The sequence below is a fragment of the Moschus berezovskii genome, chromosome X (genome assembly GCF_049115385.1).
Source record: "Moschus berezovskii isolate FMDL1 chromosome X, NW_MosBer_1.0, whole genome shotgun sequence".
Taxonomy (NCBI): domain Eukaryota; kingdom Metazoa; phylum Chordata; class Mammalia; order Artiodactyla; family Moschidae; genus Moschus; species Moschus berezovskii.
This window is the reverse complement of record NC_142488.1, coordinates 72,268,538-72,845,253: the sequence shown is the minus strand read 5'-3', so window position 1 is coordinate 72,845,253 and position 576,716 is coordinate 72,268,538. Positions and strand designations below refer to the sequence as shown.

The 576,716-nt window shown below is 38.2% G+C and overlaps 6 protein-coding genes and 2 pseudogenes across 12 annotated transcripts; 6 read left to right on the top strand and 2 right to left on the bottom strand.

The window, feature by feature from the left end:
* Positions 1-15,650: 15,650 nt before the first annotated feature.
* Positions 15,651-18,708, top strand: LOC129563947 (heterogeneous nuclear ribonucleoprotein H2-like; annotated as a pseudogene).
* A 122,554-nt stretch (positions 18,709-141,262) lies between these two features.
* Positions 141,263-142,835, top strand: LOC148773350 (endogenous retrovirus group K member 10 Gag polyprotein-like). Its single transcript, XM_088834279.1, has 2 exons — positions 141,263-142,558; positions 142,716-142,835. Exons 1-2 carry the CDS (start codon positions 141,263-141,265, stop codon positions 142,833-142,835), a joined length of 1,416 nt encoding a protein of 471 aa, XP_088690405.1.
* A 3,814-nt stretch (positions 142,836-146,649) lies between these two features.
* LOC129555192 (endogenous retrovirus group PABLB member 1 Env polyprotein-like) lies at positions 146,650-148,347 on the top strand. Its single transcript, XM_088834278.1, has 3 exons — positions 146,650-146,654; positions 146,816-148,113; positions 148,214-148,347. Exons 1-3 carry the CDS (start codon positions 146,650-146,652, stop codon positions 148,345-148,347), a joined length of 1,437 nt encoding a protein of 478 aa, XP_088690404.1.
* Positions 148,348-158,398: 10,051 nt separating this feature from the next.
* Positions 158,399-395,314, top strand: RPS6KA6 (ribosomal protein S6 kinase A6). Of its 7 annotated transcripts, XM_088833679.1 has the most exons (24): positions 159,033-159,738; positions 160,362-160,459; positions 160,642-160,751; positions 200,132-200,191; positions 226,511-226,627; positions 233,214-233,295; positions 233,951-234,031; positions 239,027-239,106; positions 271,069-271,175; positions 271,428-271,465; positions 286,580-286,722; positions 289,717-289,787; positions 290,023-290,111; positions 291,248-291,306; positions 299,053-299,155; positions 299,899-300,029; positions 300,462-300,584; positions 308,792-308,881; positions 309,982-310,140; positions 313,210-313,371; positions 319,083-319,159; positions 321,224-321,341; positions 391,112-391,252; positions 392,485-395,314. In XM_088833679.1, exons 1-24 carry the CDS (start codon positions 159,596-159,598, stop codon positions 392,608-392,610), a joined length of 2,508 nt encoding a protein of 835 aa, XP_088689805.1. In that variant the 5' UTR covers positions 159,033-159,595; the 3' UTR covers positions 392,611-395,314. The 7 variants fall into 7 exon arrangements, with proteins under 7 accessions (XP_055293932.1, XP_088689805.1, XP_055293935.1 ...); XM_055437957.2 differs by lacking the exons at positions 159,033-159,738; positions 160,362-160,459; positions 160,642-160,751 and adding exons at positions 158,399-158,522; positions 158,713-158,984; XM_055437960.2 differs by lacking the exon at positions 159,033-159,738 and having other exon boundaries at positions 159,758-160,459.
* Positions 192,366-195,651, top strand: LOC129564222 (serine/threonine-protein phosphatase 2A catalytic subunit alpha isoform). The gene has a single exon (XM_055437962.2). It carries the CDS (start codon positions 192,586-192,588, stop codon positions 193,513-193,515), a length of 930 nt encoding a protein of 309 aa, XP_055293937.2. The 5' UTR covers positions 192,366-192,585; the 3' UTR covers positions 193,516-195,651.
* LOC148773349 (endogenous retrovirus group K member 7 Env polyprotein-like) lies at positions 366,278-367,003 on the bottom strand. Its single transcript, XM_088833976.1, has one exon. It carries the CDS (start codon positions 367,001-367,003, stop codon positions 366,278-366,280), a length of 726 nt encoding a protein of 241 aa, XP_088690102.1.
* A 30,827-nt stretch (positions 395,315-426,141) lies between the features above and the next one.
* On the top strand, positions 426,142-427,807 carry LOC129563943 (F-box/WD repeat-containing protein 7 pseudogene; annotated as a pseudogene).
* Positions 427,808-460,042: 32,235 nt separating this feature from the next.
* On the bottom strand, positions 460,043-506,975 carry CYLC1 (cylicin 1). The gene is made up of 5 exons (XM_088834277.1): positions 506,921-506,975; positions 469,606-469,693; positions 465,316-465,356; positions 463,406-463,524; positions 460,043-461,725 (listed from the first exon to the last, which is right to left on the bottom strand). Exons 1-5 carry the CDS (start codon positions 506,973-506,975, stop codon positions 460,043-460,045), a joined length of 1,986 nt encoding a protein of 661 aa, XP_088690403.1.
* Positions 506,976-576,716: the final 69,741 nt, after the last annotated feature.

The window sequence follows — 576,716 nt, the reverse complement described above, 5'->3', positions numbered from 1 at the left end:
TTGCTCTGAATTTTAGAGTTTAAGATCCCACTTACATCATGAGAGGTCAGTACAGCAAGATTTTGCTCATCAATAAACAAGAGATTTAGGCATTAGCAAAACAATAGCAGCAATTACCTTTAAACAATGTGGCCATAGCCCTTTTTTTTCAGTAACAAACTAACCTCTTATCCTTCAGGCAAGCTCAAAGAGGGAGCCTGCAAGTGAGCACCCTGAAGAGCCTTAAAAGCTTTTAAGTATCTGAGTATCTGGAGATCAAACCAAATTGTGGTTTGGGTCTGCTGAGTCTCAATAAAGTTCATAAGTTTATATTAAGACAAGGCAAGTTCCCCATAACCCAGAATCCAAATGCAGCAGTAGCCTATAATGCCCAAGAATCCTCTTAATTGTCTTAAAGTCATAGGCAGAGGATGATTTAGTATAGGTTTAACTACAGAAAGCAACCTTCAAATCAATGACTGAAAAATATTTGGCATGTTCAGGAACTTCAGACAATAAAGTATAAGGTTTAGGCATTTATTATTCATATATCTTGAACAAGTCTCCGTTTATATTTTGACTTTTTTACACCCAAAATAAGAGTGTTGCATGGACTGTTACAGGGAATTAATAACCCTTGTTCCTTTAAATTTTCAATGATGGGTTTTAACCCTTCCATAACCTTGTACTTTAATGGACACTGCTTTTGATGTGGAAATATGTGAGGGTCTTTGAGTGTAATAATGACAGGAACAGCATTTTATGCTAGACCCACAGTTTTTTCCATCATCCACACTCTAGAATTTACATTTTGTTCAGTTAAAATGAGGGTTCCATATTCATGAAAACAGAGGCCTGGACCTTGCTCAGTATATCCCTCTCAAGAACGGGTGAGGGAGACTTCGGCATGATGAGAAACTCATACGAAAACAGCACAGGGTCCCAGTTGCAGCTTAATGGATGACTGAAATAATAGTGTTTGGCTCATCCACACAGCCCCATTATGACAGTGGACCAGGAGGAAAGCAGTCCAGGCGCTTCAGGGAAGAAAAAAGTTGCACCATTGTCTAAAAGGAAATCTACTGATTGGCCGCCCACAGTTATTATTACTTGGGGTTCCTCAGGTGTAATTAGGACAGGAGCTTGTGTGGGGACTCCTGGGCACCTTCAGTCCCAACTGCCTTAGAAGTCCAACCCCTGGGGCCTACACCTCGGAAGGCAGTCTCTTCTTCAGTGTGGTCCCTTGCATACTGGACATGGAGCCAAGGGCATCTTAGACACCTGAGGGCAATCACATTTGAGATGCCCCTCCTTTCCACAGTAATAGCAAGCCCACCCCTTTTTGCCTGGGTCCCTCTGGGAATTTTCCTCAGGCTGTTTCAGAGCAGATCTAACAGCCAATGTTGGGGCTTCAGTCTTTTGCCTGGTTCTTTTTTGCTTCCTATTTTACTCCTCCAGTATGTCATGGTATACTGTCTGAGCCAGCTGCTACAGTTTTTCTAAAGACTAATTTAGTCCAAACATCTGTTTTTGTAAATTACAGCAGATATCTGAAGCTAACTGAGTGAGAAATCTATCTTTTAAGATTACTCGTCCTTCTGCACTTTCGGGATCAACATCAGTAAACTTGTGGAGAGCCTCCTGTAGTCTATCTAGGAATTTACTAGGAATTTCCTTCTCTCCCTGTTCTATGTCAGCCAACTTAGCATAGTCTAAAGTCAACATGTGCTCGCTTGAGACCTTCAAAAATATACCCAACATAATGACTCTGTTATTGGAACTGCTTGGTTCCCAGTAAGGAGGAGGGCTATTTTGTGTTCCCTCTTTCCCCTTGCCTTCAAGCCATTCATCTCCAAAAGCAGTAGGTTCCCCAAAACTAGAGCTCTCAAGTCAGGAGTTAGCATCTGTCCCAAGATATACACTACATCTCTCCAAGTAAGTTCATAAAGTAAAGTTAGTCCCATAAAGGTTTCTATGTACTTTTTGAATCCTCTAAATAGTCTTGATCACAGTTGGAACTGTTTGAATTTCTACTGAGACTGAGGCAACCCCTCCTGGAAGGGTGCCCTTATCCTCAGCCTGTTTAGTTTGGAGTCCCAGATACAGGTGCAAAGTAAGAGGACAGGAGGCAGCTGAAGATTTCACACCCAAATCTAGACCCTTAGGACATAAGTCTGGCATGTTTTGCTGAGAGAGAAAGAGCAACACATATGTCACTTCTACACAGTTCTCTTGTTTTCTATAGAACAGATCTAATTGTAAAATAGTATTATAGTTGTGACCCTTCAACAAGTCAGCATTCCCCGTCTTCCAAAGGCTACTATGGCCGCTCAGTATCACAGAAGATCAGGCGTGTCTTTTTTAAGCTCTGGGTATCAAACTTGTCCCAGTTTTTTAAAACATATTTTAAAGGAGTGGGTCTGAAACTGATAGCTAGCATCTGTATGAGAGATAAAAGTGGCCTCTACAGCCATGGTTTTTTTCTACTGGAGGCATCCCTCCCTGCTTTAGATGATGGCGAAGGCAGACTTGCCACTGAAGGTTTCCTTCACTGGTCAGACTTAGTCCACTCCTTACCAACACAGGTGCTTTACTCGTTCCCTTCAGCCTGCTCATTCTACCATCCAGGTGGTGTGGAGATGCACCAGGGGTAGACCTGACAGCATCCCAAATTGATTTCTAGTTCCTTACCACCAAGACTTTTATTTGATTTGTCCTTTTCTTTGATACCACCTGGGGTGGAGCAGAGTAGCTTTCCTGGAATGTTTCTGAAGCTAGAACTACCAGGGGAAGTATCCATCTTATGTGTGCCTGTGCACATTCCTTAGTACAGTCCTGACCACAGTAGAATCGGTGAGTCATCACCAAACCAGTAAGCAACTGGAGAGCTTTATCTAGTCTGCTAATAGCTAACACTATCAAAGGAAGAAACCCACTGTACTTCCAGTCTGGGGTTCCTGACCTATGTTCTTGGAAACCTCATACTAGCTAAGAGCATTTCCATCCATATAGTTTGGAGACACAGCTATGACAAGGACTCACTTCTGGGACTCTGGCCCTGTATGGAAACAGCCAAGAGAGAGGTACTGCGGGAACTAGAGTTTCACTTCATTTCCAAACAGGCTCTTAGTAAGTCTGGGTTCCACATGACTACCAAACATGGGGCCTAAAAAAGTACACAGTAACGGCATGCGTCACAAATCCAATGAAAGTCTATGATATGACAGATTAGGTTCAGTTCAGTTCAGTTCAATTCAGTTGCTCAGTCGTGTCCAACTCTTTGTGACACCGTGGCACGCTAGGCCTCCCTGTCCATCACCAACTCCGGGACTTTACTCAACCAACCTCCATCGAGTCGGTGATGCCATCCAGCCATCTCATCCTCTGTCGTCACCTTCTCCTCCTGCACACAATCCCTCCCAGCATCAGACTCTTTTCCAATGAGTCAATTCTTTGCATGAGGTGGTCAAAGTATGTGAGCTTCAGCTTTTGCATCAGTCCTTCCAATGAACACCCAGGACTGATCTCCTTTAGAATGGACTGGTTGGATCTCCTTGCAGTCCAAGGGATTCTCAAGAGTCTTCTCCAAAACCAGAGTTCAAAAGCATCAATTCTTCTGCGATCAGCTTTCACACAGTCCAACTCTCACATCCATACATGACCATGGGAAAAACCATAGCCTTGACTAGACGGACCTTGGTTAGCAAAGTAATGTCTCTGCTTTTTAATATGCTATCTATGTTGGTCATAACTTTCCTTCCAAGGAGTAAGCGTCTTTTAATTTCCTGGCTGCAATCAGCATCTGCAGTGATTTTGGAGCCCCCAGAAATAAAGTCTGACACTGTTTCCACTGTTTCCCCATCTATTTCCCATGAAATGATGGGACCAGATGCCATGATCTTCGTTTTTTGACTGTTGAGCTTCAAGCCAACTTTTTCACTTTTCTATTTCACTTTCATCAAGAGGCTTTTTACTTCCTCTTCACTTTCTGCCATAAGGGAGGTGTCATCTGCGTATTTGAGGTGATTGATATTTCCCTTGGAAGTCTTGATTCCAGCTTGTGCTTCATCCAGCCCAGTGTTCTCATGATGTACTCTGCATTAAGTTAAATAAGCAGAGTGACAATATACAACCATGAGGTACTCATTTTCCTATTTGGTACCACTCTATTTTTCCATGTCCAGGTTTAACGGTTGCTTCCTGACCTGCACATAGGTTTCTCAAGAGGCAGGTCAGGTGGTCTGGTGTTCCCATCTCTTTCAGAATTTTCCACAGTTTATTGTTTTCCACACAGTCAAAGGCTTTGGCATAGTCAATAAAGCAGAAAGAGATGTTTTTCTGGAACTCTCTTGCCTTTTAAAATGATCCAGCGTATATTGGGAATTTGATATCTGGTTCCTCTGCCTTTTCTAAAACCAGCTTGAACATCTGGAAGTTCACGGTTCTTCTGGCTTGGAGAATTTTGTGCATGAGTTTACTAGCATCTGAGATGAGTGCAATTGTGCAGTAATTTGAGCATTCTTTGGCATTGCCTTTCTTTGGGATTGGAATGAAGACTGAAATTTTCTAGTCCTGTGGCCACTGCTGAGTTTTCCAAATCTGCTGGCATATTGAGTGCAGCACTTTCACAGCATCATCTTTCAGGATTTGAAATAGCTCAACTGGAATTCCATCACCTCCACTAGCTTTGTTCGTAGTGATGCTTTCTAAGGCCCACTTGACTTCACATTCCAAGATGTCTGGCTCTAGGTGAGAGATCACAGCACTGTGATTATCTTCGTTGTGAATATCTTGTTTGTATAGTTCTTCTGTGTATTCTTACCACCTCTTCTTAATATTTTCTGCTTTTGTTAGGTCCATACCATTTCTCTCCTTTATCGAGCCCATCTTTGCATGAAATGTTCCCTTGGAATCTCTAATTTTCTTGAAGAGATCTCTTGTTTTTCCTATTCTGTTGTTTTCCTCTAGTTCTTTGCATTGATTCCTGAGGAAGGCTTTCTTATCTCTCTTTTATTTTCTTTGGAACTCTGCATTCAGATGCTTATATCTTTCCTTTTCTCCTTTGCTTTTTGCTTCTCTTCTTTTCACAGCTATTTGTAAGGCCTCCTCAGACAGCCATTTTACTTTTTTGCATTTCTTTTCCATGGGGATTGTCTTGGTCCCTGTCTCCTGTACAATGTCACGAACCTCTGTCCATCGTTCATCAGGCACTCTATCTAACAGATCTAGTCCCTTAAATCTATTTCTCACTTCCACTGTACAATCATAAGGGATTTGATTTAGGTCATATCTGAACGGTCTAGTGGTTTTCCCTTCTTTCTTCAATTTAAGTCTGAATTTGACAATAAGGATTTCATGTTCTGAGCCACAGTCAGGTCCCGGTCTTGTTTTTGTTAACTGTATAGAGCTTCTCCATCCTTGGCTGCAAAGAACATAATCAATCTGATTTCGGTGTTGACCATATCGTGATGTCCATGTGTAGAGTCTTCTCTTGTGTTGTTGGAAGAGGGTGTTTGTTATGACCAGTGCGTTCTCTTGGCAAAATTCTCTTAACCTTTGTCCTGCTTCATTCCGTGCTCAAGGCCAAATTTGCCTGTTACTCCAGGTGTTTCTTGACTTCCTACTTTTGCACCCCCGTCCCCTATAATGAAAAGGACATCTTTTTGGGGTGTTAATTCTAAAAGGTCTTGTAGGTCTTCATAGAACTATTCAACTTCGGCTTCTTCAGTGTTACTGGTTGGGGCATAGGCTTGGATTACTGTAATATTGAATGGTTTGCCTTGGAAACGAACAGAAATCATTATGTCTTTTTTAAGACTACGTCCAAGTACTGTCACTCTGCTTACTTAACTTATATGCAGAGTACATCACGAAGAACGCTGCGCTGGATGAAGCACAAGCCGGAATCAAGATTGCTGGGAGAAATATCAATAACCTCAGATATGCAGATGACACCACCCTTATGGCAGAAAGTGAAGAGGAACTCAAAATCCTCTTGATGAAATTGAAAGAGGAGAGTGAAAAGGTTGGCTTGAAGCTCAACATTCAGAAAACAAAGATCATGGCATCTAGTCCCATCACTTCGTGGGTAATAGATGGGGTAACATTGGAAACAGTGTCAGACTTTATTTTTTTGGGCTCCAAAATCACTGAAGATGATAATTGCAGCCATGAAATTAAAAGATGCTTACTCCTTGGAAGGAAAGTTATGACCAACCTAGATAGTATATTAAAAAGCAGAGCCATTACTTTGCCAACCAAGGTCCGTCTAGTCAAGGCTATGGTTTTTCCAGTGGTCATGTATGGATGTGAGTTGGACTGTGAAGAAAGCTGATCGCCGAAGAATTGATTCTTTTGAACCGTGGTGCTGGAGAAGACTCTTTAGACTCCCTTGGACTGCAAGGACATCCAACCAGTCCATTCTAAAGGAGGTCAATCCTGGGTGTTCATTGGAAGGACTGATGCTAAAGCTGAACAACAATACTTTGTCCACCTCTTGCGGCGAGTTGACTCACTGGAAAAGACTCTGATGCTTGGAAGTATTGGTCTCTGGACGAGAAGGGAACAACAGAGAATGAGATGCCTGGATGGCATCACCGGGTCGATGGCCATGAGTTTGAGTGAACTCCGGGAATTGGTGATGGACAGGGAGGCCTAGCATGCTGTGATTCATGGGGTCGCAAAGAGTTGGGCACGACTGAGTGAGTGAACTGAACTGAACTGAAGCAGGGAGACAGAATACAAACTTGACAAACTCCTTTTCCTATTTGGAACCAGTCTGTTGTTCCATGTCCTGTTCTAACTGTTGCTTCCTGGCCTGCATACAAGTTTCTCAAGAGGCAGGACAGGTGGTCTGGTATTCCCATCTCTTTTACAACTTTCCACAGTTTATTGTGATCCACACCATTAAAGGCTTTGGCATAGTCAATGAAGCAGAAATAGATGTTTTTCTGTAACTCTCATGCTTTCTCCATGATCCAGGGGATGTTAGGTTAGTAGTTCTAATTCCCCATGCAGTTATGAAATGGTCAAAGAGACCAGGAAAATGACCAATAAAGGAAAGTTTGGTCCAAATATTTCGCCCATTTCTGGCCGCTCCCCTCGTAGGGACTATGGTTGCCTCTTGGCATTGGGAGGTAGGCATAAACCCCCAACACGGCTCCCCTTTGGGGGGTTGCTTTCAGTCATTGAGACGCATCAAAAAACTGTAGAGCTGGACTCATCACAAGCTTCAAACTTTTTTCTCTATGTCTCTTTCATTCTACATTCACTGAGACATGTAAGAAGAGTCTATCCCTAGGTTCAGTTCAGTTCAGTTGCTCAGTCGTGTTCAACTGTTTGCGACCCAATGAACTGCAGCACACCAGGCCTCCCTGTCCATCACCAACTCCCAGAATCCACCCAAACCCATGTCCATCGAATCAGTGATGCCGTCCAGCCATCTCATCTTCTTCCGTACCCTTCTCCTCCTGCCCTCAATCTTTCCCAGTATTAGTGTCTTTTCAAATGATCAGTTATTCGCATCAGGTGGTCAAAGTATTGGAGTTTCAGCTTCAACATCAGTCCTTACAAAGTACACCCAGGACTGATCTCCTTTAGGATTGACTGGTTAGATCTCCTTATGGTTCAAGGGACTCTCAAGAGTCTTCTCCAACACCACAGTTCAAAGGCATCCATTCTTTGGTGTTCAACTTTCTTTATAGTCCAACTCTTACATCCATACATGACCACTGGAAAAATCATAGCCTTGACTAGACGGACTTTTGTTGGTGAAATAATGTCTTTGCTTTTTAATATGCTGTCTAGGTTGGTCGTAACTTTCCTTCCTAGGAGTAAGTGTTTTTTAATCTCACGGCTGCAATCACCATCTGCAGTGATTTTGGAACCCCCAAAATAAAGTCAGTCAGTGTTTTCACTGTTTTCCCATCTATTTGCCATGAACTGTTCGGACCGGATGCCATGATCTTAGTTTTCTGAATGTGGAGCTTCAAGCCAACTTTTTCACTCTCCTCTTTCACCAAGATGCTTTTTAGTTCCTCTTCACTTTCTGCCATAAGGGTGGTGTTATAATATCAGAGGTTATTGATATTTCTTATGGCAATCTTGATTCCAGCTTGTGCTTCTTTCAGCCCAGGGTTCCTCATGATGTACTCTGCATATAAGTTAAATAAGGAGGGTAACAATATACAGCCTTGATGTACTCCTTTTCCTATTTGGAACCAGTCTGTTGTTCCATGTCCAGTTCTAACTGTTGCTTCTTGACCTGCATACAGATTTCTCAAGAGGCAGGTAGTTTGATAAGAAGTCCAGGGTTCCTGAAAATGAGAAATGATCTGGAGCTCTCAAGAAGGAGAAAGTTGTCTGGGGCTATCAAGGAGAAAAGGACAAATGTTCTTTTCTACATTGCTTTGTTTTAATCAATGTAACAATGGATCTTGCTCAAGGACATGTTTCTCCTTAACAAGAACCTTCTGACTAATCCTGTCATCTTCAAATATATGTTATGTTAGTGGGTCTGGTAAGGTCTTTCTATTGTTCATTCTAATCTTGTTAATTTAAGATATATGTTGTGGGAGTGGGTCTGAAAAAAATATATAAGGCCTTGATAAGACTAGCTGGGCTTCCCTGGTGGCTCAGAGGTTAAAGCGTCTGCCTCCAATGTGGGAGACCCGGGTTCGATCCCTGGGTCGGGAAGATCCCCTGGAGAAGGAAACGGTAACCCACTCCAGTATTCTTGCCTGGAGAATCCCATGGACGGAGAAGCCTGGTAGGCTACAGTCCACGGGGTCGCAAAGAGTCGGACACGACTGAGCGACAGAACAGAACGGAACGGAAGACTAGCTAGGGGGGGCATTCTCTGTCCCCCTTCTGATGTCTATATCAGAAGCTTTTTCTTTACTTTAATAAAACTCTGCTACACAAAAGCTCTTGAGTGATCAAGCCTGGTCCCTGGTCCTGAAGCTAAATCTTCTTCAGAGATCATGAATCCAACCTCGTTCACCATAAACCATCATCTTGGGGGCTGGCCCGGGGTCTTCAGGACCAGGTAAGAACACTCAGAGCTCTAGCCTCTCTGCTTTCTCAGTATGCACGTTTCCTGCTTTACCTACTAACTCTATGGTGTGTTTGTGTGAATGAATGACACGCCCTGTGTGAAGCAAGGGATAAACCCTGCTCTGTGGTTTTGCAGTGCCTCGTAATAACTGAAGGCAGCCCCAAAAGGGGAGACTTGTCAGGGGTTTATACCAACTTGCCAATGCCAAGAGACACCCAAGTCCCTGCAAGAGGGGTGGCCAGAAATGCGCAAACTGTGTGGACGGAACTTTCCTTTCTCAGTCAGCTTTTCCTAATCTCTTTGACAATTTCGTAATTGCTTGGGAAATTAGAACTACTAACCTAAGAGCCTGATGGGCTGCTGTCCATGGGGTCGCACAGAGTCAGACACGACTGAAGCGACTTAGCAGCAGAAACCTAATCTGTAGGATCATAGACTTTCAATGGACTTCTGATCCATGCTGTTACTGTGTACTTTTACTTAGACCCCATATATGGAAGCACTCAGCCTTGCTAGAAAGTTACTAACATCACATTTTGAAGTGAGACTGAACTCTAGCTCCAGAAATGTCTCTCAGGCTAGAGGTCACCCTCTTGGCTGCCTGCCTCAGGGGCCAACGGCCTGAAAGTGAGTCTTTGTCATGGTTGTATCTCCTATCTATGTGGATAGAAGCCCTGTTGGTGACTATGAGGTTTTTGAGGACACAGACCAGGAATTGTAGGATCTGTTCAGATTGGAAATACAATGGGCTTCTTCCTTTGGTAGCACTAGCTCTTAGCAGGCCAGAGAAGTCTCTCTGATGGCTTCTGTCTCAACTCCTTAGGTATTTCTTTTGTGGAAGCTGTGGAAATGAATTGGAAGAACTGGCCCTAGTAGCTTGAGGACAGAAATCACTCTTTCCTAGCTGGCCAAACCTCCACAACCTCTTTTGCTATCACATATGACTGTGTGGATCAAAATAAACTGTGGAACATTCTGAAAGAGATGGGAATACCAGACCACCTGACCTGCCTCTTGAGAAACCTGTATGCAGGTCAGGAAGCAACAGTCAGAACTGTACATGGAACAACAGACTGGTTCCAAATAGGAAAAGGAGTACGTCAAAGTTGTATATTGTCACCTTGCTTATTTAACTTATATGCAGAGTACATCATGAGGAACGCTGGGCTGGAAGAAGCACAAGCTGGAATCAAAATTGCTGGGAGAAATATCTGTACCCTCAGATATGCAGATGACACTACCCTTATGGCAGAAAGTGAAGAAGAACTAAAAAGCCTCTTGATGAAAGTGAAAGAGGAGAGTGAAAAGGTTGGCTTTAAGCTCAACATTCAGAAAACAAAGATCATGGCATCTGGTCCTATCACTTCATGGGAAATAGATGGAAAAACAGTGGAAACAGTGTCAGACTTTACTTTTTGGGCTCCAAAATCACTGTGGATGCTGATTGCAGCCATGAAATTAAAAGACGCTTACTCCTTGGAAGGAAAGTTATGACCAACCTTGATAGTATATTGAAAAGCAGAGACATTACTTTGCCAACAAAGGTCCGTCTAGTCAAGGCAATGGTTTTTCCCATGGTCATGTATGGATGTGAAAGTTGGACTATGAAGAAAGTTGATCGCTGAAGAATTGATGCTTTTGAACTGTGGTGTTGGAGAAGACTCTTGAGAGTCCCTTGTACTGCAAGGAGATCCAACCAGTCCATTCTAAAGGAGATCAATCCTTGGTGTTCATTGGAAGGGCTGATGCTAAAGCTGAAACTGGAATACTTTGGCCAACTCATGTGACGAGTTGACTCACTGGAAAAGACTCTGATGTTGGGAAAGGTTGGGGGCGGGAGGAGAAGGGGACGACAGAGAATGAGATGGCTGGATGGCATCACCAACTCTGTGGACATGAGTTTGAGTGAACTCCGGGATTTGATGATGGACAGGGAGGCCTGGCGTGCTGTGATTCATGGGGTCGCAGAGAGTCGGACACAACTGAGCGACTGAACTGAACTGAACTGAATACTGGTGGTGGTGACATTCAGAAGGAACATCTTGGTTGTTTTCTGTCCCTTTATGACTCACCACTTTTACTGCAGTCAGGACTGAACTCAGGAATGTGCATAGCCACGTGAAAGATGGATGCTTCCCCTAGTAGTACTAGCTTGTGAGGCATTCCAAAAAGCTACTCTACTCCATCCCAGGTGGCATCAGAGGAAAAGGGCAAATCAAACAAAAGTCTTGGTGGTATGGAGCTAAATCAATCCAGGATGCCATCAGGTCTACCCCTGATGCATCTCCACCCCACCTTGGTGATAGAACCAGTAGGGACGAATAATAAGACGCCTACATCAGTCAGGGACGAACTAAGTTCGACCAGGGAAGGAAAGCTTTGGTGGAGAGTCTGTCTACACCCCTATCTAAAGCAGGGAAGGATGCTTACAGTGGAAAAAAGCCACGGCTGTGGATGCTGCTTTTTTCTCTCTTATAGATTGGAGCTAGCAGTTCCAAAACCACTCCTTTAAAATGTATTTAAAAGTGCTGGGACAAGTTTGATTCCCCAGAGTTTAAAAAGACATGCCTGATCTTCTTCTGTGATACTGAATGGCCACAGAATCCTTTGGAAGATGAGGAATGCTGACCTGTTGAAGGATCTCATTTATTACTGTTTTACAAGTAGACCAGTTCTGTAGAGAATAAGGGAAATGGGTAGAAGTGCCTATGTGTTGTTCCTTATCTCTCTGGGAGACATGCCAGACTTATGTCCTAAGGATACAGATTTGGGTGTGAAACTTTCAGCTCCCTCCTGTTCTCTTATTTTGGCCCCTTTATCTGGGGCTCCCAACTGAACAGGGTGAGAATCAGGACACCCTTCTAGGAGGGATTGCCTCAGTCTTGGTAGAATTTCAAACAGTCCCATTTGTGGTCGAGACTATTTAGAGTATCCAAAAGGTATATAGAAGACTTTACAGAACCAACTTTACTTGATGACCTTACTTGGTGAGATGTAATGTAAGAATCCCATGGATGGAGAAGCCTGGTAGGCTACAGTCCACGGGGTCGCAAAGAGTCGGACACGACTGAGGGACTGAACAGAACAGAATGTATGTCTTGGGACAGACACTGAACCCTGACTCGAAAACTTGAGCTTTGGGGGAAGCTATTTTTGGAGATGAATGGCTTGAATGTGAGACAAGGGGAAAGAGGGAATACAGAATAGTCCTTTCTGCTGGGAGCCAAATAGTTCCAATAACAGAGTTTCTTTGCAGGATGTATTCTTGAAGGACTTATGCAAGTGCATGCTAAGACTTTATGCTAAGTTGGCTGACATAGAACAGGGAAACTCCAGGTAAATTCCTAGATAGACTATGGGAGGCTCTGCACAAGTTTACTGAAGTTGATCTTGAAAGTGCAGAAGTAGGAATGATCTTAAAAGATAGATTTCTCACTCAGTCACCTCCAGATATCTGTCGTAAGTTACAAAAACAGGTGTTTGGGCCAAATCGGTCTTTAGAAAAACTGTTACAGCTGGCTCAGATGGTATATTATGGTAGAGAATATAAGGAGGAAAATAAGAGGCAAAAAAAAAAAAAAAAACAAGGCAAAAGACTGAAGCCCAAACAATGGCTGTTAGATCTGCTCTGAAACAGCCTGAGGAAAAATGCCGAAAGGAACCCAGGTGAAAAGGGATGGACTTGTTATTACTGTGGAAAGGAGGGGCATCTCAAGCAAGATTGCCCTCAGGCATCTAAGCCACACCTGGCTCCAGGTCTTCAAAGGACCATACTGGAGAAGAGACTTCCCTCCAAGGTGTAGGCCTCAGGGGTCAGACACCCAAGGCAATCTGGACTGAAGGTGCCTGGAGGCCCCATACAAGTTCCAGTCCTCATGTGTAAGTCCTCAGGTGTAATTAACACCTGAGGAACTCTGGTTATTAATAACTGTGGGGGGGGGGAGGTTAATCAGTCGACTTCTTTCGGACCCTGGGGCAGTTTTCTCTATGCTTACTGAAGCCCTTCCCCACTTTCCTCCTGAATCACTTCCATAATGGGACTGTCTGGATGAGCCAAACTTATTATATCTATCATCCTTTAAGCAGCAACTGGGACTCTGTGCTGTTTTCTCACGAGTTTCTGATCACGCCAGAGTCTCCCTCACCCTTTCTGGGGAGGGATATACTGAGCAAGGTCCAGGCCTCTGTTTTCATGAATATGGAGCCTGCCCATTCTCTATCATTAATTGACCAAAATATAAATCCTAAAGTGTGGGCTGATGGAAAAACTGTGGGTTGAGCAGAAAATGCTGTTTTTGTCTTTATCAAACTCAGAGACCCTCACCTATTTTCACATCAAAAGCAGTATCCATTAAAGTCTGAGGTGTTAAGGAAGGGCTGAAACTCCAATACTTTGGCCACCTCATGCGACGAGTTGACTCACTGGAAAAGAGTCTGATGCTAGGAGGGATTGGGGGTAGGAGGAGACAGGGACGACAGAGAATGAGATGGCTGGATGGCATCACCGACTCGATGGACATGAGTTTGAGTGAACTCCGGGAATTGGTGATGGACAGGGAGGCCTGGCGTGCTGTGGTTCATGGGGTCGCAAAGAGTCGGACACGACTAAGCGACTGAACTGAACTGAACTGAAAACCCATCATTGAGAATTTAAAGGCACAGGGGCTATTAATTCTCTGTAACAGTCCATACAACACTCCTGTTTTGGGTGTAAAAAGTCAAATGATAAACTGAGACATTTTCAAGATATACGAATAATAAGTGTATAATCCTTATACTTTACTGTCTGAAATTCCTAAATGAGCCAAATATGACTTTAAGACAATTGAGAGGATTCTTGGGTATTAGAGGCTATTGCCGAATTTGGATTCTGGGCTACGGGGAACTTGCCCAGCCTTTATGTAAACTTATAACTGAGATTCAGTAGGCCCAAGCTGACAAGCTGGTTTGGCCCCCAGAGACTCAAAAGGCTTTTAAGGCCCTTCAAACTCCCGTCTTACAGGCTCTAACTTTGAACTTGCCCACAGGATCAGAGTTTAGTTTGCTACTGAAAAATGGTTACGGCCACATTGCTTACTATTGTAAGCATTGTTACTATTGTTTTGCTAATACTTAATTCTGAAAGAGATGGGAATACCAGACCACTTGACCTGCCTCTTGAGAAACCTATATGCAGGTCAGGAAGCAACAGTTAGAACTGGAAATGAAACAACAGACTGGTTCCAAATAGGAAAAGGAGTGTGTCAAGGTTGTATCTTGTCACCCTGCTAATTTAACTTATATGCAGAGTACATCATGAGGAACGCTGGGCTGGAAGAAGCACAAGCTGGAATCAAGATTGCCAGGAGAAATATCTATAACCTTAGATATGCAGATGACACCACCCTTATGGCAGAAAGTGAAGAGGAACTCAAAAGCCTCTTGATGAAAGAGACAGAGGAGAGTGAAAAGGTTGGCTTGAAGCTCAACACTCAGAAAACAAAGATCATGGCATCTGGTCCCATCATTTCATGGGAAATAGATGGGGAAACAGTGGAAGCAGTGTCAGACTTTATTTTTTTTGGCTCCAAAATCACTGCAGATGCTGATTGCAGCCATGAAATTAAAAGACGCTTACTCCTTGGAAGGAAAGTTATGACCAGCCTAGATAGCATATTAAAAAGCAGAGACATTACTTTCCCAACCAAGGTCCGTCTAGTCAAGGCTATGGTTTTTCCCGTCGTCATGTATGGATGTGAGTGTTGGACTGTGAAGAAAGGTGATCATCGAAGAATTGATGCTTTTGAACTGTGGTGCTGGAGAAGACTCTTGAGAGTCTCTTGGCCTGCAAGGAGATCCAACCAGTCCATTCTAAAGGAGATTAATCCTGGGTGTTCATTGGAAGGACTAATGCTAAAGCTGAAACTCCAATACTTTGGCCACCTCATGCGATGAGTTGACTCACTGGAAAATACTCTGATGCTGGGAAGGATTGGGGGCAGGAGGAGACGTGGACGACAGAGAATGAGATGGCTGGATGGCATCACCGACTCTGTGGACATGAGTTTGAGTGAACTCCGGGAGTTGGTGATGGACAGTGAGGCCTGGTGTGCTGTGATTCATGGGGTCATAAAGAGTCGAACACGACTGAGCGACTGAACTGAAGTGAATGCTTAAAGCTCATAAGTTTACTAATGGGTGAAATTTTACTGTACTGACTTCTCATGATGCAAGTAGGATTTTAAATTCTAAAGTTCAGAGTGACAATGGCTCCGTCTTAAAGCTACTATAACTCAAAGGGTGTCAAAAGTTCTAGGAATAGAATATCACAGTGTTCCTGGAGACGCCAATCTTCAGAAAAAGTTGAAAAGGCTAATGACATTATTAAAATACATCCATGTAAGCTAACTCAGGAAAAACAAGACAGTTGGTTTACGGTTCTACCCATAGCCCACCCTACAAAAGAAAGGACTGTCTCTATGACAGATTGTTTTTGTGTAGATATTGTCATAGATCCTGAAGCCTTAAAATTAACTACGTGGCATTTTGTCTCAGCCACGCCGAAGTTGGGTGTGCAGGTCTGCCTGCCGTCCCCCATCTTTCAGTCTGATTCAACGCCAGCACCCAGTAGGAGATGATGATGTTGGGCACCAAAGGCGGTGATGGATTCGTGGTGAAGGTTCGGGGCTTGCCTTGGTCTGGCTCTGCAGACGAAGTGCAGCGTTTTTTTTCTGACTGCAAAATTCAAAATGGGGCTCAAGGCATTCGTTTCATCTACAACAGAGAAGGCAGACCGAGTGGCGAGGCTTTTGTTGAACTTGAATCAGAATATGAAGTCAAATTGGCCCTGAAAAAAGACAGAGAAACTATGGGACACAGATATGTTAAAGATTAAAGATTTAAATGTAAGACCAGAAACTATAAAACTCCTAGAGGAGAACGTAGGCAAAACACTCTCCGACATAAATCACAGCAGGATCCTCCAAGACCCACCTCCCAGAATATTGGAAATAAAAGCAAAAATAAACAAATGGGACCTAATTAAAATCAAAAGCTTCTGCACAGCAAAGGAAACTCTAAGCAAGGTGAGAAGACAACCTTCAGAATGGGAGACAATAATAGCAAATGAAGCAACTGATAAAGGATTAATCTCCAAATTATACAAGCAGCTCCTGCAGCTTAATTCCAGAAAACTAAGTGACCCAATCAAAAAATGGGCCAAAGAACTAAACAGACATTTCTCCAAAGAAGACATAAAGATGGCTAATAAACACATGAAAAAATGCTCAACATCCCTCATCATCAGAGAAATGCAAATCAAAACCACAATGAGATACCATTTCACACCAGTCAGAATGGCTGCTATCCAAAAGTCTACATGCAATAAGTGCTGGAGAGGGTGTGGAGAGAAGGGAACCCTCTTACACTGTTGGTGGGAATGCAAACTGGTACAGCCACTATGGAGAACAGTGTGGAGATTCCTCAGAAAACTGGAAATAGAACTGCCATATGATCCAGCGATCGCACTCCTGGGCATACATACCGAGGAAACCAGAATTGAAAGAGACACATGTACTCCAATGTTCATTGCAGCACTGTTTATAATAGCCAGGACATGGAAGCAACCTAGATGTCCATCTGCAGATGAATGGATAAGAAAGCTTTGGTACATATACACAATGGAGTATTTCTCAGCCATCAAAAAGAATGCATTTGAATCAGTTTTAATGAGGTGGATGAAATTGGAGCCAATTATACAGAGTGAAGTAAGCCAGAAAGAAGAACATCAATACCGTATATTAACGCATATATATGGAATTTAGAAAAATGGTAACCTAAACCCTGTATAAGAGACTGCAAAAGAGACATAGGCATTTAGAACAGTCTTTGGGACTCTGTGGGAGAGGGTGAAGGTGGAATGATTGGAGAGAATGGAATTGTAGCATGTATATTATCATAAGTGACCAGTCCAGGTTCGACGCATAAATTTTCCTCTGTTCATTTCTTTGCATTTGTGCTTTTTTAATAAAATTCTTTTTTTAGAAATAAAAAAAAAGAAAAAAGACAGAGAAACTATGGGACACAGATATGTTGAAGTATTCAAGTCAAACAGTGTTGAAATGGATTGGGTGTTGAAGCATACTGGTCCAAATAGTCCTGACACGGCCAGTGATGGCTTTGTACGGCTTAGAGGACTCCCCTTTGGATGTAGCAAGGAAGAAATTGTTCAGTTCTTCTCAGGGTTGGAAATTGTGAAAAATGGGATAACATTGCCGGTGGACTTCCAGGGGAGGAGTACGGGGAAGGCCTTTGTGTAGTTTGCTTCACAGGAAATAGCTGAAAAGGCTCTAAAGAAACACAAGGAAAGAATAGGGCACAGGTATATTGAAATCTTTCAGAGCAGTCGAGCTGAAGTTAGAACTCACTATGATCCACCACGAAAACTTGTGGCCATGCAGCGACCAGGTCCCTATGACAGACCTGGGGCTGGCAGAGAGTATAACAGCATTGGAAGAGGAGCTGGCTTTGAAAGGATGAGACGTGGTGCTTATGGTGGAGGTTATGGAGGCTATGATGATTATAATGGCTATAATGATGGCTATGGATTTGGGTCAGATAGATTTGGAAGAGACCTCAATTACTGTTTTTCAAGAATGTCAAATCACAGATATGGGGATGGTGGCTCTACTTTCCAGAGCAAAATAGGACACTGTGTACACATGTGGGGATTACCTTACAGAGCTACTGAGAATGTCATTTATATTTTTTTTTCACCACTCAATCCTGTGAGAGTACATATTGAAATTGGTCCTGATGGCAGAGTAACTGGTGAAGCAGATGTCGAGTTTGCAATTCACGAAGATGTTGGGGCAGCTATGTCAAAAGACAAAGCAAAAATGCAACACAGATATGTAGAACTCTTCTTGAATTCTACAGCAGGAGCAAGCGGTGGTGCTTACGAACACAGATACATAGAACTCTTCTTGAATTCTAAAGCAGGAGCAAGCAGTGGTGCTTATGGTAGCCAAATGATGGGAGGCATGGGCTTATCAAACCAGTCCCATTACGGCGGCCCGGCCAGCCAGCAGCTGAGTGGTGGCTATGGGGGCCAGAGCAGCATGAGTGGATATGACCAAGTTTTACAGGAAAACTCCAGTGATTTTCGATCAAACATTGCATAGGCAGCCAAGGAGCAGTGAACAGCAGCTACTACAGTAGTGGAAGCCGAACATCTATGGGAGTGAACGGAATGGGAGGGATGTCTAGCATGTCCAGTATGAGTGGTGGATGGGAAATGTGATTTATCCTGATCACTGACTCTTGGTCAACGTTTTTTAAAAGAAAAACTTAAGTTTTAACAGTTTTGCAATACAAGCTTGTGATTTATGCTTATTCTAAGTGGAAATCAGGATTGTTTTAAAGACTTAAGGTTCAGTATTTTTGAACACACATTCATCTAGGATGTAACAACTAGGTTGAGTAAACTATTACTGTTAAATAATTTTCAGCTTTTCTCAAGTTAGTTCTATTGTAGGATATACTTAAGCAGTAAGTGTATTCAGGTTAAAGCAGTTGAATTATGTTAAATGTTGCTCTTACATCACATTACATTGAACACTGTCTGGATGCATGTTGAAAGACATGTTTTTTTGTAAAACTCAATATAGGAGCTGTGTCTACAATTAAAAGTGAAACATTTGGCATGTTTGTTAATTCTAGTTTCATTTAATAACCTTGGGCACGTAAGTTTAAGCTTTTTTTTTTTTTAAGTTAATGGGGGAAATTTGACACGCAATACCATTATTTTAGGATTTTGGTCTTGGTGTTTGTATGAAATTTTGAGGCCTTGATTTAAATTTTTCATTGTATTTTGATTTTCCTTTTAGGTGTATTGCACTAAGTGAAACTTGTCGAATAAATCTTTCTTTTAGAAACTGCAAAAAAATAAAAATAAAATAAAATTAACTATGTGACTCAGCTTTTAGCTTTTCAACAGACATTATTGGGAGGTAAACTGCTGACCCAGCCTTTGAGTCAAGCAAACTGCTGTTTGAGCCAGGAACTGAGATGGGCCTGAGAATCTATATGGGCTTGTTTCTGCTGACTCCAAAAAGTCCTGAGTCATCTGAAGACAACGCCTTCCTGTCCTGGGCTCATTCCTACACCTCATTCCATAATCGACATAATTGCTGGGTCTGTAGAGCACTCCCCTATTCATCAGTTGAAGATTTCCCATGGTGGGTTTCTCCACTTCAAGGAAAGAACTTTCTTCAACTCTGTGATGACATCTAAGATGGACTGATGTAGCTATGGACATAATGTAATTTTTAATTTTAATTAGGCTTTAAATTGGTTTAATACCTATTTTGTCTTACATCTATAACTGTAAAATAGGGTTTGTTTCTAACTGTTTGAAAGTTTTTAAGTTACAAATGATTGTCCTGGCTCCTATGAGCCCACAGAGTCCTCCAACTATTACTTGGGACCCCTGGATCAGAGACCCTCAACATGGAGGTTAGGAGAATATGTTGGCTCAAGTATTTAAGGGCAATGCCCCTCAACAGCAGGAAGTAGTTATGGAATGAAAATTACACCCCTTTCCCTTGGCAACATAATTCTCCTAAAAGAAAAGGGGGAATAAGAGAGTCACTCCTAGGTAGTCTTATAAGAAATCCAGGGTTCCTGAGGAGGAGAAAGGGGTCTGGGGCTCTCAAGGAGAAAAGGACAAATGTGTTGTTGTTTTTTTTTTTTTTTTTTACATTGCTTTGTCTTAGTCAATATAACAATGTATCTTGCTCAAGGATGTGTTTCTCCTTAACAAGAACCTTCTGATAATCCTGTCATCTTAAAATGTATATTATGGGAGTGAGTCTGGTAAAGTCTTTCTATTGTTCATTCTAATCTTGTTAATTTAAGATGTCTGTTGTGGGAGTAGGTCTGAAAAAAATATATAAGGCCTTGATAAGTCTAGCTAGGGGTGCATTCTCTGTCCCCCTTCTGATGTTTATGTCAGAAGCTTTCTCTGTCCCTTTTCTTACTTTAATAAAACTTTGCTACACAAAAGCTCTTGAGTGATCAAGCCTGGTCCCTGGTCCTGAAGCTAAATCTTCTTCAGAGATCACAAACCTGACATCGTTCACCAAAAAGTATCATACACACATCTTAGAGTTAGCAGAGTATATGGAGAAACATGTGTAGACTAAAATAACAGGTGAGCTAGAGCTCTGATTGTCCTTACGCTGTCCTGAAGATCCCAGACGAGCCCCCAAGATGATAGCTTATGGTGAACCATGTCGGATTCATGATCTCAGAAGAAGATTTAGCTTCAGGACCAGGGACCAGGCTTGATCACTCAAGAACTTTTGTGTAGCAGAGTTTTATTAAAGTGAAAAGGGGACAGAGAAAGCTTCTGACATAGACATCAGAGGGGGATGGAGAGTGCCCCTGTTTGTAGATTTTTTAATGATAGTCATTCTGACTGGTGTGAGGTGATACCTCATAGCAGTTTTGTTTTGCATTTCTGTAATAATTGGTGATGTTGATCATCTTTTTATGTGCCTCATGGTCATCTGTATGTTTTCTTTGGAGAAATGCCTATATTTAAGTCTTCCACCCACTTTTTATTAGGTTGTTTGTTTTTTTGACATGGAGCTACATGAGCTGTTTATATATATTTTGGAGATTAATCCCTTGTCAGTTTCTCTGTTTGCAAATATTTTCTCCCATTCTGAGGGTTGTTTTTTCATCTTGTTTCCATCAGTTGTAGTCATGAGAAGGTCAGCCCCAGAGGGGGCCTTTCCTAGTTCCTGCGAGGGCAGGGTTGTAGAGTGGCTGCAATGGCGACTCCATCTTGTCCACATTACTGATTAATGGTATGTTGCTTCTAGGCAGTCTTAATTTCCTCCACAAGCATTTCCAGTTGCAAATTTCCACACTCCAGTTCCCTCAGGCTGTCTCTTTGCCTTCAGCAGCAGTCCTCTCCCAGGTTCACTCTCCAAACACCATGTTCCAGCATCCAGCCTCCATGCCTACCAATGGACATGTGTCCCAGGCTGGGACATGCAGGGTTGGGGTGCAAACCATCTGCATATATGTTTCACTCTGTCCTGCCTGCTTCATTCTCTTCCTGTTTAATTCTCCTCTAACAGCCTCAGATGCCCTCTTTCTGTCCCAACTGATATCCTGTTGGTGAGGGGTTTTCCCTGGATTTGAGAATCTCTCTGATCCTTCAGCTCCACCCCCTACCAGTGCAGGTCCTCTCCTGCTTCCTTTCCTCTTCTTTTTCCCTTCTTTCTTTCATCTTACTCAGTTGGTGTCTGAGGTCTTCTGCTAGTGTTCAGCTGGTGCTCTGTGTGAATCATTCCATCTGTAGATGTATTCTTGGTGCATTTGTGGAGAGAGATTAATTTCATGTTCTCCTACTCATCCACCATTTCTTGCTTTCTCCGAGGAATTTGTATTGTTTACAAACATCTTGGGTGATTCTCATGCAAGTAGTCCTTAGACAGTAGTGTGATGAACACTAGCTTAAGCTATTGATAAAACTAGGATTGGTCTGTGGAAAATTTGCCATTGGTAGCATTCTTTCTATAGCTACTGAACTTCTGTTTCTCATCAATGTGTTTCACTATAGTGAGGCAATACAAAATTATGGATGAGTGCTGATACTGAAATCAAAATAACCTGTGTGACTATTTCTGTTGTGCGATATTGACTATATTACCTTCCTGAGTCTCACTTTTCTCATAAGCAAATTGTAAAGAGAATACTATAATTTTGCATTACTAGGGACTATTGTAAAGGTTAAATGCATGTAGCACAATTAGCATAGTGCATTGCACAGGAAATCATGTGTGGCATTGTTAGTTGTTATTATAATAATTTAGCATCAGTCTTACTGGTAGATGGATTACCATGTCGATGAGTGGGAGAACCAGGAAACCCCCCATATTGTTTTCCTGTGAACCTAGAAAATGGAACTTAGTTATCCCACTGCACGTAAAAGAGAGAATAGAGTCCACAACATGAGACATCTCTCTATGTGATTCATGCAGTCAAGAAGGGAGCTTTTCCCAATCTTACTTTCTTATACTAATTCTATTCTAAAGGAAACCATTCCTATCCTCATGTTATCATTGGACTTTAAAAAATCTATACAATAAAATATATGTCTAAAAATAAACTGAAACAATGTATATATAAGATTGTGGGTTCAGTTCAGTTCAGTCGCTCAATCGTGTCTGACTCTGCGACCTCATGAATCACAGCATGCCAGGCCTCCCTGTCCATCACCAACTCCCAGAGTTCACTCAAACTCATGTCCATCGAGTCGGTGATGCCATCCAGCCATCTAATTCTCTGTCGTCCCCTTCTCCTACCGCCCCTAATCCTTCCAAGGATCAGAGTCTTTTCCAATGAGTCAACATTTCACATGAGTTGGACAAAGTAGAGTTTCAGCCTCAGCATCAGTCCTTCCAATGAACACCCAGGATTGATCTCCTTTAGAATGGACTGATTGGATCTCCTTTCAGTCCAAGGGACTCTCAAGAGTCTTCTCCAGCACCACAGTACAAAAGCATCAATTCTTCGGCGATCAGCTTTCTTCACGGGTAATGAGAGACAAACTCCTCATTGTCAGAGAAAGAAGTTACAAATAGGAAAATGTAGAGGGCTAGAATGAAACCTGTTGTGTTGAATTGGAATTGGAGATGAAAGTCAAAGACATGAGTATGAACTCATACATTTTTTAATGTGTATGGGGATGGATAGATACCAAAATGATTATAGATCTGTGTGCCAAGAAGCACCTAGAAGTAGTGAACCCCAGTAAAAATGAGTACACCTAGTTTTCAGACCTTGATTTCTAATTACCATTCTCTAATGAAAGGAACCAAGACTACATGGAGAAAGTCCTGATTCTTGGGCTAGGGCAGTGAATATAAAAGATTAGTGTGGAGAAACTTGTTGTCCCAGAAAGTAAGGAAGTGTTCAAGAAATGAAGACGGTATGCCATAGGTACAGAGCAGCAAGCCTGAAGGAGAGTCCCAATGGCCAAAACTAGAGTAATCTGACCAACAAAATAAATAATGATACTATTGGATTATAACCCATTGAATAAAATATTCCTCTGTCCATACCTATGTAAATAAGTGATTGGATAAATAAAAGAGAAAGAAGAAATACCTCTTTCTTGGAGAAGGATGTACACGTAGAAGAAATGAGGGAAATTTTTTTTTTGAAGTCACTATTAGGCAAACATCACAGTGAATAATCGTTGCAAGCAAAAATCTTAGATGAATGTTAAAATCTTTGGGCAAAAACATAATGAGAAACAATCTATAATTTCAAAGAGCCTCTCCCCCAAGATGTATATTAGATAGAAGAGGGGGGCAAGTGTATTCCTAATAAAACTGATAGAATTCTTAAAAGATCCATACATTAATATGTATGTATTATACAATAAATAATACTGCTTCAAGTTAATTTTTAGTTTTTCTAAACAAAAATCTTCCATTCGATAATACTAGAATCTTTTGGTTTCCTATGTGAATATTTTTCATCTAGATTCAACAAATATATTTCTCCCCTCACAGCACATCACAATTTTCCAAAACAGATTAATTTAGCAGGGGGTTATTTTCAAGGACTGTTGTTTAAAAAATCTCAAGTGAATAAAACTTAATCTATAAAATTGATTTGGTCCCAATAGCATTTTTCTTGGATGGTGTATTGTAAACTGACAACTTGAACATCACTAAAAATCATAACGTAATATATACCATCACTATGGTTGTGATCTTATGTTTAAAAGCAATAGTACATCACTCATAAACCAAGATAATATTTCACAGTCTAGAGACATGCTGTATTGTGATCATACTTTTTTTTTTTTTTTTTTTTTTACCATGTCATGTGGCTTATGGGATCTTTTTAGTAACCTAATCAGAAATTGAAACTGGACCATTGGCAGTGACAGTGCAGCGTCCTAACCACTGATTATGCTGTGCTTGGTCAATCAGTCATGTCTGACTCTTTGAGACCTCATGGACTGTAGCCCACCAGGCTCCTTTGTCCATTGAGAACCAGGGAATTCCCTGATTATACTTTTAAATTTATTTGAATCTTTATGGTATCAAATATACTAAGGAATGAATTGTTTATGTCCCAGGGGAAGAATTTGTTTATTATCTACTTAAGTAGAGAGTAAAAATTTAGAAAGCAAATTTCTAATCTTTAAATGTCTGCCATCTGAGGCTGTGGGATTTCTACAGCAAGGTAGGTTTTATTTACTAGTGTGGTCCAGAAATAATGATATCATTGCCTACTGGTCTCAGGAATCATGTAAAACATGCTGGTAAAACCAGTGCCAGTCCTGTGGGAAGCTATTAATGCCAATAATGTGTAATCAGTGATCTTTGAATACAGGCAAAGTTGCTTCACAAATATATATATATATATATACCCTAGAGTAACGTGTGGTCAGAAATTAAAAACAAATGAAAGTTGGAGAAAAACCTTTGCAAACTATGCCAAAATAGTTACCTGCTCTCTCATGTTCAAAACAAGTGTGCTGAATCAGTTACATGTTAAAAACATGGGTGAATAATTAGTGAATTACATTTAATTTACCTTAAATCAGTTAAACTAACAAACTGCCTGTTCACCAATAATTCCAAAACCCCAAAAGTAAAGAAAGAAAATGGAAATATAAAACATTATTTTTTTCCAGAATAATTCTCTCCTACAGCCAAGTAGGGTACCAGTTGGTTAAGATCACCAATTGAACTAGTTAATTGGAGCAGTGAATGGGACATATAAACATTGCCATTGGGATTACAATTGAGAAATCAGGAAAATCTGTCACTCTGTCCTTTCTTAACTTTTTCTTCTCTTGGCTATAACCCTTTTTCACTCTCCTCCCCTATTACCTACAAATCAGCTTCCAAGTGCTTATACATAACCCACTTTCACCAGCAGAAGATGCCTTTGACGTTTTTCATGTTTCTAAGAATGTACCTGGCACATAGTAGACACTGTAAGTGTTTTATTGAATGAATAAACAAGTATTAGAGCATTAGAAGTTTAATAGAGGGAGGTATTTTGGGGAAAATTGTGCTTTCTCACTGTACACTGAAATCATACCATAAAGGATCTTCCTTCTTCTTACTTATTAGTACAGTTCTTAAAATCAGAAGAAACATAAGTGGATTTTTAATTCCAAATGGTAAGTTTTCTTTCACACCATGAATTAGATCAGAGATACATTTGTGGAAAGAAAAGGTATATTGCTGATTTTTGTTCTTGGGTCTGTTGACTGGGAAAAAAAAAACACAAAAACACAATCTAAAAGCTAAGAAATATGTTTTATTTGGGGGATTAGTGAGGACCATAGCCTGGTATATAGTCACTCAGTTAGCTCTGAGAAACTGTTCTAAAGATATAATAAAAGGGAACAACCTTTAGCTGGGAGTCCCAGGTCATTATCTCTGTGGAAAGGGGTTCAGACTCCTTAGCACTCACTGGGGTTTTGGATTCAGGACAACATGGGGTCATGTCCATGCTGACTGTGTCTGAATTTCCTGATGACACATGTGACACTGGGAGTAAAATGTCACCCACAACACAGAAGACAGTGTCTCCTAATATAATCTTTCCACAGTGCCTGTAAATTGCATGTAGACTCTGGGTGAACTGAATCTGGATTGGCTTTTAGTGTTGTGCTAAAACTCATCACCAGACCAAAGTTGTGTAGACCTTCATTGCTTTCTTCTAAAATTTTTATATTTTTTCTTTGCTTTTTTGTTGTTCTGTGTGTTTTTTCTTTTTTAAAAAAATAAATTTTTCCTTTTTTTTTTTGTTATCATTGCTTCATTCATCACTTGGGACTCTGATTTGGTCTTGTTAGTTTTGTTTCTAATTGTTTGATTTCATTTTTGTTTTCGTTTGTCTGCTTGATCTCTTGTTTTTTTCTTTGGTTTTATTTTTAATTCTTTTCTGTGTGAGGGTATATGTTTCTCTGTTCTTGTTTCTGTTTGATTTTACTTCTACCATTTGCCTGGGAGTTCATTTGTTGCACTTTAAAAAAAATCCCCTTTTTTTACCAAGAGGAGTGACTTACAAGGTCTTTGCTCCCCAAACAGAAGTCAGGCCTGTGCTACAGGGGTGGGAGCACAAAGTCCAGGATGCTGGACTACCAAAGAATTCCTGGCCCCAGAGAAAATTCGTCAACAAGAGCTCTCAGGGAAACCTCCATCCAAATCCGAGACCTGTAGCACTCACCCTGGATGCCACATGCCAAAAAACAAGTAAGACAGGAACACAAACCTACCCATCAGCAGACAGGATGCTTAAAAGAGTACTAAGCCCAGAGATATCCCAAAACACACCACCTGAAGTTATCCTTCCATCAGAGGGAAAAGACTCAGTTCCACGCCCCAGAATGCAGGTATCAGTCCTTCCCACCATGAAGCCTACACAGGATACTGGAGTAACCTTACCCAACAGGGCACAGGCTAGATGAACATTGTAAATTAGACAAAATGAGAAAACAGAAAAATATCTTGCAGACAAAGTAGAAGGGTAAAAACATACAAGACCAAATAAACGAAGAGGAAATATGCAATCTACCTACAAAAAAAAAAAAAAAATCAGAGTAATGATAGTAAAAATGATTTAAAATCTTAACAATAGAATGGATAACATACAAGAAATTTTTAACAAGGCCCTAGAAGTACTAAAGAACAAACTGTGATGAACAACACAATAACTGAAATTAAAAATACACTGGAAAGAATCAAGTGCTTCCCTGGTAACTCAGCCGGTAAAGAATGCACCTGCAATGCGGGAGACCTGGGCTCAATCCCTAGGTTGGGAAGGTCCCCTGGAGGAGGATATGCAACCCACTCCAGTATTCTTGACTGGAGAATTCCCATGGGTAGAGGAACCTGGTCTGTTACAGTCCATGGGGTCGCAAAGAGTCAAGTACGACTGAGCAACTAAGCATAGCACAGCAGAGAAGGAATCAATAGCAGCCTAACAGAGAGACGAATGGAGAAGTGAGCTGGAAGATAAAATGGTGGTAATAACTGTTGAGGAGCAGAATAGAGAAAAAGAAAGAAAAGAATTGAGGACAGACTTAGAGACCTCTGGGACACACATAACACACCACCATCTGAAATGTAGGAGTCACAGAGAAGAGAAAGAGTCTAAGAAAATATTTGAAGATATTACAGTCACCCAAGTCTAGGAAGTGAAGAGAATCCCATACAGGATACACAAAATACGAAACATGCCAAAACACATATTAATCAAATTAACAGAAATTAAACACACAGAAAAATATTAAAAGCAACAAGGGAAAGGCAACAAATAGCATACAAGAGAGCTCCCACAAGGTTAAGGGCTCATCTTTCAGCAGAACCTCTGCAGGCCAAAAGGGAGAGGCACAATATATTTAAGGTAATGGAAGGGGAAAATCTACAACCAAGAATACTCAGCAAGGATCTCATTAAGTTTCAGTGAAGAAATCACTAACCTTACAGGCAAGCAAAAGTTAAGAGAATTCAGTACCACCAAACCAGCTTTACAACAAATGCTAAAGGAACTTCTCTAGGCAGGAAACATCAAAGAAGGAAAGGATTAAAAAAAAAAAAGGATCTGAAGATGGCCGTCATTGAAAGGTGATATAATCACTCTTGATCTGGTTTTTCTGGGTCTGGCATCTGAGAGGTTCTGACAGAGTAAAGGTACTTCTTTCTGCTACTCTCTTGAGATCTCTTGAGGGCAGGTCCAGATATCCAGGAATTGGAGACACTGAAACTGAGTGATGGGGCAAGTGACTGCTCAAGGGGCAGCAGAGCTGGATCCAGAGTCATCTTCTAGCCCTCATTTAGGTTGAACTTAGTTTCAGTCAAGTGCTGAGGTTTGTGCCTTGAACAAATTTCAGATCAAGTTGGTGGAGTAGGAAGATCCTGCACTCACTTCCTCCCAGGGACACAACAAAACTACAACCACATATAGAACCACTGTCTCTGAGAACTGACCCGAAGACTAGCACAACAGATTTTCTACAACTAAGGGTATATGGAAAAGGCCACATTTATTAAAGTAGGAGATGCAGAGTCCTGGTCTAGTGAGAACCACCACCCCCCACATACACTCCTGTGGGGCAACCCACAAAAAGGAGAGATATCACAACTGCAGAGGTAACCACTGAGGAGCAGGTGTTCAACTCCCACATCAGGCTGGGGTTCATGCACTGGGAAGCTGAGCCTGCATAAGAGCTGGCTTTGAAAACCAGTAGTACTTACATCTGGAAGAGCCTAGGGGCTGTGGGAAAGGGAAGAGACTCCACTCTTAAAAGACTCATGTAGAAACTCACTCACTCCAAAGCCCATTACAGAGGGAGCAGCTTGAAAAGCGCCTGGGCCATACAAGAAGGAGAGTCATTAAGTAATTTCAGGGCCTGCACCAGAGGGGCAGGGGTCCAGTGGAACTTTTGGGATGGAAGTACTGGCAGAAATCATTTGTTTTTACTTTCTTTCCATGTAGCTGGCCTGGCGCTGGTGAGCACCATTTCTATCAGTTTCCATCAGCCTAAATAACATCACCTGCCTTGCCCCTGCTTTCCCCTGAGAACTCAAGAGGCCAGACCTATGCACCAGCAACCCTTTCCTGCAGCAGTTTCAGCCAGATCCTGTAGACATTTGGACCTGGAACCAGCTCAACCTACTAAGGCCATCTGCAGTGGCCACATCCAAATCTGCCTGGGGACCAACCTAACCCACCAGCACACCTGCAACAACTACTGTCCACCCATCACAGGAGGGCACATGCAGCCCACGCAGGGGACACCCCTAGGATGCTTGACTTTGTTGACCAGGGGAGATTGCACCACTGGGTCCTATAGGACACCTGCTAAGTAAGTCCATGCTTTCAAGGCGGGGTGACAAATTAAGCTGATATACCTAGAAACAAACGCAGAGTTAGGCAAAATGAAGGAACTACAGAATATCTTTCAAACACGAGGATATATCAGAAAAACAATAAAATGAAAAGGAGATAAGAGATTTATCAGATAAAGAATTCAGAGTAACACTGATTCATCAGTGTTTCATCAGAATCAGACTCAATAGAAAACTGGATGAATTCGGTGAGAGAATCAATGAAAGTCTAGGCGAATTGTAAGCCTCCTTCAGCAAAGGGCTAGAAACTATAAAGAAGAAAAATTTATAACTTTTGAGTTCATTTACTGAAACAAAAAATACACTAGTGGAAATAAGCAGGAGGTCAGAGAATGCAAAAAAACAGATCGGTGATCTGGGTGACAAGGGTAGTAAAAGTCACTCTATCAGAATAGCAGAAAGGAAAGAGAATAAAAGAGTAAAAAGTAAGAATAGGTCCCATGAGGGGTTCAGTTGCTCAGGCAAGGGAAAGAGCAGCAGTGGTCAGGCAGATAAGCTTCCAGACTCCTCTCCCCACTCCCAGCACGTGCCCACTCCACTGCCAGGGTGCCCCAGAGGAAGGTCAGCCCCAAGAGGAGATCTGGGAGGTCGTCAACTAAATCTGCTCCTGTCAAAGTGGAAACAAAGCCGAAGAAGGTAGCAGGAAAGGATAAATCTTCAGATAGAAAAGTGCAAACAAAAGGGGAAAAGGGACCAGTGGGAAAACAGGTGGAAGTGGCCAACCAAGAGACTGAAGATTTACCTGCATCAAACGGAGAGACTGAAAACAAGGAGACCCCAGCCTCTGATGGAGTAGGAAAGAAAGAAGTTACGTGTGATTAATATCACACACCCGAGTCTATCAGGGGTCCTTGTCTACCTTCTCATACAATCCAGAGGAATATTTTTATCAATTATTTTGTGAATGCAAATTTTTTTAGTAGCTCTAGTAGTATTTTTAAGAAGGTGGAAATCCTACCTCATCCATTTTTAAAGTGCAAGTGCTTTTTTTATTTAACTGGAACATAGTTGATTTACACCTTTGGAGTCAGTAGTGAAAAAAAAAAAAGACACCTAAAACAATTAAGAAAATGGTAATAGGATTATGCACATCAATAATTACCTTAAATGTATATGGATTAAATGCTCCAATCAAAAGACATAGACTGGATGAATGGATACAAAGATAAGATATGTATATATAATATCTACAAGAGGCTCACATCATATCTAAGGACACATAAGAATGAAAGTGAGAGGATGGAAAGAACTATTCCACACAAATGGAAATCAAAAGAAAGCCATAGTAGCAATACTCATGTCAGGCAAAGTAGACTTTATAATAAATAATATATTACAAGAAACAAGAAAGACACTACATAATACTCAAGGGATTAATCCAAGAAAAAGACATAACAATTGTAAATATTTTATGAAGCACCTCAATCCATAAAGTGAAAGTGTAAGTCACTCAGTCATGTCCAACTCTTTATGACCCAATGGACTATACAGTCCATGGAATTCTCCAGGCCAGAATACTTTAGTGGTTAGCCTTTCCCTTTTCCAGGGGATTTTCCCAACCCAGGTCTTGAACCCGGGTCTCCTGCATTGCAGGTGAATTCTTTACCAGCTGAGCTACCAGGAAAGCCTGCAATACATAAGGTAAAAGCTAATAACGGTAAAATGGGAAATCGACAGTAACACAATAATAGTGGAGATTTTAATATCCCACTTACACCAATGGACAAATAATCTAAACAGAAAATTTATAAGGAAACATGATCCTTAAACAACATGTTAGCACAGATGGAATTAGTTGATATGTACAGGACATTCCGTCAAAAGTAGCAGAATATACTTTCTTTTCAAGTACATATAAAACATTCTCCCGAATAGATCACTTTTGGGTTAAAAATAAAGTCTCAGTAATTTTTTTAAGGTAAAATTTATGTACAGTGGAATGTTCAAACCAGAATAATACATTCACTGAGTTCTAACAAATGTATATACACCTGTGTGACCCAAATCTCCATCGAAATATAGAACAGTACTGTCACCCCTAGAAAGCTCCCTAATTCCCTTCCAAGTCAGTCCCTGGTCCCACTCCCACCAGGTAACACTATTCTGTTTTTATTTTCATGATAGATTAGTTTTTAATCTGTTCAGTAATTTTTTAAAAGTTGAAATCATATAAGGCATCTTTTCCAACAACAACACCATGAAATTAGATACAAATTACAAGAAAAACAACTGTAAAAAACAAACACATGGAGTGTAAACAGTATGCTGCTAAATAACCAAGAGATAACTAAAGAACTCAAAGAGGAAATCAAAAAATACCTAGAAACAAATAATAACAAAAACCCAATGACAAAAAACCTATGGGATTTAACATAAGTAGCTTCATGGGGAAGCTAGTAGCAATAAAATCTTACCTCAAAAACAAGAAAAATCTCAAATAACAAAGTAGCCTTTCACCTAAAGCAATTATAAAAACAAGAACAACAACAACAACAACAAAAAAAAAAAAAACCCAAAGTTAGTAGAAGGAAAGAAACCATAAAGATCAAAGCAGAAATAAAGAAAACAATAGCAAAGATCAATAAAACTAAAAGCTGGTTCTTTGAGAAGATAAAATAAACAAACCGTTAGCATGGCTCATCACACACAAAAAAATGGGATAGAACTCATATCAATAAAATTAGAAATAGAATAAAAGTTACAATGGACACCACAGGAAGATAAAGGATCATAAAAGACTACTACAAGCAACTATATGCCAGTAAAATTCACGGCCTGGAAGAAATGGACAAATTCTGGTAAAGTATTGATACAACCTTCCAAGATTGAAACAGGAAGAAAGAGAAAATATGAACAGACCTATCATAAGCACTGAAATTGAAAGCGCTATTAGAAAACCTCCAACAAAAAAAGCCCAGGACCAGATAGCTTCACAGGTGAACTCTTTAAACATTCACAGAAGAGATAACACTAAGCCTTCTCAAACTCTTTCCAAAAAGTAAATTGGGAGAAACCTTCCAAAATACAATCTACAAGGCCACTATCACCCTGATGAAAAAACAGACAAAAATTTCACGCACAAAAAAGAAAATTTCAGGTCAATATCATTTATGAAAATATACAAAAATGTTCAACAAAATACTAGCAAACAGAATGCGATAAAACATTAAAGGATTATACACCATGATTAAGTGGAATTTATCCCAGGGATGGAAGGATTCTTCAATATATGGGAATCAATGTGTTACATCATATTAACAAATTGAAGAATAAAAACCACATGATAATCTCAATACTCAATAGATGCAGAAAAACCTTTCAACAAAACTCAACATCCATTTATGATAAAAAAAAATCCTCTAGAAAGTGGGCATAAAGGAACCTTACCAAAATATAATAAAGGCCATATACAACAAACCCACAACACACATTATTCTCAGTGGTGAAAAACTGAAAGCATTTTCTTTAAGATCAGGAACAAGGCAAGGGGCCCACTCTCACCACTATTATTCAAAAGAGTTTTGGGTGTTTTAGCCATGGCGATCAGAGAAGTAAAGAAGCAAATGGAATCCAAATTGGAAAAGAAGTAAAATGGCACTGTTTGCAGATAATATGATACTATACATAGAAAATCCTAAAGATGCTACCACCAAAATACTGGAACTTATCAATGAATTTGGTAAAGTTTCAGTATACAAAATTAATACACAGAAATTTCCTGTAATCCTATGCACTAACAACAAAAAACAAAAATAAGAAAAAGAAAGTAAGGAAACGATTCTCTTCATCTTTGTAACAAGAAGAATAAAATACCTAGGAATAAGCCTACTAAGGGGACAAAAGATCTGTAGCAGAAAACTATAGGACACTGATGAAAGAAATCAAAGATGACACAAACAGATTGAGAGATATACCATGTGCTTGGATTGAAGGAATAAGAGTGAAAATGAGTATACCACTGAAAGCAATCTACATATTCAATGTTATAGCTTTCCATTTATGAAGGGCACTTTTCAAAGAGGTAGTACAAAATTTTTACAATTTGCATGGAAATACAGAAGGACCTGAATTGCCAAAGCAGTCTTGAAAAAGAAATGCTGAGCTGGAGTAATCAGGTTCCATGACTTTAAACTATACTATAGAGCTACATTAATTGAGACAGTATGGTACTGGTAGAAAACAGAAATATAGATCAATGAAACAGGATAGAAAACCCACAGATAAACCCATGCACCTATGGTCACCTTATTTTTAACAAATGACGCAAGAATATACAATGGAGAAAAGAATGTCTCTTTAATAAGTGGTGCTGAGAAAACTGGAAAGCTGCATGCTAAAGAATGAAAGTAGAACACATCCTAATACCATATAGAAAAGTAAACTCAAAGTGAATTAAAGGCCTATATGTAAGTCCAGACACTACAAAACTCATAGGCAGAACACTCTTTGACATAAATCATGCCAAGATATTTTGTGACCCACCTCCAAGAGTAATGAAAACAAAAACTAAAATAAAGAAATGAGACCTAATTTAAAAAGCTTTTGCACTGCAAAAGAAAACATTAAAAAGGTGAAACTATAACTCTTATAATGGGAGAAAACATTTGCAAATTAAATAACCGACAAAGGATCAATCTACAAAAATACAAACAGCTCATGCAGCTCAATATATGTACACCCGGGACAGATTCATGTTAATGTATGGCAAAACCAATATAATAATGTAAAGTAAGTAGCCTCCAATTAAAATAAATAATTTTTTAAAAAGTTAAAAACAATTCAATCAAAAGATGGGCAGAAGACCTAAACCAACATTTCTCCAAAGAAGACATACTAATGGCCAGCAAACACATGAAAAAATGCTCAATATCACTCATTATTAGAGAAATGCAAATCAAATCTATAAGGTATCACCTCACACTGGTCAGAATGGCCATCATCAAAAAATCTACAAAAGTTAAATTCTAGAGAGGGTGTGGAGAAAAGGGAACCCTCTTGCCCTGTTGGTGTGAATGTAAATTGAAACAATCACTAAGGGGAACAGTATGTAGCTTCCTTAGAAACTATAACTAGAACTACCAAGTGACCCAGCAATCCCACTACTGGGCATATACCTCGAGAAAGCCATAACTCAAAAAGACACTTGGACTCCAATGTTTATTTCAGCTTTATTTATAACAGTCAGAACATGGAAGCAACTTAAATGTTCGATGACAGATGAATGGAAAAGGAATATGGTATGTATATACAATAGAATATTAGTCATGAAAAGGGAAAAAATTGGGTCATTTGTTGTGATATGGATGAACCTAGATTCAGTCATACAGGGTGAAGTTAGTCAAAAATTTAAAACCAAGCATCATATATTAATGCATATATATGGAATCTAGAAAAATGGCACTGGTGAACCTAGTTGCAGTGCACGAAAGAGAGGTAAACATAGAGAACAGTCTCATGGACACAGGGCAAGAATGAGAGAGTGGAATGAATTGAAAGAATGGCATTGACATATATGCACTTACCTGTGAAAAATAGCTAGCTAGTAGAAGCTGTTATATAGCACAAGGAGCTCAGCTCAGTGCTCTGTGATGACCTAGAGGGGTGAGATTGGAGCCATGGGAGGGAGGCTCAACAGGAAGGGGATATATGTAGACATATAGCTGATTCGTGTAGGTATACAGCAGAAACTAACACAACATTGTAAAGCAATTACACTCCAACTTAAATAAAAAGAAAAGTTTTATAGTTTTGTAATTAAAAATAAAAGAGGTAATGGAGGAGAAGTCAGGATATATCTGTGTGTGTGTGTGTGTGTGTGTGTGTGTGTATACACACATATATATGCTTCGTTTTGCTGAAAAAAATCATATAATCGAACATGAAAAGATTACTGCTAATAAAAAAAAAAAAAACAGACCTCTTAATGATTTTAGCGTTTTTCTATATATGGGAAGATGTAGGTGTCTGGGTTCTTTGAAGTTATTCCTTTGATATGCATCTTAACTATTTAAGACCAGTATTTACTTTTCTCCATCCTGTATTCCTCTCAGGGTGCACTGCTAGGGGCAGCTGCTGTGAATGGTGGCTCTATTGTCACAATATTCTTTGCTTACTGAAATGGCAGGCACCATTCTGTGCCCACAGGTCAGATGTAAATAAAACTCATTTTGGAAGAGTGGAGACATGTTAACAGATATTGACACTTCTTCATAGTCTCAAAGCTTATTTGTTGGTATATTGATTCCACTGGCTTAGTTTATTGTTTTTCTGACCTGAATCAGGACAGTAAAAGACTCGAATCCACCTGACAAATGTGTCAGTTACAGCAGGAATTGCAATTTCCAACTTTCAGGGGAAATCACACCTTGCTGTAATGACTAAAGCAATGAGAAAAAAACAGACAGACTTGGGGTGCCTAGGGAAATAGCAGTGTGAGACCAGTGACTCACACATCGTAATGGAGGGACAGTGAGGGTGAGTATCACTGATACATTTTCTTCTGTTCAGAGCTCCATTTCAAGACAAGTCACTTAAAAACAGATGAAATGGTTGAATGCAAGCTGCCTTGGATCTTAATGTACAAATGCTTCTCAAAATACCCCAGGTCACATTAGAGGAGTTGGCAAGAGAATTTTCACATTTTGATCCCTTGAGTTCAAATTGGCTGACTTCTGGCAGAAATATTAAGTGACGAAATGTTATATTCGTAGCTATTCCTCTTCTGTATTCAACCCATATGAAATCACTGGATAAGATATATCAGTAGGTAGATGCCTGAGTGGTATCATTTGGAAAATCCATTTTTTAAAATGGGAATCATAGATTCCTTACCAGGTGGTGCTAATGGTAAAGAATCTGACTGCCAATTCAGGAGACATAAGAGATGCAGGTTCTATCCCTGGGTCCAGAAGATCCCCTGGAAGAGGGCCTGTCAAACCACTACAGTGTACTTGCCTGGAGAATCCCATGGACAGAGGAGCCTGTTGGGCTACGGCCCATAGGTTTCCAAAGAGTCTTACATGACTGAAGCGACTCAGCACATAGAAACCTCTAAAAATGAAAAACAAAAAAGTAATACTAATAACCTATCAGGAGTCAGAAATTTCATGCAAAAGAAGTAGTTCAGTTCAGTCACTCAGTCATGTCCTACTCTTTGTGACCCCATGGGCTGCAGCATGTCAGGCTTCCCTGTCCATCACCAACTCCCAGAGCTTACTCAAACTCATGTCCATCGAGTCAGTGATGACATCCAACCATCTCATCCTCTGTCGCCCCTTCTCTTCTTGCCTTCAATCTTTCCCAGCATCAGGGTCTTTTCCAATGAAAAGCTTCACATCAGGTGGCCAAAGTACTGAAACTTCAGTTGAGCATTAGTTCTTCCAATGAATATTCAAGGTTGATTTCCTTGAGGCTTGACTGGTTTGATCTCCTTGCAGCCCAAAGGACTCTCAGGAGTGTTCTCCAGCAAAATCCAAAAGCATCAATTTTTTTGTGCTCACCCTTCTTTATGGTTCAACTCTAACATACATACGTGACTACTGGAAAAACCATTGCTCTGTCTATATGGACTTTGTCAGCAAAGTGATGTCTCTACTTTTTAATATGCTGTTTGGTTTCTCATGGCTTTTCTTCCAAGGAGCAAGCGTCTTTTAATTTCATGGCTTCAGTCAATGTCCTCAGTCATTTTGAAGCCCAAGAAAACAAAGTCTGCCACTGTTTCCACTGCTTCCCCATCTGTTTGCCATGAAGTGATGGGGCAAGATGCCACAATCTTAGCTTTTTGAATTTTGAATTTTAAACCACCTTTTTCACTCTCCTCTTTCACTTTCATCAAGAGGCTCTTCAGTTCCTCCGGGATTTCTGCCAATAGGCTGATGTCATCTGCATACCTGAGGCTTTGATATTTCTCCAGCAATCTTGATTCCAGCTTGTGCTTCATCCAGCATAGAATTTCAAGCATGATGTACTCTGCATATAAGTTAAATAAGCTAGAGACAATATACAGCCTTGACATACTCCTTTCTCAATTTGGATTCATTCCGTTGTTCCATGTCTGGTTCTAACTGTTTCTTCTTGACCTGTTTACAGGTTTCTCAGGAAGCAGGTAAAGTGGTCTAGTATTTCTATCATTTTCAGAATTTTCCACAGTTTGTTTTAATCCACATAGTCAAAGGCCTTAGTGTAGTCAATGAAGCAAAAGTAGATGTTTTCCTGAAATTCCCTTGCTTTTTCTATGATCCAATGAATGTTCGCAATTTCATCTCTGGTTCCTCTGTCTTTTCTAAATCCAGTTTGTATATCTGTAAGTTCTTGATCCACATGCTGTTGAAGCCTAGCCTGTAGGATTTTGAGCATTACCTTGCTAGCATGTGAAATGAGTGCAATTGCGTGGTAGTTTGGGTATTCTTAGACTTTGACCTTCTTTGTGATTGGAATGAAAACTGACTTTTCCAGCCCTGTGGACACAGGTGAGTATTGCCAATTTGCTGTTATATTGAGTACAGCACTTTCACAACAACATCTTTTAGGATTTGAAATAGCTCAGCTGGAATTCCATCACTTCCATTAACTTTGTTTGTAGTATTAATGCTTGCTGAGGCCTGCTTGACTTCAAACTCCAGGATGTATGGCTCTAGGTGAGTTACCACACCACAGTGTTTATCCAGGTCATTAAGACCTTTTTTTGTATAGTTCTTCTGTGTATTCTTGCCACCTCTTCTTAATATCTTCTGCTTCTGTTAGGTCCATACCATTTCTGTCCTTTATTGGGCCCATCTTTGCATAAAATGTTCCCTTGGTATCTCTCATTTTTTTAAAAAAAGATCTCCAGTCTTTCCCATTCTATTGTTTTCCTGTATTTCTTTGCATTGTTCAGTTAAAAAGGCTTGTTATCTCTCCTTTTTTGGGGGGAAATCTGCAGTCAGATGGATATATCTTTCCTTTTCTCCTTGGCCTTTTACTTTTCTTCTTTTCTCAGCTATTTGTAAGGCCTCTTCAGTCAAACTTTTTGCCTTTCTTCATTTCTTTTTCTTGGGGATGGCTTTGACCACTGCCTCCTGTACCATGTTATGAACATCCATCCATAATTCTTCAGGCAAGAAGGAAGGGACTATATGTATACTTGTGGCTGATTCACATTTTTGTATGGCAGAAACCAGCGCAACTTTTAAAGCAATTATTCTCTAATTCAAAATAAAAAGAGGAAGATTCTGTAACTAATTTGAGGTCACATAGTTAGGAAGTAATGCTTTTAGTGTTTGAACCCACGTTTGCCTTTCTAAAGTCTATACTCTACAATGGTGCCACACTGCCTCTGCAGGCACTCAGGAGACTTGTTTTGGCTCTGTATCACTAGATTTGCCTCAATATCACATTGGTATCCTAACCAAGTCACCTTGTCAACTTTAAAATGAGAGAACTGAGCTTAATGACTTCACATTCCAAGATGTCTGAATCTGGGTGAGTGATCACGACATCGTAATTATCTTGATCGTGAAGATCTTTTTTGTAGTTCTTCTGTGTATAACTGCCACCTCTTCTTAATATCTTCTGCTTCAGTTAGGTCCATACGGTTTCTGTCCTTTATCGAGCCCATCTTTGCATGAAATGTTCCCTTGGTATCTCGAATTTTCTTGAAGAGATCTCTTGTCTTTCCTATTCTGTGGTTTTCCTCTATTTCTTTGCATTCATCGCTGAGGAAGTCTTTCTTATCTCTCCTTGCTATTCTTTGGAACTCTGCATTCAGATGCTTATATCTTTTTTTTCCTCCTTTGCTTTTCACTTCTCTTCTTTTCACAGCTATTTGTAAGGCCTCCTCAAACAGCCATTTTGCTTTTTGGCATTTCTTTTCCATGGGGATGTTCTTGGTCCCTGTCTCCTGTACAATGTCACGAACCTCCGTCCAGAGTTCATCAGGCACTCTGTCTATCAGATCTAGTCCCTTAAATCTTTTTTTCACTCCCACTGTATAATCATAAGGGATTTGATTTAGGTCATATCTGAATGGTCTAGTGGTTTTCCCTACTTTCTTCAATTTAAGGCTGAATTCGGCAATAAGGAGTTCATGATCTGAGCCACAGTCAGCTCCCTGTCTTGTATTTGCTAACTGTATAGAGTTTCTCCATCATTGGCTGCAAAGTACATAATCAATCTGATTTCGGTGTTGACCATCTGGTGATGTCCATGTGTAGAGTCTTTTCTTGTGTTGTTGGAAGAGGGTGTTTGCTATGACCAGTGCGTTCTCTTGACAAAACTCTATTAGCCTTTGTCCTGCTTCATTCCGTGCTCCAAGGCCAAATTTGCCTGTTACTCCAGGTGTTTCTTGACTTCCTACTTTTGCATCCCAGTCCCCTATAATGAAAAAGACATCTTTTTTGGGTGTTAGTTCTAAAAGGTCTTGTAGGTCTTCATAGAACCATTCAAATTCGGCTTCTTCAGCATTACTGGTTGGGGCATAGGGTTGGATTACTACAATATTGAATGGTTTGCCTTGGAAACGAACAGAGATCATTCTGTCGTTTTTGAGATTGCATCCAAATACTGCATTTCGGACTCTTTTGTTGACCATGATGGCTACTCCATTTGTTCTAAGGGATTCCTGGCGACAGTAGTAGATATAATGGTCATCTGAGTTAAATTCACCCATTCCACTTCATTTTAGTTCTCTGAATCCTAGAGTGTCGACGTTTACTCTTTCCATCTCCTGTTTGACCACTTCCAATTTGCCTTGATTCACGGACCTAACATTCCAAGTTCCTATGCAATATTGTTCTTCACAGTATCGGACCTTGCTTCTATCAGCAGTCACATCCACAACTGGGATTGGTTTTGCTTTGGCTCCATCCCTTCATTCTTTCTGGAGTTATTTCTCGGCTGATCTCCAGTAGCATACTGGGCACCTCACCTAGAGTTAGACATCTTGGAATGTGAAGTCAACTGGGCCTTAGAAAGCATCACGACGAACAAAGCTAGTGGAGGTGACGGAATTCCAGTTGAGATATTTCAAATTCTGAAAGATGACGCTGTGAAAGTGCTGCACTCAATATGCTAGCAAATTTGGAAAACTCAGCAGTGGCCACAGGACTGGAAAAGGTCAGTCTTCATTCCAATCCCAAAGAAAGGCAATGCCAAAGAATGCTCAAACTACCTCACAATTGCACTCATCTCACACGCTAGTAAAGTCATGCTCAAATTTGTCCAAGCCAGGCTTCAGTAATATGTGAACTGTGAACTCCCAGATGTTCAAGCAGGTTTTAGAAAAGGTAGAGGCACCAGAGATCCAATTGCCAACATCCGCTGGATTATGGAGAAAGCAAGAGAGTTCCAGAAAAACATCTATTACTGCTTCACTGACTATGCCAAAGTCTTTGACTATATGGATCACAAGAAACTGGAAAATTCTGAAAGAGAGGGGAATACCAGACCACCTGACCTGCCTCTTGAGAAACCTGTATGCAGGTCAGGAAGCAACAGTTAGAACTGCACATGGAACAACAGACTGGTTCCAAATAGGAAAAGGAGTACATCAAGGTTGTATACTGGCACCCTGCTTATTTAACTTATATGCAGAGTACATCATGAGGAACCCTGGGCTGGAAGAAGCACAAACTGGAATCAAGATTGCCAGGAGAAATATCAATAAACTCAGATATGCAGATGACACCACCCTTATGGCAGAAAGTGAAGAGTAACTCAAAGGCCTCTTGATAAAGTGAAAGAGGAGGGTGAAAAGGTTGGCTTGAAGCTCAACATTCAGAAAACAAAGATCATGGCATCTCGTCCCATCGTTTCATGGGGAAAAATGGGGAAACAGTGGAAACAGTGTCATACTTTATTTTGGGGGCTCCAAAATCTCTGCAGAGGGTGATTGCAGCTATGAAATTAAAAGACGCTTACTCCTTTGAAGGATAGTTATGACTAGCCTAGACAGCATATTAAAAAGCAGAGACATTACTTTGCCAACCAGGTCCATCTAGTCAAGGCTATGGTTTTTCCAGTGGTCATGTATGGATGTGAGAGTTGGACTGTGAAGAAAGCTGATCGCCGAAAAATTGATGCTTTTGAACTGTGGTGTTGGAGAAGACTCTTGATAGTCCCTTGTACTGCAAGGAGATCCAACACGTCCATTCTAAAGGAGATCAATCCTGGGGGTTCTTTGGACGGACTGATGCAAAATTGCAACTCCAATACTTTGGCCACCTCATGCGACGAGTTGACACACTGGAAAAGACTCTGTTCCTGGGAGGGATTGGGTCAGTAGGAGAAGGGGACGACAGAGAATGAGATGGCTTGATGACATCACCGACTCGATGGACATGAGTTTGAGTGAACTCCAGGAGTTGGTGATGGACAGGGATGCCTGGCATGCTGTGATTCATTGGGTCCCAAAGAGTCGGACACGACTGAATGACTGAACTGAACTGAACTGAACTGAGCTTAATGAACTCTGGTAATCACTTCATTGGAAATAGATGGGGAAACAGTGGAAACAGTGTCAGACTTTATTTTTTTGGGCTCCAAAATCATTGCAGATGCTGATTGCCGCCATGAAATTAAAAGACGCTTACTCCTTGGAAGGAAAATTATGACCACCTAGATAGTATATTAAAAAGCAGAGACATTACTTTGCCAACCAAGTTCTATCTAGTTAAAGCTGGGTTTTTCAAGTAGTCATGTATGGATGTGAGAGTTGTACTATAAAAAAAGGTGAGGGCCATAGAATTGATGCTTTTGAACTGTGGTGTTGGAGAAGACTCTTGAGAGTCCCTTGGACTGCAAAAAGATCCAACCAGTCCATTCTAAAGGAGATCAATCCTGGGTGTTCTTTGGAAGGACTGATGCTAAAGCTGAAACTGCAATACTTTGGCCACCTCATGCGACGAGTTGACTCATTGGAAAAGAGTCTGATGCTGGGGAGGATTGGGGGTGGGAAGAGAAGGGGACGACAGAGAATGAGATGGCTGGATGGCGTCACCGACTCGATGGACATGAGTTTGAGTGAACTCCGGGAGTTGGCTATGGACAGGGAGGCCTGGCGTGCTGTGATTCATGGGGTCCCAAAGAGTCGGACACGACTGAGGGACTGAAGTGAAGTGAACTGAACTGAACCTTCCAATTAATCTCTGAGGACAATAGGCCTTGGCCCTCTTTGCTAGAGGATTGAAGGTTACTGAACTTCTACTTACTTCTCATGAACTCAGTGTAGGAAATTATATTTAGTTATCAATAAATGTTGAAAGGTTTTGTTTTTTTTTTTTTTTCTGCTACGTTACTAGGAGGTCTGGAAGGGTTTTACTACACATTTGTAAGTATGTATGTAGCCTCCCTGGTGTCTCAGTCAGTAAGAAATCTGCCTGCAATGAAGGAGAGATGCCTGAGTGAAAGAGAGCTAGGTTTGATCCCTGGGTCAGGAAGATTCCCTGGGGAAGGAAATGGTAACACACTCCAGTATTCTTGCCTGGGAAATCCCACGGACAGAGGAGACTGGTGTGCCACAGTCCATGGGATCACAAAAGTTCGACACGACTTATTGAGTAAACCACCATATGTATATATACTTTATTGAAAATGAGATTGTCTATTCTATGATACCATTTTCGTATAATGGCCAAGGCATTTCTTTTAGGTTCAATATATCTTGGTAAATTATCAACAGACCGAAAATTTGTTAATATTTACTTTTCTTGACTGTCTGCCCAGGGAAAGACATTACTTCTCATCAATGCCATTCCCTGAAAGAAAGTTGAAACTGCAAAAACTCATTATACCTTCTTTCTAGTTATTAAAACCTATGTATAGGCATTTAACCCTATGAGAATGCACTTCCTTCCATAATGCAAAACCAATGTGTGAGTCATTGGACTTTTAACGATAGATCAGCTAACAAGCTATTATTCAAATCTTTCATTTGTTTCGTACTCCCAGTCAGAGTGCTTGTTAACAGTCTGTACACTAGGAACTCAACTTTCCCAGGAACTGAAGGCCCTGGATCACACTGTGAAGTAAAAATCCAAGAATGTTATCCTCTGAAGGAGTTTTGATATTATCTAGTCCATTCCCCTTACCTTAACAAATGAGAAAACTGAGCTTCAGACAGGTCTTATCAAGAGTATGGTCTTCAGAGCTTTTTCTCCCTCCACCCCATCTTCCCATCCCAAAATATCTTCTCGTGTGTATACCTTTTTCCAACACTTTTCCTCCACCTTATATATCCAGTCCATGAATACTGACTTCTGAGGAGTCCATTTCGTACCTTCCCCTTCAATTTCTCCTGGCCTTCACCAACCCTTCCTAGGTCAACTTTAAATGGAATATTATAAAAACTCTGTTTTTACAGTTTTTTCTAATACCACAATGCCCTTGTAACAATTTCCTCCACCCCACCCCTCGAACAAATTCTAAACTTATGGGGACTTATCCCATTTCCTCCAGGCCTTGTTCCAAAGAAACCCGTTAGAGCTAATATGAGAAAACTAATAAATGTTAATGGTGTGAACTAGGTTAATATGTTACCTCTTCCAGGAATGATGTTTGCATTTTAACAGAGACTATTGAGACGAAGCTAATGAACTGGAATGACTCTTCCCTGGGAATTTCAGGCCAGGCTAGTAAAGAATAAGGTTCTGAGTGGGAACCCTTTAACCTTGAATCACAAGGTAGAGCTTATCACTATACCTAAGGCTAACACTGTTACCCACGGTTAAGAATTTGTCTTTTTGGTAAATTAATATATAACCAATCACGTGCAAAGGGATTTGAATTTTTTTTTTAAAGACCAGTTTTTAAAGATATTTTAAGGCAGGAACAACCTTGAAACCAGCTTTCAACTTCAAGAAGAAAGTCATTTTTATGAGCACAAAGACCTTCAGTGGAGTCTATTCCATATTAGATACAGAATCAAACTATATTTCCTTTCATATAACAAGTTAGAGTTCTCTGAAAGCCATTTACCTAGTTTTCTTCTTTCACCTTTCAAGCTTTATTCAATCTCAGTCTCTATTTTACATTCTTTGCCTTCTGCTTTTATTTCTATAAACTCTCTTTTATTAGTTCCTTTCCCTGACTAATCTGTAATTTTCCATATTCTTTCTCACATTTTCCTTTTCCTTTAGCTTTATTTCCACTATTTCTCTTGCCAGCTTTGTCATTTCGGGTACAGAGAAGCTCTTGATGATTTGGCTGTTAAACCATTCAGAGAAATTCTACCTTCCAAAGGGAAAATTCCAATTCCAGTGTCACACTCCTGTTCTCTGGGGAAAAGTAGTGAGTGGTCCTCTTAATAAAATCAGGACAGCTTAAAGATGTTACTAATTGTACTATCTACATATACAGTATCCTTAATTTGAGTGATTTTTTAAAAATGTCAAATGTTTACATTTCACTTTTCCCTTCTGAAGATTAATTCTCATGTAATCTTGTGCTTAGTTTCAAGTCTACTATGTTTTTCAGTTGTTTTTGATGTTCTATAGGCAAGTATTTGTTTTTATTATGCTAAGTGTGCTACCTCCTCACCCACACTATTCCCACCTCAGCAAGTACTGTTTTCAAAGCACAATTATTCTACTTTTCCCTGTATCTGACATATTCTTGACTGACTCTAACTTTGTATTCCACAATTCTCAAACCTTAGTGAACATTAGAATCAGCTGAAGACCTTGATAAGGTACATATTTCCAGTCCTCATCCACTCAGGATATTATTATTTACAGCAGGTTGGAATGGAACTGTACAACATTCATCCCAGGTGATTCTAATGAGAATAACACCTGGTTACATGTTTTGAAATGTCACTGTTTGGTGATGAAGTACATCAACCAAGTACTCTAAAAGGCCTTGTGCATAATCTAAAGTTGACAACCAGAAGAGTACTTAGACAAGTGGTTTTCCATGGTATTTTGCTACAAGAGCCTTGTAACATAATGAAACAATTAGCATGTGCAGGTTCTTTAACATCACTCACTTAGGCCAATGGGGAGTATTGTATCTCTTACTATCAATCATGAAAATTTATCTAATGGAAGTGGAAGAGACTCTAGACATATTCTAGTTCAGTAAATCATTTTATTTATAAAGAAGCTATTGCCCTGAAGGGGAAAGTGACTTGCCAAATAGAGTAACATTCTGGTCAAGGACTACAAAGCAGGTCTGCTAACTCAAATTTTAATATTTGCTCTTCTAAAAACTGAGATCTCCATAGGCAAATCTTATTTTTCCCTTACACATATATCTTTTCACTGACCTATATCAATTTACAAAAGTTCTTTGGTATTGGGGGTGTCCAGAAAGATTGGGATGTATTTAAGGAAGCAGAGAACCAAGAGAGATATTAAGAGCTAGAAGCATTTCAAACCCATTGCAGAGTTATTTGAAATACAGGACTTAGGCCCTATAAAACAGACTATAACTTGAAGATCAGGAGAATACATTTTTAAATTTAAAGGCTTTTAACATTTTCCCTTCAAATTTAAACAAATTCTTGGAATTATCAAAGAGCTTCAGCAAAGATAAAATAAGGTAAAAATCAACAACTACTGATATAAAGTTTTTAGAGCAAAATAATTATCTACACTCTTATAATAAAATTAAACACAAAAGTTGCTTCAATAAACGAATCATACTAGATTACTTTTTATAAAGTTAAATAGCATAGAGAAGTACTCTAAACCTGTGCTTAATTAGAAACTGGTGATAGTCTAAAGCAAATTTGGACTTCAGCAGCCTAGCCATAAATATTTGCAGTTGTTCAGTCACTCAGTCATGTCCAACTCTTTGTGACCCCAGGGACTGCAGCATACCAGAGGACTCCTCTACCCTTCACTACCTCCTGGAGTTTGCTCAAACTCATGCCCATTGAATCAATATTGCCATTCAACCATCTCATCCTCTGTTAACCCCTTCTCCTCCTGACCTCAATCTTTCCCAGCATCAGGGTTGTTTCCTGTGAGGCGGCCCTTCACATCAGGTGACCAAAGTCTTGGAGCTTCAGCTTGAGCATCAGTCCTTCATATGAATTTTCAGGGTTAATTTCCTTGAGGATTGACTGGTTTGATCTCCTTGCAGTCCAAGGGATGCTTAAGAGTCTTCTCCAGCACAGTTCAAAAGCATCAATTCATTGTGGTTTTGATTTGCATTTCTCTGATTATGAGTGATGTTGAGCATCTTTTCATGTGTTTTTTAGCTATCTGTGTGTCTTCTTTGGAGAAATGTCTGTTTGGTTCTTTGGCCCATTTCACGCCAGTCAGAATGGCTGCTATCCAAAAGCCTACAAGCAATAAATGCTGGAGAAGTTGTGGAGAAAAGGGAACCCTCTTACACTGTTGGTGGGAATGCAAACTAGTACAACCACTATGGAGAACAGTCTGGAGATTCCTTAAAAAACTGGAACTAGAACCGCCATACGACCCAGCAATCACAGTCCTGGGCATACACATCGAGGAAACCAGAATTGAAAGAGACACATGTACTCCAATGTTCATCGCAACACTGTTTATAATAGCCAGGACATGGAAGCAACCAAGATGTCCATCTGCAGACAAATGGATAAGAAAACTTTGGTACATATACACAATGGAGTGTTACTCAGCCATTAAAAAGAATACATGTGAATCAGTTCTAATGAGGTGGATGAAACTGGAACCTATTATACAGAGTGAAGTGAGCCAGAAAGAAAAGAATCAATATAGTATACTAACGCATATATATGGAATTTAGAAAGACGATAACGATAACCCTGTATACGAGACAGCAAAAGAGACACAGATGTATAGAACAGTCTTTTGGACTCTGTGGGAGAGGGTGAGGGTGGGATGATTGGGAGAATGGCATTGAAACATGTATATTATCATATGTGAAACGAATCGCCAGTCCAGGTTCGATGCATGTTACAGGATGCTCGGGGCTGGTGCACTGGGATGAACCAGAGGGATGGGATGGGGAGGGAGGTGGGTGGGGGGGTTCAAGATGGGGAACACATGTACACCCGGGGCAGATTCATGTCAATGTATGGCAAAACCAATGCAATAATGTAAAGTAATTAGCCTCCAATTAAAATAAACAAATGAAAATAAAATAAAAAGAAAGCTATAAAAAAAAAAAGCATCAATTCTTTGATGTTCAGTCTTCTTTATGGTCCAAGTCTCACATCCATACATGATGTCAACTACAAACTGGCACTTACCAAGAGCATTGCCAAACAACAAAGGTGTTTGCCATCTGCCTCTGTGGAGATTGAACCCCACGCTGCTGCTATAGTTGACATTCAACAAACCCTGAAGGAGTTCAAGGTGGAGTGAGGCACTCTGTGCTCCAGGGAATCTGGTGGGACAGGTCTTTAGATAGTTGGATGTTTTTAGGAACAGATTTTATGATCTCAATCCTTGCATCTCCTCGTATCTAGAGTAGCACTAAATCACTTCATAGTGACATCAGATTCTCATGAGTAACAAAAAACCTTTTGTAAAATGATGCTTCATGGTATTGAACTCTCCCTTCACCAAAACCTTATATATTGACTCTCCCCCACTGCCGCTTTGGAGCAGGCTCTCAGAGATATCTGATGTGCTGCCTCCCAGGCTTCAGGCCTAATTTTGCCCCAAATAAAACTTAACTCACAACTCTCAAGTTGTACATCTTTCTTAAGTCAACAGTGACTGCTGGAAAAACCATTACTCTGACTATACAGATCTTTGTCAGCAAAATGATGTCTTTACTTTTTAATATGCTGTCTAGGTTTGCGATAGTTTTCCTTCCAAGGAGCAAGTGTCATTTAAATTCATGGCTGTCTTCACTGTCCACAGTGATTTTGGAGCTCAAGAAAATAAAGTGTGTCTCTGTTTCCACTGTTTCCTCATCTGTTTGCCATGAAGTGGTGGGACCAGATACCATGATCTTAGATTTTTGAATATTGAGTGCTGAGCCAGCTTTTTCAATCTATTCTTTCACCTTTATCAAGTTCCTCTTTGCTATCTGCTGTTAGGGTGGTGTTATCTGCGTATCTGAGTTTATTTATATTTCTCCTGGCAAAGTTGATTGCAGGTTGCTTCATCCAGCCCAGCATTTCAAACATGATGTATTTTGCATATAAGTTCAATAAACAAGGAGACAATATACAGCCTTGACACACTCCTTTCCTAATTTGGTTCTAACTGTTGTTTCTTTGTTTAAATTTATTTTTAATCGGATGATTGCTTTACAAAATTTTGTTATTTTCTGTCAAACATCAACATGAATGAGCCATAGGTATGCATATGTCCCATCCCTTTTGAGCCTCCCTCCCATGTCCTTCCCCATCCCACCCCTCTAGGCTGATACAGAGTTCCTGAGACATACAGGAAATTCCACTGGCTATCAATTTTACATATGGTAAGGAAAGCATGGAACAACAGACTGGTTCCAAATAGGAAAAGGAGTACGTCAAGGCTGTATATTGTCACCATGCTTATTTAACTTATATGCAGAGTACATCATGAAGAACACTGGGCTGGAAGAATCACAGGCTGGAATCAAGATAGCTGGGAGAAATATCAATAACCTCAGATATGCAGATAACAATACCCTTATGGCAGAAAGTGAAGAGGAACTCAAAAGCCTCTTGATGAAAGTGAAAGAGGAGAGTGAAAAATTTGGCTTGAAGCTCAACATTCAGAAAACAAAGATCATGGCATCTGGTCCCATCACTTCATGGGAAATAGATGGAAAAATGGTGGAAACAGTGTCAGACTTTTTTTTGGGGGGGGTGCTCCAAAATCACTGCAGATGCTGATTGCAGCCATGAAATGAAAACACGTTTACTCCTTGGAAAGAAAGTTATGACCAACCTAGATAATATATTAAAAAGCAGAGACATTACTTTGCCAACCAAGGTCCGTCTAGTCAAGGCTATGGTTTTTCCCATGGTCATGTATGGATGTGAGAGTTGGACTGTGAAGAAAGCTGATCGCCAAAGAATTGATGCTTTTGAACTGTGGTGCTGGAGAAGACACTTGGGAGTCCCTTGGACTGCAAGGAGATCCAAACCGTCCATTCTAAAGGAGATCAATCCTGGGTGTTCATTGGAAGGACTAATGATAAAGCTGAAACTCCAATACTTTGGCCACCTCATGTGATGAGTTGACTCCCTGGAAAAGACTCTGACCCTGGGAAGGATTGGGGGTAGGAGGAGACGGGGATGACAGAGAATGAGATGGCTGAATGGCATCACCGACTCGATGGACATGAGTTTGAGTGAACTCCGGGAGTTGGTGATGGACAGGGAGGCCTGGCGTTCTGTGATTCATGGGGTCGCTAAGAGTCAGACACAACTGAGTGACTGAACTGAACTGAACTGAACTGAACTGAAGAGTTTTACAGTTTATGGTCTTACATTTAGGTCTTTAATCCATTTTGCGTTTATCTTTGTGTAGGGTGTTAGGAAGTGTTCTAATTTCATTCTTTTACATGTAGCTGTCCAGTTTTCCAAGCACCATTTATTGAAGATGCTGTCTTTGCTCCATTATATATTCTTGCCTCCTTTGTCAAAAATAAGGTATCTGTAAGTGGGTTTGTCCCTTGGCTTTCTAACTTGTTCCATAGGCGTATATTTCTAGTTTTTGTGTGTTTTTTTTTTTTTTTGCCAGTACCATATTGTCTTGATGAGTGTAGATTTGTAGTATAATCTGAAGTCAGGAAGGTTGATTCCTTCAATTCCATTCTCTTTCTCAAGACTGCTTTGGCTATTTGATGTCTTTTGTGTTTCCATATGAACTGTGAAGATTTTTTTCTAGTTCTGTGAAAACCGTCATTGGTAATTTGATAGGAATCACATTGAATATGTAAATTACATTTGGCAGTATAGTCATTTTCAAAATATTGATTCTTCCTACCCAGGAATGCAGAATATCTCTCCATCTGTTTATGTCATTTTTTATTTATTTTATCCATGTCTTATAATTTTCTGAGTAAAGTTCTTTTATCTCTGTAGGTAGGTTTATTCCTAGGCAATTTAATCTTTTTTGTTGCAGTGGTGAATTGGATTGATTCCTTAATTACCCTCTCTGATTTTTCATTGTTAGTATATAGGAATGCAAGTGATTTCTGTGTATAGATTTTGTACTCTGCAACTTTGCTAAATTTACTGATTAGCTCTAGGAACTTTCTGGTAGTATCTTTAGGGTTTTCTGTAAAGTATCATGTCATCTACAGACACAGAGCTTAACTTCTTATTTTCTGGTCTGGATTCCTTTTATTTCTTGTCCTTCTCTGATTGCTGTAGATAGGACTTCGAGAACTATTTGAGTAATAGTGGTGAAATTGGACACCCTTCTCTAGTTCCTTATCTTAGGGGAAATGCTTTCAGTTTTTCACCATTGAGAATAGCATTTGCTGTGGGCTAATCTCGAGGAGACAGGGACGACAGAGAATGAGATGGCTGGATGGCATCACCGACTCTGTGGACATGAGTTTGAGTGAACTCCGGGAGTTGGTGATGGAAAGGGAGGCCTGGCATGCTGTGATTCATGGGGTCGCAAAGAGTCGGACACGACTGAGTGACTGAACTGAACTGAACTGAAACATATATGGCCTTTACTGTGTTGAGGTAGGTTCCTTCTAAGCCCATTTTTTGAAGTGTTTTAATCATAAGTGGGTGCAGAATTTTTTTCAAAGACTTTTTCTACATCTGTTGACATTGTACAGGAGACAGGGATCAACACCATCCCCATGGAAAAGAAACGCAAAAAAGCAAACAGCTGTCTGAGGAAGCCTTACAAATAGCTGTGAAAAGAAGAGAAGTGAAAAGCAAAGGAGAAAAGGAAAGATATTCCCATTTGAATGCAGAGTTCCAAAGAAAGGCAAGGAGAGATAAGAAGGCCTTCCTCAGCCATCAATCCAAAGAAATAGAGGAAAACAACAGAATGTGAAAGACTAGAGATCTCTTCAAGAAAATTAGAGATACCAAGGGAAAATTTCATGCAAAGATGGGCTCGATAAAGGACAGAAATAGTATGGACCTAACATAAGCAGAAGATATTAAGAAGAGGTGGCAAGAATACACAAGAGAACTGTACAATAAAGAGCTTCAAGACCAAGATAATCATGATGGTGTGATCACTCACCTAGAGCCAGATATCCTGGAATGTGAAGTCAAGTGGGCCCTAGAAAGCATCACTACGAACAAAGCTAGTGGAGGTGATGGAATTCCAGTTGAGCTATTTCAAATCCTGAAAGATGATGCTGTGAAAGTGCTGCACTCAATATGCCAGAAAATTTGGAAAACTCAGCAGTGGCCACAGGAGTGGAAAAAGTCAGTTTTCCTTCCAATCCCAAAGAAGTGAAGTAAAGTGAAGTCACTCAGTCATGTCTGACTCTTTGCGACCCCATAGACTGTAGCCTATCAGGCTCCTCTGTCCTTGGGATTTTCCAGGCAATAGTAGTGGAGTGGATTGCCATTTCCTTCTCCAGGGGATCTTCCCAACCTAGGGCTCGAACACGGGTCTCCGGCATTGCAGACAGATGCTTTACCGTCTGAGACACCAGGGAAGTCAAAGCATGTCCCAAAGAAAGGCAATGCCAAAGAACGCTCAAACTACCACACAATTGCACTCATCTCACACGCTAGTAAATTCATGCTTAAAATTCTCCAAGTGAGGATTCAGCAATACGTGAACCGTGAACTTCCAGATGTTCAAGCTGGTTTTAGAAAAGACAGAGGAACCAGAGATCAAATAGCCAACATCTACTGGATCATGGAAAAAGCAAGAGAGTTCCAAAAAAACATCTATTTCTGATTTATTGACTATGCCAAAGCCTTTGACTATGTGGATCACAATAAACTGGAAAATTCTGAAAGAAATGGGAATCCCACACCACCTGACCTGCCTCTTGAGAAACCTGTATGCAGGTCAGGAAGCAATAGTCAGAACTGGACATGGAACAACAGACTGGTTCCAAATAGGAAAAGAAGTACGTCAAGGTTGTGTATTGTCACCCTGCTTATTTAACTTATATGCAGAGTACATCATGAGGAACGCTGGGCTGGAAGAAGCACAAGCTGGAATCAAGATTGCTGGGAGAAATATCAATAACCTCAGATATGCATATGACACCACCCTTATGGCAGAAAGTGAAGAGGAACTCAAAGGCCTCTTGATGAAAGTGAAAGTGGAGAGTGAAAAGGTTGGCTTGAAGCTCAACATTCAGAAAACGAAGATCATGGCATCTGGTCCCATCATTTCATGGGAAATAGATGGGGAAACAGTGGAAACAGTGTCAGACTTTATTTTTTTTGCTCCAAAATCACTGCAGATGCTGATTGCAGCCAGGAAAATAAAAGACGCTTACTCCTTGGAAGGAAAGTTATGACCAACCTAGATAGCATATCAAAAAGCAGAGACATTACTTTGCCAACCAAGGTCTGTCTAGTCAAGGCTATGATTTTTCCCGTGATCATGTATGGATGTGAGAGTTGGACTGTGAAGAAAGCTGATTGCTGAAGAATTGATGCTTTTTGCTCCATATAGTTACACTTCAAATGTTAACCTCTCCTCTCCATAAAGTTTTCCCTAATCCTTTCTGACTGCCACAACTTCAGCATTCAAACCATTATCAGCTAATCTTAACAGACCAACTGTTGGAAGAATTAAGGAAGGAATTGAAACAAGCAGCAAAATTAGAAGTGCCCACAGAATGAGGAAGATGCAAGGATTCTAGAGATGAGTTTTGCCAACTTCATTCTTTTGCCAAGTATTATGCCTGGAAGTGGATGTCCAGTAAGTTACCAATTAAGGAGCTTTGTCCTAGATTCAGCCTTGCTGAAAAAGTGGGCCTTTGCGTATCAGAAATTTATAAATATCAATATCCTCAGAAAGAGGAAAATTAAGGAAGTGACATACACAATGTCATATAGTTAGTGAAGTGTCAATCCAGAACTTGTTTCATAATTCAATGCTCTTGAAAATCCTAATGGGAAAAAGTTTACATTGTAAAGATGTGTCTTTACACAGGGAAGGAAGGCATCTACAAAACAGAAAAGTAATGGGCTGACTGGGAGAAGATATTTGCAAATGATATATTAGATAAGGGGTTAATATCCAAAATATATAAATACGTCATACAACTCAGTATCAAAAACACCAAACAATCCAATTTAAAAATGGACAGAGGACCTAATAGGCATTTTTTCCAAAGAAGACATGCAGATGGCCAACAGACACAGGAAGAGATGCTCAACATCACTAACCAACAGGGAAATGAAAATCAAAACCACATGAGATATCACCTCACACCACTCAGAATATCCATTAACAAAAACATACAAATGTTGGAAAGCAAGTATAGTCTTTAGATTTGCAAATTTAAGTCTTCCATTATTTCAGAGAATTTTTCTACTGTTATATCTTCTAATGTTTTCTGTTTTATTGTACAATAAATAAATGTTATTCTGTTTCAACATTATTCTTACTAGATTATATTTGATCGCATCTCTATTATCTTGTAGTTAGTTTAATTGGTCTTTGTCCTTTTCACTAACTGATTACCCCATAATTTTTCTTCATTGTTATCACTGATTTTTTAGCAATTTTACTGAGTTTCTTGCTCTTTATATTAGTTTTTAAATTATGTTTTTTCATCTCAATTTGTTTTCTTAACTCTGTACAGATACTTGCTCAAGTGCCTGCTTTCAATTCTTTTGTGTATAATCCTAGGAATGGAATTGCTTGGTCATATGTCAACCAAGAATTTTGTGCCCAGGAAAACTATCCTTCAAAAATGTATAAATTAAAACATTATCAGATAAACAAAAGCTAAAAATGTTTGCTGTTAGTAGACCTTCATTACAAGAAATCCTAAAAGGAGTCCTTGAAGCTAAAGGGAAAGGAAACTATAATATATGGTAACTTAAAGTCATAAGAAGAAATACAGATCTTTAGTAAATGTAGCCGCATACGAAGAAATAAAAGCTAACATCATTGTATTTTTGGTTTGTAACGTATCTTTTGTTTCTTATGTGATTTATAAAGACAAATGCATAAATTGATAATTATGACCCTATGATAATGAACACAAAATGTATAAAGATTTAATTTGTGAAAACAACAGCATAAATGGAGGGATGAAGTTGGATAAGAAAAGAGTTAAGGTATGGTTCTTGAAGCTAATTTGGTGTCAATTCATATTAAATTATTATAAATTTAGGATGTTGACTATAATCTCCATAGCATAACTAATATGTGCAGAAAAGAAAGCAAAGAGGAAATTAAAATGCTACACTAAAAATTTAATCAAAGACAAAAAAGCAATATTGGAAGAATAGAGGAACAAAAAAGATACTAGGTATATGTTTCAATAGCAAAATGACAGAATTAAGTCTTTCATTATCAGTAAATACTTTAAGTGTAAATAGATTAAACTTACCAATTAAAATACAGAGACCACAGAATGGATAAAACCATATGGCCAGTATATACTGCTTACAAGTTCTCACTTTAGACACAAATATACAAATAAGTTGAAATTGAAAAAATGGAAAAAGATATTCCATGCAAACAGTAACCAAAAGATAGCTGGAGTAACTATAATAATATCATTAAAAAAGACTTACTTTGTTTCCTATTTTACATTGGAGTATATTTGATTAACAATGTTGTGTTAATTTCAGATGCACAGCAAAGTGATTTAGTTATACTTAATTATGTATCTGTTCTTTTTCAAATTCTTTTCCCATTTAGATTATTACAGAATACTGAAGAGTTCTCTGTGCTATACATTAGGACATTTTTTGTTATCTATTTTAAATACAACAGTGTGTACATGTCAATCCCAAACTCCCAATCTGTCCCTCTCCTAGCTCTTCTCCCTTGGTAACCATAAGTATTCTCCTAAGTCTGTGAGTCTGTTTCTGCTTTGTAAATAACCTCTTTTGTACACATATTTTTTTTTTTTAGGTTTTGCATATAATCTGTATCAGGTTTACTTCACTTAGCATGATAATCTCAGGTCCATACATGTTACTGCAAATGGCATTATTTCATTCTCTTTAATGATTATTATTCTATTGTATATATGTACCACATCCATCTTTATCCATTCATCTGTCTATGGACCTTTGGTTTGCATCCATGTCCTACCTATTGTAAACAGTGCTACAATGAATATTGGCTGCATGTGTCCTTTTAAATCACGTAGAAAAAGTGACTTTAAATCTGTAAAGTTACAAAAGACTAAGAGGGCATTATATATTGTAAAATGTTTGGTTCAGCATAGCAAGAAGATATAACAATTATAAACATTTATGCACTCAATAACATTCAAAATTTATGATGTATATATTGACTGACTAAAGGGAGAAATAGACAGTTCTACAAGAAACTGGAGACTTCAATATCACACTTTCAACAATGGACAGAATATTTAGACAGAAAATTAATAAGGGAATAGAGAACCTGAACAACTCTGTAATTCAGCTAAACACAGTAGATATACACAAAACAGTTCACCCAAAAAGAAACAATGCATTCTTCTCAAATGCAGATTGAACATTTTCCCTAGGCCACGAGTTAGGCTCCAAAGGAAGTCTTAATAAATTTAAAAATATTGAAATCATACAAAGTATTTTCTCCCTCAACAGTGGGCTGAAGCTAGAAATCAATAACAAAAGGAAAACGGAAATTCACAAATATATGAAATCAACAATGCATTCTTAAACAAGCACTGGGCTGAAGAGGAAATCCTAGAGAAACTAGAAAATACTGTGAGATTGATGAAAGGAAAAATATGAATACCAAAATTTATGGGATGCAGCAAAAGAAGTGCTCAGAGGGATGTTTGTAACTATAAATGCCTACATTAAGATCTCACATCAACTGACTACATTTTAAACAAGTTGAAGAGGAAAATTGTGAGGGGTGAAAAGGAATATATTTTTGAGAGGTATCATCCATATAGTCAAAGCTATGGTTTTTCTAGTAGTCATGTTCAGATGTCAGTCTTGGGCCATAAAGAAGGCTAAAGGATGAAGAACTGATGCCTTTGAACTGTGGTGCTGGAGAAGACACTTGAGAGTCCCTTGGACTGCAAGGAGATCAAATCGGTCAATCCTAAAGGAAATCAATCCTGAACATTCATTTGAAGGACTTATGTTGACGCTGAAGCTCCAAAACTTTGGCTACTTGATGCGAAGAGCTGACTCTTTGGAAAAGACCCTGATGCTGGGAAAGACTGAGGGCAGGAGGAGGAGACAACAGAGGATGAGATGGTTGGATGGCATCACTGATTCAACGAACGTGAGTTTGAGCAAACTCATGGATATAGTGAAGGACAGGGAAGCCTGGTGTGCTGCAGTCCATGGGATTGCAAAAGAGTAGGACACAACTGAGCAACTAAAGAACAACTCTATTATCAGTACTGTACATACAACAGTCTCATTTAATCCAGAGAAAAAAGAAAAGAAACTCCAAGGCATAGGTAATGTCATTACCATTTTACAGAGGCACAAACTGAGATTCAAGAAAGCTAAATAATTTGTTCAAGGTTGCACAATAATTTGTTGAGCTAAATCCAGATTAGGTATGTCTGACTCAAAAGATTTTTCTTTAGCCCAGTGCCCATAAAGACATAAGAATGGGGACATATTGAAAGAAATACCAGAGACAACTGATAAAATGCTATGAGAAAATACATGTAGATACCAAGAGAGGGAAAAAATTCAAAGAAAAATCATTGCTGGGTTTTTTAATTGAGTGAGTAGATTATGCTGTCAACAATTGATATTGGGAGAAGCTGGTTTAGGGAAGGAAATTCATTCATTTATGAACATATTGAGATTGAGGTGCCAGAAAGTCATCTAAGTGGAATATATTTAGTACTTAAAAGTGCATCTAACACTATTTGATCACCACAGTATGCCAAGTGCTTTCCATATCTGCATTCATTTATGTAAGATGAGGGGGCTTCCCTGGTGGCTGAGTGGTAAAGGATCTGCCTGCAGTGCAGGAGACATGGTTTCAGTACCTGGGTTGGGAAGATCCCCTAGAGAAGGAAATAGCAACCCACTTCAGTATTTTTTGCCTTGGAAATCCCATGGAGAGAGGAGCCTGGTGGGCTATAGTCCATGGGGTCACAACAAGTCAGACATGGCTGAGAGACACAACAATACCAATGTAAGGTAAGAGATTAAGATTTAGACTTCATCAGTCTGCTGAGAATGGAAAGGAAGGAAGAGATACAAGAGATCTCACAAGGGAAGAATCTCTTAGACTTAGTAAGTGCCTGGATATGGAGAAGTACTCCAAAGTTCCAGGCCTAGGTGCCTGGGTAAACAATGTTTTCTTTGATACTGAATGAGAAATATAATACTTTGTATTTATATTTGTCTTTATAGATGTCACAGCACCTTTCCCACTTTATTGGGAACTGACTAGGAACAGAAGATGTTAAATCTGACATTTGATGGGTTTGAAGCAGCATATAAATGTCTCTGTGGAAATGTCCAAGAGACAGCCGTGATACAGATTTTGAGTTAGTGTGATAGAGTAGGGCTGCAGATATAGATTTAGCAGTCATCCACATAGATATGAGAGTTGAAGCCACGTTAGTGGGCAAGATCTTGAAGAGAATGTAGATGGAGTGTCAGTTCAGTTGAGTCACTCAGTCGTGTCCGACTCATTGTTACCCCATGGACGGCAGCACGCCAGGTCTTCCTGTACATCACCAACTCCCAGAGTTTACTCAAAATCATCTCCTTATTGCCAAATTCAGACTTAAATTGAAGTAGGGAAAACCATTAGATCATTCAGATATGACCTAAATCAAATCCCTTATGATTATACAGTGGAAGTAAGAAATAGATTTAAGGGACTAGATCTGATAGAGTGCCTGATGAACTCTGGACGGAGGTTTGTGACATTGTACAGGAGACAGGGACCAAAACCGTGCCCATGGAAAAGAAATGCAAAAAAGCAAAATGGCTGTCTGAGGAGGCTTTGCAAATAGCTGTGAAAACGAGAGAAGCGAAAAGCAAAGGAGAAAAGGAAAGATATAAGCATCTGAATGCAGAGTTCCAAAGAAGAGCAAGGAGAGATAAGAAAGCCTTCCTCAGCGATCAATGCAAAGAAATAGAGGAAAACAACAGAATATGAAAAACAAGAGATCTTTTCAAGAAAATGAGAGCTACCAAGGGAACATTTCATGCAAAGATGGGCTGGATAAAGGACAGAAATGGTATGGACCTAACAGAAGCAGAAGATATTAAGAAGAGGTGGCAAGAATACACAGAAGAACTGTACAAAAAAGATCTTCACGACGAAGATAATCACGATGGCGTGGTCACTCACCTGGAACCAGACATCTTGGAATGTGAAGTCAAGTGGGCCTTAGAGAGCATCACTATGAACAAAGCCAGTGGAGGTGATGGAATTCCAATTGAGCTATTTCAAATCCTGAAAGATGATGCTGTGAAAGTGCCGCACTCAATATGCCAGAAAATATGGAAAATTCAGCAATGGACACAGGATTGGAAAAGGTCAGTCTTCATTCCAATCCCAAAGAAAGGGAATGCCAAAGAAGGCTCAAACTACCGCACAATTGCACTCATCTCACACGCTAGTAAAGTCATGCTCAAAATTCTCCAAACCAGGCTTCAGCAATAAGTGAAACGTGAACTTCCAGATGTTCAAGCAGGTTTTAGAAAAGGCAGAAGCACCAGAGATCAAATTGCCAACATACGCTGAATCATGGAGAAAGCAAGAGAGTTTCAGAAAAACATGCATTTCTGCTTCATTGACTATGCCAAAGCCTTTGACTGTGTGGATCACAATAATCTGTGGAACATTCTGAAAGACATGGGAATAAAAGACCACCTGACCTGCCTCTTGAGAAACTTGTATGCAGGTCAGGAAGCAACAGTTAGAATTGGACATGAAACAACAGACTGGTTCCAAATAGGAAAAGGAGAACATTAAAGTTGTATATTGGCACCCTGCTTATTTAACTTATATGCAGAGTACATCATGAGGAATGCTGGGCTGGAAGAAGCACAAGCTGGAATCAAGATTGCCGGGAGAAATATCAATAATCTCAGATATGCAGATGATGTCACCCTTATGGAAGAAAGTGAAGAGGAACTCAAAAGCCTCTTGATGAAAGTGAAAGAGGAGAGTGAAAAGTTTGGCTTGAAGCTCAACATTCAGAACACAAAGATCATGGCATCTGGTCCCATCACTTCATGGGAAATAGATGGGGAAACACTGGAAACAGTGTCAGACTTTATATTTTTGGGCTCCAAAATCGCTGCAGATGCTGATTGCAGCCATGAAATTAAAAGACGCTTACTCCTTGGAAGGAAAGTTATGACCAGCCTAGATAGCATATTAAAAAGCAGAGACATTACTTTGCCAACAAAGGTCCGTCTAGTCAAGGCTATGGTTTTTCCCGTGGTCATGTATGGATGTGAGAGTTGGACTGTGAAGAGAGCTGATCGCCGAAGAATTGATGCTTTTAACTGTGGTGCTGGAGAAGACTCTTGAGAGTCCCTTGGACTGCAAGGAAATCCAACCAGTCCATTCTAAAGGAGATCAATCCTGGGTATTCATTGGAAGGACTGATGCTAAAGCTGAAACTGCAATACTTTGGCCACCTCATGCGACGAGTTGACTCACTGGAAAAGATTCTGATTCTAGGCGGGATTGGGAGTAGGAGGAAATGGGGATGGCAGAGAATGAGGTGGCTGGATGGCATCACCGACTCGATGGACATGAGTTTGAGTGAACTCCGGGAGTTGGTGATGGACAGGGAGGCCTGGCATGCTGTGATTCATGGGGTCACAAAGAGTTGGACACGACTAAGCGACTGAAGTGAACTGACTGATTTTCATTGAGTCAGTGATGCCATCCAACCATCTCATCCTCTGTCGCCCCCTTTTCCTCCCACCTTAAATCTTTCCCAGCATCAGGGTCTTTTCAATGAGTCAGTTCTTTGCATCAGGTGGCCAGAGTATTGGAGTTTCAGCTTCAAGATCAGTCCTTCCAATGAATACTCAGGACCGATTTCCTTTAGGATGGACTTGTTGGATCTTCTTGCAGTCCAAAGGACTCTCAAGAATCTTCGCCAACACCACAGTTCAAAAGCATCAGTTCTTCGGCACTCAGCTTTCTTTATATTCCAACTCTCACATCCATACATGACTACAGGAAAAACCATAGTCTTGACTAGACAGAACTTTGTTGACAAAATAATGTCTCAGCTTTTTAATATGCTATCCAGGTTGGTCATAACTTTCCTTCCAAGGAGTAAGCGTCTTTCAATTTCATGCATGCAGTCACCACCTGCAATGATTTTGTAGCACAAAAAATAAAGTCAGCCACTGTTTCCATTGTTTCCCCACCTATGAAGTTATGGGAACAGATGCCATGATCTTCGTTTTCTGAATGTTGAGCTTTAAATCAACTTTTTCACTCTCCTCTTTCACTTTCAACAAGAGGCTCTTTAGTTCTTCTTCACTTTCTGCCATAAGGGTGGTGTCATCTGCATATCTGTGGTTTTTCATATTTCTCCCAGCAATCTTGATTCCTGCTTGTGCTTCTTCCAGCCAAGAGTTTCTCATGATATGTGTACTCTGCACATAAGTTAGATAAGCAGGGTGACAATATACAACATTCATGTACTCCTTTTCCTACTTGGAACCAGTCTGTTGTTCCACTTCCAGTTCTAATTGTTGCTTACTGACCTGCATACAGATTTCTCAAGAGGCAGGTCAGGTGGTCTCATATTCTCATCACTTGAAGAATTTTCCACAGTTTATTTTGATCCACACAGTCAAAGTCTATGGCATATTCAATAAAGGAGAATAGATGTTTTTCTTGAAACCTCTTGGTTTTTCAATGATCCAGCCAGCGGATTTTGGCAATTTGATCTCTCATTCCTCTTCCTTTTCTAAAACCAGCTTGAACATCTGGAGTTTCACAGTTCATGTATTGCTGAAGCCGGCTTGGAGAATTTTGAGCATTAGTTTACTAGCATTTGAGATGAGTGTAATTGTGTGGTAGTTGGAACATTCTTTGGCATTGCCTTTCTTGGGACTGGAGTGAAAACTGACCTTTTCCAGTCCTGTGGTCACTGCTGACTTTTCCAAATTTGCTGGCTTATTCACTGCAGTACTTTCACAGCATCATCTTTTAGAGCATCTTTTCACAGCATCTCAACTGGAATTCCGTCACCACCACTAGATTTGTTCGTAGTGATGCTTTCTAAGGCCCACTTGTCTTCAGATTCCAGGATGTCTGGCTCTAGGTGAGTGATCACTCCATCGTGATTATCTGGGTCTTGAAGGTCTTTTTTTGTACAGTTTTTCTGTTTTTTCTTACCACCTCTTCTTAATATCTGCTGCTTCTGTTAGGTCCATACCATTTCTGTCCTTTACTGAGCCCTTCTTTGCATGAAATGTTGTCTTGGTATCTCTTGATGTTGCTGACTGTATAGAGCTTCTCCATCTGTGGCTGTAAAGAATATAATCAATCTGATTTCAGTGTTGACCATTGGGTGATGTCCATGTGTGGAGTCTTCTCTTGTGTTGTTGGAAGAGGGTGCTTGCTATCACCAGTGTGTTTTCTTGGCAAAACTCTATTAGCTTTTGCCCTGCTTCATTCTCTACTCCAATGCCAAATTTGTCTGTTACTCCAGGTGTTTCTTGACTTCCTACTTTTGCATTCCAGTCCCCTAAAATGAAAAGAACATCTATTTTGGGTGTTAGTTCTACACTGTCTTGTAGGTGTTCATAGAACCATTGAACTTTAACTTGTTCAGCATTACTGGTCAGGGTATAGACTTGGATCACCATGGTATTGAATGGTTTGCCTTGGAAACAAACAGAGATCATTCTGTCGTTTTTTAGACTGCATCCAGGTACTGCATTTTGGACTCTTTCATTGACTATGATGACTATTCCATTTCTTCTAAGAGATTTTTGCCCACAGTAGTTGATATAATGGTCATCTGAGTTAAATTCACCCTTTCCAGTCCATTTTAGTTCACTGATTCCTAAAATGTCAGTGTTCACTCTTGCCATCTCCTGTTTCCCCACTTCCAATTTGCCTTGATTCATGAACCTAACATTCCAGGTTCCTATGCAATATTGCTCCTTATAGCATCAGACCTTGCTGCATATTGGGGACCTACTGACCTGGGAAGTTCATCTTACAGTGTTATCTTTTTGCATTTTCATACAGTACTCATGGTTCTTAAGACAAGAATACTGAAGTGGTTTGCCATTCCCTTCTCCAGTGAACCACATTTTTTAGAACTCTCGACCATGACCCATCCATCTTGGGTGGCCCTACAAGGCATGGCTCATAGTTTCATTGAGTTAAACAAGGCTGTAGTCAGTGTGATTAGATTGGTTAGTTTTCTGTGATTGTGGTTTTCAGTCTGTCTGTCCTCTGATGGAAAAGGATAAGAGTTTATGGAAGGTTCCTGACGGGATAGATTGGGTCTTGTTCTGATGGGCAAGGCCATGATCAGTAAATCTTTATTCCAACTTTCTGTTGATGGGTGGAGCTGTGTTTCCTCCCTGCTATTTCAGTTCAGTTCAGTCGCTCAGTCGTGTCCAACTCTCCTCGACCCCATGAATCACAGCACGCCAGGCCTCCCTGTTCATCACCAACTCCCGGAGTACACTCAAACTCATGTCCACAGAGTCGGTGATGCCATCCAGCCATCTCATTCTCCGTTGTCGCCTTCTCCTCCCGCCCCCAACCTTTCCCAGCATCAGAGTCTTTTCCAGTGAGTCAACTCGTCGCATGAGGTGGCCAAAGTATTGCAATTTCAGCTTTAGCATCAGTCCCTCCAATGAACATCCAGGATTGATTTCCCTTAGAATGGACTGGTTGGATCTCCTTGCAGTCCAAGGGACTCTCAAGAGTCTTCTCCAACACCACAGTTCAGAAGCATCGATTCTTCAGCGATCAGCCTTCTTCACAGTCCAACTCTCACATCCATTCCATACATGACCACGGGAAAAACCATTGCCTTGACTAGACGGACCTTGGTTGGCAAAATAATGTCTCCGCTTTTTAATATACTATCAAGGTTGGTCATAATTTTCCTTCCAAGGAGCAAGCGTCCTTTAATTTCATGGCTGCAATCAGCATCTGCACTGATTTTGGAGCCAAAAAAAAATAAACTCTGACACTGTTTCCACTGTTTTTCCATCTATTTCCCATGAAGTGATGGGACCAGATGCCATGATCTTTGTTTTATGAATGTTGAGCTTCAAACCAACCTTTTCACTCTCCTCTTTCACTTTCATCAAGAGGCTTTTGAGTTCCTCTTCACTTTCTGCCATAAGGGTAGTGTCATCTGCATATCTGAGGTTATTGATATTTCTCCCAGCAATCTCGATTCCAGCTTGTGCTTCTTCCATCCCAGCGTTCCTCATGATGTACTCTGCATATAAGTTAAATAAGCAAGGTGACAATATACAACCTTGACGTACACCTTTTCCTATTTGGAACCAGTCTGTTGTTCCATGTACAGTTCTAACTGTTGCTTCCTGACCTGCATACAGGTTTCTCAAGAGGCAGGTCAGGTGCTCTGGGATTCCCATCTCTTTCAGAATGTTCCACAGTTTATTGTGATCGACACAGTCAAAGGCTTTGGCATAGTCAATGAAACAGAAATAGATGTTTTTCTGAAACTCTCTTGCTTTCTCCATGATCCAGTGGATGTTGGCAATTTGACCTCTGGTGCCTCTGCCTTTTTTAAAACCTGCTTGAACATCTGGGAGTTCACGGTTTACATACTGCTTAAGCCTGGCTTGGAGAATTTTGAGCATGACTTTACTAGCGTGTGAGATGAGTGCAATTGTGCGGTAGTTTGAGCATTCTTTGGCATTACCTTTCTTTGGGATTGGAATGAAGACTGACCTCTTCCAGTCCTGTGGCCACTGCTGAGTTTTCCAAATCTGCTGACATATTGAGTGCAGCACTTTCACAGCATCATCTTTCAAGACTTGAAATAGCTCAACTGGAATTCCATCACCTCCACTAGCTTTGTTCGTAGTGATGCTTTCTAAGGCCCACTTGACTTCACATTCCAAGATGTCTGGCTCTAGGTCAGTGATCACGTTATCGTGACTATCTTGGTCGTGAAGATCTTTTTTGTACAGTTCCTCTGTGTATTCCTGCCACCTCTTCTTAATATCTTCTGCTTCTGTTAGGTCCATACAATTTTTGTCCTTTATCCAGCCCATCTTTGCATGAAATGTTGCCTTGGAATCTCTAATTTTCTTGAAGAGGTCTCTTGTTTTTCCTATTCTGTTGTTTTCCTCTATTTCTTTGCATTGATCACTGAGGAAGTCTTTCTTATCTCTCCTTGCTCTTCTTTCGAACTCTGCATTCAGATGCTTATATCTTTCCTTGTCTCCTTTGCTTTTCACCTCTCTTCTTTTCGCAGCTATTTGTAAGGCCTCCTCAGACAGCCATTTTGCTCTTTTGCATTTCTTTTCCATGGGGATGGTCTTGGTCCCTGTCTCCTGCACGTCACGAACCTCCGTCCAGAGTTCATCAGGCACTCTGTCAATCAGATCTAGTCCCTTAAATCTATTTTTCACTTCCACTGTATAATCATAAGGGATTTGATTGAGGTCATATCTGAATGGTCTAGTGGTTTTCCCTACTTTCTTCAATTTAAGTCTGAATTTGGCAATAAGGAGTTCATGATCTGAGCCACAGTGAGCTCCCAGTCTTGTTTTTGCTAAGTGTATACAGCTTCTCCATCTTTGGTTGCAAAGAATATAATCAGTCTGATTTCGGTGTTGGCCATCTGGTGATGTCCATGTGTAGAGTCTTCTCTTGTGTTGTTGGAAGAGGGTGTTTGCTATGACCAGTTCATTCTCTTGACAAAGCTCTATTAGCCTTTGCCCTGCTTCATTCCGTGCTCCAAGGCCAATTTTGCCTGTTACTCCAGGTGTTTCTTGACTTCCTACTTTTGTATTCCAGTCCCCTATAATGAAAAGGACATCTTTTTTGGGTGTTCATTCTAAAAGGTCTTGTAGGTCTTCATAGAACCGATTAACTTCGGCTTCTTCAGCATTACTGGTTGGGGCATAGGCCTGGATTACTGTAATATTGAATGGTTTGCCTTGGAAACGAACAGAAATCATTCTGTCGTTTTTAAGATTGCATCCAAGTACTGCATTTCGGACTCTTTTGTTGACCATGATGGCTACTCCATTTCTTCTAAGGGATTCCTGCCCACACTAGTAGATATAATGGTCATCCGAGTTAAATTCACCCATTCCAGTTCATTTTAATTCACTGATTCCTAGAATGTCGACATTCACTCTTGCCATCTCCTGTTTGATCACTTCCAATTTACCTTGATTCATGTACCTAACATTCCAGGTTCCTATGCAATATTGCTCTTTACAGCACCGGACCTTGCTTCTATCACTGGTCACATCCACAACTGGGTATTGGTTTTGCTTTTGCTCCATCCCTCCTTTCCTTCTATATTTATTTCTCCACTGAGCTCCAGTAGCATACTGGGCACCTACCGACCTGGGGAATTCCTCATTCAGTATCCTATCATTTTGCCCTTTGTTACTGTTCATGGGGTTCTCAAGGCAAGTATACTGAAGTGGTTTGCCATTCCCTTCTCCAGTGGACCACATTCGGCTGTGGTCCATGTGATCAGATCGGCTAGTTTCCTGTGATTCTGATTTCAGTTTGTCTGCCCTCTGATGCCCCCTAGCAATACCTACCGTTTTATTTGGGTTTCTCTTACCTTGGTCATGGAAAATCTCTTCACACCGCTCCAGCAAAGTGCAGCCGCTGTCCCTTACCTTGGACGAGGGGTATCTCCTCAAGGCCGCCCCTCCTGACCTTGAACACGGAGTAGCTCCTCTCGGCCCTCCTGCGCCCGTGCAGCCACCGCCTGTTGGACATGGGGTAGCTGCTCTCGGCCGCCGGCCCTGGCCTCAGGCATCGGGTAGCTCCTCACGGCCGCACCTCTTTGCGTGGTTCGTTGCGCCGGGGCCGGCGTCTCTCGCGTCGCGTCTGTGCCGCCGGGGCCAGCGTTACCTGGGGCAAAACTATGGTGGAAGTAATGAAGATAATGGTGACCTCCTTCAAAAGATCCCATGCATGTACTGCTACACTCAGCACCCCCAAACCTGAAGCAGGCCACCACTGACCCACGCCTCCACTGGAGACTCCTGAACACTCACAAGCAAGTCTGGTCAGTCTCTTGTGGGGTCACAAGGAAAACTCCAAGAATAACTCTTGGTCTTACTAGTGCTCCATATCTTTTTGGTATGTGAACCAAAGCCATGTATTTCTCTTCTGGAATATTACTCCCTGGTGATAATTTGTTATCTATGACACTGAAACTAATATATTGAGGTTTTCCCTCCTTGAAAGCTAGGCCTCTGACTGAATTCTTAGTAGATTCAGAGGCTGTTTGTTACATTATTATTTGTTACCAATTTGAGCAGGATTGGTCTCCTCCACTCTTCCCCCTGACAAATGTATTAGATCTGAAATTAAAAGTCACACGTTTCTCCCAGTTTTTTGGTTTCTTGATGGAAAGGCTAGGCTCTTCTCTCCTTTGACCTATGACTCAAAACACTGCTGATGTGAAACATTCCTCATTCCCAACATCACTATGAAAGCTGAGGGAAATAACTGATGCAGGGTTTTGGCTTTTATCTGCTATTTTATCTGCCCCTGGAGATCTCAATGTTTCTTTAATATAAGACTTAACCTGTTAGAGCTTAAAGGGACTTTAGAAAACAATCTAATCCCCTGGTTTTATGAATGTGGAAACTAAGGCTCAGTAGAATGAATGCGGGAATTAAATGATGCATCTGGGACTAGAATGGAGATTTTAACTCTTAACTCAGTGCTGTTTCCTCTACACTATGCCGCTTCTTTGTAAATTTTATTTTTTTAATTGGAGTATAATTACTTTACAATGTTGTGATGGTTTTTGCCATACAACAATGCAGACTGCTTCTTTATCAAGGTTTCTTTGAGGAATCTCCAAGTCTTCCTCAATATAGCTGAATTATAGTATTTAATGCTGTTATTATTACTTAGATCAGTCTTAGTTCTAAGAACAGGCAAAACCAACCAATACAATATTGTAAAATAATTAGCCTCCAATAAAAAAAAATAAATAATAATAAATAAATAAATATATAGTAGATAAAATACAGAAGAAGAAATGTTCTTCAGAGCTCTGCAATTCACAATTAGAAAAAAAACTACTTTGAAACTAGAAAGATACTGTCCAGTCTTTTCTGTCAACTTGATATTTATGGATTTATAAATGAGCTGTTTGGGTCAAGGGCGACCTGAAAGATCTAGTTTTAAAATGACTTTAGAGAAAGTCATTGGTGATAGCTCTGTGAGGCCAACATATTCCAGGGGTCAAAGGAAAAGGCAAGAAATGAAGAATGGAGAGTTAGGCAGAAAGGGAAGAAACAGTAAAACAGTCAATGGAAGAGGAACTGAAGGATGGAAAAGGCAGCATTCTTGGGGGAAATAAAAAGAGTGAGCTCAATGAAGAGATAGACTTCCAAGAGTTGGCACTAACATACAGGATAAGATGTTTAATGATTACTCTTTTTCCTTTCAGAAAAGGGACACACGCACACACACACACATACACACACACACAGAGGAAGAAATAGAAAAACTTAATAGACCCATCACAAGCATGGAAATAGAAGCTGTAATCAGAAATCTACCAGTAAACAAAAGCCCAGGTCCAGACGGCTTCACAGCTGAATTCTATCAAAAATTTAGAGAAGAGCTAACACCTATTCTACTCAAACTCTTCCAGAAAATTGCTGAGGAAGGGAAACTTCCAAACTCATTCTATGAGGCCACCATCACCTTAATCCCAAAACCTGGTAAAGATCCCACAAAAAAAGAAAACTACAGGCCAATATCACTGATGAACATAGATGCAAAAATCCTTAACAAAATTCTAGCAAGCAGAATCCAACAGCACATTAAGATCATACATCATGACCAAGTGGGCTTTATCCCAGGAATGCAAGGATTCTTCAGTATCCTCAAATCAATCAATGTAATACACATTAACAAACTGAAAAATAAAAATTATATGATTATCTCAATAGATGCAAAGAAAGCCTTTGACAAAATTCAACATCCATTTATAATAAAAACCCTCCAGATAGTGGGAATAGAAGGGACATATCTCAACATAATAAAAGCTATATATGACAGACCCACAGCAAACATTATCCTCAATGGTGAAAAACTGAAAGCATTTCCCCTAAAGTCAGGAACAAGATAAGGGTGCCCACTCTCACCACTACTATTCAACATAGTTCTGGAAGTTTTGGCCACAGCAATCAGAGCAGAAAAAAGACATAAAAGGAATAAAAATTGAAAAAGAAGAAGTAAAACTTTCACTGTTTGCTGATGACATGATCCTCTACACAGAAAACCCTAAAGAAGGACAGCAGACAAGATGGCGGAGGAATAGGACGGCGAGACCACTCTCTCCTCCACAATTTCATCAAAAGAACTTTTGAACGCGAGTAAAGTCCACAAAACAACTTCTGAATGCTGGCAGAGGACGTCAGGCACCCAGAAAAGCAGCCCATTGTCTTCGAAAGGAGGTAGGAAAAAACATAAAAGATAAAAAGCGAAACAAAAGAAGTAAGGACGGAGCTCCGTCCCGGGAAGGGAGGCTTTAAAAAGAGAGAAGTTTCCAAATACCAGGAAACATTCCCACTGGCGAATCTGTGGCGAGCCTTGGAAGCTCAGAGGGCCACATAACCCTCTTTTTTTTTTTAAGATTTTTTTAAAACCCACAGATTACCCACCAAACGGTAACTCCCAGCGGAGAAGCAGCGCAGACGCCTGCATACTCCATTAGCAAGTGGGGGCTGGGCAGGGAGGAGCCGGCTGAACTGCTTAGAGAGAGGACTGGGCTTGAATGCCGCGAGAACAATTTGAGAGAACTGGGGAGAGCAAAGCAGACTGTGGGATAGCTTCCCCACAAAAAGGCGGAAAGCTCTAACTTATGACTCGGCCAGCCCCGCTCACAGAATAAAGGACTGAGCAGAGCGAGCCAGCTGCGGTCGGCCCATCCCCCATTCCCCGCCGAGACAGGCAGGGAGCGCAGCCAGAGCCGGAGAGGGCAACCGTGGTCCCAGAAAGGCAGGCAGGCTTGTTGCTATTCAGGACTTCTTGGGCTCGGGCCGGTTGATATCCCCCTGAGAAGGTGCGCCGGTTGTACACCCAGAAAACTGAGTGGCGGGGACTGGGGAGGCGATAAGTTGCAGAGACCACGCTAGCCAAACACCTGGTCCCCTGAGCTGCTCCGACTGGGGAAGGCACAAAACGCAGGCCCAACCAAGTCTGCGCCTTTGTGGAGTACCTGAGAACCTGAACTTGAGCCGCTCAGACCTGGGAAGTGCATACAACCCGGTGCCAGCCTCGGACAGTTCCCAGCAGAGCAACCTAGAGCCTGTGCAGTGTAGACTGGGACAGCAGACGTGCTGTGAGCGGGGGCAAACCCAGTGTGGCAGAGACGCTGCGAGCACTCCCCACAGACGCCAGAGATAATCGACTGCAGCGTTCCTCCCTTCCCAGAACAGGACTGAACAACTGAGCCTTAAAAAGTGTCCACCCACCCCCTAGTATCAGGGCGGAAATTAGACATTGAAGAGACCAGCAGACAAAAGCTAAAACAGAGGGAACCACCTTGGAAATGACAGATAGAGACGTCTAGAGACTACTCCAAGAATAAGACCAAAAACCAGAGGCAAGAGGCTTAAGCCCGAACCCTGAGAACACCAGAGAACTCCTGACTCCAGGGAACATTAATCGATAGGAGCTCATCAAACGTCTCCATACCTACACTAAACCCAAGGGTCAACAAGTTCCAGAGCAAGACATACCACACAAATTCTCCAGTAACACAGGAAACTAGCCCTGAGCTTCAATATACAGGCTGCCGAAAGTCACTCCAAACCCACTGACATCTCATAACTCATTACTGGACACTTCATTGCACTCCAGAGAGAACAAATCCAGCTCCAACCACCAGAACACCGACACAGGCTTCCATAACCAGGGAACCTTGACAAGTCACCTGTCCAACCCCACACACAGCAAGGAAACTACATAATAAAGAGAACTCCACAAACGGCCAGAAGAGGGAAAGGCCACCCCAAGCAAAGCATTATAAGCAAGATGAAGAAGCAGAGAAATACCCAGCAAGTAAAGGAACAAAATAAATGCCCACCAACACAAACAAAAGAGGAAGATATAGGGAATCTACATGAAAAAGAATTTCGAATTTTGGTGGTGAAAATGATTCAAAATCTTGAAAGCAAAATGGAGTTACATATAAATAACCTGGAGAAAAGGATTGAGAGGATGGAAGAAAGGTTTAATAAGGACTTAGAGGAAATAAAAAAGAGTCAATATACAATGAATAATACAATAGATGAGATCAGAAACACTCTGGAGGGAACAAACAGTAGAATAACAGAGGCAGAAGACAGGATAAGCGAGCTAGAAGATAGAATTGTAGAAATAAATGAAACAGAGAGGAAAAAAGAAAAACAAATTAAAAGAAATGAGAACAATATTAGAGACGTCTGGGACAATGTTAAACGCTCCAACATTCGAATCATAGGAATCCCAGAAGAAGAAGACAAAAAGAAAGACCATGAGAGAATACTTGAGGAGATAATAGTTGAAAACTTCCCTAAAATGGGGAAAGAAATAATCACCCAAGTCCAAGAAACCCAGAGAGTCCCCAACAGGATAAACCCAAGGCGAAATACTCCTAGACACATATTAATCAAATTAACAAAGATCAAACACAAAGAACAAATATTAAAAGCAGCAAGGGAAAAACAGCAAATAACACACAAGGGGATTCCCATAAGGATAACAGCTGATCTTTCAACAGAAACTCTTCAGGCCAGGAGGGAATGGCAAGACATACTTAAAGTGATGAAAGAAAATAACCTACAGCCGAGACTACTGTACCCAGCAAGGATCTCATTCAAATATGAAGGAGAAATCAAAAGCTTTACAGACAAGCAAAAGCTGAGAGAATTCAGCATTACCAAACCAGCTCTCCAACAAATGCTAAAGGATCTTTTCTAGACAGGAAACACAGAAAGGGTGTATAAACTCGAACCCAAAGCAATAAAGAAAATGGCTACGGGATCGTACTTATCAATAATTACCTTAAACGTAAATGGGTTGAATGCCCCAATCAAAAGACAAAGGCTGGCTGAATGGATACAAAAACAAGACCCCCATATATGTTGTCTGCAAGAGACCCACCTCAAAACGAGGGACACATACAAACTGAAAGTGAAGGGCTGGAAAAAGATATTCCATGCAAATAGAGACCAAAAGAAAGCAGGAGTAGCAATACTCATATCAGATAAAATAGACTTTAAAACAAAGGCTGTGAAAAGAGACAAAGAAGGAAACTACATAATGATCAAAGGATCAATCCAAGATGAATATATAACAATTATAAATATTTATGCACCCTTTATAGGAGCACCGCAAGACGTAAGACAATTACTAACAAGTATGAAAGGGGAAATTAACAATAATGCAATAATAGTGGGAGATTTTAATACCCCACTTACATCAATGGATAGATCAACTAAACAGAAAATTAACAAGGAAACACAATCTTTAAATAATACAATAGACCAGTTAGACCTAATTGATATCTATAGGACATTTCACCCCAAAACAATGAATTTCACCTTTTTCTCAAGTGCACATGGAAACTTTTCCAGGATAGATCACATCCTGGGCCATAAATCTAGCCTTGGTAAATTCAAAAAAGTTGAAATCATTCCATGCATCTTTTCTGACCACAATGCAGTAAAATTAGATCTCAATTATAGGAGAAAAACTATTAAACATGCCAACATATGGAGGTTGAACAACACGCTGCTGAACAACGAACAAATCATAGAAGAAATCAAAAGAGAAATCAAAATATGCATAGAAATGAATGAAAATGAAAACATAACAACCCAAAACCTCTGGGACACTGTAAAAACAGTGCTAAGGGGGATGTTCATAGCAATACAGGCACACCTCAAGAAACAAGAAAAAAGTCAACTAAATAACCTAACTCTACATCTAAAGCAACTAGAAAAGGAAGAAATGAAGAACCCCAGGGTCAGTAGAAGGAAAGAAATTGTAAAAATTAAGGCAGAGATAAATGCAAAAGAAACAAAAGAGACTATAGCAAAAATCAACAAAGCCAAAAGCTGGTTCTTTGAGAAGGTAAATAAAATTGACAAAACACTAGCCAGACTTATAAAGAAACAAAGGGAGAAGAACCAAATCAATAAAATTAGAAATGAAAATGGAGAGATCACAACTGACAACACAGAAATACAAAGAATTATTAGAGAATACTATCAGGAATTATATGGCAATAAAATGAATAACCTGGAAGAAATGGACAAATTCCTAGAAAAATACAACTTTCCAAAACTGAACCAGGAAGAAATAGAAAATCTGAACAGACCCATCACAAGCACGGAAATTGAAACTGTAATAAAAATCTCCCAGCAAACAAAAGCCCAGGTCCAGACAGCTTCACAGCTGCATTCTACCAAAAATTTAGAGAAGAGCTAACACCTATTCTACTCAAACTCTTCCAGAAAATTGCTGAGGAAGGGAAACTTCCAAACTCATTCTATGAGGCCACCATCACCCTAATCCCAAAACCTGGTAAAGACCCCACAAAAAAAGAAAACTACAGGCCAATATCACTGATGAACATAGATGCAAAAATCCTTAACAAAATTCTAGCAAGCAGAATCCAACAGCATATTAAGAAGATCATACATCATGACCAAGTGGGCTTTGTCCCAGGAATGCAAGGATTCTTCAATATCCACAATCAATCAACGTAATACACCACATTAACAAACTGAAAAATAAAAATCATATGATTATCTCAATAGATGCAGAGAAAGCCTTCGACAAAATTCAGCATCCATTTATGATAAAAACCCTCCAGAAAGTGGGAATAGAAGGGACATACCTCAACATAATAAAAGCTATATATGACAGACCCACGGCAAACATTATCCTCAATGGTGAAAAACTGAAAGCATTTCCCCTAAAGTCAGGAACAAGACAAGGGTGCCCATTCTCACCACTACTATTCAACATAGTTCTGGAAGTTTTTGCTACAGCAGTCAGAGCAGAAAAAGACATAAAAGGAATACAAATTGGAACAGAAGAAGTAAAACTTTCACTGTTCGCTAATGACATGATTCTCTACACAGAAAACCCTAGAGACTCTACCAGAAAACTACTAGAGCTAATCAATGATTACAGTAACGTTGCAGGATATAAAATCAACACACAGAAATCCCTTGCATTCCTATACACTAATAATGAGAAAATAGAAAGAGAAATTAAGGAAACTATTCCATTCACTGTTGCAACGAAAAGAATCAAATACTTAGGAATATATCTACCTAAGGAAACAAAAGACTTGTACATAGAAAACTATAAACACTACTGAAAGCAATCAAAGAGGACACTAATAGATGGAGAAATATACCATGTTCATGGATTGGAAGAATAAATATTGTAAAAATGAGTATACTACCCAAAATAATTTATACATTCAATGCAATCCCTATCAAGCTACCAAAGATATTTTTCACAGAACTAGAAAAAATAATCTCACAATTTGTATGGAAATACAAAAAACCTCGAATAGCCAAAGCAATCTTGAGGAAGAAAAATGGAACTGGGGGAATTAACCTGCCGGACTTCAGGCTCTACTACAAAGCCACAGTCATCAAGACAGTATGGTACTGGCATAAAGACAGAAATATAGATCAATGGAACAAAATAGAAAGCCCAGAGATAAATCCACGCATCTATGGACACCTCATCTTTGACAAAGGAGGCAAGAATATAAAATGGAGAAAAGACAGTCTCTTTAACAAGTGGTGCTGGGAAAACTGGTCAGCCACTTGTAAAAGAATGAAACTAGAACACTTCCTAACACCATACACCAAAATAAACTCAAAATGGATTAGAGAGCTAAATGTAAGACCAGAAACTATAAAACTCTTAGAGGAGAACGTAGGCAAAACACTCCCCGACATAAATCACAGCAGGATCCTCCATGACCCACCTCCCAGAATATTGGAAATGAAAGCAAAAATAGACAAATGAGACCTAATTAAAATCAAAAGCTTCTGCACAGCAAAGGAAACTATAAGTAAGGTGAAAAGACAGCCTTCAGAATGGGAGAAAATAATAGCAAATGAAACAACTGATAAAGGATTAATCTCCAAATTATACAAGCAGCTCCTGCAGCTCAATTCCAGAAAAATAAATGACCCAATCAAAAAATGGGCCAAAGAACTAAACAGAAATTTCTCCAAAGAAGACATAAAGATGGCTAACAAACACATGAAAAAATGCTCAACATCCCTCATAATCAGAGAGATGCAAATCAAAACCACAATGAGATACCATTTCACACCAGTCAGAATGGCTGCTATCCAAAAGTCTACATGCAATAAATGCTGGAGAGGATGTGGAGAGAAAGGAACCCTCTTACACTGTTGGTGGGAATGCAAACTAGTACAGCCACTATGGAGAACAGTGTGGAGATTCCTCAAAAAATTGGAAATAGAACTGCCATATGATCCAGCAATCGCACTCCTGGGCATACACACCGAGGAAACCAGAATTGAAAGAGACACGTGTACTCCAATGTTCATTGCAGCACTGTTTATAATAGCCAGGACATGGAAGCAACCTAGATGTCCATCTGCAGACGAATGAATAAGAAAGCTTTAGTACATATACACAATGGAGTATTATACAGCCATTAAAAAGAATACATTTGAATCAGTTCTAATGAGGTGGATGAAACTGGAGCCTATTATACAGAGTGAAGTAAGCCAGAAAGAAAAACACCAATACAGTATACTAACACATATATATGGAATTTAGAAAGATGCAAATGATAACCATGTATACGAGACAGCAAAAGAGACACAGATGTATAGAACAGTCTTTGGGACTCTATGGGAGAGGGTGAGGGTGTGATGATTTGGGAGAATGACATTGAAACACGTATGTTGTCATATGTGAAAGGAATCACTAGTTCAGGGTCAATGCATGTTATAGGATGCTCGGGGCTGGCATGCGGGGATGACCCAGAGGGAGAATAAAGGGAGGAGGGAGGTGGGAGGGGGGTTCAGGAGGGGGAACTTATGTAAACCCGGGGCAAATTCATATCAATGTATGGCAAAACCAACCAATATAATATTGTAAAATAATTTGCCTCCAATAAAAAGTAAATTAACTACATAAAAAAAAAAAGAAAACCCTAAAGATTCTACCAGAAAACTACTAGAGCTAATCAATGAATACAGTAAAGTTGCAGGATATAAAATCAACACACAGAAATCCCTTGCATTCCTATACACTAATAATGAGAAAATAGAAAGAGAAATTAAGGAAACTATTCCATTCACTGTTGCAACGAAAAGAATCAAATACTTAGGAATATATCTACCTAAGGAAACAAAAGACCTGTACATAGAAAACTATAAGACACTGGTGAAAGTAATCAAAGAGGACACTAATAGATGGAGAAATATACCATGTTCATGGATTGGAAGAATATTATGACAATGAGTATACTACTGAAAGCAATTTATACATTCAATGCAATCCCTATCAAGCTACCAACCATATTTTTCACAGAGGTAGAACAAATAATCTCAAAATTTGTATGGAAATACAAAAAAACCTCGAATAGCCAAAGCAATCTTGAAGAAGAAGAATGGAACTGGGGGAATCAACCTTCCAGACTTCAGGCTCTACTACAAATCCACAGTTATCAAGACAGTGTGGTACTGGCATAAAGACAGAAATATAGATCAATGGAACAAAATAGAAAGCCCAGAGATAAATCCACGCACCTATGGACACTTTATCTTTGACAAAGGAGGAAAGAATTTAAAATGGAGAAAAGACAGTCTCTTTAACAAGTGGTGCTGGGAAAACTGGTCAGCCACTTGTAAAAGAATGAAACTACAACACTCCCTAACACCATACACAAAAGTAAACTCAAAATGGATTAAAGATCTAAATATAAGACCAGAAACTATATTACTCCTAGAGGAGAACATAGACAAAACACACTCCGACATAAATCACAGCAGGATCCTCCAAGACCACCTCCAAGAATATTGGAAATAGAAGCAAAAATAAACAAATGGGACCTAATTAAAATCACAAGCTTCTGCACAGCAAAGGAAACTATAAGCAAGGTGAAAAGACAGCCTTCAGAATGGGAGAAAATAATAGCAAATGAAGCAACTGACAAAGAATTAATCTCCAAAATATACAAGCAGCTCCTGCAGCTCAATTCCAGAAAAATAAACGACCCAATCAAAAAATGGGCCAAAGAACTAAACAGACATTTCTCCAAAGAAGACATAAAGATGGCTAACAAACACATGAAAAAATGTTCAACATCCCTCATAATCAGAGAGATGCAAACCAAAACCACAATGAGATACCATTTCACACCAGTCAGAATGGCTGCTATCCAAAAGTCTACATGCAATAAATGCTGGAGAGGGTGTGGATAGAAGGGAACCCTCTTACACTGTTGGTGGGAATGCAAACTCGTACAGCCACTATGGAGAACAGTGGGGAGATTCCTCAAAAAAACTTGAAATAGAACTGCCGTATGATCCAGCAATCACACTCCTGGGCATACACACTGAGGGAGTATTACTCAGCCACTAAAAAGAATGTATTTGAACCAGTTCTAATGAGATGGATGAAACTAGAGCCTATTATACAGAGTGAAGAAAGCCAGAAAGAAAAACACCAATGCAATATACTAACGCATATATATGGAATTTAGAAAGATGCAAATGATGACCCTGTATACGAGACAGCAAAAGAGACACAGATGTATAAAACAGTCTTTGGGACTCTTTGGGAGAGGGTCAGGGTGGGATGGTTTGGGAGAATAGCATTGAAACGTATATTATCGTATGTGAAACGAATCACCAGTTCAGAGTCAATGCATGTTATAGGATGCTTGGGGCTGGTATGTGGGGATGACCCAGAGGGAGGATAAGGGGAGGACGGAGGTGGCAGGGGAGTTCAGGAGGGGGAACTCATGTACACCCGGGGCAGATTCATGTCAATGTATGACAAAACCAACCAATGTAATATTGTAAAATATTTAGCCTCCAATAAAAACAAAAATTAAAATAAAAGTTTTTTTAAAAAAAGGAAACCAGAATTGAAAGAAACACATGTACTCCAATGTTCATTGCAGCACTGTTTTTAATAGCAAGGACATGGAAGCAACCTAGATGTCCATCTGCAGACGAATGGATAAGAAAGCTTTGGTACATATACATAATGGAGTATTATTCTGCCATTAAAATATACATTTGAATCAGTTCTAATGAGGTGGATGAAATTAGAGCCTATGATACAGAGTGAATTAAGCCAGAAAGAAAAACACCAATACAGTATACTAATGCATATATATGGAATTTAGAATGATGGTAACCTTAACCCTGTATACGAGACAGCAAAAGAGACACAGGTGTATAGAACAGTCTTTGGGACTCTGTGGGAGAGGGTGAGGGTGGGATGATTTGTGAGAATGGCATTGAAACATGTATATTATCATATGTGAAACGAATCACCAGTCCAGGTTTGACGCTTGATACAGGATGGTCGGGGCTGGTGCACGGGGATGACCCAGACAGAGGATAAGGGGAGGAGGGAGGTGGGAGGGGGGTTCAAGACGGGGAACACATGTACACCCGGGGCGAATTCATGTCAATGTATGGCAAAACCAACCAATATCATATTGTAAAGTATTTAGCCTCCAATAAAAAAAATTTAAAAAAAAATAAATGGAGCTACTAGAGAGAAGATTTAGCTCCAAGACCCCCCTGGCAAGGACCGGTTGTACCACGACAAGTTCTGCCAAAAGTTAATACTAAAATAATTCCCCTCCCGTTCTTATCCCCTGTAGCAATTGACATGTGGTTAGGAGTAGACTTACCGTTGCAAACTTCTTTCCTGGCATATTATCCCAAACCCTGAGTTAAATTCTGTGGCAAACTAGCCTGAACTTGGAATGAATATAAAGGTAAAAGAGCAAGAATAATAGAGAGCATTAAGGGAGAGAAAGAGAAGTATTTTGCCTATAAGCCATCCAGGACTGAATATGAGTTGGGATACTCTAATCTTCAAACTAGAAAGACAGTCTTTTTTTAAAGTATTTATTTATTTTAATTGGAGGGTAATTACAATGTTGTGATGGTTTTTGCCAAACATCACCATTAATTGGCTATGGGTATACATGTGTCCCCCCATCGTGAACCTCTCTCCCACCTCCCTCCCCACCTGGATTGTCACAGAGTACAAGCTTTGGGTGCCCTGCTTCATGCATCGAACTTGCACTCGTCATCTATTTTGCATATGGTGATATACATGTTTCAAAGCTATTCTCTCAATTCATCCCACCCTTGCCCTCTCCCACTGAATACAAAAGTCTGTTCTCCTTTGCTGTACTGCATGTAAGGTCGTCATTACAGAAACAAAAAAGACAATTTATATAGTCTGTCTATGTAGAAAACGTGCCCTAAGGAAGCAGTATCATAGCCCAGAGCCCTATATTATGCCTGAGCTTCAATCCTGAATCCTTATAAAGCCCTACTTCCTTCTCTTTGGTTCTTGCTTTTCTATACCAGATGAAGTACTAAAAATAGGTACTCCCAGCCTAAGAATTTCAGACATATTATGGCTTCTGTACTGTACTATTTGGGTATATCAGAGCTTAGGGCACTATTATTAGACTCAGTTTATACCCTTCTCCCCCACTGTGCCTTATCTTTAGACTCTACTTCTGTTCATGCCAGTTAAGAAGTCAAGTTACCAAATTCTGCTTGAATGTTAGGACCCTGCTTTGGTATGTGCTCTCGTGCCAAGCCTGGATTTGTAAGCATTAAACCCACTGCTATTTTAACACTGTCCATACCCTGTTCCCTCTGTTTTAGTATGACACCCAGATTTCTAACTACAGTTTTACCCTTAGGATCCATTATACACTTGAGCCACTTGTTTTGTCGGACTTGACTTCTATCTTATTCTCCTCATGTTGCTTGTGAGTGAGACTTATTCTCCAGAGAACTGTCTGTGGGGAACCCAGCTTCAGTGTCTGGAAAGCAAGCATGAGACATAAGCTTCTTGGTTTTGAAACCAAGTCCTACCCCTGGTTAGGAAGCTGACAGCACTGATATAATGTCTACATGCTGCTGCTACTGCTGCTGCTAAGTCACTTCAGTCGTGTCCAATTCTGTGTGACCCCATAGGCGGAAGCCCACCAGGCTCCCCCGTCCCCGGATTTCTCCAGGCAAGAACACTGGAGTGGGTTGCCATTTCCTTCTCCAATGTGTGAAAGTGAAAAGTGAAAGTGAAGTCACTCAGTCGTGTCCCATCCTTAGCGACCCCACGGACTGAAGCCTACCAGGCTCCTCCATCCATGGGATTTTCTAGGCAATAGTACTGGAGTGGCTTGCCATTGCTTTCTCCATCATGGTATTGAAGAGGATGGAATTTTGGTTTCTTTCAGTACCGAGATTTTATAAAACTGTCAGACATGTTGGAAACAGCAATTTATAGTTCTGTAGGTATACTCTGTGTATACAGAAGGGAATGGAAAGATGTATATGATGGTACACAAACAAACTAAAACTAGGGAGTGAAGTTAATTTATTCTAAAATTCGGATCCCAAAACCTTATAAGAGCAAACCTAGCTTTTGTAACTGGTTTCAGGAAACAACTAATAAAAGGCAAGTATATAAATTGATCCTGATTGATATACTTCCTACTGGCTTCCTAGAATTTGTGCCTGGGTTCTTAATACCCAAGACCTGTGTATCATAAGGGTCTAATACTTCATTTTATTTAAAATCAGATATACTTATTGCCACTACATTCACAAAGAGAGGAAGTGCCTTAGTTATCAGTTCAGTTCAGTTCAGTCGCTCAGTCGTGTCCAACTCTCCGCGACCCCATGAATCACAGCACACCAGGCCTCCCTGTCCATCACCAACTCCCGTAGTTCACTCAAACTCATGTCCACAGACTCGGTGATGCCATCCAGCCATCTCATTCTCGGTCGTCCCCTTCTCCTCCTGCCCCCAACCTTTCCCAGCATCAGAGTCTTTTCCAGTGAGTCAACTCGTCACATGAGGTGGCCAAAGTATTGCAGTTTCAGCTTTAGCATCAGTCCTTCCAATGAACACCCAGGATTGATCTCCTTTAGAATGGACTGGTTGGATCTCCTTGCAGTCCAAGGGATTCTCAAGAGTCTTCTCCAGCACCACAGTTCAAAAGCATCAATTCTTTGGCGATCAGCTTTCTTCACAGTCAAACTCTCACATCCATACATGACCACGGGAAAAACCATAGCCTTGACTAGATGGACCTTTGTTGGTAAAGTAATGTCTCTGCTTTTTAATATACTATCTAGGTTGGTCATAACTTTCCTTCCAAGGAGTAAGCGTCTTTTAATTTCCTGGCTGCAATCAGCATCTGCAGCGATTTTAGAGCCCCAAAAAATAAAGTCTGACACTGATTCCACTGTTTTTCCATCTATTTCCCATGAAGTGATGGGACCAGATGCCATGATCTTCGTTTTCTGAATGTTGAGCTTCAAGCCAAATTTTTCACTCTCCTCTTTCACTTTCATCAAGAGGCTTTTGAGTTCCTCTTCACTTTCTGCCATAAGGGTAGTGTCATCTGCATATCTGAGGTTATTGATATTTCTCCCAGCAACCTTGATTCCAGCTTGTGCTTCTTCCAGCCCAGCGTTCCTCATGATGTACTCTGCATATAAGTTAGTTAAGCAAGGTGACAATATACAGCCTTGACGTACTCCTTTTCCTATTTGGAACCAGTCTGTTGTTCCATACCCCCTGTTAATTTCTGTTAATGCGCAAGGGGGTGTCTCTTCTTTGATCCACAGGCTAAGAATTAATTTTATAAAGTTAATTAGTTAATAAGCAAATTAAGAATTAATTTTATGAAAATGACGTATTGCATGCAAAGTATTTTCATATAAGCTATAACCATTCATCCCCATTAAAATCCCATTTCACAGCTGAGAGAAGTAAAGTTTACATATGTTGTCATTCATCCAAGGTCACAAATTAAGAAAAGGCAGAATTGTTATCAGAGCTCCTCATCCTCCTGAATTACTAATAATGAGACTGGAAGAATTTACCTCAACCTGAACACAAATATAAGCACTTGGTAAGAAAACATCTCCTGAGAGATGCTTTGTTTGCTGCTAATCTGTTATAAATTATTCATAACATGAAATCAGTTGCCTGTATTCTTACAGCAATTTTCTTTTGGACTATAAACATCCTCCTGCTACTGCTAAATCGCTTCAGTCGTGTCCGACTCTGTGTGACCCCATAGACGGCAGCCCACCAGGCTCCCCCGTCCATGGGATTCTCCAGGCAAGAACACTGGAATATGTTGCCATTTCCTTCTCCAATGCATGAAAGTGAAAGTGAAGTCGCTTAGTCACGTCTGACTCTTAGCGACCCCATGGACTGCAGCCTACCAGGCTCCCCCGCCCATGGGATTTTCCAGGCAAGAGTACTGGAGTGGGTTGTCATTGCCTTCTCTGATAAACATCCTAATAACTTGAAATAGGCTCTTTAAATGACACCTTGTAGATTGTCACTAGGACATGGTCTATAAGCAGGGTGTATCAACCCTCTCTAGTTACTAAACTGATGCCCGGAAATTCTCTCTCCATTTACCAAAGCTACATTAGTAATTATTTCATTCAAGTTTTTAAAATATATGCTTATTAACAGATAACTGTGGAAAAACAGAATGAGGGAGTTGGAATCTGAGGGCCAGGTTTTATGTTCTGGCTCTGTTGCTGTGACCTTGCACAAACTACTTAGTCTATGGGAAACCAACATTAAATGATTGGTTGTAATGACTAACACCATTACATAATTGGTGTTTGTGAAAAGCTTTGTAAACTGTGACATTAACTACAATAACAAGTGAAGTAGTTCTGTCGTGTCCAACTCTTTGTGGCCCCATGGAGTGTAGTGCACCAGGCTCCTCCATCCATGGAATTTTCTAGGCAAGAGTACTGGAGTGGGTTGACATTTCCTTCTCCAGGGGATCTTCCCGATCCAGGGATCGAACCTGGGTCACTCCCACGTTGCAGGGAGATGCTTTACCCTCTGAGCCACCAGGGAAACCCAGTAAACTGTGAAGTACCATATAAAGTTTAGATAGTAAGTATAATGGCTACATCTGAATATTGCACAAATGAACAGTTTAGAGAATTATGCACAAGTGAACTATGTTAGAGGATTTGCTTAATGGGTAAATTATTTGTCTTTTGACAAAAATTTATTGCTTCGTTATTATAGTTCCTCCCCAATGCATTTCTTGACAATGATCAGTTATCCATAGAATTATTTTATCTGCTTTATTTGAGAGATAATTATTAGTGAACCAAATGTAGTGAGGTGCTGTCTCATTTTAAACTCAACCTTATATTTTTCACATGTCAGTCTCTCTTAGTTTGCTGGTGAATCTTGGGACCATAACTTTCTTAAAAATTAAATTATTTAAATTGGAGACTAATTATTTTACAATATTGTAGTGGTTTTTGCCATACATTGACATGAATCAGCCATGGGTATACATGTGTCCCCCATCCTGAGCCAACCTCCATCCCCATCCCATCACTCAGGGTCATCCCAGTGCACTGGCCCTAGGTGCCCTGTCTCATGCATCGAATCTGGACTGGCGATCTAGTTCACATATGATAATATACATGTTTCAATGCTATTCTCTCAAATCATTGCACCGTTGCTTTCTCCCACAAAGTCCAAAAGTCTCTTCTTTACATCTCAGTCTCTTTTGCTGTCTTGCATACAGGGTCATTGTTACCATCTTTCTAACTCCCATATATATGCCTTAATATACTGTATTGGTGTTTTTCTTTCTGGTTTACTTCACTCTATATAATAGGCTCCAGCTTCATCCACCTCGTTAGAACTGACTCAAATGCATTCTTTTTAATGGCTGAGAAATATTCCATTGTGTATATGTACCATAGCTTTCTTATCCATTCATCTGCATATGGACATCTCGGTTGCTTCCATGTCCTGGCTATTATAAACAGTGCTGCAATGAACATTGGGGTACATGTGTCTCTTTCAGGTCTGGTTTCCTCGGTGTGCATGCCCAGCAGTGGGATTGCTGGGTCATATGGCAGTTCCATTTTGAGTTTTTTAAGGAATCTCCACACTGTTCCCCGTAGTGGCTGTACTAGATTTCATTCCCACCCACAATGTAGGAGGGTTCCCTTTCTTCCACACCCTCTCCAGCATTTATTGCTTGTAGACTTTTGGATGGCAGCCATTCTGACTGGTGTAAAATGGTACCTCATTGTGGTTTTGCTTTGCATTCCTCTGATAATGAGTGATGTTGAGCATCTTTTTATGTGTTTGTTAGCGATCTGTATGTCTGCTTTGGAGAAATGTCTGTTTAGTTCTTTGACCCATTTTTTGATTGGGTCGTTTATTTTCTTGAATTGAGCTGCAGGTGTTGCTTGTATATTTCTGAGATTAATTCTTTCAGTTGCTTTGTTTACTATTATTTTTTCCCTTTATGAAGGCTGTGGTTTCACCTTGCTTATTGTTTCTTTCGTTGTGCAAAGGCTTTTAAGTTTAATTAGGTCCCATTTGTTTATTTTTCTTTTATGTTCAGTACTCTAGGAGGTGAGTCATAGAGGATCCTGCTGTGATTTATGTCAGAGAGTGTTTTGCCTATGATCTCCTCTAGGAGTTTTATAGTTTCTGGTCTTACATTTAGATCTTTAATCCACTTTGAATTTATTTTTGTGTATGGTGTTAGAAGATATTCTAGTTTCATTCTTTTACAAGTGGTTGACCAGTTTTCCCAGCACCACATGTTAAAGAAATTGTCTTGTCTCCATTGAATATTCTTGCCTCCTTTGTCAAATATGAGATATCCATAGGTGCGTGGATTTATCTCTGGGCTTTCTATTTTGTTCCATTGATCTATATTTCTGTCTTTATGCCAGTACCATACTGTCTTGATGACTGTGGCTTTGTAGAAAAGCCTGAAGTCAGGCAGGTTGATTCCTCCAGATCCATTCTTCTTTCTCAAGATTGCTTTGGCTATTTGAGGTTTTTTGTATTTCCATACAAATTGTGAAATTATTTGTTCCAGCTCTGCGGAAAAATATTGTTGGTAGCTTGATAGGGATTGCATTGAATCTATAGATTGCTTTGGGTAGTATACTCATTTTCACTATATTGATACTTCCAATTGATGAGCATGGTATATTTCTCCATCTATTAGTGTCCTCTTTGATTTCTTTCACCAGTGTTTTATAGTTATATATGTATATATCTTTTGTTTCTTTAGGCAGATATATTCCTAAATATTTTATCCTTTTCATTGCAATGGTGGATGGAATTGTTTCCTTAATTTCTTCTTCTGTTTTCCCATTGTTAGTGTGTAGGAATGCAAGAGATTTCTGTGTGTTAATTTTATATCCTGAAAATTTACTATATTCATTGATTAGCTCTAGTAATTTTCTGGTGGAGTCTTTGGGTTTTCTATGTAGAGGATCATGTCATCTTCAAAGAATGAGAGCTTTACTTCTTCTTTTCCAATCTGAATTTCTTTTATTTCTTTTTCTGCTCTGATTCCTGTGGCCAAAACTTCCAAAACTATGTTGAATAGTAGTGGAGAGAGTGGGCATCCTTGTCTTGTTCCTTACTTTAGGGGAAATTCTTTCAATTTTTCATCATTGATGATAATGTTTGCTGTGGGTTTATCATATATGACTTTTATTATGTTGTGGTATATTCCTTCTATGCCTGCTTTCTGGAGTGTTTTTATCATAAATGGATGTTGAATTTTGCCAAAGGCTTTCTCTGCATCTATTGAGAATACCATATGGTTTTTATCTTTCAATTTATTAATGTGGTGTATTACATTGATTGATTTCTGGATATTGAAGAATCCTTGCATCCCCGGGATAAAGCCCACTTGGTCATGAGTTATGATCTTTTTAATATGTTGTTGGATTATGTTTGCTAGAATTTTGTTAAGGATTTTTGCATCTATGTTCATCAGTGATATTGGCCTGTAGATTTGTTGTTGTTGTTGTTGTTTAAGGTATCTTTGTGTGTTTTTCGTATTAGCGTGATGGTGGCCTCATGGAATGAGTTTGGAAGTTTACCTTCCTCTGCAATTTTCTGGAAGAGTTTGAGTAGGATAGGTGTTAACTCTTCTCTAAATTATTGGTAGAATTCAGCTGTGAAGCCATCTGGCCCTGGTCTTTTGTTCCGTTCCATTCCATTCCGTTCCGTTCAGTCGCTCAGTCGTGTCTGACTCTTCGCGACCCCGTGGACTGTAGCCTACCAAGCTTCTCAATCCATGGGATTCTCCAGGCAAGAATACTGGAGTGGGTTACCATTTCCTTCTCCAGGGGATCTTCCCGACCCAGGGATCAAATCCGGGTCTCCCGCATTGGAGGCAGACGCTTTAACCTCTGAGCCACCAGGGAAGCCCACTGAAAGATTTCTGATTACAGTTTCAATTTCCGTGCTTGTAATGGATCTGTTAAGATTTTCTATTTCTTCCTGGTTCAGTTTTGGAAAGTTGTACTTTTTTAAGAATTTGTTCATTTCTTCCAAGTTGTCCATTTTATTGGCATATAATTGTTCATAGTAGTCTTTTATGATCCTTTGTATTTCTGTGTTGCCTGTTGTGATCTCTCCATTTTCATTTCTAATTTTGTCAATTTGATTCTTCTCCCTTTTTTTCTTGATGAGTCTGGTTAATGCTTTGTCAATTATATATATCTTCTCAAAGAAACAGTTTTGGCTTTGTTGATTTTTGCTATGGTCTGTTTTGTTTCTTTTGCATTTATTTCTGCCCTAAATTTTGTTATTTCTTTCCTTCTACTAACCCTGGGGTTCTTCATTTCTTCCTTTTCTAGTTTCTTTAGATGTAGAGTTTGGTTATTTATTTGAAGTTTTTCTTGTTTTTTCAGGTATGCCTGTATTTCTATGAACCTTCCCCTTCGCACTGCTTTTACAGTGTCTCATAGATTTTGGGTTGTTGTGTTTTAATATTCATTTGTTTCTATGCATATTTTTATTTCTTTTTCGGTTTCTTCTGTGATTTGTTGGTTATTCAGCAGTGTGTTGTTCAGCCTCCATATGTTAGAATTTTTAATAGTTTTTCTCCTATAATTAGCATCTAATCTTACTGCATTGTGGTCAGAAAATATGCCTGGAATGATTTCATTGTTTTCTTAACTTACCAAGTCTAGATTTATGGCCCAGGATGTGATCTATCCTGGAGAAGGTTCCATGAGCACTTGAGAAAAAGGTGAAATTCATTGTTTTAGGGTGAAATGTTCTATAGATGACAATTACGCCTAACTGGTCTATTGTATCGTTTAAACTTTGTGTTTCCTTGTTAATTTTCTGTTTCTTTGATCTATCCATAGGTTTGATTGGGGTATTAAACTCTCCCACTATTATTATGTTATTGTTAATTTCCGCTTTCATACTTGTTAGCATTTGCCTTACACATTGTGGTGCTCCTATGTTGGGTGCATATATATTTATAACTGTTATATCTTCTTCTTGGATTGATCCTTTGATCATGATGTAGTATCCTCTTTGTCTCTTTTCACAGCCTTTATTTTAAAGTCCATTTTATCTGATATGAATATTTATACTCCTGCTTTCTTTAGGTCTCTATTTGCATGGTATATCTTTTCCAGCCCTTCACTTTCAATCTGTATGTCTTCCTTGTTTTCAGGTGGGTCTCTTGTAGACAACATATACAGGGGTCTTGCTTTTGTATCCATTCAGCCAATCTTGGTCTTTTGGTTGGAGCATTCAACCCATTTATATTTAAGGTAATATTGATAAGTATGATCCAATTGTCATTTACTTTGTTGTTTTGGGTTCTTGTTTATACACCCTTTCTGTGTTTCCTGTCTAGAGAGGATCCTTTAGCATTTGTTGGAAGGCTTGTTTGGGGGTGCTGAATTCTCTCAGCTTTTGCTTGTCTGTAAAGCTTTTGATTTCTCCTTCATATTTGAATGAGATTCTTGCTGGGTCCATTAATCTGTGTTGTAGGTTTTTCTCTTTCATCACTTTAAGTATGCCCTGCCATTCTCTCCTGGCCTGAAGAGATTCTTTTGAAAGATCAACTGTTATCCTTATGGGAATCCCCCTGTGTGTTATTTGTTGTTTTTCCCTTGCTGCTTTTAATATTTGTTCTTTGTGTTTGATCTTTGTTAATTTGATTAATACGTGTCTTGGGGTGTTTCACCTTGGGTTTATCCTGTTAGGGACTCTCCGGGTTTCTTGGACTTGGGTGGCTATTTCTTCCCCATTTTAGGGAAGTTTTCAACTATTATCTCTTCAAATATTTTTTCATGGTCTTTATTTTTGTGTTCTTATTCTGGGACTCCTATGATTTGAATGTTGGGGCATTTAACATTGTCCCAGAGGTCTCTGAGCTTGTACTCACTTCTTTTAAATCTTTTTTCCTCTTTGATTCATTTATTTCTACCATTCTATCTTCTACCTCACTCATCCTATCTTCTGCCTCCGTATTCTACTGTTGGTTCCCTCCAGAGTGTTTTTGATCTTATTTATTGCATTTTTCATTATATTGACTCTTTTATATTTCTTCTAGTTCCTTGTTAAACATTTCTTGCATCTTCTCAATCCTTGTCTCCAGGCTATTTATCTATAACTCCAATTTGTTTTCAAGATTTTGGATAATTTTCACTATCTTTATTCTGAATTTTTTTCAGGTAGATTCCCTATCTCTTCCTCTTTTGTTTGGTTTGGTGGACATTTATTCTGATCCTTTGCCTGCTAAGTATTTCTCTTCCTTCTCTTGTTTATATTGCTGTGTTTGGGGTTGCATTTCCATATTCTGGCAGTTTGTGGTTCCTCTTTATTGTTCCTTTTACTCCCTGTGGGTGGCTATCGACAGGTGGCTTGTTAAGGTTTCCTGGTTAGAGAAGCTTGTGTCATTGTTCCGGTGGGTTGAGCTGGATTTCTACTCTCTGGAGTGCAATGAAGTACCCTGTAGTGAGTTTTCAGATGTCAGTGGATTTGCTTTTACTTTGGGAAACCTGTTTATTGAAGCTCAGGGCTATGTTCCTGTGTTGCTAGAGAATTTCTATAGTATGTCTTGCTCTGGAACTTGTTGGCTCTTGGGTGGTACTTGGTTTTCGTGTAGGTCTGGAGGCTTTTGGATGAGCTCTTATTGATTAATGTTCCCTGGAGTCTGATATTCTCATGTTTTGAACTTAAGCCTCCTGCCTCTGGATTTCAGTCTTATCCTTACAGTAGCCTCAAGACTTCTCCATATATACAGCACCAATGATAAAACATGTAGGTTAATGATGAAAAGTTTCTCCACATTGAGGGACATTCAGAGAAGTTCACAGAGTTACATGGAGAAGAAAAGAGTGAGGAGGGAGATAGAGGCGACCAGGAGGATAAGAGGGGGAATCATAAGGGAAGAGAGCAAGCTAGCCAGTAATCACTTACCTATGTGCTCTCCACAGTCTGGACCCCTCAGAGATGTTCACAGAGTTACACAGAGAAGAGAAGAGGGAGGAAGGAGACAGAGGTGGCCAGGAGGAGAAGAGGGGGAATCAAAAGAGGAGAGAGCAAGCTAGCCAGTAATCACTTCCTTATGTGCTCTGCTCAGTCTGGATCCCTCAGATGTTCACGGAGTTACACAGAGAAGAGAAGAGGGAGGAAGGAGACAGAGGTGACCAATAGGAGAAAAGGGGGAATCAAAAGGAGAGAGACAGATCCAGCCAGTAATCAGTTCCCTAATTGTTTTCATCAGCAGGGAACACACAAAGAGATTCACAGAGTTTGGTAGAGAAGAGAACGGGGAGGGAGGAGATAGAGGCGACCTGGTGGAAAAAAAGGAGAGTCGAAAGGGGGAGAGAGCAATCAAGCCAGCAATCTCGCTCCCAAGTAAAAATGAGTACTGAAGATTGGGTTCTTAAAGGTACAAAATTGATAACGAATGCACAAAAGCAAGGATTAAAAATCTAGAGTAGAGGTTAAACCCTCAAATGTGCAATATTAAAAAAACAAAACAAACTCACAAAAATTATAAAGTATATATATGAAGTTTTCTTTAAAAATGGGGTATTTTTTTTCTTGCAAGGTAATAGTAGATTATAAGGATGACAATTAAAGGAGTAATAGTGGACTTAAATATTTAAAAAAATTAAAAAATTATAATTGTAAAAATATATCTAGGACTTTCTCTGGAGCTGTTGCAAACAGTGTGGGGTCAGTTCAGTTTCAGATAGTTCCTTGATCCAGCTTATAATTCTCAAGATCTATGCTGCTGCTGCTGCTGCTAAGTCGCGTCAGTCGTGTCCAATTCTGTGTGACCCCATAGATGGCAGCCCACCAGGCTCTGGCGTCCCTGGGATTCTCAAGACAAGAACACTGGAGTGGGTTGCCATTTCCTTCTACAATGCATGAAAGTGAAAAGTGAAAGTGAAGTCGCTCAGTCATGTCGGACTCAGCGACCCCATGGACTGAAGCCTACTAGGCTCCTCTGTCCAAGGGATTTTCCAGGCAAGAGTACTGGAGTGGGGTGCCATTGCCTTCTCCGTCTCAAAATCTATAGACCCCTTCCAATGTCAGTTCAGTTCAGTTCAGTTCAGTCATTCAATCATGTCCGACTCTTTGCAACCCCATGAATTACACCATGCCAGGCCTCCCTGTCCATCACCAACTCCAGGAGTTCATTCAAACTCATGTCCATCTTGCCGGTGATGCCATCCAGCCATCTCATTCTCTGTTGTCCCCATCTCCTCCTGCCTCCAATCCCTCCCAGCATCAGAGCCTTTCCAGTGAGTCAACTTGTCACATGAGGTGGCCAAAGTATTGGAGCTTCAGCCTCAGCATCAGTCCTTCCAATGAACACCCAGGATTGATCTCCTCTAGAATGGACTGGTTGGAACTCGTCGCAGTCCAAGGGACTCTCAAGAGTCTTCTCCAGCACCACAGTTCAAAAGCATCAATTCTTTGGCGATCAGCTTTCTTCACAGTCCAACTCTCACATCCATACATGACCACGGGAAAAATCATAGCCTTGACTAGACGGACCTTGGTTGGCAAAGTAATGTCTCTGCTTTTTAATATGCTATCTAGGTTGGTCATAACTTTCCTTCCAAGGAGTAAGCGTCTTTTAATTTCATGGCTGCAATCAGCATCCGCCATGATTTTGGAGCCCCCCAAAATAAAGTCTGACACTGTCTCCACTGTTTTTCTATATATTTCCCATGAAGTGATGGGACCAGATTCCACGAGCTTAGTTTTCTGAATGTTGAGCTTCAAGCCAACCTTTTCAATCTCCTCTTTCACTTTCATCAAGAGGCTTTTAAGTTCCTCTTCACTTTCTGACATAAGGGTGGTGTCATATGCATATCTGAGGTTATTGATATTTCTCCCAGCTATCTTGATTCCAGTTGGTGCTTCTTCCAGCCCAGCATTCCTCATGATGTACTCTGCATAATTTAAATAAGGAGGGTGACAATATACAACCTTGACGCACTCCTTTTCCTATTTGGAACCAGTCTGTTGTTCCATGTCTAGTTCTAACTGTTGCTTCCTGACCTGCATACAGGTTTCTCAAGAGGCTGGTCAGGTGGTCTGGTATTCCACTCTCTTTCAGAATGTTCCACAGTTTATTGTGATCCACACACTCAAAAGCTGTGGCATAGTCAATGAAGCAGAAATGTATATTTTCCTGGAACTCTTTTGCTTTCTCCATGATCCAGCGGATGTAGTCGGTGCTAACTACAGGATTTTAATCTATTGTACCTGTCACTTCCAAAGCAGTTCCCTCTGCTTTATTTTAGCTTCTTCTGTTTGCTGGTCTCTTCAGCGTTTAATTTCCACCCTGACACAAGGGGGCAAAAGTGGTCACTTATTTAGGCTCACTTGTTCAGTAGTGGTGAGAGGAGTGAGGAACACTGCATACAATATCACTGGCATGTGTGGGGAGTGCTTGCAGTGTTTCTGACGCACTGGGTTTACCCCCGCTCATGGCATGTGTGCTTTCATGGTCTACACTTCTCAGGCTCTAGGTTTCTCTACTGGGAAATGCCTGAGGTGAGCCCTGGGTTGCGTGCACTTTCCAAGTCTAAGCTGCTGAGGTTCAGGTTCTGGAGTACTCCACAAAGGCGCAGACTCTGTTCTGCCTGCGTTTTGTGCCCTTCCTAGGTCTGAGCAGCTCAGGTGACCAGGTGCTTGGCAAGGGCAGTCACCCCCAGGTGGGCGGTGCATGTTATCACCACCCCCATCCCAACTGCTCGGTTTTCTGTGTGTACAACAGGCGTGCATTCTCAGGTGTTCTGTGTGTCTATTCTGGGGAGGTGATCTCTGGCTTTGACTCTCCTGGAGGATGTCAACCATCCAGAATCCCAAGAACTCTTGGTTAGCAGTGAAACCTGCTTGCAGTTTGGTAGAGGATGCCTCTCTGGGGCCATGATTGCCCCTTTCTGGCTCTGGCTGGCCCCCACTTGCTTGTCTACAGTGGGGGATGTGCCTGTCCCCAGCCTGCTAGCTCTCCTCTGGTATTTGCTCTGTCCTTTGCTCTGTGAGCAGGCCTGACAGTGCCTCAGGTTAGGGCTTTTTACGGTATAGTTCTCTCTCTCACTCTCTCTTTTTTTCCTTTTCTTTTCTCTCTCTCTCTGGCTATCCCCAGTCCCATCACTTCATGGCAAATAGATGGGGAAACAGTGGCTGACTTTATTTCTCTGGGCTGAAAAATCACTGTAGATGGTGATTGCAGCCATTTAAACTAAAAGACGCTTACTTCTGGGAAGTAAAGTTATGACCATCCTAGACAGCATATTAAAAAACAGAGACATTACTTTGCCAACAAAGGTCCATCTAGTCAAGGATATGGTTTTTCCAGTGGTCACGTATGGATGTAAGAGTCGGGCTATAAAGAAAGCTGAGCACCGAAGAATTGATGCTTTTGAACTGTGGTGTTGGAGAAGACTCTTGAGAGTCCCTTGGACTGCAAGGAGATCCAACCAGTCCATCTTAAAGGAGATCAGTATCGGGGACCAGCCTCGATATGGCCCAGGGTATCCTCGGGATGAACGTCATCGGCGTCAGAGAGAGAGAGAGAGAGAGAGACAGGGGCTGATTATTCCTTGGTTTACGCAGGAAACCAATAAAACCCCAGCACGGGGTTTGCTCTGTTTACGTAGGCTGCAGGTGCCCTCTCGAATCACTGGAGGCACCCCACCAGGGCACCTCCTCGAGTGGGTCTTAGAAGCCCAGGCAGATAAGTAAACGCAGAGGGCCCAGCGCTCCAAGGATCTCAACCAGAAAAAGGAGAATAGAGAAAAGGACGGAAAAATAGAAAGAACGACATGGGGAGACCAAGCTTCAGTGAGCAAGGCCCAAAACTTTATTTTCCAGTGCTGCTTTTATACCCTAAGTTCTGCACATAAAAAATAGAGAAAGAGAGGTATAGAGTCACGCCAAAATCACGCGGGGTCAGCAGTCTTGACCCTTATCAGGATCAGGGCTTATTTTTGTATGTCTCGTGATATACAAAAGTTTTAGGTGGTTTACATCATCTTCTGGCCAGGAGGCCTCCTAACAGTTTACGGCCCTCTCGCCTAACAAAGGTTAGTTAGCTAGAAAAAGTCTTATATTCTTTTAAGGTGATTTTCCTAGTCAGACGCTAGACACATGACAAAGTTGCATTCCTATAAGGCAAAGGTGTAGTGAGCTACAAGAAAGGAATTTATTAACTTAAGATCTGATGTGGTTAAATCAAAGGCTACTACTTATTTTCTCTATATGTGATTAATATATTTCCAAGGATACAATAGATAGAAAATATGGAAACTTCGCAGCAAGCATTGATTCAACAATGAAATCTTTTTTAGTACTATTCTAATGATTTTAACTTCTTCAACAAATTCCTGTATTTTAGAATATTATGCTTTCTGTCCTTGCATGGCTGCTGCTGCTGCTAAGTCACTTCAGTGGTGTCCGACTGTGACCCCATAGACGGAAGTCCACCAGGCTCCCCCGTCCCTGGGATTCTCCAGGCAAGAACACTGGAGTGGGTTGCCATTTCCTTCTCCAATGTGTGAAAGTGGAAAGTGAAAAGTGAAAGTGAAGTCGCTCAGTCGTGTCCGACCCTTAGCGACCCCACGGACTGCAGCCTACCAGGCTCCTCCATCCATGGGATTTTCTAGGCAATAGTACTGGAGTGGCTTGCCATTGCCTTCTCCACCTTGCATGGCTGGGAGGCTATAAACAGTCACATTCATAGTTGTAAGAGCCCGGACAAACTTGTCATGCAAGTTAGAAAGCTATCAGAGGGGCTTGGATTGGAACACTCCTATTAAGCCAAGGAGAACTTTTAAACTACAGCTCTGAATTAATGTTTTCAGAGAAAGGTGGTTGGGGGGAAGCCCCCGTAAGTATTAGAGGACTTGGTAAGAAGTGTAAGATAGTAAGGCAGTCAGACTCCGGTTTTCTTTGGGGTAAATGCTCAGGTAAGTCCAGGGGGTTCCTCGAGTCCTGATTAGCCTTTGCCCGTCAGGTCTCTTCCCCAATTGACCTTTGCCATGGGTGGGATTTCCCTCGCTGGCTCCAGGCAGATCAGTCCTGGGTGTTCCTTGAAGGGACAGATGTTGAAGCTGAAACTCCAATACTTTGGCCACCTGATGAGAAGAGCTGTCTCATTTGAAAAGACCCTGATGCTGGGAACGACTGAGGGCAGGAGGAAAAGGGGAAGACAGAGGATGAGCTGGTTGGATGGCATCACTGACTCAATGGACATGGGTTTGGATGGACTCCAGGAGTTGGTGATGGACAGGGAGGCCTGGAGTGCTGCGGTTCATGGGGTCGCAAAGAGTCGGATATGACTGAACGACTGAACTGAAGAATTTGTTTTGTTGTTTTGTTGTGCTCTGGGCTTAAAGGAAAAAATAAAAAACGTTTGTCCTTTTCACCTCTTGAGAACTTCAGTCCCCTATCCCCTTGAGAGCCCCAGACCACTTTCTCCTTCTTGGGAACCCCAGACTTCTCATCAGCCTGCCTAGGAATTGACTCTCTCATTGGTAAGTATCCTTCAGTCCTAAACTCCAAACTCACTTTCCCTATCAGTAGTCCTTATATCAACATTGCCAGGTAATGTCCACATAAATAAGTCTTTTTTCTTCTCTCCAATGCAAATCTCTATCTTTTCAGTTCAGTTCAGTCACTTAGTAGTGTCCAACTCTTTGCAACCCCATGAATCGCAGCATGCCAGGCCGCCCTGTCCATCACCAACTCCCGGAGTTTACCCAAACTCATGTCCATGGAGTCAGTGATGCCATCCCGCCATCTCATCCTCTGCCATCCCCTTCTACTACTGCCCCCAATCCCTCTCAGCATCAGGGTCTTTTCCAATGAGTTAACTCTTCGCATGAGGTGACCAAAGTATTGGAGTTTCAGCTTCAACATCAATCCTTCCAAAGAACACCCAGGACTGGTCTCCTTTAGGATGGACTGGTTGGATCTCCTTGCAGTCCAAGGGACTCTCAAGAATCTTCTCCAACACCACAGTTCAAAAGCATCAATTCTTCGGCACTCAGTTTTGTTCACAATCCAACTCTCACATCCATACATGACTACTGGAAAAATCATAGCCTTGACTAGACAGACGTTTGTTGGCAAAGTAATGTCTCTACTTTTTAATATTCTATCTAGGTTGGTCATAACTTTCCTTCCAAGGAGTAAGTGTCTTTTAATTTCATGGCTGCAATCACCAACTGCATTGATTTCGGAGCCCCCCCCCAAAAAAAAATAAAGTCTGACACTATTTCCACTGTTTCCCCATCTATTTCCCATGAAGTGACGGGACCAGATGCCATGATCTTAGTTTTCTGAATGTTGAACTTCAAGCCAATTTTTTCACTCTCCTCTTTCACTTTCATCAAGAGGCTTTTTAGTTCCTCTTCACAATCTGCCATAAGGATGGTGTCATCTGCATATCTGAGGTTATTGATATTCCTCCCGGCAATCTTGATTCCATCTTGTACTTCTTCCTGCGCAGTGTTTCTCATAATGTGCTCTGCATATAAGTTAAATAAACAGGGTGACAATATGCAGGCTTGACGTATTCCTTTTTCTGTTTTTTCGGTCTCTAGCATTTCTGCATTTCCTTCTGTCTATGGAGTAAATGTTGTTCCTTTATTTTCTTTGCTAATTCTATATCAATGTCCTTAGTTCTATCCTTATTCTACCTTTACAGGAATTTTTCTTCACTTTTTATCAAAATCTGTGTTACTGTTGTTTTTTAGTTGCTAAGTCCTGTCTGACTCTTAGACCCCATGTACTGTATTCTCCCAGGCTCCTCTGTCCATGGGATTTCCCAGCAACAATACTGGACTGGTTTGCCATTTTCTTCTATAGGGGATCTCCTGACTCAGGGAACAACCCTGTATCTCCTGCAGTGGCAGGTGGAATGTTTACCACTGAATCACCAGGGAAGACCATGAATGTCTATAGACAGGACCAACTTTGACCCAATAGCAAACAAAGTAATGAGGTTTTCTTACTCTTTCCATTAATTTCTGTCTGCTGCAATCTTGCTCTAAGAGCCCTTTCCACAATAGAGTGTAATTCTTTCTATTAGAGATCACATGTGTGAATTTAGCTGATAAGTACTATGGTGTTCAGTTCAGTTCAGTTCGGTCAGTTCAGTTCAGTCGCTCAGTCGTGTCCGACTCTCCGCGACCCCATGAATCACAGAACGCCAGGCCTCCCTGTCCATCACCAACTCCCTGAGTTCACTCAAACTCATGCCCACAGAGTCAGAGATGCCATCCAGCCATCTCATTCTCGGTCGTCCCCTTCTCCTCCCGCCCCCAACCTTTCCCAGCATCAGAGTCTTTTCCAGTGAGTCAACTGGTCGCATGAGGTGGCCAAAGTATTGCAGTTTCATCTTTAGCATCAGTCCTTCCAATGAACACCCAGGATTGATCTCCCTTAGAATAGACTGGTTGGATCTCCTTGAGGTACAAGGGACTCTCAAGAGTCTTCTCAGCACCACAGTTCAAAAGCATCAATTCTTCGGCGATCAGCTTTCTTCACAGTCCAGCTCTCACATCCATATATGACCACGGGACAAACCATAGCCTTGACTAGACGGACCTTTGTTGACAAAGTAATGTCTCTGCTTTTTAGTATATTATCAAGGTTGGTCATAACTTTCCTTCCAAGGAGTAAGCGTCTTTTAATTTCATGGCTGCAATCAGCATCTGCAGTGATTTTGGAGCCCCCAAAAAATAAAGTCTGACACTGTCTCCACTGTTTTTCCATCTATTTCCCATGAAGTGATGGGACCAGATGCCATGATCTTTGTTTTCTGAATGTTGAGCTTCAAGCCAACCTTTTCACTCTCCTCTTTCACTTTCATCAAGAGGCCTTTGAGTTCCTCTTCACTTTCTGCCATAAGGGTAGTGTCATCAGCATATCTGAGATTATTGATATTTCTCCAAGCAATCTTGATTCCAGCTTGTGCTTCTTCCAGCCCAGGGTTGCTCATGATGTACTCTGCATATAAGTTAAATAAGCAAGGTGACAATATACAGCCTTGACGCAGTCCTTTTCCTATTTGGAACCAGTCTGTTGTTCCATGTACAGTTCTGACTGTTACTTCCTGACCTGCATACAGGTTTCTCAAGAGGCAGGACAGGTGGTCTGGTATTCCCATCTCTTTCAGAATTTTCCACAGTTTATTGTGATCCACACAGTCAAAGGCTTTGGCAAAGTCAATGAAGCAGAAATAGATGCTCTTCTGCAACTCTCTTGTTTTCTCCATGATCCAACGGATGTTGGCAATTTGATCTCTGGTGCCTCTGCCTTTTCTAAAACCTGTTTGAAAATCCGGGAGTTCACGGTTCACATATTGCTGAAGCTTGGCTTGGAGAATTTTGAGCATGCCTTTACTAGCGTGTGAGATGAGTGTAATTGTGTGGTAGTTTGGGCATCCTTTGGCATTGCCTTTCTTTGGGATTGGAATGAAGACTGACCTTTTCCAGTCCTGTGGCCACTACTGAGTTTTCCAAATTTCCTGGCATATTGAATGCAGCACTTTCACAGCATCATCTTTCAAGATTTGAAATAGCTCAACTGGAATCCCATCATCACCACTAGCTTTGTTCATCGTGATGCTTTCTAAGGCCCACTTGACTTCACATTCCAAGATGTCTGGCTCAAGGTTAGTGATCACGTTATCTTGACTATCTTGGTGTTAACAACAGTTAGCGAAAACAAGACCAGGAGCTGACTGTGGCTCAGATCATGTACTCCTTTTTGCGAAAATCAGATTTAAATTGAAGAAAGTAGGGAAAACCACTAGACCATTCAGATATGACCTCAATCAAATCCCTTATGATTATACAGTGGAAGTGAGAAATAGATTTAAGGGGCTAGATCTGATTGATAGAGTGCCTGATGAACTCTGGACGGAGGTTCGTGACATTGTACAGGAGACAGGGACCAAGACCATCCCTATGGAAAAGAAATGCAAAAGAGCAAAATGGCTGTCTGAGGAGGCCTTACAAATAGCTGTGAAAAGAAGAGAGGCAAAAAGTAAAGGAGAAAAGGAAAGATATAAGCATCTGAATGCAGAGTTCCAAAGAAGAGCAAGGAGAGATAAGAAAGCCTTCCTCAGTGATCAATGCAAAGAAATAGAGGAAAACAACAGAATAGGAAAAACAAGAGACCTCTTCAAGAAAATTAGAGATTCCAAGGCAACATTTCATGCAAAGATGGGCTGGATAAAGGACAGAAATGGTATGGACCTAACAGAAGCAGAAGAAATTAAGAAGAGGTGGCAAGAATACACAGAAGAACTGTACAAAAAAGATCTTCACGACCAAGATAGTCACGATAACATGATCACTGACCTAGAGCCAGACATCTTGGAATGTGAAGTCAAGTGGGCCTTAGAAAGCATCACTACGAACAAAGCTAGTGGAGGTGATGGAATTCCAGTTGAGCTATTTCAAGTCTTGAAAGATGATGCTGTGAAAGTGCTGCACTCAATATGCCAGCAGATTTGGAACACTCAGCAGTGGCCACAGGACTGGAAAAGGTCAGTCTTCATTCCAATCCTAAAGAAAGGCAATGCCAAAGAATGCACAAACTACCGCACAATTGCACTCATCTCACACGCTAGTAAAGTCATGCTCAAAATTCTCCAAGCCAGCCTTCAGCAGTATGTAAACCGTGAACTCCCAGATGTTCAAGCAGGTTTTAGAAAAGGCAGAGGCACCAGAGATCAAATTGCCAACATCCGCTGGATCATGGAGAAAGCAAGAGAGTTTCAGAAAGACATCTATTTCTGCTTCATTGACTATGCCAAAGCCTTTGTCTGTGTGGATCACAATAAACTGTGGAACATTCTGAAAGAGATGTGAATCCCAGATCACCTGACCTGCCTCTTGAGAAACCTGTATGCAGGTCAGGAAGCAACAGTTAGAACTGGACATGGAACAACAGACTGGTTCCAAATAGGAAAAAGAGTACGTCAAGGCTGTATATTGTCACCTTGCTTATTTAACTTATATGCAGAGTACATCATGACGAACGCTGGGCTGGAAGAAGCACCAGATGGAATCAAGATTGCTGGGAGAAATATCAATAACCTCAGATATGCAGATGACACTACCCTTATGGCAGAAAGTGAAGAGGAACTCAAAAGCCTCTTGATGAAAGTGAAAGAGGAGAGTGGAAAGGTTGGCTTGAAGCTCAACATTCAGAAAACAAAGATCATGGCATCTGGTCCCATCACTTCATGGGAAATAAATGGAAAAACAGTGGAGACAGTGTCAGACTTTATTTTTTGGGGCTCCAAAATCACTGCAAATGCTGATTGCAGCCATGAAATTAAAAGATGCTTACTCCTTGAAAGGAAAGTTGTGACCAGCCTAGATAGTATATTGAAAAGGAGAGACATTATTTTGCATACCAAGGTCCGTCTAGTCAAGGCTATGGTTTTTCCCGTGGTCATGTATGGATGTGAGAGTTGGACTGTGAAGAAAGCTGATCACCAAAGAATCGATGTTTTTGAACTGTGGTGTTGGAGAAGACTCTTGAGAGTCCCTTGGACTGCAAGGAGATCCAACCAGTCCATTCTAGAGGAGATCAATCCTGGGTGTTCATTGGAAGGACTGATGCTAAAGCTGATACTGCAATACTTTGGCCACCTCATGCGATGAGTTGACTCACTGGAAAAGACTCTGATGCTGGGAAAGGTTGGGGGTGGGAGGAGAAGGGGACGACCGAGAATGAGATGGCTGGATGGCATCACCGACTCTGTGGACATGAGTTTGAGTGAACTCCGGGAGTTGGTGATGGACAGGGAGGCCTGGCGTGCTGTGATTCATGGGGTCGCGGAGAGTCAGACACGACTGCGCGACTGAACTTAACTGAACTGAATTATAAAAGGTCAGAGCTTTTGCCCTTCTGGAATAATTACATTTTTAATTTTAGGATAGGGACATGCTGAAATCCACCCGCTTTGAAATCCTTTTATATAGTAAATTCCTAAGGATGTAATTTCAGCCATTAGTTAAAGAGGTATTTGTGGGTATTTGCCTTTCCCAATGTCTCTTAAATCACACTAGAAAGGCAAGTCCCTATTTTGTCTACTTTAAAATCATCTTTTTCCATGTCCTCGCTATTATAAACAATGCTGCGATGAACACTGGAGTACATGTGTCTCTTTCAATTCTGGTTTCCTCGGTGTGTATGCCCAGGAGTGCGATTGCTGGATCATATGGCAGTTCTATTTCCAGTTTTTTAAGGAATCTCCACACATAGGGAAGCAACCTAGATGTCCATCTACAGACGAATGGATAGGAAAGCTTTGGTACATATACACAATCGAGTATTACTCAGCCATTAAAAAAAATGCATTTGAATCAGTTCTAATGCGGTGGATGAAATTGGAGCCTATTATACAGAGTGAAGTAAGCCAGAAAGAAAAACACCAATACAGTATACTAACGCATATATATGGAATTTAGAAAGATGGAAATGATAACCGTGTATCCGAGACAGCAAAAAGACACAGATATATAGAACAGTCTTTGGGACTCTGTGGAAGAGGTTGAGGGTTGGATGATTTGCGAGAATAGCATTGAAACATGTATATTATTATATGTGAAACGAATTGCCAGTTCAGGGTCAATGCATGTTACAGGATGCTCGGTGCTGGTGTGCGGGGATGACCCAGAGGGAGGATAAGGAGAGGAGGGAGGGGGGAGGGGGTTTCAGAAAGGGGAACTCATATACACCCGGGGTGGATTCATTCCAATGTATGGCAAAACCAACCAATATAATATTGTAAAATAATTAGCCTCCAATTTAAAAAAGAAATAAAATAAAAAAATAAAATCAGCCTTTTCACCTTCATAATATTATTCTTGATACAGTTTAAGTGGGTATTTCCTAGTATTTTTTGGTAGATTAAATGTCCACATGGTGAAATTTAAAGCAATGCTGATTTTTACAATATTGCGTTTAGTCACTACATCGTCTGACTCTTTGTGAACCCATGAACTGTAGCCTGCCAAGCTCCTCTGTCCATGAGCATTCTCGAAGCAAGAATACTGGAGTGGGTTGCCATGCCCCCCTCCAGGGGATCTTCCTGACCCAGGTATCAAATCCAGGTCTCACACATTGCAGGCAGATTCTTTACCATCTGAGCCCTCAGAGTTACCCAGAAATATTTTGCTGGTTAGCTGCAGAGCTAATTTGCAATAGCTCTGTGTATTGAAATGAACATCTTGTTTTAAAAATTCCGCAAAATTTCAGAAGTACTTTCAGATGGTAACGGATTTGGATAGCAAATTTTTTTCCAGATAATCTAGTGGGTAACATTTGACTAGTAGTTTGTTAAATAATTCCCCTTTTGTTTAAAGCATGATGCTTCATTGCTATGACATTTTCTTTTTTTCTAAATGCATACCTAAAATTCCAAAATCTTATAACTGAGTGCCCAACCTCCTAATATTTAACTGGGAGCAGTTGTAATCCATATAGATTTTATTTTGGCTATTCTAGAAATTTTTACTGGACTTAATATTTGAATACTTTTCTAAACAGGTGAATTGTCTTCCCCATCTGTCCAGCTCAACTCCTGCTTTTGGAGGCTGGAGGTAATGTAAAATTCCAATTTTCATCAAAATAGTTAGTCAGTGTTATTCATGAACACTCCTTGTAGACAGTGCTATGATTTCCGTAACTGCTACAATTATGAGACACAGCTTCCTATCTGTGGACTTTAAGCTAAGCTAATCTTTCGTCTTTATTGGGATAACCTGTAAGTAAATATTTAACAGGGACTAACTAGAGTTTAAAATAAATTCACTGCTTTTGCCTTGGAATATCTTTAATATTCAACAGATTTGATGATATGTACCTTTTGGAGGAGAATATCTCTGGAATTCCGCCCAATGGAGTTTTAGTATTTTTACATAAGCTCATAACATTAAGATAGCTTTCTATTAAGTCAAACAGTTATAGATTCTTCATTGGCAGGCACCATTTTCTCTTTCTTTACCTTCATTCATCATCCCAAGCAATAGCTTCAGCTGCTGGCTGGGGTCCCTTCTTTACTATTTGGTTAAAATTTCCATTGGGCTTCCCTGGTGGCTCAGTGGTAAAGAATTCACCTGCAATGCAGGAGACACAGGTTTGATTCCTAGGTTGGGAAGATTCACTGGGAAGAAAATGGCAACCAACTAAAATATTGTAGCCTGTGCAATCCCATGGACAGAGGAGCCTGGCGGTTTACAGTCCATGGGGTTGCAAAAGGTCGGACACGACTTAGTGACTGAACAACAATAAGTTTCCATTCTTCTGCAACATCCTGTTTAAAGGCATTCATTTTGGTTGTAGATAGCATGTTTCTTTGTTGGTAAAATAATGTCTCTGCTTTTTAATATGCTGTCTAGGTTGGTCATAGCTTTTCTTCCAAGGAGCAAGAGTCTTTTAACTTCATGGTTGCCGTCAACATCTGCAGTGATTTTGGAGCCCCCAAAATATAATGTCTGTCACTGTTTCCACTGTTTTCCCATCTATTTGCCATGAAATGATGGGACCAGAAGCCTAGATCTTAGTTTTCTAAATATTGAGTTTTAAGCCAACTTTTTTACTCTCCTCTTTCACTTTTATCAAGAAGCTCTTACTGACGCATATATATGGAATTTAGAAATAAGATAACGATAACCCTGTATATGAGACAGCAAAAGAGACACAGATATATAGAACTGCCTTTTGGACTCTGTGGGAGAGGGCGAGGGTGAGATGATTTGAGAGAATGGCATTAAAACATGTACATTATCATATGTGAAATGAATCACCAGTCCAAGTTCGATGCATGATAAAGGATGCTTGGGGCTGGTGTACTGGGATGAACCAGAGGGATGGGATGGAGAGGGAGGTGGGAGGGGGGTTCAAGATGGGGAACTTATGTACACCCGGGGCAGATTCATGTCAATGTATGGCAAAACCAAAACAATAATGAAAAGCAATTAGCCTCCAATTAAAATTTAAAAAAATAATAAGAAATATTTGGTAGAATTTATTAGTGTAAAAAAAATAATAGTAATAAAAATAAGCTCTTTAGTTCTTTGCTTCTGCCATAAGGGTGCTGTCATCTCCGTATCTGAGGTTACTGATATTTCTCCAGTAATCCTGATTCCAGCTTGTGCTTCATCCAGCAAAGATTTTGCATGATGTACACTGCATATAAGTTAAGTAAGCAGGGTGACAGTTCGAAGACTTTATGTACTCTTTTCCTGATTTGAAGCCAGTCTGTTGTTCCATGTCCAGTTCTAACTGTTGCTTGTTGAACTGCATGCAGATTTCTCAGGAGGCAGGTCAAGTGGTCTGTTATTCCCGTCTCTTGAAGAATTTTCCAGTTTGTTGTGATGCACACAGCATAGTTGATAAAGCAGAAGTAGATGTTTTTCTAGAACTCTCTTGCTTTTTCGATGATCCAGCAGATGTTGGCAGTTTGATCTCTGGTCCCTCTGCCTATTCTAAATCCAGCTTGAACATCTGGAAGTTCACGGTTCATGTACTGTTGAAGCCTGGCTTGGAGAATTTTGAGCATTACTTTCCTAGCGTGTGAGATGAGTGCAATTGTAGGATAGTCTGAACATTCTTTGACATTGCCTTTCACTGGGATTGGAATGAAAACTGACATTTATGAGCCCTGTGGCCACTGCTGAGTTTTCCAAATTTGCTGGCATATTGAATGCAGCACTTTCACAGCATCATCTTTTAGGATTTGAAATAGCTCAACTGGAATTCCATCAACTCCACTAGCTTTGTTTGTAGTGATGCTTCCTAAGGCCCACTTGACTTTGCATTCCAGGCTGTCTGGCTCTAGGTGTGTGATCACACCACTGTGGTTATCTGGGTCAGGAAGATCTTTTTTGTATAGTTTTTCTGTGTATTCTTGCCACCTCTTCTTAATATCTTCTGCTTCTTGTAGGTCCATACCATTTCTGTCCTTTATTGTGTTCATGTTAGGATGAAATGCTCCCTTTGTATCTCTAATTTTCTTGAAGAGATCTCTAGTCTTTCCCATTCCATTGTTTTCCTCTATTTCTTTGCATTGATCGCTGAGGAAGGCTTTCTTATCTCTCCTTGCTATTCTTTGGAACTCTGCATTCAAATGGGTATATCTTTCCTTTTCTTCTTTTCCTTTCACTTCCCTTCTTTTCACAGCTATTTGTAAGGCCTCCTCAGACAACCATTTTGCCTTTTTTTTTTCCCTTGGGGATGATCTTGACTTCTGCCTCCTGTACAATGTCATGAACCTCCATCCATAGTTCTTCAGGCACTCTATCAGTTCTAACCCCTTGAATCCATTTCTAACTTCCTGTATATAATCGTAAGGGATTTTATTTAGGTCATACCTGAATGGTCTAGTGGTTTTCCATACTTTCTTCAATTTAAGTCTGAATTTGGCAATAAGGAGCTCATGATCTGAGCCATAGTCTTGTTTCTGCTGACTGTATAGAGCTTCTCCATCTTTGGCTGTAAAGAATATAATCAATCTGATTTTGTTATTGACCATCTGATGATGTCCATTTGTAGTCTTCTCTTGTGTTGTTGGAAAAGGGTGTTTGCTATGACCAGTGTGTTCTCTTGGCAAAACTCTGTTAGCCTTACTTTACCAACAAAGGTCTGTCTAGTCAAGGCTATGGTTTTTCCAGTAGTCATGTATGGATGTGAGAGTTGGACTATAAGGAAAGATGAGCACTGAAGAATTGATGCTTTTGAACTGTGGTGTTGTAGAAGACTCTTGAGAGTCCCTTGGGCAGCAAGGAGAACCAACTAGCCCAAACTAAAGGAAATCAGTCCTGAATATTCATTGTAAGGACTGATGCTGAAGCTGAAACTTCAATACTTTTACCAGGTGATACGAAGAACTGACTCATTGGAAAAGACCCTGATGCTGGGAAAGATTGAAGGCATTGAGAGATGGGGACAACAGAGGATGAGATGGTTGGATGGCTTCACTGACGGAATGGACATGAGTTTGTGTAGGCTCCGGGAGTTGGTGATGGCCAGGGAAGCCTGGTATAGTGCAGTTCATGGGGTTCCAAGAGTTGGACACAACTGAGCGACTGAAGTGACTGAGCATGTTTCTTCCTCTATGACTTGCTGCCAATCTGCAATATTTTGTTCATTTTACCTGCTTTCGTGTTCTGAATGAAGATGCAAAGGAAAGGGTGGAGGGTTGCTGTAGGGATCCACTGGTGGCCTATCCTTTGTTTTGACAGTTTCCAGTCGAGTGGCTTAATAAGAATAGCATAATTCCATCCTACTTGTCTATTTAATATGAATCCTGGGAAATGTGACTGAGCAATTGATTGACATATTTCATACAATCACCCAGTGTTTCTCTACCCTCTCTGAAACCATTTCATTGGGACTCTTGAAATCCTTTGTAGTGCCTAATCACTGGGTATTAAAAGTCTTTCCAGTGTCCAAAGCAATCTGTCACTTTTGCTTTGCCTCGTCTTATTTTGGTCATAACAATCAAGACCTTTATGAATGAGCTTTCTTTATACTAATTCTATTTTCTCTCCTCTGGGATTGTAAAATTAATAAAATGGCAACCATTTCTTGATGAGGAGCCATTTGTATTTAACTGAAGTTTTGTGATTGCTGCAGGCATGCAGTGACACATGAGTTGCTAATTTAAAGGATTAGTTCCCCCAGAACCAGATTGTTGCATGCAACCCCCCTCTGTTGTGCTTCTCTGTAAATCTTAGAGAGGAACGTGTGGATGGAGAGGTTGACCTACATATCAACCTCTCAACCCTTTAACTACATGGCTGGGAATGCACCAAGGTAAGGCTTTGAGATCTATCAATAGCTGCTGCTGCTGCTAAGTCGCGTCAGTCATGTCTGACTCTGTGCAACCACATAAATGGCAGCCCAACAGGCTCCTCTGTCCCTGGGATTCTCCAGGCAAGAACACTGGAATGGGTTGCCATTTCCTTCTACAATGCATGAAAGTGAAAAATTAAAGTGAAGTCACTCAGTCATGTTTGACTCTTAGCGACCCCATGGACTGTAGCCTACGAGTCTCCATCCATGGGAGTCTCCAGGCAACAGTACTGGAGTGGATTGCCATTGCCTTATCATTATCTAATTTGGGGACAGTTGACCTAGGCTGATTGAACTATAACATGTTATATCATGAGAGGATTGTTATTAATATTATTAATGACTAGAATTCCCACTAATAAAAAAAAAGCAGAAGGCAAAAGAAGAATAAGAAAGGTCATACTGACTCATTCTATTCTACCCAAGCTGCTGTGTTACTTCATAAGGGATTGTTTGTTGATTCAAACTGGATGGGATAAAATCCCCCTGTAAACTATGACTAAGGTAATGCCTCTAGAAACCTTTATTATTCTCTTCCTAACCATGGATTCAGTCAAAATTTATCCTGAAAAAAAAACAGTGAAAAGTATTTTAAATGATTGTCTCTATTTTCCTTTTTTTAAATTAGTTCTCATTTCAAGCAAATGATTTTGCCTAGATTGAGCATTTCAACAAAGGAGTCATAAAATTCCTGAGTAGCATACTATCAAAGCTTGAAATTACAGATACTAAAATGGATTAAAATGATAGGAGGATTTCAAAAGTTGGGAAAAAAACTTAAGAGTTAGAGGGGATTATTGCAGAAATATGAAGACAAATAATGTGAATTCTAAGAACAAAGAAGGGAATGATGGTCACAGAGATAGATACTTATTGGCAGGAGAGTTCAGTTCAGTTCAGTCCCTCAGTCATATCCGACTCTCTGTGACCCCATGAATCACAGCACGCCAGGCCTCCCTGTCCGTAGCCAACTCCCGGAGTTCACTCAAACTCATGTCCATAGACTCGGTGATGCCATCCAGCCATCTCATTCTCTCTCCTCCAGCCCCCAATTCTTCCCAGCATCAAAGTCTTCTCCAGTGAGTCAATTCGTCACATGAGGTGGCCAAAGTATTGGAGTTTCAGCTTTAGCATCAGTCCTTCCAATGAACACCCAGGACTGATCTTCTTTAGAATGGACTGGTTGGATCTCCTTGCAGTCCAAGGGACTCTCAAGAGTCTTCTCCAAAACCATAGTTCAAAAGCATCAATTCTTTGGCGATCAGCTTTCTTCACAGTCCAACTCTCACATCCATACATGACCACTGGAAAAAACATAGACTTGATTAGACGGACCTTGGTTGGCAAAGCAGTGTCTCTGCTTTTTAATATACTATCAAGGTTGGTCATAACTTTCCTTCCAAGGAGTAAGCATCTTTTAATTTCATGTCTGCAATCAGAATCAGCAGTGATTTTGGAGCCCAAAAAAATAAAGTCTGACACTGTTTCCACTGTTTTCCCATCTATTTCCCATGAAGTAATGGGACCAGATGCCATGATCTTTGTTTTCTGAATGTTGAGCTTCAAGCCAACATTTTCACTCTCCTCTTTCACTTTCATCAAGAGGATTCTTAGTTCCTCTTCACTTTCTGCCATAAAGGTGGTGTCATATGCATATCTGAGGTTATTGATATTTCTCCCAGCAATCTTGATTCCAGCTTGTGCTTCTTCCAGCCCAGCGTTGCTCATGATGTACTCTGCATATAAGTTAAATAAGCAGACTGAAAAGATACAGCCTTGACGTACTCTTTTTCCTATTTGGAACCAGTCTGTTGTTCCATGTACAGTTCCGACTGTTGCTTCCTGACCTGCATACAGGTTTCTCAAGAGGCAGGTCAGGTGGTCTGGTATTCCCATCTCTTTCAGAATGTTCCACAGTTTATTGTGATCCACACAGTCAAAGGCTTTGGCATAGTCAATGAAGCAGAAATAGATGTTTTCCTGGAACTCTCTTGCTTTCTCCATGATCCAGCAGATGTTGGCAATTTGATCTCTGGTGTCTCTGTCTTTTCTAAAACCTGCTTGAACATCTGGAATTTCACGGTTCATGTACTGCTGAAGCCTGGCTTGGAGAGTTTTGAGCATGACTTTACCAGCGTGTGAGATGAGTGCAATTGTGCGGTAGTTTGAGCATTCTTTGGCATTGCCTTTCTTTGGGATTGGAATGAAGACTGACCTTTTCCAGTCCTGTGGCCACTGCTGAGTGTTCCAAATTTGCTGCAGCACTTTCACAGCATCATCTTTCAAGACTTGAAATAGCTCAACTGGAATTCCATCACCTCCACTAGCTTTGTTCGTAGTGATGCTTTCTAAGGCCCACTTGACTTCACATTCCAAGATGTCTGGCTCTAGGTCAGTGATCACGCCATCGTGATTATCTTGGTCACGAAGATCTTTTTTGTACAGTTCTTCTGTGTATTCTTGCCACCTCTTCTTAATATCTGCTACTTCTGTTAGGTCCATACCATTTCTGTCCTTTATCGAGCCCATCTTGGCATGAAATGTTGCCTTGGAATCTCTAATTTTCTTGAAGAGGTCTCTTGTTTTTCCTATTCTGTTGTTTTCCTCTATTTCTTTGCATTGATTGCTGAGGAAGGCTTTCTTATCTCTCCTTGCTATTCTTTGGAACTCTGCCTTCAGATGCTTATATCTTTCCTTTTCTCCTTTGCTTTTCCCTTCTCTTCTTTTCACAGCTATTTTTAAGGTCTCCTCAGACAGCCATTTTGCGTTTTTGCATGTCTTTTCCATGGGGATGGTCTTGCTCCCTGTCTAGAGATTTCTAATATATACCTTATAGAGATTATTTATATATAATATATGTTATATATGTGTGTGTGACTCAGTAGTAAAGAGTTTGCCTGCAGTGCAAGAGATGTGGGCTTGATTCTTGAGTTAAGAAGATTCCCTGGAGAAGGAAATGGCAACCCACTCCAGTATTCTTGCCTGAGAAATTCTATGGACAGAGGAGCCTGGCGGGCTACAGTCCATGTGGTCACAAAAGAGTCAGACATGACCAAGCGACTAAACAACAACAACAACAAGTATATATATTTGGTTTACCAGGAATAGAGGTAAGGAAATAAAATATTGGAGCTTCCTATCTACCTTTCCTTTCCCCAATATTTTTTGTTCTGGAAGAAAGGAGTAGGAAAAGGATTATTCAAGAAGAGAGAAAAAAAGGAAATGAAGCATCTCTAAGCTGTCAGAATTCAAAGACTACAGATCAGATTGCAAAGTGCCTTTGAATGAGGAGATATTAAATTTAAACATTGAGCAGGGGGAGGGAAATATGAAAAGTCAAAGACAGAGAATGTGGTAGGTTGAATGCAATGGTGGCTGGTATATCATGGACATAACATCATTAGGAAAGAACGTGCTCAGGGGAAGAAGAATTAACACCTTCAAAGTTATTGTTAGAAAGTTATTGGACTTTTAAAACATGTGAAATCTTTGCACTCACTCAAAACATTTTACTGCTAAAAATTTGATCAAAATTAAGTACCCTTGAAGTTTTGATTTCGTGGTTTGGGTTCACAAGAAAAATAAACTCGCAATTGGAATCTTATTTCACAGCATTCTACTCATCCCCTTATTCACTTCACAGAGCAGAGCAAGCAGTGAATATGAACTGAGTAGTTTTAGGTTTTCTAATGATTCAACCCACTGTTAATGAAAATGCATCCCTTTTTATGACTGCCTTAAGTGTTGAATAATGAACTAGTTTATTTACCTCTCTATATACCTTTGTATCTGGTTACAGTAAACTGTAAACTGTGCTTTTAGGTACATTCAGAAGGAGGGGATTCTGGTTTGTGAACTGCTTTATCCTTAGGTACATTTGTTATTTCTGTCTCACAAATATAAGCCATTTGACTTGCATTTCCTGCAACTCTGGAGGGTAGACTTCAATTGTAATTTGAGAAAACAAAGCTAGAGGAGCAAAAGCGGCAGTATAAGGATTCGGTTTGAAGCTTGTGATTTCCTTTGAAAACTGACACTTTTGTCAACAAGTATTTAATGAATACATAATGCAGATTGGACTTTTAAAAAAGTGTGCAATTAAGATGTGGAACACTTTCTTCTTTTGCCAGTTTATAGAGTGTAAAGTAGCAGGCACTGTGCAGTTTAGTGATATTCTTCTATTACTTAGCAAGTAGAGGAAAAGAGATAGGAGTTAGGAGTTGTGAATGAACTAGGCAGCCCTATTTTCAGTCTAGTATTTCCTCTGGTAGCTCTCTGCTTCTCACTTCAAAGTCCACTCTTTAAATCAGCCCAGGGACTATAGTCATGAAAACAATAAGTAAAATCTAGAAACGATTTAAGCATTATATCTACTCCCCAAACAATTATTCCATCTAAGACCACAGCAGTCTGCTAGGCTGAATATCCATAGTGTTAGTCAGTCGTGCCTGACTCTTTGCAACCCCATGGACTGTAGCCTGTCAGGGTCCTCCATCCCTGGAGTTCTCCAGGCAAGAATACTGCAGTGGGTTGCTATTCCATTCTCCAGGGGATCTTCCTGACTCAAGGATCAAACCCACGTCTCCTACATTGCAGGCAGATTCTTTACCATCTGAGCCACCAGGGAAGCCCAGTCTGGATATGCAAAGCAGCCAACTAAAAGGAAAGCTTGAACCTCATCTGTTACCCAAATAGAGAAATTCTTTGAATACATATCTGTATGCACTCAACTTATTGAGATAAAACGTTGAGCCAGGCAATTTGTATATTTTGTAAAGTATTTGTCAAATGAAAGCTTACACTAGATTTCTAATTTTGATTGCAGATTTAAGAGAATTTATTGATTGTGAGAATATTTCTTCAAGGGAGAGAGTAACATTTGCCTTCATGGCTATAATCTTCCCCAGGATTGTTGAACAGGTTATTAATTTTAAAGAATATTTGGATTTCAATCAGTGCATGCATCAGTAAATAATTCTGCATAGCCTGAGTTAGTATATCCCATTCAGAGAAGAAAAACTTTACTAAGGTGAGCATTAGCATTTTCATTTTTACTGCAGTGATATATCATTCTTTTTTCCAGATTCTGAGAAATGCTGCTGCAAAATGCACTCCAGATATCAGGTGAAAGCCCATGACTTGCCTATAAAAAGCTGCTCATTTAAATACAAGTATCAGCTAAAAGTCAAGGGAAATATGTTTCATCATCTTTGCCTTTTTGTTCACCCTCTCCCAAGAGACTTGATACCTTCTCCTTTTCTGTGTGATTATTAACTGCAATTTCTGATTCAGTGCTTTGTCAGTAATTAAGACAGATAGATGAGAAGGATTCTAGCACTACTTGTTGACTCCAGTGCCTCAGAAAAAAATAAGTGGCATTGATTACAGCAGCTGTAATGAATTATCATTTATTCTCTGATAATGTAGACTGTAAATGATTGTGTAGGTATGAGTTATGAGGGAGAAAAGAGACCTAGAGATAGAAGGAGAGATGGAAAACTAATAGTGATTCATGTCGAGTATAGAAACATAGAAATTTTGAACACAATGGATGACAGTCTATAAAATAAGCCCAACTCAATACTAAAAGAAATTATTGTGCTTAATGCTACCACGTATTTTTCCTTAAAAAATCCAGTTTGGATGATTTGTATGACTTTTCATTTTAGAATTTCTAATATAGGTGTTAGACAAACCAGAACTTAAGCTAGAAAATTTTGAGGTGAGGTAATAAAACATCTCCGTGGAAGAAAAGCTATGACAAACTTGTGCGTGCTAAGTTGCTTCAGTTGTGTCCAACTCTTTGCAAATCCCTGCTTGTAGCCTGCCAGACTCCTCTGTCCGTGGGATTTCCCAGACAAGAATACTGGAGTGGATTGCCATTTCTTTCTCCAGGGGATCTTCCCGACCCAGGGATCAAACCTGCATCTCTTATATTTCCTACATTGGCAGGTGGGTTATTTACCACTAGCGCTACCTGGGAATCCCTAGACAAACCTAGAGAGTGTATTAAAAAGCAGAGACATCACTTTTCCAACAAAGATTTGTATAATCAAAGCTATGATTTTCCCAGTAGACATGTACAGATTTGAGAGTTGGACCGTAAAGAAGGCTGAGCATTGAAGAATGGATGCTTTCAAATTGTGGTGCTGGAGAAGACTCTTGAGAGTCTCGTGGACTGCAAGGAAATCAAACCAGTCAATCCTCACAGAAATCCATCCTGAATATTCACTGGAAGTACTGATGCTGAAGCTCCAGTACTCTGGCCACCTGATGCCAAAAGCCGACTCATGGGAAAAGATCCTGATGCTGGGAAAGATTGAAGGAAGGAGAAGGGGACAACAGATGGTTGGATGGCATCACCAGTTCAATGGACATGAGTTTAAGCAAATTCCAGGAGATAGTTAAGGACAGGGAAGCCTGGCATGCTATAGTCCTTGAGGTCGCTAAGAGTCAAACACAACTTAGAGAGACTGAACAACAACAATAAAAAATAAAAATTTAAAAAACCTTTCCCTTTCCCATCTATCATTTGAGTTAATAAACGTAAGGGAGAAAATGGATTTTGTTGATTTAAACAAAAAGAGCTTACAGAATTGTGTTTATGGAAAATAATTAAGCACACTTTGTACTTCAGTGCTTTCAATTGAGAATATGAGCATTCACAAATGGGTTTGGATTTATCCATAGTATTAACATTTCAAAATGCCATTTTTAGCACATGTGTAAGTCACAGAATATAGCCTAATGATTTGATTAGTGTAGAAGTAAATGTGTCTCTACCAGGGCTGTGCAGAGGCCTGGCTAGGCACATCCTCATTTGGCCTTTCCTTGTAATGCACAAGCACTAATTGGATATTGCCATGAATGTAGGGTTGAAAGGGACTGAACCTAGAGTGTCCATTTGCCCCAAGCGCTAACCAATGTGATCCTTTTACTGGTTTACTTATTCTTTCAGTTTATTTTTTTTTAAAGCCAATTTCCGAGGCCTCTTGAGTGTACACATAATGAATAACATAGGCCTATTTGTCTAGGCACTTAATTACTTGCCAAACAGGGAGAATCACAATATTAAGGAGGAAAATAAAGGAAGAGATATCTCCAGGCAGCATTTGATAAATTATAGAGGTACTTTACATTCACTGATTGTATGTGATAAGGAATAGCGTTTGATAGGTAAGAATAAAATGAGAGAAAAGGGAAACTGTGTGGCTGCTATCAATCTTCAAAGAAACTCAAAAGATTATGGGCTTCTGTAGGATGATTTAAAGAGTACTGGCATGCACACTCAGTTGTGTTCGACTCTTTGTGACCACATGGACTGTAGCCCACCAGTTTCCTCTGTCCATAGAATTTCCCAGGCAAGAATACTGTGGTGGGTTGCCATTTCCTCCTTCAATTCATCTTCCTGACCCAGGGATTGAACCCAAATCTCCAGCATTGCAGGGGCATTCTTTTTTTTTTTTTTAATTTCTTTTTATTGGAAGCAAATTACTTTACATTAATATATTGGTTGGTTTTGCCATACATTGACACGAATCCGCCCCGGGTGTACATGTGTTCCCTTTCTTGAACCCCCTTCCCACCTCCCTCTTCCCCATATCCTCCCTCCAGGTCATTCCAGCCCCAAGCATCCTGTATCATGCGTCGAACCTGGACTGGTGATTCATTTCACATATGATAATATACATGCTTCAATGTCATTCTCCCAAATTATCCCACCTTCACCCTCTCCCACAGAGTCCCAAAGACTGTTCTATACACCTATGTCTCTTTTGCTGTCTCGTATACAGGGTTAAGGTTACCATCTTTCTAAATTCCGTATATATGCGTTAGTATACTGTATTGATGTTTTTCTTTCTGGCTTACTTCACTCTGTATAATAAAATTGGAACCTATTATACAGAATGAAGTAATGCAGGGGGATTCTTTACCGCTGAGTTATGGGGGAAGGCCAAAGAGTACTGGAGAAGGCCACAAATTTACGTCTCAAAAGTCTTCCATAGAGTCTGAAAGTATCACACTTTGAGGTTAAGATGTGGGAGGCTCTTATCATAGTCCTAACTTACTACCTCAAAGCAGAAATTCATTAGACTTTTTTCATCTACTAATGGCTTAATATGGGTTATTTTGTCAGATCAGTTTCAATCACCTAACTAATCCTTGAGAGAAAAGAATACAATAATAGGTGAGGGTTGCTAGTGAGAAACAGGAGAAGAAATATACAGAACATAAATGATTACTCCAGCCAAATATGTTTTAGTGGGGAACCAGCTCAGTTAAGGGAATAATATAAAGAAAGTGGAGGCCTAGGCACTGTATGGGCAGAGGCTAGAAGACCAAAGGTAGAGAAAGAAGACATGAGTTGAAGGCCAAAATAATCTTTTCTCTCTTTTGTAGCTTAGCTGAGCATACTAGCCTAGTCTAATATACTGTCTTCTGTCTATGGCAGCAGACCCCAGACTTTTTGTCATCAGGAACAGATTTAGTGGAAGACAATTTTTCCATGGCCGGTGGGGGTGGGAAGTAGGGGGAGATGGTTCAGGTGGTAATGTGAGCAACAGGGAGCAGCAGTTGAAGCTTCACGTTCTTGCCTGCCACTCACCTCCTCCTGTGCCGCCTGGTTCTTAATAAGCCTCCATGGTACCAGTTTCTGGCCCTGGGGTTAGGGACCCCTGGTCTATAGCAAATATTTTTTTTCAGCCTTTGTTGAGCAGATGGTGGCCATGGTAGTGAAAGGGGACATTTAGTAATTACAGGCCACCTCCTCACTTTTTTGGTCCTTTTCTTTTCAGGTTCACTTTTCAGGTTTACACTCTGTGATCAAAAAACGCTAGGACATTGTTCTTCCTTGTGATCACAGTATAAACCTGAGGAGAAAAGTCTTCAGAAAAAATAGAGTATAATATCAACTAATTGGAAACAATTTTGTCAAAATCTTTAGGTTGGTTAACAAACTTCTTTGTGAAAAGCCACGTGTAAGGAGATAATCAGTTTGTAGAAAGTACTTAGTATTAATCTTGCCTTCAGATGACATCTGGCTGTGAAGAGCAGTGGCATTGATAAAGAACTAGATGTTGTATATTGTGGTTAATAATTCATTATTGTTTTTTTTTAACCCCTGAACACTCTCATTTTCAGACTGGAATTAATAAGGAAAAAAGAAAAGACATTACATTTGTGTAGTCTTGAATAGAGGATTGAAAAGGCAAAGGCTTTCCTGGTGTTTTATTGAAATGCAGGTTCTCATCCTCTTAGTTGGATATCTCTTATCACTATAAAATGGGTTTTTAGTTATTTGCTTTTTGGAATTAGCATTTTATTTGATATAAGACTTGGAAAAACTGGAGGGACTCTGCTGAAAATGTACCCAAATAATCAACAAGGTGGAGACTCAGCCCTAACACAATTATGGCTACTCTGCCTGGAGAAGAGAACAGTAAAGGATAATATAGTTGTAGTGTACAAGAAAATATAGGAGGGTTATGTAGAGAAAAGGTAGATGCTGACCACTTGTCTTCTATGACTATAAAATAATTTACAGAGAATAAAACAACTTAATTTTAAAGGACAGATCTTAGTTGGCCCAAAAATGTTTTTGAGGATTAAGTTAAAACATATTCATGGGAATGAAAACTATGTGAGGAAGGTTGGAACGTCTCTAAGAGTTCTTGAGAGATAATAGTCATGAATACACAGGAATTTGCAATAATATTATTTATAACTTTTTATTATAAAACTTTTTTTGCCTCACTGAGCAGCATGCCAAACCTTAGTTCCGTGACCAGGGATGGAACCCATTGCCCCCAGAAATGGAAGCATGAAGTCTTAACCATTTGGCTACCAGAGAAGTCCCTGTTACAAAATATTTTAAAATAATGAAAAAGAATAATGATACCATTATTTTCTTTTTAAAATTCTTCTGATAATCTTAAAATGAACACTGTACTTTTTATAATTAGATGAAAAGTGATTAAAAAACGTTAAAGTTTAGAAAAGTTACCTGTATTTTCTCTAGATTGGGCATTTTTAAATTTTCTCTCCAAAACCTCTTTGACATTCTTGTCTAGTTTTTGTTTCTGTCTGCCCTCCTCATTTAATTAAGATTTTTTAAAAATATTCAATAACTTTTAACATACAAATGTACTGTATGAAATGCATGGATACAAACATGACCAAAGCACAGCCTCTACCTTCATATTGCTTAAAGTCTTATTAGGATACAGAGAAGTGAATGAAATAATGGAGTAATTATCACAGCAGAGTTGTGAATAGGCTGTTATGGAAGCAGAAGAGTGAAGTCTTGGAAGGGCAATTAATATCAAATCTGCAAGAGTTAATCTAAGTGAGATAAACAGAAAATGTCTTAAGTAAAAAGAAAGAAGGGAGAGCATTTCAGGCACAGTAGTCTATTTACAAAAGCAGAGTTGTGAAAGGCCTGACCACGTCTAGAGAACGACAAGAAGTTCAAAGAAAGGAGGAGTCAAGTCTGACATCTAGGTTTTACTGAGAATAGAAGCAAAGGGGGAGGAACTGTTCCAACACTTTGAGGTTGGAGTTGGAAGTTGATAAAGTCAATTTTGGTTATGCTGAATTTGAGTAACCTGAGAGACGTCCAAGTAGAGATATTTAATAGTTTAGAAAGGAAGTCTGGATTGAGGACGAAGTTTATGATATACTGCTGTTCAGTCACTGTCATGTCTAACATTTTGTGACCCCACGGACTGCAGCACACCAGGGATTTCTATCTTTCACTATCTTTCAGGGTTTGCTCAAACTCACGTCCATTGAGTCAGTGATGCTATCCAACCATCTCATCCTCTGTCGCCCACTTCTCCTCTTGCCCTCAAGCTTTCCTAATATCAGGGTCTTTTATAATGGGTCAGCTCTTCACATCAGGTGGCCAAAGTACTAGAGCTGCAGCTTCAGACCTTCCGATGAATATTCTGGGTTGATTTCCTTGAGGATTGACTAGTTTGATCTCCTTCATGTCCAAGGGACTCAAGAGTCTTCTCCAGCAGCACAATTTGAAAGCATCAATTCTTCAGCACTCAGTGTTCTTTATGGTCCAACTCTCACATCCATACATGAATACTGGAAAAACCATAGCTTTGACCATACTGACCTTTGTGAAATATTATCATATAGGAATAGACCATACGGAGAAGAGATTGCAAAGTGAGAAAAGTCAAGGGCTGAGGTTAGGACACTATGCTGCTGCTGCTGCTGCTAAGTCACTTCAGTCGTGTCCGACTCTGTGTGACCCCACAGACGGAAGCCCACCAGGCTCCCCCGTCCCTGGGATTCTCCAGACAAGAACACTGGAGTGGGTTGCCATTTCCTTCTCCAATGTGTGAAAGTAAAAAGTGAAAGTGAAGTCGCTCAGCCACGTCCGACCCCCAGCAACCCCACGGACTACAGCCCACCAGGCTCCTTCATCCATGGGATTTTCTAGGCAAGAGTACTGGAGTGACTTGCCATTGCCTTCTCCGTAGGACACTATAAAAGACCAATATTTTAAGGACCTTAAAAGTAATAGAGTTGCCACCATAAAAAGACTATTAAGAGGTACCTAAATATATAGGAAGAAAAGCAGAATGGTGTCTTAGAAACCAAAAGGCAAAGGGGCATTTCAGTAAGAGAGAGATCAATATCACCATTGAATTTAACAATTAATTGATCATTGTAGACTCTGGAAATTCCGGTGGATCAGAGGAGTGGAAACAAGAATTAAGTTACAGAGTCAACAAGAGGTGTGGACATTGAACAACTGAATGTAAACAATTCTTTAAATAAATTTGGCAGGATGTGAGACTGTCTAAACAGACTACAAGGCAGAGGTGTGGTGATCGTAGGAGAGGCAATCAGATGTGGAATAGGCTAAAAAGAGATAGGTTGGATTACTGGATGGCATTGAAAGCAAGTTAGGTTTAGAGACCAAGAATTTGCATTAGACCAATTTATACTTTTCTCTAACAACATCTATGAGTTCAATGTAGTAGAGCTAAAGATGTGGACTTTGGGGTTGATATAGCTCTTGGAATTTACTGTGTGGATGCTGCATAAGGACAATGAATATGAAAGGTGAGGAAACTGGCAAATTGAAGTGATAGATAATAGGATCTAGGCTGGAAGGCTGAGCACTGAAAAACTGATGCTTTTGAATTGTGGTGCTGGAGAAGACTCGATAAAAATTGAGTCTTTGAAGTACATAAGTGCTAAATCTAAAATTCTAAATCTTTGTAACTAAAATTTTAGTGGAAGAGGCTTGGCAAAGGAAAATGGTCAATATGCAGTGATCTGGGATAACAGTGGTAGTACAGTGAAAGCATGGGATTTGGATTTAATGAGACTCTGGCACAATGCAAAATGCTGGTAGTAGTTTTGTGTGTCACTCTAGCTGTGACCTAAAGGCATAAGAACAGTGGGAAAGGAAGAATTTGATAGGAGTTGGCGACTGTCCTAATAAAATGTGTAAAGTGATGAATTATAGATAGAAAAATGTTACGAGAAAGAGACTGAGAGACAGGAAAGGGACATTTATGAGGAAAAATATGTTCTGTTTTGGAATTGAAGAATCTATAGTAATGATTATTAGCCATGTAAACATTTTAGTAAGACATATGAGACTGTAGCTAGACCTGAAGATCTAGCTTTACTGTCATCAACACAGATATGACAGAATCCATGACATCGAATGAAATTTCTAAGGTAAAGAGTGAAAAAAGGACAGGGGCATTAAAAACTATGTCCACAGAGACATGTAGAAGTAATAATAACCAGTGAAGTAAATAAGAATAATCATGTGGGAAGAAAGGAAAAGAATCAGGATACTGTTATAGACGCCAAAGGAAGAAAATGTTTCATGATAGAGGTGATGAATAACAATGTGTTGTGAAGAGAGAATGTGTGTTTTTAAGAGGTTAGTGGTGAATACTGAGAAAGTAATTGTACTAGTAAGGTGGAACAAAGTAAAAAAAGAAGAGTTACGTATATGGACATTACACAGAAAAAGGAGTAAATTTATGTACACCATTTGAAAAGTTTGATCATGAAATGAAAAAAAATGTGGTATTAGAGAGAGCAATAGGATAGTTGTTTTCAAGGCTGGGTATACCTACTTCCAAAAAAATGTTAAATATTAAAATATTTATTACATGCACATTTTGATTGTAAAATCTACTAATTATTCACCAGATCCATCAAGCTGTCCACCAATATACAGGGCCAATAAAAACCTTTATTTGATGCTAGAATATTAATGCTACAGTCAAGTCAGCTCAAATGCTTAATCATGTATAATATAACCTGACAATGTTTTCCTTTAATTTGATCTTTGGAATAAAATCTCAAGAGTTTATGTGGCAATATAAATGATTAGATTATAAACACAGGCTAAATTTGGGGTCTTGGAATACTAATGGTATTTAATGATTAGAAATAATACTTCTAAGGCTTTATTTTATAATTTATTTTTCTGTCCCTTATTTCTAAATCCAGGAAAGCAAAAAGCTGTATCCATTTTTAACTCTGTAAATATATTTGGGAACAGAATAAAGAAGCTGTATTATTTTGTTATATTGTTCAGTCAAAATAGAACAGTAAATAGAGGAACGAGTAGCCACTCTATTGGAAATTAGCTTCTGTTTTTGTTCCTCAATTTTCATTATGTTCTCCCTTTACCAGAGTGGTGAGAAATGGAAAATGCACAGTTTTGGGACTCAGATTTCAATTTCAATGTGAACTATGCCACTAATTAACTGTGGGCACTTGACCTCTCTGAACTTTAGTTTTTTTACATGCAAAGAAGGGATGATATTATTTACTTTAGAATTTTGAAGATTTAATAAGTTAACTTGTGAAAAAACATCTAGCTCATGGTCTAGCCTAAATTTTTTTCATTTTTTCTTGTGTTTTCTTCTTCTAGCCTAACCACTCTTGTTTATAAAACTGCACCTATTTTCATTGTTTTTGTTCATATCAGCTATAATGCTTATAACTATTAATTCAATCCAGGCTCATTAACAATCGTGAATTTGGTAGCCTTGGTAATTGATTCTAACAGCTAATGTGAAGAAATATTTTCAAAGAGTACCTTTAATGAATGAGAATAAAAGACAATGTCATATAACAGTTTTATCTACCTCTAATGGAGCAAACTCTGTTTTTCTTTTTTTAATCACATTGTACTGTTGGAGAGAGTTGAAAAAGAAGATGATAGGGACATATTAGTTTGATGGGAAAAAAATTTCTGTCACCTATCCATTCCTTAGAATAAAGATCTGCTCTTTTCAGCAATACTCATTATCACTAAATACTCCTACAAAAAGGATAAAACCATTTTTCAGCCTAGTTATTTGGGGATATTTAAGAAAAAGTAGATATGGTACAAATATACAGAATATTTTAAAAAAATATTTGAATGAAACATTTCAGTAATAATAGATGATAGCATGTCTCCAATTCAGTGTCCCTTTTTAGAAATGCATATAGTATAAATTATAAACAAGTTAAATAAAATTTCAATGTCAGACTCCAGCTGTTCTCTGTCCCACATAAATTCAAGTGCTTAAAACTGAAAATTAACTTGACCTACATTTATTTATACTAGGGAAAATGAAATGCCAAGCATGTTTTCGATTAGTAAATTCTTTACTCTCCTCAAACCCTTAATGCCTGGTATAATCTATTTTAAGTTTTAACACAAACTTACATTGACAAAGGACACTGGTTTAATAACTTAATATATATTAAATGTTAATGATATAGTATGTGCTGTTAATTGGGTCCGCAGTCCAAATTAAGTACTCAAGTTAATATTTGTAGCTTCTAAGTGTTGTATAATTAAAGACATTCAACATTCTAATTTTTGATAGAATGGACATTGCCAGTTGGCTGGAGTCCCAGAAGATCTGAGCTGAGGTGGAAGGATATATTTATGACAGGACATGCCCAGGGACAGAGACAGTTCTGAAGTAGGAATGCCAGGAATTTAAGGAAGAAAGAGTACATGAAAATCCCGGAGAAAATAGATGAAAAAGGAATAATTTAGCCTATTTTTTTATTCCATGTCTGAGGAATATGTAAAATATAGGCTTTATAGAGGATAAAGTCTCATTAAATTTTTCTTCTGCATTCTCTTCCCTTTGCCCAAGAGAAAGAGTTGACTTAAAGAGTTGCATTATTATTGTTGTTGTTGTTGCAGCAAGCATAAAATTTTCTGCACCCCCAGAGAGTAAGGGTTAAGGTAAGATCACTTATCCTGGCAACTTCTTCCCCTACTCCATTCCTTCTCCCTTCCCAAATATTGAATTGCTGTATTTTCCAGCTCAACTACTGTTCCTTCCCAGTCACGTGTGTTTTTCCAGGCTGTACTCCAGGGGGAACAAACTTATAGACAGTATCCACTTTGAAGCACAATGAGTTCTAGAAGGACACATCATAGAGTGTCTGGCAGTAGGTCCAACTTCAGTTTAAGCCTGTGCTGTTGCCTTCCATTCTTTGAACACCATTGGAAACTCCTCAAGAATCAGGTAAGAACATCTAGAAACAAGGCTCTGGGTTTTATAGGCTGTGACTAAGGGGAAGAGGTTTGGAAAATGTTGAATGTCTTAGTGTCATGACTATGCAGATCTACTGAATAAGTTTATCATGTTTGAGAGTTTCTCTAAGGAACTCATACAAGTCAAAGAAGTCTGCTTTTATGGGTGGTTGTGGGGGGATTGGGGAGGTAGGATAAGATTGGGATTCCAAACGATTTTGACAAACTAAAGTGAGTAAAAAATAAACAATAAAAAGTCTATTAACGGCAACCTCACTTAGGGAGGAATACCGGCTTACAGAAATGAGTGTAAGATAGTTCTTGATTGGTTATGTGTAAGTATAGGAAATAATTGCCTTGGGACTGTGGGAGTTATAGGTCAAACACATTAATAATAAAATGTCATATGATTGAAAATGGTGAACATTATCTCTTATATAGATATGTTGTTATTGCTTAGTCGCTAAGTCGTGTCTGACTCTTTTGCAACCCCATGAACTATAGACCATCAGGCTTCTCTGTCTATGAGATTTCTCAGTCAAGCATAATGGAGTGGGTTGTCATTTCTTTCTCCAGGGATCTTCCTGACCAAGGGATTGAACCCACATCTCCCACATGGCAGATGGATTCTTTACCACTGAGCCACCAGGGAAGCCCTATATAGGTATAGAGATATAGTAGTAGCTTGAAAGGGCTAACCAATACAATATTGTAAAGTAAGTAGCCTCCAATTAAAATAAATAAACCAAAAAATAATAAAAAAGAAAGAAAGGGCTGAGATATAATATTCTTTGTGTATTAGTTAGATTTTTATTATGTCTTCTATGTGGAATAATTATTATTAAAGTATGTATGGCTTATATGGAGTATTCAGAGAAGGACCAGGATAAGCTATACAAAATGATTCCTTTGAAGGATTTAGGTAATGTTCCCTGTGAAAGAAGCCTAAGAGAATGGAAGGGTTATTTTAACCACGTCTTCAAGTATTAGAAAAGATATCATATGAAGAGTGAAAAGGCAGCTGTTCAACATATCCACTCAAGTCAAACCAGAGAAAATAAGTTTTAATTATAGTGGGGCAATTCAGAAGTTTGTTTTTATTTAATAACACTTCTCACTCTACAGTATGGAGAAAGTAAACTTATTTAGAAGTAAAGATAAATTAGAAGAATGTTCCTTTTGATATTTCTCTGCATGGAGGAAACAGCTAACTTTATGAAATTACTGTATTGTAGATTGGCCGTATGGCAAAGTGGATCTATTTAGTAGATGTTTGGAAAGCCTTTTAAGAAATAGAAGTCTGTGAAATAAGGTTCATTTACCTTGGTGTCAACAGTTCAAAGGAGAAAATTAGATTTCTAAACATCCATTTTGTTTCTGATTGTAATTTTGATAACATTTGTCCTCGATGTGTTTTTATGTTTTTAAAATTTTTTTAATTTTAATTGGAGGCTAATTACTTTACATTATTGTATTGGTTTTGCCATACATTGACATGAATCTGCCCCGGGTGTACATGTGGTCCCCATCTTGAAACCCCCTCCCACCTCCCTCCCCATCCCATCCCTCTGGTTCATCCCAGTACACCAGCCCCAAGCATCCTGTATCATGCCTCGAACAGTTTCATAGACTTTAAGATTCCCCAGACTCTTACATTTCTAAATATTTAACACTGACCTTTTTTTTCCGGTTCTTAATGTGCCTACATAGTTGTCATCTGTTTATCCTAGACTGAGTATTCTAACAATATAAACATGTTACGTGTGAAAATATTTCTATTTAATCGTTACATTTCTGGGTTATCAAATTATTCTAGTTCTTACTTAGTTTTATAACTCTAGAATTTGTCTCTATGCCCAAAGTAGGTATTTGTGGCAATTGCTAAAATCAAGTGGGCTACTAAACTGCCCTTCAACTCCTTATTTATTCTTTATTGGCATAAATTTTCTTAATGTAAACAACAGACTGGTTCCAAATCGGGAAAGGAGTATGTCAAGGCTGTATATTGTCACCCTGCTTATTTAACTTATATGCAGACTACATCATGTGAAATGCCAGGTTGGATGAAGCACAAGCTGGAATCAGGATTGCTGGAGAAATATCAATAACATTAGATATGCAGATGACACCACCCTTATGGCAGAAAGCAAAGAAGAACTAAAGAGCTTCTTGATGAAAGTGAAAGAGGAGAGTGAAAAAGTTAATTTAAAATTCAACATTCAGAAAACTAAGATCAGGCATCTGGTTCCACCACTTCATGGGAAATAGATGGGGAAACAATGGAAACCATGAGAGACTTTAATTTCGGGAGCTCCAAAATCACTGCAGATGGTCATTGCAGCCATGAAATTAAAACACTCTTGCTCCTTGGAAGAAAAGCTATGACAAACCTAGACAGCATATTACAAAGCAGAGACATTATTTTGCCAACAAAGGTCCATATGTTCAAAGCTATTGTTTTCCAGTAGTCATGCATGGATGTGAGAGTTGAACTTTAAAGAAAGCTGAGCACCGAAGAATTGATGCTTTTGAACTGTGGTGTTGGAGAAGACTGTTGAGAGTCCCATGGACTGCAAGAAGATCCAACCAGTGCATCCTATAGGAAATCAGTCTTGAATATTCATTAGAAGGACTGATGCTGAAGCTGAAACTCCAATACTTTGGCCACCTGATGCAAAGAACCAACTCACTGGAAAAGACCTTGATGCTGGTAAAGATTGAAGACGGAAGGAGAAGAGGACAACAGAGGATGAGATGTGTGGATTAGCATCACCGACAGGATGGACATGAGTTTGAATAGGTTCCAGGAATTGATGATGGACAGGGAAGCCTGATATGCTGCAGTCCATGGGGTTGCAAAGAGTCAGACACGACTGAGAGACTGAACTGAACTGAACAGAAACTCATTTCAAGAGATAAAATGAGCAACTGAAGAAAAGTATGAATTTTTAGTGTTCTGACTCACTGAGTATATATGACTGTGCACTGTTAGGCATGCTAAAGGTATGCTTATTTTTCTTTAGTCCAATTTCACCATGGCTATATCTAAATGTACCAAGGCTTGATAACCAAACTATTGGTAATTTCAGGCAATTAGCAACCCGTTTGGACATAGATACTCAACATCAGCTTATGACTATTTTTTTTCACTGGCATTTTCAGTGGAAATTTCACTCAATTAATTGTTTCACTCAAAATGAAGTGAAGAATTGGCGCAGTTATCCGTGTGATTTAAACAAAAAGGTGACTTGTTTGACCTCAACTATAGTACCTGAATATTTTAAGAAAAATGTGTGTTTTGTTTGAAAACTGGTTAGGATGTTGGTGTTAAACATTTAGAAATGTAAAATTTGTGGAGAAACTGCCTAAATCCTCAACTTCTGTGTTGGTGTATGAACGTAAACTGCAATAATGCTAATTAATACAATGCAGAGTATACTGATTCCCGATAAGAAAGTCTTTGTTGAAAGACAAATAACAATTCTAAATTATCCTTGTGAAAACAAGCTTATTAAAAAAGGAGAAAAGGTGACAGAGATCCTAAGCTGTCTATAGTTACTGATGTGGTATTGTACCAAAAATATGTAATAAGGGAAAAGAGTCAATAAATACAAACATTGTTAATTGGCTATACTCCAAAATAAAATAAGAAGTTAAAAAAAAAGAAACAAGAAAGCAAATCAGCTCTGATAATATGACTATGGAATAATAAGTGGTTATTATTCCATAACAAAGGGGAGTCATCATAGAAGACAGAGTTTTCTTCACTCTAAAAGGTAAGACAGGTCTAAAAGGTACATCAAGAGAGAAGATAAAATGATATATAGTAAGGCCTAAACAGTGTCAGACTTTGTATTTTTGGGCTCCAAAATCACTGCAGATGCTGATTGCAGCCATGAAATTAAAAGACGCTTACTCCTTGGAAGGAAAGTTATGACCAACCTTGATAGTATATTAAAAAGCAGAGACATTACTTTGCCGACCAAGGTCCGTCTAGTCAAGGCAATGGTTTTTCCCGTGGTCATGTATGGATGTGAGAGTTGGACTGTGAAGAAAGCTGATCGCCGAAGAATCGATGCTTTTGAACTGTGGTGTTGGAGAAGACTCTTGAGAGTCCCTTATACTGCAAGGAGATCCAACCAGTCCATTCTAAAGGAGATCAATCCTGGATGTTCATTGGAGGGACTGATGCTAAAGCTGAAACTCCAATACTTTGGCCACCTCATGAGACGAGTTGACTCACTGGAAAAGACTCTGATGCTGGGAAAGGTTGGGGGCGGGAGGAGAAGGGGACGACGGAGAATGAGATGGCTGGATGGCATCACCGACTCTGTGGACATGAGTTTGATTGTACTCCGGGAGTTGGTGATGGACAGGGAGGCCTGGCGTGCTGTGATTCATGGGGTCGCGGAGAGTCGGACACGACTGAGCGACTGAACTGAACTGAACTGAAACTTATTTTATAGCCTTTTCATCACAATCTGAAATGGATTATCCTGTTGAGTGTTTGATCTGAGCACTCTGTCATAAACCTTTTTTAATTGGAGTATAATTGCTTTACAGTGTTGTGTTAATTTCTGCTGTGCAACTAAGTGAATCAGCAATATGTATGGCATAAACATTTATAGTATGTTGCTCCCTGAAGAAATCTGTAATCTCCAGTTGTCTGGAATTTTTCAGAAGTCAATCAAACCCACCTTTCATTAGTTCTATTCTGGGAGATGACCATTCATCCTTTAGTAAATAATTTAACTCAGTAGAGTGCTAAATATTGCTAACTTCCATCATTTAACTACTTGGATAATTATATGTAGATGAAAGAAGAGGAAAAGGGTAAAACAAGTGATCTATTGAAAGAAATTGCCAACTTGATAAAGTGAATACAATGGACATGAGTGAAGTGACTGCATTATAAATCCATACTTTTCAGAAGCATTATGTATCATGCATACCAAAGCATGCAAATAGAGAAACATAAACTCTCCTTTTGCTTCACACAAATTATATTCAGTTCCCCCAAAGAAACAGGCTTTCTCATGCTTCAGGACTTTTGTATGTGCTGTTTCCTTTGCTTAGAATATGCTTACATTCACTAATCTTCCGCTTTCCCTGCTCTCCCTCCCTCCATCCTCAGGACACACACTCAAGTCCCCATTTTCCCTTAAAGACTATTTCTTTTTTTAATTATCCAAACATTTCTGGTACTCAGCCTGTCCCCTAACTGCCACAACACTGAGTATTATCACCTTTCCTGTGCTCCTAAGTTACATTTTACCTACAATTGTAAGATTTATAATACAGATATATTTTTATTTATCCATACTCCAGTATTCTTCTCCCACTGACACATATTCTAACAAGTTTTCTTTTTCAGTCATTGGAAGAATTTGTTTATAGCTAAAATCTTTATGATTGTTCCCTGCTTTAGTCTGTCTAAACTTCATTTTTAAGTAAATTTTTACTATGGAAGTGGGCCAGGCAGTAATTAATAAAAATGTTTATATGAAATTTGAGATGTTTTATATAAACCAGCTGTTCAAATTTCATTAATTTCTTGTGATTTCTTATTATAAATAAATACTAACTTTGGCACCTAAATAAAATAGTTTTAGATTTACAGAAAAGTTATGAAGTGAGTACAGAGAATTCCTATATACCCTGCACCCCGCACCAATCTCCCTTATTGTTAGCATTTTACATTAGTAGGTACATCTGTCACAACTGATATTGATGCATAATTACTAACTAGGAGAGATTAGCTCTGATAGAAATTAGGTCTGGAGGGAATAAATAGTAAAAGAATTTTCTGTAGCAATAAGGTTTTATCTGGAGAAATGGTCAGAAAGTGAAAGCAAAGGAAGGGCGAATATTGTTTGGCAGAGATATCTTTGATTGACTGAAGTTTTTGTAGAAAGAGTAGCTTATCCTGGACCAAATGTTACAATGGGGGGACTTCCCAAATGGATTCATTGTACTGACAGAAGTTTGGAGCCAAATATTTCTGGCAACAGGGTGCTTAAGGCCTTTTCTTGACACACTATTGACAGAGTGAGCTATTCTGGCTTTAAAGACCACCAGCCCTTGGGAACAAATGTCTAAGACTTCTTTAGAATAGGAGTTCCTACCTACCCTCTGCCCTCAGGAAAAAAAAAAAATCTGTTTTAGGGAAAAAAAAAAACTTTCTAGGCTAGAAAGGAGTTGAACAGGAATTGTCACTCTCTAATTTGTCCTTTGGGGTCAAGCCAGCCTCCTTACAGCATTGTATTTGACCACGATACTGACAACTCAGGCTCAATGGGGAGAAGAGTTGGCAATGTGAAGGATAGTGAATAGTATTGGCAATAGTGAAGGACAGAGGAGCCGATGACGTGCAGTCCATGGGGTCACAAAAAGTGGACACGCCTTAGTGATTGAGCAACAACAATTGGCAATGTTTTGTATTGTGATATTTTGCTTATGTTTTTCTTTCTACAAATTATCTATATTTTATTCATTTAGTTCCAAGACAGACTAAAGCAGGGAACAATCATAAATATTTTAGCTATAAACAAATTCTTCCAATGACTGAAAAAGAAAACTTGCCAGAATATGTGTCAGTGATGATACACAGTTCATTTCTATAACTGTTATAAGGTCAGGTTGATTAAATATTTTCTGGAAGTTTGATTTTTATCTCTGAAAACAAGATTGGATCATTTGTCATAATGAAAGAATATTTCTTAATCAAGATCTTTGTTCAATTAAATGGGATCTACCATATATAATTGATTTAACTCTAATTTATCCACTAGGCATGTTAATAAAAATGCAAATTATTTTTAGAAGTACATGTAGAAAAGTAAAAGTAATTTGCTTTTACAATTGAAAGCATGTTAGCTTGTCATCTAGATGGGTGTGCTTCTGATAAAAGTTTTAGTGCTGATTCTAATCAAGTTGAGTCAATAATGTGTTGTTCTCTTTCTATAATTCAGATGAAACAAATGAGTTACATTAATTCAGGCCTGAGTACATTGATAGCTATATCAGAGTAAGACAGTTAGGACTGAAAAGTATTATTTGAAGAAGTAACATGAATTCAAGGACCAAATGAATTCTAAAGACTCCACTCACCTGTCTAGTCATTTATGTAGAATTTACCAAAGTAGTAACTGCCTGAAATCTCTGTAGTAGGAGAGGGATTCAGTATGTTAGGAAGAAAACATACTATGGGTGGGTAAATAGACTCAGAATGCCCTTTGCCATCAGCAGATGGTAGCCATGGATGGGCCATTAGGAAGATTTAATAATCAGATGACCCCTGCTTATTTGTTGATGTCTGTCTTAAACTTTTTCCTGACTATGTGTACTGTACTGACTCTTTCACATAACTGGAGCTCAGCATTGCAAAAGGAATGATTTAATAGAGGTTTTATGATAGTCATTACATTTTCAGGAATTTGAAGAGTATGGCCCCAAATTGGATTTTCTTTTATTAAGACAGTTTTTAAAGAGTTTTAAAGAGTAGTTTTACGTTTATAACAATATTGAGAGGGAAGTACAGATTTCCATATATCCCCTGCCCCCACATATACATAGCCTTTGCCATTACAAAACATCACTCACCAGAATGGTACCCTTTTTTTTTTAACCAAGGATAAACCTACATTGACACATCATAATCACCCAAAGCCCATAGTTTACTGTAGAGTTCTCTCTTAGTGCTGTACATTCTACAGGTTTGAAAAAATGTGTAACATATATCCATCATTATATTATCATAGAGTATTTTATTTCTCTGACTGAAAAAATCATCTATACCCAAAATTATTTCTCCTTTTACATAAATTATTATCTCTATGTTTTACATAGCTTGGCTACTACCAATTCTCCACATCAATGACTCAAGGAGACATGTATTCAGATTTCACAATGCTATCTTATCCAGGCAATATAAATCACTATCATAGAACATGAGTAGAATTGGAAGATTTCCATATGCGACTTGATATAACATGAATCACTTCTGTTGAAATCGAGAGTATTTTCAGGAGATGTGATTCATTTTTTTTTTTTTTCAATTTCCTTATATTAAAAGCCTTCTTGTTGGTCAGCAAAGGAATATTATTTCTATCACCTCAATAAAACTGGAAATTGGATTATTTAACATGCAATATGTTCTAAATAATTCTTTACCCGTTTTATAAAACATATTCAGATATTCTACACCTCATTTTTTTTTATTATATAGTTGCATGTAAGATAGATAACTAATGAGAACCTACTGCATAAAACAGGGAACTCTACTCAATGCTCTGTGGTGACCTAAATTGGAAAGAAATCCACAAAAGAGGTGATATATATATAGTACAGCTGATTCATTTTGTTGTGCAGAAGAAACTAGCACAACATTGTAAAACAACTATACTCCAATAAAATTAATTTTAAAAAAGAAATGGTAATAGGCAGTCTATATCTTCAATCTGTATTATACTCTGTTGTGAGGAGAATAGCAATCAGAACATTTGATTATCACTGTTTATGTCAGAATGGGTACTCAAATAAAAGCATGATAGACCACATGTCTTGGTAACTGGAGAGGTGAGTAACTAGAGTCTAACATGCCCAGTGCGATGGCCACTTTGTAATAAGTTTAGTTGCAGATACTATAGATATGCACTGAAAGTCAGGTGGGGGTGTTTAGGCATAGTGGCAGCTATGAGCTGGTAATCAAAGTATTAATGGGGAGGTAGTAAGTGAGTGTTCCCCAAATCAGGTGAAGGCCTAAGAGAAGGGCTGGAGGGCAGGAGATCAGGGAAGACATAAGGAATGAGTGAGAAGGTAGCAAAAGGTTATGGGACTGGGCCTGGTGAGATGGGAATGAGGTAGTGAGGAGAGAATGCAAAGGAGAGAGAAAGGGTGGGTTCTTGAGGGAAGAGAATGGGAAAAGGGTATGGAGACAGTGCAAAGGGGTCAGGAAGCCTGAACGTAGAATAGGGGGAGAAGGAAGTGGAAAGGCAGAAATGGGAAGTGGATGGGAAAGGAAGTAGAAGGAGATGGGGTTTTGTGGAGGCAACCAGCTCGTTATTACAAATTTTGTTTTCCAAGCAAATAGTATGGATGAATTGGAGAAGGAAATGGCAACCCACTCCAGTGTTCTTGCCTGGAGAATCCCAGGGACGGGGGAGCCTGGTGGGCTGACATCTATGGGGTCACACAGAGTCGGACACGACTGAAGTGACTTAGCAGCAGCAGCAGCAGTATGGATGAAATCTGTGGGTAATATAGCTTCTGTTAATTGAATCATTTATTTAATTCCTATTTCTTTGCTCCAGTGACTATAAACAATGTGACTCTTCAAATTGTTTAGGGGTATAGGCAGGGTAAATACATTAATTATGTAAATACAGTATCAATAACTAATCACAACTCTTTCACTACTAATCTGCCTTCCAAAAATGAGGTATAACTAAGATTAAGAAATTGGATAATTAGCAATGGCATGTAGCCACCTGATTGGGAGGGACATTAGTTACTGGTATTATGGCTATCTCTTCAAAGAAGTTTAAAGTGATGCTCCTTTTTCTGAAATACTTCCATCTTGAATTTATGGTAATGTGAAAATGTACACAAGCTTAAATGGTCATCAATTCAGTCTCTCAGTCGTGTCTGACTCTTTGCGACCCCATGAACTGCAGCATACCAGGCCCCCCTGTCTATCACCAACTCCCGGAGTTTACTCAAACTCATGTCCATTGAGTTGGTGATGCCATGCCATCCAACCATCTCATCCTCTGGCATCCCCTTCTCCACCAGACTTCAATCTTTCCAGCATCAGGGTCTTTTAAAATGAGTTGGTTCTTTGCTTCAGGTGGCCAAAGTATTGGAGTTTCAACTTCAGCATCAGTCCTTCCAATGAATATTCAGGACTGATTTCCTTTAGGATGGACTGGTTGAATCTCCTTGCAGTCCAAGGGACTCTCAAGAGTCTTCTCCAGCACCACATTATATAAAAGGTATATATAAAAGGTATATAAAAGGTAGCTTTAAATTTCACTTTAAGTAAACACTTCCAACATCAATATTAAATCTGTACATATAGCACATTTATTTCTTTGATATTAAATATGCATATTATATTTTAAAGAAACTGTCTTTCCCAAACATACATTCTTAACCATATATATTTATCTTTCCAAAAGAAATGAATCTAAGAGAATTCAAATAATGATTTATATTTCTCTTTTAAAATGTTAACTGAAAGTCAGTAAAACACATTTCTGAAAGGTAAGTCATTTCTCTGCCATTTAATAAAGCAATTTAAGCTTCACTGTGGCCACATTTAAAGAAACACATATACAATTTTAAATATCTAAATTCGAATGTGCTCCTTTCTAAGGGTATCCATAAAAATTTATTTAGGTGAAACAGTTCATCCTAGGGTGTAACATATCAGAGCTATACCTCTGGGCCTCCCATTTTAGGACGCTGCACAGCACATAAGGGAATATGTTGCTTGAACTGCACAAATACTCTGGAAGGACAGTGACTCAGTATGTTAGTGGGAGGGAAAATTCAGGTGACAGAACAGGCTATTGCTAAATAGGATTTGAGGTGTTCTTATATAATTAGAACATAAACACCCACACCTATAACCAAGGTAACAAGGCTAGTTTTGTCATAAAGTTTCCTGCCCTTTAAATACTTTCCTTGGGCCTCAAAACGCCCTTTCCCAAAGTCCACTCTGTATTTCCTTACACACTTCTCAACTCTCTTTACATTACCCTCTACTATTGTTCATATTTTGCATGTATACTTGTGTGTATTTCCTTTTTTGGCCCATTCAATGCCTTTTTTAAAAGTCAGGTTTATTGAAGAATACCTCTTATACAATAAAACACTATTTTAGGGTACAGTTTTATATTGTGATAAACACATATAGACATATAATAAAAAATACAGAATTTCTTAATCACATGCCAAAACATCTGCTTTTGAACAAAACCCATTCTTTCACCTCCAGCCCCTGCAACTGCTAATCTGTGTTCTATCCCTGCAGTTAGTCTTTTCCAAACGGTAACACAAATAGTATGAGTATGAAGCTTTTAAGGCTGTTTTTTCTTAAGTTGAAATAATGTATTTGAAATTAATTCATGTTGTTGCAGGTACCAGTGGTTCCCTCATTTTTATTGCTGAATAACATTCCTTTCAATATACCACAGAATGTTTACCCATTTTCCAGTTGAAGGTCATTTTGGTGGTTTCCACTTTGGGGAGAGAGATTATGATCAAAGCTGCTGTAAACACTTATATGTAAGTTATTATGTGAACATATACTTTAATTTCCTTGGCTAAATATAGGAGTAAGGTGCTAGGTTATTTGATAGTTAAATATTTCACTTTATAGGAAACAGCCAAACTGTTTTCCTAAATGACTATAAAATTTTGCATTTCAATTAGCAGTCAAAGTTTCAGTCACTGAATGTTCTCTTTAGCATTTGGTATTGTCAGGTTTTCCTTGTTTTATTCTTATTTTGTCATACTAATAGGAGTTGTCTTAGTCCACTGGGGCTGCTACAACAAAATACCATAGATTGAGAGGCTTAAACAATAAGCCTTTATTTTTCACAGTTCTCAGTTCAGTTCAGTCACTCAGCTGTGTCGACTCTTTGCGACCCCATGGACTGCAGCACGCCAGGCCTCCCTGTCCATCACCAACTCCTGGAGTTTACTCAAACTCATGTCCACAGAGTTGGTGATGCCATCCAGCCATCTCATCCTCTGTCGTCCCCTTCTCCTCTGGTCTTCAATCTCTCCCAGCATCAAGGTCTTTTCCAATGAGTCAGTCTTTACGTCAGCTGGCCAAAGTATTGGAGTTTCAGCTTTAGCATCAGTCCTTCCAATGAACATTCAGAACTGATTTCCTTTAAGATGGACTGTTTGGATCTCCTTGCAGTCCAAGGGACTCTCAAGAGCCTTCTCCAACACCACAGTTAAAAAGAATCAATTCTTCAGTTCTCAGCTTTCTTTACAGTCCAACTCTAACATCCATACATGACTATTGGAAAAACCATAGCCTTGACTAGACAGAACTTTGTTTGCAAAGTAATGTCTCTGCTTCGTAATATGCTGTCAGGTTGGTCAAAACTTTCCTTCCAAGGAGTAAGCATCTTTTAGTTTCATGGCTGCAATCACCATCTGCAGTGATTTTGGAGCCCCCCCAAATAAAGTCTGCCAGTTTCCACTGCTTCCCACCTATTTGCAATGAAGTGATGAGACCGGATGCCATAATCTTAGTTTTCTAAATGCTGAGCTTTAAGCCAACTTTTTCACTCCTTTTTCACACTCATCAAGAGGATCATTAGTACTTCTTTGCTTTCTGTCATAAGGGTGGTGTCATCTGCATATCTGAGGTTATTGATATTTCTCCTGGCAATCTTGATTCCGGCTTGTGCTTCATCCAGCCAAGTGTTTCACATGATGTACTTTTCATATAAGTTAAATAAGCAGGGTGACAATATACAGCCTTGACATACTCCTTTCTTGATTTGGAATTAGTCTGTTGTTCCATGTCCAGTTCTAACTGTTGCTTCCTGACCTGCATACAGGTTTCTCAAGAGGCAGGCCAGGTGGTCTGGTATTCCCATCTCTTTCAGAATGTTCCACAGTTTATTGTGATCCACACAGCCAAAGCTCTGGCATAGTCAATGAAGCAGAAATAGATGTCTTTCTGTAACTCTCTTGCTTTTTTGATGATCCAACAGATGTTGGCAATTTGATCGCTGGTTCCTCTGCCATTTCTAAAACCAGCTTGAACATCTGGAAGTTCACAGTTCATGTATTACTTAAGCTGGGCTTGGAGAATTTTGAGCATGACTTTACTAGCCTGTGAGATGAGTGCAATTGTGCAGTAGTTGAGCATTCTTTGGCATTGCCTTTCTTTGGGATTGGAATGAAAACGGACATTTTCCAGTCTTGTGGCCACTGGTGGGTTTTCCAGATTTGCTGGCATATTGAGTGCATCACTTTCTCAGCATCATCTTTTAGGATTTGAAATAGCTCAACTGGAATTCCATCACCTCCACTAGCTTTATTCGTAGTGATGCTTCCTAAGGCCCGCTTGACTTCACATTCCAGGATGTCTGACTCTAGGTGAGTGTTCACACCATCGTGATTATCTGAGTCATGAAGATTGTTTTTGTACAGTACTTATGTGTATTCTTACCACCTCTTCTTAATATCTTTTGCTTCTGTTAGGTCCATACCATTTCTGTCCTTTATTGAGCCCATCTTTGCATGAAATGTCCCCTTTGTATCTCTAATTTTCTTGAAGAGATCTCTTGTCTTTCCCACTCTATTGTTTTCCTCTATTTCTTTGCACTGATCACTGAGGAAGGCTTTCTTATATCTCTTTGCTATTCTGTGGAACTCTGCATTCAAATGGATATATCTTTCCTTTTCTCCTTTGCTTTTCGCTTCTCTTCTTTTCACAGCTATTTTTAAGTCCTCCTCAGACCGTCACTTTGCTTTTTTGCATTTCTTTTTCTTGGGAATGGTCTTGATCCCTGTCTCCTATACACTGTCATGAGCCTACATCCATAGTTCATCAGGCACTCTGTAAATCAGATCTAGTCCCTTAAATATATTTCCCACTTCTACTCTATAATCATAAGGGATATGATTTAGGTCATATCTGAATGGTCTAGTGGTTTTCCCTTTTTCTTCAATTTAAGTCTGAATTTGGCAATAAGGAGTTCATGATCTGAGTCACAGTCAGCTCCTGGTCTTGTTTTTGCTGACTATATAGATCTTCTCCATATTTGGCTGCAAAGAATATAATCAATCTGATTTCGGTGTTGATCATCTGGTGATGTCCATGTGTAGAGTCTTCCCATGTGTTGTTGGAAGAGGGTGTTTGCTATAACCGGTGCATTATCTTGGAAAAACTCTCTTAGCCTTTGTCCCACTTCATTCACTCCAAGGCCAAATTTGCCTGTTACTCAAGGTGTTTCTTGGCTTCCTACTTTTTCATTCCAGTCCCCTAAAATGAAAATGACATCTTTTTATTTTTGGTATTAATTCTAGAATGTCTTGTATGTCTTCATAGAACCCTTCAACTTCAGCTTGTTCAGCATTAATAGTAGGGGCATAAACTTGGATTACTGCGAAATTGAATGGTTTGCCTTGGAAACGAACAGAGAACATTCTGTTGTTTTTGAGATTGCATCCAAGTACTGAATTTTATACTTTTTTGTTGACTATGATGGCTACTCCATTTCTTCTAAGGGATTCTTGCCCACAGTTCTAGAGGCTCAGAAATTCAAAAGTAAGGTGCTGACAGGTCTGATGTCTGGTGAGGGCCCACTCCCTGGTTCTTAGATGGCTGTCTTATTATATTCTCACGTGGCAGAAAAACACAGGAGAGCTGTCTGGAGTCCCTCTTACAGGGAAACTAATTCCTTTCATGAGGGCTCCACCCTCATAACCCAATTACTTCCCAAAGGCCCCTATCTCCTAATACCATCACATTGGTGTTATGGTTTCACAACTTGAAAGTTAGGAAAAAACAAGCATTCAGTCCCTAATAGGTGTTCACTAGCATCATATTCGTGTGGATTTTCCTAATGTCTAATGGTATTTAGTATTTTCTCATATAATTTTCTTTTTCATCATTGTATCTTTTTGGTGAGGTGTCTGTTCAAATAATTTTTACTTTAAAATTATTTTTCTTTTTATTATTGGGTTTTGAAAGTTTCTTGTGTATTCTAGATACAAATCCTTTGTAAGATGTATGATTTGTCAATATTTTATCCCACTCTGTCGTCTGTCTCTTCATTCTTTTAATAGTATTTTACAAGAGCAGACATGTTAAAATTTGATGAAGTCCAAATTTGTATCTTATGGATCATGATTTTAGTGTCAAATCTAAGAAACATTTGCCTTCAAAAAGTAACAAAATTTTTCTTCCTTTTATATTCTTTATTCTAGAAACTTTATAGCTTATGTTTTACCTTATGGTCCATATTGAGCTACTGTTTGTATATATTACAAGGAGAGTATCAAAGTTCATTTTCTTCCACACGGATATCCAAATTTTACCTTGTCTGTTGTTAAAAAGTGTCTTCTTTCTGCACTGAATTGCTTTTCCAACTTTGTAACAAAGTCAGTTGATTATGTATATATGGTTCTGTTTCTGAGTCTGTATTGTGTTCCATTGATCTGTCTCTAATAATATACTCTCTTGATTACTGTATTTTTATAATATGTCTTGAAGTCTGATACTGTACATCTTTTAATTCTTGTTTTTAAGAGTTGTTTTGGCATTATAGTTCTTTTGCCTTTCTGTATCAATTGCAGAATCAACTGACAAATTTCTTTTTGTGTGTGTGTGTGTGTGTTTATAAATTTATTTATTTTAACTGGAGGCTAATTACTTTACATTATTGTTTTGGTTTTGCCATACATTGACATGAATCTGCCCCAGCTGTACATGTGTTTCCCATCTTGAACCCCCCTCCCACCTCCCTCCTCATCCCATCCATCTGGTTCATCCCATAAAAATCATGCTAGTATTCTCTTTGGAATTGCATTGAATCAATGGATCATATTGGATAAAACGAATATGTTAATAATATTGAGTCTTTGAATCTGAATCCAAATGCAGTCCATCTCTCCATTTGTATTGGTTTTCTTTGATTCTTTCATTAGTGATTTGCAGTTTCATTACACAAAGTTTGAACATTTTTTGTTAGGTTTAAATCTGTGTTTCCATTCTTTTATGCTATTAAAAATGCTACAATTTATTTAATATTAATTTCCAATTGTTTGTTGCTAGCATTTACACATAAAAACGATTTTTTTTCATATTGATCTTGTACCTTGTAACCTCACTAAACTTACTTATTAGTTCTAGTAGATTTTTAATATATATTTTTGTTTTTCCTAGGTAGACATTCATGTTTTCTATGAATAGAGTTTTAGTTTTTCCTTTCAAACCTATATATCTTTTAATCATTTTCCACCTCATATTGAATTGGCTGGGAGTGCCAGTGTAATGTCAAATAGCAATGGTGAGAATGAACATTCTTAACTTTCTTGTCCTTGATCATTTTTTTTTTTTCAAATAGGGTAACATTGGCTTATAACATTTTACAAGTTTCAGGTATACAGCATTATACTTCTACTTCTGTGTATATTGCACTGTGCTCACACACAAAAAATTTTAGCTTCTATTCATCACCATATGATTGACCACCTTTATGCATTTTACCCTCCTCTCCACCCCTTCCTTTCTGGTAACAACTACTCTGGTCTATTTTAATTTTAATTTTTTTTTTTTTTGGTCACACTGTGTGGCATGTAGAATCCTAGTTCCCCAACCAGGGATCAATCCCACACCCACTGCATTGGAAGCATGGAGTCTTAACAACTGGACCACCAGGGAAAGTCCCACTACTACTGTATTCTAAATGTCTACAAGTTTGGTTTTGTTTGTTCACTTATTTTGTTTTAGTTTTTGTCTTTTATATTCCATATACAAGTGAAATCATATAATGTTTGTCTTTCTCCATCTGACTTATTTCATTTATTTCACTCATAAAATATCTGGTCCTTTGTGTCTGGCTTCTTTTATTTAGCATAATGTTTTCAAGTTTCATCCATGTTGTAGGGTGCTTCAGTATTCCATTCTTGTTGTGGCTGAATATTCCATTGAATCTTGAGTGAGCTTTTGTTTTTTGTTTCTTACAAGTGAAATAATATGATATTTGTCTTTTTCTACCTGACTTAATTTCACCTTCACTAAAGGTTCATCCTTCTTGTCACAAATAGCAGGATTTCATCTTCATGGCCGAGTAGTATTCCATTGTGTGTGCATGTGTGAATCTTATATCTTTATCCATTCATCCGTTGATAGGCACTTGGGTTGTTTCCATATATTGGCTATTGTAAATAATGCTGATAATCTTGGTCCTGATCTTAGGGGGAGAGTATTTGGCATTTTGTCATTGAGTATGATGTTTGTTGTATGTTTTTCATAGATGTACTTATTCAATTTGTGGAAATTTCTTTCTGTTCTTAATTTGCTGAGAGTTTTTATCATGAATGGATGTCAGGTTTTGTCAAATGATTTTTCTGCATCATTGAAACAATGATATGATTTTTTTTTCTTATTTAGTCTCTTAATTTGTTGAATTATACTCATTATTTTTCCAATGTTGGACTAACCTTCCGTTTTCATGAGAAATATCTTTTGGTCATAATGACTTTTAGTTTTTAATTATTTGTGAACTCGGCTCATATTTTGGAGAATATATTTGTGTCTATGTAAAGTATACTGGTCTGTATTTTTATTTTCTTGTAGTTTCTCTTTTTGATATCAGGTTATCATTGGAATTAAAAATAACTTGATGTGTGTTTTCTCCTTTTATTTTCTGGAAGAACTTGTTAGAATTGGTATTATTTATTAGTTAAATATTTGTTAGAATTCACCAGTCAAGCTATATGGGCTTAAATTTTTTGTTGGAAAGTTTTAAACTATGAATTCAATTACTATAAGAAAAATAGAACTATATTCATGCTATCAGTTTATTTTTACTGATATATAATTCACATACTATAAAATTCACCCTTTTGAAGTGTAGACTTTAGCATATATATATTTGAGATTGTATCATTAAAACCATTTTATGATTTCAGCATATTTTCATTACCCACAAAAGAAAACTGGTACTCATTGGTAGTCACTCCTCATTTTCCCCTCACCCCAGGCTCTGGAAACTACTAATCTACTTTCTCTAGCATAATGAATTTGCCAAATTTTGATATTTATTTAAAAGGGATCATACAATATCTGGCGCTTTGTGTCTGTCTTCTTTTATTTAGCATAATGTTTATTTTTTTGGATGTAAATTTTTTAAAATTTATTTATTTTAATTAGAGGCTAATTACTTTACATTATTGTATTAGTTTTGCCATATATTGACATGAATCTGCCCCAGGTGTACATCCATGTTGTATTATGTTTCAGTATTCCATTCCTTTTATGGATGAATAATATTCCACTGAATCTTGAGTGAGCTTTTGTTGTTTGCTTCTTTTAAGAAATTGGTCACATCTAAGACAACCTTGTAAATTAACTATACTCCAAGACAATTAAAAAAATAAAAAACAACCGATAATTTTATATATTGGACATACTGGCATAAACTTGTTTTTAATATCCTTTATTATGCATTTCATGTCTGTAGGGTTTGTAGCAATAGCTCTTCAATTTTGATATCTATAGTTCATGCCTTCTAACTTTTTCTTGATTGGTGAAGACAGTAACTTATAAATTTGATTCATCTTTTCTAGAAGTAACAGATTTTGGTTCTGTTGATTTTCCTTATTGCTTTCTGTCTTCAATTTTATTGATTTTTCTATCTTATTTTTATTATTTTCTTCTTTCTGCTTGCTTTAATTTCTGTTTGTTCTTCTTTTACTACATATAAAAGAATAAATTTAGGTTATTGATTTGAGAAGTTTCTTCTTTTCTAATATAAGCATTTAATGCTATCAGTTCTAAGTACTAACCTAATTTTGAGCGGGGGGACAAGAACATTCATACCACAGCAATGTTGAATATTTTATTCTTTTAAAAATATACATTTTTAAAGAGCAATTTTAGGTTCACAGCAAAATTGGGAGGGGAATACAGATAATTCTCATATATCTCCTGCCTGTATATATTCACAACTTCACGCACTATCAACATCTCACACCAGATGCATTTGTTACAACTGATGGACCTACTTTGAAAGATCATTATCCCCAAATTTCATAGTTTACATTAGAGTTCACTATTGGCATTGTATGTTATATGGATTTTGACAAATATGTGATGGCCTGTGTCCACTATCACAGTATCACACAGAATAGTTTCACTGCCTTAAAAATCCTCTGTGCTCCACCTATTTATCTTTACCTCCTCACTAACTCTGGATAACCATTGTTCTTCTTATGGTCTCCAAAGATTTTCCTTTTCCATCATGTCATATAATTGAAATCATACAGTTGAAACCATATAAAATATAATCTCTTCAGACTGACTCCTTTTGCTTAGTAATATATATTTGAGGTTCTTCCATATATTTAACAGCTTGATAGCTTATTTCTTTTTAGCACTGAATAATATATTATCTGGATATACCACAGTTTATGTATCCACTCACATACTGAAGGACATCTTGATTGTTTCCAAGTTTTGGCAGATATTAAAAAGCTGCTATAAACATTCATGTGCAGATTTGTGTGTAAACATAAGTTCTCAGTTCCTTGGAGTAAATAACAAGGAGCACAATTTCTGTATCATACGTGAAGAGAAATTTTTTTAAGAAACTGGTAAACTGCATGATCTCACTTATATGTAAAATCTAAAAAAAAAAAAGGAATACATAGAAGTTGAGAAGAGAATTGTAGTTACCAAGGGCAAAGATGTGAAGGAAATGAGGAAATGCTGGTCAAAGAGTACAAAGTTACAGTTATGTGCGGGGAGCGGTGCGTCTCGGATGCCTGCCCTGGGAGCAGTCCTTGTTTCAAGGAGCCTGTAAAGGCAATTGCCCCCTGTCCCGCCACCCCTTTGACCATGTTGGATAAACATTAACCGTGGGCTAAGGCGGATGGAGGCAGGTGAGAAGGGTCACGGTAGCTTATGTTTAAGAGAAAAAACAAATTTGTTATTACCTTGCCTCTGACGGCCTGAAGGAAAAAGTCATTGTGTAAAAGAACAATTCTTTCTGTAACCATGGGGATATACATTCCTGATGTATTGACTAAAACTTTGTTTGTCCTTGCATATATAAGGAGCACTCTACATAATAAAGCATTGCATTGCTGTTATACACTGCAATCCTCTCGACCCCATCTTTTCTTTCTCCTTTTTTTTTTTCTAAGCCGACAGACGCCGATTCGTGTCGAACGTTGAATCGTCCGTGCAGGCACGGGCAGTTGGCGCCCAACGTGGGGCACGAAGACGGACGACTGTTGGCCGCTACCCGGACCACGTGAGTCTTGCTTTATAGAATTACAAGTTTAAGGTTACAAGTTTGAGGGGTAGGAAGGTTTATTGTCGAGAGTATAAACTATGGGACAAAATAATAGCCGGCAATTCTTTGTGCATATGCTACAAATCATGTTGAAAGACAGAGGCATTCGTGTTTCTACTCCACGGCTGAATGCGTTTCTGGCATTTGTAGAAGAAGTATGTCCCTGGTTTCCTAAAGAGGGGACAGTTAATTTAGAAACCTGGAAAAAGGTGGGAAAGCAAATTCAGGCACATTACACTTTGCAAGGGCCCGGAAAAATGCCTGTGGATACTTTTTCTCTGTGGTCCTTAATTCGAGACTGCCTGGACCTAGAAAATGGTGAGGAGTTGAGGCTTAAAGATAAGATACAGGATGATCCTCCTCCTCCAGAATCTAGTATTCCGCCGTTGCAGGAAAGTCCCCTCGATCCTGAGGATACAGAGACTTTAGAAGAAGCAGCTGCTAAATATCATCAGGAGGATTGGGAGCTGCTTATGACTGATGCAGCAGGGGAAGAGAAAGGGAAAACCTGTATCCAGGAACTAGAATGTTTAATGAAGCAGCTACTGTCTACCATTAAAGATAATGTGGATACTCCTCCTCTTAATAATTCTGCTGCTGCCCCCTTGTCAGGGCCAAAAAAGTCTATTTCTCCTTCCGCGCCTCCGGCGTATGCTTCTTTTCTATCCCCCCTCCAGCAAGCACTTAAACAAGCTCAACAAGAGGGCGAAGTTCTTGCTGGCTATCCCAAGGCATTTCCTGTTTTTGAGAATGCTAACCAACGCTATTATGAACCATTACCATTTAAACAATTGAAAGAATTAAAGGTAGCATGTGCCCAGTATGGTCCCACAGCACCTTTTACGCAAGCCATGGTAGAAAATTTAGGGGGTCAAAATTTACCTCCTAGTGATTGGAAGCAAATCGCCCGCGCTTGTCTCACGGGCGGCGACTATCTATTATGGAAATCAGAATTTACAGAACAATGTGGAGTTATAGCTGAAACAAATCAGAGACAAGGGCTTCCTACTACTTATGAAATGTTAATTGGAGAGGGCCCTTATCTAAATACTAATGCTCAATTAAATTACCATCCTGGGGCTTATGCTCAAATATCCAATGCTGCTCGTCAAGCTTGGAGAAAATTGCCCTGTTCGGCCAACAAAACAGAGGACCTCTCAAAAATTCGGCAGGGGCCAGATGAGCCATATCAAGACTTTGTTGCTCGATTATTAGAAGCAGTAGGAAAATTGATGGCCGATGAACAAGCAGGCATGGTGCTAACCAAGCAATTGGCTTATGAAAATGCCAACTCCGCCTGCCAAGCAGCCCTCCGACCCTATCGAAAAAAGGGGGTACTTTCTGATTACATTCGTATCTGTGCTGACATTGGGCCCTCATATATGCAGGGTATTACATTGGCTGCTGCCCTGCAGGGAAAAAGTATCAAAGAAGTTTTATATCAACAACAAATAAAAAATAAGAGGCGCCCCATCGCCTCTGGCAATGCAGGATGCTTTGTGTGCGGCCAGCCCGGGCATCGGGCTGCCTTTTGTCCGCAAAGGGGTAATACCAATAATGTCCGGACCCCCAATGTGTGCCCTCGGTGCAAAAAAGGAAAGCATTGGATAAAGGATTGCAAATCTAAAACAGACGTGCAAGGCAATCCTCTCCCTCCCGTGTCGGGAAACTGGGTGAGGGGCCAGCCCCAGGCCCCGAACCAATGTTATGGGGCCATGACGACCGAGCAGAGAGAAAACCATCAGGTGTCGCCAGCCTCCTCCGTGCCACCACCGGGAGTGCCGGCTTGGACCTCTGTGCCTCCACCTACACGGTATTAACCCCAGATATGGGTATGCAAGCCCTGCCTACCGGTGTCCATGGTCCATTACCTCAAGGCACCGTGGGGCTGCTGCTTGGTCGTAGCAGCACTACTATGGCAGGGTTGATGGTGGCCCCCGGAGTGATTGATGCAGATTTTGAGGGCGAAATTAAGATCATGGCACATTCGCCTCGCACTATTACCACTATTCCTGCAGGGAAAAGAATTGCCCAACTAATTTTACTCCCTATTGTTCCCGCGGGAAAAGCTCATTGTGTCACTCGCGGCACTGCTGGTTTTGGTTCCTCTGATGCTTATTGGCTCAAATCAATTGAGAACTCCCGTCCAGAACTAATGTTAAAAATTAATGGCAAACGTTTTGTAGGAATTCTTGATACTGGGGCCGATGTCTCTGTAATTGCCGAAAAACATTGGCCAAAAAACTGGGCAAAACATGCGGCTATTTCCACTTTGCAAGGTATAGGACAAGCTAATAACCCTGAGCAAAGTTCTGAATTGTTACACTGGGAAGATGGTGAAGGCCACCAAGGTGAAATGCGTCCCTATGTTCTTCCTAACATTCCTGTTAATTTATGGGGACGTGATGTGATGACATCCATGGGAGTGTACCTCTACAGCTCCAGTCCTCAGGTTGCGGCTCAGCTTTTTGATCAAGGGCTTCTTCCCTTTTCGGGGCTTGGAAAGCACGGCCAAGGAATGCCGCAACCTCTTTTATTGCGTTCCAATAATGACAGAAAAGGATTGGGCCATTTTTAATAGGGGCCATTGAACATCCCGCAACCCACGCTGATCCAATAACTTGGAAGTCGCCTGACCCTGTGTGGGTGGATCAGTGGCCCCTGTCAGCCGAGAAAATTGCAGCTGCCCAGCTTCTGGTGCGGGAACAGTTAGCGCTGGGTCATATTGAACCTTCTACTTCGCCCTGGAATTCTCCCATTTTTGTCATCAAAAAGAAATCTGGCAAATGGCGTTTACTTCAAGACCTACGAAGGGTTAATAACACTATGGAACTGATGGGAGCCTTGCAGCCAGGGTTGCCTTCTCCCATGGCCATTCCACGGCATGCCCACCTCATAATTATAGATTTAAAAGATTGTTTTTATACTATTCCTCTTGCTCCTCAGGATTGTCCTCGCTTTGCCTTCAGTGTACCCTCTACTAACTTTGCTCAGCCGATGGCTCGATATCACTGGAAAGTACTGCCGCAGGGCATGGCTAATAGCCCAACACTTTGTCAAAAATTCGTTGCTGCTGCTCTTTCTACCACACGAATTTCTTTCCCTGATGTATATATATTGCACTATATGGATGATATTCTTCTTGCCCACAGCAATGAGACCAGGTTGCTTCCTGCATACGGTTCCCTTGAAGTCTCCCTCACTAACGCTGGACTTTGTATTGCTAAGGAAAAGGTACAAACTTTTCCCCCTTTTTCTTATCTAGGATTTCGCCTGGAGCATACCGGTTTCTATACCCAACCTGTTAAGCTGTCTAGAGATAATTTGGTTACTCTTAATGATTTTCAAAAGCTTCTCGGTGACATTAATTGGCTCCGTCCTCAGCTGCGCTTAACAACAGGACAATTACAACCCTTATTTAACATTCTTAAAGGCGATCCTCATCCTTCCTCCCCTAGGACCTTGACACCGGAAGGAGAACAGGCACTCCAGCTGGTAGAAACTGCTATTTCCCAACAGCAGTCTGGGTATTGTGATTATCAAAAACCCTGGGGACTATATGTCTTGCCCTCTTCTCACTCTCCTACTGGAGTTCTTTTTCAGGAAACCCCCCTGCGTTGGATCCATCTTCCATCATCTCCTTCTCGTGTTTTGACACCCTACCATGTCCTTGTTTCCAAAATTATTGCCAAAGGCCGAACGGACTCTGTCCTGTATCTCGGGCAAGAGCCTTCCTTTATTTGTGTTCCTTTTTCTTGTGAACAACAGTCCTGGCTCTTTCAGTTCTCTGACGACTGGGGGTTAGCGCTCGCCGATTATCCTGGGCAAATTATTCAACATTATCCCCCCAACAAATTGCTACAATTTGCATGTACTCATTCATTTTTGTTTCCTAAGGTTGTTCACCAGAAACCCCTTCCTGATGGAATTACTGTTTTTACAGATGGGTCTTCAAATGGCGTCGCCGGACTTATTATTGATGGGATTCCATATTCCTGTCAAACTTCTTATCAATCGGCACAGGAAGTTGAACTCTTTGCCGTTCTCCGTGCTCTGCAACAAGTTCCTAACAGCCTTAATCTTTATTCTGACAGTCATTATGTAGTTCGTGCTCTCACGGTCCTTGAGACAGTGCCTTTTATAGGAGCCGTTAAATCTTCTATCTATGCTTTATTCTCTCATATTCAGCAACTTCTTCAAGCCCGGACGTCACCATGTTTCTTCGGTCACATTCGAGCGCACACTAACCTGCCTGGACCATTAACTTCTGGTAACGCTCTCGCAGATCACGCCACACACAGCATTTATTCTCTTACCCCCATTTCCGCTGCACAAGCTTCTCATGCCCTTCACCATCAAAATAGCCATTCTTTACGCTTGCAATTTGGTATTAGCCGAGAAGCTGCCCGGCAAATAGTTAAAACTTGCCCTACCTGTCCACAATTCTTTGTGGTTCCTTCCTATGGTGTTAATCCCCGTGGGCTACTGCCTAACGCGCTGTGGCAAATGGATGTCACGCACATTCCCTCTTTTGGAAAACTCAAATATGTGCATGTAACTGTTGACACTTTTTCTGGCTTCCTTTTAGCCTCCCTTCAATCTGGGGAAGCTAGCCGTCACTGCATTCAGCATTGCCTGCGTTGTTTTGCTACCATGGGAATGCCCCGCTGTTTAAAAACTGACAATGGTCCTGGATATACTGGTAAAGCTTTCCAAAGTTTCTGCAGTCGTTTTGGCATCGCACACAAAACCGGTATCCCTTACAACCCCCAGGGGCAAGGTATTGTTGAACGTGCCCATCAAACGTTGAAACATCAACTTAATAAATTAAAAAGGGGGACAGTGTACGGAGACACCCCTACTAACCTTCTTTCAGCTCAGTTCATTCGCTCAGTCGTGTCCGACTCTTTGCGACCCCGTGGACTGTAGCCTACCAGGCCCCTCCCTCCATGGGATTCTCCAGGCAAGAGTACTGGAGTGGGTTGCCATTTCCTTCTCCAGGGGATCTTCCTGACCCAGGGATTGAACCCAGGTCTCCTGCATTCCAGGCAGACACTTTAACCTCTGAGCCACCAGGGAAGCCCACTAACCTTCTTTACCACGCCCTATTCGTTCTGAACTTTTTGACTCTGGACCGCGATGGACGCTCTGCAGCTCAGCGATTTTGGCATCATGATGCGACAAAGGCGCGTCCTCTGGTAAAATGGAAGGATCCATTGCATGGCAAATGGTACGGCCCCGATCCTGTGTTAATCTGGGGAAGGGGTCATGTTTGTGTTTTTCCACAGGATGCCGAAACACCGCGCTGGCTCCCGGAAAGGCTGGTACGCACGGTGGAGGCGATCCCTGACTGCCCAGATGCAGCGCTTGATCCTGAGGGAAGCTGCCCCGTTGCCGACCAGTCAGCAGCTGAGAACACTGCTGCATGAGGCTCGCATAAACGCCGCTGAATCATCCTCGTCTTCTCCAACTGCAATTCTTATATCTTTGCTGCTCCTTTTAAATCAGTTAGGCTTTGCCACCGCGGATAAATCTTCTGCTCACCCAGCATTCAGGCCAGGGGTTTATCTCCTTGCTCTGACTGTATCTAGCTCGCTTTTTTCTTCTGAGGGAAATGTCTTCTTGTCATGGGCTCATTCTTATGCTGACTTTCATAACAGCTCCGCCTGCTGGGTTTGCACTGCTATGCCTTTGTCTGTAGTCGATGGGTTTCCTTGGTGGGTATCACCTGTACAACAAATGCATTTTCCTGCAGTCTGTGACTTTTTAATCCAGTATAAGCAATCTCACAGAAGTCTCCTCAATCTAAATGTCTCTGCCCTTCCTGAGTGTAATGACAGGGGTAATCAGAAGGCGAGCTCCTTGCTACAGTTCAACGTTAATGTGAGTTATAAGGCTGTTGAAGATGCATACCGCACTTATTCTAATACCAGCAAAAATAAGGCTCGTCCAAGTCGGTTTTTTGGAGAGTATTATCAGATCTGGGATGAGTACTTTTGGATGACTCCGGAGAAAGGACAGTTGCTGAGACAAGCAGACATTTGCTGGGAACAACGAGAACATCAACCTCATTTTGGGGGAAAAGACTTTGGAAAAAATTTGTTGAAGCATGTGGGCATTACCCCTATTTCTATGTGTACTCGGGTGATTGATGTAACCTTCCATTGTGATGTTCACCCCCTCTGGCCGGGATCCGATTGGGAAAACAGTCCCGGTATAAGATGGGTGGCTCCTAACGGGACAAAATGGATTTGTGGCTCTAATATTTGGCCCTGGCTTCCCCTTGGTTGGGTGGGACGTTGTAGTCTTGGATTTGTGTTTGCTCCTGGCCGAATCACTCGCTCTTCCATGAAAAACCCCGCTAATCTCCCTCTTTTGAAAGCCCGTTGGTCTCGGTCGGTTTTTCACTGGTATGATTATTTAACTGCTGTTTTTGTTCCTTCCCTTGGTAATGCTGATATCATGGCACATGTAGATGCCCTAACAAATTTCACACAGCAAGCCCTCCTAGATGCAAAAAGAGCTATAGAAGCTTTAAATGAAGAACAAAAACAAATGCGGAAAGCTGTTTTACAAAACCGAATGGCTCTAGATATTCTTACAGCTGCTCAGGGAGGGACCTGTGCTGTTATAAAAGTAGAGTGCTGTGTTTATATTCCTGATTTGTCTTCCAATGTTTCCGATGCTGTTAATGATATGAAAGAGCAAGTGGAGGCTATGCAAGACTCCTCTGTGCCATTTTTGGAACAAGTCAAATCATGGTTTCATACAGATTGGTGGAAAACTTTACTTGTGATTCTGTTTGTAGTTGTATGTGTGCTCTGTTGTGGTCCTTGTATTGTACAATGCTTATCCAATTTTATCACTCGCCAGCTCATGGCATTCACCCGTATTAAAAGGAATGGTTAACTTTTGTCTTACTGCCGCCCTACTTCCTGACGCCTCTTTTTGATTGCCCTCACTTATTAGATCTTTATCCAACATTAAAGAAATAAAAAGGGGGAGCTGCGGGGAGCGGTGCGTCTCGGATGCCTGCCCTGGGAGCAGTCCTTGTTTCAAGGAGCCTGTAAAGGCAATTGCCCCCTGTCCCGCCACCCCTTTGACCATGTTGGATAAACATTAACCGTGGGCTAAGGCGGATGGAGGCAGGTGAGAAGGGTCACGGTAGCTTATGTTTAAGAGAAAAAACAAATTTGTTATTACCTTGCCTCTGACGGCCTGAAGGAAAAAGTCATTGTGTAAAAGAACAATTCTTTCTGTAACCATGGGGATATACATTCCTGATGTATTGACTAAAACTTTGTTTGTCCTTGCATATATAAGGAGCACTCTACATAATAAAGCATTGCATTGCTGTTATACACTGCAATCCTCTCGACCCCATCTTTTCTTTCTCCTTTTTTTTTTTCTAAGCCGACAGACGCCGATTCGTGTCGAACGTTGAATCGTCCGTGCAGGCACGGGCAGTTATGTAGGATGAATAGCTCTAGAGATTATCTACAACATGATGATTCTAGTTAATAATACTGCATTGAATACTGGAAATTTGCTAAGATAATAGATTTCAGGTCCTCTTATCACACACTGAAAATGGTAACTGTGGGAGAATATGTTAATTACCTTGACTGTAGTAAACTTTGCACTATGTATATTGATTCATCATATAGTACATTGTAATCACTGCAGATGCTGATTGCAGCCATGAAATTAAAAGACGCTTGCTCCTTGGAAAGAAAGTTATGACCAACCTTGATAGTATATTAAAAAGCAGAGACATTACTTTGCCAACCAAGGTCCGTCTAGTCAAGGCAATGGTTTTTCCCGTGGTCATGTATGGATGTGAGAGTTGGACTGTGAAGAAAGCTTATCGCCGAAGAATCGATGCTTTTGAACTGTGGTGTTGGAGAAGACTCGAGAGTCCCTTATACTGCAAGGAGATCCAACCAGTCCATTCTAAAGGAGATCAATCCTGGATGTGCATTGGAGGGACTGATGCTAAAGCTGAAACTCCAATACTTTGGCCACCTCATGCGACGAGTTGACTCTGATGCTGGGAAAGGTTGGGGGCGGGAGGAGAAGGGGACGACGGAGAATGAGATGGCTGGATGGCATCACCGACTCTGTGGACATGAGTTTGAGTGTACTCCGGGAGTTGGTGATGGACAGGGAGGCCTGGCGTGCTGTGATTCATGGGGTCACGGAGAGTCGGACACGACTGAGCGACTGAACTGACTGACTGACTGACTGAAGCACATACAGTTTTTTTTTTTTTTAAAAAAGCTTTAATCTTGATTTAATTAAATGTCTAATGAAATATACTAGATCATACTCAAAGATGTAGAAAGCAAAGAAGTTATGTAGAAGCTGTGTTGCCTTTAAAAAAAAACTAAGAACTTTTGATGATTATATAGAATGGATTTTCTAGGAGTATGCTAAAGTTATAAGATTATTTTCTACTACATTCATGTTGAAAATCTCTTGAAACTAGACTTTAGGTCAATTCAATAATTTAAGAGTTAAATGAACTCTGAATCAGTAAGTGCAGAAGGAAAATAATGAAAGTAATTCTTTGCTTTATGATGGAAAGCCAATTCTTGGTTTTAAAAATCTTCTTTTGTCTAAATATGTCAGGATCCTGACATAGTCTACTTGGTATTATAGATATCTCTGATAGTGGTTCTGAATGTTACTAGTGAAATTAAAATGTTCTTCTGTTAGTTCCTAGTATCCAGGGACTCAAATCTGCATAAATGTTTGGGCTCCTTGAACATTCAGAATTCTAACAAGAAAAGTGTTGAAAGCGCTAGTCACTCAGTCGTGTTAGACTCTTGTGATTCCATGGACTGTAGCCCACCAGGCTCCTCTGTCCCTGGATTTCTCCAGGCAAGAATACTGGAGTGGGTTGCCTTTCCCTTCTCTGGGATATCTTCCCAACCTAGAGATCAAACTGGGGTCTCCTGCATTGTAGGCAGATTCTTTACCCTCTGAGCCACCAGGGAAACCCTTCTAATAATGAGAGGGGCTCTAAATAGGAAAAAAAATAAAATAAAATAAAAGACTTACTTAGGTGAGGCCAGACTTAAAGCAAATTCTCCTCCAGGGAGCTATCCAGGGTACTATATCACATTTACCTGAAGTTTTCCTGATCCATTGGACGAGAACCCTCTGCCCTTACCAGTGTCTACATATCTTCCTAATTTCAACTTGCTTATCTCTGACCTGCTGACCAGAAGTAACCCAGGAACACGTCACCTGCCTTTGTCTGTGGCCAATCTGAATCACTGAAGATGGTGATTGCAGCCATGGAATTAAAAGAAATTAAAAAATGCTTACTCCTTGGAAGGAAAGTTATGACCAACCTAGACAGTATATTAAAAAGCAGAGACATTACTTTGCCAACCAAGGTCCATCTAGTCAAGGCTATGGTTTTTCCAGTGGTCATGCATGGATGTGAGAGTTGGACTATAATGAAAGCTGAGCGCTGAAGACTTGATGCTTTTGAACTGTGGTGTTAGAGAAGACTCTTGAGAGTCCCTTGGACTGCAAGGAGATCCAACCAGTCCATCCTAAAGGAGATCAGTCCTGGGTGTTCATTGGAAGGACTGATGCTGAAGCTGAAACTCCAATACTTTGGCCACCTGATGTGAAGAGCTGACTTATCTGAAAAGATCCTGATGCTGGGAAAGATTGAAGGCAGGAGGAGAAGGGGACGACAGAGGATGAGATTGTTGGATGGCATCACCAACTCAATGGACATGGATTTGGGTGGACTCCGGGAGTTGGTGATGCATAGGGAGGCCTGGCATGCTGCGGTTCATGGGGTCGCAAAGAGTCGGACATGACTGAGCGACTGAACTGAACTGAACCTGAATATATATATATATATATAATTTTTTTTTTCTGTAACCAACTCCAAATTTGCCTGTTTTCCCAGTTGAACTCCTAATATAGGGCACAAGGAAAAAGGCACTTTTATTAACTTCAACTATGTTTATTAATAATAAGTTATTAGCATGTCAAATGCTTTTATATAATGAAGCCTTAAAGTGCTTCACTGGGGTTTGTATCCTATCTGAGATGCTGCCTCCTGGGCTGCAGTCCTCATTTTGCCCCAAATAAAACTTACAGCTCTCAAGTTGTATATCTTTTTTTAGTTGACACTTATGGTGACCACGAAGGGACCCAGAGTGGACTTCCTTCTTTCGACTGGACTCCAAGAGGAACCAGAGCTTTGGTACCAGCAGCGGCCCTCTGCAGCCATCCACCTCTTCGGGGAGTGCAGATAAATTTGGATCAGATGCCTCACACATGACCTTCAATCAAGACTGGAAGAAGACATAATTTAAGGAACTGTCTCCAACCTGGATGGAAGGACCTTTCTATCAGGTACTCTTAACTAATTCATGCCCAGTGAAATTGAAGGGAAATTGATTCTTCAGTTAACTCCCTCTTCCAAAGGCCCCTAAGCTGGACTGGTCCATAGAGAAGCCTGCTGACCACAAACTCACCTTAAAACAATGCTCAAACAGAGGAAACTACACTACACAAGGATGAGAAGAAGATGACATCAGAAGTAGACAGCTTGCCCAAAATGATGATCTGATTTTTATGATCATTTATAATGTTTCCTTGATTCCTTGGACCCGGGCCTATCAATCAAATGTTTTCTATCATGGACATGATTCTATGCTAGTTTACAACTCAATCCAATTGTTGGGTTGTGGCCAATTACCTGTGCCTATTACTTCTGTGTTACCTTGGTTGATTTCTGTTCTTTAGGGCTCTGATTGGATACCCCCTAGGAAATTTGTTTTAGATGAGTGTTTAGTCCTGTTCTATCTATTCATAATAATTCTAGATGGGATCCTCTCACCTGGCCAATTAAAAATACCTGCTCTGAGGCTGGCCATAGATTTAAGCTTTCTCTTAGGGTCATTTAAACTCAATCGGAGTGATGAGCTAAGTCTCAATAAGAAATTAACTTCTCATCTATTTGGGGCTTCCCTGGTGGCTCAGACAGTAAAGAGTCTGCCTACAAAGTGGGAGACCCAGGTTCGATCCCTGGGTTGGGAAGATCAACTGGAGAAGGAAACGGCAACCCATTCCAGTATTCTTGCCTGGAGAATCCCATGGACAGAGAAGTCTGGTGGGCTACAGTCCACGGGGTCGCAAAGAGTCGGACACGACTGAGCAACTTCACTTTGTAAATTTTTTTTTTTCTTTTGCAGTTTAAATTTGCACTTTCCAATTCTCTATAACTTTTATATGAATTTTTAAAACCTGAAATCTGAATGAATCATACAGGCTTTTTGAACAAAATTCCTCTCTAAAATATCTGTCTCTTACTTTGGCTAATTATAACTTAAAACAGTAGTTCTTAAAGTGTGGTCCCAAGACCAGTAGTATCACCTGGGAACTTGGTAGGAATGCAAATACTCAGTCCCCAACCCAGATTTAATTAATCAGAAACACTGAGGCTCAGCAATCTGTGTTTTGACAAAGTCCTGCACGTTATTCTGATGCACACTTACCAATAACTTAGAGTACAATGTCAATAAGACCATGACCATAAGTCTGAAATTATCTGATTCCATTTAAAATAATTCTTATTTAGAAATTGTAAATACCAGGGGAACCTAGTGAACAGGATAGATGGGTCCAGCTGAGTCAGTTAACTTTTTCCAGCTAAATTGTATGACCACGGAAATCTTTTATTATTACTTCAGTCATAGGAACTCTAAACACATATTTTATTGCAGGTGACAAGAGTTTTGCAAACTATATGCAAAAGACACTTTGAAACTAGGTAAATTGGTAGGTAAACAAATTTACATTTTTATTATTGTTATACAGATTTATGAGTTATGTTTGAAGTATGGGTAGTGTAACGTTGTTACTCTCATATCCTTAATGAAACAATGGTCCACCTTTAACTCAGAAGGAACTCTCCATAACAAAGTTCTAAAATTTGCAGGGACCCAAATGAAAAATGTTGAGTTAAGGAAGAGACATCAAATGAGTGGCTCACATTAATTGGCTCCACCTGGGTGAATAATACTGTGAGGATGTGGGCAGCCAGATTACCTTCACATCTGGTGTTATTGCTTGGGTTTATAAAAATGTATCTGTTTTGTCACCTACAGCTGGTTATGACATTTATGTATGCTATCCTAGGAATTAATTTCCTGTTTCATAGATCCATCATCCTAACATTTTAGAAAACCTACCAGTAAGACTGTTTTTTTTTTTTCCCCAGAAAATATCATTATAACCAAATATGTTGGCTGGTATTGAAGATATTTAGAAATAAAAAGAAAATAAAATGTTATTTCTTGATATTTTGCCTATATATAATACAGCAGAACTCCTTTGTAACATGTGCCATTGTTAAATGGGTTAGAAGTCTAGCTAAACCATAAAATATAATAATAATAAATTTTCATAAAAATCTTAGGAGTTAGACTACAAACAATGGTAACTACTCTTCCCCTTCTCTAGTATCATTAAGGGATTTTGTTCTCCGTGTACTATAAACTTTAGTTACTGTCCAAAGAGAAAAACTTCTAAACTATAGCCATATTCATCATTTATTTACTGCTTAATCTCATTCAACAAAAATAAAACATATTTCACAGGTATGTGTGACTTGCTCACCCTTTTGAAATTGATTTGTAGAGGGACCAAAGTTACTTAGTATTTTTAAAGAACACAAGTTATCGGACAATCCTGAGGACTAGTTTAAATATAATAAGTATTTGCGGAAACTTAAAAATTTCCTGTTTCTGCGCACAGATCCCATTTTTTATATATTTAAATCAGAATATCTTCAAGTAAAATATTGGGATATTTTTCTATTAGTGCTTTTATGTTCTATGTTGATTCATCACTTTCCAGTTATTTGGATTATAAACTTTGGGGAACTAGGCAGAGAATGCTGAGGGACTGTGTGGCTCGTTCTATAATTATACCTCAAATAAGCAGTATATGTATATGTCACAATCTAGGAACAAGACGGAGAAGGCAATGGTAACCCACTCCAGTACTCTTGCCTGGAAAATCCCATGGACAGAGAAGCCTGGTGGGCTGCCGTCTATGGGGTCGCACAGAGTCGAACACGACTGAAGCAACTTAGCAGCAGTAGCAGCAGGAATAAGAACCACAATGTAGGATATGTGGGTGGTCTGTGATCTGCTGATCAAAGGCCCTTGGTTCATATTTCACACCCCCTTAGTGGGGCCGAGATGAGTTTGTTTTTATCTCATATGGGTTGGCTAACTTTTTTCGGCTAAACTGCATGACCACCCACTTTTACACCTGACCCTGGTCATCTGATGTGTGCCATTTGTCACAGGGCAAAGAAGTCAGTGTAGAGGTTTATGTACCCTTTCCCTAGTTCTGAAAATACTCAGAAAACATGCTCTAATGTTGGTAGAACCCATTGCATCATCCTTTATGATGAATAATATATTATTTAGAAACTATTTAAGTACATCCCAGTTCCAGAACAACCAAAACCTTGCCAAACACTTTTTAAACTTTTAATGCTACAATAATTGGAAATCCAGAGATACATAGGCATATAGAAATTTTGAGGCGAAAATGTCCTGACAGCTGAAGGGAAAGCAATAAACTCTCCTGTGTATACTTATAAAAAATTTAGAATTTTAAGTTCCAGTCTTCCTTACTACAGGCCTTTGTGCTTAAATAAAGTCATCATGTTTTTCACCAACAGTTCAAGGGCTTTCTCATTTAGTAGAAATTAGATCTAATAGTTCCTGGTTACCAATAACTTAAAATGAGGTAATATGTCCTTGATACAAGGAGTCAACACAGAACAGATAGGCATTAAACTTCTCAAGAGTTAAGTACTGTCCTACATTTTTATAACAGACCACAGTTGTAACATTGTGTCTGGTTAAAGTAGAAATATTGTTTGTCCATCCAGCACGTTTATTGAGCACCATATGCTGTGAATGCAGAACTTAATTAATTCACTACCATCAAAAACTCAAAGTTCACTGGTAAAGAAAGATAAAGAAATGTTGAAACTAGTATATGGAAAAGATGTTATAGAAGTACAGAGGAATGGGTGACTAATTTATCCCTGGGATGAGTGGAAAGAAGGAATGAAGAGGGGAAGTTAAGCTCTAAGAGGCTTCACAGAGCACCAGAGTGGGGTAAGAGGTTTGGCACCAGGCAGACCTCGTTTTAATCATAGATTTTTCATTTATTATCTGTGAGGTTTTGGGAAAATCATTGAATCATAGGCTCAGGTGCCTCATCTGTAAAATATAGATAATATAAATTTTTACAAGTTCTTATGTAGGCTAAATGAATCCATGAAGAGCATAAGCCTGGAGCACAGTCGGCTCTTCTCTCAGTAAACAGTAGTTAATATTGACTGCTATTAAGAGAAAGTTATCTACAAAGACTAGGATAGGGAAGAGACAATAACATGTGCATAAATATGACTGGAATATAAAATGGTACATGAAGCTAGGAAGATAGAGGCCAGATGGTGAAAACATTTAAACATCTGCATTCAGAGTTAAGGAGTTTGGGTATTTTACTGGAGATGATAAAAGAATCACTGGAAAAATTTGATCACTGGGCTGCCAATGAGGAGAATGGTTTGAGGAGAGAGTATAAATTTAGAGTCAGAGAAATCAGTTAAGAGGAATCATTGTTATAATTGGTTCAAGTAAATATTTTATGAAGTGAACTGAGTCAATGGCAGTGGGGATGGAGCAGACATTTAAAAAATAATTGAGATAGAAGAAAAAAGACTTGTTAACTAATGGAAAGATTTGAAAAACGAGAGTCTATTAAAACCATTGAGTTGAGGATGGGAACTTAATTTTTTTTTAATGAGACATGTATATTTAAATATTGGAGAAAAAAAAATGGCAACCCACTCTAGTACTCTTGCCTGGAGAATCCCATGGACAGAGGAGCCTGGTGGGCTACAGTCCATGGGATCTCACACATTCAGACATGACTGAGTGACTAACACACACACACACACGTGTCTATATATTAAGGAAAATGTTGAATGAATGAACATACATGAAAGTTAAATTTTATATAGAATAATACATTCATAGTGAGGAAGCTTCTTAATATAGTTGATGTGGTGTATTTATCAAATGCATAGGAGGAAAGGACAAATTCATTCATTTAGAAAAATTTACTGAGTATCATTATGCTAGGTGATGGAGGGAATAAATAAATAAATCATATATCACATGTTTATTAGTATTATCAAGAAAAAGCAGGGTGAGGCTAGATAGTTATGGGTGTTTTAGAACGGATGGCCATAAAAATACTCAAATGATATTTGAGTCTAGTGGGTGGTAGAGTCATTAATTATTCTGAAGACTAGGCAAGGATCAGGTTAGTTAGGGTCAAATCTAGAATTCAGTTAGGTATCCAAATAGAATAAGCAGTTGCATGTACAAGTCTATACTTCAAGAAAGTGTTTATGGTTAGAGATAAAATTTGACAGTCTTCAGCATACAGATGGGATTTAAAGCCGTGAAACAGGATGGGATATGGGAATACCTAAAATGTTGGGGAAGGTATAGGTAAAGGACTGAGCCCTGAAGTTCCAGTTTTAAGAGATTAGGAAGATGAAGGATGATATAGCAAAGGACTTGGAGAAGAAATGGCCAATGATGTAGAAGGAAAATGAACAAATGTTTTGCTCTGGGGGCCAAGTGAAGATAATGTTTGAAGAGACATGAACTGCTTCAAATACTAATGAGTGATCCAGCAAGTAGAAGTCAGTAACAGCATGCTTTTTGCTGACAGGAAAGGTCCAGTAGAGGAGGAAAATAGATGGTGTGAAAGGGGCAGGCAGGAAGTGAAAGAACTGCAGAACAAGGCCTTTGAGTAGGCAAGAAAAGATGATATTCAGTGCTCAAAGCATTGGCGGAGGCAAGGTAAGTTCAGCCAAAGGGAAGTCTACCTCCATGTGGGCACACGCTCACATATTTTCACTGTTTATAGTCCCATGTCTCCACTACTTTCAAAGCTTTCATTTTTATAGAATCATATTCTTAGAACTTACTTTCTCCCTAGGGTTTTAAGCTGAGTAGGTGAGAATAATCTACTAGTGATCTTTGATTGCGATTCAGGTACAATCTTTGGTTCACTTTACTTTGCCAGTGCTAGAAGTTAGATGGTGAAATAAATAGAGAGCATAGTTTAACGTTTTCCGTGGAGCACAGCATCACAGTCCTAGGTGTAGTACGTGGAGGGGGGTATTATTTTATGTCTACCATTAGAAACCTCTCCAAAGTACTGAGCTGGCTTAGTCGCTGTTACAGTTGCTCTTTCAAGTTCTTTGAAGTGTCAAATGTGGAATAACATTTTTACTCTAGGTTTTGAAGTATTTCCCATGTATTGATCATCTCCCATGCATGAGGCTATACTTCATCTCAGTTAAATTGCTAGCACCTGGTACAGTGTGTGGCTTAGAGTAGCAAAGCAGTAAATGTTTGATTTGGAGAAGAGAGAAAAATGATAATTTCTGTCACTACAGGTCCAATATCCTCAGAGCAGAGTGGAAATGAAGTTAGCTTCGTAAACTCTGCCTCCACTGCCTCACGTTGAGTCTAATAAGTGGTGTACAGTTATGTATGTGAATACTGGAAACACGGGGTGTTATCAATAGTATGAAGACAACCAGCGTAAATACCAACACTGTGAGCAGGACGAGAGGAGAGCGGGGAGTTAGGGAGCGCAGTTGTACTACTTTATTTTAAACGGATTTTATTCCTGCCTCCAGCTTCTATGAGGCTAATGTATAATGGACTAAAACCCCTGCCTTAATATTACCAAATGGGCGTGCTCGGTGTATAGGGCACCTGCTTTTGCAAGCCCTGAAAGCAGGTATTCCTGGAGTCCTCCTCTGACACTGACTCCTCCAAATGCTCATGAGGGACCCCAGCTCCCGAATTCTCTTTGAGACTCCTGCTGGCAAGGCTGCTCTGTTGACTTGCGAGGGCCTGCTGAGCATGTGTGAACAGCGCCGCGCATGCTCCGTGGAGCGCGCAGGTTTACCGAGGAGCTAGCAGAGGATTTTACTACGCCTCTCCCGCCTTCCCTGCCCAGTAAGCCTCTCTCCCCTCTCTCCCAACTCCCACCACGCGATCCCTCGCACCTCCCCGCCTACCCCCTGCCCACCCCACCCCCACCCCCACCCCCACCCCGCTTCACCCTAGGCTGGGGAATCTCCACTGACGTTTGGGTGACGCTGCCGTGCCGCCGCGGTCGGGAGTTCCAGGCGCCGCACAGGTAACGCAGCCGCTGCCGCCATATTGACAGAGCTGGGAGGGGGCCCGAGGGAGCGGGGAGCTGGCAGGGGTGCGGGTGGGGGGGGAGTCACCGCCGAACGACTGTCGCGGCGTTGGCGGCAGTGGTGAGTACAAACCGAGCGGCAGACCTTGGAGAGGCAGCACAGAGTTGTCTTCTCCGTGGGGAGCAGCAGCCTGCGGTGGCGACGACCCCTTGCTCCGAGTCTTTGAGGGACCCCACGGCGAAGGCAGCTGTCGCTGAAGGCGAGGCTGGGGATCCCGGCGGCGGCGGCGGCGGCGGCGCAGTGGCAGGCAGGCTCCAAAAACGGGATGCGCGGCCGCGCGGGCAGTTGGCAGCTCCTGTTCGAGTGCTCCTGAAGGGGCGATGCTACCGTTCGCTCCTCAAGACGAGCCCTGGGACCAAGAAATGGAGGTGTTTGGCGGCAGCGCAAGCAGCGGCGAGGTTAGTGTGGTGGCCAAGAGGGGCTGGGGCCACCCCCTTCCTCCTCTCAAGACCGTTGCTGGGGGGCCCGGGGGAGAAGGGGCATGGGGCTGGGAAGCGAGGTGCCAGGCCAGGCCCTTTGAGGCTGCGGGGCGGCGGACAGCGCTCTGCCCGAACCGCGCTTTCTCTTGGAAGCCGGCGGGGATTGGGCGGCGGGCTCGGGAGTCAGGAGTAAGTGCAGCCCGGGCCGGGCTTGGCCTCGGGGGAGTGTCTGCCTTGCGGGCCACGCCAGAGTTGTGACTAAGTTTCTTCACTTTTCGACCTGAAGTGGAACTGGGGGATACGCCAGGTGCCCGCGCCTGGCTCCACATGTCTCTCTTTCTCCGCTGCGCCAAGTGTGCTAGCTGCCAATTTGAGGGACAGCTGATGACTCCAGCTCTCTATTGAACACCGGGTGCTTTAGGAACCCAGCGCAACAGAAACAGCAAGGTGACGAACTCTGGGGACATTTACACATAGGGATGAATGCTCCTTAGTTACTTTTCTCATTTCTTTGTGACTTGTTGTGGTTCTTTGTAACAACCTAAGTGGAGATTAACTGGAGGCAAGGTTTCTTTATCTCCACTCAGGTGATGTTCTGCAGCCTCCTTGGCGGTCTCCTGAATTCTACCGCCCTCTTTCGTCCCTTCTCCCTTTGCCCAAATGCTGTCCCCTCCCCGTTGGTCAGTGAAAGAACAGGCAAAGTAAACTCCAGCCCTTATAAGAGGAATCTTTGGTAAGACAGCGAGGTTCAACCAAAATATTTTGGTTCGCCTCTCTTCCCACTCTTCTTACTTCCGAAACTGTTCTGGTTACGCTTTGGTCAGCTGTGCAGTGAGAACTCAGATGTGCACAGGTTCTTTGTTTTTTATTATTGTTGCTTTGTTGTTTTTGTTGTTATTATTATAAGCAGGCAGCGTTTAAACACAAAAACAATACTTTTGGGAAAGTCCGATGTTTTTCTGATAACCTAATTGATTGACAGCCTGGAATACTGTAGAGGCCATCACGAGATTACAGATCTCCTAAAATTTTGAAGGCCAAATTGATTCACAGTAGGATATTTTGAGGTAGGACTCGAAATCCTCCACATCTCTAGGTGCAGATTTGTCTTTTAAGTACTTGCTTCATCCTTAAAAATATACTTTGGACTGCTGTCTGTTTAATTTGTTCTTTTTCTTTTCAAGTTTCCAGCTGAACTGGGGTTAAAATTACATGCCAGAATAACATTTAATAAGAAACGTAGTGGAAATATGGAAGAAGTCTGAAGTTGAACCCTCCATATTTATAGGAAATATTTTACTAGTACACTAAGGAATTCCTAGATACATTTTAATATTCTGCATCTCTTAAGAACAGGATAAATGAAGAGGGGTTTGTTTCTTCTTGGAATGTTTCATACTTGCAAGAATTTTCTAGAAGATTACTCAAGGGAAGAGGAATTTTGTTTAATTTGTGTATGTAATCTTTTGACTTATAGTTCTAGGCATCTGGTTTATAAAAACAGTTAAATGCTTGGATAAAAGGTTGGGATGGGAGGGGGGAACCATTCGCATGCTGGCTATTATTTTTCTTAACTTTGAATGTAGAAATGTTTTAAATTGTAATTACCGCATATGGTTTTTTTTATTGTTTGCAGTATGTTTTAGGTATTATAGAGATTTAACAATGGGTCTCTCTACCTCAGCAATTTGGAAAAATACTGGAGTGGAAATTGTTAATCCCTATGAAGTAAAACGAAAGGTGAAGGTAATGTGGTAAAGATAGTATTTCTGCCTTCTTTGTCTAAAACAGTTATGATTGGTTAGATTTAACCCTGCAAGTGACTTAATTAAACTTTTTTCTAAAACAAATATTCTAGGTGAAAACACTACATCGACCTGCTTAGACCTGTTTAGTACTCAGAACAGGTTGTGTTTGTTGTTGTTGTATTGATGTTTGTTTATAATGGCTTTCTTTTGATAAGGAGACACTTTTACTTCCCAGAATTTATATTTATTTTAATTACATGTTTGTTGATGTTGGCTTTAGAAATGTTAACCGTTGAATGTGAGCTTTGCAGCCCTCAATCATGATAGTTTTTAGGACCTCAATCATGATAGTTTTTAGGACTAAGGGTGCTTTCATTGTAGAATATATTTTTTGAATATGTGTTGAAGTCCTTAAAGAAAATGTAAGTACGAATCTGTTAACTTTAATGTTAAAGGAAACTTTAATGTCTATTTCTGTGTATTAAATTCTGATAAAATTAAAGATTGTATACACTATCATATTTTGTGGAGTTTTTTTCAACATCTTTTGCTGTCTTGTTTCATGGGCAGTTGTTAACCTTTGAATTATCATTCAGAAGTGTGATGATTGGTTGTTTAGCCTCTTAACATATTTTTGCACAGGAAAAAAATTATTAAGGATAGTTATGTTTTTATACCAGTGTACAGTAACGAGGTATAATGATGAAGAGTCTAATCACTATAACATTGTTCAATGGGAAATGTGTCAGAGGTTTAAACAAGAATTAGATTGTTTCCAGTGACAGGTGGAGAATGGGCTTGAAAGGGGAAATATCGGCTCTATTTGCTCCTGAGAAAGAGGGTTCTTGGGAGAGGGGATAATAGGATAAGCAAGAAGCTTTGGTTGTGAGAGCTCTTTCAGGGACTGTCTCAATTAGGTCTATTGGGAATAGGGACTTCAAAGGATATTATTCCTCAGGCAGCCATAATTTTAGCTATTGCCTGAATTCTGTCAACATCAGGGAAGAGATATAATGATGAAAAGCCTAATCACTATAAAATTGTCCTATGGGAAAATGTGTCAGAGGTTTCAAGGAAGAATTAGGAGGTGTGATGGGTGTTGGTCATTCCTGGACAAAAGTCATTAAGAATCGCCTGTTTTAGTGGTAAAGTGGACTTTTCATGAAGTAGTGCCATGTACACAGTTTGTGCATTTTGTATTTTGGTGAGAGAGTACTTGATTCCTGATGGAGTTTGTTATAGAATTTTCAAATTGTATATTATATCACCATATTATATTAAATATTTATTGGTACTTTTATATTATTTTTTAGCATACTGCTTTTGTTTAAGGAAGTTAGTTTTGAAAGTAATACAGTTCGTTGCTAAAACAGTTTGGGGCTAAAGCCACTGACTCTAAAAATTTAACTAGGACATCAGATATATGGCAGATTGGGTAAAACTGCTAATTTTAATTAATTTCATGAGACCCTGTAGTAATAGAGGAAAGAACATGGGCTTTGGAGGCCAGTTTAATGTAGGTTCCAATTTCACCTCCAACTTATACTAGCTCCACTGCAAGTTACCTAACGTCTCTGAGCTTCAGTTTCTTCATCTCTAAATGGGAGAAAAACTGTTTTCAAGAGTTGTTATATAGAAACTAAATACTTTGCTGTGTTTAATTCCTTAGCAAAATGATTGCACATAGTATGTATCCAGTTTCTTCTCTTTCCCTTCAGTCACCTCTTTTTTCTGCCCCTAAATTCTGAATTATTGTCAACTATATTAAAACCTTGGGATTTAGATAGCCATGGTCATAGCTCCAGTTTTCCTTATTACGAGTGGTTTTTCATAAGATCTCTTTCTTAGATCATTTCATTTAAGTATATTGATCACATTTGTAATGATAGGATGATTAAGGATGAAATATGAAGTTGTATTTGGGAACACTTTGGGGGATAAGGAGAGGCAAATAATTTGTTATAGCTAGCTAATGAGATGTTTCATTGACATTTTTCCTATTCTGAACTTTTGTCATGGTAGGAATTGGTTCAGTTCATGAAGTGTTTATTGGGTACAAGACAGTTCAGTACATAACATTATAATGTGAAATGTCTAAAAATATACCATCCTGAATCCCGCCCCAACCACATGGATTTACATTCAGGTGGGCAAGATAGTCATATGCAGAAACTGCTATTATACAAATTACAAGACCATCAACAATGAGGTGGCTGTGGTGGTGCTTTAGGGAGTAGATTTAATAAGGCATTGTGAAAGAGGTGGAATTTGAGCAGGGCATTACAGAGTGGATAATATTTTCACAGATTAAAGGAGCCTATTTCTGGTGGATGAGGGCAGTGTAAGCAAAGGCATGGATATGTTCTTGGAGGAAGGAGGAGTATGATTTGCTAGGATATAAGTCTATGATGTGAGAATGGGAATATAGTGTGATATGAGGTATTCATCTAAAGGTAGGCAAGGCCCAGATTGTATGGGGCTTTTAAAGCTGGTTTAGAGGTTTTCAGTGTTCTATAAGTGGGAGTTACTGAAGATTTTTGAGATCATGAATGACATAACTAGATCTGTGCTGGCAATAGCTGTTGGCAGCGTGTAGGATGGATTGGAGTTGGGGAGAGACTGAGGGTGGGGAATTTTAATCAGTGAAAGTAATGGTGAGTTTTTTTTTTTTTTTAACAAAGTCAGAAGGCAGTAGAAAGGAGAAGACTGAGGAAGAGACCTTGCAGAGTTAAAATAGTTTAACAACTGATCAGATATTAGGGAGTAAGAGAAATTAGAAGTATTGTGGTAGGACTTAATTCAATATAACAGATATTTAATGCATGCTTGCCAGGAAAAGTGTCTGTGTTAGCCACTAGACTAGTATAAAGATAAACAAATATTTGCAGTGTAGGGTGATTAGAAAGCTAAAACAACACCATCCCAGTAGTGTCTTAAACAAGAGAAAACCACTCTAAAGATTTCTGGCTATGCTTGGCATGCTTAAAATCTTTACTTCTAAAGGAGAATACACTTATTACTAGCTGAAAAGTTTTTCAGTGCTTTTAAAATAGTGCTTTAGCCTGAAATTTTTGCTTTATCAGTATTCATTTTAAATAGCAGCCCACGAGTGCAGAGGGCTGTGCTGAAAATAGTGACTGGTGCTTTTTTCTAGAATGCAATAAAGGGAACAGGGATATCTTTATATATATATATATATATATATATATACTCTCACCAGGTTTATTTGGACTAGAAAGAGGGGAGTGGCCAACAGGGCCCTGACCCAAACCAACCACTGATGCCTTCCTAGTTTTTCCCAGACTATCTTACTTTAAGCCAGTCTGGTCTGCAGAGCCTTTGTATTTCCCTACCTTTATTTTTTCCTTCAAGAGAGATAATCATTACCTTACCATTCCAAAATAAGGCCTGAGTTGGTTCTATTGCTTTCTCTTCAGTACCACCCTTTTCAGTCTCTCTCATCTATAATTTTGAGAGGGAAATATGAAATTTTTTTTTCTGTTCTTGTAATTTCTCTCTTGGTGGATGCTGTCATTATCTTTAGCCAGCAGTTCTCACAGTCTGGTAAGTACTTGGAATCTTGCGGTCTTAACTTTTAGTATCAAAATTACAATGTTTATACATTTATATGATTTCCAAAGATAATTTACTGTTCTTGATAATGGTTTTATTTTCTTGGTCTATATTGTTTTCTTTTGGTTTGTTTTTAGGTGGGAAGAGAGTTGAAAAGTAAAGAGATTTATTTTATTTTTGGCTCCACTGAGTCTTCTTTGCTGCTTGTGGGCTGTCTCTCATTGCTGTGAGCGGGGGCTACTCTCTAGTTGTGGTGCTTAGGCTTCTTATTGCAGTGGCTTCTTTTGTTGTAGAGCTCTGGCTCTAGGTGTGCGGGCTTCAGTAGTTGCAGCTCGTGAGCTCTAGAGCACAGGCTCAGTTGTTCTTCAATGGCATGTGGGACCCTTCCAGACCAGGGGTTGAACCCACATTTCCTGCACTTGCAGGCAGATTCCTAACCACTGGACCACCCAGGAGAGAGAGATTTAGAGCTAAGCTTAAATTGGCTTTTGTAGATAATAGACATGTTTCCTGAATTGCCCTGGAGGCATTCTACACAACTGATTTTGCTGCTAGATTTTAACTCTTATCTGTACATTTGAAGTAGGTCCTGCTGTGTGTGTGTGTGTGTGTGTGTGTGTGTGTGTGTGTGTGTTGGTATGTGAGGGAGAGAGAAAGAGAGAGATTGAGAGGGAGAGAGTGTGTTTTGTTCATTCCTTGCTTCATTTCACAAAGTATTTCAGATGGTTTATAGGAGATAAGATCCAATAAAAATTATTTTGATATTCAGGATAAGAGGAAACAGCATAGAAGATATATGGAAAGCATGGAGGATGGGGTTGGAGGGTGAACTAGAACACAGATAAGATGCTCTAGAGGTCTGATACATATATAAAATATAGTTTAATCTCAAATTTGTCCTTGATTTCCATGGGCTGTTAGTTTTTAGTTCTGATCGTACATTGGCTGGGACTTCCCTGGTGGCTCAGTGGTAAATAATACACCTGCCAATGCAGGAAACACAGATTAAATCCCTGGGTCAGGAAGATCCCCTGGAGAAGGAAATGGCAACCCACTCCAATATTATTGCCTGGGAAATCCCATGGAGAGAGGAACCTGTTAGGCTACAATCCATGGGGTCTCAAAAGAGTTGGACACGACTTAGTGACTAAATAACAACAGCATAGATCAGAGATACCTGGGAATTAAAAAAAATTTTTTTCCATGATGGTGTCTAACTCACAGAGATTCATATTTATCTAATCTGGTGAGTGTCAGGGCATCATTTCCCAGGTGATTATGATGTAATCATATCATAATAATGATAAAGAGCCACAGCTCTATGCCAAAAGGAAAAATAGTCATGTAGTTCTCATTATCCAACAGGAAAAAAAGCGTCTGTCAATTCCTAAGCCAGCAATTAGCTGTAAAATAAATTTTCTGTGAGTTATGTTTTTTTATATTTTATTCTGTTGTTCTAAGATATGATGGGAACATAGGAAATATTTGAAGTATCTTGTATACTCTTTCTGTGTAGATTTGAGGAATTTCCTTTTCTATAAGAGAAAAATAATTAGTGACCTGTTTTAACCTTATTTGGAAGCTAAATAATCTGCATACCTTACTACCAGCTAAGGGGATAGTGACTCCATTGTGAACAAAATATCCCTTCACTAACAAAAATTTCAAAGGCCCCAAATAATTATTCTTACTATGGGACCTATCTCTCTTTCCTATAAAGTGGTTGGGGACAGACTTTAAGAGGATATGTAGTAATTTTAACACCTAATGTAAATCTTTTACTCAAAAAGATGTTGGAATCTATTCCATCTTAAATTTATCTCTTAAGGGAGAAAGAAACAACATTTATTGAACATGTATTATCTCTTCAGTTTTAATAACTCTTCAAAACAGTTTGGTATGAAAAGGTGTATCTTTTAACAGATGAGAAAGACAAAAATCAGTGGAAGGCACAGTTGGAATTTGAACTGGGATCATTTTAAATTCATGTTTTTCCTTGTATACATTGTTGTCTCCCTTATAAAGATTATATTGAAGATGAGAAGACATAGACAAGTTGTTGACAACCATATCAGATCAGTAAATCAGAACTACTGATTGAATAACTATGTTTACTCAAAGGTCAATAAAATCCAAGAAGCTTTTATGTAGACATAGGTTAATTCTCAATTTCATATATAAAAGCATAGGACCTGGAATATCTAAAACAGTTTTGAAAAAACTAAAATGCAAGAAATCACTCAATATAGGGTAGTAAGACAGTAACAAATTAATTAAGGCAGTGTGGTATTGGAAGAATAAACACATAGATCAGTGGAACAGAATAGGGAATCCAGAAATAGTCCACTCAAATAGGCTCAATTGATTTCTGAGAAAAGTGCAGAAGCAGAATAAAGGTCTTCAGTTTCCTCGTATATAAAATGGAAATTAATGTGTTTATCTCTGATTATTTTGAGAAGTAAATAAAATAATTGTTCTTTTCATATACTATCTGACAAGAATAATAAAGTTATTGTTGTTTTTAACAAAATAAGATTAAGGTGTCCTACACAAAGGACTTCTTTTACTCTGATAAATAACTCAATGGACAAGTTAAACTTGTTTCACATTCCCCAAGGTTGTATTTTAATGAAATTACAAGGACCTCATATCTTTAAGAAATTACTACAGTGAAAATGACTACTAAAGAATACCATGTATGTACACATGCCATGTAAAATGTGCATTCATCTGTACTACACCCAATACATGTATCTTTTGAAAGTAAAAACTTCCAAAGCATATGTTGTAGTTCACATTAGACTGGCCAGATGACCAGTGTCTTAGCATGGGTAACATTTTGGAGCTATTTAGAACCATTAAAGTCATTAGCTCTGATTTCGACCAAGGAAAGTTAACAAATTCCTGCCTGAACAGTAACCAGGGAAGCTGCTTTACTGTCATTGGACCAAAGTTTTGAAATGTTCCACAGATGCCTTCTAATGTACATATAATATTGATATACTTAGTTCAACTCATAGTAACCTATCATTTGCACAACTACCAGTCCTTTAAAAAGCATGATGATACTCAGATTGGTTTTAATTGGTTCTAAATGTTATTTTTCATTTATTCAGCAAATGATCATTAAGCCTCCATGTGTAGATGGTTGTATTAGTTACTAGATAGAGTTCATTTCCTTATTGTTCTGGGTTTCTACCTTGAAAGCTGAAAAACAATTAACTGTATATCTGCCCATACTTCATAATCACAAGGAAATGTTGGAAGGGACAGTATATTGTGTCACAACAACCAGCAAATTTAGGCTGATAGAAAACTTTTTAAAATTTTATTTTTTTCTGGGATAGTGATGTTTTAATTCCATACTTCTGTGAAATTACTTACAAGTTCACTGATAACTCCTTCTCCTTTGTTTTTCAAAAATATTGATAGTTTTAAAAAATAGTAATAGATTTCCTCCTATTCAAATCAGCTGTCAAGAGTAGAGCCTCGGTATGTATGGGAATTCTATTTGTGTCTTATTTTTGCTTTAAGTACCTCTCCTTACTCCTGGCATTGGATTATGGCAGTTAAAGAGGATTATTGTTTGGAGGCATGTGTCACTTTTGCTTTTATTTAGTGCTCTTCTACAGTCATTTTTGCTCCTTGGGAAAGGAAACATTTTTCCTAATGAATTGCCTTTGAATTGGGGGTCTCTTAGTTCTTGATGTTGAAATAATACAGTCTACAGGTTGGTTTTCTGGGTTAACAAGTTATCCTTCAAGTTACTAGTGTTTGATTTTGTGTATTTCACCTCTAACTTTTCTGAGGTGTATACTAAAAAACTAGTAAAATTTTGAAATTAGATTTATCCGCATTATTTTCATAGCGAGATTGTTCAGAACCTGGACAGCAAGATCAGTAATACCTTATGTGACCAATTTTAACATACTGTATATGTAAGCAGTCTCTGGGAAGCACGGGCTTGTCTAGATAACAATGGGGCTGACTTCAGTCTTTTTATTTAAACTATTGGGCTCTTGTTGCAGAAAGATTATTAAGAGGGCCATGGCATGACTGTTTTTCTAGAAATAAAGTCTCTGAAGATTTAGAGTGATCTTGAATTAGGGTATTACTTTAAAGACTGATTCTAATTGAATAAACTTGGTAACTTTAGAGTCATTATCTCTTTTTAATTTGAGAGAAACAGAAATGTCATCATCATTGTTTCAGATTTTACATTTTTAGATTCTGTGTTTTAAAAAGAAGTGTACTTGACTTTATTTGTTTTAAATACTTGTAACAGTATGGCACAAGTGAAATATTGAAAAAAATTTGGGTGAATTATGCCAGTTTCAAAAAGTGAACTAATATTCATTAGTCTGTTATTAGAGTTAACAACATCTAAAAATCTAACATACTCTTCTTCCTGCCTTCAGGGAGATGACAAGTTTCTGCGAATAAAATTATTGGTTTCAAAAAGCATGGAAAATAATCCATTCTGATGGCATTTTTTTTTTTTTAATTTACAAGGATACAAGGAACATTGGAGTAAAATAAATTGAAAATACAGGTTGAGTGTTATGAAATCGTGAACATAATCAGGGGAAAGCAATATTCTGTGTGTACTGCACCAGTTATAAGCCCATAGCATGGATAATTTTAGTTTGTTCTTTCTTTGCTAGGCCAACTTGGTTCAGTTCAGTTCAGTTGCTCAGTCGTGTCTGACTCTTTGCAACCACATGGACTGCAGCACGCCAGGCTTCCCTGTCCATAACCAACTGTCAGAGGCTACTCAAACTCATATCCGTTGTGTCAGTGATGCCATCCAACCATCTTATCCTCTGTCATCCCCTTCTTCTCCCGCCTTCAATCTTTCCCAGCATCAGGATCTTTTCTGATAAGTCTGAGCTTCCAACGAGGTGGCCGAAGTATTGGAGTTTCAGCTTCAGCATCAGTCCTTCCAGTGAATACTCAGGACTGATTTCCTTTAGGATGGACTGGTTGGCTCTCCTGGCAGTCTCCTCCAACACCACAGTTGAAAAGCATCAATTTTTCAGTGCTCAGCTTTCTTTATAGTCCAACTCTCACATCCATACATGACTACTGGTAAAACCATAGCTTTGACTAGACGGGCCTTTGTTGGCAAAGTAATGTCTCTGCTTTTTAATATGCTGTCTAGGTTGGTCAAAGCTTTTCTTCCAAGGAGCAAGTGTCTTTTAATTTCATGGCTGCAGCCACCATCCGCAGTGGTTTTGGAGCCCAAGAAAATAAAGTCTGTCACTGTTTCCATTGTTTCCCCATATATTTAGCATGAAGTGATGGGACCAGATGCCATGATCTTAGTTTTCTGAATGTTAAGCTTTAAGCCAAATTTTTTACTGTCCTCTTTCACTTTCATCAAGAGGCTCTTTAGTTCTCACTTTCTGCCATAAGGGTGGTGTCATCTGCATATCTGAGGTTATTGATATTTCTCCCGGCAATCTTGATTCCAGCTTGTGCTTCATCTTGCCAAGCATTTCTCATAATGTACATTGCATGCAAGTTAAATAAGCAGGGTGACAATATACAACATTGACATACTCCGTTTCCTTTTTGGAGCCTGTCTGTTGTTCCATGTCCAATTCTAACTGTTGTTTCCTGACCTGCATACAGATTTCGCAAGAGGCAGATCAGGTGGTCTGGGATTCCCATCTCTTTCAGAAATTTCCACAGTTTATTATGATCCACACAGTCAAAGACTTTGGCATAGTCAATAAAGCAGAAAGAGATGTTTTCCTGGAATTCTCTTGCTTTTTCGATGATACAGCAGATGTTGGCAATTTGGTCGCTGGTTCCTCTGCCATTTCTAAAACCAGCTTCAACGTCTGGAAGTTCACAGTTCATGTATTACTGAAGCTGGGCTTGGAGAATTTTGCGGATTATTTACTAGCATGTGAGATGAATGCCATTGTGCGGTAGTTTGAGCATTCTTTGCATTGCCTTTCTTTGGGATTGGAATGAAAACTGACGTTTTCCATTCCTGTGGCCACTGGTGAGTTTTCCAGATTTGCTGGCATATTGGGTGCAGCACATTCGTAGCATCGTCTTTTAGGATTTGAAATAGCTCAACTGGAATTCCATCACCTCCACCAGCTTTGTTCATAGTGATGAACAAAGGCCCACTTGACTTCACATTGCAGGATGTCTGGCTCTAGGTGAGTGACCACACCATCGTGGTTATCTGGGTCATCAAGATCTTTTTTATATAGTTCTTCTTTGTATTCTTGCCACCTGTTCTTAATATCTTCTGCTTCTGTTAGTTCCCTACCATTTCTGTCCTTTATTGAGCTCATCTTTGCATGAAATGTTCCCTTGGTATCTCTAATTTTCTTGAAGAGATCTCTAGTCTTTCCCATTCTATTGTTTTCCTCTATTTGCACTGATCACTGAGGAAGGCTTTCTTATCTCTCCTTGCCATTCTTTGGAACATTGCATTCAGTTAATTGGGTATATCTTTACTTTTCTCCTTTGCCGTTCTCGTCTCTTCTTTTCTTAGCTATTTGTGAGGTCTCATCAGACAACCATCTCGGCAGTGTTCAGAAGTTGTTTTGTGGAAGTGCTCAGCATTCAAATGATCTTTTGATGAAATTATGGGGGAGAAAGTGGTCTCTCTGTCCTATTCCTCCACTGCGTAGTATGAAATATGGCCAACTTGGTACTCTTGTACATTTTTCTTTATTTTTTAAAAATTTTAATTGGAGGCTAATTACTTTACATTATTGTATTAGTTTTGCCATACATTGACATGAATCTGTCCCAGGTGTACATGTGTTCCCCATCTTGAACCCCCCTCCCACGTCCCTCCCCATATCATCCCTTGTGCATCTTGTGCATTTTGAAATGTTATGCTTCTAATTACTAAAAATTTAGATAATTTAGACTAAGGTGTGGTAAACTTTTTCTGTTAGGAGCCAAATAAATATTTTAGAGTTTGTTTGCTTTTTATAACCTCTATTGCGTATTTTTAAAACAGTCCTTTAAGATGTTAAGAAAAAAACTTGCCTGTGTGTCACCGTTTAGACAAATGGTTTTAGAATGTCGTTTGCAAAGTTTTTTTGTACTAATCTGACAAAATTTAGGGTTAGGAGTCTTACTGGAAAAAAAAAAGAACATTTGAAGTAACTCCCATGGAACATATGAAGTATCAAGAATTTACAAAGACTTATTTTGAAAAATAGCTTATGAATGACCCAAGGTTTATATTTTTAAAATTATTTTGAAATAATTGAATTTCTGTTGGCTGTTAAAATTTAAAATTGAGTCAGAGATGATAAGCAGAATGACTACTGGAAATACTTTACGAAATTAAATTTCAAAGTTTTTAAATGTTTCATGTAAGAAAATTAATAAAAATATGGAAAATCTCTGGTAGTTACTTACTACTGAAGTTTCTTTTTACATTTAATTCACTGAGATTATAAATTCAGTCATTCCATTCCCCAAATTTTTCCAGGATTAATTATGTTCTGGATAATATGCTAGATACTGGGGTTATAAAGAATCATAAGACATGATCCTTTTCCTCAGGGTGCTTACAGTGTGATTGACGGATGGAACAGATATTTAATATGTAAGACAGTGTTAATGGATAGAAGTCTGTGTCTGTTAAGGTAGAAGGAATAAAAGGAAAAATATAACATTGAGTTTTGATAAAGATGAGCTGATGTTCAAAAACACAGGTAACCTGAAATGGTAAATACTTCAAAGATGATTCATACTTAAAATTTTACTCTGATTTTGTGCTTTGATTTGAACGTGAGTTGTTTTACCAGCTAATTTACTTTAGAGCAGTCTCTTGTGCCTGCCTGCATGCTCAGTCGTGTCCAACTCTGCAACCCCATGGACTGTAGCCCACCATGCTCCTCCGTCCCGGGATTTCCCAGGCAAGAATATTGGAGTGGGTTGCCATTTCCTTCTCCAGGGGATCTTCCCAACCCAGGGTTTGAAACCACGTTTTTGCATGTCTTGCATTGGCAGGTGGATTCTTTATGACTGTGCCCACTTGGGAAGCCCATCAGAGCCTCATCATTGTTTTTAAATACCTGACTAACAGTACTTTCGGAGAAGGCAATGGCAAACCACTCCAGTACTCTTGCCTAGAAAATCCCATGGATGGAGGAGCCTGGTAGGCTGCAGTCCGTGGGGTCGCTAAGGGTTGGACACGACTGAGCGACTTCACTTTCACTTTTCACTTTCACACATTGGAGAAGGAAATGGCAACCCACTCCAGTGTTCTTGCCTGGAGAATCCCAGAGACGGGGGAGCCTGGTGGGCTTCTGTCTATGGGGTCACACAGAGTCGGACACGACTGAAGTGACGCAGCAGCAGCAGCAACAGTACCTTAGAGGCAGTATACACTTGCTCATTCTGAGAATCTCTTTAAAAGGTAATTCTTTTAGGGGAATTTCCTGGAGGTCCAGTGGTTAAGGCTGTGCTTTTGATCCTTGATCAGAGAACTAAGATCCCACAGGCCTGTGCAGTGCAGCCACAAAAAAAAACAAAACAAAAAAAAAAAAAAAACAAAAAAAAAAACAAAAAAAAAACTGAACTGATATATTGAAAAAGAGTTCAGTTCAGTCACTCAGTCGTGTCCGATTTTTTGTGACACGGACTGGAGCACGCCAGGCTTCTCTGTCCATCACCAACTCTCAGAGCTTGCTCAGACTCATGTCCATTGAGTCGGTGATGCCATCCAACCATATCATTCTCTGTTGTCCCCTTCTCCTCCTGCCTTCAATCTTTCCCAGCATCAGGGTCTTTTCAGATGAGTCAGTTCTTCACACCAGGTGGCCAAAGTATTGGAGTTTCAACTTCAACATCAGTCCTTCCAATGAATATTCAGGACTGATTCCCTTTAGGATGGACTGGTTTTATCTCCTTGCAGTCCAGGGGACTCTCAAGAGTCTTCAACACCACAGTTCAAAAAAACCATAGCCTTGACTATATGGACCTTTGTCTGCAAAGTAATGTCTCTGCTTTTTAATATGCTGTCTAGGTTGGTCATAGCTTTTCTTCCAAGGAGCAAGCATCTTTTAATTTCATGGCTGCAGCCACCATCTGCAGTGATTTTGAAGCCCCCCCCCCATAAAAAACAATGTCTGTCACTGTTTCCCCTGTTTCCGCATCTATTTGCCATGAAGTGATGGGACTGTATGCCATGATCTTAGTTTTCTGAATGTTGAGTTTGAAGCCATCTTTTTCACTCTCATCTTTCACTTTTATCAAGAGGCCCTTTAGTTCTTTGCTTTCTGCCATAAGGGTGGTGTCATCTGCGTATCTAAGATTATTGATATTTTCCCCTGCAATCTTGATTCCAGCTTGTGTTCCATCCAGCCCAGCATTTCACATGATGTACTCTGCATATAAGCTAAATAAGCAGGGTGGCAATATATAGCCTTGACATAATCCTTTTCTGATTTGGAACCAGTCTCTTTCTCCATGACCAGTTCTATCTATTGCTTCTTGACCTGCATACACACCTGGAGAAGGGAATGGCAAACCACTTGAGTTTTCTTGCCTTGTGGATCCCATGAACAGCATAAAACAGAATTGCCCATTCTTAAACCTGTGAAGCTGAAGAAGGCAATGGCAAGCCACTCCAGTGCTCTTGCCTAGAAAATCCCATGGATGGAGGAGCCTGGTAGGCTGCAGTCCGTGGGGTTGCTAAGGGTCAGACACAACTGAGTGACTTCACTTTCACTTTTCACTTTCACACATTGGAGAAGGAAATGGCAGCCCGCTCTGGTGTTCTTGCCTGGAGAATCCCAGGGACGGGGGAGTCTGGTGGGCTTCTGTCTATGGGGTCACACAGAGTCGGACACGACTGAAGTGACTTAGCAGCAGCAGCAGCAAACCTGTGAAGCAGTGACAGTGAGTAGTTATGTAGGTATGTTTCAAAGGACTAACCTATTGGGGTAAAAAACCAACAGGATTATGTATAATTAGAAAGCCAGAAAGATCAAAACAAATCATTTTAAATGAATTTTGCAGGTGCTATCAAATTTTCTATAAGTAGTGTGTTAACTATAAAATTCAATTTAAAAGATTGAAAGTATAAATCTCCTGGAGAAATGACCATAACTAGTAATAAACCTTTGAAAGTGTTTAGTAGTTTAAAACTCAGAATGGAGATTAAACCTGCTATGTGGAAAGCAAAACAAAAACACTAATTTTTGGACATGCCCAACTAAAAGACTATTAATGAAACTGATAAAATGTGTCATAGTAAAAACATACAAAGATACTTTTCACTTCTCTTCAGTTTGTGACTCTTCAAGTAAGACATTTATGCATGGATATATATATATATGGAGATATATATATATATATATATATATATATTTCAGTTCAGTTGAGTTGCTCAGTCGTGTCTGACTCTTTGTGATATGTGTGTGTGTGTATGTACCTTCATGGGTTGACTTGGAAGGTTGTTTTCAAGTTGACCAAAAATGGTTGTATTATTAATTAAGAGTAATGTTCCCACGATTGTATGTTGAAATTAAATCTGTTAAATTAGTAGCATATAATGATGTAGCAGTAAGTTTTGATTCACAGGTATATTATTTTGTAGGTAGGTAGCATTATTCAACTTTGATTAATTGTTAACTAAAATGTTCCATATACTTTTTTCCTGTATTTTCTTTTGACAGGAAAACATTCACATATCAGGCATTTATTGAGAACATGTGACACTGTGCCAGGTGCTTTAAGAACATAAATATTAATCCTGAAAAAATGAGGGTTTTCATGATAATATGTTTTGTTGTTACACAGTGAGGTAAAGGTGGGTGTTTGGAAGCTGGATATGATGTTTCTAGGTAACTGCATGATTCCCTTGGAACAAGAGTTCCTAAGGAACTGTAGAGCAATTTGTCAAGGTTTGTTGATCAAACAGGAAAAGGGAGCTATGGATTTGAGTAGATGAGCAGATATGCTGGGAGAATAGATGAATTCTGCACAAGACATGGTGCAGTGATACCAATAATATTGGGGGTAGCTAAGGTGAGGGGATCTTAGAATTAAGTGAGTAATCTGGGGTACACTGATGATATATCCAACAGTTTGTTAGATTTCCTATAGTGGCTCGACTTTGGGAAATGTGAACTAAGGGATTATTTTCTCAGGCGTAAGGGGTCTGGATGGATATAAAGAGAAATAATAATAACATAACTGTAGTGAAAGAACTACCCCAAGAAAAGTCAGCCATTTTACAAATAGGGGAGTAAGGGTGGCTTATTGGCCTTGGTTAGTCAAAGAATCCCAAACTGAATAGATTAATCAGATGGCCAATAATTGGAGCCAGAGGCTTATTCCTAGCAGAGTTCAAGCAAGATCTGTGGTTTTCATAGAATTACCACCAACGGAGGATGCCCACTGTATGTAGTAGGGCACAGAACATTGATCAACCAGTAGCCACAAGGAAGAATCCTAAAAGTTAGATTCTCCTCAGTCCTTCATTGTCAGAATTAAGAGGCCAAAGGGTCAGGGTCAGTTCTTCTGAATTATCATTCTAGGTGTACACCTATTCATGAAAATTTTCACTCCTTGAAAATGTGTCTATAATGTTAGAAGAAATATAATGAGTGTTAAGTTAATGCTTCATCAGGTATTACAGAATAGAGGAGATATCACAACTCTGTGGTAACAAAGTAATCAGAGATATTTCACTGATGGAGATCATGAAGAGTATTGTCTTGGTCCAGAGTCTTGGAAGAGCCATCTATATCAGGTGTTATCTGCTTTATTTCTGGGTCTAATTTAGCTTTAGGTTTCCAATTGTTTCAGAGGCACATTCAGTTGGAGAAGTCTTTTTAAAATGTAAAATGAATTCAAGAATCAGTGCTTTAATGTTTAGCAGCACAGGGATTGGTTAAAAGTTTTGTGATAGGACCCATTTCATCTGATCTGTAAGGAGTCTGTTAAAAGATGTCTTTTCCAATAAACATAGTCTCCTGGCTGTAAATTGTGGTGTTCTATACCTTCATCCCCTGGATGTGGAAAGATTTTTCAACCAGATGCTCATCTTTCTTCAGAGTCTTAATGATATTTTGACAATAATGTAAAAGATTTCCCTTGATTAGAAGTGGCTCATATGATCCTGATTCACAAATCTTGGGTCTTCCAGTAATTATTTCAAATGTTTAATATAACTATGAGTAGCAGTTTAAGCCAAGGAAGGCCAAAGGCCTTAGAGTTTAGCCGATAGAGTTTTGTAAATTATGCCATTAGTCTTTCCCCTAGACCAGAAGATTGGAGATGATAGGCACAGTGGAAATGTAGTATAGACCAGGTCGCAGACAGCATTTAGAATTTTTCCAGTGAAATGGGTACTGTTATCACTACATAATTCCAGGGGAATTCCTCAGGTAGCAATAGTCCTTTCCAACAGTCCTTTGTTCACTGCAAGGGCAGTTGCTTGTTTGTAAGGAAATGATTCTAACCACTGAAAACACATACAAACTATCACCAGAACATGTATATTTATATCCTTGAGAGAGAGGCAGCTTGATAGAATCTAGTTGCCAGATAATGAAGGAACCAGGAGGCAAAGGAAAGTGGCCTTGAGAAGTATTAGTAATTTTGCTGCAATGTACTTAGGACAGATCTGACACCTCTGAGGTGTCACTACTGTAGTGACCTTTTGGTCACTACTGTGGAAAAGGTTTCCAAAAGTATTGTTTTCCACAGGTTTTCATTTTATCAGTTCCCCTATGAGTCATTTCATATGTTAATTTTAATATGGTTGCTTGAGTGACTTCAGAAAGAGCAGAGAAGCCATTTGGCCCATACCAAAGCCCAATATGTTGATCAAATGTGTATCCTTCAGAAACCCACCTCTGTTCCTTATACGTAGCATGCAATTGCCCATCTCTGTTAATATCCTTTAGATCTTGTTTGCCTGTCCAAGTAATAGCTTACATGGTGTGAATAGAATGACCAACAGGAGGTTCCTTTGTGGAGCCTGAATCTTGTAATCTTGTAATGCTGCTACCTTAGTAGTTTTATCTACTAAATGGTTCCATTTTCTTCCCAGTGTTGTCTTTGGAATACACTAGGACCTTTATTACTGCCAGTTGTGACAGCAGGATTGCATCCAGTAAGACCTTAACAAAGGGATCACTTTAAATTTCATTTCACCCTGGGAACAGGAGACTTCTCTGTTTCCAAAGCATTCCAATGTCATGAGCTACTCCAAAAACATACCTGCTGTGTACATGTTAGCATGTTTGCCAGAGACCTGAGTGTGGGCATGAGTGAGTGCTTATAGGTCAGCTTCAGTTTGGGCTGAAGAAATAAAGGGCTAAGCTTTGGATTCTATTAAAGTGAAGGGAATAGACACAGTATATCCAATTTTCAGATGTCCATCATTATTTCATAGGTAGGAGTCATAAGTAAAGTAAGAAGCACTGCAGTTGTCTAAAGGTGTTTCTTGTAAATCTGGATGTGGACTAGGCAAGAGATCACTTGTGGTTATGCAGTCATGTGGGGTCTCATCTGTTGGTGATGGTAAGAGAATAGCAGGATTTGGGGAGTTTCCATGAGACAAAAGTGACATTTAGAGAGGAAGACAATGAGATTTCATGAGGCTTCAGTCCACTAACAGATTAAGTGTTGTGTGTAGTATGAGTTCACGAATGCCACAATAGAGTGAGGGACAAACACTTGTAAAGAAGACCCTGTAACTGTCTCTTCTGTGGCCCACAGAAGAGTACCAGTGGTTGCTTTTGCTCAAAGGCAAGGTGGATGTCCTTGAGTTATGAGTTCCAGCTTTTGGCCATAAGAGCTGATAGGTGAGCATTTTCCCCTTGGGCTGAACAAGCACTCCAAGGGTATTTCTGTTAAGTTTATGTAACTTCATAGTAGAAAGGGAAGCGAATCATTAGGGTTTCCTATAGCAGGGGCAGTGACCAATTTAGTTTTTAAAGTTTTAAAGGCTGACTCAATGTCATGATTCCAAACAAGAGGATTGGGTCTCTTATCATTTGAAAAGGAATAAATGGGTTTTGTATAAAAGGAGAAATTGGGAACCCAACTTCTACAGTGGGCATCACCAGATGGTCATTACTGAAATCAGATTGATTATATTCTTTGCAGCTGAGGATGGAGAAGCTCTATACAGTCAACAAAAACAAGACTGGGAGCTGACTGTGGCTCAGATCATGAACTCCTAATTGCAAAATTCAGACCTAAATTGAAGAAAGTGGGGAAAACCACTAGACCATTCAGGTATGACCTAAGTCAAATCCCTTACGATTATATAGTGGAAGTGAGAAATAGATTCATGGGATTAGATTTGATAGACAGAGTTCCTGAAGAACTATGGATGGAAGTTCGTGACATTGTACAGGAGGCAGGGATCAAGACCATCCCCAAGAAAAAAAATGCAAAAAGGCAAAATGGTTGTCTGAGGAGGGCTTACAAATACCTGAGAAAAGAAAAAAAAAAATGAAAGGCAAAGGAAAAAAAATACCCATTGGAATGCAGAGTTCCAAAGATAGCAAGGAGAGATAGGAAAGCCTTCCTCAGTGATCAGTGCAAAGAAATAGAGGAAAGCAATAGAATGGAAAAGACTAGAGATCTCTTCAAGAAAATTAGAGATACCAAGGGAACGTTTCATGCAAAGATGGGAACAATAAAGGACAGAAATGGTATGTACCTAACAGAAGCAGAAGATGTTAAGAAGCAGTGACAAGAATATACAGAAGAACTACACAAAAAAGATATTAATGACTCAGATGACCATGATGGTGTGATCATTCACCTAAAGCCAGACATCCTAGAATGTGAAGTCAAGTGGGCCTTAGGAACCTGTACTACTAAGCTACTGGAGATGATGGAATTCCAGCTGAGCTATTTCAAATCCTAAAAGATGATGCTGTGAAGGTGCTGCACTCAATATGCCAGCAAATTTGGAAAAATCATCAGTGGTCACAGGACTGGAAAATGTCAATTTTCGTTCCAGTCCCAAAGAAAGGCAATGCCAAAGAATGTTCAAATTACCACACAATTGTACTCATCTCACACGCTAGCAAAGTAATGCTCAAAATTCTCCAAGTGAGGCTTTAATAGTATGCGAACCTCGAAATTCCAGATGTTTAAGCTGGATTTAGGAAAGGCAGAGGAACCAGAGATCAAATGGCCAGCATCTGCTGGATCATAGGAAAAGCAAGAGAATTCCAGAAAAATATCTACTTCTGCTTTATTGACCTTCCCAAAGACTTTTACTGTGTGATTCACAACAAACTGGAAAATTCTTAAAGAGATGGGAATACCAGACCACCTTATCTGCCTCCTGAGAAATTTGTGTGCTGATCAAGAAGCAACAGTTAGAACAGGACATAAAACAACGGACTAGTGCCCAATTTGGAAAGGAGCACAAGGCTGTATATTGTCACCTTGCTTATTTAACTTATATGTAGAGCAAGTTCAGTTCAGTTGCTCAGTTGTGTCCAAATCTTTGCAAACCCATGGACTGCAGCACGCCATGCCTCCCTGTCCATCACCAACTCCCAGCATTTACTCAAGCTCATATCCATTAAGTCAGTGATGCCATCCAACCATCTTATCCTCTGTCTTCCCCTTCTCCTCCCACCTTCAGTCATTCTCAGAATCAGGGTATTTTCAAATGAGTCAGTTCTTCATATCAGGTGGACAAAATATTGGAGTTTCAACTTCAGCATCAGTCCTTCCAGAGTACATCATGCAAATGCTGGGCTGGATGAAGCACAAGCTGGAATCAAGATTGCCAGGAGAAATATCAGTAACCTTAGATGTGCAGATGACACCACCCTTATGGCAGAAGGTGAAGAGAACTAAAAAGCCTCTGGATGAAGTTGAAAGAGGAGAGTGAAAAAGCTGGCTTAAACCTCAACATTAAAAAAACTAAGATCATGGCATCCAGTCCCATCACTTCATGGCAAATAGATGGGGAAACAATGGAAACAGTGACAGATTTTATTTTCCTGGGCTCCAGGATCACTGCAGATGGTGGCTGCAGCCATGAAATTAAAAGACACTTGCTCTTTGGAAGAAAAGCTGTGTCCAACCTAGACAGCATATTAAAAGCCTGAGACATTACTTTACGAACAAAGGTCCATCTAGTCAAGGCTGTTTTTTCCAGTAATTATGTATGGATGTGAGAAGTCAACTATAAAGAAACCTGAGCACCAAAGAATTGATACTTTTGAATTGTGGTGTTAGAGAAGACTCTTGAGAGTCCCTTGGACTGCAAGGAGATCAAACCAGTCAATCCTAAAGGGAATTGGTTCTTAATATTAATTTGAAGGACTGATGCTGAAGCTGAAGCTCCAGTACTTTAGCCCCCTAATGTGAAGAACTGACTCATTGGAAAAGACCTTGATGCTGGGAAAGATTGAATGCAGGAGGAGAAGGGATCAGTAGAGGATGAGATGGTTGGGTGGCATCACTGATTGGATGGGCATGAGTTTGAACAAGCTCTGGGAGATGGTAATGGATGGGGAAGCATGGCGTGCTCCAGTCTGTGGGGTCACAAAGAGTCGGACATGACTGAGCGACTGAACTGAACTGAAGTTCTACAATAACCTGCCAGTCTGAGAAGGCCTCTCAACTGGCACTTGGTGACAGGAAAGGGAAACTCTGATATGCCCTGGATGCTTATAAGATCCAGCATTAGACTTGGTTGAGGAGTGGATCTTAAACAAATGACTTAAATATCCTATCTGGGATTTGTTGACTTAAGGAAAAACACGTGAAATAAGTATGAGTTGAAGTTTTATTCAGGAACATTAATGAACACTTTTTTATATACCCAGGAGACAGCCTCTCTAAAGCTCTGGGGGAACTGCTAGGGATCAAACCCAGGTCTCCCACATTGCAGGCATATTTGTTACTATCTGAGACACCAGGGAAGCCCCACAGAGGTAGGAGAAAAGCCAGTATATGTATGATTTCTTAGCTGGAGAACATGTGCAGGCCAACATACATTTTCCTGAAAGATAACTTCAAATCATAAAGAACAGATATCTGAAGTTAATGACTTTAGTAATTCTCTATGTATGCAAAGATGCAAGAATCTGGGTTCATTAAAATTTCCCTAGACATATATATTTAACTGTCTAAGGGACCTTCTTGTCCAAAGCACAGAGCATCCTGTTATTGTCTTACTTTCCTCTCAGATTGTGCTGTTGTTCATTGTCTTCAGTGGGTTGTGAGTTAATCCTTGTAGAATTGGGTGGTGAACCGGAACACCCTGCTTTTCTTTGTTTATATTTCAAAAAATTGAAACATAACCCTTGAGACCTAACCCTTTTTTGTGTGCTAGCTGAATGAGGCAGTGTAGACTACCCTTGAGTTTTGCTCTCTCAGTAGGGGGCTGTAACAAAAGGTCATCCCCATATTAGAGCTACAGGCACAATATAAATCAGCCAAGTCTGATTTCAGTATCTCTGAAAAGTATGTAGAGCTTTCTGTGTAGCTCTGTAGCATAATGGTCCAGGTAAATTGATGTCCTTCTCCCTGGAGGAGGGCATGGTAACCCACTCCAGTATTCTTGCCTGGAGAATCCCATGGACAGAGAAAGCCTGCTGGACTACAGTTCATAGGGTCGCAAAGAATTAGACACGATTGAAGCTAGTGAGCGTGCACACATGCACCACATAAAGGCAAACAGGTACTGAACTATGTGGATGTATGGGAGAGCTGAAGAAAGCATTGCATAAGTCTCTGATTATTAAAAAAATAAAACCCCAGTAAAACAAAACAAACTTTGTGTTTAGAGGGACTAACTTGAGAATGGTATGAGGGTTGGGGACCACAGGGTAACATGGTTTTACTGTATTGTTTATAGCTTGATGATTTTGAACAAAATGCCGGTGTTGGCCATAAGACTTGCATATGGAAGGAACTAATGTATTACTGGAATTAGTGTATGGGATTATGAGGCCCTTCTGGAGATGTGCCTTGGCAGTGAGATGAATTCCTTCCAGGTACTCAAGCCTGAGAAGTTATCATTTGAGGCAAAGGTTTATTTGAGTCTACCTAGATCTGATTGCCGAAGAATTGATGCTTTTGAACCGTGGTGCTAGAGAAGACTCTTGAGGGTCCCTTGGACTGCAAGGAGATCCAACCAGTCCATTCTAAAGGAGATCAATCCTGGGTGTTCATTGGAAGGACTGATACTAAAGCTGAAACTCCAATACTTTGGCCACCTCATGCGATGAGTTGACTCACTGGAAAAGAGTTTCATGCTGGGAGGGATTGGGGGTGGGAGGAGAAGGGGACGACAGAGAATGAGATGGCTGGATGGCGTCACCGACTCGATGGACATGAGTTTGAGTGAACTCCCGGAGTTGGTGATGGACAGGGAGGCCTGGCGTGCTGTGATTCATGGGGTCGCAAAGAGTCGGACACGACTGAGCAACTGAACTGAACTGAACATTGTTTACATTAGCAAGTAGTCTGCAGTTTTCCCAGAATATTATCATTAGCTGTGAATGATAATCGTGAACAGTTTTGTCAGGTCTTTGTGTAGTAGACTGAATCTTTTTCCAGTTCATGGGGCAGGGAAAAGCCTGAGGAACTTCTTCATGAAGCACTCTAGCCAACTGAGAAGCTGGTGCCATCACACTGATATCCTTTCTGTAGGTATCATCTAAAGGGTGAAGCCAGCTGGCATTAGTTTGCAGTGTTTGGCTTGATTTTCTCTAAGATTCAGTTTAGTTGATACAAGTCATAGAATCCTGGACCATGGTTTTATACCACAAGGTTAAATTCTTCTGCAAAGTGAGGGGGTCCTCAGGGACCTTGAGAAAATCCTTGGCTATGACCCATAATTCTGTAGGGCATGAAGGCGTATAGTCTACCAGATAGCAAATGCTATCAGTGTTCAAAGTAGTGACAAAGGGAAAAGTATTTATGGGAGAGTGAGGAGGTAGGGGTTAAGATTTTGGAGGAAGAATAGGAGAAGCAGAAAGATAGAATGGCAGCTCAGCGAGTTTAGGATACATAGGGGCCAACAGAGAAAGAGAAGAGGAAGATGGCTCTTGAGCCTTTTCTGGAGTATTTAGAATGCTGTGCTTTGCTGGAGCAGCCGTGAAGAGATACCCCACATCAAGGTAAGAGAAAGCCAAGTATGACAGTAGGCACTGAGAGAGGGCATCAGAGGGCAGACAGACTGAAAGCACAATCACAGACAACAGGCCAATCTGATCACATGGACCAAGCCTTGTCTAACTCAGTGAAACTAAGCCATGCCATGTGGGACCACCCAAAATGGATGATTCATGGTGGAGAGGTCTGACAGAATGTGGTCCACTGGAGAAGGGGATGCAAACCACTTCATTATTCTTGCCTTGAGAACCACATGAACAGTATGAAAAGGCAAAAAGATAGGAAACTGAAAGATGAATTACCCAGGTCGGTAGGTTCCCAATATGCTACTGGAGATCAGTGGAAAAATAACCCCAGAAAGAATGAAGGTATGGAGCCAAAGCCAAAACAACACCCAGTTGTGGATGGAACTGGTGATAGAGGCAAGATTTCATGCTGTAAAGAGCAATATTGCATAGGAACCTGGAATGTTAGTTCCATGAATCAAGGCAAATTGGAAGTGGACAAACAGGAAGAGTGAACATCGACATTCTAGGCATCAGCGAACTAAGATGGACTGGAATGGGTGAATTTAACTCAGATGACCATTATATCTACTACTGTGGGCAGGAATCCCCTAGAAAAAATGGAGTAGCCGTCATAGTCAACATAACAGTCTGAAATGCAGTACTTGGATGCAATCACAAAAAGAACAGAATGACCTCTATTCGTTTCCAAGGCAAACCATTCATTATCAAAGTAATTCAAGTCTATGCTCCGACCAGTAACACTGAAGAAGCTGAAGTTGAACAGTTCTATGAAGACCTACAAGACCTACTAGAACTAACACCCTAAAAAGATGTCCTTTTCATTATAGGGGACTGGAATGCAAAAGTAGGAAGTCAAGAAACACCTGGAGTAACAGGCAAATTTGACCTTGGGGTACAGAGTGAAGCAGGGCAAAGGCTAATAGAGTTCTGCCAAGAGAACACACTGGTCATAGCAAAAACCCTCTTCCAACAACACAAGAGAAGATTCTACACATGGACATCACCAAATGGTCAACACCGAAATCAGATTGATTATATTCTTTTCAGGCAAAGATGGAGACGCTCTATACAGTCAGCAAAAACAAGACGGGGAGTTGACTGGCTGAGATCATAAACCCCTTATTGCAAAATTCAGACTTAAATTGAAGAAAGTGGGGAAAACCACTAGACCATTCAGGTATGACCTAAATCAAATCCCTTATGACTATAGTGTGGAAGTGAGAAATAGATTTAAAGGACTAGATCTGATAGAGTGCATGATGAACTATGGACAGACGTTCGTGACTTTGTACAGGAGACAGGAATCAAGACCATCCCCAATAAAGAAAAATGCAAAAAACCAAAATGGCTGTCTGAGGAGGCCTTACAAATAGCTGTGCAAAAAAGGGAAGTGAAAAGCAAACGAGAAAAGGAAAGAAATAAGCATCTGAATGCAGAGCTCCAAAGAATAGCAAGGAGAGATAAGAAAGCCTTCCTCAGCGATCAATCCAAAGAAATAGAGGAAAACAACAGAATAGGAAAAACAAGAGATCTCTTCAAGAAAATTAGATACCAAGGGAGCATTTTATGCAAAAATGGGCTAAATAAAGGACAAAAATGCTATGGACATAATAGAAGCAGAAGCTATTAAGAAGAGGTGGCAAGAATACACAGAAGGACTATACAAAAAAGATCTTCACGACCCAGATAATCACGATGGTGTGATCACTCACCTAGAGCCAGGCATCCTGGAATGTGAAGTCAAGTTTGTAGATAGCATCACTATGAACAAAGCTAGTGGAAGTGATGGAGTCCCAGTTAAGCTATTTCAAATCCTGAAAGATGATGCTGTGAAAGTGCTGCACTCAATATGCCTGCAAATTTGGAAAACTCAGCAGTGGCCACAGGACTGGAAAAGGTCAGTTTTCATTCCAATCCCAAAGAAAGGCAATGCCAAAGAATGCTCAAACTACTGCACGATTGCATTCATCTCACACACTAGTAAAGAAATGCCTAAAATTTTCCAAGCCAGGCTTCAGCAATATGTGAACAGTGAACTTCCAGATATTCAAGCTGGTTTTAGAAAAGGCAGAGGTACCAGAGATCAAATTTTAACATCTGCTGGATCATGGAAAAAGCAAGAGATTTCTTGAAAAACATCTTATTTCCTCTTTATTGACTATGCCAAAGCCTTTGACTGTGTGGATCACAATAAACTGTGGAAAATTCTGAAAGAGATGGGAATCCCAGACCATCTGACCTGCCTCTTGAGAAATCTGTATGCAGGTCAGGTGGCAACAGTTAGAACTGCACATGGAACAGCAGACTGGTTCCAAATAGGAAAAGGAGTACGTCAAGATTGTATATTGTCACCCTGCTTATTTAACTTATATACAGAGTACCTCATGAGAAACACTGGGCTGGAGGAAGCACAAGCTGGAATAAAGACTACCGGGAGAAAGATCAATAACCTCAGATATGCTGATGAAACCACCCTTTTGGCAGAAAGTGAAGGAGAACTAAAGAGCCTCTTGATGAAAGTGAAAAAGGAGAGGGAAAAAGTTGGCTTAAAGCTCAACATTCAGAAAATTAAGATCATGGCATCTGGCCCATCACTTCATGGGAAATAGATGGGGAGACAGTGGAAATAGTGGCTGACTTTATTTTGCTGGGTTCCAAAATCACTGCAGATGGTGATTGCAGCCATGAAATTAAAAGACACTTACTCCTTGGAAGGAAAATTATGACAAGCCTAGACAGCATATTAAAAAGCAGAGACATTACTTTGCCAACCAAGGTCCGTCTACTAGAGGCTATGGTTTTACCAGTGGTCATGTATGGATGTGAGAGTTGGACTGTGAAGAAAGCTGATCGCCGAAGAATTGATGCTTTTGAACTGTGGTGCTGGAGAAGACTCTTGAGAGGCCCTTGGACTGCAAGGAGATCCAACCAGTCCATTCTAGAGGAGATCAATCCTGGTGGGTGTTTATTGGAAGGACAGATGCTAAAGCTGAAACTCCAATACTTTGGCCACCTCATGTGACGAGTTGACTCACTGGAAAATACTCTGATGCTGGGAGGGATTGGGGGCAGGAGGAGAAGAGGACGACAGAGAATGAGTTGGCTGGATAGCATCACCGACTCGATGGACATGAGTTTGAGTGAACTCCGGGAGTTGGTGATGGACAGGGAGGCCTGGCGTGCTGTGATTCATGGGGTCGCAAAGAGTCGGACACGACTAAGCGAGTGAACTGAACTAATTCTGTTTTCATGCATGCTATCAGCATTTTCTTGGACTCATGGATGCTTCTGGTGTTTGCCAGTGCATTTGTTTCCTTGGCTTACAAGGTTTTGGGTCTTTCGTCTTGATGGCATGTTGGCTGCCAAGACCTATGGGCAGTGATCTTTGATGTTTCTATTGCAACTCAGTGAAGGCTCAGATAATGGTTAGTAGTTTTTAGCAATAAACTATAGTATTTTTAAATTAAGGTATGTATATTGTTTTTTAAGATATAGTGCTGTTGCACAATTAATAGACTACGTTATGTTGTGGTTGTTTTTGTTTAGTCAGTAATTCATGTCCGACTCTATTGCAAACTTGTGGTATAGTATAAGCATAACTTTTATGTGCATCAGGGAGCCAAAATATTTGTGTGATTTGTTTTATTGCAACAATTTTTTTGTTGTGGTGATGTGGAACAGAATCTGCAATATATCTGAAGTATTCCTAGCTACAGGCATAGATCTTTATTTTAGGCAGATGTGGATCCACCTCTAAATTTAGATCTAATTTGCTGTGGTTACTTAAATGAAGTAAAAAAAAAAAATGAAGTCTTCTTTCTGAATCTGTCAGCAACAAATCTGTAAACATGACGTTTATTTGAGAGAGAAAATTTTCTTTAAATGTGAATTTCTTAATCATTTTTAACATTAGGTACTATATAAATATGGTGCTTTTGTTTATTAGGTGGAATTTGGTGATCCTGGAGACTACTTGAAAGTTTATAATACAGTCAAATTTGTTGTGGATAGTTATATTTTGTTGTGTGTGCTAAGTGACTTCAGTCGTGTCCGACTCTTTGCAACCCTGTGGACTGTAGCCCACCAGGCTCCTCTGTTCCTGGGATTCTCCAGGCAAGAGTACTGGAGTGGGTTGTCATGCCCTTCTCCAGGGGATCCTCCTGACTGAGGGATCGAACCCAGATCTCCTGCATTGCAGGCAGAGTCTTTAAGGTCTGAGCCACCAAGGAAGCTGTGTATATTTTGTTAGTGATTTACATTACCCCTGCTTCTCACTTACTTTTTACCTTCCTTGCATAATTTATGTCTCTGCTTCTTTCTTCAGTATTCTGGTCAACACCAAGTCATGAACTTCTCAAATTTAACACTGAGTAATAAATATATGCTTAATAGTATTAATCATGATCAGATTACAGTCTTTTTAAAAACTCTGTGCACTTATGCGTTCATTTTCCCACACCACCTCCAATTCTAAGGATCTGAAGCGAAAATATATTTTGTCAATTTAATTTTCCATGATGAGCTACCTTTGTCATTAATAGTGAGAAAATGATAGTTTTGGGGTTACCTATGTGATTTTCTTGTGATTCATGGGGTAGCAAAGAGTCGGACACGACTGAGCGACTGAACTGAACTGAATGTGATTTTCTGAGATCAGATGAGTACTGTGACTCAAGTTTAGTATTTCTGTTTGTCCAGAATCTTTTAAAGTGATTTATTTATTTTTTGAGAAATTGAAAATAATTTAAAAAATTCTTCATTGGGATCTGATATAAAAGGGTATTCACTTGGATTTGAGTAGATTATTAGTACATTTGTAATTGTTGTTCAGCTTTCAGAATCTTCTGTAGGGAATTTTTTTATTCCCTTTTTTTCATTTATTTGGGGGAAACAGCATATCTGCTTGTTTTTTCAAAATATAAATTTTGTTCTTGAAATAAACGTTTATTGTACCAGAGAATTCTGAAAATGTTTTCATGCAGATAAAAATGACTTGTTACAGTAAATATCACTGAATACTAAAGTCCTTTAGAGAAATGAATATTCTTATGTTGAAAACCTGGTATCTTGTTTAAGGTAGATGAGGTGGGAGTATTGTAGTGTTTTCTTTTTAAAGCCTATTTATGTAGACTGTGTTGTTTTTTAGGATATAGTAATCTTTTTAACTCATTCAAATAAATTTTATTTCTAGTTACTTCAGGCACACAGGTTCATGATAAATTAATCATAAGATGGTATGAATTGGAAATAACCAGCAACTGAGGAAACAGGGGATTGCAGTATTACCTTTTTAAAAAGTGGATAATCTTGAAAGTCATTTTGTAGTAAAATTTCAGTTATCAGGATTCAGTCTTTTTTTTTTTTTTATTAATTTGTTTTATTTGAAGGCTAATTACTTTAAAATATTGTATTGGTTTTGCCATACATTGACATGAATCTGCCCCGGGTGTACCTGTGTTCCCCATCTTGAACCCCCTTCCCACCTCCCTCCCCATACCATCAGTCTTAATATTGGTTTGTGGACTCTCGCTGAATGTACCTCTTCCTATATGCTGGTGATGAATTCATTACCATTCTTTAAGACAACAAATAGTGGTGCTGTTTGCCCTGGAGGAAAGATATATGTGTGTTGGAGGGGGATCACTAATTTGTTTTTATATTGTTTATTTTTTGAAAGACAGATGAGCAAGTGGAAATGTCAAGTAGGTAGTTGATTATATGGATCAGTATCTCAGAAGGGTAGTGTCTGAGTAAATGTGAATCATGTCAGTAAATTATCTATCTGGGGAAAGACGTGAAGTGAGATGAGAATGTGGCCCAAGTCCATTTCCTGAGGACCTACAATGTTTCAAGGATACTGAAAAGAGCAAAGAAATTTGAGTAAAAGGAAATGAAAGTACGGTTTTAAAAATCTCAAACAGGAGGTAGTGGTTAGTCAGCAGTGACATGTAAGATCCAGTAAGATAAGGATTGTTGGTGATTTTGTTTGTTTTTTGTTGAGTTTTTTAAGAAAGGTGCTAGTCAAGTAAATAATGCTGGGTAAATTACTCTTTAATAAGTTTATTTTCAAATTTACATATAGTAAAATTCACTCTTTTTCATGTAAGGTTCTGAGATGAATAGAGTTGTGTAACCACCACCACAGTCAGGTTAGTCCCATCGTCCCTTGACCTCAATTCTCATTGCTGCCTACTGCTAGGCCTAAACTCTGACAATTGCTAATCCCTTCTCAATGCCTTATTGTTTTACCTTTTCCATAATGCTTGATAAATAGAATCATAAAGTATGTATGCTTTTGAGGCTGTTTTCTTCCTATTAATTGTATGATGTATTTCAGATTCATCCATATTTTTGAATATATCAGTAGATTGTTCTTGATGCGTTTCTGGGTAGCATTCCCCTTTTCATTGCTGAGTAGTATTCTATTCTTTCTCCATGTTGAAGGAGATCTGGAATGTTTCCAAAAAGCAGTTAGAAACAAAGCTGCTATATACATTCATGTATAGATTTTTGTGTTAACAGGTTTCCATTTATCTCAGGTAAATATTCTTACTGTTATTCGACGTCCATGATTTCTCATAAGAAATATTTAAAAAAGAGAGAATTCTCTGTTATTCATTGTGATGTCTATGTAATGTGTTTTTCTCTCATTGCTTAATAAACTTCTTTTTATTTAGTGTAGTGTAATTAAGATACGTCTTGAGATGGCTTTCTTTAATTTTATATCTTTTGGGTTTCCCTGAGCTTCTTGAAATTGTAAATTTATGTCTTTTACCAAGTTTGGGAAATTCTCAGCCATTTTTAAAAAGACAGCTTTATCGAAACATAATTGACATACCACATAATTCACCCACTTAAAATGCACAACCTTATGGTATACAGTATTCACAGATATGTGTAACCATCACCACAGTCAATTTTAGAGCATTTTTTGTCACATCAAAAAGAAACCTTCTACCTTTTAGTTATCTGCATCTCCCCATCCACTAGCACTAAGGAACCACTAATATACTTCTATCTCTACAGACTTTCCTCTTAACATTTAGTATGAATTGAATTGCCATTATTGAAATGCCCACAAACAGTATGAAAAGGCAAAAACATAGGACACTGAAAGATGAATTCCCCAGGTCGGTAGGTGCCCAGTTTGCTACTGGAAATCAGTGGAGAAATAATTCCAGAAAGAATGAAGAGATGGAGCCAAAGCAACACTACCACCCAGTTGTGGATGTGAGTGGTGATGGAAGTAAAGTCTGATGCTGTAAAGAGCAATATTGCATAGGAACCTGGAATGTTAGGTGCAGGAATCAAGGAAAACTGTAAGTGGTCAAACAAGAGATGGCAAGAGTGAACATCGACATTTTAGGAATCAGCGAACTAAAATGGACTGGAATGGGGGAATTTAACTCAGGTGACCATTATATCTACTACTATGGGCAAGAATCCATTAGAAAAAATGGCGTAGCCATCATAGTCAACAAAAGAGTATGAAAGGCAGTACTTGGATGCAATCTCAAAAAGAAGAGAATGATTTCTATTCATTTCCAAGGCAAACCATTCAATATCACAGTAATGCATGTATATGCCCCGACCAGTAACCCTGAAGAAGCTAAAGATGAATGGTTCTGTGAAGACCTACAAGACCTACTAGAACTAACACTGCAAAAAGATGTCCTTTTCATTATAGGGGACTGGAATGCAAAAGTGGAAAGTCAAGAAATACCTGGAGGAACAGGCAAATTTGTCCCTGGAGTACAGAATGAAGCAGGGCAGAAGTGAATAGAGTTCTGACAAGAGAACCCACTGGTCATAGCAAACACCCTTTTCCAACAACACAAGAGAAGACTCTACACATGGACATCACCAGATGGTCAACACTGAAATCAGATTGATTATATTCTTTGCAGCCAAAGATGGAGAAGCTCTATATAGTCAGCAAAAATAAGACCAGGAGCTGACTGTGGCTCAGATCATGAACTCCTTATTGCAAAATTCAAACTTAAATTGGAGAAAGTTTGGGAAACCACTAGACCATTCAGATATGACCTAAATCAAATCCCTTACGATTATACAGTGGAAGTGAGAAATAGATCCAGGGGATTAAATCTGATAGAGTGCTTGAAGAACTACAGACAGAGGTTCATGACATTGTCCAGGAGGCAGGGATCAAGACCATCTGCAAGAAAAAGAAATGCAAAATGGTTGTCTGAGAAGGCCTTACAAATAACTGTGAAAATAAGAGAAATGAAAGGCAAAGGAGAAAAGGAAGGATATACCCATTTGAATGCAGAGTTCCAAAGAACAGCAAGGAGAGATAAGAAAGCCTTCCTCAGTGATCAGTGCAAAGAAATAGAGGCAAACAATACAATGGGAAAGACTAGAGATCTCTTCAAGAAAATGAGAGATCCCGAGAGAATATTTCCTGCAAAGATGGGCACAATAAATGACAGAAATGATACTGACCTACCAGAAGCAGAAAATATTAAGAAGAGGTGGCAAGAATATACAGAAGAACTATAAAAAAAAAAAAAAAAAAAGTTCTTCATGACCCAGATAATCACGATGGCGAGATCAGTCACCTAGAGCCAGACATCCTGGAATGTGAAGTCAAGTGGGCCTTAGGAAGCATCACTACGAACAAAGCTAATGGATGTGACAGAATTCCAGTTGAGCTATTTCAAATCCTATAATATGATGCCATGAAAGTGCTGCACTCAATATGACAGCAAATTTGGAAAACTCAGCAGTGGCCACAGGACTGGAAAAGGTCAGTTTTTATTCCAATCATAAAGAAAGGCAATGCCAAAGAATGTTCAAATTGCCACACCAGTGCACTCATCTCACATGCTAGCAAAGTAATACTCAAAATTCTCCAAACCCAGCTTCAACAGTATATGAACTCTGGAGAGAGCAGAGCTTCAGGGCTAGAGCGAGTGGAGGAGGGCAGCGGCCGGGGGCCGAGCGCAGAGGGGCGAGCCAGAGGGCCAGCGCTAGCGCCGAGCAGCCTCCAGTACCCGCACAAATACCCCGGGAACCGGCGGCGGAGTGTGCGTGTGGCCCGTGTGCGGGCGGCGGCGCGGGAGGAGCGCGGAGGGGCAGCCGGTTCGGGCGGGTGGCATCATGGACGAGAAGGTGTTCACCAAGGAGCTGGACCAGTGGATCGAGCAGCTGAACGAGTGCAAGCAGCTGTCCGAGTCCCAGGTTAAGAGCCTCTGCGAGAAGGCTAAAGAAATCCTGACAAAAGAATCCAATGTGCAAGAAGTTCGATGTCCAGTCACGGTCTGTGGAGATGTGCATGGGCAATTTCACGATCTCATGGAACTGTTTAGAATTGGTGGCAAATCACCAGATACAAATTACTTGTTTATGGGCGATTATGTTGACAGAGGATATTATTCAGTGGAAACAGTTACTCTGCTTGTAGCTCTTAAGGTTCGTTACCGTGAACGTATCACCATTCTTCGAGGAAATCATGAGAGCAGACAGATCACACAAGTATATGGTTTCTATGATGAGTGTTTAAGGAAATATGGAAATGCGAATGTTTGGAAGTATTTTACAGACCTTTTTGACTATCTTCCTCTCACTGCCTTGGTGGATGGGCAGATCTTCTGTCTGCATGGTGGCCTCTCACCATCCATAGATACACTGGATCACATCAGAGCACTTGATCGCCTACAAGAAGTTCCCCATGAGGGTCCAATGTGTGACTTGCTGTGGTCAGATCCAGATGACCGTGGAGGTTGGGGTATATCTCCTCGAGGAGCTGGTTACACCTTTGGGCAGGATATTTCTGAGACATTTAATCATGCCAATGGCCTCACGTTGGTGTCTAGAGCTCATCAGCTGGTGATGGAGGGATATAACTGGTGCCATGACCGAAATGTAGTAACGATTTTCAGTGCTCCAAACTATTGTTATCGTTGTGGTAACCAAGCTGCAATCATGGAACTTGATGATACTCTAAAATACTCTTTCTTGCAGTTTGACCCAGCACCTCGCAGAGGCGAGCCACATGTTACTCGTCGTACCCCAGACTACTTTCTGTAATGAGATTTTAAACTTGTACAGTATTGCCATGAACCATATATTGACCTAATGGATATGGGAAGAGCAACAGTAACTCCACAAGTGTCAGAGAATAGTTAACATTCAAAAAAACTTGTTTTCACACGGACCAAAAAGATGTGCCATATAAAAATACAAAGCCTCCTGTCATCAACAGCCGTGACCACTTTTAGAATGAACCAGTTCATTGCATGCTGAAGCGACATTGTTGGTCAAGAAACCAGTTTCTGGCATAGCGCTATTTGTAGTTACTTTGCTTTCTCTGAGAGACTGCAGATAATAAGATGTAAACATTTAACACCTCGTGAATACAATTTAACTTCCATTTAGCTATAGCTTTACTCAGCATGACTGTAGATAAGAATAGCAGCAAACAATCATTGGAGCTTAATGAACATTTTTAAAAATAAGTACCAAGGCCTCCCCTCTACTTGTGAGTTTTAAAATCGTTTTGTTTATTTTCAGGGATACCGTTTAATTTAGTTGTATGATTTGTCTGCACTCAGTTTATTTTCCCTTCTCAAATCTCAGCCTCATGTTGTTCTTTGTTACTGTCAGAACCTGGTGAGTTGTTTTGAATGGAACTTTTTTTTTCCTCCCTGCTGTAAGATGTTACTGCACGAGAGCACTGCAGTGTTTTTCATAATAAACTTGTGAACTAAGAGCTGAAAAAGTCAAATTTTAATTGTATCAATGGGCAAGACTGGTGCTGTTTATTTAAAAGAAACATCAATTGATAAATTTTAGAATCTGTAGAATTCTAGGAAAAAATAAAAATCAAGGCCACAACATAATCTCTCTCGTAACTCCTTGACATTCTTTAAATGAATTTCAGGACTTGTAGTCCAGATAGTACAATTTGTCAGATTGCCAGCATGCTCTTTGTGGATTCTTCTTCCTGCATATTGTCTGCAAGAAAGGAAGTGAAATCTGTGTGCTCCTTCAGTAAGACCTGATTGTAAAACCATATGAATCAAGATACAAGATGTTCAGATTTTGTTGAAAGCATGTTTTCAGGTAGAGCTTAACAAACTAATGTGTCTACTTATCAGTCACTGCAGTTTCTGGTAATAACTATTGCTGTGTAACATGGACATTTTAAGATGATTGACAGATTGGTAAGTTTTGTCACATGACCTTAAATTGTCTCAGATAAGATATAGCTCTTAAAATATTTTCCTCTTTTAAGTTCTTTAAATGATACTAAACCAAGTGAAAAACTATTACTGGATCATGGTTTAGTGTTACGCACATTCACCCAACGATAAAAATGACATTTGCAATGAAGTGGCAGTGATAAGCACATAATGAGTCCCCACCCCGCCAGCTGTCTTTTCTCCTTTGAATAGTATTAGGAAGTTGAAACAGATACTAATAATTGATTGTTTTAAGCTACCAGGATAAAATAAACTTCAGGACACTTACTTGTGTGGGTATAGTAATAAAAGTTTTGCTTTGTACTGTGGTGAATTTGGAACTGATGAGGAAATTCTTTGCATTTCTCTTAAGATACTTGAAGAAAATATACACATACACTGTATATTTTTTTAAGTGGTCCACTCTCTTCTCTGTTCTGAGTGACAATTTTTGGTAGCTCGTGGAGTTAATTGTCCAAAAGACCTTAGTTTTTCCATGTCTCTATTTCATTTTGTTCTTAAATGCTTTCATGAGAAATACATCCTTCTCTTTTTTTTTTTTTTATCATTCTATGCCTTTTATTTCTGACTGGAAAAGCAGTTTATTAATGTGCAGTACTGATGATCCAGTGTCCAAGTGATCTAGATACAAGCAGTGGTTTTTCAAGTCCTGTGGTTAAAATTTACTCCAAAGGAACTCACATCTTGTAATTGAGTTATTATCAGCCAGGTACAAATTCTCCAAAGTAAAACTTGTGGTTAACAGAAAAGGGCTTGTGGGGACTTCTGGAGGTAAAGTGATTAAGACTCCAAGCTTCGACTACAGGGATTTAGGGGATCGATCCCTGCTGGAGCAATTAAGATCCCCCCATCCTTTCTGTGTGACCCAAAAAAACCCTACCTGATTATGAAATGGATAATGAAAATGCGTTGTTAAAACGTTGTGAATCAGTCATACTTCAGTTTAAAAAAAATGTTTTTAAAAAAGAAATAAAATGCATTGTTACGTATAGTAAAAAAAAAAAAAAAAAAAACAGTATATGAACTCTGAATTTCCACATGTTCAAACTGGATTTATTTATTCATTTATTTTTTAAAATGTTTTCCATATCCCATAGTTTTATTATTTTATTTTATTTTTACTTTACATTATTGCATTGGTTTTGCCATACGTTGACATGAATCTGCCCCGGGTGTACATGTGTTCCCCATCTTGAAACCCCCTCCCACCTCCCTCCCCATCCCATGCCTCTGGTTCATTCCAGTGCACCAGCCCCAAGCATCCTGCATCATGTATCGAACCTGGACTGGCGATTCGTTTCACATATGATAATATACATGTTCCAATGCCATTCTCCCAAATCATCCCACCCTTGCCCTCTCCCACAGAGTCCAAAAGACTTTTCTATACACCTGTGTCTCTTTTGCTGTCTTGTATACAGGGTTATCGTTATCATCTTTCTAAATTCCATATATATGCATTCTGTTCAGTTCAGTTCAGTCGCTCAGTCGTGACCAACTCTTTGCGACCCCATGAATCACAGCACGCCAAGCCTCCCTGTCCAACACCAACTCCAGGAATTCACTCAAACTCATGTCCATCGAGTCGGTGATGTCATCCAGCCATCTCATTCTCTGTCGTCCCCTTCTCCTCCCGGCCCCAATCCTTCCCAGAATCAGAGTCTTTTCCAGTGAGTCAACTCGTTGCATGACGTGGCCAAAGTATTGGAGTTTCAGCTTTAGCATCAGTCCTTCCAATGAACACCCAGGATCAATCTCCTTTAGAATGGACTGTTTGAATCTCCTTGCAATACAAGGGCCTCTCAAGAGTCTTCTCCAGCACCACAGTTCAAAAGCATCAATTCTTCAGTGATCAGCTTTCTTCACAGTCCAACTCTCATATCCATACATGCCCACTGGAAAAATCATAGCCTTGACTAGACGGACCTTTGTTGGCAAAGTAATGTCTCTGCTTTTTAATACACTATCTTGGTTGGTCATAACTTTCCTTCCAAGGAGTAAGCGTCTTTTAATTTCATGGCTGCAATCAGCATCCGCAGTGATTTTGGAGCCCCAAAAAATAAAGTCTGACACTGTTTCCACTGTTTTCCCATCTATTTCCCATGAAGTGATGGGACTACTGTATTGGTGTTTTGCTTTCTGGCTTACTTCACTCTGTATAATAGGCTCCAGTTTCATCCACCTCATTAGAACTGATTCAAATGTATTCTTTTTAATTGCTGAGTAATACTCCATTGTGTATATGTACCACAGCTTATTTAGAAAAGGCAGAGGAACCAGAGATCCAATTGCCAGCATCCGTTGGATCATTGAAAAAGCAAGAGAGTTCCAGAAAAACGTCTACTTCTGCTTCAAAACAAACTGTGGAAAATTCTGAAAGAGATGGGAATCCCAGACCACCTGACCTGCCTCCTGAGAAATCTGTATGCAGGTCAAGAAGCAAGAGTTAGAACTGGTCATGGAACAACAGACTGGTTCAGTATCGGGAAAGGAGTACGTCAAGGGTGTATATTGTCACCATGCTTATTTAACTTACATGCAGGCTACATCATGAGGAACTCTGGGCTGGATCAAGGACAAGCTGGAATAACGATTGCCAGGAGAAATAATCAGTAACCTCAGATATGCAGATGACACCACCCTTATGGCGGAAAGTGAATAACTAGCCTCTTGATGAAAGTGAAAGAGGAGAGTGAAAAAGTTGGCTTAAAGCTCAACATTCAGAAAACTAAGATCATGGTCTCTGGTCCCATTACTTCATGGCAAATAGATGGAGAAATAATGGAAACTGTGGCAGGCTTTATTTTTTTGTGCTCCAAAATCACTGTAGATGGTGACTGCAGCCATAAAATTAAAAGATCGTTTCCCCTTGAAAGGAAAGTTATGACCAACCTAGATAGAATATTAAAAAGCAGAGACATTACTTTGCCAACAAAGGTCCATCTAGTCCTAGCTATGGTTTTTTTCAGTAATCATGTATGGATGTGTGAGTTGGCGTATAAAGAAAGCTGAATACTGAAGAAATTATATTTTTGAACTGTGCTGTTGGAGAGGATTTTTGAGAGTCCCTTGGACTGCAAGGAGATCCAATCTGTCTATCCTAAAGGAAATCATTCTTGAATATTCATTGGAAGGACTGATGCTGAAGCTGAAACTCCAATACTTTTGCCACCTGATGCAAAGAACTGACTTATTTGAAAAGACCCTGAAGCTAGGAAAGATTGAAGGTGGAAAAGGGGACGACAGAGGATGAGATGGCTGGATGATATCACGGACTTGATGGACATGAGTTTGAGTAAGCTTCGGAAGTTGGTCATGGACAGGGAAGCCTGGTGTGCTGCAGTCCATGGGGCTGCAAAGAGTTGGACATGACTGGGCGACTAAACTGAACTGAACTGCACTCATACAGTATAATATTTTTGTTCTAAAGTTATTTGCATTTATTTATTTTATAGTTTCTTTTTCTCTGCCTATAACTTTTAACCTTCTCATTCATGTGTGTTTATTTTTACCCCAAAGAACATAATTATCATAGCTGCTTAAATTACTCGTCAGATATTTCAACGTTGGTGTTATCCTGGAATTGATACCTGTTGATTTTGATTGTTTTAGTATTTGGTGTGGTTAGATTCACACTCCCAATTTATGTCTCACCCTCTCTGGATGATGGTTCCTGTGTTAAATATCTTTTCAGAGTATTTGGGTCAGCACGTTGGCATGTGCCACGTAGTGCCTTTGCTAACTCAGTGGTTTAGCCTGAGGCTTGAGCAGTTCAGTTTTCAAAGCCTTTGTTAGACTTCTCTGATTCTTTTCCACATACGTCCAGTTTGTTGTTGAGACCAGGACTTGTGTCTGTTCATGAACAGTATTAAGGAATGTCCTTTTCCCATTCTATCATCTCTGTGATTTCTTTTATGTATTCACCAATTGGCAAGGACCTTTTATTCATGTTCCTTTTACCATAAATTTTAGTTTATCTCAGTCTTAGCCTTTCATTCTGTTATGTAGCTTTGCACTGTTGGGGTGAAATGGAGGAGACAGTGAAGAAAAACAACAGGTATTACCCCCTATAATATTCTTATAAGAACCTCTTTTTCTGATTCCTCCAATCAGAGACAGAGGTTTTCTCATGAATGAGGCTTGCCTTGGAGCAAGAAAGATAATTAAAAAAGAAAAACAAAGGTGGGGAAATAAAGTTGAGGTTTTCTTTATGCTCAACAGCGGAAAAGTATGTCTTTTTCTTGTCCTCTCGAACGTTTTTTCATGTAGTTCCATGACTCAGTCTATCCTTGGGTCAAAATCAAGAGATAAAAGTAGAAAATAAACCCAAGAAACTCACAAGAGTACTAGTTATTATTCAAATTTTTATTTCCCCCTCTTATCTGCTTGCTCTTATTTAGTTTTTAAAGGCCTCAGGTAGTTGCTTTTTATGTTTTGTCCAGAGTTTTTAGTTAATAATCAGAGGAGAGATAGTCTTATTCTATCTTGGTTGTCACCAGAAGCTCTATTTAGTTTAGTTTACTTTCTTCTCTTTTTAAATAAAAAAAATTGAGGACTCTTATAAATAGACAATGGTAAAATTTAATTTTTAGGCCATCTTGCTGTTGCTTAATTTTCAAATATCTTATTTAAGAGACCAGTGGTTGACAGAGTTTTTCTGTAAAGGGCCAAATAGTAAATATTTTAGGCTTCGCAGGCATAGGCTCTCTGTGAACTGTTCAATACTTCTGTTGAAGTGAGAAAGCAGCCATAAGTAATATGGAAACAAATGGATGTCTCTGTGTTCCAGTAAGCTGTTATTTATAAAAACAGTGGGCCAGTTTGGACCGTGGACTACAGCTTGCAGACCCTTAATCTAAGTTCTCCATGCTTACTCCTTTCTGAGGTATTGCTTGAAGAGTATTATTACCCACTGAGCTTTGTATGTTGAAATAATTTTGTTTTCTTGGCCATTTATATTTTTCTCCTATACTTTATTATTTCTTCTGTAGAGTAATTGAAATTTTAATTGAACTGATTGAAAGGAAAGGAATTCACAACAGTGTAATTATATGATACCCTTCCTTATTTACTTAGACTATATCTTCACAATAAATTTCCTCTGAGGAATTTTTCCTGTCTTATAAATATTTGATTTGAGACCGTCCTAATGAAAGTATACAGGTCATATGTTTAGTATATATTCATTAATCATAACAAAACTCTAAAGAATATGAAATGAAATACACAGCTCTGAAATTCAAGGATTCTTAAAGATAACCCAGAAATCATATTAAAAGTGTTCCTTTTCTAGGTACTTTCTATGTATTCTTTGTCCTTTTGTGTTTCATTAAGTGTGGGTCTTGTTAAATTGTGAAGGGCAGCCTAGGGTTGTATTTTTTTCTTAGTTACTACTCTTTTTCTAGTACTCTTGAACTTCAATTTTGAACAATATTTTTCAGGTGAATGGTCTTAAAATGGTCGATGAGCCAATGGAAGAGGGAGAAGCTGATTCTTGCCAGGTAAGTACTCACATTATTAAGCTACATTTTTCAAAAATAAGGGCACAGAATAGTAAGAAAAGAGAAAATCTTATGTCAGTTAAAGAAATGTATTTAGGTAAGTTAATAAGCAGATTCAATTCTTAATAAAATGGCAGTAGTTCAAAGTATAGGAGATTTTCTTGGTAGAAATTCTTATTCATAAATTTTTTAAACAACTTTATTGGAGCATAATTTACATGCCATGAAATTTACCCATTTTAAGTTTAATGAATGAAAAATTTATTGCCAATATACGAGTAACTGGATTAAAATTCAGAGTCCTCTGAATTAAATAAGACTGTCTTTAACTATTGGGTAGAAAGGAGATCTAACATGAAAATATTTAACTAAAAGGATAACCTAAGTTCATTTGAAATCTATTACCTGGTTTTCAAAAAGAATTGCATGTAAATTATTTCAGAAATTTCTAACTATTTTGAAAGACTGCTTAACTATTTAATATTAGGCCATTCTATGTAAGGAGTGTAATCCTAGTCTCTCATTTTACAAGATCTCATTACATAGAAGAGTGTTCTTAAGATTTTAGGGAGGGTCTGACTTAAGTAGGCTTCCCTGGTGGCTCAGAAAGTAAAGATTTTGCCTGCAGTTCAGGAGACCTGGGTTCAATCCCTGGGTCAGAAAGATCCCCTGGAGAAGGCAATGGCTACCCACTCCAGTATTCTTGCCTAGAGAATCCCAGGAACAGAGGAGCCTAGAGGGCTATAGTCCATGGAGTCACATAGAGTTGTACATGACTGAGCAACTAACACTTCCATTTGTACTTTTTGACTAAAGTAGACATCCCCATGGATGTTGATATTTTGATTGTCATTTCTATGATATATGTCATAGAATTGTAGTTTTTTAAAACCTGGAAGGAGACTCAGACATCGTATTCTATAATACCTTCATTGTATAGATAAATCTGCTGAGACATGTAGAAGTTACTGTGATTTATACTAGGCCATAAGACTGACAGGTATCAGAATCAAGAATTAATGACCCAGTGTGCCTCATATTAGGTCAGATGTGCATTGTGCAGATGCAAAGACGTGGAAAATAAGGAAAACACTGTTCTTTTCTTTTTTATTTGTGGATAAAATCATCTTTCATGTCTTTTATCCCCCTGAAACTGGTTAAAGTGGATTTTTATGAGATAGGAGCCAGCAGAGAGATTTAAACTGGGTTTGTCCAACACTCTCTTTTGAAATGTTCTGTGTAAAAATCAGCTTTCTCTGCATATACTGATGATGTAACAATAATATCAGTTCTTATTCACAAGGTGGGAGGTAAAATGTTATCATTTTAATAATAACTTTTATGTTAATGTTGAGTATAATTAAATGCAAACTTAAATCATCTCGAGCTGTATCTACAGATTATATGGGCTAAGTCATAGTAATATTTATGTTGCTGGTGGGCTGCAGTCCCTGGGGTCGCTAAGGGTCGGACACGACTGAGCGACTTCACTTTCACTTTTCACTTTCATACATTGGGGAAGGAAATGGCAACCCACTCTAGTGTTCTTGCCTGGAGAATCCCAGGGACGGGGGAGCCTGGTGGGCTTCCGTCTATGGGGTCAAGACTGAAGTGACTTAGCAGCAGCAGCAGCAGCAGTTTATAAAAGAGTGTAAGGAAATGCAAAGGTAATGGGGAAGGGTGTATTTTAGTATTAATAAATTAGCAGGAAAATACCGTGCCTCACACCACAGGAGGGAGAAAAGATGTTTGTATGTGTGTGTATGTATGTATGCATGTGTACATGTGTAGCCAATTTAAACACATAGACATATACACAGGGTTATAGTTAAATACTAATTAAAACTGATGGTACAAATGAACTTAATTATAAAACAGAAATAGAATCACAGATGTAGAAAATAAAACTTATGGTTACCAAAGGGGAAAAAGTGGGGACGGATAAATTGGGAGACTGGGTTTGACATATACACTCTCTTATATATAAAGTAGATAACAAATAAGAACCTACGAGGTACTCTACTCAGTACTCTGTAATGACCTATGTGGGAACAAAATCTAAAAAAGAGGGGATATATGTGCATGTATAGCTGATTCACTTTGCTGTAGAGCAGAAACTAACACAACATTGTAAGTCAACTGTACTCTAATAAAATTATTTTTAAAACATGAAGCAAGACATATAGTTTTAAAGGAAAGACAGCAAAAATGCAATGTTGGACTCTAATGTCATTTATATTAGGCAATCAACTTCAGTGGCTAGAAAGGGGAATCTAAAATTTTGGTGAATAAAGCACCTAGAATCACGTTCAAGGATTTGATTTAATTTGTGGCCTAAGTTTTCTGGACTTAAAACATTATGTATTTTTTGTTGTGTGATAGTTTAGACATTTGTTTTGTGACAATTAAATTATATGGGTGATAAGAAACACTAATAATATAAATAATCATCCCTCATTTTAATGTTTTCATATATAGGATTGTTTTAGTCGAGGGTTTGTGGTTACCTATTCCTATGTGATTCTGGCAGCTGTGTCTTTTTCTGATTGGCTTTAAGGAAGAAATGAAGAACCCCAGGGTCAGTAGAAGGAAAGAAATCATAAAAATTAGGGCAGAGATAAATGCAAAAGAAACAAAAGAGACCATAGCAAAAATCAACAAAGCCATAAGCTGGTTCTTTGAGAAGGTAAATAAAATTGACAAACCACTAGCCAGACTCATCAAGAAACAAAGGGAGAAGAACCAAATCAATAAAATTCGAAATGAAAATGGATAGATCACAACCGACAACACAGAAATACAAAGGATTATTAGAGAATACTATCAGCAATTATATGGCAATAAAATGAATAACCTGGAAGAAATGGAAAAATTCCTAGAAAAGTACACCTTTCCAAAACTGAACCAGGAAGAAATAGAAAATCTGAACAGACCCATCACAAGCACGGAGCTAGAGGCTATAATCAGAAATCTTCCAGCAAACAAAAGCCCAGGTCCAGACAGCTTCACAGCTGCATTCTACCAAAAATTTAGAGAAGAACTAACACCTATTCTACTCAAACTCTTCCAGAAAATTGCTGAGGAAGGGAAACTTCCAAACTCATTCTATGAGGCCACCATCACCCTAATCTCAAAACCTGATAAAGACCCCACAAAAAAAGAAAACTACAGGCCAATATCACTGATGAACATAGATGCAAAAATCCTTAACAAAATTCTAGCAATCAGAATCCAACAACACATTCAGAAGATCATACATCATGACCAAGTGGGTTTTATCCCAGGAATGCAAGGATTCTTCAATATCTGCAAATCAATCAGCGTAATACACCACATTAACAAACTGAAAAATAAAAATCATATGATTATCTCAGTAGATGCAGAGAAAGCCTTCGACAAAATTCAACATCCATTTATGATAAAAACTCTCCAGAAAGTGGGAATAGAAGGGACATACCTCAACATAATAAAAGCTATATATGACAAACCCGCAGCAAACATTATCCTCAATGGTGAAAAACTGAAAGCATTTCCCCTAAAGTCAGTAACAAGACAAGGGTGCCCATTATCACCACTACTATTCAACATAGTTCTGGAAGTTTTGGCCACAGCAATCAGAGCAGAAAAAGACATAAAAGGAATACAAATTGGAAAAGAAGAAGTAAAACTTTCACTGTTTGCTGATTACATGATCCTCTACACAGAAAACCCTAAAGACTCTACCAGAAAACTACTAGAGCTAATCAATGATTACAGTAAAGTTGCAGGATATAAAATCAACACACAGAAATCCCTTGCATTCCTATACACTAATAATGAGAAAATAGGGAAATTAAGGAAACTATTCCATTTGCTGTTTCAATGAAAAGAATTAAATACTTAGGAATATATCTACTAAGGAAACAAAAGACTTGTACATAGAAAACTATAAAACACTAATGAAAGTAATCAAAGAAGACACTAGTAGATGGAGAAATATACCGTGTTCGTGGATTGGAAGAATAAATATTGTAAAAATGAGTATACTACCCAAAGTAATTTATACATTCAATGTAATCCCTATCAAGCTACCAACTATATTTTTCACAGAACTAGAACAAGTAATCTCACAATTTGTATGGAAATACAAAAAACCTTGAATAGCCAAAGCAATCTTGAGGAAGAAGAATGGAACTGGGGGAATCAACCTGACGGACTTCAGGCTCTACTACAAAGCCACAGTCATCAAGACAGTATGGTACTGGCATAAAGACAGAATTATAGATCAATGGAACAAAATAGAAAGCCCAGAGATAAACCCACACACCTATGGGCACCTTATCTTTGACAAAGGAGGCAAGAATATCAAATGGAGAAAAGACAGTCTCTTTAACAAGTGGTGCTGGGAAAACTGGTCAGCCACTTGTAAAAGAATGAAACTAGAACACTTCCTAACACCATACACCAAAATAAACTCAAAATGGATTAGAGAGCTAAATGTAAGACTAGATTCTATGAAACTCCTAGAGGAGAACGTAGGCAAAACACTCTCAGAGATAAATCACAGGAGGTTCCTCCAAGACCCTCCTCCCAGAATATTGGAAATAAAAGCAAAAATAAAGAAATGGGACCTAGTTAAAATCAAAAGCTTCTGCACAGCAAAGGAAACTATAAGCAAGGTGAAAAGACAGCCTGCAGAATGGGAGAAAATAATAGCAAATGAAGCAACTGCTAAAGGATTAATCTCCAAAGTATACAAGCAGATCCTCCAGCTCAATTCCAGAAAAATAAATGACCCAATCATAAAATGGGCCAAAGAACTAAACAGACATTGCTCCAAAGAAGAGAGAAAATTGGCTAACAAACACATGAAAAAATGCTCAACATCCCTCATAATCAGAGAAATGCAAATCAAAACCACAGTGAGATACCATTTCACACCAGTCAGAATGGCTGCTATCCAAAAATCTACATGCAATAAATGCTGGAGAGGGTGTGGAGAGAAGGGAACCCTCTTATACTGTTGGTGGGAATGCAAACTAATACAGCCACTTATGGAGAACAGTGTGGAGATTCCTCAAAAAACTGGAAATAGAACTGCCATATGATCCTGCAATTGCACTCCTGGGCTTGCACACCAAGGAAACCAGAATTGAAAGAGATACATGTACTCCAATGTTCATTGCAGCACTGTTTATAATAGCCAGGACATGGAATCAACCTAGATGTCCATCTGCAGACGAATGGATAAGAAAGCTGTGGTACATATATACAGTGGAGTATTACTCAGCCATTAAAACGAATGCCTTTGAGCCAGTTCTAATGAGGTGGATGAAACTGGAGCCTATTATACAGAGTGAAGTAAGCCAGAAAGAAAAACACCAATACAGTATACTAACGCATATATATGTAATTTAGAAAGATGCAAATGATATCCCTGTATACGAGACAGCAAAAGAGACACAGATATATAGAAAAGTCTTTGGGACTCTGTGGGAGAGGGTGAGGGTGGGATGATTTGGGAGAATGGCATTGAAACATGTATGTTGTCATATGTGAAATGAATCTCCAGTTCAGGGTCGATGCATGTTACAGGATGCTTGGAGCTGGTGTGCGGGGATGACCCAGAAGCAGGATAAAGGGAGGAGGGAGGTGAGGGGGTTTCAGGAGGGGGAACTCATGTATACCCATTGTGGATCCATGTCAATGTATGTCAAAACCAACCAATATAATATTATAAAATAATTAGCCTCCAATAAAAAAAATAATTTTCAAAAAATTTAAAATAAAAATAAAGAAAAAATGATGGTGGATTATAGAGACTGCTCTATGATGCATAGATTCTTTAAACAGTATTCCTCAAATTTGAGCTTTATATATTTTTGCCTATGTGGCCTGATGTTGTTTTGTGTTAGGCTAATTTATATAGCCAGTCTGCTCCATCTCATTTATGGTAGCTGTAGACTTTCATGGTCATTAGATTTCTTCAGTTAAAACAAGCAAAATTAAATAAAATGCTCCCACACTTTGTATATCTAGCATATGATTAGCAAAGCTGAGTTATAGTTAATGTAGTTTTAATATATTTAGATTTGTTATGAAGAATTGTTCCATTTTTCAAGACAGCCTTTACATTTGGTAATTATTCAGTAATAGGTCACTAGTAAAAGATATCTGATATCATATTTCACCACTTAGTCCTATACTTCGAAAACTGTCCAGGTTAGGAAAAATGTTAGGATTCTTCTTTAGTAGATGACTGACATGAGTTAATTTTTTATGTTTTCAAAATAAGCATGGTCATATTTGGTAGTTTTTGAACCATTTATATTCACTTTTTAAAAATTATTTATTTTAATTAGAGGATAATTACTTTACAATATTGTGATGGTTTTTGCCATACATCAATGTGATTTGGCCATAGGTATACATCTGTCACCCTATCCTCCCACATCCCTCCCACCCTATCCCTCTAGGTTGCCCCAGAGCACTGGCTTTGGGTGCCTTGCTTCATGTATCGAACTCGCACTGGTCATCTATTTTACATATGGTAATATATATGTTTCAGTGCTATTCTCTCAAATCATCCCACCCTCTCCTTTTCCCACTGAGTCCAAAAGTCTGTTTTTTACACGTGTGTCTCTTTTGCTGCCCTGTGCATAGGATCATCAATAGCATCCTTCTAGATTCTATATATATGCATTAATATACAGTATTTGTCTTACTCTTTTTGACTTACTTCACTCTGTGTAATAGGCTCTAGGTTCAGCCACCTAATTAGGACTGACTTAAGTGTATTCTTTTTATAGCTGAGTAATATTCCATTGTGTATATGAACCACAACTTCCTTATCCATTCGTTGGCCGATGGACATCTTGGTTGCTTCCATGTCCTAGGTATTGTAAATAGTGCTGCAATGAACACTGGAGTACGTGTGTCTCTTTCAGTGATGGTTTTCTTGAAGTATATGCCCATCAGTGGGATTACTGGGTCGTATGGAAGTTCTATTTCCAGTTTTTTAAGGAATATCGACACTGTTCTCCATAGTGACTGTACCAGTTTGCATTCCTACCAGCAGTTTTAGAGGGTTCCCTTTTCTCCACACGCTCTCCAGCATATATTGTTTGTAGAACTTTTGATGATGGCCATTCACTTGTGTAAGATGAATGGTGGTTTTGATTTGCATTTCTCTTAACGTTTTTATGGAATGCTTATTATTCCCTCAGATAAAATACATATTTTTAACAGTACCAGTATTTTAGGAATTTCCAAAGGTAATGATTAGATATTTGTTGATTTCATTAGCACAAAGTCAGCAATATTTTCATCTCTGAATCTTTTTTAACTTTTTATTTTATATTAGAATATAGCAGATTATCAATGTTTTGACAGTTTTAGCTGTATAGTGTAGTGAATCAGTTATGTATACATATAGATGTTTCAGCTCACTTTAGCCGCTCAGTCATGTCTTAATCTTTGCGACTCCATGGACTGCAGCACACCAGGCCCCCCTGTCTATCACCAACTCCTGGAGTTTACTCACACTCATGTCCATTGAATCGGGGATACCATCCAACCATCTCATCTGTTGTCCCCTTCTCCTCCCACCTTCAATCTTTCCAGGCATCAGGGTCTTTTCAAATGAGTCAGTTCTTCGCATCAGGTGCCCAACATATTAGAGTTTCAGCTTCAGCATCAGTCGTTCCAATGAATATTCATGACTCATTTCCTTTAGGATGAACTGGTTGGATCTCCTTGCAGTCCACCGGACTCTCAAGAGTCTTCTCCAACACCACAGTTCAAAAGCATCAATTCTTAAGCACTCAGCTTTCTTTATAGTCCAACTCTCACATCCATACATGGCTACTGGAAAAACCATAGCTTTGACTAGATGGACCTTTGTTGGTAAAGTAATGTCTCTGCTTTTTAATATGATGTCTAGGTTGGTTATAACTTTTCTTTCAAGGAGCAAGTGTCTTTCAATTTCATGGCTGCAGTCACCATCTGCAGTGATTTTGGAGCCCCTAGAAATCAAGTCTGTCACTGTTTCCACTGTTTACCCATCTATTGGCCATGAAGAGATGGGACCAGATGCCATGATCTTAGTTTTCTGAACGTTGAGTTTGAAACCAACTTTTTCACTCTCCTCTTTCACTTTCATCAAGAGGCTTTTTAGTTCTTCTTCACTTTCTGCCATAAGGGTGGTATCATCTGCAAATCTGAGGCTATTGATATTCCTCCCAGCAAGCTTGATTCCAGCTTGTGCTTCATCCAGCGCAGCATTTCTCATGATATATTCTGCATATAAGTTAAATAAGGAGGGTGACAATATACAGTCTTGATGTACTCCTTTGTCGATTTGGAACCAGTCTGTTGGTTCCATCTCTAGTTCTAACTGTTGCATACAGATTTCTCAAGAGGCAGGTCACGTGGTCTGGTATTCCCATCTCTTGAAGAATTTTCTACGTTTTGTTGAGATCCACACAGTTAAAGGCTTTGGCATAGTCAATAAAGCAGAAGTAGATATTTTTCAGGAACTCTCTTGCTTTTTTGATGATCCAACGCATGTTGTCAATTTGATTTCTGGTTCCTCTGCCTTTTCTAAATCCAGCTTGAACATCTGTAAGTTCACGGTTCACGTACTGTTGAAGCCTGGCTTGGAGAATTTTGAACATTACTTTACTAGTGTGTGAGATCAGCGCAATTGTGCAGTAGTTTGAGCATTCTTTGGCATTGCCTTTCTTTGGGATTGGAATGAAAACTGACCTTTTCCAGTCCTGTGGCCACTGCTGAGTTTTCCAAATTTGCTGGCATATTTAGTGCAGCAGTTTCACTGCATTATCTTTTAAGACTTGAAATAGCTCAACTGGAATTCTGTCACCTCCACTAGCCTTTTTTTGTAGTGATGCTTCCTAAGGCCCACTTGACTTCGCATTCCAGGATGTCTGGCTCTAAGTGAGTGCTCACAACATTGTGATTTTCTGGGTCATGAAGATCGTTTCAATATAGTTCTTCTGTGTATTCTTGCCACCCATTCTTAATATCTTCTGCTTCTTTTAGGTCCATACCATTTCTGTCCTTTATTGTGCCCATCTTTGCATGAAATATTCCCTTGGGGTCTCTGATTTTCTTGAAGAGATCTCTCGTCTTTCCCCTTCTATTGTTTTCTTCTGTTTCTTTGTGTTGATCACTGGGAAGGCTTTCATATCTCTCCTTGCTATTCTTTGGAACTCTGCATTCAAATAGTTATATCTTTCCTTTTCTCCTTTGCATTTAGTTTCTCTTCTTTTCACAGCTATTTGTATATGTGTATCTATATATCTATATGTTTATCTATATCTATGTATACATACACACATGTATTTCTATTCTTTTTTCATTTAGGTTGTTGCATAATATTGAGAAGAGTTCCCTGTGCTATACAGTAGGTCCTTGTTGGTTATCTACTTTAAAATGGTAGTGTGTACATCTCAGTCCCAAACTCCAAAACTATCCCTTTGTCCCACCCTTTCCCTGGTGACTCAGCTGGTAAAGAACCTGCCTGCTAGTGCAGGAGATGTAAGAGACATGGGTTCAATCCCTGTGTCGTCAAGATCTCCTGGAGAACAGAATGGAAACCACTCCATTATTCTTACCTGGGAAATCCCATGGACAGAGGAGACTTTCTGTCCAGGTAACCATAAACTCCTTCGCTAAGTCTGTGAGTCTGTTTCTGTTTTGTAAATTCATTTGTATCATTTCTTTTTAGATTCTGCTTATAAGCAATGATATGATATTTATCTTCCTCTTTTTGACTTACTTCACTCAGTATGAAAAGTTCTAGGTCCATCCATGTTGCTGCAAATGGCATTATTCATTCTTTTATCCATTCCTCTGTTAATGGGCATTTAGGTTGCTTCCATGTCTTAGTTATTGTAAACAATACTGCAATGAACATTGGGATGCACATATCCTTTTGGGTCATGTTTTAGTCTGGATATATGGTCAGCAGTGGGATTTCAGGGTCATATGGTACCTCAGTTTTTAGTTTTGGAAGGAACCTCCATACTATTCTCCATAATGGCTATTCTAATTTAATTCCCACCAACAGTGTATGAGGATTCCCTTCTCTCCACACCCTTTGCAACATTTACTCTTTGTAGATTTTTTGTTGATAGCGCTTCTGGCTGGTGTGAGTTAGTACTCATTGTGATTTTGATTTGCATTTCTTTAATAAATAGCAGTGTTCAACATCTTTTCATATGGCTCTTGATCATCAGCGTGTCTTCTTTGGAAAAACATCTATTTAGGTATTATGCCTGTTTTTTGTTTGGGTTGATTGTTTCCATGATGCTAAGCTCCATGAGCTGTTCATAAAGTTTGGAGACAATCCAGTGTCAGTGACATCATTTGCAAATATTTTCTCCCAATCTGTGGGTTGTCTTTTTGTTTTGTTTATCGTTTCCTTTGCTATTTAAATGCTTTTGAATTTTATTAGGCCCTGTTTGTTTATTTTTGTTTTTATTTTCATTTCTTTGGAGATGGATTGAAAAACATATTGCTTCAATTTATTTCAGAGAGTGTCCCGCTTATGTTTTCTTCTAAATGGTTTATGGTGTCCGGTCTCACATTTAGATCTTTAATCCATTTTGATCTTATTTTTGTGTATGATATTAAATAAAGTTCTAATTTCATTTTTCGCATATAGCTTTCCAGCTTACCCAGCATCATTTGTTGATGAAGCTGTCTTTCCACCATTTTATAATCTTGGCTCCTTCCTTTGTCATAGATTAATTGACTATAGGTGTGTGTTTATCTCTGGCGTTTCAATCTGATTCTGTTGAGCTATATGTCTGTTTTTGTTCTAGTGCCATACTGTGTTGGTGACTATAGCTTTATAGTATAGTCTGAAGCCAGGGAGCCTGATTTCTCAAGGTCCTCCCCCCCCCACCCCCCCCACCACCACCACTCAGGATTCCTTTGGCTATTAAGTGTCTTTTGTGTCTCCATGCAAATTTTAAGATTTTTTTTTTCTAGTTCTGTGAAAAATGCCATTGGTAATTTCTTAAGGATTGCACTGAATCTGTAGATTGCCTTAGGTAGTATAGTCATTTTCACAGTATTGATTTCTTCCAGTCCAAGAACATGATTTATGTTTCCATCTGTTTGTGTTAGCTTCCGTTTCTTCTATTAGCATCTTATTGTTTTAGAAGTACAGGTCTTTTGTCTCCCTAGGTAGGTTTATTCCTAGGTATTTTATTCTTTTTGTTTCAATGCTAAATGGGATTGTTTCCTTAATTTCTCTTTCTGATCTTTCATTGTTAATGTATAGAAATGCCACAGATTTCTATTGTAAACTGCCACTTTACCGATTTCATTGATGAGTTCTAAAAATTTTCCCATAGTGTCTTTAGGATTTTCTATATATAGTATCATGTCATCTACACATAGTGACTGTTTTACTTCTTTTCCAATTTGGATTCCTTTTCTTTCTTTCTCTTCTCTGATTGCATTACCTAGTACTTCCAAAACTATGTTAAATAAAAGTGCTCAGAATGGACATCCTTATGTTGTTTTGCTCTTAGAGAAAATACTTTCAGCTTTTCATCATTGAGTATGATGTTAGTTGTAGGTTCAGTTATATAATGTTAGTTGTAGGTTTGTTGTTGATGGCCTTTATTATGTTGAGGTATATTCCCTTGTTTCCCACTTTCTTGAGAGTTTTTTATCATAAGTGGATTTTGAATTTTGTCAGACGTATTTATCCTTTTCTTCCAGGTTGTCTAGTTTATTGGCATACAGTTATTTGTAGTAGTCCCTTATGATCCTTCGTAATTCTGTGGTGTCAGTTGTAACTTCGCTTTTTTTCATTTCTAATTTTATTGATTTGAATCCCCTCCCTTTTTTTCTTGATGATCATGGTAAAGGATTAACAGTTTTGTTTTATATTTTCAAAGAACCAGCTCTTAGTTTCATTGATCTTTCCTATTGTTTTCATTGTCTCTTTCATTTAGAGCATAACTCTGCTTTAAAGTTATGATTTCTTTTCTTCTACTGAATTGAGTTTTGTTTGTTCTTTTTCTACTTGCTTTAGTTGTATGGCTAGGTTATTAATTTGAGATTTTTCTTGTTTCTTGAGGTAAGCTTTTATTGGTATAAATTTCCCTCTCAGAACTGCTTTTGTTGCATCTCATAGGTTTCAGATGATTGTGGTTTCATTTTCATTTGTCTCTTGGTGTTTTTTGATTTCCTCTTTGATTTCTTAGTTATTCATTGGTAATTTAGGAGCATTTTGTTTAGCCTTCAGGTGTTTATGATTTTTTTACAGGTTTTTTCTTGTAGTTTATTTTAAATCTCATAGTGTTTTGGTCAGAAAATATGCTTTATATGTTTGTAGTTTTCTTAAATTTACCAAGGCTCACTTTGTGCCCCAGCATGTAGTCAGTCTTGGAGAATGTTCCCTGTGTACTTGAGAAGAACGTGTATTCTGCTGCTTCTAGATTGAATGTTCTATAAGCATCAGTTACGTCTATGTAGTCTTATGTGTCATTTAAGGCCTGTGTTTCCTTACTTATTTTCTGTCTGTCAGTTTCTCTCTTTATGGCTGTTAGTATTTGCTATATACACTGAGGTACTCCTATGTTGAGTGCATATATAATTACAATTCTTATATCTTCTTTTTGGATTGATCCATTGATCATTATGTAATGTCCCCTGTCTTTTATATTAGTCATTTTAAAGTATATTTTGTCTGCTATGAGTATTGCTACTCCAGCTTTCTTTTGCTTTCCATTTGCATGGAACACCTTTTTCTGTCCCCTCACTTTCAGTCTGTATGTGTCCCTAGATATGAGGTAGGTCTGTCTCATGTAGACAGCATATATACAGGTCTTGTTTTTGTATTGATTCAGCTGGTCTCTTTTGGTTGGAGCACTTAATCCATTCACCTTTAAGGTAATTACTGGTATGTATCTTCTTGCTGTCATTTTCTTAATTGTTTTGGGTTTGTTTTTGTAGGTCTTTTTCTTCTCTTCTTTTATTCTTTTCTCTTTTTGTTTGATGGTCATTTTTGTGTTGTGCTTGGGTTGCCTCTTCTTTTATATGTGTGTAGCTATTGTAGTTTTGGGGTTTGCTGTTCCCATGAGGTTTTGATATAGCAGGCTATATGTGTACAAGGTTTTTAAGTTGCTGGTCTCTTCTCCACCTAGAGGAGTTCCTTTAATATTTGTTGCAAAACTGGTCTGGTAGTACTGAATTATCTTAGCTTTTGCTCTTTGAAAAGTTTTTCATTTCTCCATCAAACCTGAATGGTAGCCTTGCTGGGTACAGTATTATTGGTTGTTAGATTCTTCCCTTCCATCACTTTAAATATATTTTGCCACTCCTTTCTGGTCTGCAGAATTTCTGCTGAGAAATAAGCTCATAACCTTATCGGTGTTCCTGTGTATGTTATTTTTTGTTTTTCCCTTGTTGCTTTTAATATTTTTTCTTTGTCTTTAATTTTTGTCAATTTGATTATTGTTTATCTTGGCATGTTCCTCCTTGTATTTATCCTGCTTACGACTCTGCACTTCTTGGACTTAGGTGATTGTTTCTTTCTCATGTTAGGGATGTTTTCAGCTATTATCTCTTCAGACATTTTCTCAGGTGCTTCTCTCTCCGTTCTCCTTGGACCCTTATAATGTGAATGTTGGTGTGTGTAATGTTGTCCTAGAGGTGTCTTAGACTGTCTTAATTTATTTTCATTCTTTTTTCTTTATTCTGTTTCATTGCAATAATTTCTACCATTTTGTCTTCCAGGTTACTTGTCTGTTCTTCTGACACAGTTATTCTGTTATTGATTCCACCTAGAGTATTTTTCATTTCAATTATTGTATTGTTCATCTCTGTTTGTTATTTAGTTCTTCTGGGTCTTTGAGCATTTTTTTTTTTTAATATTTTCCCAATCCTTGCCTCCTTTCTCTGAGATCCAGGATCATCTTCCCTATCATTTTTCTGAATTATTTTTCTAGAATGTTGCCTATCTTCACTTAATGTGGTTGATTTCTGGGGTTTTATTTTGTTCTTTCATCTGGGACATAATCTTTTGTCGTTTCATTTTGTTTAACTCACTTTAGTTGTGGTTTTTGCTCCACCTAGTGCAGGATTGTAGTTCTTCTGCTTCTGGTGTCTGTAAGCTTCCTAATGTTAGGGTAGAGCTGGGTTTTGTTTCCCTATTCTCAGGGAATAGGCTATGCTCAGTAGAACTTTAATCTTCTTTTATGCTGATGACTGGAGTTTTGTTCCCTTCATGTTGGTTGTTTGGCCTGACACTGCCCAGCACTGGAGCCTACAAGTTGTTTGATGGAGTTAATGTTGCCCTTCAGGAGGGCTCATGCCAATGAATCCTTCCCAGAACTGTTGCTATTAGCATCTTTGTCCTTGCAGAGAGCAACAACCACCCCTGACCTCTGCAGGAGACCCTCTAATACTAGCAGGTCGGTTTGACCTGGTCCCTTATGGGGTTATTACCTTTTCCCCCTTGGTCTTGGTACACATAAGACTTTGTGTGTGCCCTCTAAGAGTGGAATTTCTGTTTTCCCCTGTCCTGATGAATTCCTGTAGTCAAATCCCAGTGGCCTTCAAGTCAGATGCTGGGGATTCCTCTTCTCATTGTTGAACCCAGGTTGGGAAGCCTGACACAGGGCTTGGAACCTTTACTATAGTGGGAGAACTTCTGTTGTGTAGTTGTTTTCCAGTTTGTGGGTCACGCATTTGGCGAGTATGGGATTTGATTCTGTTGTGATTGTGTCCCTCCTTCCATTTTGCTCTGTTTTCTCCTTTGTTTGGGGGTATCTTTTTTGGTAGGTTCCAATGTTTTTGTATTGATGGTTGTTCAGCAGTTAGTTGTGATTCCAGTGCTCTCACAGGAAGGGTAAGAATAATCCTTCTACTCTGCTGTCTTGAGTTAATCCCCCTTTTTCAAAAGACTTTAAATTCATTTACATTTTTATTACAGAGATGTAAATGTTACATTTAACTGAAAATGTATATTCAAAAGGACAAAACTGATTCCTGATATTTTTAAGCCTTAAGTTTCTAATTTTAGAAACAATTATTGACATGTTTCTCACACAAGAATCCTTTAAATACTCTCTCAGAAGTGTTTTACTTAAATTTATATGTAGCCATAAGTGGGGAATATGTTAAGTTGAAGTGCCTTTGGTTTGTTTTTTCTTCCTGTTTATCTTTCCATTTAGCTTTGTTGTGCTTCAGTATTTCCCTTTCAAAGTTGATGCTTGCTTCTGCTTTTTATTCATTTTTTCCCCTCCCACATTTTTTTTAATGTAGCCATTGTACTACAAACTCACAAAACTCTTAAAGAAAATTATGGTTCGGCTAAATGTCAATGGACAACCACTGTAAGATGTAGTTATATGCTGCACCGTGAGGGATGCAAAGGTTAATAGTACAAATAAGTGTAATAACTTTTATTGTTATAGATGTTTTGTGGTTTTCAAAATTCTTAGTTGAATCTTATAACCAAGATCTGAAATGGTTTGGGCAGGGTTATTCCCATTTTATATATGAGGGAACTAAAGAGCCAACTCTAATAAATAAGTAGAATAAACCAACCTAGGTGGGAAGTAGTTTGCCACACTTGTTTTTCAGTCACCAATACAAATTTATACAATTTTGCAAGGCTAAGTATTCTACAATTACTTTCCAACATGTACATCATCTGATCTGTTTAGTTCACTGTAGTGGTGTTTTGAAGTTTAAATTATTGCTGTTATTCTTATTTCAAAGTGTGGTGATACTTGATTTGGTTTACAGTGCCCCTGGATTATTCACTCTGTGAAAAGGGTACATCAAGATTCTTTTCCAGATTTCTGCATGTATGTTTTAACAGATCTGTAGTTTAAGTGCTTATTGATATTTCAGATTGATCAAACTGGCCTATCAACACACCAATAAAGCAAACAAGTGGATGTTGCATTATTACATTAAAACCCAAAATTTAGACTTTAAAAATTTCTCTTATTTTATTTTGATGGGTTTTCTGGAGATATCAATGCTCAGTTCCATATTCCTATTAAACTGTTGTAATAGAAGTTTGGTTCCTAATAGATTGTCATCAGAACTTTCTCCTTCTGATTAACATGTGATTTCTTCCTCCTAATAAAACCAGTTGTCAAAAAATGGAGCAGTAGTGTATTTGGTAGTTTGCTTTATATTTTATCAGCATGGTTTTCTAGTGTTAGAACATTATTGGCTCTCTAAATTGAAAAACATGATCACAAATTTTAAATGTCAGAGCATATTATTTTGGTTGCAGTTGAACCTTTGTAGTTTTTCTGTTTATCAGTAATTATTATGATATTCCAAAAAATTTTTCTAACTCATAATTATCATTGCCTAAGATTTTTCACTTGATGTTGGAAAGAATAATAGTCCCTATTTCAAAGTTATTAAATCTCAATTTTACAGTACCAACTTTTTTTATGCAGATTAACTAAAATTAGGTACTGTGTATTGGTTTTCTAGGGCTGTCATAACTAAGTGCTACATACTAGGTGACTTAAAAAACAAATTTGTTTTCTTTCAATTCTGGAGAATATAAGTTCAAGATGTTGGCAGGAGGGGTTTCTTCTGAGGCATCTCTGCTTGACTTGTAGATGGCTGTCTTGACTTGTAGATCCCTGTGCCTTCATGTGCTTTTTCCTGTGTATGTGTCTGTGCCATGTTTATTCCTCTTATAAAAACACTAGTCATGTTGGACTAAGTTCAGTTCAGTTCATTCGCTCACTCGTGTCCGACTCTCTGCGATCCCATGAGTCACAGCACGCCAGGCCTCCCTGTCCATCACCAACTCCCGGAGTTCACTCAAACTCATGTCCACAGAGTAGATGATGCCATCCAGCCTTCTCATTCTTGGTCGTCCCCTTCTCCTCCTGACCCCAACTTTTCCCAGCATCAGCGTCTTTTCCAGTGAGTCAACTCGTCGCATGAAGTGTCCAAAGTATTGCAGTTTCAGCTTTAGCATCAGTCCTTCTAATGAACACCCAGGATTGATCTCCTTTAGAATGGACTGAATGGATCTTCTTGCAGTACAAGGGGCTCTCAAGAGTCTTCTCCAACACCACAGTTCAAAAGCATCAATTCTTCAGCGATCAGCTTTCTTCACAGTCCAACTCTCACATCCATACATGACCACGGGAAAAACCATAGCCCTGACTAGACGGACCTTTCTTGGCAAAGTAATGTCTCTGCTTTTTAATATACTATCAAGGTTGATCATAACTTTCCTTCCAAGGAGTAAGCGACTTTTAATTTCATGGCTTCAATCAGCATCTGCAGTGATTTTGGAGCCCCAAAAAATAAAGTCTGACACTGTTTCCAATGTTTTTCCATCTATTTCCCATGAAGTGATGGGACCAGATGCCATGATCTTTGTTTTCTGAATGTTGAGCTTAAAGCCAACCTTTTCACTCTCCTCTTTCACTTTCATCAAGAGGCTTTTGAGTTCCTCTTCACTTTCTGCCATAAGGGTGGTGTCACCTGCATATCTGAGGTTATTGATATTTCTCGGAACAGTCTTGATTCCAGCTTGTGCTTCCTCCAGCCCAGCGTTCCTCATGATGTACTCAGCATATAAGTTAAATAAGCAAGGTGACAATATACAGCCTTGACGTACTCCTTTTCCTATTTGGAACCAGTCTGTTGTTCCATGTACAGTTCTGGCTGTTGCTTCCTGACCTGCACACAGGTTTCTCAAAAGGCAGGTCAGGTGATCTGGTATTACCCTCTCTTTCAGAATGTTCCACAGTTTATTGTGATCCACACAGTCAAAGGCTTTGGCATAGTCAATGAAGAAGAAATATATGTTTTTCTGGAACTCTCTTGCTTTCTCCATGGTCCAGCGGATGTTGGCAATTTGATCTCTGGTGCCTCTGCCTTTTCTAAAACCTGCTTGAACATCTGGGAGTTCATGGTTCACATATTGCTGAAGGTTGGCTTGGAGAATTTTGAGCATGACTTTACTAGCGTTTGAGATGAGTGCAATTGTGCCGTAGTTTGAGCATTCTTTGGCATTGCCTTTCTTTGGGATTGGAATGAAGACTGACCTTTTCCAGTCCTGTGGCCACTGCTGAGTTTTCCAAATTTGCTGGCATATTGAGTGCAGCACTTCACAAGATCATCTTTCAGGATTTGAAATAGCTCAACTGGAATTCCATCACCTCCACTAGCTTTGTTCGTAGTGATGCTTTCAAAGGCCCACTTGACTTCACATTCCAAAATGTCTGGCTCTAGGTCAGTGATCACGTTTTCGTGACTATCTTGGTTGTGAAGATCTTTTTTGTACAGTTCTTCTGTGTATTCTTGCCGCCTCTTCTTAATATCTTCTGCTTCTGTTAGGTCCATACCATTTCTGTCCTTTATTGAGCCCATCTTTGCATGAAATATTCCCTTGGAATCTCTAATTTTCTTGAAGAGATCTCTTGTTTTTCTATTCTCTTGTTTTCCTCTATTTCTTTGCATTGATCGCTGAGGAAGGCTTTCTTATCTCTCCTTGCTATTCTTTGGAACTCTGCATTCAGATGCTTATATCTTTCCTTTTCTTCTTTGCTTTTTGCTTCTCTTCTTCTCACAGCTATTTGTAAGGCCTCCTCAGACAGCCATTTTGCTGTTTTGCATTTCTTTTCCATGGGGATGGTCTTGATCCCTGTCTCCTGTGCAATGTCACGAACCTCCATCCAGAGTTCATCAGGCACTTTATCTATCAGATCTAGTCCCTTAAATCTATTTCTCACTTCCACTGTATAATCATAAGGGATTTGATTTAGGTCATATCTGAATGGTCTAGTGGTTTTCCCTAGTTTCTTCAATTTCAGTCTGAATTTGGCAATAAGGAATTTATGATCTGAGCCACAGTCAGCTCCTGGTCTTGTTTTTGTTAACTGTATACAGCTTCTCCATCTTTGGCTGCAAAGAATATAATCAGTCTGATTTCGGTGTTGACCATCTTGTGATGTCCATGTGTAGAGTCTTCTCTTGTGTTGTTGAAAGAGGGTGTTTGCTATGCCCAGTGTGTTCTCTTGACAAAACTCTGTTAGCCTTTACCCTGCTTCATTCCGTCTTCCAAGGTCACATTTGCGTGATACTCCAGGTGTTTATTGACTTCCTAGTTTTGCATTCCAGTCCCCTATAATGAAAAGGACATCTTTTTTGGGTGTTAGTTCTAAAAGGTCTTGTAGGTCTTCATAGAACCGTTCAACTTTGGCTTCTTCAGCGTTACTGGTTGGGGCATAGGCCTGAATTACTGTAATATTGTATGGTTTGCCTTGGAAATGAACAGAAATCATTCTGTCATTTTTAAGATTGCATCCAAGTACTGCATTTCGGACTCCTTTGTTGACCATGATGGCTACTCCATTTCTTCTAAGGGATTCCTGCCCACGGTAGTTGATATAATGGTCATCTGAGTTAAATTCACCCATTCCAGTCCATTTTAATTCACTGATTCCTAGTATGTCTACGTTCACTCTTGCCATCTCCTGTTTGACCACTTCCAATTTGCCTTGATTCATGGACCTAACATTCCAGGTTCCTATGCAATATTGCTCTTTACAGCACCGGACCTTGCTTCTATCACCAGTCACATCCACAACTGGGTATTGATTTTGCTTTTGCTCCATCCCTTCATTCCTTCTAGAGTTATTTCTCCACTGATCTCCAGTAGTATACTGGGCACCTACCGCCCTAGGGAATTCCTCATTCAGTATCCTATCATTTTGCTCTTTGATACTGTTCATGGGGTTCTCAAGGCAGGTATACTGAAGTGGTTTGCCATTCCCTTCTCCAGTGGACCACATTCGGCTGTGGTCCATGTCATCAGATCGACTAGTTTCCTGTGATTCTGATTTCAGTGTGTATGCCCTCTGATGCCTCCTCTCAATACCTACTGTCTTATTTGGGTTTCTTTTATCTTGGGCATGGGGTATCTCTTCACAGCTGCTCTAAGTACTAAGGCCCACCTTATTGACCTTTAAAGACGCTATCTCCAAATACAGTTACATTCTGAGGTACTGTGGGACTTCAGCATATGTATTTGAGGGGACATGTTTCAGCCCATTATATATTATATACCTTTTTGTATTGTTAAGGAAAATGATATTTTTGACAGCATTCACTTACCTCATGTTCTCAAGTCCCAGTGTGTAGCTTAGTGAATAATGCATAACATGTGCTTTATGAGTGTTCTTGATTTTTTTGAGTGAGTAAGTAAAGAAAAAAATAATATTATGAGAAACTAATTATCATGAGCAGATAAGATAATAATACAACATTATTATAAGAGGATAGGAAATTTTTTTCGAAGATGATTCACTCTTAGGAAAAACAAATGGATCACTGATAAGTTCATTACTACATTATTTTGTGTTAAATTGCTGCCACTCTCAAGCTTTCAAAATGTTATGCTGCTGCTGCTTCTAAATCGCTTCAGTCGTGTCTGACTCTGTGCGACCCCATAGATGGCAGCCCACCAAGCTCCCCTATCCCTGGGATTCTCCAGACAAGAACACTGGAGTGGGTTGCCATTTCCTTCTCCAATGCATGAAAGTGAAAAGTGAGAGTAAAGTCGCTTAGTCGTGTCTGACCCTTGGCAACCCCGTGGACTGCAGCCTACCAGGCTCCTCCGTTCATGGGATTTTCCAGGCAAGAGTACTGGAGTCGGTTGCCATTTCCTTCTCTGTCAGAATGGTATAGAACCAGAGGAAAGCAAGGTGGAGGAAGGACGAAGGATTGAAGATGGGCGGGGGGAGAACATTTAGATAGTAAGCATTAATAAATGTAACCTTGGGGGAGTTGAGAAGTGTTGGGCAGTCAATAATAGGGCAGGGAGCAGATGAAATAAGAAAGACCAGAATTGGAAGGGATGACAGTGGAGGGTACCAGATAATTTGACAGAGCAAAAGAGCTAGTTGCATACAAATAGTAAATAATTTTGTAATAAGTAGCCAATTGTGTGTGTGTATATGTATGTGTGTATTTGTGTGCACATGTTATCTAACTATATATATCTTGGTGCTCAGTTGCTCAGTCGTGTCCAACTCTTTGCAACCCCATGGACTATAGCCTGCTGGGCTCCTCTGTCCATTGGATTCTCCAGGGAAGAATACTGGAATGGTGGGCCTTAGTTCCCTTTCTAGTTCTAATGAACAATAATCTCTGAGTGTGGGACCCAAATTTGTGTATTGAATAAATATTCTAAAAGTAATTTTTGTGGTGGATGAAACTGAAGCCTATTATACAGAGTGAAGTAAGCCAGAAAGAAATACACCAATACAGTATACTAGCATATATATATGGAATTTAGAAAGAAGGTAATGATAACCCTCTATGTGAGACAGCAAATGAGACACAGATGTATTGAACAGTCTTTTGGACACTGTGGGAGAGAGTGAGGGCAGAATGATATGGGAGAATGGCATTGAAACTTGTATATTATCATATGTGAAATGAATTGCCAGTCCAGGTTTGATGCATGATACAGGGTGCTTGGGGCTGGTGTACTGGGATGACCCAGAGGGATGGGATGGGGAGGGAAGTGGGAGGGGGATTCAGGATGGGGAACACGTGTACACTCATGACGGACTCAAGTCAATGTATGGCAAAGCCAATACAATATTGTAAAGTAAAATAAATAAATTAATTAAATTAAAAAATAGAAATAATAAAAAAAGAAAATAAGTGGGATAATATGACTGAAAATTAAAAAAAGCTAAAACATTTGTAAATTGCTGTCTAAAAGGCAAACTAGCCATAATTTAGTAATGTAATACATATAGCTATTTGTTTGGGAACATATGTCTATAAAAGGCAGATGGCCAGTCAATAAGTTAATATCAGAAATTTTTTTAAAAGTACAGATTCTGGGGTCATTATGCCTTTTGTGTTGAGTATAGCACAGTATAATGAAAATATGAATCATGGGAAATTCCCTGATTGTCCAGTGGTTAAGACTCCATGCTTCCAGTGCAGGGGACACAAGTTCAATACCTGGTTGAGGAACTAAGATCCCACATGCCACATGATATGGCCAAAAAAAAAAAAATGCTCATAATGAATAATATGGAAAATTATTTATATTCCTCACACTCTAAGGAAAAAGTGCTTGTATTATTAAATTTAGATATATTGTTATCACAAAGTCAGTTCTATTCAAATTTGACATAATTCCATTATTCTGAATGAATCTGCTGTTTCCCCATTTCCTTTACGTATTTAAAAAAATAAATTCTTCATACATATTTTTCTGTTTTTTGAAAGGTAATTAAAGATAATTTTGAAGATTCTTACTGATTTTACCTTTACAAATCTTTCTTCTTAAAAATAAGTATTTTTCCATTCCCATTTTATGAAATTGGTTTGATTGTTTTGGGCTGTCCACTCCCATAACGTCAAACAATTATTGTGCTAAGCATTAAGAATGCAGAGTTTAATGTGATATTACCTGGATACAGGAAGCTCACTGTCTAGTGGGAAAGACAAAGTAATAAGCTGTTAGGACACAATGTGACAGTATTATATGGTGGCTGTCTATCAGGAAAAGTCTTTTCTAATCTAGAGCATTTTCATGTCAGAAATTTTATTGTGTAATACTGCTAAAAATCGAAGGACATATTGCATTTTTAAATGATGAGCATATATGGATTTTAATTAGAAGAGTCATTAGAAAGAGATTTCTGTTCAAAGACTTGCTTAGTTTTGGTGAAACTAAGTAGGATAGAGTATAGCTGTTTCTTAGCTCTGAACATTTTTAAAAAATGATGTTATGACCCATGTTTTAATGATGATTGTAAATGTTGCAGAAACTAAAGTGCCTTATTAAACATAAAAATACTGTATTGTGTTCAATATAATGTCACAGACTTGGAGAGGACCTTAAAGAACAATCTAATGTAATTTTTGTTATGTAGGAACACTGAGGTAGAGTGGTTTGTGATTTGGCCAAGGCTGCTTAGCTTATGAATGACAGAGCTAGAAGCAAAACTTAGTCTGTGACTTTTCCACCAGTATTCTTTCCACTGGAGAAAACTCCCAAAAAGTTATGTTCTTGTTACAGTCCATACTTTGAGGACTTTTACTGAATTCATAATATGTGGTATAAAATCAGATAATTGTAGTATTAATGAGTATACAATTTGATGTTGCTTTTGGTATACATATATTACAAAGATGCATAAAGATATGCCATGCTTTAATGTAATTCCAAAATGTCAGTTATAAAACCTATGTATTTGCATTTAAAAAAGTCCTTAACATTTTTACAGAAAATACCACTTTTCAAAGAGAAAACTCACTCTCATAGCTACTTAAAAGTGTCTAGTGAAATACTCTTTTGATGTATAAGAAACATCCAGGGACAAGCTGCTTGTATATCTTGGAAATTAATCCTTTGTCAGTTGTTTCATTTGCTATTATATTCTCCCATTCTGAGCGTTGTGTTTTCACTTTGTTTATAGTTTCCTTTGCTTTTTAAGTTTAATTAGATCTCACTAATTTGTTTTTGTTTCCATTATTCTCGGAGGTGGGTCATAAGGGATCTTGCTATGATTTATGTCATGCTGTGTTCTGCCTATGTTTTCTTATAAGAGTTTTGTAGTTTCTGGTCTTACATTTATGTCTTTAATCCATTTCGAGTTAATATTTGTGTATGGTATTAGGAAGTATTCTAATTTCATTTTTTTGCACATAGTTGTCCAGGTCCTCTGGCACCATTTATTGAAGAAACTGTCTTTTTCCCATTTTATGTTCTTGCCTCCTTTGTCAAAGAAGAGGTGCCCATATGTGCGTGAGGTGATCTGTGGGCTTTCTATCATGTTCCATTGGTCTGTACTTCTGGTTTTGTGCCAGTACCATATTGTCTTTGTAGCTTTGTGGTATAGTGTGAAATCAGATAAGTTTATTCCTCCAGTTCCATTCTTCTTTCTCAAGATTGTTTTGGCTATTTGGGGTCTTTTGTGATTCCATACGAATGTGAAATTTTTTGTTCTAGTTCTGTGAAAAATGCCATTGGTAATCTGATAGAGACTGCATTTAATCTGTAGATAGCTTTTGGTGGTATAATCATTTTCACAATATTGATTCTTCCAACCTAGGAGCATGGAATATCCCTCCATCTGATTATATCATCTTTGATTTCTTTCCTTGCTGTCTTATAGTTTTGTGTATATAGTTCTTCTGTCTCCTTATATAGGTTAATTCCTAGGTATTTTATTCTTTTAGTTGCAATGGTAAATACCAGAAAAACAAACAACCCAATCACAGTGGGCAAAAGACCTAACTAGACAATTTCTCCAAAGAAGACATACAAGTGGCTAACAAATACACGAAGAGATGCTCAACATCACTCATTACAGAAATGAAAATCAAAACTACAATAAGATATCACCTCAATACCACACAGAATGGCCATAATAAAAAAATCCACAAACAGCAAGTATTGGAGAGGATGTGGAGAAAAGGGAACCCTCCTATACTGCTGGTGGGAATATAAATTGATACAGCAACTATGGAAGACAGCATGGAGATTCCTTAAAAACTAGGAAAAAAACCATCACGTGGCCCAGCAATACCACTTCTAGGCATATACCCTGAAGAAACCAAAAGTGAAAAAGATACATGTACCCCAGTGTTCATTGCAGCAGTATTTACAATAGGCAGGGCATGGAAGGAACCAGAAGTCCATCGACTGAGGAATGGATAAAGAAGCTGTGATACATATATACAATGGAATACTACTCAGCCATGAAAGGAATGCTTTTGAGTCAGTTCTAATGAGGTAGATGGACCTAGAGCCTATTATACAGAGTGAAGTAAGTCAGAAAGAGAAAAGTAAATACCGTGTATTAATACATATGTATAGAATTTAGAAAGATGGTGCTGACATATCTGTTTACAGAGCAGCAATGGAGATCCAGACCTAGAGAACAGACTTATGGACAAGGGTCGGGGAGAAGAGGGAGAGGGTGAGGTGAATGGGGAGAGTAGCATGGATGCATATACACTAACATATGTAAATAGATAACCAATGAGAATTTGCAGGGGACTCAAACTGGGACTCTGTAATAACCTAGAGGGATAGGAATGGGCGGTAAGTGGGAGGGAGATTCAAGAGGGAGGGGACATATGTACACCTATGATTAATTCATGGTGATGTATGACAGAAATCAAACCAATATTGTAAAGCAATCATCAATCAATTAAAAATAAATATTAAAAAAAGGAACATCCAGGGCCATGTTTTTCAGAACTGATACTTCATTTCTGACTGATTAATGAGTCCTAATACCTAAAGCTAAAATTACTCTGCTTTATTATATAACAGTGTAGTTATTTTAGCTACCATGAAGCCTAACTTACTTGGGACCATACTCTTGTCCACTTTGGCCACAGTCACCATTGGTTAATGAGTTAATTAAAAGGTGAATTGATTGAGAATATTTTTGCCATCCAGACCAGAATTAATATGATATTATGGAAAGCTACCAAGACTTCTAGACATTGTGATTAGCTAGTCATGTGAACTTAAACTCTGTGGGTCTCAGTTTTCTCCCCTATACAGTCAGAATTTTGGATAATATATCCCAGCTCTTGTTATTTTGTGATACGTAATACATCTGAATTTTCTTTTTATCCTTACTACTGTGTGGGGGGCTAAAATTACAATTCATCTGAGTGTAGTCTTGATATAGAGTCCTATATCAAGGAGTAGAAACAGTTCCAGGGTGGCGTGCCTTCTGCCTGACCCAGTTGGTAGGAAATTTGGCATATGATTTATCAGTGTATGTAAAATTTCAATAAAAGTAGGCATATGGCCTGGAAATATGTTTGGGCTTTGCAGATTTTGTTTATCCATGCCAGTTTCTTTTCCAATGATATGAATAGCTGGATATTTAAATATTTGTATATCACTGACTATTTAAAATAGTATAATGAAAGAACTCTTGAGGTTCACAGTTTTTGTCATGTCACAATTTACAAGGTTTTTTACCTTCTCTGCATGTACCTGTGAAGGTTTTAAAAGGCAACTCTTTCAGTTGTTGATTTTTTTTTTTTCTATCTCTACTTAGTTGGAACAGAAGCTGAAGCACAGATTTTGTATGCTTCTGTTTCCATGAAATTATAGAGGTTGTGGTATTATCTGTGTGTTACAAAACCCAGGAAATGGGGATGTTGGTAGCCCATTAAACTCTGTGCTAGATTGAAAGAGTTAGGCATTAAATTATTTCTGTTGTGATTTCTGGTTCTAAATGGAGCTAGTCATAAGATGTTGTAACTATATTTGAATATTGCTTGGATTTCTTTTTACAGGATGAAGGAGTTGTTAAAGAAATCCCTATTACTCATCATGTTAAGGAAGGATATGAGAAAGCAGATCCTGCACAATTTGAGTTGCTCAAAGTTCTTGGTCAGGGATCCTTTGGAAAGGTAATGAATGCTTTTTCCCTCATTTGTTTTTCTTTTAAACATTTAGCAAAAATTTGAACACATAGGTAGAAATCTGGTAAATGTGCCATTTCTAAATTATCAAATGATACACGCAAAGGAAGGTCTAATTTCACTCCTTTTTTGTCATTTTTTAAATCCCATTTCTTTATACTTCTCTTAAATCAACGTTTTCTAATTTCCTGGGATCAGTGATTTCTCCAGGATAATACATAACATGCTATTTATTTGCTGCTTAAATCAAGAAAGTTTGAGTTTTGTAAAAGAGATCTTTCTCTGTTCACATGCTGTCATGATCTCAGCTTTCTCTTGGTGATTTTTTCCTTAGCTCTATCACAGAAGTCAGAATGCATGTATCAATTCATGTATGAATGCATGAATTATCAATCTATCATCTGTTATAAAAAATGTGAATGTACAGCTATGGTAAGTACTGGGTAATATAGGGATTATATAAAACTACTTTCAGAGGACTTTAATTTCAAGGGAAAAAGCAAAATTGAGGAGGATAAACTCTGACACCCATTATTAAAATTGGTTATTCAGTGCTTACTGGTACATGATTATTAAGAAAGAAGTTTGTAGGTCTGGTTCCTGAATTTTGTATACCTATCATCTAAGATACGAAAAATATTACATACAGGTATTAAGTAACAACATTTAGGAAACAGCAAGAACAGCAATTTAAGGGAAGGAAGATAGTGAGAAAGCTACTAATTTCTAATTTTAGGGTAGCTGAGATTTAGTTTCATAGGGGAAATTAAGGCAGCTGAGCAGTGCTTATTATGCTCTGAAATATTTTAAAAGAAAGACATTTATTGAACACCAGGTTTGTGTATACCACTTTTAAAGTAACATTGATGAATATAAAGTAGATGTTAAAGCTAAAAAATAGATAAATAAATTTTGTGAGAGAAAAAAAATAAATTAGACGTTAATTGTCTTAAAGTAATCTGATATCTGTGCAGTATAAAATACAACCTGTAAAATGTAGAGAAACATTTTCAGGACACAAAAAGGACAAACTGGGGTGGATTATTGTTTGGTAGTGAATTGGTACGAGAGATATATGATGACAAGGAGATAGGACTTGAATAGTTATGCTGGGGGGAGTAAAACTAGAAGGAACTTTTAATAGATGTGTGTATCTGTGTGTTTGTGGGGGGAGTGTATTTATAGAACTGACCTGTAGAGGAGGCATGTGCATCCTGAATGCCTTTATTTTTTAAAGTTACTAAAAGTACAGTATTAAAAAAAATTACATACTATTTTTATGACAAGAACAGAGATGAATTTCTTTTATATCCCCAATGTATAAATGCTTGCATATTGACTTAAATAAAATCCCACCAGGCAAACATTTCAAGCCATTAAAAGTATCTGTCTTGTTATTTGATACACACACACACTTATCCATATGTGTATTTATTTATATCCATCTTTGTTCCAGAAAGGATTTGAAGCTTTCATAAATGAATACTAAAGAAAATAAAATAAAGAATAAGTGGGGAAGATGATGGAAGCAGAAAAATTAGAACAGGAAAGATGAGTTGAAGCCAGGAATAAACTCTGTTGTTCACAAATGCATGGTATAATGGCCTCAGAATTTTTGGCCGCATTATAAAGAGGCTAATACATTTAATTGTATAATTTTTGACAGAATCTTTAAGAAACATATCAAAAAGACAAGAGAAATTTTTCTTATGGAGCTTCATAAAGAAAATATAGTATAACATAATGAAATATATTCAATAACATCTTCACACTAAATATAGAAACATGCTGACAAGTTGTCAATGTGGTCCTTAAAAAATTCAGGGAACGCTCAGCTTTGTGCAGGAATTTTGATTTAACAAGGATATCATAGAAGCCCTTTAAAAAAATCCTAATGCTAAAATACAGAGTAGTGATCCTTATGAAGGTCATCAACCAAAGAAATATTAAGGAGGTGGCTGATTTTTTTCTTCCTATGATGTGAAAACACTCTCTTGTCAGTATTACATGATTTGCGTAGGCATTGTGTGGTTGGGACTTGTTATATGTATGCCAAACCTAGTCAGGAATTTGGCCAAGGCTATGAATCAGATAAGTGTAGGAGCAATTCCAATAAACTTTGAGCTGTAGTCTTATTTATAAGTTTTTCTATGAAAGTTCTATTGTTAAAATGCAATAAATGTATTTTAGCATATATTAACCTTTGTGACATTGAGTATCTATACAATCTATTTTATCAGGAAAAATTCTATGAAAATCAGTTGTAAAATTGTATTTTAAAGATGCATGTATTATCATAAAAGATGCATATAAAATTCTGTAGTAAGCACATCGAGTAATGTGTGGATTGAAATGAAGTATACCAAACGACTTTTGTTGTTGTTGTTTAGTTGCTAAGTTGTGCCTGACTCTTTTGCGACCCCATGGACTATAGCCCACCAGGCTCCTGTGTCCATGGGATTTCCCAGGCAAGAATACTGGTGTGAGTAGTCACTTCCTTCTCCAGGGGATCTTCCCAACCTCAGGATCAAACCTATGTCTCCTGCTTTGGCAGGCAGATTTTTTACCACTGAGCCATCAAAAGATGCATATAAAATTCTGTAATAAGCACATTAAGTAATGTGTGATTTAAAATAAAGTATACTAAATAACTTATTTATTTTAAGACACAATAAAACACATGAAAACATCTTTGGCATTATCAGACTAGCCTTTCATATATTTCACATGTCAAGTCATATTTACATAAAGCATACATTTTAACATTCCTTTGTTTTGCTTTTGTGATAGTAAAACCTTTAACTATAGGACTTAAAAATTAATTTTTGAAAATATAAAACCCTTGCCCTCTTAAGTAATTAAGTATATGTGTTTGCAACTTAAAATTTCTTGCAGTTGGTCCCTTCTTTCCAATTTGTGTTAAAACTGGGCAGTTTTTCACTTCATTTCAGCCAGCAAATACTTCTTAATGAAGTCCATATGACAGAGAGAATGTATGTTGGAGTAATTCACTCATTCATTTCTCTTTTGAACAATTTTTGAGAATTGGATTAGGGTGGTTGTAAAGAAACCTCTCATCAGGAGAGGTACATTTTTGGATAACAGTAATTTGAAATCACGCAGCTTCTGTAGTTGATAATGGGAAGAGTAGAGTGAGATGATTTTTTTTTTTTTTATGCTGGGAAAGTTCATCCATTAGACCTGAAAAGAACAAATCAGGTAATGAAAAAATAAACAGTCACTTCCCTAGACTGTGAATGATGGCTTCTATTAGATGTTTTAAGAGAAAGGGAAACAGTGGCCTCTTTGTGTGTCTTTTCAGAAAACCTGGACTATTGTTTTCTTCCTTCCTTAATTGCCTCTTTTTACCCTCTGTATTCCATTATTTTCGGCCCCACTAAAGACTGTGTTCTAGAACAGTAGTTCTCAAAGTGTGATCTTACTACCCTTGGACATCCACAGACACTTTCAGGGAATCCTTAAGAACAAGACTGTTATAATAATGCTAAGATATTATTTGTAAATTTTTTGGCACTTTGGCACAATCCAGGAAGTGATTTTAAACTATCAGTAATCATTATGACCTTCACTGCCACACATAGTTAGAAAAATACAAGTTTTACTTAAGAATGTCCTTGATGAGGTGTTAACAATTATTAGATTTATTAAATATCAATCCTTGAGTATGCTTCTTTTTAATATTGTGGGATGAAATGAGAAGTAGCCAAAGTACTTTAACTGCGCACCAAAAAATATGATTGTGTCAAGACAGAATGCTTGTGAAGTGTTTTGAATTGTGAGCTACACTAGACACTTTTTTCATGAAATGTCATTTTTCCATGAAAGAATGATTGACAAATTATGATTATTTAAACTTGAGCATTTCGTAGATGTTTTCCTCAAAAATGAATAGAGTGAACCTGTTATTTCATGGAAAACAACTTAGTATTTTAGCCAATGATAAAATTTGAGCTTCAAAGCAAAAAATTAGAATTTTGGCCAATTTTTATTTGCCACTGTGCTCAACATGTTCTCAGTACTCAAAAGACTTTTTGGAAGATCTGCATAACTCAGTGAACCAGTGCTTTTGAGTTGACAAACACATGATGTTATTAAATCAGCCATCAGTGCAAAATCCATTCAACATGTCCCATAGACCAGTGGATTATTATGTAAAAGAATGTGGACAGTTAATTGATGTGGTTTCAGATTTTTCACTGCAACTAATCTTTAAGAAACTTCTCCTTGTCAAATTCTTGTGTCATATTAAAGAAGAATAACCACAATTATATGAAAAGGCTATTAAAATACTTCTCCCTTTTCCAAATACATAACTGTGTGAAGCCTGATTTCTTATAATTTAAGCAAAGCAATTTAATTGCAACAGATTGAATGTAGAAGCAGATACGAGAATCCAACTATTTTATGTTAAGCCAGATATGAGGGACTTGTAGAAATGTAAATCAGTGCCAGTCTTCTCAGTGACTTTTTTGGTTTTTTTTTTGAAAAAATATAGTCATTTTTATAAAAAAATTATATTCACATGTAATAAGTTTATTTTTAATCAATAAATACATAGTTAATTTTTTGCTGTAATTTCTAATACAGTAAATATAAGTAGTTGTAACCCACAAAAACAAAAGTACTTTGGAATCATCAGTAATTTTTAAGTTTGTAAAAGAATTCTTGAGACCAAAAATAATTGAGAAGTGCTTTCTTGGAAGAAACTGAGAAAGATACTTCTACTTGTAATGGCGTTATCACTCATGAAATGACTTGACTCCTTTGTTGTCAATATCTTGATCACCTGATATTGATTAGAAAAAAAGGAAACTGTTTATCAACATCTATTTTTCCATGTCATTAAAATTGAATGAAAACTAAGTCTGGTACTTAGGGTTCATGCCATTTGTTTCAACTTTGAAGCTTTTGTGTGTATATTATGGCAGTTAATCTGCTTTTTAAAAACTGATATAGACTGAAATCAGCTATACAAATACATATAAGTCCATGGTTTTTCACTGATGAAATAGTAAGTAATGGTATGCAATGGATTTGAAGGAAAGGGTGAAAAAAAGACTGGTTGGTCTACACACAAAGTATGAGAAGCACTATGATAGATAGTGTGAAAGTCTATAAAACTGAAATGGTCCTTGAGTTTAGGTCTGATACAAGAATAGGAGAAGGAGAGATTAAGTAATGATTAAATGAACCCCCCCACTTGCCCAGTTGGCTGATGTATAATTATCACATAGAATATATGAAATAAAGAATTTTAAGCTCTAACATAGGAAAAATTAAAAAAAAATACTTAGAAGCTCTCCAATCTGCAGTTTTATGTATACAAATTAGTTAATTTGATCACATTTTAAATTTATCAGCATTTGAATAGAGCTTGTTAGAGCTGAGGATGGCAGGTTGAGGCAGTGAACACTAATTTAAAACTGGAAACAACCCTTTAATTGTAAATAGCTGTTATGAAACTATAATATACTCATATTTATCTTTATAACTGAGGCTTTTTAAAACTTACCTTTAATGAATCATTTACTGGTTTGAAAATATGAGAAATTATTACTTTAAGCTTAATGGGTAACTTTCATTTTTTTTATTGAAATATTCGCCATTATGATTCTTTCACTTGGCAGATGGATAAGAATTGCCTCTGATATCTTATTAGAAAATAAAGTGAAAATTTTAGTCACTCATTCTTGTTTGACTCTTTGCCACCCCATGGACTCTAGCCCTCCAGGCTCCTCTGTCCATGGAATTCTCCAGGCAAGAATACTGAAGTGGGTTGCATTTTCCTCCTTGTCTTCATGACCACGGTATGGGCCTAGGTCTCCTGCATTGCAGGCAGATTCTTTAACGTTTGAGTCACCTGGGAAACCCTATTAGAAAATAAAATACCTGGTAACTTCTAAAATGGACCAATAGGAAACTAGAAATGAAGGTGTCAAATTAACAGTAATTAGATTTGTTTGCTCCATATTACGGAGAAGGCAATCGCAATCCACTCCAGTACTATCGCCTAGAAAATCCCATGGATGGAGGAGCCTGGTAGGCTGCAATCTGTGGGGTCGCTAAGGGTCGGACACGACTGAGCAACTTCACTTTCACACAATGGAGAAGGAAATGGCAACCCACTCCACTGTTCTTGTCTGGAGAATCCCAAGGACGGGGGAGCCTGGTGGGCTGCTATCTATGGGGTCACACAGAGTCGGACACGACTGAAGTGACTTAGCAGCAGCAGCTCCATATTAAAAAAACAAAAAGGAGCTTGTGTCTTATAAGGAGCTTGCTTAGCTCAAATTGTCTTTCATTGTATTATTTATCTCTTACATCACCAACTTTTCAAATGTTCTTTTAAATTTTCTTTTCCACAGTAGGATGAGCATGTGATTTACTAAGTGAATGAAAGTGAGAAAGTGTAAACTAAGTATAATTTATAGGGAAAGGTATATCTTTATACAATTAGAGAATATGTAGGGCTATTTGTATATGCTAATGTATATATATAGCAGTGACGGCTTGGGATGTAATTTCACTTTTTAAATTTTAATTCTCCTATTAGGTATTTCTCGTTAGAAAGAAGACTGGTCCTGATGCTGGACAACTCTATGCAATGAAGGTGTTAAAAAAAGCTTCTTTAAAAGGTAGAAGATCAGAAAGCTTATTGAAATAAAAGTTGGTTAAGCTTGCTTTAAGAAATGTGCCATGTACTGCCTATATGAGTAGATTTAGTTTCCTTTTAACATTAGTAATTGTTGCAGCTTTCTAGTGGTAAGTGATATTTCTAGGTTTGATATTGACATATACCCTAATTTAGTGAGAGTGTATCCTGGTAAAAAAGAATTAATGGGATAAAAAGTGATATGTTTTATTTAATTTAAAGTGAACTTGTTTTATTAAACTATATTCTTTTTCTTCAAGATTCTTATTTTTTCTGTTCCATCTGTTGGTATTACATATTGAGAAGGCACAGCCACCTGCATACACTTATATACACTGACTTCCAGGCTGTGATAACAGTAACACTGTGCTACGTTTTAATCAGCAAACTCATTTGAACACTAATATATAATGCTTATCTGCCAAATAACACTGTGGCACTTAACCCATCTCTAGATCTAAACTGAATTTGTTAGCTTTTAGACTATGATAATTACTGCCTAGGAATATTGACTTCAAATTCATGCACTTACAAAGTTATATTTTAAATTTCTATATTTGTGTTTGGTGAATTATTGATGGGATCTCTACTGAAATTATATACAAGAACAATATACTCTACCCTTCTGTAATTTTTAGTTCGAGACAGAATTCGGACAAAGATGGAGAGGGATATACTGGTGGAAGTAAATCATCCATTTATTGTCAAATTGCACTATGGTATGTAATCTTTTTTAAAAAAAATATGGAATTAGAGAACTAAGATTTCCTTTCAGACAATAATGTAACATAAGATAAATACTTCAAACAGGAAATAAATATAGAATGATTTAATACTTTCGGCTATGTAAAACATACTTATTTGAAATAAGAATTAATATCCAGCTTTTATTTGTATTTCCTGTATTTGTTGGTTAACTTGTCTAAAGTAACAAGATAGTGTCATTTTACTACTTGTCTAGTAGAATTTCTGTACTCTACTAGGCTATACCTCTTGGGATCTTAAGCTATAAACTACTGTGATAATTTATTTAAAACATTCTTGTGTTTGAATGGGTTCCTCTTACATATTCATAATGATCATATTAGTCTTATTTCCTCATCCTGTTGAAGAGGACCATATGGTATACCAGTCTATTTGAGTTAGTTTTTCTTATATTTAGAGGGAGAGGAATACTAGTGAGAAGCAATAGGTACAATGGAAAGAACATGAATTTGGAGTCAAAGAATTCTGAGGTGTTTTTTTTTTTTTTTTTAGTTGAGGTATAGTTGATTTATAGTATTATGTTTCAGGTGTACAATATAGTGATTCACAATTTTCAAGGTTATATTCCATTTATATTTATTATAAAATATTTGTTACATTCCCTGTGTTATACTATATATATATATATCCTTGTAACTTATTTATTTTATACATAGTAGTTTGTACCTCTTAATCCCATACCCCTATCTTGCCACTTTCCCCTACCTTTCTCCATTGGTAACTACTAGTTTGTTCCCCATAAATGTGTTCCTTTTTTGTTAAATTCACTATTTTATTTTTTGATTGCAAATGTAAGTGATATCATCCAATATTTGTTTTTGTAAGACATATTTCACTAAGCATAATACTCTTTAAGCCCATCCATGTTGTTGAAAATGACAATATTTCATTATTTTTTATGGGTGAGTGGACATGAGTTTGAGTGAACTCCGGGAGTTGGTGATGGACAGGGAGGCCTGGCGTGCTGTGATTCATGGGGTCGCGGAGAGTCGGACACGACTGAGCGACTGAACTGAACTGAACTGAATACTCCATTTGGAGAAGGAAACGGTAACCCACTCCAGTATTCTAGCCTGGAGAATCCCATGGACGGAGAAGCCTGGTAGGCTACAGTCCACGGGGTCGCAAAGAGTCGGACACGACTGAGCGACGGAACGGAATACTCCATTGTGTATGTGTGTGTAGATATATATATGTGTGTGTATGTATACAAATATATATTTTCCACATCTTTATTTAATACATTTGCCTGTTGATGAATACTTAGGTTGCTTCCATATCTTGTGTACTATAAAATATTCTGCTGTGAACATTGTGGTGTATATATATTTTTTGTGGCAATATTTTCATTTTCTTCAGATATACACCCAAGTATGGAATTGCTGAGTTATATTTTTATTCTTTTGAGGAACCTCCATTCTGTTTTCCATAGTGCTTGCACCAATTTTCTTAACTTCTGACAGTGTACAAGGGTTTCATTTTGTCCGCACCCTTTCCAACATGTGTTATTTGTAGTCTTTTTCATGATACATATTTTTGATAGATGTGAGATGGTATCTCATTGGGGTTTTGATACTCTGATAATTAGTGATATTGAACATCTTTTCATGTGCTAGTTGACCATCTGTATGTCTTCTTTGGAAAAGTGTCTATTCAGGTCTTCTGCCCATTTTTTTAAGTGGGTTGTTTGTTTTTTAGATGATGAGATATATGGGCTGTTTATATATTTTGGATATTAACTCCCTATTAGTCATATCATTTGAAAAATATTTTCTCCAATTTAATAGGCTGTCTTTTCATTATGTTGATGGTTACCTTTGCTGTGATAGAGCTTTTCATTTTAATTAGGTCTGATCTGTTTATTTTTGCTTCTGTTTCCTTTGCCTTAGGAGACAAATCCCAAAACACATTGCTTTGATTTATGTCAAAGAGTGTTCCACCTATGTTCTCTTCTAGAAGTTTTATGGTTTATGGTCCTATATGTAGGTCTTTAATTCATTTTGAGTTTATATTTATATATGATGTTAGAAAATTTCATTCTATTACATGCAACTGTCCAGTTTTCCCAGCACCACTTATGGAAGAGACTCCCCTTTTCGCTTTAGTATATTCTTGTCACCTTTGTTGCAGATTAATCGATCATAGGTGTGTGAGTTTATTTCTGGACTCTCTATTCTGTTGCATTGATCTATGTCTCTATTTATGTCACTGCATACTGTTTTGATTTCTGTAGCTTATAGCATGGTCTGAAGTCAAGGAGTGTTATGCCTCTAGCTTTGTTCTTCTTTTTCATGATTGTTTTGGCTATTCAGGGTCTTTGGTATTTCCAGAAACATTTTAAAAATACTTGTTCTAGTTCTGTGAAAAATGCCATTGGTATTTCAGTAGGGATTGCATTGAATCTTTAGATTGCTTTGGGCAGTATGGTCATTTTACCTATAATTCTTCCAACCCATGCAGTTCTGAATTTTAATAATGGCTACATTGCCAATTTATTGTATGCATGAGATTATGGCATTTAACTTCCCTGGAGAATTCAAAGGCCAAAATTACTGATCCAGTCTACTATGTTGCTCTTGTTTTTTGAAATTTAGAAGAATAAAAGCCATTGATTTTATTTTTAGGTAATTTTGACAAATATGCATTATAGTAATTACTCAGTTCAGTTCAGTCGCTCAGTCGTGTCCGACTTTTTGTGATCCCATGAATTGCAGCACGCCAGGCCTCCCTGTCCATCACCAACTCCCGGAGTTTACCCAGACTCATGTCCATCGAGTCGGTGATGCCATCCAGCCATCTCATTCTCTGTCATCCCCTTCTCCTCCTGCCCCCAATCCCTCCCAGCATCAGGGTCTTTTCCAATGAGTTGACTCTTTGCATGAGGTGGCCAAAGTATTGGAGTTTCAGCTTCAACATCAGTCCTTCCAATTAACACCCAGGACTGATCTCCTTTAGGATGGACTAGTTGGATCTCCTTGCAGTCCAAGGGACTCTCAAGAGTCTTCTCCAGCACCACAGTTCAAAAGCATCAATTCTTCGGCACTCAGTTTTCTTCACAGTCCAACTCTCACATCCATACATGACCACGGGAAAAACCATAGCCTTGACTAGACGGAGCTTGGTTGGCAAAGTAATGTCTCTGCTTTTTAATATGCTATCTAGGTTGGTCATAACTTTCCTTCCAAGGAGTAAGCATCTTTTAATTTCATGGCTGCAATCAGCATCTGCAGTGATTTTGGAGCCCCCTCAGATAAAGTCAGCCTTGTTTCCACTGTTTCCCCATCAATTTCACATGAAGCGATGGGACCAGATGCCATGATCTTAGTTTTCTGAATGTTGTGCTTTAAGCCAACTTTTTCACTCTTCTCTTTCACTTTTGTCAAGAGGCTCTTTAGTTCTTCTTCACTTTCTGCCATAAGGGTGGTGTCATGTGCATATCTGAGGTTATTGACATTTCTTCCGGCAATCTTGATTCCCGCTTGTGCTTCTTCCAGCCCAGCGTTCCTCATGATGTACTCTGCATATAAGTTAAGTAAGTAGGGTGACAATATACAGCCTTGATGTACTCCTTTTCCTATTTGGAACCAGTCGATTGTTCCATGTCCAGTTCTAACTGTTGCTTCCTAACCTGCATACAGGTTTCTCAAGAGGCAGGTCAGGTGGTCTGGTATTCCCGTCTCTTTCAGAATTTTCCACAGTTTATTATGATCCACACTGTCAAAGGCTTTGGCATAGTCAATAAAGCAGAAATAGTTTTTTTTTCTGGAATTCTCTTGCTTTTTTGATGATCCAGCAGATGTTGGCAATTTGATCTCTGGTGCCTCTGCCTTTTCTAAAATCAATTTGAACATCTGGAAGTTCACGGTTCACATATTGCTGAAGCCTGACTTGGAGAATTTTGAGAATTCCTTTACTAGCAAAAATCTAGAATTTTTCACCCATTATTCTTTCATTCCCCGTTACCCAAATGGAAAGAAAGTAGTAGTAGTATCTAAAGATCCCCTTCCTTGTGTCTCTGGGATATCATTAGATTAATCAGTAAACACCAGTTTTATGCAAAATATTCTGTTACAATCAGTAGGCTCTAGAGGGGACATAATCGCTGATCTTAATAAATTTATAATGTATAGGGAACACAGACATACAAGACCAATTCATTTTATAAGTCAAAATGGATTAAGGTGCCATAAGATATAAATAAAATACAATGAGGTCTCAAAAGTAGTAGGAAGTAATTCTGATGGGGAAGAGTGTAAGAATGTTGTGGGGAAATGTGAAAAGGAGGAAGTCCTTAATAGAAGAAAGCCTCTTAATAGAAGAAAAAGGGGATGATAATTTTGTTGAGCTTAACAGAATTAGTAGATTTTTCAATAGATGGGGAGGTAGAGTTCAGGCAATTGCAATAGAATGGCAAGCCACTCCAGTACTCTTGCCTAGAAAATCCCATGGGTGGAGGAGCCTGGTAGGCTGCAGTCCATGGGATGGCTAAGGGTCGGACACGACTGAGCAACCTCACTTTCACTTTTCACTTTCACACATTGAAGAACGAAATGGCAACCCACTACAGTGTTCTTGCCTGGAGAATCCCAGGGACGGGGGAGCCTGGTGGGCTTCTGTCTATGGGGTCACACAGAGTCGGACATGACTGAAGTGACTTAGCAGCAGCAGCAGCAGCATGGTGCTTCATAAATGAGGAAAATGATGATGTTACAAGTTTCTGTGTAGAGCTACAATGTAGAACATCTGATATATTCTGGAAAGGGGTTTATAGCTTTTCAACACTAGTTTCAATTTTGAAACAATGTTATCAAATAATGGACCATGTAAGTAAATGGTTAATTTCACTATAGTGTTCAGTGATAAACTTCTAACCAGCTGCATTAATTAAAAATATACTAAACTTTGTAAGCCTTAAAAATTGTTACTTCTGTATTTTAATTTCTAATTAGCTTTTCAGACTGAAGGGAAGCTGTATTTAATATTGGATTTTCTCAGGGGAGGAGATGTCTTCACAAGATTATCCAAAGAGGTGAGTATTTGTAAATTTTTGCTATATTTTATTGAACAAAACTAAGACATTATTTTTATTGTTTTGCTAATTACTTTTTGCTATGGAAATTTTAAATAATTTTTTTGTTACATAATATTTCATGAATGTGCCAGTAATGGAATTTTCTGACTGTCATTTGAATCATTTCAATGTGTTACTCATTTTTCTCTTAAGAATAAGATCAGTATAAATAACTGGATGAAGTAGATAGGGGCAAGCCTAGGACTCTGGCTGTTCAACCTACCAAAATGCCTTTGGGAATAAGCTTTATTTTATTCATGTTTAAAACAGCTTTAGTGAGGTACAGTTGACATACAACAAACTGTACTTACTAAAGTACGTGCTTTGATAAATTTTGACATTTGTGTAAACTTATAAAACCATCAATACAATAAAAATAATTAGTTTATCCATCATCCCCAACAGTTTTTTTTTTGGTTGTTCTTTTGTAATGCTTCCCTCCTGCCCCACCACTACTGAATGTTCTTTCTGTTAGTCTTTGGTTTGCATGTTCTAGAACTTTATGTAAATGAAATCATATGGTATGTATTGGTTCTTTTGTCTGGCTTATTTAATTTAGTGTAATTATTTTGAGATTCATTCAAGTTGTGGCATGCATCAGTAGTTCATTTTTATTGCTGAGTGGTATTTCACTGTATAGATACATAGTGATATGTCTATTCATTCACTTGTTCATGGATATACATTTTTTGCACTTTTTGGATAATACTAATAAAGCCACTAGAAACGTTCATGTATGGACATATGTTTTTGTTTTTCATGGTTAAATATCTAAGAATATAATGACTGAGTTATATAGTAGGTCTATATTTTAACTTATTTTAAAGATACTGTCAAGCTATTTTCCAAAGAGGTTGTATAATTTTTACATTCTCACCAGTAGTATATGAGAGTTTCAGTTGTTCCACATTCTTACCAACACTTGGTAAGGTCAGTCTTGTTTTAATTTTGTATATCTGATAAGTGTATAGTGATAACTTATTGTGGTTTTGAATTTTTATAGACCTAATGATTAATGATGTTGAACATCCCTTCATGTGCTTATTTGACATGTATGTATCTTTTTGGATAAAATGTCTGTTTAAATCTTTGGCCCATTTTTTATTAGGTATTTTTTGTTACTGAATTTTGAAAGTCTTTAAATATTTTGAATGCTAGGTCCTTTATTATGTATGTTTGAAAATATTTTCTTCTGGTCTATTATTTATCCTTTCATTCTCTTTAACAGTGTCTTTCAAAAAGCAGAAGTTCTTAGTTTTGATGATGTCTAATTTATAATACTTTTTTTCCTTTTACGAATGATAGAGTTTGGTGTCCTGTTTAAGGAATATTTGCCTCATCCCAGGTCACAAAAACTTTCTCTTACGTTTTCTATAAGTTTTCAAGTTTTTGGTTTTACATTTATGTTTATAAGCAATTTTGAGTTCCTTTTCATATATGGTAATAAGTATGTGTTACAGTCCTTTTTTCACAGTTATCCATATTTTACTGATACATAAGAGATGTGGAACTGTATTTGAGTTTTGAAAATAGAATCCTTTTTATTTCAGGCATTTAAAAAAAATTTTAATTTGGAATTTGAGTATAGCCAATTAATAATGTTGTGATTGTTTCAGATGAACAGCTGAAGGAACTTAACCATACATCTTGTCCTCTTTTTGCATATAGATATATCATTGTTTTAGCATCATCATTGGAAGAGACTGTGCTTTATTCCCCCATATGGATCACAGTCATTTTTGGCAAAGGGGCTTGTGTAACTCAATGAAACTATGAGCCATACTGTGCAGGGCCATCCGAGATGGATGGGTCATAGTGAAGAGTTCTGACAAAATGTTATCCACTGGTGGAAGAAATGGCAAACAGTGTCAGTATTCTTGCCTTGAGAATCCCATGAACACTATGAAAAGGGAAAAAAGAAATAGAAGATGTCACTGGAAATTGAGCCCCCCAAGTTTGGAAGGTGTCCATTATGCTATTGGGGAAGAGCAGAGGGCAATTACTAATAGCTTCAGAAAGAATGAAGCGACTGTGCCAAATTGGAAAAGATGCTCAGTTGTGGATGTGTTTGGTGGTGAAAGGAAGAGTTCGATGCACAACAGTATTTCATAGGAACTTTGATGTTAGCTTCATGAATCAAAGGACATTTGACATGGTCAAGCAGAAAATTGGCATCTTCGGAATCACTGAACTAAAATGGACAGGAATGGGTGTTACCACTATATCTACTACTGTGGGCAAGAATCCCATAGAAGACATGGAGTAACCCTCATAGTCAACAAAAGATTCCAAAATGCAGTACTTGGGTTTGATCTCAAAAATGACAGAATGATCTCGGTTCGTTTCCAAGGCAAACCATTCAGCATCACAGTAATCCAAATCTATGCCCCAACCACTGCTGCCAAAGAAACTGAAGTGGACCGGTTCTATGAAGGCTTACAATACCTTCTAAAACTAACATCAAAAAAAGATATCATTCTCATCATAGGGGGATTGCCCTGCAAAAGTAGGAAGTCAAGAGATACCCAGAATAACAGGCAAGTTTGGTCTTGGAGAACAAAATGAAGCAGGGCAAAGGCTAACAGAGTTTTGTTAAGAGAACATGCTGGTTGTAGCAAACACCTTTTGCCAAAACCGAAGAGACAACTTTATACATGGAAATCACCAGATGGTCAACACCAAAATCAGATTGATGATGTTCTTTAAAGCTTAAGATGGAGAAGCTCTATACAGTCAGCAGAAACAAGACCTAGAGCTAACTGTGGCTCAGATCATGAGCTCTTTATTGGAAAATTCAAGCTTAAATTTAAGAAGTAGGGAAAAGCACTCAGCCATTCAAAGTGTTAGTTGCTCAGTCGTGTCTGACTCTTTGTGGTCCGATGGACTGTAGCCCACCAGACTCATCTGTCCTTGGGATTCTCCAGGCAAGAATACTGGAGTGAGTTGCCATTCTCTTCTCTAGGGCATCTTTCTGACCCAGAGATCGAACCCAGGTATCCTGCATTGCAGGGAGATTCATTACCATCTGAGCCACCAGGGAAGCCATTCATGTATGACCTAAATCAAATCCCTTCTGATTATATAGTGGAAGTGACGAATAAGTTTAAGGGATTAGATCTGGTAGACAGAGTGCCTGAAGTTTAAGGATGGGGGTTAGTAACATTGTACAGGAGGCAGTGACCAAAACCAACCTAAAGAAAAAGATATGCAAGAAGGCAAAGTGGTTCTCCAAGAAGTCTTCACAAATACCTGAGAAAAGAAGAGAAATGAAAGGCAAGTGAGAAAGGGAAAGCTTTACCCAATGGAATGCAAATTCTAGAGAATAGCTCAGAGAGATAAGAAGGCCTTCTTAAATAAATATGCAAAGAAATAGAGGAAAACGATAGAATGGGAAAGACTAGAGATCTCTTCAGGAAAACTGGAGATATCAAGGGAATATTTCATGCAAGAATGGGCATGATAAAGGACAGAAATGGTAAGGACCTAACAGAAGCAGAAGAGATTAAGAAGAGGCGGCAAGAATACACAGAAGAACTAGGAAAAATGGCCTTAGTGACCCAGATAATCACAGTCAAGTGGTCACTCATCTAGAGCCAGACATCCTGGAGTTTGAAGTCAGTTGTGTCTTAGGAAGCATTACTATTAACAAAGCTGGTGGAGGTGATGGAATGACAGTTGAGCTCTTTCAAATCCTAAAAGATGATGCTGTTAAGGTGCTGAATGCCTTAACAGTTAATTGGAAAACTCACCAGTGGCCACAGAACTGGAAAAGATCAGTTTTCATTCCAATCCCAAAGAAGAGCAATGCCAAAAAATGTTCAAACTACCATACAGCTGCTCTCATTTCACATGCTAGCAAGGTAATGTTCAAAATCCTTCAAGGTAGGCTTTCGCAATACATAAGCCAAGAACTTCCGGATATATAGGCTAGATTTCAAAGAGGCAGAGGAACCAGAGATCAAATTGCCAACATCCATTGGCTCTTAGGGAAAGCAAGGAAATTCCAGAAAATCATCTACTTCTGTTTCATTTAATATGTGAAAGCTTTTGACTCTGTGGATCAGAACACACTCTTTAAAATTCTTCAAGAGATGGGAATACCACACCACCTTACCTGTTGACTGACAAACCTGTATGAGGGTCAAGAATCAACAGTTAGAACCAGACTTGGAACAACTGACTGGTTCGAGATTGAGAAGGAGTACATCAAGGCTATATATTGTCACCCTGCTTGTTTAACTTATATGCAGAGTACATCATGCAAAATGCTAGGCTGGATGACTCACAAGCTGGAATCAAGATTGCCAGGAAAGATATCAAAAACCTCAGATATGCAGATGATACCACTCTAATGGCAGAAAGCAAAGAAGAACTAAAGAGTCTCTTCATGAAGGTAAAGAGGAGAGTGAAAAACCTTCCTTGAAACTCAGTATTCAATAAACTAAGGTCATGGCATTTGGTCCCAACACTTTATGGCAAATAGAAGCGGGGGTGGGGTGGGGATGAAAGCCAAGACAGATTTTCTTTTCTTTGGCTCCAGAATCCCTGCTGACAGTAACTGCAGCCATGAAATTAAAGATACTTGATCCTTGGAAGGAAATAAGTGACAAACCTAGATAGCGTATTAAAAAGCAGAAATATTATTTTGTTGATAAAGATCTGTATAGTCAGAGCTATGGTTTCTCCAATAGACATGTTCAGTTAAGTTCAGTCCCTCAGTCATGTCTTACTCATTGTGACCCCTTGGACTGCAGCATGCTAGGCTTCCCTGTCCATTACCAACTTCTGGAGCTTGCTCAAATTCATGTCCATTGAGTTGATGTTGCTGTCCAGCCATCTCATCCTCTTTCATCCCCTTCTCCTCCTCCTGCGTTCAATCTTTCCCAGCATCAGAGTCTTTTCAAATGAGTCGGTTGTTCACATCAGATGACCAAAATATTGGAGTTTCAGCTTCAGCATCAGTCCTTCCGATGAATATTCAGGACTGGTTTCCTTTAGGAGAGCCTGGCTGGATCTCCTTGCAGTCCAAGGGACTCTCAAGAGTCTTCTCCAATACCATAGTTCAAAAGCATCAATTCTTCGTTTGGTCATAACTTTTCTTCCAAGGAGCAAGCATCTTTTAATTTCATGGCTGCAGTCACCATCTGCAGTGATTTTGGGGCCCAAAAAAAGTGAAGTCTTTCACTGTTTTCACTGTTTCCCCATCTATTTGCAATGAAGTGATGGGACCAGGAGCCATGATCTTAGTTTTTTGAATATTGATCTTTAAGCCGATTTTTTGACTCTTCCCTTTCACTTTCATCAAGAGGCTCTATAGTTCCTCACTTTCTGCCATAAGTGTGGTGTCATCTGCATATCTGAGGTAATTGATATTTCTCTTGGCAATCTTGATTCCAGATTGTGCTTCATCCATCCTGGCATTTTGCATGATGTACTCTGCATATAAGGTAAATAAGCAGGGGTGACAATATACAGCCTTGACGTACTCCTTTTCTAATTTCGAACCAGTCTGTTGTTCCATGTTTGGTTCTAACTATTGCTTCTTGACCTGCATACAGATTTCTCAGAAGGCAGGTCAGGTGGTGTGGTATTCCCATCTCTTGAAGAATTTTCCACATTTTGTTGGGATCCGCACAAGGAAAGGCTTTGGCATAGTCAATAAAGCAGAAATAGATGTTTTTCTGGAACTCTCTTGCTTTTTTGATGATCCAACGTATGTTGGCAATTTGACCCCTGGTTCCTCTGCCTTTTCTTTTTTTTTTTTTTGGTGGTATTCTTTTTTTCTTTTTTTAATTTTAATTTTTTAATTTATTTATTTTAATTGGAGGCTAATTACTATACATTATTGTATTGGTTTTGCCATACATTGACATGAATCTGCCCTGGGTGTATATGTGGTCCACATCTTGCACCCCGCTCCCACCTCCCTCCCCATCCCAACCCTCTGGTTCATCCCAGTATACTAGCCCTGAGCATCCTATATCATGCCTCGAACCTGGACAGCGATTCGTTTCACATATAATAATATACATGTTTCAATGCCAATCTCCCAAATCATCCCTCCCTCACACTCTCCCACAGAGTCCAAAAGATTGTTCTATACATCTGTGTCTCTTTTGCTGTCTCGTATACAGGGTTATCATTTCCATCTTTCTAAATTCCATATATATGCGTTAATATACTGTATTAGTGGTTTTCTTTCTGGCTTACTTCACTCTGTATAATAGGCTCCAGTTTCATCCACCTCATTAGAACTGATTCAAAAGTATTCTTTTTAATGGCTGAGTAATACTCCATTGTGTATATGTACCAAAGCTTTCTTATCCATTTGTCTGCAGATGGACATCTAGGTTGCTTCCGTGTCCTGGCTATTATAAACAGTGCTGCGATGAACATTGGAGTACATGTGTCTCTTTCAATTCTGGTTTCCTTGGTGTGTATGCCCAGGAGTGCTATTGCTGGGTCATATGGCAGCTCTAATTCCAGTTTTTAAAGGAATCTCCAGACTGTTCTCCATAGTGGTTGTACTAGTTTGCATTTCCACAAACAGTGTAAGAGGGTTCCCTTTTCTCCACACCCTCTCCAGGATTTATTGCTTGTAGACTTTTGGATAGCAGCCATTCTGACTGGCGTGAAGTGGTACCTCATTGTGGTTTGGATTTGCATTTCTCTGATAATGAGTGATGTTGAGCATATTTTCATGTGTTTCTTAGAGATCTGTATGTCTTCTTTGGAAAAATGTCTGTTTAGTTCTTTGGCCCATTTTTTGCTTGGGTCGTTTATTTTTCTGGAATTGAGCTGCAGGAGTTGCTTGTATCTTTCTGAGATTAATCCTTTGTTAGTTGCTTCATTTGCTAATATTTTCTCCCATTCTGAAGGCTGTCTTTTCACCTTGCTGATAGTTTACTTTACTGTGCAGAAGCTTGTGATTTTATTTAGGTCCCATTTGTTTATTTTTGCTTTTATTTCCAATATTCTGGGAGGTGGGTCATGGAGGATCTTGCTGTGTTTTATGTCGGAGAGTGTTTTGCCTATGTTGTCCTCTATGAGTTTTATAGTTTCTGATCTTACATTTAGATCTTTAATCCATTTTGAGTTTATTTTTGTCTATGGTGTTAGGGAGTGTTCTAGTTTCATTCTTTTCCAAGTGGCTGACCAGTTTTCGCAGTACAACTTGTTAAAGAGATTGTCTTTTCTCCATTGAATATTCTTGCCTCCTTTGTGAAAGATAAGGTGTCCATAGGTGCATGGATTTATCTCTGGACTTTCTATTTTGTTCCATTAACATATATTTCTATCTTTATGCCAGTACCATATTGTCTTGAGGACTGTGGCTTTGTAGTAGAGCCTGAAGTCTGGCAGGTTGATTCCCCCATATCCATTCTTCTTTCTCAAGATTGCTTTGGCTATTTGAGGTTTTTTGTATATCCATACAAATTGTGAGATTATTTGTTCTAGCTCTGTGAAAAATACCGTTGGTAGCTTGACAGGTATTACATTGAACCTATAAATTACTTTGGGTAATATATTCATTTTCACAATATTTATTCTTCCAATCCATGAACACAGTATATTTCTCCATCTATTAGTGTCCTCTTTGATTTCTTTCACCAGTGTTTTATAGTTTTCTATATATAGGTCTTTTGCTTCTTTAGGTAGGTATATTCCTATGTATTTTATTATTTTCGTTGCAATGGTGAATGGAATTGTTTCCTTAATTTCTCTTTCTATTTTCTCATTATTAGTGTATAGGAATGCAAGGGATTTCTGTGTGTTGATTTTATATCCTGCAACATTACTATATTCTTTGATTAGCTCTAGTAATTTTCTGGTAGAGTCTTTAGGGTTTTCTCTGTAGAGGATCATGTCATCTGCAAACAGTGAGAGTTTTACTTATTTTTGTCCAATTTGGATTCCTTTTATGTCTTTTTCTGCTCTGATTGCTGTGGCTAAAACTTCCAAATCTATGTTGAATAGTAGTGGTGTGAGTGGGTTTTTATTTTTCATTTTCTTAATGTGGTCTATTACATTGATTTATTTGCGAATATTGAAGAATCCTTGCATCCCTGGGATAAAAACCACTTGGCCATGATGTATGATCTATTTCATGTGTTGTTGGATTCTGAGTGCTAGAATTTTGTTAAGGATTTTTGCATCTGTGTTCATCAGTGATATTGGCCTGTAGTTCTTTTTTTTTTATGTGGCATTTTTGTCAGGTTTTGGGATTAGGGTTATGGTGGCCTCATAGAATGAGTTTGGAAGTTTACCTTCCTCTGCAATTTTCTGGAAGAATTTGAGTAGGATTGGTGTTAGCTCTTCTCTGAATTTTTGGTAGAATTCAGCTTTGAAGCCGTCTGGACCTGGGCTTTATTTGCTGGAAGATTTCTGATTACAGTTTCAATTTCTGTGCTTGTGATTGGTCTGTTAAGATTTTCTATTTCTTCCTGGATCGGTTTTGGAAAGTTGTAATTTACTAAGAATTTGTCCATTTCCTCCAAGTTGTCCATTTTATTGGCATATAATTGCTGATAGTAGTCTCTTATGATCCTTTTTATTTCTGTGTTTTCTGTTGTGATCTCTAGCCATTTTGATTTCTAATTTTACTGATTTGGTTTTTCTCCCTTTGTTTCTCGATGAGTCTGGCTAGTGGTTTGTCAATTTTGTTTGTCTTCTTAAAGAACCAGGTTTTGGCTTTGTTGATTCTTGCTATGGTCTCTTTTGTTCCTTTTGCATTCATTTCTGCCCTAATTTTTAAGGATTCTTTCCTTCTACTAACCCTGGGGTTCTTCCTTTCTTCTTTTTCTAATTACTTTAGGTGTAGATTTAGGTTATTTAGTTGATTTTTTTCTTGTTTCTTGAGATATGCCTGTATTGCTATGAACCTTCCCCTTAGCACCTCTTTCACAGTGTCCCACAGGTTTTGGGTTGTTGTGTTTTCATTTTCATTCGTTTCTATGCATATTTTGATTTCTTTTTTTTTTCTTCTTCTATAATTTGTTTGTTATTCAGCAGCGTCTTGTTCAGCCTCCATATTTTGGAACTTTTAATAGTTTTTCTCCTGTAATTGAGATCTAGTCTTACTGCATTGTGGTCAGAAAATATGCTTGGAATGATTTCAATTTTTTTGAATTTACCAAGGCTAGATTTATGGCTCAGGATGTGATCTATCCTGGAGAAGGTTCCGTGTGCACTTGAGAAGAATGTGAAATTTATTTTTCTTGTGGTGAAATGTCCTATAGATATCAATTAGGTCTAACTGGTCTATTGTATCATTTAACGTTTGTTTTTCCTTGTTAATTTTCTGTTTAGTTGATCTATCTGTAGATGTGAGTGGGGTATTAAAGTCTCCCACTATTATTGTGTTATTGTAAATTTCCCCTTTCATACTTTTTAGCATTTGTCTTGCATATTACAGTGCTCCTGTGTTGGGTGCATATACATTTATAATTGTTATATCTTCTTAGATTGATCCTTTGATCATTTTGTAGTTTCCTTCTTTGTCTCTTTTCACAGCCTTTGTTCTAAAGTCAATTTTATCTGATATGAGTATTGCTCCTCCTGCTTTCTTTTGGTCTCTATTTGCGTGGAATATTTTTTTCACCCCTTCACTTTCAGTCTGTATGTGTCCCTCGTTTTGAGGTGGGTCTCTTGTAGACATCATATATAGGGATCTTGCTTTTGTATCCTTTCAGCCAGCCTTTGTCTTTTGGTTGGGGCATTCAACCCATTTACAGTTAAGGTAATTATTGATAAGTATGATCCCATTTCCATTTAGTTTATTGTTTTGGATTAGAGTTTATACACCCTTTCTGTGTTTCCTGTCTAGAGAAGATCCTTTAGCATTTGTTGGCGAGCTTGTTTGGTGATGCTGAATTCTCTCAGCTTTTGCTAGTCTGTAAAGCTTTTGATTTCTCCTTCATATTTGAATGAGATCCTTGCTGGGTACAGTAATCTGGGTTGTAGGTTATTTTCTTTCGTCACTTTAAGTATGCCCTGCCATTCCTTCCTGTCCTGAAGAGTTTCTATTGAAAGATCAGCTATTATCCTTATGGGGATCCCCTTGCATGTTATTTGTTGCTTTTACCTTGCTGTTTTTAATATTTGTTCTTTGTGTGAAGGAGATCCAACCAGTCCATTCTAAAGGAGATCAATCCAGGGTGTTCATTGGAAGGACTGATGCTAAAGCTGAAACTCCGATACTTTGGCCACCTCATGCGTTGAGTTTACTCACTGGAGAAGAGCCTGATGCTAGGAAGGATTGGGGGTGGGAGGAGATGGGGACGACAGAGAATGAGATGGCTGGATGGCATCACCGTCTCGATGGACGTGAGTTTGAGTGAACTCCAGGAGTTGGTGATGGACAGGGAGGCCTGGCGTGCTGTGATTCATGGGGTCGCAAAGAGTCGGACACGACTGAGCGACTGAACTAAACTGAACTGAATATGATTAATATGTGTCTTGGGGTATTTTGCCTTGCCTTTATCCTGTTTGAGACTCTCTGGGTTTCTTGGACTTAGGTGATTATTTCCTTCCCCATTTTAGGGATATTTTCAACTATTATCTCCTCAAGTATTTTCTCATGGTCTTTCTTTTTGTCTTCTGCTTCTGGGACGCCTATGATTTGGGTTTTGGGGCATTTAACACTGTCCTATAGTTTTCTGAAATTGTCCTCCTTTCTTATAATTCATTTTTCTTTTTTCTTCTGTTTCATTTATTTCTACCATTCTGTCTTCTAACTCACTTATCTTCTGCTTCCTTTATTCTGCTGATGGTTCCCTCCAGAGTATTTTTGGTCTCATCTAATGAATTATTCATTGTATATTGACTCTTTTACTTCCTGTTGATCCTTATTAAACCTTTCTCGCATCTTCTTTATCCTTGTCTCCGGGTTATTTATCTGTAACTCCAGTTTGTTTTTAAGATTTTGGATCATTTTCACTATCATTGTTCGGAATTCTTTATCAGGTAGGTTCCCTATCTCTTCCTCTTTTGTTTTGGTTGGTGGGCGTTTATCCTGATCCTTTGATTGCTGGGTATATCTCTGCCTCTTCATCTTGCTTATATTGCTGTGTTTGGGGTGGCCTATCCATCTTCTGGCTGTTTGTGGAGTTCTCTTTATTGTGGAGTTTTCTCACTGTGGGGGAGGTTGGATGGGTGGCTTGTCAAGGTTCCCTTTTTAGGGAAGCTTTTGTCAGTGTTCTGATGCGTGGAGCTGGATTTCTTCTCTCTGGAGTGCAGTGTAGTCTCCAGTAATGAATTATGAGATGTCATTGGGTTTGGAGTGACTTTGTGAATCCTCTATATTGAAGCTCATGGCTGTTTTTCTGTGTTGCTGGAGAAATTGTGTGGAATATCTTGGTCTGGAACTTGTTGACCCTTTTTGTTGCTTGATTTCAGTGCAGGTATGGAGGCGTTTGATGAACTCCTATTGATTAATGTTCCCTGGAGTCAGGAGTTCACTGGTGTTCTCAGGATTTGGATTTATGCCTCCTGCTTCTGGTTTTCAGTCTTATTCTTGCAGTAGCCTCAACACTTCTCCAACTGTCACTTCCAAGGTGGTTCCCTCTGTTTTCGCTTCTTCTGTTTGCTGGTCTCTTCAGTGTCTAATTTCCGGCCTGACACTAGAGGGCGGTGGTGGACACTTTTTAAGGTTCACTTGTTCAGTCGTGCTGTGGGGAGGTAGGAAGGCTGCAAAGAAATATCACTGGTCTCTGTGGGGAGTGTTGGCAGTGTCTCGGCCACACTGTTTGCCCCCGCTCATGGCATGTGTGCTGTCCCAGCCTACACTGCACAGGCTCTATGTTGCTCTGCCGGGAACCGTCCGAGTCTGGCGCTGGGTTGCATGCACATCCCATGTCTAAGCCGCTCAGGTTCAGGTACTCGGGTGCTCCACAAAGGCGCAGACTTCGTTGGGCCTGAATTTTCTACTCTTCCCTGGTCCGAGTAGCTCAGGTGACCAGGTGTTTGGCGAGCATCGATGCTGTGACTTATCGCCTACCCAGTCCCTGCCACTCCATTTTCTGGGTGTACAACCAGCGCACCTTTTCAGGCAGATGTTGACCAGCCAGAAACCCAAGAAGTCCTCATTAGCAATGACGCGTACTTGCACTTTTGTATCGAACGCCTCTCTGGGGCCGCGATTGCCCCCTTCTGGCTCTGGCTGCCCACCCCTGCCTGTCTTGGCAGGGAGTGAGCCGTCCACAGCCAGCTAGCTCTGCTCAATCCTTTGTTCTGTGTGCAGGTCTGGCGGAGTCTTAGTTTAGGGCTTTTCATCTTTTTGCAGGGTGCCTATCCCACAGTCTGCTTTGCTATCTCCAGTTAGCTCTCTCAGATTGCCCTAGTGGCATTCAGGCCTGGTCCTCCCTCTAAGCAATGCAGACCATGCCTCCCTGCTCAGTCCTCGCTTGCTAGTGCTGGATGCGAGCGTCTGCGCTGCTTCTCTGCTGGGAGTTACCATTGGGCACGTAATCTGTGGGTTTTAATTCTTTGTTTCTTTTTCCTCCCGGTTTTGTTGCCCTCTGAGGTTCGAAGGTTCGCCACAGACTCGCCAGTGAGAGTGTTTCCTGGTGTTTGGAAACTTCTCTCTTTTTCAAGCCTCCCTTCCCAAGTCAGAGCTCCATCCCTACCTCTTTTGTCTCTCTTTTTATCTTTTATGTTTTTTCCTACCTCCTTTCGAAGACAATGGGCTGCTTTTCTGGGTGACTGATGTCCTCTGCCAGCATTCAGAAGTTGTTTTGTGGAATTTACTCAGTGTTCAGATTTTCTTTTGATGAATTTGTGGGGGAGAAAGTGGTCTCCCCATCCTATTCCTCCACCATCTTCCTCTCTCCTCCCTGTAAATTCAGTTTTTTTAAAGTTACTTGGGGTTATTCAGTTCATCTTTCTTTTTAAATGAGTTTTAGTATCTTATGTCTTTTAAGGAATTTATGCATTTCATCAGAGTTACCAAATTCATTGGCATAAATTTGTTCATAGGATCCTCTTGTTATGATTTTTATAGGTATAGAATCATTGTTGTTGATATCATCATGCCTAATATTGGTATTTTGTGTCTTCTCCTTTTTCTGTCTCGCTTAGGCTTGGTAGATTGTTACCAATTTTATTGTTCTTCTCAAAGCTTTCGGTTTCAGTGATTCTTCTCTATTGTATTTCATCTGTTTTCTATTTTTACTTTAGTCTTTATTACTTCATTTTTTTTCTGATTAATTTGTGTTTCACTAGCTTTTATGGTTTTCAAGATGGAAACAGAAGTTTTTGATTTAAGCCTTTTGCTTCTTTTCTAATATAAGTGTGTAGTTTTATAAGTTTCACTCTAAATACTAATTTAGTATCATCTAACAAAATTTGAATTGTGATGCTTTTTTTTCCCTTTAGTTCAGCATGTTTTCCAATTTCCTATTATTTCTTCTTTGACTCGTAGGCTATTTACAAGTATGTGAATTAATTTTAAAATATTTAGGCAGCTTCCAGATTGATTTCTATTATTGATTTCTAATTAAATTTTATTTTAGTCAAACAGCACAGTTTGTATGACTTGAATTCCCTTAAATTAACTTAAATTGCTTTATGCTTCACAATATGGTATATCTTGGTAAATTGTTCAATGTGTACTTGAGAAGAATGTGTATTATGATTTTGAGTACTGGAAAATTCTGTAAATGTCAGTTAGATTAAGTTGTTTGATAATTGGTTTTAAGTCTCCTTTATTTTTCCTAAATTTCTGTCTATATGTTCTAAAAAATTTTTAAGAGACAATGGTTAAAACTTTTGACTATAATTATGGATTTATCTGTTTCTTTTTGAATTTCTGTCAAATTCTGCTTCATATATTTCAAAGTCCTGTTATTAAGTGCATAAACCTTTAGGATTATCATTCCATTTTAGTGAATTTACCCTTTATCATTATGAGATGACTGACTTTATCCTTTGCTTTGAAATCTACATTGATGTTAATCCAGGTTTTTAAAACATTATTGTTAGTTTGGTAAAGTGTTTTTCATATATTTATTTAATTTGTCTTTATATTTAATTTACTGTATTTAAGGCAGCATATAATTATCTTCTTTTTTATACAGTCTGAAAATTTATGCTTTTTAATAGGTGTGCCACACTTCTTATATTTAATATGATTATTGATATGATTGGTTTTAAATCGCCCATCTTTCTATTTGTGGGGTTTTTTTTTTTCTGTTCCATCTGTACTTTTATTTCTCTTTTTCTCTGCTATCCTTTTATCTTCAGTTAGCTTTTTATGAATATAACATTTTGTTGTGTTATTATGGTAGTTCTTTTAGGGTTTGTAGTATAAATCTTTAACTCAGCAGTCAGCAATCTATAGTCTTAGGCCAAATATGGCCTGCTGATATTTTTTATAAATAAAGTTTTATTGTAACACAACCACAGTCATGTGTTTAAGTGTTGTCTATGGTTGCTTTCATGCTTCAATGGCACCATAATTGTATGGTCATTTTTACTTAATTGTATTAAATTTAATCTTCTTGTCCTCTAGATACTTGTGTTTTCTTACAAAGTATTTAGCTTTGTTCTGGGATGCAGTTAACCTGTTGAGTCTTGCTTTTAACTTTATTATGTGAGACCAGAGCAGAATTTAGGATTAATTTTTTTTCTAGTACTGAAGTGACCCTTCTTAGTACTCTAACCAACACCCTATCAGTTATGTGATTTTTCACTCTCACTTGTGGGTATAGGACTTATCCTGGTCCTTTGTGAGCTCTGTGGTTTCTTCTTTTAAAAAAAATTTAGTGTTGTTCTTTTCCTGGACTCAGGTAGTTTCCTTAAATCTATAAATAGTAATTTTTCATTGGATGACAGACATCCTGAAATTCACCTTGTTAGGTGATGTATATTTTTATATTTTCGTTTTTGTATTTCTCTAAATATTATTGAACTTTGTTCTGGAATTTGTGTAGTTTATTATGAACTAGTTTATTTCAGGTTGTTAAACTGGACCAGAGCAGCATTTAATCAATGGTTGATTTTACTCTACTTGGAAACAAAATCCATCTGATTCCTACATCCAGTGCCCTGTGAATTACAAAATTTTCTGCTGTCTTTGGAGGTAACATGAAGTATTCCTGACCCTGTATAAGTTCCATGGATTAGTCCCTCTAATCCTTTCATTGATTATTTTCCTGGCTCAGGTTAGTTTCCTCACTCATAGATGCTGAGTACTTGAGGGAGACCATCTATATAACTCTACAGTTCTCTCTGTGTGTAATTCTCCCTTCTGTACTCTATCTTGTGAATTCTCTCCATCATGTCTCCCCAGTCTCTCAGATCCATCTCATCAACTTAGGAGTCTTCCAGGCTCTGCCCAACTTTACCCTCCTTGCATTACTGCTTAGGAACTTTCTAGGTAGTAAGCTAGGACACTGTAGGGTTATTTCCATCTCTCAGTATTCACTGTCCTTTGTTGCCTGATGTCTAATGTCTTGAAAAGTGTCATTTCATATATTTTGTCCTGTGTTTAGTTGTTTCAGATGGGAGGTTAAATCCTGCCCTTATCTACTTCATTTTGTCTTGAAGTGATAGTCTAAGAATAAGTAGAATTTTAATTGGGTGGTAGTGATTCAACATCTCACTTCCAGAATTAAAATGTTGAATGTGGGAGAGCTACTATTGATTCACAGAGCTCTAGAACTTGCTGTGAGAAAGGAACAGGGTGCTTCTGGGATGCTAGCCATTGCTTAAATGGCTGAGGTCTCTGGCTTCTATTTGTTTATCTCCAGTGTAGAACATTACATGCACAAACATAGACTGTGACTTTAGTGTATTGTTTATTGTAGAACATAATTCTCTGTGTGATAGGGTCTGTCTCGGACCCCTTCCCCGGAGAATGCAATGGCACCCCACTCCTGTACTCTTGCCTGGAAAATCCCATGGGCGGAGGAGCCTAGTAGGCTGCAGTCCATGGGGTCGCCAAGAGTCGGACATGGCTGAGCGACTTCACGTTCAGTTTTCACTTTCATGCATTGGAGAAGGAAATGCAACCCACTCCAGTGTTCTTGCCTGGAGAATCCCAGGGATGGGGGAGCCTGGTGGGCTGCCGTCTATGGGGTTGCACAGAGTCGGACACGACTGAAGTGACTTAGCAGCAGCAGCAGGACCCCTTCCCAGAGGGTTGTTAAAGGACCTTATTAAAATCTGGTTCCGAGATATAGAGGTACAACAGTATAACAGAAATTCATGATTTCTTATGTTAGACTGTAGAAGTGACAAGAATAATTGAGATATTCTTACTTGTAGTTGTTTCTGATTTTCTTTTAAACCCTTCAAACCTCTATTCTTGATTTTCTTGTAAACTCTTCAAACCTCTATTCTTGATGTAAGACTATCTAAACTCATACTAGCACAAAAATGCAGTTAGTAAGTTTTGATTCCTAAGTCTGGAATATTAGGTAAGAACAAGCATTTTAAATTCATTTCCCAAAGACAATAAATTAGTATAATCATTAAACAGGCTTCTAAGAAATGATTTAATGGTTACTTCTATAGACAGCTTGTTAATAAGTTTTTTTTATTGGTTTTACTTCATGTATCTGTACAAAAAAGCTGCTATATCATATCATCAAAAATGAAAACTTACTTACTCGTTAAGTCTTAGAAAGACACTTTTAAAAATACATTTTTATATGTGTTAAAGAATTTTATTTTGTATGTTTTATATATATATATATATATAAAATGAATGACACCTCCCCAAATTTCTTTCCTCACACACACACACCCCTCTCTCTTAGGCCATACCATATTTTGCTAATGTCAAGAAAATATAATGGGATGAATGACTGATAATTATAAAGCTGCTAGTTCTTCCAGAATTATAGACCTAACAAGATTTCTAACCAAGTCCAAACAGGAATGCTTGTATGAAATTGAAAGATGATTTTATCAGTGTGCTTAGAAAAGTAAATGAAAAGAACTAAGATATTTTGAAAATAAAGAACACCCTCTCCTTGCTCTATCATTTGCCTAAAACTTTATAAAGCTGCTACTATAAGCAAACCATCGTAGTATCAACACAAGATTAGAAATATACTGCATATTCCAGGAAAATTCTGGTATATATGATTTATCATATATTATAATAGAAGAAGAATCACAAGTTAATGGCAAAGAGATTGATTGTTCAGTAAACAGTATATAGGAAATGATTAGATATTTCAGAAAAAAAAATAAATTGTCACTACCACATACAAGAATAAATCTTACTTGCACTGAAGAGGTAAATCTGGAAAAGAAAAAACTCATCCTGAAAGAAAATGCAACTGAATATGTAGTTGATTAAGGAATACATAGCAGCCCACTCTAGTATTCAAGCCTGGAAAATCCCCATGGACAAAGGAGCCTGGTGGGTTATAGTCCATGGGGTCACAAAGAGTCGGACCTGGCTGAGCAACTAAGCACAGCACAGCACATGTAGTTGATTATTAAATGGAGGTCTCCTTGATCATTAAAGTGATGAAGTAAAATCATACAGTATTACATATAAATTTGTGTACATAAAGTTAAGAATTGTTAAACATCAAAAACCAGCACAAATTGGGGGAAATATCGACATGTAATATGATGAATGGACAATTTTATTATATAAAGAATTTTTACCAATTGAAAAGAAACAGTAAGTAAATGGGAAATAGGCAAAAACATTACTGATAATTCACTAAAAAAAATAGAAAGGTCATTAGACATGGAAAAATATATAGCCTAAGAATAAAATTTTAAGACAGTGGATACCATCTTTGTTTATCAGTTTAGAAAATATTTTTTAAAATGGTAATTTTCAGTGCTGCCATGACTATGGTAAGACACGTGCTTGCATAAGCTGCTGATGGGAGTGTAAATTATTGTAACCCTTTGACAACTAATTTTGTTATGTATGTCAAGAATCTTGGACTGTTTGTTCTCCTTGACTGTATAGTATTTGCTTTTTTATTTCTCAGAAATCCACTTTGGGGAAGTAACCATAAGTATCAGACATATATATGCATATTGCTGAGTTATTTATAACAGTGAAAATTTGAAATAACCTAAATAAACATTAGGTAACCTAGAGTAAATTAGTATGTTGATATTGTATAGCTATTAAAAACTCTTTATAAATAAGTTTTAAAAATATTAGAAGAATATAGTATTAAGTGGGAGAAAAGGAGTCCACTGACTAGTATATATATAGTGAGATCTTAAATATATTGAAACACACACACTCATACATATATACATGAATGTCTTGAAGAGAAAACAAAAATACTAGCATTTCTTACCTCAGGGTGCTGGGGTTTTAGATGATTTTTATTTGGGGTAAGACTCAGGATAATTAGTGACTGCTGCTGCTAAGTCACTTCAGTCGTGTCCGACTCTGTGTGACCCCATAGACGGCAGCCCACCAGGCTCCCCCGTCCCTGGGATTCTCCAGGCAAGAACACTGGAGTGGGTTGCCATTTCCTTCTCCAATGTGTGAAAGTGAAAAGTGAAAGTAAAGTCACTCGGTCATGTCTGACTCGTAGCGACCCTATGGACTGCAGCCTACCAGGCTCCTCTGTCCATGGGATTTTCTAGGCAAGAGTACTTGAGTGGCTTGCCATTGCCTTCTCCGAATTAGTGACTAGGAAAGCATTAATAGCAGTGAACCTGAAAGTTATAAAAGTTTTAACATAGCATATCTCAAAAGTGGATTCTGGGGAACAGGGAGCTCTTAGGAACAGTTATTTCTGGGTTCAAATCCTGAGCACTTTTACTGGGCTTTTCTGGGCAGGTTAGTTTATCACTCTGAGTGTCCATACATAAGGTGGTGATAATACCAACCTCATAAGGTTGTCTGGAAGATTGTAATAACATGATGAATGAAAAGTTTAAACTATAAACTGTCAAATATATTATCTTGTTATGAAATTGTCATAAATAATAAACTTATGCTAGTCACTTTTCATTCATTATCTTCCAAACAACCTTATGAAGTCAGTGTTATCACCACCTTACATAAGGACATGCAGAATGATAAACGAACCTGCCCAGAAAAACATATAATTGCCATAAGCTATAAACTGGGCTTTCTTAGTGGTGCAGTGGTAAAGAATCTGCCTGCCAGTGCAGGAGACACAGGGTCCCTGGAGAGGGAAATGGCAACCCCCTCCAGATTCTTGCCTGGGAAGTCCCATGGACAGAGGAGCCTGGCGGGCTACAGTCCATAGGGTCACAAAGAGTCCCACACAATTTACGACTAACACAACAACAAACAAAATATGGAATTTGGAAAGATGCAAATGATAACCCTGTATACGAGACAGCAAAAGAGACACAGATGTATAAAACAGTCTTTGGGACTCTGTGGGAGAGGGTGAGGGTGGGATGGTTTGGGAGAATGGCATTGAAACACGTATATTATCATATGTGAAACGAATCGCCAGTTCAGGGTCGATACATGTTACAGGATGCTCGGGGCTGGTATGTGGGGATAACCTAGAGGGAGGATAAGGGGAGGAGGGAGGTGGGAGGGTGGTTTGGGAGGGGGAACTCATGTACACCTGGGGCGGATTCATGTCAATGTATGTCAAATCAACCAATATAATATTGTAAAATAATTAACCTCCAATTTAAAAAAATGAAAAAAATAATTGTATGATGAGAAAAAAAATTAAAAAAAAACACTATAGACTGTTTGTTCTTTTAGAGTTTCAAAGATTTTTGTTTAGGGTTTTGTTATGTGTTAAATTTCAATGAATGATTTACCTTTTTTTTTTCTTCATTTTACAACAGCTTTATTGAAGCACAATTCATATATCACGCAAGTGGCCCATTTAAACTGTAAAATTCAATGCTTTTTTTTTCAAAGTTTTTAATATAATCTTCAAAGGTGAAATAGGTAACATCTATTTTTCTTCTTAATAAAATATCAAGTGAAAATGTTCTTATGCTTTTACCATTATAATAGTCAAATGAATTCTCCTGAAACTTAGATAATGAAAGTCTTTGTTCTTCTGCAGATTATTTTAAAAAGTGAGTGGAGTATCAAAATTTATCTTTAATTGCTCATTCTCAGCAATTTTACTAGTAACCTTAATCTTCATAATATAATTCAGTGGCCATGATTCTGAGTGGACAAGGCAGTTTCAAGATTTTATATGTTATTCAAATTTTGAACTTTCTTAATAATCTATATATTTCTTTAATGAAAATAATAAATTTCTAGGCAAGTTATTTGTTTTGCCAATTAGAAGCCCTTGCTAAATCTTAAAAATTACATCTAATGGTTGCTGCTGCTGCTAAGTCGCTTCAGTTGTGTCCGACTCTGTGCAACCCCATAGTCGGCAGGCCACCAGGCTCCTCTGTCCCTGGGATTCTCCAGGCAAGAACACTGGAGTGGGTTGCCATTTCCTTCTCCAGTGCATGAAAGTGAAAAGTGAAAGTGATGTCGCTTAGTTGTGTCTGACTCTTAGCGACCCCACGGACTGCGGCCTACCAGGCTCCTCTGTCCATGAGATTTTCCAGGCAAGAGTACTGGTGTGGGTTGCCATTGCCTTCTCCGATCTAATGGTTGAGTAGTGCCGAATATTGTGTTTAAATAACACTTATGTATGAATATAGATGTAAACCTATAATAATACCACCTCATTGTTGCACACAGAATTTTATAATTTACAAAGCTTTCTTCCCCACATAAACTAAGCTGACTCTTAATCTTAAGTAGATGCAGCAGATACTATTATCCTTATTTTACAGGTTTAGAAACTTAAGCCCAGAGGGCTAAGTGACATGTCAGACGTTATACTGCTAATTCTAATTCCAGTGCACTTTTCAGTTTATCATAGTAACACTATGCCCAGGCAAAAAAGATTGAGGAATTCAGTGCCTTTAGACCCATGTATTCTACTGGCACAAGAGTCCTGGAGATACCACTTAGGTCAGAGATTGGATTCCGAAATATGTTTAAAGTAAGAGTTATTATTTGACAACTTATGTTAGTAATAGAAGCTTTAGGTTAGTAGCCTGCTGATAGCAAAATTATCACGGAGAACTGATAGTAGACAAGAAAGAGAAAATAGTAGAAACAGTGTAATTCCAGTACTATAACAAAATATCCAAAAGATCCTCAGAATATCCCTATATATTCAGTTCAGTTCTGTTCAGTTCAATCACTGAGTTGTGTCCGACTCTTTGCGACCCCATGAATCACAGCACGCCAGGCCTCCCTGTCCATCAACAACTCCCAGAGTTCACTCAAACTCACGTCCATTGAGTCGGTGATGCCATCCAGCCATCTCATTCACTGTTGTCCACTTCTCCTCCCACCCCCAATCCCTCCCAGCATCAGAATCTTTTCCAGTGAATCAACTCGTCGCATGAGTGGCCAAAGTATTGGAGTTTCAGCTTTAGCATCAGTCCTTCCAAAGAACACCCAGGATTGATCTTCTTTAGAATGGCCTGGTTGGATCTCCTTGCAATCCAAGAGACTCTCAAGAGTCTTCTCCAGCACCACAGTTCAAAAGCATCAATTCTTCGGCGATCAGCTTTCTTCACAGTCCAACTCACATCCATACATGACCACTGGAAAAACCATAGCCTTGACTAGACGGACCTTTGTTGGCAAAGTAATGGCTCTGCTATTTTTTTTTTTCTTTAAAATTTTTTTTTTTTAATTGGAGGCTAATTATTTTACAATATTATATTGGTTGGATTTGCCATACATTGACATGAATCCACCACGGGTGTACATGAGTTCCCCCTCCTGAACCCCTCTTCCACCTCCCTCCTCCCTTTATCTTCTTCTGGGTCATCCCCACACACCAGCCCCGAGCATCCTGTAACATGCATTGACCCTGAACTGGTGATTTGTTTCACATATGACAACATACAAGTTTCAATGGCATTCTCCCAAATCATCCCACCCTCACTCTCTCCCAAGAGTCCCAAAGAGTGTTCTATACATCTGTGTCTCTTTTGCTGCCTCGTATACAAGGTTATCATTTCCATCTTTCTAAATTACCTATATATGCGTTAGTATACTGTATTCGTGTTTTTCTTTCTGGCTTACTTCACTCTGTATAATAGGCTCCAGTTTCATCCACCTCATCAGAACTGATTCAAATGCATTCTTTTTAATGGCTGAGTAATACTCCATTGTGTATATGTACCACAGCTTTCTTATCCATTCGTCTGCAGATGGACATCTAGGTTGCTTCCATGTCCTCGCTATTATAAACAGTGCTGCAATGAACAATGGAGTACATGTGTCTCTTTCAATTCTGGTTTCCTTGGTGTGTATGCCCAGGAATGCGATTGCTGGATCATATGGCAGTTCTATTTCCAGTTTTTTGAGGAATCTCCACACTGTTCTCCATAATGGCTGTACTAGTTTGCATTCCCACCAACAGTGTAAGAGGGTTCCCTTTTCTCCCCACCCTCTCCAGCATTTATTGCATGTAGACTTTTCAATAGCAGCAATTCTGACTGGCATGAAATGATAACTCATTATGGTTTTGATTTGCATTTCTCTGATTATGATGGATGTTGAGCATTTTTTCCATGTGTTTGTTAGCCATGTTTATGTCTTCTTTGGAGAAATGTCTGTTTAGTTCTTTGGCCCATTTTATAATTGGGTCATTTATTTTTCTGGAATTGAGCTGGAGGAGCTGCTTGTATATTTTGGAGATTAATCCTTTAGCAGTTGCTTCATTTGCTATTATTTTCTCCCATTCTGAAGGCTGTCTTTTCACCTTTCTTATAGTTTCCTTTGCTGTGCAGAAGCTTGTGATTTTAATTAGGTCACATTTGTTTATTTTTGCTTTTATTTCCAGTATTCTGCGAGGTGGGTCATGGAGGATCCTGCTGTGATTTTTGTCAGAGAGTGTTTTGCCTACGTTCTCCTCTAGGAGTTTTATAGAATTTGGTATTACATTAAGCTCTCTAATCCATTTTGAGTTTATTTTGGTGTATGGTGTTAGGAAGTGTTCTAGTTTCATTCTTTTACAAGTGACTGACCAGTTTTCCCATCACCACTTGTTAAAGAGACTGTCTTTTCTCCATTTTATATTCTTGCCTCCTTTGTCAAAGATAAGGGGTCCATAGGTGCGTGGATTTATCTCTGGGCTTTCTATTTTGTTCCATTGATCTAAAATTCTGTCTTTATGCCAGTACCATACTGTCTTGATGACTGTGGCTTTGTAGTAGAGCTTGAAGTCCGTCAGGTTGATTCCCCCAGTTCCATTCTTCTTCAAGATTTCTTTTGCTATTCGAGGTTTTTTGTATTTCCATACAAATTGTGAGATTATTTGTTCTAGTTCTCTGAAAAATATCGTTGGTAGCTTGATAGGGATTGCATTGAATGTATAAATTACTTTGGGTAGTATACTCATTTTTACAATATTTATTCTTCCAATCCACGAACACGGTATATTTCTCCATCTATTAGTGTCCTCTTTGATTACTTCCACTAGTGTTTTATAGTTTTCTATGTACAAGTCTTTTGTTTCCTTAGGTAGATATATTCCTAAGTATTTAATTCTTTTCATTGCAGCAGTGAATGGAATAGTTTCCTTAATTTCTCTTTTTATTTTCTCATTATTAGTGTATAGGAATGCAAGGGATTTCTGTGTGTTGATTTTATATCCTGCAACTTTACTGTAATCATTGATTAGCTCTAGCAGTTTTCTGGTAGGGTCTTTATGGTTTTCTGTGTAGAGGATCATGTCATCAGCGAACAGTGAAAGTTTTACTTCTTTTCCAATTTCTATTCCTTTTATGTCTTTTTCTGCTCTGATTGCTGTAGCCAAAACTTCCAGAACTATGTTGAATAGTAGTGGTGCGAATGGGCACCCTTGTCTTGTTCCTGACTTTAGGGGAAATGCTTTCAGTTTTTCACCATTGAGGATAATCTTTGCTGCGGGTTTGTCATATATATCTTTTATTATGTTGAGGTATGTCCCTTCTATTCCCACTTTCTGGAGGTTTTTTTTATCATTAATGGATGTTGAATTTTGTCAAAGGATTTCTCTGCATCTATTGAGATAATCATATTATTTTTATTTTTCAGTTTGTTAATGTGGTGTATTACATTGATTGATTTTCGGATATTTAAGAATCCTTGCATTCCTGGGATAAAGCCCACTTGGTCATGATGTATGATCTTCTGAATGTGTTGTTGGATTCTGATTGCTAGAATTTTGTTAAGGATTTTTGCATCTATGTTCATCAGTGATATTGGCCTGTAGTTTACTTTTTTTGTGGGATCTTTACCAGGTTTTGGGATTAGGTTGATGGTGGCCTCATAGAATGAGTTTGGAAGTTTCCCTTCCTCAGCAATTTTCTGGAAGAGTTTGAGTAGAATAGGTGTTATCTCTTCTCTAAATTTTTGGTAGAATTCCGCTGTGAAACCGTCTGAACCTGGGGTTTGTTTGCTGGAAGATTTCTGATTACAGCCTCTAGTTCTGTGCTTGTGATGGGTCTATTCAGATTTTCTGTTTCTTCCTGGTTCAGTTTTGGAAAAGTGTACTTTTCTAGGAATTTGTCCTTTTCTTCCAGGTTATTCATTTTATTACCATATAATTGCTGATAGTATTCTCTATTACTCCTTTTTATTTCTGTGTTTTCCGTTGTGATCTCTCCATTTTCATTTCTAATTTTATTGATTTGGTTCTTCTCCCTTTGTTTCTTGATGAGTCTGACTAGTGGTTTTTCAATTTTATTTACCTTCTCAAAGAACCAGCTTTTGGCTTTGTTGATTTTTGCTGTTGTCTCTTTTGTTTCTTTTGCATTTATCTCTGCCCTAATTTTTATGATTTCACTCCTTCTACTGATCCTGTGGTTCTTCATTTCTTCCTTTTCTAGTTGCTTTAGATGTAGAGTTAGGTTATTTAGTTGGCTTTTTTCTTTTTTCTTGAGGTGTGTCTGTATTGCTATGAACTTCCCCCGTAGCACTGCTTTTACAGTGTCCCAGAGGTTTTGGGTTGTTGTGTTTTCATTTTCATTCATTTCTATGGATATTTTTGTTTCTCTTTTGATTTCTTCAATGATTTGTTCATTATTCAGCAGCGTGTTGTTCAGCCTCCGTATGTTGGAATTTTTAATAATTTTATTTCCATAATTTAGATCTAATCTTACCGCATTGTGGTCACAAAAGATGCTTGGAATGATTTCAGTTTTTTTGAATTTACCAAGGGTGGATTTATGGCCCAGGGTGTGATCTATCCTGGATAAGTTTCCATGTGCGCTTGAGAAAAATGTGAAATTCATTCTTTTGGAGTGCAATGTTCTATATATATCTATTAGGTCTAACTGGTCTATTGTATCATTTAAAATTTGTGTTTCCTTGTTAATTTTCTGTTTAGTTGATCTATCCATAGGTGTAAGTGGCGTATTAAAATCTCCTACTATTATTGCATTGTTCTTAATTTCCCCTTTCATACTTGTTAGTAATTGTCTTCCATATTGTGGTGCTCCTGTGTTGGGTGCATAAATATTTATAATCCTTATATCTTCTTCTTGGATTGATCCTTTGATCATTATGTAGTTTCCTTCTTTGTCTCTTTTCACAGCCTTTGTTTTAAAGTCTGTTTATCTGATATGAGTATTGCTACTCCTGCTTTCTTTTGGTCTCTATTTGCGTGGAATATCTTTTTCTAGCCCTTCACTTTCAGTCGGTATGTGTCCCTCGTTTTGACGTGGGTCTCTTGTAGACAACATATATGGGTGTTTTGTTTTTGTATCCATTAAGCCAGCCTTTGTCTTTTGGTTGGGGCATTCAACCCATTTACTTTTAAGGTGGTTATTGATAAGTATGATCCCGTAGCCATTTTCTTTAGTGCTTTGTGTTCGAGTTTATATACCCTTTCTATGTTTCCTGTCTAGAGAAGTTCCTTTAGTATTTGTTGGAGAGCTGGTTTGGTGATGCTGAATTCTCTCAGCTTTTGCTTGTCTGTAAAGCTTTTGATTTCTCCTTCATATTTGAATGAGATCCTTGCTGGGTACAGTAATCTGGGCTGCAGGTTATTTTCTTTCATCTCTTTTAGTATGTCTTGCCATTCCCTCCTGTCCTGAAGAGTTTTTGTTGAAAGATCAGCTGTTATCCTTATGGGAATCCCCTTGTGTGTTATTTGCTGCTTTTCCCTTGCTGCTTTTAATATTTGTTCTTTGTGTTTGATCTTTGTTAATTTGATTAATATGTGTCTTGGAGTATTTCGCCTTGGGTTTACCCTGTTAGGGACTCTCTGGATTTCCTGGACTTGGCTGATTATTTCTTTCCCCATTTTATGGAAGTTTTCAACTATTATCTCCTCAAGTATTCTCTCATGGTCTTTCTTTTTGTCTTCTTCTTCTGGGACTCCTATGATTCGATTGTTGGAGCGTTTAACATTGTCCCAGAGGTCTCTAATATTGTCCCCATTTCTTTTAATTCGTTTTTCTTTTTTCCTCTCTGTTTCATTTATTTGTACAATTCTATCTTCTAGTTCGCTTATCCTGTCTTCTGCCTCTGTTATTCTACTGTTTGTTCCCTCCAGAGTGTTTCTGATCTCATCTATTGCATTATTCATTGTATATTGACTCTTTTTTATTTCCTCTAAGTCCTTATTAAACCTTTCTTCCATCTTCTCAATCCTTTTCTTCAAGTTATTTGTCTGTAACTCCATTTTGCTTTCAAGATTTTGAGTCATTTTCACCACCAAAATTCGAAATTGTTCATCAGGTAGATTCCCTATATCTTCCTCTTTTGTTTGTGTTGGTGGGCATTTATCTTGTTCCTTTACTTGCTGGGTATTTCTCTGCCTCTTCATCTTGCTGATATTGCTTTGCTTGGGGTGGCCCTTCCTTCTTCTGGCCGTTTGTGGAGTTCTCTTTATTATGTAGTTTTCTCACTGTGTGTGGGGTTGGATGGGTGAATTTTCAAGTTTCTCTGTTTAGGGAAGTTTGTGTCGGTGTTCTGGTGGGTGGAGCTGGATGTCTTCTCTCTGGAGTGCAATGAAGTGTCAGTAATGAGTTATGAGATGTCAGTGAGTTTAGAATGACTTTGGGCAGCCTTTATATTGAAGCTCAGGGCTATTTTCCTGTGTTGCTGGAGAATTTCCATGGTATGTCTTGCTCTGGAACTTTTTGACCCTTGGGTGGTGCTTGGTTTTAGTGTAGGTGTGGAGGCATTTGATGAGCTCCTTTCGATTAATGTTCCCTGGAGTCAGGAGTTCTCTGGTGTTCTCAGGATTCGGGCTTAAGCCTCTTGCCTCTGGTTTTTGGTCTTATTCTTGGAGTAGCCTCTAGACTACTCTATCTGTCATTTCCAAGGTGGTTCCCTCTGTTTTAGCTTCTGTTTGCTGGTCTCTTCAGTGTCTAATTTCCGCGCGTGGACACTTTTTAAAGGCTCAGTTGTTCTGTCCTATTCTGGGAAGGGAGGAACACTGAAGATAAATATCTCTGGCGTCTGTGGGGAGTCCTCGCAGCATCTTGGCCACACTGGGTTTGCCCCCGCTTACAGCACGTGCGCTGTTCAAGTCTACACTGCAGAGGCTCTAGGTTGCTCTGCCGGGAACTGTCCGAGGCCGGCGCTGGGTTGTATGCACTTCCCAGGTCTGAGCGGCTCAAGTTCAGGTTCTCAGGTACTCCACTAAGGCTCAGACTTGGTTGGGCCTGCGTTTTGTGCCTTCCTTGGTCCGAGCAGCACAGGTGACTGGGTGTTTGGCGAATGTGGTGGCTGTGACTTATCGCCTCCCCAGTCCCTGCCACTCGGTTTTCTGGGTGTACAACTGGCGCACCTTCTCAGGCGGATATCGACAGGCCGAGCCCAAGAAGTCTTGATTAGCAAAAAGCCTGACTGTAGTTTGTATTGGATGCCTTTCTGGGGCCGGGTTGCTCCCTCCTGCTCTGGCTGCCCTCCCTGCCTGTCTCAGCGTGGGGATGGGGAATGGGCCACCCGCAGCTGGCTCGCTCTGCTCAGTCCTTTGTTCTGTGAGCCGGCCTGGCAGAGTCTTCGGTTAGAGCTTTCTGCCTTTTCGTGGGGAAGCTATCCCAGTCTGCTTTGCTATCCCCAGTTCTCTCAGATTGTTCTCGCGGCTTTCAAGCCCAGTCCTCTCTCTAAGCAGTTCAGCCAGCTCCTCCCTGCCCAGCCCCTGCTTGCTAATGGTGTATGCAGGCGTCTACGCTGATTCTCTGCTGGGAGTTACTGTTTGCTGGGTAATCTGAGGGTTTTAAATAGATCTTTTTTTTTTTTTTTTTTTAAAAGGAGGGTTATGTGGCCCTTTGAGGTTCCAAGGCTCGCAACAGATTTGCCAGTTAGAGTGTTTACTGGTGTTTGGAAACTTCTGTCTTTTTAAAGCCTCCCTTCCCGGGATGGAGCTCCATCGTTACTTCTTTTGTCTCTCTTTTTATGTTTTATGTTTTTTCCTACCTCCTTTCGACAATGGGCTGTTTTTCTGGGTGCCTGATGTCCTCTGCCAGCATTCAGAAGTTGTTCTGTGGACTTTACTCTGCGTTCAAATGTTCTTTTGATGAATTTATGGGGGAGAGAGTGTTCTCGCTGTCCTATTCCTCCGCCATCTTGTTCCTTCTCTCGTCTCTGCTTTTTAATATACTATCTAGGTTGGTCATAACTTTCCTTCCAAGGAGTAAGCGTCTTTTAATTTCATGGCTGCAATTAGCATCCGCAGTGATTTTGGAGCCCCAAAAAATAAAGTCTGACACTGTTTCCACTGTTTCCCATCTATTTCCCATGAAGTAATGGGACCAGATGCCATGATCTTTGTTTTCTGAATGTTTAGCTTCAAGGCAACCTTTTCACTCTCCTCTTTCACTTTCATCAGGAGGCTTTTTAGTTCCTCTTCACTTTCTGCCATAAAAGTGGTGTGATCTGCATCTCTGAGGTTATTGAAAATTCTCCCAGCAATCTTGATTCCAGCTTATGCTTCTTCCTCATTCCTCATGATGTACTCTGCATATAAGTCAAATAAGCCCAACATTCCTCATGATGTACTCTGCATATAAGTCAAATAAGCAGGGTGTCAACCTTGACATACTCCTTTTCCTATTTGGAACCAGTCTGTTGTTCCATGTCCAGTTCTAACTGTTGCTTCCTGACCTGAATACAGGTTTCTCAAGAGGCAGGTCAGGTGGTCTGGGATTCCCATCTATTTCAGAATTTGCCACAGTTTTTTGTTATTGACACAGTCAAAGGCTTTGTCTTAGTCAATGAAGCAGAAATAGATGTTTTTCTGGAATTCTCTTGCTTTCTCCAGGATCCAGCGGATGTTGGCACTTTGATCTCTGGTGCCTCTGCCTTTTCTAAAACCTGCTTGAACATCTGGGAGTTCACAGTTCACATATTGCTGAAGCCTGACTTGGAGAATTTTGATCATGACTTTACTAGCATGTGAGATGTGTGCAACTGTGTGGTAGTTTGAACATTCTTCGGCATTGCCTTTCTTTGGGAATGGAATGAAGAATGACCTTTTCCAGGCCTGTGGCCACTGCTGAGTTTTCCAAATTTCCTGGCATATTGAGTGAAGCACTTTCACAGCATCATCTTTCAGGATTTGAAATAGCTTAACTGGAATTCCATCACCTCCACTAGCTTTGTTTGTAGTGATGCTCTCTAGGGCCCACTTGACTTCATATTCCAAGATGTCTGACTCTCGGTGAGTGATCATGCCATCGTGATTATCTTGGTCGTGAAGATCTTTTTTGTACAGTTCTTCTGTGTATTCTTACCACCTCTTCTTAATATCTTCTGCTTCTGTTAGGTCCGTACCATTCCTGTCCTTTATTGAGTCCATCTTTGCATGAAATATTCCCTTAGTATCTCTAATTTTCTTGAAGAGATCTCTTGTTTTTCCTATTCTGTTGTTTTCCTCTATTTCTTTGCATTGCTCGCTGAGGAAGCCTTTCTTATCTCTCCTTGCTATTCTTTGGAACTCTGCATTCAGATGCTTATATCTTTCCTTTTCGCTTTCCTCTTTTGACAGCTGTTTGTAAGGCCTCTTCAGACAGCCATTTTGCTTTTTTGCATTTCTTTTCCATGGGGATGGTCTTCTCCCTGTCTCCTGTACAATGTCACGAACCTCTGTCCATAGTTCATCAGGCACTCTATCTATCAGATCTAGTCCCGTAAATCTATTTCTCACTTCCACTGTATAATCATAAAGGATTTGATTTACGTCATATCTGAATGGTCTAGTGGTTTTCACTGCTTTCAAAATTAAAGTCTGAATTTGGCAATAAGGATTTCATGATCCGAGCCACAGTCAGCTCCTGGTCTTTTTTTTTTTTTTTTTTGCTAAGTTTATAGAGCTTCTCCATCTTTGGCTGCAAAGAGTATAATCAGTGTGATTTCGGTGTTGACCATCTGGTGATGTCCATGTGTAGTGTCCTCTTGTGTTGTTGAAAGAGGGTGTTTGCTATGACCAGTGCGTTCTCTTGGGAAAACTCTATTAGCCTTTGTCCTGCTTCATTCCGTGCTCCAAGGCCAAATTTGCCTGTTCCTCCACGTGTTTCTTGACTTCCTACTTTTGCATTCCAGTCCCCTATAATGAAAAGGACATCTTTTTTGGGTGTTAGTTCTAAAAGGTCTTGTAGGTCTTCACAGAACCATTCAACTTCGGCTTCTTCAGTGTTACTAGTTGGGGCATAAGGTTGGATTACTGTAATATTGAATGGTTTGCCTTGGAAACGGACAGAAATCATTCTGTCGTTTTTAAGATTGCATCCAAGTACTACATTTCAGACTCTTGTTGACCATGATGGCTACTCCATTTCTTCTAAGGTATTCCTGCCCACAGTAGTAGATATAATGGTCATCTGAGTTAAATTCACCCATTCCAGTCCATTTTAGTTCACTGATTCCTGGAATGTCTACATTTACTCTTGCCATCTCCTGTTTAACCACTTCCCATTTGCTTTGATTCATGAACCTAACGTTCCAGGTTCCTATGCAATATTGCTTTTACAGCATCAGACCTTGCTTCTATCAGCATTCACATCCACAACTGGGTATTGGTTTTGCTTTGGCTCCATCCCTTCCTTCTTTCTAGAGTTATTTCTCCACTGATCTCCAGTAGAATACTGGGCACCTACCAACCTGGGGAATTCGTCATTCAGTATCGTATCATTTTGCGTTTTGATACTGTTCATGGGGTTCTCAAGGCAAGTATACTGAAGTGGCCTGCCATTCCCTTCTCCAGTGGACCACATTCTGTCAGACCTCTCCACCATGACCCGCCCGTGTTGGGTGGCCCCACACGGCATGGCTTAGTTTCATTGAGCTAGACAGGGCTGTGGTCCATGTGATCAGATCGACTAGTTTTCTGTGATTATGATTTCAGTGTGTCTGCCCTCTGATGCCCCCTCGCAATACCTACCATCTTATTTGGGTTTCTTTTACCTTGGTTGTGCGATATCTCTTCACAGCTGCTCCAGCAAATCGAAGCCGCTATACCTTACCTTGAACAAGGGTTATCTCCTGAAGGCCGCCCCTCCTGGCCTTGAATGTGGAGTAGCTCCTCTCGTCCCTCCTGCGCCTGCACAGCCACCACCTCTTGGATGTGGGGTAGCTCCTCTCGGCTGCCGGCCCTCACCTCGGGCATGGGGTAGCTCCTCTCTGCTGCCGGCCCTGCCCTTAGCCATGGGGTAGCTCTTCTTGGCCGCTGCCTACTAAAATTAATAATTAAATTATGATAATAAATCTTTTTAAAAAAGGTAAATCTGTAAGGTACATTCAGTGTAAATAGTACAGTAATATAGTTTAGGAAGATCTACATTAAAATGATTAATAGTGAGAGAAGGATTCTTAAAGTGGTTAATTTCACCTGTATACTTGTTTTATTTTCCTGTTTGCCTAGATTTGTCCGTTTCCTGTTTTTAAAAGAATAAAATTTAAATAATTGCAACATTGAAAAAAAGATTAAATGGTAAATTATTATTTTATTCTAGGTTCTGTTTACAGAGGAAGATGTGAAATTCTACCTTGCAGAACTAGCCCTTGCTTTGGATCATCTGCATCAATTAGGAATTGTATATAGAGACCTGAAGCCAGAAAAGTAAAGTTGTATTCTTTTTATGTATACCTGTTCCCAGTATTTCTGTAACTACTTTTTTCTCCATCAAGTCTATTATTTTAAAGATTCTCTGAAAATATACATGAATTATACAATTATATGAAACATACTTTAAAAAGTAATCTTCATCATATACCTGTTGATTTTAAATTAGTCATTTCAGAATTTTCTGGTATATCAAGTTTTATGTGAATATTTTATCCTGTGTTGTTGAATGTGAATTTTGATTTACAGCATTTTGCTTGATGAAATAGGACATATCAAGTTAACAGGTATGCAAATTTTCTTTTCTATCCTAAGCCTGTTTTATGTTTTTATTAATATGTATATTTGTCTAAGCCTGTTTTTCCTCTTTCTTGATTTAATTTGCATTTTATTCATTTCTTTAGTTAACTAAAATTCATTTAAAGGATAGCTAGCTCTCAATATGCTCTAATTGTAATACAAAGAATTATACAATAGTGTTATTGTCCTCATAAAGAAATGACATTTGGTTTTCTAGGTAAAAGCACGTCATTTTTGTTTCAGTCTAGACTGAAAGATTTATCATTAGTAGTTACCACATTTGAAATATACTGAATTATAAACTTTTAAACCAGGTGTTTCATAATCAGAGGTTCATTTTATTCTTTTTCTATTTTTTTGGTAAAAACAGGTTTTATTTTTTACTTTATTTTGAATGTTGAGTGTTTACAGTATATAACACACTCTGCTAATTCTCAAAGGACTCTTAGGCGTAAAGCCTCCTTATTATACCATTAAAATCTTTTACTTTCAAATAATTATAGACTGACAATAAGTTGCAAAAATAGTACCATCACCCAGCTTCCCCTATGGTGACATTTTATAAAATTACTAGTGCATTATCAAACTCAGGAAATTGATAGGTACAGTAGAACTAACTAGATTATATACTTTACTTGGATTTCACTGGTTTTTGCATGTATTCATTTTTTTTTTGTCTTCATGACGTTATATCCATATATGTAGATTTGAATACCATTATCATTATCAATAAGCAGAACTGATCTACAACCATATCTGTCCATTTATAATCACACTTTTCCCCCCTTCTTTAACTCCTGGCAACCACTTATCTGCTCTACATTTCCCAGTTTGTTATTTTAAGAATATGATACAAATAGAACTGTACAGTAGTCACATACTTAGACATTTATCCTAGAGAAATAAACACTTATATGCACACAAAAAAATCTATACATGAATTTTTGTAGCAGCTCTATTTGAAATTGCCCATGGCTAGAAATGTCCAAGATGTCCTTCAACGAGTGAATGGATGGATACATCTATACAGTAGAATACTACCCAGCAGTATATGCAGCAACTTGCACTGGACATTATGCTGAGTGAGCCAATCTCAAAAGGTTACTTATGTTTTAAATAGGTAGTAAATTTTGTATTTAATTATCAGAATGTTAAAAAAGAGATAAAATGAAGATATGGTCTTTACAAAGAAGTTTGGACCAGTACACTTTAAAGGTAAGTTGCTTTAAATTCGTAAGTATATTGCTTCAGTGTAAAAGTAAAGTATGAAGTTGTTAACTTGAATGCTCAAGTAAATGTGATAAAGTTCATGTAAAGTTTAGTAAATCTTATTGATTCACAGCCTGGTTATCTTTCTCATACATGAGACAATCAAAGCAAATTTAAACAGATTCAGAGTGGGTTTGATCCTTGGGTCAGGAACATCCCCTGGAGGAGGGCATGGCAATCCACTCCAGTATTCTTGCCTGGAGAATCCCATGGACAGAGCGAGTAGCCTGGCAGGCTACAATCCATAGGGTTGCCAAGAATCAGACACGACTGAAGTGACTTAGCATTCATGCACGAGAGAACAAGGAAGAAAAATATGAAGAGATAAACAGTAGAATTTTGAAATTTTATACAATATATATATATTTATTTTATTTTATAACAATCAATCTCTAATTGCAAAGCTAATTATATTTAATTCTTTTCATTTTTCAAAATAAAGTATGTTTGTTTTGTCTCAGGTGAGGAACGAAAGTGGGGAAAGAGTACAATAAATTCTACCTTTATCTCTCTTCTACATTAAGGTTAACTGGGTGAATAATGATATCAACTCGTTTTATATTTAGTCTTATAAACTCTGCTGTTATACCTTTTGGACTGAAATTGGCTTAGGAGTAAAGAATGTTTAGAGTCAATGTTAATTTATAAGCAAGGGACTCAAGGCTTATAATGGAAAAGAACTGTGATTTATGTATAGTTTTAAATAATTCAGTCTATATTCCTTTAAAGTGACACCAATATTTCTTTAAAGAAAGTGCACAAGGATAAATATTAGCTAATTTACAGTTTGATGATTATAACCTAATTCGAAGTTTAACCTTTACACATTCCATTGTGGTTGGTTAATGATACCTCATAGCAAGCATCAATATTTTAAGACATTTTAGTTTTTTCTTTCCTTTTTCTTTTTATTTTTCCTTTCTTTCCCTTTTTTTCTTCTTTCCTTATGTGCTGTGCGTGTTTCTTCCTTCCTTCCCTCCCCTTCCTTCCATTTTGAATACTATAATCAAAAGTGCTATTTGCTATTTCTCTGTAATACCAGTGATTGCAAGTGATTTAGAAATGTCTTTTCTGGTTATGGTCTTCCTCAGCTTTCTAAATTTCCCCAGAATAATCTTAGAAGATTACCTTTTTTTTTCTTTACATGTTCACTTTGAAAATCCTCCAAATAAGAGGAATAGACTTTTTAACAGATTACTCCAGAATAGCATCAGACTATAGAAAGGTTCCTTTATATGACTGTGCTTTGAGCCTGACTGACCTCATAGTGGGATTATGTTTGTATAGCGAAGATCAGTAGAGTGAAAGTGAATATTCCCCAAATATATTGTATACTTCCTAATATATTATTTATATTGTTTTTATGTCTTAGTTTTTTTTTTTTTTTTTTGGAATACCATCTACTAGTTTTTGTAAAAACAAACTATATTACATGACTTGCCTGGTTTAGAAAAAGTTTACTCATTATATCCTATTAAAAATTATAAATTGTACACAATTGATTTGAACTATCTGTGGTTGCTATGTTTTCTTTTTTGTTGTTGTTGTTGTTAATTTATTTATTTTAATTGGAAGCTAATTACTTTACAATATTGTATGGGTTTTGCCATACATTGACATGAATCCGCCCCGGGTGTACATGTGTTCCCCGTCTTGAAGCCCCCTCCCACTTCCCTCCCCATACCATCCCTCTGGTTCATCCCAGTGCACCAGCCACGAGCATCGAACCTGGACTGGCGATTCGTTTCACATAGGATAATATACATGTTTCAATGCCATTCTCCCAAATCATTCCGCACTCGCCCTCTCCCACAGAGTATAAAAGATTGTTCTATACATCTGTGTCTCTTAAACTTTTAAATACCTACTTTAATAGTTTTTCAGACACTCAGGTTTTAAATACAGCTGCTTCTAATACAGTTTAAAATCTGATCTGGAAGAGTAAGTCATCCCTTATCTCTGCTTTTCACTATTCTGGTCTTTTATTTGGTGAACCATGTTACTCATTTTTATCAGCAACCTGTGGAATTTATAGATGAAGCACTGATCATGTTGGCTGCTTCTTTGAAGCAGACAGAAACATTCCACAGCTGTCTTCCTGAGTCCAGTTTTTCTTTTTCTGGTTTGCATGCTTTGGCCAGTCTGGTAAATGTGCTGAGTCATATATAGTACATTCAGTGAGCCCTTTAAGTTCTCTTTCTCAATTCAGTTCAGTTCAGTCACTCAGTCGTGTCCAACTCTTTCTGACCCCATGGACTGCAGCATGCCAGGCTTCCCTGTCCATTACCAGCTCCCAGAGCTTGTTCAGACTCATGTCCACCGAGTTGGTGATGCCATCCAACCATCTCATCCTGTTGTCCCCTTTTCTTCCTGCCTTCAACTTTCCCAGCATCAGGGTCTTTTCCAGTGAGTCAGCTCTTCACATCAGGTGGCCAAAGGATTGGAGCTTCAGCTTCAGCATCAGCCATTCCAATGAACTCCCAGGACTGATTTCCTTTATGATTGACTGGTTGAATCTCCTTGCAGTCCAAGGGACTCTCAAGAGTCTTCTCTAACACCAAAGTTCAAAAGCATCAATTCTTCAGTACTCAGCTTTCTTTATGGTCCAACTCTCACATCCATACATGACTACTGGAAAAACCATAGCTTGACTAGAGGGACCTTTGTTGGTAAAGTAATACCTCTCTCTGCCTTTTAATATGCTGTGTAGGTTGGTCATAGCTTTTCTTCCAAGGAGCAAGTGTCTTTTAATTTCATGGCAGCAGACACCATCTGCAGTGATTTTGGAACCCCCCAAAATAAAGTCTGTCACTGTTTCCATTGTTTCTCCATCTATTTGCCATGAAGTGACGGGACTGCATGCCATGATCTTCATTGTTTGAATGTTGAATTTTAAGCCAGCTTTTTTACTCTCCTCTTCCAATTTCATCACGAGGCTCTTTAGTTTTCTTTGATTTTTGCCATAGGGGTGGTGCCATATGCATATTCTGAGATTATTGATATTTCTCCCGGCAGTCTTGATTCCAGCTTGTGCTTCATCCAGCCTGGCATTTTGCATGATGTACTCTGCATATGTTAAATAAAGTGATAATATAAAACAGCCTTGACGTACTCCTTTCCCAATTTGAACCAATCCTTTGTTCCATGTCCCATTCTAACTGTTGCATATAGACTTGCATACAGATATCTCAGGAGGCAGGTAAGGTGGTCTGGTCTCTTTTTAGGCAAAGGAACTAATAACTCTGAGACATTAGCTTGATTAAGAACCCTTAGTCGTGGAAATGAAAAGGCATGAAGGGGCAGAACTGAGAATCTAGTGTGAGGAGAAGGTGCCATGGATGGGGAAGGTCAGGCATTTGGACAAGGATGGGTGTAAGAGTATTACAAACCTGGGTAGGAAAGAGAATCTGGAGTCACCAGAATCACTTCTGAGAGGCAGAATTCAGAAGTAATTTCTATAAAGAGAGGGGAAGGAAAAATATACAGTGTCAAAAATTAAATCACATAGTACTTGAGCTGAATATTTAGGGAAAAATGTATATATTACAAAAAGTTTTAAGTAATTTTTATGGCTATCTGAAAATTAGTCATTGAAATTCCTTTTTTCATTTATTATTTTTATTGGGAGTATAATTGCTTTACAATTGTGTTTATGCTGTACAGCCAAGTGAAACAGCTATATGTGTACATATATCCTCTCTCTCTTAAAACTCCCATCCCACCCCTTTAGGCCATCACAAAGCACTGAGCTGAATTCCCTCTGCTATAGAGCAGCTTCCCAGTAGCTATCTATTTTACACATGGTAGTATGTATATGTTAATGCTCGTCCCACCCTGTCCTTCCCTTGCTGTTTTCACCAGTCCTCCATCTGCATCTCTATTCCTGCTCTGCAAATGCATTCATCTGTAATATTTTACATATAGTAGATACTCATAGACATACTGTGTTTTGGGCATGCTTTTGAAGGTGGCTTAGATGGGGAAGAGTCTGCCTGCAGTTCGAGAGACACAGGATCCATCCCTGGGTTGGGAAGATCCCCTGGAAAAGGAAATGGCAAACTTCTCCAGTATTCTTGCCTGGAAAATCCCATGGATGGAGGAGCCTGGCAGGCTATATATCATGGGGTCTCAAAGAGTGGGATGTAACTGTGTGACTTCACTTTCACTTTTAAATTTAAAGTTTTAAAAGAGTCATTTAAAGAAAGAAAGGCATACTCCCTCCTCATTCATAGCCCCACCCAGAACCCTTTATATAGCTGATTTCTACATTTTCTTTTCAAATTAGTGGTTTGGAAAAACTGCTGTTTAACATATGTCTTGTTCAGTCTCGTAGCTAACTTTTATTATAAAAGTTTTTGTCAGTTGATTACCAAGCAAATTCTGGTGTTAAATGCCAGTTTTTTCAGAAGTAGTACAGCAAAGGACCTTTATGCTGCTGCTGCTAAGTCACTTCAGTCGTGTCCGACTCTGTGTGACCCCATAGACGGAAGCCCACCAGGCTCCCCCGTCCCTGGGATTCTCCAGGCAAGAACACTGGAGTGGGTTGCCATTTCCTTCTCCAATGTGTGAAAGTGAAAAGTGAAAGTGAAGTCATTCAGTCGTGTCCGACCCTTAGCGACCCCACAGACTGCAGCCTACCAGGCTCCTCCATCCATGGGATTTTCTAGGCAATAGTACTGGAGTGGCTTGCCATTGCCTTCTCCGAAAGGACCTTTATAGAGTGATGTAAATCTCTGAAAAGTAATAGTTTTCTATCCCTCTTCCCTCTCTCTGGAATGGTCAAAGAAGCCAGTGTTCTTCTCTACAAATTATGTTGTTACATTCAGCTGAACTGACCTTAGAGACTGGGTTTTGTTACATTTAATTTTGAAATGAAATTGTAGAGTTTCAGTTCAGTTCCGTTCAGTCACTTAGTCGTGTCCGACTCTCCGCGACCCCATGAATCACAGCACGCCAGGCCTCCCTGTCCATCACCAACTCCCATAGTTCACTCAAACTCATGTCCACAGAGTCGGTGATGCCATCCAGCCATCTCATTCTCTGTCGTCCCCTTCTCCTCCCGCCCCCAACCTTTCCCAGCATCAGAGTCTTTTCCAGTGAGTCAACTCATCGCATGAGGTGGCCAAACTATTGGAGTTTCAGCTTTAGCATCAGTCCTTCCAATGAACACCCAGGATTGATCTCCTCTAAAATGGACTGGTTGGATCTCCTTGCAGTACAAGGGACTCTCAAGAGTCTTCTCCAACACCACAGTTCAAAAGCATCAATTCTTTGGCGATCAGCTTTCTTCACAGTCTCAACTCTCACATCCATACATGACCAGTGGAAAAATCAAAGCCTTGACTAGACGGACCTTTGTTGGCAAAATTGTAGAGTTTAAGAGCCTTAAAATGTAGAAAAAGAACCTGGTAGTACATTAATAAGATTTTTAAAAATTATACTGAAAATCATAATGCATTCAGTTATTATATAAGAATAAGTAATTTTTAAATGAAAATATTGAATGTGGTTAGAAAATCAATTTCAAGAGGCCTTAAAATTAAATATTAATTTTTTTCATTTTACAATAGAAATATAGGGTTTATAACTTTTTCATTTATAAATATAATTTACATAGATTTAAACATATTGTTCAAATTCTTGTGATAATAGAATTCATATCTTGAGTGCATCATTGTCATTATTGTGGTTGTAATGTCATAACATAGTTTTGTAATATATTAGCATGGGTGGAAGTGGCTTAAGGGTAAATAGGATTTCTATTGTATTTCATATAATTACATGTGAACCTACAGTTGTCTCAAAATAGAAAAGGTTATTTTTTAATCATGTTTTTGTGTACAGTTCTGCAAGCTTTGACAAAATACAGTCTTATAACTACCACCAGCATCAAGATAGAAGACAGTTATCTCACCTCCTAGAATTTACCATTATAAATTAGTTCTCCCTTTACCCCTTGACAACCACCAATCTGCTTTCTGGCTCTGTGGTTTTGGCTTTTCCACAAAATGATATAATTAGAGGAAGACAGTATAAAGTCTTTGGAATCTGGCTTTATATACTATTAGTATAGTACACTTGAGATTCATATATATTGTGTGTATCAATAAATTTTTTTATTGCTGAGTTGTATTCCATTTTATGATGGAATACATGGTTTGTTTATCCAGTTCCCAATTAAGGGGCATGTGGGTTGTTTCCTGTTTTAGACAGTGGCAAATAAAGCCACTATAAATGTTTTTGTACAGATTTTATGTGAGGATAAATTTTTATTTCCATTCAGTAATTACCAAAGTAGTGGGATTAGTTGGTCATATGGAAAGTGTATGTTTAACTTAATGAGAAGCCTCCAAACTGTTTTCCAAAGTAGTTGTATCATTTTGCATATCTATCAGTGATGTGTGAGAGCTTCAGCCACTAAGCATCCTTGCTATTACATGGTATTGTCAATATTTTTGACTTTACCTCCTAAAAGTCATATGGTAATATATCATTGTGATTTTAATTTGCATTTCCCTAATAAATGATGACACTGAGCATCTTTCATGTGTTTCTTGGGAGAAGTATCTGTTCAGAATTTTTGCCCATTAAAAAATTGGATTATTTGTCGTCTTATTATTGACTTCTGAGATTTTAAAAATATACCCTGAGTACAAGTCGTTTGTCTAATATGTGATTTTCACATATTTTCTCCCAGTCTGTAGCTTATTTTTAATTTTCTCAGCAGTGTATTTTGAAGACTACTTTTTGACTTTGATAAAATCCAGTTATCAGCTTTTTTATTTTATGGATTATACTTTTGATGTTGTATCTAAGAAATTTTTGCCTAACTCAAGTTCACAAAAATTTTCTTCTATATTTCTTTTAAAAAATTTTACAGTTTTAAGTTTTACACTTAGTTATATGACTCACTTTGAGTTAATGCTTATTTATGGTAGAGGATGGATTTTTGTATTGTTGTTTTCACTCACTGAGTTGTATCTGACTCTTTGCAACCCCATGGACTACAACTCACCAGGCTCCTCTGTCCTCCACTGTGTCAGAGGTTGCTCAAATTTGTGTCCATTGAATTTGTGATGTTATCTAACCATCTTGTTCTCTGCCTCCCGTTTCTCCTTTGGCCTTCAATCTTTCATCTTTTCCAATGAGTCTTTTCCAGTGAGTCAGCTTTTCACAACAGGTGGCCAAAGTATTGGAGCTTCAGCATACAATCCTTCCAATGAATATTCAGGATTGACTGGTTTGGTCTCTTTGCAGAGTATTCTCCAACACCACAGTTCAAAAACATCAATTCTTCGTCACTCAGCCTTCTTTATGGTCCAACTCTCACATCCATACATCACTACTGGAAAAACCATAGCTTTGACGATACAGACTTTTGACAGCAAAGTGATGTCTCTGCTTTTTAATACACTGTCTAGGTTTGTCAAAACTTTCCTTCCAAAGAGCAAGCATCTTTTAATTTCATGGCTGCAATCACCATCCACAGTGATTTTTGTAGCCCAAACAAATAGCATCTGCCGTGGTTTCTTTTCGCCCCTCTCTTTGTCATGAAGTGATAGGATTGTGTTCCATAATCTGAGTTTTTTGAATGTTGAATTTCAAGTCAGCTTTCTCACTCTTCTCTTTCACACTCTCAAGGGGATCTTTAGTTCCTCTCCAGTTTCTGCCTTTAAGCAGACTTTTATATATTGATACCCTGTTATTCTGGCACCACTTATTAAAAAGAGTGACCTTTTTTACCCCATGAAGTTGCTTTTACACCTTTGTCAGAAATCGGCTTGCAATATATACCCAGTTCTGTTACCAGTCCAGTCGCTCAGTTGTGTCTGACTCTTTGCACCTCATGGACTGCAGTGCACCAGGTTTTCCTGTCCATCACCAATTCCCAGAGCTTGCTCAAACTCATGTCCATCAAGTTGGTGATGCCTTCCAACCATCTCATCCTCTGTCATCCCCTTCTTTTCCTGCCTTCAAACTTTCCCAGCATCAGGGTCTTTTCCAGTGAGTCAGTTCTTCGCATCAGGTGGCCAATTATTGGAGTTTCAGCTTCAGCATCAGTCCTTCCAATGAATATTCAGGGTTGCTTTCTTTAGGATTGACTGGTTGAATCTCCTTGCAGCTCAAAGGACTCTCAAGAGTCTTCTCCAACGCCACTGTTCAAAAGCATCAATTTTTTGGTGCTCAGCTTTCTTATGGTCAAGCTCTTACATGCATACATGACTCCTGAAAAAAACATAGCTTTGACTAGATGAAGCTTTGCTGGCAAAGTAATATCTCTGCTTTTTTAATATGGTATCTAGAGTGGTCATAGCTTTTCTTCCAAGAAGCATGTATCTTTTAATTTCATGGCTGCAGTAACCTTCTACATTGATTTTGGCTTCAACAGTATGTGAACTGAAAGCTTCCAGGTGTTCAAGCTGGATTTAGAAAAGGCAGAGGAACCAGAGATCAAATTGCCAACATCTGTTGGATCATAAAAAAAGCAAGAGAATTCCAGGAAAACATCTACTTCTGCTTCATTGACTATGCTAAAGCCTTTGTGTGTATCACAACGAATTGTGGAAAATTCTGAAAGAGATGGGAATACCAGACCACCTGACCTGCCTCCTGAGAAATCTGTATGAAGGTCAATGGAACAATGGACTAGTTCTAAATTGGGAAAGGAGTACATCAAGGCTGTATATTGTCACCCTGCTTATTTATCTTATATGCAGATTATATCATGCATAATGTCTGGCTGGATGAATCAAAAGCTGGAATCAAGATTGCCGGGAGAAATATCAATAACCTCAGATATGCAGATGACACCACCCTTTATGGCAGAGAGTGAAGAGGAACTAAAGAGCCTCTTGATTGTGGTGAAAGAGGAGAGTGAAAATCCTGGCTTAAAACTCAACATTCAAAAAATGAAGATCATGGCATCTGGTCCGATCACTTCAAGGAAGATAGATGGGGAAACAATAGAAACAGTGACAGATTTTATTTTCTCAGGCTCCAAAATCACTGCAGATGGTGACTGCGGGCATGAAATTAAAAGACACTTGATACTTGGAAGAAAAGCTATGACAAATCTAGACACCGTATTTAAAAGCAGAGACATTTCTTTGCCGACCAAGTTCTGTATGCTCAAAGCTCTGGTTTTTCCAGGAGTCATGTATGGATGGGAGAGCTGGACCATAAGGAAGGTTGAGGGCCAAAAAAATGATTCTTTTGAATTGTGGTGTTGGAGAAGACTCCTGAGAGGCCCTTGGACTGCAAGGAAATCAAACCAGTCAATCCTAATGGAAATCAATCCTGAATATTCATTGCAAAGACTGATGCTGAAGCTGAAGCTCCAATACTTGGCCACCTGATGTGAAGAGCTGACTCATTAGAAAAGCCCCTTATGCTGGGAAAGATGGAAGGCAGGAGAAGGGGACACAGGATGAGATGGTTGGATAGCATCAATAACTCAATGGACATGAGTTTGAGCAAGCTCCAGAAAATGGTGAAGGACAGGGAAACCTGGAGTGCTGTAGTCTATGGCGTCTTCAAGAGTCAGACACGACTGAGCGAGTGAACAGCAATAAATATGGTATATTACCTTGAAAAAAATCTTGAAGTTGGCTTGTAGAATGGGTATCAGAAAGATTGCAGATTATACATTATTGTGAAAAGATGGAAGGTAGATTATCTGGAATTGGGAGTTCTAATACTGTCGGTGAACAGGAATAGCTCATAACCTATGTGATATGGTGATGTTCATGTATGTATTTTTGTTTGGCTCAGATTAACTAGGCACAGTTTTCTAGTGTTTCACCCAGTGTTTCTTGTGGATAAAATTGCACATAAACCAACCTGAAAAATTAAATTCGTGTTATAGTCACCAATCAAATTCTAGTGTTAAATATCTGTTTTGATCCCATTGCCATTTTCTTTATTGTTTTGGGTTCGAGTTTATATACCCTTTCTGTGTTTCCTGTCTAGAGAAGATCCTTTAGTATTTGTTGGAAAGCTAGTTTGGTGATGCTGAAGTCTTTCAGCTTTTGCTTGTCTGTAAAGCTTTTGATTTCTCCTTCATATTTGAATGAGATCCTTGCTGGGTATAGTAATCTGGGCAATAGGTTACTTTCTTTCTTTCTCCAAACTCATTCTATGAGGCCACCATCACCCTAATCCCAAAACCTGGTAAAGATCCCACAAAAAAAGAAAACTACAAGCCAATATCACTGATGAACATAGATGCAAAAATCCTTAACAAAATTCTAGCAATCAGAGTCCAACAACACATTCAGAAGATCATACATCATGACCAAGTGGACTTTATCCCAGGAATGCAGGGATTCTTCAATATCTGCAAATCAATCAACGTAATACACCACATTAACAAAATGAAAAATAAATCATATGATTATCTCAATAGATGCAGGGAAAGCCTTCGACAAAATGCAACATCCATTTATGATTAAAAAAACCTCCAGAAAGTGGAAATAGAAGGGACATATCTCAACATAATAAAAGCTATATATGACAAACTCACAGCAAACATTATCCTCAACGGTGAAAAACTGAAAGCATTTCCCCTAAAGTCAGGAACAAGACAAGGGTGCCCATTCGCACCACTACTATTCAACATAGTTCTGGAAGTTTTGGCCACAGCAATCAGAGCAGAAAAAGACATAAAAGGAATACAAACTGGAAAAGAAGAAGTAAAAATTTCACTGTTTGCTGATGACATGATCCTCTACACAGAAAACCCTAAAGACCCTACTAGAAAACTACTAGAGCTAATCAATGAATACAGTAAAGTTGCAGGATATAAAATCAACACACAGAAATCCCTTGCATTCCTATACACTAATAATGAGAAAATAGAAAGAGAAATTAAGGGAACTATTCCATTCACTGTTGCAACGAAAAGAATTAAATACTTAGGACTATATCTACCTAAGGAAACAAAAGACTTGTACATAGAAAACTATAAAACACTAGTGGAAGTAATCAGAGGACACTAATAGATGGAGAAATATACCGTGTTCGTGGATTGGAAAAATAAATATTGTAAAAATGAGTATACTACCCAAAGTAATTTATACATTCAATGCAATCCCTATCAAGCTACCAACGATATTTTTCACAGAACTAGAACAAATAATCTCACAATTTGTATGGAAATACAAAAAACCTCAAATAGCCAAAGCAATCTTGAAGAAGAATGGAACTGGAGGAATTAACCTTCCGGACTTCAGGCTCTACTACAAAGCCAGAGTCATCAAGACAGTATGTTACCGACATAAAGACAGAAATATAGATCAATGGAACAAAATAGAAAGCCCAGAGATAAATCCACGCACCTATGGACACCTTATCTTTGACAAAGGAGGCAAGAATATAAAATGGAGAAAAGACAGTCTCTTTAACAAGTGGTGCTGGGAAAACTGGTCAGCCACTTGTAAAAGAATGAAACTAGAACATTTCCTAACACCATACACCAAAATAAACTCAAAATGGATTAGAGAGCTAAATGTAATACCGGATTCTATAAAACTCCTAGAGGAGAACGTAGGCAAAACACTCTCCGACATAAATCACAGCAGGATCCTCCAAGACCCACCTTCCAGAATACTGGAAATAAAAGCAAAAATAAACAAATGGGACCTAATTAAAATCACAAGCTTCTGCACAGCAAAGGAAACTATAAGCAAGGTGAAAAGACAGCCTTCAGAGTGGGAGAAAATAATAGCAAATGAAGCAACTGATAAAGGATTAATCTCCAAAATATACAAGCAGCTCCTGCAGCTCAATTCCAGAAAAATAAGTGACCCAATCAAAAAATGGGCCAAAGAATTAAACAGACATTTCTCCAAAGAAGACATAAAGATGGCTAACAAACACATGAAAAAATGCTCAACATCCCTCATCATCAGAGAAATGCAAATCAAAACCACAATGAGATACCATTTCCCAGCAGTCAGAATGGCTGCTATCCAAAAGTCTACATGCAATAAATGCTGGAGAGGGTGTGGAGAAAAGGGAACCCTCTTATACTGTTGGTGGGAATGCAATCTAGTACAGCCGCTATGGATAACAGTGTGGAGATTCTTCAAAAAACTGGAAATAGAACTGCCATATGATCCAGCAATCGCACTCCTGGGCTTACACACCAAGGAAACCAGAATTGAAAGAGACACATATACTCCAGTGTTCATTGCAGCACTGTTTATAATAGCGAGGACATGGAAGCAACCTAGATGTCCATCTGCAGACGAATGGATGAAAAAGCTTTGGTACATATACACAATGGAGTATTTTTCAGCCATCAAAAAGAATGCATTTGAATCAGTTCTAATGTGATGGATGAAATTGAAGCCTATTATACAGATTGAAGTAAGCCAGAAAGAAAAACACCAATGCAGTATACTAATGCATATATATGTAATTTAGAAAGATGGAAATGATAACCCTGTATACGAGACAGCAAAAGAGACACAGATGTATAGAAAAGTCTTTGGGAGTCTGTGGGAGAGGGTGAGGGTGGGATGATTTGGGAGAATGGCATTGAAGCATGTATATTATCATATGTGAAACGAATCACCAGTCCAGGTTCGATGCATGATACAGGATGCTTGGGGCTGGTGTACGGGGATGACCTGGAGGGAGGATATGGGGAAGAGGGAGGTGGGAGGGGTCTTCAAGAAAGAGAACACATGTACCCCCATGGCGGATTCGTTTCAATGTATGGCAAAACCAACCAATATATTAATGTAAGGTAATTTGCCTCCAATAAAATAAAATTTAAAAAAATAAAAAATAAAAATATCTGTTTTGTCAGAAAATAGTACAACAAAGGGCCTTTGTGGAATAGTGTAAATCTCTGAAAGGTATAAATTATATTGGAACAAATTTGCATTTTTAAGACAAGCATCATAGCAGAACTAACTATGTATGTCAGTTCTCCCATACAACACTGTCTTGATTACTATAGTTTTATAGTAATTATTGAAGTCAGGTAGTATGATTCCTTGAATTTCCTTTTTTTTTCCCCACATTTTTTGGCTATTCTGTTTCCTTTGTCTTTTTATATAAATTTTAAATTCAACTTGTTGATTTTTACAAAAAAAAATATTGCTGAGATTTTTATTAATGTTTCATTGACTCTGTAGATCAGTTTTGGGAGAACTAACATCTTTAGCAACATTGAATCTTCCAAACTGTGACCAATATCTCTTTCCATTTACTTAGATCTACTCTGATTCCTTTCATTAGTGTTTAACGTTTTTATCATGCCAATCTTCCATATACATACTTTGTTTATTTTTATCTATTGGATTTAATGTGAGTTGTTGGTTGTATTACAAATAGGACTTTTAAAATTTTAGCCTTTCCATTTTTTATTGTACGTATATGGAAATAAGATTGATTTTTATGGACCTTTAGCTCTTTGAAGACAAAAAGCAAAAATGGAAGCTTTCCAGTGTCAAAGAAAAATTTGCTTTTCTAATATTTGCAAGTTAGCATCTCTTTTTTGTCTTAGTCTATTTTAAAAATCAAATCACTATAACAATGTTGACTTTATTGTTGTCTTTTCAAAGTTGTTGAATCATATTCTAATATAGACATGAAAACATGTATTTTTAGGATGAGGTTTAATTGCACAATTTTAAATGCCCTGATAGAGTACTGTAAAATACAAGCTTTTCTCCATTCTTTCTGTTAACTAATCTCACAAGAGCTTTCTTAATGGTAATTGTAGGCCATCCATGAATACAGTTAATTCATAGTTTTGTTTCTTTTGGTATTTTCTAGTTTCTGAAAATCTTCAGATATATTTTTGTGCAATATTGTTATAGATTTTGGACTCAGCAAGGAATCAGTAGATCAAGAGAAGAAGGCCTACTCATTTTGTGGTACAGTGGAGTATATGGCTCCTGAAGTAGTAAATAGGAGAGGTCATTCCCAGAGTGCTGATTGGTGGTCATATGGTGTACTTATGGTAAGTAGTATTTTTAAAATTATGTCAATATAAATTAAATATTGTTTAAAATTTTAATCTGAGTATTGGAATGTGTTTGTTGAGAATAGGGTTTTAAAAGTTCATGATTGCTTTTAAAGAATTTGTAATTGGATAGCTGTCATATAATAAGAATTAGGGTTTTGGTGTTCTGATTTCTTTTAAAGCTGCTTGATTAAAAGGCAGATCACAGCATTCTTTTATAAGTTATTCAAATGTAAAAATTAAAAAAAGACTTGTTAGAGTTTAGATTTCAGAGTACTGTGTTTAGTAGTACATAATATTTTAATTAGTTATCACAGAATGTAGCACCTTACTGTTTACTATCTTACTGTCACATTATTTCAAGCATGTCTGTAGAAAGATTATAAACCTCTAAGGAAAGCAATTCTGTTTTCTACTTTTTCTACTTTTCCACAGTATCGAGCATATTGAGCATATAGACTGACTAATTTGGTATAAGATTAATCATAGAGTTTGTAGTGTTAAGTAGGGCGATAAATGAATAGCTATTTGATCAGATACAGTTTGCTTTAGAATCTTGATAATCCATTTTTACCTATTTATCACTGTACGATTTAACATATAGTGAATTACTATACGATTTTTCAGTATATTAAGTGGCTATTATAAGCCTGACATTTGGCAAGGGCAATGGATTGGGAACAGTCTGGAAGTACAATATTTGACATTTTCCTTGGCCTAAGAAGACATGCCATCTGATTGGGGAAACAAATGTAATAGCTAAGTAAATTATCTGGAAGTACCTTAGGAGTTCAAACAAGAATTTATTCAAATTGATGTAGGGAAATCAGAGGAGCCAGAACTTAAATTAAGCCCTGAAGGATGGATACAATTCAGATAACTGTGACTCTACTATAATATTGTGATAATATTAGGAAATACCTGGAGAACCAGTTTAACTAGACTAGTAGTATAGACAGAGAAGGCAATGGCAAGCCACTCCAGTACTCTTGCCTAGAAAATCCCATGGATGGAGGAGCCTGGTAGGCTGCAGTCTGTGGGGTCGCTATGGGTCGGACACGACTGAGCGACTTCACTTTCACTTTTCACTTTCCACTTTTACACATTGGAGAAGGAAATGGCAACCCACTCCAGTGTTCTTGCCTGGAGAATCCCAGGGGCAGGGGAGCCTGGTGGGCTTCCGTCTGTGGGGTCACACAGAGTCGGATACGACTGAAATGACTTAGCAGCAGCAGCAGCAGTAGAGAATAACGGTGAAGGTGGAGGAAATGAAGCTATAAGCCTATAAGCATTTGTATGGTATTTTTTGAGTGGTAAACTTTTGTAAAGTCTTAAACAGGATGGTAGTTAGAGAAAAATTGTATTTTAAGATTAGCCTTGGTAGCATTATGTATATGGATTTCAAATGGAGGAAACTACAAGTAGGAAGACCAAGTTCTCCTTGCAAGGCAGTTGTAAGATTACAAAATAAAAAAGGAAATCTTCAAGACATTTCAAAGGAAGAGATGACTGACCTTAGTAGCAGATTAAATGTCACAGATAAAGCAGAGGGAAAGGGTTAAAGACAAATACCTTTAAAACTTTAGGGGATTGAAAGAAAGATAGTTCAGTAGAAAAGATAGTTGGGAAAGATAGCTGATTTTGAAAGTGAGGAAAGAACTTATTTTTAACATGTTGCATAGGTTACTGTGGGTTCGTATTTAACCTCTTGATAGTAATGAATTAGGAGAGGGCAATGGAGAGAGCATCAGACTCATCAGAAGACCTTAAAGAAACAAAGAAGAAAGAAACAAAAACAACAAACAAATACTCTGCCAGCCAGTATATAGTTTTTTTGAGGGGAAGGTGTGATTCCAGTATACTGTCCTTCTCTTTTTCTTTTTGTTCTTTCCATTTCCACCTCTTAAATCTTCAGTCCCTGGGACAGAACCATTACTTTAGGTTTGGAGGCAAGGGACTGGAACTTGAGAGAGATGATTCCCATACAACATATTTCCCTTCTTCATTCCCTTTCTATGACTCCTACCCCTATCACTTCAATCTTCAGTTGAGAAACATTACTGTAGATTTGGAAGAGAAAGCTGGGGATTGAAGGAGATTGAAACTGGAACCAATTTGTGAGTCATCAGTCATCAAGAAAGAGTTGAATGGATAAGCTAACTAAGGTTTTAAGTTCAGTATCATCAGAGGACTGAGGGCAAACCCATTATTGAATCTCAGCTTAAAATTTAAATATTAGGGATATAAAACCTCTCCTCTTTAATGAGCCTTATTTTCAGATCTTTCTTTTTCCAATAGAATTACTTTTTAAAATATAATTCTTTAATGTTCTAGTTATCTGCATTGCAGTTAACTCTCTTTAGGGAAAATATTTTCATTATGCCATGTACAAATTGAAATGGCTCAGTGCTTATTTTTACTTTTCTTTCATTGTTAAATGTTTTCTTTAAAAGCTTATCTTTGTTTTAAAAGATAATACCTCATGTCTGGGGCTTCCCAGATGGCTCAGTGGTAAAGAATCCACCTGCTAATGCAGGAACTGAAGGAGACAAGTGTTTGATCCCTGGGTAAGGAAGATCCCCTGGAGGGGAAATGGCAACCCACTCCAGTATTCTTGCCTAGAGAATCCTATGGACAGAGAAACCTGGCGGATTCCAGTCCATGGGCTTGCAAAGAGTTGAACACGACTGAGCATGCACACCTTGTGTCTATTTCCACATTGCTTTGGTTTGGGAAATTTAGCCAAAATAGGACTGAAATAATGGTTGGTTTCATTTGCTATGTGTCATCTCTCATTTAGGCTATGTATTGTGGAGTACTAGAGGTGTATTTCCTTAAGTGACCTGGTTTTCTGGTCCTTTATGATTGCTATCATATAGATCCTGAGTGATTGATGATCACGTTTTACAAATCTCAATTTTTTCTTAAAGAATTTCATTGTATATTCCAAGTTGTGCTAAACTTGTGTTATTTTGTGTTTATGTGTTTTAGTTTGAAATGCTTACTGGTACTCTGCCATTTCAAGGTAAAGACAGAAATGAGACCATGAATATGATATTAAAGTAAGTGGAAACATTTTTTTTTCCTTTGGGGAAAAATTCCTTGCTTTCAGTTTTGACAAGCTTGTTATAGTTTTCATTTGAAACAAAAGAACATTTTCACACTGTCTCATTCCCTTTCACCTTATAGGGGATATTATTTGCCATTGTGAAAGCATTCATTAATTTTTTGGGGGAATTTTTCAGTTTAGAAGTATGACTAGATTTAAATGAAATTTTCTGAAATCTTCTTTTCCAGAGCAAAACTCGGAATGCCTCAGTTTCTTAGTGCTGAAGCACAAAGTCTTCTAAGGATGCTATTTAAAAGGAATCCAGCAAATAGATTGGGTATTGTTTATTTTCTTAGTTTTTATAACAAAATACTGGGAGGTATAATTATATTGGGAAGATAATTTTAACTGTATGTTTTCTGGCTTAACTTCATTTACTGCTGCTGTATATTTATACCGAGACTTTTACATTTTATGTATGCAAAGATTCCAGTACAAAGCACAATGCCAAAAACATTAACAGTTAAAATTTCACCAAATGAAAAAAATACTATAGAATACACAGTTGTAAAAAGCTACATTTTTTTTTTTTAAAAAGCTACATTAAGTTGTTTTACAACTGCCTCAGGCTGCAAAAAGAAAAAAAAAACCCAATGCCATACCTAAGTTATCCCTTTCTCATTGTGCTTTGTACCATTTTTTTCAATTTATTTTAAAGAATTAAAATAAATACATAAATAAATATATATTATTGAAATAAATTTAAACACACTCAAAAAAAAGATTCCAGTAATCTGTTATATCCGTGATTAAAAATGAAGCAGTCTAGTTATGCAAAACTTATATTTAATATATATCATATCATTATGTGTATCATATGAGTCTCTTTTGACATAATTCACAGAATTCTCCCTTGTATAGAAAAATCCTTTTATACATTTGAAGATAATTATTTTGTTCCTTCTATTATTCATGAAGATAAATATTATGTTTCCATAACTGCTCATTGTTTGGCTACTTTCTTGTAGTCTTTCCCTGGATCCAAATGTGATTCTTTTATCCTGTTTATGTCCATGTGTTGAAATTTCAAAGTCACTTTATTCATTGCATTTTTAATTTGATATATAAATAGGAGGTCATAAGTTGAATTATAAAGAAAATAAAACTACTTAAATTTTTAAAATATTTTTAACTACTTAAAGTTTAACATTATGTTAAACATGATTTTTATTTGCTTCAGGAGGCACTTCAGTATTTCACGATACCCTATGTGCTTCAGCATGAACACCAGATATTTTTTATCATATTAAATTCAAAGGACCAATTAATAAAACATCAGATAAGAAATCATAAACTTTTCACTGCAAGAAATCTATAAAATATGTGTACTCCTGTTTTACAGATAACAATCTGGAGGCCAAGTAACCAGATTTAAAAAAATCAGACTGGTAAAATAATTCTCCATTTTTGTAGGTTCAGAAGGAGTTGATGAAATCAAAAGACATCTTTTTTTTGCAAATATTGACTGGAATGTAAGTAGACTATAAAGTGTGTTACTGAATACCTTTAAGAAGAGCAAAATCTCAAGAGTAAATTGGTAATATGTTGACTTTGCTGATAAAATTAATCCATTTGTTTCATATTTAGTGTGAGATTTTTATTTATTAGTATAGCATATCATGAAGTTACCTTGAACCAGCAAATGCATGGATGATACATAGTATATTTTTGTTTCTCATTTGCCTTGCCTGTTAAGTATGTTATTCTAGGTTAAAGAATATCGGTGGGAAGAAGAAAAAGGAGAAAGGGGATGAATGAAAGGGCAGATTCTTATAGAAAAAATGAATTGTAAAGAATCTAAGATGTTATTTAATTTGAAATGATCCTTTGTCGTGTATTAGTACAATTTAAATTTGCTAAGAAGTAAAAATCTTTGTGTCGTTATTCCACTAAATTTTGAAAGGGCATGAAAACAAAAACATAGTGAAATTCTGCAGTCATTTATTGAATTTTTTAAGTTGCAACTCCCAGACTAGTGAACTTTTCACTTTTTCTTATTGTTGTTTACAACACAGCTTTATGTATTTTATGTACTATTAATCATCATAGGTAAGCATTTTTGATTATTTACTTCTGACATTGATAGTGAAAATTATCCCCAAGGAAAACATGTCTCTTTTGATTTCTAAGGCAGAGGCAGAGAGCCACTATTCACTGACCAAATTATCATTTCATTTGACTTGTAGAACAAGTTTCAGTAGCCCAATATTTTGATTTATTTTAATAGTTATAAAACTGCAACATAAAGCATTAATAACCTGAAAAGCCTTGTAATGAACATGGGAATTGCATCGCATTTGTCTTATCTATGTGCATTCCTCTTTCAGTATTCTTGCATTCCCTTGTCATTTTTTTTTCTAATGCTTCTCTACTCTTCCTTTTTCCTTAACTAGAAAAGCTAGAAATTAATTTCCATTATTTTTATGTCTAAAGTTTGTTTATTGCTCGTAAGTAACAAAAGAGTCGAATGTTTATGTATTTGAATAAGTGAAAATTACTTTTCTATAAAGTGAAAGTAGGTTTATTGAGAGAAACGTTCCATAGGCAGAATGCAGTCTGTCTTAGAAGGCAAGAGCAACCTTTTTTTTTTTTAAGGTTCCACATATGAGTGAGATCTACAGTATTTGTCTTACTCTGTCTGACTCATTTCTTCTTAATTCATTCTTCTGTTGATGGACACAGGTTATTTCCATGTCTTGGGTATTGTGAATAGTACTGCAATAAACATGGTGGTGCAGATGTCTTTTGAGATAGTGACATTGTCTTTTGCAAAACAGATATTATTATTTATTTTTTGTATCTTTTTAAATTAATTTTTACTTGAGTGTAGTTGTTTTACAATGTTGTGTTTCTGCTGTACAGCAAAGTGTACAAAGAGCTATGCATTCGCTCTTTTTGGATTTCCTTCCCATATAGGTCACCACAGAGCATTGAGTAGAGTTCCCTGTGCTTTACAGATAGTCCTTATTAGTTATCTATTTATACATAATAGTGTATACCTGTCAATCTCAATCTCCCAGTTCATTATACCTTTCCCCTTACCCCCTTGGTATCCATACGTTTGTTCTGTGTCTGTGTCTTTATTTCTGCTTTGCAGATAAGTTCACCTATACCATTTTCCTAGGTTCCACATATAAGAGATACTAAAGGATATTTGTCTTTCTCTTTCTGACTTAATTTCACTGTGTATGAAAGTCTTTAGGTCTATCCACATCTCTGCAAGTGACACAATTCCATTCTATTTTATGACTGAGTAATATCCCATTATTATATATGTACTATATATTCTTTATCCATTCCTCTGTTGATGGACATTTAGGTTGCTTCTGTGTCCTGGCTATTGTAAATAGTGCTGTGGTGAACATTGGGGTACATGTATCTTTTTTTAATTACGTTTTTTTCTGCATATATACCCAGTAGTGAGATTTCTGGAGAAGGCAATGGCAACCCACTCTGGTACTCTTGCCTGGAAAATCCCATGGATGAAGAGCCTGATAGGCTACAGTCCATGGGATTGCAAAGGGTCGGACATGACTGAGCGACTTCACTTTCACTTTTCACTTTCACACATTGGAGAAGGAAATGGCAACCCATTCCAGTGTTCTTGCCTGGAGAATCCCAGGGAGGGGGGAGCCTGGTGGGCTACCATCTATGGGGTCACAAAGAGTCGGACATGACTGACATGACTTAGCAGCAGCAGCAGTGAGATTTCTGGGTCATATGGCAGTTCTATTTTTAGTTTTTCAAGGTACATCCATTCTGTTATCCATACTGGCTCTATTAGTTTATACCCCCACCAACAGTGTAGGAAAGTTCCCTTTTCTCCATATCCCTCCAGCATTTACTGTTTGTAGATTATTTTTTTGATAAAGGCCATGCTGGCCATTCTCACTGATGTGAGGTGGTAGTTCATTGTATTTTTAATTTGCATTTCTCTAATAATTAATGATTTTGATCTTTTCATGTGCCTCACTGGTCATCGCTATGTCGTCTTTTAAGAAATGTCTACTTAGATCTTCCACCCATTTTTTGATTGGATTTTTTTTATATTGATCTGCATGAAGTACTTGTATATTTTGAAGATTAATTCCTTGTCAGTTGTTTAACTTTCAAATATTTAGTCCCATTCTGAGGGTTGTCTTTTCATCTTGTTTATGATTTCCTTTGCTGTGTAGAAACTTTTAAGTTTAATTAGGTCCCTTTTTTTATTACTCTAGGAGGTGGGGCAAAAATTTTTTGCTGCAGTTTATGTCAAAGAGTGGTTTTCCTACATTTTCCTTTAACAGTTTTATAGTATCCAGCCTTACATTTTGGTCTTTAATACATTTTGAGTTTTGTTTTGTTTTTTTCTGTTTAAATGATTTTATTTATTTTTGGCTGTGCTAGGTCCTAATTGCTGCATGGGCTTTTCTCTAGTTGTTGGGAGTGGTGACCACTCTCTAGTTGTGGTGCTTGGGCTTCTCATTGCAGTGGTTTCTCTTTTTGTGGAGCATGGGCTCTAGGTGCGTGGGCTTCAGCTGTTGTGGTTCCCCAGCTCTAGAACACAGGCTCAGTAGTTGTGGCGCAGGGATTTTGTAGCTCTAGAGCATGTGGGATCTTCCCAGAGCAGGGTTCCAACCTATGTCTCCTGCATTGGCAGGCAAATTCTTTACCACTGAGTCATGAGGGAACCCAGAGTTTATTTATTTTTTGTATGGTGTTAGGCAGAGTTATAATTTCATTTGTTTACATGTAACTGTCCAGTTATCCCCACACCACAATTTTTGCTGATTTTGTTTTTTGTTTGATTTTAATTTTAGATTTCATAATTGGGAGGGGAGTTTGGGGGAGAATGGATACATGTATATGTATGACTGAGTCCCTTTGCAGTCCACCTGAAACTGTCATAAGGGTGATAATCAGCTATGCTCCAGTAAAAAATAAAAAGTTTAAATAAAATGTAAAAGGGTGAATCCTATCTTCACACCAGTTATTGGAGAGACTGCCTTTTCTCCTTTGCCTTCTTTGTCACAAATTAGGTGACCATAGGTACATGCATTTATTTCTGTTTTTTCTATCCTATTCCTTTCATGTATATTTCCAATTTTGTTCCATTATCATACTGTCTTGAACTGTAGCTTCGTAGTGTAGTTTCAAGTCAGGAAGCCTGATTCTTCCAACTTCAGTTTTCTTTCTCAAGATTGTTTGGCTGTTTGGAGTCTTTTTGTTTCCATCAGTCAGTTCCCTCACTTATTCATGTCCAACTCTTTCTGACCCCATGGACTGCAGCACGCCAGGCTTCCCTGTCCATCACCAACTCCTGAAGCTTTCTCAAATTCATGTCCATCAAGTCGGTGATGCCATCTAACCATCTCATCCTTTGTTGTCCCCTTCTCCGCCTACCTTCAATCTTTCCAAGCATCAGGGTCTTTTCCAATGAGTCAGCTCTTCTCATCAGGTGGCCAGAGTATTGGAGTTTCAGCTTAAGCATCAGTCCTTCCAATAAATATTCAGGACTGATTTCCTTTAGGATGACTGGTTTGATCACCTTGCTGTCCAAGGGACTCTCAAAAGACTTCTTCACCACCACAGTTCAAAAGAATCAATTCTTTGGCACTCAGCTTTATCGTCCAACTCTCAAAACCATACATGACTACTGGAAAAACCATAGCTTTGACTAGATGGAACTTTGTCTGCAAAGTAATGTCCCTGCTTTTTAATATGCTGTCTAGGTTGGTCATATCTTTTCTTCCAAGGAGCAAGTGTATTAATTTCATGTCCATAGGCACCATCTGCAGTTATTTTGGAGCCCCCAAAATATAAAGTCTGTCAGTGTTTTCAACTTTTTCACTCTCCTCTTTCACTTTCATCAAGAGGCTCTTTAGTTCTACTTGGCTTTCTGTCATAAGGGTGGTGTCATCTGTGTATCTGAGGTTATTAATATTTCACCTAGCAATCTTGATTCCAGTGTGTGCTCCATCCAGCCCGGCATTTCACATGATATACTCTTCATATAAGTTAAATAAGCAGGGTGACAATATACAACCTTGATGTATTCCTTTCCTGATTTGGATGTATTCCTTTCCTTATTTGTTGTTCCATGTCCAGTTGTAACTGTTGCTTCATAACCTGCATACAGATTTCTCAGGAGGCAGGTCAGGTGGTCTGGTATTCCAATTTCTTTCAGAATTTTCCACAGTTTGTTGTGATCCTCACAGTCAAAGGCTTTGGTATAGTCAATAAAGCAGAAGTAGATGTTTTTCTGGAACTCTCTTGCCTTTTTGATGATCCAACTGATGTTGGCAATTTGATCTCTGGTTCCTCTGCCTTTTCTACATCCAGCTTGAACATCTGGAAGTTCACGGTTCATGTACTGTTGAAGCCTGTTTTGGAGAATTTTGAGCATTACTTTGCCAGTGTGTGCTGCTGCTGCCTCTGCTAAGTCACTTCAGTCGTGTCCGACTCTGTGTGACCCCACAGACGGAAGCCCACCAGGCTCCCCCATCCCTGGGATTCTCCAGGCAAGAACACTGGAGTGGGTTGCCATTTCCTTCTCCAATGTGTGAAAGTGAAAAGTGAAAGTGAAGTCGCTCAGTCGTGTCTGACCCTTAGCAACCCCATGGACTGCAGCCTACCAGGCTCCTCCATCCATGGGATTTCCCAGGCAAGAGTACTGAAGTAGCTTGCCATTGCCTTCTCCGGCCAGTGTGTGAGATCAGTGCAATTTTGTGGTAGTTTCAACATTCTTTGGCATTGCCTTTCTTTGGGATTGGAACAAAAACTGACTTTTTCCATTCCTGTGGCCACTGCTGAGTTTTCAATATTTGCTGTCATATTTAGGGCAGCACTTTCACAGCATCATCTTTTAGGATTTGAAATAGCTCAACTGTAATTCCATCACCTCCACTAGCTTTATTTGTAGTTATATTTCCTAAGGCCCACTTGATTCCAGGATGTCTTGCTCTAGGTAAGTGATCACACCATCATGGTTATCTGGGTCATGAAGATCTTTTTTGTATAGTTCTTCTGTGTATTCTTGCCACCTCTTCTTAATATCTTCTGCTTCTGTTAGGTCCATGCCATTTCTTTCCTTTATTTTGCCCATCCTTGGGTGAAATGTTCCCTTCATATCACTGATTTTCTTGAAGATATCTCTAATCTTTTCCATTTTATTGTTTGCTTCTACTTCTTTGCATTGATCACTTAGGAAGGCTTTCTTATCTCTCCTTGCTATTTTTTGGAACTCTGCATTCAAATGGGTATATCTTTTCTTTCTTCCTTTGCTTTTTGCTTCTGTTCTTTTCTTCACTATTTGTGCCTCCTCACACCACCATTTTTCCTTTTTGCATTTCTTTTTCTTGAGGATGGTCTTGATCATTGTTTCCTGTACCATGTCACGAACCTCTGTCCATAGTACTTTAGGCACTCTGTCTAATCCTTTGAATCACTTGTCACTTCCACTGTATAATCACAAGGGTTTTTATTTAGGTCATACCTGAATGGTATAGTGGTTTTCCCTACTTTCTTCAATTTATGTCTAAATTTTGCAATAAGCAATTCATGACCTGGGCCACAGTCAGCTCCCGGTGTTTTTGCTGACTGTATAGAGCTTCTCCATATTTGGCTGCAAAGAATATAATCAGTACTTGGTATTCATTTGTTTCCATACAAATTATAAAATATTTTGTTCTAATTCTGTGAAAAATGCCCTTGGTATTTTGATAGGGATTGTATTGAATCTGTAGATTAATTTGGATAGTATATTTATTTTCACAATATAGATTTCTCCAATCCAAGGACGTGATGTATATTTCCACTCTATTTGCATTATTTTTGATTTGTTCATCAGCATCTTATAGTTTTCTGAGTACAAGTCTTCTTTCTCATAATGTATGTTTATTCCTAGGTATTTTATTATTTTTGTTTCAATGGTAGATAGTATTGTTTCCCTAATTTCTCTTTCTGATCTTTTTTTGTTAGTGTATATCAGGAGATTTCTGTGCGTTAAATTTGTATCAGCTTTACTAAATTCATTGATTTGCTCAAGTAGTTTTCTGGTGGCCTGTTTAAGATTTTCTGTGTATAGTTTCATGTCATATGCAAACAGTGACAGTTGTAGTTTTTCTTTTCCAATTTGGATTCCTTAATTTTTCTTCTCTGATTATCTTAGCTAGGACTTCAAAACTACATTGAATAAAAGTGGTGAGAGTGGACATCCTTGTCTTATTCCTTATCTTAGAGGAAATGCTTTCAATTTTTCATCATTGAGAATGATGTTTGCTATAGGTTTGTCATATATGGCCTCTAAATGAAAATTAGTTTACAGTAGTCTTCTATTTATTTTCCCTCACTGTGGGACTGTGAGCTTTTGAAAAACTATGCTTCCATAAAAAAGTAGACTTGCATATATTGTAAGCTATTTTATATGTTTTTCTAAAACATAAGTTTTAGGAAGTTAGATTGTTAGACAAGTTTAAATTTTTGAATTGTTTTTACATGCATATTTTTATGTGAAAGCAAATTACTTTAGGTATAATGCATACTTCTTGGAGATAGAATAATTATTAATTTTGAAATCCTGGAATGTCATTCGGAGAAGGCAATGGCACCCCACTCCAGTACCCTTGCCTGGAAAAATCCCATGGATGGAGGAGCCTGGTGGGCTGCAGTCCATGGGGTCGCTAGGAGTCGGACACGACTGAGCGACTTCACTTTCACTTTTCACTTTCACACATTGGAGAAGGAAATGACAACCCACTCCAGTGTTTTTGCCTGGAGAATCCCAGGGAATGGGGAGCCTGGTGGGCTGCCATCTCTGGGGTCGCACAGAATTGGACACGACTGAAGTGACTTAGCAGCAGTCGCAGCAGCAGAATGTCATTAGTTGTTTCTTCTTGGTAACATTGTGATATTCTTTATGGTTATTTTACCAGTGAGAATCCAAGTCAGTTTTTGAAATCCAAAACTTAACAGCATTGTTCCATGTGGATACAACCTATGGCATTGCTGCTGTGTTCCTTGGTCTTATTTCATTCTGTATATGATCTCTCAAATTTAGATGATATACAGAATTTGGTTAACAGGGTAGAATTTAGAATTTGGTTAATAGGTATCTGAAGTCTGTTGAAATTTCATTTAAGAAATTGTGAGTCTTCTGTTAAGGACTGTGGATATCATATTCTGCTTTAATAGTTTTTCAATATTAATAAGTTTTTGTATCATTCTGCCATTTCTTCTAGAAATTATATAAAAGAGAAGTCCAGCCTCCCTTCAAACCTGCTTCTGGAAAACCAGATGATGCTTTTTGTTTTGATCCTGAATTTACTGCAAAAACACCTAAAGGTAATGCATATTTATGTGTGAAAATCAGGGCTTTTATTAATTTAGATGGTTAAAAACATAAACTAGCTTCTTAGATTAAAAAGAGAAAGAATTATAAGTTTGCAAAGGGTGGTTTGCCCTGTGTAGAAGTGTAGATCCTATTTAGCATTGCTTGGACACTTTTCAAGTAGAGGTTTTATATGGTAAATGTTCATTAGGAAAACAGGGTCTAGAGCAAAGGGTGAATATTTTCTTTTTTAAAAATGTTTTTGACATGATAATGCATTAGAGAATGTGAGTAGGAAGTAAGATATGAGATGTATCTCTCTAACTCTTATGGTTCAGAATTTAATGTGGTTTACTTTTATTGACATCTGTTTCATACATTCATTCAACAAATATTGAATACCTACTATGTAAATACTAAGCAGTGATGATGCAGAAGTTAACTGAACAGACAAAAATCATAATCTACATGGAGCTTGCATACTAGTATTATTGTTGTTGTTCAGTCTCTCAGTCATGTCCAACTCTGCGACCCCTTGGATTGAAGCAGGCCAGGCTTCCCTGTCTTTCACCATCTCCTGGAGCTTTCTCAAACTCATGTCCATTGATTGGGAAACAGATAATATACAATAAATCAAATATATAATACAGTATGTCTGATGGTAACATTTAATGGTTTCCTTTATACTCAAAGAAATGTTGATGTTTCATATCACAAAACTGTTAATTCTAATTAAATTTAATTATTTGAACATTAGATTCTCCTGGTTTGCCAGCCAGTGCTAATGCTCATCAACTCTTCAAAGGATTCAGCTTTGTTGCAACTTCTATTGCAGAAGAATATAAAATCACTCCTATCACAAGTGCAAATGTGTTACCAATTATTCAGGTAAATTGCACGTAGATTATTCAGATTAGGGATAATTATTTCTTCCTGTTATTGCTGATTGATTTACAGTGATTTTTGATTTCTTCATTTATGTATGTATCATAAATTAAAGATCTTTCCATGTTTTGGGAAAAAAGAAGACAGTCGTAATTTTTAATTATGTATTTATGTGATGTGTTTTGGCAAGAAAACGTAATGGGTGATACATTAGCTAGTTGATTTATCATATTGGCTTTGGCAATCTAGAAAGCCTTCAGAATGTGTATGCTCAGATCACCTAGAATCTGTGTAAGCCATTTATAAATACTGATAAAATTTCTCTAGACTTACTCTTGATTTTTTAAAGATTTAAGACGAGCATATACTTAGGAGAAAAGACAAAAAATGTGAAACCATACTGCTGTTTTGTATTTTACTTTTCAACAAAAACAGATAAATGGAAATGCTGCACAGTTTGGTGAAGTATATGAATTGAAAGAGGATATTGGTGTTGGCTCCTATTCTGTTTGCAAGCGATGCATACACACCACTACCAACATGGAATTTGCAGTGAAGGTATTGTCTCTGAGGCTAACATTTTTTGTTTGTTTGTTTGTTTTAATATGTGTAAGTTAAATTGCAGACTGACTGAAAGTTTTTCAGTGGAGCAAATGAAGAAAGCAAAGATAAAATGATGAAGTAAAACTCTTGACTTAATATTTTCATTTTGAATTTCTTACCAAGACTTTATTTTGTTCAGTAAAAAGATGTTATTTTGGAGAAGCAATATGGTTTCTGAATGTCTTGCTTTTGAATAATTTTATTGTAACAGAGTATGCTAATATTGAACAATTGTGACAATTGCTGTCATATTTGGATCAAATTATCAGTTGGTATACTTTCAGTTAGATGGAATATAATGTTGAGGAAAGTAGTATGTTGTTTTTTAATTAAGTTTCAGTTACAGGAAATTTTTAAATATGTAAATAATATGAAGTAAGCATCACTCTTGTGTTTTATCATTTGCTTGAAAATACAACCAACAGCCTTCAGAATAGGAGAAAATAATAGCAAATGAAGCAACTGATAAAGGATTAATCTCAAAAATATACAAGCAACTCCTGCAGCTCAATTCCAGAAAAATAAACGACCCAATCAAAAAATGGGCCAAAGAACTAAACAGACATTTCTCCAAAGAAGACATAAAGATGGCTAACAAACACATGAAAAAAAGCTCAGCATCCGTCATAATCAGAGAAATGCAAATCAAAACCACAATGAGATACCATTTCACACCAGTCAGAGTGGCTGCTATCCAAAAGTCTACGTGCAATAAATGCTGGAGAGGGTGTGGAGAGAAGGGAACCCTCTTACACTGTTGGAGGAAATGCAAACTAGTAGAGCCACTATGGAGAACAGTGTGGAGAGTCCTTTAAAAACTGGAAATAGAACTGCCATATGATCCAGCAATCGCACTCCTGGGCATACACACCGAGGAACCAGAATTGAAAGAGACACATGTACTCGAATGTTCATCGCAGCACTGTTTATAATAGTGAGGACATGGAAGCAACCTAGATGTCTATCTGCAGATGAATGTATAAGAAAACTTTGGTACATATACACAATGGAGTATTACTCAGCCATTAAAAAGAATGCATTTGAATCAGTTCTAATGAGGTGGATGAAACTAGAGCCTATTATACAGAGTGAAGTAAGCCAGAAAGAAAAACACCAGGCAGCACGGGAAGATGGCAGAGGAATAGGATGGGGCAACCACTTTCTCCCCCACAAAATCAGCAAAAGAACATTTGAACGCTGAGTAAATCCCACAAAACAACTTCTTAATACTGGCAGAGGACATCAGGCACCCAGAAAAGCAGCCCATGGTCTTCGAAAGGAGGTAGGAAATAGTATAAAAGATAAAAAGAGAGACAAAAGGGGGAGGGATGGAGCTCCGTCCTGGGAAGGGAGGCTTAAAAAAAAAAGAGAAGTTTCCAAACACCTGGAAACACTGGCGAGTGGAACCTCAGAGGGCCACATAACTGGGAGACAAAAGACATAAATAATTAAAACTCACCGACTAAGTGCCCAGAGGAAACTCTCAGTGGAGAAGCAGCACAGATGCCCGCACCCTCCACTAGCAGGCGGGGGCTGGGCAGGGAGGCGTGGGTGGCGGCACTTAGAGGGAGAACCGGGCTTGAATGCCCCAGGGAAAACTGAGGGCGCGAACTTAAGATAGCGAAGCAGACACTGCAGCTAAAAGGAGAAAAGGCTGTGAAAACCCTGTGAAAAGACCCAACCTAAGACTTCGCCATCCCCGCTCAAAGAACAAAGGACTGAGCAGAGCCAGCCTGCTTCGGGCGGCCCATCCCCCAGCCCCTGCCGACACAGGCATGGAGGGCAACCAGCGGTGGAAAGGGCAGCCGCGGCCCCAGAGAGGCTTCCCATACCAAGCTGCAGGCAGGCTTCCTTGCTAACCAAGACTTCTTGAGTTCAAGCCGGTCGATATCCACCTGAGAAAGTGCGCCAGTTGTACACCGAGAAAACTGAGCTGCAGGGACCTGGAAGGCGATAAGTCACAGCAACCGCGCTCGCCAAAGTCCTGTTCACCTGAGCTGCTCGGACCAGGGAAGGCACAAAACTCAGGCCCAGCCAAGTCTGCGCCTTTGTGGAATACCCGAGGACTGAAACTGAGCCACTCAGACCTGGGAAGTGCATGCACCCCAGCACCGGCCGCAGACAGCTCCCGGCAGAGCAACCTAGAACCTGAGCAGCATAAACAGGAAAAGGACACACACCGTGAGTGGGAGCATTCCCAGTGTAGCCGAGACACTGTGAGCACTCCCCACAGATGCCAGGGATATTTGTCAGCAGGGTTCCTCCCTCCCCACAGCAGGAATGAACAGGTGAGCCGGGGGAAAAAAAAAAAAAAAAAGAAGTGTCCACCACAGCATCCTGGTGTCAGGATGGGAATTAGACACTGAGGAGACCAGAAAACAGAAGAACTTTTTCAACAGAAGGAACTGCCTTGGAAGTAACAGAGGGAGAAGCCTTGGGCCTACTGCAAGAATAAGACTGAAAAACAGAGGCAGAGGCTTAAGTCCAAATCCTGAGAACACCAGAGATTTCCTGTTCCAAAGAACATTAATTGATAGGTACTCATCAAATGCCTCCATGTATACACTGAAACCAGGCACCACCCAAGGGTCAACAAGTTTCAGTGAAAGATGTACTACGCAAAATATCCAGCAACACAGGAGAATAGCACTGAGCTTTAATATACAGGCTGTACAAAGCCACTCCAAACCCACTGACATCTCAAACTCATTACTGGACACTTCATTGCACTCCAGAGAGAAGAAATACAGCTCCATCCACCAGAACATCGACACAAGCTTCCCTAACCTGGGAACCTTGACAAGTCACCCATCCAACCCCACACACAACGAAGTAACTACATACTAAAGAGAACTCCACAAACTGCCAGAAGACGGGAAGGCCATCCCTAACACAGCAATATAAGCAAGATGAAGAGACAGAGAAATACCCAGCAAGTAAAGGAACAGGATAAATGCCCACCAACACAAACAAAAGAGGAAGATATAGGGAACCTACCCAATAAAGAATTTCAAATGTTAATTGTGAAAATGTTTCAAAATCTGGAAAGCAAAATGGAGTTATAGATAAATAAACTGGAGAAAAGGATTGAGAAGATGCAAGAAATGTTTAATAAGGAATTAGAGGAAATAAAAAAGAGTCAATATATAATGAATAATGCAATAGATGAGATCAGACACACTCTAGAGGGAACGAACAGTAGAGTAACGGAGGCAGAAGACAGGATAAGCGAGCAAGAAGATAGAATTGTAGAAATAAATGAAACAGTGACGGGAACAGAAAAACGAATTAAAAGAAATGAGGACAATATTAGAGACCTATGGGACAATATTAAATACCCCAACATTCGAATCATAGGAGTTCCAGAAGAAGAAGACAAAAAGAAAGACCACGAGATAATACTTGAGGAGATAATAGTTGAAAATTTCCCTAAAATGGGGAAGGAAAGAATCACCCAAGTCCAAGAAACACAGAGAGTCCCTAACAGGATAAACCCAAGGGGAAATATCCCAAGACACATATTAATCAAATTAACAAAGATCAAACACAAAGAACAAATATTAAAAGCAGCAAGGGAAAAACAACAAATAACACACAAGGGGATCCTCGTAAGGATAACAGCTGATCTTTCAACAGAAACTCTTCAGGCCAGGAGGGAGTGGCAAGACATACTTAAAGTGATGAAAGAAAGTAACCTACAGCCCAGATTACTATACCCAGCAAGGATTTCATTCAGATATGAATGAGAAATTAAAAGCTTTACAAACAAGCAAAAGCTGAGAGAATTCAGCATCACCAAACCAGCTCTCCAACAAATACTAAAGGATCTTCTCTAGACAGGAAACACAGAAAATGTATATAAACTCGAACCCAAAACAATAAAGAAAATGGCAACGGGATCATACGTATCAATAATCACCTTAAACATAAATGGGTTGAATGTCCCAACCAAAACACAAAGCCTGTCTGAATGGATACAAAAACAAGACCCCCATATATGTTCTCTACAAGAGACCCACCTCAAAACAAGCGACACATACAGACTGAAAGAGAAGGTCTGGAAAAAGATATTCCACTCTAATAGAGACCAAAAGAAAGCAGGAGTAGCAATACTCATATCAGATAAAATAGATTTTAAAACAAAGGCTGTGAAAAGAGACAAAGAAGGAAACTACATAATGATCAAAGGATCAATCCAAGAAGATATAACAATTATAAATATTTATGCACCCAATATAGGAGCACCGCATTATGTAAGACTATTACTAAAAAGTATGAAAGGGGAAATTAACAATAGCACAATAATAGTGGGAGACTTTAATACCCCAATCACACCTATGGATAGATCAACTAAACAGAAAATTAACAAGGAAACACAAATTTTAAATGATACAATAGACCAATTAGACCTAATAGATCTCTATAGGACATTTCACCCCAAAACAATGAATTTCAACTTTTTCTCAAGTGCACACGGAACCTTTTCCAGGATAGATCACATCCTGGGCCATAAATCTAGCCTCGGTAAATTCAAAAAAATTGAAATCATTCCAAGCATCTTTTGTGACCACAATGCAGTAAGATTAGATCTCAGTTACAAGAGAAAAACTATTAAAAATGCCAACATGTGGAGGTTGAACAACACGCTGGTGCATAATGAATAAATCGTAGAAGAAATAAAAAGAGAAATCAAAATGTGCATAGAAATGATTGAAAATGAAAACAAAACAACCCAAAACCTCTGGGACATTGTAAAAGCAGTGCTAAGGGGGAAGTTCATAGTAATACAGGCACACCTCAAGAAACAAGAAAAAAGTCAACTAAATAACCTAACTCTACATCTAAAGAAACTAGAAAATGAAGAAATGCAGCACCCCAGGGTCAGTAGAAGGAAAGGAATCGTAAAAATTAGGGCAAAGATAAATGTAAAAGAAACAAAAGAGACCATAGCAAAAATCAACAAAGCCATAAGCTGATTCGTTGAGAAGGTAAATAAAATTGACAAACCACTAGCCAGACTCATCAAGAAACAAAGGGAGAAGAACCAAATCAATAAAATTAGAAATGAAGATGGAGAGATCACAACCGACAACACAGAAATACAAAGGAGTATTAGAGAATACTATCAGCAATTATATGGCAATAAAATGAATAACCTGGAAGAAATGGACAAATTCCTAGAAAAGTACACCTTTCCAAAACTGAACCAGGAAGAAATAGAAAATCTTAATAGACCCATCACAAGCACAGAACTAGAGGCTGTAATCAGAAATCTTCCAGCAAACAAACCCCAGGTTCAGACGGCTTCACAGCTGAATTCTACCAAAAATTTAGAGAAGAGCTAACACCTATTCTCAAACTCTTCCAGAAAATTGCTGAGGAAGGGAAACATGCAAACTCATTCTATGAGGCCACCATCACCCTAATCCCAAAACCTGGTAAATATCCCACAAAAAAAGAAAACTACAGGCCAATATCACTGATGAACATAGATGCAAAAATAATTAACAAAATTCTAGCAAGCAGAATCCAACAGCACATTAAGATCATACATCATGACCAAGTGGGCTTTATCCCAGGAATGCAAGGATTCTTCAATATCCTCAAATCAATCAATGCAATACACATTAACAAACTGAAAAATAAAAATCATATGATTATCTCAATAGATTCAGGGAAAGCCTTCGGAAACTTTCAATATCCATTTATGATAAAAACCCTCCAGAAAGTGGGAATAGAAGGGACATATCTCAACATAATAAAAGATATATATGACAAACCCACAGCAAAGATTATCCTCAATGGTGAAAAACTGAAAGCATTTCCCCTAAAGTCAGGAACAAGGCAAGGGTGCCCACTCTCACCACTACTATTCAACATAGTTCTGGAAGTTTTGGCAACAGCAATCAGAGCAGAAAAAGACATAAAAAGAAATAAAAATTGGAAAAGAAGAAGTAAAACTTTCACTGTTCGCTGATGACATGATCTTCTACACAGAAAACCCTAAATACTCTACCAGAAAACTACTAGAGCTAATCAAAGAATACAGTAAAGTTGCAGGATATAAAATCAACACACAGAAATCCCTTGCATTCCTATACATTAATAATGAGAAAATAGAAAGGGAAATTAAGGAAACTATTCAATTTACTGTTGCAAAGAAAAAAATAAAATACTTAGGAATATAACTACCTAAGAAAACAAAAGACTTGTACATAGAAAACTGTAAAACACTAGTGAAAGTAATCAAAGAGGAAACTAATAGATGGAGAAATCTACCGTGTTCATGGATTGGAAGAATAAATATTGTAAAAATGAGTATACTACCCAAAGTAATTTATACATTCAATGCAATCCCTATCAAGCTACCAACGATATTTTTCACAGAACTAGAACAAATAATCTCACAATTTGTATGGAAATACAAAAAATCTCGAATAGCCAAAGCAGTCTTGAAGAAGAAGACTGGTGGAAGTGGTAGAATTAACCTGCCGGACTTCAGGCTCTACTACAAAGCCAGAGTCATCAAGACAGTATGTTACTGGCATAAAGACAGAAATATAGATCAATGGAACAAAATAGAAAGCCCAGAGATAAATCCACGCACCTATGGACCCCTTATCTTTGACAAAGGAGGCAAGAATATAAAATGGAGAAAAGACAGTCTCTTTAACAAGTGGTGCTGGGAAAACTGGTCAGCCACTTTTAAAAGAATGAAACTAGAACACTTCCTAACACCATACACCAAAATAAACTCAAAATGGATTAGAGAGCTAAATGTAAGACCACATTCTGTAAAACTCCCAGAGGAGAACGTGGGCAAACACTCTCTGACATAAATCACAGCAGGATCCTCCAAGACCCACCTCCCAGAATATTGGAAATAAAAGCAAAAATAAACAAATGGGACCTAATTAAAATCACAAGCTTCTGCACAGCAAAGGAAACTATAAGCAAGGTGAAAAGACAGCCTTCAGAATGGGAGAAAATAATAGCAAATGAAGCAACTGCTAAAGGATTAATCTCCAAAATATACAAGCAGCTCCTCCAGCTCAATTCCAGAAAAATAAACGACCCAATCAAAAAATGGGCCAAAAACTAAACAGACATTTCTTCAAAGAAGACATAAAGATGGCTAACAAACACATGAAAAAATGCTCAACATCCCTCATAATCAGAGAAATGCAAATCAAACCACAATGAGATACCATTTCACACCAGTCAGAATGGCTGCTATCCAAAAGTCTACATGCAATAAATGCTGGAGAGGGTGTTTAGAAAAAGGAACCCTCTTGTACTGATGGTGGAAATGCAAACTAGTACAACCACTATGGAGAACAGTGTGGAGATTCCTCAAAAAACTGGAAATAGAACTGCCATATGATCCAGCAATCGCACTCCTGGGCATACACACCGAGGAAACCAGAATTGCGAGACACATGTACTCCAATGTTCATTGCAGCACTGTTTATAATAGTGAGGACATGGAAGCAACCTAGATGTCCATCTGCAGACGAATGGATAAGAAAGCTTTGGTACATATACATGATGGAGTATTTTTCAGCCATCAAAAAGAATGCATTTGAATCAGTTCTAATGAGGTGGATGAAATTGGAGCCTATTATACAGAGTGAAATAAGCCAGAAAGAAATACATCAATACAGTATACTAACGCATATATATGGAATTTAGAAAGATGGTAACCTTAACCCTGTATACGAGACTGCAAAAGAGACATAGGTGCATAGAACCGTCTTTGGTACTCTGTGGGAGAGGTTGAACTTGGGATGATTTGGGAGAATGGCGTTGTAGCATGTATATTATCATATGTGAAATGAATCACCAGTCCATGTTCGACGCATGATACAGGATGCTTGGGGCTGGTGCATGGGGATGAACTGGAGGGAGGATATGGGGAAGAGGGAGGTGGGAGGGGGGTTCAAGAGGGGGAACACATGTACACCCGTGGCGGATTCGTGTCAATGTATGGCAAAACCAACCAATATGATATTGTGAAATAATTAGCCTCCAATTAAAAAAAGGACAAAAAATAAATAAAAATAAAATAAAAAAAAAAAAGATAATACAACCAAGTTGGAATCATGACATTCAGTTTTAGACAAAGAAAATAATTTTCCTCTGTGATATTTCTTGTTTCTTAGATCATTGACAAAATTAAGAGAGACCCTTCAGAAGAAATTGAAATTTTAATGCGCTATGGACAACACCCCAACATTATCACTTTAAAGGATGTAGGTACTTAAAAATCTATGTATCTGCGAAACTAATGAAGTTTTGACTTGGCACTTTATTTTCTTATTGAACTTTCCATACCCATGGTATCTTTACTTTCATGCCATAAAATATTAAGACTTAAATTTGCCACTTCAGTTCTTTTATCCCTGTGATTCTGCATTCTTACCCTCCTTGTAGAATATCAGAAAGAAATTATGATGGTTGGCAAATGAGAGTGTCCTGATTACTTCGATATATTCTAGCTGGTTAACTAGTTGACAACATCACCAGCAACATTTATTATTCTCTAGTACTACAAATATACAAGATAGAATAGATTCGGAATCTGCCAAATTCTAGGAGATTTTATTTCCTTGATTGTACGGCAGTTGGCTGTAGCACTGTGGATTGTTGCTTGGGTGAAATATTATTCTGTAGTTTTTTTTTTTTAATGAACTCATATTAATAGATGTTACTGAATGCTGACAAACCATCTCCTTGATCAGTTTGTTTCAGATAATATACATTTTGATTTGTAATCCTTAAATAGTACTTTATACATAAATATGTAAATATATGTTATGTGTGTATATAGATAGATATATATCTACATTATGTGTTTATGTGTGTACATGTAGATATCACATTCCTTGAGTTAAAGGGTATACATATTTATTTGTTCTCCTTGATACAACATTTGAATTCAACAAATATTTAAGTTGCCAGGTCAAATGTAGAATGTGAGGAGGATATTAAAAAACAACATATTTACTGCCAGAAGGAAGCTTACTATTATTAAGGAAGGAGAGTGACTATAATACAGTCAGAAATGTCATAGGTGCTGTTTGAGAGTCACAGAGTTCTATTTTTCCACTTATACTCCTTGATGAAGTATAACAGATATCTTCAAAAGTTAATAAAATTATATGTTTCACAAAGTCTCACAGAATGGTGTTGAGTCTGTTTAGCCAGTTTAATCTTCAGTAGAGTCTGTAGTATATTAATAATAGGCGTATTTTTAACACTAGAGGTTCATTCAAAAATTAAAGTAAATATAATTGAAAACTTTTCATAATTATAAACAATAACATTTTTAAAATATGTTCTCTTTTTTTAGGTTTATGATGATGGTAGATATGTTTATCTTGTTACGGATTTGATGAAGGGAGGAGAGCTACTTGACCGTATTCTCAAACAAAAATGTTTTTCAGAACGAGAAGCTAGTGACGTACTGTTTATAATAACTAAGACAGTTGACTATCTTCATTGTCAAGGAGTAAGTTGTCATTATATTCTTCCTTTTAATTCTGGGACTTATATCTTCATAAAAATATATATAGAAGATGATACCTAAAATGAATTACTTTTTGTATCACATGTTTTTATATGGAATAGCCTAATAAAATTCATTATGTAGTGAAGGTTATAACTTTAGAAAATTGGGTAACACCTTATTATAAATTTTCTTTTCTCTACCTGTTAGTACCAATTTAATAGCATATTAATTTTAAAGTGGTTTGAATTATATAAATATCTAAATTTGACTTTTAATTCATTAAACCTCATCAGACTTGAAAATGAAACACGGACAAATTATCAAATTATACTCTGGCTAGCACATAAAGTTCTGGCAAAACTGTTTATTTTGATTAGCAACTGTTAGCAACCCCTCCCCCAATAGAGTAAGAAATTTTGATTTTAACACTTGAAGTATTAATACATTAAAATTTCTATTGGAAGGGCAGGTCTGTTATTTTGTTTCCTATCTCTTCATGAAACAAATTAATTGGATTACCAAAAAAGGTCACTTCTATTATATATATAACTACCCAAGGAAACAAAGTCACAAAGAATTTAGAATTTTCAGTTTGAATCAGTTGTAGTAGTGGACACATACCCACTTAAGAGAAGTGAAGTGAAAGTCACTCAGTCGTGTCCGACTCTTTGTAACCCCATAGACTATATAGTCCATGGAATTCTCTAGGCCAGAATACTGGAGTCGGTAGCCTTTCCCTTCTCCAGGGGATCTTCCCAACCCAGGAATCGAACCCAGGTCTCCCACATTGCAGGCAGATTCTTTACCAGCTGAGCCACCAGGGAAGCCCAAGTTAAGTATAAACTAAAAAAAATGAGCAAATCAGAATTCGCTTAGTGAAAATACTACATGGGCCAGTATTCATTTTTCACTATGGTTTTATAGAGTACATTTTCAACACTTTGAAATACAAATTGTATAATACTAAAGCAGTAGTTCTATAATAATTTAATTATTTGATTGTGTTTATCAACATTCTCTAAAATAAAGGATGACCATAATTTTTGAGAAGAAAATGATAAGCATCTTTTATTTTAGAAATAAATTAATGCATCAATTAAATAAATTGACAGACATTTATTGAGCATTTCTACATGCCAGACAATGCAAAAGGTGTTGCATATTCAACTATGAGTTTAAGTCTTGATCTTTGTCTCGAAAGAGCTTTTAATGTAGTAAACAGCTGATTAAATATAGGATTAAATTAAATGAAGTGGATAGTATCAGTAAAAAAATCACCACATGAAGAATTTCGGAATATTTTATTTATGTATGTCTAGCATTTTATTTAATCCCATGGATGGAGGAGCCTGGTAGGCTGCAGTCCATGGGGTTGCTAAGAGTCGGACACGACTGAGCGACTTCACTTTGAATTTTCACTTTCATGCACTGGAGAAGGAAATGGCAACCCACTCCAGTGTTCTTACCTGGAGAATCCCAGGGACGGGGGAACCTGGTGGGCTGCCGTCTATGGGGTCGCACAGAGTTGGACATGACTGAAGCGACTTAGCAGCAGCAGCATTTTATTTGGAGAAGGCAGTGGCAACCCACTCCAGTACTCTTGCCTGGAAAATCCCATGGACGAAAGAGCCTGGTAGGCTGCAGTCCATGGGGTTGCGAAGAGTTGGATAGGACTGAGTGACTTCACTTTCACTTTTCACTTTCACGCACTGGAGAAGGAAATGGCAACCCGCTCCAGTATTCTTGCCTGAAGAATCCCAGGAATGGGAGAGCCTGGTGGGCTGCCGTCTATGGGTTCGCACAAAGTCGGACATGACTGAAGCGACTTAGCAGCAGCAGCAGCATTTTATTTAGTTCTTATTGTTTCTATTTTTCTTCTCACTTTTCATGCATTGAAAGCATGTTTTGTTTTACTTTATTGAAGACAATTATAATAGCGACTTTATTTTTTAAATTTCGTTAGTATTTAGTCTTCTCAAATTGAACAATACATTTTGTTGAGCTATAACTGACATAGAACATTGTGTAAGTTTAAGGTATACATGTTGATTTGAGACATGTCTATGCTACAATATAATTACCATCATAGCATTAGCTAGCATATCTATCATATCAAATATAATAATACCTACTTTAAGACACTTTCTGTTAAGCTTAACATGGTTTTTCTTGAAGTTGGAGTTGGAATAGATGTTCTTTTTTCTTGAAACTGTGTCCTTTTTTTAGGAGAGTGTTCTTCATATATCAGAAAATTTTGAATTGTGTACTGCACATTTGAATTTTAACTTGTAGAGATTTGTTATATTCTGTTATTTTTTTCTCCAATGATTATTTTAGTTTTCTTTTGTTTTCAGTGGGTAATTTTCTTAAGGTTTGCACTGATATTCTGCTTTTTCAGCAGCAGCTGTGGTTTCTGTTTATATCTTTTGTCATTTGAGCTTCCTTTATACATTTTTGATTCAAGGGTCCATTTTGGCTCTTTCCCTTACTGTATTCCTCCACTCAGCATTCACGGTTTCCCAGCATTTCTTTTCTGGTGCTCCAGGCCAGAAAGATCGTGGGCTTTTCTGCATCCCTTCACTACCACTGAGTGCCATAGGAACTGTACTTAGCTTTCTGCTAAAAGCCACAGATATGGGAACCTACTCATGCAGCTCCCTCCTTCAGCCAAGTATGTACTCCCCACCAGATTCTTATCTCCTTTTGCTCATTCTCCAGTATCTTCAAGGTAGTTTTTTTTTTTTTTTCTTTTAACTCAGGTTTCATATTTGGTTACCATAGCGAGGAGGTTTGAATAGAGTCTTAGTTCATTATGTCTACAAGTGGAATTGAGAATTCAGCTTTGAGATTGGAAATGATTAAAGAAACTGTTGGCCTGATAAAAACTGGCACATCTATCTGATAGGGATAATTCATCTATATACTTCAGGTTGTCAAGGCTATCAAGGTTGGAGAAAGTGGCATTTTCAAAATTTCGTGATTGAGACAGTTTCTTTTCCTGGAAATATATTAACTTATAATAGATAGTTAGCTATAGAAATGTCACCTTTTTTTTTTTTAATGTTCAAGGTTGTTCATCGTGATCTTAAACCTAGTAATATTTTATACATGGATGAATCAGCCAATGCAGACTCCATTAGGATCTGTGATTTTGGGTTTGCAAAACAACTTCGAGGAGAAAATGGACTTCTGTTAACTCCATGCTACACTGCAAACTTTGTAGCACCTGAGGTATTCTGTAAAACTTCAGTATTTGCATTTATTCTTTTCCTTTAGTTGACTGTATTTGATGTCTTACATGTCAGCTTAATGGTAGGTAGTAAAAGCCGAGTGATCTTGTCCTTTGTGTTAGTCACTTAGTCGTGTCCAACTCTGCGACACCATGTACTGTAGCCTTCTAGGCTCCTCTGTCCATGGAATTCTGCAGGCAGGAATACTGGAGTGGGTTGCCATTTTCTTCTCCAGGGGATCTTCCCAACCCAGTGATCTAACCCAAGTCTCCTGTGTTGCAGGCAGCTTCTTTACTGTCTGAGCCACCATGGAAGCCCTTTCCCAACTATAAAGCTCTTTAAATCACTGAATTCTGATAATGCCTAATATAAGTATTTAGACTAATAACTAGCATCTGCAACCAACCTGAATATAATAATCACATTGTTCTATGCTGTTGGGTTTTATAGTGGTTTCAGAATCATACCTTTTTAGAACTGACCAGAGTTGAAGACACTGAGACTCAAAGTAATTAAAAGATTTTTTCAAGACCCAGCATTCACAAAGTCAGGATGGGTTTTCAGATATTTTGGTTTGTGTTGAACATGAGGTGATTTATAATGTTTAGCATTATACATAATATAGGTAATGCCATCCCTGATTGTAAGATCTAATTAGTGAAGAAAACAGGTTTACAGGGATTTTTATAAACAGTTAGGTTTTTCTTGGCAGATAACATTCATATGTAGATCTTAAAGAGTAGAGTCCAGAAAGATGATGCTGAGGAAGTCAAGGGGTGCATGTTTAACACTTGGCAAGCTCCAGCAGTCTTGTCAGTTTTGATAATGGGGATGGAAGCTTTGATGGTAACAGTTCCCACAGCAATAAAAGTATGATTGATTAAAAAATGAATCAGGGATGGCATTGGTTATATAGATTCTTTATAAGTTTTATTCATAAAAGTCAAGAATTATCCTTAAATGTTACAAACAATGCTCACTCATGAATTATCATATGTTTAACACAAATCCAAGGACACAGATATCCTCCGATTTGAAAAATAGAATTTTTCAAGTCAGAGGAAGAATAAAATAATTTGAAGATGAATTCTTATCTCATGTGCATATTTTTATTTTTTTACACTAAATACTAGCTCTTCTGGAAAATGTTGCATATCAGATATAAAATATTTTTATACTTTTTATATTTCTATAAGATATAAACATATTTCTTATATTTAAATATCAATAAGTCTGTATTTAATATAGATGTTAGAAAAATATTTCTAGTGATGAAAATAAAAATGTAGAAAGTGGGAAAGTAGCTTTCTAATAATGAGAAATCCCCATGTTAAAATTTATTTAATCTTCCTTTAAGATGTTAATATTGAGGAAGAAACATAACATCTGCTTTATAGAGGTTTTATGATAAGATTTGCCCTATAGGAAATTATGTATGTGTCCAGAGGATGTGCTTTAATCTACATTTTAACTATATTCATAGAAAATTGAGATGCATGCATGATCCATGAAGGGGTTATTGTATGGCCCTCAGGTGTAAGGGATATAACTTAGACATTAAAAAATTAGCTTTTCTAGGACATTTTAATATTTTTATAGAATAGAAATATAGAATATTGAGGATAAGGCTCTTCTATAAAATATAGAATATATAGTCATAAATGTTCTAGTATATTTATACAGTAGACACAACAGTAGACTATAGAATAACCATTTTAATAGCTGATTTTTTTAATATTCACTTAATCTTGTGGACCTGGATTCCTTGGTATAATGGGTACTTTTCCCTGGAAAAGGTTAAGAGTGAATGTGTCCCAAATAAAGATCTTAAAAACAGACAGTAAAATGAAAAATATACATGTCTATGTTTAGATTAATGGTTGAACATTTTCAAGTGAGTGCAAGTCTGCAGAGTAGGGTATAGCTCACTGATGCTTTTTATCCTAATAGACTTCCATTGTAGTTGTACACTTTGAGCATTGTAATAGTGAAGGTTTTCAGGTAGGCAAGTAGAGACCACTTCTCTGTAACTAATGCCTCTAGTGTCTGAACTACCTTTGACTAGGATAGTATTTGTATTTTCAAATGCTTTGAAAAGTTTTATTATCAAGTGCTGAGGTCTCTGCCAGCAATGAATGCATATTTATTAATGGTTATAAATAAAAAACAGAGGTTTGGGGTAAGATTTGTTTCTTAAATTTCAGACTCTTTCAAAAATTATTAGTTAATTGTATGAAATGTGTTCTCTTTTAAACTAGAATTAGAAAGATTCAAGTGTCCGTGTAGATATTTGAATTTATAATAGCATTTGTGCATGTGTGTGCAGGTGCTCAGTCATGTCCAACTCCTTGCGACCCCATGGACTGTAGCCAGACAGGCTCCATGAGATTTCCCATACAAGAATACTGGATTGAGTTACTGTTTTATCCTCCAGGGGTTCTTCCTGACTCAGGGATTGAACTTTCGTCTCCTGCACTTTCTGCATTAACAGGTGGATTCTTTCCTACTGATCCATGTGAGACGTTCAGTAATAGCATATATAAATTCATTATTTCATCACAGTGCGTAAAAAGCCCTTACTTGCTAAGAGAGAAACAAATTAGTAGTACAATTTCAGCTTAACAATAAGTAAGGAATAATTCATTCCTTTTTTGATATGCATCAATTTAGTCACCCTCTTAAGACTTACTTAATAGATGTACTTTTCCATTATGGCTATTTCACAAAAATTAATATATCTCAAAAATATTCTTTCTTAAAAAGCAAATCTATCTTATTACTCAACCGATATTTAATGCCTACTGAGGTCTAAGAATGATCCTGAACTTAAGGTATTTACAATATATTGGATGGATGCTGTCTCTGCAACTCTTTTACAAAAGTAAATGTGAAGGACTTCCCTGGTGATCCAGTGGTTAAGGCTCCATGCTTCCCAATGCAGGGGGCATGGTCAGGGAATTAGAGCCCTCATACTGCAATCAAAAGCCTGCATGCTGCAATGAAGATCCCACATGCTCCAACCAAGACCCAGAACAGCCAAAAAAAAAAAAGTCAATGTGAAATTACTCTGCCCTGCTCTGGCTTTCGGAGAAGGCAATGGCAAGCCACTCCAGTACTATTGCCTAGAAAATCGCATGGATGGAGGAGCCTGGTAGGCTGCAGTCCTTGGGGTCGCTAAGGGTCAGACACGACTGAGCGACTTCACTTTCACTTTTCACTTTCACACATTGGAGAAGGAAATGGCAACCCACTCCAGGGTTCTTGCCTGGAGAATCCCAGGGACGGGGGAGCCTGGTGGGCTTCCGCCTATGGGGTCGCACAGAGTTGGACACGACTGAAGTGACTTAGCAGCAGCAGCTCTGGCTTTGGGCTTTCATGTATTTTGCTACAAATATGAATTAATTTGAACTTCAGAGCAAAGGGAATGAGAAACTCTGTTACATTTTGCTGATTTGGGAAGCCAAATGAGAGAGAAGGTAACGTCATTAACTACTTTAACTCTGAGTTCTGTCTTCTTTGTATTTAACTTTATGCAAATAAGAAGGTGTGAAACACGTTACTTTTTACACGGTACTCTTTCATGCATGGGCTTCCCAGGTGGCTCTAGTGGTAAAGATCCTGCCTGCCAATGCCAGAGAAATAAGAGATCCGGGTTCAATCCCTGGATTGGGAAGGTCCCCTGGAGAAGGGCATGGCAATCCACTCCAGTATTCTTGCCTGGAGAATCTAGTAGACAGAGGAGCCTGGCAGGCTATGGTCCATAGGGCTGCCAGAGTCGGACAGGACTGAAGCGACTTAGCACTTTCATTCATCCTGCCACAATGTCTTGTTTCTTTTATGGCTGTATATTCTTATTATTATAGGACTTTGTAGACCTGCTCTAGAACAAAAGTAGACTACCTTTTCTTTACTCAGTCAAACTGGGTTTGTGTGCGGTAAAGCTGAAACAGGTTTTTCATGGTTGGCCCTAATTAAATTAAGCAATATGACACCTCCAGTGCCTTTCTTCTCATTAACTTGGAAGGTTATGGGAGTATGCAATACCTATTGCTGACTCACTGTTTAAACCTTGCCTGTAAAACAAGTTTCTAAGCAGTCTCTCAATCTTGGTTGTGCACTGGATCATCTGGGAACCTTTAAAAATACTGTCCTAAGGGAACCAGAGAAAACATGGTGATGCCCAGAACTGCGAGAAGTCATGAGAAGGGGAAAGACAAAAGGGGAATAAAACAAGAGAGGTTTATGTTTCACTAGAGGATGCCAGGTTTGGAGAAGGCAATGGCAAGCCACTCCAGTACTATTGCCTAGAAAATCCCATGGACGGAGGAGCCTGGTAGGCTGTAGTCCATGGGGTCGCTAAGGGTTGGACACCACTGAGCGACTTCACTTTCAATTTTCACTTTCACACATTGGAGAAGGAAATGGCAACCCACTCCAGTGTTCTTGCCTGGAGAATCCCAGGGACGGGGGAGCCTGGTGGGCTTCCGTCTATGGGGTCACACAGAGTCGGACACGACTGAAGTGACTTAGCAGCAGCAGCAGAGGATGCCAGGTTAGACTTATCATGATGTGAATTGTTTCAGCTCTAGCTTATTATTTATTAGGGCCTTTGTAGTCTCCACATGTGTTATTTATATTAGCCAGTTATATAGATATTTTGATAACCTCTTCAGCTTCTCAAGTTTGCACATATGTGTGTTCTGGTATACTTTGACTATGGAAAAACCATTATACCTTGAATTTTAAGGTAGATATTTATTATTCATATTTGGCCGTTGTTGTAACCAAGTATTAATATGTTTAGACTTTTATAAATGAAGTGTCCATTCTGGTAATTATGCAGTCCCCAGTATTAATGCATTAATAATGTTTCTATACTGTTTCTATGTACAAAGGCTTTTTCTAAATTTAATAAAAAGTGTTCATTTCACCTCAGACTAGCTATTAAATTCACAGGGAAAATTCACATGAATATATAATGAATATGTCATTTATTTAACATATTTATAGCTACCTAAATTATTATATCAAAAATTAATGAAACCATTCAGAATTTATCAAATGTGTGTTTCTGATCCAGAAATATACTAATTTTTAAAGACATGAGTATATTTTGTAAAATATAAGTTCATCTCGCTTTCATAAGATTATATATGATCTTACCATCTCCTGTGCAGTAAAGAAGCAATTTATCATAGATGTTAAAGGCACAAGCTCTAGAGTAAGTGCTCCACCACTCATTATGTTTGTGATATCAGGCAAGTTAACATTTGCCCCAGTTTTCTCATCTTCAAAATTGAAATAATATCTATCTCATAGAGTCAGTGTCAGGGTTAAAATTCAGTATTCTGTGTAGAATATATGAAGCTCTCTGTACGTGTTTTTTTTAATTTTGATGTGTCTGATTTTCCTAAGAGGTGGAGTGAATATATTCATTATATATTCATGTTCATTTAGGTCAGGGATCATATCTTTAAAAATGATTTTTTTTGTATCATTCATGTTGCTTAATCACCTTATTAATAGTCACTTATTGAATGTTTGTTAATTGCAGAAAAATTTGCCTTTAAGTTAATTAATTTTGAAAGATTAAAATGAGCTAACTTTTTAAATTGTGAGCATTTGTGAGATTATTAGAAACACAACTTTTTTTTAGATGATAAAACTGAGTTATACTGAGTAGTACTAGATAATGAGTATTTCCTTTCTCAGGTTCTTATGCAACAAGGCTATGATGCTGCTTGTGATATTTGGAGTCTGGGAGTCCTTTTTTATACAATGTTGGCTGGGTAAGGAATTTATATATTCAAATTAATTCACATCATTATTTGAATTTCACTTGTATATTTTCATCTAGAAAGAGGACAGATGAAAATAACCTTAAGGAAAATGCTATCAATATTCTAAAATATTTATATTGTATACTTATAAAATTAAAAAAAAAAATAAGGTGTTTAATGAGGCATTATTTAGACACATAATTAAAAGATTGTTCAACTGGGACTAAAACTTCTAAAAATAAAGCATATATTCTTATTTTGGTATTTTATGTTTAAGTGTATTACATTTTCAAAATGTTTACCTTAGCATAAAATAATTTCACAGTTCAACAGGTGCTTACCCACTGAACTTGCTGATGTTATTTTTAAGTACTTGAATTTTGGTTCTCTTGGCAGTAGAGATTCAGTGTGATTGAGCTTTATAACAAACCTACATAAAATAGTAGCAGAATATAAAAATACAGAAACACATGCAGATGTGTTAAAAGAATAAAATACTATGTAGCCATTGGATTATGTTGAATATTGTTAGTTTATAAATAATACAAGTGCTATTTTATTCTTAATAATAAGTAGCACTTCTATTCAGAAGTAAAAATTTTAACTGTAGATAAAGGCTAGGTTTAGCAAAGTCTAATGCATAAAATAGAATTTAAAGAATTTTAACGTAATCACAATGCCCTTAGGTATGACTTTTAAAAAGGCTGTGCTGATGTGCTCAGTTGTGACTGACTCTTTGCGACCCCTTGGACTTTAGCCCACCAGGTTCCTTGGTGCATGGAGTTTTCCAGGCAAGAATACTGGAATGGGTTGCTGTTTCCTTCTCCAGCTTTAAAAAAGCATTTAGTATAATTAAATATAAAGATTGAGGGCAGGAGAAGAAGGGGACGACAGAGGATGAGATGGTTGGATGGCATCACTGACTTGATGGACATGAGTTTGGGTAAACTCCGGGAGTTGGTGATGGACAGGGAAGCCTGGCGTGCTGTGGTCCATAGGGTCGCAAAGAGTCGGACACGACTGAGCAACTGAACTGAACTGTACTGATAATTAAATATGCTTGCCATAGCATGAGATTTATAAAGATAAGTTATGAAAATACTGACTCCAAGTTATTTATTGGCTTGATCATAATCACATGTCAGTATATTCCAGGTACTTTTAGATATGTGCAAAATATTTAGTTATAGACCACAGCAAGTGCTAAAAGTTAAGAGTAGCTAATGTTTGCATGTGAACAGCAGTCAGTAGTATTGGTTTCAAACCATTGGATACCATTTCTAGATCGCTAATTTCAAATATTTACTTTATGACTAAACAAAGCATTTTGTGTGTATGTGCATAGGTATGTGTGTTTAGTGTTATCTCAACTATGAGGAAGTTAACATATTAAGGCATCTTTCTCATACTTTTTAGCCATAAGTCTTTCTATTCCCAAATCTGAATGCCATTTTTAAAATGGTACCATTTGTTAAAATGGTACAAAAGTGACCACTTTTTGTCATTCTATAATAATTTTCTAAAGCACTTTAACTTCATACAATGTATTTATTTTCCTATCTGTGACTGTTGATCCATGTAATAATTTTAATGACTATAAAGAATTTTTCTGTTATATTGATATACTTAACCAGTTTTTCATAGACATTAATTAAAAATACTGTTACTTTGTTTTCACTGATAATATTGATAAATTTGAGCCTGTTCAATAAATATATAAAATTACTTTCTTCATAGTAGGTATATTTGGTTTCCTTATGCCTGTGAATACAAAATTTGTGTTGATTTTCAGAATGTATTGTTACATACAACTACCTTTATTTTACATTGATTCACAGATCAAAGGTAAAAAAAAATAGATTGATGTAGGCAAGACTCTTCATTTCATTATATAATTCATTAAGTTCATTGTTTGACATGTAAAATTTTATATGAACAGTGAAGGGAAATTTTAGATGATATTCTTAATTTGCTATGGTAAATATATGCTTGTGGTTCTATACTCATCATTTTCAATTAGATTTAATATGTATGTTAGGCCCTCATGTATATTTAAATCTTTTTTATTAATAGGTACACTCCCTTTGCTAATGGACCCAATGATACTCCTGAAGAGATATTGCTGCGTATAGGCAATGGAAAGTTCTCTTTGAGTGGTGGAAACTGGGACAGCATTTCAGATGGAGCAAAGGTATAAATTATAAATATGTTTTGCTTTGTTGAACTGTTAATTGCCGAAATCTATTAAGTTTATAGCCTAGTCTGCATTTGCAGAGTATCAGATGGTGTTTTATGTCAGTATTTGTTTTTAAATCACAATATTTATTTTTAAGTCAACTCACATATATGTGCGAATTGATGAAGACAACAAAGGCTGACTTTTTTGCCATGCTTCTGGGATATATTTCTCTCTCTTATCAATCCAAATGTGATCAGGAAATATAAACCAGTTTCAGTGTTAACTAAAAGCAAAAATCTAAATCTACTGAGGAAAAATACATAAAGCAAACTAAATTTTATTTCTGCATTTAGTGTGTTTTTACACATCATATCTTCTTTAGCACAGACATTGACTACTCATTATATAGGTTATTTTTATAATGTTAACTTATTCTTAGAGCATATACAAACTTTTTATCAGTTGCACCTAGATGTTTGCAGTTGATGGCTAAGAACTGTTCAGTAGAAATGTATTGCAAGCCACATATGTAATTTTAAAATTTCTAGTAGTCATGTTAAACAAAAAGAAGCAAATGAAATTAATGTTAATAATATATATTTATCTAACCTGATATATCCAAAATATTTCATTTCAAAATTTTAAAAATTAACGAGATTTTGGTTTCTATTTTTGTACTTCGTTTTCAAATTCTGGTGTGTATTTTATACTTATAGCCCATCTGAATTTGGGCTTACCTACTTTTTTTTTTTAATTTATTTATTTTCATTGGAGGTTAATTATCTTTTCTGACCACAATGCAGTAAGACTAGATCTCAATTACAGGAGAAAAACTATTAAAAATTCCAGCATATGGAAGCTGAACAACACGCTGCTGAATAACCACCAAATCGTAGAAGAAATCAAAAAAGAAATCAAAATATGCATAGAAATGAATGAAAATGAAAACACAACAACCCAAAACCTGTGGGACACTGTAAAAGCAGTGCTAAGGGGAAGGTTCATAGCAATACAAGCATATCTCAAGAAAAAAGTCAGCTAAATAACCTAACTTTACCTATATTTTAGAAGTTCTTAATAGCCATATGTAGCTAGTAGCTATTGTTATTAGTAAAGTTTCAGAGTAACTGACCTTATTTAATATAGGGAAAAAAATAATAGATCATGGCTTGATTACTAATTCTTACATTTATATCTAAAAAAAAATTTGTTTTAAAATAAAACCCCAGTTATCAGGATGTGTTTTATTAGGCCCTGATGCTTTTAAGCTGCATTTTGAATTAGAAAACATTTTAAGACAGAAAGATTTACTTGTATTTAATATCTGCTAATAATAAAACCTAATTATCTAAGGACATTAGTTAATCTGTAGGATATATTATGGAGTAAATCTTGTATCCTGATCATTGTAGAATAAGTAAATCAGGGATTTGGTTATCGTTACCTTTTAAACATTAGAAAAACAGAAACAGGACTGTGTTCAAATCTTAGCCATAACGTAAGTGTACTGTGTGCTGTAGTAAAAGGAACACCTGATTGGAAGCCAAGAAAACTGAATGCTAGTTTTGATCTACTAACTAGCTTCCTCATTTTGTCATCTGCAAAATCTGGGAATTAAGTTCTCCCTTTGGTTCCTTTCAACTCCAAAATTTCATTTGTCAGGTTTTCATTTATAAAGTGATTGAATCTACCAACTGTTCATTAAATACATGTATTTTCTAGTCAGCCAGTTTGTGCGTCAGAAAGTACATTTTCCCAAGGAACAAATCCAATGTTTAAAGCTATACACATGAACCTTTTGTGCTGTTTAAAAAACAAACAAACAAACAAAAAACCAGTTTGGGACTTCCCTGGTGTCCAGTGGTTAAGACTCTGCACTTCCATTGCAGGGGGAGTAGGTTTCATCCCTGTTTGGGAAAAAAATCCCACATGCCACACAGTATGACCAAAAAATTAAAAACAAAAAAACTAAAAACAGTGATGCTAATGCTGAAATCTCTATATGCCAGTTGTACTTAGATTTTGGCTTTTCTATGTTTTGTGTGCTTTATGTTTTCATCTGTCTAGTGCCTAAGGAATAATACATATTAAAATTCAATCTCATTCTCACCACTTATAGTCAGATATTCTGGAGAAATTAATGTAGAAAAAAATGTTGGGGGATATTGTCAAAATATTTCACAAGGTCTTTCATATATTCCATTTTATGGATTAAATTGCTTTAGTTCTGTCCATGAAATTTTTCTGAAAATGGTGGCATATTACTGAGCAAATGAGCTATATGAACTTTAAAGAAACTGTACATTTTAACAATTCATTAATCTTCTTTTTTTTTAACTTTTTATTTTGTATTGAAGGATAGTCAATTAGCAATGTTATAATAGTTTCAGGTGAACAGTGAAGGGACTCGTCATACATATGCATATGTCCATTCTCTTGCAAATTCCCTTCCCATCCAGGCTGCCATATAACATTGTTCAGAGTTCCATGTGATATATAGTAGGACCTTGTTGGTTATCCATTTTATTTTTTTTATTTATTTTAATTTTTATTTTTATTGGAGGCTAATTATTTTACAATATTATATTGGTTGGTTTTGGCCTACATTGACATGAATCTGCCCCAGGTGTACATGAGTTCCCCTTCCTGAACCCCCCTCCCACCTCCCTCCTTACCTAATAAATGTTTTCCTGTTTTAAATTAGTGATGAAGGTAAGCTATTGTTCAGTTACCCATCATGCCTTACACTACTACCCTTAAGGTTAGAAAATTGTAACATTTACTGTTACCACATGACAATTATTTTACTTAATTATAGTTCCTTGCAAGTTATTTTTCCCTTTACAATGCTTTTATTGATGTTGGTGAGTACCACTACCAGAAGCATATAAAAGATGATTCTGTTTGCCTCCCATCCATGCATAGTTCCTAGACTTTGTACCTTGAGTTAAAGCAAAGTAGAAGTGGGGTGGGGGTGATAGTGGAAGTCATGTTAGCTTTATATGTCTTATTGCTACAATAGTTTAAGCTTTGAGAACGTTAACATAGCTGCTTCCCTTTTTTTAAACAGTGAGGACAAAGAAGAATCAAACAAAAAGTAGAAGAGGCAAGAGAGTAATTAAATTTTCATGGTGTCACTATATATTAAAAATAAACACAATAATACCTGATTAATTATAAGGAATTTCTATCTAAATTTTATAATACTTGAAATAGATGAAATGTTACTTATTTCAAGTGCATATACCTTTGACTAAAAAATAATTTTTCAGTAGAAGTTCTTGTAGGTTAATTTATGGCTTCTTCCCTTGCTTCCTTAAAAAGAGCAGCTTGCAGTTTCCCTCAACTGTGTTCTGTTCCTATTACTGTATTTTGTGTACTTTATTGGAGTATTAGTACTTAATCACATTCTTCTTGGCTATAAATTCATTTGAATATTTTTATTTTTCCCACTTAGGGAGCTTTAAAATGTCATATTAATTTTTGCATTGCCTAGCATCAGTTCAGTTTAGTTCAGTCGCTCAGTCGTGTCCGACTCTCCGCAACCCCATGAATCATAGCACGCCAGGCCTCCCTGTCCATCCATAGTAAATACTTAATTGAATACTCTTTTCACAAGCTGTTTGCTATTTCTTCAGATATAACTTTCATTGTTAATTTACACTGTAAGATTCTTTTGTCTAATATATAAATATAAATTATTATTGTGAATGACTGTAAATTTGAAATAAGTAGTCTGGTTTTATGTAAATATTTCTTTTCTATTTTGATTTGAAGTTACTTTTAAGTGAAGTGTTTTGTTCATGTGTTTATAACTCATAGATTTCTAGAGCTAGATGGGATCTGGTCCATCATTTTGCATATAAATAAATAAAGATTTGTAGAGTTTATCTTTTCCATAGTCATACACTGAGTGGCATAGCTGGAATAGATTTTCAGTCCAATACTCTTTTCAGTCTACCACATACTAGGGAAGATTTCCTGGAGGAAGAAAGACTTAAATGGCTTAGCTTCTGTGGATGGAATGGAGAAAAAAGAGGTTTATAACCCTTTATCGGAGAAGGCAATGGCAAGCCACTCCAGTACTATTGGCTAGAAAATCCCATGGATGGAGGAGCCTGGTAGGCTGCAGTCCATGGGGTCGCTAAGGGTCGGACACGACTGAGCGACTTCACTTTCACTTTTCACTTATTGGAGAAGGAAATGGCAACCCACTCCAGTGTTCTTGCCTTGGAGAATCCCAGGGATGGGGCAGCTTGGTGGGCTGCCGTCTATGGGGTCACACAGAGTCGGACACGACTGAAGTGACTTAGCAGCAGCAGCAGCAACCCTTTAATAGTAGAAGGCTCAGAAGAAAGGTGTTATTGTTCACACACTTCTGTTATTAGAAATTAAGAAATACTTAAAAATTAAGTACGCCAAAGCTTATTATTTATTACTTAATCTATATTGCATAGCAGCTTTGCAGTTAAAACACTATATTGAAATATAAGACCGGACACTATAAAACTTCTAGAGGAAAGCCTAGGCAGAACACACTTTGGCATAAATTCAAACAAAATCTTTTTTTGATCCACCTCCCAGAGTAATGAAAATAAAAATAAATAAATGGGATCTAATTAAACTTAAAAGCTTTTACACAGCAAAGGAAACCATAAGCAAAAAAAAAACCACCCTCAGAAGGGGAGAAAATGTTTGCAAACAAAGCAACTGATAAGGGATTAATCTCCAAAATATACAAACAGCTCATGCAGCTAAATATCAAAAAATAAACCAATCAATATAAAAAAATCAAAAAATGGGTGAAAGATAAGTCAATAAGTAGACATTTCTCTGAAGAAGACGTACAGATGATCAAAAAGCACATGGAAAGATGCTCAGAATCACTAATTACTGGAGAAATGCAAATCTAAACTCTAATGAAGTATCACCTCACACCAGTCAGAATGACCATCATCAAAAACTCTACATGCAATAGTCCTGGAGAGGGTGTGGAGAAAAGGGAATCTTCTTACAGTGTTGGTGGGAATGTAAATTGGTACAGCCAGCATAGAGAACAGTATGGAGGTTTCTCTAAAAACTAAAAATGGGACTACTATATCACCCAGCAATCCCATTCCAGGGCATATAACCAGAAAAAAACTGTTACTTGAAAAAATAGATGCACCCCAGTGTTCATTGCAGCACTATTTATAATAGGTAGGATATGGAAGCAACCTAAATGTCCATCAACAATGGAACTGATAAAGAAACTGTATGGTACATATATACAATGGAATATTGCTCAGCCATAAAAAAGAACAAAATGGTTCCATTTTCAGCAACATGGATATACCTAGAGATTGGCATACTGAGTGAAGTCAGACAGAGAAAAACAAACATCATATGATATTGCTTCAATGTGGAATCTTTTAAAAGGAGCACAAATGAATTTATTTGCAAAACAGAAATAGAGTCACAGATGTAGCAAACAAACTTACAGTTACCAGAGGATAAGGAGGGAAGGGGTAAACTGGGAGACTGGAGTATATATACATTCAGTTCAGTTCAGTTCAGTCACTCAGTCGTGTCCAACTCTTTGTGACCCCCACCAGGCCTCCCTGTCCATCACCAACTCCCAGAATTCAGTCAAACTCATGTCCATCAAGTCGGTGATGCCATCCAGCCATCCCATCCTCTGTCGTCCTCTTCTCCACCCGCCCCCAATTCCTCCCCGCATCAGAATCTTTTCCAGTGAGTCAACTCGTCCAATGAGGTGGCCACAGAATTGGAGTTTCAGCTTTAGTATCAGTCCTTCCAATGAACACCCAGGATTGATCTCCTCTAGAATGGACTGGTTGGATCTCCTTGTAGTCCAAGGGACTCTCAAGAGTCTTCTCCAGCACCACAGTTCAAAAGCATCAATTCTACGGCGATCAGCTTTCTTCACAGTCCAACCCTCACATCCATACATGACCACTGGAAAAACCAAAGCCTTGACTAGATGGACATTTTTTGGCAAAGTACTGTCTCTCCTTTTTAATATGCTATCTAGGTTGGTCATAACTTTCCTTCCAAGGAGTAAGCGTCTTTTAATTTCCTGGCTGCAATCAGCATCTGCAGTGATTTTGGAGCCTCCAAAAATAAAGTCTGACACTGTAGAGCCTGCCATATAGCACAGGGAACTCAATACGCTGTAATGTCCTATATGGGAAAGGCATCTTTAAAAACAAGAGTGGATATATGTATATGTGTAAATAAATCACTTTGCTCTACACATGAAACTAAAACAACATTTTCAATCAACTATAATCCAATAAAAACAACAAAACACTATATTGAAATCCTTCTAGAACTTCTAGCACTACAGCTTTCAAACACCTCATGCCAAATTATACAAAAGACTATCATGTCTAAACAAAACTAGGGAGATGCTCTAGCAAATTCAGTAATTGGAAATTATATTCTTAGATTTATTGTGAAAGATAATTACTTGTTACCTGTAATCAATGCAAAAATTGTTATTTATGTATGAAACTCAGTCTTTTATACGGAGGAAGAATGAATTGTAATACATTTGACCAAAGTGAAATGCTTGCAGTATAATTAGTGATAACTGCAATGAAAATAAAGGTTAATCTCAGTTAAATGATTAAAATTGAAAGAGAAATGATTACTTACTAATCAGTAGTTTCCAAACCATAATGAATTTGCTGCCTAAGTACTGTGAGAAGAATAGGAAAATTGCTATTCTCCTGTATTAGCATTTGTTTAAAAAATTTGGAGTTTAATTGACTTTTACTTAAAATAAGTATAAAAAATAAGAAATCTTTAAATCTAGGTTAGATTTAGTTAATTATTTTAATTAATAATAGCTTTCTTCCATAAGATTATCCGACTAAATACCCAGGTGATTATATTTAAGTGATCATTCTTGTCGTAGCTCAATATCTTTTTTTTAACTGGCCAGCAGTATTATATTTACTTTGAAAAAAGTAGAAAATTATCCATGTGAAAGTGACAGATTTTTGTGAAATGTGGGTGAGATCATTTTCCTCTAAGCTATCAAGAACATTCAATGAATATTACGTAAGAAAATGACAACTTGTTCTTTCATTTCTCATACATTTTCTTGTTATTCTGTCAAATAAAGATGTTATAAAGAAATAAGAAATGAGATTGATTAAGCCCTATTAAAGCTACTTCAAGTTCTTAAAAGAAAGTAGCAAAATGTTGATACATATACTGTGAAGCCATTTGATACCATAAATTAATCAACATTCTGTCTGTCTTTCTAAGGAAACAATAAATATAATGTTTTATAAGCATTTATAAATATAAATATTTATATATATAATAAAAATCAAAATATTTTTATAATTTTTTTATAAAAATAAAAATTATATAAGCATTTATAAGCAATAAGAACTCCTTATTGACAAATTCAGACTAAAATTGAAGAAAGGAGGGAAAACCACTAGACCATTCAGATATGACCTAAATCAAATCCCTTATGATTATACAGTGGAAGTGAGAAATAGATTTAAGGGACTAGATCTGAGAGATAGAGTGCCTGATGAACTCTGGACGGAGGTTCGTGACATTGTACAGGAGACAGGGACCAAGACCATCCCCATGGAAAAGAAATGCAAAATGGCTGTCTGAGGGGGCCTTACAAATAGCTGTGAAAAGAAGAGAAGCGAAAAGCAAAGGAGAAAAGGAAAGATATAAGCATCTGAATGCAGAGTTCCAAAGAATAGCAAGGAGAGATAAGAAACACTTCCTCAGCGATCAATGCAAAGAAATAGAGGAAAACAACAGAATAGGAAAAACAAGAGATCTCTTCAAGAAAATTAAAGATTTCAAGGGAACATTTCATGCAAAGATGGGCTCGATAAAGGACAGAAATGGTATGGACCTAACAGAAGCAGAAGATATTAAGAAGAGGTAGCAAGAATACACAGAAGAACTGTACAAAAAAGATCTTCACGACCAAGATAATCATGATACTGTGATCACTGTCCTAGATAGAGCCAGACATCTTGGAATGTGAAGTCAAGTGGGCCTTAGAAAGCATCACTACGAACAAAGCTAGTGGAGGTGATGGAATTCCAGTGGAGCTATTTCAAATCTTGAAATATGATGCTGTGAAAGTGCTGCAGTCAATATGCCAGCAAATTTGGAAAACTCATCAGTGGCCACAGGACTGGAAAAGGTCCGTCTTCATTCCAATACCAAAGAAAGACAATGCCAAAGAATGCTCAAACTACCGCACAATTGCACTCATCTCAGTTCAGTTCAGTTCAGTCGCTCAGTCGTGTCCAACTCTCTGAGACCCCATGAATCACAGCACGCCAGGCCTCCCTGTCCATCACCAACTCCCGGAGTTCACTCAAACTCATGTCCACAGAGTCGGTGATGCCACCCAGCCATCTCATTCTCTGTCGTCCCCTTCTCCTCCTGCCCCCAACCTTTCCCAGCATCACAGTCTTTTCCAGTGAGTCAACTCGTCGCATGAGGTGGCCAAAGTATTGGAGTTTCAGCTTTAGCATCAGTCTTTCCAGTGAACACCGAGGATTGATCTCCTCTAGAATGGACTGATTGGATCTCCTTGCAGTCCAAGGGACTCTCAAGAGTCTTCTTCAGCACCACAGTTCAAAAGCATCAATTCTTCGGCGATCAGCCTTCTTCACAGTCCAACTCTCACATCCATACATGACCACAGAAATAACCATAGCCTTGACTAGACGGACCTTTGTTGGCAAAGTAATGTCTCTGCTTTTTAATATACTATCAAGGTTGGTCATAACTTTCCTTCTAAGTAGTAAGCGTCTTTTAATTTCATGGCTGCAATCAGCATCCGCAGTGATTTTGGAGCCCAAAAAAATAAAGTCTGACACTGTTTCCACTGCTTTTCCATCTATTTCCCATGAAGTGATGGGACCAGATGCCATGATCTTTGTTTTCTGAATGTTGAGCTTCAAGCCAACCTTTTCACTCTCCTCTTTCACTTTCATCAAGAGGCTTTTGAGTTCCTCTTCACTTTCTGCCATAAGAGTAGTGTCATCTGCATATCTGAGGTTATTGATATTTCTCCCAGCAATCTTGATTCCAGCTTGTGCTTCGTCCAGCCCAGCGTCCCTCATGATGTACTCTGCATATAAGTTAAATAAGCAAGGTGACAATATACAGCCTTGATATACTAATCTCACGTGCTAGTAAACTCATGCTCAAAATTCTCCAAGCCAGGCTTCAGAAATATGTGAACCGTGAACTCCCAGATGTTCAAGCAGGTTGTAGAAAAGGCAGAGGAATCAGAGATCAAATTGCCAACATCCGCTGGATCATGGAGAAAACGAGAGAGTTCCAGGAAAACATCTATTTCTGCTTTATTGACTATGCAAAAGCCTTTGACTGTGTGGATCACACTAAACTGTGGAAAATTCTGAAGAAAATGGGAAAAGCAGACCACCTGACCTGCCTCTTGAGGTACCTGTCTGCAGGTCAGGAAGCAACAGTCAGAACTGTACATGGAACAGCAGACTGGTTCCAAATAGGAAAAGGAGTACGTCAAGGTTGTATCTTGTCACCCTGCTTATTTAACTTATATGCAGAGGACATCATGAGGAACACTGGGCTGGAAGAAGCACAAGCTGGAATCAGCATTGTTGGGAAAAATATCAATAACCTCAGATATGCAGATGACACAACCCGATGGCAGAAAGTGAAGAGGAACTAAAAAACCTCTTGATGAAAGTAAAAGAGGAGAGTGAAAAGGTTGGCTTGAAGCTCAACATTCAGAAAACAAAGATCATGGCATCTGGTCCCATCACTTCATGGGAAATAGATGGGGAAACAGTGGAAACAGTGTCAGACTTTATTTTTTTTGGGGGGGGGGGGCTTCAGAATCACTGCGGATGCTGATTGCAGCCAGGAAATTAAAAGACGCTTACTCCTTGGAAGGAAAGTTATGACCAACCTAGATAGTATATTAAAATGCAAAAACATTACTTTTCCAATCAAGGTCCGTCTAGTCAAGCCTATGGTTTTTCCCATGCATGTATGGATGTGAGAGTTGGACTGTGAATAAAGCTGATTGCCGGAGAATTGATGCTTTTGAACTGTGGTTCTAGAGAAGACTCTTGAGAATCCCTTGGACTGCAAGGAGTTCCAACCAGTCCATTCTAAAGGAGATCAATCCTGGGTGTTCTTTGGAAGAACTGATGCTAAAGCTGAAACTCCAATACTTTGTCCACCTCATGCGACGAGTTGACTCATTGGAAAAGACTCTGATGCTGGAAAGGATTGGCGGCTGGAGGAGAAGGGGACGACAGAGAATGAGGTGGCTGGATGGCATCACCGACTCGATGGACATGAATTTTAGTGAACTCCGGGATTTGGTGATGGACAGGGAGACCTGGCATCCTGTGGTTCATGGGGTCGCAAAGAGTCGGACACGACTGAGCGACTAAACTGAACTGAACTGATAAGCATTTAGGGCATGACAATATTTACTGCATCTTCATTTAAGTTTAATGAATTCACCTCGCTTTTGGAAATCAGTCTTTGTCTCCAAATATAAATTTATAATCTCAGGTTTATATAACTTAGCTGAATATTACCACAGAAGTAATTATATCCTTTTTGTTTTAACAAGATTCACCGTATTTCACAGTTTGCTTGGAACAGTCCTTGTTTGTGCATTTGGCTCTCAACTTTACTCTTCTGGATAAAAAATTATATGATCATCAACTTTAACTGTCTTTAATTTCAATTAAATTTTTTCACTGAATATATAATAAATAGAATTTGTAATGAAACAAATGATTTTTTCTTGAGGTATTTTGATATTTTCCATGAATACTTACTTATTTCTATGAATATTTAGCCCTTATTGTGCCTACATGATAGTTATTAGTTTAAAAAGTAAGTAGCTATTAATCATGTAAAGTTCAGACATCAATACAATATTGAATTTAATAGGGGAAATTGAGAAGTAGGATGGTTTAGTACTTACGAGCCAGACTCTGACTGGATGCATATCCTTACTGGTTATGTGTTGCATACTACTAGCGATGTGATCTTGAGAATGATACTTAATTAACCTCTCTCTGTCTCAGTTTTCATATCTGTAAATTGATGAGAGTATTAGTATCTACCTCAGGGTTTATGAAAATTTACCAGGTTGATCTGTGTGGCACATAGTCTTAATAAGTGTTCAGTTAGTGTTACCTGATATCATTAACAATGTATAAAGCACTGTTGGACAAGGAAATGGCAACCCACTCCAGTGTTCTTGCCTGGAGAATCCCAGGGATGGGGCAGCTTGGTGGGCTGCCGTCTATGGGGTCACACAGAGTCGGACACGACTGAAGTGACTTAGCAGCAGCAGCAGCAGCAGCAAAGCACTATGATGATCAAATATTAATCATTGAATAATCTGTTCGCAATGAAAATGTTCATAAGTAAAATAAAAGCCATAGTAGTATATTTTAATATTTGCATATGCCCATATCCTAAAATTATTTTTCATTCTCTCACCATCGCTACCTATACCTTTAAATAAACCCTGGGAATCCACAGAAAGTAGAGCAGCTTTAATGATGATCAGAGTAGTGTTTTTTATTGTTTAATTTTATTTTTTTATTTTTAATTTTTTTTTTATTTTAATTGGAGGTTAGCTACATTACAATATTTTATTGGTTTTGCTCTACATTGAAAATAATCTGCCACAGGTGTACATGTGTTGCCCACCTTGCACCCCCCTCCCACCTCCCTCCCCATATCAACCCCCTGGGTCATCCCAGCACACCAGCCCCATGCATCCTGTGTCATGCATCGAACCTGGACTGGCGATTCATTTCACATAGGATAATATACATGTTTCAATGCCATTCTCCCAAATGATCCCACCGTCGCCCTCTCCCACAGAGTCCAAGAGACTGTTCTATACATCTGGTCTCTTTTGCTGTCTAGCATACAGGGTTATCGTTACCATCTTTCTAATTCCATATATATGTGTTAGTATACTGTATTCGTGTTTTTCTTTCTGGATTGCTTCAGTGTGTATAATAGGCTCCAATTTCATCCACCTCATTAAAGCTGATTCAAATATATTATTTTTATTGGCTGAGTAGTACTCTATTGTGTATATTACCACAGCTTTCTTATCTGTTTGGCTGCTGATGGACATCTAGGTTGCTTCCATGTCCTGGCTATTATAAACAGTGCTGTGATGAACATTGGGGTACATGTGTCTCTTTCAGTTCTGGTTTGCTTGGTGTGTATGCCCAGAAGTGGGATTGCTGGGTCATATGGCAGTTCTATTTCCAGTTTTTTAAGGAATCTCCACACTGTTCTCCATAGTGGCTGTACTAGTTTGCATTCCCACCAACAGTGTAAAAGGGTTCCCTTTTCTCCACACCCTCTCCAACATTTATTGCTTGTAGACATTTGAATAGCAGCCATTCTGACTGGCATGAAACGGTACCTCATTGTGGTTTGGATTTACATTTCTCTGATAATGAGTGATGTTGAGCATCTTTTCACGTGTTTGTTAGCCATCTGTATGTCTTCTTTGGAGAAATGTCTGTTTAATTCTTTGGCCCATTTTTTTGTTAGGTCATTTATTTTTCTGAAATTGAGCTGCAGCAGTTGCTTGTATATTTTTGAGATTAATTCTTTGTCAGTTGCTTCATTTGCTATTATTTTCTCCCATTCTGAAGTCTGTCTTTTCACCTTGCTTATAGTTTCCTTTGCTGTGCAGAAGCTTTTAATTTTAATTAGGTCCCATTTGTTTATTTTTGCTTTTATTTCCAATATTCAGGGAGATGGGTCATAGAGGATCCTGCTGTGATTTATGTCGGAGAGTGTTTTGCCTATGTTCTCCTCTAGGAGTTTTATAGTTTCTGGTCTTATGTTTAGATCTTTAATCCATTTTGAGTTTATTTTTGTGTATGGTGTTAGAAAGTGTTCTAGTTTCATTCTTTTACAAGAGATTGACCAGTTTTCCAACACTACTTGTTAAAGAGATTGTCTTTTCTCCATTGAATGTTCTTGCCTCCTTTGTCAAAGATAAGGTGTGCACAGGTGTGTGGATTTATCTCTGGGCTTTCTATTTTGTTCCATTGATCCATATTTCTGTCTTTATGCCAGTACCATACTGTCTTGATGACTCTGGCTTTGTAGAAGAACCAGAAGTCCGGCATGTTGATTCCTCCAGTTCCATTCTTCTTTCTCAAGATTGTTTTCGTTATTCGAGATTTTTTGTATTTCCATACAAATTGTGAAATTATTTGTTCTAAGTCTGTGAAAAATATCGTTGGTACCTTGATAGCCATTGCATTGATTCTATAGATTACTTTGAGTATTATACTCATTTTCACTCTATTGATTCTTCTGATCGGTGAACACGGTATATTTCTCCATCTATTAGTGTCCTCTTTGATTTCTTTCACCAGTGTTTTATAGTTTTCTATATATAGGTCTTTTGTTTCTTTATGTAGATATATTCCTAAGTATTTTATTCTTTTTATTGCAGTGGTGAATGGAATTGCTTCCTTAATTTCTAATTCTATTTTATCATTGTTAGTGTATAGGAATGCAAGAATTTCTCTGTGTTGATTTTATATCCTGCAACTTTACTATATTCATTGATAAGCTCTAGTAGTTTTCTGGTAGAGTTTTTAGGGTTTTCTGTGTAGAGGATCATGTCATCTGCAAACAGTGAGAGTTTTACTTTTTTCTTTTCCAATCTGGATCCCTTTTATTTCTTTTTCTGCTCTGATTGCTGTGGCCAAAACTTCCAAAACTTTGTTGAATAGTAGTGGTGAGAGTGGGCACCCTTGTCTTGTTTTGACTTTAGGGGAAATGCTTTCAATTTTTCACCATTGAGGATAATGGTTGCTGTGGGTTTGTCATATATAGCTTTTATTAAGTTGAGGTATGTTCCTTCTATTCCTGCTTTCTTGAGGGATTTCATCATAAATGGATGTTGAATTTTGACAAAGCCTTTCTGTACATCTGTTGCGATAATCATATGACTTTTATTTTTCAATTTTTAATGTGGTGTATTACACTGTTTGATTTGCAGATATTGAAGAATCCTTGCATTCCTGGAATAAAGCCCACTTAGTTATGATGTATGATCATTTTAATGTGTTGTTGGATTCTGCTTGCTAGAATTTTGTTAAGGATTTTTGCATCTATGTTCATCGGTGATATTGGCCTGTAGTTTTCTTTATTTGTGGCATCTTTGTCAGGTTTTGGTATTAGGGTGATGCTGGCCTCATAGAATGAATTTTGCAGTTTAACTTCCTCTGCAATTTTCTGGAAGAGTTTGAGTAGGAAAGGTGTTAGCTCTTCTCTAAATTTTTGGTAGAATTCAGCTGTGAAGTCGTCTGGACCTGGGCTTTTGTTTGCTGGATGATTTCTGATTACAGTTTCAATTTCCCTTTTTGTGATATGTCTATTAAGATTTTCTATTTCTTCCTGGTTCAGTTTTGGAAAGTTGTTCTTTTCCAAGAAATTGTCCATTTCTTCCAAGTTGTTCATTTTATTGACATATAATTGCTGATAGTAGTCTCTTATGACCTTTTGTATTTCTGTGTTGTCTGTTGTGATCTCTCCATTTTCATTTCTAATTTTATTGATTTGGTTTTTCTCCCTTTGTTTCTTGATGACTGGCTAGTGGTTTGTCAGGTTTTTTTACCTTCTCAAAGAACCAGCCTTTGGCTTTGTTGATTTTTGCTGTGATCTCTTTTGTTTCTTTTGCATTTATTTCTGCCCTAATTTTTAAGATTTCTTTCTTCTACTGGCCCTGGAGTTCTTCATTTCTTCCTTTTCTAGTTGCTTTAGGTGTCAGTTTTGTTCAGTTCAGTCACTCAGTCGTGTCAGACTCTTTGCAACCCCATGAATCGCATCACGCCAGGCCTCCTTGTCAACCACCAACTTCCAGAGTTCACTTAAGCTCATGTCCATCTTTTTGGTCATGCCATCCAGCCATCTCATCCTCTGTCGTTCCCTTCTCCTCCTACCCCTAATCCCTCCCAGCAGCAGAGTCTATTCCAATAGTCAACTCTTCGCATAAGGTGGCCAAAGTATTGGAGTTTCAGCTTAGATTATTTAGTTGACGGTTTTCTTGTTTATTGAGGTATGCCTGTATTGCTTTGAACCTTCCCCTTAGCACTGCTTTTACAGTGTCCCACAGTTTTTGGGTTGTTGTGTTTTCATTTTCGTTCGTTTCTATGCATATTTTGATTTCTTTTTTTATTTCTTCTATGATTTGTAGGTTATTCAGCAGCGTGTAAATCAGCCTCCATATGTTGGAATTTTTAATAGGTTTTCTCCTGTAATTGAGATCTAATATTACTGCATTGTGGTCAGAAAAGATGCTTGGTATTATTTCAGTTTTTTTGAACTTACCAAAACTATATTTATAGCCCAGGATGTGATCTATCCTGGTGAAGGTTCCGTGTGCATTTGAGAAAAAGGTGAAATTCATTGTTTTGGGGTGAAATGTCCTCTAGATATCAATTAGGTCTAACTGGTCTATTGTTTCATTTAACGTTTGTGTGTCCTTGTTAATTTTCTGTTTAGTTGATTGATCCATAGGTGTGAGTGGGGTATTAAAGTCTCCACTATTATTGTGTTGTTATTAATTTCCCCTTTCATACTTGATAGCAGTTGTCTTACATATTGCGGTGCTCCTATGTTGGGTGCATATATATTTATAATTTTATATCTTCTTCTTGGATTGATCCTTTGATCATTATGTAGTGTCCTTCTTTATCTCTTTTCACAGCCATTGTTTTAAAGTCTATTTTATCTGATATGAGTATTGCTACTCCTGCTTTCTTTTTCTTTTGGTCTCTATTTGCGTGGAATATCTTTTTCCAGCCCTTCACTTTCAGTCTGTATGTTTTCCTTGTTTCCAAGTGTGTCTGTTGTAGACAACATGTATAGGGGTCTTGTTTTTGTATCCATTCAGCCAGACTTTGTCTTTTGGTTGTGGCATTCAACCCATTTACATTTAAGGTAATTATTGATAAGTATGATCCCATTGCCATTTACTGTATTGTTTGGGGTTCGAGTTTATACACCCTTTCTGTGTTTCTCGTCTAGAGAATGTCCTTTGCATTTGTTGGACAGCTTGTTTGGTGATGCTCAATTCTATCAGGTTTTGCTTGTCTGTAAAGCTTTTGATTTCTCCTCCATATTTGAATGAGATCCTTGCTGGGTACAGTAATCTGGGCTGTAGTTTATTTTCTTTCATCACTTTAAGTATGTCCTGCCATTCCCTCCTGGCCTGAAGAGTTTCTGTTGAAAGATCCATTGTTATCCTTATGGGAATCCCCTTGTGTGTTATTTATTTTTCCCTTGCTGCTTTTAATATTTGTTCTTTGTGTTTGGTCTTTGTTAATTTGAGGAAATTCAGACTTAAATTGAAGAAAGTAGGGAAAACCACTAGACCATTCAGATATGACCTCAATCAAATCCCTTATGATTGTACAGTGAGAAATAGATTTAAGGGACTAGATCTGATTGATAGAGTACCTGATGAACTCTGGACGGAGGTTCGTGACATTGTGCAGGAGACAGGGACCAAGACCATCCCCATGGAAAAGAAATGCAGAAGAGCGAAATGGCTGTCTGAGGAGGCCTTACAAATAGCTGTGAAAAGAAGAGAGGCGAAAAGTAAAGGAGAAAAGGAAAGATATAAGCATCTGAATCCAGAGTTCCAAAGAATAGCAAGGAGAGATAAGAAAGCCTTCCTCAGTGATCAATGCAAAGAAATAGAGGAAAACAACAGAATAGGAAAAACAAGAGACCTCTTCAAGAAAATTAGAGATTCCAAGGGAACATTTGATGCAAAGATGGGCTCGATAAAGGACAGAAATGGTATGGACCTAACAGAAGCAGAAGATATTAAGAAGAGGTGGCAGGAATACACAGAAGAACTGTACAAAAAAGATCTTCACGACCAAGATAGTCACGATAACGTGATCACTGACCTAGAGCCAGACATCTTGGAATGTGAAGTCAAGTGGGCCTTAGAGAGCATCACTATGAACAAAGCTACTGGAGGTGATGGAATTCCAATTGAGCTATTTCAACTCTTGGAAGATGAGGCTGTGAAAGTGCTGCACTCAATATGCCAGCAGATTTGGAAAACTCAGCGCTGGCCACAGGACTGGAAGAGGTCAGTCTTCATTCCAATCCCAAAGAAAGGCAATGCCAAAGAATGCTCAAACTACCGCACAATTGCACTCATCTCACATGCTAGTAAAGTCATGCTCAAAATTCTCCAAGCCAGGCTTCAGCAGTATGTAAACCGTGAACTCCCAGATGTTCAAGCAGGTTTTAGAAAAGGCAGAGGCACCAGAGATCAAATTGCCAACATCCGCTGGATCATGGAGAAAACAAGAGATTTTCAGAAAAACATCTATTTCTGCTTCATTGACTATGCCAAAGCCTTTGACTGTGTGGATCACAATAAACTGTGGAACATTCTGAAAGAGATGGGAATCCCAGACCACCTGACCTGCCTCTTGAGAAACCTGTATGCAGGTCAGGAAGCAACAGTTAGAACTGGACATGGAACAACAGACTGGTTCCAAATAGGAAAAGGTGTACGTCAGGGATGTATATTGTCACCTTGCTTCTTTAACTTATATGCAGAGTACATCATGAGGAACGCTGGGCTGGAAGAAGCACAAGCTGGAATCAAGATTGCCAGGAGAAATATCAATCACCTCAGATATGCAGATGACACTACCCTTATGGCAGAAAGTGAAGAGGAACTCAAAAGCCTCTTGATGAAAGTGAAAGAGGAGAGTGAAAAAGTTGGCTTGAAGCTCAGCATTCAGAAAACAAAGATCACGGCATCTGGTCCCATCGCTTCATGGGAAATAGATGGAAAAACAGTGGAAACAGTGTCAGACTTTATTTTTTTGAGCTCCAAAATCACTGCAGATGCTGATTACCGCCATGAAATTAAAAGACGTTCGCTCCTTGGAAGGAAAGTTATGACCAACCTAGACAGTATATTAAAAAGCAGAGACATTACTTTGCCAACCAAGGTCCGTTTAGTCAAGGCAATGGTTTTTCCCGTGGTCATGTATGGATGTGAGTGTTGGACTGTGAGGAAGGCTGATCGCCGAAGAATCGATGCTTTTGAACTGTGGTGTTGGAGAAGACTCTTGAGAGTCCCTTATACTGCAAGGAGATCCAACCAGTCCATTCTAAAGGAGATCAATCCTTGATGTTCATTGGAGGGACTGATGCTAAAGCTGAAACTGCAATACTTTGGCCACCTCATGCGTCGAGTTGACTCACTGGAAAAGACTCTGATGCTGGGAAAGGTTGGGTGCGGGAGGAGAAGGGGACGACGGAGAATGAGATGGCTGGATGGCATCACCGACTCTGTGGACATGAGTTTGAGTGTACTCCGGGAGTTGGTGATGGACAGGGAGGCCTGGCGTGCTGTAATTCATGGGATCGCGGAGAGTCGGACACGACTGAGCGACTGAACTGAACTGAACTGAAACTGCATATGTATCTTGGAGTATTTCGCCTTGGCTTTATCTTGTTTGGGACTGTCTGAGGTTCTTGGAATTAGGTGATTACTTCCTTCCCCATTTTAGGAAAGCTTTCCAGTATTATCTCCTCAAGTATTTTCTCGTGGTCTTTCTTTTTGTGTTCTTCTTCTGGAAATCTTTTAATTCGAATGTTGGGGCATTTAACATTTTCCCAGAGTTCTCTGAGATTGTCTTCATTTCTTTTAATTTTTCTTTTTTCCTCTCTGTTTCATTTATTTCTACCATTCTGTCTTCTATCTCACTTATCCTATCTTCTGTATCTGTTATTCTACTGTTGGTTCCCTCCAGAGTGTTTTTTATCTCATTTATTGCATTATCCATTATATATTGACTCTTTTTTATTTTTTCTATGTCCTTGTTAAACCTTTCCTGCATCTTCTCGATCCTTGTCTCCAGGCTATTTATCTGTAACTCCATTTTCTTTTCAAAATTTTGGATCATTTTCACTATCATTATTCTGCATTTTTACCGGGTAGATTCCCTATCTCTTCCTCTTTTGTTTGGGTTGATGGGCATTTACCTGTTCCTTTACCTGCTGGGTATTTCTCTGCCTCTTCATCTTGCTTATATTGCTGTTTTTGGGGTGACCTTTCCGTCTTCTGGCAGTTTGTGGTGGTCTCTTTATTGTGGAGTTTCCTCGCTGTGGGTGATTTTGGACAGGTGGCTTGTCAAGGTTTCCTGGTTAGGGAAGCTTGTGTTGGTGTTCTGGTGGGTGGCCCTGGATTTATTCTCTCTGGAGTGCGATGAAGTGTCCAGTAATGAGTTATGAAATGTCAGTGGGTTTGGAGTGGCTTTGGGCAGCTTGTATATTGAAGCTTAGGGCTATTTTCCTGTGTTGCTGGAGAATTTGCATGGTGTGTCTTGGTCTGGAACTTGTTGGCCCTTGGGTGTTGCTTGGTTTCCGTGTAGGTATGGAAGGACTGATGCTAAAGCTGAAACTTCAATACTTTGGCCACCTCATGCGACGAGTTGACTCACTGGAAAAGACTCATGCTGGTAAATGTTGGGGGCAGGAGAAGAAGGGGACGACAGAGAATGAGATGGCTGGATGGCATCACCGACTCTGTGGACATGAGTTTGAGTAAACTCCGGGAGTTGGTGATGGACAGGGAGGCCTGGAATGCTGTGATTCATGGGGTCATGGAGAGTTGGACATGACTGAGTGACTGAACTGAACTGAATGGAGGCGTTTGATGAGCTCCTATCGATTAATGTTCCCTGGAGTCAGAAGTTCTCTGGTGTTCTCAGGATTTGTTCTTAAACCTCCTGCCTCTGATTTTCAGTTTTATTCTTGCAGTAGCCTTCAGACTTTTCCATCTGTCACTTCCAAGGCGGTTCCCTCTGTTTTAGCTTCTTTTTTTTGCTGGTCTCTTCAGTGTCTAATTTCTGCCCTGACACAAGGGAGCGACGGTGGTCACTTATTTAGGCTCGCTTGTTCAGTCATGCTGTGGGGAGCGAGTAATGCTGCAAACAAACATCATTGGCGTCTGTGGGGAGTGCTCGCAGTTACTCGGCCACATTGTGTTTGCCCCCGCTTATGGCATGTGTGCTTTCCCTGTCTATACTGCTGAGGCTCTGGGTTGCTCTGGTGGGAACTTTCTGAGGTGGCCCCTGGGTTGCATGCAGTTCCCAGGTCAAAGCAGCTCAGGTTCAGGTACTTGAGTATTCCACAAAGGCGCAGACTTGGTTGGGCCTGAGTTTTATGCCCTTTCCCGGTCCGAGCAGCTCAGGTGACCAGATGTTTGGTGAGTGCAGTCACTGCGACTTATCACTTCACTCATCCTTGCTGCTAGGTTTTCTGGGTGTACAACCGGCACACCTTCTCAGGCGGATATCGACTGCCCAGAATCCCAGGAAGTCTTGGTTAGCAATGAAGCCTGCTTGCAGTTTTTTAGATAATGTCTCTCTGAGGCCACGATTGCCCCCTTCTGGCTCTAACTCCCCTCCCCTGCCTGTCTTGGCAGGGGATGGGCCGTCCATAGCCGGCTAGCTCTATTCAATCCTTTGTTCTGTGAGTGGGTCTGGCAGTGTCATAGGTTAAGGCTTTTTGCCTTTTCATGGGGTAGCTATCACACAGTCTGGTTTGCTATCTCAAGTTAGTTCCCTCCGATTGCTCTTAGGGCATTCAGGCCTGGTCCTTACTCTCAGCAATGCAGCCCATGCCTCCCTGCCCAACCCCCACTTGCTCGTCGCAGATGCGGCCGTCTGCCCTGATTCTCCGCTGGGAGTTACCATTGGGCTCGTAATCTGTTGGTTTTTATTATTTATATATTTTTCCTCCCAGTTATGTTGCCCTCTGAGGTTCCAAGGCTCAGGACAGACTCGCCAGTGAGAGTGTTTCCTGGTGTTTGGAAACTTCTCTCTTTTTTAAGTTTCCCTTACTGGGATGGATCTCCGTCCCTACCTCTTTTGCCTCTCTTTTTATCTTTTATATTTTTTTCCTACCTCCTTTCGTAGACAATGGGCTGCTTTTCTGGGTGCCTAATGTCCTCTGCCTGCATTCAGAAGTTGTTTTGTGGAATTTACTCAGTATTCAAATGTTCTTTTGATGAATTTTTTGGGGAGAAAGTGGTCTCCCCGTCCTATTCCTCCGCTATCTTAAGACCGCCCCCCATTGTTAAATTTTAGTAGGTATAGTTAATTTATTGTTGAAACACACCTTGATAAGTGAGAATAGATGAACCTATTCTTTTGGGCTACAGCATTGATTTTTTTTTTTTTTAGTGCGCCATTGTATGTATGTACATTGCCTTTAAAAAATATTTTATTGGATCATATAGTTGCTGTTGCTGAACAACAACGAATAGTTGCTTTATAATGTTGTGTTACTTTCTGCTGTACAACAAAGTGAATCAGCTATGCATATACATATATTCCCTCTTTTTTTAAAAAATTTCTTTCCCATTTAGTTCACCACAGAGTATTGAATAGAGTTCCGTGCGATTCTTGTTTTCGTTATTCAGTCACTAAGTCACATCTGACTCTTTACGCCCCCATGGACTGCAGCACGCTAGGCTTCCTTGTTCTTCACTATCTCTCAGAGTTGGCTCAAATTCATGTCCATTGAGTCAGTAATGCTATCCTCTGCTGCCTCATTCTCCTTTTGACTTCAATCTTTCCCAGCATCAGGGTCTTTTCCATTGAGTCATCTCTTCACATCAGGAAGCCAAAGTATTAGAGCTTCAGCTTCAGCATTAGTCTGTCCAGTGAATATTCAGGATTTATTTCCTTTAGGATTGAATGGTTTGATCTCCTTGCAGTCCAAGGGGCTCTCAAGAGCCTTCTCCAACGCAATTTGAAAGCTTCAGTTATTCAGCATTCAGCCTTCTCTGTGGACCGACTCTCACATCCATACATGATTACTGGAAAAACCATTAGTTTGACTATATGAACCTTTGTCAGCAAAGTGATGTCTCGCTTTTTAATATTCTGTCTGTGTTTTGTCATAGTTTTCCTTCGAAGAAGCAAGTGTCTTTAATTTCATTCATGCAGTCACCATCCATGGTGATTTGGGAGCCCAAGAAAATAGAATCTGTCACTGCTTCCACTTTTTTCCTTTCTCTTTGCCATGAAGTGTTGGGCCCAGATACCATGAACTGAATTTTTTTTTTTTTGATGTTGAGTTTCAAGCCAGCTCTTTTCCTCTTCTCTTTCACCCTCATCAAGAGGCTTTTTAGTCCCTCTTCCTGCCATTAGGATAGTATAATCTACATATCTGAAGTTGTTGATATTTCTTCTGGCAATCTTAATTCCAGCTTGTGATTCACCCAGCCTGCCATTTCACACAATGTACTCTGCATATAAATTAAATAAGAATTGTGACAATGTACAGCCTTGTCATACTCTTTTCCCAATTTTGAACCAGTCCATTGTTCCATGTCCGGTTCTATTTACTGCTTCTTGATCTGCATATAAGTTTCTCAGGAGACATGTAAGGTGGTCTGGTAATCCCATCTCCTTAAGAATTTTCCACAGTTTATTGTGATCCACACAAAGGCTTCAGTGTAGTCAGTGAGACATAAATAGATGTTTTGGGGGAACTCCATTACTTTCTCCATGATCCAATTAATGTTGGCAATTTGTTCTCTGGTTCCTCTGCCTTTTGTAAATCCAGTTTGATCATCTGGAAGTTCTAAATTCACATACTACTGAAGCTAGCTTGAAAGATTTTGAGTATAAACGTACTAGAATGTGAAATGAACAAAGTCGTACATTAGTTTGAACATTCTTTGGATTGGAATGAAAACTGACCTTTTCCAGTACTGTGGCCACTGCTGAGTTTTCCAAATTTGCTGACATATCACATGCAGCACTTTAATAGCATCATCTTTTAGGATTTTAAATATCTCAGTTGGAATTCTGTCTCCTCCACTAGCTTTGTTCACAGTAATGCTTCCTAAGGCCCACTTGACTTCACACTCCATGATGTCCGACTCTATGTGAGTGACTACACCATCGTGGTTACCTGGGTCATTAAGACTTTTTTTGTCTAGTTCTTCTGTGTATTCTTGGCAGCTCTTCTTAATCTCTTCTGCTTAGACTAGGTCCTTACAGTTTCTGTCCTTTATCATGCCCATAGTTATAGGAAATATTCCCATGATATCTTCAATATTCATGAAGAGATCTCTAGTTGTTCCCATTCTATTGTTTTCCTCTGTTTGTTTGCATTGTTCATTTAAGAATGCCTTTTATCTCTCCTTGCTCTTCTCTGAAGTCTGAATTCAGTTGGGTATATCTTTCACTTTCTTCCTTGCTTTTTACTTTTCTTCTTTTCTCAACTGTTTATAAAGCCTCCTCAGAGAACCACTTTGCCATCTAGCATTTCTATTTCTTTGAAATGGTTTTGACCTCTGCCTCCTGTAGTGTTACGAATCTCCATCCATAGTTCTTCAGGCCTTCTTTCTACCGGATCTAATCCCTTGAATGTGTTTGTCACCTAGACTGTATAATCACAAAGGATTTGATTTAGGTCAAACCTGCTGGGAAAAATATCAATAACCTCAGATATGTAGATGACACCACTCTAATGGCAGAAAATGAAGAGGAACTAAAAAGCCTCTTAATGAAGGTGAAAGAGGAGAGTGAAAAAGCCAGCTTAAAACTTAATATTCAAAAAACTATGGTCATAGCCTCCAGTCCCATGAATTCATGGCTAATAGATGGGGAAAAAATGGAAACAGTGGAAACAAAAAAAAATATATAAAATAAAAACTTTCTTTTCTTGGGCTCAAAAATTACTGAGGACAGTGATTGCAGCCTTGAATTAAATGATGCTTACTCCTTGGAAGAAAAGCTATGACAGTCTTAAACAGCATATTAAAAAGCAGAGGTATCACTACTGACACAGGTCTGTGTAGTCAAAGCTATGGCTTTTCCAGTAATCATATACGAATGTGAGAATTGGACCATAAAGACTGAGTGCCAAAGAAGTGATGCTTTTGAACTGTGTTGCTGGAGAAGACTTTTGAGTGCCCCTTGGACAGCAAAGGGATCAAACTAATAAATCCTAAAGGTAATCAACCCTGAATATTCATTGGAAGGACTAATGCTGAAGTTGAAACTCCAATACTTTGGTCACCTGATACAAAGAGCTGACGCATTGGGAAAAAACCCTGATGCTGGGAAAGATTGAAGGCAGGAAGAGAAGGACGACAAAGGGATGTGATGGTTGCCTGTTATCACCAATTCAATGAACATGAGTTTGAGCAAACTCTGGGAGATAGTGAAGGACATGGAAGCCTGGGATACATGGGATCGCAAAGAGAGACCCGATTGAGTGACTCAGCAAAAACAATAACTGAATGGCCTAGTGGTTTTCCCTACTTTCTTCAATTTATGCTTGAATTCTGCAATAAGGAGCTCATGATCTGAGTCACAGTCAGCTCCAGTTTTTATTTTTAATGATTGTATAGAGCTTCTCTTTCTTTGACTGCAAACAACATAATCAGTCTGATTTTGGAATTGACCATTTTGTGATGTCCGTGCGTAGAGTTGTCTCTTCTGTTGTTGGAAAATGGTGTTTGCTATAACCAGTGTGTTCTGTTTACAAAACTGTTAGCCTTTGCCCTGATTCATTTTGTATTCCATGGCCAAACTTTCTTCTTATTCTGGATATCTCTCTTTTTTTATTTTTATTGGCTGTGCTGGGTTTTCATTGCTGTGCATGCTTTTCTGTAGTTGCACCATGCAGGACCCATTCTCTAGTTGCCATGCTCAGGCTTCTCATTGCGGTGGCTTCTCTTGTTGCAGAGCACAGGCTCCAGGACATGGACTTCAGTAGTTGTGGCTCCCAGACTCTAAAGCATGAGCTCAGTAGTTGTGATGCATGGGTTTAGTTGCTCCATGGCATGTGAGATCTTCCTGCATCGGAAATAGAACCCCTGTTCCCTGAATTGGCATGTGAATTATTTACCATTGAGCCACCAGAGAAGCCCTTGACTATCTCCTGACTTCCTTCTTTTACATTCTAATCCCCTGTGATGAAAAGGACATCATTTTTTGATGTTAGTTCTAGAAGGTATTGTAGATCTTCATAGAAACTGTCAACTTCAGCTTCTTTGGCATCAGTGGTTCAGGCATAGACTTGGATTACTATGATGCTGAATGGTTTAATCAGAAATGAACCAAGATCATTCTGTTGTTTTTTGAAATGTACCCAAGTATACTGTGTTTCAGACTCTCTTGTTGACTATGAGGACTTTTCCATTTCTTCTAAGGCATTCTTGCCCACAGTAGTAGATATAAATGGTCATATATTTTTGCCTTTTCCTACTGTCCATGTGGTTCTTCAAGTATGAATATTAGAGTGGGTTGCCATTTCCTTCTCCAGTAGACCACATTTTGTCATAACTCTCCACTAGGATCCCTCTATCTTGGGTGGCCCTGCACAGCATGGCTCATAACTTTGTTGAGTTGTTAAAGCCCCTTTGCCATGACAAGCTGTGATCCTTGAAGGGGAGGTTCTCATTACTTATCTGTTTAATACATGAAAGTGAAAGTGTAGTTGCTCAGTCGTGTCCAACTCTTTGCGACCCCGTGGACTGTAGCCTACCAGGCTCCTCTGTCCATGGGTTTCTCCAGGTAAGAATACTGGAGTGGGTTGCCATTTCCTTCTCCAGGGGATCTTCCTGACCCAGGGATTGAACCCAGGTCTCCCAAATTGCGGGTAGATGCTTTAACCTCTGAGCCAAAGGAAGTGCATATATGTCAATCTCAGTCTCCCAGTTGATTCCATGACCCTTATCCCCTTGGTCTCTATTGGTTTGTTTTCTATGTCTATGTCTCTATTTCTGCTTTGCAAAGTTCATCTATACCAGGAACCCAAATGTCCAGCAACAAGTACATGGATAGACAACCTATCGTGTATCTCCACATATGAAATCATGATCCCCCGCCCCTCATTCACTGGCAACCAAAAGCCAAAGTTTAAATTTTCTTCGAGTGCTTGTAAATGAAATCCTACAGTATGTAGTCTTTTTTGTCTCTTTCTTTCATAATTATTTTGACATTCATACATGTTGTTGGAGTGTGTCAATGGTTTGTTAGTTTACATCACTGAATAATATCCATTGTGTGGATACAGGACAGGTTGTACATTTACCTGTTGATGGATATTTGGGTTGTTGGCAGTTTTGTGATATTACCAGTAAAGCTGCAGTGAATATCCTTGTGGAAGTCTTTACATGGATTCATGCCTTTCATTTTTGTAAAAATACTGAGGGTTAGAATGAGTGTGTCATATATTTAACTTTCAAGTAAACCGTCAAGATGTTTTTCAGTTCCTGTACCATTTTATTGATACATTCCCAACAGTAGTGTATGAGAATTTTAGTTCTTCAATATCCATACCAACACTTGATATGATCATTCTTTTTTATTTTAGCTATTTTAAAATGTGTGTAATAATATCTCTTATTATTTTAATTTGTGATTCCCTAGTAACTAATGTTAAGCATTTTTAATGGGCTTATTTGCCATCCATTTATATTATTTGAATTGTCTATTGAAATCTTTTATATCCCTTTTTTTACTTGGTTAATTTTCTTATTATTGAGTTTTGAGAAAAGAAAGAAAGATAGAAAATGAAGTTGCTCAGTCGTGTCTGACTCCTTTCAACCCCATGGACTGTAGCCTACCAGGATTCTCCATCCTTGGGATTTTCCAGGCATGAATACTGGAATGGGTTGCCATTTCTTTCTCCAGGGGATCTTCCCAACCCAGGGATCAAACCCGGGTTTCCCACATTGTAGGCAGACACTTTACTGTCTGAGACACCAGGGAATATTCTAGATGCAAGTCCATTATCAGAGCTATGCTTTGTGGATTTTTTTTCTCTGGGTCTATAAATGGTCATTTAATTCTCTTAATTGTTTTTTGAAGGAAAGACATTTCTAATGTTGGTAAAGACAGTGTTAATTTTTTTTTTCCTTCTCTGTATCATGTTTTTGGTGTTATAACTAAGAAATGTTTGCCTTGCCTAAAATTTCAAGGTTTTTCCCTGTGTTTTCTTTTAGAAGTTTTATATTTTTAGATTTTACATTTAAATCTATGATATATTTTGATTTAATATTTGTATTTGGTGCAATATATGGTTCAAAACTAGTTTTTTTTCATACAGACACCCAATTATTCCAGCAATATTTGTTGAAAATACTATCTGTTTTCTATGGAATTACATTTGTATCTTGACCAAAAATCAGCTGCCCACATATGCGTGATTCCGTTTATATACTTTCTACTGTGTTCCATTAACCTATTTGCCTGTCATTACTCCATTACCACACTGCCTTCATTACTGTTTCTTTATAATTAAGTTTTGAAGTTAGATACTGTTAGTCATCCAGGTGTTTTCAACTTATTCAGAGTTGTTTTGAACTGGGTCCTTTGCTTTTCTTTATGAATTTTATAGTCAGCTTTTCAGTTTCTACCAAAAAAGACTTAGGATTTTTATTGAGATGGGGTTGGATATATAAATCAATTCAGGGAGAACTGACATTTTGCCAACACTGAGTCTTCTGATCCATGATCATGGTATCTCTTTCCAGTTATGCATTCTTTAATTTCATTAGTGTTTTATAGTTTGCAGTGTACAAATCTTACTCATCTTTTATTGTATATTTTATATTTCCTACTTTTTGTATTATTGTAAATAGCATTGATTTTAAATTTCATGTTCCAATTTTTATGCTGCTAGTTTGTAGAAATACAATTGTTTTTTTTAAATTTTTATTTGGAGGATAATTTCTTTACAGTGTTGTGTTTTATTTTGACCTTGTATACTACAACTTTGATAAAATCACTTATTCTACTAGGTTTTTTTTATAGATTGCAACATTTTTTCAACATAAACAGTCATGTCATTCATGAATAGTTTTACTGCTTTCTTTCTCATTTTGCTGTATTTTATTTTCAATGGCTAAAACTTACAGTATCGTGTTATAGAAGTGAAGAGGATGGACTATCTTATTTATTCCTGATCTTGATGGAAATCATTCACTTTTTTACACTGTATGTATGATGTTAGCTGTAGTTTTACATAGATGTTTTTAATTATGTTGAGGAAGTTCCATTCTCTCCTCAGTTTGATGAACATTTTTTTAGAGATAGTTGTTGGATTCTGTCAAATATTTTTATCTATCGAGAGAGATTGCATTTTTTTTTTGTATTTTTATTACTACATGTATAATTAAATTGATTCTCAATTGTTAAACTAATCTTATATTCCCAAGGTAAACAAGACTTAGTTATGACATATTATTCTTTTTATATATAACATGACTTTACACCCATAGCTGAAAGTTTGATTTGTTAAATTTTGTTTATAAATTTATATTTACAATTTGGTTTGTAGTTTTCTTATAATATCTTTCAGAGTGTGTATGTGTTCAGTCATGTCCAACTCTTTTCAACCCCATGGACTATAGCCTGCCAGGCTCCTCTGTTCATGAAAATTTCCAGGTAATAATACTGGAGTGGGTTGCCATTTCCTACTCCAGGGGATCTTCCTGACCCAAGTATCAAACTCACATCTCTTGCATCTCTTGTATTAGCAGGCAGGTGCTTTACCACTGTGCCACCTGGGAATCCCTGTACTATCTTTCTGGCCTCATTATGTGAGTTGGAAAACCTTATCGCATCTTCAGTTTTCTGGAAGAATTATTAGAATTGGAATTGATTTCATGTCTGGCTCTTTGCGACCCCATGGACTGCACAATCCATGGAATTCTCCAGGTCAAAATGCTGGAGTGGGTAGTCTTTCCCTTCTCCAGGGGATCTTCCCAACCCAGGGATTGAACCCAGGTCTCCCGCATTGCAGGCAGATACTTCACCAGCTGAGCCATAAGGAAGCCCCCATAAAAAGAAAGCCAGTAATTTTGACAGTGAAATGAGTCTGTTTTGGGAATGGCAGAAAATTGCAATTCGGGACAAGCCAACTAGCATGACCTATAGTCATGACTCCATTTTAAATGAGATTTTCTTTGTAGATTTTACAGTTATACTTCACTAATGAATTCAGCTTGGCTTCGAGGTTTTTTTAGTGGAGATTTTTAACTGTAAATACAATTTCTTTAATACCTTTGTGATTATTTCTCCTTGATTAAGCATTGGTATACTTTTTCTTTCAATGAAATTGTTCATTATTGAGTTCAGTTCAGTTCTGTCACTCAGTCGTGTCGGACTCTGCCACCCCATGGACTGCAGCACGCCAGGCTTCCCTGTCCATCAGCAACTCCCAGGGTCTACTCAAACTCATGTTCATTGAGTCGGTGATACTATCCAATCATCTCATCTTCCATCGTCCCCATCTCCTCCCGCCTTCATTCTTTCCCAGCATCAGGGTCTTTTCAAATCAGTCAGCTCTTCACATCAGGTGGCCAAAGTATTGGAGTTTCAGCTTCAGCATCAGTCCTTTCAATGAACATTCAGGACCGATTTCCTTTAGGATGGACTGATTGGATCTCCTTGCTGTCCAAGGGACTCTCAAGAGTTTTCTCCAACACCACAGTTCAAGAGCATCAATTCTTTGGTGACCAGCTTCCATACATGACTACTGAAAAAAACCATAGCTTTGACTGGGTGAACTTTGTTGGCAAAATAATGTCTCTACTTCTTAATCAGTTGTCTAGGTTGGTCATAACTTTTCTTCCAAGGAGCAAACGCATTTTAATTTCATGGCTGCATTCACCATCTGCAGTGATTTTGAAGCCAAAAGAAATAAAGTCTACCCCTGTTTCCACTGTTTCCCCACCTGTTAGCAATGAAGTGATGGGACCAGATGCCATGATCTTCGTTTTCTGAATGTTGAGTGTGAAACCACATTTTTCACTCTCCTCTTGACTTTGCTTAAGAGGCTCTTTAGTTCTTCTTCACTTTCTGCCATAAGGGTGGTGTCATCTGCATATCTGAGGTTATAGATATTTCTCCCAGCAATCTTGATTCCAGCTTGTGCCTCATCCAATCCAGCATTTCTCATGATGTACTCTGCATATAAGGTAAATAAGCAGGGTGACAATATACAGCCTTGATATACTCCTTTCCCGATTTGCAACCAGTCTGTTGTTTCATGTCTGGTTCTAACTGTTGCTTATTGACCTGCATACAGATTTCTCAGAAGGCAGCTCAGGTGGTCTGGTATTCCAGTCTCTAAGAATTTTCCACCGTTTGTTGTGATCCACACAGTCAAACTCTTTGGCATAGTCAATAAAGCAGAAGTAGATGTTTTTCTGGAATTCTCTTGCTTTTTCTATATCCAGTTGATGTTGGCAATTTGATTTATGGCTCCTCTGCCTTTTCTAAATCCATTTTGAGCATCTGGTAGTTCTCAGTTTCCATACTGTTGAAGCATAGCCTGGAGAATTTTGAGTATTACTTTGCTAGTGTGTGAGATGAGTGCAGTTGTGCAGTAGTTTGAGCATTTTTGGCATTACCTTTCTTTGGGATTGGAACAAAAACTGACCTTTTCCAGTCCTGTGGCCACTGCTGAGTAATATTCCATTACTGAGTAGAATGTCATACAGTGTTTCATATTACCTCCTTACTAACTGTTAATGTCTATGGATGCTGTTGTGATGTCTACTTCCATATTTCAGTCATAATTACGGACTGATCTATTTCTCTTTTCAGATGTTTCAGTTTATGCTTCATATATTTTGAAGTTCTATTTTTAGGTATGTAAATTTCTGCTTTACTAACTATGCCAAAGCCTTTGACTGTGTGGATCACAATAAACTGCGGAAAATTCTGAAAGAGATGGGAATACCAGTCCACCTGACCTGCCTCTTGAGAAACCTGTATGCAGGTCAGGAAGCAACAGTTAGAACTGGACATGGCACAACAGACTGGTTCCAAATAGGAAAAGGAGTACGTCAAGGTTGTATATTGTCACTCTGCTTATTTACCTTATATGCAGAGTACATCATGAGAAACACTGGGCTGGATGAAGAACAAGCTAGAATCAAGATTGCCGGGAGAAATATCAATAACCTCAGATATGCAGATGACAACACCCTTATGGCAGAACGTGAAGAGAAACTAAAAAGTCTCTTGATGAAAGTGAAAGAGGAGAGTGAAAAAGTTGGCTTAAAGCTCAACATTCAGAAAACTAAGATCATGGCATCTGGTCACATCACTTCATGGGAAATAAATGGAGAAACAGTGGAAACAGTGTCAGATTTTATTTTGGGGGGCTCCAAAATCACTGCAGATGTTGATTGCAGCCATGAAATTAAAAGACAGTTACTCTTTGGAAGGAAAGTTATGACCAATCTAGACAGCATATTAAAAAGCAGAGACATTACTATGCCGACAAAGGTCCATCTAGTCTAGGCTATGGTTTTTCCAGTGGTCATGTATGGATGTGTGAGTTGGACTGTGAAGAAAACTGATCGCCAAAGAATTGATGCTTTTGAACTGTGGTGCTGGAGAAGACTGGTTGGATCTCCTTGCAGTCCAAGGGACTCTCTTAATCCCTGGTAATTTTTCACATTGTTATTGCAAGATACATTTATTCAGTATAAATTTCTAGATTTTCATTTCTTTCTTCTTTTTTTAATTTAGTTTTTTTCAGATATACTTGACATACAGTACTGTGTACATTTAAGGTATACAGCATAATTTTGACTTATGAACGTCATGATTGTTGTCATAATAAGTTTAGTGAATATTCATCATCTCATATAGATACAACAATAACAAATGAAAAGCAATTTTTCCCTTGTAATGAGAACTCTTAGAATTTATTGTAACAACTTTCATATATAATACACAGCATTTTAATTATACTTATGTTGAATATTGCATCTTAGGTTGGGGGCGGGAGGAGAAGGGGACGACGGAGAATGAGATGGCTGGATGGCATCACCGACTCTGTGGACATGAGTTTGAGTGTACTCCGGGAGTTGGTGATGGACAGGGAGGCCTGGCGTGCTGTGATTCATGGGGTCGCGGAGAGTCGGACACGACTGAGCGACTGAACTGAACTGAACTGAACTGAGTACTTACTTAAAACTAGAAGTTTTTACTTTTCGCTGCTGCATCTGATTCTATTTCTCCCACAGCCTGCCTTTGGTAACCACAAATCTGATCTCTTTTTCTATGAATTTATTTTTGAAATATAATTGACCTGCAGAACTGTGTTAATTCCTGTTACACAACATGGTGATTCAATATTTCTATACATTTCAAACTGATCAGCACGATAAGTCTAGGTACAATATGTAACCAAAGATTAACTATATTCCCCACACTGTACATTTTATACCCATGACTCACTTATTTCACGACTAGAAGTATGTGCCTGTTAATCTCCTTTACTGATTTATTCACCGTACTCACCTCATTTCTCACAAGTACCTGTTTGTTCTTTGTATCTGTAATACCATTTATGTTTTGTTATATGTGTTCATTTGTTTTGTGTATTAGAGTCCACATAAAAGTGAGATCGTGTTGTATTTGTCTTTCTCTGACTTATTCCACTTAGCATAGTACCTTGTAGGTCCACTCATATTTTTGCAAATGGCAAAGTTTTTATAATGGTTTATTAATGTTCCACCGAATGTATGTATATATACATATGTATATTTACACACACATTCTATGTACTCAATCACTTCAGTCATGTCTGACTCTTTGCAACCTCATGGACTGTTGCCTGCCAGGCTCCGTTGTCCATGGAATTTTCCTGACAAGAGTATGGAATGGATTGTCATGCCCTACTCTAGGGATACACATCTATATGCATTTGTCATTGATGGACATGTAGGTTACTTCCATATGTTGGTTATTGTAAAAATTGCTGCAAAGAACATTGGAATATATATACATTTTTGAATTAGTGTTTTTGTTCTCCTCAGGTAAATACACAGATGAAATTACTGGATCATGTGGCAGTTCTATTTTTAATATTTTGAGGAACCTTAATACTGTTTTCCTTTGTGGCTATACCAATTTACAATCACACTGACATTGCATGAGTATTCCCTCTTCTCCACATTCTTGCCAGCACGTTGTCTGTTGTCTTTTTTGTTAATGGCCATTCTGATAGATGTGGAGTGGTATCTCAGTTGGTTTGATTTTCATTTCCTTGATCATTAGTGCCATTGAGCATCTTTTCATTCATCTGTTCGCCATCTGTAGGTCTTTGGAAAAATGTCTATTTAGGTCCTCTGTCCATTTCTTAAGTAGATTGTTTGGTTTTTTTTTTTTTATGTTGAGTACATGAGTTATGTGTATATTTTGGATACTAACTCCTTAGAAGTCATATTATTTACAAATATCTTCTTCCATTCAGTATGCTTCCTTTTTGTTTGCTTGATAGTTTCCTTTGCTATGCAAAAGCTTTTTCTTTAGTTTGATGTCCTCCCAGCTGTTTATTTTTGGTTTTGTTTCCCTTTCCTGAGGAAGACATGTTCAAAAAATATTGCTAAGTTTGATGTTAAAGAGTTTACTGCTTATGTTTTCTTCTAGAAATTTTGTGGTTTCAGGTCTTAGTGATATAATCCATTTTTAGTTTATTTTTGTATATGGTGGGAGGAAGTATTCCAGTTTGATTCTTGTGCATGTAATTATTTAGTTTTCTCATCATCTTTTATGGAAGAAATTATCTTTTTCCCACTGTATTTTCTTGCCTTCTTTATTGGAGGTTAATTAACTATATGTGCATCAGTATATTTCTGGGCTATATTCTTTTTCATTGATCTATGTGTCTGTTGTGCCAATACCATAATGTTTTGATTATTTATTTTTTATTTTTTTAATTTATTTTATTGGAGGCTAATTACTTTACATCATTGTATTGGTTTTGCCATACATTGACATCAATCTGCCCCGGATGTACATGTGTTCCCCATCTTGAACCCCCCTCCTACCTCCCTCCCCATCCCATCCCAGTACACCAGCCCCAAGCACCAGGGATCATGATATCTACAGCTTTGTTATTTTTTCTCAAGATTGCTTTGGCAGTTGGAGATCGTTTCCGGTTCCATACAAATTTTACGGTTATTTATTCTAGTTCTCTGAGGAATGTCATGGGTATTTTGATAGGAATATAGGAATTGTATTAACTATAGGTATTACTATAGTTAATAGTTAATACAATTCCTATATTCCTATCAAAATAGTGCCTTGGAGCATGAAATGAAGGAAGGCAAAGGCTAATAGAGTTTTGCCAAGAAAACGCACTGGTCATAGCAAACACCCTCTTCCAACAACACAGGGAAGACTCTACACATGGACATCACCAGATGGTCAACACCGAAATCAGATTGATTATATTCTTCGCAGCCAAAGATGGAGAAGCTGTATACAGTTAGCAAAAACAAGACCAGGAGCTGACTGTGGCTCAGATCATGAACTCCTTATGTCCAAATTCAGACTTAAATTGAAGAAAGTAGGGAAAAGCACTAGACCATTCAGATATGACCTAAATCAAATCCCTTATGATTATACAGTGGAAGTAAGAAATAGATTTAAGGGTCTAGATCTGATAGATAGAGTGCCTGATGAATTCTGGACGGAGGTTCGTGACATTGTACAGGAGACAGGGACCAAGACCATCCCCATGGAAAAGAAATGCAAAAAAGAAAAATGGCTGTCTGAGGAGGCCTTACAAATAGCTGTGAAAAGAAGAGAAGCGAAAAGTAAAGGAGGAAAGGAAAGATATAAGTATCTGAATGCAGAGTTCCAAAGAATAGCAAGGAGAGATAAGAAAGCCTTCCTCAGTGATCAATGCAAAGAAATAGAGGAAAACAACAGAATAGGAAAAACAAAAGATCTTTTCAAGAAAATTAGAGATATCAAGGGAACATTTCATGCAAAGATGGGCTCGATAAAGGACAGAAATGGTATGGACCTAACAGAAGCAGAAGATATTAAGAAGAGGTAGCAAGAATACACAGAAGAACTGTACAAAAAAGATCTTCACAACGAAGATAATCACGATGGCATGATCACTCACCTGGAACCAGACATCTTGAAATGTGAAGTCAAGTGGGCCTCAGAGAGCATCACGACGAACAAAGCTAGTGGAGGTGATGGAATTCCAGTTGAGCTATTTCAAATCCTGAAAGGTGATGCTGTGAAAGTGCTGCACTCAATATGCCAGCAAATTTGGAAACCTCAGCAGTGGCCATAGGACTGGAAAAGGTCAGTCTTCATTCCAATCCCAATGAAAGGCAATGCCAAAGAATGCTCAAACTACCACACAATTGCACTCATCTCACATGCTAGTAAAGTCATGCTCAAAATTCTCCAAACCAAGCTTCAGCAATATGTGAACCGTGAACTTCCAGATGTTCAAGCAGGTTTTAGAAAAGGCAGGGGCACCAGAGATCAAATTGCCAACATCCGCTGGATTATGGAGAAAGCAAGAGAGTTCCAAAAAACATCTATTTCTGTTTCATTGACTATGCCAAGGCCTTTGACTGTGTGGATCACAATAAACTGTGGAACATTCTGAAAGAGATGGGAATACAAGACCACCTGACCTGCCTCTTGAGAAACCTGTATGCAGGTCAGGAAGCAACAGTTAGAACTGGACATGGAACAACAGACTGGTTCCAAATAGGAAAAGGAGTGTGTCAAGGTTGTATATTGTCACCCTGCTTATTTAACTTATATGCAGAGTACATCATGAGGAACGCTGGGCTGGAAGAAGCACAAGCTGGAATCAGGATTGCCGGGAGAAATATCAATAACCTCAGATATGCAGATGACACCACCCTTATGGCAGAAAGTGAAGAGGAACTCAAAAGCCTCTTGATGAAAGTGAAAGAGGAGAGTGAAAAGGTTGGCTTGAAGCTCAACATTCAGAAAACGAAAATCATGGCATCTGGTCCCATCACTTCTTGGGAAATAGATGGGGATACAGTGGAAACCATGTCAGACTTTATTTTTCTGGGCTCCAAAATCACTGCGGATGCTGATTGCAGCCATGAAATTAAAAGACGCTTACTCCTTGGAAGGAAAGTTATGACCAGCCTAGATAGCATATTAAAAAGCAGAGACATTACTTTGCCAACCAAGGTCCGTCTAGTCAAGGCTATGGTTTTTCCCGTGGTCATGTATGGATGTGAGATTTGGACTGTGAAGAAAGCTGATATCCGAAGAATTGATGCTTTTGAACTGTGGTGCTGGAGAAGACTCTTGAGAGTCCCTTGGACTGCAAGGAGATCCAACCAGTCCATTCTAGAGGCAATCAATCCTGGCTGTTCATTGGAAGGACTGATGCTAAACCTGAAACTGCAATACTTTGGCCACCTCATACGACGAGTTGACTCACTGGAAAAGACTCTGATGCTGGGAGCGATTGGGGATAGGAGGAGACGGGGACGACAGAGAATGAGGTGGCTGGATGGCATCACCGACTCGATGGACATGAGTTTGAGTGAACTCCGGGAGTTGGTGATGGACAGGGAGGCCTGGCGTGCTGTGGTTCATGGGGTCACTAAGAGTCGGACACGACTGAGCGACTGAACTGAACTGATAGATATTACTTTGGGTAGTATGGAAACTATAATATTAATAATTCTTTAAGTCTTATGGATAAAAGATATCTTCATTTCTTTTTATCATCTTCAACTTCCTACATCAGTGTTTTATATTTTTCAGAGTATAGATCTTTCATCTCCCTGGTTAAGTTTATTCCTAGACATTTTATTATTTTTAATGTGATTTTAAATCAGAATATTTTATTACTTTCTCTTTCTGAATGATTATTATTAATGTATAGAAAAGCAGCAGATTTCCGTTTATTGTATGCTGCAACTTTACTAATAAACTTATTTGCTAGTTCTGGTAGCTTTTATAAGTTTCCTCCATTTAGAATGATGTCATCTGCAAGTAATGACAATTTTACTCCACTTGCAATATGGATGTTTTTTATTCCTTTTTTAAATTCAGATACAGTTGATTTACAGTTTATATTAGATTTAGGTGAACAGCAAAGGGACTCAGTTCTACATACACATATACGTGTATTTATTCTTTATAAATTATTTTCCCATATAGGTTGTTACAAAATATTTAGTATAATTCCTTGTGCTATAAAGTTGGTCCTTATATTTATCTATTTTTTATATCAGTTCAGTTGAGTCATTCAGTCGTGTCTGACTCTTTGCAACCCCATGGACTGCAGCACGCCAGGCTTCCCTGTTCATCACCAACTCCAGGAGGTTGCTCAGACTCATATCCATCGAGTCAGTGATGCCATTCAACCATCTCATCTTCTGTCATCCCCTTATCCTCCTGCCTTCAGTCTTCACCATCATCAGGGTGTTTTCCAATGAGTCAGTTCTTCATATCAGGTGGGCAAAGTATTGGAGCTTCAGCTTCAGCATCCGTCCTTCCAATGAACGTTCAGGACTGATTTCCTTTAGGATTGACTGGTTTGATCTCCTTGCAGTCCATAGGATTCTCAAGAGTATTCTCCAACACCACAGCTCAAAAGCATCAATTCTTTGGTTCTCGGCTTTCTTTATGGTCCAACTGTTATATCCATACATGACTACTGGAAAAATCATATATATTTAGTACTATATGTATGTTACTCCAAAACTCACAGTTGGTCCCTCCCCGCAACTTTTCTCCTTTGATAACCATGTTTGTTTTCTATGTTTGTCAGTCTGTTTTGTAAATAAATTCATTTGTGTTTTTTAGATTCCATACATAAATGATATAATATGGTATTTGTATTTCTCTGTCTGATTTACTTCTCTTAGTGTGATAATCTCCAGCTCCATCTGTGTTACTGCAAATGACATCATTTCATTCTTTTCCATGGCTGAGTAGTATTGCATTATGTGTATATATGTGTGTGTGTGCATGTGTGTGTGTATGACAACATCCATATCCATGCATCTGTCAATGGACATTTAGGTTATTCCCATATCTTGGCTATTACATTAAATAGTGCTGAAGTGAACATTGGGGTGAATGTATCTTTTCAAATTATTATTTTCTCCTGATATATGCCCAGGAGTGGGATTGCTGGATGATATGGCAATATTGTTAATTTTTTGAGAATCTTCCATACTGTTCTCCATTATGGCTGCATCAGTTTACATTCCCAGCAACAGTGTAGGATGGTTTCCTTTTCTCCACACCCTCTCCAGCATTTATTATTCGTAGACTTTTCGTTGACCATTCTGACTGGTGTCAGGTGATATCTCATTATAGTTTTGATTTTTATTTCCTCTGATACTTAGCAATATTGATCATCTTTTCATGTGCCTGTTGGACATCTGAATGTCTCCTTTGGATAAATATCTCTATAGATCTTCTACCCATTTACTGATTGCATTGTTTGCTTTTTTGATATTGAGCTGTTTGTTTATTTCGGAGATTAATCCCATGTCAGTCACATCATTTGAAGATATTTTCTCCTCAGTCCATAGTTTGTCTTGTTTTGTTTATGTTTTCCTTTGCTGTACAAAAGCTTTTAAGTTTCATTAGGTCTCATTTGTTTTTTGTTTGTTTTTTTTTTTAATTTCTAGTAGATCTATCTAGTAGATAGATCCAAAAAAAATTGCTGCAATTTATGTCAAAGAGTTTTCGCCTGTTTTCCTCAAGGAGTTTTATGGTATCCAGTCTTACATTTATGTCTTTCATCCATTTTGAGTTTATTCTCATACATATTGTTTGAAAATGTCCTAATTTTATTCTTTTACATGAAAAGAATATAGTTGTCCCATTTTCCCAGCACCACTTATTAAAGAGACTCTCTTTTCTCCATTCTATACTCTTGCTTCCCTTGTCATAGATTAATTAACCATAGATGTGCCTGTTTATTCCCGGGCTTTCTATCTTATTCCATTAATCCATTATTGGATTGGCCAAAAATTCCTTCATTTTTTAAGTAAAAATAAAAGATATATTTTTCATTTCCACCAAGAACTTTATTGAACAACATAGTCATTGCTTTGTTCCGCTGCTAAGTCACTTCAGTCGTGTCCAACTCTGTGCAACCCCATAGACGGCAGCCCACCAGGCTCCCCTATCCCTGGGATTCTCCAGGCAAGAGTACTGGAGTGGGGTGCCATTGCCTTCTCCAGTATGAATCAGAACTTCCCAGCCAAACTGTAATGGGTTTTGCCTGGTCATCAAAGAAGCATGCATCTTGCATTATCCTGATGGAAGATTATATGTTGATTGATTACAGCTGCTTTTCAGTTGGCCTCATTGGAAACAGTACTTATTGGGATTAATTATTTGGTTTTCTGGAAGGAGCTCATAATAGAGTACTCCCTTAATCACCTTCTTTGGATGAAAGTGGGCCTTTGATATGGTTGATGTTGGGTCATTTCACTTGCCCCACAGTCTCCTGTTCCACTTTATTGTAAAATATCCACTTTTCATCACCTGTCACAATTTGTTTTTAAAATACAACATTTTCATTATGTTTCAGTAGAAACATATGTGGAAATAAGGTCAAGAAGGGTTTTTTTTATTTAACTTGTGTGGAACCCAAACGTCAAAGCAATTAATATAACCAAGCTGGTGCGAGTGATTTTCAACACTTATTTTGGATATTTTGAGTGTGTCGGCTCTCTCACATGTGGTATAATGTTGCTCGTTGTCAGTTAATATCTCAATTTGTTTGATATCAACTTAAACTGGTCTACCTGACTGTGAAGCATCGTCCAGCAAGAAACCTCCAGCACAAAACTTCACATGTCACTTTGGATGTGTTCAGTCATATTACCATCTCCATACACTGCACCAATCTTTTTTTTTTTAAATTTTTGTTGCATTTTTACCATTCTTGAAAGTGTAAAATCTAATATGCCAAAAATGTTTTTTTCTTTCTCTTCAATATTAAAATGGCTATAGAAAAATTCACCAATTTTTTTAATGCTTGCTAATATGAAAGCTTGTGCAATACAATCTAATAAAATTTTTTCAAGTGAATTTAAAAACAACTAAGTGCAACTAGAATCATCTTACGGAAGAATCCCAAGGAACTTTTTGGCAAACCCAATATATGTCCATTTTTGTGCCCATACCATAGTGTTTTGAAGATTATAGCATTGTAGTAGAGCCTGAAGTCAGGACATGTTATTGCTTCAGATCCGTTAATATGGTTTGAGCTGTTCGGGGTCTTTTGTGTTTTCATACAAATTTAAAAATTTTTTGTTCTAGTTCTGTGAAAAATGCAATTGGTAATTTGATATGGGTTGCATTGACTCTATAGATTGCCTTGGGTAGTATAGTCGTTTTCACAGTATTTCTAAGAACGTTGTATATCCTTTCATCCGTTTGTATCATCTTCCATTTCTTTCAACAGTTTCTTATAGTTATTAGAGTACAGGTTTTTGCCTCCTTAGGTAGGTTTACTCCTAGATATTATATTATTTTTCATGTGATGTCCAATGAGATTATTTCCTTGAATTTTCTTTCTGATAATCTGTTGTTATTATATAGGAGTGCAAGAGATTTATTTATATTACTTTTATATTATACAGCTTTATCAAATTAATTGATGAGGTCTAGTTGTTTTCTGGTAGCCTCTTTAAGAATTTTAAAAATATTTATTTATGGCACTGCTGGGTCTTCTTTGTTGCATGTAGGCTTTCTTTAGAAACTGCATCTGGAGGGCTACTCTCTAGTTGTGGTGCATGGGCTTCTCTTTGCAGTGGCTTTTCTTGCCACAGAGCACAGGCTCTAGAGTGTGTAGGCTCAGTAGGTGTGGCACTTTGATTAAGTTGCTCTGTGGCATATGGAATCTTCCCAGAGCAAAGACTGAACCCATGTCCCATGTATTGGCAGGCAGATTCTCAACCACTGGACCACAAGGGAAGTTCCTAGGCAGTTCCCTGTGCTGTATAGTAGAACCTTGTTTTTCCATTCTGTTTACAGTAGTTTGCATTTGTTAATCCCAAACTCCCAATCCTTCCCTCCCCTGCCCCACCTACTTTGGAAACCAGAAGTCTCTATATTTGTGAGTCATATTTTTTTCATGGATGTGTTAATTTCTTTTGTTATTTTAGATTCCACATATAAGTGATATCATGTGATATTTGACTTTCTCTTTAGTTCACTCAGCATGATAATCTCTAGGCCCATCCATGTTGTTGCAGTTGGCATAATTCATCCTTTTTATGGCTGAGTAATATTTTGTTCTGTATATATACCACTACTTCTTTACCCATTCATCTATTGATAGACACTTAAGTTGCTTACCTGTCTTGAATATTTTAAATAGTGCTATTATGAGCATAGAGGTGAATGTATCTTTTTGAGTTATACTTTTGTTTGAGTATATGCCCAGGATTGCTGAATCATATGGCACCCCTAGTTTTAGTTTTTTGAGTACCTTTTACTGTTTTCTATCATGGCTACACCAATTTATATTCTCATTAGCAGCATAAGTGTTCTCTTTTTTCCACATCCTCTCTAAAATTTATTATTTTTAGACTTTTTAATTCTAGCTGTTTTGAGGTGACACCTCACTATAGTTTTGATTTGCATTTATCTGATAATTAGTGATGATGAGCATTTTTTGTGTGCCTTTTGGCCATCTTCATGTCTTCTTTGGAGAAATTTCTATTTAGGCAGGAGTGCCCAACCTCCAGACCTCAGACTGGTACCTCCTATCAGATAATCTGCAGCATTAGATTAGAAATAAAGCACAAAAAATTGTAATGCACTTGAATCATCCCCAAAACATCCTTCCCACCCCTGGTCTGTAGAAAAACTGTCTTCCATGAAATTGATTCCTGGTGCCAAAAATGTTGTGAACCACTCTATTTAGGTGTTCTTCCCATTTTCCATTTGAGTTATTTGTTTTTGTTACTAAATTATAGAAGCTGTTTATATATTTTAGAAATTAAAGCCTTTTTAGCCACATCATTTGCAAATATTTTCTTCCAGTCCGTAAGTTGTCTTTTATTTTATTTTATTTTAGGGTTTCCTTTGCTATGTAAAAGGTTATAAGTTTGATTAGGTCATATGTGTGTAATTTTGCTTTTATTTCTGTTGCCTTAGGAGACTGACCTATGAAAACACTAGTACAATTTTTGTCATAGAATGCTTTGCCTGTGTTCTTATCCAGGAGTTTTATGGTGTCTTGTCATATTTATTCTTTAAGCCATCTTGAGTTTATAAATGTGTATGGTGTGAGAGTGTGTTCTAACTTCATTGATTTATGTGTGACTGTCCAGCTTTCCCAACATCACTTGCTGTGGAGACTGTCTTTGTCCCATTGTATATTCTTAACTCTTCTGTCAAAGATTAATTTTCCATAGGTATATGGATTTGTTTCTGTGCTTTCTGTTCTGTCCTACTGATCTGTGTGTCTGTTTGTGTGCCAGTACCATGATGTTTTGATTACTGTAGCTTTGTATTATTGTCTGAAGTCTGAAAGGGTTGATTATGCCTCCTGCTTTGTTCTTTTTCCTCAGGGTTGCTTTGGAAATTCTGGATCTTTTATGATTCCATATTAATTTTAGTAGTATCATTTGTTCTAGTTCTTTGAAAATTACCATGGGCATTTTGTTGGGATTTTTTAAGAACCTGGAGCCTCGTGTATGCTATGCATGTGCTCTACCACTGAGCTACACCCCTGCTGCCATCATTTCTTCTAGTTCTTTGAAAAATATCACTACTATTTTGTTGGGAGTTTTTAAATAACAGATTTGACATGTGTAATTGATCTCTTCATATTTTCTATTTCTTCCTTTTCTTCCTGGCTCAGTCTCAGAAGGTTGTACCTTTCTAAGAATTTGTTCATTTCTTCCTTTTCTAATCCTTATAAATGTAAGGGTAGATTGTTTGCCATTTTAATTGCTTGCTTTTCTACATGTGGATCGCTATACACTTCCCTCTACTAACTGCTTTCCTTATAGCCCGTAGATTATGAATTGTTGATTGTGTTTTTGTTTTCCTTTGTCTCTAGTTATTTCTTTATTCCCTCAATGATCTCTTGGTTGTTTAGTGCATGTTGTTTAGACTCCACATTTTTTTTTAATAGTTGTTTTCTTGTGTGTGTATGCTAAGTCGTTTAAGTTGTGTCCAACTCTTTGTGACCCCATGGACTCTAGCCTGTTCTTAAAGACTTTTTACATTTTCAAAGTCCTCAGAGGCTAATGGCACTATTTTACATTTTACATTATTTTACATTTCTTATTTCGTTTTCAAAAGATTCATCAATAGTATAATTTTTGCACTTATTAGAACTTAGGTCTTTTTTTTAAATTTTGACATTTTAATTATTTTTAATGTAAATAGTTGATTTATAATATTGTATTGGTTTCTGCCATAAATCGACATGAATCAGCCATAGATATACATATGTCCTCTCTCTCTTGAACTTCCATCCCGCCTCTCTAGGTTACCACAGCATGCCAGTTTGAGCTCCCTGAGTCATACAGCAAATTCCCACTATTTATTTTATGTATGATAGTGTATATGTTTCCCTGCTACCTTCTCCATTTGTCCCACCCTCTCCTTCCCTGCTCTGTGTCAACAAGTCTGTTCTATATGTCTGCATCTCCATTGCTGCTTTGCAAATATGTTCATCAGTACCATCTTTCTAAATTCCATATGTATGCATTAGTATACAAAATGTTCCTCTTTCTGACTTACTTAACTTTGTATAAGAGACTTTAGGTTCATCCGCCTCATTAAAACTGACTCAAATGCATTCCTTTTTATGGCTGAGTAGTATTTCTTTGTATATATATATGATACATATCGGGGTCCAGCCCCGATATGACCCAGGGTATCCTCGGGATGAACGGCGTCGGCGTTAGAGAGAGAGAGAGACAGGGGCTGATGATTCCTTGGTTTACGCTGGAAACCAATAAAACCCCAGCATGGGGTTTGCTCTGTTTACGTAGGCCGCAGGCGCCCTCTCGAATTGCCGGAGGCACCCCACCAGGGCACCCCCTCGAGTGAGTCTTAGAAGCCCAGGCAGATAAGTAAACGCAGAGGGCCCAGCGCTCCAAGGATCTCAACCAGAAAAAGGAGAATAGAGAAAAGGATGGAAAGAGAGAAAGAACGACACGGGGAGACCAAACTTCAGTGAGCAAGGCCCAAAACTTTATTTTCCAGTGCTGCTTTTATACCCTAAGTTATGCGCATAAGAAACAGAGAAAGGGAGGTATAGATTCACACCAAAATCGCGTGGGGTCAGCAGTCTTGACCCTTATCAGGATCAGGGCTTATTTTTGTGTGATAAAAGTTTTTAGATGGTTTACATCATCTTCTGGCCAGGGGGCCTGCTAACAGTTTATGGCCCTCTTCTCCTGACAATAGGTTAGTTAGCAAGTAAAAGATCCTTTTTTTAAGGTGACTTTCCTAAAGTTAGGTGCATAACAAAGTTACATTCCTATAAGGCACCGGTGTAGTGAGCTGCAAGAAAGGAACTTATTAACTTAAGATCTGATGTGATTAAATCAAAGGTTACTACTTATATTCTCTATATGTGATTAATATATTTCCAAAGATACAATAGATAAAGGAAACTTTGCAGCAGGCATTGATTCAACAATGAAATCTTTTTTAGTACTACTCTAATGATTTTAACTTCTTCAACAAATTTCTGTATATTAGAATATTAGGCTTTCTGTCCTTGCATGGCTGGGAGGCTATAAACAGTCACACTCATAGTTTAAGAGCCCGGACAAACTTGTCATGCAAGTTAGAAAGCTATCAGAGGGGCTTGGGTCGGAACACTCCTATTAAGCCGAGGAGAACTTTTAAACTACAGTTCTGAATTAATGTTTTCAGAGAAAGGTGGTTGGGGGAAGCCCCCGTAAGTATTAGAGGACTTGGTAAGAGGCGTAAGATAGTAAAGCAGTCAGATTCCGGTTTTCTTTGGGGTAGATGCTCAGGTAAGTCCAGGGGGCTCCTCGAGTCCTGATTAGCCTTTGCCCGTCAGGCCTCTTCCCCAGTTGACCTTTGCCACGGGTAGGATTCCCCTCGCTGGCTCCCGGCATCTCCCCCTTTTTTATTTCTTAAAACAGCCAGATGTAGTTCAGCTGCGAGCTTCTGAGTGCTCTGCCGGAGAGTTCTGACGACACAAGGAAGAATTATAATGAGAAGCAAAATTACAGCAGCCACAGCAATATAGCTGAAAACAGTAGATAGAATGTTTTTTCCAGAAATGAAGTTAGAGAAAGTATGAAAAAAGTCATTTGCTACTCCTGCAGCAGTAAAATCTAGTCGGGAGTGTTCCAAGGTCTTTATCTGATTATGAAGTTTTCCTAAATCTAAACTAATGCTGGAACTGTTCCAAACCCCCAAAATGTGGTTTTTAATTTTGTCCCAGTCATAATCTGTTTCGTTTACTCTGAGGGGTGTAACACATATCCACCGATAGTCTGCGTGACAGGACAATGCCAATTTTACTTTTAAAGCCTGTAATTCAGTCCCAATATACATCATCGCCTCTTCTAGGGCATTTACCCTTATTTCTAGCTTCCTATCTATAACTTCCTGTGTAGCTAGCATTAAAGAAACATTTTTGGACATATTGTCAACATATTGAGCAGTATGTACTTGTTGAGTCAATGACACTGCTGCTGCAGTAACAGAAGTGATTGCTGCTACTAAAGCTGAAATTCCTAGGATAAGCAAGCCCACAAATCGTCGTGGTCGCATTAAATCTTGTAGTTGTTGTAGCACAGCAAGACCATAATTATCATACCAATGATAGTTATAGTTACAGGCACCATTAGATAGGGTGGACGTTGTAATACCACAAAAGAGCAGACATTATATTGGGGAGTCAGACAAGATGAGAGCATACATTGTTTACAAGACACTACGTTAGGCCCGCCTGAATAATTCATACATATATTAATTTTTTCAGAGTGATTAGTAAAGAGAAAAACATAGGGAGATGGGTAAGCAAAAATATTCTTTGGTCAAATTAGAGTAATGGGGGCAGTAGCGGCAAGCAAAGTACAGAAGCAAAAATGCATTACAGGAGAATTAAGTTCTACATTAGGTTACAGCGTCTAATCTGAAATCACACCCATAATATCATTTTTTAGGATATCTGGGAAATAGTTATTTCCCAGGATGTTTGAACCATAGCTACTTTATTTTGACTTTTAATTGTAAAATTTTTTTATTTTTTTTTTTATAACCAAAGCAGATGTCACCATTAATGACGTCAGTGTTTTTCTAGGTATGAGAAGATGCAAGAATTGGAAGTCATACTCTGGACCACTGTCTTACTAGCCTCCTGATCCAGGAAAATATTTCCTCTTGTTGCTTTTTCTCATACCCAGAGTCACACTATTACAATTATTGATCTCATATGGAACTGCATATCAGCATTATATCACAGGCTCAGTGAAACAAGTGACATAGAAAATAATATAGCCATAGCTAGCAGTTATTAGTAAAATAAGAATTATCAGTCAAGAACTTTTATTAGATAAAGCTTGGTATACCCCAAGTCACCTGACTTCATTTGTTAAATGACTATAGCCTGGTGTTAATATCCTGGTTGTACATTATGGAGCATCTGACCTTTATCGAACTGTCTCAGCAGTGAGTCTTAGTAAACACTAGACTTTAATTAACAAAACTAGAAACTTAATTTATCAATTTACAAAACTTAATATTAGAGGTCTAAGAAGTCAGGAAAACATTATAAATGATCATACAAATCAGGTCCAGCGTCTTGGGCAAGCTGTCTACCTCTGGTGTCATCGTCTTCTCATCCTGGTGTAGTGTAGTTTCTTCTGAAAAAAGTCCTTCCATCCAGGTTGGAGACAGTCCCTTAAATTATGTCTTTTTTTTTTTTTTGTCCTGGTTGCAGGTCATGAGACATCTGATCTTCATCCAAAGATGAAGTAATCTACTGAGATAAGCTTCAGAAACAAACTTAGGGTGTTCTTTAAGAATTCAATTAAATTTTATATTAATATCACATAACAGCAAAGATCCATTCAGGAGATGAGTCTTAGTAGATACAGACTTCCATTAACAAACTTGAATTCAACATTCATTGAAACATCTTTTTTTTTTTTTTTTTTTTTTACTCTCATTTTTATCAAATATAACCAAATTAAGACTTGTTTACAAAATAGATCTGTTCTCAATAAACTTGACCTGATTATATATATAACCATAGAATTTTTTTTTTTTTTTTTTGCTTTGCTGAAACTTTTATGGAGTCTCAAACTTAACTTTAAAATAAAAACCTTTCAGGGCTAGGAAAGTCATCCCAAAGGCTTATCACAGATTTTGCCTAACAGATCTAAGTGAATTCCTCCCTTATTTTTTAGTGAGATAACCTTTCTAATTTATGTGATAAAGTTACTGGAAGCCTAAGAGTTTCTAGTCTCTGAAGGGGTCAGATAAAAATGTTAAATGCTTTAATTTGTTTAATAAATACCATTTTACCAAATTACTGTTAAATCATAATTAGTTTGAGGGGAAGGTTTCCTAAGATCTGGAAAACACAGATTCAAACCAGTAATTTTTCAGAAACCATAAAAGTTATAAGCATATTTGCCAGTTCATTTGGTCTTTTTGATAACCTTTTTACAGTCATTAGGTTTCCCACTAGAATCTTTTAATTTTTTACCCAGTTCAGAAACTTATATTTATCCTAAAGTCCTTTCCATAAATCTTCTGGAAGAGGAAGAATTTTTACAAGAAACTTTGTTAGTGCTGTGATAACACTTTAAGATAGTAATCAGAATTATGGCAACATTTTACCTGAATATATCAGAATTTATGTATAAATTGTTTCTAGGATATCTGTATTAGTAACATCTACCATACAATATAGCCGAGATTTATTATTTACTTGACAATACTTTCTATGTAATTTAATCATGGAAGTTGAACCCAATTACTCTAATATCTCGCTTTGGGATGTTTCAGGGGCCCTCTGAAGCATCCCAAAGTTAGCTAGAAGCCAAAAGTGCTTTATCAGATTGATTTAGAAAGTTTTGTCAACAAATATCAGAAAGGTTTAGAGCATTCAGTCAGATGGGATTATAGGTCACTATGAAATAGTAGCTATTCACTCAGCCATAGTAACAATATAGGATTTCAGAGGAAAATATGGAACAGACCATAAAACTTAAATCTATTGTCAAATGCAGTTTAAAATCTCAAGAAAACGTTTATTTATACACAAAACTCTTTTCTTGGGGTCCACTTTTCACAAAACCTTTTTATAACTTTCTGTACCCATTTTTTCTCCCATCCTGGAACAGCCAACTAAGTCAGACCTACTACCTTTTTCTTTCATAAAATGTAACTTCATTTTTCATACCTTCTTTACTGAACACACCCATCTTACTTCCCTTGAGCAACCAAGAATTGACCTTTATATTAGCATTTTATAGATTGGTGAACATAAATACCAGTGATAACTTAAAAAAATTTTAGCGAACATCTCAGGATGGCATCAAACATTATTTATTAATAGTCTAAAACCTTTAGTTTTTTTTTGTAAGTTAGTATTCAGTAGTGAATGTTTCAGAATCTTATTTTATTTGGAAATGACCTAGCTATTCAATAAATTTTTGTTATTTAATTTAGCACAACCTTAGAAATTCAAGTTACCAAAATCTAGAGAAACTGTTTTAGACAGACATTTTTAATCTTAATAGAATTTATCTAAATGCTCATATCTCATTTACTTTTTTATTTATTTATTTTTTTAGAGGTACCTTTTTTGCCAACAAACTTATGACAGATATAATAATATAACAATATTTAACTTATAATAAACCTAGGTACAATGAAAATATGCTTAATGTTAATGACTCTTAGACATGTCTATATTGGATTAGCAAACAAACATTAATACTAGATATTTAATATTTAATATTTACCAGTTCACGTGACTCTGAAATTCAGGTTAATTTTTCTTGTACTTAGAATTGTCTGATTTGTAAGCGCTTATTTATTTATTTTTTAGGCCAATTAAATTAGAGCTCACAGCTTCAGCAATATTGTAAAATAAACAAGAAACAAAAAACAAAAGACACACACTGACACATACATAAATCCAGACAGACTTTAAAGTCTCTTGTTTCTTACAGGTCGGGGCACTCTGGCCAGTTGTCTGCATCAGGAGGAGACCAGGGACAAAAGTGTCCCAGTTGCGGCCGCTGGGTCTGGTCCATTGGCAGGCAAGCTGGCCCCTGAGTACCTCGAGTACTTTTTTTTAAAAACCCAATTTTAACTGCATTCGGTCTTCATCGGCCCCAAATTTATCAATTTTTGCCAACATTCCCTGCGTAATATGTTCTGGGCCATGTCTGCCAAAGTATATTAGGTTTGAGACCGCGAGGGTTAACTCTCATATGCAAACTATTTGTAGTAGTGGGACAATGTGAACAAGAACGAACAATCTCCCAAGCAGATTCTCGAGGAATCTTAAAATGATATCTTAAAGCCACAGCATTTTGATGGTGCAGTGAGTGAGAAGTTTGGGCCTCTTCAAAAGCAGAGGCCACTGTAATCTTGGTCAATGCATCTGCCAAATCATTGAAAGCATTTAAAGGGCCAGGCAGCCCAGAATGAGCTCGAATGTGGCCAATAAAAAATGGTTGGTTTCGCTTCCAAATTTGTTGCTGTAATTTAGTTAGTAAATGAAATATTGTGGTTTTATTTTCAGGCAGAACTGCAGTCTCAATATGTGGGAATAATCTGACTACATAATGAGAGTCAGAAAAAAGGTTGAAATCTTCTTTTGCAAACATGACAAAGGCTTCTATAACAGCTGTGAGTTTAGCTCTTTGAGCTGAAGTCTCCTGTGTTTGTAGAAGCTTAAGTTGATTTTTTGTAACTATAGAGGCTCTGCCATTAGCTGACCCGTCAGTAAAGGCTAGCTGAGCGCCTGGAATGGGGAGTTGTCTGCACCTAACAGGGAAGATAACCGGGTGTCTAGATATAAAATTTAACAAAACATGTGAGGGTAAATGACGTAAAATTTGACCGAAATAGTTTCCTATAGCAATTTGCCAATCTTTATCAAACATTAAAAGAGCATCAAGCTGTTCTTTGTTATATGGAATTGCAATCTCTGATGGCTCTTTACCAAATAGTTCAATGCTCCGCCTTCTTCCTTTTAATATCAAAGTAGCTATCAGCCCCGGATTAGAAGCCACTATCTTTTTTGCTTGAGCAGGAAGATGGACCCATTGTAAGGGGCCGTTTTGCCATAAGACTCCCCTAGGTGCATTGGGGGTAGCTAAGCAAAAGAATTGCCAAGTGGCTGCTAAATCTATTTGTTTTACATAACTATTAGATAGGGCGTTTTTCACTGTAAGCAAGGCTTCTTGAGCCTCAGTAGTTAATTGCCTTTTTGAAGCTGGGTCGGGATCCCTGCGCAAAATGTTAAAGAGAGGTTTTAGCTCAGTAGTGGTTAATTTTAAGTAAGGCCGAATCCAGTTAATATCACCTAAAAGTCTTTGAAAGTCATTAAGAGTAACAAGATGATCTTTTCTTAATTGTAGTGGGGCATGAGTCACTGTTTCTGAATGTATAATCCTTCCTAAATAAGTTATGGGTGGGTTGGTTTGAATTTTTTCCGGGGCAATTTTTAAGCCTCTAGCTGATAACGCCTGAGTTAACTCTTGGAGGACAGTTTGTAAATGAGCTCTATCTGGATGAGCTATTAAAATATCATCTATATAATGAATCATATATACCTGCTCATATTTAGCCCTAATATCTTGTATAGCGGTATTAACAAATTTTTGACATAAGGTGGGGCTATATTTTTTTATTTCCTGAGGTAACACTTTTTATTGAAACTTCAAATAGGGCTGTTTAAAATTTTCTGACGGCAGGCTAAAAGCAAATCGCTTTTTATCCATGGCGTTTAAGGGAATAGTGAAAAAGCAGTCTTGTAAATCAATTACAATTGTATTATATCCCTCTGGAACAGCTACTGGGGAGGGGAGCCCTGGCTGTAAGGCCCCCATGTCCTCCATAGTGGCATTAATAGCCCTAAGATCTTGTAAAAGCCTCTCAAGGTGTGGATCAAACTCATCTCCGGGGCTAGAGAGAACTCTTCTCTGGGGAACTTCCAGCGGTGATCTCTAGCCCCTATAAGGGGGGGGAGGCAAAGGGGGACGAGAATGTCCCACATATTTGGTCTCTAGTTTGGGAGAGCCTTTCTGATGTTTAGATTTGGGGACAGTTTATTTGAGGATTTTTTTTTTTTTTCAAGCTTTTAGGAGTATCAATAGCTAAAGAGTATTCATCCTCATCAGAATGGTATTGATCTATTATCTTATCTAAATCTTCCTCATCTTGAGGAGGTGCAGAAGTATAGTAAATTTTTAGCTGTTTTCTCACCTTTTCTCAGGTATCTAAATTAACAGTGCCCTCTTCCAGAAACCAAGGACACTGGTCTTGAACAAAAGTAATTTAGCTTTTTTGACCTTAATTCCTCTTTTGTTTACTAGTTGTAAAATGACTCGTATAAAGAGTTGTCATCCTTTTGACTTACTGTTACCCGTGTCTGAAGTTTTAGTCTCTTAAAGAAAGTGTAAGCCCTTCCACTTTTACTCACCCTACCTATCTTATGCAGGGGGGTCCCGGAAACCCTAAGTGGGATCCTTAGCCGTCCCGAAAACTGGACAATGGGGGAGACTTACCCTCGGAAGCCTGGTTCGGGCGCCACTTATCGGGGTCCAGCCCCGATATGACCCAGGGTATCCTCGGGATGAACGGCGTCGGCGTTAGAGAGAGAGAGAGACAGGGGCTGATGATTCCTTGGTTTACGCTGGAAACCAATAAAACCCCAGCATGGGGTTTGCTCTGTTTACGTAGGCCGCAGGCGCCCTCTCGAATTGCCGGAGGCACCCCACCAGGGCACCCCCTCGAGTGAGTCTTAGAAGCCCAGGCAGATAAGTAAACGCAGAGGGCCCAGCGCTCCAAGGATCTCAACCAGAAAAAGGAGAATAGAGAAAAGGATGGAAAGAGAGAAAGAACGACACGGGGAGACCAAACTTCAGTGAGCAAGGCCCAAAACTTTATTTTCCAGTGCTGCTTTTATACCCTAAGTTATGCGCATAAGAAACAGAGAAAGGGAGGTATAGATTCACACCAAAATCGCGTGGGGTCAGCAGTCTTGACCCTTATCAGGATCAGGGCTTATTTTTGTGTGATAAAAGTTTTTAGATGGTTTACATCATCTTCTGGCCAGGGGGCCTGCTAACAGTTTATGGCCCTCTTCTCCTGACAATAGGTTAGTTAGCAAGTAAAAGATCCTTTTTTTAAGGTGACTTTCCTAAAGTTAGGTGCATAACAAAGTTACATTCCTATAAGGCACCGGTGTAGTGAGCTGCAAGAAAGGAACTTATTAACTTAAGATCTGATGTGATTAAATCAAAGGTTACTACTTATATTCTCTATATGTGATTAATATATTTCCAAAGATACAATAGATAAAGGAAACTTTGCAGCAGGCATTGATTCAACAATGAAATCTTTTTTAGTACTACTCTAATGATTTTAACTTCTTCAACAAATTTCTGTATATTAGAATATTAGGCTTTCTGTCCTTGCATGGCTGGGAGGCTATAAACAGTCACACTCATAGTTTAAGAGCCCGGACAAACTTGTCATGCAAGTTAGAAAGCTATCAGAGGGGCTTGGGTCGGAACACTCCTATTAAGCCGAGGAGAACTTTTAAACTACAGTTCTGAATTAATGTTTTCAGAGAAAGGTGGTTGGGGGAAGCCCCCGTAAGTATTAGAGGACTTGGTAAGAGGCGTAAGATAGTAAAGCAGTCAGATTCCGGTTTTCTTTGGGGTAGATGCTCAGGTAAGTCCAGGGGGCTCCTCGAGTCCTGATTAGCCTTTGCCCGTCAGGCCTCTTCCCCAGTTGACCTTTGCCACGGGTAGGATTCCCCTCGCTGGCTCCCGGCAGATACAACTTCTTTATCCATTCATCTGTTGATGGACATCTGGGTTGCTTCCATGCCCTAGCTATTGTAAACAGTGCTGTAATGAACAGTGGGGTACATGTGCCTTTTTCAGTTATGGTTTTCTCAGGGTGTATGCCTTGTAGTAGGATTGTTGGGTCAGGTGGTGGTTTTATTCCTAGGTTTTTAAGGAATTTCCATACTGACGTTTCTAGCAGCTGTATCGGTTTACAGTCCCACCAACAATACAAGAGGGTTCTCTTTCCTCCATACTCTTTCCAACATTTATTGTTGGTAGATTTTTTGATGATGGCCATTTTGACTGGTGTGAGGTGATACTTCATTGTAGTTTTCATTTGCATTTCTCTACTAATGAGAGATGTTGAGGATCATTTTGTGTCTTTATTATCCATCTGTATGTCTTCTTTGGAAAAATGTCTGTATAGATCTTCTGCACACTTTTTAACTGGGTTTCTTTTTGTTCTGGTATTGAATTGCATGAGATGCTTGTATATTTTGAAAACTAATCCGCTGTCAGTTGTTTCATTTGGAATTATTTTCTCCCATTTTGAGGGTTTTTTTTTTCCACTTTGTTTAGTTTATTTTGCTGTGCTGAAGCTTTTAAGGTTAATTCAGTTCCACTTGTTTATTTTTATTGTCATTTTCATTACTCTAGCAGGTAGATCATAGAAGATCTTGCTATGATTTATGTCACAGAATATTCTACCCTAAAGAATGTCCTCATTTAAGAGTTTCTAATAGGCTGGTCTTACATTTAGGTCTTTAATCCATTTTGAGTTTGTCTTTGTGTATATTCTTAGGAAGTATTCCGATATCATTCTTTTACACATGGTTGTCCATTTTACCCAGCAACACATATTGAAGAGATCTTACCTTATCTTACATTGTATATTCTTGCTTCCCTTGTCAAAGATAATTTGTCTATAGGTGCATGGGTTTATCTCCTGGCGTTCTGTCTTTTTCCACTGGTCTATATGTCTGTTTTTGTGCCAGTACCATACTGTCTTGATGACTGTAACTTTGTAGTATAGTCTGAAATAAGAAAAGTTGATTCCTCAAGCTCCATTCTTCTTTCTTAAGATTCCTTTGGCTATTCAGGGTCTTTGTGTTTCCATACAAATTGTGAAATATTTTCATCTAGTTCTGTGAAAACTGCTGTTGGTAGTTTGATAGGGATTGCATTGAATCTGGAGATTGCTTTGGGTAGAATTGTCATTTCAACAACATTTATTCTTCCAACCCAGGAATATGGAATATCTCTCAATCTGTTTATGTCATCTTTGATTTCTTTCATCAGTGTCTTGTAATTTTCTGTGTACAGCTCTTTTGCCTCATTAGATAGGTTTATTACTAGGTATTTTATTGTTTTTTTGCAATGGTAAATGGAATTTATTCCTTAATTTCTCTTTCTGACTTTTCATTGTTTGTGTGTAGGAATGGAAGTGATTTCTATGTATTGTTTTTGTATCCTGTGGCTTTACTAAATTCACTGATTAGTTATAGTAATTTTCTGTTAGTATCTTTAGGGTTTTCTATGTATAGTATCATATCATCTGCAAACAGGGAGAGTTCTACATCTTCTTTTCCAATCTAGATTCCTTTTATTTCTTATTCTACTCTGATTGCCTTAGTGAGGACTTCTAAAACTTTGGTATTAATAGTGGAAAGAGTGGCAACCTTTTCTATTTCCTGATATTAGAGGAAATGGTTTCAGTTTTTCACCATTGGGAATAATGTTTGCTGTGGGTTTATCATATATAGCCTTTATTATGTTGAGGTAGGTTCCTTCTATGCCCATTTATTTATGAATAGTTCTTAATCATAAATGAGTGCTGAATTTTCTTAAAACCTTTTTCTGCGTCTATTGGGATAATGCTATGGCTTTTATCTTTCAATTTGTTAATATGCTGTATCACATTGATTGATTTGTATTTTAAGACTCCTTGAATCTCTAGGATAAACCTGACTTAATCATAGTGTAAGATGTTTATAATGTGTTGTTGAATTCTGTTTGCTAGAATTTTGTTGAGCTCTTTTGCATCTATGTTAATCAGTGATATTGGCCTGTAATTTTATTTTTATGTGATGTCTCTGTCTGATTTTGGTATAAGGGTGATGGTGGACTCGTAGAATTAGTTTGGAAGTGTGCCTTCCTCTGGAATTTTTTGGAAGAGTTTCAGAACAGTAGGTGATAGCTCTTCTTTAATGTTTGATAGAAATCACTGTGAAGCCATCTGGCCCTGGGCTTTTGTTTTGGGGAAGATTTACTCATCACGGTTTCAATGCCAGTGCTTGTAATTGGCTTATTCAGTTTCTATTTATTCCCAATTCAGTCTTGGAAAGTTGAACTTTTCTAAGAATCTTTTCATTTCTTCCAAGTTGTCTGTGTTATTGGCATATTATTGCTTGTAATAATTTCTTATGATCATTTATATGACTGTGTTGTCTATTGTAACCTCTTTTTTGTCTCTAATTTTGTTGACTTGATTGTTCTCCCCTTTTACTTGATGAGTCTAGCTAGTGGTTTGTCATTTTATTCTAAGCAGCAGTTGCTTTTGATTTTTATTCCTGGGTCCTTACTGCCAAATTCAGACTTAAATTGAAGAAAGTAGGGAAAACCACTAAACCATTCCAGTATGACCTAAATCAAATCCATTACAATTAAACAGTGAAAGTGAAAAATAGATTCAAGGGATTAGATCTGATAGACAGAGTGCCTGAAGAACTATGGATGGAGGTTCATGACATTGTAACAGGAGGCAGCGATCAAGACTATCCCCAAGAAAAAGAAATGCAAAAAGGCAAAATAGTTGTCTGAGGAGGCCTTACAAATAGCTGTGAAAATAAGAGATGCAAAAGGCAAAGGAGAAAAGGAAAGATATAACCACTTGAATGCAGAGTTCCAAAGAATAGCAAGGAGAAATAAGAAAGGCTTCCTCAGTGATCAGTGCAAAGAAATAGAGGAAAGCAATTGAATGGGAAACACTAGAGATCTCTTCAAGAAAATTAGAGCTACCAAGGGAACATTTCATCCAAAGATGGGCACAATATAGGGCAGAAATTGTATTGGCCTAACAGAAGCAGAAGATATTAAGAAGAGGTAACAAGAACACACAGAAGTACTATACTAAAAAGATGATCATGGCCCAGATAATCACGATGGTATGATCACTCATCTAGAGCCAGACATCCTGGAAAACTAAGTCAAGTGGGCCTTAGGAAGCATCACTGTGAACAAAGCTAGTGGAGGGGATGGAACTCCCATTGAGCTATTTCAAATTCTAAATGATGATGCTGTTAAAGTGCTAAACTCAATATGCCAGCAAATTTGGAAATCTCAGCAGTGGCCACGGGACTGGAAAAGGTCAGTCTTCATTCCAGTCCCAAAGAAAGGAAATGCCAAAGAATGCTCAAATTACCACACAATTGCACTCATCTCACACACTAGCAAAGTAATGCTCAAAATTCTCCAAGCCAGGCTTCAACAGTACGTAAACCATGAACTTCCAGATGTTCAAGTTAGATTTCAAAAAGGCAGAGGAACAAGAGATCAAATTGCCAACATCCATTGGATCATCGAAAAAGCAAGAGAGTTCCAGAAGAATATTTACTTCTGCTTTATTGACTATGTCAAAGTCTTTGACTGTGTGGCTCACCACAAACTGGAAAATTCTGAAAGAGATGGGAATATCAGACCACCTGACCTGCCTCTTGAGAAATCTGTATGTAGTTCAGGAAGCAACAGGTAGAACTGGACATGGAATGACAGATTGGTTCCATATCGGGAAAGGAGTATGTCAAGGCTGTGTATTGTCACCCTGCTTAGTTAACTCACATGCAGAGTATATCATGAGAAACACTGGGCTGGATGAAGCACACACTGGAATCAGGATTGCCAGGAGAAATATCAGTAACCTCAGACATTTAGATAACACCACCCTAATGGCAGAAAGCGGAGAACTAAAGAATCTCTTGATGAAAGTTAAAGAAGAAAGTGAAAAAAATTATCTTTCTAAAGCCAACATTCAGAAAACTAAGATCATGGCATTTCTTCCCATCACTTCATGGCAAATAGATGGGGAAACAATGGAAACAGTGACAGGCTTTAATTGAGGAGGGGGGCAAAATCACTGCAGATGGTGACTACATCCATGAAAGTAAAAGACACTTGCTCCTTGGAAGAAAATTCATGACCAACCTAGAGAGCATAGCAGAGACATTACTTTGCCAACAAAGGTCCGTGTAGTCAAAGCTATAGTTTTTCCAGTAGTAATGTATGGATGGGAGAGTTGGATTATAAAGAAAGCTGAGCACTGAAGAATTGATGCTTTTGAACTGTGGTATTGGAGAAGACTCTTGAGAATCCATTGGACTGCAAGGAGATCCAACCAGTCCATCCTAAAGGAAATCAATCCTGAATATTCATTGGAAAAACTGATGCTGAAGCTGAAACTCCAATCCTTTGGCCACCTGATGTGAAGAACTGACTCACTGGAAAAGACTCTGATGCTGGGAAGGATTGGGGGCGGGAGGAGAAGGGGATGACAGAGAATGAGATGGCTGAATGACATCACTGATTCGATGGACATGAGTTTGAGTGAACTCCGGGAGTTGGTGATGGACAGGGAGGCCTGGCGTGCTGTGATTCATGGGGTCGCAAAGAATCGGACACGACTGAACGACTGAACTGAACTGAAAGTCCCACTATAATACTAGGCTATTATCGTGTTACTGTCAATCTCCCCTTTTATGACTATTAGTGTTTTCCTTATGTATTGAGGAGTGCATGCTCCTGTGTTAGGTGCATAAATATTTGCAGTTGTTACATCTTCTTGGATTGGTATCTTGATCATTATGAAGTGTCCTTCCTTATCTCTTATAATATTCTTTATTTTAAAGTCTATTGTGTCTGGTATGAGAATTGCCACTTCAATTTTCTTTTCATTTCCATTTGCATGGACTATCTGTTTCCATCTTCTCACTTTCAGTCTGTATGTGTCTCTAGGTCTGAAATGGGTCTCCTGTAGACAGCATATATATATGGGTCTTTTTTATATCCATTCAGCCAGTCTGTGTCTTTTGGTGCCATTCAGCCAGTCTGTGTCTTTTGGTTTAAGCATTTAATCCATTTACGTTTAAAGTAATTACTGATATGTATGTTTCTCTTGGCTGTTTCTTAATTGATTTTGGTTTGTTTTTGCATACCTTTTCCTTCTCTTCTGTTCCCTGCCTATAGAAGTCCCTTTCACGTTTGTTGTAAAGTGATTGGTAGTGCTAATTTCACTTAACCCTTACTTGTCTGTAAAACATTGGTATTTCCATGAATTTTTAATTAGATATTTGCTGGATAATCTTGCTTTTTGATTTTTCCCTTTCAGTACTTTGAGCCCCACGAGGGGCTTCCCTCGTGGCTCAGCTGGCAAAGAATCCACCTGCTATGCAGCAGACCTGGTTTAGATCTATGGGTTGGGAAGATCCCCTGGAGAAGGGGAAGGCTACCCACTCCAGTATTCTGGCCTGGAGAATACCATTGACTTTATAATCCATGGGGCCACAAAGACTCGGACAGGACTGAGCGACTTTCACTTTAAGTATATCCTGCCATTTCCTTCTGGCCTCCAGAGTTTCTGCTGAGAGATCAGCTGTTAATCTTATGGGGTTTCCCTTGCATGTTGCTTGTTGCTTTTCCCTTCCTGCCTTCAATATTATTTCTTTGTGTTTAGTCTTTGTTAGTTTCATTAGTATGTGTCTCAACATGTTTTTCCTTGTGTTGATCCTGTATGGGACTCTGTATTTCTTGGACTTGATTGACCATTTCTTCCTTTCTTATGTTAGGGAAGTTTTTGCCTATAATCTCCAGAAACTTTTTCTGATCCTTTCTTTTTCTCTTCTTCTACTGAGACCTCTATAATTCAAATGCTGGTCCATTTAATATTGCCACAGAAGTCTCTGAAACTGTCCTCAATTCTTTTGATTCTTTCACCTTTATTCTTCTGTTCAGCAGTTACTTCCACAATTCTGTCTTCCAGCTCACTTATCCATTCATCTGTCTCAGTTATTGTGCTATTGATCCTTCTAGAGTAGTTTTGACTTCAGTAATTTTATTGTCCTTCTCTGCTTGTTTATTCTTTATTTCTTCTAGGTCCTTGTTTAAGTGTGTTAATAGTTTTTTGCATTTTCTCCATTCTGTTTTCAGGGTTTTGGAACATCTTTACTATCATCACTCTGGATTGTTTTTCAGGTAGTTTGCCTGTTTCCTCTTCGTTTATTTGGTCTTGTGAGTTTTTGCCTTGTTCCTTCAGTTTTCTCTGTCTTTTAATTTTTATTTCTAACTTCCTCTGAGTTCTCCTTTTCCCAAGTTTTAGGATCATATTCCTTCTTTTGAGTCTCTGCCTTCAGTGGGTAAGGTTGGCCCTGTAGTTTGGGTAGGTTTTGTGTTGGGAGGGACTTGTGCCTGCATTCTGGTGGGAGGAGATGCTTTTTTCTTTTTATCCCCTCTCATGGGCAGGGCTGTGTGAGGTGAGATGTTTTGGGGTTTTTGTGGGAAGCCTGTCTGCTGATGATTGAGTTTGTGTTTTTGTCTTCCTTGTTTGCATGAGGCATCCTGCTCTACGTGCTTCCAGCTTTTGGGTGATGCTGAGTCTTATCAGGTGGAGGCTTTCATAGGAGTTCCCACTTATTAATACTCCCTGGGGTCAGGAGTTATCTGGCAGTCTAGTGTAGTGGACAATGCTCCCTCTCCAAAGGCTCAGGCTTGATCTCTGGCCAGGGAACCAAAATTTCGTAATCTGTTTGTTATGGCATTAAAGGGGATTAAAACAAATACACAAAAACAAGAAATAGAAGACAAGTCCCAGATGAATGGTAAATACAAAATCAGAAAAATAATAACAAAAACAAAGGAACACACACACACACACACACACATGTACACACACACAAACCAAACCAAAACAGTCCAAAGAAAAGAAAGTACAAGAGAGTGACCTGCTGAGCAAAGGAAACCAAAAATGTTATTGATCAATTAAAAATAAAACTAAAATACAGACCAGAAAACAAAACCAAAGCAGAGTGCCAACTGGGGAATAAAGCAAACAAAACAAACTAACAACTGTGGGGAAATAAAGAATTAAAAGGAAGAAAAGAAAACAGTAGAAAAACTGTGTTAAATAGAAGTGTATAAAAAGATTTATATATATATATATATATCAAAGAATAACTACATGAAGAACAATAAGAAAAGCAAACAAAAACAACAAGAATAAAAAATTTTAAAAGTATAGAAAAGTCCACAAAAGTACAAAAAGCCACATAGCAGTAGAAGTATATAAAGGAAATAAAATGTGTTATTAAAAAAATTTTTCAAAAGCTTGAATAGAATTAATAGTAAAAATAAAATCAACAGCCACAGCAAAAGAGAAGAAAAAAGAAAAAAGATCCAGAACCAACTATAGAACAAGTCAAAATATAAGAATAATAATAAATACTTTTCACAGCTGACTGTCCTTTCCCTCACTGTGAGTCATAGTTCACCTCCTCATCCCTAGAGTGTCCTCTAATAATGGGCCGGTCTCTGGGCCTGCTGTGGGGGCAGCTCAGACTCTAATCTGGACCTACCACTGTGTGTTGTTGCCTCCAGTGTCCACAGCCTCCAGAGCTAGTGGATTTCTTTTGTGGGAACTCACATTGTCCTAGTTGATTGTGTGGATTTCATCTGAAGCTTGTACAGCTGGTGGGAAGGTTTTTGATCCTCTTCCTTAGCCACACTGCCCCCAGAGTTCAATGTGGTTTTATCCCCACCTCTGCATGTGAGTCATCCACAGGAGTTTGTTCCTAAGGCTTCCCTGAAGGACTTACTTGCCCAGTGAGGACCAGATGTGGAGGTGATGCAGCGCTTGGATCACAGGGACCCTGTTGGCGCCAAGTATGCAGGAATGCTGGCAGCCTGAGGTTCTGCAGTTGTGGCAATATTAGAGTCTTTTTCTAGCCTCTGGCAGCTGACATTCCAAGGGCCTCCCTGGTTGGTCCTTCTCTCTTGCTTGGTGCAGCAGGTTCTCAAGGATCTCCTGGGTTGGGATTTTTATTGTTCAGTTTGTCAAGTACTTAAAGGACCACCCTCTCTTGGGTTTTTGTTAGTCAGCTGCCAGCTCTGGCATGTGGGGGGAGAGAGGCTACATTGATGGCTCCACTGTCTGCACATTACTCAGCAGTATCACTTTGCCTCCACGGCTGCCCAGCTTTCCTCCAAAGACATTCCCCACTACGATCCTCTCCCACAGGCCTTCTCACCACAATCAACAGCAGCCTTTGCCCTGGGATTGGTTTCCAGTCCCTACACCCCAGTTCCCCGCTACCATACATTCCAGAGGACTTGGATCCCTGTCCAGGGAATATAGTGTTGCAGCAAGGATTGTCTATGTAGTTCTCGCTCCATTCATACTGTCACAGATCAGCTATTTCACTCTCCCACAGCTTCAAATGCTTCTCTTCTGTCCCAAACTATTGCCCTTATGTGGGGATCTGACCCCTGCTTCAATTCCTTCACCCCCTGGATACAGGTCCAGTCCTGCTCACTCTCCTCTTTTTCTCTTCCTTCCTTCATCCTGCTGAGATTTGTGTGGATCTGTGCGTTCCTTTCTAGTGGTCAGGGACTCCTGCCTGCTCTCAGCTGGTGTTCTGTGAGATCTTCTGCATCTGAAGTTGTGTTCCTGATGCATCTGTGGAGAGAGATGTACTCCACATCCACCTACTCCTCTGCCATCTTTCTGGAATTTCCAGCTTTGTTTTGTTCCCAATTGGATCAAATGTTTGTTTGTTTTTTTATCCCTTCACATTAAGATTTTGTCAGTGTTTACATCTGAAGTGAGTCTTTTATAGTCAGCATATAGATGGATCTTGTTTTTTAGTCATTCAGCCCCTTGCTATGTCTTTTGACTGCAACACTTACATTTTAAATAATTATCAGTAGGTATGTATTCACTGCTATCTTGTCAATTTTTTTCTGGTTGGTTTTGTCCTTTTATCTTCATCTTTTGCTCTCTTCCCTTGTGATTTGATGACTATAATTAGTGTTATATTTGTAATCCTTTCTCTTTCTATCTCTGCCTCTCTCGTTGTGTGTGTATTTGTGTCATTTATTACACGTTTTTGCTTTCTTACCATGATATTTATGTTTCACAATATATATGATTATTTTCAGTTGATGATCTCTTAAGTTTGAACTCATCTAAAAACCCTGCATTTTTACTCCTCTTACATTTAATGTTTTTAAACATATTTTGCATGTGTTTTGTGTGTATTTCTTAATTAGTTTATGTGTGTATTTTACCACTTTTGTCTTTTAACCTTCCCTGTAGTTTTAGAAGTGATTGATCTTTACGTTTTCCTTTACTGGTGAGATTTTGCCTTCTGTGATTATTATATTTTTACTTTGGGTCTTTTCTACTTAGAGAAATCCCTTTAGTATTTCGTGGAGAGCTGTTGGTCTAGTGGTACCGAACTCTTTTAGTGCTTGCTTCTATGTAAAACATTCTCTCCAGTTCAGATCTGAAGATAGCCTTGCTGGGTATAGTAATCTTGGTTGTATGTTTTGTCCTTTTATTGCTTTAAATATATTGTGGCACTCCTGGTTTGCAGGATCTGCTGAAAAGTCAACTGAAAGTCTTATGTGAATTCCCTTGTATATAACTGGTTGCTTTTCTCTTGCCACTTTTAAGATTCTCCATCCATAATTTTGCCATTTTAGTTATTGTGAAGCTTGGTGAAAGTCTCTCTTAGTTCAACTTGTTTTGGACTCTGTTGCTTCCTGGTCCTGGGTGTCCATTTCCATGGAGGGGACATTCTCAGCTATTATTTTTTTCAAATAAATTATCTGTACCTTTCTCTCTTCTCATTCTGGGACCCATATGATGCATATATTATTACTCTTGGTATTGTTCCCAAAAGTTATCCTCATTTCTTAATTCATTTTTCTTAATTCCTTAATTCCTTTTTTTCTGTTCTGCTTAGGTGGTTTCCATTATTTTTCAGTTCACTTATCTGTTTCTCTGTATCATGTGATGTACTCTTGGTTCCTTCTAGTTTTATGTTTTCTATTTATTGTATTCTTCAGTTCCATTTGGTTCTTCTTTATATTTTGTAACTCTTTGTTAGACTTCTTGCCATGTTCATCCATTATTCTCCCATGTTCATTGAACATTTTTATGATCATTACCTTAAAGTCTTTGTTGGATAGATTGCTCTCCTCTACTCTGTTTAGTTCTTCTGAGTTTTATCTTGTTCTTTGGTTTGGAGCATATTCCTTTGTCTCCTCATTTTGCCCAGTTTTCTGTATCTATTTGTATTTGTTAAGTAGGTCAGTTATGTTTGCTCATCTTCACAAAGTGGAATTACATAGCAGATAGCCTGTGTTGCCAATCAGCATACTCCACTCCATTCACCAGAGATATATATCCTACACATGACCCATATGTGTGCTGTGTGGGTCCTTCTCTTATGATAAAACCACCTACTCTGGGCATGCTGGTGGCCAGGTTCGCTGCCAGGCCCTGGGTCATGTGGTTGTTGATGTCCCACTGTTGAGCAGAGCTCAGTCCTGGCATGACTGGCTGTTCAGCCCCAATGGTCCTGGAGCTGGTGCTGGCTTGCTGTTGGGTGGGACCAGGGACCACTGTGGCTGTCTTCAGTTCCTGGGGAAACCTAGGACTGGCACCCCACCACTAGTGGGCAAGGTCATATCTCAGGGCAGCTTGATGCATAGGGAAGCCTATTGGGCTTTTATTTTTATCTTTGTTTCATTATATGTAACAAGCCTTCTTCTTTTCTCAGTTTATAAGTTTTCTCTGTCTTGGATTTTGAGCAATTTGGTTTGATGTTCCTTGATGTAATTTTCTTTATTTCTTGTACTTGGGGTTCATTTAGCTTCTTAGATCTGTGGGTTCATAGTTTCCATAAAATTTGGTAATTTTAGTGGCATTATTTCTTCAAACATTATTTTCTTCCCTCTTACTTTCTGAGATTCCAATTGCGTTTGTGTACTTTTTCACTTTAAGTTGCCCCAAAAGTCATTGATGCTCTGCTCTTTTGCTCTTTTGTTTTATACTTTTTTATAGAGTCTAGTGGTAAGTCTTTACCAATCTTCTTACCTGAATATTAAACTTGCCGTTAATCTTATTTGGTCCATTTTTTTTTTTTTTTGTCTCACATTTTAGTTTTCATTTGTTTTATTTGTTTTGATATCTTCTATGTCGCTCTACTAAACTTTTGAACATGTATGTCAGCTGTGGGTCAATTTTGACTGATTTTTTTCTTTTCATTACACATCTATTTTCCTTCTCTTATATGCCTTATAATTTTGGATAAGAAGAACAACATAGTGAATTTTACCTTCAGTTCAGTTCAGTTCAGTCGCTCAGTCATGTCCGACTCTTTGCAACCCCATGAATCACAGCACGCCAGGCCTCCCTGTCCATCACCAAATCCCGGAGTTCACTCAGACTCATCTCCAAAGAGTCGGTGATGCCATCCAGCCATCTCATTCTCGGTCATCCTCTTCTCCTCCCGCTCCCAATCCTTCCCAGCATCAGAGTCTTTTCCAGTGAGTCAACTCTTTGCATGAGGTGGCCAAAGTATTGGACTTTCAGCTTTAGCATCAGTCATTCCAATGAACACCCAGGATTGATCTCCTTTAGAATGGACTGGTTGGATCTCCTTGCAGTCCAAGGGACTCTCAAGAGTCTTCTCCATCACCACAGTTCAAAAGCATCAATTTTTCGGCGATCAGCTTTCTTCACAGTCCAACTCTCACATCAATACATGACCACTGGAAAAAGCATAGCCTTGACTAGACGGACCTTGGTTGGCAAAGTAATGTCTCTGCTTTTTAATATGCTATCTAGGTTGGTCATAACTTTCCTTCCAAGGAGTAAGCGTCTTTCAATTTCATGTCTGCAATTAGCATCCACAGTGATTGTGGAGCCCAAAAAAATAAAGTCTGACACTGTTTCCCCATCTAATTATCATGAAGTGATGGGACCAGATTCCATGATCTTTGTTTTCTGAATGTTGAACTTCAAGCCAACATTTTCACTCTCCTCTTTCACTTTCATCAAGAGGCTTTTGAGTTCGTCTTCACTTTCTGCCATAAGGGTGGTGTCATCTGCATATCTGAGGTTATTGATATTTCTCGCAGCAGTACCGATTCTAGCTTGTGATTCTTCCAGCCCAACGTTCCTCATGATGTACTCTGCATCTAAGTTAAATAAGCAGGGTGACAATATACAACCTTGACGTGCTCCTTTTCATATTTGGAACTAGTCTGTTGTTCCATGTACAGTTCTGACTGTTGCTTCCTAACCTGCATACAGGTTTCTCAAGAGGCAGGTCAGGTGGTCTGGTATTCCCATCTCTTTCAGAATTTTCCACAGTTTATTGTGATCCACACAGTCAAAGAATTTGGCATAGTCAATGAAGCAGAAATAGATGGTTTTCTGGAACTCTCTTGCTTTCTCCATGATCTGGCAGATGTTTGCAATTTGATCTCTGGTTCCTCTGCCTTTTCTAAAACCTGCTTGAACATCTGGGAGTTCACGGTTCACATATTGCTGAAGCCTGGCTTGGAGAATTTTGAGCATGACTTTACTAGCATGTGAGATGAGTGCAATTGTGTGGTAGTTTGAGCATTCTTTGGCATTGCCTTTCTTTGGGATTGGAATGAAGACTGACCTTTTCCAGTTCTGTAGCCACTGCTGAGTTTTCCAAATTTGCTGGCATATTGATTGCAGCACTTGCACAGCATCATCTTTCAAGATTTGAAATACCTCAACTGGAATTCCATTACCTCCACTAGCTTTGTTCGTAGTGATGCTTTCTTTCTTTCTTTTTTTTTTTTAATTTATTTTATTGGAGGCAAATTACCTTACATTAATATATTGGTTGGTTTTGCCATACATTGACATGAATCTGCCACGGGTGTACATGTGTTCCCTTTCTTGAACCCCCCTCCCACCTCCCTCTTCCCCATATCCTCCCTCCATTTCATCCCCGTGCACCAACCCCAAGCATCCTGTATCATGCGCCGAACCTAGACTGGTCACTTATGATAATATACATGCTACAATGCCGTTCTCCCCAATCATCCCACCTTCACCCTCTCCCACAGAGTCCCAAAGACTGTTCTATATGCCTATGTCTCTTTTGCAGTCTCGTATACAGAGTTCAGGTTACCATCTTTCTAAATTCCATATATATGCGTTAGTATACTGTATTGATGCTTTTCTTTCTGGCTTACTTCACTCTGTATAATTGGCTCCAATTTCATCCACCTCATTAAAACTGATTCAAATGCATTCTTTTTGATGGCTGAAAAATACTCCATTGTGCATATGTACCAAAGCTTTCTTATCCATTCATCTGCAGATGGACATCTAGGTTGCTTCCATATCCTGATGCTTTCTACGGCCCACTTGACTTCACATTCCAAGATGTCTGGCTCTAGGTCAGTGATCACGTTATCACGATTATCTTGGTCGTGAAGACCTTTTTTTTTACAGTTCTTCTGTGTATTCTTGCCACCTCTTCTTAATATCTTCTGCTTCTGTGAGGTCCATACCATTTCTGTCCTTTATCGAGCCCATCTTTGCATGAAATGTTCCCTTGGAATCTCTAATTTTCTTGAAGAGATCTCTTGTTTTTCCCATTCTGTTGTTTTCCTCTATTTCTTTGTATTGATCGCTGAGGAAGACTTTCTTATCTCTCCTTGCTATTCTTTGGAACTCTGCATTCAGATGCTTATATCTTTCCTTATCTCCTTTGCTTTTCGTTTCTCTTCTTTCACAGCTATTTGTAAGTCCTCCTCAGACAGCCATTTTGCTTTTTTGCATTTCATTTCCGTGGGGATGGTCTTGGTCCCTGTCTCCTGTACAATGTCACGAACCTCTGTCCATAGTTCATCAGGCACTGTCTATCAGATCTAGTCCCTTAAATCTATTTCTTACTTCCACTGTATAATCATAAGGGATTTGATTTAGGTCATACCTGAATGGTCTAGTGGTTTTCCCTACCTTCTTCAAAATGATAGGATACTGAATGAGGAATTCCCTAGGTTGGTAAGTGCCCAGTATGGTACTGGAGATCAGTGGAGAAATAACTCTAGAAGGAATGAAGGGATGGAGCTCAAGCAAAACCAGTACCCAGTTTTGGATGTGACTGGTGATAGAAACAGTGTCCGATGCTGTAAAGAGCAATATTGCATAGGAACCTGGAATGTTTGGTCCATGCATCAAGGGAAATTAGAAGTGGTCAAACAGGAGATCACAAGTGTGAACATAAACATTCTAGGAATCAGTGAACTAAAATGGACTAGAATGGGTGAATTTAACTCAGATGACCATTATATCTACTACTGTGGGCAGGAATCCCTTAGAAGAAAAGGAGTAGCCATCATGGTTAACAAACGAGTCCGAAATGCGCTACTTGGATGCAGTCTTAAAGATGATAGAATGATTTCTGTTCGCATCCAAGGCTAACAATTCAATATTACAGTAATCCAGGCCTATGCCCCAACCAGTAATGCCGAAGAAGCTGAATTTGAACAGTTCTATGAAGACCTACAAGACCTTTTAGAACTAACACCCAAAAAAGATATCCTTTTCATTATAGGGGACTGGAATGCAAAAGTAGCAAGTCAAGAAACACCTGGAGTAACAGGCAAATTTGGCCTTGGATCACAGAATGAAGCAGGGCAAAGGCTAATAGAGTATTGCCAAGAAAATGCATTGGTCGTAGCAAACACCCTCTTCCAACAACACAAGAGAAAACTCTACACATGGACATCACCAGATGGTCACCGAAATCAGATTGATTATATTCTTTGCAGCCAACGATGGAGAAGCTGTATACAGTTAGCAAAAACAAGACCAGGATCTGACTGTGGCTCAGATCATGAACTCCTTATTGCCAAATTCAGACTTAAATTGAAGAATTTTACCTTAGTGAGTGCTAAATGCTTTTGAATTACTAATCTTTAACTGTTTTCTGGACTACAGTTAAATTAGGGGAACAATGTGTTACTTCTGGGTTTTCTTTTTAAGATATTTTAGGCAGGACTAGAGCAGTGTTTAACCCACTCCAGTGTTCTTGCCTGGAGAATCCCAGGGGCGGGGAAGCCTGGTGGGCTTCCGTCTATGGGGTCACACACAGTCGGACATGACTGAAGTGACTTAGATGCAGCAGTAGCAGCAGAGCAGTGTTTAATCTAGGAATAGTCACTACTACTCAAGCAGGTTTCTTTCAGTTTATCTAACAAATTCTTCATGAATTTGAGGTTTTCCAGTCTGACTTGTGGGAATGGGCACTATACCTCACCCTGCATGGACTCCCATTTCCCTCTAATCTTTGCATATGCTTCTTCCCAAGATTTCTGTTTTGTTTTGCTTTGTTGTTGTATGGTTTTCACCACAAACATATGGTTTGCGGTGAAAACACTTGAAAGAGACCCCCACAAGTGTTCTCTCTCTGCCCCTGATTCTCACTTTTGTCTCTTTAACACAGGGAATCTGCCAGGCTTTACCTGAGTTTTCCTTACCTACCTGACGTCCTGAAAACTCTTCATGGTTCTAAGCTAGAGCAATCATAGGACTTACTTGATTTGTTTCCCTTCTTTTAGGGATTAATTTTCTTCATTGCCTAATATCTGATCTCTTGAAAAGTGTTGTTTCTTACATTTTATGGGTTTTCTTTTTTTTTTTTTTTGGAGGAGCTGAGTTTCAGGCGGAGGTGGAGGAGTGAATTCAGTTCCTAGTTTTACATCTTGGCCAGAATCAGAAGTCCTTAGAACTTTAATCATTCTTATAATTTTCATTTATGTCTGTTTTATTTATATAGTTCACTGTTGTATTCTTTTTAATATTATTTTTTTAATTTATTTCTGTTCATACATTCTTTTTCCAGTAGTTTTTTGATTGGTTGTTCTACTCCTCTACATAGTTTCAATCTGTTACATTACTTTTCACATTCTGGTATTACTACATAGTCTTTAGTTTCTCACTGGTTCTGCTATTGATAGTAATTTAACAAATGCTTTTGTTTCTATTTTAGAAGGTGCTTGTTAAGGAGTTTAATTCTCCTTTCTATAAAAGATGCTTTATGGAGATTGTTTAATTTTAAATGTTATATCTTTTAATTTCTATTTTACTATGAGATTATATTTCAGAAGTCTTTGTTACAGCATAGAGAAAATAAGCATATTCTCATTTACTTTGATGAAAAATTTATGATATTCTGACCACTGCTATGCTAACAGTCAGCTGCTAACCTTGTATTTATGTTTTGTTTTCTTTAGTATTTTATACAGGAAACCTTCATTTACTGAGTATATTATCAACATGAGACTCTCCCTTCTATGAATTTGTGTCTGTATACAGATAACCTTATACTTTGGGGACCAGATTGCCAGCAAAGATCAATAGTTACTTTATCCTCTTGACTGTCTAGCGAAGTCCAGTGTAGATCCTGCTGCTTTACATTTTCCTTCTCCCTTACTGACCACATTCTAATTCCACTAAATTGATACTTCTTGATTTTAGAATGATAAATAAGTATATGCTATGTTTTTAAAAGTATGTTTCAACATTCTCTTTTAACAGTTAACTCTGCAGTATATGGGAATTTTTTCCCCTAATGACAGGTCAAATTAAACAATCCAAAACTATCAATACTTTCATGTTTTGAGGAAATGGGAAATTATGTATTTTACTTAAACCTTTAATGATATGTAGTATGTAGTTTCTTGTATATATGTGTGTATATATATATTTTTTTTCATTTTAATTTAGGATTTACTTTCCCATATGCTACATATGGACCCACAGCAGCGGTACACTACAGAGCAAGTATTGAAACACTCGTGGATAACCCATAGAGATCAGTTGCCAGATGATCAGCCAAATAGAAATTGTACATCACATGTTGTTAAGGTAAAACCAACATACTTTTAAGCATCTTATAAATGCTATGCCATTGCATGCCTTTCAGTGATGACGCATATAATTACTTTATAGTGTCTTTATTTTTTTAAGTATATTTATAGATTCTTTTGTTTTGGCATGCTTTTTTAAATAACAGCCTTCTTTACGTACAGCCTTACTGATGATACATAAAATTTTCTTGATTATATTTGGTTTGCTTTAGAGACACTGGGGCTTGGTACAGACTAAATTCAGGTTTCATGTGGGAAAAAAAAAGATGCCTATTGGTTCCTAAATTAATAGCCATTGGTGCAAGTTTCCGTACTTATAGACATTGAACCTAGATTTTGAAGTTTAATGGTTTATCCATTTATCTGTTGATGGACACTAAGGTGTGTTTTCATATCTTGGTCGTTTTGAATATTGTTAGAATGACCATGGGTGTGCAAATTTATCTGAGAATAAATAAATTATAGGGGGGTATGTGTATGTATGGAATATGTTATATATAATGGAATATTGTTCAACTTTTTAAAAGGAGATCTTTGTCATTTGCCACAACAGAGATGAACCCAAAGACATTATGCTAAGTGAAATAATATAGACACAGAAAGAAAAAAACTACATCATCTCTCTTATATGTGGAATTTAAAAAAAAACAAATATATGAAAGCAGACAGTAGAATAGTGATTACCAGTAGACAGGGAGATGGTCAAAATTGGGGGATATTGGTCAAGGTATACAAAGTTACAGTTATGTAGGATGAGTAAGCCTAGAGGTCTAATGTGAAGTCTGATGTTAAGTACAGGTAATAAATAATACTATACCGAATGCTGGAAATTTGCTAAGAGTGTGAGAGGACATATGTTAATTAGCTTGACTGTAGTAGTCATTTTACTGTGTATATCAAGATAACATGTTGTATGCCTTAAATATATACAGTTCCTATGAAAAATAAATTTCAAAAGATATTTAAAAACAAATTTTATGAGTTTTGAAAGACTAAAAAATAATACATTTTAGTGTTTTAAAAATTTGTAAGAAGCATATTTATTGAAATAAAATATATATATAAGTAGTCAAATGTTAATCAAAGGAGCATCAACGTACATATTATGGATTCTCAATTATTTTCCTGGGGGAAAAAGTTTTATTCTAGTTAAATTTTTCATGATACAATGTGGAAGTTTTCTTACCTTCAGAGATTGTTATTCAATTGTAATATTTCTCATTATTTTAGGGAGCAGTTGTCGCCACATATTCTGCCCTGACTCACAAGACTTTTCAACCAGTCCTAGAGCCTGTTGCTGCTTCAAGCTTAGCTCAGCGACGAAGCATGAAAAAGCGAACATCAACTGGCCTTTGAAAGTTTTAGGGTTCCTCAGCCAAACTGGATGAAGAAAAGATTAAATATGTGGCTTTTTGTCTAATTGTATATCAAAGGCATTGTTTTCTAGTACATTACTTGAATATTCTGATTAAGCTTCCTTTTTGTAAGGGGGAGTGAGATAAAAAAACATATAGGTTCATAGTTTTCATACTATGTTGCTTCTCAGTGTTTTCCAAGTATTTATTTAAGTCTATAATTGGTGTCTACAAAGTCCTACCAACTTCTCTACATACTAAATTCTACAGTTTCTTTCAGATTTCTGGTTATGTAAAACAATGGCTAGGGAATCATTACCAACAGTCAAGATGCAAGTATAATAGTATAATGCCAAGCAATGTCAGTTTTTTTTTAACATTAGATCCTGAAAGGTTAGACGTCTTATTTATTTATTTTTTTTTAAGGAAAGCGAAAAAGAAATGTATCTTAGAAGCTTGTCATTATGTGTAAACTCCATTCATTTGACTCTGTAGTTACCAAAATGTAAACATAGTAGTTTGGAGCCAGAGCAAAAATCATTTGTGCTCATATGTGAATTCCTAATATGGCTGATGCCAAAGTTTTTACAGAATAATTAAATCATAGATAATGTGTGCCATCAGACCTGTATATTGTCCGTAAATGGCCTCATCTAGAAATAAAGGCTTCTGTAAATTTTACATAAAATGGAATTGTAGTACAAGTGAAGAAATTTTAGCCAAAGGTCTTAAATTGGTATTATAATCTAAATAGGTCATAGTTAAGCCTTTTAAAATAATGTATATGGTTTTGGTACTACCTTGATGTTATGTAAACTGACTTTGAGGTTAACCAATTGGATTTAATGATCATCTGTCCTTTTATAATGAACTACACTCTTGTTGTGTTTTTTTATTTTTAATTTCCCTGTGCTTTGAATTATAGTGTAGCATATTTATCTTTAATCCTATGGTTATATAGTTGAAATATTACTGTAATGAACTTGTGAGCTTAGCACACATGATATAGTTATAATGCATTTCGGTAAACTTTAGATAATACTACATAATAGTTATACTTCAAGAAGATAAACTGTCTTTTTAAATAGGAAGTAATATTAATGATATGCATAAAATTGGAACACATTTTAAAATAATATTTATAATAAAAAGGTCTGGCCAAATTGGTCCTATTATTAAATTTTATGACTCAGAACCACTGCGTAGTATGTATTGTTTTCTCTAAATGATTGAATTTGAAAGAATCTTTTTGTGCTGGTGAAGAAAATGCCATTACTACTACTTTAAATACCAATACTACTACTGCTGCTGCTACAACTTCTGACAGAAAGAACTCATGAATATGAACTTGAGGATATTACACTTTTCTTTAGTGAATATAAGTGATCTACTTATGTGTGATTGTTTTACTGTTTACTGTGTATTTTATTTTGCTTAGTTCAGAGAGGGCTGATTACTGAGCTCTGAAGTGTACAGTTTAGGCTAGAAGACTTGTAACTTCAGTATTTAATAAAATAAACTATACATAATTCTCTTTATAATATAAGTGATGTATATTCCACACACAAAGGTCTGTTTCATTTGTGTGATATATATATAAAAGTACGTGTGCATATTTTGAGATGTCTTTTGCAATAGTTGAAAGACATTAAAGAACGTCTTAATATTATATGAAAGATATTATTTAGAAAGACACTGGGATCATATCTTGTGGATTTTTTGTCCCAGTTCAGCTTTTTCTTTCCTCATTTTGCTTTATTACTAGAAGTACTTGTGTCATTATATTGACTTATTTGCCACTTGTTTGTGCTGTATTGCCTTCTTATCAGAACTGATATGACAAACTTAGAGATGTGATTTTGGTGTTTAACTTTTCAGAACAGAGATACCATTTCTGTATATGCTTTTGTAGTAGTAGAATTAGAGTAAGTAAAGTTGGAAAATGAAAAATGATCACAAAATAACTTTGTCTTTACATAAGCAATAGTTTTTAAGTAGATCTTAATTTTTCAATGAGTTTGCTCAAAAAGGTTGTGTCATACACTCCTTTCATGAAAGGAACATGGTCAGAAATAAGCAGCAAACAGCATGATTCCTCATCACTCAGTGAAAGTTGAAAAGGTATAAAAGATATAGATGCTAGTGGATCTTCCCAATAATTGTGAGTTTTCTTCTGGAAAATTCAAACATGGTGGCTTAACAACAGTAGTAGGGGGCAACATTATTATAAGGGAAAGCTTCACATTACACCTTCATTTTGCAGAAGGAACCCAGGTAGGCATGCATAATCATGTCGTTTTTGGCTAGAACTCTAGAACAACAAAAGCAGATGTGAATGGGACATTTTTTGATGGGGTTTCTATTAATACTTAACCAATAAAAGCAAATCCTTTCTTTGAGACTTTAAAATACTTTGATTTCTTATGGATTCATGAATAATTATTTTATATTGCTTTTCTTTCTAGTTGATGGTTCTTGATAATATTTATTTTATTTTTTTAATTAATTAATTTATTTTTTGGAGGCTGATAACTTTACAATACTATATTGTTTTGCTATACATTGACATAAAGTTGGGGGTTTTGTTGTTGTTCTCAAAAAGAGGGGCTCTTGTAATAATTTATTTTCCAAAGAAAAAACACCAGATTTGCCCAGGTAGACTGAAAAATCTATTGTCCTAAAGCACATATTATGAATAAACTCAGGAAAGCATTTCTATGAAAATTAATATGTAGTGCTGGTATTGGTGATTTTGTGGGAAAAAATTATTTTAGTTCTTTTATGAAAATCTAACTTTAGCCTATTTTCTTAGATCCATGAATACCTAAACATTTGTTGTTATTTGTTTCCATTAATAGTTAAACATAGTAAAGCATTTTGATAGCACCTCTCTTTAGCCTAAAGGGATTTTATATGTATAGGCAGCTGGAAACTTGAAGAACAGATGCTTGGTGTTTATGATGTCTTCTCTTTGCAACATCATGTTAAATTAGTACTTCCTGCAGAAATGTATTTATTCTGATTGATAACGCTGGGTTGGAAGAAGCACAAGCTGGAATCAAAATTGCCGGGAAAAATATCAATAACCTCAGATATGCAGATGACACCACCCTTAAGGCAGAAAGTGAAGAGGAACTAAAAAGCCTCTTGATGAAAGTGGAAGAGGAGAGTGAAAAAGTTGGCTTGAAGCTCAACATTCAGAAAACTAAGATCATGGCATCTGGTCCCATCACTTCATGGGAAATAGATGGGGAAACAGTGCAAACAGTGGCACCCTTTATTTTGCGGGGGCTCCAAAATCACTGCGGATGCTGATTGCAGCCATGAAATTAAAAGACGCTTACTCCTTGGAAGGAAAGTTATGACCAACCTAGATAGCATATTAAAAAGCAGAGACATTACTTTGCCAACAAAGGTCCGTCTAGTCAAGGCTATGGTTTTTTTCCAGTGGTCATGTATGGATGTGAGAGTTGGACTGTGAAGAAAGCTGAGTGCCGAAGAATTGATGCTTTTGAACTGAGGCGCTGGAGAAGACTCTTGAGAGTCCCTTGGACTGCAAGGAGATCAACCAGTCCATTCTAAAGGAGATCAATCCTGGGTGTTCATTGGAAGGACTGATGCTAAAGCTGAAACTTCAATACTTTGTCCACCTCATGTGAATTGTTGACTCACTGGAAAAAGACTCTGATGCTGGGAGGGATTGGGGGCAGGAGAAGAAGGGGATGACAGAGAATGAGATAGCTGGATGGCATCACCGACTCGATGGACATGAGTTTGAGTGAACTCTGGGAGTTGGTGATGGACAGGGAAAGAGTCGGACACGACTGAGCAACTGAAATGAACTGAACTGAACTGAACATAAGACACCCTTTGTATATGAAGGAAAAGAACCACTTACCTTGGCTTTAAGATAAACTAGACAACTTAGGCTTTAAACTAGGCAAAATATGTCCTTGGCATTCTCTGCATTCTCTTTCTCCTGGCTTTCCAGCTTCCACATGAAATCTTACTTGAGTAACTCACAGAGAACTCCATGATTAAAGCTTACTCCAGAAGGATTCTGTGCTCTAAAAGGACCTCTCACCCTTTCTCTTCCTTGAATCAGAATTTGCATTCTCACAGAGTAGCTATTTTCAGCTAAAAAAAGTGAAAGGAAAGATATCTTAGTAATTCATTTTCTGGTGGCTGATAAATTATTGGCATTTTCAAGGAAGATGTTCATTAATCAAATGAGTTTCTTCTTGCTGGATGTTAAGGCAGCCTAAAAAGATGAGAATAATTTTAAAATCAATTATTATCAGAGAAGATATTTTACAGCAAGGAACTTGCACAGTGTACCCCTAGTATCAGATTATCCTAAAACAGTGGTGTTTTTTTGTGTGTATATGTGTTTTCTTTTTTTGCACAGCTTCTTCCTTACTGCGTCAGAGTCTACATTTTCTCTTAAAAACTTCCAAGCTTTTTCCTCAGCGTGAACTTCACAATGAACTTCTATGACAGAATGGTGTGGAGGAGACCTTTGTCGTTCAGCTTTTATTTACCCATGTTCTTGTTACTCATATTACATAGTACATATAACATATAAGTAGTCTCTCTGCAGACCCCAGTCCCTATTCCTATTTTATTGATAGCAAAGCAAGAGCACAGAAAGATTAAATGCAAACTATCAGTGCCAAGTCTCCAGATCCTTTGTATAGATTTCAGGACACAGAGAACCTATTTATCACAATGTTATTCCTCAACAAGAATGCAAACTATATTAAGTATAGATTGGTTAACTACAATTAAAATATTTAGAACAATTTTTTTTACATTTCAAAGCTTATTCAAGTATTTTGGTATGTATCACAAAATGACTGATTACTGAAATTAACAAAACAATTCAGTATTTTGCTATCTCCCTTCCTATGCAAGAGTGGAGTGTTACTGATAGCGATTATTTTCAAATATGTTATACTCTTGGGTGCATTGTTCCAGGTTTTAGTTGTAAAATATAGTGAAGTCCATCATATAATCTTAATGAAATGATGAAGCTTGATCTAAAATTCAGTTTGATTCCAAATAGCTGAAGGTGTAGTAAGTCCAAAATTATAGTCATAAAGTTCTTAGAAGTATGAAGTAAAAGACAATGGACAATAATTTTTACAATACAGAAATTCAAGATTGCTTAATTATATAATATAATATGTTCAGTTCAGTCACTCAGTCACGTCCAACCCTTTGTGACCCCTTTCCCTGTCCATCACCAGCTCCTGGAGCTTGCTCAAACTCCTGTCCATTGAGTCGCTGATGCCATCCAACCATCTCATTCTCTGTCATCCCCTTCTCCTCCTGCCTAAATCTTTCCAGCGTCAGGGTCTTTTCCTCGCATCAGAGTCAGTTAGGTGCATTAGGCTCGCATTAGGTGGCCAAAGTATTGGAGCTTCAGCATCAGTCCCTCAATGAATATTCAGAATTGATTTCCTTGAAGTTTGACTGGCTGAATCTCCTTGCAGTCCAAGGGACTCTCAAGAGGCTTCTCAAAATTTGTTCTCACAGTTCCAAAGCATCAATTATTCGGTGCTCAGGTTTCGATATGGTCCAACACTCACATCCAGATATGACTATTGGAAGACCATAGTTTTGACTATATGGACCTTTATTGGCAAAGTAATGTCTCTGCTTCTTAATTTGCTGTCTAGTTTGGTGGTAGCTTTTCTTCCAAGGAGCAAGTGTCCTTTAATTTCGTGGCTACAGTCACCATCTGCAGTGATTTTGGAGCCCAAGAAAATAAAGTCTGTCACTGTTTCCATTGTTTCACCATCTATTTGCCATGAAGTAATGGGACATGATGCCATTTTTCGAATGTTGAGTTTTAAGCCAGCTTATTCACTCTCCTGTTTCACTTTGATCAAGAGGCTCTTTAGTTCTCTTTGCTTTCTGCCATAAGGGTGGTATCATCTGCATTTCTGAGGTTATTGATATTTCTCCCAGCAATCTTGTTTCCAGCTTGTGCTTCATCCAGCCCGGCATTTCTCATGATGTACTTACACTACATATAAGTTAAATAAGCAGGGTGAAAAGCATTGCCATACTCCTTTCCCAATTTAGGAACCAGTCTGTTGTCCCATGTCTGGTTCTAACTGTTGGTTCTTGACCTGCATACAGGTTTCTCAGGAGGAAGGTCAGGTGGTCTAGTATTCCGATCTCTTGAAGAATTTTCCATAGATCGCCAGTCCAGGTTCGCTGCATGAGGCTGGTGCACTGGGATGACTCTGAGGAATGGGATGGGGAGGGAGGTGGAAGGGAGGGTCAGCATAGAGAACACATGTACACCCATGGCTGATTCATGTGAATGTATGGCAAAAACCACCACAATATTGTAAAGTAATTAGCCTCCAATTAAAATTAAAAAAAAGCAGTGGAGAGAAAAAAAAAAGGAGGGGAGGGGATGTATATATACCTATGGTTGATTCATGTTGAGGTTTAACAGAAAACAGCAAAATTCTGTAAAGCAATTATCCTTCAATAAAAATAAATTAGTTAAACCCCCCCCCAAAAAAAGAATGTTCCACAGTTTGTTCTGATCAGTGACTTTGCTGTAGTCAATAAAGCAGAATTAGATGTTATTCTGGAATTCCCTTGCTTTATCTGTGATCCAACAGATGTTGGCAGTTTGACGTCTAGTTCCCCTGCCTTTTCTAAATCCAGCTTGAACATCTGGAAGTTCTTGGTTCACATACTGTTGAAACCTCACTTGGAGAATTTTGAGCATTATTTTGCTAGCATGGGAGGTGACTGTAATTGTGCAGTCGTTTGAATATTCTTTGGCTTTGACTTTCTTTGGGATTGGAATGAAAACTGACCTTTTCCAGTCCTGTGGCCACTGCTGAATTTTCCAAATTTGCTGGCATATTGAGTTTAGCACTTTTAAGAGCATTAACTTTTAGGATTTGAATTAGCTTAGCTGGAATTCCATCACCTCCACTAGCTTTCTTCGTAGTGATGCTTCCCAAAGCCCACTTGACTTTATACTCCAGGATGTCTGGCTCTAGGTGAGTGATCACGCCATCATGGTTATCTGGGTTATTAAGATCTTTTTGTATAGTTCTTATGTGTATTCTTGCCACCTCTTCTAAATATCTTATGCTTCTGTTAGGTCCATACATTTTCTGTCCTTTAGTGTGCCTATCTTTGTATGAAATGCTCCCTGGGTATCTCTAATTTTCTTGAAGACGTCTCTAGTCTCTATTTCCTTCCATTGTTAACTTTTAAAAAGGCTTTTTAGAATCCCCATGCTATTCTCTGCATTCAGATGGGTAGATCTTCCCTTTTCTCCTTTGCCTTTAGCTTCTCTTCTTTTCTCAGGTATTTGTAAGGCGTCCTAAGACAACCTTTCAACTTTTTTGCATTTCTTTTCCATGAAGATGATTTTGATCACCGCCTCCTGTACAATGTTGCTAACCTCTGTCTATAGATTTTCAGGTACTCTATCTTATATAATCCCTTGACTCTATTTGTCACTTACACTGTAAAATCATAAGGGATTTGATTAGGTCATACCAGAATGTCCTAGTGGTTTGCCCTACATTCTTCAATTTTAAGTCTGAATTTTCAATAAGGAGTCCATGATCTAAGCCACAGTCAGTTCCCAGTATTTTTTTAAATTAATGTATTTAATATAATTGGAGGTTAAATACTTTACAATATTGTGGTGGTTTTCCATACATTGACATGAATCAGTCATGGGTATACAGGTGTCCCCCCATCCTGAACCACCCTCCCATCTCCCTCACCATCCATCCCTCTGGGTTGTCCCAGACCACCAGGTCTGAGTGCCCTGCTTCATGCATCAAACTTGCACTGATCATCTATTTTACATATGATAATATACATGTGTCAATGCTATTCTCTCTTATCATCTCACCCTCACCTTCTCCCACATAGTCCAAAAGTCTGTTCTTTATATCTGGGTCTCTTTTGCTGTCTTGCATATAAGTTTGTTGTTACTATCTCTCTAAATTTCATATATATATATATATATATATATATATATGCCTCAATATATTGTATTGGTGTTTCTCTTTCTGACTTACTTCACTGTTAATAGGCTCCAGTTTCATCCACCTCAGTAGAACTGATTCAAATGTGTTCTTTTTCACAGATGAGTAATATTCCACTGTGTATATGTACCACAATTTCCTTGTCCATTCATCTGCCAATGGACATCTAGGTTACAACCATTTCCCAGTTATTGTAAACAGTGCTGCAATGAATACTAGGGTAAACATGTCTCTTTCAATTCGGGTTTCCTCTGTGTGAATTCCGAGCAGGGGGATTGCTGGATCGTATGGCAGTTCTATTTCCATTTTTTTAAGGAATCTCCATAGTGTTCTCCACAGTGGCTGTACTAATTTACATTCACACCAGCAGTGTAAGAGGCTTCCCTTTTCTCCACACCCACTCCAGCATTTATTGTTTGTAGACTTTTTGATGGCTGCCATTCTGACTGGCATGAGATGGTACCTCATTGTGGTTTTGATATGCATTTCTCTGATAATGAGTAATGTTGAACATCTTTTCATGTGTTTGTTAGCCATCTGTATGTCTTCTTTGGAGAAATGTCTGTTTATTTCTTTAGCCCATTTTTTGATTAGGTCATTTATTTTTCTGGCATTACACTGCATGAGCTGCTTATATATTTTTGAGATTATTTCTTTGTCAGTTGTTTCATTAGCTATTATTTTCTACCACTGCTAAGGCTACCTTTTCACCTTGCCTATAGGTTCCTTCATTATGCAAAAGGGTTTAGGCTTAGTTAGATCCCACTGTTTATTTTTGCTTCTATTTCCATTACTCCAGCAGGTGGATCATAGAGTATCTTGCTATTTTATGTCAGATTGTTCTACCTCTGTTTTCCTCTAGGAGTTTTATAATTTCTGGTCTTCCATTTAGATCTTTAATCCATTTTGAGTTTATTTTTGTGTATGGTGTTAGAAAGTGATATATTTCGTTTTGTTTTTTTTTTTACAGGTGATTGACCAGTGTTCCCAGAACCTCTTGTTAAGGAGATCATCTTTTTCCATTGTATATTTTTGCTTCCTTTCTCAAAGATAAGGTGTCTATAGGTGCGTGATTTATCTCTGGGTTTTCTATTTTGTTCCATTGATATATTTTTCTGCCTTTGAGCCAGTATCACACTCTCTTGATGATTGTAGCTTTGTAGTATAGTCTGAAGTCAGGCAGGTTGATTCCTCCAGTTCCATTCTTCCTTTTCATGATTACTTTGGCTATTCAGGGTTTTTTGTGTTTCCATACAAATTGTAAGATTATTTTTTCTAGTTCTGTGAAAAATGTTAGCTTCATAGGGATTGCATTGAATCTATAGATTAGTTTGGGTAGTATACTAATTTTCACTATATTGATCCTTCCAATCCACAAACAGGGTATATTTCTCCAACTATCTGTGTCATCTTTGATTTATTTCATAAGCCTTTTATAGCTTTCTATATGTAGGTCTTTTGCTTCTTTAGTTAAATTTATTACTAACTATCTTATTCTTTTTGTTGCAATGGTGAATGGGATTTTTGTTTCTTTAATTTCTCTTCCTGTTTTCTCACTTTTAGTGTATAAGAATGCAAGGGATTTCTGTGTATTAATATTTTATCCTGCAACTGAACTATATGCATTGATTGGCTTTAGAGATTTTCTGGTTCTGTCTTTAGGGTTTTCTATGTACAGGATCATGCCATCGGTAAACAGTGAGAGTTTTACTTATTTTCCAATCTGTATCCCTTTTATTTCTTTTTTGTCTATAATTGCTGTGGCTAGGATTTCTTAAACTATGTTGAATAGTAGGGGTGAGAGTGGGAACCTTTGTCTCATTCCTGATTTTAGAGGAAATGCTTTCAGTTTTTTTACATTGAGCATGTTTGCTGTGGGTTTGTAATATATGGTTTTTATTTTGTTGAGATATGTTCCTTATATTCCTGCTTTCTGGAGAGTTTCTATCATAAATGGGTGTTGTATTTTGTCAAAGGCTTTCTCTGCAGATATTGAGATAATCATGTGGTTTTATCTTTCAATTTGTTAATATGGTGTATCACATTGACTGATTTGCAAATATTGACGATCCCTTGCATCCCTGGGATAAAGCCCTCCTGGTCATTATTGTGATCTTTTTAATATGGTGCTGGATTCAGTTTGCTAGAATTTTGTTGAGGATTTTTGCATCTGTGTTCATCATGATATTGGCCTATAGTTTTCTGTTTTTGTAGCATCTTTATCTGGTTTTGGTATTAGGGTGATGGAGGCCTCATTCAATGAGTTTGGGAGTTTACCATCATTTGGAATTTTCTGGAAGAGTTTGAGTAGGATAGATGTTAGCTCCTCTCTAATATTTTGGTAAAGTTCACCTTTGAAGCCATCTGGGACTGGACTTTTGCTTCTTGGAAGATTTTTGATTACAGTTTCGATTTCCGTGCTTGTGATGGGTTTGTTCAAATTTTCTTTCTCTTCCTGGTTCAGTTTTGGAAGGTTTTACTTTTCTATTTGAATGATGAGTTCCAAAGAATAGCAAGGAGAGATAAGAAAGCCTTCGTCAGCGATCACTGGAAAGACATAGAGGAAAACAAAAGAATGGGAAAGACTAGAAATCTCTTCAAGAAAATTAGAGATACCAAGGGAATATTTCATGCAAACATGGGCTCAATACAGGACAGAAATGATATGAGCCTGACAGAAGCAGAAGATATTAAGAAGAGGTGGCAAAAATACCCAGAAGAACTGTAAAAAAAAAGATCTTCATGACCCAGTTAATCACGATGGTGTGATTCCTCAACTAAAGCCAGACATCCTGGAATGTGAAGTGAAATTGGCCTTAGGAAGCATCACTACGAACAAAGCTAGTGGAGGTGATGGAATTCCAGTTGATGGAATTCCATATTTCAAATCCTAAAATATGATGCTGTGAAAGTGCTGCACTCAATATGTCAGCAAATTTGGAAAACTCAGCAGTGGCCACAGGACTGGAAAAGGTCAGTTTTTATTCGAATCCCAAAGAAAGGCAATGCCAAAGAATGCTCAAACTACTGTACAATTGCACTCATCTCACACGCTACTAAAGTAATGCTTAAAATTCTCCAAGCCAGGCTTCAGCAATACGTGAACCGTGAAATTCCAGATGTTCAAGCAGGTTCTGGAAAAGGCAGAGGAACCAGAGATCAAATTGCCAACATCCGCTGGATCATCAAAAAAGCAAGAGAGTTCCAGAAAAACATCTATTTCTGCTTCATTGACTATGCCAAAGCCTTTGACTGTGTGGATCACAATAAACTGTGGAAAATTCTGAAAGAGGTGGGAATCCCAGACCACCTGAGCTACCTCTTGAGAAACCTGTATGCAGGTCAGGAAGCAACAGTTAGAACTGGACATGGCACAACAGACTGGTTCCAAATAGGAAAAAGAGTATGTCAAGGCTCTATATTGTCACTCTGCTTATTTAACTTATATGCAGAGTACATCATGAGAAATGCTGGGCTGGATGAAGCACAAGCTGGAATGAAGACTGCAAGGAAAAATATCAATAACCTCAGATATGCAGATGACACCACCCTTATAGCAGAAATTGAAGAAACTAAAGAACCTCTTGATGAAAGTGAAAGAGGAGAGTGAAAATGTTGGCTTAAAGCTCAACATTCAGAAAACTAAGATCATGGCATCTGGTCCCATCATTTCATGGGAAATAGATGGGGAAACAGTGGAAACAGAGAGAGACTTTATTTATTCGGGCTCCAAAATATCTGCAGATGGTGATTGCAGCCATGAAATTAAAAGACGCTTACTCCTTGGAAGGAAAGTTATGACCAACTTAGATAGCATATTAAAAAGCAGAGACATTACTTTGCCGACAAAGGTCTGTCTAGTCAAGGCTATGGTTTTTCCAGGGTTTGTGTATGGATGTCAAAATTTGACTATAAAGAAAGCTGATCACCAAAGAATTGATGCTTTTGAACTGTGGTGTTGAAGACTCTTATGAGTCGCTTGGACTGCAAGGTGAGCCAACCAGTCCATCCTAAAGGAGATCAATCCTGGGTGTTCATTAGAAGGACTGATGCTGAAGCTGAAACTCCAATACTTTGGCCACCCCATGCGAAGAGTTTATTCATTGGAAAAGACCCTGATACTGGGAAGGATTGTGGGCGAGAGGAGAAGGGAACGACAAATGATGATATGGCTAGATGACATCACCAACTCGATGAAGGTGAGTTTGGGTAAACTCCGGGAGTTGGTGATGGACAGGGAGGCCTGGCGTGCTGCACTTCTTGGGTCACAAAGAGTCATATATGACTGAGCTACTGAACTGAACTGAGCTGAACTGTGTATGTTGAATCTTTCCTTCTCTGGGATAATTCACTCCTGTTGTTGGTTTCAATATTCTAGTATTTTGTTGCTAATTTTTGCATCTATGTTTATCAGTGATATTGGCCTCTTATTTTATTTGTGTGTGTGTGTGTGTGTGATATCTCTGTCTGGTTTTGATCAAGGTAATGGTGACCTTTAATATGAACTTGCCAACTTTCCTTCCTCTGCCAATTTTGGAAAGAATTTCAGAACAGTATGTGTTAACTCTTTTCTTAATGTTTAATAGAATACCCTTGGGAAGCCATATGTTTTTGGACATTTTTTTGTTGATACTGGAAGATGTTTAACCACAGTTTAAATTTCATTACTTGTGATTGGTCTGTTCATATTTTTTATTTCCACTTGGTTCCATCATGGAAGGTTATAATTTTCTTAGAATTTGTCTATTTCTCCTAGGTTTTTCATTTCAATTGCATACTTTGTTCAGTTCAGTCTCTCAGTCTTGTTTGACTCTTCCTGACCCCATGGACTGCAGCACTCCAGGCTTTTCTGTCCATCACCAACAGCAGGAGCTTGCTCAATCTCATGCCCACTGAGTCAGTGATGCCATCCAATCATCTATCTCATCCTCTGTTTTCTCATTCTTCTCCTGCCTTCAGTCTTTCCCATCATCAGGCTCTTTACCAGTGAGTCAGTTCTTCACATCAGGTGGCCAAAGTATTGGAGTTACAGCTCCAGCATTGGTCATTGAAATGAACATTCAGGACTGATTTCCTTTAGGATTGACTGGTTTGATCTCCTTGCAATCCAAGTAACTCTCAAGAGTCTTCTCCAACATCACAGTACAAAAGCATCAATTTTTTGGTGCGATTATCTGGGTCATGAAGATCTTTTTAGTATAATTCTTCTGGGTATTCTTGCCACCTGTTCTTAATATCTTCTGCTTCTGTTCAGTTCAGTTCAGTCGCTCAGTCGTGTCTGACTCTCCGCGACCCCATGAATCACAGAACGCCAGGCCTCCCTGTCCATCATCAACTCCCGGAGTACACTCAAACTCATGTCCACAGAGTCGGTGATGCCATCCAGCCATCTCATTCTCCGTCGTCCCCTTCTCCTCCCGCCCCCAACCTTTCCCAGCATCAGAGTCTTTTCCAGTGAGTCAACTCGTCGCATGAGGTGGCCAAAGTATTGCAGTTTCAGCTTTAGCATCAGTCCCTCCAATGAACACCCAGGATTGATCTCCTTTAGAATGGACTGGTTGGATCTCCTTGCAGTATAAGGGACTCTCAAGAGTCTTCTCCAACACCACAGTTCAAAAGCATCGATTCTTCGGCGATCAGCCTTCTTCACAGTCCAACTCTCACATCCATACATGACCACGGGAAAAACCATTGCCTTGACTAGACGGACCTTGGTCGGCAAAGTAATGTCTCTGCTTTTTAATACACTATCAAGGTTGGTCATAACTTTCCTTCCAAGGAGCAAGCGTCTTTTAATTTCATGGCTGCAATCAGCATCTGCAGTGATTTTGGAGCCCAAAAAAACAAAGTCTGACACTGTTTCCACTGTTTTTCCATCTATTTCCCATGAAGTGATGGGACCAGATGCCATGATCTTTGTTTTCTGAATGTTGAGCTTCAAGCCAACCTTTTCACTCTCCTCTTTCACTTTCATCAAGAGGCTTTTGAGTTCCTCTTCACTTTCTGCCATAAGGGTAGTGTCATCTGCATATCTGAGGTGATTGATATTTCTCCCAGCAATCTTGATTCCAGCTTGTGCTTCTTCCAGCCCAGCGTTCTTCATGATGTACTCTGCATAGAAGTTAAATAAGCAAGGTGACAATATACAACCTTGACATACACCTTTTCCTATTTGGAACCAGTCTGTTGTTCCATGTCCAGTTCTAACTGTTGCTTCCTGACCTGCATACAGGTTTCTCAAGAGGCAGGTCAGGTGGTCTGGGATTCCCATCTCTTTCAGAATGTTCCACAGTTTATTGTGATCGACACAGTCAAAGGCTTTGGCATAGTCAATGAAGCAGAAATAGATGTTTTTCTGAAACTCTCTTGCTTTCTCCATGATCCAGCGGATGTTGGCAATTTGATCTATGGTGCCTCTGCCTTTTCTAAAACCTGCTTGAACATCTGGGAGTTCACGGTTTACATATTGCTGAAGCCTGGCTTGGAGAATTTTGAGCATGACTTTGCTAGCGTGTGAGATGAGGGCAATTGTGCGGTAGTTTGAGCATTCTTTGGCATTGCCTTTCTTTGGAATTGGAATGAAGACTGACCTCTTCCAGTCCTGTGGCCACTGCTGAGTTTTCCAAATCTGCTGGCATATTGAGTGCAGCACTTTCACAGCATCATCTTTCAAGACTTGTAATAGCTCAACTGGAATTCCATCACCTCCACTAGCTTTGTTAGTAGTGATGCTTTCTAAGGCCCACCTGACTTCACATTCCAAGATGTCTGGCTCTAGGTTAGTGATCACGTTATCGTGACTATCTTGGTCGGGAAGATCTTTTTTGTACAGTTCTTCTGTGTATTCTTGCCACCTCTTCTTAATATCTTCTGCTTCTGTTAGGTCCATACCATTTCTGTCCTTTATCGAGCCCATCTTTGCATGAAATGTTCCCTTGGAATCTCTAATTTTCTTGAAGAGGTCTCTTGTTTTTCCTATTCTGTTGTTTTCCTCTATTTCTTTGCATTGATCACTGAGGAAATCTTTCTTATCTCTCCTTGCTATTCTTTGGAACTCTGCATTCAGATGCTTATATCTTTCCTTTTCTCCTTTGCTTTTCGCTTCTTTTCTTTTCACAGCTATTTGTAAGGCCTCCTCAGACAGCCATTTCGCTCTTTTGCATTTCTTTTCCATGGGGATGGTCTTGGTCCCTGTCTCCTGTACAATGTCACGAACCTCCGTCCAGAGATCATCAGGCACTCTATCAATCAGATCTAGTCCCTTAAATCTATTTCTCACTTCCACTGTATAATCATAAGGGATTTGATTGAGGTCATATCTGAATGGTCTAGTGGTTTTCCCTACTTTCTTCAATTTAAGTCTGAACTTCGCAATAAGGAGTTCATGATCTGAGCCACAGTCAGCTCCTGGTCTTGTTTTTGCTAACTGTATACAGCTTCTCCATCTTTGGCTGCAAAGAATATAATCAATCTGATTTCGGTGTTGACCATCTGGTGATGTCCATGTGTAGAGTCTTCTCTTGTGTTGTTGGAAGAGGGTGTTTGCTATGACCAGTGAATTCTCTTGACAAAACTCTATTAGCCTTTGCCCTGCTTCATTCTGTGCTCCAAGGCCAAATTTGCCAGTTACTCCAGGTGTTTCTTGACTTCCTACTTTTGCATTCCAGTCCCTGATAATGAAAAGGACATCTTTTTTGGGTGTTAGTTCTAAAAGGTCTTGTAGGTCTTCATAGAACCGATTAACCTGCTTCTGTTAGGTCCATATATTTCTGTCCTTTATTGTGCCCATCTTTGCATGAAATGTTCTCTTGGTATCTCTAATTTTCTTGAAGAGATCTCTAGTCTTTCCCACTCTACTGTTTTCCTCTATTTCTTTGCATTAATCACTGAGGAAGGCTTTCTTATCTCTCCTTGCTCTTCTTTGGAACTCTGCATTCAAATGGGTATATCTTTCCTTTTCTCCTTTGCCTTTAATGTCTCTTCTTTTCACAGCATTTGTAGGGTCTCCTCAGACAACCATTTTGCCTTTTTGCATTTCTTTTTCTTGGGGATGTTCTTGATCACTGCCTCCTCAACAATGTCATGAACCTCTGTCCATAGATCTTCAGGCACTCTATATATCAGACATAATCCCTTGAATCGATTTGTCTTTTCCACTGTATAATCATAAGGGATTTGATTTAGGTCATATCTAAATGCTCTAGTGGTTTTCCCTACTTCAATTTAAGTCTGAATTTGGTGATAGGTACTTCATGGCCTGAGCCACAATCAGCTTCCTGTCTTGTTTTTGCTGACTGTATAGAGCTTCTCCATCTTTGACTGCAAAGAATATAATCAATCTGATTTCAGGGTTGACCATCTGGTGATGTCCATGTATAGAGTCTTCTCTGGTGTTGTTGGAATAGGGTGTTTGCTATGACCAATGTTTCCTCTTGGGAAAACTGTGTTAGCCTTTGCCCTGCTTCATTTTGTACTTCAAGGCCAAATTTGTCTGCTACTCCAGGTATCACTTGACTTCCCACTTTTGCATTCCACTTCCCTATAATGAAAAGACATCTTTTTGGGTTTTAGTTTTAGAAAGACTTGTAGGTCTTCTTAGAACCTTTCAAATTCAGCTACTTCAGCATTACTGGTTGGGGCATAGACTTGGATTACTGTGATATTGAATGGTTTGCCTTGGAAAGGAAGAGAGATCATTCTTTCATTTTTCTGTCATTTTTTGACAGCATCCAGGTACTGCATTTTGGACTCTTTTGTTGACTATGAGGGCTACTCCATTTCTTCTAAGGGATTCTTGCGCACAGTAGTAGATATAATGATCATGGGAGTTAAATTCACCCATTTCTGTCCATTTTAGTTCACTGATTCCTAAAATGTCGATGTTCATTCTTACCATCTCCTGTTTGAGCACTTGCAATTTACCTTGATTCATGCTCCTAATATTCCAGATTCCTGTGCAATATTGTTCTTTACAGCATTGGACTTTATTTCCATCTCCATTCACATCAACAACTGGGTGGTGTTTTGCTTTGCCTCCATCTCTTCTTTCTTTCTGGAGTTATTTCTCCACTCTTCTCCAGTTAGCATATTGGGCACCTACTGACCTGGGGAGTTCATCTTTCAGAATCATCTGTTTTTGCCTTTTCATGCTTTTCATGGGTTTCTCAAGGCAAGAATCCTGAAGTGGTTTGCCATCCCCTTCTCTACTGGACCACGTTGTTAGTTCTTTGTAGTAGTTGCTTCTGATACTTTCTGTCTTAACCATTGTAAGTTCTCCTTTTTAATTTCTACTTTTACTTATTTTTAAATCCTTTCTCTTGTAGACTTTTGGATAGCAGCCATTCTGACTGGCGTGAAATGGTACCTCATTGTGGTTTGGATTTGCATTTCTCTGATTATGACTGATATTGAGCATCTTTTCATGTGTTTGTTAGCCATCTGTTTGTCTTCTTTGGAGAAATGTCTGTTTAGGTCTTTGGCCCATTTTTTGATTGGGTTGTTTATTTTTCTGGAATTGAGCTGCAGGTGTTGCTTGTATATTTTTGAGATTAATCCTTTGTCAGTTGCTTCATTTGCTATTATTTTCTCCCATTCTAAAGTCTGTCTTTTCACCTTGCTTATAGTTTCCTTTGCTGTGCAGAAGCTTTTAATTTTAATTAGGTCCCATATGTTGATTTTTGCTTTTATTTACAATATTCTCGGAGGTGGGTCATGGAGGATCCTGCTGTGATTTATTCTGGAGAGTGTTTTGCCTATGTTCTCCTCTAGGAGTTTTATAGTTTCTGGTCTTATATTTAGATCTTTAATCCATTTTGAGTTTATTTTTGTGTATGGTATTAGGGAGTGTTCGAGTTTCATTCTTTTACCAGTGGTTGACCAGTTTTCCCAGCATCACTTGTTAAAAAGATTGTCTTTTCTCCATTGAATATTCTTGCCTCCTTTGTCAAAGATAAGGTGTCCATAGGTGCATTGATTTATCTCTGGGCTATTTTGTTCCATTGATCTATATTTCTGTCTTTATGCCAGTACCATATTGTCTTGATGATTGTGGCTTTGTAGTAGAGCCTGAAGTCCGGCAGGTTGATTCCCCCAGTTCCATTCTTCTTCCTCAAGATTGCTTTGGCTATTTGAGGTTTTTTGTATTTCCATACAAATTGTGAAATTATTTGTTCCAGATCTGTGAAAAACACCATTGGTAGCTTGATAGGGATTGCATTGAACCTATAAATTACTTTGGGTAATATATTAATTTTCACAATATTTATTATTCCAATCGATGAACATGGTTTATTTCTCCATCTATTAGTGACCTCTCTGATTTCTTTCACCAGTGTTTTATAGTTTTCTATATATAGGTCTTTTGTTTCTTTAGGTAGATATATTCCTAAGTATTTTATTCTTTTCATTGCAATGGTGAATGGAATTGTTTCTTTAATTTCTCTTTCTATTTTCTCATTATTAGTGTATAGGAATGCAATGGATTTCTGAGTGTTGATTTTATATCCTGAAAATTCACTATATTCATTGATTAGCTCTAGTAATTTTCTGGTAAAGTCTTTAGGGTTTTCTGTGTAGAGGATCATGTCATCTGCAAACAGTGAGAGTTTTACTTCTTCTTTTCCAATTTGGATTCCTTTTATGTCCTTTTCTGCTCTGATTGCTGTGGCCAAGACTTCCAAATCTATGTTGAATAGTAGTGGTGAGATTTGTCACCCTTGTCTTATTCCTGATTTTAGGGAAAACGCTTTCAATTTTTCACCATTGAGGATAATGTTTGCTGAGGGTTTATCATATATAGCTTTTATTATGTTGAGGAATGTTCCTTCTATTCCTGCCTTCTGAAGGGTTTTTATCATAAATTGACGTTAAATTTTGTCACAGGCTTTCTCTGCATCTATTGAGATAATCATATGGTTTTTATTTTTCATTTTGTTAATGTGGTGTATTACGTTGATTGATTTCTGGATATTGAAGAATCCTTGCATCCCTGGGATAAAGCCCACTTGGTCATGATATATGATCTTTTTAATGTGTTGTTGGATTCTGATTGCTAGAATTTTGTTAAGGATTTTTGCATCTATGTTCATCAGTGATATTGGCCTGTAGTTCTCTTTTTTGTGGCATATTTGTCAGGTTTTGGTATTAGGGTGATGCTGGACTCATAGAATGAGTTTGGAAGTTTACCTTCCTCTACAATTTTCTGGAAGAGTTTGAGTAGGATAGGTGTTAGCTCTTCTCTAAAATTTTGGTAGAATTCAGCTGTGAAGCTGTCTGGACCTGGGTTTTTGTTTGCTGGAAAATTTCTGATTACAGTCTCAATTTCCGTGCTTGTGATGGGTCTGTTAAGATTTTTTATTTCTTCCTGGCTCAGTTTTGGAAAGTTGTACTTTTCTAAGAATTTGTCCATTTTTCCCAAGTTGTCCATTTTGTTGGCATATAATTGCTGATAGTAGTCTCTTATGATCCTTTGTATTTCTGTGTTGTCTGTTGTGATCTCTCCATTTTCATTTCTAATTTTATTGATTTGGTTTTTTTCCCTTTGTTTCTTGATGAGTCTGGATAGTGGTTTGTCAATTTTATTTACCCTCTCAAAGAACCAGCTTTTGGCTTTCTTGATTTTTGCTATGGTTTCTTTTATTTCTTTTGCGTTTTTTTCTGCCCTAATTTTTAAGAATTCTTTCCTTCTACTAGCCCTGGGGCTCTTCATTTCTTCCTTTTCTAGTTGCTTTAGGTGTAGAGTTAGGTTATTTACTTTTTCTTCTTTCTTGAGGTATGCCTGTATTGTTATGAACCTTCCCCTTTGCACTGATTTTACCGTGTCCCACAGGTTTTGAGTTGTTGTGTTTTAATTTTCATTCGTTTCTAGGCATATTTTGATTTCTTTTTTGATTTCTTCTATAATTTGTTTGTTATTCAGAAGCATGTTGTTCAGCCTCCATATGTTGGAATTTTTCATAGTTTTTCTCCTATAATTGAGATCTAGTCTTACTGCATTGTGGTCAGAAAAGATGCTTGGAATGATTTCAATTTTTTTGAATTTACCAAGGCTAGATTTATGGCCCAGGATGTGATCTATCCTGGAGAAGGTTCCATGTGCGCTTGAGAAGAAGGTGAAATTCTTTGTTTTGTGGTGAAATGTCCTGTAGATATCAATTAGTTCTAATTGGTCTATTGTATCATTTACCGTTTGTGTTTCCTTCTTAATTTTCTGTTTAGTTGTTCTATCCATAGATTTGAGTGGGGTATTAAAGTCTCCCACTATTATTGTGTTATTGTTAATTTCCCCTTTCATATTTGTTAACATTTGTCTTACATATTGCGGTGCTCCTCTGTTGGGTGCATATACATTTATAATTGTTATATCTTCTTGGATTGATCCTATGATCATTATGTAGTGTCCTTCTTTGTCTCTTTTCACAGCCTTTGTTTAAAGTCTATTTTATCTGATATGAGTATTGCTACTCCTGCTTTCTTTTGGTCTCTATTTGCATGGAATATCTTTTTCCAGCCCTTCACTTTCAGTTCTTTTGTGTCCCTCGTTTTGAGGTGGGTCTCTTGTAGACAATATATATAGGGGTCTTGTTTTTGTATCCATTCAGTAAGTCTTTGTCTTTTGGTTGAGGCATTTAACCCATTTACAATTAAGGCAATCATTGATAAGTGTGATCCTGTTGCCATTTACTTTATTGTTTTGGGTTCAAGTTTATACACGCTTTCTGTGTTTCCTGTCTAGAAAAGTTCCTTTAGCATTTGTTGGAGAGCTGGTTTGGTGATGCTGAATTCTCTCAGCTTTTGCTTGTCTGTAAAACTTTTGATTTCCCCTTCATATTTGAATGAGATCCTTGCTGGGTATATTAATCTGGGCTGAAGGTTATTTTCTTTCATCACTTTAAGTATGTCCTGCCATTCCCTCCTGGCCTGAAGAGTTTCTATTGAAAGATCAGCTGTTATCCTTATGGGATCCCCTTGTGTGTTATGTTGTTTTTCCCTTGCTGCTTTTATTATTTGTTCTTTGTGTTTGGTCTTTGTTAATTTGATTAATATGTGTCTTGGGGTATTTCGCCTTGGGTTTATCCTGTTTGGGACTCTCTGGTATTCTTGGATTTGGGTGATTATTTCCTTCCCCATTTTAGGGAAATTTTCAACTATTATCTCCTCAAGTATTTTCTCATGGTCTTTCTTTTTGTCTTCTTCTTCTGGGACTCCTATGATTCGGATGTTGGGGCATTTAACATTGTCCCAGAGTTCTCTGACATTGTCCTCATTTCTTTTAATTCATTTTTCTTTTTACCTCTCTGTTTCATTTATCTCCACCATTCTATCTTCTAACTCACTTATTCTATCTTCTGCCTCCGTTATGAGATTTTCTTAAATATTCTCATTACCAAAAATGTGAGCGTTTGAGGTTATGGATATATTAACAAACCTTATTGTGGTAATCAATTCCCAATAAATATGTGTATTGAATTATCTTGCTGTGCACCTTAAATTTACACAATGTGATGTGTCAATTATAGCTCAATAAGCCTGAGATTGATGAAGGAGAGGAGAGGACAAATCTTGAAGCAAACATTAATAAGACTATATTAAAAGGATCCTAATGTGTTTTACATTTGAAGAGGGTCACTACATTTGAATAAAAACACATCAAGTATCTATCATTTTGCTGATTTTAGCTTTCTTTAACTACTCATATGTAGTTTACTGTTATATTAGGAAGGAGTTGATTTCATCGTTAGCACTCTGGCTTGAAGCTTCATAAAAATCATGTTACAGAGAAAATAATTAGGGAAAGACAAAATAATCCAGAAAATAAATGAATGAAGAAATGTTAAAATTAATGACACAACATAACAGGGTATTTTTTTATGGACTATGCTAAATGTTTTCATTATATAAAATATGCTTTATATTTCAATACGTGTGTGTATTAAGTAGGTACTGATAGGAACTGAGAGAAGCTTGCATGCTAATAACCACTTGGGACTTTGTTTGAAAGAAGATACAAATAAGATGTGCACTCTACACAGATTGAGTGTTTCAGGGCCAAGGACAGTGTGTGGAGTTATGAAAACAGAGAGCTTCCTCTCTACACATCTCTGCACATAATGCTTAGCCAAACATTTGTTGACCGTGTCTGTGGTTCACAAGAATCATTGTGCAGCTGAAAACTGCAAACTTTTTTTTTAAAACGTTTGAAAATGGTATGGTTATTTTGATACCTCAGTTGCATAAAAAAATTTAGGAGCATTCTGACCCCCAGTGGAGATAGAGAAGAATACCACCAAGTCTCTCCAATAAAGGAGTTTAGGTACAAGCAATATAAAAAGTATCCAATGCTGAAAAGTTTACAGGAGCTAATGCAAACATTATTTTAAAGGTGGTTCAGTAAGCATCCTAATAGAAGAGTTTTCTAAAATGGGGACATTCCGAAGATCAGGGGTCCCATGAGACATTTGGGGGTGTCTCAATGAAGGATCTTGAGAAGAAAATGGCATCCCGCACCAGTATTCTTGACTGGAGAATCCCGTGGCCAGAGGAGCCTGCTGGGCTGCTGTCCATGGGGTCACACGGAGTCGGACACGACTGAAGTGACTTAGCAGCAGCAGCAATGAAGGAGCAACAGGCATCTCATTCTTTGGTTAATGTCTGAGAACTCTAGTACCAGCAGATCAAGTTTTGAGAAATGACCTTCAGGCAAAGTTACATCACTGATTGAAACAAGGCAAAAATTATTCTTCCTCATAGTCTCCTATAGATATAAGTCAGCCATGACAAATATTACCCAGTTTCCCATGAGTCTAAGCCAAGTTGCAGAAAAAGAGACAGGTAAATATCAGCTTGGTCTAATCTGCGGATCTATACATTGGCATCCAGGGAACATGTGGAAAGAAACCAAAGTATAACTTTTCCTTGAAGAGTACTTAATATAAGACAGTTCTTGGGATTTAGACAAATAGACTAACAAAATATAGAGTAGACCAAAAGGAGACTTTCATATGCAAAAACTTCATTTATGACAGAGATGTTCTTTGTCCATTAATGATTCTTGGCCAATTGGATAGCCATATAGTTAAAAAAAAAAAAAGTTTGAATCTTGACTTCTATTATGAATATACACAAAGTCCATCCCTAGGGGGTCAACAAAGAGAATATATTTAGGACCTTGTGGGTAAGCAGTAAACATGTAGGTGCATTTACCAATAATTGTTTTAATATCCTTGTCTACTATCTGTGTTATTTTGGCACCTGTTTCTGTTGATGGATTTTTCTCCTCATTAGGGGTTATATTTTCCTGCTTCTTTGCACGCCTGGTACTACTTGATTTGACACCAGACATTGCAAATTTTACATTGTTGGATGCCAATATTTTTTTCCCATTTTTTAAAAGCTTTGATCTCCAATACAATTAAGATATTTGGAAACAGTGTGATCATTTCAAGGTTTGCTTTTAAAAGTTTTTAGACGATATGAGAGCTACAAAAATATTTTGATTTAGGGCTGATTTGTCCTGTGTTTTCAGGTAATATATTTTTGAATACTCTGTCTGATGTCCTACTCATTAAGAGATTTCTTGACTTTGGTTTTTGGAAATGTGAACTCTTCACAACACTGTTTAAGCAACAAGAATTGTTCTGCCTACTCATTTCTAATAATCTGATGGTAGCTTCTTCATTCACATGTTCAGAACTCAGTAGAAGATGAGAGAGGCCTCTGAAGATCTCCAGATTTCTCACTCTGTGTAGACTTTTGCTCTCTAGTGCTATGCCCTTTCAGAGAAGGCAATGGCAAGCCACTCCAGTACTCTTGCCTAGAAAATCCCATGGACGGGGAAGTCTGGTGGGTTGCAGTCCATGGGGTCGCTACGAGTCTGACGTGGCTGAGCGACTTCACTTTCACTTTTCACTTTCACACATTGGAGAAGGAAATGGCAACCCACTCCAGTGTTCTTGCCTGGAGAATTCCAGGGACGGGGGAGCCTGGTGGGCTTCTGTCTGTGGGGTCGCGCAGAGTTGGACATGACTGAAGTGACTTAGCAGCAGCAGCAGCTATGCCCTTTATAACAATGTCTGTTCAGTTGCTCGGTAGTGTCCGACTCTTTGTGACCCCATGGACTGCTGCACGCCAGACTTCCCTGTCCATGACCCATTCCCAGAGCTTGCTCAGACTCATGTCCATTGAGTCAGTGATGCCATCTATCCTCTGTTGTACCCTTCTCCTCCTGCCTTCAATCTTTCCCAGCATCTGAGTCTTTACCAATGAGTCAGTTCTTCAGAACAGGTGGCCAAAGTATTGGAACTTCAGCTTCAGCAACAGTCCTTCCAAAGAATATTCAGGACTGATTTCTTTTGCGATTGATTGGTTTGATCTCCTTGCAGTCCAAGGACTCTCAAGAGTTTTCTACAACACCACAGTTCAAAAGCATCAGTTCTTCAGTGCTCAGCTTTCTTTATGGTCTAACATACATACATGACTACTAGAAAAACCATAGCATTGACTGGATGGATGTTTGTTGGCAAAGTAATAACTCTGCTTTTTAATATGCTGTCTAGCTTTGTCATTGCTTTTCTTCCAAGGAGCAAATGTCTTTTAATTTCATGGCTACAATCACCATCTGCAGTGATTTTGGAGCCCCCCAAAATAAACTCTTGCACTGTTTCCATTGTTTTCCCATCTCTCCAACATGAAGTGATGGGACCAGATCTTTTTTTTTTTTTTTTTTGAATGCTGAGTTTTAACCAAACTTTTTCACTCTCTTCTTTCACTTTCATCAAGAGGCTCTTTAGTTCGTCTTAACTTTCTGCTATAAGGGTGGTGTCATCTGCATATCCTAGGTTTTTGATATCTCTCCCAGCAATCTTGATTCCAGCTTGTGCTTCATCTAGCCCAGCACTTTGCCTGATGTACTCTGCATACAAGTTAAATAAGCAGGGTGACAATATATAGTGTTGATGTACTCCTTTTCCAATTTGAAACCTGTCCGTTCAGTGTTTGGTTCTAACTATTGCTTCTTGACCAGCATACAGATTTCTCAGGAGGCAAGTCAGGTAGTCTAGTATTTCTATCTCTTTAAGAATTTTCCAGAGTTTGTTGTGATCCACATAGTCAAAAGCTTTGGTGTAGTCAATAAAGCAGAAATAGATGTTTTTCTGGAACTCTCTTGCTTTTTCTATGATCCAACCAATGTTGGCAATTTGATCTCTGGTTCCTCTGCCTTTTCTAAATCCAGCTTGAACATCTGGAAGTTCTCGGTTCACATACTGTTGAAGCCTGGCTTAGAGAATTTTGAACATCACTTTGTTAGTGTGTGAGTCGAGTGCAATTGTAGAGTAGTTTGAATACTACTTTTCTTTGGGATTGGAATGAAAACTGACCTTTTTCCACATTTGTTGTCATATTTAGTGTAGCACTTTAACAGCATCATCTTTTAGGGTTTGAGAGAGCTCAACTGGAATTCCATCACTTTCACTAGCTTTTTTCATAGTGATGCTTCTTGGGCCCACTTGACTTCGCATTCCAGGATGTCTGGCTCTAGGTGAGTGATCACACCATTGCGGTTATCTGGGTCATGAAGATCTTTTTTTGTATAGTTCTGTGTATTTTTGACACCTGGTCTTAATATCTTCTGCTTCTGTTAGGTCCATACCATTTCTATCCTTTACTGGGCCCATCTTTGAATGAAATATTCCCTTGGGGGATCTCTAATTTTTCTTGAAGAGATCTCTAGTATTTCCCATTCTATTATTTCCCTCTATTTCTTTGCATTTAGGCCTCTTCACTTTGGCCTCCTCAAATCCTCTGCCCGGTCGCCTCAACTGAGAATATCAGACTGTTTGGGTTCTTGCCTTCTGTACTATATATTGAAGCCTCTTTTCCTGCAGCATGCTAGGGCAATTGTAGGGCTTACATTATTGTTTTCCTAGCCTCAGGGACCCTGTGAGGCCTTGTTGTCCAATGTTTAAAAATAATTGTTTCATATTTTTTTTCCAGTTTTATTGAGAATAATACATCCTTGTATAAATTTAGGGTGTACATCATGATAGCTTCATTTACATATATTGTTAAATAATTACCACAATCAGCTAACATTGATTTTTTTCATATAGATACAATAAAAAAGAAGAAAACAAAGGAAAATTTTTTTCTTGTGATTACTCTTAGGATTTGCTAATTGAACAACATTCCTATATATCAACTGTAGTGCTAATTATGGTCATGAAGTTGTACATTAAATTTCTAATATTTATTTATCTTATAACTCAAAATTTGTACTTTCTGAACACCTTTCTCTGATTATCCCTTCCCTTACTCTCCACCTCTGGTAATAGCAAGCCTGGTCTCTTTATCTTGAGTGTTTTTTTTTTTTTTATTTCACATATAAGTGAGATCCAACAGTATTTGTCTTTCAAATGAGATCCTACAGTATTTGTCTTTCTATGCCTGACATTTCATGTAGCATAATGCCTGTAAGATCTATTCATATTGTTGCAAATGGCAGAAATTCTCTGTTTTTTTTTATGGCTAAATATTCCATTGTGTACCACAAATACTTTATCCATTCATTCATTGACATTTAGGTTACATCCATGTCATGCCTATAGTAAACAATGCTACTATGATCATGGGGTACATATTTCTTTTTCAGTTAGTGTTTTGTTTCCCTTTGGATATATTCCCAGAAATGAAATTACTGGATCATATATGTTAGCTCTATTTTTTAGTTTTTCATATTCCTCCATACTGTTTTCCACATCTTTCCACATCCACACCTTCTCTTCCCACCTTTTCCTGCATTTGTTGTCTCAGTTTTTCTTGCAGTTCTGTTGCGATGCAATTGACATATAGCAGTGTATAAGTTTAAGGTATACAACATAATTACTTGACGTGTATATCATGAAATGATTACCACAATAAGCATATCCATCATCTCATACTAAAACAAAATTTTAAAAAGAGAAAAATGTTATTTTCCTTGTGTGAGGACTCAAATTTCTTCTACGACTTTCATATGTAAAACAGTGTTAGTAACAAGAACAACAACAAAAAGAATTGTTTATATCACCTTCTTTTGATTTACATTTGCATAAAATATCTTTTTCCATCTTCTCACTCTCAGTCTATATGTGTCTCTATGTCTGTTGGTCTCTTGTAGACAGTACATATAGGGGTCTTGATTTTGCATCCATTCAGCCAATCTGTGTCTTTTGGTTGGTGCAATTAATTCATTTATATTTAAAGTAATTATTGATATGTATATTCCTATTCACATTTTATTAATTGCTTTGCATTTGTTTTAGTAGGTCTTTCCCTTCTCTTATGTTTCCTGCCTATAGAAATCCCTTTAGCATTTTTTGTAAAGCTGGTTTGCTGGTGTTGAATTCTTCTAACTTTTGCTTGTCTTCAAAACTGTTGATTTCTCTGTGAATTTTTAATGAGATCTTTGTTGAGTTGAGTAATCTTGGTTGTAGGTTTTTCCCTTTCATTACTTTAAATGTATCCTGCCATTCCCTTCGAGACTTCAGAATTTGTATTGAAAGTTCAGCTTTTAATCTTATGGGGTTTCCTTTTTATGTTATTTGTTGCTTTTCTCTCACTGCTTTTAACGTTTCTTATTTGTGTTTAATTTTTGTTAGTTTGATTAATACGTGTTTCAGTGTGTTTCCCTTTGGATTTCTCCTGTTATGGGACTCTCTGCTTTTCTTGGACTTGATTGACTATTTCCTTACCCATGTTAGAGTACTTTCTGATTATAATCTCTTCAAAAAAGTTTTCAGACCCTTTCTTTTTCTCATCTTCTTTTTGGACCCCTACACTTCCAATGTTGGTGCATTTAATATTGTCCCTGATGTTTCTGAGGTTATCCTCAATTATTTTCATTTGTTTCCTTTATTTTGCTGCTGCTGCTGCTGCTAAGTTGCTTCAGTCGTGTCCGACTCTGTGCGACCCCATAGACGGCAGCCCACCAGGCTCCGCCATCCTTGAGATTCTCCAGGCAAGAACACTGGATTGGGTTGCCATTTCCTTCTCCATTTATTTTGCTATTCAGCTCTTATTTCCACCATTCTATCTTCCAGGTCTATTATCCATTCTTCTGTCAGTTATTCTGCTGTTTATTTCTTCTCGAGTATTTTGAATTTTGTTAATTATTTTATTCTTCATTGTTTGGTCATTTTTTATTTCTTCTAGGTCTTTGTTTAATATCTTAAATGGTTCTTTCATTTCCTCCATTCGATTTTCACACTTTCGGATTATCTTTACTCTCATTACTCTGAATTGTTTTTCAGGTAGTTTGCCTATTTCCTCTTTGTTTATTTCATCTTTTGGATTTTTACCTTGTTCTTTCATCTGCACAATATTTCTCTGTCTTTTCATTTTTTCTCACTTATCAAGTTTGAGATCTCTTTTCCCCCAGGCTATAGCGTTTCAATTCCTCTTGATTTTGGTCTTTGCCTCTGGTGGTTGTAGTTGGTTCAGTGGTTTGTGTAGGCTCCATGTTTGGAGAGACTGGTGCCTGCATTCTGGTGGAAGGAGGTGAATGTTTTCCCCTCTGATTGGTAGGGTCATGTGAGGTGGTTTGTTTTGTGATGTCCGTGGGAAATCTGTCTGCTGATTATTGAGTTTGTATTCTTGTCTAGCTTGTTGTTTAGATGGGGCATCCTGCACTCGGTTCTGCAGCCAGTTGGGTGGTACCAGATCTTGGATATAGGTGAAGGCCTTTGTGGGACTTCTTACTGATTAACAGCCCCTGGTGGTCTAGTGTCCTGGACTCAGTACTCCAATCCCAGAGATTCAGACCTGACTTCTTGTTGAGGCACCAAGGTCCCACAAGCTGTTTTATTATGGCAATAAAGGGGATTACAACAAAAAAAGCACAAAACAAAAATATCTACAAAAACGGAAACAAAAAGTGAACACCAGACAAATGGTAAAAGCTGAATCATACAAATAGAGACAAAAAGCAAAGGAACAGACACACACAAACATACACACACATATAGAGGACCAAAAAAGACCAAAAAGAAAAAAAAAAAAAAAACAGTATAAGAGAGTTACCCAGGGAGCAAAGAAAAAAAAAAAAAAATCAACCAATTAGAAACAAAACTATCTAAAACTCAAAAGACTATGCAAGACCAAAATAGAGTGTCAACTGAGAAATATAGAAAAGAAAACAAGGAAACAAACACAGTGGAAAAAAGGAAAAAAAAAAAACAGAGAAGCAAAGTTAAATATAAGTATATAAAAAGATCTATATATGTTAAAGAACAAAATACAACAAGGAAAGAACAGAAACAAAGCAACCAAAATCACTCCACAGAACTACAGAAAGCCAAAGTGAAAGTAGAAATACGTAAAATAAATTAAAAGTATGACTACAGAAAGCCAAAGTGAAAATAAAAATACATAAGATAAATTAAAAGTATGATTTTAAAAAATTCCACAAAGCTTATATAGAGATAATAAATCAACCACAGCAATAGAGAAAAGAAGAAGAGAAAAAAATTCAGAACCTACTACAGAAAGAATCAAAATATAAGACTAACATTAAATGTTTTATTGGATCTCAGCTGTCAGTGTCCTTCCCCTGCTATGAGCCACAGCCCACCTCCATCTCCCTATGAGGCCAGACCACCTCCACCTCCCTAGAAGGCCCTCCAACACTGGGGAGGGCTGTCTCTGAACCTGCTATGGGACTGCACGGACTAATCTGTTCCTACTCCCGCGTGTTCTTGATTCCCATGTCCATAGCTTCCAGAGCTAGAGCATTTTCTTTCTGAGAACATTCATTGTCCTTTCACATATTCCAAAACCAGACTATACTTAGTTAATCACATGGATTTAATCTGTAGCTTGTACAGCTGGTGAAAAGGTTTTCAAGCCTCTTTCTTATGCACTGCACCCCTGGAGCTCAGCAGAGATTTATCCCCACCTTTCCATGGGTGTTATCCATAGGAGTTTGCTCCTGAGGCTGCCCTGGAAGACTTGAGTCTGCCACAGTTAGGACTGTGCATGGAGGTGTTGCAGCTTCTTGGATTGCATGGACTCTGGCAGTGCCTGGTGAACAGGGAAGCCACAGGAACAGGAGATATCATATTATTAGGATTCTTTCCTAGACTCTGACAGCTCTGCCCCCAGTGAGGAGCAGGCATGTAGATAGCATGGCTGCTAGGATCACTGAAACCCTGCCAGTGTCAGGTGTGCAGGGAAGCCAAGGGCCATGGGTGCAAGAGATATGGTGATATTAAGGTTCTTTCCTACCCTCTGGCAGCTCTGCCCCTGTGAAGACTGAGCATGGATGTAGCACAGATGTTTAGATTGCAGCGACCCCAGCAGCACCAGGTGTGCAGGGAAGGTAGCAGCCACAGGTGCAGAAGATATGGTGCTACTAGGATCCTTTTGTAGCCTCTGGCAGAAGGTACTTTTCAAAGGGGCTTCTAGATGGTGTCCTTTTCTATTGCTTTGTACTTCAGACTTTCAAAGGGCCACCCTTGCTGGGGTCTTTTTCTGTTGGTCAACATGCCAGTGCTGGCATGTAGGAACAGAGTGATTATAGTGATGGTCCTACTATGTGCATGTGACTGAGCAGTAGTGCCCTGCCTCCATGGCTGTCCAGCTTTCCTTCAAAGGCAATCCCCACGGCAATCTTCTCCTTCCCACCCCTTCAGGCCTGAGGTCATTTCCCCAGAGTCAACAGCAGTTTTTGCCCTGGGATTGCTCTCAAATGCCCCAATCCAACTCCTAGTCACTATACATTCTGGTGAACTTGCATCCCTGTCAGGGGTATGGAGGGCCGCAACATGGAAGTCTGTGTGGTTCTCACTCCATTTAGACTGTCACAGATCAGTTACTTCACCCTGACAGCCTCAAATACTTCCCATCTGTCCCAACTGATTGCCCTTGATGTGGGGATCTCACCCCTACTTCAGCTGTCCCACCGCCTGGGTTCAGGACCAGTCCTGCTTGCTCTCCTATTTTTCCCTTCCTTCTTTCATCCTACGGAGTTTTGAGTGGATCTAACCATAACACTCACCCTTATGGCAGAAAGTGAAGAATAACTAAAAAGCCTCTTGATAAAAGTGAAAAAGGAGAGTGAAAAAATTGGCTTAAAGCTCAACAATCAGAAAACTAAGATCATGGCATCCGGTCCCATCACTTCATGGCAAATGGATGGGGAAAGAGTTGAAACAGTGGATGACTTTATTTTTCTGGGCCCCCAAATCACTGCAGATGGTGATTGCAGCCATGAAATTAAAAGAGCCTTACTCCTTGGAAGAAAAGTTATCATCAACCTAGACAGCATGTTAAAAAGTAGAGACATTACTTTATCAACTAAGGTCCATCTAGTCAAGGCTATGGTTTTTTCAGTGGTCATGTATGGATATGAGAGTTGGACTGTAAAGAAAGCTGAGCGCTGAAGAATTGATGCTTTTGAACTTTGTTGTTGGAGAAGACTCTTGAGAGTCCCTTGGACTGCAAAGAGATCCAACGAGTCCATCCTAAAGGAGAAGTACCGATGCACCAATGGTCAATTAATCCATAACAAAGTAAGCAAGAATATAAAATGGAAAAAAGAGTGTCTCTTCAACATGTGGTGTTAAAAATCCTGGACAATGGGGCAAGCGAGACAGCAAGCTGAGCTCCGGAGGCTACCGCTGCCGCCGTGGAGAGCCTAAGAGCCAAGAAGCATCTGAGAGACCCAGCGCCCATGCACTGGCCGCCTCCAAGACCTCTGCCCTTACCCGGGCCAGCGGCAGCCGCAGCCACCCTCCTGTTCCCCCCCTCACCTTTCCGGTGACTGAGCCGGAGCCTGTGGCTGGGGGCAGAGAAGTGGCTACCTTGGGCTGGGACTAGTCAGCTGCTCCGAGGTGAGAGGACTCTGAGGAGGGGCCGGAGATTATGTTTATCCCAAGTCGTGGGGCGATGGACTCCCAAGGTGGAGGGAGGGGGTCCCAGCCACAGTGACACATGCGGGAGCTGGAAGTGGGGGCGGCACCAAGTGCAGCCGGTCAGATCCCCCACCTTGCTGCTGCTTAGCTCACTGTCTCCCTCACCCCAATGTCCCAAATGTTGTTGTTTTAACACCACATGTAGAAGAGACATTCTTTTTCCATTATGTATTCTTGCCTACTTTGTCATGGATTAGTTGACCATTGGTGCATCGGTACTTCTGGGCTCTGTGTTCTGTTTAATTGATCTATATATTTGCTTTTGTGCCAGTACCATGCTATTTTGATTACTAGAGATTTGTTTTATATTCTCCAGTCCAGGAGGGTTATAACTCCAACTTTCTTCCCTTTTCTCAAGTTCATTTTGCAATTCTGTGTCTTTTGTAGTTACATCTGAATTTTAGGATTATTTGTTATACTTCTGTGAAAAATGTTATGGATATTTTGATAGGGATTCCATTAAATCAGCAGATTACTTTGGGTAGTATGAACATTTTAGAAACATGAATCCTTCCATTCCAAGAACATTGGATGTCTTTCCATTTCATTATAGAATCTTCAAATTCCTTCATCAATTTTCTATACTGTTCAGAGTATAGGTCTTTCACCTCCTTGCTGCTGCTAAGTCGCCTCAGTCGTGTCTGACTCTGTGCGACCCCATAGACAGCAGCCCACCAAGCTCCCCAGTCCCTGGGATTCTCAAGGCAAGAACACTGGAGTGGGGTACCATTGCCTTCTCTGTTCACCTCCTTAGGGAGCTCTTTTTCTTGTTTCATTCTTTCTGATGCTATGCAGGGGGCTGTAACATCTCGCCCCCAGAGTGTATGAGCTGGGGCTCCAAGCTAGGGAAACACCCCCCAATGGGGGGGGGACGCAAACCCCGATGTAAAGTGATGTCTTGGGCAGCGGGGACAGCAAAACCAGCGCCACAGTCCTTTCCTTCCTTCCCCACTGCCCTCTGACTCCTCGGGGGTCTTCTTTCTCTGCCAGTTGCCCAACTCCTGACTTCTCGGCTTGACTTAGGGAGGAGTTCTTAGAGTCCCCTCCCTGCCCCAGCTCCGAGGGCTGCGGGGCCATGGCGGGTGTAGGGGTGCACCCAGGGGACAGGCTGCAGCCTCCGCCCAGAAGAAATTTTATAAAACAAAAATCCGGAGCCTCCCAAACGTGACTGTCTGGGAGAGTGGCCTGGGATGGGCAGAAGACCCAGCTTGAAGAGACTCAAGAAGAGGAAAGCTGCCTCTTCAGAAGAGACACGGGTGGCCTGGCTTGGTGATCCCAGCCCCGCTTCTTGCTCAGTAATGCACGGGAGCTGCCACAGCCACCACCTCGGTCTCGAGGAGGACAGGTAGCACCCCACTTTCTGAGCACCACCGGTTCTTCTCTAAAGTGGAGTTTCAACCATCAGTGAGATTTACAAAAGGCTATCAAATATTTGGAATACTTCCTCAGTATAAATTGCCAGAAGTGGGTCAGAGGAATGTGAAAACCTTTGCATCTTCTGATAGTCTAGCCAAGGTCCAAGAAGTAACAATCTGGCTTTTGGAAATGAATCAGGAACTGCTCTCTGTGGGCAGCAAAAGACGACAAACTGGAGGCTCTCTGAGAGGTAACCCTTCCTCAAGCCAGGCAGATGAGGAACAAATGAATCATGTGGTGGAAGAGGAACAGCAGCAGCAGCAGCAGATCAGACACCAAGAGGCAGAGCACACTGTGAAGAATGGTGAAGTTGTTGAAGCAGAACCTAGACCTGGACACCAAAATGATTCCCAGAAAGGACAGTTGGAAGGAAACAACTGATTTACTTTGGTAGATGAGGACTCCTCTGGAAACCAGGAAGAACAGGACAAAGAGGAAGAACATTCTGGTGAACAAAATAAGAAGGATGAGGAGGAAGAAGAAATGGACCAGGAAAGTAATTATTTTTATCAATCTGATGACAGCAGCAGGGAAGATGAACATGCACATAGTAACAGTGTCACAAACTCTAATAGTATTGTGGACCTGCCTATTCACCAGCTCTCCTCCTGGTTCTATACAAAGACAACAAAAATGAAAATAAAGTTGGACCATGGTTCTGAGATCTACCCTTTTTCTTTGGGAAAGCAACCATGCAAAGTCTCAGAATATGCAAGTACCACTGGGCTTGTACCATGTTCAGCAATACCAACAACTTTTGGAGACCTGAGAGCAGCCAATGGTCAAGGGCAACAACAACATGGAATTACATCTGTGCAACAACCTATAGGCCTCCAGGAATGGTTGAAAATGTTTCAGAGCTGGAGTGGATCAGAGAAATTGCCTGCTTTAGATGAACTTATTGATAGCTGTGAACATCATATGTAAAACATGTGATGCAAGTGATAGAATCCCAGTTTCAATGAGACTTCATTTCCTTGCTCCCTAAAGAGCTGGCACTTTATGTGCTTTAATTCCTGGAACCTAAAAACCTGCTACAAGCAGCTCAGGCTTGTCTTTACTGGAGCATATTGGCTGAAGACAACCTTCTCTGGAGAGAAAAATGCAAAGAAAAGGGTATTGATGAACAATTGCACATCAAGAGAAGAAAAGTAATGAAATCAGGTTTCATTAATAGTCCATGGAAAAGTACAGAATGGAAAAGTCCATCAGACAGTGCAGAATTGATACTAACTGGAGGTGAGGAGAACTCAAGTCTCCTAAGGTGCTGAAAGGACATGATGATCACATGCTTACATTTTTGTGGTAACTGAATAGTTAGTGGTCCTGATGACAACACTTTAAAAGTTTGGTCAGTAGTCACAGGCAAATGTCTGAGGACATTAATGAGACACACAGGTTGAGTATGGTCATCACATATGAAAGACAATATCATATTAGTGGAGCTACATATTGGACTCTCAAAGTGTGGAATGCAGACATGGGAGAATGTATACACACCTTATATAGTCATACTTCCACTGTGCGTTGTATGCATCTCCATGAAAAAAAGAGTTGTTAGCGGTTCTCAAGATGCCACCCTTAGGGTTTGGGATATTGAGACAGGCCAGTGTTTACATGTGTTGATGGGTCATGTAGCAGTAGTCCGCTGTGTTCAATATGATGGCAGGAGGGTTTGAGTGGAGCATATGACTTCATGGTGAAAGTGTGGGACCCAGAGACATCACTGCCAACAAAGGTCCATCTAGTCAAGGCTCTGGTTTTTCCAATAGTCATGTATGGATGTGAGAGTTAGACTGTAAAGAAAGCTGAGCACTGAAAAATTGATGCTTTTGAACTGTGGTGTTAGAGAAGACTCTTGAGAGACCCTTGGACTGCAAGGAGATCCAAATCAGTCCTGAATTTTCAATGGCAGGACTGATGCTGAAGCTGAAACTCCAATACTTTTGCCACTGGATGTGAAGAACTGACTCATCTGAAAAGACCCTGATGCTGGGAAGGATTGAAGGTGGAAAGAGAAGGGAATGACAGAGGATGAGATGGTTGGATGGCATCATCAACTCAATGGACATGAGTCTGAGTAAACTCCAGGAGTTGGGGATGGACAGGGAGACCTGGCGTGCTGCAGTCCATGGGGTTGCAGAGTCGGACATGACTGAGCGACTGAACTGAACTGATTTCTAGGAATATCTCTGGACCTGTTGTGGTCTGTGTGAGATCAGCTCAGGTTCAGATGTGACCTTACTCCAATTTGTACTTGCTTCCAGAGTCAATAATTGCCCCCATAGTCCACAGTCTCAGGCTAATTGTGGGGATTTAATCTGCTGCACCTATGGATGCTAGAGTTAATTCCCTTCTTCTTCTCTGGTCACACAACCCCAGGTATTCTGCTTTGGTTTTGTGCCTGCCTCTGCTTGTAGGGTACCTTCTGGTTTCTCTTCACTGCCCAGACAAGGGATGAGGCTTATTAAAGCTAATTTGCTCAGTCAAGTGGGGAGAGGTGGTATGATAGCCACAATTAGGATGTACTAGTGAATGCATGTGGAGAAGGCAATGGCACCCCACTCCAGTGTTCTTGCCTGGAGAATCCCAGGGATGGGGGAGCCTGGTGGGCTGCTATCTATAGGGTCGCACAGAGTCGGACACGACTGAAGCGACTTAGCAGCAGCAGGAGCAGGGACTGCATGTGGCATTAGCTACCTGCCAGATTTTTTTACAGTCTGAAGGAGGTTGTGCACTTCATGGGTCCCTAGGTTGATCCAAGCTGATAAGACTCCTAGCAAGGTGTGAGCCCTGTGCCCACTCACAGCTTGGTGGCAGCTGCCACCTCTGGGGTCAGGACTGTAGTGTCAGCATTTTGCCCACTGCCTCAGGCACTCTCCCTGGGTTTGGCAATGACTACTGGCTTATGTTTCCCCATCTGAGATAGTAAACTGCAGTTGAATCTAGTCCCACCACTGATGCTCCTCCCGGCTTTGTTGGCCACCACTGGGGGCACAGACGTTCTTTGCAAGCATGTGGTATTAGAATGTACCAGCAGCAATAATCTCTTGCCTCTGTGGGAGGTCCAGGCTTTTCTCTGGATTCCTTCAACCGTGTCATATTAGCCCCCTCAGAGTATCTTCATGAGTGTCAACTGCAGCACTCTCCCTGGGCCCAACCCCCAAACCCTGAGCCTGATCACCCAGCCCCGACTCACTGCTGTAAGCATGAGCATGTAAGCCTTTTCTTGACTGGGAAGTGCTGTTCATTGTGAATTCTTTCTGCTTTGCCTTCTGAGCACGTGTTGCTGAGTTTCCCACTGAAATTCCCAAGTTCCTTCCTATCCCCACCCATGTGGGGGTCTGTGAGTGTATGGAAACTTTACAGGACCCCCTTCCGGGATCACAGTCCTCTGTCCTAAAATCTTTTATCTATTTTTTTAAATCTTCATCTTTTGCCCTTCCTCATTCTAAGGAGATTGGCTTGCCTTTTTGAAGTCTGGGTTCTTCTTCCCTGTACAGAAGGTGTTCTGTAGCTGTTGCATATGCAGATGAAGTTTTGATGTATTTGTGGAGAGGGAGATGATCTCCCTATCTTATTCTTCCGCCATCTTGGAAATCCCCTCTAGATGTATTCTTGATGTATTTGTCTGTAGACATTTTAATGATGGCCATTATGACTGGTGTGAGGTGATTTTCATTGTAGTTTTGATTTGCAATTCTCTAATAATTGGCAATATTGAACATTTTTCATGTGTCTATGTTTTCTTTGGGAGAAGAAATATTTATCCCTTCTCCTTTAAATTTCTCCTAAGAAGGGGAAGCACAGATGAACCTTGGAGGAGCAAATATTGATGGAGAAGTGAATCCTTGTATTGATAGTAATGGGAGTTTGCTGCACAGATCTCACTTGGAGATCCTGTTGTGAGCAGTGTAGTCTCCTGAAAGTTTCTAGCTGTTGCAGATTTGAAATCCACCAGTGTGAAATCTGTGTCCACACTCTCACTAGACTGCTCCCAGCCAGTAATTGAGCACCATGGAAGCACTAAGGCCAGAAAATTCCTGCCCAACACAGAATCTTGTGCTCATTAGCCTAGTTGAAACTTTCTCTGAGCTACAGTGCAGTGTGGCTCTTCCTACTCACCTCTCCTTTCTTTCCTTTTTCTTTTCACAGCAGCTAAAACCGCATGGTAGTTTGAAGGCTCTTCCCACCTACTCCTGCTCCCCTTTTCCTTTACTTCTCACCAGTGTTTTCCTCAATAAATCTTTTATACTTCTCTTTATATTTTAGCATTTGATTCCTTGTGAGTTCCTGGGACTTTAGTGGAGGAGGCCAGAGTGACATTTAAGGTGTAGGCTAAAAAATATAGGTGCCATTTACCAACACTTTTGGAAGTATTTTATTTAAAAATATGGCTTGATTTGTGCATGCTAGCTGAATATCAGTACGGGGTCTGAACTTCATTCTTGTCCCTCGTCTATTCATTTCTTGAAGCATCATTCCTCCTTCATTGGTAGGTTTATTTATGTGAATATATGTGTGTAAAGAAATAGAGGAATACAACAGAATAGGAAAAACAAGAGACCTCTTCAAGAAAATTAGAGATTCCAAGGGAACATTTCATGCAAAGATGGGCTCGATAAAGGACAGAAATGGTATGGACCTAACAGAAGCAGAAGATATTAAGAAGAGGTGGCAGGAATACACAGAAGAACTGTACAAAAAAGATCTTCACGACCAAGATAGTCACGATAATGTGATCACTGACCTAGAGCCAGACATCTTGGAATGTGAAGTCAAGTGGGCCTTAGAAAGCATCACTACTAACAAAGCTAGTGGAGGTGATGGAATTCCAGTTGAGCTATTTCAAGTCTTGAAAGATGATGCTGTGAAAGTGCTGCACTCAATATGCCAGCAGATTTGGAAAACTCAACAGTGGCCACAGGACTGGAAGAGGTCAGTCTTCATTCCAATCCCAAAGAAAGGCAATGCCAAAGAATGCTCAAACTACCGCACAATTGCACTCATCTCACACGCTAGTAAAGTCATGCTCAAAATTCTCCAAGCCAGGCTTCAGCAGTATGTAAACCGTGAACTCCCAGATGTTCAAGCAGGTTTTAGAAAAGGCAGAGGCACCAGAGATCAAATTGCCAACATCCGCTGGATCATGGAGAAAGCAAGAGAGTTTCAGAAAAACATCTATTTCTGCTTCATTGACTATGCCAAAGCCTTTGACTGTGTGGATCACAATAAACTGTGGAACATTCTGAAAGAGATGGGAATCCCAGACCACCTGACCTGCCTCTTGAGAAACCTGTATGCAGGTCAGGAAGCAACAGTTAGAACTGGACATGGAACAACAGACTGGTTCCAAATAGGAAAAGGTGTACGTCAAGGTTGTATATTGTCACCTTGCTTATTTAACTTCTATGCAGAGTACATCATGAGGAACGCTGGGCTGGAAGAAGCACAAGCTGGAATCAAGATTGCTGGGAGAAATATCAATCACCTCAGATATGCAGATGACACTACCCTTATGGCAGAAAGTGAAGAGGAACTCAAAAGCCTCTTGATGAAAGTGAAAGAGGAGAGTGAAAAGGTTGGCTTGAAGCTCAACATTCAGAAAACAAAGATCATGGCATCTGGTCCCATCACTTCATGGGAAATAGATGGAAAAACAGTGGAAACAGTGTCAGACTTTGTTTTTTTGGGCTCCAAAATCACTGCAGATGCTGATTGCAGCCATGAAATTAAAAGACGCTTGCTCCTTGGAAGGAAAGTTATGACCAACCTTGATAGTATATTAAAAAGCAGAGACATTACTTTGCCAACCAAGGTCCGTCTAGTCAAGGCTATGGTTTTTCCCGTGGTCATGTATGGATGTGAGAGTTGGACTGTGAAGAAAGCTGATCGCAGAAGAATCGATGCTTTTGAACTGTGGTGTTGGAGAAGACTCTTGAGAGTCCCTTATACTGCAAGGAGATCCAACCAGTCCATTCTAAAGGAGATCAATCCTGGATGTTCATTGGAGGGACTGATGCTAAAGCTGAAACTGCAATACTTTGGCCACCTCATGCGACGAGTTGACTCACTGGAAAAGACTCTGATGCTGGGAAAGGTTGGGGGCGGGAGGAGAAGGGGACGACGGAGAATGAGATGGCTGGATGGCATCACCGACTCTGTGGACATGAGTTTGAGTGTACTCCGGGAGTTGGTGATGGACAGGGAGGCCTGGCGTTCTGTGATTCATGGGGTCGCGGAGAGTCGGACACGACTGAGCGACTGAACTGAACTGAACTGAACTGATATATATTCACATGAATTATATATATATATTCTCTTACCCTTTAAAAAATACTATAGCTTAAACACCATATACTCTCTTCTGCACCTTGACTTTTTCACTTATATTTATACTGGACATCTTTCCATCTCACTACGTAGAGAGGTAACATTCTTTTTCACCTCCATATGACATTTCCCTGAGAAGTATTTCTATATATCAACAAATCACTTATCGATAGAAGATTGGATTTTTTCTAAACTTTATGTATTTACTGAATTGGCAGTCCAGGTTCGATGCATGATACAGGATGCTCAGGGCTGGTGCACTGGGATGAAGCAGAGGGATGGGATGTGGAAGGAGGTGGGAGCGGGGTTTAGGATGGGGAACACATGTACACCCGGGGCAGATTCATGTCAATGTATGGCAAAACCAATACAGTAATGTAAAGTAATTAGCCTCCAATTAAAATAAATTAAAAATAAATAAATTAATTAATTAAAAATGTAAACTTTCTCTATTTACAATGTCTAAATGAAAAACCTTTCACGTGTCATTTAGGGCACATGTAAATTTATAAAATGGGCTATAAAAATGACACCTATTTAAGAATTAGATTTGAAATCTAGTAATTTCTAAGAGAAAATGGAAGTCAATATAATAATAAAAGGGTAGAAAGTAGACTGGTTAAAGTGAAGGAAGTCAGCAAATTTTTATCTGTCTGTGGCTACCATCAGGTGGCCAAAATATTGAAATTTCAGTTTCAGTCTCAGTCCTTCCAATGAATGAACTGATTTCCTTTAGGATTGACTGGTTAGCTCTCCTTGTAGTCCAAGGGATTCTCAAGAGTCTTCTCCAACACCACAGTTCAAAAGCATTAATTCTTAATTCTTCAGTGATCAGCTTTCTTCCCAGTCCAACTCTCATATCCATACATGACTACTGGAAAAACCATAGCTTCGACTAGATGGACCTTTGCAGGCAAAGTAATGTCTCTGCTTTTTAATATGTTATCTATGTTGATCATAGCTTTTCTTCCAAGGAATAAGGGTCTTTTAATATTGTGGCTGCAGTCACCATCTACAGTGATTTTGGATCCCAAGAAAATAAATTATTTAAATGTTTCCATTGTTTCCCCATCTATTTGCCATGAAGTGATGGAACCAGATGCCATGATCTTAGTTTTCTGAATGTTGAGTTTTAAGCAAGCTTTTTCACTCTCCTCTACCTTCGTCAAGAGGATCTTTAGTTCCTCTTTGCTTTCTGCCATAAGAATGGTGTCATCTTCATATCTGAGGTTATTGATAATTCTTCTGGTAATCTTGATTCCACTTTGTGCTTCATCTACCCAGCATTTCACATGATGTATTCTGCATATAAGTTAAATAAGCTGGGTGACAATACACAGCCTTGCTGTACTCCTTTCCCAATTTTGAACCAGTCCACTGTTCTGTCAGGTTCTAAATGTTGCTTCTTAACTTGTATACAGGATTCTCAGGAGGCAGGTAAAGTGGCCTGGTACTTCCATCTCTTTAAGAATTTTCCATAGTTTGTTGTGATCCACACAGTGGAAGTATTTAGTGTAGTCAACTAAGCAGAAATAAATATTTTTCTGGAATTCTCTTGCTTTTTCTATGATCCAATGGATGTTAGTAGTTTGATCTCTGGCTCCTCTGCCTTTTTCTAAATCCAGCTTGTACATCTCTAAGTTCTTAATTCACATACTGTGGAAGCCTAGCTTGAATAATTTTGAGCATTGCCTTGCTAGCATGTGAAGTGAGTGCTATTGTGTGGTAGTTTGAGCATCTTTGGCATTGCCCTTCTTTGGGACTGAATGAAAACTGACTTTTTCCAGTCCTGTAGCCACTGCTGAGTTTTCCAAACTTGCTGGTGTATTGAGTGAAACACTTTGATAGCACCGTCTTTAGGATTTGAAATAATTCAGCTGGAATTCCATCACCCCCACTAGTTTTATTTGTAGTGATGCTTCCTAAGGCCCACTTGACTTCATACTCATGTACGTCAGTCTGTAGGTGACTGATCAGACCACTGTGGTTATCCAGGTCATTAAGATCTTTTTAAAATAGTTCTTCTGTGTATTATTGACACCTTAATCTCTTCTGTTTCTGTTAGGTCCATACCATTTCTGTCCTTTATTGTGCCTATCATGGCATGAGCTACTCACTTCATGTTATTTTTATTATAGCAGCCTGAACAGATTGTCTCTTTCTGTGTATGTCTATATGCATGCATGCATGTATCTTTCCTTCCACATCTATTTCCTCTCTCCAAAAGGAATATGAAAAGCATCAGTAGGAATTTGTTTAATGATTGATAAGCATGTTTTATCCTCCTATGGTCACTTGCAGTTTATCATTAAATAAAATAATAAACTAAAGAAGTGATTTCTAAAGATAAATGATTGCATTTGGAATTTTGTTTATGTATGTGTGTGGTGGAGATTATGATATACATATATCTCTGTTTATTTTAATAGTGTGAAAGATCTGGTTCCTTCCATTTTCTTTACTTTTTCTAAATATAAAGTAAACCAGAAATTTAACAGAACACGTAAGAGAATCCCGAAGAACATTGCTGTTACAACCTGAACACAGAAGTGGCTTCCAAAGCGAAGTGATGTAAAATGCTGCAAACCTTTGTCTTGAGTAAATCAGGCTTTTAGTAAATAAATCATACACCTCTATACATCACCTTTATAAATTAAATATAAAAAGTCAACTCCTGGTGCTCACAGAAGACTTGTTTTTATTTATTACAGTTCCACAGAAGTAGAAATGCTCATTTGAGAGTAGCTATTGTTAACTGTGGTAAGGCCATTCTGTGAAATGAAGTGCTCAGTTGTTCTTTAAAGCAGCTTATGAATCCATTTTGCTTCAGGCTGAGGAATAAAGTAGAAAAAAAGATTAAAATAAATAGTAGCATTAAAAAAAAGCTAGTAATTATAGAGAGTTCCTGGTGTGTTAAAGACCACAATGAAACACACAAGTGGAAGCAAACTTGGATATAATTTTTATGTATTCTTATTAAAAATGTAGAGCCCTGTATCCCACCCCAGAGTTACCAATTAAAAGCCTGAGATGGAGTCAGCAATAGGATGTTTAATAATTTCTCTGCGTGATCCTAATATTCACTTAAAGATATGAAGTACTGAATACTAGTCAAACCACCAGCATTTGTGTAAGAACCAAGTCCTAAGCAATGTTACATTATGAACACAACCACTTTAATGGACTAGGACTTCAAATATTGATAATATAAAAACACAAAAATACATTTAAAATACTGATAGTCTCTCTAAATTCCACCTCATTAATTCAAGTGTTTTCACATTTGCACATTATTGTCTATTGTTTGTAGAGTAGTTGCAAATTTCATCTAGTCGTAAACCTATAGTATTTTCCTCTACATTCTCCCTTAGCATTATAGTATAAACTTTCCCCTCTAAACTCAAGGCCTCACAACTAGTATTTCAAAGAATAAATGCTATGTTTTATATTTTAGTAAGCCAATCTTCTAATTTTCTACATTTAGTTTAATTCCAAAATTTTTGTCTTATAGACAATATTGCAATTATCATCTTTTTTAAAAATTTATTTATTTTAATTGGAGGCTAATTACTTTACATTATTGTATTGGTTTTGCCATACATTGACATGAATCTGCCCCGGGTGTACATGTGTTCCCCATCTTGAACCCTCCTCCCACCTCCCTCCCCATCCTATGCCCAGATTTTTTTTTTTCCTTCTGCTGACTCGGTTTTATTACAGTACATTTTTACTAATGGGATTACTGAATCAAATAGTACCATCCCATTTGTGACTCTTCCTACATAGTCCCATATAGGTCTAGAAGAAATTTAACCAGTTTGTGTTGTTCCTTTTTTGCCATCAGCAGTGAATTAATGGTATAGCTATATAGATATACACATATCTGTATATCTTACTTGTAACTGTTGAGGCTTCAGGGATAGTGGTGTATTTATTCATTTATTCACAATTCAGAGATTAGTAGTAGAATTTTTTCCATACATAAAAGTGTTTTGGGAGTGTTCAGAAAATGGAAATTTGCCTAAGGAAGGCAGATCATGGAATTAGAGTTTATTCTTGACAGTCAGACGTCAGCAAGAAGACATCAAAACTAATGGTGAGTGAGGGGAAAGGGTAGATTAGTTGCATACTTAGAGCAGAGCAAAGCAGCAGTGTATCAACACAGTTATATAACAGGTAAAAACAAATATCTTGAAACTATATATATATATTTTTTAATAAAAGAATCATCATGGAACAAATCAGTACTTTGTTCATCTTCCATTTATTTATAGTTTAGTATTTCTTAAAAAGAAAACTTAAACTTTTTAGTAGAGGTATCACAATTTTCTATTGCTGCTTTTATGCCCCTTATCCTTGCATTATACTTACTATGCCTGTTGCCAACTCTGTGTCACTCCCATCAACCACTTTATCTGCCTCCTGGTCTGGCAATTTTGTTTCTTCCTTCAGTTAATATCATCTTTCAATGTCGTACTCATATTCCATTTCATGATGCAATTTCATAGACTGATTTTTATATTAACTAGTTGTGTATTCTTGAATAGAAACTCCTCCCTTTGCCTTTGCCTTTCAAAAATCTTTCTTATCTTTTTTTTTTGTTTAGTGTTTATTTTTTACAGAGTTTTTTTTTTTTAATTGGAGGCTAATTACTTTACATTATTGTATTGGTTTTGCATGACCCAGTTCATATATCACTTTTTCACCCTGATTGAATGATTGAATGTGTAAGTTAATTCATAAACTGGGCAGACTAAAATTTCATACTATCTAGTACCATCTGGAGTTTTAAAAATGCCGAGCAATTCTTTCATTCATGTCTTGCTAATTTCTAATAAGTGACAAATTAATTGATTTATTAAATTAATATTGAGTGCCAGCCACTCTCTTGGACATATAAGCAAATATTTTTTGTCTTCACAGAGCTTACCTTTTACCAAAAGATACACAAAATAAACATAATAAATAAGTAAATTACGTAGTGGAAGGTATCAAACTTCATAGAAAAAAAATAGATTAGGTAAAGACTAGTATGCAGTGGTGGGGATTGTTGTGATTTTAAATTGCATAATTAGATTAACTCATTGAAAATTTGATATTTGAGCGAATATTTGAAGAGAGAATTAACCTCATGGAAATCTGAGGAAATAAGATTCTAGGTTGAAGTGTGGATCTGTGCAAAATCCTATTCCTGGGATGTATGGAAAGATGCCAGTATGGTTTCATCAGACTGATGAAAAGGTGAGATCAGAGAGAACAACAAGTCAGATTATCTAGGATCTTATTGGCAATTGCAAGCATTTTGACATTCATTCTGAGTGAAATTAAGTACTATAGTTTGTTTTTGTTCTCAAGTTTGTTTCATTAGGTTTAATTTAACTTTGTTAATTCTAAGTATACATTTTAATAAACTTTATCAATTAAATGATGTTCAATAAATTGCATCCAAGTTGAGGATATGAAGAGGAAAGGTTAGAAGCAAGAGATATCTTAGAAGACTACTGCAGTAATAAAGGAGATAGATAATAGTGATGAGGACCAGGCTGGTAGCAATGTGGTTAAAAAGCGGTCAGATTTTAGATATATACTGAGTCAACAGGACCCAAGAAGGATTGTGAAAGAAAAAGAATTAAGATGTTTCTAATGAGTTATAATCTTGTTCTTGATCTTCAAGAAAATGTGTCTTGAGAATTTACTGTTTCTTTTCAGTCTTTGATAGATAGCTATTATCAAGATAAGGACATGCTCTATTCTTTTTTAAATTGGTGTTTTCATCTTAAGTAAATGCTGAAATTTATCAAATACTTTTCCAAAGACCTACAATTCTAGTTTTCAAGAATAAAGTAGATGGGGAAAGAACATAAAGATGGAAAGTTTATGTGGCATTTTGAATGTTTCTATTCTCAGGGATCTTCCCAGGTGGCTCAGTGGTAAAGAATCTGCCATCCAAGCAGGAGACAGAAGTTCAGTCCTTGGGTCAGGAAGATCCCCTGGAGAAGGAAATGGCAACTCACACCAGTATTCTTGCCTGGGAAATCCCATGGACAGAGGAACCTTCTGGGCTACAGTCCATGGGATTTTACATGAATTAAAGTTGGACATGACTTAGTGACTAAACAACAACAATTCTCAAGGAAGACTATCTTCAAGATTGTTGCTGTTCAGTCGCTAAATTGTGTCTGACTCTTTGTGACCCTACTGACTGCAGCATGTCAGGCTCCTCTGTCCTTCACTATCTCCTGGAGTTTGCTCAGATTCATGTCCATTGAGTTGGTGATTCTATCTAATATTCTTATCCTCTGTTGCCCCGTTCTTCTCTTGCCCTCAATTTTTACTAGCATCAGGGTCTTTTCCAGTGAGTCATCTCTTCGCTTCAGGTGGCCAAAGTATTGGAGCTTCAGCTTCAGTCTTTCCAATGAATATTAAGAGTTTGTTTCCTTTAGGATTTACTCTTTTGATCTCCTTGCAGTCCAAGGGACTATCAAGAGTCTTCTCCAGCACCACAGTTTGAAAGCATCAATTATTCGGCATTCAGCCATCTTTATGGCTCAAATCTCACATCCATAGATACTGGATAAACCATAACTTTGACTACAGGGTCCTTTGTTGGCAAAGTGATGTCCTTGTTTTTTAATATGTAGTCTAGGTTGGTCATAACTTTCCTTCCATGGAGCAAGCATCTTTTAATTTCATGATTTTAGTCATCATCTGAAGTGATTTTGGAGCCCAATAAAATAAAATCTGCTATTGCTTCATTTTTTCCCCTTCTATTTGCCATGAACTGATGGTACTGGATGCCATGATTCTAGGTTTCTAATTTTGAGTGTTAAGCCAGTTTTTTCAGTCTCCTCTTTCATCATCTTTAAGAGGCTCTTTAGGTCCTCTTCACTTTCTGCCATTAGGGTGGTATCATCTGTGTATCTGAGATTGTTGACATTTCTCCTGGTAATCTTGATTCCAGCTTTTAACTCATCCAGCCTGATATTTTGCATAATGTACTCTGTATCTGGAAGTTCTTGCATCATGTCTTATTGAAGCCTAGCTTGAAGGTTGTTTAGCATAACCTTGCTAGCATGTGAAATGAGTGCAACTGTACAGTAGTTTGAACATTATTTGGCCTTTCCCTTCTTTGGGATTGGAATGAAAACTGAACTTTTCCAGTCCTCTGGCCGCTGCTGAATTTTCCAAATTTGCTGACATATTGAGGGCAGCACTTTAATTGAATCATCTTTTAGAATTTGAAAGAATTAAGGTGACAATATACAGCCTTGTGGTACTCCTTTCTCAATTTTTTCTGTTGCGTCTTGACCTGCATACAAATTTTTCAGAAGACAGATAAGGTGGTCTGATATTCCCATCTCTTTAAGAATTTTCTGTAGTTTGTCATGATCCACACAGTCAAAGTCTTTAGCATGGTCAGTGAAGCAGAAGTAGATGTTTTTCTGGAACTCTCTTGCTTTCTCAATGATCCACTGAATGTTAGCTATTTGATCTCGGATTCCTCTGTCTTTTCTAAACCCAGCTTGTACATCTGGAAGTTCTTTGATGTTTGATGTCTTATTGAAGCCTGGCTTGGAGAATTTTGAGGATGACCATGCTAGCTTGTGAAATGAGTGCATTTGTACAGTAGTTTGAATACTTTTTGGCATTGCCCTTCTTTGGGATTGCAATGAATACTAACCTTTTCAAGTCCTGTGGCCACTGATGAGTCTTCCAAATTTGCTGACATATTGAGTCCAGCACTTTAATTGAATTCTTTTAGGATTTTAAATAAGTCAGCTGGAAATCCATCACCTCCACTAGCTTCGTTCATAGTAATGCTTCCTAAGGCCCACTTGACTTCACACTCAAGGATGTCTGGATCTAGGTGAGTTACCACACCATCATGGTTATCTGTATCATTAACACATTTTTTGGTATAGTTCTTCTGTGCATACTTGCCAACACTTCTTAATCTCTTCTGCTTTGGTTAGGTCCATACTGTTTCTGTCCTTTGTCATGCCCATCTTTGTATGAAATGTTCCCTTGATATCTCCAAATTTCTTGAAGAGATTTCTAGTATCCCACTCTATTGCTTTCCTTGGCCATAGCAATCAGAACAGAAAAAGACATAAAAGGAATCCAAATTGGAAAAGAAGTAAAACTCTCACTAACTGCAGACAACATGATCTTCTACACAGAAAACCCTAAAGACTCTACCAGAAAATTACTAGTGCTTTCCTCTATTTCTTTGCATTGTTTATTTAAAAGCCCTTCTTATCTCTCCTTGCTATACCCTGGAAATCTGCATTCAGGTGGGTATATATTTCCCTTTCTACTTTGCCTTTCATTTCTCTTCTTTCCCCACTATTTGTAAAGCCTCCTCAGACAACCATTTTGCCTTCTTGCAACTTTTTTACCTTTGGGATGGTTTTGATCACTGTTTTGATAGGATGATTTTGATCACTCTTATACAACACTATGAACATCCATCCATAGTTCTTCAGGCACTCTGTCTACCAGATCTAATTCCTTGAATCAATTTATCACCTCCACTGTATAAATTATTTGACTTAGATCATACATTATTGGTCTAGTGGTTTTCCCTACTTTCTTCGATTTAAGCCTGAATTTTGCAACAAGGAGCTCATGATCTGAGTCACAGTCAGCTCCTGGTCTTGTTTTTGGTGACTATATAGAGCTTCTCCATCTTTAGCTGTTAAGAACACAATCAGTCTGATCCTGGTATTGACCATTTGGTAATGTCCATGTATGATTATCTCTCGTGTTTTTTGAAGAGGGTGTTTTCTATGACCAGTTTGTTCTTTTGACAAAACTGTTAACATTTCCCTTGCTTCATTCTGTACTCCAAGGCCAAACTTGCATGTTACTCCAGATATCTCTTGACTTCCTAGTTTTGCATTCTAGCTCAAACTCCAATACTTTGGCCACCTCATGCAAAGAGTTGACTCACTGGAAAAGACTCTGATGCTGGGAGGGATTTGGAGTGGGAGGAGAAGGGGACGACAGAGAATGAGATGGCTGGATGGCATCACTGACTGACTCGACGGACATGAGTTTGAGTGAACTCCGGGAGTTGGTGATAGACAGGGAGGCCTGGGGTGCTGTGATTCATGGGGTCGCAAAGAGTGGTTTGGACACAACTGAGGGACTGAACTGACTGACTAACTGACCCTGTGAAGAAAAGGACATACTTTTTTTTTTTTTTGGGGGGGTGTTAGTTCTAGAAGTTTGTCTAGAAGTTTAGTTCTTGTAGGTCTTCAGAGAACCAGTCGACTTCAGTTTCTTCAGCATCAGTGGTTGGGACATCAACTTGTATTACTATGATAATAAATGTTTTGCCTTGGAAACAAACCAAGATTATTCTTTCATTTGTGAGATTGTATTCAAATATGCTATCTCAGACTATTTTATTGACTATGGGGGTACTCTATTTCTTCTAAGGAATTCTTTCCCACAGCAGTAGATACAATGGTCATCTGAATTAAGCTCACTCAATTCTGTCCATTTTAGTTCACTGATTCCTAAGATGGTAAAGTTCACTCTTGCCATTTCTTGCTTCACCACATTCAATTTATCTTGGTTCACGGACCCAACATCCCAGGTTCCTATGCAATATTTTTCTTTACAGCACCAGACTTTCCTTTCACCATCAAACAAAGTCACAGCAGAGCATCATTGTGCTTTGGCCCACCCACTTCATTGTTTCCGGAGCTGTTAGTAATTGCCCTCCACCCTTCCTCAGTAGCATATTGGATGTCTTCCGACTTGGAGGACTCATCTGCTGGTGTCATATCTTTTTGCATTTTCATACTGTTCATGGGGTTCTTGTGGAAGGAATACTAGAGTAGTTTGCCATTTCTTCCTCAAGTGGATCACATTTTATCAGCACTCTTCACTCTGACCTGTCCATCTTGGGTGGCTCTGCATATCATGACTCATAGATTCACTAAGTTATGCAAGTTCTCTTGTCACGACAAGGTTGTGATCCACGAAAGGGTGTTTCAAGAAAGGGGACAAATGAAAGATGTGCTGCAGGCATTTTCATTTCTTTGGGGAAGATCTTATGTTTTACGACAGAAATAAACATGTATCTGTGTATCTGCTTTGTTTACCTCAGTGTTCGACACAGAATATTTGTTCAAGAAATATTTGTTGACTAATGAAACAAAAACTGAAGATGGATGATTCTACTGAATACCGAATTTTTCTAAATATATTTCCAATGCTAAATATAAATCATTCTAAATATAAATTTTTAATGTAACTGATAACAAAACCAGAGATTGCTCTGGCAACATCTCAAAGTTCATCAGTCAAATATATGTATTAACTTCCTTACACTGATATTTTTTTGCTGGATGACTTAACCAAAAGCACAAAATAACTCCTATTGGACACAACTGAGGGACTGAACTGACTGACTAACTGACCCTGTGAAGAAAAGGACATACTTTTTTTTTTTTTTTGGGGGGGGGTGTTAGTTCTAGAAGTTTGTCTAGAAGTTTAGTTCTTGTAGGTCTTCAGAGAACCAGTCGACTTCAGTTTCTTCAGCATCAGTGGTTGGGACATCAACTTGTATTACTATGATAATAAATGTTTTGCCTTGGAAACAAACCAAAGCAGCCACTCCAGTACTCTTGCTTAGAAAATCCCATGGATGGAGGAGCCTGGTAGGCTGCAGTCCGTGGGGTCGCTAAGGGTCGGACACGACTGAGCGACTTCACTTTCACTTTTCACTTTCACACATTGGAGAAGGAAATGGCAACCCACTCCAGTGTTCTTGCCTGGAGAATCCCAGGGACGGGGGAGCCTGGTGGGCTTCCGTCTATGGGGTCACACAGAGTCAGACACGACTGAAGTGACTTAGCAGCAGCAGCAGCAATGGTGGAGTTAAGTCTCAAATCCAGTTTTTGTGTTTCCTTCAACTTAGAAGTTGAATGAAAGGAGATAGCCTACAAGGGTATGGATGAAAAAATAGTCGAGGGATATAGATTTGGAAATGCACAAAGAAAGGTGAAATTTAAAGACATAATAATAGATGAATGCTTCCAAGTACAGTGGAAGATAGAAACATAACATAGTAGGATTCAAACATGCAAAAAAGCATATCTAATTATTTAATCCATATCTTTATGAGTGGTTGCTTGTGTTTTTAGAAGAGGCTTGTTTGCTATGACCAGTGCGTTCTCTTGGCAAAATTCTGTTAGTCTTTGCCCTGCTTAATTTTGTATTCCAAGGTCAAATCTGCCCGTTAATATACCTGTATATTTGCACAATTTCACTCATCTCACACGCTAGTAAAGTGATGCTTAAAATTCTCCAAGCAAGACTTCAGCAGTATGTGAACCGTGAACTTCCAGATGTTCGAGCTGGATTTAGAAAAGGCAGAGGAACCAGAGATCAAATTGCCAACACTGGCTGGATCATTGAAAAAGCAAGAGAGTTCCAGAAAAAACATCTATTTCTGCTTCATTGACTATGCCAAAGCCTTTGACTGTGTGGATCACAATAAACTGTGGAAAATTCTGAAAGAGATGGGAATACCAAACCACCTGACCTGCCTCTTGAGAAACTTGTACGCAGGTCAGAAAGCAACAATTTTAACTGGACATGGAACAACAGACTGGTTTCAAATAGGAAAAGGAGTACGTCAAGGTTGTATACTTTCACCCTGCTTATTTAACTTATATGCAGAGGACATCATGAGAAACGCTGGGCTGGATGAAGCAGAAGCTAGAATCAAGATTGCCGGGAGAAATATCAGTAACCTCCGACATGCAGATGACTCCATCTTTATGACAGAAAGTGAAGAAGAACTAAAGAGCCTCTTGATGAATGTGAAAGGGGAGAGTGGAAAACTTGACTTGAAGCTCAACATTCAGAAAACTAAGATCATGGCATCTGGTCCCATCACCTCATGGCAAATAGATGGGGAAACAGTGGAAACAATGACTGACTTTATTTTTCTGGGCTCCAAAATCACTGCAGATGGTGATTGCAGCCGTGAAATTAAAAGATGCTTACTCTTAAGAAGGAAAGTTATGACCAACCTAGATAACATATTAAAAAACACAGACATTACTTTGCCAACCAAGGTCCGTCTAGTCAAAGCTATGGTTTTTCCCGTGGTCCTGTATGGATGTGAGAGTTGGACTATCAAGAAAGCTGAGCACCGAAGAATTGATGCTTTTGAACTGTGGTGTTTTATGACTCTTGAGAGTCCCTTGGACTGCAAGGGGATCCAACCAGTCCATCCGAAACGAGATCAGTCCTGGGTGTTCACTGGAAGGACTGATGCTGAAGCTGAAACTCAATACTCTGGCCACCTTATGTGAAGAACTGACTCACTGGAAAAAACCCTGATGCCAGGATGGACTGAAGTCAGGAGGAGAAAGGGACAATAGAGGATGAGATGGTTGGATGGCATCACCAGCTCGATGAGTTTGAGTAAGTTCTGGGAACTGGTGATGCACAGGGAAGCCTGGAGTCCTGCAGTGCACATTGTTGCAAAGAGTCGGACACGGCTGAGCAACTGAACTGAACTGAACTGATGAGTGGTTGCTAATACTGATAATTAAGGGCAGAAAATTTAGCTTGCTGGAAATAAGTATAATTTTTATGTCTTATAACAGTCTCTTCAAGGTTAACCCCAAAAATGAACCATAGGAAAAACACTGAGTTTGGCATGGGATGAAGAGTAAGTGACCAACATGAAATATAGATACATAGTATTTAGGAAGGATAACAGACAACAATAATAGTAGAAATTCAAAATAGTTAAGGGCGGAGACATTTCCAATGAAAGCAAGAAGTCACAAGGTAATGAAGATGGAGACAAGGCCATAGTATTCAGTAAAAGATTATTTCAGGACATCCCTAAAACAATGCTTTTAATAGAAAAACTAGAATAAGGAAAAAAGAAAGGAGAACTGAAGAGAAAAATTAAAGAGCACTAGGAAAAAACAGTTACAAATATAATGTTTCAAGTTACAAGTGTAATTAACAAATGAACTAAAAACAAAGAGTCATATTAGAAAAAGAGAAGATGAATAAAATCTTCATCAGTTTTGGAAGCGAGCCAATAGAAAATGTGTAAAACTGAGAAAAAACTATGTAAATTCATTATGTAGAGATACAGAAGGGTCACAGAGTCGGACACAACTGAGCAACTGAACTGACTGACTGATCTCTATTCTAATACAATTATGGGCAGACATATTGCCTATATCTTTAAACCACAAGTAGAGAATCCAAGCTCTTCCTCCTGTGCTGTCTACAGTTACAATTTATAGTTCATCTAGTTTGATTCCTTATTCTGGAAATGAAGAAACACGTTTGGAATAAGAAAGGGATTTATGTGTCTTATTTTATCATGAAGCAACATGTGATTTAGGAAGAAAGTATATTTTAACCTAGTCCTATAATTAAACAATTCCTATCTGTTTAACTTCAAATTGTAATTTGGCTGATTTTGCATAGACTAAGTATGTTGAAGTCTTGAGGCTACTGTTGGAGAAGGGCCAAAAGCCAGAGGCAGGAGGCTTAACTCCAAAACTTTAGAACATCATAGAACTTCTGACTCCAGGGAACATTAATAGACAAGAGATCACCCAAAAGTTTCCATACCTACACCGAAACCAAACTCCACCAAAGAGCCAACAAGTTCCAGTGCAAGACACACCACACTAATTCTCCAGCAAAATAGGACCATAAACATGAACATTTAAAGACGGGCTGCCCAAAGAGATGCCAAGCCCATAGACTGTCCAAAAGTCACTACTGGACACTTCATTGCAAGGCAGAGAGTGGATCCAGCTCCACCAACCAGGAGACACAAGTTCTCCCAACCAGGAAACCTTTACAAACCACTGGTCCAATCGCATCTTCAGGGAGCAGTCTCCACAATAAACAGGAACAATGAACTTTCAGCCTGCAGAAAAGACACCCAAACACAGCATTCTAAACAAAGTGAAAAGGCAGAGAAATATTCATCAGGTGAAGGAACATGATGAAGACCCACCGAACCAAACAGAAGAGGAGACAGGGAATCTACCTGAAAAAGAATTCAGAATAATGATAGTAAATATGATCGAAAATTGTGAAAACAAAATAGAATTACAGGTAAATAGACTACAGACAGGAATTGAGAAGATGCCAGAAATGTTTACAAGACCTAGAAGAAATATAGAGGAGTCACTCAATATTGAACAAGACAATAACTGAGATTAAAAGCATTATGGAGGGAACCAACAGTAGAATGACTGGGGCAGAAGAGAAGATAAGTGAGGCGGAGTACAGAATGGTAGAAATAAATGAAGCAGAGAGGAGAAAAGCGAAATAATTAAAAGAAAGGAGGTCAATTTCAGAGACCTTGAGGACAATGTTAAATGCCCCAACATTCAAATCATAGGTGTCGTAGAAGAAGAAGACAAAAATAAATGGCATGAGAAAATACTTGAAGGGACACTAGTCGAAAACTTCCCTAAAACGGGGAAGGAAATAGTCATCCAAGTCCAAGAACCCAGACAACTCCAAACAGGATAAACCCAAGGTGAAACACCCCAAAACATGTATTAATCAAACCTACAAAAATTGAAAACAAAGAGCAAATATTAAAAGCAGCAAGGGTAAAGCCAAAAGGGAATTGTTTGACATACATAAAGTGAAGAAAGAGTAAAACCTACAACCAAGACTACTCTACCAAGCCAAGATCTCATTCATATATGAAGAAGAAATCAAAAGCCGTACAGACAAGTAAAACTGAGAGAATTCAGAACACCAAACGTACTCTTCAACAAATGCTAACAGATAGTCTCTAGACAGAAACAAAGAAAAGTCTTATAAAAGTGAGCCGAAAACAAAAAAAGTAAACGGTAACGGGTTCACACTTATCGAAAATTACCTTACATGTAAATCGGTTAAATGCTCCAACCAAAAGACAAAGGCTGGCTGAATGGATATAAAAACAAAACCCCTCTATATGCTGTCTAAAACCAACCCACCTCAAACCTAGGGACACATGCAGACTGAAAGTGAGGGGCTGGAAAAAGATATTTTGTGCAAATGGAGACTAAAAGAAAGCAGGAGTCGGAATACCCATATCAGATAAAGTAAACTTTGAGATAAACACAGTGATAAGAGACAAAGAGGACCCTACATAATGAGCAAAGGATCAACTCAAGAATAATATATAACAATTATAAATATATATGCATCCAACATAAGAACACCAAATATATAAGTCAAATGACAACAAATAGGAAAGGGGGAATTAAAAGAAACACACTAATAAAGGGGGACTTCAATACTGCACACACACCTGTACATAGATCAACAAAATAGGAAATTAGCCAGGGATACATATTACATATATTACAAAAATTACATGTGTTTGGCAAGGGAGGCAAAAAAATACAATGGAGAAAAATCAATCTCTTTAACAAGTGGTCCTGGGACAACTGGTCAACCATCTGTAAAATAATGAAACTTGAACACTTTCTAACACCATACACAAAAATAAACTCAAAACGGATTAAAGATCTAAATGTAAGACCAGAAACTATAAAACTCCTAAAGGAAAACATAGGCAGAACACTCTGACATAAATCACAGCAAGATTCTCTATGACCCACCTCCCAGAATAATGGAAATAAAAACAAACAAATGGGACCTTATTAAACTTAAAAGCTTATGCACAATGAAGGAAACTGTAGGCAATGTGAAAAGGCAGCCTTCAGGATGGGAGAAAATAATAGCAAATAACTGACAAATAATTAATCTCCAAAATATATAAGCAGTTCATGCAGCCCAATACAGAAAAATGAATAACCCAATCAAAAAGTGGGCCAAAGAACTAAGCAGATATTTCTCCAAAAAAGACATACTTATGGCAAAAAAAAAAACAAAAACACCTGAATAGATGCTCAATATCACTCGTTATTGGAGAAATGCAAACCAAAATCACAATGAGGTATCATCTCATGCTGTTCAGAATGGCCACCATGAGACAGTCTCTAAAAGATAAATTCTAGAAAGGGTGTGGAGAAAAGTGAACCCTCTTACACTGTTGGTGGGAATGCAAACTGATCCAGCCACTATGGAGAACAGTGTGGAGATTCCTTAAAAACTGGAAATAGAACTGCCATGTGACCCAGCAATCTCACTTCTGGGCATACACAGCAAGGAAAACAGAATTGAAAGAGACACATGCACCGGAGTGTTCATTGCAGCACTATTTACAATAGCTAGGATATGGAAGCAACCTAGATATCCATCAGGAGATGAATGGATAAGGAAGTTTTGGTGCATACACACAATGTAATATTACTCAGCTATAAAACAGAATACTTTTGTATCTGTTCTAATGTGGTGGATGAAACTGGAGCCTATCATACAGGGTGGAGTAAGGCAGAAAGAGAATAGTAAGGCAGTATCAGTTCACTTCAGTTCAGTTGCTCAGTCGTGTCTGACTCTTTGAGGCCACGTGAATCACAGCACGCCAGGCCTCCCTGTCCATCACCAACTCTTGGAGTTCATTCAAACTCATGTCCATCGAGCCGGTGATGCCATCCAGCCATCTCATTCTCTGTTGTCCTCTTCTCCTCCCGCCCCCAATCCCTCCCAGCATCAGAGTCTTTTCCAGTGAGTCAACTCGTCACATGAGGTGGCCAAAGTATTGGAGTTTCAGCTTTAGCATCAGTCCTTCCAATGAACACCCAGGACTGATCTCCTCTAAAATGGACTGGTTGGATCTCCTTGCAGTCCAAGGGACTCTCAAGAGTCTTCTCCAGCACCACAGTTCAAAAGCATCAATTCTTCGGCGATCAGCCTTCTTCACAGTCCAACTCTCCCATCCATACATGACCATACATGACCACGGGAAAAACCATAGCCTTGACTAGACGGACCTTTATTGACAAAGTAATGCCTCTGCTTTTTAATATACTATCTAGGTTGGTCATAACTTTCCTTCCAAGGAGTAAGCGTCTTTTAATTTCATGGCGGCAATCATCATCCGCAGTGATTTTGGAGCCCCCCAAAATAAAGTCTGACACTGTTTCCACTGTTTCCCCATCTATTTCCCATGAAGTGATGGGACCAGATGCCTTGATCTTAGTTTTATGAATGTTGAACTTCAAGCCAACTTTTTCACTCTCCTCTTTCACTTTCAACAAGAGGCTTTTTAGTTCCTCTTCACTTTCTGCCATAAGGGTGGTGTCATCTGCATATCTGAGGTTGTTGATATTTCTCCCAGCAATCTTGATTCCAGCTTGTGCTTCTTCCAGCCCAGCGTTCCTCATGATGTACTCTGCATAGAAGTTAAATAAGCCGGGTGACTGTATACAGCCTTGACGTACTCCTTTTCCTATTTGGAACCAGTCTGTTGTTCCATGTCCAGTTCTAACTGTTGCTTCCTGACCTGCATATTAACGCATATATATGGAATGTAGAATCGGTAACAATGATCCTATATGCAGGGCAGAAAAAAGACACAGATGTAACGAACAGACTCTTGGACTAGGTGGGAGAAGTGAGGGTGGGATGATTTGAGAGAATAGCATTGAAATATATATATTACTATATATAAAGTATATGGCCAGTACAAGTTTGATGGATGAAGCAGGGTACTCAAAGCTGGTGCTCTGGGACAACCCAGAGTGATGGCATGGGACGGGGAATGGCAGTGGGTTCAGGATAGGGAGACACATGTGCACCCATGGGTGATTCATGTCTGTGCATGGCAAAAGCCAGCACAACATTGTAAAGAATTTATCCTCCAATTAAAATAAATTGATTAAAATATTGGAAAAAGATCTGGATAGCCATTTTCCTAAGGATGACGCATTGATGACCAACAGGTACTTGAAAAGTTGTTCAAGATCACTAATCATCAGGGAATTTCAAATCAAAACCACAATGCCTCATAGTTGTTATATTAGCTATTATCAAAAAGACAAGAAATAAGGGTTTATGACGATGTGGAGAAATGAGAACCCTTGTATACTGTTGGTAGTGATGCGAATTGGTGCAGTCTCTAGAGAAAATATTATTGATGTCTTTCAGAAAATTAAAAATAGAATTGCTTATGACCCAGCAATCCCAATTCTGGGTATTTATCAGAAAAAAATAAACCAGTAACTCCAAAAGATATATGCACCCTCATGTTCATTGCAGCATTAGTTATAATAGCCGAGACATGGAAAAATGAGTTTTCACCAATGGTTGAATAAATAAAGAAGTTGTGGAATATATAAATAGTGGAATATTATTTAACCATAGAAAGAAAATCTTGCCATTTACAGCAACATGAATGGAAATTGAGGGAATTATGCTAGTAAAATAAGTCAATAAGAAAGACAAACATTGATGTTGAATTTCTATACATAGAAAATCTTAAAATAACTAGTATAGCTCATCAGTGAATTTGATAAAGCTATGATAAAAAAATAAATACACAGAGATTTCTTGTATATCTGTTCACTAACAATTAAAGATCTGACAGAGGAATTAAAGAAATAATTACATTTGCCATTGAATCCGAAAGAATAGTGAAATACCTAGAAATAAACCTACCTAAGGAGGCAAAAGACCTGTAGTCCAGAAATTATAAGATGCTGATTAAAGAAATCAAAGACAACACAAACAGATGATGATGTATACTATATTCTTGGATTGGGATAATCAATATCATCAAAAAAGATTACCCTACTTAAAGCAATCCCTGTCAAATTACCAGCGAAAATTTCCCCAGAAGTAGAACAAAAAAAAAAAAAAAAAAAACCTTACAATTTGTATGGAAACACAAAAAGACACCAAATAGCCAAAGCAATTTTGCAAAAGAAATTCAGAACTTGAGGAATGAGACTTCCTGATTTTAGGCTATAGTACAAAGCTACAGTCATCAAAACTATGGTACTGGCACTGAAATAGAAATATACATCCAAGAAACTGGATCAAAAGCACAGAAACAAACCCACACACCTATGGTCAACTAATCTAGAAAAAAGAAGGCAAGGATATACAATGGAGAAAAGACAGCGTCTTCAATATGTGTTTCTGGGAAAAGTGGACAGCTACATGTAAAAGAATAAAATTAGAAAATTCTATAACATCATACACAAAAATAAACTCAAATGGATTAAAGACATAAATGTAAGATCAGACACTTTAAAACTCTTAGGGGACAGTATAGGCAGAATGCACTTTGACATAAATCATAATTTCCTATATGACTCACTTCCTAGAGTAATGGAAATAATAACAAAAATAAGCAAATTGGATCTAATTAAACTTAAAAGATTTTTCATAGCAAAGAAAAACATAAACTAGATGAAAAGACGACCCTCAGAATGAGAGAAATAATGGCAATGAAAGTGAAAATTGAAGCCGCTCAGTCGTGTCTGACTCTGCAACCAACTGACAAAGGATTAATCTCCAAATATGCAAGCAGCTCAGGCAGATCACCATCAGAAAAGCAAACAACCCAATCAAAATTGGGCCGAATACCTAAAAAACGTTTCTCCAAAGAAGACATGCAGATAGCTAATAATCACATGTAAAAACTGCTCAGCATCGCTTATTATTCAGTTCAGTTCAGTTCAGTCGCTCAGTCCTGTCCGACTCTTTGCGACCACATGAATCACAGCACGCCAGGCCTCCCTGTCCATCACCAACTCCCAGAGTTCACTCAAACGCATGTCCATCGAGTCGGTGATGCCATCCAGCCATCTCATTCCCTGTCGTCCCCTTCTCCTCCCACCCCAATCCCTGCTAGCATCAGACTCTTCCAGTGAGTCAACTTTTCGCATGAGGTGGACAAAGTATTGGAGTTTCAGCTTTAGCATCAGTCCTTCCAATGAACACCCAGGATTGATCTCCTTTAGAATGGACTGGTTGGATCTCCTTGCAGTCCAAGGGACTCTCAAGAGTCTTCTCCAACACCACAGTTCAAAAGCATCAATTCTTCAGTGCTCAGCTTTCTTCACAGTCTAACTCTCACATCCATACATGACCATACATGACCACAGGAAAAACCATAGCCTTGACTAGATGAACCTTGGTTGGCAAAGTAATGTCTCTGCTTTTTAATATGCTATCTAGGTTGGTCATAACTTTCCTTCCAAGGAGTAAGCATCTTTTAATTTCCTGGCTGCAATCAGCATCTACAGTTATTTTGGAGCCCCAAAAAATAAAGTCTCACACCGTTTTCACTGTTTCCCCATCTATTTCCCATGAAGTGATGGGACCAGATGGCATGATCTTCGTTTTCTGAATGTTGAGCTTCAAACCAAACTTTTCACTCTCCTCTTTCACTTATGCAAATCAAAACTGTAATGATTTTTTTTCTGACCTCGCACTGGTCAGAGTGGCCATCATCAAAAAATTTACAAATAATAAATGCTAGAGAGAATGTGGAGAAAAGGGAATGCTTTTGCCCTGTTGGTGGGAATGGAAATTGATACAGCCACTATGGAGAACAGTATAGAAATTTCTTAAAAAAAAAAAAAAAGAATCTAGGAATAAAACTAGCATGTGTCTAAGTAATCCCACTACTGGGCATATATCCTGAAAAAAATCACAACTTTAAAAGTCACATGTATCTCAGTATTCACTGAAATACTATTTACGATAGCCAGGACATGGAAGCAGCATAGATACCCTTTGGCAGACGATAAGGTGAAGAAGTTATGGTACATATATACAGTGTAATATTACTCAGCCATAAAAAGGAACACATTTGTGTCCGTTCTAGTGAGGTGGATGAACCTAGAGCCTGTTATAAAGAGAGAAGTAAGTCAGAAAGAGAAAAGTAAATATCACATATTAATGTGTATATATGAAGTCTAGAAAAAAGGGCAGGGTTAGAGATGTAAACATAAAGAATAGACTTGTGGACACAGTGGGGGAAGGAGAGGGTGGGACAAACTGAGAGAGTAGCATGGAAACATATACATTACCATATATAAATATCCAGTGGGCATTTGCTATAGGAAATGTCACAGGGATCTCAACCCAGTGCTCTGTGATGAGCTAGAGGTGAGGGATGGGGTAGGAGGAGTGTGGAAGATTAAAGAAGGAGGGAATATATGTGTACCTATGGATGATTTATATTGATGTGTGGTAGAAACCAACACAGTATTGTAAGGCAATCATCCTACAATTAAAAATAAATTGTTAAAAATGTGGTACATATATACAATGGAATATTACCAAACTATTAAAAATAACAAAATACTACCATTTTCAGTAACATAGATGGACTTATAGATTGTCATGCTGAGTGAAGTAAGTCAGAAAGAGAAAGACAAATATATGTTATCACTTATATGTAGAGTCTTAAAAAAAATGTACAAATGAAACTATTTCCAGAACAGAAATAGAGTCACAGATGTAGAAAATACATTTATGTATACCAGAGGGATAATAGGAAGGGAGGGATAAATTGGGAGATTAGGACTGACATATACACACTACTATTTATAATACAGATGCCTAATAAGGACCTATTGTGCAGGCCAGGGAATTCAATACTCTGTCATAACCTATATGGGAAAGGAATCTATAAAAAAGTGAATATATTTACATGTGTACCCTATAGCCTTAGAGATAACAAGAGAATATTTCATGCAAAGGTAGGCACAATACAGGACAGAAATGGCATGGACCTAACAAAAGCAGAAGATATTAAGAAGAGGTGAAAAGGATACACAGAAGAACTATACAAAAAAGATCTTCACAACCTAGATAACCACGATGGTGTGATCACTCACCTAGAGTCAGACATCCTGGAATGTGAAGTCAAGTAAGCCTTAGGAAGCAACACTACGAACAAACCTAGTGGAGGTGATGGAATTTCAGTTGAGCTATTTCAAATATTAAAAGATGATGCTGTTAAAGTGCTACACTGAATATGCCAGCAAATTTGGAAAACTCATCAGTGGCCACAGGACTGGAAAAGGTCAGTTTTCATTCCAATCCCAAAGAAAAGCAATGCCAAAGAATGTTCAAAAAACCGCACAAAAGCACTCATCTTACACATTAGCAAAGTAATGTTCAAAATTATGCACAACACTATGTAAATTCAGCAGTATGTGAACCAATAACTTCCAGATGTCCAAGCTGGATTAAGAAAAGGAAGAGGTACCAGAGATCACATTGCCAACATCTGTTGGATCATAGAAAAAACAAGAGAATTCCAGAAAAACATCTACTCTGCTTCCCTGACTACGCTAAAACCTCTGATTGTGTGGATCACAACAAACTGGGGAAATTCTTAAGGATATGGGAATGTCAGATCAACTTACCTGCCTCCTGAGAAGTCTGTATTCAGGTCAAGAAGAAACAGTTAGAACTGGACATAGAACAATGGACTGGTTCCAAATTGAGAAAGGAGCATGTCAAAGCTGTATATTGTTACCCGACTTATTTAACTCATATGCAGAGTACGGCATGTGAAATGCTGCATGAATCACAGGCTGGAATCAAGATTGCCAGGGGAAATATCAATAAGCTCAGATACGCAGATTACACCACACTTACGGCAGAAAGTGAAGAGAAACTAAAGAGCCTCTTGATGAAATTGAAAGAGTGAAAAAGCTGGCTTAAAAGTCAACATTCAAAAAAAGAAGATCACAGCATCAGGTCCCATCACTTCATGACAAATAGATGGGGAAACAATGAAAACAGTGACAGACTTTATTTTCTTTGGCTCCAAAATCACTGAAGATGGTGACTGCAGCATGAAATTAAAAGACCCTTACACCTTGGAAGAAAAGCTATGGCCACCCTAGACATCATATTAAAAAGCAGAGATATTACTTTACCAACAAAGTATGACTTTGTCCATATAGTCAAAGCTATAGCTTTTCCAGTAGTCATGTATGGATGTGATAGTTGGACCATAAAGAAAGCTGAGCACCAAAGAAGTGATGCTTTTGCACTGTGGTGTTCGAGAAATCTCTTGAGTATCCCTTGGACTGCAAGGAGATCAAATCAGTTTTCCTAAAGGAAATCAGTCCTGAATATTCAATGGAAGAAATGATGGTGAAGTTGAAGCTCCAATATTTTGCCCACCTGATGTGAAGAACTGACTCATTAGAAAAGACCTTAATGCTGGGATAGATAGAAGGCAGGAGGAGAAGGGGATGACAGAGGATGAGATGGTTGGATGGCATCACCAACTCGATAGACAAGAATTTGAACAAGATCTGGGAGTGGATGATGGACAAAGACCCAATGGACTGGCATGCTGCCATCCATGGGGTCACAAAGAGTCGGACATAACTAAGAAACTGAACTGATCTGATGGACATGTATAAGTGATTTTCTTTGCTGTACACTGGGAACCAACAACATTGTAAATTAATAAAATATTTGTGATATCATATGCAAAAAAATTAGAAAGAAAAACAAAAAAATCTGTATTACGGAGAACAGATTGGTTGTTGTCAGATGTAGGGAGGGTGGGCTGTGGGCAAAATGGTTCAAAGGAATTAACAAGTACAAACTTCCAGCTATAAAACAAATGTCATGGAAATGTATAGCAGGGCAACTACAGTTAATAATACTGTATGTATGTTTGCCAATGTTAATAGAGTACTTTTTAAAAATTTTAATCACACAAAAATAGTTTGTAGTTATGCACAGTGATAGACTTGAATATGCTATTGTCATGATTATTTCTAAATATATAAAAATATCAAATCTTATGTTGTAGACCTGAAACTAAAATATCAGTGTATGCCAATTATATCTAAATAAAAAATAGAAAAATTAGAATGGAAAGCAAACACTCTAAGTTTTCTACCTCCATTAAATGGAACAAGAATAATTCTTCATTCAAACTTGAGGAGAATGTCAATCTTCACAAGCATAATTTCACTGTGAATTATCTTAATCCAGGAATAATGCTGACCCTGAAACAAGGTACTAGCCTTATTTATGTGCTGCTGTAAGAATCAGAAGTCTCTGGTGGGAGAAGTAAGGACGTGATTTTTCAAGCTCATACAAAAAAAGACTTAAGCTGCATTAACACAGTCTGATCATTAATTTCCCACACAAAAGTGAGGTTATATATATTTTCTATTTAGATATCAATCTAGAATGTAACTTGCACTATTGTGACTTCTTTCCTTCTAAAATGTCTTATTTGTTCATTTTAGTCTAATATTGCTAGAAAAGAAATTCTTAGGAAAAATGGATGTCAGTTATGATATGATCTGCACCTCTTTTTGAGATATCAAATTCTTAACCAATCGAACATAGACCAGGTGACATTTTTTGAACTGTGGATACAGAAATGAAGAAAAAATAAAGGTCAGGTTCACTGTTGCTTGGAGCCTAAATTCTAATGGTTAATATAATTAGCAAACAAATGAATAAACATAACATTTTATATTAAGATACATTCTATGAAGGGGCTTCCCTGGTGGCTCAGTGGTAAAGAATCCACCTGCCAATGCAGGTGTGGGTTTGATCTCTGGGTGGAGAAGACTGCTTGGAAAAGGAAATGGCAACCCACTCCAGTATCCTTGCCTGGGAAGTCCAATGGACAGAGGAATTTGGTGGACTATAGCCCATAGGGTGGCAAAAATGTCAGACATGATGTAGCAACTAAAAAACAACAGCAACAATATTCTGTGAAGAAAAATAAAGTAAGATTCTGGGTTAGAAGAGTAACTGGACAGTTGTTGTGGAAGGGGATAACATAAGATATAGTAAATCAGGGAAGACTTCTACAAAAAGATAATATTTAAGTTGAAAAACCAAATGATGAGAAGGACTAGTCATGCAAAAACTGGGGAGAAGAATTCCAAGCAGAGGGAACAGTATATGCAAAAGCTTGGCAAGAGAGCAATCTTAATGTACATGAAAAGCAAAAATAATAGTAGTTTGGGTAGGTCAAAAAATAAAATGGGAAACTTGTTCAAGATGAGGGTAGAAAACAGAGGCTGGATAATGTAAGCATTGAAAGCCAGGGTAAGAATCCTGCGTTTATTATGAATGTAATGGGAAACCGTTAGTGTTTCAAGCAGTGGACAGTAAGACTCTTGCAGTACTTCAGCAAAGATTATGATGAATATTGGGACAATTTAAGTAGTAGGAATTGAGATGGAAGAAGTGGACTGATTCAGGATATATTTTGGAGGTAAGGTAGACAAGTTTTAGTGATTGATCACATATGATCAATATATCAATATATATGATCACATATGATGAGGAAAAGAGCAGAATCATAGATGATATCCAGATTTTAAAAGATTAAATGGGTGGATGGCAGTACCATTTACTAAGATGGGGAATACTGGGAAGGACTAGGTTTTAAGATGGGTTAAGAGTATTTTTCATATATGTTAAATTTGAGATGTCCAGTAGACTCTACACTGAAACTTCCAAGTAGGTGTTTAGAATTTGGAACTCATTGGAAAGACCAAAGTTGACTATGTTACTTTTGGAGTAATCAATACATATATGACATTTAAAACTATTGAATTGGATGAACTCACCAAAGGAGAATTTTAGAGAGAAGGTCTAGGACCAAGTCTTAGATCATTCTAACATTAAAGGTGAGGAAAAGTGAGTTATAATAAAGGTGGTGAAAAGCTACCAGTAAGTAGAAAGAATAGGATAGGATAGAGTCAAGTAAAGTAAGTGTTTTTTTGAAAGAGGAAGAGGTTGGTTTAAATGCTGCTGGATTATAGAATAACACGAGGAGAGAATAGAGCTCAGTATGTGTGGCTACAAGAAGGTATTCTATACATCTGTTTCTCTTTTGCTGTCTCATATACAGGGTTATCGTTATCATCTTTCTAAATTCCATATACACGCGTTAGTATACTGTATTAGTGTTTTTCATTCTGGCTTACTTCACTCTGTATAATAGGCTGGGAGAATGGCATTGAAACATGTATATTATCATATGTGAAATGAATTGCCAGTCCAGGTTCGATGCATGATACAGGATGCTCAGGGCTGGTGCACTGGAATGAACCAGAGGGATGGGATGGGGAGGGAGGTGGGTTCAAGATGGGGAACACATGTACACCTGGGGCAGATTCATGTAAATGTATGGCAAAACCAATACAATAATGTAAAGTAATTAGCCTCCAATTAAAATAAATAAATTTTTTTTAAAAAAGAAGGTATTTGGTAATCTTGAAAAGAGCATTTTTAGTAAAGTGGTAGGGATGCAAGAGACTGATGAGATGGTAGCTATACAAATTTAAACTTATTACAGTGATGGTGTGAATATCTGCAAGGCCAGAACATATCCTGAAAGTTTTTTTTTTTTTCACAATTAAAATTAATCCTCGGATTCAAGGATTTTGTATTATTACTTCCTTGTATTTTACATATTTTTCATAAAAATTGCTTTTGGAAAAGAGTTCAGATTTTCAAGCGTCTCTTTTTCTCAATTATCTTAAAATTATCCACCAATATATTTTCATTCATTACAAATTTTGTTGCTTTACTGGTTATCTGCCCGTTGACTTAGACTGAACCCTAAACAATGGGGTCATTAATTAGATTTGTCACAAAGCTGACATTTTGAGTCTGCCAGGAAAAAATGGACTTAAAATCAGCCTTTTTGAAAGAGATAATAGGGATTTATTAATCTCTCCCACAAATGTAAAATATATGAAGAGCAAATGGAAATCAATACATAAAGTTTTATTATAAATAAACCGAGGATAGAAAAAACTTGAAATACAATGTAAAGTGAGTTCCCCACCATTCAGAAGAAGAAATGGAAGCCCTTTGAGAGATAACAACAAGAATAGGGGGACAGAGAGGAAGAGGAGAAAGGGTGGGGGAAAATTAATTAAATATAAGGTCCAATCCCAGCCACATCTACAGATGTTCTGAATTTATCAGGACAGAGAGCATGAGACCTACCATGCTGAGAATAGTCAATTAACACTGTGGGAAAACAGAGGAAACACAGACTGATGCCCAGAAAACATGCAAATGAATCACACCTCAACCTAAGATCAGAGAGCCAACAAGGGAGGACAAGAATGGGAAGAGAAGACGTTCCATCCAAAGTGAGATGTTTAAATAAGCTTCCCTTTACAGGCATGCTTTAAAGGAAGGGGGATTGAAAGGGAGATCCTCTGTAGGAGAAAAATAGAAAACTTTAAATCTACAGATCCAAAAAGATTGGATCAACCTTGAAAATACTGTTTCTTCCCCCCTGATTATCAGTACTACTGACAACTCAAAACAATACAGTTAAAGCATTAAATAATTAAATATTCTTTTTTGCATATCTGAATCCTAGTATGTTATGTTTCCATCTTGCTGTGTCTGAATTTGGTGGAGTTTTTACCATATTCAGCAACTTCCTAGGAAATATCTTTATATCCTACTAAAATATGCCCCTTAGAAATTTTAGCCATTTTCCTTTTTGCTCTTTCATAAGTATAGGACAGTTAATCACATTTGTAATATGATCCTTCTGACAAATAATTATAGTTTCTTAACTCCCAAGCCAGTTCTCTCTGCTCCAATCTAAATACTATTCTTAATTTTTTGACATTTGTTTTGCAACTCTTTTAAGTCCCGTGGAAGTACTCTATCTTTTCTCATCTGTGAGTATCAAACTTGTCAATATTCCAGTAAAAAAGAACTAATCTTCAGAGAAAATATGAATTAAAAACTTAAAATATATCTTTCTTTTTTAATCCAATTTTCTCTAAAAATAAAACAGGAGCAAACATACCAAAGGAGCGTATCTTGGCTTTGGAGGTGGAGGAGGCATCTGGCACCGACAGAGACGTTTGACTCTAGGTGATGGCAGTAAAGGCCCACAAGGAGGTAGTGGTGGTCTTTCTCCTGATGGAGGAATTCTACCTGTACCTATTTTTATCCCTTTTGCTTTGAATGTAGTCCTCCGGGATGACATTTTAATTCCTCTTTTTGGTTCCACGGAATCCTTCTTTGAATCTGTAGATGTGGCATCTGATTCATCAACTCTCTTTTTAGGCCCAGGTTTAAATAGAGACTCTTCAGATTCAGCATCTGAACTTTTGAACATTTCAGTCTTCTTTAGTCCTATTTTGGAAGACACATCAGATTCAGCATCACTAGACTCTGTGTCCTTTGCGCTCTTCTTGGTGTCTTTCTTTGAATCTCGCTTAACCTTCTTTGACTCCCAATCAGACTCAGTTTCAGTAGACTCTTCAGACTTCATTGCAGACTTTTTTTTCCCATCTTTCTTTAAATCTTTCTTATCTTTCTTAGAATCTTTTTCACCCTTTTTTGCCTCCCCTTCAGATTCAGAATCAGCATCAGTAGACACAACATCCTTCTTGACATCTTTTTTCTTATCATCTTTCTTGCCCTTTTTCAAATCATTCTTTGCATCCTTTGAGTCTCCAGATTCTGCATCGGTAGACTCTGCATCTTTCTTGGCATCCTTTTTCTTATCATCTTTCTTTGAATCTTTCTTGCCCTTTTTCAAATCTTTTTTTGCATCCTTTGAGTCTCCAGATTCTGCATCAGTAGACTCTGCATCTTTCTTGTCATCCTTTTTCTTATTATCTTTCTTGCCCTTTTTTGAATCTTTCTTTGCATCCTTCGAGTCTCCAGATTCTGCATCAGTAGACTCTGCATCCTTCTTTGCATCCTTCTTGGTGTCTTTCATTGCACCCCTCTTATCTTTCTTTGCATCTTTCTTTGCATCTTTCTTTGCATCTTTTGAATCTACAGATTCAGCATCAGAGCCCTTCCCCTTTGCATCTTTTTTTGCATCCTTCTTTGTGGGCTTCTTTGAATTATTCTGTGAATAATTCTTTAACAACATATCAAATTCCATGGATTCAGCATCCAACTCTCCTAAATGCATCATTAAACCCACATTTGAACTATTTTTTGAGCAAGTCTCTGATATGGCATCAGAATTATTCTTTGAGCTCTTAGAGTACTTCTTTGTACTTATGGATTCAAAATCCATCTCCTTGGAATCTTTTGAATATCTCTTTTCTTTTTTTTGATGCTTTATTGAAATTGGTATAGAATATTTGGATTCTGGGTTTGTTTCTGATTTGGATTTTAACTTCTTAGATTGTTGGCTTTCATGTAATGATTTTGATGGAGTTTTATCTTCTTTATTTCCTCTTTTAGGTTTTTCATCTATTTCATGTGGGCCTGTATCTTTCTTTGAAATTTTATTCAAAGCTGTTCCATTTTTGTCATCTTTGCACTTTTTCGATTCTGCCATTTTAAGATGGGTTATATGAGTATAAGAATGTTTGAATGAGGCCTGTCTCCTGACGGTTAAATTAATAGATGGATCTTGAAATTTTTTCCTTAAAGAATGCCTTATCCATATATGAGCTGGCTTCTGAAGTTCATCTAAATTTCTTTTGTCATGTCTCTGGAAAAAAAATGGTTAGAATAATGACTTTTTTAATGAGTGATATCTTTTTTTTATATTGAAACAAATAGTCTAGCTTTTCAATGACCATCTATTTAGATTGTGTCTTGTTTCTTTTTCAACATTCTCTGTGTGTTTGTATGTGTATGTGAGAAAACTCCATTTTAGAAATAAAATGAATTTAAGAAGAACCTCAGAATATCTTCAGCGATTCGTATTAGGATAAGAGGGGTTCCACAATGATTCATGATATTTCAGGACCTGGCCTCACAATAGATAGTAAATTCCTTTAGCACTCGTACATGGGAGAGATATTTTGAAATATTTTGTGTACCTTCTGCCCCAACATAGATTTAAAAACAATAAGCTGATACTCTTGAAGTGTGTCATGAGAATTCTTATGATAGTTTACAATTCTGTAGACTTCAGCTGCTGCTGCTGCTGCTAAGTCACTTCAGTCGTGTCCGACTCTGTGTGACCCCATAGATGGCAGCCCACCAGGCTCCCCCATCCCTGGGATTCTCCAGGCAAGAACACTGGAGTGGGTTGCCATTTCCTTCTTCAGTAGACTTCAGGGTTAGCATGATTTCTACATCTACTTTCAAGATTTTCTTACCAAATTGACAGCCTAAGATCTCTGCTGTTAAGCACTGATGAAAACAAATACATAAAATAAAACAAGTGTCTTATTTGCATTAATTAGTGTAGCTGCTGCTGCTGCTAAGTCACTTCAGTCGTGTCCGACTCTGTGTGACCCCATAGACGGCAGCCCACCAGGCTCCCCGTCCCTGGGATTCTCCAGGCAAGAACACTGGAGTGGGTTGCCATTTCCTTCTCTAATGTGTGAAAGTGAAGTCGCTCAGTCATGTCTGACTCGTAGCGACCCCATGGACTGCAGCCTACCAGGCTTCTCCATCCATGGGATTTTCTAGGCAAGAGTACTGGAGTGGCTTGCCAGTGCCTTCTCCGAATTAGTGTAGCAGTAGAGTATTATTGTTATTTTTATTTTTACTTCTGTCCAAACATTTGTCAAGGCTGGTTGTCACAGTGACCACACAGACTAATTTTACATTTACTTCTTATATTTCTTCCTTTTTTATATGAAATGAAAGGAAGACCATGCAGAAAAGCATGAAACTCGGATCTCTATAGATGTAAATAAATGGCCTTGAATTAATGCATTGACTATAGCTCTGCTTTGGGAGGTGCTTTTAAAACATATTTTGCTATCACTATGGGTGACCTCTGTAAGCTAACTTTTCTTTTGGTTAGTTGTAAGAATAACTCCATTTTACAAAAGCAATAGAAAACTTGAACCTCCAAGTATCTAGTATTTGAATGCTAGATTGAAGAAAATGTAAAGGCCCTGAAAACTCAAGATTGGCTCCTATTCTAAGACTCAAATTTTATATGTTTTTGCAGCTGGTAAACATTTCCTGAGATATCCTACCAGTTTCAGTATTAGATTCTCCAGCTTACCTAGCCTATGAGCTTTAAAATGACTTTGAAATGGAGAAATACATATAAATAAAAGTTCAATCAGAAACAGTTGGGGACAATCTGCTATACACCTAAAATATTTGCCTCTTAAAGGTATCAAAATTCAAATTATGTATTTTATTTGTATGTATGTATTGTAACATATTATATTTAGTTAAAAATGATCTTGTCAATACTCACAGGAACTGTGATTTGTATTTCTGAAGGTCTTAGTCTCTTTTTTCCACCTGGCTGGGATGGTTTGGGAAATGTTATAGTGAAATATTGTTGATTCCATAATTTTTTGCTTGATTCACTGACTGAAATGAGAGAGGATAAGAAACAATTTTGCAGCTAATAGCCAGACTTTCATCAGTTCTGAAATATTGCTGAGCAATGAATATAGTTTAATATAAACTAAACTATAACTCTAAATATAGCCCCCCCCCCAGATTTTTTAGTTTATTTGCATGTCAGTTAAGGAAAAATAAAAATCGATTATTCCATTTAGAACCAAATTAAGTTTAAAATGACATTTGTAATTTTATTTTCTAGATTAAACCAATACATACACTACCACGTGTAAAATAGATAGCTAATGGGAAGCTGCTCTATAACACAGGGAGCTCACCTCGGTGTTCTGTGATGACAGAAGGGGTGGGATGGGGGATTGGGAGGGAGGTTCGATAGGGAAGGTGTATATGTATATTTATAGCTGATTCATGTTGCTGTATAGCAGAAACTAACACAACATTGTAAAGCAGTTATCCTCCAATTTAAAACAAATAATGAAAATAATAGTTACAGTAATACAATCAAACAATAGGAATGGAAAATAAAGATTAACTGTTTCTTTCCAAACATCTCCATCACCTCCACTACCTTCACGTCATTTTGTTTAGATTGCAGAGCATATGACTTCTTCTATACTCCCCATAATAGCTATTAATAGCACAATAGCATAATAACTATTAACAGAGCATCAGTTAAAAGTCTTGATTGATTAAGTATTTATGTTACTCCTCCTCTAACCTCAATGACATCCCAAGCCATATAAATTAGGGCCATAGGTCCAAATGCTACATTCAGTTCTGACACCGTTATGTTTTTGAAACATGTATATCATCATATGTGTAACAAATCGCTAGTCCAGGCTTGATGAATGATACAGGGTACTCGCGGCTGGTGCACTGGAATGACCCAGAGGGATGGGATGGGGATGGAGGTGGATTCAGGATGGGGAACACATGTATACCCATGGCGGATTCATGTCAATGTATGGCAAAACCAATACAGTATTTTAAAGTAATTAGTCTCCAATTAAAATAAATAAATTGAAAAAGATTAATTGGAAAAAAAAGGGCATGTACACATTTGAGGGCACCCAGAATAGAGTGATCAGGAGGATCAAGCTATCTGGAAGCTATCAAAAGAAGAAAAGTGGGACAGTTTAGATAGTTCTTCTGGAGATTAACAAGAAATGTGATCATTATATTCAAATATCTAAAAAACCGTTACATAAAAGAGTAGGAGTAATAGTAGTAATAAGATAGCTGCAACTGCTAACACATACATAGTACTAGCTATATGCTGGACTGTGTTTTAAGCACTTTATATATATCAATTCTTAGTCATTGCAACACTTTGAATTAGTTAATATAATTTATGATTGATTCCATTTTACAGATGTAGAAAAATAAAGCACCTAGGGAGGTTAAATTATTTGCCCCCAAATCATAAATTTAGCAGAAGAGTTAAGATTCAAGCACAGATAGTTTGGCTCCAGAGTCCATGCTCTTAATTACAATGTCAGAGACTTCTTTGTTTCCTGAGGGAATAACTAGAATCAATGGATAAAAGTTGTAGCAGTGCAGGTGGATTTCAACTCAATATATTAAGAAATTTCCTAAAGTTTTAGCTGTTCAACACAAGAACTGTCAACTTTCTTCTTTCTGACTATAGAAACACTTTAAACACACACACACATACCAATATTCATGCTTCTCTTAGATTTTAACAAAAACTCAGGGTTTTTTACACTTTATCACATTGAATGGAAGAGATTAGTCATTTTCCCTAAAATTATTTTCAAATATAATTTTAATTCTTACTTGGTATGGAATTATCATATGTTTTGATGTTTATTTCTTGCCTGTTTAAAAAAGAAAATGTTTTAATTGAATTTGTACTATATCTAATAATAATAATAACAACTATTATTACTAAGATGCCTTTAGTAGTAATGCTGTAAGAAATCTGAAGTGTTTTCTGAATTCCATTATCTAAGACTGTCTACCTATAATCCACCATTCCCTTCCTCTAAATCAAGCTACAGATGTATATGACTGTATTTCTCATCAGAAACTTGAATAAAAATAGACTATAGATCAAAACTGAAATAAAAACACTCCAGTCAAAATAAATAAATAAATTTTTAAAAACTTGGTAAAGAGAAGGAAATATAATCTTATGTGCATATCTAAATAAACTTACTAATGACAAATTTAACTTAGTACAAAGAAAACCCACTAATTTGAAAAATTCTATAACATGTAAAATATCTTATTTAATTATATAGAACAATAAATAGAATTAGTTCCCCTGCAATTTTCTAATGAAAACATCTAAATCAGTATGAACCATATATCTTCTAAATTCACTACATAAATTTTGAAGACAACCTACCACTTTTTAATATTCTTAGTACTTAAATTAAGCCACTAATGACGTGTGAGAGGGGAACATATAAGTGCTGATCTGTATTTTGAGTTGCTCCTACACATGGGAAAATTGGTCCATGGTATTTTCCATTTGGAAAGTACTCATTTAATTTTGTAATGATTGTGTTGTCTATCAAAGATACACATGGTATAATTTGTTTTTAATTTAAAATTTTTTATCTTTTTATAATTTTATTTTATTTAAGTATTACTTCCTTATTAATTAGCAGGAACAGTAGATTGTGACCATTGCTAATTCTGAGATTGTACTTGTGTGTGCTAAGTTGTGTCCGACTCTTTGCAACCCAGAGTCTCTAGGTGTGGATTGATCAAGTCTATTTTAAAACTCTCACAGGTTATTTGGACACTCAGTTCTAGTTATGGATTACACTCAGTTTTATGTATGAATTCATGGTCTTGAAAAAGAAAACTTCATAGATTTCTGAAATAGTCCAAGCTTGTGATGTTTGCTTTTTCAAAAAATTAGATCAATGGTCTATTCATCTGTATTGAAACCACATATATTCTATAGCATATCTAGAAGGTTAAATGGCCTGGGATCCTGGAAATTTACCAGTTTGAAAGTTTGAAATGCTGGCTGGATCACTGTCTTCACATTCTGGGAAAAATACTTTGCACCTGTATTGATTTTGACTTCTTTGCTACACTCTAAAGTAATCCTTTTCAAACTTTATTTTGAGCATGACTCAATATGTGTGATGTGTGGATAATTCAAATTCTTCTGTAATAATATATCTTATAAATTATGTATTAAGATAGAAAATTTTAAGAGATGAAATAAAATACATAAATTGAAGCTGTAATATCCTGTTCACACATTCCAAATGATTATCTTGCACATGCATCTAATTTTGGAAAACACTGGAGAAGGCAATCAAGGAACAATGAGAAATGGGAAAACAGTCAAATATCACAACATGTCTACCTTGTATATGGGCTTCCCAGGTGGTAAAGAACCTGTCTGCCAATTCAGGACATGAAAGAGATGTGGGTTTGATCTCTGGGTTGGGAAGATTTCTGCCAGTGTTTTTGGCTGGAGAATCCCATGGATAGAGAAGTCTTGCAGGCTATGGCCCGTAGGGTCACAAAGAGTTGGACACTACTGAAGTGACTTAGCACACACTGCCTTGTATACAAGTGGCCTCAGTTTCAAATCATTAGGGCTTTAATATAGTTAAAATCCTGAGAATTTTTATTCATTCCAAAGTGTACATTTTAGTGCAATACATTATTGTATGCGTACTGTTTTGTTACATAGGTGATCTGAACCTATATTTTTAAATGAAGGGGAAAATTAGTGACAGAAGCCAGAAGAGAATGGAAGGCATATTTAGTTCTAAAAAAACAAAAACAACAACAACAAAAAAAACCCTGACAATTTAAGATTTTTATCACAGCACAAATATTTTTCAAAAGTGAGTGTGAAATAAAGACATTGCTTTTATATTAAAATAAAAAAATTTGTGAGAGTTGTATGGCTAGCAGAAAGTACTAAAACAAATTCAGGTAAGAATTCTTCAGGTAGAAGGAAATGATCTAAGATAATACATACTTAAGATAAAATAAAGAGCATAAGACAGCACATATTTGGGTGCAGAACATGAATAATAAGTATTTACACATAATAATGATAATCTGGTAAGTTTAAAATAAAATTTACAAATTTAAATACAAAATTTATAGTGGTAAAAAAGACTGGTGAAATAATTGGAGTTAAGGTGTTATAAGAAGCTTGATTCTCCGGGAGTTGTAAAGATACTAATTTGTGATATACCTCTATAAATTAAAACATAACCACTAAAGAATAACGAAAAGTGTATAAATAAAATAATAGAGAAGGAAATTTAATTTAAATGTTTGATTAATATAAAGGAAAGCAATAAAGGATAAATAACAAAACCATGGGACAAATAATAAAACTAAAATGATAGATGTAAATCCAAACATAAAGCGATTACATTAAAAGCAAATGGTGTCCAGTAAGTAAGAATTTGTCTGCCAAAGCAGGAGACACAGGTTTGATCCCTGGTCTGGGAAGTTTCCACAAGCTGCAGAACAACTAAGCCTGCAAGCCTCAACTACTGAGTTTGTTTGCCTCAACTACTGAAGCCTGTGCACCTAGATTCTGTGCTCTCTAATGAGAAGCTATTGAAGTGAGAAGCCCATGCCCAAAAAGAGTAACTCCTGCTCACCACAGCTAGAGAAACTCCCACATGCAGCAACAATGCAGTGAATTCTTTACCCTCTGAGCCACCAGGGAAACCCAAGAATACTGGAGTGGGTAGCCTGTCCCTTCTCCAGGGGATCTTCCTGACCCAGGAATCGAACCAGGGTTTCCTGCATTGTAGGTGGATTCTTTACCAAATGAGCTACCAGGGAAGCCCAAGAAAGACCCAGCACTGCCAAAAATAAATAAATAAATAAAATTTTAAAAAGCAAATGGACTAAAATCAACAAATTACAGAGGTTTTCTGCATAACATTGGGCCTATAATTAACAATGCTGTGTTTTACACTTAAACATATAGTGAATAGTTCTCATGTTTAATTTTCTTACCACAGAAAAGTATATGGACTAAGTACACCACTCAAAACATGAATCTGCACAGTGGATTATAATAAATAAAACTAAAATATAAGAGAACATGATGGGTTTTGTTTGTTTGTTTGTTTTAATGGAAAAGGGATTTCCATTTGTACCTTAATGGATAATTAGCTCATGTAGCTAAACTAATGTCAAAGTTAACTTTAAGATACATAAAAATAAATAGGAATATTTTGTAATGGTAAAGGGGTTAATCCAACAGAAAGATGTAATAATTCTAAATATGCATGTGCCCACTGACATAGCTCTAAAAACCATAAAACTATAATTTATAAAAAGAAAAGTAATGTGAAAACTGACAATTTTGGGAACTTCAGCATATTTCTTTAAATAACTAACGGAACAAGAAGAAAAGAATATACAGTAGAGATATAGAAAAGTTGAATAACATGATTGACAAAACTTGGCATAATGTAAAGACATTACACCACATAACTGCACAATACTATACATTTTTTTCAAGTTCACATGGAACATTTCAAAAAAGTGACCATAGACTAGGCAATAAGCAACTCTCAACAAGTATCAAAGTACTAAATCATATGGCATATGTTTGCTGCTCACAGTTGAATAAAGCTAGAAATCAACAACAGAAACTAAAAACAATCTAAACAATTGGAAATTAAAAATACAATCTATGGATCAAAGAATAAATTACAGTGGAAACTAGAAAATATTTTTAAAGCATTTTGAATAGCATAAGGTAAATACAGTATTGAAGTATTTGTGGGATGTAAAAACCTATTTAAAACTTTATAATTTTAAATTTGTAAATTAGAAAAGAAGAATAGCTGCAAAGTTAATGACTTAAGTATCTAGTTTAAGAAGCTAAAAACAGAACAGCAAAATAAAGCCAATATATATAAGAGGAAAATATAATAAAATTATCATCAGAAAGAAATGAAAGAATCAAAAGCTTTATGCTAATATATTTAAAATTTAGATGAAATAGGCAAATTTCTTTAAAAAGAAAACATATGAAATCTGAAACAAGGGTTAAGTAGAAAATATGGATTACTGTATGTATACTAAAGACATTGATCATTAAAAACTTACCAACATAGAGAATTCCATGTGTGGATGTCTTCATTGATTAATTCTCCCAAACACCTAAGGAAGAGAAAGTAACAATTATTCAAAAAATCTTCCAAAGAACAGAAAAAGAAGAATGACTCATCAATTTATTCTATGAAAAAAACATAACCTTGATACCAAAATCTGATGAGGTCATTAATAGAAAAAAATCACAGACTTATATCTCTCACATATATAAATACCCCAATCCTTAAACATTCAATCTAATTCAATACATAGAAAGGATACTCTACCACAATCAAACAGAATTTAATTCAGATTAGTTTAACATTTGAAGTTCACCACATTAACACATCAAAATAAATAAGGGAAAATTATATGAACATCTCAATATGCAGTCTAACAAATTCATGGTAAAAGTTTAGCAAATAAAAATTGGAAAGAAATTTCCTTAACCTGATTAAAAATATATGCAGAAAACTAGAGAAAATATGAATATTCAGAGCTGAAGCATTAGAAATATTCCCCTTAAGCTAAGGAACAACAAAAGTATATCTGCTAGTACAACTTCAATGTAATATTTTACTGGAGGTTCTAGCTAGTGCTTTAAGGAAAGAGAAATATACACAAAACGTCTAAGAATAGGGGAAAAAAGAAATAAAACTGTTAGTATTTACAGGCAGCATGTTTATGTAGAAAATCCACAATACCTATAGACACACAATTAGAATTAATAAGATAATTTAGCAAAATAGATATAAGATTAAATGTGAAAATAAATATTTAGATATACAACAAAACAAGTAGAAAATATTTTAATAATACAATTTGTCAGTTCAGTTCAGTCATTCAGCTATGTCCGACTCTTTGCAACCCATGGACTGTAGCATGCTAGGCTTCCCTGTCCCTCACAAACTCCTAGAACTTGCTCAAACTCATGTCCACTAAGTCAGTGATGCCATCCAACCATCTCATTCTCTGTTGTCCCCTTCTCATCCCACCTTCAACCTTTCCCAGCATCAGAGGCTTTTCCAAGGAGTCAGTTCTTCACATCAGGTGGCCAAAATATTGGAGCTTCAGCTTCATCATCATACCTTCCAATGAATAATATCAGGACTGATTTATTTAGGACTGACTGGTTTGATTTCTTTGCAGCCCAAGACCACAGTTCAAAAGTATCAATTCTTTGGCGTTCAGCTCTCTTTATAGTCCAACTCTCACATCCATACATGACTACTGGAAAAACCATAGCTTTGACTAGACATACTTTGTCTGCAAATAATGTCTTTGTTTTTTCATATGCTGTCTAGGTAGGTCATAGCTTTCCTTCCAAGGAGCAAGCGTATTTTAATTTCATGGCTACAGCCACCATTTGCAGTAATTTTAGAGTCAAAGAAATATAAAGTCTGTCATTATTTCCATTATTTCTCCATCTATTTGCCATGGGGTGATGGGACTGGATGCTAGGATTTTAGTTTTTTGAATGTTGAGTTTTAAGCCAGCTTTTTCACTCTCCTCTTCCACTTTCCTCAATACGCTCTTTGGTTCCTCTTTACTTTCTTCCACAAGGGTGGTGCCATCTACGTATCTGAAGTTATTGATATTTCTCTCAGCAATCTTGATTCCAGCTTGTGCTTCATTCAGCCTGTCATTTTGCATGATGTACTCTGCATCATGGCATCTGGTCCCATGGCAAGTAGATGGGGAAACAGTGAAAACAGTGACAGACTTTATTTTGGGGGGCTCCGAAATCACTGCAGATGGTCACTGCAGCTATGAAATTAAAAGAAGCTTGCTTCTTGGACGAAAACTTATGATCAACCTAGACAACATATTAAAAAGCAGAGACATTATTTTGTCAACGAAGGCCTGTCTAGTCAAAGCTATGGTTTTCCAGTAATCGTGTATGTATGTGAGAGGTGGGCTATAAAGAAGACAGAGCGCCAAAGAATTGATGCTTTTGAACTGCAGTGTTGGAGAAGACTCTTGAGAGTCCCTTGGACTAAAAGGAGATCCAACCAGTCCATCCTAAAGGAGATCAGTCTGGAATATTCATTGGAAGGACTGATGCTGAAGCTGAAACTCCAATACTTTGTCTACCTGATGCAAAGAACTGACTCATTGGAAAAGACTCTTATGCTGGGAAAGGTTGAAGGCAGGAGGAGAAGGGGACGACGGAGGATGAGATGGTTGGATGGCATCACTGAATCAATGGACATAAGTTTGAGTAAACTCCAGGAGTTGGTGATGGTCAGGAAGGCCTGGCGTGCTGCAGTCCATGGGCTCACAAAGAGTCAGACACTATTGAGGGACTGAACTGAACTGAACTCCAGATATATGTTAAATAAGCAGGGTGACAATATACAGCCTTGACGTACTCCTTTCCCGAATTGGAACCAGTCTGTTGTTCCATGTCCAGTTCTAACTGTTGCTTCTTGACCTTCATACAGATTTCTCAGGAGGCATGTAGGTGGTCTGGTATTCCCACCAGTTGAAAATTTTTCCACATTTTATGATGTACACAATCAAAGGCTTTGGTGTAATTAATAAAGCAGAGGTATATGTTTTTATGAAACTCTTGCTTTATCTATGATCCAACGGATGTTGACAATTTGATCTCTGGTTCCTATGCCTTGTCTAAATTCTGCTTGAACACCTGGAAATTCTTGGTTCACATACTATTGAAGCCTGAATGGAGAATTTTGAGCATTATTTGCTAGTACATGGAATGAGTGCAATTGTGTGGTAGTTTGAACATTCTTTGGCATTTCCCTTCTTTGCGATTGAAATGAAAACTAAATTTTTCCAGTCGTTTGACCACTGCTGAGTTTTCCAAATTTGCTGGCATATTGAGTACAGCACTTTAACAACATCATCTCTTAGGATTTGAAATAGCTCAACTGGAATGCCATCACCTCCACTAGTTTTGTTCATAGGGATGCTTCCTAAAGCTCATTTCACTTCACATTCCAGGATGTCTGGCTCTAGGTGAGTGATCACACCGTCATGGTTATCTAGGTCATGAAGATCTTTTTTTTTTTGGTATAGTTCTTCTGTATATTTTTGCCACCTGTTCTTAATATCTTCTGTTTCTGTTAAATCCATGCCATTTCTGTCCTTTATTGTGACCATCTTTGAGTGACATATTCCCTTGGTATCTCTAATTTTTTTGAAGAGATCTATAGCCTTTCCCATTCTACTGTTTTCTTCTATTTCTTTTCATTGATATTTGAGGAAGGCTTTCTTATCTCTCCTTACTGTTCTTTGGAACTCTGAATTAAAATCAATATATCTTTCGTTTTCTCCTTTGCCTTTAGCTTCTCTTCTTTTCACAGCTATTTGTAGGGCCTCTTCAGACAACCATTTTGCCTTTTTGCATTTATTTTTCTTGGGGATGATCTTGATCACTGCCTCCTGTACAATGTCACAAATCTATCCATAGTTCATCAGGCACTCTGTCTGTTAGATCTAATTCTTTGAATCTATTTCTCACTTCCAGTGTATAATCATAAGGGATTTGATTTAGGTCATACCTCCATGTGGTTTTAAGCATTTTTTACTTATGTTAATGACATATAGCATAAGTACAAAATACTCAAAATAAATTTTAAAATATATGTGCAATGCCTCTACACTGAAGGACACAAATCAATGTTAAGATAAATTAAAGAAAACATAAGTAAATAGAGCTATATACTATATTCAGAAGGTTCAATGCTATAAATGTAACAATTCTTCCCAAATTGATACACCTATTCAATGTAATCCCAATAAAATTTGCTCTGACTTTTTGTGATAACTGACTAGATAATTTTAAATTTTATATGGAAATAAGAGCCAAGAATGTACAAGACAATTTGAAAGATAAACAACCAATGTGAAGGATATGTATTACTAAATATCAATATTATATATTGATATATGTTACCATATATCATTAATTAAAAAGTGAGAGCAATTAATATGATGTATGCAGATCAAGAATCAACAATTAGAACCTGATATGGAACAATGCACGGATTCAAAGTTGGAAAAGGAATACAATGAGGCTTTGTATTGTCACCCTGCTTATTTGAATTACATGCAGAGTATATCGTGTGAAATGCCTGGCTGGATGAAGCACAAGTTGGAATCAAGATTGCCAGGAGAAATATCAATAACCTCTTGTATGTAGATGTTACCACCCTTAAGGCAGAAAGCAAAGAGGAATTAAAGAGCATCTTGATGAAGGTGAAAGAGGAGAGTTAAAATGCTGGCTTAAAAGTCAATATTCAAAAAACTAAGATCATGGAATCTGGTCCCATCACTTCATGGCAAATAGATGGGGAAACAATGAAAAGAGTGAGAGATTTTATTTTCTCGGTCTCCAGAATCACTGTGAACAATGAGTGTAGCCTTGAAAGTAAAAGACACTTGCTCTTGGAAGAAAAGCTGTGACAAAGTTAGACAGCATATTAAAAAGAAGAGACATTACTTTGCAGTCAAAGGGCCATATAGTCAAAGCTATGGTTTTTCCAGTGATCATGTATGGATGTGAGAGTTGGACCATAAAGAGAGCTGAGCACCAAAGAAGTGATGCTTTTGCACTGTGGTGTTGGAGAAGACTTGAGAGTCCTTGGGATGCAAGGAGATCAAACCAGTCAATCCTAAAGGAAATCAACCCTGAATATTCACGTCCAACTCTTTGGGACCCAATGGACTATACAGCCTATGGAATTCTCCAGGCCAGAATACTGGTGTGAGTTGCCATTCCCTGCTCCAGCGGATCTTCCCAACCCAGGGATTGAACCCAGGTCTCCCTCATTGCAGGAAGATTCTTTGCCAGCTGAGCCACAAAGGAGACCCCAAAATACTGGAGTGGGTAGCCTATCACTTCTCCAGAGGATCTTCCCAGCCCAGGAATTGAACCAGGTTCTCTTCAATTGCAGGTGAATTCTTTAACAACTAAGCTATCAGGGAAGGAAGGACTGATGCTGAAGCTGAATCTCCAATACTTTTGGCACCTGATGCGAAGAGCCAAATAAATCATTGGAAAAGACCCTGATGCTGGGAAAGATAGAAGTCAGAAGAAAGAAGGGGATGATAGAGGATGAGATGGTTGGATGGCATCACTGACTCAATGGACATGAGTTTGAGCAAGCTCTGAGAGATGGTGAAGGACAGGGAAGCTTGGCATGCTGCAGTCCGTGGGATCACAGAGTCATACACGACTGAGCAACTGAGCAACAACAACAAGTATCAGCCCAAAGACAAATAACCTACAATACAGACTAAGGAGTTAAAAAAAGAGAGAGACCTATATAGATATGGTCATATGAATTGCCTCAAAGTTGTTATATATTGAAAAATTAGATTTTCAATAAACAGTACTAATCAATTGGATATCTTCAAGGGAAAATAAAAAGTGATTCTTGACCTGATCTCACATTACACACTCAAATCAATCCTAGATGTAAAGTAAACCCAAAGGTGAAAGGTAAAAACAAAGTTTCCAGGAGGTGACAAAAGAGACTGTCTTAGTGATAGTGCCATAAATGTTTCTTAAAATGACACAAAAATCTATAACCATAATGGAATAGAATGACAGATTTGGCTTCTGTTACCCAATTATTATTATCTCTAATACTCTTTCTTTTTACAGTAATGGAAATAAATTTAAAAAATGAATAGAAGAAAAGACATATTTGTTCTTTCAATACCTTGAGAGAAATAGTACAGTCATGACAATAGTAATAACAGTAATAATTAATATGCTTATTATGCTTTCTGTTTAAAATAAGTTTTCAAAGATACTATATCATTTCATGTAATTGTACAATTTTTTACTCGCTTAGGTTTTTCTGAAGTGAAATTTTTCCCTCAAAATTCTTTATTCTTTTTCAGTTTATGTGTACCTTACTTCAAATCTACCTTTTATAAAATTACTTCCTTCTTGTCCTATTGTTTTTGCTCCACTTGTTTTCACTCATTACTATTCTTGCAGTTGTATTCCCTTGTAACTGAATGAGTCAATCCTCCCAATTTGAACAAGAAAATATTATGAGATTTTCATTAATCTGTTCATTCAGCTAATTAATATTGAGCACTGTGAAAAGTTGATAAATGACTCCTCAAAGTATTCATATACAAATCCCTGAAACCTGTGAATGTTGTTTTATATGGAAAAAAGGACTTTGCACATGTGACTAAATTAAAACCTTGTGAACAATAAATTATTCTAGATTACTCAGGAAGACACTAGATATAGTCACCAGAGTTCTTATAAAGAGGGAAACAGAGGGGTTAGAAAAGAAGAAAGCAGTCTGATGATAGGCCTTTTTTCCATTGTGGCCCAAGAACTAGCCTCAGCCCCCCTCAACTATGGTCCAGGATTCCCTGGAGAACATTATTTTAGACAATCTCCCACGGATAAGACAGCCTTTTTGGAAGTCCAAATTTCCAGGATAATGATTATAGGTTATAATGAGAGCAAAAAATATAAATTTGGGTGGTTGGAGAGGGTCAGAGCAATACTTGACTTTACAGACATCATCCCTCCCTTAAGGTAGCACAGTATACTGCTAAAAGAAATCTCCTTGGCCTGTAATTTCTCCCATGAGAGGCAGTAAGGTTGTGTGAGTGAGCATCCAGCTTCTTTTACAGTGTATGATGCTGTCAAAAAGGATCATTTCTCTGTCACCACATCCAGAGTACTGAGTCATGAGCAGCATGGATTGAAGCAAGAAGAAGCTGAGAGAGCAGCAGATACGACCCTCCGAGGGCATTAAAGGGAAATAAATCCTATAGTGTTGCAAACTACATCATGAAGCCTACCCACAAGTTGCTGGAGATGACTTGCTCAGGGATACCCTCAACTGACCCACAGGCATCCCCAGAATATCATGTAGTTTATCCATACATACTGCGCAACAGAACTGAACTGAACTGAACTGAATATGATTATATGTTAATTGAAGTTAAGTATGTATTAGTGAAAAAGAAACTATTACATTAATAAGAGTTTTTTTTTTTTAAACTGATGGTTACTGCAAGGCAAAAACTTATAGAAGATATACAAAAGATAAAGGAAAAGGTGAAGCAAAACATCTTCAGTTCAGTTCAGTTCAGTCTCTGAGTCGTGTCCGACTCTTTGCGACCCCATGAATCACAGCACGCCAGGCCTCCCTGTCCATCACCAACTCCCGGAGTTCACTCAAACTCACGTCCATCGAGTCGGTGATGCCATCCAGCCATCTCATTCTCTGTTGTCCCCTTCTCCTCCTGCCCCCAATCCCTCACAGCATGAGAGTCTTTTCCAGTGAGTCAACTCTTCGCATGAGGTGGCCAAAGTATTGGAGTTTCAGCTTTAGCATCAGTCTTTCCAATGAACACCCAGGACTGATCTCCTTTAGAATGGACTGGTTGGATCTTCTTGAAGTCCAAGGGACTCTCAAGAGTCTTCTCCAGCACCACAGTTCAAAAGCTTCAATTCTAGCTTACTATGTTATTGATCAATTTACAAAGGAAGGTAGCAAGAGATGAAGGAAGAAAGAAACAAGGGAACTATAAAACAGTCAGAAAGAATAATATGACATTAGCAAGTTTTTATTTATAAATAATCACTCTAAAAGTAATTGGATTAAATTCACCAAATAAAATACATAGAGTGGCTGAATGAATGTAAAAACGAGACATAACTATATGATACTCACAAGAGAGTCACTTCAGTTTTAAGATCACATATAGATTCAAAATGAAGTGATGGAAAAATATATTCTATATAAGTGGAAATCAAAAGAGAGCTTTCATCAGAAAAAACAAACATTAGGTCAAAAACCATTAAAGAGAAAAAGAAGGTCCTTTTATGATGATAAAGAGATCAATTCATAAGAGAATATAACAATGATAAATATATATTCAGCAAAGATTAGAACACCTAAATATATTAAGTAGATACTAACAGGTTGACTGTGATTCATGGGGTCGCGGAGAGTCGGACACGACTGAGCGACTGAACTGAACTGAACTGAACAGGTTGACTCGCTGGAAAAGACTCTGATGCTGGGAAAGGTTGGGGGCGGGAGGAGAAGGGGATGACAGAGAATGAGATGACTGGATGGCATCACCGACTCTGTGGACATGAGTTTGAGTGAACTCCGGGAGTTGGTGATGGACAGGGAGGCCTGGCGTGCTGTGATTCATGGGGTCGCGGAGAGTCGGACACGACTGAGTGACTGATCTGATCTGGTCTGATCTGATATTTAATACCAAATGGGTCTAACATACATATACATACTAGTCCATCCAATAACAGCAGGACACATTTTCCTCTCAAGAGTACACAGTACAGTCTCCACAAAAGATCATATGTCAAGGAACAAATTTTAGAAAATTTAAGAAGATTGAAATCATATCAAACATCTTTTCCAACCACTACGATATTACAAATATTATACAGTATGATTACAAATTTGGAAATGTGACACTCTATATTAATAGAATGAGAACTAAAAATCACATAATTATCTCAATAGGCACAGAAAAAGCATTGACAAAATATAGCATTCTTCCATATAGAAACAATACTCTGAAAAAATTGGCTATAGAAGAAATGTACCTCAATATAATAAAGACCATCAATGACAAACTCTCATTTTACTTTACACTGAATGTTTAAATGTTGAAAGCTTTTCCTCTGTGATCAGGAACAAGTATGACAACTCTTGCCATTCTTAGTCAACATAGTAGAGGAAACACTAGCCAGAGCAATTAGGCAAGAAAATAAATTATTTCTGTTTGTGGATATGTGATCTTGAATAGAGAAAGTCCTGAAGATTCTACCAAGAACTATTAGAACTAATCAGCAAATTCAGTAAAGTTGCAGGATACAAAATATATAGAAATCAGTTGCACTTTAATATACTAAAACCAAAATATCTTAAAAAAAAGAAAACTATCTGATTTACACGAGTTAAAAGTAACAAAATCTTTATAAATATATTTATCCAAAGAAGTTAAATAACTGCACACTATAAGCTATAAGATTTTGATGAAAGAAAATATAGAAGCTACAAATAAATGGAAAGACATTTCAAGTTAATGAATCAGAATAATAATATTTTTAAAATGTCCAGTATACCAACCAAAAGCCATTGTAGTTTAAGTGCAATCCTTATGAGAAAGTCAATGGCATTTTTTCAAAAAAATTGAAAACACAAATCTAAAAATTGTACAAAACCACAAAAGACTATGAATAGCCAAAGCATTCTTGAGAAAGAACAATGTTGAAGACTCATAGTTCCTGATTGTAAACTACTCTTAAAAACTAGAATGTAATGGCATAGAAAACAATTTTTTAACTGTGAAAAAATATTTATTTATTTTTTACTTTATAATATTGTATTGGTTATGCCATACATTGACATGAATCTGCCCCGGGTGTACATGTGTTCCCCATCTTGAACACCCCTCCTACCTCCCTCCCCATATCATCCCTCTGAGTGAACCCAGTGTACCAACACCAAGCATCCTGTATCGTGAATCGAACCTGGACCGGTGATTCACATATGATAATATACATGTTTCAATGCCATTCTCCCAAAACATCCCACCCTCACCCTCTCCCACAGAGTCCAGAAGACTGTTCTACACATTTCTCTCTCTTTTGCTATCTCGTATACAGGGCTATCGTTACCATCTTTCTAAATTCCATATATACGCGTTAGTATACTTTATTAGTGTTTTTCTTTCTGGCTTACTTCATTCTGTATAATAGGTTCCAGTTTCATCCACCTCATTAGAACTGGTTCAAATGTATTCTTTTCAATTGCTGAGTAATACTCCATTGTGTATATGTACCACAATTTCTTATCGATTTGTCTGCAGATGGACAACTAGGTTGCTTCCATATCCTGGTTATTATAAGCAGTGCTGTGATGAAAATTGGAGTACATGTGTCCCTTTCAATTGTGGTTTCCTTGGTGTTTATGCCAAGGAGTGTGATTACTGGGTCATATGGCAGTTCTATTTCCAGTTTTTTAAGGCATATCCACACTGTTCTCCATAGTGGCTGTACTAGTTTGCATTCCCACCAACAGTGTAAGCGGGTTCCCTTTGCTCCACACCCTCTCCAGCATTTATTGCTTGTAGACTTTTGCATAGCATCATTCTGACTGGTGTGAAACGGTACCTCATTGTGGTTTTGATATGTATTTCTCTGATTATGAGTGATGTTGAGCATCTTCTCATGTGCTAACAAGTATGAAAGGGGAAATTAACAACAACACAATAATAGTGGGAGACTTTAATACCCCACTCAAACCTATGGATAGATCAACTAAACAGAAAATTGGCAAGGAAACACAAATGTTAAATGATACAATACACCAGTTAGACCTAATAGATCTCTATAGGACATTTAACCCCCAAAAAATGAATTTCACCTTTTTCTCAAGTGCAAACGGAACCTTCTCCAGGATAGATCACATCCTGGGCGATAAATCTAGCCTTGGTAAATTCAAAAAAATTGAAATCATTCCAAGCATCTTTTCCATCACAATGCAGTAAGACTAGATCTCAATTACAGGAGAAAAACTATTAAAAATTCCAACATATGAAGGCTGAACAACATGCTCCTGAATAACCAACAAATCATAGAAGAAATAAAAAAAAGAAATCAAAATATGCATAGAAATGAATGAAAATGAAAACACAACAACCCCAAACCTCTGGGACACTGTAAAAGCAGTGCTAAGGGGAAGGTTCATAACAATACAGGCATACCTCAAGAAACAAGAAAAATGTCAACTAAATAACCTAACTCTATATCTAAAAAAACTAGAAAAGGAAGAAATGAAGAACCCCAGGGTTAGTAGAAGGAAAGAAATCTTAAAAGTTAGGGCAGAAATAAATGCAAAGGAAATGAAAAAGACCATAGAAAAAATCAAGAAAGCCAAAAACTGGTTCTTTGAGAAGGTAAATAAAATTGACAAACCACTAGCCAGACTCATCAAGAAACAAAGGGAGAAAAACTAAATCAATAAAATTAGAAATGAAAATGGAGAGATCACAACAGACAACACAGAAATGCAAAAGGTCATAAGAGACTACTAACAACAATTATATGCCCATAAAATGGACAACTTGGAAAAAATGGACAAATTCTTAGGAAAGTACAACTTTCCAAAACTGAACCAGGAAGAGATAGAAAATCTTAACAGACCCATCACAAGCACGGAAATTGAGACTGTAATCAGAAATCTTCTAGCAAATAAAAGCCCCGGTCCAGATGGTTTCACAGCTGAATTCTACCAAAAATTTAGAGAAGAGCTAACACCTATCCTACTCAAACTCTTCCAGAAAATTGCAGAGGAAGGTAACTTTCCAAACGCATTCTATGAGGCCACCATTACCCTAATCCCAAAACCTGACATAGATGCCACAAAAAAAGAAATCTACAGGCAAATATCACAAATGAACATAGATGCAAAAATCCTGAACAAAATTCTAGCAATCAGAATCCAACAACACATTAAAAAGATCATACATCATGACCAACTGGGCTTTATCCCAGAAATGCAAGGATTCTTCAATATCCGCAAATCAATCAATGTACTATACCACATTAACAAACTGAAAAATAAAACACATATGATTATCTCAATAGATGCAGAGAAAGCCTTTGACAAAATTCAACATACATTTATGATAAAAACCCTCCAGAAGGCGGGAATAGAAGGAACATACCTCAAGATAATAATAATAATAAATTATAGACTATTGTAACAGAACCAAGAACCCAGAAATACCAAGATAACAAATTGGCTAAAGGATAGCTCTTCAAAAAATGTTTCTTTGAAAACTGGATATCCAAATGGAAAAGAATAAAAGTGGACCCCTATCTTACACAATTCAAAAAATAATTTTGAAATGGATTAATGACTTCAACATAGAAGCTGAAACTGTTCATCTCTTAGAAGAAAACAGGAAAAATCTTTTTGATATTCTCCTGTCATTGATTGTTTTTATATGACACCAAGAAAGTACAGGCTAACAAAAAGAGAAGTGAATAAGCTGAAAAGCTTTTTTACAGCAAAATAAACAATACAACAACAACAATAAAAGCAGCTTGTGGAATGAGACAACATGTTTTCAAATTGTCTCTCTGATAAAGGGTTAATATTCAAAATATATGAGACACTGATACAGCTCATCAGCAGAAATAATCCAAACAACCCTATTTTTTTTTAAATGAGCAAAGAAACTGGAGACACTTTGCCAAAGTATTTATAAAGATGGACAACAGGTATATGAAAAGATGCCAAACAGGTAACTAATATCAAAACTAGAGTGTGATATCATCTCATATATGTTTGAATGGCTCTTATCAAAAAGAGTAGAGACAAGTATTGGTGAGGCTGTGGATAAAAGGAAATTTGGGCACTTTTGGAACAGATGTCAATTGGTACAGCCACTGTGGGCAACAAGAGGGAGGTTGTTCAAAAATTAAAAACAAAACTACTATATTTTATAGCAACTCTACTAGTGGACATATATCTAAAGGAAATGAAATCACACTTGAAGAGATGTGAGACTTATCTATCATCTATAAACCATTTATTTAATTTAGCCATGATAAAGAAGGAATTTCTGGCATTTATGACAACATGGAAGGACCCTGAGGGCATTATGATAAGTGAAGTAAGTCAGTGAAAGACATATACAATCTCACTTATAAATGAGGAACTACACTTATAAGTGAGTACACTTATAAATGACTAAGTACAATCTCACTTATAAATGGATTCTAAAGAAGCATACTTAAAGAACAAACTGAGAGGTTGGGGAAAATACAGAGATGTCATTCAAAGTGTACAAACGTTCAGTTAAAATATGGATAATTTCTGGGTATTTATTGTAGAGTGTGTTAACTATAGCTAACAATACTATATTATATACTTGAAATTTGGTATGAGAGTAGACCATAAATGTTCTCACCACAAAAAGAAATAGCAATTTTGTGATGTGATGGAAGTGTTAACTAATCTTACTGTGGTAATTATTTTGCAATATACATGCATAACAAATCATCACATTGTACACCTTAAACTTAAAAAAGTTACATGTTAATTGTATCAGCAAAATTCTGTAATAAAACGAAAGACAATGAGGATACAGAAAAAGAGTTAGCTATAGGAGCTATACTTTTAGCGGAGAAAATCCAGCAACCAGTGTTGTGAGTTGATTTGTACCCCTTATAAAGATACACACAAGTCTTACCAGTTGGTATCTGTGAATTTGACCTTATTTGGAAATAGTGTCTATTACAGGTGTAATCAATTTAAGATGAGATAATTCTGGATTAGAGTGAGACCTACTACAATGACTGGTGTCATTATGAAAAGGGGACACTTGGCACACACACAGGGAGAGTGAATTTTGTGATGTTGGAGGCAGAGATTGAAGTGAGGCATCTATAAGCTAAAGAATACCAATGATTCCAGCAACTGCTGTAACCTAGGGTAGAGGCATAGACCTCCCTCAGAGCCTCAAGGAGCCAAATATGCTGACACCTTAACTTTGGACTTAAAGCTTCCAGATGTGTGAGGCAATTAAGCCACTCGATTTGTGGTAAATTGTTTTGACTGCCCTAAGAAATTGTCACAGTTCAAATTATACTCAGGCATGAGCAAGAAAAGAGCATTTGCTATAATAGAAGAGAAGGCAGAAAATAGGGTTGTAATATGCCTGTAGTGATGATGGTGAAATTTTCCCCTAGCTGAGAGTAGGCAAGAATGTAGCTATTATAGATTTGAGAAGAGAGGAAAAAGTAAGGAACACTCATCTTCAAGAATAAGAGAGCGATGAATAGATGATAGAAGTTTAATATTATTGCCAGGTACCATTAACAGTACACTTTAAATTTGTCATCATAAATATGAATTGAAGCCAATCATCATGGTTACATGCCTTTCCTTAGTCATGTTCAGTTGTAGAAGTGCCACCAAACACTATGGAGTAATAGGAGAATCGGATTTAACTAAAATTAGGGTTAATCATCTACTATTATTAGTAGAAATGTCAAAAGGACAGTGAGGAAATGGAATTGAGGATTTATGCAGGGAAACATTTGTGCTGATTCACCATGAGCTTGTAAGAATTTAAGATAGGTAAGAATTTATAATGGGTAAGAATATTTGTAAAGCCATGGAGAAGGGATTGATGAGTGACAGTTCAAAGATTGTAAATCAATGGTAAGTTTTGGAGGGGTGGAAACATTGTTGGAGTGGGGTTATTAAGGTTACCTGAGGCAGTGGTTGAAGAGTGAAATGCTAGAAAGTGAGGTTTTGGAGGGATATGTATTGAAGTGAGTCACTGAAATTAGGCGAAAGGCAAGATAATTGGACATTATAGATGGTGGAGAAGAAGGATGTGCACTCACCTTTTCTTGCGAGAACTCCAAAATTGAAATTAGCTGCTGAACAACCATCAACAGGAAAAAGTTGGATCCAACCAAAATATGATACCCCACATCCAAGGGCAAAGAAGAAGCCCCAACAAGATGGTAGGAGGGGGGAATTTTCATTGAGAATCAAACTTTATACAGGCCAGAGATGCTTGAAGAGTGCAAACAAAGCCTTGTATGCACAGGACCCAGCGACCCCACAGGAGACTGAGAAAGACCTGCTTTTGAGTGTTTGAGTGCTTCTTGCAGAGGCACGGGTCAGTAGTGGCCTGCCGCAGGGACAGGGTCTTTGACTGCAGCAGACCTGGGAGGCATGACATGTGGCATAAGACCTCTTGGAGGAGGTCAGCATTAGCCCCATCATAGAGCCACAGAGCAGATGACTCACAAACTGGAGAAAAGTAATGCCGAAGAAGTTCTTGCAGTGTTGCAAAAGTTCTGTGGCCCACAACAGATTACCCAGCCTGGGGATCTGGCAAAGGGACTGTGAACTCCCAGGGAATTTGAAGCCCAGTGGGATTTGACTACAGAATGCCCACAGGACTGAGGAAACAAACTTTTGGATGGCACAAACAAAATCTTGTGCACACCAGGACCCAGGAGAAAGGAGCAGTAACCCCACAAGAGACTGAGCCAGACTTGCCAGTGAGTGTCCAGGAGTCTCTGGTGAAGGCTTGGCTCAACAGTGGCATGCTGCAGGGTCAGGGGCACTGACCTGGGAGCCACAGGGTGCTGGCATAAGTCCTTTGAAGGAGGTCACCATTACTGCCATTACTCTTACCATAGTTTTGCCTCAGGCCAAAGTACAGGGAGGGAAAACACAACCACATCAGCAGAAAATTCGATTAAAGATTTACTGAACAAGGCTCCACCTATCAGAGCAAAACCCAGTTTGCCCACAGTCAGTAGCTAGCATCAGGAAGCTTCCACAAGCTTCTTATCTTTATCCATCATAGGGCAAATAGAATGAATATGGCAATTACAGAAAACTAACTAAACTGAAATGCAAAAAAGCAAAATGGCTGTCTGAGGAGGCCTTACAAATAGCTGTGAAAAGAAGAGAAGTGAAAAGCAAAGGAGAAAGGAAAGATATAAGCATCTGAATGCAGAGTTCCAAAGAGTAGCAAGGAGAGATAAGAAAGCCTTCCTCAGCCATCAATGCAAAGAAACAGAGGAAAACAACAGAATAAGAAAAACAAGAGACCTCTTCAAGAAAATTAGAGATAACAAGGGAACATTTCATGCCAAGATGGGCTCGATAAAGGAAAGAAATGGTATGGACCTAAAAGAAGCAGAAGATATTAAGAAGAGGTGGCAAGAATACTCAGAAGAACTGTACAAAAAAGATCTGCAGGACCAAGATAATCACGATGGCGTGATCACTCAGCTAGAGCCAGATATCTTGGAATGTGAAGTCAAAGGGGCCTTAGAAAGCATCACTACGAACAAAGCTAGTGGAGGTGATGGAATTCCAGTTGAGCTATTTCAAATTGTGAAAGAGGATGCTGTGAAAGTGCTGCACTCAATATGCCAGCAAATTTGGAAAACTCAGCAATGGCCACAGGACTGGAAAAGGTCAGTCTTCATTCCAATCCCAAAGAAAGGCAATGCCAAAGAATGCTCAAACTACCGAACAATTGCACTCATCTCACACGCTAGTAAAGTCATGCTCAAAGTTCTCCAAGCCAGGCTTCAGCAGTATGTGAACCGTGAACTTCCAGATGTTCAAGCTGGTTTTAGAAAAGGCAGAGGAACCATAGATCAAATTGCCAACACTGGCTGGATCATGGAGAAAGCAAGAGAGTTCCAGAAAAAACATCTATTTCTGCTTCATTGACTATGCCAAAGCCTTTGACTGTGTGAATCACAATAAACTGTGGAAAATTCTGAAAGAGATGGGAATACCAGGCCACCTGACCAGCCTCTTGAGAAACCTGTTTGTAGGTCCGAAAGCAACAGTTAGAACTGGACGTGGAACCACTAACTGGTTCCAAATAGGAAAAGGAGTATGTCGAGGTTGTATATTGTCACCCTGCTTATTTAACTTATATGCAGAGTACATCATGAGGAACGCTGGGCTGGAGGAAGCACAAGCTGGAATCAAGATTGCCGGGAGAAATATCAATAACCTCAGATATGCAGATGAAACCACCCTTATGGCAGAAAGTGAAGAGGAACTAAAAAGCCTCTTGATTAAAGTGAAAGAGGAGAGTGAAAATGTTGTTTTGAAGCTCAACATTCAGAAAACAAAGATCATGGCATCTGGTCCCATCACTTCACGGGAAATAGATGGGGAAACAGTGGAAACTGTGTCAGACTTTATTTTTGGGGGGCTCCAAAATCACTGCAGATGTTGATTGCAGCCATGAAATTAAAAGACGCTTACTCCTTGGAAGGAAAGTTATGACCAACTAGATAGCATATTAAAAAGCAGAGACATTACTTTGCCAACCAAGTTCTGTCTAGTCAAGGCTATGGTTTTTCCCGTGGTCATGTATGGATGTGAGAGTTGGACTGTGAAGAAAGCTGATCGCCGAAGAATCGATGCTTTTGAACTGTGGTGCTGGAGAAGACTCTTGAGAGTCCCTTGGACTGCAAGGAGATCCAACCAGTCCATTCTAGAGGAGATCAATCCTGGGTGTTCATTGGAAGGACTGATGCTAAAGCTGAAACTGCAATACTTTGGCCACCTCATGAGACAAGTTGACTCACTGGAAAAGGCTCTGATGCTGGGAGCGATTGAGGGTAGGAGGAGACGGGGACGACAGAGAATGAGATGGCTGGATGGCATCACTGACTCGATGGACATGAGTTTGAGTGAACTCCGGGAGTTGGTGATGGACAGTGAGGCCTGGCCTGCTGTGGTTCATGGGGTCGCTAAGAGTCAGACACGACTGAGCGACTGAACTGAACTGAACTGAACTGATGGGGGAAAATGCTTCTCACTAGAGAGGGATTTACTTATAACACTGTGTTTACAAGAGATAATAATTTCCAGTAGTGACATAATCTGAGCCCTTTTTTATGTAAGAGGTAAGAGCAGATGTAGGCAACATCAACATCAAACTAGAAATACATTTTAAAAGGACTAGAGAACTATATAGTTAATTTCTGGATAAAATCATTCTTTTCCTTTTTTTTTCAAACTATGTTGCATTTTCTGATCCTAAAATAATGCATAATTTTTGGAAAAAAATCCAAACATTATAGAAATATATCATTTTAAAAGGGAATAGATCTATATACAATTTATAATTTGAATTTGAGTCAAAGTTTTCTAAACTTTATTTTCATTGTTGAAGTTGTGCAGTTTTTCATATTTTTACTGATCTTTGACAATTTTTTCCTACAAATTACTTATTCCATCATAACTGTAGCTTTCTTACTGATTTTACATGCTTTTTAAAAATAAGAATTTTCCATTTTTGTAAGTCAAAATGGCTGAATACTGATCATCTTATATGGTTCAACGTAATACATATGGATATTAGCTGTTAGCTCTAAGTCAATATGGCTTACATCATCATAATTTTTTGTATTACTGTCAGTAATACTCTTTTAAAGGAGATTGGCTTTTAAAATAGAGACTAACACTGAGTGATGTAGCCACTAAATCCTGAAGAATTGTATAATAATAATAAATAATTATTATTTATCAATAAATAATAAATAATTCATATTTTTGTTTAATTCCTATGAATAATATTTTATCATCCACTTAATGATACCTTTAAAAATGAACTAATTAATTGGCAATAATATAAAGTCTTCCATTTTATCAGAAAAACAGGATGGCCTAATCTTCTTTACATATAAATTAAGTATACCAGAGTACCATAATAAAGTTTTACTATGTTTTATTCTGCTTTTCATTTTAAAGTGCCTTCACACACAGTAAATACTTCCCTTATCCCTGAAATAAGATGTGGTTATAAGTACACACATACACACACTCAGAGTGATTAAAATATCGAAGGCCATGCAGTTATTTTGTGAAAGAGCCTGAACTAGCTAAATTTCAAAGTAAAACACTTAAGATGTTAATGGAAATTTTGTACCTCTGTTTAAAATACAACTTTCAGTCATGGCCAGTTAGCTCAGTTGGTGAGAGCATGATGCTAATAAAATACAACTTTTGATCTATAAATAGCTACTATTAGAGGATCATTATTTATATTAAAATATAAATATGAAGCTAAATTGAGCATACTAACCGTTAAAAACGCTAAAAATTATTGAAAATAAGACTTACAATCTTGGAAGAGACATTTCCCCTGCCTATAGGTTGCCAGGACTTTAGCACTGTAAGTTCAAACTGGTAATGCTGAGTGATGACATCATAAAGAGAATGTAAACATCAGGAATTTAAAGGGGTAAGACACAGTAATTACATTTTACAGTGCATAAGTGCTTCTGAAATCTATTCAATAACTTTAGATGTGTTCACACACAATGTCTCACAGCTTGAACTGAGAGAATCAGTTTTTCATTGGTTGAATCTATTTTTATTTTTTAAAAATTAGAGTAAAATTACTTTACAATGTTGAGTTGATTTCTGCCCTACAACAACACAAATCAGCCATAATTATACATATATCACCTCCGTCTTGAACCTCCCAGCCTTCTCCCTGTCCCACCCCTCTAGGTCATCACAGAGCTCCAGGCTGGGCTCCATGTGTTATACAGCAACTTCTCACCAGTTATCTATTTTACACATGCTAGTGTAAATATGTCAATGCTACTTTATCCATTCGTTTCACTCTCTCCTTCTCCGACTATATCCACAGATGCAATCTCTAAATCTATGTCTCCATTCCTTCCCTGCAAATAAGTTCATCAATAACATTTTCTAAGATTCCATATATATATGTATGTGTTAATATGCAATATTTGTTTTTCTCTTTCTGACTTACTTTACTCTGTATAACAGGCTCTAGGTTTATCCACCTCACTGGAACTGACTCAATTTCATTTTTATAGTTTCATAATATTCCATTGTATATATGTACCACTTTATCCATTCATCTGTAGATGGATATCTAGGTTGTTTTATCCATTCATCTAGGTTGTTTTCATGTCCTGGCTACTGTAAATGGTGATGCAATGTATAATCTGTAGATGGATATCTAGGTTGTTTTCATGCCCTGGCTACTGTAAATGGTGATGCAATGAATATTGGGGTACTTGTGTCTTTTAGAATTGTGACTTTCTCAGGGTACAGTCCCTGTAGTGAGACTGGTGGGTCATATGGCAGATTTATTCTTTGACCCATCTCATAGAATAATGGAAATAGAAATAAAACAAACCAATGGAATCTAATTAAACTGAAAACTTTTTGCACGGCAAAGGAAATGATAAACATGATTAAAAGACAATCCTCAGAATAGGAAAAAATAATTGCAAATGGAACAACTGACAAGTGATTAATCTCCAAAATATATAAGCTCAAACAGCTCAAAATCAGAAAGAGAAAAACCCAGCTCAATCTAAAAATGGGCAAAAAACAGACATTTCTCCAAAGAAGACAGATGACCAATAAACACATGAAAAGATGCTAAAGCTCACTAATTATTAGAAAAATGCAAATCAAAATTACAGTGAGGTATCACATCACAACCGTCAGAATGGCCATCATCAAAAAATCTACAAACAATAAATGCCGGAGAGGATACGCAGAAAAGGGAAACTTCCTACACATTTGGTGAGAATGCAAACTGATAGAGCCATTATCGAGAACAGTATGGAGATTACTTAAACTAGAAATGAATCTGATTACTTAATGCTTGATATCAGTTTTTTTAACATGAGTTTTGAACATGTATCAGTTCAATTCAGTTCAGTCGCTCAGTCGTGTCCGACTCTTTGCGACCCCATGAATCACAGCACGCCTGGCCTCCCTGTCCATCACCAACTCCCGGAGTTCACTCAAACTCATGTCCATCGAGTCGGTGATGCCATCCAGCCATCTCATTCTCGGTTGTCCCCTTCTCCTCCCACCCCTAATCCTTCCCAGCATCAGAGTCTTTTCCAGTGAGTCAACTCGTCGCATGAGGTGGCCAAAGTATTGGAGTTTCAGCTTTAGCATAAGTCCTTCCAATGAACACCCAGGATTGATTTCCCCCAGAATGGACTGGTTGGGTCTCCTTGCAGTCCAAGGGACTCTCAAGAGTCTTCTCCAGCACCACAGTTCAAAAGCATCAATTCTTCGGCAATCAGCTTTCTTCACAGTCCAAATCTCACATCCATACATGACCACGGGAAAAACCATAACCCTGACTAGATGAACCTTGGTTGGCAAAGTAATGTCTCTGCTTTTTAATGTGCTATCTAGGTTGGTCATAACTTTCCTTCCAAGGAGTAAGCGTCTTTTAATTTCATGGTTGCAATCAGCATCCACAATGATTTTGGAGCCCAAAAAAATAAAGTCTGACACTGTTTCCACTGTTTCCCCATCTATTTCCCATGAAGTGATGGGACCAGATGCCATGATCTTGGTTTTCTGAATGTTGAGCTTCAAGCCAACATTTTCACTTTCCTCTTTCACTTTCATCAAGAGGCTTTTGAGTTCCTCTTCAATTTCTGCCATAAGGGTGGTGTCATCTGCATATCTGAGGTTATTGATATTTCTCCCAGCAATCTTGATGCACCTGTGTATGTGTCCATGAGAGATATATTGGCCAAAAGGAAAATACAAGAATATTCCTCTCTAAAGAGCAATTGTAATGTGATTTTCACATTCAGGCTCCTACATTTTCTTCACTTTCAGGCTGCTTTTCCTCCAAAGCTATATATATGCTTGCAGAGATTTTCCTCAAAAAACTTGAATATAGTTTATTCTTAGATATGTAAATTAAGCAAAGATAAAAGGCCTATTAAAATAGTACCAAAGAGTATAAAAAATTTTTTTTTCATCTCTATATATGAACACAACTGTTGGTTATGTACAGAGTTATGTTAGAACAGCTTATCAAATTGTACTTGGTAGGAAATTTACAAATGTGAACTTTTCATCATATGAGATGAAACCTGTGCATTAGGTAAGGAAGTGTACAGGTATAACTGTCCCTTATCTGTCCTAGATAAACATAAGGGAGCAGTGTTTTGGCCTTGGGAGAAAGAGCAATTCATTAGCTATTCTCATTAGTTTCTTTATTTTTTAAACTAATTTCTTTGTCATTGAATTTTTCATTATTTTTTAATTAATATATATATTAATTGGAGGCTAATTATTTTATAATAATATAGTGGATTTTGCCAAACATTGACATGAGTCAGCCATGAGAGTACATGTGTTACCCATCCCGAAACCCCCTCCAACCTCCCTCCCCATCCCATCCCTCAAGAATATCCGAGTGCACTGGTCCTTTGCGCCCTGTCTCATGCATTGAACCTGGACTGGTGATCTAGTTCACATACGGTAATAAACATGTTTCAATGCTGTTCTCACAAATCATCCCACCTTCACCTTCTCTAACAGAGTCCAAAATTCTGTTCTTTACATCTGTGTCTCTTTTGCTATCTCGAATATAGGGTCATCATTACCATCATTCTAAATTCCATATATATGCATTAATATACTGCATTGGTGTTTTTCTTACTGACATACTTCTCTGTATAATAGACACCAGTTTCATCCACTTCATTAGAACTGATTCAAATGCATTCTTTTTAATAGCTGAGTAATATTCCATTGTGTATATATACCTCAGCTTTCTTATCCATTCATTTGCCGATGGAAGTCTAGGTTGCTTCCATGTCCTAGCTATTTTAAACAGTGCTGCGTTGAACATTGGGGTGCACGTGTCTCTTTCAATTTTGGTTTCCTCAGTGTGTATGCCAAGCAGTGGGATTGCTGGGTCATTTGGCAGTTCTTTTACCAGGTTTTTAAGAAACTCCACACTGTTCTCCATAGTGGCTATACTAATTTGCATTCCCACCGACAGTGTAAGAGGGTTTTCTTTTCTCTACATCCTCTTCAGCATTTATTGCTTGTAGACTTTTTGATGGAAGCCATTCTGACTGGCGTGAGATGGTACCTCATTGCGATTTTGATTTGCATTTCTCTGATTATGAGTGATGTTGAGCATCTTTTCATGTGTTTGTTAGACATTGGTATGTCTTCTTCGGAGAAATATCTGTTTAGATCTTTGGCCCAGTTTTTGATTGGATTGTTTATTTTTCTCACATAGACTACAGGAGCTGCTTATATATTTTTGAGATTAATTCTTTGTCATTTGCTTCATTGGCTATTATTTTCTCCCATTCTGAAGGCTGTCTTTTTACCCTGAATAGAGTTTTCTTCGTTATACAAAAGGTTTTAAGTTTAATTAGGTCACATTTGTTTATTTTTGCTTTTATTTCCATTACTCTGGGAGGTGGGTCATAGAGGATCCTGCTGTGATTAATGTCAGAGAGTGTTTTGCCTATGTTTTCCTCTAGGAGTTTTATAGTTTCTGGTCTTACTTTTATCTCTTTAATCCATTTTGAGTTTATTTTTGTGTATGGTGTTAGAAAGTGTTCTAGTTTCATTTTTTTACAGGTGGTTGACCAGTTTCCCCAGCACCACTTTTTGAAGAGATTGTCTTCTCTCCATTGTATATTCTTGCCTCCTTTGTCAAAAATAAGGTGTCCATAGGTGAGTGGATTTATCTCTGGGCTTTCTATTTTGTTCCATTGATCTATATTTCTGTCTTTGTGGCAGGACCATACTGTCTTTATGACTGTGGCTTTGAGGTAGAGCCTGAAGTCAGGCAGGTTGATTCCTCCAGTTCTTTCTCCTTTCTCAAGATTGCTTTGGCTATTCGAGGTTCTTTGCATTTCCATAAAAATTGTGAAATTATTTGTTCTAGTTCTGTGAAAAATACCGTTGGTAACTTGATAGGGATTGCATCGAATCTATAGATTGCTTTGGATAGTATACTCATTTTCACTATATTGATTCCTCTGATCCATGAACATGCTATATCTCTTCATCTATTTATGCCATCTTTGACTCCTTGCATCAGTGTTTTACAGTTTTCTATATACAGGCCTTTTGTTTCTTTAGGAAGATTTATTCCTAAGTATTTTATTCTTTTTGCTGCAATGGTGAATGGAATTGTTTCCTTAATTTCTCTTTCTGTTTTCTCATTGTTAGTGTACAGAAATGCAAGGGATTTCTGAGTGTTGATTTTGTATCCTGCAACTTTACTATATTCATTGATTAGCTCTAGTAATTTTCTGGTGGAGTCTTCAGGGTTTTCTAGACACGAGAGACCCTGGCCCTGGTGCAACCGACCAGGCAAAGAGGCACGGCCGTGAGGAGCTACCCCACGCCTGAGGCCAGGGCCGGGCAGCTGCGAGGAGGTACCCCACGTCCAATAGACGGTGGCAGCACAGGCGCAGGAGGGCCGAGAGGAGCTATTCAACGTTCAAGGTCAGGAGGGGCAGCCTTGAGGAGATACCCCTCATCCAAGGCAAGGTGCAGCGGCTGCGCTTTCTTGGAACAGCTGTGAAGAGATATCCCACGCCCAAGGTAAGAGAAACCCAACTAACACGGTAGGTATTGCGAGGGGGCATCAGAGGGCAGACACACTGAAATCATAATCACAGGAAACTAGTCGATCTGATCACATGGACCACAGCCGAATGTGGTCCACTGGAGAAGGGAACGGCAAACCACATGTATACTTGCCTTGAGAACCCCATGAACAGTATCAAAGGGCAAAATGATAGGATACTGAATGAGGAATTCCCCAGGTCGGTAGATGCCCAGTATGCTACTGGAGATCAGTGGAGAAATAAATCTAGAAGGAATAAAGGGATGGAGCAAAAGCAAAACCAATACCCAGTTGTGGATGTGACCAGTGATAGAAGGAAGGTCCGGTGTTGTAAAGAGCAATATTGCATAAGAACCTGGAACGTTAGGTCGATGAATCAAGGCAAATTGGAAGTGGTCAAACAGCAGATGGCAAGAGTGGACATAGACATTGTAGGAATCAGTGAATTAAAATGGACTGGAATGGGTGAATTTAACTCAGATGACCATTATATCTGCTACTATGGGCAGGAATCCTTTAGAAGAGATGGAGTAGCCATCATGGTCAACAAAAGAGTCCGAAATGCAGTACTTGGAAGAAATCTTAAAAATGACAGAATGATTTCTGATCGTTTCCAAGGCAAACCATTCAATATTACAGTAATCCAGGCCTATGCCCCAACCAGTAACGGTGAAGAAGCTGAAGTTGAACGGTTCTATGAAGACCTACAAGATCTTTTAGAACTAACACCCAAAAAAGATGTCCTTTTCATTATAGGGGACTGGAATGCAAAAGTAGGAAGTCAAGAAACACCTGAAGTAACAGGCAAATTTGGCCTTGGAGCACGGAATGAAGCAGGGCAAAGGCTAATAGAGTTTTGTCAAGAGAATGCACTGGTCATAGCAAACACCCTCTTCCAACAGCACAAGAGAAGACTCTACACATGGACATCACCAGATGGTCAACACCGAAATCAGACTGATTATATTCTTTGCAACCAAAGATGGAGAAGCTGTATACACTTAGCAAAAACAAGACCAGGAGCTGACTGTGGCTCAGATCATGAACTCCTTATTGCCAAATTCAGAATTAAATTGAAGAAAGTAGGGAAAACCACCAGACCATTCAGATATGACCTAAATCAAATCCCTTATGATTATACAGTGGAAGTGAGAAATAGATTTAAGGGACTAGATCTGATAGATAGATTGCCTGATGAACTCTGGACGGAGTTTCGTGACATTGTACGGGAGACCAAGACCATCCCCATGGGGACCAAGATCATCCCCATGGAAAAGAAATGCAGAAGAGTGAAACGGCTGTCTGAGGAGGCCTTACAAATAGCTGTGAAAAGAAGAGAAGCGAAAAGCAAAGGAGCAAATGAAAGATATAAGCATCTGAATGCAGAGTTCCAAAGAATAGCAAGGAGAGATAAGAAAGCCTTCCTCAGTGATCAATGCAAAGAAATAGAGGAAAAAAAAAAAACAGAATAAGAAAAAAAAGAGATATCTTCAAGAAAATTAGAGATTCCAAGGGAACATTTCATGCAAACATGGGCTCTATAAAGGACAGAAATACTATGGACTTAACAGAAGCAGAAGATATTAAGAAGAGGTGGCAAGAATACACAGAAGAACTGTCCAAAAAAGATCTTCATGACCAAGATAGTCACGATAACGTGATCACTGACCTAGAGCCAGATACCTTGGAATGTGAAGTCAAGTGGGCCTTAGAAAGCATCAATACCAACAAAGCTAGTGGAGGTGATGGAATTCCAGTGGAACTATTTTAAACCTTGAAAGATGATGCTGTGAAAGTGCTGCACTCAATATGCCAGAAAATTTGGTAAACTCAGCAGTGGCCACAGGGCTGGAAAAAGTCAGTCTTCATTCCAATCCCAAAGAAAGGGAATGCCAAAGAATGCGCAAACTACTGCACAATTGTACTCATCTCACACGCTAGTAAAGTCATGCTCAAAATTCTCCAAGCCAGGCTTCAGCAATATGTGAACTGTGAAATCCCAGATGTTCAAGCAGGTTTTAGAAAAGGCAGAGGCACCAGAGATCAAATTGCCAACATCCGCTGGATCATGGAGAAGGCAAGAGAGTTCCAGAAAACCATCTATTTCTGCTTCATTGACTATGCCAAAGCCTTTGCCTGTGTGGATCACAATAAACTGTGGAACATTCTGAAAGAGATGGGAATACCAGACTACCTTAACTGTCTCTTGAGAAACCTGTATGCAGGTCAGGAAGCAACATTCAGAACTGTACATGGAACAACAGACTGGTTCCAAATAGGAAAAGGAGTACGTCAAGGCTGTATATTGTCACCTTGCTTATTTAACTTATATGCAGAATACATCTTGAGGAACGCTGGGCTGGAAGAAGCACAAGCTGGAATCAAGATTGCTGGGAGAAATATCAATCACCTCAGATATGCAGATGACACTACCCTTATGGCAGAAAGTGAAGAGGAACTCAAAAGCCTCTTGATGAAAGTGAAAGAGGAGAGTGAAAAGGTTGGCTTGAAGCTCAACATTCAGAAAACGAAGATCATAGCATTTGGTCCCATCACTTCATGGGAAATAGATGGAAAAACAGTGGAAACAATGTCAGATTTTATTTTTTTGGGCTCTAAAATCACTGTAGATGCTGATTTCAGCCATGAAATTAAAAGACACTTACTCCTTGGAAGGAAAGTTATGACCAACCTTGATAGTATATTAAAAAGCAGAGACATTACTTTGCCAACAAAGGTCCGTCTAGTCAAGGCAATGGTTTTTCCCGTGGTCATGTACGGATGTGAGAGTTGGACTGTGAAGAAAGCTGATTGCCGAAGAATTGATGCTTTTGAACTGTGGTGCTGGAGAAGACTCTTGAGAGTCCCTTGGACTGCAAGGAGATCCAACCAGTCCATTCTAAAGGAGATCAGTCCTGGGTGTTCATGGGAAGGACTGATGCTAAAGCTGAAACTGCAATACTTTGGCCACCTCATGCGACGAGTTGACTCACTGGAAAAGACTCTGATGCTGGGAAAGGTTGGGGGCAGGAGGAGAAGGGGACGACAGAGAATGAGATGGCTGGATAACATCATCGACTCTGTGGACATGAGTCTGAGTGAACTCCGGGAGTTGGTGATGGACAGGGAGGCCTGGCGTGCTGTGATTCATGGGGTCGTGGAGAGCCGGACACGGCTGAGCGACTGAACTGGACTGAACTGAACTGATGTAGAGGATCATGTCATCTGCAAACAGTGAGAGTTTTTTTTTCGTTTTATTTTCCAATCTGGATTCTTTTTATTCATTTTTCTTCTCTGATTGCTATGGCTAAAACGTCCAAAATTATGTTGAATAGTAGTGGTGAGAGTTTGCATACTTGTCTTGTTCCTACCTTTAGGGGAAATGCTTTCAATTTTTCATCATTGAGGATAGTGTTTGCTGTGAGTTTATCATATATGGCTTTTATTATGTTGAGGTATGTTTCTTCTAGGGCTGATTTCTGGAGGGTTTTTTTTTTATCATAAATGAATGTTGAATTTTTTCAAAGGTTTTCTCGGCATCTACTGAGATAATTATATGAGATTTTTTCGTTCAATTATTTGTTAATAGGGGGTATCGCATTTATTGATTTGCAAAATTTTAGAATCCTTGCATCCCTGGGATAAAGCCCACTTGGTCATGATGTATGATCTTTTTAATATCTTATTGGATTCTGCTTGCAAGAATTTTGGCGAAGATTTTTGCATCTATGTTCATCAGTTATATTGGTGTGCAGTTTGTGTGTGTGTGTGTGTGTGTGTGACATTTTTTTCTGGTTTTCGTATTAAGGTGATGGTGAACTCATAAAATGAGTTTGGCAGTTCACCTTCCTCTGCAATTTTCTGGAAGGGTTTGACTAGGATAGGTGTTAGCTCTTCTCTAAATTTTTGGTAGAATTTTGCTGTGAAGCCATATGGTCCTGGGATTTTGTTTCCTGGAAAATTTCTGATTACGGTTTTGACTTTTGTGCCTGTGGTGGGTCCGTTAAGATTTTCTATTACTTCCTGGTTCACTTTTGAAAGGTTATACTTTCCTAAGTATTCATCCTTTTCTTCCAAGTGTTCCATTTTATTGTCATACATTTGCTGAGAGCAGTCTCTCATGATCCTTCGTATTTCTGTGTTGTCTGTTGTGATTTCTCCATTTTCATTTCTAATTTTGTTGATTTGATTCTTCTGCCTTATTTTCTTGATGAGTCTGGATAATGGTTTGTCTATTTTATTTATCTTCGCAAAGATCTAGCTTTTAGTTTTGTTGATTTTTTACTAGTCTCTTTTGTTTCGTCTTCATTTATTTCTGCCATAATTTTTATGATTTCTTTCCTTCAACTAACCCTGAGTTTCTTCATTTCTTCTTTTTCTAGTTGCTTTATGTGTAAAGTTAGGTTATTTATTTGATTTTTCTCTTGTTTCTTGAGGTAAGCTTGTATTGCTATGAACCTTCCCCTTAGCACTGCTCTTACTGAATCCCATAGGTTTTGGGTGGTCGTGTTTTCATTTTCATTTGTTTCTATGCATATTTTGATTTCTGTTTTGATTTCTTCTGTGATTTATTGGTTATTCAGAAGTGTGTTTTTTAGCCTCCATATGTTTTCATTTTTAATACTTTTTTTTAATAGCTGACAACTAACACCAGCCTTATGGCAGCAAGTGGAGCAGAACTAAAAATCTCTTGATGAAACTGAAAGGAGAGTGAAAAAGTTGGCTTAAAGCTCCACATTCAGAAAACTAAGATCATGGCATCTGGTCCCATCACTTCATGGGAAATAGATGGAGAAACAGTGGAAAAAGTGTAAGACTTTATTTTTGGGGGCTCCAAAATCACTGTGGATGCTGATTGCAGTCATGAAATTAAAAGACACTTACTCCTTGGAAGGATAAGTGATGAACAACCTAGTACCATATTAAAGAGCAGAGACATTACTTTGCCTACATAGTTCTGTCTAGTAAAGGCTATGGTTTTTCCAGTGGTCATGTATGGATGTGAAAGTTGGACTGTGAAGAAAGCTGATCACCAAAGAATCGATGCTTTTAAACTGTGGTGTTGGAGAAGACTCTTGAGAGTCCCTTGGACTGCAAGGAGATCCAACCGGTCCATTCTAAAGGAGATCAATCCTGGGTGTTCATTGGAAGGACTGATGCTAAAGATGAAACTCCAATACTTTGGCCACCTCATGCGACGAGTTGACTCACTGGAAAAGACTGTGATGCTGGGAGGGAATGGGGGCAGGAGAAGAAGGGGACGACAGAGAATGAGATGGCTGGATGGCATCACCGACTCGATGGACATGAGTTTGAGTGAATCCGGGAGTTGGTGATGGACAGGGAGGCCAGGCATGCTGTGATTCATGGGGTCACAAAGAGTCGGACACGACTAAGCAACTGAACTGAACTGAATCTTACCAAATTATGATCAGAAAAGTTCCACTAGAGTTATGGCCCAGGATATGATCTATCCTGGAGAATGTTCCTTGTGCACTTGAGAAAAAGGTGAAATTCATTTTTGGGGGATGAAGTGTCCTTAAGATATCAGTTAGGTCTAACTGGTCCATTGTATCATTTGAAATTTGTGTTTCCTTGCTAATTTTCTATTTAGTTGATCTATCCGTATGTGTGAGTGGGTATTATACTCTTCCACTATTATTGTGTTATTGTTAATTTCCCCTTTCATACTTGTTAGCATTTGCCTTACATATTGCAGTGCTCCTATGTTGGGTGCATATATATTTATAATTGTTAGATCTTCTTTTTGGATTAATCCTTTAGTCATTATATAGGGTCCATCTTTGTCTCTTTTCATGGCCTTTATTTCAAAGTCTATTTTATTTGATATGAGTATTGCTATTCCTGCTTTATTTTGGTTCCAATTTGTGTAAAATGTCTTTTTCCAGCCCTTCACTTTCAGTCTGTATGTGTTCCTTGTTTTGGGGTGGATCTCTTGTAGACATCATATATAGGAGTTTTGTTTTTGTATCCATTCAACCAGCATTTGTCTTTTGGTTGGGACATTCAATCCATTTACATTTAAGGTAATTATACATAAGTATGGTCCCATTGTCATTTACTTTGTTGTTTTGGGTTCAAGTTTATACACCCTTTCTGTGTTTCCTGTCTAGCGAAGATCCTTTAGCATTTGTTGAATAACTACTTTGGTGGTGCTGAATTCTCTCAGCTTTTGCTTATCTGTAAAGCTTTTGGTTTCTCCTTCATGTTTGAATGTTATCCTTGCTGGATACAGTAATCTGTTTTGTAGGTTTTTCTCTTTCATCACTTTAAGTATGTCCTGCCAGTCAGCTGTCATCCTCATGGGGATCCCGTTGTTTGTTATTTTTTCTTTTACCTTTTTGTTTTTATATTTGCTGCTTATGTTTGATCTTTGGTAATTTGATTAATATGCGTCTGGGGTGTTTCACCTTGGGTTTATCTTGTCTGGGAATTTTGGTTTTCTTGGACTTGGGTGACTATTTCTCTCCCCATTTTAAGGAAGTTTTCAATGATTATCTCCTCAAGTATTTTCTCATCTTTCTTTTTGTCTTCTTCTTCTGGGACTCCTATTATTTGAATGTTGGGGCGTTTAACCTTGTCCCAGAGGTCTCTGTGGCTGTCCTTATTTCTTATAATTCTTTTTTTCCTCTCTGCTTCATTTATTTCCACCATTCTATCTTCCACCTCACTTATCCTGTATTCTGCCTCAGTTATTCTACTGTTGCTTTTGATCTCAGTTATTGCATTATTCATTATTTATTGACTCTTTTTTATTTCTTCTATCCTTGTTAAACATTTCTTGCCTCTTCTCAATCCTTGTCTCTATTCTATTTATCTGTAAGTCCATTTTGTTTTCAAGATTTTGAATCATCTTTATTACCATTATTCTGAATTATTTTTCAGGTAGATTCCCTGTCTCCTCCTCTTTTGTTTGGTGTAGTGGGCATTTATCATGTTCCTTTACCTCTTGAATATTTCTCTGCCTCTTCAGTTTAGATTGCTGTGTTTGGGGTGATCTCTCTGTATGGTGTAAATTTGTGCTTCCTCTTTATTGTGGAGGTTGCTTCCTGTGGGTGGGGTTGGACTAGTGGCTTGTCAAGGTTTCCTGGTTAGGGAAACTTGTTTCGGTGTTCTAGTGGGTGGAGCTGGATCTCTTTTCTCTTGTGTGCAATGAAGTGTCCATTAGTGTGTTTTGGGCTTTCTATGGGTTTGGTGTGACTTTGGGCAGCCTGTGTTTTAATGTTCACGGCTGTGTTCCTGTGTTGCTGGAGAAAAAGCATGGTATGTCTTGCTCTGGAACTTGTTGGCTCCTGGGTGGAGCTTGGTTTCAGTGTAGCTATGGAGACTTTTGGATGAGATCTTGTCAATTAATGTTCCCTGGAGTCAGGAGTTTTCTGGTGTTCTCAAGTTTTGGATTAAGCCTCCTTCCTCTGGCTTTCAGTCTTATTCTTACAATCACCTCAAGACTTCTCCATCCATACAGCACAGGCGATAAAACATCTAGGTTAATGGAGAAAATATTCTCCACAGTGAGGGACACCCAGAGAGGTTAACAGAGTTACATAGAGAAAAGAAGAGAGAGTAGGGAGATAGAGGTAACTAGGAGGAGAAGAGAGGGAGCCAAAAGGGCAGAGAGCCATCTAAACAATAATCAATTCCCTGTGTGCTCTCTTCAGTCTGGAACACACAGAGAGATTCACCGAGTCAAGTAGAGAAGAGAAGGGCAAGGGAGGAGATAGAGGTGACCTTTGGGAGAAAAGGGAGAGTCAAAAGGGGAGAGAGCAATCAAGCCAGTAATCACACCCATAAGTAAAATTGGGTACTGAGGACTTGATTCTTAAAGGTACAAAATTGATAACAACTACCAAAAAGCAAAGATTAAAAATCTAGATTAGAGGTTAAACTCTCAAAAATACAATATTAAAAATACAAAGCAAAATGAATCACAAAAGTTTTTAAATATATATATGAAATTTGCTTTAAAAATATGGTCTTTTTTTGCAAGGTAATAGAGGGTTATAAAAATGAAAATTAAAGGAGCAATAAAAAATTTAAAAATAAAAAATAATTATAAAATGATAATAGTAAAAATATATCTAGGAATTTTTCAGGAGATTTTGAGTGTAATGTGGGGTCAGTTCAGTTTCAGATAGTTCCTTGTTCCAGATTATACTTCTTTTCAAGGTCTAAGCTGCACAGGTTCAGGTTTTCTGGTACTTCACAAAGGCACTCCGTTGGGTGTGCGTTTTGTGCCCTTCACAGCCCTGGGGAGCTCAGGCGACCAGGTGCTTCACAAGCACACTGTCCCAGGTGGGCTGTGCATCTTAATCACCTCCCTGGTCCCACTCACTCAGTTTCCTGGGTGTGCCACAAGAGCACCATCTCAGATGTGCCATGTGTCTCTTCTGGGGAGCTGATCTCTGCCTGCGACCATCCTCAGTGATGTCAACCATCCAGGATCCCAGTAAGACTTGGTTAGCAACTGGGAGCCTACTCACTGTTTGGTGGAGGATGCAGTCTACGGAGCTGAGATTGCCCCTTGCCTTCTGGCTCTGGCTGTCGCACACCTGCCTCTCTACATCCAGCAGGGAGAGGAGCCGGTCTGCAGCCGGCTAGCTCTCCTTTGGTATTTGCTCAATCCTTTTTTTTTTTTTTTAAATTTATTTATTTTAATTGAAGGCTAATTACTTTACATTACTGTATTGTTTTTGCCATACATTGACATGAATCTGCCCCGGGTGTACGTGTGTTCTGTTAGTGGGCCAGGCTGCGCCTTAGTTTAGAGCTTTTTATGGGAAAGTTCTCTCTCTCCCTCTCTTTTTCTCTCTCTTTGGCTATCCCACAGTTTGGGTTGCTATCTCAGGTTAGCTCCTTCAGATTGTCCTCAGGGTATTCAGGCCCAGTCCTTACCCTAAGCATGCAACCCACCCCTCCCTGTCAAGCCCCTGCCACTGGTAGTGGACATGAGCATCTGGGCTACTTCTCTGCTGGGAGTTGCAGTTAGACGTGTAATCTGTGGGTTGTTGTTGTTTTTTTATTTTTTTCTCTCCCAGTTATGTTGCCCTCTGAGATTCCAAAACTCCCCACAGACCCACCTGTGAGAGGGTTTCTCCTGCTGTTTGGAAACTTCTCCTTCACGACTCCCTCCTCAGGACGTGTCTCCAGCCCTAACTCTTTTGTCTGTCTTTTTGTGTTTAATATTTTGTCCTGCTGCTGCTGCTGCTGCTAAGTCGACTCTGTGTGACCCCATAGATGGCAGTCCACCAGGCTCTGCTGTCCCTGGGATTCTCCAGGCAAGAACATTGGAGTGGGTTGCCATTTCCTTCTCTAATGTGTGAAAGTGAAGTCGCTGAGTCTTGTCCGACTAGTAGCAACCCCATGGACTGCAGCCCACCAGGCTCCTCTGTCCATGCGATTTTCTAGGCAAGAGTACTGGAGTGGCTTGCCATTACCTTCTCCGATATTTTGTCCTACCTCCTTTCAAAGAGAATGGGTTGCCTTTCTGGGTGCCTGGTGTCCTCCGCCAGTGTTCAGAAGTGGTTTTTTGAAAGTTGCTTTGCACTCAAATGATCTTTTGATGAATTTTGGGGGAAGAAAGTGTTCTCCTCATCCTATTCCTCCGCCATCTTAGGGTATCTCCAAATTTTTCTTTGTTTTTGAAAATTTATGTTTCTTATATAACACTTGCCCATTTTATTTTAGAAAATGGAAGGAAGTATGATTCAAGGCATCAAGTTAGTTTTTACTTGAGCAATGGTATGCAGTATATCTCAGAATCCTTCCACTGGCCAAACTTCACATATCTGTCAAATGGTATTGCCTTCTGAAGGTAAGTATTGCAAAGCCATTCAATCTAAGTAAGAAATGGACCATAATCATATAAAGGAATAAAAAGAATATCAACTATGTATAAACAGACTTTAAAAATGTTCCTACCCTGAGGTCCAACGATTCCACTCCTAAGGATGCATCTTAAGTAACAGTGTCGCACAGACATTCATTATAGTTTTACATAAAATATTAAAATTTGAAAGCAACCTAAGTGTACAAATTAAGGAGTGACTTCAGTAAATCACAAGATCTGAGGAAACCAGAATTGAAAGAGACACAAGTACTCCAATGTTCATTGCAGCACTGTTTATAACAGCTAGGACATGGAAGCAACCTAGATGTCCATCTGCAGACTAATGGATAAGAAAGCTTTGGTACATATACACAATGGAGTATTCAGTTCAGTTCAGTTCAGTCGCTCAGTCGTGTCCGACTCTCTGCGACCCCATGAATCACAGCACGCCAGCCCTCCCTGTCCATCACCAACTCCCGGAGTTTACCCAAACTCATGTCCACAGAGTCGGTGATGCCATCCAGCCATCTCATTCTCTGTCGTCCCCTTCTCCTCCCGCCCCCAACCTTTCCCAACATTACTCAGCCGTTAAAAAGAATGCATTTGAATCAGTTCTAATGAGGTGGATGAAACTAGAGCCTATTATACAGAGTGAAGTAAAATTTCATTATGAATTTTATTCCACAGGAATCTTGTCTGCTTTATTCATCACTGTAGCATTAACATTCACATGAAAAAACCAAGAACATAAAACTGTACATATAGTTTGCTATCTACTACATAAAACAAATACATTTATTGTGAAAAGAAAGGAAGTAAACACATCAAAATGCTAATAGTGAGGTTATGGGTAATTTTATTTATGAATATAATCTTTTTCATTTAAAAATTCCTACAAAGTATATCTATATTGAGAAGCTAAAAATATAGTAATATAAATATATGTAAAGCATGGAAAATGAAAATAGAAATTATATGTGGAACATTTATGTTCTTGGATTATTGGTATCAATAAAAATATAAGCATTACTTTAGAAAAATTGTTGAAGTAAAACTAATTAAAAATAATCTTGATAAATGATTATTTTTAAACATAAGTATTAAGTCAATGAAAATAGTCAAATACATATAAATTCAGCATTAATGGACCAAAAAATGTAGTGTCAAAATTTCCAAGAATTAACTTCTGGTTAATTAAGAAGTATTAACTGGGTAATATCTATGAAAACATAAAGCTGTAAATGGCTTATTCTAACTCTTATGGAGAGTATGCTCAAATTTCTAATTTTTCATTGTGTACGTATCTGTATTGAAGTTTGAAGTTTAGGGGAGAAAATGAGTGGGAAAAGGACCACAGAAGAACCTTGTAGTAAACACTAGGAAAGATACGGGACCCAACCATTGAGGCAATATTGAAGCATTACTGAAATAGGTTATCTCTTTCTCTTTCTCTTTTGTAACATCTATTTTCCACCTCAAGCCTTTCTCAGACTCAATAAAAGTGAAAGTGAAGTCACTCAGTCACGTCCGACTCTTTGTGACCCCGTGGACTGTAGCCCACCAGGCTCCACTGTCCATGGGATTCTCTAGGCAAAAGTACTGGAATGGGTTGCCATTTCTTCTCCATACCTGGAAGTAAAGCAGGAAAAGTAAAAGGATATATGTTCACTGTACACAATGAGTTTTGGCCTGGTCTCTGAGCTTCTCCAAGTTTGATCTCGAGCTTTGAAGAAGAAAAAATCATTTTCTCTTTTCAGTAATCAATTTCTCTCTTTAACAACATTCACAGGCAGACTGTCAGGAGATCATGTCTTCAACTGAACCTAAACATCTCATCTACCTTCTTCTCTATTCTGACCCTCCCTGTCACCCTGTTTCCTTATTTTTTTCCCATAGCACTTATTGCCTTCTTTAAACTTATTTAGTGTTAATCTCCAACCACTAGAATATAAAGCCCACGAAGACAGTGATATTTTGTCTATTTTATTTACTTATGTATCCCCAGTGCCTAGCACAGTGATGGCATGCAAAACTTTTTATTGAATGAAAAAATAAATGCTACAATTTAAGCTATTATTATGTAAGGAAATGTTGGCTCTCTCAGTTGCTTTCTTTCACTATGGAAGCATCATTAAACTCTGAGTCACTTAAAAGCTGAGACTGATATGTTCAAGTTCTGTCAACATAGGTTCTGTTATCTACTACTTATATGACCAAGCTGGCCATTTATTTTGAGCCAGAAGTTATGACTATGCTTCATTTTCATTTTGCACTGGTCTCCAGCTGACCCTGGTGATGAAGATGGAAATTTTTTGCAGAGGTGTACTTGGAAGCCCCTGGAGTAGGAAGTGGCAACCCACTCCAGTATTCTTGCCTGGAAAATCCCATGGATAGAGGAGCCTGGTGGGCTACAGTCTATGGGGTCACAAAGAGTTGGACATGACTGAGCATACACACACGCACACAAACGAAAGCTTCCCAGGTGGCCTAAATGGAAAAGAATGCATCTGCAATGCAGGTAGATGTAAGAGACGTGGATTTGACCCTTGGGTCAGGATGACCTCCTGGAGGAGGGAACGGCAACCCATTCCAGTATTCTTGCCTGGAGAATTCCGTGGGCAGAGGAGCCTGGCAAGTTGCAGTCCATAGGGTCACATAGAGTAAAACACAGCTGAAGTAACTTAGCACACAAGAACTCGTAAGTAAAAAAATTAAATTGGGATTCAGGAGACCAGTGTTCAAATGTTGGTCTTTGTCACTAATATGGTGGCCCTGGACAAGCTAATTAAATTTCCTCTAGGGTCTCAATTTGTAATAGAGATGGACCAAATGACTGGTTTACCTGGCATGGCATAGAATGTTAAGGATGTAGGAAGGTAGTAATAGAGTTATCCAGAGCTGTATCCCACATTTCAAAAACGGAATTATGTTGAATCTTGTGTTGATACATCCTATGTGAAAAAAAAAAGAAATTTGAATGCTTTGCATATAAAATATTAGCCCAGTAAGGTAATATCTCTATTTCATATTGATGAGACATTCTGATTGGCAAACCTATGTAATGAAGATAAATGTTAATACTATAACTTTATGGTTAAAAATAAAATCTGAAAGGTCTCTTCCACCTATTCTTACCATTATCCAGGAAGCTCCAGTAGGTTAATAAGAGTTGGATATATTTTCATCACCTCTTACATTTTAATTACTCATGGATGTTACAAGTGAAGATGAACACTTAAAAGTTTATCAAAATAAACCTTGAGGTGAGTCAATGATCTGAATAAACTTGGAGCAAATTAAAAGGGGAAAAGCGTTATGTGAAACGAGCCAACAGTCTTATGTTTCTTGGAACATGAAAAGCAAGTCCTATGTGTGTGTGTTGGACACTTTGTGGCCCCATAGACTATACCCTGACAAGTTCCTCTGTCCATGAAATTTTCCAGGCAAAAATACTGGAGTGGGTTGCCATTTCCTACTCCAGGGTATCTTCTGGACCCAGGGTCTAACCTGCATCTCCTCTGCCTTCTGCACCGGCAGGCAAGTTCTTTACCACTAACACCATCTGCGAAGTCCAAGCTCTACATTAAATTTTGGCTATGTCTGTTTTGTTTTTTGCTATTGTTGTTGTTCATGATTTAATCTCCCATGCCTAGCAGAGTATTGCTTCAGAGTAGATGATCACCAAAGATCTGTTGAATGCATAGATGTGTAAGAGACTGTATGAGGAGTAAAGAGTTTAGTAAAGTAGAGATAAAGGTCTGAGAGGTTACAACTTAAGTAGTACAAAAGTCGATATTTCTACAGCTCCTGCTGCTGCTGCTGCTAGTCACTTCAGTCATGTCCGACTCTGTGTGACCCCAGAGACGGCAGCCCACCAGGCTCCCCCCTCCCTGGGATTCTCCAGGCAAGAACACTGGAGTGGGTTGCCATTTCCTTCTCCAATGTGTGAAAGTGAAAAGTGAAAGTGAAGTCGCTCAGTCATGTCTGACTCGTAGCGACCCCATGGACTGCAAGCTCCTCCTCATGCCTACCAAGCTCCTCCATCCATGGGATTTTCTAGGCAAGAGTACTGGAGTGGCTTGCCATTGCCTTCTCCAATAGCTCCTGAGTGATATTTAATACTAAAGTAGGTGAAAGTGAAAGTGTTTCAGTCGTGTCTGACTCTTTGCCATCTCATGGACTATACAGTCTATGGAATTCCCCAGGCCAGAATACTGGAGTGGGTAGCTGTTCCTTTCTCCGGGGGATTTTCCCAACCCAGGGATCAAACCCAGGTCTTCCGCATTGCAGGTGGATTCTTTACCAGCTGAAGACACAAGGGAAGCCCAAGAATACTGGAGTGGGTGGCCTATCCCTTCTCCAGGGGACCTTCCTGACCCAGGAATTGAGCCAGGGTCTCCTGCGTTGCAGGTGGATTCTTTACCAACTGAGCTATCAGGGAAGCTAAAGTAGGTATTGTGTTGCAATTATTGTGGTCTTCTATAGCTTTAGACAGTCTTATTTGAAACATGTGCTCATAAATTGTCATTTTCAAAGTACTACAAACACATGCATCCACATACACAATCACAATTTGTGAATCACAGAATCAGAAGAGCTTATTCAAAAAAGGAATTTTTCTAAAGCTGATGAGGAAACTTTACTAAATATTATATTTATATGTAAGACCCCAAACAACAAAATGGGGTTAAATTTTAAGACAACTGAAGATTGACAAAATTCATTACATATTTATTGTGATTTTTCAAATGGAGACATATAAAAAAGGCAACAATCAGAAAATTTAAGAAACAATACCCATGCACTACTTTTTATGGCTATTCTTATCAATACAAATACTAAACATAAAACTCCCATATTTGAGTAGGTTAGCATGTGTATCCAAATTATTCATTCAATCATTTATCTGCTAGTCCCCTCATATCGTTGATATCTATTCCCCCACTGGAAGATGCTGAGATAGACCTTATTGGTTGCCTATCCACTTTCCCCCTTCTTTTTTTCAGAATGTAATAATAACTGCTCTAACATTCCATGCCAGTTTATGACTTCTTCCAGTGTCTGTCCATTTGTCTAAAATAGTTGTCAACTTAAAAAAATTGGAGACAAAATGAAGATTTCAACTCTGGGGACAGCACTTCAGATAACTCAGAAACTGCTCCAAAGAGGCAATGGGAAAGATCAGTATATATGTGGGTTTTGTGAAGAGGAATACACACAATCAAGCACATACTTTTTACAGAAAGTTTCTGCTAGTCTTGAGAAGCATTCTGCTAATCAAAATGAACAGTCATCACCATGAAGGATTTTAGTGCTTTTCTAGATTTTAGGAGATACAAGAATTGGGCTCTTAAAATTCATTCCTGAAATTATCTATCTGAAGACCTGTCTTGCCAGATATTCCCTGGGTATAGAGTGCCTCATTTCTGCTCTCCACTCTGAATTCCTTTTAGGGGATGTTGAAGGTCAGCAGCTACAGCAGCACAAGTGCTGATGGTAAATGCCAATTTGTAGTTGACAGGGGCTCCTGATGGTCATGGGTTTCCCTCATAGCTCAGTCGGTAAAGAATCTGCTTGAAATGCAGGAGACCCAGGTTCGATTCCTGGGTCAGGAAGATCCCCTGGAGAAAGAAATGGCAACCCACTCCAGTATTCTCGCCTGGAGAATCCCATGGATAGAGGAGCCTGGCAGGCTACAGTCCATGGGGTCGCAAGAGTCGGACACAACTTAGTGACTAAACCACCACCACCACCTGATGGTCATAAATTTAACCGTATTTTGGGAGGCATTTCATGACCATTTCTTCCCACAGTGCTAGGTCCCATTCTTAGGTCTGCCTAAGATTTCTATGATAGGCCACTCAATGTGCTATTACTGGACTAGGTCTATCAATAGTAACCAAAGGGCTCTGGATCAGTCTATCTTACTCAATCTGTTATGATCCAGGAAAAATTCCCTTTTGTTTTATCTTTCCATACCTAGAGTCACACTATTGAAATTATTGATTGCATACAGAACTACATATTTGATCAACTGCTTTCAATCAACTAGGCATCATTACTTTTATTGGAGGTTCAGTCATATATCGTAATGTAAGTAACAGCAATTTTGTAAAACAGGCAAAATACAAATAATGCAGTGACAATTAAGCCAAGGGCTTCCATTAGCTATTGCCCAGTATATTTTCAGGTCATCTGACTTAATCTATTATGTACCAATCTTTGTCTTTCAGGAAATTATATACTGACACTGTCCAAAAGGATCCCAGTCTAATTTCCTACTGTTGCTAGTCTGGTTATCCTTGCATGCATGTTAAACCACTTCAGTCGTGCTACACTTTTTTGACCTTATGGACCATAGACCTCCAGGCTCCTCTGTGCATGGAATTCTCCAGGAAGGAATGCTGGATTAGGTTGCCATGTCCTCTGTAAGGGGATATTCCCAAGTCAGGAATTGAACCCACATCTTCTACATTTCCTGCATTGGTGGGCAAGTTCTTTAAAACTAACACCACCATAATTTAACTGTTATCAAGATAAAGGAGGGCCTTAAAACTTAAATGTAGACCCATAGTTGATTCATGTCAATGTATGGCAGAAACCACTAAAATATTATAAAATAATTAGCCTTCAATTAAAATTAATTAATTAAAAATTAACTTAAATGGCCACAGCTTGGTATTAACTCCATCCCTTACTGGGACAGGATTCCCACAACTCCTTGGCTAACTTATTGCTTGTTGCTTTTTTTGAGGTTGAATAAATTTAGAGAAAAATTCATATTTATGGCCATGGTCAGAGGACGTATTAATAACTGGCTAGGTGACAGGAACCCAGTAATATCAAAATGCCTCCAGAAAATTGCTAGAGCTAGTCAATGAATATAGTAAAGTTACAGGATATAAAATTAATGCACAGAAATCCCTTGCATTCCTATACACTAACAATGAAAAAACAGGAAGAGAAATTAAGGAAACAATCCCATTCACCATTGCAACAAAAAGAATACAATACTTATGAATAAATTTACTTAAAAAGACAAAAGACCTGTATACAGAAAACTATAAAACACTAATGAAATAAATCAAAGATGACACAAATAAATGGAGAAATATACCATGTTCTTGAACTGGAATTAAATTGACTTGGGTTATAATTGAAATGACTACTACCCAAAGCAATCTATAGTTTCAATGCAATCTCTATCAAACTGCCTATGGTATTTCACATAAGTAGAGCAAATAATTTTACAATTTGTATGGAAACACAAAAGGACCCCGAATAGCCAAAGCAACTCGAGAAAGAAGAATGTAACTGGAAGAATCAACCTTCCCCATTTCAGCCTATACTACAAAGGTGTAGTCATCAAGACAGTATGGTTTTGGCTCAAAGCAAAAATATAGAAAAAATGGAACAAACTAGAAATCCTGGAGATAAACCCAAGCACCTATGGACATCTTATCTTTTATAAAGGAGGCAAATAAACAAAATGCAGAAAAGAAATCTCTTCAACAAGTGGCACTGAGAAAACTGGTCAAATACGTGTGTAAGAATGAATTTAGAACACTTCCCAATAAGATCCACAAAAATAAAATCAAAATGGATTAAAGGTCCATATATAAGACCAAAAACTATAAAACTCTTAGAGAAAAACATAGGCAGAACACTCTGACATAAATCACAGTAAGATCTTCTATGACCCACATCCCAGAGTAATGAAAATAAAAATAAACAAGTGGGATCTAATTAAACTTAAATGCTTTTGCACAACGAAGAAAACTATAAGCAAGGTGAAAAGACAGCCTTCAGAATGGGAGAAAAATAACAGCAAATGTAATAACTGTCAAATAATTAATCTCCAAATATACAAGTTGTTCATGCAGTTCAATACTAGAAAAAAGAACAACCCAATCAAAAAGTGGGCAGAAGGCCTAAATGGGAAGAAGATACACAGATGGCTAATAAACACATGAAAAGATGTTCAACATCACTCATTATTAGAGAAATGCAAATCAATACCACAATGAACTGTCATCTCACACCAGTCAGAATGGCCATTATCAAAAAGTCTACAAACAACAAATATTTAAGAAGATGTTGAGGAAACGGAACTCTTACACTGCTGATGGGAATGCAAACTGATACAACCACTATGGAGAACAGTATGGAGACTCCTTAAAACCTATAAATAAAGATAACATACAACCCAGCAATACCCTCAAGGAAACCAGAATTGAAAAAGACACATGTACACCAATGTTCATTGCCCAGTGTTATCTACAACAGCTAGGAAGTGAAAGCAACCTACATGTCAATTGGTGGATGAATGGATAAGGAAGTTGTGGCACATTACACAATGGAATATTACTTAGCTATTAAAAATAACATATTTGAGTCAGTTTTAATGAGGTGAATGAACCTAAAGACTATTATACAGAGTTAAGTAAGTCAGAAAAAGAAAGTTGTTTTTACTGTTCAGCCATTCAGTTGTGTTTGACTCTTGGCAACCCCATGGACTTCAGCACGCTAGGCTTCATCATCTCCCAGAGTTTGCTCAAACTCATGTCCATTGAGCCAGTGATGCCATCCAACCATCTCATCCTCTGTCGACCCTTCTCCTCCTGCCTTCAATCTTTCCCAGCATCAGGGATTTTTCCAATGAGTCAGTTCTTCCCACCTGGTGGCCAAAGTATTGGAGCTTCAGTTTCAGCATCAGTTCTTCCGATGAATATTCAGGGTTTATTTCCTTTCGGATTGACTGAATTGATCTCTTTGCAGTTCAAGGGACTCTCAAAAATTTTGTCCATCACCACAGTTTGAAATCAATTCTTTGACACTCAGCCTTTATAGTCCAACTCTCACATCCGTACATGACTACTGGAAAAACCATAGCTTTGACTTTACAGACCTTTGTCGGCAAAGCAATACTTCTGCTTTTTAATATGGTGTCTAGGTTTGTCATAGCTTTTCTTCCAAGGAGCAGGAGTCTTTTAGTTTTATGGCTGCAGTCACCATCAGGAGTGATTTTGGAGCCCAAGAAAATGAAGTCTTATATTATTAAAGAGAAAGATTATATATTAAAGCATATATTCAGAATCTAGAAAGATGGTATCGATGATCTGATATACAAGGCAGCAAAGTAGACACAGACATAAAGAACAGACTTTTGGACTCAGTTGAAGAAGAAGAGGATGGGATGATTTGAGAGAACAGTATTGAAACATATGCATTACCATATGCCAGTAGATAACCAGTGTGATTTTGATGTATGAAGCAGGACACACAAAGTCGCTGCTCTGTGACAACCTGGAGGGATAGAGTGGGGAGGATGGGAACACGTTTCAGGATCAAGGGGACATTTGTATACCTACTGTCAATATCTATTGATATATGGCAAAAACTATCACAAGACTGTAAAGTAATTATCCTCCAATTAAATATATAAATAAATTAAAAATAAAGCAAAAAATTAAAAAAAAAAAACTAGCCTGAACATGACTAGACTTTTTTCTTCTAAAATACACATTTTAAAGGCCTTCCAAATAGAGTCTTGGAGTGGAGAAATCCCCCAAAGCATTCTAGAAGTACAAAAAACAGGTAACTGACCACAACTGAACAATTGGTTTGATTTTTTAAAATTATGTTTTCTTTTGTTTATCTCCAACATCTTTTATTAATATAAATATCTCTCTGATTTTTTAATTAATTTATTTTTTATTGAAGGATAATTGCTTTGCAGAATTATGATGTTTTCTGCCAAAGCTCAACATGAAGCAGCCATGTGTGTGTGTGTTAGTAACTCAGACATGTCCAAATCTTTGCAAACCCATGGACTATAGCCCATCAGTCTCCTCAGTCTATGGAATTCTCCAAGCAAGAGTACTGGAGTGAGTTGCCATTTACTTTCCCATGAATCAGCCATAGGTATACGTATATCTCCTCCCTTTTGAAGCTCCCTGCCATCTCCCTCCCCATCCCACCTCTCGAGGTAGATACAGAGCTATTGTTTGAGTTTCCTGAGCCATACGGGAAATTCCCATTGGCTATCTATTTTACATATGACAATGTAAACTTCCATGTTACTCTTTCCATACCTCTCACTCTTTTCTCCCCTCTCCCCATGCCCATAATTCTATTCTCTACATCTGTTTCTCCATTGCTGTCCTGTAAGTAAATTCTTCAGTTCAATATTTCTAGATTCTGAATATATGTGTTAGAATACAGTATATAACCTTCTCTTTCTGACTCACTTCACTCTGTATAATAGGTTCTAGGTTCATCCACCTTATCAGAACTGATTCAAATGCATTCCTTTTTATGGATGAGTATTATCCCATTGCTTGTATGTACCAGGACTTCTTTATCCATTCATCTGTCTATGGAAATCTAGGTTGCTTCCATGTTCTAGCTATTGTAAATAGTGCTGCAATGAACAATGGGACATATGCATCTGTTTCAGTTTTGGTTTCCTCAGGGTATATGCCTAGGAGTGGAATTTCTGGGTCACAGGGTGGTTTTATTCCTAATCTTTTTAAGAAATCTCCATACTGTCTTCCATGGTGGATGTATCAATTTACATTCTCACCGACAGTGCAAGAGCATTCCCATTTCTCCAACTCATTCCAGTATGTATTGTATATAGACTTTTAGATGATGGCCATTCTGACTGGTGAGAGGTAATATCTCTGTGTTTTAGTTTTCATTTCTCTAATAATGAGTGATGTTGAACATCTTTTCATGTGTTTGTTAGCCATCTGTATGGCCTCTTTGAAGAAATGCCTATTTAGGTCTTTTCTCCACTTTTTGATTGGGTTGTTTATTTTCCTTGTATCGAGTTGTATGAGCTGCTTGTATATTTTAGAAATTAATCCTTTGTCAGTTGTTTCATTTGCTATTATATTTTCCCATTCCGAAGGTTGTCTTTTCACCTTGCTTATAGTTTCCTTTGCTATGCAAAAGCTTTTAAGATTAATCAGGTCCCATTTGTTTACTTTGGTTTTTATTTCCATTATTCTAGGAGGTGGGTCATAGAGGATCTTGTTTTGATTTCTATCAACGAGTGTTCTGCCTATGTTTTCCTCTTAGAGTTTCTGGCCGTACATTTAGGTCTTTAATCCATTTTGAGTTTCTCTCTGTGTATGGTGTTAGGAAATATTCTAATTTAATTCTTTTGCATGTAGCTGTCCAGTTTTCCTAGCACCATTTATTGAAGAGGCTGTCTTTGCCCCATTGAATATTCTTGCCTCATTTTTCAAAAAATAAGATACCCATAGGATCATGGGTTTATTTTTGGACTTTCTATTTTGTTCCATTGGTCTATATTTCTGTTTCTGTGCCAGTACCATACTGTCTTGATGACTGTAGTTTTATAGCATAATCTGAAGTCAGGAATGTGATACCTCCAGCTCCATTCCTCTTTATCAAGATGGCTTTGGCTCTTCGGGGTCTTTTGTGTCTCCATATGAATTGTGAAATATTTTGTTCTAGTTCTGTGAAAAATGCCATTGGTAATTTGATAGGGATTGCATTAAATCTGTAGATTTCATTTGGTAGCATAGTCATTTTCACAATATTAATTCTTCCTGCCCCAAAACATGGACTATCTCTCCACCTGTTTACGTCATCTTTGATTTCTTTCATTAGTGTCTTATAATATTAAGTGTACAGTTCTTTTGTCTCCTTAGGTAAGTTTATTCCTAGATATTTAATTCTTTTTCTGGGCAATGGGGAATGGAATTGATTCCTTAATTGCTCTTTCTGATTTTTTCATTGTTCAGTTCAGTCGCTCAGTCGTGTCTGGCTCTTTGCAACCCCATGAATCACAGCAAGCTAAGCCTCCCTGTCTATCACCAACTCCCGGAGTACACTCAAACTCACTTCCATCGAGTCGGTGTTGCCATCCAGCCATCTCATTCTCTGTCGTCCCCTTCTCCTCCTGCCCCCAATCCCTCCCAGCATCAGGGTCTTTTCCAGTGAGTCAACTCATCACATGAGGTGGCCAAAGAATTGGAGTTTCAGCTTTAGCATCAGTTCTTCCAAAGAACACCCAGGATTGATCTCCTTTAGAATGGACTGGTTGGTTTCCTCGCAGTCCAAGGGACTCTCAACAGTCTTCTCCAGCACCACAGTTCAAAAGCATCAATTCTTTGGCGATCGGCTTTCTTCACAGTCCAACTCTCACATCCATACATGACTACGGGAAAAACCATAGCCTTGACTAGATGGACCTTGGTTGGCAAAGAAATGTCTCTGATTTTTAATATGCTATCTAGGTTGGTCATGACTTTCCTTCCAAGGAGTAAGTGTCTTTTAATTTCATGGCTGTAATCAGCATCTGCAGTGATTTTGGAGCCCCCAAAAATAAGGTCTGTCACTGTTTCCCCATCTATTTCCCATGAAGAGACGGGACCAGATGACATGACCTTTGTTTTTTTCAGTGCAGTTCAGTTCAGTCGCTCAGTCATGTCTGACTTTTTTCGACCCTGTGAATCAAAGCATGCCAGGCCTCCCTGTCCATCACCAACTCCCGGAGTTCACTCAAACTCACATCCATCGAGTCGGTGATGCCATCCAGCCATCTCATTCTCTGTCGTCCTCTTCGCCTCCTGCCTCCAATCCCTCCCAGCATCAGAGTGTTTTCCAGTGAGTCAACTCTTCACATGAGGTGGCCAAAATATTGGAGTTTCAGCTTTAGTATCAGTCCTTCCAATCAACACCCAGGATTGATCTTTAGAATGGACTGGTTTCCTCGCAGTCCAAGGGACTCTCAACAGTCTTCTCCAGCACCACAGTTCAAAAGCATCAATTCTTTGGCGATCGGCTTTCTTCACAGTCCAACTCTCACATCCATACATGACCACTGGAAAAAAACATAGCCTTGACTAGACGGACCTTGGTTGGCAAAGTAATGTCTCTGCTTTTTAATATACTATCTAGGTTGGTCATAACTTTCCTTCCAAGGAGTAAGCGTCTTTTAATTTCATGGCTGCAATCAGCATCCGCAGTGATTTTGGAGCCCAAAATAATAAAGTCTGACATTGTTTCCACTGTTTTCCCATCTATTTCCCATGAAGTGATGGGACCAGATGCCATGATCTTTGTTTTGTGAATGTTGAGCCTCAAGCCAACCTTTTCACTCTCCTCTTTCACTTTCATCAAGAGACTTTTGAGTTCCTCTTCACTTTCTGCCCTAAGGGTGGTGTCATCTGCATATCTGACGCTATTGTTATTTCTCCCGGCAATCTTGATTCCAGCTTGTGCTTCTTCCAGCCCAGCGTTCCTCATGATGTACTCTGCATAGAAGTTAAATAAGCAGGGTGGCAATATAGAGCCTTGACGTACTCCTTTTCCTATTTGGAACCAGTCTGTTGTTCCATGTACAGTTCTGACTGTTGCTTCCTGATCTGCATACAGGTTCGTCAAGAGGCAGGTCAGGTGATCTGGTATTCCTATCTCTTTCAGAATTTTCCACAGTTTATTTATTTATTTTTGGTAATTAATTTATTTTTTATTGGAGGCAAATTATTTTACAATATTATATTGGCTGGTTTTGCCATACATTGACATGAATTCGCCCCAGGTTTACATAAGTTCCCCCTCCTGAACCCCCCTCCCACCTCCCTCCTCCCTTTATCCTCCCTCTGGGTCATCCCCGCATGCCAGCCTCGAGCATCCTATAACATGCATCGACCCTGAACTAGTGATTCATTTCACATATGACAACATACGTGTTTCAATGCCATTCTCCCAAATCATCCCACCCTCACCCTCTCCCACAGAGTCCCAAAGACTGTTCTATATATCTGTGTCTCTTTTGCTGTCTCGTATACAGGGTTTTCATTAGCATCTTTCTAAATTCCATATATATGGGTTAGTATACTGTATTGGTGTTTTTCTTTCTGGCTTACTTCACTCTGTATAATAGGCTCCAGTTTCATCCACCTCATTAGAATTCAAATGTATTCTTTTTAATGGCAGAATAATACTCCATTGTGTATATATTTTTTTAAGTATGTAGAAATTCAATGATTTGAGTGTATTGACTTTGTATCTTCCAACTTTGCTAAATTCACGGATTAACTCTAGTAATTTTCTTTAGGGTTTTCTCTGTAAATTATGTACATACAAATATGTACGTAGAATTATGTACATATGTATTATGTCATCTTCAAAGAGTGAGAGCTCTCCTTCTTTTCCGATCTGGATTCTTTTCATTTTTTTTTTTTCTTCTCTGATTGCTGTATCTAGGACTTCCACAACTATTTTGAATAATAGTGATGAAAGTGGACACCATTGTCTTCTTCCTGACCTTAAGGGGCACGTTTTAAATTTTACACCATTGAGAATAATGTTTGTTGTAGGCTTCTCATATATAGCCTTTATAATGTTGAGGTAGGTTTCTTCTATGAACAGTTTTTGAAGAGTTTTAAACATAAATAGGTGCTGAATTTTGCCAAAGACTTCTTCTGGATCTATTGAGATTATCTTATGATTTTTATCTTTCAGTTTGTTAATATAGTGTATCACATTGATTGAATTCCATATATTGAAGAATCTTTGCATCCCTGGAATAAACCCACCTTGATCATGGTGTTTGAACTTCCTGATATGTTGCTGAATTCTGTTTGCTAAAATTCTATTGACGTTTTTGCATCTATGTTCATCAGTGATATTGGCCTCTACTTTTCATTTTTTGTGTTGTCGTTGGTTTTGGTATCAGGGTGTTGGTGGCCTCGTAGAATGAATTTGGAAGTGTTCTTTCCTCTGCAATTTTTTGAAAGAATTTTAGTAGGATAGGTGTTAACTCTTCCCTAAACGTTTGATAGAATTCTCCTGTGAAGCCATCTCGTCCTGGGCTCTGTTTCTTGGGAAATTTTTGATCAGAGCTTCAATTTCAGTGCTTGTATTTGGGTTGTTCATAATTTCTATTTCTTTCTGGTTCAGTCTTGGAAGATTGAACTTTTGTAAGAATCTTTCCATTTCTTCCAGGTTATCAATTTTATTGTCATAAAATTGTTCATCATAGTCTCTTTCAATCCTTTGTATTTCTACATTGTCTGTTGTAACCTCTCCTTTTTTATTTCTAAGTTTGTTGATTTGATCTTTCTCTCATTTTTTCTTGATGAGTCTGGGTAAGGGTTTGTCAGTTTTGTTTATCTTCTCAAAAAGAAAAACAGCTTTACTTTTACTAATCTTTACTGTTGTTTCATTTCTTTTTCATTTATTTCTGCTCAGATCTTTATGATTTTTTACCTTCTACTAATTTTGGGGTTTTTTTGGTTCTTCTTTTTCCAGTTGTTTTAGGTTTAAACTTAGGCTGTCTATTCGAAGTTTTTCTTGTTTCTTGAGATAGGATTGTATTGTTATAAACTTCTATCTTAGAACTGCTTTTGATGCAGCCCAAAGGTTTTGAGTTATCACGTTTTCTTTGTCATTTGTTTCTAGAAATTTTTTTAATTTCCCTTTTGACTTCTTCAGTAACATGTTTGTTATTTAGAAACATTCTTTTTAATCTTCATGTGTTTGTGTTTCTTACAGGTTTTTTCTTGTAGTTGATATCTAGTCTCATAGCATTGTGGTCACTGAAGATGCTTGATACAATTTCAATTGTCTTAAATTTACTGAGCTTTGATTTGTGGCCCAAGATGTGGTCTATCCTGGAAAATATTCCATGTGAACTTGAGAAGATGTATTCTTCTGCATTTGGATGGAATATCCTGAAGATAACAGTGAGATCCATCTCATCTAAGGTATCATTTAAGACTTGTGTTTCCTTATTAACTTTCTGTTTTGATGATCTGTCCATTGGTGTCAGTGGGGTGTTAAAGTCTGCTACTATTATTATGTTACTGTCAATTTCTCCTTTTATGTCTGTTAGTGTTCGTCTTATGTATTGAGGTGCTCCTATGTTGGGTGCATAGATATTTGCAGTTGTCATGTCTTCCTCTTGGATTGATCCCTGGATCATTATATAGTGTCCTTCCTTATCTCTTGTAATCTTTATTTTAACGTCTCTTTAGTCTGATATGGGGATTGCAGATCCAGCTTTCTTTTGCTTCCAATTTTCATGGAATATACTTTTCCATCCTCTCACTTTCAGTCTATATGTGTCTTGAGGTCTGAAATGGGTTTCTTGTAGACAGCATATAAATGGGTCTCATTTTTGTATCCATTCAGCCAGTTTTTCTCTTTTGGCTGGAGCATTTAATCCATTTACATTTTAAGTAATTATTGATATATATGTTCTTATTTGGAGAAGGCAATAGCAAGCCACTCCAGTACTCTTGCCTAGAAAATCCCATGGATGGAGAAGCCTGGTAGGCTGCAGTCCATGGGGTCGCTACTAGTCAGACACGACTGAGCGACTTCACTTTCACTTTTCACTTTCACACATTGAAGAAGGAAATGGCAACCCACTCCAGTGTTCTTGCCTGGAGAATCCCAGGGACGGGGGAGCCTGGTGGGCTGCCGTCTATGGGGTCACACAGAGTCGGACACTACTGAAGTGACTTAGCAGCAGCAGCAGCAGCAGCAGCATGTTCTTATTGCCATTTCTAATACTTTGGGGTTGATTGTGTAGATAGTTTTTCTTCTCTTGTATTTCTTGACTACATGTTTAAAATTTCCTGTAAAACTGTTGTAACCCTAACCCTAATGAAAAATGTCCTTTACATTGTAGGGGATTATAATGAACAAGTAAGAAATCAAGAGATACCTCGAGTAGCAGGCATGTTTGGTTTGGAGTACAAAATGAGGCAGGAAGAGGCTAACAGAGTTTTATAAAAAAAGAACACTATGGTCACAGTAAACACCAATTTTGAGCAACCCAAGAGAAGACTCTTCACGTGGACATCACCAGATGATCAATATGGAAATCAGATTGATAACGTTCTTTGCAGTCAAAAATGGAGAAACTCTGTATAGTCAGTAAAAACAAGTCCTGAAGCTGACTGTGGCTAAGATCATGAGCTACTTATTGCAAAATTCAGGCTTAAATTGAAGAAAGTAGGGAAAACCACTAGCCATTCAAGAATGGCCTAAATAAAATCTCTTATACAGTGGAGATGACAAATAGATTCAAGGGATTAGATCTGGTAGATAGTGCCTGAAGAAATATGGATGGATATCCGTAATATTGTATAGGAGGCAATAACCAAAACCATCCCAAAGGAAAAGAAATGTAAGAAGGGAAGGTGGTTGTCTGATGAGGCTTCACAAATAGCTTTGGAAAGAAAAAAAGTGAAAGGCAAAGGGGAAAGTTATATCCAACTGAATGCAGACTTTCAAAGAACAGAAAGGAGAGATATGAAGGTCTTCTTAAATGAACAGTACAAAGAAATAGAGGAAAACGATAGAATGGGAAAAGCTAGATATCTCTTTAAAAAATTGGAGATACCAAGGGAACACTTCATGTAAGAATAGATATAATAAAGGACAGAAATGGCAAGGATCTAAGAGAAGCAGAAGATGTGGCAATAATGCAAAGAACTATACATAAAAAGGTCTTAATGACCCGAATAACCATGATAGTATGATCGGTCATCTAGAGACAGACATCCTGGAGTGTGAAGTCAAGTAGGCCTTAGGAATCATTACTGCAAACAAAGCTAAGGGAGGTGATGGGATTCCAGCTAAGCTATTTCAAATCCTAAAAGATTATGCTGTTCAAGTGCTACACTTAATATTTCAGCAAATTTGGAAAACTCAGCAATAGTCAAAGGATTGGAAAAGGTCAGTTTCAATCCAGTCCCAAAGACAGGTAATGCCATAGAGTATTCAAGCTACTGTACAATTGTATTCATTTCACATGCTCACAAGGTTATCCTCAAAATCCTTCAAGCTAGGCTTCAACAGTACATAACTTGAGAACTTCCAGATGTATAGACTGGGTTTCAAAGAGAAAGATACAGCAGAGGTCAAATTGACAACATTCATTGGATTGAGGAGAAAGCAAGGGAATTCCAGAAACACATCTACTTCTGCTCCATTGATTACACTAAATCTTTTGATTCTATGGATCATAATAAAATATGAAAAAATCTTGAAGAGATGGGAGTACCTGACCATCTTGTTTGTCTCCTGAGAAACCTGTATGCAAATCAAGATACAACAGTTAGAACCATACATGGAACAGCTGAGTGGTTCCAAATTGGGAAAGGAGTCCGACAACGTTGTATATTGTAACCCTGATTATTTAATTTATATGCAGAGTACATCATGCAAAATGCCAGATTGAATGAATCACAAGCTAAAATCAATACTGCTGGAAGAAATATCAACCACCTCAAATATACAGATTATACTATTCTAATAGCATAAAATGAAGAGGAACTAAAGAACCTCTTGATGAGGGTGAACAAGGAGAATAAATGCTAGCTGGAGAGTAAAAACCCTGGTTTGAGAGTCAACATTAAAAAAAAAAAAAAACTAGGGTAGAAGGCACAAGATGGCAGAGGAATAGGACAGCGAGACCACTCTCTCCCCCACAAATTCATCAAAAGAACATTTGAACGTGGAGTAAAGTCCACAAAACAACTTCTGAATGCTGGCAGAGGACATCAGGCACCCAGAAAAGCAGCCCATTGTCTTCGAAAGGAGGTAGGAAAAAACATAAAAGATAAAAAGAGAGACAAAAGAGGTAAGGACGGAGCTCTGTCCCAGGAAGGGAGGCTTTAAAAAGAGACAAGTTTCCAAACACCAAGAAACACTCTCACTGTCTAGTCTGTGGCGAGCCTTGGAACCTCAGAGGGCCACATAACCGGGAGGAAAAGAGAAATAAATAATTAAAACCCACAGATTACCTGCCAAATGGTAACTCCCAGCAGAGAAGCAACGCAGACGCCTGCAGACGCCATTAGCAAGTGGGGGCTGGGCAGGGAGGAGCCAACTGAACTGCTTAGAGAGAGGACTGGACTTGAATGCCGCGAGAACAATCTGAGAGATCTAACAGGGGATAGCAAAGCAGACTGGGATAGCTTCTCCATGAAAAGGCGGAAAGCTCTAACCGAAGACTCTGCCAGCCCCACTCACAGAAAAAAAGGCTGAGCAGAGCAGGCCGGCTGTGGTTGGCCCATCCCCCATCCCCCGCCGAGACAGGCAGGGAGGTCAGCCAGAGCCAGAGGGGGCAATCGCGGCCCCAGAAAGGCATCCGATACAAACTGCAGGCAGGCTTGTTGCTAATCAGGACTTCTTGGGCTCGGGCCGGTTGATATCCGCCTGAGAAGTTGCGCCAGTTGTACACCCAGAAAACCGAGTGGCAGGGACTGGGGAGGCGATAAGGTGCAGCGACCACACTCACCAAACACCTGGTCACCTGAGCTACTCGGACCGGGGAAGGCACAAAATGCAGACCCAGCCAAGTCTGCACCTTTGTGGAGTACCCAAGAAACTGAACTTGAAACGTTCAGACCTGGGAAGTGCATACAACCCAGCGCCGGCCTCGGACACTTCCCTGCAGAGCAACCTAGAGCCTGTGCAGTATAGACTGGGACAACACACGCGCTGTGAGTGGGGGCAAACCCAGTGTAGCCGAGACGCTGCGAGCACTCCCCACAGACGCCAGAGATATTTGTCTGCAGCGTTCCTCCCTTCCCAGAACAAGACTGAAAAACTGAGCCTTAAAAAGTGTCCACCCACCCCCTAGTATCAGGGCAGAAATTAGACACTGAAGAGACCAGCAAACAGAAGCTAAAACAGAGGGAACCACCTTGGAAATGACAGAGTAGTTTAGAGGCTACTCCAAGACTAAGACCAAAAACCAGAGGCAAGAGGCTTAAGCCCGAATCCTGGAACACCAGAGAACTCCTGACTCCAGGGAACATTAATCGATAGGAGCTCATCAAACGCCTCCATACCTACACTAAAACCAAGCACCACCCAAGGGTCAACAACTTCCAGAGCATGACATACCACGCAAATTCTCCAGCAACACAGGAAAATAGCCCTGAGTTTCAATATAGAGGTTGCCAAAAGTCACTCGAAACGCACTGACATTTCATAACTCGTTACTGGGCACTACATTGCACTCCAGAGAGAAGAAATCCAGCTCCACCCACAAGAACACAGACACAAGCTTCCCTAACCAGGGAATCTTGACAAGTCACCCGTCCAACCCCACACACAGCGAGGAAACTGCATAATAAAGACAACTCCACAAACTGCCAGAAGAGGTAAAGCCCACCCCAAGCAAAGCAATATAAGCAAGATGAAGAGGCAGAGAAATACCCAGCAAGTAAAGGAACAAGATAAATGCCCACCAACACAAACAAAAGAGGAAGATATAGGGAATCTACCTGATAAAGAATTTCGAATTTTGATGGTGGAAATGATTCAAGATCTTGAAAGCAAAATGGAGTTACAGATAAATAACCTGGAGAAAAAGATTGAGAAGATGGAAGAAAGTTTTAATAAGAACTTAGAGGAAATAAAAAAGAGTCAATATACAATGAATAATGCAATAGATGAGACCAGAAACACTCTGGAGGGAACAAACAGAATAACAGAGACAGGAGACAGGATAAGCGAGCTAGAAGATAGAATTGTAGAAATAAATGAAACAGAGAGGAAAAAAGAAAAACTAATCAAAAGAAATGAGGACAATATTAGAAACAACTGGGACAATGTTAAACGCTCCAACATTCGAATCATAGGAATCCCAGAAGAAGAAGACAAAAAGAAAGACCATGAGAGAATACCTGAGGAGATAATAGTTGAAAACTTCCTTAAAATGGGGAAAGAAATAATCACCCAAGTCCAAGAAACCCAGAGAGTCCCCAACAGGATACACCCATGGCGAAATACTCCAAGACACATATTAATCAAATTAACAAAGATCAAACACGAAGAACAAATATTAAAAGCAGCAAGGGAAAAGCAGCAAATAACACACAAGGGGAATCCCATAAGGAAAACAGCTGATCTTTCAACAGAAACTCTTCAGGCCAGGAGGGAGTGGCAAGACATACTTAAAGTGATGAAAGAAAATAACCTACAGCCCAGATTACTGTACCCAGCAAGGATCTCATTCAAATATGAAGGGGAAATAAAAAGCTTTACAGACAAGCAAAAGCTGAGAGAATTCAGCATCACCAAACCAGCTCTCCAACAAATGCTAAAGGATCTTCTCTAGACAGGAAACACTGAAAGGGTGTATAAACTCGAACCCAAAGCAATAAAGAAAATGGCAACGGGATCATACTTATCAATAATTACCTTAAACGTAAATGGGTTGAATGCCCCAACCAAAAGACAAAGGCTGGCTGAATGGATACAAAAACAAGACCCACATATATGTTGTCTACAAGAGACCTACCTCAAAACGAGGGACACATACAGACTGAAAGTGAAGGGCTCGAAAAAGATATTCCATGCAAATAGAGACCGAAAGAAAGCAGGGGTAGCAATACTCATATCAGATAAAATAGACTTTAAAACAAAGACTTTGAAAAGAGACAAAGAAGGAAACTACCTAATGATCAAAGGATCAATCCAAGAAGAAGATATAACAATTATAAATATTTATGCACCCAACATAGGAGCACCGCAATATGTAAGACAATTACTAACAAGTATGAAAGGGGAAATTAACAACAATGCAATAATAGTGGGAGATATTAATACCCCGCTTACATCTATGGATTAAACAGAAAATTAACAAGGAAACACAAACTTTAAATGATACAATAGACCAGTTAGACCTAATAGATCTCTATAGGACATTGCACACCAAAACAATGAATTTCACCTTTTTCTCAAGCGCACAGGGAACATTTTCCAGGATAGATCACATTCTGGGCCATAAATTTAGCCTTGGTAAATTGAAAACAATTGAAATCATTCCAAGCATCTTTTCTGACCACAATGCAGTAAGATTAGATCTCAATTACGGGAGAAAATCCATTAAAAATGCGCACATATGGATGCTGAACAACACGCTGCTGATTAATGAACAAATCATACAAGAAATCAAAAGAGAAATCAAAATATGCATAGAAATGAATGAAATGAAAACACAACAACCCCAAACCTCTGGGACACTGTAAAAGCAGTGCTAAGGGGAAGGTTCATAGCTATACAGGCACACCTTAAGAAACAAGAAAAAAGTCAACTAAATTAGCTAACTCTACATCTAAAGAAACTAGAAAAGGAAGAAATGAAGAACCCCAGGGTTAGTAGAAGGAAGGAAATAGTAAAAATTAGGGCAGAAATAAATGCAAAAGAATCAAAAGAGACAACAGCAAAAATCAACAAAGCCAAAAGCTAGTTCTTTGAGAAGGTAAATAAAATTGACAAACCACTAGCCAGACTCATCAAGAAACAAAGGGAGAAGAACAAAATCAATCAAATTAGAAATGAAAATGGAGAGATCACAACCAACAACACAGAAATACAAAGGAGTAATAGTGAATACTATTAGCAATTATATGGCAATAAAATGAATAACCTGGAAGAAAAGGACAAATTCCTAGAAGAGTTCAGTTCAGTTCAGTTCAGTTCAGTCTCTCAGTCGTGTCCGACTCTCCGCGACCCCATGAATCACAGCACGCCAGGCCTCCCTGTCCATCACCAACTCCCGGAGTACACTCAAACTCATGTCCACAGAGTCGGTGATGCCATCCAGCCATCTCATTCTCCGTCGTCCCCTTCTCCTCCCGCCCCCAACCTTGCCCAGCATCAGAGTCTTTTCCAGTGAGTCAACTCGTCGCATGAGGTGGCCAAAGTATTGCAGTTTCAGCTTTAGCATCAGTCCCTCCAATGAACATCCAGGATTGATCTCCTTTAGAATGGACTGGTTGGATCTCCTTGCAGTATAAGGGACTCTCAAGAGTCTTCTCCAACACCACAGTTCAAAAGCATCGATTCTTCGGCGATCAGCTTTCTTCACAGTCCAGCTCTCACATCCATACATGACCACGGGAAAAACCATTGCCTTGACTAGACGGACCTTGGTTGGCAAAGTAATGTCTCTGCTTTTTAATATACTATCAAGGTTGGTCATAACTTTCCTTCCAAGGAGTAAGCGTCTTTTAATTTCATGGCTGCAATCAGCATCTGCAGTAATTTTGGAGCCCAAAAAAACAAAGTCTGACACTGTTTCCACTGTTTTTCCATCTATTTCCCATGAAGTGATGGGACCAGATGCCATGATATTTGTTTTCTGAATGTTGAGCTTCAAGCCAACCTTTTCACTCTCCTCTTTCACGTTCATCAAGAGGCTTTTGAGTTCCTCTTCACTTTCTGCCATAAGGGTAGTGTCATCCTAGAAGAGTACACCTTTCCAAAACTGAACCAGGAAGAAATAGAAAATCTGAACAGACCCATCAGAAGCACGGAGCTAGAGGCTGTAATCAGAAATCTTCCAGCAAAAAAAATCCCAGGTCCAGACGGTTTCACAGCTGAATTCTACCAAAAATTTAGAGAAGAGATAACACCTATTCTACTCAAACTCTTCCAGAAAATTGCTGAGGAAGGGAAACTTCCAAACTCATTCTATGAGGCCACCATCACCCTAATCCCAAAACCTGGTAAAGATCCCACAAAAAAAGAAAACTATTGGTGAATATCACTGATGAACATAGATGCAAAAATCCTTAACAAAATTTTAGCAATCAGAATCCAACAACACATTAAAAAGATCATACTTCATGACCAAGTGGGCTTTATCCTAGGAATGCAAGGATTCTTTAATATCCGCAAATCAATCAACATAATACACCACATTAGCAAACTGAAAAGTAAAAATCATATGATTATCTCAATAAATGCAGAGAAAGCCTTTGACAAAATTCAATATCTATTTATGATAAAAACCCTCCAGAAAGTGGGAATAGAAGGGACATATCTCAACGTAATAAAAGCTATATATGACAAACCCACAGCAAACATTATCCTCAATGGTTAAAAACTGAAAGCATTTCCCCTAAAGTCAGGAACAAGACAAGGGTGCCCACTCTCACCACTACTATTCAACATAGTTCTGGAAGTTTTGGCTACAGCAATCAGAGAAGAAAAAGACATAAAAGGAATCCAAATTGGAAAAGAAGAAGTAAAACTTTCACAGTTCACTGATGACATGATCCTCTACACAGAAAACCCTAAAGACTCTACCAGAAAACTGGAGCTAATCAATGAATACAGTAAAGTTGCAGGATATAAAATCAACACAGAGAAATCCCTTGCATTCCTATACACTAATAATGAGAAAATAGAAAGAGAAATTAAGGAAACTATTTCATTCACTGTTGAAATGAAAAGAATTAAATGCTTAGGAATATATCTACCTAAGGAAACAAAAGACTTGTACATAGAAAACTATAAAACATTCGTGAAATTAATCAAAGAGGACACTAATGGATGGAGAAATACACCGTGTTCATGGATTGGAAGAATAAATATTGTGAAAATGAGTAAACTACCCAAAGTAATTTATACATTCAATGCAATCCCTATCAAGCTACCAACGATATTATTCACAGAACTAGAACAAGTAATCTCACAATTTGTATGGAAATACAAAAAACCTCGAATAGCCAAAGCAATATTGAGGAAGAAGAATGGAACTGGGGGAATCAACCTGCCGGACTTCAGGCTCTACTACAAAGCCACAGTCATCAAGACAGTATGGTACTGGCATAAAGGCAGAAATATAGATCAATGGAACAAAATAGAAAGCCCAGAGATAAATCCATGCACCTATGAACACCTTATCTTTGACAAAGGAAGCAAGAATATGAAATGGAGAAAAGACAGTCTCTTTAACAAGTGCTGCTGGGAAAACTGGTCCGCCGCTTGTAAAAGAATGAAACTAGAACACTCCCTAACACCATACACCAAAATAAACTCAAAATAGATTAGAGAGCTAAATGTAAGACCAGATTCTATGAAACTCCTAGCGGAGAACGTAGGGAAAACACTCTCCTACATAAATCACAGCAGGATCCTCCAAGACCCACCTCCCAGAATATTGGAAATAAAAGCAAAATTAAAAAATGGGACCTAATTAAAATCAAAAGCTTCTGCACAACAAAGGAAACTATAAGCAAGGTGAAAAGACAGCCTGCAGAATGGGAGAAAATAATAGCAAATGAAGCAACTGATAAAGGATTAATCTCCAAAATGTACAAGCAGCTCCTGCAGCTCAATTAAAGAAAAATAAATGACCCAATCAAAAAATGGGCCAAAGAACTAAACACACATTTCTCCAAAGAAGACATACAGATGGTTAACAAACACATGAAAAAATGCTCAACATCCCTCATAATCAGAGAAATGCAAATCAAAACCACAATGAGGTACCATTTCACGCCAGTCAGAATGGCTGCTATTGAAAAGTCTACATGCAATAAATGCTGGAGAGGGTGGGGAGAAAAGGGAACCCTCTTACACTGTTGGTGGGAATGCACACTAGTACAGCCACTATGGAGAAGAGTGTGGAGATTCCTCAAAAAACTGGAAATAGAACTGCCATATGATCCAGCAATCACACTCCTGGGCATACACACCAAGGAAACCAGAATTGAAAGAGACACATGTACTCCAATTTTCATCGCAGCACTGTTTATAATAGCCAGGACATGGAAGCAACCTAGATGTCCATCTGCAGACGAATGGATAAGAAAGCTTTGGTACATATAAACAATTGAATATTACTCAGCCATTAAAATGAATGCATTTGAATCAGTTCTAATGAAGTGGATGAAACTAGAGCCTATTAGTGAAGTAAGCCAGAAAGAAAAACACCAATACAGTATACTAACGCATATATATGGAATTTAGAAAGATGCAAATGATAACCACGTATACGAGACAGCAAAAGAGAAACAGATGTATAGAACAGTCTTTGGGACTCTGTGGGTGAGGGTGGGATGATTTGGGAGAATGGCATTGAAACATGTATATTATCATATGTGAAACGAATCACCAATTCAGGGTCGATGCATGTTACAGGATGCTCGGGGCTGGTGTGTGGGGATGAACCAGAGGGAGGATAAGGAGAGGAGGGAGGTGGGAGGGGGGTTCAGGAAGGGGAACTCATGTACACCCGGGGCGGATTCATGTCAATGTATGGCAAAACCAACCAATATAATATTGTAAAATAATTAGCTTTCAATAAAAAAAAAAAGAGGAAAAAAAGAAAAAAAGCAGAGACATTACTTTGCCAGCAAAGGTCCATCTAGCCAAGGCTATGACTTTACCATTAGTCATGTATGGATGTAAGAGTTGGACTATAAAGAAAGCTGAATGCCAAGGAATTGATGCTTTTGAACTCTGGTTTTGGAGAAGACTCTTGAGAGTCCTTTGGACTTCAAGGAGACCCAACCAGTCCAACCTAAAGGAGATCAGTCCTGAATATTCATTGGAAGGACTTATGTTGAAGCTGACTCTCCAATACCTTGGCCACCTGATGCAAAGCGGTTCAGTTCAGTTCAGTTCAGTCGCTCAGTCATGTCCGACTCTTTGCAACCCATGAACCACAGCACACCAGGCCTCCCTATCCATCACCATCTCCCGGAGTTCACTCAAACTCATGTCCATTGAGTCGGTGATGCCATCCAGCCATCTCATTCTCTGTTGTCCCCTTCTCCTCCCGCCCCCAATCCCTCCCGGCATCAGACTCTTTCCAATGAGTCAACTCTTTGCATGAGGTCGCCAGAAGTATTGGAGTTTCAGCTTTAGCATCAGTCCCTCCTATGAACACCCAGGATTGATTTCCTCTAGAATGGACTGGTTGGATCTCCTTGCAGTCCAAGGGACTCTCAAGAGTCTTCTCAAGCACCACAGTTCAAAAGCATCAATTCTTCGGCGATCAACTTTCTTCACAGTCCAACTCTCACATCCATACATGAACACTGGAAAAACCATAGCCTTGACTAGACGGAACTTGGTTGGCAAAGTAATGTCTCTGCTTTTGAACATGCTATCTAGTCTGGTCATAACTTTGCTTCCAAGGAGTAAACGTCTTTTAATTTCCTGGCTGCAATCAGCATCTGCAGTGATTTTGGAGCATAAAAAAATAAAGTCTGACACTGTTTCCACTGTTTCCCCATCTAATTCCCACCAAGACCATCCCCATGGAAAAGAAATGCCAAAAAGCAAAACGTCTATCTGAGCAGGCCTTAAAAATAGCTGTGGAAAGAAGAGTAGCGAAAAGCAAAGGAGAAAAGGAAAGATAAGCATCTGAATGCAGCGTTCCAAAGAATAACAAGGAGAGATAAGAAAGCCTTCCTCATCGATTAATGCAAGAAATAGAGGAAAACAAGAGAATAGGAAAAAAAAGAGATCATTTCAAGAAAATTAGAGCTGCCAAGGGAAAATTTCATTAAAAGTTGGGCTCAATAAAGGGCAGAAATGATATGGACCTAACAGAAGCAGAAGATGTTAAGAAGAGGTGGCAAGAATACACAGAAGAACTGTACAAAAAAGATCTTCAAGACCAAGATAATCACGATGGTCTGATCACTCACCTAGAGCCAGACATCTTGGAATGTGAAGTCAAGTGGGACTTACGAAACATCACTACGAACAAAGCTAGTGGAGGTGATGGAATTCCAGTTGAGCTATTTCAAATCCTGAGAAATGATGCTGTGAATATGCTGCACTCAATATGCCAGCAAATTTGGAAAACTCAGCAGTGGCCACAGGTATGGAAAAGGTCAGTCTTCATTGCAATCCCAAAGAAAGGCAATGCCAAAGAATGCTCAAACTACCTCACAATTGCGCTCATCTCACACGCTAGTAAAGTCATGCTCAAAATTCTCCAAGCCAGGCTTCAGCAATATGTGAACAGCGAACTTCCAGATGTTCAAGCAGGTTTTAGAAAAGGCAGAGGCACCAGAGATCAAATTGCGAACATCCGCTGTATCATGGGAAAAGCAAGAGAGTTCCAGAAAAACATCTATTTCTGCTTTATTGACTATGCCAAAGCCTTTGACTGTGTGGATCACAATAAACTGTGGAAAATTCTGAAAGAGATGGGAATACCAGACCACCTGACCTGCCTCTTAAGAAACCTGTATGCAGGTCAGGAAGCAGCAGTTAGAACTGGACATGGAACAACAAACTGGTTCCAAATAGGAAAAGGAGTACGTCAAGGTTGTATATTGTCACCCTGCTTATTTAACTTATATGCAGAGTACATCATGAGGAACGCTGGGTTGGAAGAAGCACAAGCTGGAATTAAGAATGCTGGGAGAAATATCAATAATCTCAGATATGCAGATGACACCATCTTTATGGCAGAAAGTGAAGAGGAACTCAAAAGCCTCTTGATGAAAGTGAAAGAGGAGAGTGAAAAGGTTGGCTTGAAACTCAACATTCAGAAAACTAAGATCATGGCATCTGGTCCCATCTCTTCATGGGAAATAGATGGGGAAACAGTGGAAACAGTGTCAGACTTTATTTTTTGGGGCTCCAAAATCACTGTGGATGCTGATTGCAGCCATGAAATTAAAAGACGCTTACTCCTTGGAAGCAAAGTTGTGACCAACCTAGACAGTATATTAAAAAGCAGAGACATTGACAACAAAGGTCTGTCTAGTCAAGGCTATGGTTTTTCCCATGGTCATGCATGGATGTGAGAGTTGGACTGCGAAGAAAGCTGATCGCCGAAGAATTGATGCTTTTGAATTGTGGTGCTGGAGAAGACTCTTGAGAGTCCCTTGGACTGCAAGGAGATCCAACCAGTCCATTCTAAATGAGATCGATCCTAAATCTGAAAGCTGAAACTGCAATACTTTGACCACCTCATGCGAAGAGTTTACTCACTGGAAAAGACTCTGATGCTGGGAGGGATTGGGGGCGGGAGGAGATGGGGACAACAGAGAATGAGATCGATGGCTGGATGGCATCACTGACTCGATGGACATGAGTTTGAGTGAACTCCGGGAGTTGGTGATGGACAAGAAGGCCTGGCGTGCTGTGGTTCATGGGTTCGCAAAGAGTTGGACACGACTGAGCGACTGAACTGAACTGAAATCAACTGTACTCCAATAAAATTAAAACATTAAAAGTGTTATTTGCACTCCCATGTTAAGTGAAGTATTTTTATTTCATTTTTACAATAGCCAAGTATATGTTAAAATGAAGTGAAAATGAAGTAGCTCAGTCGTGTCTGACTTTTATGAGCCCATGGGCTGGACTGTAGCCTACCAGCCTTATGCATCCATGGGATTTTCTAGGCAAGAATAGTGATGTCGGTTACCATTTCCTTTTCCTGGAGATCTTCCCAACCCAGGGATTGAACCTAGGTCTCCTGCACTGTAGGCAGATGGTTTACCGTTTGAGCCACCAGGGAAGCTCAAGTATATGGAAGCAACCTAAATGTCTATCTACAAATAAATGGACAGAGAAAATGTGATATAAAATGGTATATAAATCAGCCCCATGATTAAAAAATAAAATCCTGTCATTTTTGACCGGATACCTGAAACTTGAGGGCATTAAAATAAGTGAAATATGTCTAACAGAGAAACATTATATAGTCTAATTAATTTTTTATAAATAAAAGAAGTTGAAATAATAGAGACACATAATAAAATCGTGGTTGTGAAAAGAGCTGCAGGGTGTAGGAAACGTGGTGATGTTAGACAGTAAAAACTTCCAATTATAAAATGAATAATTTCTGGGTATCTAATAGTGCAGTAACTGTAGTTAGCAGTACCATCTTATACACTTAAAAGCTGCTAAAATAGTAGACCTATAATGTTCTCAGCACAAAAAAGAAAAAGCGATTATATAATGTTATGGAGTTAACTAACATGTCATGATCACTTTTTAATATATATGTGCAACAAATCATCACATTTTACACCTTAAAGTTACACAATGTCATATGTCAACTCTTTCAGTGAGACTGGGTACTAAAAAGAAACAAAAATGAGGATACAAAAGAAGAGATAATTATAGGAGCTATACTTTAAGCAGAGAAGACAGCCCAGCATCCATTGTTGTGGGTTGACTTGGTTTACTATAAAGCCCTACCATTTGGTACTTCTGAACTTGATCTTATTTGGAAATTATATCTTTACAGATACAATCAAGATAAGGTTTTCTAGATTAGGGTGGGCCCTAATACAATAACTTGAGTCCTTATGAGTAAAGAGAAATTTGGATATGTAAGCAACCAGAGAGGAAGAGCTTGCCATGTGTTAATGGGGGCTGAGTTGGTTCCAAGGGCCAGGTCAGTTGGTGAGGAAGAAACTACAAGCAGGGGTACAATGAAGAGAAGTGCTGGGAACATTCAGGGTACCAAGAATGTATGTGGGGAATTTTGGTGAGAAATAAAGCTGAAAATGGGCAGTAAAATGCAGTTTCTCAGTACCCAGTTTAATGTTTCCACTTGTTTCAAACTGAGAAAATGTGATCTCGCTGTGAGAACTGCAGAGGGCAGTATAACACTTGCTGCTGGAGATCAGAACCTAAAATGCAAATTCTTTTATTCTAAGTAGGAACACTTTATATATATTACTGGGGCCGTGGTTCATATCACAAAAGCAGCTAATACTTTTCTGAAATAATTAACAAAACCTCACCCTCAATGAATATTGAAGCCAGTCACATTCACTGAAAAATACAATTAAAATATTTCTTAATATTTTTGGTCATTAATCTAAGCATTTTCTGAAATTACAGAGAAAAATGAACATAAGGATATGGCTATAGATATTTTTGTTATTAATAATATGTCCAATGAGGTAAATAAATGAAGATAGAATTTTAGTTGTAGTTCTGAGCTATTTTGTCCACTAATTGCAATATGAAACACTTAGCATTCCCTGTAAATTATTGGAAGAATGTGTGTCACTAGGAAAGAAAGATTGCTAAGAAGAATTGTATTCTTATTGTTGTAAGTTACAATGTTTGCTTTAGTAATCCAGGTGTAGTACTGAAAATATTGTCCTTGCTAGCACTTTTTAAAAATATTAATGATAGGAATGACAGTTCAGGATGGAGTGGATATAGTTCAATTTAAATTATTCTCCCTCCAACAATCTCCTTCAGTCTGGGAAAGAGTACAGTTCTGAAAATCTCATGTGTTCTAGGGTGTAAAATCTTTCACTTGCAGAGCATCAAAGCAATCCTAACGGGATCTCAAAACAGGACAGAAGCCTGGGAGGGATACCTTGAAATGTTGGCAAGGAAACAAAATATACTTGAATTTTAAAAGAATGCAAAATATTGTGAAACAGTCTTAGAAATTATTCCCAATGTGTAACTGGAAAACACATTACCTTGTGTTCACATAGAAGGGGTCATACTTACCCCAACCTTCAAATAATGAGTATTCAAAATGTCCCCTTCATGAATATTCTCATTCATAAATTTAGACGAAAAACATTTGAATACCTTGGGGAAAGGGAAAAACAAAACATAATTCACATTTCTAAAGAAGCCTGTTTGAAACATGAATATGTAGCTAATAGTTGAGAGTTTACTTTATTCAGAGTAAAAGCTAAAGAGAAACATAAAAGCTTTTCTACTGCCCTAGTTTTCCACTTGTATTGTTCTTCTCACCATGTCTGTAGGATTGTTTTACAAACTAAATAATATGCATTGGTCAAAACTCTTCCTAGTTCATTAGTGATAATATCTCATTGGTCCAGAATGAATATAGCTATTTATGAAGTGTCTTGTTTCTCCTATCAGTGACTGTGTTAATAGATTTTTCCCCTTAGGGAGTTAGAACATAATTTAGCAATGTTGATTTTAGCCAGATTCTCATAATTGCAAGTTCTACAATAAATCTCTTCTTCTGAAAGTTTCTGTGGCTACAATCTCATTTATATAAGTGAACTACTGAAAGAATGAAATATAATCCTTAAAAATAAAAGGCAGAACATGTAGTACAAAAAGAACAATGAGTGAATAACAATAAATTCTAAGGTAAATCCTAATTTAGAAATGCTGGATATAATAATGTGGCTGGCTTATTGTTATTAGTTATTGCTGCTTTAATAAAATACATTTTTATCAAAAATTCACTCTCTTCCTCTGACATAATTTATTCATTTCATAACTGAATTTGACAGTATGTCAGTCTTTAAGAATCCACAGAAAAAGGAAACAATAGATTTCATCATTTTTTTAATTATATGGCCAATTAAATGACACATGTATAGGACTTAGATAGCACAATGAAAAATTTTAGATTTTCAAAAGAAAACAAAATATTCTCCAAAGGGATGATTCTTTCAAGAGTATTTCATAAGAAATGAGAAAGTTTCCATGAGCAGACTGAAATGAGATAATTTCAAAATATGCCTCCATGTAGTTAAATGTTTTGACATATTGAATGGAGTTAAGATTGACCATAAAAATATTGACTGAACACACACCAAGTATAAAACAGTCATTTAAAAGAGGTTAGACTTTAACCTATTGAAACTGATCAACAGTTTCAAAAATTCTTATGATTATTCATAGTACAGAAAATACAGCCTGTTGTCTGTATGAAGTTAATTAAGGTAAATATTAAAAAGAAAGAATGCTAGGATGCAATTGTGGTTAACACTGTGGAAGACTGAATTATCTTTTGACCTAGTTTTATAATATTCATGATACTGTGAAAAAGATTCCAAAGACAAATCTATTCTACATTATGTGCAATTTGATTTGACCCATATATTTTCTTTGTCTGAAAAGAAAATGGTAACAGATGGATCATTGAAAGCACTGGTGATTATTTAAGAATTTATTATGCATCAGGATGTGTACAAATTGTTATAAACATATTACCTAAATTAATTCCACCATCAATCCTAATAAGTGAAAATTTCAGTATTATATTAATAAAAATTTGTTATTAATAATAAAGAAATGAAAACATATATATGTATATATATAGAAAGAATAAGAAACAGATATCTGTTTAGTAAGAAACAGCAAGGAAGAAAAAAACCCAGGTCTGTCTGGCACAAAAACTCTATTTCTTTGGAAGAAGCTATATCGCACATTCACCAGTTCTTTATATAAATTATTAATTTCAAAAATTTGGTTTTGCTTTTTGATGAAAATTGACATGATGTTTTTAACAAATCCCTAAAGGACTTATTGGTGCCTAACATAAAAGTAGAAGGAAAATATTTTTTAGGTGGGATATCAGAAAAATGGCAGACTAGGAAATGCCAGGCCTTTATTACCATACGAAAACATTTTTTTTTTTAAAGCTAGAAACTAGCTAAAATAATTTAATAAGAGATCTGGAAAATAGTCAAAGTCTAGAATACTCAAGTGAATGTCTAATAAAGAAATAGCCACATTCAAAACTATAGGGAATTTGGGGGAAATTCAACTTACCTTTGCATAATGCCTCATTATAAAGAACTTTATTTACTATAAACAATGCTGAGCACCGAAGAATTAATGATGTTGAACTCTGGTGTTGGAGAAGATTCTTGAGAGTCACTTGGACTGAAAGGAGATCCAACCAGTCCAGTCCATCCCAAAGGAAATCAGTCCTGAAAATTCACTGGAAGGACTGATGATGAAGTTGAAAGTCCAATATTTTGGTCACCTGTTGAGAAGAACTGACTCATTTGAAAATACCTTGATACTGGTAAAGATTGAAGGCAGGAAGAGAAGGGGCCGACAGAGGATGAGATGGTTGAATGGCATCACTGACTCAATGGATATGAGTTTGAGTAACTCTGGGAGTTGGTGATAGACAGGGAGGACTGGCTTGCTGCAATCCATGGGGTTGCAAAGAGTCAGACACAACCGAGCAACTGAACTGAACTGAATGCTTCACTGTGATGCAGTGTGTCCTTGGTCTGGAGAAGGCAGCAAGCCAGTTCCAAATTCACTCCTTAAAACATGAGGGATCAAAGAATACCTTAATTTTCAAACTTCTACCAGATTTGGGGTACTGCTTGGAAACAGCCATTGTATTGACTAAAGAAGGGATCAGGAGATGAAAGTAGGATAACTTAGATTTTAGGTTGTAAAAAGTAGTGGAAAGGAGTGGGCACTGATAATAAAATCTTTAAGGTTGTAAAGACTTATATATGACTTTGCCAAGAGAATATTAACAGAGATGAAAAATTGAACATCTAGTGTAGCAAGGAAAAACTAGAGTGAAACTCTTTGGGAATTTAAGAAAAACAAAAACAGCCATGTAATTAATTAATTAATTTTTATTGACGTATCATTGCTTTACAGAGATTTGTTGCTTTCTGTTAAACCTCAACATGAATAATCCACAGGTGTACATAGATCCCCTCCCTTTTGAAACTCCTACCCACATCCCTCCCCATCCCATATCTTTAGGTTGATACAGAGCTCCCTGTTTGAGTTTCTAGAGCCATACAGCAAATTCCCATTAGCTACCTATTGTTCAGTGGTCATGTACGGATGTGAGAGTTGGACTATGAAGAAATCTGAGGGCTGAAGAATTGATGATTTTGAACTGTGGTGTTGGAGAAGACTCTTGAGAGTCCCTTGGACTTTGGCCACCTCATGCGAAGAGTTGACTCCCTGGAAAAGACTCTGATGCTGGGAGGGATTGGGGGCAGCAGAAGAAGGGGATGACAGAGGATGAGATGGCTGGATGGTATCACCGACAAGATGGGCATGAGTTTGAGTGAACTCCAGGAGTTGGTGATAGACAGGGAGGTCTGGCATGCTGCGATTCATGGGGTAGCAAACAATCAGACACGACTGGGCAACTGAACCCAACTGAACTGAACACCCATAAAATATGTCTTTCTCCTTATAGGAGACTGGGATGCAAAAGTAGGAAGTCAAGAAACATCTGGAGTAACAGGCAAATTTGGCCTTGGAGTACAGAATGAAGCAGGGCAAAGACTTTTTGCCAAAAGAACACACTGGTCATAGCAAACACCCTCTTACAACAACACAAGAGAAGACTCTGCACATGGACATCAACAGATGGTCAACAATGAAGTCAGGTTGATTTTATTCTTTCAGCCGAAGATGGAGAAACTCTATACAGTTATAAAAAAACAAGACTGGGAGATGACTGTGGCTCAGATCATGAACTCCTTATTGCCAAATTCAAACTTAAATAGAAGAAAGTGGGGAAAATCACTAGACCATTCAGGTATGACCTAAATCAAATCCTTTATTACTATACAGTGGAAGTGAGAAATAGATTTAAGGGACTAGATCTGATAGACAGAATGCCTGATGAACTATGGGTGGAGGTTCATGATGTTGAACAGGAGACAGTAATCAAGACCATCCCCAAGAAAAAGGAATGCAAAAAAGCAAAATGGCTGTCTGAGGAGGCCTTATGAATAGCTGTGAAAAGAAGATAAGTGAAAAGCAGAGGAGAAGAAGAAATATATACCCACTTGAAAGTATAGTTCCAAAGAAAAACAAGAAGAGATAAGAAAGCCTTTCTCAGCGATCAATGCAAAGAAGTAGAGGAAAACAATAGAACGGGAAAGACTAGATCTCTTTAAGAAAATTAGAGATACCAAGGGAACATTTCATGCAAAGAAGGGGTAAATAAAGAACAGAAATGGTATAGACATAACAGAAACAGAAGAAAAAGAGGTGGGAAGAAGACACAGAAGATTATTATAAAAGATCTTCATGACCCAGATAATCATAGTGATGTGATCACTCAACTCACCTAGAGCCAGACATCCTGGGATGTGAAGTCAAGTGGGCCTTAGGAAGCGTCACAACAAACAAAGCTAGTGGAGGTGATGGCATTCCAGTTGAGCTATTTCAAATTCTAAAATATGATGCTGTGAAAGTGCTGCACTCAATACGCCAGCAAATTTGGAAAATTCGGCAATGGCTACAGGACTGGAAAAGGTCAATTTTCATTCCAATACCAAAGAAAGGCAATGCGAAAGAATGCTCAAACAGCCACACAGTTGCACTCATTTCAAACACCAGTAAATTAATGCTCAAAATTCTCCAAGCCAGGCTTCCACAATACATGAACCGTGAATTTCCAGATGTTCAAGCTGGTTTTAGAAAGGCAGAGTAATGAGAGATCAAATTGCCAACATCCAGTGGATCATGGAAAAAGCAACAGAGTTCCAGAAAAATATCTATTTCTGCTTCATTGACTATGCCAAAGCCTTTGACAGTGTGGATCACAAGAAACTGTGGAAAATTCTGAAAGAGATGAAAATACCAGACCACCTGACCTGCCTCTTGAGAAACCTGTATGCAGGTCAGGAAGTAACAGTTGAACTGGACATGGAACAACAGACTGGTTCCAAATAGGAAAAGGAGTACGTCAGGCTGTATATTGTCACCCTGCTTATTTAACTTCTATGCAGAGTACATCATGAGGAATGCTGGGCTGGAAGAAGCACAAGCTGGAATCAAGATTTCTGGGAGAAATATCAATAACCTCAGATATGCAGATGACACCACCCTTAGGGCAGAAAGTGAAGAGGAACTCAAAAACCTCTTGATGAAAGTGAAAGAGGAGAGTGAAAAGGTTGGCTTGAAGCTCAACATTTAGAAAACTAAGATCATGGCATCCGGTCCCATCATTCATGGCAAATAGATGGGGAAACAGTGGAAACAAAGGCTGACTTTATTTTTTTTTGGGGGGGGGGCTCCAAAGTCACTGTAGATTATAATTGCAGCCATGAAATTAAAAGACGCTTACTCCTCGGAAGGAAAGTTATGACCAAACAAGACAGCATATTAAAAACCAGAGATATTACTTTGTCAACAATGGTCTGTCTAGTCAGGGCTATGGTTTTTCTAGCAGTCATGCCTGGATGTGAGAGTTGGACTATAAAAAAGCTGGGCACCAAAGAAATGGTGCTTTTAAACTATGGTGTTGGATAAGACTCTTGATTGTCCCTTGGACTGCAAGGAGATCCAACTAGTCCATGCTAATGGAGATCGGTTCTGGGTGTTCATTGGAAGGACTGATATTGAAGCTGAAACTCCAGTACTTTGGTCACCTGATGGGAAGAGCAGACCCTTTGGAAAAGACCCTGATGCTGGGAAAGATTGAGGGCAGGAGGAGAAGGGGACAACAGAGGATGATATGGTTGGATGGCATCACTGACTCAATGGACATGGGTTTGGGTAGACTTTGGCAGTTGGTGACGGACAGGCAGGTCTGGCGGGCTGCAGTTCATGTGATTGCAGAGTCAGACACGACTGAGCGACTGAACTAAATGTACTTTTCCATATTACTCTTTTCACACATCTCACCCTCTCCTCCCCTCTCCAAATATCGTAAGTCTATTCTCTAGGTCTGTTTCTCCATTGCTGCCCTGTAAATAAATTCTTCAGTACCATTTTTCTAAATTCCGTTTATATAAGTTGGAATACAGTATTTATCTTTCTCTGTCTGACGTACTTCACTCTGTACAATAGGTTATAGGTTCATCCACCTCATTAGAACCAACTCAAATGTGTTCCTTTTTATGACTGAGTAATATTCCATTTTGTATATGTACCACAACTTCTTTATCTATTCATCTGTTAATGGACATCTAGGTTGCTCCCATGTTCTAGATATTGTAAGTAGTGCTGCAATGAGCAATAGGATATATGTGTATTTTTCAATTTTAGTTTCCTCAGGGTGAATGCCTAGGAGTGGGATTGATGGGTCATATGGTGCTTTTATTCCTAGTATTTTAAGGAATCTCCATTGCATTTTCCATATTGGATATATCAATTTACATTCCCACCAACAGTACAAGAGTGTTCCCTTTTCTCCAAACCTTCTCCATCATGTACTCTTTGTAGGCTTTTTGATGATGGCCATTCTGACCGGTGTGAGGTGATATCTCATTGTAGTTTTGATTTTCATTTCTATAATAATGAGCAATGTTGAGCATGTTTTCATGTGTTTGTTAGCCATCTGTATCTCTTCTTTGGAGAAACATCTGTTTAGGTCTTTTTCCAATGTTTGTTTCGGTGTTTCTTTTTCTGATATTGATAAGCAGTATGAGCTGCTTGTATATTTTGGAAATTAATCTTTTGTCAGTTGTTTAATTTGCTATTATTTTCTTCCATCTTGAGGGTTGTCTTTTCATCTTGCTTATAGTTTCCTTTGCTGTTCCTAAGCTTTCAAGTGTAATCTGGTCTCACTTGTGTACTTTTGTTTTTATTCCCATTACTATAGGAGATGGGTCATAGAGAATCTTGCTTTGATTTGTGTCATTGAGTATTCTGTCTATATTTACCTCTTAGAGTTTTATAGTTTCTGGTCTTACATTTAGGTGTTTAATCCATTTTTATTTTATCTTTGTGTATGGAGTTAGAATTGTTCTAATTTCATTCTTTTACATATAGCTGTCCAATGTTCCCAGCATCATTTATTGAAGAAGCCGCCTTTGCCCCATTGCATATTCTTGCCTCCTCTGTCAAAAATAAGGTACCCATAGGGGCATGGGTTTATTTCTCTGCTTTCTATCTTGCTCCATTGTTCATATTTCTGATTTTGTGCTAGTACCATACAATCTTGATGACTGTAGCTTTGTAGTATAATCTGAAGTCAGGAAGGTGGATTCCTCCAACTCCATTGTTCATTTTCAAGACTGCTTTGGCTATTTGGGGTCTTTTGTGTTTCCATATGAATTGTAAAATTTTTGGTTCTAGTTCTGTCAAAAATGTCATTGGTAATTTGATAGGTATCACACTGAATCTGTAGATTGCATTTGATAGTATAGTCATTTTCACAATATTGATTCTTCATACCAAGGAACATGGAATATCTCTACATCTGTTTATGTCATCTTTGATTTCTTTCATTTGTGTCTTATGATACTGTGTGTAAAGTTCTTTTGTCTACATAGGTAAGTTTATTCCTAGATATTTAATTATTTTTGTTGCAATGTAGAATGGGATTGATTCCTTAATTGCTCTTTCTGATGTTTCATTGTTAGTATATAGATGCAAGTGAATTCTGTGTATTGATTTTGTATCCTTCAGCTTTGCTATACTCACTGATTAGGTCTAGAAATTTTCTGATACTATCTTTAGGGTTTTCTATGTACAGTATCATGTTTTCTGCAAACAGGGCGAGGTTTACTTCTTCCTGTCTGATCTGGATTAATTTTATTTCTTTTTCTTCTCTGATTGCTGTATGTAGAACTTCCAGAACTATGCTAAATAATAGTGGTGAAGGTGGACACACTTGTCTTATTCCTGATGTTAGGGAGAATGCTTTCAGTTTTTCACCATTGAGAATAATGCTTGCTGTAGGCTTAACATATATGGGCTTTACTATGTGGAGTTTCCAAATAGGAAAAGGAGTACGTCAAGGCTGTATAATATCACCCTGCTTATTTAACTTTTATGCAGAGTACCTCATAAGAAACGCTGGGCTGGAGGAAGCACAAGCTGGAAAAAAGATTGCCGGGAGAAATATCAATAGCCTCAGATATGCAAATGACAGCACCCTTACCGAAGAAAGTAAAGAAGAACTAAAGAGCCTCTTGATGAAAGTGAAAGAGGAGAGTGAAAATTTTGCTTAAAACTCAACATTCAGAAAACTAAGATCATGGCATCCTGTCCCATCACTTCATGGCAAATAGATGGGGAAACAGTGGCTGACTTTATTTTTCTGGGCTCCAAAATCACTGCAGATGGTGATTGCAGCAATGAAATTAAAAGACGCTTACTCCTTGGAAGGAAAGTTATGACCAACCTAGATAACATATTAAAAAGCAGAGACATTACTTTGTCAACAAAGGTCAGTCTAGTCAAAGCTATGGTTTTTCCAGTGGTCATGTATGGATGTTAGAGTTGGACTATAAGGAAAGCTGAGCACCAATGAATTGATGCTTTTGAACTGTGGCGTTGGAGAAGACTCTTGAGAGTCCCTTCGACTGCAAGGAGTTCCAACCAGTCCATCCTAAAGGAGATTTGTCCTGGGTGTTCATTGGAAGGACTGATGCTAAAGCTGAAACTGCAATACTTTGGCCACCTCATGCGACGAGTTGACTCACTGGAAAAGACTTTGATGCTGGGAAGGGTTAGGGGCGGGAGGAGAAGGGGACAACCGAGAATGAGATGGCTGGATGGCATCACCGACTCTGTGGACATGAGTTTGAGTGAACTCCAGGCATTGGTGATGGACAGGGAGGCCTGGCGTGCTGTGATTCATGGGGTCGTGGAGAGTCGGACATGACTGAGCGACTGAACTGAACTGAACTGAACTGAAGCAATTCATTTCTAAATAATCAACAGGTTACTGAAGAAATCAAAAGGGAAATTTAAAAAATTCTAGAAATAAATGACGTTGAAAACATGACAACTCAAAATCAATGGGATGCAGCAAATGCAGCTCTAGGAGGGAATTTTATAGCAATACAACCCTACCTCAAGAAACAAGTAAAACATTGAATAGACAACCTAAGTTTATACCTAAAACAACTGGAAAAGAATAACAACAACAGCAAAAAACACACCAAAATTAGTAGAAGGAAAGAAATCGTAAAGATCAGACTAGAAATAAATGAAAAAGAAATGAAAGAAACAATAGTAAAAATTAATAATACTAAAACTGGTTCTTTGAGAAAGTAAACAAAATTGGCAAACATTTAGCCAGACTCATCAAGAATAAAAGAGAGAAGAATGAAATCAACAAAATTAGAAATGAAAAAGGAGAGGCTACCACAGACAATGCAGAAATACAAAGGATTATAGGAGACTATGATGAACAATTATATGGAAATGAAATGGATAACCTGGAAGAAACGGACATATTCTTAGAAAAGTTCAATCTTCCAAGACAGAAACAGGAAGAAATAGAAATTATGAACAATCCAATTGCAAGCACTGAAATTGAAGCTCTGATAAAAAATTCTCCCAAAAATCCAAAGCCCAGGATCAGATGGTTTTACAGGAGAATTCTGTCCAGCATTTAGAGAAGCTCTAATGTCTATCCTTCTATTTAACTTTTACAGTTTTAACTATAATCTGTCTTGGAGTGTGTTTCTTTGGGTTCATATCCTTTGGGAATCTCTGTGCTTCCTGTTCCTGGAAATCTGTTTCTTTCTTCAGCTTTGGGAAGTTTTCAGCCATAATTTCAACCAACACATTTTTTATCACTTTCTGTTTTCTCCTTCTGGGACCCTTATAATGAAAATTTTGATATGCTTGATGTTGCCTGGGAGGTCCCTTAAACTATTCTAATTTAGTAAATATCTGTTTTTCTTTTGTCTCTTCTGATTGGGTGATATCCATAATTCTATCTTCCAGATCACTTTTTCATTTCTCTGCATCACCTAATTTGCTATTAATTCCTTCTTATATGTTTTTCTTTTCAGTTATTTGAGTCTTTATCACTGACTGGTTCTTTTTTAAGTTTATAATTAATTGATTTTTGGCTGGATTGGATCTAGTTGCAGCATACAGGATATTTTGTTATATCACGCAGGTGCTCTAGTTGAGGCATGCTGGCTCAGTAGTGGCAGGATATGAGTTTAGTTGTCCCATGGCATGTGGGATCTTGGTTTCCCAACCAAGAATTGAGTCTACATCCCCTGCATTTGAAGGCAGAATCTTAACCACTGGGTGACCAGGGTAGTCCCCCCTGATTGGCTCTTTTTATCTTATTTCTTTTTTATTTCCTTGTTAAAATTCTTACCACATTGATGTATTATTTTTCCTAGTTTAATTAGTACTCTTATTCTTTTGAACCCTTTATCTAGTAAATTATTTATCTCCATTGCATTAGATGTTTTTTCAAAGAATTTTTCTTTTTTTTTTTTAATAAACCCCATTTTGTTCAACTTTATGTCTATGAAATTATCTGTTACTATTACCTATTCTGGTCTTGAATAGGTATCTCTCTGTTGGAGTATCCCTATGCTGTCTGTATTTGTCCAGTGTCTTTGGTGGGATAAATGGATCAGAAGTGAGCATGAGTCATGTCTTCCCCAGGGTGTGCTGGCAGTTATTAACTGGGTGGGAGATAGGTTAGAGGTGGAAAGGCCAAAGTCAGAGCCAGGTGATAGTTGTGCTTTCTCCTATGCTAGGTGGCTTTCACTGTTCTATCAAGGTTGAGTAATATTATGAGATGCTAGAGCAAAAGACCTGGATTGAGTCTGAGTTTGTTCCATTCCTTCTAAGTGCATGCTTGCTCCCCTCTTGGTTTCAGTACATTTATCTCCATGGGGAACAACACTGAAGCAGTAGGTGCTGGAGTGGGCACCCAGTGAAAAATGTGGTACATACCGGGACAATCCCAACATGTTATACAGAGCTCTAGATCCCTCCCAATCTACCTCCCTTGGAAGCATCAGGTGTGGCCACACATGTCCCATTAAAATGCAGGGTTATGTTCAAGCCATCTCTGTCCCTGTAAAGTGTACAATATCCTCAGGAATGGTAGCCTCTTCTCAAGAGGTAAGTTGTGCCCAAGTAAGAGGGGCTGGAGCAGTTACAGTGCTGGTCAGATTTCATGCAAAGGTGGTCATGGAAAACTGGCCAGAGTCCTTGGAATTTTATATCTTCTTCCTGTGCCTTTTCCCGAGTAATGAGCAAGCAGATGTGCCCATTCTTCATGAGTGGAGTCTTGGTTTCCTACATCCAACCTGCAAATCCCACTGGCCTTCAAACTAGCTAATGGTACTCTTTCCCCTGGGACTGGACCTCAGGACTGGGCTAAAACAATATGTGTTTCAAACCTCATGCTACCAGTGAGGGTCTCTGAGCTACGATAGCTCCCTCATCTGTGTTCCTGTATCAGGCACAGGTTCCAATCTGATCACTTCTCCTCCCTTCCTACCAGAATCACTGTAGATTTTTTTTTTTCTTACAGTCTTGATTGTAGAAGAGTATTACTGGCACCTGTTTTGTTTTCAGTAAGAGTTGCTTCACATATAGACGTATTTTTGATGTTTTCATGGAGAGAGGTATGATAAATGTCCTTCTACTCCTACATTGTGATCTCAGATTTGCACATATTTTGTCCCCAATCCTCTCTCCAATCTGGCAACGAGCTTCTTGTTTCCTGTACAAATGTGCTGATTTTGTTTCTTTAGACTTTTAGATTTCACATATAAGTGAGATAATAACATGGTATTTATTTTCCTCTGTCTGACTTATTTCAATTAACATTATACCTGCTAGATCCATCCGTGTTATGGAAAACTGCAAGGATTATAAACGATAGAGTAATAAACAGTATTTCATTTTGTATGCTCTGCATTTTTTAATCCACTTATTTGTCAATGGACATTATATTTTCCATAACTTAGCTATTGTAAACAGTGTTGTAAAAACTTTATTGTGTTATATTTTCAAATTACTGTTTTGGGGACTTCCTTGGTGATTCAGTGGCTAAAACTCTGTGTCCCCAATGCAGGGGGCCTGGGTTTGATCCTTGGTCAGGAAACTAGATCCCACATACCACAATCAAATGTTTCCATGCTGCAACTAACATCCATTGCAGGTAAATAAATGAATACATAAATAAATATGAAGTTAGTATTTTTATTTTTTTCAGGTAAATACCCAGAAGTTAAATTGCTGTTTTCATGTGGCAGGTCTATTTTTACTGTTACTTTTTTGCAAAAAATCCGTATTGTTTTCTGCAATTGTTGTACCCACTTACAACCCAACCAACAACACACTAGGATTCTTTTTATTCCTCGTACTTGTCAGCACTTGTAATTTGTTATCTATTTGATGAAAACCATTTTGACAGATGTGAGGTAGTATCTCCTTATGGTTTTGATTTGCATTTTGCTAATGATTAATAATATTGAGCATATTTTTCTTTTGTCTGTTGGTGATATGTATATCTTCTCTATAAAAAACAGTCTATTCAGGTCCTCTGTACATTTTTAAATTGGATTTTTTTCTGTTTATTTTGGTGTTTAGATATATGAGTACATTCTATATTTTAGATATTAAACTTTTAGTGGATACATTATTTAAAATATCTTGTCGTATTTAGCAGACCACCATTTCATTTTGTTGTTAGCTTCCTTTGCTGTACAAAATTTTTTAGTTTGAGATGGTCTTATTTGTTTATTTTCACTTTGATTTCCTCAGTGTAAGGAGACATATTAAAAAAAAAAATTCCTGAGTCTGTTGTCAGAGAGCATACTGCCTAAGTTTCTTCACAGAAATGTATGATTTCATGTCATATATTTAAGACTATAGTACATCTTAAGTTTATCTTTTTAGATGGTGTGAGAGATTAGTCCACTTTGATTGTTTAGTAGGTAAGTGTTGAGTTCTCCCAAACTTATTTAAGGATCTGTCTTTTCCGCATTGTTTATTCTTAATTATTTTGTCATAGATTAATTGGTCATACAAGGGTAGGTTTATTTCTGGGCTCTGTATCCTTTTTTTTTTCCTTTTTCTGTATTCTTATCTATTGATTTAGGCTTCATTTATTAATATTTTTGATCAGTGCAAAACTATTCTAATTATTGGAGCTTTGTACTATAGTTTGGCTGTCTCAGGAGGCCTTACAAATACCTGGGAAAAGAAGAGAAGCCAAAAGCACAGGAGAAAAGGAAAGATATAAGCATCTGAATGCAGAGTTCCAAAGAATAGCAAAGAGAGATAAGAAAGCCTTCCTCAGCGATCAATGCAAGAAATAGAGGAAAACAACAGAATAGGAAACACAAGAGATCTCTTCAAGAAAATTAGAGATATCATGGGAACATATCATGAAAAGATGGGCTCAATAAAGGACAGAAATGATAGGGGCCTAACAGAAGTAAAAGATAATAAGAAGAGGTGGCAAGAATACACAGAAAAACTGTACAAAAAAGATCTTCAAGACCCAGATATACACGAAGGTGTGATCACTCACACTCACCTAGAGCCGGACATCATGGAATGTGAAGTCAGGTGGGCCTTAGGAAGCATCACTATGAACAAAGCTAGTGGAGGTAATGGAATTCCAGTTGAGCTGGAGTTCAACTGGAATTCAACTAGAATTTCAAATTCAAAAAGATGATGCTGGGAAAGTGCTGCACTCAATACATCAACAAATTTGGAAAACTCAGCAGTGCCAACAGGACTGGAAAAGGTCAGTTTTCATTTCAATCCCAAAGAAAGGCAATGCCAAAGCATGCTCAAACTACCACACAATTGCACTCATCTCACATGCTAGTAAAGTAATGCTCAAAATTCTCCAAGCCAGGCTTCAGCAATATGCAAACTGTGAACTTCCAGATGTTCAAGCTGGTTTTATAAAAGGCGGGGGAACCAGAGATCAAATTTCCAACATCCGCTGGATCATGGAAAAAGCAAGAGAGTTCCAGAAAAACATCTATTTCTGCTTTATTGACTACGCCAAAGCTTTTGACTGTGTGGATCACAATAAACTGTGGAACATTCTGAAAGGGATTGGAATACCAGACCACCTGACCTTCCTCTTGAGAAACCTGTATATAGGTCAGGAAACAACAGTTAGAACTGGACATGGATCAACAGACTGGTTCCAAATAGGAAAATGAGTACATCAAGGCTGTATATTGTCATACTGCTTATTTAACTTATATGCAGAGTACCTCATGAAAAACGCTGAGCTGGAGGAAGCACAAGCTGGAGTCAAGATTGCTGGGAGAAATATCAATAACCTCAGATATGCAGATGACACCACCCTTATGGCAGAAAGTGAATAACTGAAGAGCCTCTTGATGAAAGTGAAAGAGGAGCGTGAAAAAGTTGGCTTGAAGCTCAACATTCAGAAAACTAAGATCATGGTATCTGGTCCCATTACTTCATGGCAAATAAATGGGGAAACAGTGGAAACAGTGCTTGATTTATTTTTCTAAGCTCCAAAATCACTGCAGATGTTGATTGCAGCCATGAAATTAAAAGATGCTTACTCCTTGGAAGGAAAGGTATGACCAACCTAGACAGCATATTAAAAGCAGAGACATTACTTTGCCAACAAAGGTCCATTCACTCAAGCCTATGGTTTTTCCACTAGTCACGTACGGATGTGAGAGTTGGACTATAAAGAAAGCTGAATGCAGAAGAATTGATGCTTTTGAACTGTGGTGTTGGAGAATATTCTTGAGAGTCTTTTGGAGATCCAACCAGTCCATCCTAAAAGAAATTCTTCCTGGGTGTTCTTTGGAGGTATGATGTTGAAGTTGAAACTCCAATACTTTGGCCACCTGATGCAGAGGGCTAACTCATTGGAAAAGACTCTGATGCTGGGAAAGATTGAGGGCAGGAGGAGAAGGGGACAACAGAGGATGAGATGGTTGGATGGCATCATCGACACAATGGACATGGGTTTGGGTGGACTCCAGGAGTTGGTGATGGAGAGGGAGGCCTGGCGTGCTGGAGTTCATGGGTTCACAAAGAGTCGAACACGACTGAGCGACTGAAATGAACTGAACTATAGTTTGACATCAAGGAATGTGGTGCCTCCAGCTATTTTCCTTTTTCTCAAGATTGCTTTGGCCTGGAGAACTTATTGTATGTCCTTTATTTCCTCTTTATTGTCTTCTTTCTTAGTACGCCCAGATTATAAACCTTCAAAGGTTAAGTCCAGGTATATCTGGATCATGGTGACTTTGCCAAAGCAATATTTCTTCTTGTAAATTCTTAGTATCCAACTTGCCAAGTGATTAATGTATAAAAGTAATTAAGCTAAAAGCAGAGAAATAACTAGTAGATATGGCTATTAATAATATATTGATAGAATTCTAAATATACAAGGAAAATAGTTACATATATAAAAGGAGATTTTGAAAGTAATACAATAATAGTTAGGGCTTTAATGTCTCATTGACATCTTTTGATAGATATTCGTAATGAAACATGAGTCTTAAATGAGACATTGGACCAGATAAACTTAACAGACATGCAGAGAACATTCCACACAAAAGCAGCACAATACACATTCTTCTCAGCTGCTCATGTAACATTCTCCAGGATAAATCACATATTAGGTCCCAAAATAAATCTCAATAAATTTAAGATTGAAGTAATATCAAACATCATTTTTTTAAACCACAATAACATTGATAGAAGTCAATTATAAGAATAAACCTAATGAGACTTCCTTGGTGATCCAGTGGTTAATACTTTGCCATCCAGTATAGGAGGTGTTTGTTTGATCCCTGGTTGCAGAGATAAGATCCCATATGCCTTATGGCCAAAGAACCAAAACATAAAACAGAGACAATATTGTAAGAAATTCAATAAAATTTTAAAAAGAGCCCACATTAAAAAAAAAAAAAAAAACTTTAAATAATATGTACACCCGGGGCAGATTCATGTCAATATATGGCAAAACCAATACAATAATGTAAATTAATTAGCCTCCAATTAAAATAAATAAATTAAAAAAATAATAAAAAATAAAGAGTAAAACTGTAGAAAACACAAATGTGTAAAGATTAAACACAATCCTACTGAATAATCAATAGATCAATGAAAAATCGAGAGGGAAATAAAAAAATACCTTGAGACAGATAAAAATGGTAATGCATCATTTCAAAATCCATTGGATGCTACAAAAGCAGTTCTAAGGGGGAAGTTTATAGTGATACCAGCCTACCTCAAAAAAACAAGAAAAATCTCAAGTATACAATCTAAGTTTATACTTAAAGGAGCTAGAAAAAGAATAAATGAAGCCAAAAGTTAGTAGATGTCAGGAAATAATAGAGTTAAGCAGAAATACATGAAATAGAGACAAAAACAGTGGGAATATCAATAAAACCATCAGCTTGTTCTTCAAATTGATAAACAAAATTAACAATCATGTAACTAGACTCACTCTGAAGGAAGTTCACATAGGAGGTTCAAATAAATAAAATCACACACAAAAGAGGACAAATAACAACCAATACAACAGAAACAATAAAGATCATAGCATATAATTACAGTGAATAATTTTATGCCAAAAAATTGGGCAACTTAGAAGAAATGGATAAATTCCCAGAAACATGCAGCTTTTAAAGACTGAATCATGAAGAAATAGAAAATCTGAATAGATAGATTGCTAGTAAGGAGACTGATTCAGTAATAAAAAATAACCCCCCAATAAACAAAAGCCCTGGACCAGTTGACTTCAATGATGAATTCCACCAACTATTCAAAAACCGAATGCCTATCGTTCTTGAATTTTTCAAGCCATTGAACATGAAGGAATAATTCCAAACTCATTTAACAATGCTAGCATGACTCTGACATCAAAACCAGAGAAGGATACCATGAAACAAGAGAAGTACAGAGGAATATTTCTGATGAAAAGAGGTGAAAAAAATACTCAACAAAATTATAACAAAGCTAATTCAACACTTTACAAGGATCATACACCCTAGTCAAGTGGGATTTATTCCACAGATTCAATAATGGTAAAACATATACAAATAAATCAAGGTGATACACCACATTGATAAAATAAAGGATAAAAACCTCATAATCATCATAGATGATGATAATAGTTGCAAAAAAAAAGCATTTGAAAAAATTAAATTACCATATGTGATAAAAACTCTCAATAAAAAGGGTATATAGGAAAATGAATTTTAACATAATGAAAACCATATATGACAAACACAGATAAGATCATGAGTTCAATTCAGTCACTCAGTCGTATCCAACTCTTTGCGACCCCGTGGACTGCAGCATGCCAGGCCTCCCTGTCCATCACCAACTCCCTGAGTTCACACAAACTCATGTCCATCGAGTCGATGATGCCAACCAGCCATCTCATTCTCGGTCGTCCACTTCTCCTCCCGCCCCCAATCCTTCCCAGCATCAGAGTTTTTTCCAGTGAGTCAATTCATCGCATGAGGTGGCCAAAGTATTGTATCTTTAGCATCAGTCCTTCCAATGACCACCCAGGACTGATCTCCTTTAGAATGGACTGGTTGGATCTCCTTGCAGTCTGAGGGACTCTCAAGCGTCTTCTCCAGCACCACAGTTCAAAAGCATCAATTCTTCTGCGATCAGCTTTCTTCACAGTCCAACTCTCACATCCATACATGACCACGGGAAAACAATAGCCTTGACTAGACGGACGTTTGTTGGAAAAGTAATGTCTCTGCTTTTAAATATACTATCTTGGTTGATCATAACTTTCCTTCCAAGGAGTAAGCGTCTTTTAATTTCATGGCTGCAATCAGCATCCGCAGTGATTTTGGAGCCCCAAAAAACAAAGTCTGACCCTGTTTCCACTGTTTTTCCATCTATTTCCCATAAAGTGATGGGACCAGATACCATGATCTTTGTTTTCTGAATGTTGAGCTTCAAGCCAACCTTTTCACTGTCCTCTTTCACTTTCATCAAGAGGCTTTTCAGTTCGTCTTCACTTTCTGCCATAAGGGTGGTGTCATCTGCATATCTGAGGTTATTGATATTTCTCCCAGCAATCATGATTCCAGCCTGTGCTTCTTCCAGCCCAGCATTCCTCATGATGCACTCTTCATATAAGTTAAATAAACCGAGTGACAATATAAAACCTTGACATGCTCCTTTTCCTATTTGGAACCAGTATGTTGTTCCATGTACAGTTCTAACTGTTGCTTCCTGACTTGCATACAGGTTCCTCAAGAGACAGGTCAGGTGGTCAGGTATTCCCGCCTCTTTCAGAAATTTCCACAGTTTATTGTGATCCACACAGTCAAAGGCTTTGGCATAGTCAATGAAGCAGAAATAGATGTTTTTCTGGAACTCTCTTGCTTTCTCCATGATCCAGCAGATGTTCGCAATTTGACCTCTGGTTGAAGCCTGGCTTGGAGAATTTTGAGCATGACTTTACTAGCTTGGGAGATGAGTGCAATTGTGCTGTAGTTTGAACATTCTTTGGCATTGCCTTTCTTTGGGATTGGAATGAAGACTGACCTTTTCCCGTCCTGTGGCCACTGCTGAGTTTTCCAAATTTGCTGGCATATTGAGTGCAGCACTTTCACAGCATCATCTTTCACAATTTGAAATAGCTCAACTGGAGTTCCATCACCTCCACTAGCTTTGTTCGTAGTGATGCTTTCTAAGGCCCACTTGACTTCACATTCCAAGATGTCTGGCTCTAGGTCAGTGATCACGTTATCGTGATTATCTTGGTCATGAAGATCTTTTTTGTACAGTTCTTCTGTGTATTCTTGCCACCTCTTCTTAATATCTTCTGCTTCTGTTAGGTCCATACAATTTCTGTCCTTTATCGAGCCCATCTTTGCATGAAATGTTCTCTTGGTAGCTCTAATTTTCTTGACGTGATCTCTTTTTTTCCTATTCTGTTGTTTTCCTCTATTTCTTACATTGATCCCTGAGGAAGGCTTTCTTATCTCTCCTTGCTATTCTTTGGAACTCTGCTTTCAGATGGTTATATCTTTCCTTTTCTCCTTTGCTTTTCACTTCTCTTCTTTTCACAGCTATTTGTAAGGCCTCCTCAGACAGCCATTTTGCTTTTTGCCATTTCTTTTCCATGGGGATAGTCTTGGTCCCTTTCTCCTGTACAATGTCACGAACCTCCGTCCAGAATTCATCAGGGACCCTATCAGATCTAGTCCCTTAAATCTATTTCTCACTTTCACTGTATAATTATAAGGGATTTGATTTAGGTCATATCTGAATGGTGTAGTGGTTTTCCCTACTTTCTTCAATTTCAGTCTGAATTTGGCAATAAGGAGTTCATGATCTGAGCCACAGTCAGCTCCTGGTCTTGTTTTTGCTAACTGTATAGAGCTTCTCCATGTTTGGCTGCAAAGAATATAATCAATCTGATTTCAGTGTTGACCATCTGGTGATGTCCATGTGTAGAGTCTTCTCTTGTGTTGTTGGAAGAGGGTGTTTGCTATGACCAGTGCATTCTCTTGACAAAACTCTATTAGCCTTTGCCCTGCTTCATTCTGTGCTCCAAGGCTAAATTTGCCTATTACTCCAGGTGTTTCTTGACTTCCTACTTTTGCATTCCAGTCCCCTATAATGAAAAGGACATCTTTTTTCGGTGTTAGTTCTAAAAGGTTTTGTAGGTCTTCATAGAACCATTCAACTTCGGCTTCTTCAGCATTACTGGTTGGGGCATAGGCTTGGATTGCTGTAATATTGAATGGTTTGCCTTGGAAACGAACAGAAATCATTCTGTCCTTTTAAAGATTGCATCCAAGTACTGCATTTCGGAATCTTTTGTTGACCATGATGGCTACTCCATTTCTTCTAAAGGATTCCTGCCCACAGTAGTAGATATAATGGTCATCTGAGTTAAATTCACCCATTCCAGTCCATTTTAGTTCACTGATTCCTAGAATGTCTATATTCACTCTTGCCGTCTCCTGTTTGACCACTTCCAGTTTGCCTTGATTCATGGACCTAACATTCCAGGTTCCTATGCAATATTGCTCTTTACAGCATCGGACCCTGTTTCTATCACCAGTCACATCCACAATTGCGCATTGGTTTTGCTTTTTGTCCATCCCTTCATTCCTTCTGGAGTTATTTCTCCACTGATCTCCAGTAGCATATTGGGCACGTACCGACTGGGGTAATTCCTCATTCAGTATTCTATCATTTTGCCTTTTGATACTGTTCATTGGGTTTTCAAGGCAAGTATACTGAAGTGGTTTGCCATTCCCTTCTCTAGTGGACTTGGCTGCGCTTCTGTGCGTTGTCGGTTGTGCCGGAGCCAGAGTCTCTTGCATCTTGGAGCCCCCCCCCCCCAAATAAAGTCTATCACTGTTTCCATTGTTTCCCCATCTATTTGCCATGAAATGATGGGACTGGATTCCATGATCTTCATATCTTGAATCTTGAGTTTTAAGGCAGCTTTTGAACTCTCCTCTTTCACTTTCATCAAGAAACCCTTTTGTTCCTCTTCGCTTTCTGCCGTAAGGGTAGTGTCATCTGCATATCTGAGATTATTGATATTTCACCCTCAAATCTTGATTCCATCTACCTTATCCCATTTACCTTATCCATTCGTACATAGACAGAAACTATGGTTGCTACTGTATCTCAGTTATTGTGAATGAATAACCAATGGACATGGGAGTGCTGATTCTCTTCCATATCTTACTTTCATTTTCTTTGCATATGTAAGCAGTAGTAGGATTGCTGTATCTCATTGACTTCTATTTGTAATTTTCTGAGTGATCCTTATTCTGACATACACAGTGGCTATATCAGTTTAAATCCCCACCAATGATACTCAAGGGTTTTCTTTTCTATTCATCCTTGTCAACATTTATTTTCTCTTATCATATGGCAATAGCCACTCTACCAGGTCTGAACTAATTTCTCACTGTGATTGGTTTATATTTCCCTCATGATTAGTGATATTGATAATATTTTCATATATCTCTTGGCCATTTGTACATATTCCTTGGAAAAATATATATTTAGATTTCTTGACCATTTTAAAAAAATTATTTATTTATAATTGACGGATAATCACTTCACAACACTGTGGTGGCCCCTGCCACACATTGACATGAATCAGCCACAGGTGCACGTGGCTTAATTTGCTTATGTATGATTTCTTTTCAATTGATTTGTATGAACACCTTATATATTTTGGGTATTTATTTTTCTCAGATATGTGGTTTTATTTTGCTGATTCTTTTACTATGCAGAATTTCTTTCTTATTTGATGTAGTGCCACTTTTCTATCTTCACCTTTGGTGCTTCTGCTTTTGGTGTCATATCCAAAGAAACTATTGCCAAGATCAATGGGGACCTTTTCCTCTTCTAGAAATTTTACTGTATCAGATCTTACATTTAAGCTTTTAATTCATTTTGTTAGTTTTGAGTGTTATAGGATACGGTTCCAATTTTATTTTTGTACATGTGATCATCCAGTTTTCCAAACACAGTTTACTGAAGATACTATTCTTTCTCCTAAGATCATGGCATGCAGTCCCATCACTTCATGGCAAATAGATGGGGAAATAGTGGCTTACTTTATTTTTTGGGGCTCCAAAATCACTGCAGATGGGAACTGCTGCCGTGAAATTAAAAGACACTTACTCCTTGGAAGGAAAGTTATGACCAACCTAGACAGCATATTAAAAAGCAGAGACATTACGTTGCCAACAAAGATCTGTCTACTCGAGGCTATGGTATTTCCAGTAGTCATGTATGGATATGAGAGTTGGACTATGAAGAAAACTGAGCACTGAAGAATTGATGCTTTTGAGCTGTGGTGTTGGAGAAGACTCCTGAGAGTCCCTTGGACTGCAAGGAGTTCCAACCAGTCCATCCTAAAGGAGATCATTCCTGAGTGTTTATTGGAAGGACTGATGTTAAACGTGAAACTCCAATACTTTGATGTGAATAGCTGACTCATTTGAAAGGACCCTGATGCTGAAAAAGATTGCAGGCAGGAGGCGAAGGGGACAGTATAGGATGAGATAGTTGGATGGCATCATTGACTCAATGGACATGAGTTTGGGTAAACTCCACAAGTTGGTGACAGACAGGGAGGCCTGGTGTGCTGTGGTCCATGGGGTCGCAAAGAGTCAGACACGACTGAACAACTGAGCTGAACTGAACTGATGTTTTCTCTATTGTGTATTCTTGGATCCCTTGTAAATTATTACTTGAGCATGTCATCAGGGGTTTGTTTCTGGTCTTATTCTGTTTCATTGGTCTGTGTCTATTTTTATGTTAATACCATACTATTTTAATTTCTATACATTTTATTTTTATTTATTTATTTTTTATTGGAGGCTAATTATTTTACAATACTATATTGGTTGGTTTTCTATACATTTTAATATGGCATGAAATTAGAAAGTGTGATGCCTTCAGGTTTGTTATTCTTTCTTAGGTTTGCTGTAGTCTTTTGTGGTCCCATATAAATTTAATTTTTTCTTCTATTTCTGTGGAAAAATTACATTGGAATGTATATAGGGATTTAATTGAATAAGTAAGTTATGTTAAGTAGTAAGAACACTTTAACAACATTTATTCTTCTGAACCACAATCATGAAATATCTTTCCAACTTTTTTTGGATGTTACTTCAATTTATTTCATCAAATACTTGCAGGTTTCTGTGTGTAGATCTTTCACCTCCTTAGATAAATTTATTCTTATATGTTTTATTATTTCTTATTGTGAATAGTATTGGTTTCATTATTTGTTATTTAGATATTTCTTTGTTAGTGTATAGAGACACAGCTGCTTCAGGTATGTTGATTTTTATCTGCAACTTTCATAAATTTGTTGCTTAGTTCCACAAGTGTTTTTGGTTGCACCTTTGGAATTCTTTTTATATATAAGATTTCATTATCTGCAAGGAAATATAATTTTACTTCTTTCTTTCTTATTTGCTTTCACTTTTTAATCCTTCCTTAATTGCTCTAGCTAGCACTTCAAGTACTATGTTGGATAACGATGTTGAGAGTGGATTACCTTCTGTGTTTTTCTTTCATTATTTTACTGTTGAGTATTGTATTATCTATGGATTTGCAATATATGTTGGCTTTTATGAAGTTGAGATGTTTTACCTCTATTCCTAATTTGTTGAGAGTTTTATCATGAAAGATGTTGTATTCTGTCAAATGATTTTTTTGTACCAATTGAGATAATCTTATTTTTTATCTTTTGTGGTCAATGTGGTGTAACAGATTTGTGTATGGTGAATCATTGTTGCATCACAGGGATAATTTCCATTTGGTTATCATATATGATCCTTTCAATGTGCTGTTATATTTAGTTTGCTAGTATTTCGTTGAGAACATTTTCTTCATCTCTGTTCATATTATTTAGAAGTTATTTCCTTGTAGTGTTCTTCTCTGGCTTTTGTAAGGGGGCAATGTTTGCTTTGTAAAATCAGTTTGGTAGTTTCCTTCTTCTTCAATTTTTAAGATTAGTTTGAAAAATATTGGTGTTAATTCTTCAAATGTTTGGTAGATTTCACAAATGAAACCATCTTGTCCTGTGGTTTTCTCAGGGCTGAGGTTTTGAATTATTGATTCAATTTCCTTATCCAGTATTAGTCAGCTAACATTTTCTTTCTCATTTAATCCACATTGTATATTTCTAATGATTTATCAATCTCTTCTGGGTTATACACTTTTTTGGCATACAACTGTTCATAGCAGTCTTTTATGACTCTATGTCTTTTTGTGTTTTAAGTTGTAATGTCTCCTCTTTTACACATACTTTTATCTCTCCTCTCTTTATGTCTTATTATACCTAAAGACTTACCAATATTTTAAAAAATATTTTCAAAGAGTTTCTTAGTATTGGTGTTTATTTCTGTGTTTTTTTTTTCTGATCTCTATTTCACGTTTATCTTCTGCTTTGAACTTTATTATTTCCTCTCTTTTGTTAATATTAGGCCTACGGTTTTGTCCCTAGTCACTTGAGGCATAAAGTTAGATAGTTTATCTGAGATCTATATTTTTAAAAATGTAAGTGTCAATTATGATAAACTCCTTTAAAACTGCTTTTGCAGTATCACCTAAATTTTGGTATGTTGTGTTTTTATTTTCATTTGTATTAAAGTATTTTTAAATTTTCCTTTTCCTTACTTCTTTGGCATGTTTGTTGTTCAGGAGTGTGTTATTTAATTACCACCTATTTATAGATTTTCCAATTTTTCTTTTGCTGTTTATTCCTAGTTTTATACCACTGTGATCAGAAAAGGTATTTGGTATGATTTCAATTTTCTTAAATCTCTCAAACTTGCTTGGACTTGATTTGTCCCCTATCATATGATCTATCCTGGAGAATATTACATGTGTGCTTGAGAAGAATGTATATTCTTATATTGTTGCATGGAATGGCTTATATATGTTTGTTAGGTCCATTTAGTCTAAAGTATGGTTCAAGTCTAATGTTTCCTTATTAATTTACTGCATGGATAATATATACACCACTGAAAGTGGGATAGTGAAGTCCTATATTATTATTTTGTCCATTTCCATTCAGATTTATTGATAGTTGCTTAATATGTCTAGGTGACCCAAAGTTGTATGTACATATATTTTTTATTATTAGGTTTTCTTGATTAGTTGGCTCCATAATCTTTACATTATGTCTTTTATGTCTCTTATTACTACTTTTGACTTTAAGTCTATTTTGTCTGCTATGTCTTTCTATGCTCTCTTTTGATTTACACTATCTTTGGAATGTCTTTTTCTGTCTCTTCTCTTTGAGCACATGTATGTTTAAAGCTGAAATGAGTCTCTGGTAAGTAATATATAGTTGAATCTTATTTTTATTACTATCCAGACAATAGTGGAAAACAACAGAATAGGAAAAACAAGAGACCTCTTCAAGAAAATTAGAGATTCCAAGGGAACTTTTCATGCAAAGATGGGCTCAATAAAGGACCGAAATGGTATGGACCTAACAGAAGCAGAAGATATTAAGAAGAGGTGGCAGGAATACACAGAAGAACTGTACAAAAAAGATCTTCACGACCAAGATAGTCACGATAATGTGATCACTGACCTAGAGCCAGACATCTTGGAATGTGAAGTCAAGTGGGCCTTAGAAAGCATCACTACGAACAAAGCTAGTGGTGGTGATGGAATTCCAGTTGAGCTATTTCAAGTCTTGAAAGATGATGCTGTGAAAGTGCTGCACTCAATATGCCAGCAGATTTGGAAAACTCAGCAGTGGCCACAGGACTGGAAGAGATCAGTCTTCATTCCAATCCCAAAGAAAGGCAATGCCAAAGAATGCTCAAACTACTGCACAATTGCACTCATCTCACACGCTAGTAAAGTCATGCTCAAAATTCTCCAAGCCAGGCTTCAGCAGTATGTAAACCGTGAACTCCCAGATGTTCAAGCAGGTTTTAGAAAAGGCAGAGGCACCAGAGATCAAATTGCCAACATCCGCTGGATCATGGAGAAAGCAAGAGAGTTTCAGAAAAACATCTATTTCTGCTTCATTGACTATGCCAAAGCCTTTGACTGTGTGGATCACAATAAACTGTGGAAATTTCTGAAAGAGATGGGAATCCCAGACCACCTGACCTGCCTCTTGAGAAACCTGTATGCAGGTCAGGAAGCAACAGTTAGAACCGGTCATGGAACAACAGACTGGTTCCAAATAGGAAAAGGAGTGCGTCAAGGTTGTATATTGTCACCTTGCTTATTTAACTTATATGCAGAGTACATCATGAGGAACGCTGGGCTGGAAGAAGCACAAGCTGGAATCAAGATTGCTGGGAGAAATATCAATAACCTCAGATATGCAGATGACACTACCCTTATGGCAGAAAGTGAAGAGGAACTCAAAAGCCTCTTGATGAAAGTGAAAGAGGAGAGTGAAAAGGTTGGCTTGAAGCTCAACATTCAGAAAACAAAGATCATGGCATCTGGTCCCATCACTTCATGGGAAATAGATGGAAAAACAGTGGAAACAGTGTCAGACTTTGTTTTTTTGGGCTCCAAAATCACTGCAGATGCTGATTGCAGCCATGAAATTAAAAGACGCTTGCTCCTTGGAAGGAAAGTTATGACCAACCTTGATAGTATATTAAAAAGCAGAGACATTACTTTGCCGACCAAGGTCCGTCTAGTCAAGGCAATGGTTTTTCCCGTGGTCATGTATGGATGTGAGAGTTGGACTGTGAAGAAAGCTGATCGCCGAAGAATCGATGCTTTTGAACTGTGGTGTTGGAGAAGACTCTTGAGAGTCCCTTATACTGCAAGGAGATCCAACCAGTCCATTCTAAAGGAGATCAGTCCTGGATGTTCATTGGAGGGACTGATGCTAAAGCTGAAACTCCAATACTTTGGCCACCTCATGCGACGAGTTGACTCACTGGAAAAGACTCTGATGCTGGGCAAGGTTGGGGGCGGGAGGAGAAGGGGACGACGGAGAATGAGATGGCTGGATGGCATCACCGACTCTGTGGACATGAGTTTGAGTGTACTCCGGGAGTTGGTGATGGACAGGGAGGCCTGGCGTGCTGTGATTCATGGGGTCGCGGAGAGTCGGACACGACTGAGCGACTGAACTGAACTGATCCAGACACTCTGTGCACTTTAATTAGAGAATTCAATTTCTTTACATTTAATCATTGATATGTAAAGGCTTACTACCAATATCATTGTTTTCTGTTTTTTAGCTCCTCCATTTTCTTTTTTATTCTCTTATTACCTATGAGCTTTTAAATTTCCCATCGAGGTATGCTCTTATTAATTTGTCCTTTTTTAAATTTACTATAGATATTTGGTTTTGGTTACCATGAGTCTTTGTAAAACATAGACACAAGAGTTAATTTTGCTTAGCTAAAGCCTTCAATTCAATTGCATGCAAAGACTTTAACCTTTTACTCAAACATTAAACTGTTTTATGTTTTAATGTCACAATTTGCTTCTATTTATATTATATGCATACTAACAAAATATAATAATATAGTTACTTAGATATCCTTGTCCTTTTACTTTTATGCTGTAGTTACGTGGGTAATAGATTACTGCATTACAGAATTAGAGTTGTCTGATTTTGATTATTTGTTTGCCTTTATAAATTGGTTGTGTTTTCATATGTTTTCATCTTACTAGTTATGACATTTTATTTCAGCTTGAAGAGCTCTTTTCAGCATTTCTTGTAAGGCAGGTCTAGTGGTGATTAACGCTCTCAGCTTTTCTTCTCTAGAAGTACTTCTCCAATTCTCAAGGATAACATGGCTATATAGAGCATTCTTGGTTAGCTATATTTTTGTTTTAGCACTTTGAATATATCTTCCCAGTTTCTTCTGATTTGTAAGGCTTCTGTCGAGAAATCTACTAGTAGTCTTTAATGAGTTCCTATATCACTTAAAATCTTCTTCTCCCTTGATGCTTCTATGCTTATCTTTGTCCTCGATTTTTGACAATTTATTATAATGTTTCTTAAAAAAATCATCTTAAATTTTTTTTAGATTAAATAATTTATTTTTTTAATTGTACTTCTTTTTAAATTTTTTATTTATTTAATTTGCATTATTGTATTGGTTTTGCCATACATTGACATGAATCTGTCCCAGGTGTACATGTGTTCTCCATCTAGAAACCCCCTCCCACCTCCCTCACCATCCCATCCCTCTGGAACATCTCAGTGCACCAGCCCAAGCATCCGGTATCATGCATCGAACGTGAACTGGCAATTCATTTCACATATGATAATATACATGTTTCAATGCCATTCTCCCAAATCATCCCACCCTCACCCACTCCCACAGAGTCTAAAAGACTGTTCTATAAATCTGTGTCTCTTTTGCTGTCTCATATACAGGGTTATCATTTGCATCTTTCTAAATTCCATATATATGTGTTAATATACTGTATTGGTATTTTTTCTTTCTGGCTTATTTCACTCTATATAATAGGCTTCAGTTTCACCCACCTCATTAAAACTGATTCAAATGTATTCTTTTTAATTGCTGAGTAATACTCCATTGTGTATATGTACCACAGCTTTCTTATCCATTCGTCTGCAGATTGACATCTAGGTTGCTTAAGTGTCCTGGCTAGTATAAACAGTGCTGCAATAAACATTGGAGTACATGTGTCTCTTTCAATTCTGGTTTCCTTGGTGTGTATGCCCAGGAGTACGATTGCTGGGTCATATGGAAGCTTTATTTCCAGTTTTTTAAGGACTCTCCACACTGTTCTCAATAGTGGCTGTACTAGTTTGCATTCCCACCAACAGTGTAAGAGGGTTCCCTTTTCTCCACACCCTCTCCAGCATTTATTGCTTGTAGACTTTTGGATAGCAGCCATTCTGACTGGCATGAAATAGTTCCTCATTTTGGTTTTAATTTGCAATTCTCTGATTATGAGTGATGTTGAGAATCTTTTCATGTGCTTGTTAGCCATCTGTATGTCTTCTTTAGAGAAATGACTGTTTAGTTCTTTGGCCCATTTTTTGATTGGGTCTTTTATTTTTGTGGAATTGAGCTGCAGGAGTTGCTTGTATATTTTTTTAGATTAACCCTTCATCAGTTGCTTCATTTGCTATTATTTTCTCCCATTCTGAAGACTGTCTTTTCACCTTGCTTATGGTTTCCTTTGTTCCCATTTGTTTATTTTTGCTTTTATTTCCAATATTCTGAGAGGTGGATCATGGAGGATGCTGCTGTGACTTATGTCGGAGAGTGTTTTGCCTATGTTCTCCACTAGGAGTTTCATAGTTTCTGGTCTTACTTTTAGATCTTTAATACATTTTGAGTTTATTTTTATGTATGGTGTTAGAAAGTGTTCTAGTTTCATTCTTTTGCAAGTGGTTGACCAGTTTTCCCAGAACCACTTGACCAGTTTTCCCGACATAAATCACAGCAGGATCCTCCAAGACCCACCTCCCAGAATATTGGAAATAAAAGCAAAAATAAACAAATGGGACCTAATTAAAACCAAAAGCTTCTGCACAGCAAAGGAAACTCTAAGCAAGGTGAGAAGACAGCCTTCAGAATGGGAGAAAATAATAGCAAATGAAGCAACTGATAAAGGATTAATCTCCAAATTATACAAGCAGCTCCTGCAGCTTAATTCCAGAAAACTAAGTGACCCAATCAAAAAATGGGCCAAAGAACTAAACAGACATTTCTCCAAAGAAGACATAAAGATGGCTAATAAACACATGAAAAAATGCTCAACATCCCTCATCATCAGAGAAATGCAAATCAAAACCACAATGAGATACCATTTCACACCAGTCAGAATGGCTGCTATCCAAAAGTCTACATGCAATAAGTGCTGGAGAGGGTGTGGAGAGAAGGGAACCCTCTTACACTGTTGGTGGGAATGCAAACTAGTACAGCCACTATGGAGAACAGTGTGGAGATTCCTCAGAAAACTGGAAATAGAACTGCCATATGATCCAGCGATCGCACTCCTGGGCATACATACCGAGGAAACCAGAATTGAAAGAGACACATGTACTCCAATGTTCATTGCAGCACTGTTTATAATAGCCAGGACATGGAAGCAACCTAGATGTCCATCTGCAGATGAATGGATAAGAAAACTTTGGTACATATACACAATGGAGTATTTCTCAGCCATCAAAAAGAATGCATTTGAATCAGTTTTAATGAGGTGGATGAAATTGGAGCCAATTATACAGAGTGAAGTAAGCCAGAAAGAAGAACATCAATACTGTATATTAACGCATATATATGGAATTTAGAAAAATGGTAACCTGAACCCTGTATAAGAGACTGCAAAAGAGACATAGGCATTTAGAACAGTCTTTGGGACTCTGTGGGAGAGGGTGAAGGTGGAATGATTGGGGAGAATGGAATTGTAGCATGTATATTATCATAAGTGACCAGTCCAGGTTCGACGCATACATTTTCCTCTGTTCATTTCTTTGCATTTGTGCTTTTTTAATAAAATTCTTTTTTAGAAATAAAAAAAAAAAGAAATTGTCTTTTCTCCATTGAATATTCTTGCCTCTTTTGTCAAAGATAAGGTGTTCATAGGTGCATGGATTTATCTCTAGGCTTTCTATTTCGTTCCATTTATCTATATTTCTGTCTTTATGCCAGTACCATACTGTCTTGATGACTGTGGGCTTGTAGTAGAGCCTGAAGTCCAGCAGGTTGATTCCCCCAGTTCCATTCTTCTTTTCAAGATTGCTTTGGCTATTCTAGGTTTTTTGTATTTCCATAGAAATTGTGAAATTATTTGTTCTAACTCTGTGAAAAATACAGTTGGTAGCTTGATAGGGATTACATTGAACCTAGAAACTACTATGGGTAATATATTCATTTTCATAATATTTGTTCTTCCAATCCGTGAACATGGTATATTTCCCCATCTGTTAGTGTCCTCTCTGATTTCTTTGACCAATGTTTTCTACATATAGGTCTTTTGCTTCTTTAGGTAGATATATTCCTAAGAATTTTGTTCTTTTCATTTCAATGGTGAATGGAATTGTTTCCTTAATTTCTCTTTCTATTTTCTAATTTTTTGTGTATAGGAATGTAAGGGATTTCTGTGCGTTGATTTTATATCATGCAACTTTACTATATTCATTGATTAGCTCTAGTAGTTTTCTGGTAGAGTCTTTAGGGTTTTCTGTATAGAGGATCATGTCATCTGCAAACAGTGAGAGTTTTATTTCTTCTTTTCCAATTTGGATTCCTTTTATGTCTTTTTCTGCTCTGATTGCTGTGGACAAAACTTCCAAAACTATGTTGAATAGTAGTGGTGAGAGTGGGCACCCTTGTTTTGTTCCTGACTTTAGGAGAAACACTTTCAATTTTTCACCATTGATGATAATGCTTGCTATGGTTTGTCATAAATAGCTTTTATTATATTGAGATATGTTCCTTCTATTCCCGCCTTCTGGAGGCTTTTTATCATAAATGGACGTTGAATTTTGCCAAAGCCTTTCTCTGCATCTACTGAGATAATCATATGGTTTTTATTTTTCAATTAGTTAATGTGGTATATTACATCGAGTGATTTGTGGATATTGAAGAATCCTTGCATTCCTGTGATAAAGCCCATTTGGTTATATTGTGTGATCTTTTTAATGTGTTGTTGGATTCTGATTGCTAGAATTTTGTTAAGGATTTTTGCATCTATGTTCATCAGTGATATTGGCCTGTAGTTTCCCTTTTTTGTGGCATCTTTGTCAGGTTTTGGTATTAGGGTGATGGTGGCCTCATAGAATGAATTTGGAAGTTTACCTTCCTCTGAAATTTTTTGGAAGAGTTTGAGTAGGTGTTAGCTCTTCTTAAATTTTTGGTAGAATTAAGCTGTGAAGTCGTCTGGACCTGGGCTTTTGTTCGCTGGAAGATTTCTGATTACAGCCTCTAGTTCCGTGCTTGTGATGGATCTGTTCAGATGTTCTATTTCTTCCTGGTTCAGTTTTGGAAAGTTGTACTTTTCTAGGAATTTGTCCATTTCTTCCAAGTTGTCCATTTTATTGGCATATAATTGCTGATAGCAGTCTCTCATGATCCTTTCAGTTTCTGTCTTGTCTGTTGTAATCTCTCAATTTTCATTTCTAATTTTATTGATTTGGTTTTCCTCCCTTTGTTTCTTGATGAGACTAGCTAGTGGTTTGTCAATTTTATTTACCCTCTCAAAAAACCAGCTTTTGGCTTTGTTGATTTTTGCTATGGTCTCTTTTGTTTCGTTTGTATTTATTTCTGCCTTAATTTTTAAGATTTCTTTCCTTCTACTAACCCTGGGGTTCTTCATTTCTTCCTTTTATAGATGCTTTATGTGTACTGTTAGGTTATTTTGTTGGGTTTTTTCTTGTTTCTTGACATATGCCTGTATTGCTATGAACCTTCCCCTTCACACTGCTTTTACAGTGTCCGACAGGTTTTGGGTTGTTGTGTTTTCATTTTCATTCACATTATGTGCATATTTTGATTTCTTTTTTGATTTCTTCTAAGATTTTTTGGGTATTCAGCAGCGTGTTGTTCAGCTTCCATATGTTGGAATTTTTAATAGTTTTTCTCCTGTAATTGAGATCTAGTCTTACTGCATTGTGATCAGAAAAGACATTTGGAATTATTTTAATTTTTTTCAATTTACCAAGGCTAGATGTATGACCCAGCTTGTGATCTATCCTAGAGAAGGTTTCTCAAGGTGTGCACTTGAGAAAAAGATGAAATTCATTGTTTTGCGGTGAAATGTCCTATAGATATCATTTAGGTCTAACTGGTCTATTGTATCATTTATCGCTTGTGTTTCCTTTTTAGTTTTCTGCTTAGTTGATCTATTCATGGCTGTAAGTGGAGTATTAAAGTCTCCCACTATTATTGTGTTATTGTTAATTTTCCCTTTCTAAGTTGTTAACATTTATATTACATATTGCAGTGCTCCTATGTTGGGTGCATATATATTTATAGTTGTTATATCTTCTTCTTGGATTGATCCTTTGATCATTATGTAGTTTCCTTCTTTGTCTCTTTTCACAGCCTTTGTTTTAAAGTCTATTTTATCTGATATGTGTATTGCTACTCCTGCTTTCTTTTGGTCTCTATTTGCGTGGAATATATTTTTCCAGCCCTTCACTTTTGTATGTGCTCCTCGTTTCGACGTGGGTCTCTTGTAGACAACATATATAAGGGTCTTGTTTTTGTATCCATTCAGTGAATCTTTGTCTTTTGGTTGGGGCATTCAACCCATTTACATTTAAGGTAATTATTGATAAGTATGATCCCGTTGCCATTTACTTTATTGTTTTGGGTTCGAGTTTATACACCCTTTCTTTGTTTCGTGTCTAAAGAAGTTCCTTTAGGATTTGTTGGAGAGCTGTTTTTGTGATGCTGAATTTTCTCAGCTTTTGCTTGTCTGTAAAGCTTTTGATTTTGCCGTCATATTTGAATTTGATCCTTCCTGGATACAGTAATCTGGGACATAGGTTATTTTCTTTCATCACTTAAGTATGTCCTTTCATTCCCTTCTGGCCTGAACAGTTTCTATTGAAAGATCAGGTGTTATTTTTATGGGAATCCCCTTGTGTGTTATTTTTGTTTTTTCCCTTGTTGCTTTGAATATTTGTTCGTTGTATTTGATCTTTTTTAATTTGATAATTATGTGTCTTGGGGTACTTCGCCTTGGGTTTATCCTGTTTGGGACTCTCTGGGATTCTTGGACTTGGGTGATTATTTCCTTCCCCATTTTAGGGAAATTTTCAACTATTATCTCCTCAATTATTTTTTCATGGTCTTTCTTTTTGTCTTCTTCTTCTGGGATTCCTATGATTCGAATGTTGGGGCATTTAGCATTTTCCCAGATATCTCTGAGATTGTCCTCATTTCTTTTAATTCGTTTTTCTTTTTTCCTCTCTGTTTCATTTATTTCTACCATTCTATCTTCTAACTCACTTATCTTATTTTCTGCCTCCATTATTCTACTGTTGTTTCCCTCCAAAGTGTTTTTTATCTCATCTATTTCAATATTCATTGTATATTGACTCTTTTTTATTTCTTCTAACTCCTTGTTAAACCTTTCTTGCATCTTCTCGATCCTTGTCTCCAGGTTATTTATCTGTAACTCTAATTTGTTTTCAAGATTTTGGATGATTTTCACTGTCATTATTTGGAATTTTTTATCAGGTAGTTTCCCTATCTCTTCCTCTTTTGTTTGGGTTGATGGGCATTTATCCTACTACTTTACTTGCTGGGTATTTCTCTGCCTCTTTATCTTTCTTATATTGCTGTGTTTGGGGTGGCCTTTCCGTCTTCTGTAGGTTTGTGGAGTTCTCTTTATTGTGGAGTTTCTTCACTGGGGGTGGGGTTGGACGGGTGGCTTGTCAAGGTTTCCTGTTTAGGGAAACTTGTGTCGGTGTTCTGGTGGGTGGAGCTGGATTTCTTCTAACTGGAGTGAGGTGAAGTGTCCAGTAATGAGTTATGAGATGTCAATGCGTTTGGAGTGACTTTGGGCAGCCTATATGTTGAAGCTCGGGGCTATGTTCTTGTGTTGCTGGAGAATTTGCATGATATGTCTTGCTCTGGAAATTGTTGACCCTTGGGTGGTGCTTGGTTTCAGTGTCGGTATGGTGGCATTTGATGAGCTCCTATTGATTAATGTTCCCTGGAGTCAAGAGTTCTCTGGTGTTCTCAGGATTTGGACTTAAGCCTCTGCCTCTGGCTTTCAGTGTTTTTCTTGCAGTAGCCTCAAGACTTCTCCAACTGTCACTTCCAAGGTGATTCCTTCTCTTTTAGCTGCTTCTGTTTGCTGATCTCTTCAGTGTCTAATTTCCACCTTGACACAAGGGGTCGGTGGTGGACACTTTTTGAACACTCACTTGTTCAGTCCTGCAGTGGGGAGGGAGGAATGCTGCAAAGAAATATCAGTGGCATCTGTCGTCACAGTGTCTCGGCCACACTGAGTTTCCCTCCGCTCATGTCGTGTGTGCTTTCGCTGTTTATACTGCTCAGGCTCTAGGTTGCTCTGCCAGGAACTGTCTGAGTCGGGCCCTGGGTTGCATGCACTTCCCAGGTCTAAGACACTCATGTTCAGGTTCTTGGGTACTCCACAAAGGCACAGACTCGGTTGGGCCTGCGTTTTGTGCCCTTCCCCGGTCTGAGCATCTCAGGTGTCCAGGTGTTTTGTGAGGGCCGTCACTGCACCTTATTGCCTCCCTGGTCCCTGCCACTCGGTTTTCTGGATATACAACAATCGCACCTTCTCAGGCAGATGTTGACTGTTCAGAATCCCAAGAAGTCTTGGTTAACAATGAAGCCTGCTTGCAGTTTGGTAGATGATGTCTCTCTGGGGCGGCGATTGCCCTCTTCTGGCTCTGGCTGCCCTCCCCTGCCTGTCTCCGGCACGGGATGGGGGATGGGCAGTCAGTATCTGGCTAGCTCTTTTCAGCGTTTTGTTCTGTGAATGGGTCTGGCAGTGTCGTAGGTTTGGGCTTTTCGCCTTTTTGCAGGGTAGCTAGCCCCGTGTCTATTTTGTTATCTCAAGTTAGTTCCCTCAGATTGCCCTCAGGACATTCAGGCCCGGTCCTTACTTTAAGCAATGCAGCCTGTGCCTCCCTGCCCAGACCCCGCTTGCTAGTGGGAAATGTAGGCATCTGTGCTGCTTCTCTGCTGGGAGTTACTGTTGGGCACGTAATCTGTGGGTTTTAATTGTTTCTTTCTTTTTCCTCCTGGTTATGTTGCCCTCTGAGTTTCCAAAGCTCACCACAGACTCACCAGTGAGAGTGTTTCCTGGTGTTTGGAAACTTCTCTCTTTTTTAAGCCTCCCTTCCTTGGATGGATCTCCATCCCTACCTCTTTTGTCTCTCTTTTTATCTTTTATATTTTTTCCTACCTCCTTCTGAAGACAATGGGCTGCTTTTCTGGGTGCCTGATGTCCTCTGCCGGCATTCAGAAGTTGTTTGGGGAATTTACTCAGCGTTCAAATGTTCTTTTGATGAATTTGTGGGTGAGAGAGTGGTCTCCCCATCCTATTCCTCCGCCATCTTCCTCCCTCCTTCCTGTCCTATTTTTTTTACCTTTTCATACTGTTCATGGCTTTCTCAAGAATACTGAAGCAGTTTGTCATTCCCTCTTTCAGTGGACCACGTTTTGTCACAACTCTCTACCATGACCCATTCTTCTTTGGTGGTCCTACATGGCATGGCTCATAGTTTCATTGAGTTAACAAGGCTGTGGTCCATGTGATGAGTTTGGTTACTTTTCTGTGATTTTGGTTTTCATTCTCTCTGCCTTGAAGCTTCCTGATGGGAGCCACTGACTGTGGGGAAAACTAGGTCTTCTTCTGATGGGCGGGGCCATGCTCAGTAAAACTTTAATCCAATTTTCTTTTAATGGATTGTCCTGTGTTCCCTCATTGTTTGATGTGAGAACCAACTATGATAGGGGTAATGAAAATAATGGAGATCTCTTTCCAAAAGTCTCTTGCATGTACTGTTGTATTCAGTGCCCCTGACCCTGCAGCAAACCCATGCCTCCACCAGAGACTCCTGGACACTCATAGGCAAGTCTGGATCAGTCTCTTGTGGGGTCACAACTCCTATTTCCTGGGTCCTGGTGCACACAATATTTGCTAGTGCCTTACAAATGTCTGTTTCCCCAGACCTGTGTAAGTTCTGTAATCAAATCCTACTGGCCTCCAAAGTCAAATTCCCTGTTGAATTTGTGACTGAATAGATATTAGTATTCTTACCTGGAGAGTCCCATGGACAGAGGAGCCTGGTGTGCTACAGTCCACTGGGTCACAAAAAGTCAGATGTGACTTAGCCACTGAACGACAAGAAGTACAAAGAAATACACTTGATTTGATTTTTAAAAAAAATCAATCCGTTACCTTTGACGCTTTCAAAGTTCACATATCCACTCTGATAGCTTTTCTGAAGAGTCCTTTATAGTTCTTAAATAGATAAACATGACATATGTGGGAAAAAGTTTTACTGGCTTCTGTATATCCTTTATTTTTCTTGCCTGCTTGCACTCCCTATGACCGGCAGTACAATATGAAATACAAGTAAAAAGACTGAAATTTTGCACCTGTTTCTGATTTTAGGGGAAAGTTATTCAGTCTTGTATAATGAAATATCATCTAAGTTGTAGATTTTTCTTAGTTATCCATTATCAGATTGAGGAAGCTTCTTTCTATCCCCAGTTTGCTTAGAAATGTTGACTTGAAAGGGTGTTTAAATATGTCAAGTGATTTTTATGGTTTTATCATATAGTTTTTTTCTCTTTTAGTCGGTTAATATAATTTTTAAAAATTTTGAATGTCATATAGTTTTATTTCATAAGATAAACTCCACATGATCATGGTGTGTTACTGTTTTTACATGTAGTTGGATTTAAGTTGCTAGAACTTTGTTATAAATTTTGTGTCCATATTAATTGTGGATATTGGTCTTCAATTTCTGTGTGTGTGTGCTTTTTTCTAGTTTTATTATGAAGGCAATGATAGCCTAATAAAATGAGTTGGGGAATTCCTACCTATTTATTATTTTCTGGGAGAATTTGTATAGAATTTTTGATCCCTAAATGTTTGACAGAATTACTCAATGAAACCATCTGATCTTGGAGTTTTCTTGCCAATAAAGTTTTAACTAATAAGCTCACTTAAAAAAGAGATATAGGGATATTCATGTTTTTCTTAAATGAGCATTGGTAGTTTGTTTCTTTCAAGGAATTTCTCCAGTTTACATTATGGTGTTTACATTTATTAACATTAGATTTCAACCTACTAGCTTTGTAATGTCTGTGTGTTCTATAGTGACATCTTTTTCATTCCTAATATTGGTTAATTTTATTATATATCTATCCAATGAACCAGCTTTTGGTATCATTTTCTCATCTGTTTTCTATTTCATCTCTTTTTTCCAGATTTTTTAGATATTATTGACATATGACATATGTAAGGTTAAGGTGTGCAGCATGCTTAATTGATATAGATATATATTTATATATATATATACACGTATTGTATTTATATAAACATATTCTGTATATATATAAATAATATATATATAATATATATATATATTAATGCACACATATTGTGGACTTCCCTGATAGGTCAGTTGATTAAGAATCTTCCTGCAATGCAGAAGACCTGGGTTTGATCTCTGAGTTGGGAAGATCCCCTGGAGGAGGGCATGGCAACCTACTCCAGTATTCTTGCCTGGAGAATCCCCATGGACAGAGGAACCTTCCAGGCCACAGTCAACATTGGTTATCACCTCCATCCCCTCACATAATTATCATTTTTATGTGTAGCAACAACATTTAAGATCTACTATCTTAACAATTTTCAAATATGTAATACAAAGTGCTAATTATATTCACCATGCTGTATATTAAGATATCTAAGTTTCACTTGAAGATCTACAAGGGGAATACATTTGGTCATCTTTAAGGCACTTCAGAGGTGAGGATAGTCTGGAAATTATTGTTTCTGAATAGGATTAAAGTTTCTCAGCTGGATATATACTTACCACTTGTCCTTTCATCCTTTTGCTTTAGTTAGCTACTCAATTTATTCTCTCTTTCTTTTAATTTATTTTTATATATTCTGAGAAATAATTTTCTTGGACTTAGATATCCATGTTTAACAGATATTTGATATTATAATGTATTTTGCCAAGTTGATTTTAATTTCAGCACACAATATATTAATATTAATGAAAAGACTTACAGGGTTTTATTTTGTTTTTGCGTTTTTTATGACTCATTTGGTATTTCCTGGTTTTCTCTTTGTGGGTCATGTTAAAATAAACACCTAGAGTTCTCTTTTGGTCCTTTATAAAACTACTAAATTTAAAATAAAAGTAGGGACCTTTGAGAATATTTTATTGTCCATACACATAGAGTAGAGCTTAAGGTATTTTTCTTAGTCACCACATTCCATGTGGGTAACAGTATGGGAATAACTGGCATGAAATATTCTTGAGAGTAGACTTCCTAGTGATATTTCCTTTCTTCACTTTTAATCAAAACCCTGAAAATGACCTTAAGTGTGAAAATACAATAGTAACAATGATTATTAAAGAAGCTATATCAAATAAGTCATTTTGAACATTAAAATAGGCTTAATATATGTTTGGAACAATCGTATGCTTCTGAAGAAATATAACTGGTTAAAATTAGTAAGAGAGAAAACTTCAGTTCAGTTCAGTTCATTTCAGTCGCTCAGTCGTGCCCGACTCTCCGCGACCCCATGAATCACAGCACGCCAGGCCTCCCTGTCCATCACCAACTCCCGGAGTTCACTCAAACTCATGTCCACAGAGTTGGTGATGCCATCCAGCCATCTCATTCTCCGTTGTCCCCTTCTCCTCCCGCCCCCAACCTTTCCCAGCATCAGAGTCTTTTCCAGTGAGTCAACTCGTCGCATGAGGTGGCCAAAGTATTGCAGTTTCAGCTTTAGCATCAGTCCTTCCAATGAACACCCAGGATCAATCTCCCTTAGAATGGACTGGTTGGATCTCCTTGCGGTACAAGGGACTCTCAAGAGTCTTCTCCAACACCACAGTTCAAAAGCATCAATTCTTCGGCTATCAGCTTTCTTCACAGTCCAACTCTCACATCCATACATGACCACGGGAAAAACCATAGCCTTGACTAGACGGACCTTAATAGTTACAAAGCAATGACAGAAGAATTGAACAGCTGAGAATGTTCTTGTAACTTAAGAAAGCTGATCACATATGTCTTGTTGTTTATATACTTGCTGATTATAAGAATGTTAGATATGGAAGGAAAATTATTTCCTGAGGTATAGCTGACTTTACCAACCAGCTATTGAACTCAGAAGATGGTTATTCAAGTTTTCCTCTGAGTTTATTATATACACATTCACATTTAAAGCTAAATCAAACTGTTAACTAGAAAGCAAAATTCCAGTTTAGTATATACTGGAGTGCATCAGAAAGTGATATTTCATGGGAAGTGGATTTCTTAAAAAATCAACAAACCAATATAGCATAGAAAAAGAAGAAATTTGAAGTTAGATTTAAAATAAATCAAATGGTAGAGGACAGCTGTATCTTTTTAAGTACCTATATGTACATAAATCTTTCCTAGGAAATAACTCAAATGAAATAATTTCAATATCTAAAGACCTTCTTTTAAAGTGCAAAATATTGAACAAATACAAAGAAACTTATATATATAAATAATCTGTGGGTATTTTTTAAAAATCTTTTTCCTAGTACTTGTATGTGTATAATTTGCATTTGGCAGTCCATCCACTCATTAAATATATATTTAGTATATACACAGAATCTCATATTTGTTGAATAACATTTGTCAAGTAAATAATTAATATGAAAAATTGTGCAAGAGGCTGAAAATTAAAATATGAATAAAGAATGGCTGCTCTCTTGACTATTAAGACAAGATGATTATTAAGACAAGATAACAGATATTCACAACTATGAGACAATACTAACATACACATGTGCAGAAATTGCTATGAAGATTCCTGTGAGGTGACCGTTTTTGGTGTGAACAATTGATAGCTGAGAAAAATAATACAATGTAGTGAAGAGAAACTTGCCTTTAGAGTTTCAGGTATCTATATTTGAATCTTAATTCTGGCACTGGCGTTAAAACTTTGGTCAAGGACTTTAAATTCTGATAATTTTCTTTTTATCTCTAAGATGGAAGTGAAAATGAAGTCTAGCATAGAAACATTTTGTTTACAGAGTAGAATAAGAAATAGCACAATATTTGATGCATTACTGACAGTCAAATATTTCTTTATTTCTTCCCATAAGTGAGAGTATATTGGTTTATATTGCTGCATAACAAACAACCCCAAATTTAGCTGCTTATCAGACACATTCATCATCTCCAAATTTCTGTTTATTGAGCATCTGGACATGGCTTTGTTTGACGCTCTGCTTTATGGTCTCTCACAAGGTTGCAATTAAAACGCTGGCCAGGAGTGGAGTCTAATTTGAAGTTTTGACTAGAGCAGAATCGGATTCCAAACTCCTTTTGTGGTTTGTGGCAGGATTCATTTCCTTGAGGGACATAAAATTGAGGGCCTTGATTCCTTACTGTTCATTGGCCAGAGACTATCCTCGTTTTCTTTCCACATGGGCTTCTACAATATGGAAGCTTACTTCATCAAAGTCAGAAAGAGACAGAGTGTGCTAGCAAGATTGAAATCACCATCTTACATAACCTAATTACAAAACAGTTATATCAATGTTGCCATATTCTATTGTTAAAAATCAAGTTATTAAGTGCAGCTTTTACTCATGAGAGAGGATTATATGAGAGTGTGAGTGCTAGGAGACAGGGATTACCAGAGATAATCTTAGAGGCTGCCTACCACAGATTGAATTACAAAGTTACCATTTATTGTGTATTTGTTGTATGTCAGGCAATGTGCCAATTAAATTATAGGAATAATCCCATTTCACTCTTTCAACAACCCATTGAAGAAGTCATTACAGAGAATGAAACTAGAACAATCCCTAACACAAAAATTTATACACAAAAATAAATTCATGATGCATTAAAGATCTAAATGAAAAGCCAGATAGTGTGAAACTCTTTGAAGGAAAAATAAGCAGAGCACTCTATGACATAAGTAACAGCAAGCTCTTTCTTAATCCATTGCCTAAAGGATTGAAAATAAAAACAAAACAAATGGAACCTAATTTAACTTAAAAGCTTTTTTGCAGCAAAGGAAAGCACAAACCAAACAAAAAGACAATCCTCAGAATAAGAGAAACTATTTGCAATTGATGGGACCGACGAGGGATTAACCTCTAAAATATACCAACATCTCGTGCAACTCAAAATTAAAAAAAAAAGGCCAATAAAAAAATGAGCAGGTCTAAACAAACATTTCTCCAAAGAAGACATTCAGATGGCTAAAATGTACATGAGAGATGCTCAATACAAGTGAGAATGAAAGTGAAAGTGAAGTTGCTCAGTCGTGTCTGACTCTTTGTGACTCCATGGACTGTAGCCTGCCAGACTCTTTTGTCCATGGGACTTTCCAGGCAAGAATACTGGATTGAGTTGCCATTTCCTTCTCCACAAGTGAGAATGGCCAACATCAAAGAATCTACAAACAATAAATTCTGAGGAGGGAGGAGAAAAGAGAACCATCTTACATTGTTGATAGGAATATAAACTGGTACAGCCACTATGGAGAACGGTGTGTAAATTCCTTTAAAAATTAAATATGCAGCTACTACTTGATTCAGCAATACCATTCCTGAGCATATATCTTGAGAAAACCGTAATTTGAAAATATTTATGCACTGTAATAGTAATTGAAGCACTATTTACAATAACCAAGACATGGAAGCAACCTAAATGTCTATCAACAGAGGAAAGGATAAAGATGAGGTACATATGTACAATGGAATAACACTCAGCCATAGAAAAGAATGAAATAATGTCCCTGCAGCAACATGGGTGGATGTACAGACTGTCATACTGAGTAAGAAAGACAAATATCATATGATATTGCTTATATATGAAATCTAAAAAATAGATACAAATGAACTTATCTGGAAAACAGAAATAGACTTAAAGATGTAGAAAACAAATTTATGGTATAAAGT

What these genes read in the sequence shown, in the direction of transcription:
- LOC148773350 (XM_088834279.1), top strand. Translation starts at nt 141,263, where the DNA reads ATGGGACAAAATAATAGCCGGCAATTCTTTGTGCATATGCTACAAATC. An exon ending in GACCCTATCGAAAAAAGGGG is followed by an intron (nt 142,559 to 142,715) that starts GTACTTTCTGAT and finishes CTGGCAATGCAG; the next exon opens with GATGCTTTGTGTGCGGCCAG.
- LOC129555192 (XM_088834278.1), top strand. An exon ending in CCAGCTCATGGCATTCACCC is followed by an intron (nt 148,114 to 148,213) that starts GTATTAAAAGGA and finishes CCAACATTAAAG; the next exon opens with AAATAAAAAGGGGGAGCTGC.
- CYLC1 (XM_088834277.1), bottom strand. Translation starts at nt 506,975, where the DNA reads ATGGTGTTAGTGGTAAAGAACTTGCCTGCCGGTGCAGAAGGCAGAGGA. An exon ending in ACATGGAATTCTCTATGTTG is followed by an intron (nt 465,357 to 469,605) that starts GTAAGTTTTTAA and finishes TTTTTTAAACAG; the next exon opens with GCAAGAAATAAACATCAAAA. An exon ending in AAATACAAATCACAGTTCCT is followed by an intron (nt 461,726 to 463,405) that starts GTGAGTATTGAC and finishes TTTTTTTTCCAG; the next exon opens with AGACATGACAAAAGAAATTT.
- RPS6KA6 (XM_088833679.1), top strand. Translation starts at nt 159,596, where the DNA reads ATGTTCTGCAGCCTCCTTGGCGGTCTCCTGAATTCTACCGCCCTCTTT. An exon ending in TATTGTCAAATTGCACTATG is followed by an intron (nt 234,032 to 239,026) that starts GTATGTAATCTT and finishes ATTTCTAATTAG; the next exon opens with CTTTTCAGACTGAAGGGAAG. An exon ending in GAATCCAGCAAATAGATTGG is followed by an intron (nt 290,112 to 291,247) that starts GTATTGTTTATT and finishes CCATTTTTGTAG; the next exon opens with GTTCAGAAGGAGTTGATGAA.
- LOC129564222 (XM_055437962.2), top strand. Translation starts at nt 192,586, where the DNA reads ATGGACGAGAAGGTGTTCACCAAGGAGCTGGACCAGTGGATCGAGCAG.
- LOC148773349 (XM_088833976.1), bottom strand. Translation starts at nt 367,003, where the DNA reads ATGCGACCACGACGATTTGTGGGCTTGCTTATCCTAGGAATTTCAGCT.